General features: G+C 38.3%; 2 protein-coding genes and 1 non-coding gene across 9 annotated transcripts; 1 reads left to right on the top strand and 2 right to left on the bottom strand.

Moving 5' to 3' along the window:
* Positions 1-63581: 63581 nt before the first annotated feature.
* POU4F2 (POU class 4 homeobox 2) lies at positions 63582-67175 on the bottom strand. Of its 2 annotated transcripts, XM_063705140.1 has the most exons (3): positions 66835-67097; positions 66653-66690; positions 64841-66220 (listed from the first exon to the last, which is right to left on the bottom strand). In XM_063705140.1, the coding sequence occupies exons 1-3, from the start codon at positions 66925-66927 to the stop codon at positions 65269-65271; spliced, it is 1083 nt and encodes a 360-aa protein (XP_063561210.1). In that variant the 5' UTR covers positions 66928-67097; the 3' UTR covers positions 64841-65268. The 2 variants fall into 2 exon arrangements, with proteins under 2 accessions (XP_004040511.2, XP_063561210.1); XM_004040463.4 differs by having other exon boundaries at positions 63582-66210; positions 66649-67175.
* A 54267-nt stretch (positions 67176-121442) lies between these two features.
* LOC115934482 (U1 spliceosomal RNA) lies at positions 121443-121605 on the bottom strand. Its single transcript, XR_004070273.1, has one exon. It is a non-coding gene; the product is annotated as a U1 spliceosomal RNA (small nuclear RNA).
* A 59199-nt stretch (positions 121606-180804) lies between these two features.
* SLC10A7 (solute carrier family 10 member 7) lies at positions 180805-449576 on the top strand. Of its 6 annotated transcripts, XM_031010511.3 has the most exons (13): positions 180805-182267; positions 186800-186882; positions 193823-193959; positions 199946-200021; positions 261080-261118; positions 377777-377812; positions 397718-397801; positions 408395-408560; positions 409510-409561; positions 420306-420379; positions 444731-444876; positions 446632-446742; positions 447049-447186. In XM_031010511.3, exons 1-12 carry the CDS (start codon positions 182168-182170, stop codon positions 446713-446715), a joined length of 1077 nt encoding a protein of 358 aa, XP_030866371.2. In that variant the 5' UTR covers positions 180805-182167; the 3' UTR covers positions 446716-446742; positions 447049-447186. The 6 variants fall into 6 exon arrangements, with proteins under 6 accessions (XP_030866371.2, XP_055240085.1, XP_030866368.2 ...); XM_055384110.2 differs by lacking the exon at positions 446632-446742 and having other exon boundaries at positions 447049-449576; XM_031010508.3 differs by lacking the exons at positions 377777-377812; positions 397718-397801; positions 408395-408560; ... (3 more) ...; positions 446632-446742; positions 447049-447186 and adding an exon at positions 263457-264401.
* The last annotated feature ends 11832 nt before the right edge of the window (positions 449577-461408 follow it).

The following is a 461408-nucleotide window of genomic DNA, read 5'->3' as shown; positions in this document are numbered from 1 at the left end:
AGTTGGATTAAAGATTTAAATGTAAAACTTCAAACTATAAGAATCCTAGAAGAAAACTTAGGAAACACCACTCTGGACATTGGCCTTGGGAAAGAATTTATGACCAAGTCCTCAAAAGCAATTGCGACAAAACCAAAAATGGATAAGTGAGATTTAATTAAACTAAAAAGCTTCTGCACAACAAAAGAAACTATTAACAGAGTATAGACAACCTGCAGAATGGAAGAAAATATTCACAAACTGTGCATCTGACAAAGGTCAAATATCCAGAATCTGTAAGGGACTTAATATAACAAGCAAAAAAGCCAAGTAACCCCATTAAAAAATGGCCAAAAGACATGAACAGACACTTTTCAAATGAAAACATAAAGCATCTAATAAACATGAAAAAAATGCTTCACATCACTAATCATCAGAGAAATGCAAATCAAAACCACAGTGAGATTGTCTTCACTCCAGTCAAACGGCTATCATTAAAAAGTCAAAAAACAGATGCTGGCAAGGCCATGGAGAAAAGGGAATGCTTATACACTGTTGGTGGGAATGTAAATTAGTTCAGCCACTGTGGAAAGCAGCTTGGAGATTTCTCAAAGAACTTAAAAAAGAGCTATCATTTTACCCAGCAATCTCATCACTGGGTATATATCCAAACGAAAATAAATTATTCTACGAAAAATACATATGCACTTAGATGTTCATCACAGCACTATTCACAATAGCAAACACATGGAATCAACCTAGGAGCCCATCAACATTGGGGTTGATAGAGAAAATATGGTACATATACACCATGAAATACTATGCAGCCATAAAAAAGAATGAAACGATATTCTTTGCAGTAACATAAATGCAATTTGAGGCCATTATCCTAAGTGAATTAATAACAGGAACAGAAAACCAAATACCACATGATTTCACTTATAAGTGGGAGCTAAATATTGGGTACATATGGACATAAAGATGGGAACAGTAGACACTGGCAACTACTAGAGGAGGGAGGGAGGGGGCAAGTGTTGAAAACTACCTATTGGATACTATGTTCACTATTTGAGTGACAGGATCAATTGTACCTGAAACCTCAGCATCACGCAATATACCCACGTAACAAACCTGCACATATACTCCCTGAATCTAAATAAAAGTTGAAATTATTTTTTAAAAATGTTAGGTTGCTTTGAATGTTCCATGATTGAAGAGTAGAGACTCACCCTGCAGTGTGTAGAATCACTCTGCTTTCCACATGATATTGAAATTTTAGCACTCTGCCCAAGGAAATTATTCAGTGTATCAGTGTAATGAACATGAGTCAATGCAAATATCAAAAAATAATTGAAAAGATATATGGGTGAAAAAGTGTTTTCTTGTATTGTTTATTTAATCAGTAAAACCAATTTCCACAGTATCTCTGATTCCTGAACAATCTTTTGTAGTGCCCACAGATTTCCATGGGTTTTGCCCTAGAATTAAAATTAAAGTAGGTTTCTCTCTTTAAAACAACTGCAGATATCTGCTTTTAGACTTACAAAATATTGAGACAGAAATAAGGTTGTTAAGGATGGTATCTGAGAATGCACCTTTTACAGTGATCACCACCAAGTTCTTTTTTCCCAGAAATGTCCTATTTTGCTAGGAAGAGTCATTTTTTAAAAATGATGCTGGCCAGGGACAAATAGATAAATGAAACAGAAAAGAGCATTCAGAAATGACATATAAAAAGTTAGTATATGATAAAGGTGGCTTTTCAAAACAATGAGGGAAGGATAGACTCTATAAGGAATGTCCTGAGAACATTGGTTATCTCTACAGAAACAAAATCCATAATGTGTTCACTATTTCACATCATCAAATCAAACTGAACTATAAATACATCAGAATTCCACACTGGGAAATGTTTTTCTAATATCGGGTTGGGGAACACCTTCCTAAGCAAAAAATCAAGGTCAGGTGCAGAATAGGCAAACTCTACAACATACTAGAGTACATTGAAAAGATCCATACAGTGAAAAAGTCATTAAAGTTAGAAGATCAATGACAGAGCAAAATAAATTGCAACAAAAAACCCCAATGCCCATAAAATACAGATGCTTTCTTTAAAATAAATTAATAAAGATGAAGAGAAGGAAAAACAGAAAGGAAAGACAACTTGGTATGCAAAAGGACAAAGGATACAAATTGGCAATCCAGAGAAGAAAAATACCAATGATTAATACACACAATAAAAGATAGCCAAGATGGAGCACTTGTGCATTGCTGGTGAGAATCTAAAATGGTATAAACACAATGGAAAACAGTACATAAGCTCCTCAAAAGCTAAATATAAAAGTACTGTATATGATAATACAGCAACTCTAACCTAACCAATAAGATATCATTTTCCACCAATCAAATTAAGAAAAATTTAAAAGATTGAAAATATCCAGTGTGGCTAGGGTTTAGGATGAAGGACACTCTACTGTGGCTTGAATATGTCCCCCAAAGTTCACGTGTTGGAAACTTAATCCCCAAGGCAACAGGCTTGAGAGATGAGGCCTAATGGAGGTGTTTAGGTCATGAGAGCTTCATTCTCATGAATGGATTAAAGCTGATTATAAAAGGGCTTGAGGCTGCAGGTTCAATCTCTTGCTCTTTCTCACTCTCTCTTTGCCCTTCTGCCATGAGATGACACCTCAAGGCTTTTATCAGATACTAGCCCCTTAATTTTGCACTTTCCAGCCTCCAGAACTGTGAGCCAATAAATTTTTATTCATTATAAACTACCCAGCCTGTGGTAGTCTGTTATAGCAACACAAAATGAACTAAGACACATTCTCATATGCTATTAATAGGAATAAAAACTGATAAAAAAAATTTGTGAAGTCAAAGTATTTGGCAGTACTTATGAAAATGTAAAAAAAATGAATGTTCTATCAGCTAACATTTCTATTCTAGAAATAGTTTCTTCAAAACTATTCAGACAAGTGCATAAATATTCACTTATAAGGATGCTTATCTCAGATAATCTGTAATATTGTGAAATTGGAACCATCTTAAACATTCGTTAACTTGGGAATGACTAAATAAATTATGGTGCATCCATACAACAATATAATATGTGATCATTAAAAATGTGAAGTAAAGTTTACTCTACTGACATGAAATGATGCCTATGGTATATTGTCAAGATAAAATCAAGTTATAGTCATGGACCTAAATGTAAGAGCTAAAACTATAAAACTTCTAAAAGAAAACATAGAAGAAAATTGTTGTGACCTTTAGTTAGGCAAAGATTTCTTAGAAGACAAAAATGCACAAACCATAAAAGAAAAATTGATATAGTATACTTCATCAAAAGTAAAAATGCCTGCTCTTCTGAAAATGTTGAAATAAAAAGACAAGTCCCAGACTGGTAGAAAATATTTGCAAAATACTTATCTGGTAAAGTACTTGTATTGAAAATATGTGAAGAGCTTTTACAGCTCAATAATAAGACAAATAATGCAAATTAAGAAATAGGCAAAATATTTGAACAGGCATTTCACCAAAGAAGATCCACATATGGCAAATAAGCACATGAAAAGATCCTCAGCATCATTAGAGATGATGTGATCAGCACATTAGAGAAATGTGATCCCAGCACTTTGTGAGGCTGAGGCAGGCGGATCACCAGGTCAAGAGATGAAGACCATCCTGGCCAACATGGTAAAACCCCGTCTCTACTAAAAAATACAAAAATTAGCTGAGTGTGGTGGTGCACACCTGTAATCCCAGCTACTCTGGAGGCTGAGGCAGGAGAATCACTTGAATCCAGGAGGCAGAGGTTGCAGTGAGCTGAGGTTGCACCACTGCACTCCAGCCAGTGACAGAGCGAGATTCCATCTAAAAAAAAAAGAGAGAGAGATATTATTACACACCTACTAGAATGGCTAAAATGTTAAAAATCTGACAGTACCAAGGGCTGATAAGGACTTGGAGCAACTGGAACTCTCAAAATCACTGATGGGAATGAAAAATTGTACAGCCGCTTTAGAAACTGTTTAGCAGTTCCATATAAACTTAAATACACACAATATGATAGAGGAATCCCACTCATAATTATTTACCAAAGAAAAATAAAATCATACATCCACACAAACACCTGTATATAAATATTTATAGTAGTTTTATTCATAATAGTCAAAACCAGAAATAGCCCAAATGTCCATCAACTGGTGAATGGATAAACAAATTGTGGTACATTTGTAGAATGAAATAAAATTCAACAATGTAATAGAAGCAACTGCTGATAAATGTAACAAGATGAACCTCAAAAGCATTATGCCAAGTAGAAGAAGCCAATCACAGAATTTCTATTTATATAACATTCTGAAAAAGGCAAAACTATGGAACAGAAATTAGATCTAGTGGCTGCAAAGAGCTGGGGTTGGAGGAAAAAAGATTGACTATAAAACAATATGAGGAAATTTGGGGGATGAGGAAATATTCTATATCTGAATTATGGTTATGATTGTGTATCTTCATACATTTGTCAAAGCTAATTGAACTGTACATATAAGAGGATGAATTTTACTATGTAAATTATAACTCAATAAAGTTGACTTCTAAAAAATAAAACAAAAAGTGAATGGCTATAGTGTAGATTCAGCTTGATCATATTGTATGTGTATAATGTAGTTGTGCATGCTTGTGGTTATGTATATGTTTATATGTGTATAGAAAGACATCTTGAGTAATCTAAACCCCAAATGAACTGTGATTATCTCTAGGGAATAGGGTTGGGGACAATTTCACTTTTTATTTTATATACATCTGTATTGTTTAAATTTTTCCCACATACATGAATATATGTATATTTTAACAATAAATAATATTAAATACTAAAGATTCTCCTACTTTGATTTTTTGTTTTTGTTTTTGTTTTTGTTTAGTTTGTTTGTTTTTTGAGTCTCACTCTGTCCCCTAGGCTGGAGTGCAATGGTGGGATCTCGGCTCACTGCAACCTCTAACACCTAGGTTCAAGCGATTCTCATGCCTCAGGCTCCTGAGTTGCAGGGATTACAGGCATATGCCACCAAGCCCAGCTAATTTTTGTATTTTTAGTAGAAATGGGGTTTTACCATATTGGCCAGGCTGATCTCAAACTCCTCACCTCAGTTGATCTGTCCACTTTGGCCTCCCAAAGTGCTGGGATTACAGCCGTGAGCCACCGCACCAGGCTCTTACTTTGTTATATAATGTTTCTTTAACCATAACCATTACATTACAAATGCCCCATCTCATCTCACTCTAAAAACTAGTTTAACCACGAGAAAACTTTATTTCCTTTTATAAGAACAATTTTAGCTTCGAAGTTCAAATTCAAATAACAAATACTTCTTTTTGTGAGAATATTTGTAATCAAAATGCCCACATCTTTGAAAACACTTCAGAAAATTAGATATATCAAACATAAACCTGTCAGCAAGGTCAACAGAAACTGGAATTTACAATCAAATGCTAAATGGCCACAGTGCTATCCCTTCTGATAGATTTAATCAAAAAGGTTTCTTAGGAGCTTTCTCCTTAAATTTCAATTTAATTCATTTTTATTTGTGAAACTGAAAACAAATCTGAAAACAAAATCAAGGTTTTCTGGATGATAGATGCAAATCACAATAGCATCAAATGCTAGTTCTTATCTGTAAAAGATCCTCCCATAAATAATGTAGCCAGGACCACTCACTGAGAACATGTAAGCATTTACAATGGTCCCTGATTCCATTTTTATCAAAATGACAGTGCTTAAAATACAACATTCTATAATATACTATAATTACTTTAGCTTTTAGCTTCTCCTTTGAAAAATTGCTAAGGCATCATCCCTTTTCTCGTTTTCATACTGTATGTAATAAGATTCCTGAAGATGGTAGTGGTGGCGGCCGGGGGCGGGGCGGAGGGTGCATCTCAGGTTATAGGCAACAAACATGGGCCAGGTGCAGTGGCTCATGCCTGTAATCCCAACATTTTGGGAGACCGAGGAGGGAGGATCGCTTGAGCCCAGGAATTCAAAGCTAGCCTGGGCAACATAGGGAGACTTCGCCTCTACTAAAAATAAAAATTAGCACATGTATAGCTGTGCATGCCCATAGTCTTAGCTACTCAGGAGGTTGAGACAGAAGGATCGCTTGAGCCCAGGAGTTTGAGGCTGCAGTCAGCTGTGATCATACACCACTCACTCCAACCTGGGTGACAGAGTGATACCCCCGCCTCTTAAAAAAAAAAAAGTATGTTTGTGCTCCCACACTATATAACACTAAAAAAATCCTGGACAATATATTTTGATCTAATTGTTAAGGCCCTTGTATTTTTCTTCCGTGCCCCAGTTCTTCCCTTCTAGGGGGCCTTCTTTCCTCTCCCAGGGTAGTGATACACATTTCTACATAGGGTTGATGGTATATGTCAAAATACAGAAGACATATTTGGTTAACTTTCAAGATCCACATTTAAAGGTGAAATATAGGAAGTCTTTAGAAAAAGTAATGAACATAGCTTCTATTAAAGCAAAAGGCTTTAATGTCTTCTTTCCAATATTACTTTAGCCAGATTTTTTAATGAAATGTATTATATTACCATTGTTACTATTGATATTTATCTTCTCTCTTCCTCCCATACACACGCCCTATAGATAAGTATACCCTAGACAGTAATGTGACCATGTAATGATTATGAGATTTTAAAAAATTATCTGAATTGACTGAACATTAAAGAAAAAAAGACACAAATAATGTAGATTTAATTAGTACTTCACTAAAAGTTGCTTTGTACTTCCAAATATCTTGCTTTGGTATATAACTTCTCAAGTCCTACATCAAATAACACTTCTTTGTAGAATTATAGCTATACATTTTATGATATTGCAATTGATTTAAGAAATTCTCTCCAAAATTTTGAGTATATACAAATTATCTCAATTTTTTTTTTTTTGAGACAGAATCTTGCTCTGTCTTCCAGGCTGAGTGCAGTGGCATGATCATAGCTCACTTCCACCTTGAACTCCTGGGCTCAAGGGATCCTCCTGCATCAGCCTCCTCCTGAGTAACTGGGACTACCAGCACCATGCTCAGCTAATTCTTTTTTTTTTTTTTTTTTTTGGTAGTGATGGGGTTTCACTAGATTGCCTAGGCTGGTCTTGAACTCCTAGCCTTAAGCGATCCTCCTGCCTCAGCCTCCCAAAGTACTGGGATTACATGCATAAGCCACTGTGCCTGGCTCAATACTTTAAAAAAAAAGAAAACAAAAACAAAAAAACCTTTTACTAGTTATTTGCTTGAACAATCTAGAATTTACCAGCCTGAGTAAATATGGCCTTACAGAACAAAAAGTTTATCATTGCCTACAATCCCTAAACATTTAAACATGTTGTACAGCCCCTAGTCTTCAGAGAAATGCACATTAAAACAGCATTGTAACACTAATCTTTTACCTATCATTTTATCAAAAGTTACAAAGAATAACTGGTGTTAAAATGATGGGTTTAGCTGGGCGCGGTGGCTCACGCCTGTAATCCCAGCACTTTGGGAGACCGAGGTGGGTGGATCACGAAGTCAAGAGATCGAGACCATCCTGGCCAACATAGTGAAACCCCATCTCTACTAAAAATACAAAGATTAGCTGGGCGTGGTGGTGGGTGCCTGTAGTACCAGCTACTAGGGAGTCTGAGGCAGGAGAATCACTTGAACCTGGGAGGCGGAGCTTGCAGTGAGCTGAGATTGCGCCACTGCAGCCCAGCCTGGCGACAGAGCGAGACTCTGTCTCAAAAAAAAAAAAAAAAGTGGGTTTAAAAAAAGAGGTAGCCATGTAAATTAAAAAAAAAAATCAGAGAACAATTTGACAATATGCACCAAAACCCTTTAAAAACACTTTAACTCTGCTATTTCATTTCTAAGAATTTATCTTAGGAAATAGAGACAAATGAGAAATACTGAAGGTAAAAAGCTGTTTATTGAAGTTTCTTTCTTGTGCTACCATAAGAACAAATAAAGCAAAGAGATAAAACTTAGATTCCACCTAAATACCCAATATAAAATAACTGGTCAAATCAGCTATAGTACCTTCCTAGCAAGTGCATTTGTTTTCTATTGTTGCTGTAACAGATTACTACAAATTTAGTGGCTTAATACAATACCCACTTATTATCTCACAGTTCTGTAGGTCAAAAGACCAAGGAGGCTTGACTAGGTTTTCTGCTTAGGTCTCCCAGGGCAAAAATGAAGGTATCTGCCAAGCTGAGTTCTTATTTGACAAGTGTGGGGAAGAATCAGCTTCCAAGTTCATTCAGGTTCTTGGAAGAATTCAGTTCCTCGCAGTTACTGAGGTCGCTGTTTCATTGCTGCCTGTTAGCCAGGGTCCACCCTCACCAACTTGAGGCCACCACATTCCTTCACATAGTCCATTCTATCTTAGAAGCAACAGTGCTACATAATAGAGTCTTGCTCAGGTTTAAAAGCTCTCTGACTGCCTCTTCTGCAACCAGCCAGAAAAAGTTCTCTGCTTTTCTGGACTCATGTGATTAGATTAGGCCCACACGATATCCTCTCCATCTTAGAGCCAACTGTGCCATATACCAGAATACAATCATGGGATTGATATCTCCTCATATTCACAAGTTCCAGGGATTTAGGTGGGACGATTTGGATGCTAAAAGTCTCTATTGCACCATGGAATAAAATACAATAACTGAAAATGATAATAGAATTGATATTTGGGTTGCCTTTCAAAAAAATATAAATTAGTTATTAAATATTGAAATATTTCTGTAGCATTTGTCAACAAGCTATTGCCTTGGTCTCCACCTCCTACCCAGTCCTGGATATTCTCCCAGCTCCTCCCCTAGGAAGACCACGGTCCCACCTTTTGATCTAGCAATTAAAGGACTGATGCCTCCTACAGCAGGAAACCCCCAGGCCACAGTCTGTTCTTTCTGATTGTTTGGTGGCTTTGAAGTAGTAATCATTAAATATTTGTAATATCATCCCTGGATTTGGTGCTATACTTAATGGCAGAAAAAAGAATATTATAATACTATTAAATGAGGAAAAAAGACATGTTTATTTAAAATGGCAAGAGAGAGACAAATAAACATGTAGGTTTGAATTGGTTTCTTTATATTAGTGAATATATCTAGGAGCAATTCCTGGAATTCCTACTGGCTTATTTATATTACTGAGTATGCATAGAAGCAATTCCTAAAAAACATATCACAAAACATTAATTATTTCTAAACATAGAATTTTAAATAATATTAATTTAATTTTAAATTTTTCTGTGTTTTTAATGAACTAAGTATTATAGGCAAAATAAAAATAATATGTAATAGAGACAAAACAATTCCTGGACTTTTCTCTCCATTGACCATCTACGGCCTTGGGGTAAAATGTTTCTCATTTCTGAACCTCTGTTTCTTAACCAATAAAATAAACTACATCATATTTTTCATCCTTTCCAGCTCCAAAAGTTTCTGATTCTAAATCTGCCACTCAACTATATATATAGGCTCAATTTGGGCTTTTTAAAAAATGAAGGAAGGAAGGAAACCATCAAAGCCACATAAAATAAAGTCTTCATTTTGTGCACTTTACGCATTGTAGAAAGCTATAATTTCTTTTTAACGTGACATAATTCATTTAAGATCAAGGTTCCCAATGTGATTATTTATTCACCTTTCCTAATTGTCAAAATGCTATAAGTTTATTCTGGCTTTTAAATTACATCTCCTGAACTATCGTTATTCAATGAGAATAATGATAGCACCTAGCACCTCAGCACCTAGCACTGAGAATATTGTTAATTATAGTGAAAAAAACCAAAGAGCCCACATCCCTGGAGCCAAAATTCAAGATACAAACAATGTCTTAACAATAAGTAAATGAACAAGGCAGATTGTTATAAAACCCTAAAAGAAATAAAGGAGACGTGATAGATAAAAATGGAAAAGGGACAATTTTACATAAGGTCACAAGGGAAGGTCTCTCTGAGGAAGTAACTTTAAACTGAGACCTGCAAGATGAGAAGAAGATAGCAGTATGAAAAGCCAAAAGAAATATTCTAGCACAGAGAACAGTGATGTGAATTCTCTAAGGCAAGAAAGAGTTTCAATTGTTTATGGAATATAAGAAGGATCATGTACTTGCAATAAATGAGTGGGAGAGAGTAGCACCAGATGAAATTAAGGAAACAGGCAGGTACCGATTGCTATAGTTTAAATGTGTACCCCCAAAAGTTCATGTGTTGGAAACATTGCCATTGTAACAATATTAAGAAGTGGAGCCTTTAAGAGGGGGTTAATGCTGTTATCGTAAGAGTGAGCGCACCTCACTCTTGTGGCCTCTTTTGCATGTGCTTACTTGCCCTTCCACATTTCTGCCATGATATGACACAGTACAAAAATCCTTGCCAGAAGCTGCTGCCATGCCTTGGACTTTTCAGCCTCCAGAACCATAAGCTAAATAAACTTCTTTTCTTTATAAATTACCCAGTCTGTGATATTATGTTACAGCAACAGAAATGGACTAAGATACATATAAGTGTCGTTAGACCAGAGTAAAGAATTCAGATTTTATCCTAAATACCAATGAGAAGACATTCAAAACTTTTGAACCTAGAAGAGATGTGAACTTATCTGTTTTTGAAAGATAACTTCGGCTGTTGTGTAGGGAGGAGATTATAGGAGGGCAAAAGTGGAACCTTGAAGACCAGTTAGAAGGCTACTGTAGAAGTCCAAGCGAGTGTAGATGAGTCACTAAGAATAAGAGTATCAGTGAAAATGGACGAAAGCAAGTGGTTTAAAAGATACTTCAAGTAACAATCCATAAGCTTGCTGATGGCATCATGGTAAAACAAAGGGGAAGATCAGCAGGATAGATCCTAAAGATTTGTCTTGAGTAACTTAGTGATTAGTATGATTAGCAGTACTATTTACTAAGATGAGAAAAACTCCAAGAAGATCAAACTTTGCAGGTGAAATCAAGAGCTCTATTTTAGACACAAGTTTAAAGATGTTTATTAAACTTCCTACAGGAGAGGTTAAAGAGACAATTAGACATAAAAGTTCAGGATTCAGAATAGAGATCAGTCTAGAGATAATAATTTGTAAGTCAACAGAATATGGATAGTAGTTAAAGAATAAGAGCCAAAATAGAGATAGACAATTCAAAATGTAAGTACAGTAAGTCTGAGTATAGGAAAAGGAAATAAATTTTGTTAATTTATCTTAACATAAAGAATACCAGTACCAAAAGGAAGAAATTATAGATTCATGATTCATGAAAAAGTACATATTTATAAATGCATATATTTGAAACTAAAATTTAGAACCTGAAATTACTTATTAAGTAACAATAAGGAAAAAAATTCATTCCCAGAGAGAAATATTCATCTTAGATGTCTAATTTCTTACCATAAAATCACTTACTCATGACGGAACTAGCAAAATCATGTCAAGAAGAATCTCTATAAGCCCAACAACACACAACACTCACTGTATGCCCAATACTGCACATCCAAACGTTTTGTCATGGGATATGGTAGCCACTAGGACTTCAAGCCAAAAATCCTGACAGATTTCTAAGTAGCAGATAATTACAGTGAATTCATAGTGCCCTTAATTCTAAAAGCATTGCCATGTTTTGTATAAAACATTTATATACTGCCTATATGACTTTAAGCAAGTTACTTAACCTCCCTGCACATTAATTTTCTTATGCTTAAAATAAAGAAAATTAACATATAAAGAACTCTTACAACTCAACAATTAAAGAGACAAATAACCGAATTTTACAATGAAACAATAATTTGATATATATTTCTCCAAAGAAGATACATAAGTAGCTAGTAAGTACACATAGAGATGTTCAATATCATTAGGCACAGGGGAAATGCAAGTCAAAACTATCATGGAATAGCACATTACACCCATTTAGATGGCAATAAGAAAAAAAGGTGAATAATAGCAAGTGTTGTAGAAGATGTAGAGAAATTAAAACGTCATACATTGCTAGTAGTACTGTAAAGTGGTACAGCTGCTTTGGAAGGTTTGGCAGCTCCTCAAAAAGTTAAACATATCATGCCTGTAATCCCTGTACTTTGGGAGGACAAGAAAGGCAGATCACGAGGTCAGGAGATCGAGACCATCCTGGCTAATATGGTGAAACCCCGTCTTTGCTAAAAATACAAAAAAATTAGCCAGGCGTACTGGCAGGCACCTGTAGTCCCAGCTACTCGGGAGGCTGAGGCAGGAGAATGGCATGAACCCAGGAGGCAGAGTTTGCAGTGAGCCAAGATCGTGCCACTGCACTCCAGCCTGGGTGACTAAGCCAGACTCCATCTCAAAAAAAAAAAAAAAAAAAAAGTTAAACATACAGTTAACTTATGACCCAGTAATTACAATCCTAAGTATCTACCCAAAAGAATTAAAAATATATGTTCAAACAAAAATGTGTACATAAATGTTCATGGCAGCGTTATTCATAATGGCCAAAATGTGGAACAACACATATGTCCAACAACTGATGAATGGGTAAATAAAATTTGGCATATCAATACAATGAAATATTATTCAGTATTGAAAATATATGTACATGTTGTATACATGGTACATACACCATGAATGAAGTTTGAAAACCATATGTTATGTAAAACAAGCCAGACACAAAAGGCCATGTATTGTATGAGTTCATTTACAAAAACTATCCAGAATAGGCAATTCATAAAAACAGAAAGTAGATTAATGGTTGCCTGGAACAGGGAGGATTTAAAGGGAAATAAGAGAGTGACTGCTAATTGGTGTAGTGTTCCTTTTGTGGGTGAGGAAAATGTTCTGTAATCAGATAGTGAGGCTGATTGCACAGTCTTGTGAATATACTAAAAACCCCTCAATTGTATGCTTTTTATTTAGATATAGGATCTTGCTATGTTGCCCAGGCTGGACTCAAACTCCTGGCCTCAAGCAATCCTCCTGCCTCAGCCTTGTGAGTAGCTGGGACTACATCTTCCAAAGTAGCTGGGACTACAGGCACATGCCAACACACCTGGCCATATTGTACACTTTTTAAAGAGTAAATTTCATGGTGTATGAATTTACCTCCATAAAGCTGGTATTTGTTAAAGTAACAATAAAAAGAATATGGTTAAATACAGTGCCAGGACAGTTCTCTGGGTGGCCTTGGATAGACCCAATTCTCTCCCCTATTCTTAGCTGTAGTTTTCAAGAATAACTGTAGAATGTTCTAGGAATGCAACATCCTGAGATAGGGGAGGGACTGGCTGGAACAGGCTGGGCTCTGTTCCTGTCTTCCCTAGAAACAGGATGTCCTTCAGTGCTTTAGCCCAGCATGTCAACTTGCCCCTGTGGTATATAACCTTGGGTGGGCTGCTTTTGGGAGTCCTTCAGCTGTGGTACAAGTAAGGCACACACAGCTGAGACTCCATGTGACCCTGGAAGATTTCCTGAGCCTTGGAGGACCAGCTCACTCTGAATCTTACGTTTCTGTTGTCCCTTGCTGCCTATATGTAAGTAATAAATTTGCTTCATGTAGCTTGTTGTGTATGTAGATAATCTGCCTCACCAGACTCAAATAAGTTGGTAATAAACACACAGGCAAAAGTCTGTTTGGGTACACATGCCCATCTGCTCCTAACTCATAGCATTAACAGAGTAAATATAAAACAGTTTGTATACATATAACTAATAAAATATTAGTATCTAGAATTGAACAAAACATTCAAATCAATAAGAAAAAGACAACAAAATAGAAAAATGGGCAAAGTATAAGAACAGACAATTCATAGACAAAGAACACCAAATAGCCAATACAATATGAAATATATTAATATGAAATACTAAAATAAAATATTATTTTATAATATACTAAAATAAAATAAAATATAAAATATTAATATAAACACCCTTACAGTTACTAATCAGGAAAATGCATAATTAAAAAAGATAACATTTTATACTCATCCAATTTGGCAAAAAATTGAAAATTCCAATAACCCCCAAGTGTTGGTGAGAATGTGGAGAAATAGAACACTTTAGAGAGCAATTTGGCAATATCTAGTAGAGGTAAAGATTCTTAGACTCTATGAACCAGCAATTCCATTTCTGAGAACATGCTTCAAAGAAACTGTCTCACAAATGCATAAGGAGACAGACTAAGAATATATATTACGTCCTAGTTTATGGTAAGTAAAAACTAGAAAATATCTATTGATATGAGAATGGATACATGGAAGCATTCCTACAATGGAAATCATATGCAGCAGTTCATGAAGGAATGAAAGGTACATGTATCAGCATGAACAAATCTCCAAAAATATAATTGTGTACAAAAAATTTCAGAAAGATGTGTACGCTGTATGACTTTAACAAAATTTCAAAACATGTAAAACAATGCTATATATTTTACATATATATAATAGCCTGAGAATAATTAACAACAAATTCAGAATAATGATTACCTCTATAGAGGGAAGGAGAAAAATGGGATTATGGAGGGACATACATAAGGCGGCACTTATATCTGTACTGCATTTCTTTTAAAATACCTAACTGAAGTAAATACAGATTAATAGAAAGAGTTAATAAAGGTAAATGGTGGACACACAGGTAAATATTATATTTTCCAAGCTTACCTATATAATGAGTAATTACTAGGAAGTAAAAGAAAAAATATTGATGCCTTCCAGTCTCCAGTCAAAAAGAAATATTGCTGGCCACAGTGGCATGAGACTGTAGTCACAGCTACTTGGATAGCTGAAGTGGAAGGATCGCTTGAGGCCAGGAGCTCCTGGCTACCATTTGCTATAGTTGTGCCGCTGAATACCCACTGCACTCCAGCCTGAGCAACATAGAGACCCTGTTTACAAAAAAGACAGAAAATATAAGAAAATAGAACAAAGACACTACTTTTTCTTACTTGTTTATTGATATTTCATTTGGTTTTGGTTAAATTTCTTCCTTATTAATCTTGATGACAAGGTACCTTTGGATATAATTAAATGACATTTAATTAAAAGATAATTGTAAACATTTAATAAGGGATAATGTACAAAATAAATGATTACAAGTTTGCAGTAAACTTCCTCCAGCTGTTCCATTTCCAGACTATCTGTAGAGTGTTTTCTAAGAGCTTAGACATTTTTAATGTTATTTAGTGATTCAAAGGGGAAATTATTCAGGCAAATTTTAACATGATTTTTTAATTGACAAATAAAAATTGTATATATTTACAGTGTATAACATGATGTTTTGATGTATGTATACCTTGTGGAATGTCTAAATCAAGCTATTTAACATATGCATTACTTCATATTATTTACTTTTTGTGGTGAAAACACTTAAAAACTACCCTCCTAGCAATTTTCAAGCATATAACATATTGTTAGCAGATACAGTCATCATAATATACAATAGATCTCTTGAAATTATGCTTCTTATCTAACTGAAATTTTGAGTTCTTTGATCAACATTTTCCCATGCCACTAGCTTCTAGCCTCTGGTAATCACCACTTTACATTTCTTTACGTTCTGCTTTTTTCAGTTCCACGTATGTGAGAACATGCAGTATTTGCCCTTCTCTGCCTGGCTTATTTCAGTTAACACAACATCCTCCAAGTTAATCCATGTTGTTGAAGTGACAGCGTTTCCTTTTTTTGATGCTGAGTAGTACTCCATTGTGTGTATATCTCACATTCCCTTTGTCTACTCACCAGTTGATGGATGCTAAGGTTGATTCCACATCGATGGTTATTGTGTATAATGCTGCAATGAACATGAGCATGCAGATATTTCTTCCATGTACTGGTTTCATATCTTTTGGATATGTATCCAGTAGTGAGATTGCTGGATCCTATGGTAGTTCTTTTTAAAATTTTTGAGGAACATCCATACCGTTTTCCATAATAGCTATCCTAATTTACATTCCCACCAACCGTGTACAAGTTTAACATTATTCTTTAATCACAATTTATTTAATTTTCAAGTAATCTACTCTTTTATAAAGAGTATTGCTATGATTAACTTTTAATATACAGTTGCTTAATAAAGGAGAAACATTCTGAGAAATGTATCATTAGGGATTTCATCATCATGCAAACATTATAGAGTGCACTTACACAAGCCTAGATGGTATAGCCTGCTATACATCTAGGCTTTATCTTCCTAGGCAACAAACTTGTACCGTATATGTTATTGTACTGAGTGCTGTAGGTAATTGTAACACGATAGTATTTGTGTATCTAACCATACATAAACATAAAAAAAGATACAGTAAAAATACAGTATGATAAATTTATGGGACTACCATCATATATGCAACCTGTCATTGATCAAGATATCATTATGCAGTGCATAACTGTGTTCTTAAACTTGTTGTTAGTTTAGTAGACACAAGCATTTTTTTAAAAGAGCATTCTTCATCTTTCTTTTACCAAGCTAACTCATGGGAAAATAGCTTAGAAATAACCATATTTCCAATTTTAAAACATCGAAGTGGAAATATAAGCTTTAGCATTTAGTATAATAATTTAGCTAACCAAGCAAACAGAATGGGATTAGGAAAACCATGGTCACTCTCACAACATGTAGTATAAACAGAAAGTCTCTTTTTTTTCAAACCATCAAGATTAACAATTTAATTTTTTCTTATGGTTACCTAGTTAACAAGTATCAAGAAGTGATTGTTTTGTGAGAACACTGTAATAAGCATTGTGTACATATTTTTCAATAGACCCTATAATACTTAGTCTTAAGAAGTGTAAATAGGAACTGGAGAGTGAAGACTCCATAAGAAATACTTTGGAAACAGTGACAGTGCATCCCATAAGCAAATCATTCAACTCCATCATCTTATTTCTAATATCTGGTTCAGATATCAGGAACAATGGTACATCATTGTGTCCTACTTCTATAGCACAAAATTATTAAAGAATCAGAAAGTAGCCAGAAAGTCTGGTTTAGGTGCCTCGGTCTTGCAGTTCTATTACATTCTCTTCTCAAAAGCTAGCCTCCCTCAAGATGATATGTGTTTATTTATTTAGGGTGCACTGTGTGCCAGGTACTGTTGTAAGCATGTTAGAAATAATAATTTATATCAGTAAGATTACAATAAGTCTGGCAGCAGTAAGAAATGATCCTGAATTTCAGTGGCTCACAACAAGAAAGATCTATTCCTCACTACATTGTATGTTGGCTTTGACTGTGGTTCTGCTTCATGTCCTCTTCAGTCCAGGATCCATGTTGAGGAGAACCCTATCTCAGACATCACCATTCTCATGGTAGAGAGAAAAAAGAGAATGGCAGAAACATGCAATGGCTGCAGTGAGCTCTTGAAATTTCTGCACATAAGTTATATACAGCAGTTAGACTAACATTTTACAAGCCAAAAAAGTGACTTGGCCAAACCTGACAATGAAGAAGGGATGGATAATCTTCTCATAGACAGGGGCCCTACAGATTTTGAAAATACAAGGTATTATCGTCATGTCAACCATACGAGGGTAGGCACTATTATTATCACCATTTTACAGTTCAGGAAATTGGGGCACAAGGATATTAAGCAACTACTTCAAGCTCATACAGCTAGTAAATGGCAGAGCCAGAACTTGAAACCCTGGCAATACATGCTCCTAACTACTACACCATGCTAACTCCTTATGTTTTTGCTCTATTTTCACTTCTTCAGAAAAAAAATCTGAAGCTCATTCACACAAAAATATTTGACACTTAAACACTTAAGTCATAACTACATTTTAAGGATTTGCATTTTAAGGCAACAAAGCCTTAAGATAAAGTTGCAAAGTATAGACAGCTGGATTTCAGAAGAACTTGTGGGGGACAGCAGCCTTTGTAATGCTCCTGGAATCACACCTAATAATTAGCCCCTTATTCGGTTTATATACACTTATTTAATTGCTGCAGTTTGAGGTCATCTACTTAGAGACGCTTTCCTCACAACCCTATTTTTAAAAACACACATGCCTCATCATTGCCACAATAACTAACTTCTTTGTTCTTCATCCCTTTCCTCTGCTTTATTTTTTCATCATAAGCTACGATCTAGTTTTATTTTCCATGATTATTTGTTTATTATTTGTCTCCCCTGTTTAGTTATAAGTTCTATGAGGATGTGGACACTGTTCATCTTATTCACTGTTGTAGCCATAGTATCACCACAGGAACTGACATATAGTAGGTCCTCAATAAAGATTTGTTGAATGGATTGATAAATGGATATATGAGCACATGAATTAACAAACTCAATGTATAATACTCAAAAGTAGAGTAAGACTAGCTATGAAAGAAATACTGGGGTAACCACGGTAAAGCATTTTTTATATTCACTAGAAGTTATTACTTTTATTGAATGCCAGCTGTGTGTCAAATGCCATAATTATACAAAGAAATATAACATAAAAGTCAGTCCCTGAGGCATACAATGTAATTAAGGAAACGGACTATACTAACAAAGAAATTAATAATAGATTAATTATATAAAAATTATAATAGAAAAGAATGATCAGTAAAATGTCTTTAAGTAGTATAATATGTTTCAACTTCATGCAAATAGATGTGTGTAAACACACATATGAGAAATTTTGTAAATTTCCCAAGCAACTGAATAAAGGGGAAAAAAATCACATCATACCTGTCAGGACCAAAAGTATTTGCTGTAATTTATTGTGTCCCAAAGTACAATTCTCAACGGCCTTTAAAAGAAAAAAAAATCCAGCATCCTAAAAATGTACCATGACAATGTCCAGCATACAATAGTAAATTACTAGATGTAAAAAATTACGAAAATATGACTCAAAACTAAAAAACCAAAGCAAGCAACAGACATAGTCCTGAAATGATCCAGATGTTGGTATTAGCAGACACAAACTTTAAAGCAGATATTATAAATTTATTCATGAGCTTAAAGAAAAAGATGGTCATAATTAGTAAACACATGAGGAATCTCAGCAGAGAAATAGAAACTATTTTTTTAAAGAGTTGAAGTCCTAGAATGGAAAATATATAAGGCACAAATTCTTTTAACAGCATTGTGAAGACTACAGAAGAAAGTGATAGTGGATTTGAAGGCAAATCAAAGAAATTGTCTACTAGAAGAGAGAAAAAAATGATTTAAAAAAATTAACAGAGATGGCCAGGTGCGGTGGCTCACGCCTATAGTCCCAACATTTTGGGAGGGGGGTGGATCACCTGATGTCAGGAGTTTGAGACCAGTCTGGCCAACATGGTGAAACCCTGTCTCTACTAAAAATACAAAAATTAGCCAGGCATGGTGGCAGGCACCTGTAATCCCAGCTACTCAGGAGGCTGAGGCAGGAGAATCGCTTGAACCCAGGAGGCAGAGGTTGCAGTGAGCTGAGATTGCGTCATTACAGTCTAGCCTGGGTGACAAGAGTGAGACTCTATCTCAAAAAAAAAAAGATTAATAGAGACTCAGTGACCTGTAGGACAATATAAAATGGTATAACACACACACACACACACACAAACACACACATTCATACATATAGACATACATATGAGTGTGTGTGTGTGTATAGTAACTAAAGTCTCAAGTGGAGACGAGAGACAAAATAAGGCAAAATATACATATATTACAAAAAAAATAAAGTTGGCTAAATGTGGTGGAAAACATCAAATTAATGATCCAACATTCTCCATGAACCCCAAACAAAATAAGTGTACAGGAGAGAGCATGTGTGTATGTCAAAGTCAACTGCTGACAACCAGTTAGACAACAAATCTAAAAGTGTTCAGAGAAAAAGACAATACAAATAATGGCAGACTTCTCATCAGACATAATGGAAGCCAAGAGACAAATAACATTTGTAAACTACTAAAGGAAAAAAAACTTTCAAAAAAAGTTTGAAATATTCACTCACTCTTTGTTGAGTGAATATACCCCAAATGAGTGGATTGAAGACATTTGCAGATAAACAAAAACACAGACAATCAAAACTAGCAGCCCTCAGCTGTTAATGAACACTATTACATAAATTTAAAAACTGGCCAGGCACGGTGGCTCACACCTGTAATCCCAGCGCTTTGGGAGGCCAAGGCAGGCAGCTCACCTGAGGTCAAGCATTCAAGACCAGCCTGGCCAATATGGTGAAACCCCATCTCTACTAAAAAAAATAGAAAAAAATTAGCTGGGCATGGTGGCACGTGCCTGCAGTCCCAGCTACTCCAGAGGCTGAGGCAGGAGAATCACCTGAACCCGGGAGGCAGATGTTGCAGTGAGCTGAGATCGCACTACTGCACTCCAGCCTGGGTAACAGAGCTAGACTCCATCTCAAAAATATAAATAAATAAAAATAATAAAAATTAAAACCACAGACCGGGGTAAATTATTCACAATGCAAATATATAACAAAGGTCTTATATCCGGAATGTAAAAAGAGGTCATACAACTCACTAATAACAAGGCACACATTCCAATTTCATAAATAGGCAAGACTTGCACAGACATCTCACAAAACATTTATGAATGGACAATAAGCACATGGAAAGGTGCTCAATGTTGCTAGTCATAAGCATAATGCAAATTAAAAGCACAATGAGATGTTACTTTTCTCATTGGCTAAAATTTAAAAGATGAACACCTCCAAACATTGGGCAGGGATATGGAGCAACTATGCATTGGTTGTGGGAATTAAAAATGTTACAACCACTTTGGAAAACTGTTTAGCAGTTCATTATATATTTAAACATATGCCTACCCTATGACCCTCCAACTCCACTTGAAGGTACTCATCAAAAGAAATAAAAATGTATGTCCATACAAAGACTTGTATGTGACAATCTATAGCAGCTTTATCCATAATAGCCTAAAATATGAAACAGCCCAAATGTTCATCAGCAAGAAAATAGACTAACAATTTGTGCTAAATCCACACAATGAAATAATACTCAACAATAAAAAAATAACTACAAAACATGAATGAATATATCGATGAATCAAATCAATAAATTTTGTATGCTCAGTAACATGAATGAGTTTCAAAAACATTATGTTGAGAAAAATATCAGACACAAAAGAGAACTGAATTCATTTACTTAAAATTCAGGAACACAAAACTAATCTATCAGAATAGATGGCAGAACTGTAGTTGCTTCGGGGCTTGACTCAAAAAGGGGCATGAGGGAACTTTCCGGGTGATAGAAATATTCTATATTTTGATTGGATATTGGTTAGGTAAGGTGACACAATTTTCAAAACTCATTGAGTTGTACATTTAAAAGCTGTCTTCAATTGCTTGTAAAGATTACCTCAATAAACAAAAATCATGGTAGAATTTTCAAATAATTTGGCAACCGGATTTTAAATGTATGAGAAAAAGCAAAGCTTATGAATGGTCAAGACACTGTTAAGGAAGGAGGAGGTAGAGGGCAATGTGGGCAAACACCTTTGCACTAAAATTAGGATTTATTTTTAACCTATTATAATTTTTAAATGTAGTATTGGTAAAGGGAAAGATAAATTGACCAATGGAATAGAACAGAGGCCCAAAACAGGACCACACGGAGATGCCAGAGATAGCAATGAAAATTACTGAAACAGACAACTGAATAAATTGTACCAGGAAAACTGATTATTCAAATGGAAACAAAATTAGATCCTTGCCTTAACACATACATAAAAAATAATTTCAAATGGATCAAAAACTTGTATGTGAAGAACAAAATTTGAAAACTTTTACAGATAATTATAGAATATTTTTATGACATCAGGTTTGAAAAAAACTTTTCAAACAAAATTACTGAACAAAAGATATCAATAAATTTGACAAATTAAAATAAAGAACTTCTGTTCATCAAAAGATACCAAGAGTGTAAAGAAAACAAGACACAAAATGAATTATAAAACAAGCATAGACAGAAGAACTCTAAGAAAAATATATAAATACCCCGCCCCAAAAAAAGCATTTCATAGAAGAAAAAATAATGAAACAACAAAGAAAAACATGAGGGAAAGTATGTCCAATCTCATTTGTAGGACTGTGAGCTCTTCCTTCTTTATTTATTAAACATTGGAGGAGGAATGTTGTAAAGAAGAAGAAGTGTATCACGGACAAATTATGAGATAATGCAGAAGGAACTAATGTTAAAATCAATATTCAGCCAAAACCAAGACCTACGCCTATATTCACCATGAGAGATTGGACTTCTCAGATGTAAGAAACTTGGGAACGTTACCCAAAAAGTTATTTCATTATAATTTTATCATTAAAACCAGCAGCAAAATTTTGAAAATTTGACATAATAGAGGAAGAACCATTTCTCAGTACTGTCAGCTGCTAGACTGCTCCTGCTTTCACGCTACGGCTTATCTGTGATACTAAATAGACACACTCTTTCAACTGAGGTTGGTAGAGAAACATGATATTTTAGGAATTCCTCATTTTTCTTTAACACTTTCCTCCTTTATTCTTTATATTCTTTGTTGTGTCTAGATCAAAGAAGATTTATCACAGATGTTGTTGTACATGATTTGGGTTGTTTTCCTGCCTTGTGAAATTTTAACAAGGCAAACTTAATTTTGTTTTTTATTCATCCTTCAAGATGTGAAACATTCCCATGGAGAACTTTTTCCTGCAAGACTCATGGCCTAAATAGAACTAAATAACTACGAAATACTAGTATAATTTTGAAGGTTATTTTCTTTGATAATTTAATGTTAATACGACAAACATTTCCAAAGATTGTAATCTTAATGATAAGATTTCTATTACTGTTTCTTGTATTATTTCAATTTTATAAATATTTACTGGCTCTAATAAGATAAATATTCTTATTAAGGTTATCTAGCTAATATATTCTCTCTTAACATTAACCTTTACTTTAAATCTATTTCTTTATATACTTATTATTTGAAATGGCCTGGTAATTTTTGGATATAAAGTTAACAGTTTTCACAATCATCATTAATTTTTGCTGCATTTGACTCTTGCAATAACATTTACATTTATGTTTCGACAAACCTATAGACTGTCAACATTTAAGGCATCTAGAGATATTTTTCATTCAAAAGTGCTTATAAAATACATATCTATATTTGAAAGTGACTATTCAGCTAGTAACAATAAATCTGAATTATTTGTCTTGTTTATGCTATTGGCAGTGTAATGCTGATTTAATGCACTACTATCCTATACACTTACATCAGTGATCCTGCAAACATTTAGAGCTGACATTTGAAGTAGGCGTTGAACTACTCAGCTTTCCAAAAGCTGTGGCCTGACACAAAGACAAAACTTTTGGCCAAATACTAAGGCTAACACCAACTATGGTGTATCCCTAAAAAGAAGTATAGGCCAAGTATCTATCTCCTAGACAGAACTTTATGCCATATTCACATAAATACATACACAAATTCTTCATCTTCAAACTTTTAATTTGTATGCCTACAAAAAACAGAGATGAAATATAACGGCCCTCAATAAATCATGCCATGAATGCTCTTGTTCTTGTTGATAATGATGATTTATTCTCATCTTATAACCCACTGACACTTCCAACAGTTCATAGCAGCCCCTTAGGCAACCATCACTCATAACCAATGGGATAAACCCCATTCCCTGTTTATCCCCCTTTGTAAGAGCAGTCCTTCAAAATGGATTTGGACAAAGTGAGCTTCATGGTGAATTCTGAATTAAAGAATAAAAACAAGGTTATTTCAGGCATAAAAGGTATTGCTATAAATGAATAAATTATATGAATATCTGGCTGAAATAAAAATGGTAAAAATAGATATAGGAAAAGACAAAAATTGTTCATAATATTTTAGTTCAGTGTGTACACTATTCTAAAGCAAAGAAATTTCTACTTGTGATAATTTTACTGACTCAGAGAATACATCATTCATTTTTTAAAAAAAATGAATAATTTGCCTTGAACCTTCAGACCTTACCTATTTTCAAATTGCCCAATCCTCACAGAATAGCAAGAATAATGGTTCTCAACTTCTTAATTTCATGGCTCTTGAGCCTCAAAAGAATTACTGATGACCTGTATTATCCGTTTTCACACTGCTATGAAGAGCTGCCTGAGACTGGGTAATTTATAAAGGAAAGAGGTTTAATCGATTCACAGTTCCATATGGCTGGGGAGGCCTCAGGAAACTTACAATCATGGTGGAAGGTGAAGGAGAAGCAAGTACCTTCTTCACAAGGCAGCAGGAAAGAGAAAAAATGCAGGGAAACTGCCATTGTTAAACAATCAGATCTCGTGAAAACTCCCTCACTATCATGAGAACAGCATGGGGGAAACTGCCCCCATAACACAATCACCTCCCATCAGGTTTCTTCCTCCACACTTAGGGATTACAATTCGAGGTGAGATTTGGGTGGGGACACAAAGCCAAACCATATTATGACCCTAAAGAGCTTTTGTTTGTGTGAGTTATATATACTGATACCTATCATATTAGATATTGAAACAGAAAATTTTAAATATTTACTTGTTTTACAGTAATATAATAAGCCCATTACATGTTAACATAAATGACATGTTTTTATGAAAAATAGCTATATTTCCTAAATAAAAAATTTAGTGAGAATTATTTTACATGTTTGCAAATCTCTAATGTCTAGTGTAACAGAAGACAGCTGAATTTTGATATCTGCTTATACATTCAATCTGTTGCAATATCTTGTTTTGAAGAAAATCCAGCCTCACATAGTTACGCAGTTGGAAAAGAGGAAAACTTAACAGGCTTTTCAGATAATTGATAATATTCTTCTGTGATACTACACCAAAATTTGACAAACGATAATTTCTTAAAAGTTGGTTGAATGTGAACACACTGTTGAATTTTTCCTGTTTTGTTGCATTAAAATCATTGGTTTATCTTGCATATAAACCCATGAATGATTTTTGAAGTGTGGGTTAAAATAGTGGTTCACAAAGTTAAGTCAATCTCCCAAATGTTGACATATTTCTGTATGCAATACTTTTTTAAATCACAGGTATTAATATTACTATGAACTTCATCAGAAAATATTTGAGTATTAGGAAGCTATCAAGCTCTTGATAGCAGACACAAGTTTACCAAAATTCTAATAGTTACATAAAACCTTAAATTTTTATCACTGGCAACATGTGCTGTCAATTGATTTTCTTGAAGGGTCAGTCTCACTTTGTTAATTCTGAAGAAAATGTCTGCCAGATACTAGCCATATTTCAAGTAAAAATGGTATCCTATAGGGGAAAAGTGGCTAGTTCAGCCCACAGTTCATTCTCTCAAGTGATTTTCCTCAAGTCAACCATTGTAATTTGATATGCAGAAGCACTTTATGAATACTTCCCATTTTGTCACACAACATATTTCCTTTTTTTTTATTATAGTTTAAGTTCTAGGGTACATGTGCACAACATGCAGGTTTGTTACATAGGTATACATGTGCCATGTTGGTTTGCTGCAGCCATCAGCTCGTCATATACATTAGCATTAGGTATTTCTCCATTAGGTATTAGGGATAGGTATTTGTATCCCTCCCCCAGGCCCCACCCCCCAACAGGCCCTGGTGTGTGATGTTCCCCACCCTGTGTTGTTGTGTTCTCGTTGTTCAACTCCCATCTATGAGTGAGAACATGTGGTGTTTGGTTTTCTGTCCTTGTGATAGTTTCTTGAGAATGATGGTTTCCAGCTTCATCCATGTCCCAGCAAAGGACACAAACTCATCCTTTTTAATGGCTGGATAGTATTCCATGGTGTATATGTGCCACATTTTCTTAATCCAGTCTATCATTGATGGACATTTGGGTTGGTTCCAAGTCTTTGCTATTCTGAATAGTGCCGCAATAAACATACGTGTGCATGTGTCTTTATAGTAGCATGATTTATAATCCTTTGGGTATATACTGAGTAATGGGATGGCTGGGTCAAATGGTATTTCTAGTTCTAGATCCTTGAGGAATTGCCACACCATCTTCCACAATGGTTGAACTAATTTACGCTCCCACAGTGTAAAAGTGTTCCTATTTCTTCACATCCTCTCCAGCACCTGTTGTTTCCTGACTTTTTAATGATTGCCATTCTAACTGGCATGAGATGGTATCTCATTGTGGTTTTGATTTGCATGTCTCTGATGACCAGTGATGATGAACATTTTTTCATGTTTGGTGGCTGCATAAATGTCTTCTTTTGAGAAGTGTCTATTCACATCCTTTGCCCCTTTTTGATGGGGTTGTTTTTTCTCGTAAATTTTTTTAAGTTCTTTGTAGATTCTGGATATTAGCCCTTTGTCAGATAGGTAGATTACAAAGATTTTCTCCCATTCTGTAGGTTGCCTGTTCACTCTGATGATAGTTTTTTTGCTGTGCAGAAGCTCTTTAGTTAAATTAGATTCCATTTTTCAATTTTGGCTTTTGTTGCCATTGCTTTTGGTGTTTTAGTCATGAAGTCTTTGCCCATGCCTATGTCCTGAATGGTATTGCCTAGGTTTTCTTCCAGGGTTTTTATGGTGTTAGGTCTTATGTCTAAGTCTTTAATCCATCTTGAGTTAATTTTTGCATAAGATGTAAGAAAGGGATCCAGTTTCAGCATTCTATATATATGGCTAGCCAGTTTTCCCAGCACCATTTATTAAATAGGGAATCTTTTCCCCATTGCTTGTTTTTAACAGGTTTGTCAAAGATCAGATGGTTGTAGATGTGTGGTATTATTTCTGAGGCCTCTGTTCTGTTCCATTGGTCTATATATCTCTTTTGGTACCAGTACCATGCTGTTTTGGTTACTATAGCCTTGTAGTATTGTTTGCAGTCAGGTAGTGCGATGCCTCCAGCTTTGTTCTTTTGGCTTAGGATTGTCTTGGCTATGCGGGCTCTTTTTTGGTTCCATATGAATTTTAAAGTAGTTTTTTTTCAATTCTGTGAAGAAAGTCAGTGGTAGCTTGATGGGGATAGCATTGAATCTATAAATTACCTTAAGCAGAATGTCCATTTTCATGATATTGATTCTTCCTATCCATGAGCATAAAATGTTCCATTTGTTTATGTCCTCTTTTATTTCGTTGAGCAGTGGTTTGTAGTTCTCCTTGAAGAGGTCCTTCACATCCCTTGTAAGTTGGATTCCTAGGTATTTTATTCTCTTTGTCGTAATTGTAAATGGAAGTTCACTCATTATTTGGCTCTCTATTTGTCTGTCATTGGTGTATAGGAATGCTTGTGATTTTTGCACATTGATTTTGTATCCTGAGACTTTGCTGAAGTTGCTTATCAGCTTAAGGAGATTTTGGGCTGAGACGGATGGGATTTTCTAAATATGCAATCATGTCATCTGCAAACAGAGACAATTTGACTTCCTCTTTTCCTATTTGATTACACTTTATTTCTTTCTCTTGCCTGGTTGCCCTGGCCAGAACTTCCAACACTATGTTGAATAGGAGTGGTGAGAGAGGGCATCCTTGTCTTGTGCCGGTTTTCAAAGGGAATGCTTCCAGTTTTTGCCCATTCAGTATGATATTGGATATGAGTTTGTCATAAATAGCTCTTCTTATTTTGAGATACATTCCATCAATACCTAGTTTATTGAGAGTTTTTAGCATGAAAAGCTGTTGAATTTTGTCGAAGGCCTTTTGTGCATCTATTGAGATAATCATGTGGTTTTTGTCATATGTCCTGTTTATGTGATGGATTACATTTATTGATTTGGGTATGTTGAACTAGCCTTGCATCCCAGGGATGAAGCTGACTTGATCATGGTGGATAAGCTTTTTGATGTGCTGCTGGATTTGGTTTGCCAGTATTTTACTGAGGATTTTCGCATCGATGTTCATCAGGGATATTGGACTAAAATTCTCTTTTTCTGTTGTGTCTCTACTAGGTTTTGGTATCAGGATGATGCTAGCCTCATAAAATGAGTTAGGGAGGTTTCCTTCTTTTTCTATTCATTTAAATAGTTTTAGAAGGAATGGTACCAGCTCCTCTTTGTACCTCTGGTAGAATTCAGCTGTGCATCTGCCTGATCCTGGACTTTTTTTGGTTGGTAGGCTATTAATTATTGCCTCAATTTCAGCACCTGTTATTGGTCTATTCAGAGATTCAACTTCTTCCTGGTTTAGTCTTGGGAGGGTGTATGTGTCCAGGAGTTTATCCATTTCTTCTAGATTTTCTAGTTTATTTTCGTAGAGGTGTTTATAGTATTCTCTGATGGTAGTTTGTATTTCTGTGGGATCGGTGGTGATATCCCCTTTATCATTTTTTATTGCGTGTATTTGATTCTTCTCTCTTTTCTTCTTTATTAGTCTTGCTAGCGGTCTATTTTGTTGAACTTTTCAAAAAAACAGTTCGGGAATCACTAATTTTTTGAAGGGTTTTTTGTGTCTCCATCTCCTTCAGTTCTGCTCTGATCTTAGTTATTTCTTGCCGTCTGCTAGCTCTTGAATGTGTTTGCTCTTGCTTCTCTAGTTCTTTTAATTGTGATGTTAGGGTGTTGATTTTAGATCTTTCCTGCTTTCTCTTGTGAGCATTTAGTGCTATAAATTTCCCTCTACACAATGCTTTAAATGTGTCCCAGAGATTCTGGTACGTTGATCACACAATATATTTTCTAAAGTAGACTTGGTGTTGATGTTCAATGTAATTAAGATATTTTTGCTGTTTCATTAGATATTCTTTTTTTTTTTTTGATGCAGTCTCGCACTCTCGCCCAGGCTGGAGTGCAGTGACACCATCTCGGCTCACTGCAAGCTCCGCCTCCTGGGTTCACGCCATTCTCCTGCCTCAGCCTCCCGAGTAGCTGGGACTACAGGCGCCTGCCACCACGCCTGGCTGATTTTTTGTATTTTTAGTAGAGATTGGGTTTCACCGTGTTAGCCAGGATGGTCTCGATCTCCTGACCTCGTGATCCGCCTGCCTTGGCCTCCCAAAGTGCTGGGATTACAGGCGTGAGCCACTGTGCCTGGCCTCATTAGATATTCTCAATTGAGATTTACTTTCTTAAAAATGTGATTGCATGGCAGTGAAGAAGTCAATGGCTACCAGTACAGTTTGCTCCCGCTGGTTGATTTGTACCAGTCTGCACAAAGTTTTACTCACAATTATTTTTGCATCATTTATGCAGATGTCAACCGTGAAAAAAGAAAATGATGTCTTAGTACCATTATGAAATAATTTGACCTCTTCAATTGCCTGAAATTATCTTGGAGATCCCCAGGGTTCTGTAGGGCACATTTTGAAAATATTTAGGCTAGACAATCTTAATTATACTGTTGTTTTTGTTATGACTTCCTAATCCCTTCCAAAATAAAACAGAATATTTTGCTGTCTGTTTCAAAAACTACTGAAGCAAAGGCTATGAGTTTGCATTCTTTTGTTTTTAATCTTATACAAATACATATGCTATAGATATACCTGCAGTAATATGAAATTACATACACATGTAGTTTCTCATTACAACATTTTAGTAGAAGACAAAAATTGGAACGATCCAGCTATCCATTGATGGAGAATTTGTTAAATATATTAGATTACATTATACAGTGGAATATTATGCAGCAGTAAAAAGAGAAGAAGAAGAAGATGACGACGAGGAGGAGGAGGAGGAGGAGGAGAGGGTGGGGGAGGGGGGGAAGAGAAGAAGAAAGGAGAAGGAAGTAAAAAGAAGAGGAGGAGGAGGAAAAGAAAGAAGAGGAAGAGGAAGAAGAAGGAAAAGGAGGAGAAAGAGGAGGAGGAGGTACAAAAAGAAGGGAATGAGGTAGAGGAGAGACGGATGAGGGTGTTTTCTACGGGCATGTTTGGAAATATCACTAGGATAGTCTTTAAAAAGGCAAGGTGCAGAATAACATATACGGTACATGCTATGGTTTGAATGTTTGTGTCCCCTCCAAAATTCATGTTGAAACTTAATCACCAGTGTGATACTATTAAGAGATAAAGATTTTGGAGGTGATTGAGTTGTGAAGACTCTGCCCTTCTGGGTGGGATTAATGCCTTTAAAAAAGGACTTAACACAAGTTTTAAAAACATATCATCCCACTTCCCCAAATTAATGGAGAATAATTTAGGTAATGTTTCATATAAGCATTTTGAGCAAGTTCAAGAAAGTTTATAAATCCCTGAACCCCAAAGTAAATTTTCTCTAAATGTGTTCTACTGAAGCATACCATCAATGACAAGCACTCAGTACTTATTTTAAAAGAGTAAACTCTTTAAAATATTTTTAAACTACCAAATGCATTTTTTAATTTGACCACAATCGACTTACTTTTTTGCCTGAAGCCAATTTTACTACTTAATATCTAGTTAATGAATGAAAAGTTACACTATACTCCATTCACATATACTTTAGTGTTGAAATAGAAACAACAATAGCTGGTTTTCATAGACTTTCCTAGAATGGTTTTTATTAATAGTATCATCTTTACCGCTTAAACTCATTTGGATTCCCTTCCAATACTCGTCCATACATAAAGATGAAAAGTGTAAAACTATTTTATTAGAAATATTGATTTTTAAATTTAAAACTGTTGTGAATAAATTGCTTGTTTTAGAAAAGCCAGAGGGGAAACAGTGAACTAGGGTGTTCTGTGTAAATAAGCACTGTCAGGGCATGCCATTCTCCTTGTAATTTCTATGAGGAGATATTGTGCAATCAAGTTTAATTCATGTTTCTGAACCTCGACTGCAAAGAATAAAGAAACCTGTGGCACAATATTGTCATAGACGATGTCTGTCAGCAACTGAAATTCATGGCGCATACATAATACCAACACACTCATTATTCTCCCTCCTCATCCACTAAATATACTGGCAAATAAATATTTTGTCACAATAAGATAACAAAACACTTTCAGAAAATATCTGCAACATATTCTGAGAAAACAAAAGAGGGTTTAATCAGGTCCAATAAGCAATGAATGATCCAGCCAGTTCATCAATGACTCAGCAAACACTGCTCCACCCTCAAAAGGCCCATGAGTCAGTGGGCAGGACATCAAGCGTTCAAGGAATTCTGATCAGGGAGTGATCTTAGTTATTCCTAGTACATCCATCAAGAAAGACATAGGCTCTTGTCTCCCAAAGTCTTCCTGGGACTCTACATAGTGGTGGTAAAATGATTCTGAAAAAGCACAGCACAGCCTCCTTTAAAAAATAAGACAAGTCATGCTGCACAGGATTTTAAGTGTAAAATGATCATTCTCTGTTAGTGAATGCCTTTAATCTTGAAGCTTTCAGCAACTCTTAAACAAATATATCAATACCCTTGTTCGTTATTTCATATAAGTGAATATTACAACAGAAGCTATTATCTCAAAGCAATTTCCTTCTTTTCATTTTAAGCATGTAAAAATATCTATTGCATCACATCCCCATTTAAAAAAATAAACAGCATTGCAAAAATACTTTCACTGTTTAAATGTGAGCTTCTATGCACTCCTATGTAGCAAGGATTAGGGATGTAAGGTTGTTTATTCCTATGTACCGCCTGACCACCGCTGACTATGCTTTTATAGTTTTTCTACCTTCTGTTTGCATTTTCTGTCTTTTGTCTGCTATTGGCCATTACTTCAACTGACTAATAAGTGCTGCCTATTTTTCAAACACTGAGCAAGGACTAGGCTGCACTAACAGAGCCAAATGCCAGTGCTCTCGGGTAGGTCTTTGGTGCTAAGAAACCTGTGCCAATTACTTCCAGGTTTAAGACAAAATATGTTATAGTTCATGTATTAGTCAGGGTTCTCTAGAGGGACAGGACTAACAGGATAGATGTATATATGAAGGGGATTTTATTAAGGAGTATTGATTCACACAATCACAATGTGAAGTCCCACAATAGGCTGTCTGCACGCTGAGGAACAAGGAGAACCAGTCTGAGTTCCAAAACCTCACAAGTAGGGAAGAAGTAGGGAAGCTGAAGTGCAGCCTCTGGTCTGTGGCCTGAGGCCCAAAAGCCCCTGGCAAACCACTGGTGTAGGTCCAAGAGTACAAAAGTTGAAGAACTTGGAGTCTGATGTTCAAGGGCAAGAAGCATCCAGCATGGGAGAAAGATGGAGGCCAGAAGACTCAACAGGTCTGCTCTGTCCATGCCTGCTTTATTCTAGCCACACTGGCAGCTGATCGGATGGTGCCCATCCAGATTGAGGGTGGGCCTGCCTTTCCCAGCCCACTGACTCAAATGTTAATCTCCTTTGGCAACACCCTCACAGGCACACCCAGGAACAATACTTTGCATCCTTCAATCCAATCAAGTTGACACTCAATATTAACCATCACAGTTCAAATCTGACTTCTGGGAAAGTGGCTTGTTCATTTAATACAATTCCAGCCTTTTATGGTAACTCTTCCAATATTCTAATCGGCATCTTGTCACAAAAGGCAACACTAACTATTTTTAAATAAAAATTCTACATCTAGTCTTCTCAAGGTTGTCCTTGTTTTCACAAAGGATAAACCATTTTCCAAAGTGTGTTCCACAGAACACAGGCTAATCATAGGTAATAAACAATACTATCCTTAGAACCCGATAGCTGGGGCCCCCACCCTGAGTCCTCCCCACCACACTTGGTACCTTGGCTTCCTCAGGGCTCACTCTTCAGCAGAAGCTTAGAGGGGCCAAAGAGGTATCTCACCCCCTCCACAGTTCCTACACCCAAAGGATGTAAGGGGAGGGGTTCCCAGGAGGTAGACCCTGGATGTAGGGGTTGTGATATCCCCAAATATCCATGCAGAACTTTCCTGGGGTGGGAAGATAAGTGAGAAAGGAGCTCACAAGCAGGGAGCCAGAAGCAAGTGCGCTCTGTCATCAGGGCACAAAACTCCAAATAATCCAAATTCTAAATGAAAGCTTGGCCTTCCAGATCATTTTGCAGATATATCACTCAAGGGAAGAGCATGGAACACATTTTAACAATCAATTAGTTTAATGTATAGCTTTTAAATATTTATGTTGCTATGTGATATTTATGATTATATTTAATATGATATGGGCGCTCATTTGTACTGATGTTCCAGCATGGCAAATGACTGTAAGCTCTAAAAATTCTGTGAGAGCAAAGCAACTTTTTATCTTTTTCACTGCTCTATTTCCTGGACTGAACACATAACTGGTGAAATGTTAAGTGAAAAAGGTGGTTTAAAAACCTGTTTTAAACCATCCTTTAAACCATGGTTTAAAAACCTGTTTTGGAAATGCTGCCTTTTGCGGTCCCATTTGGAGCATTGATAATGCAAATTAGTACTTTAACAGCTTTGAGAATCCTACCATTTTAACCCAGACACCCCTTCCCTCTGCTTTTTTCCCAGAGACCATCTCACATTTACTCTATGGAGAAGGACTTTTATTAATAATATTGCTCAAATCAATGGCACATAGCAACAAAACCACTTTGGTGCATATCAAGAAACCCGGAGTAAACGCAACATATCCTCCAATATGGTCCCAGATACAATCCAAACATTACAAAAAGCTAGTACATTTATAGGATGCTCTAGAAGGATATAAATATAAGATTTTCTTTTTTGTGAGCAAACCAAGCATCCAATAATAGCAAAAATTGAACTTTTCCTGGAGTCCTTCTACCTAGAAATAAATGGTTTAGAGAGTATTGAAAAGACAGAAAAAGAGTTACAGGCCGGGCGCGATGGCTCACGCCTGTAATCCCAGCACTTTGGGAGGCCGAGGCGGGCGGATCACGAGGTCAGGAGATCGAGACCATCCTGGCTAACATGGTGAAACCCCGTCTCTACTAAAAATACAAAAAAAAATTAGCCGGGCGTGGCGGCAGGCGCCTGTAGTCCCAGCTACTCGGGAGGCTGAGGCAGGAGAATGGCGTAAATCCGGGAGGCGGAGCTTGCAGTGAGCGGAGATCGCGCCACTGCACTCCAGGCTGGGTGACAGAGCGAGACTCCGTCTCAAAAAAAGAAAAAAAAAAAAAAAAAAGAGTTACAAACCTATCATATTAAATTTAAGGTGAAGAATAAATGTCCAGTAAACCTTTAATGCTAATTCAACACCTCATATATCAATTTAAAATATATTTATTTCTGGTTAAAGTTGTCACTAATCTTGGTTCAAGCGACCTATAACCAACTTAACATTTTGCGTTCCAGCCTGGCTATCCATTGTGATTAATACTGATGCTGATTATGATTAATACTTGGTGTCAGTGCAAGGTCAAGTGGGGAATTTATACTGTAGATTTTTAATTTCAACTGAAACTATAGAAAAAAAGTGGGAATGCAAATTAGGACTCTTTCAGAGACAAGCCTTAGAAATTATATTGAAATTAACATAATTACATGAAAGTATGTCTTAGCACAAGGAATTGAAAGAATATGGATGCAATTGACCTCAGCAATAACTGGATAGAAGAACTCAACTCTCTCCTCTCTCTTTTGTTCTACTTCTTTCCCCCATTCCCTTCTCCCCTCTTCTTGTTCCCCTTATTCTCTCACCTCCTTTTCCTCTTCTTTTGTCCCCCAGTCCCAACCCACAGTGTCTCTTCTCAACTTCTATTTTTGTTGCTCTCCTTCTCTCCAGTCACAGAGTTTCCTCCCTAAGTCAGGCATTCTAGCAGCAGACACCACCAAGTAACATTATCAGAGCTTAGGAACCCCAGAGGACAGAACATCTCAAGTTTCAGAACATAAAATCTCAAAGGAAGAAGTCTGGTTGGGCTAGTTTGGGTCACATGTACCCATTATATCAATTGCTAAGATCTAGGAAGGCATGTTACTGCCTGGCAGCACGCTGAGGCCCTAAAATCCCATCACTGGGATGAGATAAATCAAAACAGGACAGGTACTCTTACCAGAAGAGGAAGTAAAAGGGAGGCTTGACATACAGAACTTCAGATGTCCTATGCAGAGCGTAAACTGTTAAATTTTTGCAAGGTAATTTGACAACATATAACAAGACCCTATAAATTCATTACCATGATCTATGCCAAGAAAAGAATCCAAACTCAGAAGTCATATTTATCAAGAAGTATACTATAACAACATTTCTAATACCAAACCTTGTCATTAACCTAAGGGTCCAATAGGAGAAAAACAGCTGGGCAGGCACCTATTGTCCCAGCTACTAGGAAGGCTGAGGCATGAAGATCATTTCAGTCCAAGAGTTCAAGGCCAGCCTAGGAAACATAGCAAGACCCCCTCCCCCCCCCACAAAAAAAAGCAATAACAAAAATAGGTAAATTATGGTATAACCTCACAATAGAATATGATGTCGCCATAATAAAGAAAACTGCCTGCTACCTGGAGTCTGTCTATTACCAGGAATCCTGACCTAAGGGGAAAAAAGAAAACTACAAATGTATGTAAATGCACTAACCTGGAAAAATAAGTAGATAGAAAAGATACAAGAAGAGGCCAAGCACAGTGGCTCACTCCTGTAATTCCAGCACTTTGGAAGGCCGAGGTGGGCAGATCATATCAAGCCAAGAGTTCGAGACCAGCTTGGCCAAGATGGCACAACTCCATCTCTTAAAAAAAATAAAAATTACAAAAATTAGCCAGGCGTCATGGCACACACCTGTAATCCCAGCTGCTCTGGAAGCTCAGGCAAGAGAATCACTTGAACCCAGAAGGCGGAGGTTGCAGTGAGCCAGGATTGTGCCACTGTACTCCAGCCTGGGTGACAGAGCAAGACCCCGTCTCTTGGTCTCAAGAAAAAGAAAAAAGAAAAAAGATACAAGAAGAAACAAATAAACAACTTGAAAATGTTAGGAGACTTCGGGTAGTAAGGCAATAGGTGATCATTTATCTTTTACAAATATTCTTCTATTATTTCTATATTTTCTAAAACAAATGTATAATTTTAATGGAAAAAAACATTAACTTCAAGATTTAAAAACTATAACCCTCAAGCACTTAAGTATCAGATGAGTATTCTTAGAATTTCTCATCTTCCCAAGTTTACCAGATGTTTCCCAAAATCAGTTATTTATTTCAAAATATTATTGTAAATTGTATAGATCCAAGGACCTTTGCCAACACTAGAGAAGTGAACAAACAAACAAAAAACATACAGAATGGGGTACAAGCTAGTCAATCATAAGAGAAGGGAGCATTTGCTTCTCTCATCTAAAACCTGTGATATTCAGGGACAAACATCATGAGGCACAGCTATTTCTGTCAGGATACATTTAAACTATGTAGAATGGAACAGAAGCAACTAGACCTTTGTATGACTAAGACAAGGTCTAGAAACCATCTCCCCACACTTCGGACCTTCCAGTCTCTTGACCTCAAGCCCTGATGTATGCAGACCTCACCCACCCCACTCCCGATCCACACTTGTCCCTCTTCGTTCCCAACCTCAACACAACCCCTCTGCATTGTGATTCACATCACTCTCCAGGTTTCTACTCTGGAGGATGAGGAAGGTCATTAGGAATTATCTTCTAGTCAAGAGGTCAATAAGGCAAGATGGGGCAATAGGGCAGTGACAGCTTCAGGGACAGAGACACATTCAATGGCTGCCCTGTCCTCATTATGCTACCTGGACAGAATAGACTATTTCCTTGCCACAGTCCCTTAGAGCTCAGCCTCACAGTCAGCAAAATGAAAAACTGCTTTGAAACTAAGTCAGACAGAGGTATAGATACAGCACTTAATATGCGTAACCATCTATTCTGCTTTTATGTTATCCTAGTTTCTTTTTTTTCTTTTTCTTTTTATTATTATTATTATTTTTTTATTAAAGTTTTAGGGTACATGTGCACAGTGTGCAGGTTAGTTACATATGTATACATGTGCCATGCTGGTGCGCTACACCCACTAACTCTTCATCTAGCATTAGGTATGTCTCCCGATGCTATCCCTCCCCACTCCCCCCACCCAGGACAGTCCCCAGAGTGTAATATTCCCCTTCCTGTGTCCATGTGATCTCATTGTTCAATTCCCACCTATAAGTGAGAATATGCAGTGTTTGGTTTTTTGTTCTTGTGATAGTTTACTGAGAATGATGATTTCCAATTTCATCCATGTCCCTACAAAGGACATGAACTCATCATTTTTTATGGCTGCATAGTATTCCATGGTGTATATGTGCCACATTTTCTTAATCCAGTCTATCATTGTTGGACATTTGGGTTGGTTCCAAGTCTTTGCTATTGTGAATAATGCCGCAATAAACATACCTGTGCATGTGTCTTTATAGCAGCATGATTTATAGTCCTTTGGGTATATACCCAGTAATGGGATGGCTGGGTCAAATGGTATTTCCAGTTCTAGATCCCTGAGGAATCGCCACACTGACTTCCACAATGGTTGAACTAGTTTACAGTCCCACCAACAGTGTAAAAGTGTTCCTATTTCTCCACATCCTCTCCAGCACCTGTTGTTTCCTGACTTTTTAATGATTGCCATTCTAACTGGTGTGAGATGGTATCTCATTGTGGTTTTGATTTGCATTTCTCTGATGGCCAGTGATGGTGAGCATTTTTTCATGTGTTTTTTGGCTGCATAAATGTCTTCTTTTGAGAAGTGTCTGTTCATGTCCTTCACCCACTTTTTGATGGGGTTGTTTGTTTTTTTCTTGTAAATTTGTTTGAGTTCATTGTAGATTCTGGATATTAGCCCTTTGTCAGATGAGTAGGTTGTGAAAATTTTCTCCCATTTTGTAGGTTGCCTGTTCACTCTGATGGTAGTTTCTCTTGCTGTGCAGAAGCTCTTTAGTTTAATTAGATCCCATTTGTCAATTTTCGCTTTTGTTGCCATTGCCTTTAGTGTTTTAGACATGAAGTCCTTGCCCATGCCTATGTCCTGAATGGTAAAGCCTAGGTTTTCTTCTAGGGTTTTTATGGTTTTAGGTCTAACGTTTAAGTCTTTAATCCATCTTGAATTGATTTTTGTATAAGGTGTAAGGAAGGGATCCAGTTTCAGCTTTCTACATATGGCTAGCCAGTTTTCCCAGCACCATTTATTAAACAGGGAATCCTTTCCCCATTGCTTGTTTTTGTCAGGTTTGTCAAAGATCAGATAGTTGTAGATATGCGGCATTATTTCTGAGGGCTCTGTTCTGTTCCATTGATCTATATCTCTGTTTTGGTACCAGTACCATGCTGTTTTGGTTACTGTAGCCTTGTAGTATAGTTTGAAGTCAGGTAGTGTGATGCCTCCAGCTTTGTTCTTTTGGCTTAGGATTGACTTGGCAATGAGGGTTCTTTTTTGGTTCCATATGAACTTTAAAGTAGTTTTTTCCAATTCTGGGAAGAAAGTCATTGGTAGCTTGATGGGGATGGCATTGAATCTATAAATTACCTTGGGCAGTATGGCCATTTTCACGATATTGATTCTTCCTACCCATGAGCATGGAATGTTCTTCCATTTGTTTGTATCTTCTTTTATTTCCTTGAGCAGTGGTTTGTAGTTCTCCTTGAAGAGGTCCTTCACATCCCTTGTAAGTTGGATTCCTAGGCATTTTATTCTCTTTGAAGCAATTGTGAATGGGAGTTCACTCATGATTTGGCTCTCTGTTTGTCTGTTGTCTGTGTATAAGAATGCTTGTGATTTTTGTACATTGATTTCGTATCCTGAGACTTTGCTGAATTTGCTTATCAGCTTAAGGAGATTTTCGGCTAAGACAATGGGGTTTTCTAGATATACAATCATGTCATCTGCAAACAGGGACAATTTGACTTCCTCTTTTCCTAATTGAATACCCTTTATTCCCTTCTCTGACCTAATTGCCCTGGCCAGAACTTCCAACACTATGTTGAATAGGAGTGGTGAGAGACGGCATCCCTGTCTTGTGCCAGTTTTCAAAGGGAATGCTTCCAGTTTTTGCCTATTCAGTATGATATTGGCTGTGGGTTTGTCATAGATAGCTCTTATTATTTTGAAATACGTCCAATCAATACCTAATTTATTGAGAGTTTTTAGCATGAAGGGTTGTTGAATTTTGTCAAAGGCTTTTTTTGCATCTATTGAGATAATCATGTAGTTTTTGTCTTTGGCTCTGTTTATATGCTGGATTACATTTTTTGATTTGCGTATATTGAACCAGCCTTGCATCCCAAGGATGAAGCCCACTTGATCATGGTGGATAAGCTTTTTGATGTGCTGCTGGATTCGTTTTGCCAGTATTTTATTGAGGATTTTTGCATCAATGTTCATCAAGGATATTGGTCTAAAATTCTCTTTTTTTTTGTTGTGTCTCTGCCTGGCTTTGGTATCAGAATGATGCTGGCCTCATAAAATGAGTTAGGGAGGATTCCCTCTTTTTCTATTGATTGGAATAGTTTCAGAAGGAATGGTACCAGTTCCACCTTGTACCTCTGGTAGAATTCGGCTGTGAATCCATCTGGTCCTGGACTCTTTTTGGTTGGTAAGCTATTGATTATTGCCACAATTTCAGATCCTGTTATTGGTCTATTCAGAGAGTCAACTTCTTCCTGGTTTAGTCTTGGGAGAGTGTATGTGTTGAGGAATTTATCCATTTCTTCTAGATTTTCTAGGTTATTTGCGTAGAGGTGTTTGTATTATTCTCTGATTGTAGTTTGTATTTCTGTGGGATCGGTGGTGATATCCCCTTTATCATTTTTTATTGCATCTATTTGATTCTTCTGTCTTTTTTTATTTATTAGTCTTGCTAGCGGTCTATCAATTTTGTTGATCCTTTCAAAAAACCAGCTCTTGGATTCATTAATTTTTTGAAGGGTTTTTTGTGTCTCTATTTCCTTCAGTTCTGCTCTGATTTTAGTTATTTCTTGCCTTCTGCTAGCTTTTGAATGTGTTTGCTCTTGCTTTTCTAGTTCTTTTAATTGTGATGTTAGGGTGTCAATTTTGGATCTTTCCTGCTTTCTCTTGTGGGCAATTAGTGCTATAAATTTCCCTCTACACACTGCTTTGAATGTGTCCCAGAGATTCTGGTATGTTGTGTCTTTGTTCTCGTTGGTTTCAAAGAACATCTTTATTTCTGCCTTCATTTCGTTATGTACCCAGTAGTCATTCAGGAGCAGGTTGTTCAGTTTCCATGTCGTTGAGCAGTTTTGAGTGAGATTCTTAATCCTGCATTCTAGTTTGATTGCACTGTGGTCTGACAGATAGTTTGTTATAATTTCTGTTCTTTTACATTTGCTGAGGAGAGCTTTACTTCCAAGTATGTGGTCAATTTTGGAATAGGTGTGGTGTGGTGCTGAAAAAAATGTATGTTCTGTTGATTTGGGGTGGAGAGTTCTGTAGATGTCTATTAGGTCCACTTGGTGCAGAGCTGAGTTCAATTCCTGGATATCCTTGTTAACTTTCTGTCTCGTTGATCTGTCTAATGTTGACAGTGGGGTGTTAAAGTCTCCCACTATTCATGTGTGGGAGTCTAAGCCTCTTTGTAGGTCACTCAGGACTTGCTTTATGAATCTTGGTGCTCCTGCATTGGGTGCATATATATTTAGGATAGTTAGCTCTTCTTGTTGAATTGATCCCTTTACCATTATGTAATGGCCTTCTTTGTCTCTTTTGATCTTTGTTGGTTTAAAGTCTGTTTTATCAGAGACTAGGATTGCAATCCCTGCCTTTTTTTGTTTTCCATTTGCTTGGTAGATCTTCCTCCATCCTTTTATTTTGAGCCCATGTGTGTCTCTGCACGTGAGATGGGTTTCCTGAATACAGCACACTGATGGGTCTTGACTCTTTATCCAATTTGCCAGTCTGTGTCTTTTAATTGGAGCATTTAGTCCAGTTACATTTAAAGTTAATATTGTTATGTGTGAATTTGATCCTGTCATTATGATGTTAGCTGGTTATTTTGCTCATTAGTTGATGCAGTTTCTTCCTAGTCTGGATGGTCTTTACATTTTGGCATGATTTTGCAGTGGCTGGTACCGGTTGTTCCTTTCCATGTTTAGTGCTTCCTTCAGGAGCTCTTTTAGGGCAGGCCTGGTGGTGACAAAATCTCTCAGCATTTGCTTGTCTGTAAAGTATTTTATTTCTCCTTCGCTTATGAAGCTTAGTTTGGCTGGATATGAAATTCTGGGTTGAAAACTCTTTTCTTTAAGAATGTTGAATATTGGCCCCCACTCTCTTCTGGCTTGTAGGGTTTCTGCCGAGAGATCTGCTGTTAGTCTGATGCGCTTCCCTTTGAGGGTAACCCGACCTTTCTCTCTGGCTGCCCTTAACATTTTTTCCTTCATTTCAACTTTGGTGAATCTGACAATTATGTGTCTTGGAGTTGCTCTTCTCGAGGAGTATCTTTGTGGCGTTCTCTGTATTTCCTGAATCTGAATGTTGGCCTGCCTTGCTAGATTGGGGAAGTTCTCCTGGATAATATCCTGCAGAGTGTTTTCCAACTTGGTTCCATTCTCCCCATCACTTTCAGTTACCCCAATCAGATGTAGATTTGGTCTTTTCACATAGTCCCATATTTCTTGGAGGCTTTGCTCATTTCTTTTTATTCTTTTTTCTCTAAACTTCCCTTCTCACTTCATTTCATTCATTTCATCTTCCATCGCTGATACCCTTTCTTCCAGTTGATTGCATCAGCTCCTCAGGCTTCTGCATTCTTCATGTAGTTCTCGAGCCTTGGTTTTCAGCTCCATCAGCTCCTTTAAGCATTTCTCTGTATTGGTTATTCTAGTTATACATTCTTCTAAATTTTTTTCAAAGTTTTCAACTTCTTTGCCTTTGGTTAGAATGTCCTCCCATAGCTCAGAGTAATTTGATCGTCTGAAGCCTTCTTCTCTCAGCTCGTCAAAGTCATTCTCCATCCAGCTTTGTTCCATTGCTGGTGAGGAACTGCGTTCCTTTGGAGGAGGAGAGGTGCTCTGCTTTTTAGAGTTTCCAGTTTTTCTGTTCTGTTTTTTCCCCATCTTTGTGGTTTTATCTACTTTTGGTCTTTGATGATGGTGATGTAGAGATGGGTTTTTGGTGTGGATGTCCTTTCTGTTTGTTAGTTTTCCTTCTAACAGACAAGACCCTCAGCTGCAGGTCTGTTGGAATACCCTGCCCTGTGAGGTGTCAGTGTGCCCCTGCTGGGGGGTGCCTCCCAGTTAGGCTGCTTGGGGGTCAGGGGTCAGGGACCCACTTGAGAAGGCAATCTGCCCGTTCTCAGATCTCCCCAGCTGCGTGCGGGGAGAACCACTGGTCTCTTCAAAGCTGTCAGACAGGGACATTTAAGTCTGCAGAGGTTACTGCTGTCTTTTTGTCTGTGCCCTGCCCCCAGAGGTGGAGCCTACAGAGGCAGGCAGGCCTCCTTGAGCTGTGGTGGGCTCCACCCAGTTCGAGCTTCCTGGCTGCTTTGTTTACCTAAGCAAGCCTGGGCAATGGCGGGCGCCCCTCCCCCAGCCTCGCTGCTGCCTTGCAGTTTGATCTCAGACTGCTGTGCTAGCAATCAGCGAGATTCCGTGGGCGTAGGACCCTCCGAGCCAGGTGTGGGATATAATCTGGTGGTGCACCATTTTTCAAGCCCGTCGGAAAAGCGCAGTATTCGGGTGGGAGTGACCCAATTTTCCAGGTGCCGTCAGTCACCCCTTTCTTTGACTCGGAAAAGGAACTCCCTGACCCCTTGCGCTTCCCGAGTGAGGCAATGCCTCGCCCTGCCTCGCCCTCGCACAGTGCGCTGCACCCACTGACCTACGCCCACTGTCTGGCACTCCCTAGTGAGATGAACCCGGTACCTCAGATGGAAATGCAGAAATCACCGTCTTCTGCATCGCTCACGCTGGGAGCTGTAGACCGGAGCTGTTCCTATTCGGCCATCTTGGCTCCTCCTCCTATGTTATCCTAGTTTCTTGTGAGGTCATTGTCTGAAGAAAAGACACTTAATAACGATTCATTCTACTGGAAGTCGATCCAGTACCAACTATGCTGCTAATTTGTTGTGTGACCAAAGATAAGTCACATCACCTTTTTGTTCCTGTAACATGAGAAGATTGAACTAAATTTATCTTTCAAGCTTCTTTTGACTATAACATTTGATCGTTCTATGGAAGCCTTTTTACAAAGTCTTAGCTACTGTCCTGCAGAATACAGGACACAATAAATCCAACATCTTTTGTTATTGCTCGCCAACTCTCTTTTTCTAGGGTTCTTCTCACAGGATGAATTTGAAACTTTTCAGCTTACCCATGTGCTTACTGCATATACTAAGTAATATATAAAATCAAAATGTTACCATGAAAAACAAAAAGAATCACTTTCAATTTATATTTTCACAGAAACATTTTAACTATTAAAATTTTGCTATATAACTAAAATTAAAATATCCACTGTAAAGTAAAATGGATTTCAGATAAAATCTATGTTAAGAAAGAAAAGAGTTTTAAGGGGGACATCCAGAATAGGATGTAGAGCAGTAGGATGTACAGAAGGGAAAGGAAAGGAGAAAGAAGAGAAGGAAGGAAAGAAGGAGGTTGTTTACTTTTGACAATATGGAGACAGACTTTTTTAAAAACACCAAAGCTGTTAAAATCCTGTCATTTGAATATAACGTGAGAAGTCAACTTTTATCACTTTTTATATCATGCTTAATATCTACTAAATCCCCCAGACAATAAATAAAGATCAAATTATCTTTATTACACACACATGTTCCTCAGCCTCTCCACAGAATACAGACATCACCAGCAGCTGACTTAGCTGCCAGCCACATCCCTGACTCCTCTGCCTCTACTACCTACACTGGTCTGCCTTATTGAAGGTTCTGAGACTCAAATGACCCATGCTGCTCTGTAGATCATGCTTCATATTGCACTAGGCAATAGGCTACTTCCTTCCTTTCCTTCAGTGGATAAAATGTTGCTTCCATTTTGGATTAACCAACTTTATATGTTCTCCTTCAGGACTTCTTTTTATATGATAACAATATGCATTCTTAGTTTTTTTTTTTAAAAAAAAGTTGACTTCAGTAACAGTGGCCACTTTGGTCATACACAGTTTGAGTGTATGACCACTCAAAACTGTGATCTACAAGAATTAGAAAATTTAAGCAAGGAGTGGTACAGAGTACATACCCAGACTAAGGAACTCACAAAGGTAATAGTCTACAAGTGTAAACTGAACGTGTCTAGATGTATCCAAGTTAGTTATGTACACATGTGTCAGCTGAATGTGTTCGAATGTCTTACTACTTCAATAAACATCATCTGCGCCTTCCAGGCCCAGAAAGGTGGGCATACCAGTTGAAGTAGACTTCCCAGTGCCTTGAGGTGCCTCAGAGCCCTCTATCTCTATACAAATTCTTCTGGGCCCCTGGGTCTGCTGAGTATCTCTGTGAAGCCTTGCTATATATGTCTATACTGTCATCCTTAAAGATTAGCATACTATTTCATGCTTATTGTTTACTGTCGATATGTGGCTGAGTTTTAGTATTTGGAATACAATTGAAGAGTGATTCTCTATACAACCCTATAACAGGAAAGGGTGAATTAATTAAAAGCTTAACTAATTCTCCTCATTCGACTTCCATACTGCCTTTTCTTGTGGCCTGGCTCCTAGCCAAGTCCTGCAGGGCCGCTGACTGCCAAAGACAGATCCCCAGGTGCTGGGAAATGTAGGGCAACTTCAGTAGCCAGATTCTTATATACTAAAAGCAAATCAGAAACAGATAGTTTTTTAAATAGATAACTTGAGCTTATTGACATGCTATCATTTTCTTAACTTTACTAGCTCTCTGAGATTATCATGCAAAATGTTCACTGTTCACATCCACAATTGTTAAAGCACGCAGTAGCTGTTTCTCTTCTGAATACAATATTTTCCCAAAATATTGAACTGACACATTTTGCAGGTAACAAAAGTGAAACATCTTCAAAGTGGTAGCACAGAAAATACAATCATATAGTTCCACAAAAAAGTAAAGGAGAAACTTTTCGAAGTTTGCAACCTACTAAATTCCTCAAAAAATGGATTGATTCTAAAAATAAAACCATACCATCTTTGTAAAATAAGGAAAGGAAATTTTTTCTCTTCTACTTCTAATATTCTGCTTTCTAGAAGCCAAAAGAAATTATCTATTTTCATTAAAGGAATGATGAATGGAGGCGTTTTTTCATTTGGCTAAGAATGCTTACAATGAATGTGCATAAAGCTGAAATTCTTGAGCAAGTATATCAAAAAGTATCCTACTTGAAATGGCTAACTGAAACAGAAAAAATATGCAAGCTTCAAAGGCAAAACAATCTTTTCTTGAACCATCTCTGCAATTATCTCATGACTTTAACAAATAACTATAGTTTTACATAAGCCAAAACTGGCTTTGAAGAAAATAAATTCTTCATTCTGCCTCTGTTAACTCAGGGTATGTGTTGCAGGGTTGAAGGTAACAGTGGGTTTATCATCGTTTGATGAAATACAAATTGATGCAGCACCTTCTCTACTGCCATAACACTCCGGGCTTAACCCCACAAGCACTCATCATTTGCTCATCAATTTTTTTCCGGTGTCCTTCTCGCCAAAGGACTGTAAGCTTTTCAAAGGTAGGACACCTTTTATTACCAGCATCTTTCAAAATATCTCAACTTTATTAAAGATTTGTTAACTTAATGATTAAAATGTTCAATTTACTAATTAACATAATAATTCCGGGAATCATGGTGGGAGAAAAAAAGCATTATATATGGTCTCACATGTTATACAAGGTCTTACATGTCACTTGAATCATGAATTCAGTAGCAGAATTCCCTACATTTCAATTACTTCCAGAACACACCTTCAAACTCAGTTTCAGATATATAGAGTTCAAAAAGTATAAAGGAAACTAGAGAAAAATACTCTGTTCATTTCATGTCTGTGTCCCTGTTTATGGTATATTTTGAACGACCTTCATTCTCTGCATTTTTAACTCCTGCCTGCCTGGAAGTAACAAGAATTAGTTTCTTATTCCCAGATTATCGACCTCCTAGATCCCAGATCTTTGGCTTGTTTCTGATAGCTGGTTCTGCTGGAGGCCTGTGTGCCTCCCTAACCAGTTCTATTTGACTGGTATTGAAATCTTAGCATTACACTACTAAAACCACTACTTATGTCCTTAGAATTATGTATCTAAAGCTGAAGCAGTAATCTATTTCATACTTCTCTATAAACATTGTAACTGCTTAGGATGGCATAGAATGTGATTTTTTTTAATTTCCTCAATAACTACGTGATAAACTTAAAACTAAAGCACCAATAAAATTCTACATTTTTAGTTATTAACGCGAAAACCTAATAATCAAAACAGAAATGATGTTCTCAGCATATCAGATTATCCCTTTTTAAGAGATAAACATGTACCTTTTTGAAATTATCCTTACGGTAATACATGAACTGCATCAAATAGTGTATACATCAATATTATTAACATAATTTTCTGAAGTAATATATAGTGATTATTATTTTCTGAATTGTGAAGATGGAGTAATTGAGAGAAACAAGATTATCCTCCAAGGTTCTCAAAAGAACAGAAAATATAAGATTAACATACCAAACTCTTTTGTTGTCATGGGTTCTACCCACCTCCTTCCAAAAGAAATTGGAAGTTTCACATCATAAATGGACAGAAAGAGAACTAACCCTTACTGAGTATCTAAAATGTCCTAAATACTGTGATGTTTCAGACAATAATTAAAACAATGTGGAATGTAGTATTGATATCATTTTGCAGACAACAATAATAAGATACAGACAGGTTTCTTTTCCGAAATCACATAGCTAAGAAGTATTAAAATGCTGATTTGTTTAGAATTTGAATCCAGGCCTATCCGATTCCAAAGCCAACACATGTTATTTCCTTTGTAGTATGCTGACATAGGTGTAATAAACCCAGAAAGCCCCTAATCAAAAGAAAATTAAAAACAAACAATAAAAAAGCAAGTTATAGAAGACTAAAGAACTAAAGATAAATACTCCAAAAAAATGTGTGTTGAAAAGGCCTATTGGATTTTAACCCAAATCTCAGGTCTGCAGTATATGTCAGCCAAGAAAAGGAAATTCACAGGGTTGCAGCTCTCATTTATCTAATAAAAAAAGGATTCTCATTCTGTCAAGAAGGAAACAACTTACAAGTTCTAAAAAGGATTTCTAGTATAAGTTACAAACCGAATCTTATACAATAAAATCCCTTTTCTCCATAACAGTTTTTCAACAATTGCAAAAATGTCATCCACTTACCTGTTTCTTAGACAGGAGCCCATTCCTATGGCCAGGTACAAGTGAAACGAAATAATATACTGCTAGTATAATAGGAGTAAAAGGACAAGACAATGTCACACACGCAAAGTTTTAATTTCCTCAAATTATTAGTTCTTAGTCTTTCCTTCTCGTCCTAAGTTCATTAGCAAATTACTTTCCTGCCAGCAAGGAAGAAAAGGCCTGCTGCCTCTGCCAGAACAATGACTGGTCATTCTTACGTCAATCAGCCCATCAAGTAGTCAATCAGCTGGCCAACAAATGTTTATTGAGCTTCGACCATGTGCCAAGCATTGTGCTAGGTACAAATGAGCTCAACAGACCTGGTCTACACTAATGAAGTCTATGCTTTGATGGAGGAAACAAATCACCCAGCACATAAATATTTATAGTCAAACTCCACTAAGTATCGTGAAGACATTACAAAGCACTATGAGAGCCAGTAACAAGGGGACAGGAGTGAGCCTCTAGCAGAGGCAGAGAACACATTAAGAAAAATTGGAGGCCATAATCCTAAGCAAATTAGCACAGGAACAGAAAATCCAGTACTGCATGTTCTCACTTATAAGTGGGAACTAAACACTGGGCACACATGAACATGAATATGGGAACAACAGACACTATGGACTACCAGAGGGTGGGCAGTGGGGGTTAAAAAACTACCTATTGGGTATTATGCTCATTACCTGGGTGACAGGATCCTTACTCTAAACCTCGGCATCACGTAATATTCCCATGTAACAAATCTGCACGTGTACCTTCTGTATTTAAAATAAAAGTTGGAAAAAAAAAAAAGAAAAGCATCCCTAGATCAGACTTGCTTTTGTCAAGCACAGAATTAGCCACCTACAGTTATCAACTACTATCGTGTACAGAACCACCTCAGAGACCATAATACAACGAAGTCTAAAATACACACTTTGAAACAGTTCAAGTTCAATTAGAAAGAAATAGACATGAGAAGTTAATAACATAGGAAAGCACTAAAGGTGCATTCAGTAAGTAGCACCAATAAGTGACAGTGGGGTAAAAGGACTGATAAACCACTAAGGGCTGGTGGGACTCAGAAAGAATTCTCAGGGAAGGTAGGAAGTGAGCTAGGCCCAGCCACAACGGTTCTCAAACAGTTTTGACTAAAACACACAGTAAAAAATATATTTTCTGCCATGGCCCAATATAAATATACAAATATAAATACAACTAAAGTTTTATCAAACAAAACTCATTCTCACAGCACGTGGTCCCCAGTAATTGTTTGTATTCTACTCTGTTTTTAAAAACTTGTTCTTAAATGTTCTTGATGCTAGTCACAACCCACTAAATTGATTACCCACTAATGAGTGGCAACCTAAAGTCTGAGATTTCCATAACAGAAAAGAGATTTACACAGAAAATATCCTTCACAGAGGTACAGGGAAAGTGGATGATTCTCACTTCCTACAGAGGAAGTCCAAGTCAACAGGGACTTTTCACTCCTCCCCACCCTTCTCCTCCTACCTTTCCTCATTTCCAGCCCCGTGGCTTAGCTATAAGGAATCCACACCCAGCATTGGGCCACCCCACATATTTCCATTATAACCTTTTCTGAGACATTGCTCCCACCCTTCCCTCCCCTGGACCAACAGTACCAGCTTCTGATTCTCAGACAAAACATATTAAGCTTTCTCATAGAAATGTAAGTGAAGACTGCTATCAGACATATGACTAGATCAGAATTCCTCATCAGACCTACATTTCAGGTCCTGAGGCTGCACACTGAGTTTGTAAATATGTCAATGTTTTCTTTTCTCCAAAATAAAATGTAATAACTCACAAATGGAGGGGATTTATCTGTTATGTACCTCTAGTAGCATTACTATTAGGCCCAATTCAGTTTTTAAGGCCAGTTCTTTTATAATGGAGCAGATCTCCAGTTTCATAAAGACACACACACACACACACACACACATACATATATATATACATATATATACACATATATACATATATACATATATATACATATATACATATATACATATATATACATATATACATATATACACATATATACACATATATACATATATACATATATAAATATATATATACATATATATATATATATATATAAAATGCAGGGTAGGCTTCCAATTTCTCATGAATATTATGGTGATCTTTAATCAATACCCACCAATGCTGATAAACTTTTCATCTAGGAAAGAGTGCTCATTCTTTAATCACCTCTATCTGGAAGGTATAGATTTAACAATAGACTCAAAAAAATGTAACCCACAGACTTGATCTCAGAGCCTGAGAGCAATAGTTCCCATCCTCGCCAGCTTCATAAATGTGCCACAGATATTCCCCAGTTTGTTTTCTTTTCTCTTTAAGAAAGAAACAGTTGTTTAAAAATAAAAAATGTTAACTCAAAATAAGATAATAGTCAGAATTAGGTGGGGAACAGGTTCAGAACTGTATCTATTGCAGTTATTGATGCAAATGATGAAAATGCATTTCTCGATTTGGTTTAATTAAAACCAAAATTGATTGGCCTATATTTTGGTGTCTCAAGACATATTCTCTTATTTGGCCCTACCCATTTGCAAGCCTCCTTGAAAAATCTGGAAAAGAGGTTTTATTCCTTCACTGGTGGGCAGAACTAATTTTAATAATCTGGGAAATAGCAGAGGAATCCTTCAGTGACACTGTGTGCTTGTCACTGTTCCATAAGCAGCTTCACGCCCACACACACACACCCCACACCCAGGCCCAACATTACCAGTGGAGAGTAGAGATGCTTCCTAGGCTAGTTTGGTTCACTCTTGAGTTTTCAGTTTGTTTCAGGTGTGTGTGCACACGTGTTAATTTGAAGACTACTCAGGACACTTAATGCTCTAAAGCTAAAGGCGACGCACGGTCACCTCTATCTAAACCACAGTCACTCCAAAGGGCAGCAATATCGCTAGAATTGACATTCACCTTAAAATGAGCCTGAACAGGCCCCAGTTTTAGGATTGAGCTTCCTCTAAGCAAGAGTAAGAGCGTCTCTCTGGCGACCGAATTCTGCAAATTATCTATGGGGTTTAGTGACGAAAGGACCTGCTCATTATGAGATTTTAATCAGATCTGATTATTCTTTTGCTCTAATGTCAGAGATAATGGTTTAGTAGCATTGACCATTTTTAAACTTCCGTATAACCCATTTAAATTGTTGAGAGGGAAATGAAACTCATCCACTTAGGAATTACCTACTGGATTTGCCTTCCTATGTGACTAGTGATTGATAGGTTGGTTTGGAAAGGCAAATTGCTTCTGGTACATCTTTTTGTCAAAAGGTATGGAGAGTTTTTTCTTAGGTCTCCAGTTACATGAGGTAGCTTGTGGGGACGGCTGGATTCCGCAGGATGGCCCCAGAGGGGAATCCAAAGAACCCGGCCAGGGTGACATTCCGCTGAGTATTCGGGTCCTCCGGGGCTCCGGGGCAGACCGCGCGGGCTTGGGACGCTTCTCCGGCTTTGGGCCGCGGCCGGCGGAGGCAGCAAGGGCAGGCCTGGGCTACCTCGGCCAAATGGGCGGCAAAGGCATCGCCGGGGCGTCTGCTGTCTGGCTCTGGAGAAAAGGCTTTGAGAAAAGCCAGAAGGCAGCGAGGTCGATGGGAAAGGGAAGCGGCTGCCGCGCCCGGTCACTGCGTGCGCAGTGCGTGCACTGTCCCCAGCAGGCTGCAGCAGGGCGCGGGCCGAGCGCAGCAGGGGGCGCAGGCGGGGAATGGGGTGGGGGGTGGCGAGGGAGACCTGCGAGTCCAGGCGGCCCCAGAGGGGCCCCCGGAGGGCCCAGGCGCCCGCCGCGCGGTGGATCCTTGGACGAGCCTGCGGCTCCCGGGGCTCGGGACGCCCCTGCGCGGCTGCCCGAGACCGCAGCATCGCCGCGCCGCCCAAACGCAATTTTGACCCGTGTGTCCCCGGTCGGCTGCCTGAGGCCAAGGCGAGGAGGGAGGGGAGAGGCCGAGAGAGAAAACGCGAATGGGGTGGGGGAGGGGACCCGGAGCGAGGAAGCAGTGTCATTTCCACCAACTGGGCTCCTTCCTGACCCAGCCGCTCATCTGTCACCGCTGTCTCATTCCTGTTATTTACATCTGTCTTTAGCATTCTAATTACTCGCTTTATTACTTTAGCCTGGAGGAATCCTGTAAAAAACAACGGAGATGAGGATCCTACCACACAATAAAACTGCCCAAAATCCCCACTGCACATTATTCAGAGCACTTGAGAATATTTGTGCTGTTATATGACCTCAATATGTCCTTAAATTGATCTTATTATATCTTTCTTTCTCCCTTGTCTTTCTCCGTATGTATGTAATGAACTCTTTTAAGGTGTGGAACGCAAGAATAAGCTGTTCAACAAATAATGAAAATGAGATTATTCTTTGAGGGGGTGATAAGGGAGTGAGGACAGAGAAGACTTTGAGGCATTTGGACCAGCCCCGCACAAGTCCATTTCCTAAACTCTTGGTTTCATTTTTACGTCTGTGTGATAAAGGAGAACCTCTTCACACCGGAGCTTCTAAGGCTGAAAGAATCTTGGAAATTTAGAGGAGGGAATAAAATGCCTAATGTCTTTCATTATCTTGCATTAATCTCTGAGTCCCCAGAAGGTCTCAGGAGGGGAAATGAATTTAGAGTCGGAATAGAAGTTGGGTTCAAAAATCATGGTGGCTTGAGTATTTTTCTTTTAAGGTAAGATTTAGAGATGGGGGGCGCATGCAAAATCGGAATAAATCCCCTGATAGCAGGATTCCTCTATAAACTCAAGATTGGATTCAAGAGGAGACTGATTCAACCTACCAGAAAATCCCAGACAGAAATGCAGCTTTCTAACTGTTATTTATTCCTGCTAGTGGAATTATTGTTGCACTCAGTTGCAATTTTCTGGCTGTGCTAATGGTTTTCTTTATTGTGTTACACTAACATAATCTCCTCCAGAAAGAAAATGACAAAATATATGGATTTTTAGATAAATAACTGAGGTAATTTATTGGCCTTTATGCTCTTCTGATGGGGTGGTTGATAGATAATGTAATAATATGTACATAATTAAGCGGGTTTACTGTACCTCAGTGAAAATAGGTTCAAAGGCAGTATCTCTGTCTTTAAGCCTATGGTTTTTCTCAATGGATATTTACTTCCTCTACCCTGTGGAATGAAGGGGGAAACCTCAGGAAGCAAACAACTGCATGTAAATAGAGGATGGAGGTGAAAAGAGGGGAAAAAAAGGAAACTGGTGAGTCCTTTCATAAAGGACATTCAATTAGGGCCCATTTATCACCCAAACTCTTCTCATAAGGTTCAGTAAGCCACAGTAAATATGAATTGAGAAGTTAAAGAAGGGTAGATTGTAGACAAATATAGATCTTCCCTAAGAAATGAATTACTTACACCCAGCTAAGGGAGAGGGCCTTCAAAAACACTCTCACAGGACTCAGAGACCTGCTCTCAAAGAAACATGAAGGCTTCTGGGAGAAGATCACTGATAGTGAACTTGGTGACCAAATGCCCCCTTGCCCTGGCTTCTGGAGGTTGCCCATTCAAGGCATGGTGTACTTGCTCTTCCAAACTCATCTAAATTACATCAATAACAGAGCGTACTCTTTAATGAGCTCTCAACTTTAAAGACTTGAAGGATATTAACAAGCCGCTTGACAAATGGTGCTTAGAAGCACATTAAAGACGCTGCTAATGGAGCGCATAATGACGGCTAATTTTCGATCAGATATAAATTAGAGCCCCAACAGTTATTTGCCTTAAGGACTTTATGTAAATGATTCTGTTCTGTATAAACTGAAAAGCGAAGAGAGCCCTGCCATTTTGGCAATCCTTGTGGATATGATTAATAGATCTGCAATAGAACTGGGCAGAGACAACTGGTGGCATTTTCATCTAAAAGTCAGTGTGTTTAGGTAGTAAATATGGTAACTTCTAGAGTTGATGTAGCCTTCTTCAAGCAAGAGAGTAAAAATGTCCTTGGCACCTCCCCCACATGGTTAAAGAAGTTCAAAAAAAAAGAAAAAAGCATTCAGACTCATCTCCCTTGACCTGCACCTCACACCCACCAACATACCCAGAACAGCCACAGCTCCATCCTTCACTAGGACCCAAATCTGCTTCACAGGCTCCCTAACCACACATTCCTGCACCACCCTCCAAGACCAGACAATTTTCAGGGATCTAAGCCTTGTGTATCACTTTTTAGAATCCTCTCACTGTGAAATCGCTTGAGATCTCATTCCTAGCTGTGCATACAATTCACGTCCTGCAAGAGTGTGCTGGGGGGGAAGGGAGTGGGAGAAGAAAGAAGAGGAGGAGAGCGGTGATGAGGGTAGTAGTGGTGAGGTGGGAAGAAGAGTGGTGAAAGAGAACTTGAAGGAGTGCAAACAGAAAGGTTGGAGGAACCGTAATACCTACCCAATTCAAAATGGAGGAGATATTGTAGATTTTTAGTTTTTTCAATTTATTTATTTATTTATTTCTGGACTGCTGTGCCATCCCACACTCCCTCATTAAAAGAGTTAGATCTCAAGTCATCAGAGTGTACAAAAGGGTTTGGGGACTGATTCCTAAAATTTATTTCCTTCCAACCTATTCCTGTCATTGTGCCTAATGGGAAGCTCGGGAGAAGAGTTATCCTAAGATAGTCTTACCTGTGTCCAGTTTCTGCTTTATCACATCTACTTGCCATCAGCCAGCGGGGGGAAATATCATATGTAACACTGGGATTGCTTGGAGCTGCATCTGGCTGCAGTTTCAGGGATAGCATCCCTTCCTGAACAAGGGGAAAGAGTTTGTATGAGTGAGTTTGCAAAACCTAAATAGACAGCCAACTCTAGCTTGTCAATGGCTTGTTTATTATTAATTACAAACAAATAAAAACTCAGTCTTGCTGTTTCAGGAAAGCCAAGCATTATTGCATCTCAAGATAGTTTTCTCTGCCTTTCACATGCAAGCTAAGTACAGATTTGGGGGAGAATCATTTTTATAAGCAACTCATGGGCAGCATTAAAGTCGATACAGAAATCCTGCCCCAATAAGTGAGCTGCTTCTAACAGTGACACCAGCTTCTAAGATTTCCTCATCCAAGCTATTTGAGAGATGAGAGGAGAGAAAAGAGGGAGGGGGGAGGGGAAAGTGGAAGGAAGAAGGATTGAACAGTAAAGAGATTATTTCGCCTAGGCTGATTAAATCATTTTATCTTGCAGTAACTGATACCTAATGGCCACGAGTTAAATGGTGGGAAGTAAGGATGCTCCTCACCATCGTTACTGAGTTATGAAGTAGTTTCAAATTGGGGTACAATAAATACAATTGTTCTTAACCTAAATTAAATCTGTCTATTCTCCCCTCCAAACTTCCTCCCCAATTGTACACACTGCTAGCGCAAAAAGGCCATGTAGGAAACATCCGGACATTTCTTCTACCTTCTAGTTTAGGATTCTACAGCAATGGGAGCAAATAGAAACAGCAGCCTCAGCTTTCCCTTTGTCTGACAGCAACCTCTTGCTCATTTCTGCTCTACACTGGGTACCTTATCTTCTGTGCTGATGCCACAACTGGTTGGTAAAGACTACTATTTGAAAAATAAACCTGGAGTTACCTTAATAACAAAATTAATGACAGAACCAAAGAATTCTAGTCTTGCCTGGTTTTGAAAGGAAATGTGACTGAGCTTTCCAGAATTAGAAGCTGTTCTAATTCTGCTCAAAAAACTTGATTTACTATAACATCTTTTGGGATTTCTTTACAGTGAATGAATGCATATTACCAAGTCTAATTACCAGTTATCCAGATATGTCTGCTCCCCTCCTCAGAACAAACTGAGAATACTTGGCAAAAATGAAACTGGTCTAGCTCCCCGCACTGATGCCCTTCTATTTTATTATAGCTCCTCTTTCTCTTTACATGTCTACACTGCAGGACCTAAGATAGAGAGATAACATATATGGTCATCTTTGCATTATTTCCCCCTCCCTGGGGAAAGATAGATAACTCCCTCCTATTAGCCGCCCATCACCCCCTCACATATTCCCTCTTTTTCTTATTCACCTCTCAAATTCAGAGTGAATCCCGGGGAAAAGGAAATAAGTCTCCCTGAAAAGGAAAGCAGCGTGAGAAAAAAAATCAATGAAATGATTTAGGAAATGGAAGAATGGGTCCCTCTGACAATACTGTAATTAAAAGCTTTCAGGGCTGTAAAGTGAAAAGTTGATGAAAGAAAGTGTAAGTTGCCAACCAATTCTTACCTAACCCAGTAGGACCATTTAGGGGAAGTTAGATTTAATTTAAGGGTGTGGACCCCAGGGTCCTCCAACTGCTCTTTTCCCAGATGGAATCAGACATTCTAGCTCAAAAGCCAGGGGCCCGAGTTCTCTTCCCCCACAAAATCCTAAGACTCTGGAGGTGAAGGAGAAAGGAGCTGCCCTCATTCTGGCTCAAGGTGACAAAATGGTCACCTCCAGAGGCTGAGATGCAAAGTTAGCGCTTGGGCACCATTAGTTGGTACCTTGGAGTTGGTACCAAAATGGGACTTAAAACCAGTTAGCCAGGCTTTCCTCTCTGAAAGCCACCATGAAACCCTGGAGAGGGTAAAGACTGAAGCACCGAACACTGCTTCCAAAGAGATCCTCACTTTAATTCTGGATCCTCATCCCTGCCCATCCCTGCTGAGCCCAGCTGCAGGCCAGGTCCCCTGTTTTCCCCGGGAAACACAGATTGCTTCCACCGTCGGAGCCAGAGGTGCTGCTGCCAAAAAGACACCGTGTTGGGCTCTGTGTAAAGGGAGGACCCACAGGCAAGACACCTGTAGCAAACAAAAGGTAAAAGCCCCATCAGGTGCTTTGAAAAAAGATACACAGAAAAGGGAGTCTCAGGCACCTTTCCAGGAGAAGCAGTGTCTTGGTAAGACTAAGAAAGTGGCATTTTGAGTGAGTTTGAAAAGTTTCACCAAGCATGTTGGCAGGGGGATATAGCAGGAGAATGGCTTGGAGTGTGCCCGTTTGTTGCTTTGTGGTGTGTGTGTGTGTGTGTGTGTGTGTTTGTGTGTGTGATGCAGGTGAGAAGTTTTGAGGAAAATGCCAGAGTTGAAGTTGAGAATCTTGGAATATACATGTCCATGGAGTATGGCTGATAGGGGGTATACCCTGGTCCTCCACTATGCTGCAAAAGGTGCCTTCGCTCTGGTGAAAATGCTTTGGTTGAGATCAGTGCTTAAAGAACCTTTACAATCCAGGCCTTGCTTTGGTACACCAGGGAGCCAGCTGCCACCTAGGGAGAGACACTTCACCCTCACCCCAGTGCAAGAAAAAGGGGCTCCTAGGTTTATAACTACTGAGCACAAAAGGTGCCCCTTCTTGGCAAGGGTCAGAAGCCTTCCTTATATTTTTCGGGCTTGGGACTGCTGTTGAATTTGGAGCATAAGGTGACTGCAAAAAGATTCTCCACCTCTGTCACATCACACACTAGGCCAATAATTCCCCAAACCATGACCTACTCTGTCTCTGGAAGTCAGTGAGTCTTCACCCAGTTTAACCAAAAGGCACAGAAATGCAGACAGCCATTTAGCAAAGCCAAGGTAGCCCACTGGGAGAGTAGGACTGTCCAGCCCTATGTGTATTAACCCTGCATCTCCAGGTGTCCCTTACCAACCCCAGAGTCATTCAGGCCTTCCAAGAACCACAAACACTGTCCTGAATGAATCGTGCAGAGGGTGTTAGTTTAAGCCTTTTAACCACTTACAAACACATCAGTAACTTTTTTTTAAAAAAAAATCAAACCCCATTAGTTTAACAGGACGACTTGGCATCTTACAACAATTTTGGAAGCCAGTTGGCTTCTCTTAAAAATATCAGTTCTCGTTTTCTTGCTGCCTCCAATTATTCAGGAAGCCCCCCACCACCAGAGATAAAAAACAAAAACCCTCACCCATGTACACAAATAAGACTTTGAATATGCTCCCAGGGTCCAGAAAATGCAAACATTAGGGGAGCTAGGAAAGAGGAAGTACAGTATTGATGAAAAATTAGGACAAATTTTTAAGATCCACGATCCAGACCCTATGGGAGGGTGAGGGGGACACTAGCTTCTGTTAGCTACAGCCAGTTCTGGGGCTGGGGGGACGGCGCTTGCTTTCCGCCCAGTGACAGCTGGAGTAATGGCTGCAGACCCAGCGCGGGGTGGGGGCGGGTGAAGCTGGGCGGGGGTGGGGGAAGTAGTAATTACTAGCCATGCTCACTCGCCTCCCTACTTTAGGGCGAACGCGTTCTTTTTGCACGTCCAGCTGCGCGCCTGGATTGCTGCTCGGCCTCGGGGCATCCTGGATCCTGCATGGGGGATGGGGTTCGTGCTACAGGACTTTAAGCTGAGGTTCCTAAAAAGTTTCTGAGCTAGACTCTCCCCGAAGGCCCTATCCTTGGAGCAAAGGAAGGCCGAGTGGAGACCGCTCCCTGCCCAGCAGTCCCCAACCGTTAGGCCCGCTGTAGGGGCCTGGCAAAAAGTGAGAAAGGGGTGGTACACAAGGGATAGCAGCTCCGGAAGCGGATGCCCTGCACAGGCCAGGTCCCAACTTTCTCCCACCACCTTCCTTCCTCGTCCACAAAAGCTCGAACTCTGAGAATGCGCACAAGTCTCCCTGGGGCCCCAGAACCCTGAAGTTGAGTGTATATCAAGAGGCCGCGCTGGGAGGGGCGGGGAGGAGGGGAGAGGGGTAGGGGCTGGGTTCCCCACCTCCTCCCGCCGCCTCCCTCCCGCTGGCTGGAAGCCTCACGTAGTCAGGGATTTTTTCAGAGTAATTGATGGGTCCAGTTCTCCAGAGCTTTCCCGGTGAGAGCGCGGCGGACCGCGCTAGAATTTAAATAGACGTGATTAGTAAAATGCAAGGGGGCGAGGCGACCGGGCCTCTCTTTCTTGCTGGTTCCTGGATGAGCGCCTGGCGAGACGCCTGCTCCCCCAGCTCTGGGGGCCCCTCGGGACCGGTCGAGCTCCTCCAGCGAGGGAGGGAGGTTCTGCTCTGACCCCACGCAGCCCCAGACCTTTGGACTCTACCCCTCACCCTCTCCCAAATCGCCTGTCACCAGTGCGCACCAGGAACCAGAGGGGTGGAGAGGGGAGATGGGACTAGCAGGGAACCCAAGGCCAGCTTGTGCAAAGCATTAGGTGGTGAGTCGGAGGGTGGGGACGAGGATCTTGATTCCTCGGTGCCGCCTGAGCTCCGCAGGCAGGCGCGTAGCATTAGCCACCAAAAGCAAGGAAAGCTTCTGGGAGATCGCTGTCCCCGCGTCCTGCTTCTCAGTCTCACTGTTCCCTTTCCCGCCTCCGGGCTGCGGAGCCTGAGCAGCTGGGACCGCGAACTTAAGGCGCCTCTTCACTTACCCAAAGCTCTGAGAAGGCCTCTCCGCAAAGAAGTGACCTAGATTGGGAAAAGCCTTCATCTTCCCTCTCTCGCATCCCTATCTCATCGATTTGTTCCTGAAAATGGGGCTGTGCATTCTTATAACATCTACAGCCAATTAATATTGCATTAACTCTATTTAAACACACACACACACACACACACACACACAAACGAAAGCACCAGAATACTGCACCCTATCAAAGCCATCTATTATTCACGGAAATGTAATTGGAGACCTAAGATATGTGTGTTACGGGGCAATGGAGGAAAACAGTCGGGACAATATTTCAGAAAGGAAGGGGATCCGGGGGTATCTAATATTTAATTTCAAGTCTGTGGTTTTCTAATTCGAGATTAAAAGCAGTCACGTCTTTGAAGCCAGACAGTTGGTATAAATGTACAGTTAAAATATTCTATTCCACGGTCCCTAGACAGAGCGCTCTGCTCGTCCCAGGCTTCATTAAATTTTTATTATCATCCCAGACTAGAGCAGGGAATGAGCGGAAAGACTGTCCATCTAATTGCAATTGATAAAAAAAAAAAAAGCTCTTAGATTCCACCCCCCTCATTTTAATACATTAACAGCAGATTTTTTTTTCTTGATATGTCCAGGCTTATCCAGCCCTGTGATACACACAATTACATTATCACACAGATGTATTTTCCACTTTCCAACGGGCACCAGGCTTTGCCCTCTTCTCTGCCCTTTGAGAAGGCCTCAGGGGTTGGTGGGAGTGGAGGGAGAGAGGATAGGGGAGGCTGGCTTCAGAAAGTGATGCTATATGAGAAAAAAAAAGTGACACCAGTTCTCGAAGCATCTGGCAAAAGATCAACGAGAGACAACGTTTGCACTAAGCTGGTTCTTCCTGTGGCAAGATGAAAGCATATTGTTACCCAAACAAAAACAAAACAAACAGATTATTAGGCCAGACTGCACTTTTCCACAGCCTTTCCACTGCGTGGAATGAAAGCAAAGAGCAATATTTTCATTTTTTTTATTTCTGACTGCTGCCTCCCCCCCTCCCCACATCTGAGAGAGAGAGAGGGAGAGGAAGAGAGAGGAGGGAGGAAGAGAAGGAGGAAGGGAGGGAGGGAGGGAGGGAGGGAGGGAAGGAGGGAGGGAGGGAGACAGACAGAGAGAGAGAGGACTCAAAACGTTTGTTCCTGAGCCTTCTTCATGTGCTGCTAATCTGACTGTCACACCAGTCGACTGTAGATATGTGTGCATGTGTGTTCGGGGAGCCCATCTCAACAAGGGTGCTTTAAATTTTTGAAACGGTGTAAATAAAGCTTTTCATCTCCAAGCGTTGAAAGTACAGAATAAAACCCACAGTTTGCTTTCTGAGCAGCTTTCTATTATCACATTGCCACTTAATTTTATTTCTATTCTCTCCAAGTTAAATAGAAAGACTAGCTCACAGGGGAGCTGCCATGTGCCTACAGACTGGGGATGTCAAGCAGAGAGACTCACTGTGCAAAGTTAATTTCAATTCCCGCGGAGGATTTCACATTCTGGCTGGCTCTGACCCAGAGTAATTAGCTGAGATAACTAATGATTACTTACTTATTCCTTGTAATTATCTGGATTTAATAATTCGCTGTGTAATTTATTAATTCACCCATAATAGACTTTCAGTACTGGGAATGGCTCCTTTAAAGGAGCAAAGCAGGGGAAATTTAGTGATTTTTTTTTCTCATTGCCATAAATCTGTCTCCTGACAAATGTGGACTTCAGGAACATCATAACTGTCAGAAAACCTTTGTCTTCCATTTTGTCCTACAGGATACCAATCCAACTTTTTTTTCCCTTCTGTTGCAGCAACCCCCTCCAAGACCAACTGAAAAGTAAAGTGAAGTTTTGAGTTCTAATATGAATCATTTACCCAGAGATATAGTTTTTGCGAAACAATTCCAAAAACAAATTTCTAAACTTACTGTCATTGCCTGTCTAGAAAAATTTTGAGCTTCATTCTGTGAATAATATTCTTTTTAAACTCAAGGGAATTTTTCTATGCATTTTTCACTGTCTCCTCAAGAGCTTCTCGAATAGATAGGTCAAAATAAATTGATATATTTGAAGTTTGAGATAAAACATTTTTATCCCTCAAATTTCAATTATCTTGAAAAAATTTCAATTCTCTTCACAAAGAGAAGTAACAGGATCTCTCCTTGATATTGAAAAGTGTAGTTATGTATCATCACTTATTTTTAAAAATCAATTTTATGGAAAACAGAAGAGTATTACATTGTATGTAAATCCTAATTACTTCATTTGCTTTTTCATACTTACATTATTTTTCTCCAGGCTATGTGTCAATGAAACATAATCTGATAAAGAGTTGATCAACTGATGTAATGTCAGGTATCTGAAAGAAACTGAATTATAATGTTTTGCTATGGAGGGTACTTAGATATCAACCAGGCTTACATGATCATTTCTGTTCCATTTCAGTTTGGATTTAGATGACCACATTGAACAAAAAGATTGGATTATTTGCTTTTAGGGAAGTCTAAAAAACTACATAATACTGAAACATAAAATTCAAGATGTCTGAATATGCTACTAAGTCAATTTATAATATATCTCTTTCCAACAAAATAGCAATTGTGGACCTTGGGGAAAATTAGGAAATAAGTCATGAAGGCCAGTGGATTTGATTGATATGACAAGACTTTTCAGACACATTCTACTACTTATCCATTTGAGTATTTTGAAAGTCAACACCAAATGGATATTTCTCAACAATTTATACATGGTTCAGCCTATTCTTACCTTTAATTTTTTCTTTAAGACCAACCCTCTTCTCTCCAAATCTCTTTGGTTTGGTATTATCTCTAGTATCTCTGCAACTCTCATTAGTAAAAACTTCAGAATGTATTTCTTTTCAGCTTTTCCCATACAACACACATTTGAGCTTGCTCTGAGAATGAAAATACTTCCATCTTGCAGACAAGAAAGTTTTCTCTTACCCTAACACAGAGAAGATTAACAAAATGTGATGTACTTTTGAAAGTCCAGGAACACGAGAGACAAAGAACACCTGGTGAATTAGGAGAAAATATAGGCCTTTACTCTCAACTATGGAAGTATATGGATAGTTGTTGTTATGTCACTTTTCTCGCAAAAATCTTAGGCATGTATGCACATATGCAAGCTGTCATGTACTTCAAAAGTACTTTTAAAACTCCTTTTTATTTCTGTTCAATATGTTTCTCAATTTCTACTACTTTTACAGTGTTTTCGTCTTCATTTAAAGATGCTATATTTGTAGAAATAAGACACTAGCACATCTGTTTTACTTCCCGCCAACTAACTCCCTTTCACTAAAAATCCACATGTGAGAAGGGAACGGTGTTATTTATTGAAGATCATTTTTATCCTAGATAAGGAAGCTGAATCTGTTTTACATTCAAGCCATTTTATTCATTTTCTCCACTCTGGAGAAAGCAAGCAAGCCGAAGGTTGTCTAGCTAGCTAAAAACTTTTTGGTCAAAGGGGAGTTGGAGTAGGGCTGAGTTCTACGGTTACTATCCATGGTACTGAAATTAGTACTCAGCATAGAACCGAGCTGAGTTTAACTCAGCATATGCTGGCTGTTTGAAAAGACTTTCAGGAAAACCGAATCTAAGAATACGAAGGGAGACAGAAGAAGAAACTTTCAGCCTTCAAGACAGAAATAGAACTAAACCATCAATATTACTATACTTGAACTCACAATTTTTTCTTTTAAATTCCTACAAGTTTTAATGTTTTCTTAGGCACCTATGCAACATCTCATTATTTGTAATGGACACTTAGATTTTGTTTCCTCAGGTGTCTTTCTTTTTTCAGTAATAAAAAGAGGTCCCTCCACCCATTCTCCATCTAACTTTCACAACTCTTTTTGTTACCTCCAGAAATTATGATATTTCCAACAACATTTAATTCCAACTTGAGCCACTGTAACGACTTTCATTGACTCATAGGATATTTCCTAATCTTGTCTCCAAAATAAGAAACATCTCAAGATAATTCTGTATCAGAAGAGTCACAGCTCAGGTTAATAGAATTACTCCTGGAGAATGACCTAGATCTTCCTCTCATTTGAGCTATAGATTAGCGTGATATTCTCATATTAATTAATAGTGTGAGATATTAATAACATAAATATCTAAACCAGATACTTACTGAGGGAAAAAATACCTTTGAAAACCTGGTATTAAGTATGTTGTCCAACTGTTGTAGGGAGTCTGAATATTATTAAAATAGTGGAGAGATGTCTTTAAGCTAGGATCAGAAGAAGAAATGACTGCATCAAACATGACAAATTTTCCTGTGTCAGTGCCAAACCAGTGTCAGACAGACTTCCCACCAACTCTGGTGTCAGGGTGAATCACAGAAGAGGGCAAAAATTTGCTACTCCTAACTACACAGAATTTCTTCCTCAGCCCTACTCTGCTATGTGAGTTTCCTTAAAGGTCATGGGAAATGAGAGAGAGAGAGAGAGAGAGAGAGAGAGAGAGAGAGAGAGAGAGAGAGACCTTACTTCCTAAGCCAGCAACTCAGGTGCTTCCTGCTCTGCCTGGGTTCCTTGCTTTCCAGTGGTGGTGACCAAACTGAAAGCTATGGTGGGCTTGCTTCTGGGCCTCAACCAGGGTTCTGTACTCCTCCAACCAGGCCTTGGCTCTTGCCACACCCAGTCTCCTAGAGCTGCTGAAAAGTGAGCTGAGTTTCTTTCTTACTTTTACTCCTGATAGTTGGGAGGGAATGCATGAAATTGTTTCCATCCAATATCTCTGCTTATAAAGATTCTTTTTTGCAGGATTATTGCAAGTCTGAAGGAAGAACTCCAAGGGAGATATTTGGAGCCAAATATCATAATTTCTTCTGAGCAGAAAAGTGAAGTATCCTGTGAGATGAGTTCTCACTATTAAAAGGCTGTTATAAACCTTGTTCTTTAATACTTTACCATAGAAACAGCCCTTACTAAGTCCAAGCTATACTTTGATAACAACCACTCCCTAATAAATCATCAAAATGTGCTTCCTCCTTTAAAAAAGTCTCCCACCAAAACACTTCCCACATAAATGATTAAAACAACATCACATTTTAAAAGCCATTTAATTTTAATAGCATATTTTAATGAAAAAGCAGCATACGTTGCCAATAAAACATTAAAATTATCTCTTCAATGAAAGACAATCGAACAACACCAAAAATAAATTAATACATTACCATAGTAAATAAACCATCTATTAATAAAAACAAGAAACCAGGCCATATACAGAACTCAAGACTTTGGAGAGCCTCAAACAGAACAGCAATACAGCAAAATTTGTAAGAATATATCTATGTGTGCATCATTTTTAATGAGATATTTACAGTAGATAAGGTACCAGTTATCATGTACCTAATTTTTTGTTCCAAAAGAATTTTTCCAAACAATGTGAATTTACAAGCAGTGCACTGTCTTTCTTATAGTTCAAATTAGTTTTTCTACAAACAAACCTCCAAAAGGAAAAACTGAAGTATTCCTATAAATATTAACATGTAGCCAACAAAGCATTTGAAAACTGGAAGACTGAAATACCTTGGTGAAATCTAAAATCTGAAGGGCAAACACCAAGCGGCAAATGCACCTAAAACTAGAAAATGATGCATCAGTCATGCTTCCAACTGCTTCTTCCCTTCTGTTAGAGGTGTGTGTGTGTGTGTGTGTGTGTGTGTGTGTGTGTGTGTGTGTGTAAGGGTAAGCGAGAGCGCTCATGTGTCATGGGGACAATGTGGGAATCCCCATTAAATATGTAACGAAGTAAACAATACTTCAGACAGTGAATCAGGTCTACACGATTAAGACATCCATTACTGAGTGTCGACTCACAAATCAGAACACTACCAGTGAAAACAAAGAAAAAAACAATCTTCATTCAAGTGAGAATATACAAATGGGTCAAAAGGAACACAGTATAGGAGGAAAGCTGTAAAAATTCGGTAAACTCATCAAACAAAATTTTTTGAACGTTACTAGCTATACATTTCCCCCACTTTTTTTAGACGGAAGAAGTTTAATTAATTAGAATGTGCACAAAATTAAGTTGCTAGAGAGATAAATTAATAATTTACAGAGGGATGTTCTGCAATAATCTAATAATAGCTTTCAAGATCAGTGAACACAGCAGGCGCAACTCTTTTCTTAAGCATTAACACTTCAGAGAAGGAAAAGGGGGTAAGAACCACAATAAAAATATATATATAATATACAGTGTAAATGCAGAAAATCTGCCATCTTTTTTTAAAATTCAAAATACTTTAGAGATGTCTCTATCACATTAAGCATCAACTCTAGTTTAAAGTTTTAGTCCTGAATCAATTTCTATTTCTGAAAAATAGTTGCAAAGTGTACTTTTAAACTTGAACACGGGTGATGTCTGTAAGAATAAAAACAAATCTTACTTGATCATTCTTGTGGACTTTTTAAACACTGTCTCGTCTGCCTTCCTGCAAACAGCCATCTCCACACTTCCTCTGAAGAAGCCGAGGTGGGGTTCAAAAGGGACAACTTTGCTACAACAGACAAATACCATCTTTTGTTATTCTTTCCTTTGAGAAACTGTTTCACATTCTCACCGGCTTGGGCTCAGTTATTCGCTCGTTCGCTCCCTCTTCAGTCCTCGATTTGTCGAGATTCACATTTACTGGAATTGTTTCTGGTCGCCAAAAGTGAAAAGAGGCAGAAGAGAGGAGAGAAAAGAGGGGACGAGGAAAGGGGTGTCTCTGGAGAGGCCAAGAGTCTTCTAAATGCCGGCGGAATATTTCATTCTTTTCTGTTTCTGCCTCTGGTTGCAGAACCAGACGCGCACCACGTTTTTCTTCAGGTCCAGCTTCTCCGCGATGGCGGCGATCTTTTCAGAGGAGGGCCGAGGCTGAATGGCAAAGTAGGCTTCGAGCGAGCGCTTCTCTGGCGCAGCGATGGACGTGCGCTTGCGCTTCTTCTCCGCGCCATTGAAGAGCTCAGGCTTGGTGAGCTTCTCGCGGTGGGACTTCTCGGCCTCCTCGAGCCATGCCTGCAGGATGGGTTTGAGCGCGATCATGTTATTGTGCGACAGTGTGAGGGACTCGAACCTGCAGATGGTGCTCTGGCTAAGCGAGCCCACGCCGGGGATCTTGAGGTTGGCCAGCGCGGAGCCCACATCTGCCTGGGTCACCCCCAGCTTGATGCGTCGCTGCTTGAAGCGCTCTGCGAATGCCTCCAGGTCCCGCGGGTCGGCGTCCACGTCGCTCATGCAGCCCATGTGCGACGGCAGCCCGTGCGCGTGGGCCATGCTGAGCGCTGCTTGGTGCATGGGGTTCATGGTGGCCATGTGCGGCGCGTGAGCCGGCGTGGACACCACAGCGCCGTCGGGGCCCGCCATAGCGCCCAGGGCCAGCCCGGGACTCAGGTGCTCCAGCAGCTCGCCCTCCAGCGCCTGGTGCGGTTGGTGGTGGTGGTGGTGGTGATGGTGGTGGTGGTGGTGCGTGCCCGCCAACGCGGAAGGGTGCGAGATGGGCACCGATGAAGAAGAGGCGGCCGACGTGCACGGGATGGTGTTCATAGTGTGGTAGGTGGCGTCCGGTTTGAAGGGGCTGTGGTGGGGTGGATGGTGGTGGTGGCTCTTGCTCTGGGAGACGATGTCCACGGCTGCCAGAGCCTCGGCGCGGGCCAGCAGACTCTCATCCAGCCCGCCGAATATATTGCTCTGCAATTGTAAGTAGAAGGCACACATTACGCTCAGCAGGGAATTGTACTCGCTCTCTCCGGAAGCCCCGGCCCAGGGCTCGACACCGTCGCCGCGCCTACAACATTCCCAGATCGTTAAAATAATAATAATAATAATCCTGAAAACAGAGGTGAAGAGAAAAAGAGGGAAGCCACAGAAAGAAGCGGAGAGTGCAGGAGGAGGAGGAAAGTGAGCCTGTAGACACAACGAAACACAACACAACACGCGCACAGGCAACATCCCAGGTCATAAAAATTAATATGAAAGGCAAGACCTGCTGAATACTTAAGAGAGAGAGAGGGGAAAATTGGTTGGAGGTGTGGGGTGATTTGCTGTGCAGACATGAAAAAAACATCAAGCAGATAAAGGGGGCTGTCAAAATGTGCCTTTAAGCGGTGATTATGCAGAAATACGCACCGGTGGGGTTGGAAGACAGGCTCTCCGCATAGCCTCCGAGCCCCCGCCGCCGCTGCTGCCACTGCTGCTGGAGCTGCTGCTTCGGCCTCCGCCGCCGCCGCCGCCGCCGCCGCCGCCACCAGCGTTGCTCGAGCTGCTGGGGGAGCTGGCCGAGGGCGCGGTGGGAGCCGAGGAGCCCGGCGAGGTGCTGTGCAGTGCCGAGTACTTGGGCTCCACGTGCAGGCTGCCGCCGTGCGGCATGCTAAACGCCTGCTTGCTGTTCAGGGACATCATCATCATCTTCCCGCCCGCTGGGGCGCTGGTCCGTAGAGGCACTCACTGGCCCCGGCTGCCGGGACCCTCCGAGAAGTGCCGGGCCGGCCGGAGCTGGAGCTGGGAAGGGCTGTGCGAAGTTGAGCTCACCCGCTGCCGCCTCCGGACTCTGTACGCCTGATCTCGGCTACGCGCTCCTTCGCCGCCTCTGCTGTCAGTCTGAACGGATGCCTGACTCCGCTTGCCGCTAGCTGCAGACCTCGGCACCCGAAACTGCCCCCGCTCCTCGCGGCCGGCGAGTTATACTCCCCTCTCCCCGCGCCTACCCCCGCGCCCCCCGCCCTCCCTCTCTCCCGCGCGCCTCCGCCCTCCCTTGCCAGGAAACGCCGGCTCCTGTTCGGTTTCTCGCGTTGCCCCTTCTTCCTCTCTACTCCCCTCAGGCTTGAGTCCTTTCTGCTCTCTCAGCACTCGCCTCGCGCTCCCCCACCGCGCCCTCCGCCGCCCCTTTTCTGCCCCCGCCCGTGCTCTGTTGCCGCCGCCCCTTCGCAGCGTCCCGCGGCTGCTACTCACAATCGCGCCCCCACTCAACCCCACCCAAATGGCCAGGTCCGCGCTCCAGTCGCCAGGCAGTGCCTACCTAAGGACCAGCCTCCAACCCTTCCCGCTTCTTCTGCCGGGTCTCTGTCTCACCGGAAAAAGAAACTCCCAAATAAAGTTGCGGCCCAAGCCAGCGTTGGGTAGGTAAGAGTGCCTCTTACCTGGCTGCCACCTCCTACGCCTCCTGCTTACCACTAAGTTCCAGGCTTCCAACCCCACTCGGCCCGCCCCCACCCCGTCAGCTCAGGTGACCCTGATCCCAGGTTCCCGGCCACCGCTGAGAACACAGACGCTGCGGCCAACCCGGGTTCTGCGCGCGGCTCTGAACTCCCGGCCCAATACGAGCGGAGGTCGGCGTTCGGCTACGAGCCCCCCACGGCCCGGCGGGTGCCTGGTGCCAAAGAGACATGGGGTCGGAGGGGCTGCAGGGCTTTCTCTCACTCGATTTCTCGCAGCTCTCAGCGGATTGGACAGCCGCGGAGCAGGCTCGGGTCGTCTGTGCGCATGCGACTCCTCCCCCTCCCCGCTGTCCCCCCCCCCCCCCCACAACACACACACACATACACACAGGCACACACACACGCTCCTCTTGCCCCCCTTTTCTCTTCCTCCTCCTCCCTGCATCCAGTACAGTTCGAGTTGAGTCTTGGAAGGATCCGCTGGCAAACCCTGCCCCTGGATTTATTATTCTTCATTAGCCACAATCAAAGGAAGAAGGGGCAACTGACAGGGAGAGGGAAGGTCAGAAATTACACAGCGCATGTGCTGCTGAATACACCCCACAACACAGACACACACACACACCCTCGGGGGCTGGCACAAACCTCACTTATCTTCATTTCCACAGCCTCTTGGTGCGGAGCCTATTTTTAGCTGACACTTCGCTCCCACTTCTGTCCCAGTCCCAGTGCAGACCACTTTTCCTAGAGATGGACACACACTCTTGGTTCCAGTTGCAAAAGGAGATAATCTCTTTCTATCTCTCTCTCCCTCTCTCTCTCTCTCACACACACACACACACACTACTTCCTCTCCTTCTGGATCCCATTTTCTCTCTACTTCCCGCAGTGTTGGGGGCTGCTGTCACCTCCCTAGAGAGCGGAAGGAGCAGGGTGCAGGCGAGGGTGAGAAGGCCCCGCGACCCCGACGCAGGAACCCGCGGGTGGCCCAATCCGGACGGGGGTTGACCGGGAGCAGGTGCAGGCACTGGGCGCCTGGGGAAGGCGAGCAGGTGCGAGAGCAGGCGGCAGGCCTGAGAGGCGCTGGCGCGTGCTGGGACAAAAACAGAGTGGGAAGGAGAGTGGAAAAGGGGAACCCTCGGGTGGTCAGCTCCCGGAAGCGGCGGTGGAGAGTAGGGGACCGCCTGTCCACCCCTGACCTCAGCCGGGCGGAATAGCGGTTTCAAGATGGGACCGCTGTCCTCAGGAGCCGCCAGAGTGCTGGGGAAGGCGGCAGCAACGAGCGCGCGACGGGCTCTGTCCATGGTCCTTAACCCCCTTCTGCTTTCCCTGGATCCTCTCGGGCTTCCCTTTCTCTTCCCCTGTGTGGAGGAAAATAATAAATAGTAGCCGAAGGGGACTCCTAGCAGCAGTGTTGCCGGGTGTGAGCTCAGCGAAACCTGGACATGGGGCAGGGAAAGGGGAGTGTTCACGTGAATGAATGTGGCTTGTGCCGGACGGTTCAAGTAAGTGCTTAGGTGTTTAATTTCTACCTCAACAACAGCCAGAGTAATTTTCAAGGAAACAAAAAAAATGACATTGTACAGCTCTCACTGTCTCAAGCTTCAAGAAATGAAATAAATCAAAGTTAAAAGCTTGAGTATCATTTAATTATAGTGCGAATAGCGCTTTGAAAGAAGTAGAACAACATCTCTAAACAAATTATGACTGGGCCAGGAAGGAATTATTAGATTGAAATTTCATTTAGGCTCGGGAGACACCGCGCTTCACTGTGTAATCTGCTATGCCTCATCTGATTTGTATACTTAATTCAGCTTGACGAATTTATTAGTTTTCATAATAGTGAAAAAATTGAGCAGTACTATGAGCTAATGCATTGTGTGTACTATAAATTGTATGTCATCGTGGAAAGGCTGAAGTCTATAGAAATCTTTTATTAATGTCGGTATAGGAGGGAGGATTTCCTGCAAGCCGTGAAGAGGTTCATGCCAAACTCTATCGGCACTATGTCTCACTGGTCCATTAACATATCGTCATACTAATTAGACTACTTCATCAGTGATATAATTTCAAACTTCAAATTATGTTCTAATTAACAAGGGTTGTCCAATTTGCTTAATCTTCAAAAGGCTTCGGATAGTCTAATTAGTATTAACTGTTGAGCATCTTTAAAGCCTAATACAAAAATCCATAAAAATATTTCGGGTGTGTTTTCTATCGGTACTGGGTAAAGGCCAAATGGCCAAAGTGAGAGTGAAGATGGAAAATAACCGGAAGACAAATGTCCTCTTCTTTCTAATTCCCCCAGATTATTATAGCAAGTTAATCACATGAGAAACTTTTGGGTATTGCCACTCCTAAATAGTGTGTTTATGTGTTTAAATAAAGGCACAAGAATATCAAGGAGAAAAGCCACATGGGGAAAAAATTCTTCTCTTTCATTAGGTGCCTAATTAGATGTAAAGTAAAAAGTAACCCTGAGGAGTTTCCCGAGCATTATTGTGGCAACAGTCTGCTGAACTTGAATTGAAAATCAAATATTTGGGGTGTTTTGAACCTCCCTCTGTCCCCTCCCCCTTCATTGAGCTTAATTACTTGCAATAGTTGTTTTAATGTATGTAGTCACCTGGGAGTATTGAGAAATGCATATCGTTAATATGAATTAATCTTGATTTTAATAGTAACTGACAACTGATCTCCAAAATGCTAAACACTTGTCACCACTTCATATGGTAAATAAGGTACTATAATAAATTCATGAAATAGAGAGGGACACTGTTGAAATGACTAGACAAAATTTGTTTGATATGGAATTTATTGACCAAAACTATTTTAAGCAAGAAAACTCCCATGAGAATATTTTCCTGATAACTGAAATTCATATATCATCAAAAAAAATTTAACATAACTTTTTTATCTCTCTGATATTTCTCAGTGATATCCCTAATTCCAGACAAGAAAAAAGGAAGGCTGTGTTTTCAAATTATCAATTTGAAGTAAATTAACGTGGTTGTAGAGCAATTCAAGAGTTTATGTACCTGTATTTCCTTCCTCCTAGAAAACACATACATTTTTAAAAAGTCAAGTCATAGAGTTAGACTTCTCCATTTCCCATTCAAAGTGAAAAATGAATAGTGATTGTGTTGCATTAGAGGGAAAAAGCAATTTTTCCTTCATCAACCACGACTTGAAATCTTGCAGTCTCTCCTTTCAGGAGTGTCCAGAATACCAACATCGTTGCGGTGATATCAACAAAACCCATTTCGGTTTTGCCCACAGGCATTGCTGCAAAGTGCTCCAGTGAGTGTGTGGAAGCCTCTCTCCAAGGAAGAAAACCTCCAGCCCCGCAGTTATCAGGAGCCATCTAAACAATTAGAAAGTTGGCAATAAACCCAAGGGGTGGAGGCAAAGGACCCAAAATTTGAAACCTGCTTCCTACGACCTCAACATACCTATGCCCAAGCCGCTATTCACACTTGTGCATCTACACACCTACAGACCTACCTAGCAAAAGGAAAATAAACATTTTATTTTTTAAGCAGCAAGATGGAAAATGGATCAACTCTGTGACTACAGGAGGCTCTCCTTTCTTCTCGCCAAGCCTCTTTGTTTGACAATAGCTCCTGTCCAGTCCTCTGGCAGATGCAGACAGATGTGAGCAGCCCCCCTCACTACCCCCCACCCCTGGGTAAGGAGGAGTAGCTGGAGATTCCCCTCAGGCTTCTGGGCAAAGGGTCCCCGCAGTAGGCGCCCCCCACCCGAAAATCAGCCAGCCCCTGAAGCAATCCCAAGGGGAGAAATCTCTGTCTCCTCCTTGTATCTGGGTCCTAATTTACTATTAAAATTTTAAGTAGTGCATTCATATTTTACCGGACCTAATGTCTTTTATTAATCTATTAAGGGCAGGGTGATTTCTTTGTATTTCAAACAGAATTGAATTGGACTACAAGGAAGATTTCTGAAAAGACAGATTTGGCCCTATTCGCTCACCATTTCGATCTCAGGGAGAGAGTGATTGGTGGAAGAAAGAGGGAAAGGAGGGATTCCCCCATCTGTTTTTGTACGGATTTCAAAATCAGCCAATCTGCTTCAGATTCTGAATAGAAGATGAACACCCTGAGCTCTCTCTGGACTCGTGGCTTGAGACAGAAGAGTTTGGGGTGGCGGGGTGGCATAGATTAAACTCTTCTGTGGCCTCTACTGTTACAGGGAGGAAAAAGAAGACACAAGAGGGAATTATCCCTGAAACAAACTTCTGGAAGCTCCCAGGGATGTAGTTGCATAGCAAAGTTCAGGTGAAGGAGGGCGCTTGGGGGCTTGAGTATTGAGATAGGGGTTTATGTTTGAGGAGTGATGGGTGGGTTTTGTTCAAACATCTTTTCTCTTCTGAGTACGTCAACTACTACCCTGTCACTGGCTCCCCTTGAGCCCCAAGTTCCCCTCTCCTGCTTTAAATGAGTCGCTCTCTCGCCCAAAGATTCCAGGCACCCCATATGCCCGAGGGTAACCGCCTCCTTTCAGTGCCTTTCCGGCTCTCACTCCTAACCTTCCAATGCAAGTAGTCAGCGAGTGTCACCAGAAATCTCTGCATCCAGTAGTTCCCAGGCCCTTCTAGAAAGAAATACAGACTCACAACCTCTTTCGCTCCCATCAAAGCCAAGTAGAATTCACGGAGGAAGAGGGGACAAAAGCAAAGGCTATCAGCACTCCAGAAAGCATACTCTGGAGGTTGGGAGAGACTTGGCCAAGACTAGTGGCCTGTAGTCGCAGAGCAAGCCACGTGGGGCTCTCTCTAGGTAATTCTGAACAGAGGAAAGCAGCCCGGCAGAGGACAAGAGAATGAAGGGAGACAAGGCAGAAGAGAAAGCAACGGTTCCCCTTTTCCCGGTGGAGGAAAGAAAGCAGAGCTCAGTTTCAAGGAAAGTAGACTGGGAGGAGGGGGACGCAGGACGCAGCCAGCCCAGGCTGGCCGGAAGCCTTAGAGGCTCCTAGACGCCCTCTCAATTCCGTCTGGTGGGTTTGCTAAGGCTGATTGTGGCCAGGAACTCACATTCAGGGACAGCTGATTGGACCCACTGGCATCGACTAACCTTTGAAGCAAACACAACAGGCTCCAGGAAACTAAAATCTGCCCTGGGGAAGGACTCAACTCCTCAGCACCTAATTCTGCACTCTTCCAGAGCGCAGGGGCTCAAATTCACACATCTGTGCAGACATACACACACATGCACACACACACGCAGGCACGCAGACACACACGTGCTGACACTAACGCACACCCATTCAGAGGCGCACACGTTTATGTTTCTCCCCTCTTCTTCCTGCGCACCACTTGGGGGAGGGGGGCAGACCTCTGCGTTCTGTTCAGAAGCAGGCACCCTGGTGGCTACTTGTCCCAACGAACTATTATTTTTCGTCGCAGTGAACTTCCTTGGTCCGCGTATTTACCTCTTTTCAAAGTTAAGTCCAGTCACGAAATCAAACTTAAAGCATTGTAACAATCAATGAAGACTTTTGCAATCCATGGCGCCTTGCGCTTCCTAGAACTAAAATAAATGCAAGAAATCGAAACTTAATTACTTGAAAGAAATCCAGAAATCCCCCTGCATAATTTATCCAGTCATTTTTAGTAGCTTTTGTGTTCGGTGCAGTGTATGTTAACTATCCACTTTTGGCTAAGATCTGGCTCCTCTAAGTCGGTTCCCTGAGGTTCTCAGCCCAGGAATTCTGCCCTGCGAGGGGCTCCCACCTCCTGCCACTCCTCAGAGCTGATTTAGTAACCTTTTTTTTTTTTTTTTCAAACACCACCAACTGTAAGGGTACCAGAATTCCTGGGGCTATGTATACTTCAAAATTGTTTTAAATCTCACCCATTCTCTCTTCTTTGTCTTTTTCTCACTAGGGCTATTATTTGAATTTGTGTGAGTTGTTTCATTCTCCATCTGAAACCAGGCCTGTTAGTAAATCCAAACCAGAACTATTTCTCTGAGGGAATAGTGTGCCTCAAAAAGTACCATTTTGCTGTTGATGGAAAAATTGATTAAAAGGTGAATTTTTTTCTATTCTCCAGGGAAATTCTTTTTTTTCTTTTTCTTTTTTCCTTGAGTGTCATTATATTCCTAATGACTAAGTACTAAGTATTTATTCTGACTGAACTACTCTTCAAGGTACTTAGCTGGACCACAAACCCTGGATACTCGTTTCTTCCTCTGATATCTGTTCCTTCCAAAATCACTCATTTTCTCCTCTCCTTTAGTTCCTAACTGTCAGAGAATCTTCATATCTACAAAGCACTAAAAGACTTCTCATCTGGAGGCACTAAATAAAGTAGATGCTCCTGTATTGGGTTTAAAGATGCTGGCTAAGATCAAATTACTTTTGCACCTATCAAGGCTCTGGCACTGTGTACCATGGGGAATTTAAAATTTGGTGGTGACCAATGCTATGGCCAGTGAATCTGTAAAACTGAACAGTACCTGAATTTATCAGCATGGTGAGGGTGACTCCTGAAAGGCAAGCTGTTTCATAGACACCTCGTAGAAACCTGAAGTAATGTTATGAAAGAATGAAAAATACATTGGGGAACAGCTTGGAAACTGAAGTACATTTTGATTTAACTTACATTAACAGAAATGTAATGTAAAAGTGAAAGGATCTAACAAAACCATTAATAATTAAAAAATAATTACAGATAGTCTATCCTTACTATTCATAACCACTCAACACTTTAGACAAAGAAAACGGAATACTCTTAATGGGAACGAGATGTGAGCAGACTGCTAATGAGAAGTTAACCAAGAACTGTGCATTTGTCAAAGGAGACAAGTTTCCTTGTTTCCCCCACCTGCATATTTTTATTCTCTCAAAGTTAGCTTGGACCTTCATCTTCCATCAGCACATCTACTGAGTGTCAGAGTTTATACAACCAAAATCTCTTGAGCAATAACAGTGCAGACCTTATCAAGTTCTGAGGATCAGGGGCACCAGATGGCACGTCTATTAACCATTCTCATTGACAAATATTTATAGTAGCCTAAGAGATACATGCCTCTGTAACAGATTTTGGTTGGACAATCGTATCCCACAGGATTTCACAAAACAATGACCCTCTAAAGGCAGCAGTTTGCTCCCTTTCCCTGTTTGTGATCACTTAAAAAAAAAGATTAATCATCATTTAAGAATTCATTGTTATTCTTTTTCTTGTATCCCTTACCACAAGAGTTGTGCCCCTATGTTTTAAAAAATGTGAATGTATCTTTCTGTTACCTAAGTAGGGTTTATTTCCAGTGTATATTTTTCAGCGTCCAAAGACTTGAGAGCAGTATTCCACATATAAGTATGCAATAAACTCTTAATCATGCACTAGACATTTAAAAAGGTGTTGGGAAGAAAGTGCAGTGACTCTATTCTGATTTTCACTGCATATTCTCCTTTATTCTGTTTGAGAGACACACAGGACTGCCCCTAGAGTGCTCTGTTGATGTTTGTTCGAGGCACTGGGAGGAAATCAAAGCAGCCTGGCAGAAAGCAAACTTCACTGCCTCTTTTCAGAGATAAAGGGAAATCTTACAAAAGGAGAGATTTGCAGACATATAACTAGAATTCAATGGAGTCATGGCTGAGCATCTGCTGGGAAGCCACCAGGAAGTGGAGACCTACAGCCCATGTCAAATTGTATGAATCTGAAGGATCTGAAGCCTCTTTCCTTCCTCTCCCATCCCCAGATGAATTAGAAACAAAACAGCTTGCCTTTTGTAGGAAACAGAAAAACCTAAGGAGAAATGCTAATAGGTTGACTGCAAAGATTGTAAATACTTCTTAGCTATATAAATATGAATTGAGTGCATAAAACATGTCAAAATCCTTGTAGGCATCCACTCTCAATTTTCTTTTAACTGCAGCAGAAGGACCTTACAAAGACAACAAATTCACCTTTAAGCACTTAGTATTTCTTGAAATTTTGTATACAGCCTATGATTTGTCTGTAAATCTCATGTATATATAGAAGTATGTGAATCAAACATAGAATTATAATATTTGTACCCAAACTTGTGTTGTTTCCCTCTTCTTTCTCTCCTTTATATGCATATAGAGATCACCAAATTATAGTTCAACTAGCAAGTGCTCTGGTAGATGCTATAGCCTTGTGCCTTAACTACTTTTTTCCGATATGCATATGAGATAACAATTTGCCCTAGCATCAAAACAAACACACTGTACTTGAAAGTATTAATAACTCTCCTCAAAACAGAAATACTACAGTTTGTGGTGTTGTGTGCCCATTGCACCTTTTCTTTGGCTCTCAAGGCCACAGTAGGCATTATCAACATTATGCTCATTTGGCATATTCCTATCCTCATATTTCATTGATTTCTCCTGGCCTCTATTGACCACTTACCTAGTCTGGACCACATAGTTAGTCATTTCTATAGTGACCCTATGAAGCATCCTGATCTCATTGCTCCCTTACCTTTTACGTATCAAACTAGTCATTTTCTTTACTTTTGCCCATAGACTGCTGATTTCAGTGGAAAGAGTAAGGGGAGTAGTCTAGTTTCTCTTTAAATTGTAATTTACCATATGTTTGTGTTATCCATCTGTCACAGATATGGTAGCTTGCCACTGGACATCCCCTCCAGCCTCTTTCCAGTGTGCCTTCCTGCCATGCAGTGTCCATGAAGCTAAAAGCTACATTTCTCACACCCTTACAGCTCAGGTACTGATGTAACCAAGAGGCAGAAGTGTGGGTAATTTATTCTCAGGTGGTGAGTCTAAGAGCGGTGGTACTTCTTTAAAGCCAACAGTTGTGCACCTCTAAGATGGTGTATTTCCGAAGTCTTTAGTTTCACCAGTTCCTTCCTTATTCCCCTTCTTCCTGATTATGGTAGAGTTCACAGCTTTCCTGGCAAGCTAGTTCTGCACCACGGTTCTGGGAATCATTCCCAGAAGTTCAGCCTAGAGTCTGCTACTTCAGACCTTTCCAAAGATTTGTAAGCATCCACCTGTATTAAATCTCTCTCTTCTTAAAATAGCTAAAGTGGTTTCTGTTATTTGCAGCTAAAGCCTGACTGATACTCCAGCTTAATGTTATTTTTCTCTACTGCTGAGTTTCCCTTTCACTCACTTTTAATTGGCTCTCCATCTCATTCTCTACAGAATATATTGCAAATATTCTCCATTTCTGCCATCATGACTTTGAGCATAACCTCACCTCATGGTTTGCCAAGAAAATGGTTTACTGTTACATGTTCTACCACTTAACTGCTCTATCATCACCTAATCTTTTTTCTGTGTTTCCACCCCAACATCTCCTTCTTTAATTCTCCCATAAGTGTCAACTTAACCTCCTCCTCCAGGTTAATTCTTTCATATGTCATGAGTTTTTACCCTCTCACTTCCTTCAGAACTGCAGTCTATCAATTTAACTCTTTTTCTTGAATCTTCAATTTACCCTCCCCAGTCTTTCTCTTCTTACCCTACAAATATATTTGAGATGTATTTGCCATAAAATTTAAATTAAGAAACACTTTCTTAATTTTTTTTCCCTTCGATGTCTCTCTTTCTTCACCATCAGATTTGGAAATGGCAGTTACATTTACTGCTTTCATTTGCTTACCACCCAATTGTTTCTTAACTTCTGGCAAGATTATTTCAATCCTTGACTCTCTACTGATGGTGCTCTCCCTTATGTTCCAATGACCTTTTAGTATACAAATTCTGTGGTACTTTTTCCAAAAGCATGGGCTTCACACTGGGAAATTTGTGCTGGCTCTGCTAGTTGTTGACTTTGATTCTCATTTTGCCCCTCTGAAAAATGTGGATAATAATAGCAAATTCTTCCCCCAGGTTACTGAGTAGATTAAATGGCATATTGCATGTAAAAGGCTTAGCATATTTCCTTGGATGTAATAAGCACTTAATAAATGTTAGCTAATAATAGAACAATATCAACAACAATCTGCAGAATGGGAGTGCTGGTAATCCTCTCATTCTTCAAATGGATTGCCATGGATTTAAACATATAATCTGTAACGGCAGGATATGCCAGCCTTAGCAGAGTCAGTCTTTAAACCAGGATTTGTTCTTTCTTGGTGTTCTTCTCCCACCCTTTCCAGTCCATCAGACAAGGCCAGCCACCCAATGGCCCATCTCCCCAAGGCTATTATATGTTAAAATGTGGGCTGCTACATAGTTGGAATGCTAACTATGATGAAGAGATGCCACATCTCGCTAAGTAACCAGTGAGGTACCATCTTATAGCTATCATCTTTATAAAATTGGAAGGTTAGACAATACCAAAAATTATTAAGGATGTGCACTAGAAACCATAACATAGGACTGATATACATAATTATTGTTATAACCATTTTGAAATGCAAACTGGTAGTTCTTAGCAAAAATGATCATGCAAATATCCTGTGGCCTACCAATTCCACTGCTAGACTATACTCCAAAAAATTTTTCTACAGATCCCAAAGGTGACATGTTTCTATCAGTGTTGTTTATAATGGCAGAGTTGTGGAGACAGCACATAGAGGCAATGAATCTTATGGCAATATGAAAAGGCCTTAAAATGTTGAATGAAAAACTGAATGAGGTCTATAATAGAATGCCATTAATATACATATACAGAAAAAACATTTGCATATCTTTCAAGGAGACTTATATCCAGAAACATATTCTGTTTATTAGAATAATGTCTTAGTCTGTTTGTGCTGCTATAATAAAATACCTAAGACTGGGAAATTTTTAAAGAACAAAAATTCATTTCTCCCAGTTCTGGAGGTTGGGAGTTCAAGATCAAAATGGAGGCTGGTAGGGGCCCAGTCTCTGCTTCCAAGATAGCACCTTATTGCTGCATCCTTTAAAGGGGAGAAAGGCTGTGTCCTCACACAGTGGAAGAACAGAATAAGAGAACCCACTCTCTCCAGCCTTTCTATAAGGGCTCTATTTCCATCCATGAGGGCAGAGCCCTCATGACTTAATCACCTTTTAAAGGATCCTCCTTTTAATACTATTACATTGGCAATTAACTTTCAATGTTTGAATTTTAAAGGGGATACCATCATTCAGACCACAGCAAGTAAGTACCATTGGCTGGTAGAAATGTAACTTGAAAGTAAATTCATTAAAAAATATTTAGGGCCTTACAAGAGTTCATTTTCTCCATTGAATTGTACTTCTAGGAGTCTCTCTTTTTTTTTTTTTTTTTTTTTTTTTTTTTCTTTTTTGAGACGGAGTCTCGCTCTGTCGCCCAGGCTGGAGTGCAGTGGCGCGATCTCGGCTCACTGCAAGCTCTGCCTCCCTGGTTCTGGCCATTCTCCTGCCTCAGCCTCTTGAGTAGCTGGGACTACAGGCGCCCGCCACCACGCCCAGCTAATTTTTTGTATTTTTAGTAGAGACGGGGTTTCACTGTGTTAGCCAGGATGGTCTCGATCTCCTGACCTTGTGATCCGCCCGCCTCGGCCTCCCAAAGTGCTGGGATTACAGGCGTGAGCCACCGCGCCCAGCCTAGGAGTCTCTTTTAAGAAAACAATTAAAAATACAAACGAAGGAGAAATGCTGTGTTGTTTATAATAGTGAAAATTAGAGACAGTCTAAATGTCCAAAAATAGATAAATAGCTTAATAAACTGTAGTACAACCATACTATTGAATAGTATTCAGTCGCTACAATCATGTTTTCAGAGAAAATTTAATGACATAGGAAAGTGCTTTAAAGTAAAGCTGGCATGATACAAAACAATGATTCTTTTTATTCAAAATAAGTATATAAATGCATGGAAAACAGTGAAAAGTATGTTTTTCATTTTACACGTTGCATTGTAAAAAATTTAAATTTTCCAAATTGTCTACAATGAGCTTTCATTCTTCCTATTACCAGAATTATATGCATGTCTAGATTAAATATAGTTACAGATATAACTTTCACAGGTTGCATACTTTTCATATAAGATTCATTGCCTCTCTTATTTAAAGTGCTATAACTAAACTATCCATGAGCTGAACCACCAGTTGAACTCATTCACTATCACTAGCTGCAGTATTTATAGATTGGAAATGCTGTTTAATTGAAATGAGAGGTATTTTTTCTTCTAAGTTTTATAGTGCATCTCTGAAATATGGAAAAGCTCACAGTCTTATATAAAGGAGCCAGTCTTGAGTATTACACACTGGGGATCCAACAAAATGACCCTCTATATATGGGCTAAGTCATTTCAGCCGTAACCACATTGCCCCTCTTTGCTTAGCGTGGGACCAACATACTTTCCAGGTCGCTAAGAGACAGGACAAGAAGGGGTATATTATCAGACTCCTTATTATCACACTTTTCAATACTTTATTACAGAAAAGAATGGAAATTTGGTTAGTTTAAGGGGAAAAGACATGTTATTAAGAAAGACTTAAAAAAGCATCTCTAGTTTCAGAGGCAAAATCTATTTCTATACCTTGAATTCCTTGGATGATATATACTTGGAGAATTTTACAAACTGGTTGTTGTTGTTGTTGTTAATTGAAAAAGTAAAACACCATGAGGATTGCATTTATGCCCAAGACAGTAGAGTAATTTCAATATTTGACCATCCCATTAGTTGCAAACACGTGGCAAAGTTAGAAAAAATAAAAGGAAACCCCATAGTGGCATGATAAAGAAAGACTGATGGCTTCATCTCAGACATACCAGTGACAAGGAGAGGGCATAGACAGGAATTCTTTTCTTTTTAAAATGAAACACTCAAGACTTTATGCCCATAGGTGTCCACAGAGCCATTTCTGGTTCTTTGATTAGAGACTTGGATTCAATTACACACATATCATATCACATACAAATCTTCAAGTGTGAACTGGTGTCATTATGTGGACTTAAACTCTTCCATCACTTAATGAATACATCAACAGTGAATCTTACACATATGGTTGGTTGGTTTTAATCTAAGGCAGGAGTAATGTTATCCATATTATTCTCTTTAACATCTCTTAATATTATTTACTTTAAAAATTACTAGCCAGTTACCAATTTGAGTTCAAATATTTCTTTAATGAAACATCACGGAGGGACCTGAACAACTAGAAAATTCTTTTCCTTCCTGATGCTACTTAGACCAAATGGTCACAGAGAATCTATAGTGAAAGGAAAATGCAGGGCTAGGCTGGGCATGGTGGCTTACACCTGTAATCCTAACACTTAGAGAGGCCCAGGCAGGTGGATCGTGTGAGGTCAGGAGTTTGACACCAGGCTGGCCAACATGGTGAAACTCCGCCTCTATTAAAAATACAAAAATTAGCCAGGCATGGTGTCAGGTGCCTGTAATCCCAGCTACTCAGGAGGCTGAGGCAGGAGAATTGCTCAAACCCAGGAGTTGGAGGTTGCAATGAGCCAAGATCATGCCACTGCACTCCAGCCTGGGCGACAGAGTGAGACTTTCTATCATGAAATTTATTTGTAACTGAATTTGATGAATTCACACAAATGATTTTCTTAGATTATCAACCTAATTTTCCAAATTCTTTGTTCTATACAATTTCCCCTCCAATCTGCTTTATATAGATTCTGGGGAAAAATGATTCAATATTAAACCAGGTATGTTAAGTCCAGATAAGTCTAAAATAAGATTCAGCCATAGTTGAAGTTTCATTTAATTACCATGCAATTGGCATGCAGGTAAACTGGTTTTCTTTGTTCATCTCAATTGTTTAACTGTTTGTTGAGTGCCTACTGTGTACTAGGCACTATGCTAGACTATCCTGAGGGAGAATAAACATATGATCACGACATTGTGAAGATAGTTTACTATGTATGGTGTCAGGGAGGCATGCTTCTAAAGAATTACCCATGAATACCTAGGGAGCCCACAAGAAGAAAGAGTTGTTATCTCACTCCTTGGCTGGATACTTGCTAATTTCCAGAATTCTCAGCCCCCAAGTGAAAGACATGGTTAGGGAATTTTTGGAAGAACTTTCTGAGGGTGTATGAGGACATAAACATGAATACCAAGGACTGTTTTTTATCTGGTGACTTCAGAAGGTGAGAATCCTGCTGGGTGAGCCCACAGAAGCAGTTTGTGGGAGAATACGAATGATATTTCCAAATGTAATATCTTATAATTCTATAAAATACCCTGTTGAGTAGTCCATCGCTCCTATTGCAGCAACTAAAACAAAAAAAAATACAAAAATAGAATTTTTGAAGACATTGGAGAACTGTGGAAACAAATAATTTTGGAAGGAAAGAAGTAAAATTTTACATAAAAAGGAGCCCTTCCTAGTTGGACTAAGATCAAAGACTTTCTTTTTCTCAGGGGCATCTGAAGATTCAGGGAAGGGGCATAGGCAGAGTGGCTCTACTAGGATAGACAGACAAGAAGAACTTTCATGGCTGCCTCTGCTGGTGTGACAGATTGAAACATACAAGAGCATGAAAGTTATGGCTTGCTTTCCACACGACATATTTTCTGTAGGCTGAGACAGCTGGGGAGGCACAACAGCTGAATCAGAAAGGCAGAACGAAATATTCTGCTGTCTTGTAAAATTTAGGAGTCAAAGTCCTGCTAACTTTTTGACTCAGGTGGGGTGGCAGGCCAAACGGCTAAGTGCAAAACCTCTGAAAGAATTCTGAGCATTAAGGACAGAGAACCCTGATAGGATCTCAATCAGAACCCTGGCTCCAGAACCACCTTTTTGATATCAGGGCCACTAGCAAATATTTTGGGCAGGGCTTTTTCTATATAAACAATACTGAGATGTATTATAAGATTCATGGGCCCAAATGAGGTAGAGTGATTTATTGACCAAGATTTAGAATGATGGATAGAGAAGAGGTATGTACCTACTTGCATATTGTCCAAGTGGTGCATGGGAATATTCTTTCTTCATAGCATGCAGGCACCATCTCCTCCTGTTCATGTCCAGAAACCATCTCTTGATGTTTTTTTATTGTTAAATATGCTGTTCCTGGCTGATTGTGTATCTCCCACCATAAAGAAAAAGTAGCTTTTTGAACTGGTTTGTGTTAATACAGTGTAGGGTTTCTTGCCCCTGTGGTGCTCTAGTACCATTTATTTCATGCTGGTTACATCCACCCTGCTGCCCATGAATACTGGCTCCCATTGACGCTTTCCAATGTGGTTATTGTGTTTTGTGGATAATGACCTCAAAGGCAAGTTTTACCCATAGTACACAGGAAAATGTGAATTATAATCTGTTTTCTGGTAATATTAAATTTACTTTTCAGAATTTTATAGACTAAAGATAAAACAACATATTTTCTGACCATGTTTTCTCTTGAACTATTTTAGGCCATGATCAATGCCTTCCTAGATTGTGATCTTTTTCAATGCTGAGTGTACCCCTGCCTTCTACATACCACCAACAGCAGGAAGGAGAGGTGAGACCCACATAAGCAGAAGAAAGAATGGTCCCATTCACTCAAGTATATCTATCCCTCATTCAACATGGCATAAAAATGATCCAAGAGAACATGACATCACCACATCTATCTGGGAACAGAGGCAAGAGGAGACATTTATCAGAAAAGCCCAATGGCATTGTGGAGCTGTGGTCTTAAAAACTCCCGGAGGAAAAAGGCATGGCCATCCAGGATACCTGACATGTGATTCAGAGTCTGCAGAGAGGGTGGGGTAAACATCTTTGGTGCCAGAGATGGAGGGAAAACTGTAAAAGGTAACTGGTGTCCCATCCCCTGCCTTGGATGCTACAGACCAGAGGTGACATTGTGGTCAGAAGATAGAAGGGAAAGAGTCAATACATAGGCCCAAACACCCAGCTCAGGCTCAAAGGTGGCATTGTGGTCAGAAGATAGAAGGAAAAGAGTCAATATATAGGCCCAAACACCCAGTTCAGGCCCAAAGGTTGGCAGTGGAGCACTTGTAGTCCATAACCCTGAACTCATTCCGTGTCCAATGTGAATGAGAGTAACCCAACATCAGAGTGTCAGCAGCATTCTGGTGGCCCAATCTTACATTATTCTGTGAAAGAAATAAGACACTGGCCAGCAGCAATGATCTGATGATCAGGCTGTCTTCCTGAAATAATAGTCTAGCCACGGTAACCTAGGATGATGTTATAGGCTCAAATCCTGAAGCTCTTTGGGGTATCTGGTTGAATTCACATGTAAAGAAGAGGGTCTGAAAACAAGCTGAAAAGAGAATTAGGTCTCAGTGTAGGCATGGGATGCACTGCCCAGATAGACCTGCTGGCCCAGTCATATTATGGCAAGAGGAATTGGAAAATTTATGGAAATGCTTCTGGTAACTAGAACTCATGTAACACTAGAACTCAGCAAGCCCTATCTGAATTGTACTGCTGGTCCTGGCCAACCCAATGCATTGGATAAGACTTTAGAAAATTTCAATGAAGGTACTGCAAAGTGCAGGATTCCTGAATTGTGGGGCCTGGTGCAGTGCCATTTACTCTGGTTTAAGAGCAGTGCTGCCTAAATGGCCCATGCCTGAGTGATGGACAGCTTTGTTTTTTTATAAAATTACTTATTTCTTAAAATTTTTAAATTTCTTAACACAGACCATCTTGAAGATAGTTTTTTGAACAATGTATGGCATATACAAAAAAATTATGTCATACTAGAAAACAGTACTAAATGACCAAAAACACCCAGATGATAGAATGAACCCCATGTATAATCCAAATGTTTAAATGATCAGATATGGACTCTTTAAATAACTGTGATTAATATGCTTAAGAAACTAGATGACAGTTGCAATTCATTAAAAAGTGGACATTCTAGAAATGAATAAAATAACTGAAATTAAGAATTCAATAAGAGTGTTTAACCTCAAATGAGACACACAGAACAGAGAAGCATTGGCCTAAAATATGGATCTGGAATGAATCATGGAGAGAAAAAAGGGCGATATACACAAGAAGAACCACGGCTTTAAAAAGCTCTAGAAATTTCCAGCAGGATAAATACAAAGAAAAAAAGACAGGTGCCTCATAGAAAAACTGCTAAAAGCAAAGATAAAGAGAAAGTCATACTATCACTAACAGAAAAACATATGTGAACTTCAAAGAGGCAACAGGAAGACTCACAGCAGACTTTCAAGAAAAGTATGGAATGAGATCTTTAAAGTTCTGAAAGACAATAGCTTCCCATTTATAACCCAACAGCTGAGAAAGTGTGCTTTGAAATGAAGGTGGAATAAACATTTTTTAGACAAACACTGAAAGATTTTTTTCACCAACAGACCTATACCTAAAGAAATTCTAAGTGAGTTCTTCAGAAAGAAGAAAAGTGATCTAAGAGACAGGCATTGAGATTTATGAATAAAAGACTATTATAAAGGATTAACATGTGGTAAATATAAATATATACAGAATAAAATAAATGACAGCTACTGATGCTCTTTGACTTACAATGGAGTTACATCCTGATAAACCCACCATAAAACAAAAAACATCACTACTTTTAATGGAAAAAACTGCAACTACTTTTGCACCATCCTAGTATTTGTACAGTTGATTTAAACCCAAACATACCAGTAATTACACTAAATATGAATGGGCTAAACATTCCAGTTAAACAAGTATCCTCTAAGAAAGGGGTTGGCAAACTATGTAATTGGTCAGATAGCGTTTTAAGCTTTGTAGGCTACATATATCTCTGCTGCCTATTCTTTCTTCTTTGTCTTTTATAACCTTTTAAACACGCAAAAACAATTCTTAGCTTGTATACCATACAAATCAGGTAAGCTAGATTTTGTTTGAGGGCAACAGTTTGCCAATCTACACTCTAAGCATTAATGACAGTGATAATTACAATGATAATATTTATTTAGGACCCACTATAGACTGGGCACACTTATAAATACATTATATCTGTAAATTCATTTAAGCCTTATATCAATAATGTGGAATAGGTACTGATATAATCCCCATTTTACTGAAGAAGAACCTGAGGCACAGAGAAGTTAAGTAGGTAACTTGATCAAGTCTTACAGTAAGTGGCAGAACCAGGCAATCTGGCTCCAGAGCTAAGCTTCTTACAGAGTTGATTAGTAACATTTTTGGCTAATATGCAGTCCACTTGAAAACAGTAGCAATATGTATGGTTAGCAAATCTGGCATCTGAAGGCTAGAGATCAGGACCAGTTGGAAACTTCAAATATCCTCAACAAGGTCCAGCTTCCAGCAAGAATCATTGTCTCTATTCGTTCATTTTGCAATAATCAGGGCTATTGATTTATGCCATATCTAACTGTAGCTTGAAATTAGTTTTTCTTTATTAAGTCTAAATTTTTCCAGTCCTCATGAAAGGCTGTTTCTAAGAAATCTGTTGTCTCAGTATGATGCTGATCTGAGTTCATTTTAAAGACAATCCAGTAACTGCCAATACCGCTCCTGCAATCTTACAGGTAGGCATTGATCAATAGCAACACGTCAAGCCTATAAGTGTCTTGTGGCAATTAGTCCAGATCAACCTTAAAACAATTTGCAAGTTTGTAAAGGTGCAGTCTACATTTCTACTAGTAACATTTTTGTGTTTTTTAAAAATCCAAGTATGTAATTAAGGTGTTGTTTCTTCTTCAAAGTATAGGGTTAATGTCCTTATTAATGTGTATTATTTAGATATTTATCAGAGATCACTGTATAAATGATTCTTTTTAAAAGCTTTTTAATATTGTATATATTTCAAATATTTATAGAGGAAAAGTACATACAGCCGGGAGGCATAGCTTACAAATAACTGTAGGTGTAAATATTAGTGTTACCCTTTCTTTTCCAAAAAAAGCAGATGAAAAAAATTTTAATTACTCAATAATGATGGCATAATATGGCAAATTTTTATTAGACGTTCAAGTGTTGAAATTAAGCATTTTATATACCATCATTTGGACACTCAAATATATCTTCTTAGGTTTATAATTTAGGCATTAAAAATAGGCTCTAGTAAAAGTTTCACCATACAAAGCCTAGGATAGGGGCATCATAGGGCTGATTCTACCAATCAAATTAAAATACATTAAACAATACTTTCATGCTCTTATTTATTTCTGCCTAAATGTTATTTTAGTTTTTAAATGGGCACTAGTGCTAAATTTTAAAACTTTATTTTGAATAGAAATAATTCTGGAAAAAGTACTAAAGCATCAGAATAATAATATAAAGAAATACTTTTCCCCTTAAATCTCAGTTATTCTGTACACCAGTAAAGTCTCTAGGAAGATCCCTTAGATGTTGTGAACCAATTAAGTAAACAAAGTTTTACCACAGTGAACACAGAAAAAAAGGGTTTGATTCTACTTGGAGCTAGATGTTTTAGTGCAAGTTTAAAATTTCCTTCTCTTTACAGGTAAAAATGTTATAAAATCTCTGGTGGTAAATTTATTTTAATTTTGTTTTCATTCTTCATTTGTCTGGCAACTGTAGTCTCTTGCCAAATAACCGTCCCTATCATTTGGCCCAGTTTTTCTGGCAACCCAAAAAGAAAGAGGAAATCACTGGAGATGTTCTTTCCGAGATCAAACATTGGGTTGCAGCAATTGGCAGATTTTGATTATTCTCCACTGTATTACTCCATGTCGCATTGCTGTAAATGAACACCTGAAGCTGAGTAATTTATAAAGAAAAGAGGTTTATTTGGCTTATGATTCTTCAGGCTGTACAAGAAGCATGATGCTAGCTAACACCAGTTTTTGGTGAGGCCTCAGGAAGCTTTCATTCTGGCAGAAGGCAAAGGGAAGCTGGCATTACATGACAAGAGAGAGCAAGAGAGAGAGGAGGAGGTGCTAGCCTCTTTTAAACAACCGGAGAGAGCAACCTCATCACCAAGGAGATGGCACTGAGCCATTCATGGCTGATCCACCCCCATGACCCAAACACCTCCCACAAGGCCCTGCCTCCAACGTTGAGGATCACATTTTAACATGAGATTTGGAAGGGACAAATATCCAAACTATATTATCCACTCACAAGTGTTTACCAAAAGGTTTCAGAGGCAGCACCTTTTGTTGACTGACGATTTCCCTATATAGACATTTCAGTACGAAGACATCCTGAATACCTCCTTAAAAGAATTACCTAGATTCTCCACCTTCTCTCTTTCTTCTTCCTGAGTGCTTCAATCTCTCTTTCTTCTGGGGCCCTCCTGCTGCAATGTCCTGCAAACCAGCTTCCTGGAAAGTCTCTGACATGTTCGTCTACATTAAGGTGTAATGGACTTACTGATGTATCAAGCAGGGACAGAGTCACCTTTTGTGCTAGTTAATTGTATGTATCAATTTGACTGGACTAAAGGATGTCTAATAGTTGGTAACACACTTTTTCTGGGTGTGTCTGTGCAAGATAACGGAGCTCCTGGTTCTCTGTCATTGGCACTTGGGCTGAGTTACGACATTAGCTTTCCTGGTTCTCCAGCTTGCAGACCACAGATCGTGGGACTTCTCAGCCTCTCTAATCACGAGTCAATTCATATAATATATGTATATATTTGTATATAAACATAAATGTTTATAAATAAGTATAGATTTATATATAAGTATATATTTAAATATAAATATTTAGAAATATAAAATTTATATATAAATATATACTTGTAATATGTATTTATGAATGTATATAATATATACATATAGATATATATATTCTGTTTCTCTGGAGAATCCTGAATAATACATATTCCTTGGGGAAATCTGCATTTTAATAGAGTTCCTCAAAGTGAATCTCTTGTTGTAGAGTGTCCAGCATTAGCAAGGAAGACAGTGGTGGAGAATAAGTGATCCTGAAATCATATAATACAAATTGCAGTTTATTCTACTACTTGTTAGGGTGCACATGACAAATAAAGACTAAGCTGCTTAGATTTACTTGGTGAAACAAAGGGAGAGTTGACTTACTGTCAAGAGAACTTTTTTTTTTTTTTTTTTTTTTTTATTGTGACGGAGTCTCACTCTTTCGCCCAGGCCGGACGTGGCGCGATCTCAGCTCACTGCAAGCTCCGCCTCCCGGGTTCACGCCATTCTCCTGCCTCAGCCTCCCGAGTAGCTGGGACTACAGGTGATCGCCATCGTGCCCAGCTAATTTTTTGTATTTTTAGTAGAGACGGGGTTCCACCATGTTAGCCAGGATGGTCTCGATCTCCTGACCTCGTGATCGGCCTGCCTCGGCCTCCCAAAGTGTGGGGATTACAGGCGTGAGCGGCCGGCCCAGAACTTAACTGTTACTTAGGTTCAGGGGTACATGTGCAGGTTTTGTTATATAGGTAAACTGATGTCATGGGAGTTTGTTGTACAGATTACTTCATCACCCAGGTACTAATCTAAGCACCCAATAGTTATTTTTTCTGATCCTCTCCCTTCTCCCACCCTGTACCTTCTTCATGTCCATGAATTCTCATCATTTAGCTCCCACTTATAAATGAGAGCATGCAGTATTTGGTTTTCTGTTCTTGCATTAGTGTGCTAAGGATAATGGCCTCCAGCTCCATCCACTTTCCTGCAAAGGACATAATCTAATTCTTTTTTATGGCCGCATAGTATTCCATGGTGTATATGTATCACGTTTTCGTTATCCAGTCCACCATGGGTGGGCATTTAGGTTGATTCCATGTCTTTGCTATTGTAAATAGTGCTACAATGAACATACATGTGCAAGTGTCTTTATGGTAAAATAATTTATATTCCTTTGGGTATATACCTAGTGATGGGATTGCTGGCTTGAATGGTAGTTCTGTTTTTAGCTCTTTGTCAACTGAACTTTAACCATATGAACAGCAAGATTTAAAACTAAAGACAATTATCTTCAATACTTCAACAGGCATATAAGTATCTACATGCATATAAGATTGGATGGGAGATATGCATTTGCAAAAAGAAATATATATTTAATTCAAGCTGATTTTTTAGAATCTTAGCCGAAGCCACAACAGCTAACAAGATAAAATTATGCAAAATTTTATGCATGATTTGGCCTTATTACTTCATTGAATTACTCTTTGCCATTTTTATGGTCCAAACAACAGAGCTGAAGAAAAATATCACTTTTAAATGGTGAAAAATATGAGAAATATAGTTGGAATTCTTTCTTAAGGAAAGCTCTTTTTGTACTTGTGCAATTTGAAATGGCAGCAATTAGTTTCTTAGCAGGACCTAATCACTTGCACAAAGAGAAAACATATCATTTCAGATATGGAATCAGCATTTGATTTGATCAGTAAATTCCTAATTTGAAGAAAGAAAAATAGCTTCAGGGCTTGGGTGGGCCAGAGTAGTGAACCATGCATGTAAAATGCTGAGCCTTTGATTAGGAATATAAATAATTATTAGCTTATACCACATGGTGTTTCTCCTTTTTCTCTTTCATTCTCCATATCTGCAGGGTGTTTTATCAAATTTAACTGCGGAAAGGAGGGCAAGCTAGCCAAGGGGCTCTTGTCCTAGCTTGCCTCTTGTGAACACATAATTCTCAATGCTTTGGTTAAATTGCAGATTCCTGCTGTCAGAGGAGTAAGAAAAAGTATAGGTGTCATTGTGGACAGTATACCTAACATTTTGAAGATTTGAAGACACCTTGTTTCCTGTTCCTTTTTTCTAAAATGACAGCTAATTGCATATTCAAAAACTAAATATGAACATATTCGGTTTTAGGTAATAGTGCTTTTATGCCAAAATTACCATTGGGATTATGGAGCCTTTTTTTCCCCCAGACTTTTTATTTATGGAATTAATTTTAATCAAGTAATTCTTATTAATCTCCATTGACATAAGGTAATACTTAGTAAAAGAAAAATAGAGTGTATTTTTCTAAACATTTTTCTTAGGATCAAAACACTGATATTTGATCGAGTGACTTTTGGCCTTCAGAAACGTATTATATACCTAAATTCATGAAATTCTGCCAAAATACATACAGAAGAAAGTGGGACACTTGGGTAATTATTCAGAAAAATTCGTCACATGCTTTCAATCTGTTTCTATTCACAGAAGAGTTAATCTAAATACCTCAGGTCCACAATTTACTGTATGTATCAGTTCAAGAGAACAGATCAGAGAATTTTTGTGGGGAATGGCTTTCTTTCTGTTAAGGATTCAGATGTCAGAACAGACCTCGCAGTTCACCTCCTAAAGGAACTGTGTTTACTCATATCTTCATGGAGACAAAAGATGGGCAAAGTGAATGTAGTCCTATGGAGGAGCAGTTTGTTTTCAGGTAACCTAAACAAGAAATAAGGAATGATGAGCAGTGTTTATTTGCAGTCTACCTCCAAGGCCTCATCTTTACAGCGTGGTGATTTTTGAACCGGTTCTGGTTGGGATCTCCTTGATGCCTTGTCCTAGTTGTGTATCTGGCTCACCATTTATTCTTTGTTACAGTCCAACCCACACTTGTCAGGCTACTTTCAAATATTAATATTTATTCAGAATTGCAGATAACTTGAGTCCTTTTGTCAGCAACTGCTCTAAGTTCTTTCCTTAGATTATACGCTTTCTGTTTCATAACAGAGCTTAATTATTATTTTGTCTGTTTCAGATCTTATGGCTGACTTCCATAGCTCAAATGTATAGAATGCAAGAGGAAGATTCTCCTGAGTGACACTCTTTCTACCTGACATTTTCCTCCTCTGATATACTTCCTTAACCTTTGAGATGTATTTTATAGTCTCCTGTGGGTATCAATAGGAAGAAAAATAAACTTTTAAACCTAGAGCTGTGTGGAAGACTTTTCCCATTATTCAAAAATTTAGTCTCTTTTCATTCACTCTAACAGTCAGCCGCTGAGGAGTATTTTCCATACTGAAGAAAATAGGTACAAATACCTGTATATTTGTAGGTATAATAATTAGTAACATGATCCATGTCTTTTACCAAGAAAAAATTAATATTGTTTGGAATCTTTTATTTCAGAGGTAGACTACATAATTAGAAAGTTCAGGCCAGGTGCAGTGGCTCACGCCTGTAATCCCAGCATTTTGGGAGGCCGAGGCTGGTGGATCACCTGAGGTCAGGAGTTTGAGACCAGCCTGGCCAACATGGTGAAACCCCGTCTCAACTAAAAATGCAAGTATTTGCTGGGCATGGTGGCACACACCTGTAATCCCAGCTACTTGGGAGGCTGAGGCAGGACAATCGCCTGAACCCAGGAAGCAGAGCCAAGATCGCACCATTGCATTCCAGCCTGGGCAACAAGAGCGAAACTCCATCTCAAAAAAAAAAAAAAAAAAAGGGGAAAAGAAAAGAAAAAGAAAGTTCAACTTTAGATGCATAATATAGAGGTTTTTGTATAATATAGAGGTTTTTGAAGTGTAGGTATGTTTAGAAATATTGAGAACAAATTTACATTTTAAAACATTTTTAGTTCACTCACACTGGAGGAAAATTGAATAATGGAGGTTTAAAGTGTTATATATTCTTCATACCAGTCACTCAACAATATATGCCTTGTACGATGAAAAACTTTAAGTCATTCACCTGACAAGAATTTATCAAATATCTACGCTGTTCCAGATATCATTTTAGGTGCTATGGAATCAACAGTGAAAAAGGTAAACTCCAGAACTTACATTCTAGTAAGGTAGTCAGATAGTTAACAAGCAGCCAAATAGATGCATAAAATCAGTTTTTAAAAAGCAATGAAGAAAAGTAAAAGAAGGTTAAGAGATAAACAATTTCAGGATGTACTATTTAAGATAAGTGATTCTGGAAGGACTATCAGAGAAGATTACATGTGAACCCTGCAGAAAGTGAGGAAGCCAGCCCTACAGATTTGTGGAGGAAGGGCATTTCTGGAGGGTAGAAGAGTCACACAAAGGCCTGGGGCAGGAGAGAGTGTGATTCTTGCAGAAGAGCCAGGAGTTAGTCTGGCTAGAATACAGTGAAGGGTCTGGGAGGTGGAAGAGATATTGAGCATGACCTCAGAGAGGTTGCCAAGTGATAGAACGTGTAGAACCTTGAAATCCCTGGTAATGAATAGATTTGTTCCCAATGTGACAGGGAGCCACTGGAGGACTGAGAACAGGGAAGTGAATGTGATTAAGTTCTGGTTCTAAAAGATCAGTCTGGTTGGGTTGAGAAAGGCCTACAGAAGATCGAGCTGGAAGTGGGAGGACTAGTTGAAAGTCTATAGCTGCTAATCAAGACAAGAGATGATGGCAGCTCAGATTAGGATATTATCAGTGAAGGGGCTGAGAAATGGTCACTTTCAAGACATATTTAGAAACTAGAAGCTATAGGATTTTCTAATAGAAGAGAGCTCTCAAAGATGACTCTAAGATTTTGACCTAAGCAATAGGGTGTATAAATATCCCATTTATTGAGAGGGAGTACATTGAGAGAAAAAGAAATTTAAAGGAGAAAATAAAAAGTTAAATTCTGGACAAGTTAAGTGAGAAAAATAATTAGAAATTGATCTGCATATATTGCAGTATGTTTCATTTTTTATTACAAAGATTTTTATTATGAAATAGAACATTCACACAGTAAGGAACATGAAACATAAATTTAAAAAATCTGTATAAGCAAACACCCAGGTCACTAGCATTTTAAAAAGCTTCCTATGTGATTCAATATGTAGCCAATTTTGTAATGGTTACAAATTCAAGTTATTACAGTCTCTGAGAAAACTTTGGAACAATCTTTCTTGAGACCGGTGGTTTGGATTATATGAATGCATACAGTCCTTTTGAATCTGTAATCAGGTGGGATTAATTAGAATATTCTCTTATGGGATGTAGTAGTTAATTGATTTTTTTCTGGCCAAAATTTCTTGTCATTCTTACTGTTAAGGGTGCTTTTAGAAGGTAGCCAACTTCTGGCTATTGTAATGAAGGCAGAGTAATTCCACATGCCTCTTTTTTCTTGTGCTGAAGACTGCTGTCTACATTACATTGTTGCGAGTTATGATTATGCAGCCTGGCAGGGAGGGCTAGCCGTGTTTGAATCTCTTCTGGACTAACTATGCAACATTCCCTCTTAGACCCAGTACACTGGGGAATTTTTATTAGCTCATACAATCTCCTCTAGATCTATGTTTCTATAATTGATAGAACAGGCTGAGTGCCAGACATTGTACAAAAATTTTAAGTTATTAATATCTGTAATTTTTGTTAGAATTTGACTTGATCATCTAAAAGTAGTATAAAAGGCATTCGAAATTAATTTTTGAATAATTGGCATTTACAATTGGTTGGGTTTTAGATAACTGACATTCACAAACAAATAAAAAGTTCTTCACTCACTCAGGTCAACTATTCCTTCTTCTCTTCCCCTGCTCTATTCTTCTTCCTTTTTAATATTTAATAACTTTTAATAATATGGACATATAGTTTACGTGTATAGAACAAAAAGTCTAGAATATCTAACACCATTTGATCATTACTTCCATATAAAGGGTTCTGGCAATTGAAAAAAAGGAGAATACATTCTAAAGTAACAAATGTCTTTAGACTCTAAGATGTTTTACTACATTTTCTTCCAAAGGGGAAAATAAACCATCAACTTTTCAAAATACTTTCTTTACATGTTTTCTTTAAAATTACAAAACCCACACATTACACATTCCAAACACCAGAACTATCCTAAAAATGTATCTTTCCACCAAAATCTTACCATGAATATGTCAGCATAATGGCAAAAAAAGTGGCCTGCATGAAAATTGTTTTCAAGGGCTACTGATCATCATTTCTGGCAATACCTGGTAAAAAGAGAAGACCTATCAATCAAGAGGTACTGCAACACACACAATGCCAGGAGCGTCTTCAAAAGGTAGTGGAAAAGTCAATAAATCACCTAAGATAATTCCCAGATGATTACAATGGGAAAAGTCTCCTGGCATTTCTAAGTCAATGGGGTGCACTGACTGCAGACCCAGAATAGTGTTTATTTCTTTTTTAAATTAAACTTTAATTTAATTTAATTTAATTATACTTTAATACTATACTTTTTAAATTATACTTTAAGTTCTAGGGTACATGTACACAACGTGCAGGTTTGATACATAGGTATACATGTGCCATGTTGGTTTGCTGCACCCATCAACTCGTCATTTACACTAGGAATTTCTCCCAATGCTATCCCTCCCGCAGTCCCCCACCCCCCAACAGGCCCTGGTGTGTGATGTTCCCTGCCCTGTGTCCATCTGTTCTCATTGTTCAATTCCCACCTATGAGTGAGAACATGCGGTGTTTGGTTTTCTGTCCTTGCGATAGTTTGCTGAGAATGATGATTTCCAGCTCCATCCATGTCCCTGCAAAGGATATGAACTCATCCTTTTTCATGGCTGCATAGTATTCTATGGTGTGTATGTGCCACATTTTCTTAATGCTGTCTATCATTGATGGACATTTGGCTTGGTTCCAAGTCTTTGCTATTGTGAATAGTGCCTCAATAAACATACATGCACATGTGTCTTTATAGTAGCATGATTTATAGTCCTTTGGGTATATACCTAGTAATGGGATCGCTGGGTCAAATGGTATTTCTAGACCCTGAATAGTCTTTCTAAGTCCTGAAGTGTATAGCTGCTGTAGTCATCCAATGTTGGCATTGCACTTGCCTCTCCTGATAACTTTTAACTTGATGAGCAGCCAATAATGAAGGAATCTTGTGTTGGAGAGGGTAAACTAATTTTGGAATTCAGACTTCAGGGTGTGTTTATTAAATAAAGTTAGTTAGTTGTCCTCGAATCTTATTTATGTTTACCAACTTTTCATTATTTCGCCTGTCAGTCATCAGGAGAGAAGTGTTGAAATCTCTCATTTTAATTGTGTATTCATCAGTTTCTCCTATAGTTCCATACATTTTTCTGTATATATGTTGGGGAAAATTTATTATTAGAGGCATGTGACTTAAAAATTGTTACATCTTCCTTTCATTTATTCAGAAGCAAACTTTTATCATTATATTATGATTTTTCTTATTCTTAATAATGATTTTTACAATAAAGTCTATTTTCTGATATTAGGATAGAGACACTGGCTTTCTTTTGGTTTATTTTTTGACTTTTAAAAAATTGGATTGAATTTTTTTCTGTTTCTTTGTTTTCTCATTTAATTATTTGTTTTTATTCTTCTAGAGGTAATCCTTGAAATTTTACAAAGAGTATTTAACAACTTGAAAAAGTTTACAGTTGATGAATATATTAACCTGTCTTCCAAAAAGTAGACACACCTTAGAACAATTTTTTTCCAATTGCCCCCTCCCAAAATTATATTGACTTATTTTCAACAGGCATAACTTTGGCTACTGTGTAAAGAATGGATAGGAAGAGCAAAAGTGGATAAGGAAGCCAGTCAGGAGGTACTGGCACTAGTCCAGGTGAGCAGTGATGGTGGCTTAGATGGACAGGTTGGATGCAGTAAGACAATTAGGTGCAGTCACTTCCCAGCATAAGATGGAATCAAAATGCTAGCACATACGACACAGCTGCTTTTAATCTATGTTACAATAAATAATAGCTAATATTTAGTGAGGGTCTCTATGGGTCAGGCACTGCAGTAGTACTTAAAATGGATTTCTCCTTTAATCCTCACAAAAATCCTGTAAGATAGATTTTTTGCTTTTCCCAGAAAGAAACTTAAGGTTGCAGGCTAAGTGCGTGACCACCCTAACACATGAGAAACGTAAGAAGCCAGTTGTGATTCAGTGTAGGAAGAAGATCGTCCCTGTGAGAACCAGCAATCTAAACCCACCTTACCATGTTTTCTTGTTTGTGTTATATTTCAAAGTAATGTTAGATACCCTTATCTTTCCAAACTTGAAAGAACAAAGTACATTACAGAATTGCAATAATTGTAAGAATAAAGGCTCTTTTCTTTTTTGCTGTCTTAGAGCAGGGAAACAAATATTCAATTTCTCTGTGACTATATTACACTGTTACACAATTATATACAGTATAAATGTATCACCTCTAAGTTAATAGTCATTGAAGACTACCCTTTGTATTAAAAGGCTGAAAGATTTGAGGGCTGTTTACTGTCTGCCCCACATTAAACAGTTTTTTGTCAATTAATATTTTTTAACAGTGATAAAAAATTTTAGTGAGGCATTGGTTATAAATAGTCCTCAATTTATAAATAGGCAATGTTCTCAAATTTGGTTTGAAATCTAATTTGCATTTCATATAAAACAATAATTATAGTCAGCATTTATAAAGTGTCTAATATATACTGAGTGCTTTACAAATATGATTTTTAGGCTCCCAGTAAATACTATGAAGTAGGTTAACTGTTCTCATTTTACAGATGAGAAACCTGAAGCTGAAAGAGGCTTCAAAAGTAACTTGATGAAGGTTACACAGTTTCTAAATGACAGAATTGGAATTTTAATCCAGGTCAAATCCTGGTGAGCACAAAAAGTCTACTGAAGTCATAAATGCAGCATCAATAGTACTTCTTAAGACATCAGAGTTTAACTATTCCCCCCTAAACTCTTCCAAACCCTGAGTGTTGACTGAGCTTTCAGTCTTTCAGAGTCCAGAACCCAATTGCCTGTAAGTTTGAACAGTCCTCAAACTAGAATTTTTCTAAACCTTTCTCTTATGATTTAGACATAATAAGTGCTCAATAAACATAATGAAGGGCATTGAATTCTTCGCGACCAATATGATAAAATCAGAAATAAATTTTTCTAAGATTGCATTGAAAATGTTTGAAGAAGACAGGATAACAAAGGTAGTTAGCATTGTGGCACGTTAGCATGTACATCTGCTAGGTTTTTACATTAAGCAAAACATTTCCAACTCTTTTAAAAAATCATTAATTTATCTTATCATCTTTCTGCTGGAATGTGGGTCACTGCCTAGAGAAGAAAGTCTAAACTGCTCATCATGCCCACTTGGCTCTTCAAGGTCGGGTCTGCTACTTACCTCTTCAGTCTTCTTTCTCACTGTGGTGTCTGTTCCAACCTATCAATGGACTTCCATGCCTTTACTCCTGCCATTCTTTCTGCTGGGAAGAAGACTTGTTTGTCTTCCCAGGTAGGTGAGAGCTATTTCCCCCAGACTGGAATCTTTGTATCCCCTCTGTACCCTCCCTCCACCATCTTCAACAGCATGTTTTACTGAACTTGTTTATAAGGCTTTTTCTCTGCACTTGGTGAAGAGCTTCTTAAGAACAAGGATCACATCTTGTTCAGCCTTGTGTTCTCAATGCCCAGCATATACTAGGTTTTCAACAAATGTTTATTATTGAATTGTATGTCAGCAGCATGTTGGGAAAAAGAGAAAATTATGTCAGCACTGGGAATCGAAAGAACCTGTTGTTTATTTATTGTGATTGCTGTTTCAGAAGCAGGCTAGATGTGCAAAGGTTTAGTAATAAAAACTGAAGCAGTTTGAATACTTTCTTAACATGTTGTAAAATATTCTGTGGCACCAAATGGCTGCATCACACTTTATGCATTCATTCACCAAAAGGGATTGATGGAGCACCTGTCCCAGCGTTAATATCTTTTTGAATGAAAGAGGCAAGGTTCCTGCTCACATGGGCCTCACTGTCATGCAAAAGAAGCAGGCATGAGATAAATGATCACACAGATTATTATGCCTACAATTAGGCTGCATGTTAAGAAATGGTGAGTGCTCTGAGAAGTGGGAACAGGAAGACAAACTAGTTGGGGGACAAGGCAATGTTTCTCTGAGGGATATTTAAGAGGAAAGTCCAGTAGAAAGCGGACATATTCTTGGCAGAATGGAGAGCATTTACAAAGAACCCGAAGTGAAACAGATCCAAGTGTGTTCTGTGAACACAGAGGAGGCCTGTGTGGCCTCTCAACCTCACTAATAATCAAGAAAAGTTGGTCAAAATTTTTAAAAGATTGATAAACCATATTGAATGAAGTTGGGAAAGCAGGAAAACACATAAAGTTTGTGCTGGTATAGCAATCTCTCTGAGGACAGCTTAGCAATGTCTATCAAAATTTGAAATGTATGTGGATTTGACTCTGAAATGCCACGACCAGGAACTTAACCAGACAGGAACCAGTCGAATGGACAAAGACCTATGTTTTCAAGGCTATTCACTGTAACATTATTTTTCTCAGAAAATATTTGGAAACAATTTAAATATTCATCAATAGAGGATCAGTGAATTAAATCATGGAACTAGATGGATGTTAGAAATAAATATATGGATCTATAGTTATCATTAAGCAAAAAGAGCAAGTTTTGACACTGCATTTATAATATAATCCAATTTCATGAAAAATGTGGTGTGGATTTTCAGTCAAGAGGACACTGAAACTTCAGGCTTATTTGAAACAGCTATGAAAGGAGGTAATTCAACAACTATGAAGAAAAAAGATCCAGAAAGATATACAGGGGTAACAAATATGAACACATCAATGGGTGAAATTAATCATAAAAACTATGTGTATTAAAATAATTTGGAATTAAATTATAGACAACAATAACGAGAAAGATAGCAGAAGAACTTTCAGTGTGAGGTCAAAGCAGGCTAAGGCCTTTGTCTTATTGTGGAGAAGTACAGAGACAGTGAATGGCTTGAGATAACTGGAAAACCTTACAGCAGAGTATGCATATTAAAATTTTAAATGTAAGCTCGACCATGTATAGCTACACAAATAAGTCTATGAAACAATATTGAGTAAATAACCAGAGAAGTCATAGAATAATGGAGATAAAATATCATTAACCTAAAGCTTAAACATTTACAAAACCATATAATATTGTTTAAGGTTCAAACATATAGTAAAAATATAAAGACATGGATAAAATAATACATATTAACTTCAGATGATGTAACTTTTGGAAGGGAAGGAGGGTGGAAGGAGCATGAAATCATGGAAATGTACAAAGGTCAGTACAAACAAAAAAAGATCATTATAGCACACTTTATTTCCTACATATATATCTGAAACAGATATAGTAAAATGTTAACATTTGTTAAATTCTGAGGTGAGTACATGGATTTTGCAAATATGAACAGGGACCTTTGATTTGAGCAATGGGGTGGCCCTGAGTTGAATGCTATACTTCATTGCAACAATGCAAACCTTCAAAATTCTGGTTAAGTATGTGCAGTTACAGTGAAATACAGAAGAAATGTGACTTAGGGTCCCACAGGGTACTTACCTTGGTGAGGCCAGTGTGCTTCAAGTCCTGTGCTTGCCTCTGCAGGCTCAGATATATTATTTTCTTCAGCTTACCCCTAGGAAATAATCAGGTATAGGATCTCCAAGTCGTACTAACCAAGTAGAGAGGAGACAATGTGTTCATTTAAGAAATGTCTATCAAAGGGGCCAAAAAGTTCACAAGGAGGGACTACACTGCCTCTGTAGGATTATCCACATGGAAAACCAGATCATGTCAAAGGGTTATTTAGTAAGTGTAAAGCCAGGGACGGTCAGTGTTATTGACTTGTGATAGACAGATGTTTTCATTTCAGAAAGAATGTATTGAATTTAACAATTGTCTGTTGTCCTCCAAATCCCTGCCTGGAGGACCCAGTGCCTGTGATGGCTGGTTTGTGCAGCCCTTTCCCCAACTGTCCTAGAAACATAATGACAGACACTTAATCTCTGACTCTCTGCTCTGTACTTCCTGCTGCCACACCCTGGATGGTAACACCACCTTTTCCTCAGACCAGCCAGGATGCATTATGTCAGACTTAAACTTTCCAGATGCTATTGAATTCCAGCCATGCCTCTTTGTGACTTATACTCACATCACCTAAATTGGACTTGTGTTCCCAAATCTCCTTAGCCACCCTTCATTAGACAGTTGCTTAGGTTACTATGACAGTTGGTTATTTTATTCATGTTGGTACTTATTAGACTTACTCCTTTAAAGTTGAATAACTTCTCTTCTTAAAAAATTATTTTTTGTTTAGTAAAATATACACATACACATAAAAAATATGTTTACTAAAATATACACATACACATAAAATCAACAATACAAAATGATGTACAATAAGATCTCAGCTTCACTTCCACCTCCATCATCCATTTATTTTTATCTCTCTCCAACTTTTTTTTCCGGCTATTGCAATGGAAGCTACTGGCACTTGAGATGGTGCCTTGAAAATGTGTTCTGGGTTCGGATCCTTCCATGTGTGTTCTCCCTGCACCCCATTATTTCCCTATCCTTAACACATAATTTCTTGCCTACTTGCTTGTATCTGCTATACGTTGCCAGTTCCTTGAAGGATGGAATTGTCTCTGTCTTGTTTATTGTTTTACTCCCAGCATTTAGCACAGTGAATGTATCCTAGCACAAGGTACAATAGACGTTTGTAAAATGAATAAATACTATCATAACTAATATTTACTAAGTGTTTACTATAAAATGGAAAAATATATATTGTCTGAAGATCATTATTTACTGTAGCAGATGCTGTCAATGCCCCACCCATATCCCCTTTGCCCTTACTATTTTGGTTCATGCAAGACCAACTTCCAAATGCATTTCTTTGCCTGAGGGCTTTCTCTGACCACCTGAACCCAAAATACAGGGGAATTAATGACTTCACCACCACCACCACTATGACCAGTAGCCCTCATGCCTCAGGTTATCCCACCCTAGGAACAAGAAAACTGGGTATTTATACCCTATGAATGATGGGAGTCAGGGTGTAAATACCCACTTTTGTGGGATAACTCTGAGGCATGTGTCCCACATTTACTCCCAGGATTTCAAAGCAATATTAAGCCCTACTTACCTATAATGCTAACTTTTAAAAATGTACTTGCTGATGCCAATGTCCTGAAGTTAACCTTCTTGTTTCCAATTTGCCTCACAGGGTCATGTGCCCATCCTTAACCAATCTCCATCCCTAGAGGTGTTTTGACTGGCCAGACTTAGGTCACAGGTCCGCCCTTAAAGTCAAGAGTGGGAAAAAACCCAACAGAACCACAATGATGAAGGAGAAAGGAAAAAATCAGAGGCCACTTCCAGGATGCATTATGATTAGATGTGGGATAGCCAAAGAAGAACTATATTCCATTACAGACAGAGGACTGAGACTCGCTGAAAAAGAAGAAAGGTTTTTTTTATTGAGATTTATAGCTGGAGTGAATTATTTATTAGCCCTTCTAAGGAAAATAATATTTCTCTATTTTAAACTTTTCCAGAGAGCCTTAAAATGAAAGATGCCTTTTTTAAGCAATATATTTTTCTTCAGATGATACATGAGAACATCTACCTCCAGTGAGGTCATAGGCCAAGCATTTGGCTTTTATACATGCATTGAAATATTATTCACCTCTACAAATATACCTGAATGGACAGGATTTTTCAAAATTGTATTTTAAGGAGTTTTCATAAAGAACTATTTTGAGGCTCTGGCCCCAGAAAGTCTGTGGTGTCAGCAACTCAACATAAAGTTTCTCACATTAAAAGGTCTAAAACTTCCAATCTTTTCTCTCCAGAGTGTTCCTTTTCTGCTATCAGTAAATTCCTCAAACATGAAAGATGAACTTTCTCACTGAACATCAACTATTCCTTTACTCAACTACCTTCTACTGTCCTGGGAGCACTACATTTCTTATCAATTCAATATTTTCAAACATAAGTATAATATCCCTCATCTTCAATTGACAGTTTAATTAGTTAGTGAATCTCTGGCTCTTTGGCATGGGTGAGTAGCTTGATCTTACCTTGTGACTCTATGTATGAAGTCATCTCTTCAATCAAGATGCTTAATGCAGGTCTATCCTCTGCACACATTCTCTGAGTTTCTCCTGAGTGGAACAAACTAGAAATGTACTTATACTACCCCTAAAGAATTCAGAGAGTAGATAACCACTTATTCTTTCACTGATCCATTTTTTCTAATAATAGCTCACAATAATATGGAAAATGTTGGTGAGGAAATTAGAGAATTGACTGAGGGCACTTTTCTGTCTTTGAATGGCAGCTTCGAGGTGGGGAAAGGAAATGACAGTAACTTAAAGTCTAAGTCTCCTTGGGTCTATAGGGATCAAGAGGATGATCAGAAAGAGATGGCCAGAAAGAAAGGTCACATCATTCCTCTAAACATGGTGTGACATCAGAAATAAACTGCAAAAACTCCAAAATCAAAGGGAATAGATAGGGAACTGGTATGTTTTGCTGTGTCTCCATCCAGATCTCGAACTGTAGCTCCTGTAATTCCCACATGTCATGGGAGGGACCCCAGTGGGAAGTAATTGAATCATGGGGGTGGGGCTTTCCTGTGCTGTTCTCCTGATAGTAAATAAGTCTCCTGAGATCTGATGATTTTATAAAGGGCAGCTCCCCTGCTCACGCTCTCTCTTCCTGCTGCATGTAAGATGTGACTTTGCTCCTCATTTGCCTTCAGCCAGGACTGTGAGCCTTCCACAACCATGTGGAACTGAATCAATTAAGCCTTTTTCCTTCATAAATTACCCAGTCTTGGGTATGTCTTTATTAGCAGTGTGAGAACAGACTAATGTGGTAGAATGGTAGCAGGTAGGGGGGTGATGCTGTAAAGATACAAGCAACTTTGGAACTGCGTAACAGGCAGAGGTTGGAACAGTTTAGGGGGCTCAGAAGAAGCCAGGAAAATGTGGGAAAGTTTGGAACTTCCTAGAGACTTGGAAGGCTCAGAAGAAGACATGAAGACATGGGAAAGCTTGGAGCTTCCTAGAGACTTGTCAAATGGCTTTGACCAAAATGCTGACAGTGATATGGACAATAAGGTTCTGGCTGAGGTGGTCTCAGATGGAGATGAGAAACTTGTTCGGAACTGGAGCAAAGGCAATTCTTGTTTTGCCTTAGCAAAGTGACTGGCAGCATTTTGCCTGTGCCCTAGAGATCTGTGGAACTTTGAACTTGAGAGAGATGAATAAGGGTATCTTGTGGAAGAAATTTCTAAGCAGCAAAGCATTCAAGATGTGATTCAGGTGCTGTTAAAAGCACTCAGTTTTATGTATTCACTAAGATACGGTTTAAAATTGGAACTTATGTTGAAAAGGGAAGCAGATCATAAAAGTTCAGAAAATTCGCAGTCTGACAATGTGATAGAAAAGAAAAACCCATTTTCTGAGCAGAAATTCAAGCCACTGCAAAAATTTGTGTAAGTAATGAGGAGCCAAATGTTAATTACAAAGACAATGGGGAAAATGTCTCCAGGGCATGTCAGAGGTCTTCACAACAGTCCCTCCCATCACAAGCCTGCAGGTCTAGGAGGAAAAAATGGTTTCCTGGGCTAGGCCCAGGGCCTTGCTGCTTTGTGCTGTCTCTGCATCCCAGCCATGGCTAAAAGGGGCCAAAATATACAAAATATAGCTCAGGCCATTGCTTCAGAGGGTGCAAGTTCCAAGCCTTGGCTGCTTCCATGTGGTATTGAGCCTGCAAGTGCACAGAAGCCAAGAATTGAGTTTGGGGAACCTCTGCCTAGATTTCAGGAGATGTATGGAAATGCCTGGATGCCCAGGCAGGAGTTTGCTGCAGTAGTGGGGCCCTTGTTGAGAACCTCTGCTAGAGCAGTGTGGAAGGCAAATGTGGGGTTGAAGTCCCCACACAGAGTCCCCACTGGGGCACTGCCTAGGGGAGCTGTGAGAAGAGGGACACCATCCTCCAGACCCCAGAATGGTAGATCCACCAACAGCTTGCACCGTGCACCTGGAAAAGCCAAGACACTCAATGACAGCCTGTGAAAGCAGCCAGGATGGGGGCGGTACCCTGCAAAGCTCCCTCTTGGGCGGAGCTACCCAAGACCATAGGAACCCACACTTTGCATCAGCATGACCTGAATGTGAGACATGTAGTCAAAGAAGATGATTTTGGAGCTTTAAGATTTGACTGTCGCCCTGGATTTCAGACTTGCATGGGTCCGGTAGCCCCTTTGTTTTGGCCAATTTCCCCCATTTGGAATGGGTGTATTTACCTAACGCGTGTACCCCCATTGTATCTAGGAGGTAGCCAACTTGCTTTTGATTTTACAGGCTCATAGGCAGAAGAGACTCGCCTTGTCTCAGATGAGACTTTGGACTGTGGACTTTTGGTTAATGCTGAAATGAGTTAAAACTTTGAGGGACTGTTGGGAAGGCATGATTGGTTTTGAAATGTGAGGACATGACATTTGAGAGGGGCTTGGGTGGAATGATATGGTTTGGCTGTGTCTCCACCCAAATCTCAAATCATAGCTCCCATAATTCCCACATGTCATGGAAGGGACCTGGTGGGAGATAATTGAATCATGGGGACAGGTCTTTCTCATGCTGCTCTCATTAGTGAATAAGTCTCACAAGATCTGATGGTTTTATAAAGGGGAGTTCCCCTGCACATGGTCTCCTTGCCTGCCACCATGTAACATGTGACTTTGCTCCTCATTCACATTCCACCATGATTGTGAGGCCTCCCCAGCCATGTGGAACTGTGTCGATTAAACCTCTTTCTTTTACAAATTACTCAGTCTCAGATATGTCTTTATTAGCAGCATGAGAACACACTAATACAGGAACCCTTTAGTTAAATATTTCAGAACATAGATGACTGGGGTGAGGCAAAGGAGACAACTTCTGCAAAAGTCAATATGTGCAAAACAGCAACATTTTGCAAGCACTTTTGCATTTTCTTAGACATGCATATACAGAAATCCAGTCCTTCCCTTCCAGTGTAGGCTGGGACATTTGCGTCCCTTTAGGAATTGGCTGCAGCACAATTGAGGCCTGCTTAACTTTCATTATATCAATATAAAGGAGGGTAGGCTAGAAAGCTTCTTAACAGAAAAAGACTTTGTGAAGACAGCAATTGCCGGAATGAAATTCCAGCTTGACATCTGTTCCAGATTCACCTGCAGCTGTTGCTTACCTATTTAGAGGCAGCTGGTGACACAGAAAAGCACAGATGTGTAAGACAAAGAGCTAAAAGAACTGAATCTCTCCATGCCGTCTCCCAATGATAAACATGAGGTTTACAGAAATTCATACTTGACCAAAGTCACATTATTAAGTGTCAGAGTCAATACTAGAATGCAGGCCTTCTGTCTCTAAATGGGTGCCTTTTCATGACATTTGTTATGGACACTGTACTTTTGTTAATTAATCTAATATGTCATTAGTTGGTAGGGGTTTTTCCAGTTTGTAAATAACAGCTTTATTGAGAAAATTTACACACCATAAAATGTGCATTTGTAAAGTGTACAATTCAGTGGGTTTTTGTATACTCAGAATTATGCAACTATCACAACAGTCTAATTCAAGAACATTTTCATCACTCCATAAAGAAAACCCGGGAGGGGTGCAGTGGCTCACGTCTATAATCCTAGGACTTTGGAAGGCCAAGGAGTGAGGGTCAATTGAGCTCAGGAGTTCAAGACCAGCCTGGGCAAAGTAGTAGAACCCTGTTTCTACAAAAAGTTAAAAAATTAGCCAGGCATGGTGGTGCATGCCTGTGGTCCCATCTACTCAGGAGGCTGAGGTGGGAGAATTGCTTGAACCCAGGAGGTTGAGGCTGCAGTGAGCTGTGTTCACTGCACTCCAGACTGGGTGACAGAGCGAGACCCTCTCTCAATTTAAAAAAAAAGAAAAGGAAGAAAGAAAACATATTCATTAGCAGCCTCCATTCGCTCCTTTCTCCAGCTCCTGGAAAAATGTAATATATCTGTACAATGGAAAATTATTTAGCCTTTTTTTAAAATATGCTTTAAGTTCTAGGGTACATGTACACAATGTGCAGGTTTGTTACATATGTATACATGTGCCATGATGGTGTGCTGCACCCATTAATTCATCCTTTACATTAGGTATATCTCCTAATGCTTTCCCAGCCCCTTTCCCCACCCCACAACAGGCCCTGGTGTGTGATGTTCCCTTTCCTGTGTCCATGTGTTCTCATTGTTCAATTCCTACCTATGAGTGAGAATATGCGGTGTTTGGTTTTTTGTCCTTGTGATAGTTTGCTGAGAATGATGGTTTCCAGCTTCATCCATGTCCCTACAAAGGACATGAACTCATCATTTTTTATGGCTGCATAGTATTCCATGGTGTATATGTGCCACATTTTCTTAATCCATTCTATCATTGATGGACATTTGGGTTGGTTCCAAGTCTTTGCTATTGTGAATAGTGCCGCAATAAACATACCTGTGCATGTGTCTTTAGAGCAGCATGATTTATAAGCCTTTGGGTATTTACCCAGTAATGGGATATCAGGGTCAAATGGTAATTCTAGTTCTAGATCCTTGAGGAATCGCCACACTGTCTTCCACAATGGTTGAACTAGTTTACAGTCCCACCAACAGTGTAAAAGTGTTCCTATTTCTCCACATCTTCGCCAGCATCTGTTTTTTTCCTGACTTTTTAATGATCACCATTCTAACTGGTGTGAGATGGTGTCTCATTGTGGTTTTGATTTGTGTTTCTCTGATGGCCAGTGATGATGAGCATTTTTTCATGTGTCTGTTGGCTGCATAAATGTCTTCTTTTGAGAAGTGTCTGTTCATATCAGTTGCCCACTTTTTGATGGGGTTGTTTGTTTTTTTTCTTGTAAATTTGTTTGAGTTCTTTGTAGATTCTGGATATTAGCCCTTTGTCAGATAAGTAGATGGCAAAAATTTTCTCCCATCCTGTAGGTTGCATGTTCACTTCGATGGTAGTTCCTTTTGCTGTGAAGAAGCTCCTTAGTTTAATTAGATCCCATTTGTCAATTTTGGCTTTTGTTGCCATTGCTTTTGGTGTTTTAGACATGAAGTCCTTGCCCATGCCTATGTCCTGAATGGTATTGCCTAGGTTTTCTTCTAAGGTTTTTATGGTTTTAGGTCTAACATGTAAGTCTTTAATCCATCTTGAATTAATTTTTGTATAAGGTGTAAGGAAGGGATTTAGTTTCAGCTTTCTACGTATGGCTAGCCAGTTTTCCCAGCACCATTTATTAAATAGGGAATCCTTTCCGCATCTCTTGTTTCTGTCAGGTTTGTCACAGATCAGATGGTTGTAGATGTGTGGTATTATTTCTGAGGGCTCTGTTCTGTTCCATTGGTCTATATCTCTGTTTTGGTACTAGTACCATGCTGTTTTGTTTACTGTAGCCTTGTAGTATAGTTTGAAGTCAGGTAGCGTGATGCCTCCAGCTTTGTTCTTTTGGCTTAGGATTGTCTTGGCAATGAGGGCTCTTTTTTGGTTCCATATGAACTTTAAAGTAGTTTTTCCCAATTCTGTGAAGAAAGTCATTGGTAGCTTGATGGGAATGGCATTGAATCTATAATTTACCTTGGGCGGTATGGCCATTTTCACGATATTGATTCTTTCTATCCATAAGCATGGAATGTTCTTCCATTTGTTTGTATCCTCTTTTATTTCGTTGAGCAGTTTGTAGTTCTCCTTATTTAGCCTTAAAAAGGAAGGAAATTCTAATACATACTACAACATGAATAATTTTATTTTTTTGAGACAGAGTCTCACTCTGTCAACTAGGCTGGAGTGCAGTGGTGTGATCTCGGCTCACTGCAACCTCCGCCTCCTGGGTTCAAGCTATTCTCCTGCTTCAGCCTCCCAAGTAGCTGGGACTACAGGCAGCCACCACCATTCCCAGCTAACTTTTCTGTTTTTGTAGAGACAGGCTTTCACCATGTTGGCCAGGCTGGTCTCGAACTTCTGACCTCTAGGGATCCACCTGCCTCAGCCTCCTAAAGTGCTGGGATTACAGGTGTGAGCCACCGTGCCTGGCCTAATCTTGAAAACATGGTAAGTAAGAGAAGCCAGTCACATATTGCATGAATTCATTTATATAAAATGCCTAAAATAGGTAAATCCATTAGCTTTTTAAAAATTGTGGCAAAATACACTTAACAAAATTTACTATAATATCTTAACCATTTTTAACTGTACAGGTCAGTGTTGTTAAGCACATTCACATTGCTCTTCCACCACCACTAACTGTCTCCAACTTTTTCATCATCCTAAACTGAAACTCTATACCCATTAAACACTAAGTCCTCATTTCCCTCCCCCACCACCCTCCTCCGGCAAGCCACCATTCTACTTTCTATATCTATGAATTTGACACTGTAGGTACTTCATATAAGTGGAATCACAGAGTATTTGTCTTTCTGTGACTGGCTTATTTCACTTAGCCTAATGTCATTTAGGTTCATCCATGTTGTAGCATGTGTCAGAATTTCATTCATTTTCAAGGCTAAATAATATTTCATTAATGCATGTATCACATTTTATTTATCCAATCGCTCTCAGCGGACATTGGTGTTGATTCTACATTTTGGCTCTTGCAAATGATACTTCTATGATTGTGTGTATACAAATTCACAAATATCTCTGAGACCCTGATTTCAGTTCTCCTGAGTATACACCCAGGAGTGGAATTGTTGGGTCATATGGTAATTCTGTTTTTAATTTTTTGGAGGAACTGCCATAGTATTTCTTAAGCAGTCATAGGAGCTTATAGTAAATGAATGCCTCAATCCTATCTATCATTTGCATGCAGACAGGCAAAATTTACCTGAGCACAGTTGAATCCCAGGCTCCAGAACAGTAAGGTTAGAAACAAATGATCCACTCCCCAGCAATAGTGCTGCTTTTCAAAAGCCCTCAAGTTAATGAAATGTCTCATTTTTTAAATTCAGTGACTAAAACTGATTTCAATCTCAGTCTATTATCTGTTAACTTTAAGGAAAATTTTAGAGTGTTATTTTACTTTCAATAGGCCTAGAAGTCAAACTTTCCTCCGTGCTTACGCAGAGCCTGCCCACCAATGTTCAGAGGAAAAGCCCATTTACGAATGGGTGGTTTTTGTGTGTGGCCCAAACAGTGTGCTAGACACTGAATTTTTGTCAGAGAAGATTCCATTTGCATCCCCTAATGGTTTAGTTGCAGTCATGCCTCAAGGCATAAGAATAGACTGGATTTTGTATCACTTTATTTTTCTGACTCATGAGAGAAAAAGAAGATTGAAGCCGTTTCTGATTTGGAAAGAAGGAGAGAAGTATTACTCATTCTCCCTTTACCCTCAAGTGCTTTCCTTTTTTTCCCCTCCTAAATGTCACTCTCCCTGAAAAAAAAAAAAAAAAAAAAGTGTTCACAGCCTTAAATTCCTCAATTCATCACTAACATTTTCATTGCAGAAGCAATGGAAAGAAAACCAGAGATGATTCTATCAGCATCAATGCCCTGCGGGGAGGACATTCAGCAACACAGTCTTCCTGCATTAGGAGACACACTTCAAGGCTGGCCCCTAAGAGAGGCTCTATTTTAATAAGCCAGGTAAGCTGGGCATGGTGGCAGGTGCCTGTCATCTCAGCTCCTCAAGAGGCTGAGACAGGGGTATCCCTTGAGGACAGGAGTTCGAAGCTACAGTAAGCTATAATTGCACCTGTGAACAACCACTGCACTCCAGCCTGGGCACAGTGATGAGACCTCATCTCTAAATAATAATAATAATAATAAGCCAGGTGAATGTTTTCCATAAAAAGTGATCTCCCTCTTAATGAAAGCCTTATTAAACCACCTCAGAAGTATTGTGACTCAAATTCCAAGCCAACAAAACAAAGAATCTTAAGTATATTTTTTAAACTTAAAGTTAGCCTCAGTCAGGTACTTTGTGAACCACTGATTTTCTTACTAAAGACAAATCAATCCGATCCTCCCTTCCATTTATGTAGAGGGATGTGTGTGGTCTCAGGAGTGATGGATTAGAGAACACCAAGGAAAACATCTGTCACCTTATCCTTTTAGATGGAAGAAACTATTTTGTCCATGCGGATGGAAGGCCATGAAGAACTTCCTCTGCCATTACTAACTGAGGGCCCATTGTATGAATTGACTATGTGAAAGCCACTAGAGGCCAGGTCCCTGGTGCCATTGTGTGTGCATTAGCTTCAAACCATCATCAGAATGACTGAACCATGAGCCCACAAAGCTCTGTCTGCTATAGGCACGAGCCCTGACTTCCCTCTGCAGTGATTCACAGCCTCTTCACCTTTGTCAGCCCAAGAATCTACCAGAGTTAATCCCTTCGTATTCTCCATCCCCGTTTACTTCAGCAGCCTCAAGAAGGCCAGATGAGGCCTCTTCACTCCAACACTCAGCCCCATATGGCTCTGTTAACCCCGTAATAAACTGACCTGATCTTTCTTCCTCCTGCCAGCAGGGTTCCTGTCTCTGTTCCCTCTGGAACTCATATCTGTCATCAACAAAAATCCCCCATAGCCTTAATCTCATCTTGCTGGAACTCTAACCTGGCTCTCCACTGAGGACACTACTTTCCCTACAGTTCCCTCAGGTGGTGAATCTTTTTGTCTCCTAAAACTGGGCCCAGAAGTCGTAGCTATTCTCTATGCCCTTCCTTGCCACTTCCAGGCCATGGTTTCGCCTCTTCCCCAAACCTCTCAACTCCTTCAAATCTCATGCCTTTGTGAATTCTACCCATCACACATCCCTGTTGCAGTCACCAAGGACTCCCAGATCACTCTTCATCAATCCTTAAAGATTTTTGCTCTTGGTTCATTGTCAACCTCTCCAGTCATCTCAATATCACTGAGCTAATTCTTCCAGGAAGGTGAGTTTGAGGGCCTTAACTACCTCTTTGAAATCTCTTCAGCTATCTTTGCCATTTATTCTCTGAAAACGTCATCCAACCTGATGGCTTTAAATGCTATCTACTGAGGCCCCCCAAATTTGTATCTTCAGTACCTGTCTCTCACCCAGGCTCCAGACTTACATACCCAACTGGACACTGAAACTCTTCACTTGGATGTCTAATAGATTCTCAAACTTAACATCTAAAAAGTAACAATTTATTTATTTGAGCGATGCCCTTCCCACCAAAACCTGCCCTTTCTTACAAAGTGGTAACTCCAGTCTCCTAGCTAGTCAGGCCCAAAATGTTGGAGTTGTCTTAAGTGCTTTCCATCACATTCCACATCTAATCTTAAATTCCACTGGCTCCACCTTCAAAATATTTGCAAAACCTTATTGCTTTGTACCACTTCCTCAGATACCATCAGCTCCATCAAAGATGACAGCCATTGGCTTCCTAACTAACTTGACTGCTGCTCTGCTGTCCTCGGCTTTCCCAGCCTATTGTCCACCTAGAAGCCTGAGTGATCTTTCCAGAATGCAAGCCGGATCATCACTCTCTTCTGCTTGAAACCCTCCAATGGCTCTCCAGCTCACTTTTTCCAAAAGCTTTACCCTGGTTTGCAAGAACTCAACTGACCTGAGCCCCAGATACCCCTTGGCCTTCCCTGTGACCCCTCCCCCTCCACCCCAGGCTTACTATGCTCCAGCCTCCCTAGCCCTGTTATGGCTCCTCCCATACCCCAGGCATACTCTTGCCTCAGGGCCTCTGTATTCACAGTTTCTCTATCTGGAACATTTCCCCCTGCAAATATCCACTTGGTTCCCTCCCTCACTTCACTTAGGTCTCTATTCAACTGTCACCTCCTCTGAGAGGCCTTCCCCAGTCCTCAATTTAAAATTGCACATCTACGCCGTGACTAACTTCCCCTTTTTCCTTTTTTTCCCCACAGCACTTACCCTCATGTGATGCATTATATACTGTCTTTATTTATTTATCATTAGCTCCTTCCACTAGAACCAAAATTCTAATTTCACCCTAACATTTAGCTTTATGAAAGCATGATTTTATCTATTCATCACTCTATATCCCAGCAACCCATGCCCTCACTAAATATTTCTTTTTCTATTTGTGATATTTCTTTTAATACATTTTATTTAACATTCATCCAATAAATATTTACCGAGTACAACCTATATGCTAGGCATTGAAGCAATAATGATTATAAGATAGACACACATTTTGTCCTCATGAAGCTTACAGTTTAATGTAGGTGGGAGAGGCAATAGATACTGCACTGCACAGTAACATATGCTATGGTGGGGGTGGCACAGGGTGCCATAGGGGCAGAGAATAGAAGCTCTTCCAGGTTAGAGGAGATAGAATTTCAGAGATAAAACTCCTAGAAATTAAAGTCTTTCATTTCTGCTCCCAACTGCATAGTTATCAGAATAGACTGAATATAGAACCAAATAATAAATGCTTTACAACATCCTCACAACATCCTGTGTAGTAAGTCCTACTCTTATCAGTTCTCAGGTGAAGGAATGGAAGTACAGAGAGAGTGGCAAGTTGACGAGAGTTACAGAGATAGAAAAGTGGCACAGAAAGGAAACAAACGCAGGGAGTATGGCTTCAGAGCCTGTGCTTTTAACCACTATCTTAAACATACTCTCTGAGCAGCATGCATGTGTGATAATTTGTTAACGAATAAAGTCCTCTAGGTATTTTCTAGCTGCATGTATAGGTAAGGCTTGGTACAGACTATCTGAATAGTTTGGTTTTCAAAAAAGGTTTTATCAGCATGACCTAGAATGCAGAAAGACTATTTTTGTCTAAAAATTAAAATCAAATCATCTTATTTGTACTGTGATGTGAACTTCTAACACTGGTATTCACTAACCATTAATATAAAAAGAATGCAGTAGGAGCAGCTCTTTGTAATCCCCCCTTCCCTCTGTCTTTTGACATTCTCTCTTTTTTCCCCCTTTCAATTCTTTTTATTTATTTATTTATTTTTATTATACTTTAAGTTCCTAAAACCATAAAAACCCTAGAAGAAAACCTAGGCAATACCATTCAGGACATAGGCATGGGCAAGGACTTCATGTCTAAAACACTAAAGGCAATGGCAACACAAGACAAAATTGACAAATGGGATCTAATTAAACTAAAGAGCTTCTGCACAGCAAAAGAAACTACCATCAGAGTGAACAGGCAACCTACAGAATGGGAAAAAACATTTGCAATCTACTCATCTGACAAAGGACTAATATCCAGAATCTACAAAGAACTCAAACAAATTTACAGGAAAAAAACAACCCCATCAACAAGTGGGTGAAGGATGTGAACAGACACTTCTCAAAAGAAGACATTTATGCAGCCAACAGACACATGAAAAAATGTTCATCAGCACTGGCCATCAGAGAAACGCAAATCAAAACCACAATGAGATACCATCTCATACCAGTTAGAATGGTGATCATTAAAAAGTCAGGAAACAACAGGTGCTGGAGAGGATGTGGAGAAATAGGAACAATTTTACACTGTTGGTGGGACTGTAAACTAGTTCAACCATTGTGGAAGACAGTATGGCGATTCCTCAAGGATCTAGAACTAGAAATACCATTTGACCCAGCCATCCCATTACTGGGTATATACCGAAAGGATTATAAATCATGCTGCTCTAAAGACACATGCACACGTATGTTTATTGCGGCACTATTCACAATAGCAAAGACTTGGAACCAACCCTAGCCCTCACTAAATATTTCTTGATTGAAGTAAATCATCCAAATGCTGTAAATGCAGGAAATACTTTTATACTCTTACTTTCATGATGTTTTCCCCAGAAACCAGCACCAACTTCAATAGAAATTATCTCTGTTAACATTTCCAAAAGAATCACTTAATACCTACCAAATACATGTTGAGCACCTACTATATGCCAGACATTATCCTAGGTGCTGGGGGCATAATATTAAATGAAAAAAATATCTTGTGTTCCTGGATCTTCTGGAAGGGGAGATTGAATAAATATGCAAATAATTAAAATATATGGAATGGAGGATAGTCTCAAGTGCTGAAAAGAAAAAGTAAAGAAGGCGTATATAAGATATCAGGGGTTGAAGAAACTGGAATTTCAAGTAATGTGGCCAGACAATGCCTCAAAGAGAAGACACTTTTTGAAGGAAAGGGAGGATAGCAAAATGAGGAAGCAAAGAAGTTGTCAGCATAAATTGCATGTTCTAGGACTAGGAAGGAAGCCAGTGTGACTGGTGCAGAGAGAACAAGAGAGAGAGTGAAAAGTGATGAAAGTTAGGGAGGTAAAGAGGCCAGATCATATAGGATCTTAAAGGCAAGAGTTAGCAGCTTTTCTTTTACCCTTAGTAAGGAAGAAGCCACTAGAAGGTTTTGAGAAGATAAATGACATTACTTGCCTTAAATTTTTCAGGATGACTCTGGCTATTGTGCTGAGAATAGACTGCAGAGGGTGCGGGCAGAAGAGAGCAAGGCTAGTACACTAATCTAGATGATAGCTGAGTGGCTTGGGTCAGAGAAGGAGTAGAGCAGATGGTGAGAAGTGGTCTCCTTCTAGATATATTTTAAAGGTACAGCTGCCAGGTTTTGCAGATAGACTGAATGTGGGTTATGAGAAAAGTAAGGGAGTTAAAGATGCCACCAAAGTGATTGGCCTGAGCAAGTGGAGAAAGGTGATGTCTTAAACTGAGCTGGTGAAGGTTGCAGGAGAAGGTGACTTGGGAGGAAAAATCAGGAGCTCAATTTTGACTATGTTTAGACTAAGATGCTTGTTATGTATGTGTCCAATTAATGTGTCAAGTAACAATTAAATATGTGGTTCTAGAAAAGACATTTTTGGACATCAAGTCTAGATTGATTATTTAAATTGTTTTTTATCATTTTAATAAAAGAATTGGAAGCAGCCTGTATAAGTCAAAATAATACAGAAATTTCAAGCAAAAATGAACTATTCCAAGGAGTTAGAAGCTCACACAATTATTGAAAAAATGGATGCCAGGAAAGATTTTCAGGAAATCCAGAAATTCAGTGATCATAGAGAAGCACTACTGATGATCACTTCTATTTTCTTGATGAGGTAGGATGTAAGGTAACATGCTGAGAATAAGAGGGATAAAGAGGGTTGTGGATAGGGTTTTTGAGGAAGCAGTAAAAGACACACTTGGTCATCAAAAAAATGTCTCTGCTGAGCCTGTCCATGATTTCTCAAACAAATAGCTAGGATTGTGACATAATGGGATTTCACGCTGTTCTCCTGCTCTGGTGCAACTCTATGAACATTTAAAGTAGTTCTGTTTAAAAGCTCTTTTAGGAGCACAGCTACACACTAGCAGACAATAAGAGATGCAAGCAGAACTCAACTCTGAACTTGTGAAATGGAGATTTACAGCCCACCCTAGAGATTCGGATTCATTAGGTTTGGGGTGAGGTCCAGGAATTTTTCGTAAGTACCACAGATGATTTTGCACACTGTGATAAACACTGCTCTGAGTGGCTTCCAAACAGAAGCTGTTGATAGGAACAGCTGCTAAGAATTAGGGGTGCCTTTGGTTGGCAGTGGGAACCACTGTCACCTAAAAGCAGCCTTTGAAAGCAGTAAGTTGCTCAGAGAGAAAAAGTCTTATTATAACAGAATGCTAAAGATTTCCGTCATTCATTACTCTAGAGTGAATCACCCTCCAAGGCCTACTGTCTACCCCAATAGCTGAAGAAGTAGAGATTTCTGGTCTTTTTTTTTTTGATTCTCAATGAAGATAAGAAATAGCAATTCTCGCCAGAAAATTTCTCAGGTTAAGCTTATAAACTCTAGCCTTTGAATCATTTACAAGTTTTAAAATAATAACCTGGCACTCAGATATCTAGCCAGGGCAATATGTCCAAAAGAAACTTTAAAAACATTAAATTTTTCCGGGGCTAGTATTAACTTTCAACTGTATTTAGCCTGATAGGAGATGTGGGCAGAGATAATCATATAGTACTTTTAATCGTCAAATAAATACCAAACAGATCAACTTGACATGATAGTTGCAGATTTTTTTTTCTTAACGTGTCTGATTTCATTTTTTACCCTAGATCAAGCTTGTCCAACCTGTGGCCCAGAGGCCACATGTGGCCCAGGACAGCTTTGAATGCAGTTCAACACAAATTCGTAAACTTTCTTAAAACATTTTGAGATTTTTTTTTTGCCACTTTTTTTTTTTTTTTTTAGCTCATCAGCTATCATTAGCGTTAGTGTATTTTGCGTGTAGCCCAAGACAATTCTTCTTCTTCCAACATGGCCCAGGGAAGCCAAAAGATTGAACATCCCTACCCTAGAGGATTGCTTAATCAAGGTGTAACTGTGCTAACATTAAGAAAAAGTTTCAACCATTTATAGAAAACTAGTATGCCAGAATAGAGTTGGTATGTTTTCCTAAAAAATTAAAAAATTTCTACTTATTACCAGCAACTACTTAACAGCCCATATTATTTAACTGAATGAATTAAATTAATCCCATGAAATAAAATATGAGATAGGGATGATATCTGAATTCATTTTTATTCATGGCTAGAGACTATGAAGATTCTTTTGACAAGCCCTTAAAAATCTTGTGGGTGATGTTAAAAACTTCAATGTACAAGTGCTGATTCAATTTGGGGGTGCGGGTAGGGACCTCCTGATTTGACATAGTCAATTCTATATAGAGAACATGAGACTAGAAAACCCCCAAGCCACCCAAAGGCTGCTGGAGTGTTCACATGCTCATTACCTGAATTTTCTAATGCTGAACAACTGAGGGATATGAATATGCAAAGCTCATAGACTCTGCCCAGCATCAGCCTCTTTCAGCCTCTCCTTTTTCTGAAAAGGAAGTCACAGCGCCTCTGGCTTTCTAAGCTCTGTGTTCTGAGTTCCCAAAGCAAGCAGGAGAAGAGAGGGTGTAGGTTTTTATGTGCTTGTTTGTTTTTATAGCAAAAACCAAATTTGCCTTTTTCAGAGTATGTGCTTCCAGATCAATATCAGAATTTAGCCAGTGACTCCTCATGCATTTGCCTCCCAGAGTTAGTACACATGGTTGTCCCAGAGGCAAAATGAGAAAGAAATCTCATTGGCTCGGCATCCTGAACTGTCTCTAGTGAGTTGCAAGTTCTTGTAGTTTTCTTCTGTTTCTCTGTGTGTGTTTTTTATGATACACAATAAGTGTACACTTTATGGGATACGTGTGACATTTTGATACATGCATACGATGTGTAATGATCAAATCAAGTAATTGGGATATCCATCACCTCAAACGTTTATCATTTCTTTACGTTGGAAACATTCCAAATCTTCTGTTCTAGCTATTTTGAAATATACAAAGTATTATTAACTCTAGTCACCCTACTGTGCTGTTGAACACTAGAATATATTTCTTCTATCTAACTGTATTTTTGTACACATTTACCAACCTTTCTCCATCCTCATCCTACCACTTATCCTTCCCCAACTCTGATAACTGCCATTCTACTCTCTATCTCCATGAGATCTATGTTTTTTAAGTTCCTATGAATGAATGAGAACATGAGATAGTTGTCTTTCTGTGCCTGGCTTATTTCACTTAACACAATGTCCTCCAAGTTCATCCATGTTACTGCAAATGATAGGATTTCATTCTTTTCTATGGCTGAATAGTATTCTACTGCGTATATATATCACAGCTTCTTTATCCATTCATCCATTGATTCACAGTTAGGTTGATTCCATATCTTTTTTTTTTTTTTTTTAGACGGAGTCTTGCTCATGTTGCCCAGGCTGGAGTGCAGTGGTGTGATCTTGGCTCACTGTAAGCTCCGCCTCCTGGGTTCACGCCATCCTCCTGCCTCAGCCTCCCAAGTAGCTGGGACTACAGGGGCGTGCCACCACACCCAGCTAATTTTTTTGTGTTTTTAGTAGAGATAGGGTTTCATCGTGTTAGCCAGGATGGTCTTGATCTCCTGACCTCGTGATCTGCCCACCTCGGCCTCCCAAAGTGCTGGGATTACAGGAGTGAGCCACTGTACCTGGCCGACTCCATATCTTGGCTATTGTGAATAGTGCTGCAATTAACATGGGAGTACAGATATCTCTTTGACATACTGATTTTTTTTCTTTTAGATATATCTATGTGATTTTAAAACCCATTATTTGCACTTTATATATTTCTATAACTCTATGCTCAAGATTTGTTAAAACTCCCAGTCCTTTCTAAGAATTTGTGCTTGTTTGTCCATTCTATCAAACATTAATTTTATGTAACAGTGACTAGTTCAGATAAGGATATCTCCTAAATCTACCAGTATACTTTACATTTTACCAAGTGGAAGACACACTGCCTTCTCTCATAGTCCATCTGTAACCTCCTTTCCTTCCCTTTTCCACTCTGTGCTGAACAGCAAACAGCAACCAAACTATCTTGGGCCAACAATACCATCTACTGGTCATGGTGATAAACTACTAAAACCGCTTGAGCATATTCACAAGCCATGTTCTCCTATTTATTCTATAATCAAAACTCAATAAATTATCTTAGAAATTTTTCAGCAAGTGAAAACTATATACACTCAGGCCATCTCAGTCACCAAAAGAAGCCCCAATTCACCACTCATCGTTGTAAACCACATTCTTGTATAGCTCTGTTCATTTCTTTATACGACCCAATCTCACACCCTTTCCCACAATACCCTCTTCCACGGTGTTCCTTGGAGTTCACTGTGGGTCATTAGCAAAATTTCCTATATCCTTGAAGTAGTCTCTACATCACCTTCGTCTCTTTATTCTAAATGAAACCTGATCTTTCTGCAGCTATGAATAGTCACTGCCAATTTCAGCTTATCCTCCTTTCCTTCTCCCTAAACATCCTTGCTTCCTCTGAAGTTCAGCCTTGGGTCACCTCACTGCTCCATATGTCCAATCATCTACAGACTTCATAGTCACTTCGCATTATTCCTTGAAGATTCTCATGCCTTACCCACTGTCATCTCCCCAACAGCATTTTTCTCCTAATTCTTGGTGATTTCAATATCATTGAAAAGATCCTTACAATAATCTAGCCCCTGAGGCTCTTGGTGTTCTCTCCTGCCATCATCTTGTCCTCCACATCACTCCAGCTACCTGTTCTTATGGTTGCACTCTAAACCTTACTATTATCAATAACTGCACCCCCTTTCATGTCAATTTCAGATGTCATATACTCCCACCACTACTTTCCAAGTCTCCATCTCATTCTGATCATTTTCAAGCCACACAAGAAACATATATCTATTGACCTTAGCATCTATTTCTCACTTCCTCATATCTGCATTTACCTCTAACCTCAATTAAGATTCAACAGTTCAACATGATAACCATTACCTTATATAATCCCAATTCCCTTGTCCTTCTCTTCCACCATCAAATTTACTTCTTCTTAGTTAAATCCCAACTTCCACCTACTCCTTCCTGCTTCTGATCTGTCGGAAATGGCTGAAAAAAAAGTTATGCTAACAGATTTACTTCGATTCCTGATTGTCACCCTCAAGTGGGCCTTCACTATTGCCAGGGAATTTCACTGCCTTTGAATAATCACTTTCATCTCTTATTCTCCTAGACAACTATTTTATACCCTTCTTTTCTCTTCGAGCCTACAGCATCTTGCCATTTATTCTCTCTAATTCTCTTTATTCTCACTATAACGACTTTGCTCTTCATTTTACTAAGAAAATAGAGATAATTAGAACTTCCTCATGCTTCCACCACCAAACACACACACTTTCCTCTATGCCCCGCATCCTGTCTTCCCTTCTGTTACATTGAATAGATAATCTCTGTTCCTATCTAAAGAGAATTCCACGTGTAAAATGGATCTTGTCTTCTAAGAGCATCTTTCTGGAAGTTGTGTGTCTTATCTGTATCATAGTTTCCTCTCTGACTGGATCATTTTTGTCTTTAAAAATAAAACCCTGCCAGGCACATTGGCTCATACCTGTAATCCCAGCACTTTGGGAGGCCAAGGTGGGAGGATCGCTTGATTCTAGGAGTTCAAGACCAGCCTGAGCAACATCGGGAGACCCTGTCTGTATAATAAATTTTTTAAAATTAGCCAGGCATGGTGGCATATGCCTGCAGTCCCAGCTACTCAGGAGGCTGAGCGGGGGGATTGCTTGAGCCTGGGAGATGGAGGCTGCAGTGAGCCATGATGGTGCCACTGCATTCTAGCCTGGGCAACAGAGTGAGATCCTGTCTCTAAAATAAAATGAAATTAAAAAACCCAAACCCCAACTTGACTGCACATGACCCTCTAGGTACTACCTGATTTCTCTGCTCCCTATCATAGCAAAAACCTTCAAAATGGTGGGCTACATTTGCTGTTTGTACTTCTAATATTTCCTGAAGCAAGCTCAAGGGGCTTGTATGCACTCAAAGATTAATAGCGATATCCATGTTGCCAAGCTAATGGTTTTTTCTTAGTTTTCGTCTTCCTTCATTATCAGAGGCATTTGAGTCACTTTTGATCATTCCCCTTTCTTAAAATGCCTTCCTTGCTGGGCTTTTTTTTTTTTTCTTTTTTTGTCTTCCTAGTTCTCTGGTCATCCTGCCATATCCTTGCTGGTTCCTCTTCATATTCCAGACCTCTACGCTTGAGAGTGCCAAAATGTACAATCCTCAGATCTCTCCTTTATCACTCTTCAGGTGATCTCACTTAATCTTCAGACTTTAAATGCCACCTACATGCAGATAATTTCAAATTTCTATCTATAGCCCAGGCCTTTTCTTTGAATTCTAAATGCATATAATTAACTTCCTACTTGGTATTGCCATATGGAGGACTGACAGGCATCTCAAATTTAACATGCCCAAAACTGAACTCACGGTCCCACCCCTCACATATGTTCCTTTCCCTGTTTTTGCTCATAACAGTAAATGACAACTCCTTTCTCTCAGTTTCTTGAGTCCAAGATCTTGAGTCATCCTTGACTCCCTCTCTCTGTTTTCTTGCTTTTTGTTGTGGACATTTTTAAACACAGACGAAAGTAGAGTGAACCTTGACCGCACTTTTGTTTTTACACTCCACATCTGATCCATCAACAAGTCCTACTTGTTCTACTTTCAAAGAAAATACAGACCACTTCCTAGCAGCACTTATCATTATGACTCTCTTAGAGCCACCACTGTTTCTCATCTGAACTACTGTAAGAGCCTCCTAATTGTTCTACTGACTTCTGCCCATGCTTCTGTGTTTTCTTTTATTTCTTTACACAGAGGAAGCCTGTTCTTAGGCTGTGAAGACTGGGGAAAGCGTGAACGCAGTCCCTCACTACACAAATTATGCAGTCAAGTTTCCCATGTGCGGGCAAACCACAGGGGTCAGCACATCCAGAGTGTAATGGATAAGCCTGGCCCTTGGAAAACCAACTTCATGAATATGGTATCTCCCCTGCCAGATAAGTATGCTTCTGTGTTTTCAATGGAACAATTGGAATTTTCTTGCAAGATTATATCACAGCTCTACTCAAAGCCCTCTTCTCACCTCCCTCAGAGTGGAACTCTAAAATTCTTATTAGAGCTGCACCCTCCACTGCCTTGTCACTGCTGCATGTCTTACCGCTTCCTTCTCATGCCTTCCTCCCCTAGCCTGGCCTCCTTTGTGCTCTAACTCACTAATCATGTCTAGCTTCAGGATCTTTGCACTTCATGTTTCCTCTGCCTGAAATGCCACTCTTCACATCTCTGCTCAAATGTAACCTTGTCAACAAGTCCTTCCCTGACCACTTTACAGATTAGCATCTTCCTTTCTGCCGTCACTTATATCCCTATTTTTAAATTTTTTTCTTCATGTTACTTATATCCATTAACAATATTTGTTTGTTTGCTTGTTTTTTGAGACAGGGTCTCACTCTGTCACCCAGGCTGGAGTGCAGTGGCACAATCTCAGCTCACTGCAACCTCCGCCTCCCTGGCTCTAGCAATTCTCCCACCTCAGCCTCCCGAGTAGCTAGGACTACAGACGTATGCCACCACACCTGGATAATTTTTGTGTTTTTTGTAGAGATGGGTTTTTGCCATGTTGCCCAGGCTGGTCTCAAATTCCGGGGCTCAAGCAATCCTCCCACCTGGGCCTCCCAAAGTGCTGGGATTGCAGGCAGGAGCCACCGTGCCCAGCTATTTGTTGTTTTATATTTCTCCCCAACTAGAATATAAGCTCCATGAATGTAAGAACTTCATCTGTTCTGTTCATTGTTTCTTTTTCCCCCAGTGTTTTGAATAGTGCTTGGTGTATGATAGGAACTTAATGAATATTTGCCAAACAAATCTTTTTTCTTTCTCTATTCTTCCAACTTTTGCATCGTTAGCCAAAAGAATCTGTTTCTTCTCTCTCTGGTTCCGTCTATTCTTCCTTGGTCCTCTCTCTTTCATTACTTCTGTTAACATCTCTGAGTCCCAAAGGAAGTAATATAATCTAGGGCTGAAAATAAACACCTTCAGAGCCCAAGTGGGCAAGGCGTGTGTTAAGCAGCAGGTTGCAAAGCCACAGGGGGTGGCAAAGTGTGTTGTCTTACTCCAAGCTATTCACATTTTTCAAAGTTAAACAATCCATCTGTCCAGAGGGCTTGAGCCTGCAGATCATGAGTTTGCTGTCCTTGTCCTCATCACAACCAGGAAGCCCAAGAATGGTGGTAGTGCTATACAGTTCTTATATGGAGGACATTTTCTTAAATTTTAAAATTAAATTTGACAAACTACAAATGGATGGTAGCCTGCTTCACAGTTTGCTCAAGTTTGTCTTCAATGCTTCATCCATATTAAATTAAACCTATTTTCTTCAAGTTCTAGCATTTGAGGTGTTTTCTTGAATATTTCACTCTTTTCTTTGCGTTACAACTAATATAAAATTGCCTACTAATTTTCATAGTGAGTTTTATATCTTAGTATTTAGTATGCAGTATTTTATAGATCCTTTATAAGGCTTCGGGCCCCCACTGCAACCATCTAGTAACGAAGTAAATGGGATTAATGAACTGTGATCAGCGTCTATTTTTCCTAAACAAGGCAGACCAAAATATGTGTGCAGCTTTTGAAAAGATAGGCCTCAAGGAAAAAATAAATCATGTCTAAAAATCCTCTGCTTAAAGCTCCTTTATTTCAAAACTGTGCTTGTTTCTATGTTTCCTTAAAAGAATAGAGAAACAATTGCTCCTCAGTGGCCTCCAACAGGTAAGCTGTGTTGGATGTTTACACAGGGCCACAATTTCCATCCTCATTAAGTACTAAAGTGAATCAGAACTCACCCCATGACCCTACCTTTTTATGTTCTCCCCTCCAAATCATCATCCAGTTATGCAAAGGAGTCATGAGCCACTCTCTGAGGAAAGGCTGAGTCCTCTAAAGCAGGGGCCCCCAACCCCAGGGCCATGGACCAGTACCCATCCATGTCCTGTTAGGAACTGGGCCAACAGCAGGAGGCACATTGCCAGATGAGCTCCGCCTCCTGTCAGATCAGTGGTGGCATCAGATTCTCACAGGAGCATGAACTCTATTGCGAACTGCACATGCGAGGGATCTAGGTTGCATGCTCCTTGTGAGAATCTAGCACCCGATGATCTGAGGTGGAACAGTTTCATCCCCAAACTATCCCATCTCCCTGCCCATGGAAAAATTGTCTTCCACGAAACCAGTTCCTGGTGTCAAAAAGGTTGGGGACCGCCACTCTAAAGGCCCTGGACCATTCCTACAAGGGAAGACTTTCATCATCAAGCCAAAGAAAGAGGCAGTGTAAGTCCTATCTGCTTACCCTCCTACCTGCTTACTCTCATATCTGCTTACTCTTGAGGATTGCATTTGATAGGGAATAAAGGTCAGAGCGCTTCTTGCCCAGTAATCTCTGTTTCACTGAAGTTTTAAAAAACCATGTATACTCTACCCTGCTTTCTTCGCTCTTAATAATACTTGCCTGACCCCAAACAGCTGTGTTTGCATTCAGCCTCTGATTTTCAACAGTTTTCACTGGAAGATGAGTTCTAAGCTGCTAGTTAATGAATGTACTTTTGAAACATAATTTAAACATAAATGAAAATACCACTTCTTCTCAAACAAGATCAAATTCAACAATAGAATTTTTCTGGTCAGACCGAGTCACTATAAATGAAAGGGAGGGGAATTGAGCACATGTTTAGATGTTACCCGCCTTGGCAGCCCTCCAAGATAATCAGGACTTCCAGAACATGTGGATTTTTTCCTTCAATGGCATGATTTAATGTTGGGGACAAAGACATTTTACAGAATTAACCAGATAATACTCAGACTAGGTCATAGAGAGAATTTTATAAGCAAGTCACTCCAAAATGGACCCTGAAAAATAGGATGTATTTGCTAAGTTCTGAATAAGGAAATTGGCCCAGTTGTGAAATATTAATACATCAGAAACAAAACTTCACTTGATATTGGCTCTGGCTCCTGAGCTCAGCTGTAAGACTTTCTACATCTGAGCAGAGTTCTAATATGCAAACAGAAAAGTCAAACCATCAGGCTAAATGGAAATTGTATCTTCTCAGAGGTCAAATTTGCTGAAACTTTTGAATAAGGTACAGAAGGGCAAGAGGACCAAAGACCCTGGTGAAATCAGAACTGTGTCCCCTGAAGCCAGTGACTGAGTGGGAAAATAATTTCATATCCTCATGGCCAGATTTTAAGTGCAGAAAGCAATATAGTGTGGCAAAAATATGGGACATAAATTTAATAAAATGAGTTTTATGAGATGGGGCGCTGCAGAGCTTCCCTAATTAAACTTTATCCTCACGTTTGGGCAATTTTCTTCTTTTTGAGAGCAGTCTATCCTTTATTTCTTAACTTCCTGTCACTCTTTTTATTGGTAAAGCAATTATTTTTGCTAAAACCAGTGGACAGAGCTCATAAAGTGACATTGTTTGCCCACGTTCTGCATTACTGAGAGATATAAAGAATAAATATACACTTTTGGAACAGAAATGAATCTCTCAACTATTCCTCATCATAGTAGCTTGTGCCCATCATTATAACTTTAAACTAGGTTATCTGCGTGAAGATTGGGAAAATACTCTTTTTTAAATGTAGGAAAATAGTGTTTGCTTTTGGAGACATTATATCAAGTAGGTTTTAGATTAAAATAGTAACTTACCAGCCAGGGGTGGTGACTCATGCCTGTAACCCCAGCAGTTTGGGAGGCCGAGGTGGGGGGATCACCTGAGGTCAGGAGTTCGAGACCAGCCTGGCCAACATGGTGAAACCCATCTTTACTAAAAATATGAAAATTAGCAGGGCATGGTGGTGCATGCCTGTAGTCCCAGCTACTAAGGAGGCTGAGGCAGGAGAATTGCTTGAACCCGGGAGACAGAGGCTGCAGTGAGCTGAGATCACACCACTGCACTCCAGTCTGGGTGACAGAGCGAGACTCCATCTCAAAAAAAGTAAAAAAATAAAAAAAATAGTAACTCATAGGAGCAAAGGAAGATTTCCCTCAGAGTCCTTAAATATATTCTCTTATGTCAGAAAACTGTACCTCAATTGGTCACAACTGCTACAACTATTTCATGAAAGCATCTCAAAGTGATTTGCTAAAGTTGTTACCTGTAAATATGTCTGCAGGGAAAATAAACTTGTTATACAAGTCACTACAAACTTCTACTATAAAAAAAAGTATATCAAGTTGCATCATTCAATAACCCTTTCAGCTACTGAAAAGTCAACCAGTTATATAATGAGCATTATATACTAGATAAAGTACTACTGCCAAATAGTCCTTTCATAATTTAAGGCAAAGCCCACAGAAAAAGATCTTAGTGACAAATGTTTATTCACAAATTACTTGCTTTATTAAATAGATTTAACTTTTGACTAAATCTAGAGAGAGAGAGAGAGATACTTAGGAGGAAGTTAAGAATAATGAGCTCTAGTTCCTTCAAAAATAGTTGTGTTGTCATTTCTAAGAGGGGATGGAGCAGGTAATACATTAGGTACAGTTTTGCTTTTTTTTTCAAGGTGAAGACCCTAAACTATGAGTGTAGTGATATAGCATAACACATTTTTTCAAGTCAAGATTTCTCAAGACATCATTGTATTCTACCTGCTGAAATGTTATAAAGAAATGTCGAATGGTATAGACAGCAGCCCCAGATTATTTTCTTTGAAAAAATGATGATTTTCATCTGTTATCCACCAGATGCCATGTCGGATACAGTTGTTGTAGGGAGACCACAAGAACTTCAAAGCTGCGTGTTCAAGATGGATTCATGAAAGTCTCTGTAACATTAACTTGCTTCCATTGATTATGTTTTATGAAAATCAAATCTTTCATGGATTCTGTCCTCCTGAAGCATATGGGGAGCTATGTAGGAAGAGAGTGGATATAAAAATGGATGGTAGATGGAAAAAAAGAAACTGATGAATGGGACTCTATTCATAACCATTACAGTTTTTCTCCTAGAAATAAAAATCTTTGAATACAAATATAAGTAGATTATTTGCTTTGGGCTATGTAAAATAGAACCTAAATAAAATGATGCCAAGTGTTGATTCAATCAGTGTCTTTTAGCATTACAATATAGGCTTTCTTAATTTCCAAAAGCAGAATAGGAAAATTCAAAAAACAATCCAGTGTTCAGGAATATTTTACTTACTATTTTAATAAACCTTTGTTTATGCCTAGAGGTGCCATTAAATTTCCAGGCAGACATTAATATACAGCTCACTAGGGACTGATGTATATGCAGTAATTATTGCTGGGCATTTCACTTGGGGCTCTCTCACTACTTATATGCACAGCTACTGGACAGAAGATTTTTTTTCAAAGTTTGTGCTTCATTTATACCCCCAAGATTGTTCTTCTACCTTACATGGAGATGAATAGCTATTTATGATGTGGATCTAATAATCACAATAGCAAGCTTTTAAAAATATTTAATGTGTTTTTAGAAAATCTTTCTGTGGTTACAGTACAGAATAATTTAATTTTTGTTTGATTTGAAGAAGTGACTGAAAATAGGGTGGATAATACTGAATAGTATGTTTTGCTCTATTCTCTTCACAGCTCAAAGTTTGGCAGAGACTCTAAGGGTAAGGGACTGGGTAGATCTGAGAAGATAACCAAGGAGGCATCAATTTCCACCTGTGCAAATAGATGCCAATTATTATGAACTTCAAAAAATCAATTCGAACATTGCTGTGAAACCTGAGCCTGAATGGGTTTGGTATGTTAACTCTAATTATAATAATTAGATTATAAATAATTCATCATGTATCAGTACAATGAGTTAATGGCATTATATTTCTCTGATGGGTGCTCTTGATTTTTTTCAGCATTTAAAAAATAAGAATGCTGCCAAGGAGCTGAGATTCATAGCTTTAAATCTTTTTTTTAAAGTTTATAACGCAAATCAGAACATAGAAATGCTATTCAATGATTTAAAATGCATTTGTATACTGCTTTCAGGTGCTGGAAGCAAATATCACAGCAGTGTGATGAAAATCAGAAAGCAATGCTGGCAAAATGGAGCCATTTTTCTCTGCTAAATGGAATGGAGAGAACATTCTTAACTCTAAGAACTGATGGAACTAAGTGAGTAACTTCTTATTGTGGCTCTCAGGAGCTATTGATGGCAGTTCTATTTGGCTGCCTGGCATAGCTTTGGAAACATGGTTATTAAAGCCCTGTTTCACTCACTTTTAAAATGCAGATGACAAGATCAGTGAGCCAGGTAAAACTTGAATAATGACTGAGTTTTTTCTAGCATCAATAATAATGCAATAAGTTTATTGTAGTTGCGCTAATTATGTGTATATGTAAATGTATAAACACTAAAAATAAGTATTGGATAAAATGCAAAAGAGATATGTGAACTATTAATCTCTTTTGAGGATGCAATTCTGGCCATATCAATTAAGATTACCAGTACACACAGACGTTCCCCTAGCAATCTCATAAAAATAAAATTATCAGCACTTAAGGGTACATGTGGAAGGATGTTTGCCATAGCTTTGTTCATAGTGACAAAAATGAGACATAGCAGGAATGCTCCTCACTCAGTATATAGATAAGCAAACTATGATTCAGCTAATGTTGTGCATCCAATAAAGAGAATGTGTTATATCTTTATTCGTTTGGTTGGAGGGGTTTTTACACTAGGTGTTCAAGTGACCAAAACAGTTTTCTAATTTTTTTATAGTTGTGGTGAGGAGGGATGGGTAAGAGAGGGAGAGGAAAGGGATAAACAATTTAACAAAATGGTTAAAAAGCTTTCTTAATGAAATACACATAAAATATTATTCCATTTATTCAAAATTGTGTATCTAAGTATTCACATGTATGTCTGAAGAAATGTATTAAAGGATACTTACCAACAACGTGGTTATCTTGGGTGATTTTTAGTTTCTTACTTATATATATTTTTTGTTTGGGTTGATTACTTTACAATAGCATATTTTATTTGTAAAATGAGATTATAAAAGAGAATCAATAAAACAATGTTTTAATGTTATAAACCTTTAAGAAAAAACTTTACAAATCTGTAAAATACCGAATATATAAACAAATTTTTGAAAGGTCAAAAAGTAAGCTATGTTTTCAAATATAAGACTTAACATAGTTACTTATCAGCTTAAGGAGATTTTGGGCTGAGACAATGGGGTTTTCTAGATATACAATCATGTCATCTGCAAGCAGGGACAATTTGACTTCCTCTTTTCCTAATTGAATGCCATTTATTTCTTTCTCCTGCCTTATTGCCCTGGCCAGAACTTCCAACACTATGTTGAATAGGAGTGGTGAGAGAGGGCATCCCTGTCTTGTGCAAGTTTTCAAAGGGAATGCTTCCAGTTTTTGCCCATTCAGTAAGATATTGGCTGTGGGTTTGTCACAGATAGCTGTTATTATTTTGAGATATGTCCCATCAATACCTAACTTATTGAGAGTTTTTAGCATGAAGGGTTGTTGAATTTTGTCAAAGGTCTTTTCTGCAACTATTGAGAGAATCATGTGGTTTTTGTCTTTGGTTCTGTTTATATGCTGGATTATGTTTATTGATTTTTGTATGTTGAACCAGCCTTGCATCCCAGGGATGAAGCCCACTTGATCACGGTGGATAAGCTTTTGCTGTGTGGCTGGATTCAGTTTGCCAGTATTTTATTGAGGATTTTTGCATCAATGTTCATCAAGGATATTGGTCCAAAATTATCTTTTTTTGTTTTGTCTCTGCCAGGCTTTGGTATCAGGATGATGCTGGCCTCATAAAATGAGTTAGGGAGGATTCCCTCTTTTTCTATTGATTGGAATAGTTTCAGAAGGAATGGTACAAAATCAATGTGCAAAAATCACAAGCATTCTTATACACCAATAACAGACAAACAGAGAGCCAAATCATGAGTGAAGTCCCATTCACAATTGCTTCAAAGACAATAAAATACCTAGGAATCCAACTTACAAGGGATGTGAAGGACCTCTTCAAGGAGAACTACAAACCACTGCTCAATGAAATAAAAGAGGATACAAACAAATGGAAGAACATTCCATGCTCATGGGTAGGAAGAATCAATATCGTGAAAATGGCCATACTGCCCAAGGTAATTTAGAGATTCAATGCCATCCCCATCAAGCTACCAATGACTTTCTTCACAGAATTGGAAAAAAACTACTTTAAAGTTCATATGGAACCAAAAAAGAGCCCTCATTGCCAAGTCAATCCTAAGCCAAAAGAACAAAGCTGGAGGCATCATGCTACCTGACTTCAAACTATGCTACAAGGCTACAGTAACCAAAACAGCATGGTACTGGTACCAAAACAGAGATATAGACCAACGGAACAGAACAAAGCCCTCAGAAATAATGCCACATATCTACAACCATCTGATCTTTGACAAACCTGACAAAAACAAGCAATGGGGAAAGGATTTCTTATTTAATAAATGATGCTGGGAAAACTGGCTAGCCATATGTAGAAAGTTGAAACTGGATCCCTTCCTTACACCTTATACAAAAATTAATTCAAGATGGATTAAAGACTTACATGTTAGACCTAAAACCATAAAAACCCTAGAAGAAAACCTAGGCAATACCATTCAGGACATAGGCATGGGCAAGGACTTCATGTCTAAAACACCAAAAGCAATGGCAACAAAAGCCAAAATTGACAAATGGGATCTAATTAAACTAAAGGGCTTCTGCACAGTGAAAGAAACCACCATCAGAGTGAACAGGCAACCTACAGAATGGGAGAAAATTTTTGCAACCTACTCATCTGACAAAGGGCTAATATCCAGAATCTACAATGAACTCAAACAAATTTACAAGAAAAAAAAAAACCATCAAAAAGTGGGCCAAGGATATGAACAGACACTTCTCAAAAGAAGACATTTATGCAGCCAAAAGACACATAAAAAATGCTCATCATCACTGGCCATCAGAGAAATGCAAATCAAAACCACAATGAGATACCATCTCACACCAGTTAGAATGGTGATCATTAAAAAGTTAGGAAACAACAGGTGCTGGAGAGGATGTGGAGAAATAGGAACACTTTTACACTGTTGGTGGGACTGTAAACTAGTTCAACCATTGTGGAAGTCAGTGTGGTGATTCCTCAGGGATCTAGAACTAGAAATACCATTTGACCCTGATATCCCATTACTGGGTATATACCCAAAGGATTATAAATCATGCTGCTATAAAGACACATGCACATGTATGTTTATTGTGGCACTATTCACAATAGCAAAGACTTGGAACCAACCCAAATGCCCAACAATGATAAACTGGATTAAGAAAATGTGGCACATATACACCATGGAATACTATGCAGCCATAAAAAATGATGAGTTCATGTCCTTTGTAGGGACATGGATGAAGCTGGAAACCATCATTCTCAGCAAACTATCGCAAGGACCAAAAACCAAACACCACATGTTCTCACTCATAGGTGGGAATTGAACAATGAGAACACATGGACACAGGAAGGGGAACATCACACACCAGGGTCTGTTGTGGGGTGGGGGTAGGGGGTAGGGATAGCATTAGGAGATATACCTAATGCTAAATGACGAGATAATGGGTGCAGCACACCAACATAGCACATGTATACATATGTAACAAACCTGCACGTTGTGCACATGTACCCTAAAACTTAAAGTATAATAATAATAAAAAAAAGACTTAATATATACTCCAGACAAGTTAGGAAATTTTTTTTTAAGTTTGGCAGATTTAAAAAATTACAGAAAGCATTTGACATGCTGATATATAATAGCCCAAGTACCAAAAAAGTGGATAATTTGCATACCCTAATCCTGTTCAAGGGCCCTTAAACCCACCTAGAATATCTGTCCCAATTGGACATTCAGGCTGTTAAATGTGGGGCTTTGATATAAAAAGTCAGAAAATGCAGCAGAACCCGTTCCTCCTGGGGCAGGAATTGACATCTCCTGCTTCTTCCAAGGACTCAAAGCATGCAATCCCAAGATTTCCAACATGTCCAATAAAGAATAGATTAGGATACAACTAATTCTTCATTTTGGCCATCTAAACATCTGTGTGTATCACAACACGGTAGATTTTCCTCAGTTTTGAATATGGAGAAATTAGTATCTTGGTTGCCATCTATAGAAATACCAATAATATCTACCATTTGCTGATCATTGAGGATGTATGAGGTATGAGGTAAATGCTTTCTATGCATCATCTAATTTAATGTTTTGACAATAGGTAGGTAATATTATCTTCACATGGCTGGTGCCCTCATTTCATTCAGATTTCAAATGGCGGCACCTCAAAAAGGCCTTCCCCAGTCACCCAGTCTAAACTGGAATACCTCACCCCAGGGCAGTACCAGATGCTTGGTCGTCCTATTCTAGAGCCTCAGAATCTGTCTAGAACTTCTTAGGCACTCAGTAAATAATTTGATAAACAAAAGAATTATTTTTACTTCTCAAATAATATAAGGTCATTGAGATGGTTAAGTTGGCTGGATTAAGGGATACCCAGATCACTGGTAAACAAGATTTTCTGGATATATCTGTTAGGATGTTTCTGGAAGAGATTAACATTTGAATCCATAGACTGAATGAAGAAGAGTCAAGGTGGCAAGCATCATCCAAGCAGTTGAGGGTCTGAATAGAATAAAAAGGTAGAGGAAGAGGGAATTCATCCTCTTTTCTTGAGCTGGGACATCCATCTTCTATCCTCGGACATGAAAGCTCCTGATTCTCAGGACTTCAAACTCAGACTGGATTAAATTACACCACCAGCTTTCCTGGTTTTCCAGCTTGCAGATAGCCAAATGTGGGGCTTTTCAGCCTCCCTAATCACATGAGCCAATTCTCATAATAAATCCCCTCTCACGCACCTACATGTTTCCAACTCGTTCTGTTTCTCTGGAGAACCCTTACTAATAGAGTCATGAGCCTCAATTTCCTCATCTGTTTCCTTTACTATTTCATTTATTCATTCAACAAATATTCATTAAGTACCAACTATATTTCAGGCCTGTTCTCGGCCTTCAGAATGTGCCAGTGAAGGAAGAGACAAAGTTCTTGTGTCCTTGGAGCTTGCTTTTCAGTCATTACAATATTTTTTTCCACCTACTTTTCACTGGTTGTCAGAAAAGTAAAAACAAATGTAAACACTGTAAATTTCCTTCTATGAAACTTAAAAATGTAGATATGCTCCTGTCAGAATGATAAAAATCAGGCAAATTCTTTACATTTCACATTTGTAAATACGTAATTGTTTACTTGAGTAGTCTTAGCTACAGAGGTAAAACAGACATTATAAATGAATGACAGAAATGACTAATAAAATCATTGTCCTTATTTAAGGTCATGATAAAGAAATCAAAGCAGAATTAATTCAGAAACTTTTTTCCTATTCTTTGGTTGTATCAATAAATTTTAACACTTGAAAAATGGTTTTACCAAGCTAAAATATTACATCCTATACATTCTCCTCTCGGGAGAAAAAGAATTCTCTACAACTGCGTATGCACAAATCCTTATAAGAGATTAGAAACCTTGGTTTATTGGTTTATTTGTTTTTTAACCCAATGGTAACCGTGGGTAAATGTGGCCAGGGTCCTCAAACCACCCTGCATTTCCTCATCACTAAAATGGGGATAATAATACCTATCTGTCTGTACTATAGGATTGTGAGAAGCAAATAAATTCATGCAGGTTTTTATAACTGTCAAGTACTACATATATTCTATACAAAATATAATTTTTACTTGGTGCAATTTTAAGAATATACAAATGAAGTCCATTAACATCTGATATGTTGTTTTAGTATGAGAAAAAATTTAATTTAGTGCCAATTTCCAAATATGCTTCACCTTAATGAAATGAATGTACAATCTAAAAATAACCAATTTTAAGACTATGTTAATCTTAAAAATGGTGTAAGAATAACTCAAGAATTTAGTGCATTGCCACATCACATTTATAGTTCTTAAAGAAAGCCAAAAGTCAAGCTCAAATTTGGAAAAGTATGATTCTTTTGGTATTTTCCCTTGATATTTTAACCATTTAAACTAATATAAGTAGAAGAGATAAGACGTTATTCAATGTATGTAAAGAGGAGATTTTGACACAATAGCATAAGATTAAAACTGATGCTTGGTATTTATGGCATAACCTCCTGTAAAGGATAGCTCAGGCAGGGAGAACTGATTCCACAACAGGGCTTTTTCCTATTTCACATTCCAAGAGCTCTCCTTAGAATCCACAGTTGTCTTAGTCACTGATTTGGCACAGCTGCACCCCCAAGGGCACAGCAGCTTTGATTGTCTCTGTCTATTGCAGTGTTGGCAAATTCTTCTTGGCATCTTTATACAAGGCATTCACTAGGTGGATGCTAGGGTTGGAGACGCAGCAGGAAGTGCACCTCCCCCACTGTCCTGGGGTATTGGTGGGACTTCCTAGAGGAGAAGACACCAAATATGAGACCTGAAGAATGAGTAGAAATTGTCTAGAGGAGCGAAGCTATTGTTTAAAGAGAAGATGAGTCACATCTATAAAAACAAGAAGAGATCCAGATTGCAGAGGACCTCATATTTTATGCCAAGGAGCTTGGATTCAGTCTGATAGGCAAAGAGAATCTTGACTGCTTTTGAGTGCAGCAGTTATAAACTGAGATTTGGATTCTAGATTAACAAGGGAACTGAGCTGAAGATTTGCTGCTAGAAGGGAGGGTGGTAATGGTGGACGGTTAATACAGGAGACCTGTGGAGAGCCTACGTTTACAGTTGTGTTGTGCTACTGATGTCAGTAGCAGCAGGTAGAACAGCAAATGAATTTCAGCAACATTAATTTTGAGAATATCTCATCATATAGCAAATATGACAGGAAGTAAGGGAGGTTATCTTTTTGACTCCATCGGGATCCCACAAAGTAAAATCTGTGGTTCAGGGAGCAGAGATGCAGGCAAGTAGGGATTGGCTTTGATACATGTACTTGGTAAATGCTTGCCCTTGTGTTTGATCTCTCCTATGCAGTAAGATAAAGGGACAGATATGAAAACAGTTGCGAGATGGAGTTCAAGGGATTTGGAGATTGAAAGGAGGAAGAGCCTTGGACAACGCTCTGGCTTGTGACTTTGGGTGACTGGGAAAGCAACGTGATTACTGAGAATGTTTAGTGAGGAAAGTTGGCCTTTTTAAAAATAAGCTTTCACTGGGAAATAAAGGCAAAAATAACAGAAACAGATCATTTTACATAGAATGGGCTTCTAATTTAACATTAATGAAAATTTAACTATTAGTTGAACCATTTATTTGTTACTCAATTTTTATATTCATCTCACTTCTGTTTGAGAACCCACCCTTGGATATTTTCCCTTCCTATCGTCTCCAATTCTTCTCTTTCCTCAAAAGAAGAGTTAGGCTTATGTGTAAATTTCTCTCTGATTGTAGACATATATAAAATTAATAAGCAGATAGGATTCCCAGACCAGAGAATAAAAGCTTTATAGGAGATGTCACCTTCTTGTCAAAAGCTTTAAAAATCTACAGCTGGCTAGTTAATTGGAAAAGGCAATTAAAGTAGGGATATTTGTAAGCTACCTTTTTAAAAGGTTTAAAAGTATAAGTTGGTATACACTTTATATATATAATACATAGGTGTATATAGGTGTATATACATATGTGTACATAAATATTAGAATATATAGGTGTATATACATATGTGTACATAAATTAGAAAACTTGGTTTTTTAACCCAATGCTGACCCTGGGTAAATGTATATACATATGTACACATATGTATATACACCTATATATCATATATATGTATGTATTTATGTACATATATATACACCTATATATTATGTGTGTATATATAGGTGTACATATTTATGAGAGACAGAGTGACAGTTGGTATATGTACACAGTGAGTAATGATCAAATCAGGGTGCATGTGTGTACATATATATATATACACACACACCTATATATATACACCTTGCCTTTTCTTTGATTTTTGCATCATCTTTTTTAAAGAACCAGAGCCATATGCCTCACCAATTTCCAGTTTCCATTTCTTTAAGATGCCAGAAGAATGTTGAAGCAATCTGTAGAATCCTAGATTTTTATAAATTTAATCTAATATTTAACAGGTATATCATCCACATATATATGAAAACAATTTTTAAGCAGTCTAGTCTTCATAGAAACACTAAACTTCCGTATTTATATTTCTTTCTTTCTTTCTTTTTTTATTTTTTGAGACAGGATCTTGCTCTGTCACCCAGGTTGGAGTGCAGTGGCATGATCGCAACTCACAGCAGCCTGACCTCCTGAGGTCAAGTTACCCTCCCACCTCAGCCCCCTGAGTAGCTGGGACTACAGGCGCATACCACCATGCCTTGCTAATCTTTATATTTTTTGTAGAGACATGGTTTCACCATGTTGCCCATGCTGGTCTCAAACACCTGAGATCAAGTGATCCTCTTGCCTTGGCCTCCCAAAGTGTTGGGATTACAGGCATGAGCCACTGCACTCAGCTTCTATATTTATATTTCATTAGTCTGTTCAACACTTAACTAAATAATGTTATCCAGATAACAAGGGCAAAAGACACAAATTGGTTTGGGAACAAAGATAGTTGACTTTTTTTCTCCTTTTATTTTTAGTTGACATGTAATAATTGTATATATTTATGAGATACAGAGTGATATTTGGTACATGTATACAATGTGTAATTATCAAATCAGGGTAATTAGTATACTATCCCCACAAACATTTATCATTTCTTTGTGCTGTGAACATAAAAATCCTCTCTTCTAGCTTTTAAAAAATACACAATAAATTATAGTTAACCCTATTCACCCTGCAATGCACAGAACACCAGAACTTATTTCTCCTATCTAGTCATAACAATTGCCTCTTGGTAAGAGAATGTGTTCTTGAGTAGCTTCACATTAGCATATGAGAACAACCCCAAAGCAACTCTTAGCTGGAGTTTAGGAATGAGAAAGATCTGGGTAGAGTCCAGACTCTGGAGTTTACTAACTGTGTGACCTTATAAGTTGTTTATTTTTTCTGAGTCTTGGTTTCTTGAGAAGGAGCATAAGTGTTACTAGAAAGGGGTCCCTACCCAGACCCCAAGAGATCTCACCCCAAGAATTCAGGGCGAGTCCACAGAGTAAAAAGAAAGCAAGTTTATTAGAGAAGAAACAAAAGAACAACTACTCTATAAAGACAGAAGCCCCAAGGGCTGCTGATTGGCTAATTTTATGGTTATTTCTTGATAATATGCTAAACAACGGGTGGATTATTCATGAGGGAAAGAGGTGGGCAATTCCCAGAACTGAGGATTCCTCCCTTTTTTAGACCATACAGGGTAACTTCTAGATGTTGCCATGGCATTTGTAAACTGTCATGGTGCTAATGGGAGTGTCTTTTAGCATGCTAATGAATTATAATTATATAATATAGTACATAATATATATAAACGTATAATTATAATAATGAATTATAATTAGCATATAATGATCAGTGAGAATGATCAGAGGTCACTTTCATCACCATGTTGGTTTTAGTAGGTTTTGGTCAGCTTCTTTACCACATCCTGTTTTATCAGCAGGGTCTTTATGACCTGTATCTTATGATACCAGTCCTACCAACCTCCTATCTCATCCTGTGACAAAGAATGCCTAACCTCCTAGGAATGCAGCCCAGTAGGTCTCAGCCTCATTTTACGGATCCACTATTCAAGATGGAGTCACTGTGGTTCAAATGCCTGTGACATAAGAACCACAATTCCCAAAATTCAGTGTTAAATGAATTGTCACAGATTGCTGACAACAATTTCAACCCTGAAAAGTAAACACATCGGCTTGAAATTGAAGTGCACTTTGCCAGGTAGCAACAGGCTGACAGCATATCTGGGTCCTTATTGCAAATAAGGCTAAATGTTAGCATGGATCGCTGCATAGTTCATTCGCCCATTCTGTTCTGATATTTAAAAGCATCTAAAGACAATGTCATCTAGAAAAGCTCTTGGTACACCATACTTACTCAGTAAACACTCATTTCCTTACCTCTTGATGAGAGAAAAAGATACATTTCTCTCATCACCATTCCTCCCCAATTCCTTTTGCCATTACTATTATCGAAGCTTCTACTAAACAAATAGTTGAATCAAATTGATTTAATCTTAGGAAATAAAGGTTCTTAGGCTATGCTTAATGGATTATCCTAATCATTTGAAAGTGTTATGGAATAAAAATCAGTTGGTTTCTGATCTAGAACACAGGTGAACATTTCAAAAGCAAGTAACGGGCTCAACAATTCATGGGCTCATTAGTTTGCTCCATGCCTCCCTTCCACCTCCTTTCTGAGTGATGGTAATAACTGACAAAGGGAGAAAGAAGGCAAAGAACAAGGGTCTTCAATACAATGGGCTGATTTAGGAGCCTTCTCTTCCCATGTCCCCATTCTTCTGCCCTTAAGAAAGTGTTCTCTTGGTGTGATAGAACTATTTCCCCCAAGTCCTTTGCCAGTGCCTGAACCTTCATATACAACACACAATTATTGGGCTCAGTATCAGTTCTGTTCTGGTCCTCTAGAAACCCTCTGTGTTGGGACTTTGTGTGCGTGTTTTCATTTGAACGCAGGGTCTGGTGATGATGGGGGAGGGCAATATGGGTTACTTTCCCTCACAGAGATGTGATGAGGACAAATGAAATGATATTCATATAGCACTTTAGGATGTTCTTGTAAAATGAACCTTTGTAAATATGAAGTACTCTAAAAGGCCAGTGACTGCAACTCCTATTTAAAATAAAAATTGCTGACAACAATTTCAATCCTGGAAAGTAAACACATCAGCTTGAAATTGAAGTGCACTTTGCCAGGTAGCAGCAGGCTGATGGCATATCTGGATCCTTATTGCAAATAAGGCTAAATGTTTGCGTGGATCACTACATAGTTCCATTCACCCAACCTGCTCTGATATTTAAAAGCATCTAAAGACAATGGCCAGGGCTTGTGTTGTTTGTGATCCAAGGAAATCTGAAAGGCTGGTTCAGTCTTTGACCCTCCAAGGGCATTGTAGTCTATCTGGAGAAAGCTAAGATAGGGACATCTGGAGGATCCTGAACTACAACAGGATCCAAGCCTGCTCCTGTGATTGACTGTAGTCCCTTAGTGGCACATTAGAGCCATCCCATGGGGTTAGTGTGAAACCAGCTCAAAGTGATTCTCTGGGAAACCTTCAACCTGGAGACAGGAGCAGAACCCTTATCCCTCAGGTGGCCATGGTCTGGGAATAAAGCCATGCTCCTGGAATGTGTTTGCAGCTATGTGTATGCAAACACCATATGTTACCCACTTACAGTATATTGAGAGATGTTCTAAAATTGTCACAGAGCACTGATGTGTTTTAGACCCTATCAAGCAAAATAGGACTTAGGTCTACCAGAGATCACATACTAATTTAGCATCCTGGGTGCTGAGGGGAATGATCAGTGAAGCCTCTGTGAGTTGACGGAGGACCAAGCCAGCAAATGCAATAGGAAGAACTAGGAAGAAAATGAGTCTTGGGGAGTTTAGCCCTGGTAGATTTCCCAGACAACTGCGCAAGTGAGACTTGGCTCTGGAGTAGCACAGAATAAAGCCACAAAGACTCAGCAAAGGAAAAATATGAATTTTAGTAGAAGGCAGAGGGCGATGCCTAAAACCTCTGAAACAAAGTAGCTTCTCAAACAATCACAGCCATGGCCACTACATCTGTACTTGCCCACTTCTAACCTCATTCTTTGTTCTCTACTGTGGAGTTCTCCTTAGGCCCTCTGTTTAACACATAAACATATAATGGGATGTCTAATAAACATATAATGATATAAACATATAACTGGTTATCTAGTAAAACATTCACGGACAAGTAACACAACCTAAAAATAACTAATTAGTAATTTCACTACTGGTTGATGATATACATACAAACACCAAGTAATATCTCAGATATAATATGCTTGTTTTTAGAATTTTAAACTTTTAAGTTTGGAGACTTTGATATTCTTTTTGGATTTGTTCTTTGGTAACTTCAGAGAGGTTGTTCATATTTTGGTGTTTATACTTCTACGTTTTTAGAATGAGAAAAATTGTGTCATGTTTTTGTGCAAAGATTCAGGAAAGACATTAGATATCTTGCCACCACATTTTGTGTTTATCATTAGAATGTAGGAGGACTTTCATCCTATTCTGTTCCTAAGTCTATTCCACAAATAGTGATGTTTAGGATCACTTGACTTTTCTTCTCTTTGAGAACAGGAAGGAGGACAAAATGCAGGGGGAACAGAAGAAGAACATTTATTACCATTAACTCTACCTCTAGGTGATTTATCTATATTTAACTTTCACAACCATCTTATGAAGCAGGTATTATTAACCATGACATGTTTTACCAGTGAGGAGAAGGGTCACTTGCCTCTCAATGAGATAGCATGAGATTTTTATGCACTTCTTCAAAGTAACAACAAGATCATGTCTTCCCAATGATTTTTGAGAATCTGCATTTTCCATGTTTGCCACCCCTGCTCTTGGCTATTCTATTCTATCAACAAAGAAAGGAACCTTTAACTGTGGTTAGGTAATGTACTCAAATGGTAGATGTGGAGTTTAAATCCTCCATGTTTTCACTCTCTCTTGCATTCTTAAGTGTTTTAAGGAAGGTATTTCATATTGGTTTTAGAAGTGCATTCATCTGTAATCACCACTTAGCCTTCAAAATAAATCTTTAGGTAGATGACTAAAGTGATCAAGAGAAAGTAATAAAGCAAGAAAATTGAATCATTTAAAACATGTTTATTCTTTCTCTCTTTATTGCTTTTAGGATATTCAACAAGTGGGAATAACATGTGATATGTTATAGATTCCAGCTGTTTGCAATATGGTACTAAGTGAGGAGGCATATTATTTTAGGAAAAATAGAGTGAAACAGATATAAAGTACTTTCTAATTGCTTTTCTCTATGTTCTTTTAGAAAGCAATGCAAAAACAGATTGATCTTGTTTTAGGGTTAGTTATTGCTAAGGTCTCAAGATTTATACTTTGCTTTCTTGGGTCAGATAGTTGATGGGTTTTCACATACTTTTACATGTATAGAGCCCCAAGTTGTGAAAAGATCAAAATATTTGTCAGATATTCCCAGCTCTTCTTCAAGTTAACCCAATGACACATGACACACATCCAGAGGAAAGGAAGATCTTCTTTGAGGAAATACCAGTCTTCTTATAAATCCATCAAAGCAAAGAACCAGAAAGAGCTTTTGAAAAAGATATTTCAGTTTAAAATGCAGCAGATGACAAACCCAGTCGTAGAGCCCTCTGGGGATTTGACTACCAAAACCCAATATATCACAGAAACATTTATTTTGTAAGTAATGTTAATGATATTCTCAGAGCTCTGTGTTTATTGTTTAACACTGCCATCATTTATTGATGACTAACGGCCAATAAACAGAGCCTCTTGCCTTTACTCTGGCTTCTAGTCAGTATTTATGGATTAGGTCCATTAGTCTTCCTTTTGAAAGCCATTGAGACAATGCAGCTGGTACCCAACTGAAGAAGACATGCAAAAAACATCATCTGCCACGCAGGTAAAGACAAAGAAGTGAAATTGTAAGGAAGATGTGCAATTGCAACCACAAGAAGCACTAAAATGTAAGTACTGTAATGACCTAATGAATATTTCTAAATATATCTAATCATGTGACTTACCTTTTTATTCCAGCTTTTAGAATACTAATCACAAATAGATCCCATGTTATCAAATGTGGTTCTATAAGAGAGTATGGGAATACAGTTGTTGAGACCACATTAAGGAAAACATGCTCAGGCATTTAAGAATGTAAAAGACATGCAGAAATAAAAGGAATGATAAGAAAATTTAATTACCGGAAATATATGGTAAAAGGAAGATGGCACACAAGTCAGAGAAATGCAGCCACAGCCATGTCCTTTATAAAAAATGTTTGCTTTTATAAAAAATGTTTGCTGCTTTCTCCCTCTCTATACTATACTATTTTAGGTAAGAAATTTTAATATTCTTAAAACTTCATTTTAAACCTTCAAGTCCTTTCTACTTCAAGATAACTCCCCAGATCTGTCTTCTCTAGGGTGAGAGTGCATGCTTTACTAGGGCATAGTGGAACTTTCTTATTAAATCCAATTAGTGAGTTTTTATGCATCAACCCCAAACAAGCAAGACTTTCCTGAAAGTACAATATAAAGGCCTGATATGGTTTGGCTGTGTCCCTACCCAAATTTCTTCTTGAATTCTAGTTCCCAAAATCCCCATGTGTGGCTACATTTCAGTAAAAGTTTATTTACAAAAACAGTATTTGGTCCAAGGGCTTTAGTTTTCTGTCTCTGGTTTAGGACAAAAAATACCAGGCTAGTAATTAGGAGATGTGAATTTAAGAGCTCTGCTCTGATAAGATGGATTGGAGAATACCATTGGTCTGGTTATCCAATTTCTTATTTCCAGAGAAACAACTGCTACAGTCCTCTGACAGTAGGGAAAGAATAAAGTGATACTTTCCTTGGAAAGTGGCAGTAGCACTTGTTTTCTCTGTCTTTGTTGAAGAGTTTCAATTCCAGTACCCAGGGTCACTTCAGGCCAAGAGGGCCTGCCTCATAATTGACAGTAGGAGGCCCAATGTATTCAAAAATAATATTTATAGGTGTCTGGCCTGATAGGGTTCTAAGGTGTCTTCAGATATAGCTTCTGACATTTTCTTCCTCCAACTATGCACAAATTTGATTTAACAAGATCAGTAGCCCTATTACAACAGCAAATTCCACCCTTAGTTTTCTATTTGATAATCGATCTATCACCAATGATTCCATTTCTACTGTTTGTAACTTGAAAAGATTGTAGGGGGCTGGAGCCAAGATGGCCAAATAGGAACAGCTCCGGTCTACAGCTCCCAGTGTGAGTGACACAGAAGACAGGTGATTTCTGCATTTCCATCTGAGGTACCGGATTTCCATCTCACTAGGGAGTGCCAGACAGTGGGCGCAGGACAGTGGGTGCAGCGCACAGTGCGCGAGCCGAAGCAGGGCAAGGCATTGCCTCACTCGGGAAGCACAAGAGGTCAGGGAGTTCCCTTTCCTAGTCAAAGAAAGGGGTGACAGACGGCACCTGGAAAATAGAGTCATCCCCACCCCAATACTGTGCTTTTACGATGGGCTTAAAAAACGGCGCACCAGGAGATTATATCCCGTACATGGCTTGGAGGGTCCTATGCCCACGGAGTCTCGCTGATTGCTAGCACAGTAGTCTGAGATCAAACTGCAAGGTGGCAGCGAGGCTGGGGGAGGGGCGCCCACCATTGCCCAGGCTTGCTTAGGTAAACAAAGCAGCCAGGAAGCTCCAACACCATGGAGCCCACCACAGCTCAAGGAGGCCTGCCTGCCTCTGTAGGCTCCACCTCTGGGGGCGGGACACAGACAAACAAAAAGACAGCAGTAACCTCTGCAGACTTAAATGTCCCCATCTGACAGCTTTGAAGAGAGCAGTGGTTCTCCCAGCACGCAGCTGGAGATCTGAGAACAGGCAGACTGCCTCCTCAAGTGGGTCCCTGAACCCTGACCCCTGAGCAGCCTAATTGGGAGGCACCCCCCAGTAGGGGCAGACTGACACCTCACACGGCCAAGTACTCCTCTGAGACAAAACTTCCAGAGGAACGATCAGACAGCAGCATTCGCAGTTCACGAAAATACGCTGTTCTGCAGCCACCGCTGCTGGTACCCAGGCAAACAGGGTCTGGAGTGGACCTCTAGCAAACTCCAACAGACCTGCACCTGAGGATCCTGTCTGTTAGAAGGAAAACTAACAAACAGAAAGGACATCCACACCAAAAACCCATCTCTACATCACCATCATCAAAGACCAAAAGTAGATAAAACCACAAAGATGGGGAAAAAACAGAGCAGAAAACCTGGAAACTCTACAAAGCAGAGCGCCTCTCCTCCTCCAAAGGAACGCGGTTCCTCACCAGCAATGGAACAAAGCTGGATGGAGAATGACTTTGACGAGTTGAGAGAAGAAGGCTTCAGACCATCAAATTACTCCAAGCTACAGGAGGAAATTCAAACCAAAGGCAAAGAAGTTGAAAACTTTGCAAAAAATTTAGAAGAATGTATAACTAGAATAACCAATAGAGAGAAGTGCTTAAAGGAGCTGATGGAGCCAAAAGCCAAGGCTCGAGAACTACATGAAGAATGCAGAAGCCTCAGGAACCAATGCGATCAACTGGAAGAAAGGGTATCAGTGATGGAAGATGAAATGCATGAAATGAAGCAAGAAGGGAAGTTTAGAGAAAAAAGAATAAAAAGAAACCAACAAAGCCTCCAAGAAATATGGGACTATGTGAAAAGACCAAATCTATGTCTGATTGGTGTACCTGAAAGTGACGGGGAGAATGGAACCAAGTTGGAAAACACTCTGCAGGATATTATCCAGGAAAACTTCCCCAATCTAGCAAGGGAGGCCACATTCAGATTCAGGAAATACAGAGAATGCTACAAAGATACTCCTCGAGAAGAGCAACTCCAAGACACATAATTGTCAGATTCACCGAAGTTGAAATGAAGGAAAAAATGTTAAGGGCAGCCAGAGAGAAAGTTCGGGTTACCCACAAAGGAAAGCCCATCAGACTAACAGCTGATCTCTCAGCAGAAACTCTACAAGCCAGAAGAGAGTGGGGGCCAATATTCAACATTCTTCAACCCAGAATTTCATATCCAGCCAAACTAAGCTCCATAAGTGAAGGAGAAATAAAATACTTCACAGAAAAGCAAATGCTGACAGATTTTGTCACCACCAGGCCTGCCCTAAAAGAGCTCCTGAAGGAAGCACTAAATATGGAAAGGAACAACTGGTACCAGCCACTGCAAAATCATGCCAAATTGTAAAGACCATCGAGGCTAGGAAGAAACTGCATCAACTAACGAGCAAAATAGCCAGCTAACATCATAATGACAGGATCAAATTCACACATAACAATATTAACTTTAAATGTAAATGGACTAAATGCTCCAATTAAAAGACACAGACTGGCAAATTGGATAAAGAGTCAAGACCCATCAGTGTGCTGTATTCAGGAAACCCATCTCACGTGCAGAGACACACACAGGCTCAAAATAAAAGGATGGAGGAAGATCTATCAAGTAAATGGAAAACAAAAAAAGGCAGGGCTTGCAATCCTAGTCTCTGATAAGACAGCCTTTAAACCAACAAAGATCAAAAGAGACAAAGAAGGCCATTACATAATGGTAAAGGGATCAATTCAACAAGAAGAGCTAACTATCCTGAATATATATGCACCCAATACAGGAGCACCCAGATTCATAAAGCAAGTCCTGGGTGACCTACAAAGAGACTTAGACTCCCACACAATAATAATGGGAGACTTTAACACCCCACTGTCAACATTAGACAGATCAACGAGACAGAAAGTTAACAAGGATACCCAGGAATTGAATTCAGCTCTGCACCAAGTGGACCTAATAGACATCTGCAGAACTCTCCACCCCAAATCAACAGAATATATATTTTTTTCAGCACCACACCACACCTATTCCAAAATTGACCACATACTTGGAAGTAAAGCTCTCCTCAGCAAATGTAAAAGATCAGAAATTATAACAAATGGTCTCTCAGACCACAGTGCAATCAAACTAGAACTCAGGATTAAGAAACTCACTCAAAACCACTCAACTACATGGAAACTGAACAACCTGCTCCTGAATGACTACTGGGTACATAACGAAATGAAGGCAGAAATAAAGATGATCTTTGAAACCAACGAGAACAAAGACACAACATACCAGAATCTCTGGGACACATTCAAAGCAGTGTGTAGAGGGAAATTTATAGCACTAAATGCCCACAAGAGAAAGCAGGTAAGATCCAAAATTGACACCCTAACATCACAATTAAAAGAACTAGAAAATCAAGAGCAAACACATTCAAAAGCTAGCAGAAGGCAAGAAATAACTAAAATCAGAGCAGAACTGAAGGAAATAGAGGCACCAAAAACCCTTCAAAAAATTAATGAATCCAGGAGCTGATTTTTTGAAAGGATCAACAAAATTGATAGACTGCTAGCAAGACTAATAAAGAAGAAAAGAGAGAAGAATCAAATAGACGCAATAAAAAATGATAAAGAGGATATCACCACCGAGCCCACAGAATACAAACTACCATCAGAGAATACTATAAACACCTCTACGCAAATAAACTAGAAAATCTAGAAGAAATGGATAAATTCCTCGACACATACACCCTCCCAAGACTAAACCAGGAAGAAGTTGACTCTCTGAATAGACCAATAACAGGATCTGAAATTGTGGCAATAATCAATAGCTTACCAATCAAAAAGAGTCCAGGACCAGATGGATTCACAGCCAAATTCTACCAGAGGTACAAGGAGGAACTGGTACCATTCCTTCTGAAACTATTCCAATCAATAGAAAAAGAGGGAATCCTCCCTAACTCATTTTATGAGGCCACCATCATCCTGATACCAAAGCCAGGCAGAGACACAACCAAAAAAGAGAATTTTAGACCAATATCCTTGATGAACATTGATGCAAAAATCCTCAATAAAATATTGGCAAACCGAATCCAGCAGCACATCAAAAAGCTTATCCACCATGATCAAGTGGGCTTCATCCCTGGGATGCAAGGCTGGTTCAATATCGCAAATCAATAAACGTAATCCAGCATATAAACAGAGCCAAAGACAAAAACCACATGATTATCTCAATAGATGCAGAAAAGGCCTTTGACAAAATTCAACAACCCTTCATGCTAAAAACTCTCAATAAATTAGGTAGTGATGGGACATATCTCAAAATAATAAGAGCTATCTATGACAAACCCACAGCCAGTATCATACTGAATGGGCAAAAACTGGAAGCATTCCCTTTGAAAACTGGCACAAGACAGGGATGCCCTCTCTCACCACTCCTATTCAACATAGTGTTGGAAGTACTGGCCAGGGCAATCAGGCAGGAGAAGGAAATAAAGGGTATTCAGTTAGGAAAACAGGAAGTCAAATTGTCCCTGTTTGCAGATGACATGATCGTATATCTAGAAAACCCCATTGTCTCAGCCCAAAATCTCCTTAAGCTGATAAGCAACTTCAGCAAAGTCTCAGGATACAAAATCAATGTACAAAAATCACAAGCATTCTTATACACTAATAACAGACAAACAGAGGGCCAAATCATGAGCGAACTCCCATTCACAATTGCTTCAAAGAGAATAAAATGCCTAGGAATCCAACTTACAAGGGATGTGAAGGACCTCTTCAAGGAGAACTACAAACCACTGCTCAATGAAATAAAAGAGGATACAAACAAATGGAAGAACATTCCATGCTCATGGGTAGGAAGAATCAATATCATGAAAATGGACATACTGCCCAAGATAATTTATAGATTCAATGCCATCCCCATCAAGCTACCAATGACTTTCTTCACAGAATTGGAAAAAACTACTTTAAAGTTCATATGGAACCAAAAAAGAGCCCGCATCGCCAAGTCAATCCTAAGCCAAAAGAACAAAGCTGGAGGCATCACACTACCTGACTTCAAACTATACTACGAGGCTACAGTAACCAAAACAGCATGGTAATGGTACCAAAACAGAGATATAGATCAATGGAACAGAACAGAGCCCTCAGAAATAATGCCACATATCTACAACCATCTGATCTTTGACAAACCTGACAAAAACAAGAAATGGGGAAAGGATTCCCTATTTAATAAATGGTGCTGGGTAAACTGGCTAGCCATATGTAGAAAGCTGAAACTGGATCCCTTCCTTACACCTTATACAAAAATTAATTCAAGATGGATTAAAAACTTAAACGTTAGACCTAAAACCATAAAAACCCTAGAAGAAAACCTAGGCAATACCATTCAGGACATAGGCATGGGCAAGGACTTCATGTCTAAAACACCAAAAGCAATGGCAACTAAAGGCAAAATTGACAAATAGGATCTAATTAAACTAAAGAGCTTCTGCACAGCAAAAGAAACTACCATCAGAGTGAACAGGCAACCTACAAAATGGGAGAAAATTTTTGCAACCTACTCATCTGACAAAGGGCTAATATGCAGAATCTACAATGAACTCAAACAAATTTACAGGAAAAAAACAAACAACCCCATCAAAAAGTGGGTGAAGGACATGAACAGACACTTCTCAAAAGAAGACATTTATGCAGCCAAAAAACACATGAAAAAATGCTCACCATCACTGGCCATCAGAGAAATGCAAATCAAAACCACAATGAGATACCATCTCACACCAGTTAGAATGGCAATCATTAAAAAGTCAGGAAACAACAGGTGCTGGAGAGGATGTGGAGAAATAGGAACACTTTTACACTGTTGGTGGGACTGTAAACTAGTTCAACCATTGTGGAAGTCAGTGTGGTGATTCCTCAGGGATCTAGAACTAGAAATACCATTTGACCCAGCCATCCCATTACTGGGTATATACCCAAAGGACTATAAATCATGCTGCTATAAAGACACATGCACACGTGTGTTTATTGTGGCATTATTCACAATAGCAAAGACTTGGAACCAACCCAAATGTCCAACAATGATAGACTGGATTAAGAAAATGTGGCACATATACACCATGGAATACTATGCAGCCATAAAAAATGATGAGTTCATGTCCTTTGTAGGGATATGGATGAAATTGGAAATCATCATTCTCAGTAAACTATCACAAGAACAAAAAACCAAACACCACATATTCTCACTCATAGGTGGGAACTGAACAATGAGAACACATGGACACAGGAAGGGGAACAACATCACACTCTGGGGACTGTTGTGGGGTTGGGGGAAGGGGGAGGGATAGCTTTAGGAGATATATCTAATTCTAAATTATGAGTTAATTGGCACAGCACACCAGCATGGCACATGTATACATATGTAAGTAACCTGCACATTGTGCACATGTACCCTAAAACTTAAAGTATAATAGTAATTTTAAAAAAAGAAAATTGAATAAGTTAAAAGAAAAGAAAAGTTTGTATGAGTTTAAGGCATTCAATTAGGCATCAGTTAGGGTTAGCAATTCACTTTTTGGAGCAACCTTTAGATCAAGAGATAATGGCTTACTTTTCTGCTTTTTAGAACTGCATAGCATATAAAATTAGGCTTTTCTATAAGCAACAGAAAACTCAAAATAACAGTGATAAACCAGAGAGCAGTTTGTTTCTCTTATATACCTACAATCCAGAGATACTCAATCTAGAGTCCTTAGGGTAGATCCAGGAATTTCCCATCTTGCCACTCTGCCACTGTTGGGAATTTCAGCCTTTAAATATGCATTCAGCCGGCAAGAAGAAGGAATAAACAGGTGAATGTCCCCTTCCTTTAAGAAACTTCCTAGAAATCAGCCACTTCTAGTTATATTACATTGCTGGAACTTAGTTATATGCCTGCTTACAAGATTCAAAAGAATCTGTAATCTTTATCTGGCAGCCTTGTGCCCATCTAGAATCAGGAGTTCTAACACTAAGGGAGGAGAGAATGTGTAATGGGAGACCGACCACCAGCAACCTCTACTACCCATTATAATTACACAGCTCTTGGGAAAGTCAACCCAATCTATTCTTTGAAATGTTCAGCCTTTGAGAGCTCCATGAACCCAGGGTAATGTGTACAGGTCTCCAAATCACAGGGACATAATGCTCTCCAAACTTCTTTTAGATCTTTGTTCTTACTTAAATTAAGTTGGACTTATAACTCTTGTTGTTGCCCCACCTTAGAGGACACTCAGAGATACAGTAATTGTATATAATTTTCCAGGAGGAGATGAAAATACCCTCTGGAGATTTTTAATATCTTTGGCATTTAAGGAATATGAAGTGGGCAACCACTCTATAAATAGTTTCATTTGCCCTGCATGAATGCAGACAGCTATCTTTTCCCTGAAAACCAATATTAAACACAATTCCACAGGCAATTATTACATATTATTTTCTGATATGTAAGCCAAAATTATATATTTGTTTTAAACAATGAAACCTATATTACTCATGCTATTTTACACACACATGCTTTTGAATTTTGTCTTTTTATCTCAGTCATCCCTTATTAGTGGTACCAAGTTATGCCTTTGTTTTTAGCTTAGCTAGTTGTTCCAAGTGCTTCTGTGCTATTGTTATGCACAGAATGTTGGCTTTATTTCTTTTACTCTTTCTATCCTTCATCATTTATTAATGACACAGACTGTATGATGAAGAATTGTCAACATTATCATTTTTCCATATTTATAGGTATAATAACTGCATTGAAGTGGATTTGTCATCTAATAGCCTTAAATGATCCCTCTCTTTCGAGCTACATTTCACTCCATTATTTACTGTGTTTCCCAATAGCTTATCTTCCACGACTGTCTACTCTCCTCTCTCCCCTTAATTTCCTGAGACAGATTTCCACTTAAGAGACAGAGAAACTATTAGATGGAGAGGTTCCACAAACCACCAGAGCATAAGGTCTTCCGCAAAGAGACACATTCACCCCTCATGGGTTAAAGAAAGTAAATAGCATTACATCTTCCACACAGACAAACTCTGTCACTATCAATGTGCAAAGGGCATAATCCTATTTCAATTGAGGAAATTTACATGCATAACTCTCATTAACACAAATACAATAGAAGCTAAGTGCCTAAATTCCTGTACGGAGAAAAGAGAAGTAGTTATGTTCCTAGTCTAGTGTAAAACATGACTTCCTATATTTGAGTTGGAATTTTCATAACTGTTTAATATTAGAGTTGTTCTAGGGAGAGGCAATATCAAAGAAGAAAATAATACTCTATCTCCATAAAGCATTTTAGCAATGCTCAGAGAAGTGGACTACCAGACACTTATTCTGGAAATTATCTTGCTAGCTCCAATATGTTTTCAAATTATGCATGTATTTGTAGTATTCTGTTATAATTGGCACAGCCACTATATATCTTTATCTTTGCTGTATTTGGAATACAGGAAAAGAAGAGCATTTCTTTTCATGGTAGAATTTTGAAGCTAACAATATTCAGTAGTATAAAAAAAATTCCCTCATCAAAATAGTTGCTCTTAAATATGTTTTTTGAAGATTATATATGTCCTTATGAATCTTTTCATTTAATTTGTAATTACTTTAAGTGATTAAAAAGAATACAAATAACTTATCTAATTTCTCAAAAGAAAAATATAAAACAAGATTACCCTGCCATATGTAATTTTCACAAATTATCTACCAGTGATAAATTAATTACAGGAGTTGATTATTGAACCAAATATTACCACCTAAATTATGTTTCTATGCATTCCCAGGCGGCTTTTTATTTAACTTGTCTGAATGGAGTTCTATGCTTCAATGTTTCTATAAGCCCATGGTAAGACTTGAGAAATTCTTGATTGAGGATGAGGGTAGGCTGAGTTAGAAGCATCATGAACAAATGAAAGTGCTAGTGAAGTTTGGGCAAATTACTACAACATAGGTCGTTAACTTGAAGCTTATGGAAGCAACTGGTCAACTTGCCTTTGAATTTAAGAATTTAAGAATTAATAGGGACTACATTTTAAACCTTTCACTTACTTTTCATCTATCACTCACTTCATGTTATTAGATATTTATTAGGTTCAGAGACTCAGTTGCCGGGTATGTACATCGTTAACTGAGCCCTTACTTATCTCATTGCTGTAGTCTGAATATTTGTCCTCCACCCCCCAAATTCTTATGTTGCAATCTAATCCCCCAGTGCAATAATAGTATTAAGAGGTAGGGCCTTTGGTTAGATCATGAAGACAGAGTCCTCATGAATGCAATTAGTGACCCTATCAGAGAGGCCAGAGAGAGTTCATTGGCCTCTTGCACCGAGTGAGAACTCAGCAAGAAGGTGGCATCTGTGAACTAAAGAGTGAGCTCTCACCAGATGTCACATGTTTTGGAACTTTGATCATGGACTTCCCAGCCTCTAGGATTGTAAGAAATAAATGTCTGTTGTTTGTAAGCCACCACTGTATGGTAATTTGTTATAGCAGCCCAAACTGACTAAGACAGTCATCATGGGAGACATTTATGTTGTGTCTACACTAAATACTTAGGATATACGCTACCAAACAAGTGAATTGACTAAGTGATATAAAACTGAAACAAATAAGTTGATCTAGGAAAATTTTGTCTTCTGACACATGATATAATGACAACAAAAAGACAACTACACAAATACAACCAGCAATAATTCCCATTACCACCAGCCATTTTTAAGCATGCATTCCTTACTAGACTATATATTTTACATACATTTTCCTGGGCACAACTCCATGAGGCATGTTTTTACCAATGAAGAAACTGAGTCATAGAGAGGTTAAGTTACTTGCTAAAAGTAAATCGCTAGTAAATGCCACAGCCTAAATTTGAAAGCAGTTTTGTATGCACTGAATTTCTTGAATAAATCAATAAATGGGTACAAAGCCCACATTTCTTAACTACTTACGTAACACCATAATTCTGAGTTTACCAATCAGTTCCCTATGATTAGGTGGAAAGGAGAAACCTAAATATTTAAATACATTAGGTTCATTTATTTTGTGAGTTCTTTTTACTTGGTAAAAAATTAAGTGACTCCTTTGAAGATCTCAGCTAATGAGATCAGGGGCACGAGCAGGGTCATGGCTGGAAAACAGATGTTCTGATCTGTCTAGTACAGTTCCCATCCAGTACTATCTCACTTCCACCCCGTGATGCCCATTACTTCATGACAGTCACCATCATCTAAGATAAGTTTTAATCATCTACACCTTGGGAGAAGTTAAAGAACCAAAACATACATTTTCTTTGTCACTGACCAAAACATAAGATAAATCTTATCATTATTTTTCGGCTTCTACATTGTACCCTCTGATTCTATTCCAACTATTCAAGTCAATAAATACATATCAAATATTTACTATATTTCATGGTACTATGTTAGCTAGTGTGAATGACAGTAAAATGAAAAAAACCCAACGATCCTTCTTAATAAGCTTCTATTCTAGTTGTAGGATGCGTCTGTATACAAAAAACATTACGGTAACTATAACACAGTAGAGGAAACATGTAAAAGAGAAAGATTTTTTTTTCTGGCTCAAGGGAGCAGGAAAAGCTTCATAAAACATGTTATTTTTATGTGGAAAAGCTTCACAAAATATGTCAGATTTTATGTGGGTCAAGATGTAAGGGAGGTGATATGGTTTGGATCTGTGTCCTACCCAAATCTCATATTCAAGTGTAATCCTCAGTGTTGGAGGTGGGGCCTAGTTGGAGGTGATTGGATCACAGGGGCAGTTTCTAATGGTTTAACACAATCACCCTGGGTGCTGTTCTCATGATATTGAATGAGTTCTCACGAGAATTGGTTATTTAAAAGTGTGTAGCACTTTCCCTCCCCTATCCACTTCCTCCTGCTCCAGTCATGTGAAGTGCCAGCTTCCCCTTTGCCTTCCACTATGATGAAAACCAAGCAGTTGCTGCCATGCTTTCTGTACAGACTGCAGAACCATGAACCAATTAAACCTCTTGTCTTTATAAATCACCCAGTCTCAGGTCTTGTCTTGTCTTTTTTGTTGTTGTTGTTGTTTTTGTTTTTTGATGGATTCTTGCTCTGTCACCCAGGCTGGAGTGCAGTGGTGCCATCTCAGCTTACTGCAGCCCCCACCTCCCGGGTTCAAATGATTCTCCTGCCTCAGCCTCCCAAGAAACTGGGATTATAGTTGTGCGGCACCACACCCAGATAATTTTTTTTTTTTAAGTAAAGATGGGAGTTTCATCATGTTGGCCAGGCCTTTCTCAAACTCCTGACCTCAGGTGATCCTCCCACCTCAGCCTCCCAGAGTGCTAGGATTACAGGCCAGGTATTTCTTTATAGCAGTTCGAGAACATGCTAATACAGGGGGCAATGTCAGAATTTTTTTGACACTGGTTATGCTGTCAATATATTTACTCATCATTGTAACAATCCAGATTATAGGTACTAACTTTATATTATAGGTACTGTAATTATCTTACAAACTGAGACCAAGGAAGGTTAAGTGACTTTCCCAGAGTCACATGGGTATTACAGTAAGTAGTGTAGTCAGGATTTTAACCTGGGCAGTTGGATGCTTGGAGACATACTCTTAACCACTGAAGTCTACTGCTCAGGTTTCTGAAGTCAGGCATACCTTGGTTTGAAGCCTGACTCTGCCACTTATCAGCCATGGGAAAAACTTTTACCTTACTTTCTTCATCGTCACATCTTTAAAATGAGGAAAATCAGACTTATGTCATTTGGAATGGGAAGGTTGGGAAAGGCACCAGAATACCACCTGGCTGGCCACTAAGAAGTCACAATTACTGTGGTAGTTTCATTTTCTTTCAGCAGCTGTTTTACAGTTTTACAGGCTCAGAAGACCTACCCATCAGCTTCCCAGAGCTGACCAAACTCTGGTGTGCTCTCTCATGACACAAAGCTTACTGTGTTCCAGGCACCATTTTGGGAAGATATTAAATATTACTGTGGACAGAGAAGTGGTGTTATTAGGCCAGGTGTGGTGGCTCATGCCTGTAATCTCAGCACTTTGGGAGGTCGAGGCAGGTGGATCACTTGAGGTCAGGAGGTCCAGACCAGCCTGGCCAGCACGGTGAAACCCTGTCTCTCCTAAAAATACAAAAAATTAGCCTGGTGTGGTGGTGTGCACCTGTAATCCTAGCTACTCAGGAGGCTGAGGCAGGAGAATTGCTTGAACCTGGGAGGCAGAGGTTGCAGTGAGCTGAGATCGTGCCACCGCACTCCAGCCTGGGTGAATGAGTGAGACTCTGTCTCAGAAAAAAAAAAAAAGAAGAAGAAGAAGAAAATGCTCTGATCATCTTTCCACACTTACCATGTAATTCCTCTACTCACCACATAATTCCTCTACTCACCCCCATAGCAAACTTCTTGACTGAGTTGTCTATGCTCACTGCAGGCACTTTTCAACTCTTTGCAATTCAGCTTAGGTGTTAGTTACCTATTGCTGTGTAAAGAATTACCCTAAAATTTGACAGCTTAGTCAGGGCTCATAGTTTCTACGGGTCAGCAATATTGGCTTGGCTTAGTTGGATGCCTGTGGCTACAATCAAGCTGTAAACTGGGGCAGAAGACATCTTTAGTTTCACTGGGAGAGGAGTCACTCCAAGCCTCAGACTGTGGCTGGCTGTTGGGGGGAGATTCTTTCTTGACACATGGGCTTCTGAATAGACAAGCTTACATGATGGCAGCTGGCTTCTCTCAGCAAAGGAGCAAGCCTGCAGAAAAAGCTTAAGACAGAAGTCATAGTCATTTTGTAGCTTAATAGAAGTGACATCTAATCACTTCTGCCATATTCCATTTATTAGAAGCAAATCAATAAGTCTGTCCACATCCAAAGGAAGGGAAATACACAAGTTCACGGAGGTAGGGATCTATTTTAGGAGCTGCCAACCACAGCCTCTGTGCCCACCTTTCAAACTATAATGTCTCATGTTAAAGGCTCAGACAGCCTGCATGTAGTCAAATCCTCCCAGTAGCATTAACTCCAGATGGCTGCTCCCTCCTTCATCAAACTCTATCCTCCTTGTCTTCTGTGATTCCACATTCTCCTGATTTTCCTCTAAGTTTCTGTTCCTTCTTAGTTTTCTTAACAGCATCCTGCTCCTCTATCCAATTTCTTTCCTTTGTCATCAACACTCACTGAGTAGGTCATTCAATCCCATGGCTTTAAGTATCATCTAATTGCTTATGGTTATTGTTGCCTGTCTCTAGCCCAAACTGCTCTCCTGATCTCTACAGTCACATATTTCAGCGGCTTTCCTGACATCACAATGTGGATGTATAATAGGTATATCTAGCTACTCAAGACTAAAACAGAGCTTACGGTTTTTCTCAAAATCTTTTCTCAGATTTTTTTAAAATCAAGTTTTATAATGTCAGGAAAATAAAACAACAAAAACCTCAAAACCAAAACCAAAGCAAGCAATTAACCAATCAACCAACCAAACAAAAAAATCCCAAGAACACCATGGAAAATGGCCGATTAGAAGCCGCTAGTGTGTGCTGCTTTTCACAGAGAGAAATAAAAGGGGCGAGTAAATACTACGCCTTCAACTGGAACACCCAGATTCATGTATTTGATTCATGTATTCATCAAGGAAACAACAACCCATAGAGAATGGAGAGGACTAAGACAGGATGACTGCTCACCTGGGAGTGACACGGAGCCAGGGAGCCTCCCCTGCCCAGGGAAATTGTGAATGAGAGACCCCTGGGACCCATGTATTTTCCATGGATCTTTGCAACCCTGGGGCCAGGAGATCCCCTCATACACCCACTCCACCAGGGCCTTCAGTCTGACATCAGAGCTATGTGGACTTTGGGCAGAGACATTGCTCAGGCACACTGAGAGTCCCAAGACCCTTGGATCCCCAGGCATCCTGGCAATAGCAGCTCTGGCAAAGTGGGACTCCTGTACACGCCAGCAGGCTGAGTAGTAATGGTCTGCAGGCCCCACTTCCACGGCATCTCACAGGATAAGACCCATAGGCCTGGGATGCCAGCCAGCTTCCAGTAGCAGCTCTGCACCTCCCTGAGATGGAGCTCCCAGTGGGAGGGGCACGCTGGCATCTTTACTGTTTCGAAGTCTTGGCTGTTGTTTCCTTCGGGCTTTGGCGAGTCCAAGGCACTTGGGGTTTGGAGCAGACTCACAGCATAGCACTTCTGCCCTATCGAAAACTGGCCAGATTGCTTTTTTACGTGAGTCCCCAATCTCATTTCTCCTCACTGGGCGGGACCTTCTGACTAAGGTATCCAGCCATCTCCTGCCAGTGTTTTTGGGCAAGCAGCAGCTCCACACTTCCCTGGGAGGGAGGGAGCAGACTGCCATCTTTGCTCTTTTGCAGCCTTCCGTGTTGTTGCCTTCAGGCACTGGAAAATCCGAGCTGACTGGAGACTGGAGCAGACTCCAGTATAGTGCAACAGCCTTATGGAAAAATGGCCAGACTGTTTTTCATATGGGTCTTGTTTCTCATTTGGTGGGACCTCCCAGCCTGGGTCTCCAGCCAGCACCTGCTGGGGCTATCAAGTCAGTGGCAGCTCTGCACCTCCCTGGGACAGGGTTCACAGCAGGAGGGGCGAGTTGCCATCTTTGCTCGCCTTTGTTGTCACCAGGCTCTGGAGAGTCAGTGGGGACCAGGGACTGAGCAGCCACCTCATGGAAAAGTTGCCAGACTCTCCTCCACACAGGTCCCGGTTGTCACTTCTCCTCACTGGGCTGGGCTGCCTCACCTGGGACTCCAGCCAAACCACCCCTGCCCCTACCAATCACTTCAATCAGAGGCAGCTCAGCATCTTTCCAAGGAGGAAGTCCCACAGTCGACCCACAACCCCTCCACCACTGCAGTTGCAATGGTACCACCCTAACAGCCCTAGGTCTGGGGAAGCAACAAAGGGTCTAGGCATTATACTGGCACTCTCAGCACACTGCAACCACCATACGGAGAGGAGTCTAGTCCCTCTACCCTGGGAACCTCCACCTTCTATTCTTCACCAGGCAGGGTCCCAGCTCAGAACCACAGAATAGCTGCCCCACCCATGGCTATGCATACCCCTGGTAGTGGCTCTGAGTTTCCCTGGAGAGACTCTCCCAGAGGCAACTGATAGCCTCTCTGCCACTGTCACAGCAGTGGTTCTGCCCCTGCTGCTCCAAGTCTGGGGAAGAAACAAAGCTCCTGAGGGCTACACCTGAGCTTACACCACAACACATTGATCATACAGAGAGGAGGTCAGTCTCTCTTCCCTATAAGCCCTCGACCCCATGCTTCCCAACAAGTGGAGCCCCCAGCTGACACCAGCAGTGCAGCCACCCCACCTCCCTGGCTGAACACTCCTAATAGCAGTGGCTCCAGGTTTCCCGGAGGTGGAGCCCGCAGGAGCAACCGAAAACCCCTCTGACACTGCCTCTGTAGTGGTACTGCCCTTGCTTCCTTTGCACTGGCAAAGGAGCAAACACTCTGTTCATCTACACCTCCATCAAGTTGAAGTAGACCCAAGAAGAGGAGGCCACTCTGTTTCCCATGGTTCCCACCCACCCCCACTGCTCACCACTAGGCAAGGCCCCCCTGGCTTGGGCACACAGGACAGACACCTGCACCCCCATCCTGAGCTGATTGCACTGAGCAATTGCTGCTCTGCATCTCACTGGAGTGGAGCCCCAGGAGGCAAGTAAAAGACCCATGGCCACAACCACTACTAAGGTCCCTTCCTCTGCTGCCTCCAAGTTGGAGAAGGAATATAAACTCTGAGATCGCCCCAAAGTTGTGGTGGGCAGCCTAGGAGTGCCAAGCTGTCATCTATAGCCAGCACTCAAGAGGGAGAGGAGCCCACACCTTCAGAGAATTGAGAGGGAGCATGGCTAAAAATGAGAGGAAATATAGGGGACCATGTGACTGAGTGAGAGGCTACCTACTGACCACTAAGTTTAAGCGCCACCTACTGGATCACATCCCAAAGTTTCAACACCAAAATACCCCACTAACATATCTCACTGTGAAAATAAAGACAAGTCAACCACTAATAAAGGCCCTGCACAAAGCCTTGGCCCTTTGAAAACATGCAGAAAAGAAGTCTACTGACTATTGAATCTACACCACAGTTAAAGGAACACCCACATGCAGAAATAAGAAAGGATCAATGCAAGGACTCTGGCAAGTCAAATGGCTGGAGTGTTTTGTGTCCTCCAAGTGACCACACTAGTTCTCCAACAAGGTTCTTAACAAGGCTGAAAGGAACACCCACATGCAGAAATGAGAAAGGATCAATGCAAGAACTCTGGCAATTCAAATGGCCAGAGTGTCTTATGTCCTCCAAGTGATCACACTAGTTCTCCAACAAGTTTCTTAACAAGGCTGAGATGGCTGAAATAACAGAAATAGAATTCATACTATGCATAAGAATGAAGATCATTGAGATTCAGAATTCCAAAACGCAATCTAAGGAAATTAAGAATATAATAAAATGATACAGGAGCCGACAGACAAAATAGCTGGTATAAAAACAGAAAACAAACAAACAAAAAAAACAAAAAGCACTGAACTGACACGATAGAGCTGAAAAACACACTCCAAGAATTTCACAATGCAATTACAAATATTAACAGCAGAATAGACCAAGCTGACGAAAGAATCTCAGAGCTTGAAGACTGGCTCTCTGTAATAAGACAGTCAGACAAAAATAAAGAAAAAAGAATAAAAAGGAAGATACACAACCTCCAAGATATATGAGATTATATGAAGAAGCAAAATCTACTAATCATTGGTATCCCTAAAAGAGATAGGGAGAAAGCAAACAAATTGAAAAACATATTTCAGGACATCAGCCATGAAAGCTTCCCCAAACCTTGCTGGAGAGGCCAACATTCAAATTCAGGAAATGCAGAGGACCCCAGCAAGATATTACACAAAAAGATCATCCCCAAGATACATAATCATCAGACTTTCCAAGGTCAAATTGAAAGAAAGAATGTTAAAGGCAGCTACAGAGAAAGGGTAGGTCACCTACAAAGGGAACCCCATCGGGCTAACCATAGACCTTTAAGCAGAAACCCTACAAGCCAGAAGAAATTGAGGGCCTATATTCAACATTCTTATAGAAAAAAATATCTAAGCCATGACTTTTGGGTAAATAATGAAATTAAGGCAGATATCAAGTCATTCTTTGAAACTAATGATAACAGATCAACATACCAAAAATTTCATATCCAGGTAAATTAAGTTTTCTAAGCAAAGGAGAAATGAGATCCATTTCTGACAAGCAAATGCTGAGGGAATTCATTACCACCAGGTCTGCTTTACAAGAGCTCTTGAAGGGAGTGCTAACATGGAAAGGAAAGACCATTACCAGCCACTACAAAAACACAATTAAGTACACAGACCAGTGACACTACAAAGCAACCACATAAACAAGCCTGCATAATAACCAGTTAAAAACACAATGACAGGATCATATCCACACATATCAATACCAACCTTGAATGTAGATAGGCTAAATGCCCCAATTAAAAGGTGCAGAGTGACAAGCTGGATAAGGAAGCAAGACCCAATAGTATGCTGTCTTCAAGGGACTCAAATCACATGCAATGACATCCATAGGTTCAAAACAAAGGGATGGAAGAAAAGCTGCCAAGCAAATGGAAACCAGAAAAAAGTAGGGGTTGCAACCCTGATTTCATACAAAACAGTCTTTAAACCAACAAATGTCAAAAAAAAAAAAAAAAGACAAAAAAGGGCATTACATAATGGTAAAGGGTTCAATTCAACAAGAAGACCTAAATATATATTTACCCAACACAGGAGCACCCCGATTTATAAAGCAAGTTCTTAGAGACCTACAAAGAGACTTAGACTCACACACAATAATAGTGGGACACTTCAACACCCCACTGACACTATTAACAGATCATCAAGGCAGAAAATCAACAGATATTCAGGACATGAACTCCACACTGGACCAAATGGACCTGACAGACATCTATAGAACTCTCCACTCGCTAATAATAGACTATATATTCTTCTCAACACCACATGGCACATACTCTAAAATGGACCACACAATCAGGTATTTTAAAAATCCTTAGCAAATGCAAAAAATAAAAACCCAAATCATACAAACCACACTCTTATACCATAGCACAACAGAAATAGAAATCAAGATTAAGAAAATAACTCAGAACCATATAATTACATGGAAATTAAACAACATACTCCACAATGACTTTTGGGTAAATAATGAAATTAAGGCAGAATTCAAGTTGTTCTTTGAAACTAATGAGAACAAAGATCAACATACCAGAATCTCTAGGACACAGCTAAGGCAGTGTTAAGAGGGAAATTTATAGCACTGAACACCCACATTAAAAAGTTAGAATGATCTTAAATTAACAATCTAACATCACAACTAAAAGAACTAGAGAAGTAAGAGCAAACCAGCCCAAAAGCTAGCAGAAGATAAGAAATAACCAAATTCAGAACTGAATGGAAAGAAACTGAGATATGAAAAACCACTCAAAAGATCAAGGAATCCAGAAGTTGATTTTTTGAAAACATTAATAAGATAGACAGCTAGCTAGACTAATAAAGGAGAAAAGAGAGAAGATCCAAACAAACCCAACTAGGAATGACAAAGGAGATGTTACTACTGACCCCACAGAAACACAAATAACTGTCAGAGACTACTGTGGACACCTCTATGCAGAAAAACTAGAAAATCTAGAAGAAATGGATAATTTCCTGGACACATAAACCCTCTCAAAACTGAATCAGTAAGAAACTGATTCACAGAACATACCAATAATTAGCTCCAAAATTTAATCAGTAATAAATAACCTACCAACCAAAAAAAAAAAAAAAAAAAGGCTGGGACCAGATAGATTTACAGCCAAATTCTACCATATGTACAAAGAAGAGCTAGTATCATTCCTACTAAAACTATTTCAAAACGCTGAGGAGGGCTCCTCCCCAAATCATTCTATGAGGCCAACATCATCCTGATACCAAAACCTGGCAGAGACACAACAAAAAGAGAAAACTTCAGGCCAATATCCTTGATGAACACAGGTGCAAAAATCCTCAACAAAATACTAGCAAATCAAATCCAGCAACACATCAAAAAGAATCCATTATAATCAAATAGGCTTTGATTGGTTCAAAATAGACAAATCAATAAATGTGATTCATCACATAAACAAACCTAAAGACAAAATCCACATGACTATCTCAATAGATGCAGAAAAGACTTTTGATACAATTCAACATACTCTCATGCTAAAAACTCTCAATAAACTATGTATTGAAGAAACATATACTACAAAATAATAAGAGCCATCTGTAACAAACCCACAGCCAACATCATACTGAATGGGCAAGAACTGGAAGGATTTCCCTTGAAAATCAGCACAAGACAAGGGTCCTCCCTCACCAAATCTATTCAACATAGTATTGGAAGTCCTGGCTAGGGCAATCCGGCAAGAAAAAGAAAGAAAGCACATCCAAATAGGAAGAGAGGAAGTCAAACTATTCTTGTTTGTAGGTGACATAATTCTACATCAAGAAAACCCCATAGTCTCACCCCAAAAGGTCCTTCAGCTGATAAATAACTTCAGCAAAGCTGCAGGATACAAAATCAACATACAAAAATCACTAACATTTCTATATACCAATAACAGCCAAGCTGGGAGACAAATCAGGAATGCAATCCCATTCATGGATAACTCCTAAATAAATAAATAAATAAATAAATAAATAAATAAATAAATAAGTAAAATACCTAGGAATACAGCTAACCAGGGAGGTGAAATATCTCTATAAGGAGAGTTACCAAACACTGCTCAAAGAAATCAAAAATTACACTAACAGATGGAAAAATATTCCATGCTCATGGATAGGAAGAATCAATATTGTTAAAATGTCCATACTGCCCAAAGCAATTTACAGATTCAATGCTATTCCTATCAGACTACCAATGACATTATTCACTGAACTAGAAAAAAACTATTTTAAAATTTACATGGAACCAATAAAAGGGGCAGAATAGCCAAGACAATCCTAAGCAAAAAGAACAAAGCTGGAGGCATCATGTTACCTGACTTCACGCTATACTACAGGGCTATAGTAACCAAAAGAGCATGAAACTGGTACAAAAACAAACACATACACCAATGGATCAGAATAGAGAGCTCAGAAATAAGGCCACACACCTACAGCCATCTGATCTTCAACAAAACTGACAAAAACAAGCATTGGGGAAAGGACTCCCTATTCAATAAATGGTACTGGGATAACTGGCTAGAAATACGCAGAAAATTGAAACTGGACTCCTTCCTTACACCGTCTACAAAAATCAAGAAGGATTAAAGACTTACATGTAAACCCCAAAACTATAAAAACTCTGGAAGATAACCTAGGAAATAAGATATTGGACATAGAGACTGGCAAAGATTTCATGATGAAGACACCAAAAGTAATTGCAACAAAAGCAAAAATTGACAAATGGGATATAACTACACTAAAAAGCTTCTGCTTAGAAAAAAAACTATCAACAAAGTAAATGGACAACCTACAGAATGAGGGAAAAATATTTGCAAACTATGTTATCTGACAAAGGCCTACTATCTACCACCTATAAGAAACTTAAATAAATTTACAAGCAAAAAACAAACAACCTCAGTAAAAAGTGGGCAAAGGACATGAACAGACACTTTTCAAAAGAAGACATACATGTGGCCAACAAGCATATGAAAAAAAGCTCATCTTCACTAATCTTTAGAGAAATGCAAGTGAAAACCATAATGAGATACCATTTCACACCAGTCAGAATGGCTATTACCAAAAAGTGAAAAAATAACACATGCTGGTGTGGTTGCAGAGAAAAAGGAATGCTTATACATTGTTGGTGGGAGAGTAAATTAGTTCAACCATTGTGGAAAGCAGTGTGGCAATTTCTCAAAGAGCTAAAACAGAACTGCAATTTGACCCAGCAATCCCGTTACTGGGTATATACTCAAAAAAGTATCAATCATTCTACCATAAAGACACATGCACACATATGGTCATTGCAGCACTATTCACAATAGCAAAGACATAGTATGAACTTAAATGCTCATCAGTGGCAGATTAGATCAAGAAAATGAGGTACATACACACCATAGAATACTATGGTGCCATAAAAAAGAACAACATCATGTCCTTTGCAGGAACATGGATGGAGCTGGAGGTTATTATCCTTAGCGAACTAATGCAGGAACAGAAAACCAAATACCACATGTTTGCACTTATAAGTGGGAGTTAAATGATGAGGACACATGGCCACAAAAAGAACAACAGACAGTGGTGCCTACTTGAAGGTGAAGGCTGGGAGGAGGGAGAGGATCAGAAAAAATAACTATCAAGTACTAAGTTTAGTACCTAGCTGATGAAATAACCTGTATATCAAATCCTCATGACATGAGTTTACCTATGTAACAAACCTCTACATGTATGCCCCTGAACCTAAAATAAAAGTTAAAAAAAGTCCCAAGAAATTGAGTTGAAAAATATATTTAAAAAACAAAATGTAAGAATGTGAAGAGATTTATTCAGTGGTATCTTAATTTATGTGATAAGGATTTTTTTACAACAGAATCATTTGAGGAATATTGAAATTTTTTCATGCATGAGACCTATACTTAAAGCAAAGCTAAGCCATATTATACATTCAAGTAATTTTTTTCAAGTTATATATATATTTTTTGCATTGGCTATAAGCATTATCAAGGTGGGATCAAAAGATGAATCAGATGCGGAGCCTGCCTTTAATGAGTTTACACGTCTAGGAGGGATAGAGATAAAATGCTAGGGAGTTAGGGAACAGAATAATTCTTTCATAACTGGAAACCATCAGAAAAATCTTCGGGGTGAAGGAAACATTTGTGCAGAGACTTAAAGGCTTGGTGAGATTGGATTTAGACTTACAAAAATAGGAAGACCATTCCTGGAGAATCAAATAGCATTTCAAAAAGTTATAAAAGCAGAAAATCTCACCTAAGATTGCAAGAAGGTGGATAATAGAAAATCAAATGAGATATGTGGGTCAGAGTTTGTCAGAATAAGGAGTTGTAGGAAACATAGTCATTGAAGATCTTTCAGTAGCGAAGGGTCATACTTTTAGAAAAGTGTGGCATCTCTGGATGGTGGTAGCTAACCTGAGCTCCTTTATGTTATGGACTGAATGTTCATATCCCCCCAAGGTTCATTATGTTGAAGTCCTAATCCCCACTGTGATGGTGTTGGGAGGTGTGGCCTTGGGGAGGTAATTCAGTTAAGAGCACAGCCCTCATGAATGGGATGAGCATCCTTAAACGAGATCCCAGTTAATTTTCTAGCTCTCTTCTCCCAAGTGAGAACACAGTGAAAAGACAGCCATCTATGAATGAGGAGGCAGCCCTATGGCAGACACTGAATCCACCAGTGCCTTGATTTTGGACTTCCCAGCCTCAAGAACTGTGAGAAATAAATGTGTGTTGCTTAAGTCACCAAGTGTATGCTATTTTTGTTATAGCCTAAATAGACTAAGATACTTCATTAAGATTCTTTTCTGTACATATTGTCTTCCTCAGTAATCTCCAATCCTATGTCATTAAAGACCACTTATGCCGACTCCTAAATTTTTATCTCAGGTCCTGAGCTCCCTCTGTGAAATGTTTAGTCAACTGCCTGACCTCCACCTGGATTTGTAATAGGCACCTTAAAGTTGTCTCAAGCGAATTGGATTTTGCTCACTAAATCTGCTTTCCCATCTCTTCTATCTTTGTAAATGATACTAACTGTGATGGTTAATACTGAGTGTCAACTTGATTGGATTGAAGGATGCAAAATATTGATCCTGAGTGTGTCTGTGAAGTTTGTCCTCACTGGAATAGACATTCTGAATGTGGGTTTGCCTACCCTGCACACAATGCTTCTGCCAAGACTACCATCCATGGACTCATGGAATGCTTTATCCATCGTCATGGTATTCCACACAGCATTGCCTCTGACCAAGGCACTCACTTTATGGCTAAAGAAGTGTGGCAGGCTGGGCGTGGTGGCTCACACCTGTAATCCCAGCATTTTGGGAGGCCGAGGCGGGTGGATCACGAGGTCAGGAGATCGAGACCATCCTGGCCAACATGGTGAAACCCTGTCTCTACTAAAAATACCAACAATTAGCCGGGCGTGGTGGCGGGTGCCTATAGTCCCAGCTACTTGGGAGGCTGAGGCAGGAGAATGGCGTGAACCCAGGAGGTGGAGCTTGCAGTGAGCCGAGATCGCACCACTGCACTCCAGCCTGGCGACAGAGCAAGACTCCATCTTAAAAAAAAAAAAAAAAAAAAAAAGAAGTGCCGTCATGGAATTCACTGACCTTACCGTGTTCCCCATCATCCTGAAGCAGCTGAATTGATAGAACAGTGGAATGGCCTTTTGAAGTCACAATTACAATGCCAACTAGGTGACAATACTTTGCAGGGCTGGGTCAAAGTTCTCCAGAAGGCCGATGCTCTGAATCAGCATCCAATATATGGTACTATTTCTCCCTTAGACAGGATTCATGGGTCCAGGAATCAAGGGGTGGAAATGGAAGTGGCACCACTGACCATCAACCCTCATGATCCACTAGCAAAATTTTTGCTTCCTGTTCCTGCAACATTATGTTCTGCTGGCCTAGAAGTCTTAGTTCCAGAGGGAGGAATGCTGCCACCAGGAGACACAACAACAATTCCACTAAACTGGAAATTAAGATTTCCACCTGGACACTTTGGACTCCTCCTACCTTTAAGTCAACAGGCTAAGAAGGGAGTACAGTGTTGGCTGGGGTGACTGACCCAGACTATCAAGATGAAATCAGTCTACTACTCCACAGTGGAGGTAAGGTAGAGTATGCATGGAATACAGGAGATCCATTAGGGCATCTCTTAGTATTACCATGCCCTGTGATTAAGGTCAATGGCAAACTACAACAGCCCAATCCAAGCAGGACTGCAAATGACCCAGACCCTTCAGGAATAAAGGTTTGGGTCACTCCACCAGGAAAAAAACTATGACCTGCTGAGGTACTTGCTGAAGGCAAAGGGAATACACAATGGGTAGCAGAAGAAGATAGTCATCAATTCCAGCTACCACAACATGACCAGTTGCAAATACGGGGACTGTAATTTTCATGCGTATTTCTCCTGCTTTTGTTAAAAACATGTTTGTGCATGTATACACTTGTACTAAGAAAATATGTTCATTTTATTTCCTTTTTCCTTTATCGTGACATAAGATTTATTGACTTCATATCAGCATTTAAGTATTGTTAACTTTATGTAATAGCATTTGGGTTGGGGACTGTTGCATTTCCAGTTGTATGAAAGATAGTTGTATTATGTTAGGCATAGTTATGACCTTATGATTGTCTTTATTTGAAGATTATGTATGATATCAGGAGATATGTATGGGTTCAAATTGACAAGGGGTGGACTTATAATGAGTGTCAACTTGATTGGATTGAAGGATGCAAAGTCTTGATCTTGGGTATGTCTGTGAGGGTGTTGCCAAAGGAGATTAACATTTGAGTCAGTGGGCTGGGGAAGGCATATCCGACTTTAATCTGAGTGGGCACCATTTCACCAGCTGCAGGCACAGCCAGAGTATGAAGTAGGTAGAAAAACATTAAAAGACTAGACTGTCTTAGCCTCCCAGCCTACATCTTTCTCCCATGCTGGATGCTTCCTGCCCTCGAACATTGGACTTCAAGTTCTTCGGCTCTGGGACTTGGACTGGCTTCCTTGCTCCTCAGCTTGCAGATGGCCTATTGTGGGACCTTGTGATCTTTTGAGTTTAATACTCCTTAATAAAGTCCCATATATATACACACACACACACATATATAATCCTATTAGTTCTGTCCCTCTAGAGAACCCTGACTAATAGACCAACATTCACCCAAACCTATGGATTTAGCTATAGGTTGGTGCAAAAGTAATTGTGGTTTTTGCCATTTAATGACAAAAACCGCAATTACTTTTGCACCAACCTAATACAATTTAGGAGTCATCTTTGATTACTCTTTTCTTCATTTACCTAAGTCCAATGCAGCAGCAAGTGCTATAACATGAATGGAAAATTTCTGCTTTTCTTCCTCTTCAGTACCACTGCCTCTGTAGTGTAGATCAATAGAATCTTTCCCTTGAACCACCCAAAAAGCCTCCTAACTGGTTTCTCTTCTCTAAAATTCCTCCTCCACACAGCATCCAGAGCAATCTTTTAAAAACGATATACTTTCCTTGCTTAGAATTTTCCCTACACCTTCTCATCACAATTAAATTTAAACTTTGTAACTTGGTCTACAAAGGCCTACATGATCTGGATGAAATGATCCCTGCCTCCCCCAACCCTCATCCCTCACTGAGGTCTTTTTATTCCTTTAACACACCTTTAACATGCTGTGATAGGCAGAATAATGACCCCCAAAGATCTCCACATTCTAATCCCCAGTACCTATGAATATGCTACTTTACATAGCAAAATGGACTCTGTAGATTTGATTAAGTTAAGGCTCTTGAGGTAGGGAGGTTATCCTGGAGTAGTTGGATACAATTGGTGTGTACCCAAGTGTATTCACTTCCTAGGGATGCTGTAAAAAAATACCAAAAACTAGATGGCTTAAAACAACAGAAAGTTGTTGTTTCATAGTTCTGGAAGCTAGAAGTGCAAAGTCAAGGTAATGGCAGGGCTGTGCTGCTGTTTCTGATGGCTCTAAAGAGAAAATCTTTTCTTGCCTCTTCTAGCTTCTGCTGTTTGCTGCCAATCAGTGTCTCTCCTTAGCTTGTAGATGCATCACTCCAGTCACATGGCCATCTTCCCCTCATGTATTTTCATTGTCTTGCTACTTATTATGTGTGTTCCTGTGTCCATGTTTCCTCCTTTTTAAGGATACCAGTCAGATTAGGACTTACCCCAATGATCTCATTTTAATTTGATAAACTGTCAAGACCTTATTTCCAAATAAAGGTCACATTTTGAGGTACTAGGGGCTAAGACTTCAACATATATTTTTTGAGGAACACAATTCAGCCCATAACACCAATGTCATCAGAAGGGTCTTTATAAGTAAAAGAGAGAGGCAGGAGAGTCGCTGTCAGAGTGATTCTTCCCAAGAAAGACTTGATAGGCTACTACTATGAAGATGGAAGAACAGGGAGCCAGGGAATGCAGGCAGCCTTAGAAAATGGAAAAGGAAAGGCGGTCCTCCCTTAGAACCTCCAAAAAGGCTTACAAGCCCTGCCAACTTGTTGATTTTAGTCCAGTGACATTCATTTAGGACTTGTGAGTTCCTGAATTATAAGATAATAAAGCTGTGTAGTTTTAAGCCACTAAGTTTGTAGTAATTTGTCACAGTAGCAATAGGAAACTAATACACACACCAAGACAGTTGCCACCTTACGGCATTTATGTGGATTGTTTATGAACAGTTTCCTGTGTCTAAAGTGCTCATCTCCCAGATAGAAGCATGGTGGGCTTTTCCACATGATTTGAGTCTCTGCTTAAATCACATCCCTTCAGAGAGGTTTTCTGTTAAAGATTATTTGTGCCCTTTTCCCCCAAATTCACATCTTGAAATCCTAATCACGAACATAATAGTATTTGGAGGCAGGGCTCTTAAGAGGTTATTAGGTCATGAGAGTAGAACCCTTATGAAGGGATTAGCTACCTTCTAAGAAGATACAATGAGCTTGCTGTCTGTCTCTACTCTCTGCTATGTGAGCACACAGCAACATAACCATGTGCAAACCAGGAAGTCGATCCTCACCAGACAGGGATCTGTCTACATCTTGATCTTGGACTTCTCAACCTCCATAACTATGAGAAATGTTTCTTTTTTAAACTACTCAGTCTTTGGTAACTTGTGATAGTAGCCAAAACTAAGACACCTTCCCTGACTTCAATTAAAGTAGCTCCCTTCTTACTCTGTCACATGACCTTTTTTTATTTTCATCATGGCACTTGTCACTTCTTGCCACCATTTTCTTTATGTTATTATTAGAACACACAAGGAAAGCTGAAACTTTCTCTTCTATTTCCTTATAACCCCACTACTTAGACTAGTGCCTACTACATAGCAGGAGCTCAATATTTGCTGAGTAAGTGAATGAGTAAACATTTATTCCATGTAAGATAACGGATAAACCCTATTCAATTTCATCTTTTCATCAGCCCAATGGGATAGAATTCCTATCACCATTTTATCAAACATAAACTCTGTGAGAGCAGGCATAGGTGTACCTGTACCTTTTTGGCAAAATTAATCATTCATACATATTATGAATAAGTAAATGAACCACATTCCAAGAAATCAAGTAGTCTGTGTAAGTAACAATGTTTAGAAAATAGATATCTACTACATTAATGCCTATGGCTTCCATAATCTGTTGCTGAAGAATCCCAGAGCTACAGTTTGAGCCAACTCCATTCTAATGAGATGGAACTCTCATTTTGCCTGCCTTCTGGACAGCTCTATTAACACACTCCAGTCATCCCTGAATTCCGGATATACAAAACTGAATTTCAGATCTATTCCCCAAATCTACTTTGTAGATTTGTCGGCTAAAACAAGGGCACCAGCACCTATCTGCCAAACAAATTCCTGGGAGTCATTTTCAACTTCCTTTCTAGTCCCCTACAGATGATCGGTAGTTTATTTTTTCTGTTTAATACTTTTTATACTAGTTGCCTTTTCCAGCTCCACTGACTTAGTCACTTCTCGAACTATTTGTCCAGAGACTGCTTCTAAGATAATCCCTTCAGCAAGACCGAGCATGACACTTGTTAGCTTAAAATCCTTCCATAACCTTCTACAGTTTTTTTTTTAATTATACTTTAAGTTTTAGGGTACACGTGCACAACGTGCAGGTTAGTTACATATGTACACATGTGCCTTGTTGGTGTGCTGCACCCAGTAACTCGTCATTTAACACTAGGTATATCTCCTAATACTATCCCGCCCCCCTCCCCCACCCCACAACAGGCCCCAGTGTGTGATTTTCCCCTTCCTGTGTCAATGTGTTCTCATTGTTCAATTCCCATCTATGAGTGAGAAGATGCAGTGTTTGGTTTTTTGTCCTTGCGATAATTTGCTGAGAATGATGGTTTCTAGCTTCATCCATGTCCCTACAAAGGGCATGAACTCATACATTTTTATGGCTGCAAAGTATTCCATGGTGTATATGTGCCACATTTTCTTAATCCAGTCTATCATTGATGGACATTTGGGTTGGTTCCAAATCTTTGCTATTGTGAATAGTGCCACAACCAATATATATGTGCATGTGTCTTTATAGCAGCATGATTTATAATCCCTTGGGTATATACCCAGTAATGGGATGGCTGGGTCAAATGGTATTTCTAGTTCTAGATCCTTGAGGAATTGCCACACTGACTTTCACAATGGTTGAACTAGTTTACAGTCCCACCAACAGTGTAAAACTGTTCCTATTTCTCCACATCTTCTCCAGCACCTGTTGTTTCCTGACTTTTTAATGATTGCCATTCTAACTGGTGTGAGATGGTATCTCATTGTGGTTTTGATTTGCATTTCTCTGATGGCCAGTGATGATGAGCTTTTTTCATGTGTCTTTTCCCTGCATAAATGTCTTCTTTTGAGAAGTGTCTGTTCATATCCTTCGCCTACTTTTTGATGGGGTTGTTTTTTTCTTGTAAATTTGTTTGAGTTCATTGTAGATTCTGGATATTAGCCCTTTGTCAGATGAGTAGATTGCAAAAATTTTCTCTCATTCTGTAGGTTGCCTGTTCACTTTGATAGTAGTTTCTTCTGCTGTGCAGAAGTTCTTTAGTTTAATTAGATCCCATTTGTCAATTTTGGCTTTGGTTGCCATTGCTCTTGGTGTTTTAGACATGAAGTCCTTGCCCATACCTATGTCCTGAGTGGTATTGCCTAGGTTTTCTTCTAGGGTTTTTACAGTTTTAGGTCTAACATTTAAGTCTTTAATCCATCTTGAATTAATTTTTGTATAAGGTGTAAGGAAAGGATCCAGTTTCAGCTTTCTACATATGGCTAGGCAGTTTTCCCAGCACCATTTATTAAATAGGGAATCCTTTCCCCATTTCTTGTTTTTCTCAGGCTTGTCAAAGATCAGATAGTTGTAGATTTGTGGCATTATCTCTCAGGGCTCTGTTCTGTTCCATTGGTCTATAGCTCTGTTTTGGTACCAGTACCATGCTGTTTTGGTTACTGTAGACTTGTAGTATAGTTTGAAGTCAGGTAGCGTGATGCCTCCCACTTTGTTCTTTTCGCTTAGGACTGACTTGGCAATGAGGGCTCTTTTTTGGTTCCATATGAACTTTAAAGTAGTTTTTTCCAATTCTGTGAAGAAAGTCATTGGTAGCTTGATGGGGATGGCATTGAATCTACAAATTACCTTGGGCAGTATGGCCATTTTCACGATATTGATTCTTCCTACCCATGAGCATGGAATGTTTTTCCATTTGTTTGTATCTTCTTTTATTTCATTGAGCAGTGGTTTGTAGTTCTCCTTGAAGAGGTCCTTCACATCCCTTGTAAGTTGGATTCCTAGGCATTTTATTCTCTTTGAAGCAATTGTGAATGGGAGTTCACTCATGATTTGGCTCTCTGTCTGTTATTGGTGTATAAGAATGCTTGTGATTTTTGCACATTGATTTTGTATCCTGAAACTTTTCTGAAGTTGCCTATCAGCTTAAGGAGATTTTGGGCTGAGACAATGGAGTTTTCTAGATACACAATCATGTCATCTGCAAACAGGGACAATTTGACTTCCTGTTTTCCTAATTGGATACCCTTTATTTCCTTCTCCTGCCTGACTGCCCTGGCCAGTACTTCCAACACTATGTTGAATAGGAGTGGTGAGAGAGGGCATCCCTGTCTTGTGCCAGTTTTCAAAGGGAATGCTTCCAGGTTTTGCCCATTCAGTATGATATTGGCTGTGGGTTTGTCATACATAGCTCTTATTATTTTGAGATACGCCCCATCAATACCTAATTTATTGAGAGTTTTTAGCATGAAGCATTGTTGAATTTTGTCAAAGGCCTTTTCTGCATCTATTGAGATAATCATATGGTTTTTGTCATTGGTTCTGTTTATATGCTGGATTACATTTATTGATTTGCGTATGTTAAACCAGCCTTGCATCCCAGGGATGAAGCCCACTTGATCATGGTGGATAAGCTTTTCGATATGCTGCTGGATTCGGTTTGCCAGTATTTTATTGAGGAATTTTACATCGATGTTCGTCGGGGATATTGGTCTAAAATTCTTTTTTTGTTGTGTCTCTGTCAGGCTTTGGTATCAGGAGGATGCTGGCGTCATAAAATGAGTTAGGGAGGATTCCCTCTTTTTCTATTGATTGGAATAGTTTCAGAAGGAATGATACCAGTTCCTCCTTGTACCTCTGGTAGAATTTGGCTGTGAATCCATCTGGTCCTGGACTTTTTTGGTTGGTAAGCTATTAATTATTGCCTCAATTTCAGAGCCTGTTATTGGTCTATTCAGAGATTCAACTTCTTCCTGGTTTAGTCTTGGAAGGGTGTATGTGTCGAGGAATTTATCCATTTCTTCTCGATTTTCTAGTTTATTTGTGTAGAGGTGTTTATAGTATTCTCTGATGGTAGCTTGTATTTCTGTGGGATCAGTGGTGATATCCCCTTTATCATTTTTATTGCATCTATTTGATTCTTCTCTCTTTTCTTATTAGTCTTGCTAGTGGTCTATCAATTTTGTTGATCTTTTCAAAAAACCACCTGCTGGATTCCTTGATTTCTTGAAGGGTTTTTTGTGTCTCTATTTCCTTCAGTTCTGCTCTGATCTTAGTTATTTCTTGCCTTCTGCTAGCTTTTGAATGTGTTTGCTCTTGCTTCTCTAGTTCTTTTAATTGTGATGTTAGTGTGTCAATTAAAGCAACAAGTTCAGCTTTCTGGGCTGAAGTGCCCTGGGGCAATGATCTGGCTTCAACAACAGTGTCCAGGGTTACCACTGCATACCCTGCACATCTCTCTCCTTGTGGGTTGATGAAGCTGCTCCCATCCACATATAGTTCCCTGTCTACTGATACCCAAGGCTGGTCCCAGAGGTCAGGTCTGCTAGAGTAAACTGAGTCTAACACTTCTACACAATCATGCTCGACACAGCTCTCTGATACCGGGAGCAAGGTGGCGGGGTTCAGGGTGTTACAAACTTCAATGGTTATACGGGGATTTTCACAGAGCAAACTTTGGTACTTGGTGAGTCTAGCATTCATTAGCCAATGATGTCCTTTAGTATTCATTAAAGTCACCACAGCATAGGGGGCCTTTATGTTCAGGTTTTGCCCAAGAGTCAGCTTATTTGCTTCTTGTGCTAGCAGGGCAGTTGCTGCCAAGGCCCTCAAACATGGGGGCCATCCTTTAGAAACCTCGTCTAGTTGTTTATAGAGGTAGGCTACCGGCCTCGGCCAGGGCCCCACAGTTTCGGTTAAAACTCCAACTGCCATCTTTTCTCTCTCTGACACACACAATGTAAAAGGCTTTGTCAGATCGGGTTGCCCCAGGGCTGGGGCTTACATAAGTTTTCCTTTAACTCATGAAAGGCTTGCTGTTGTTGGGATCCCCATTCCAAAGGTTCCCAGTCCCCCCACCTTGTGACCTCATATGAAGGCTTGGTTAATACTGCGAAGTTTGGGATCCACAGTCTACAAAACCCCACAGCTCCTAAGAATTCTCTCACCCGCCTTCTGCTCTTAGGCTCCAGTAGATTGCAAATAACCTGCTTTGTTTCTGATCCCAGGCTGCACTCCCCCTGTCAGATAGTAAATCCCAAGTAACGTACCTGCTGTTGGCAGATCTGAGCTTTTTTCTTGGACACCTTATACCCACAGTCCTTCAGGTGCCGGAGTAGGGCATCCGTTCCGTTTGTGCACCCGACTGCCGTGGGGTGTCCCAGCAAAAGGTCATCAGCGTACTGGAGCAATACACAGCCTAGGTCTCTGGTGGGAAACTTCTGGAGGTCTCGAGCCAATGCCTCCCCAAAGATGGTGGGGGAGTTCTTGAACCCTTGGGGAAGCTGGCTCCAATTGTACTGGGTAGTGACACCTGACTCCGGATCTTCCCACTGAAAGGCAAAGAGCTTCTGGCTCTCAGGGGCTAATCTGATACTAAAGAAAGCGTCTTTTAGGTCCAAGCAGGTGAACCAGCTGTCCTAGCTGGCAGCAACCCCAACAATGTGTACGGGTTAGGTACTGTTGGACGTAAAGTCACTGTAGCTTGATTAACCAAGTGCAAATCCTGTACCAGCCTGTAGTCCTTGGTCCCTGGCTTGGGAACAGGCAGGAGGGGAATGTTCCATGGAGATTGACAAGGAACTATAATTCCAAAAGTTCTTAAGTGCTTGAGATGGACTTGGATACCTTTAAGAGCTTCTCTGGGGACCGGGTACTGTTTTTGCCTAACCGGCTGGGCCCCAGGCTTAACTTCTATAAGTAGGAGGCTTGGTTGACTGCCAACCCTGGAGGGTTGTCTTCTGCCCATACTCTTGGCCACTGCTTAGCCAGAGCTGGTCTTATCTCTTGGCCCGGCTCAGTTAAGAAAAGTCTCCATTCCTCTTCTTGGGGGACCATAAGGGTCATAATGACTCCTGTTCTGGGTAACTTTAGCAGCAAAGAGCCGTGCTCTGTAAAAGAAATAGTGGTTCTCAGCTTGCTAAGCAAGTCCCTTCCCAACAAGGGCAAGGGACAGTCAGGCATGTACAAAAACTGATGAATCACTTTATGTCCTCCTACAGTACAAGTCCGGGGCAAGCAGGAAGCTTGCTTTGCTGAAACCCCCGTGGCTCCAATGATGTCAATAGTCTTTTTGGATAAGGGGGTGACCGGGGCAGTTACTACCAAATGTTCAGCAACGGTATCTACAAGAAAATCAATGTCTTTACCCCCCACTATCATTCTGACCATAGGCTCTTTGGGAGCACTTGAGCCTGATCCTCCTCAGTCCAATAACCCTTCTGCCAGGTTGAGCAGGGCCCCTTCCTCCTTGTCTGGGACCTCCTGCTCTGAGTCACCTTGTTTTCTTTTTAGCTGAGGGCATTTATTTAAAATAAGCACACTGGTTACGCTGCAAACTCTGACAGCCAAGCTGGGTTTTATTCCCAGGGCCCCTCTTCCCTTGCCTCTTTGGGGGGACCCCTCTGATTGCTGCAGCTAACAGGTTGGTGTTTCGCCAGGCCTGATGTTCATTCTCTTTGTGGTTTTCCTCAGGGCTTACTGCATCCCTGTTTACAAACAACTTATTAGCTATTTCTAACTGTGATGTATTCATCCCTGCAAACCCAGCCTGTTTCTGCAGTTTTCTTCTAATGTCTTCTGCACTTTGACTAACTAAAGCCATGTTAATCGTGTGCTGATTTTCAGGGCTATCGGGATCAAAGGGAGTATACACACGATAGGCCTCACACAGTCTCTCGTAGAATTGTGCTGGACTTTCTTCTTTTCCCTGAATGACCTCAGAGACCTTGTTAACGTTTGTGGCCTTCTGGGCTCCCCTCTTTAATCCTTCCAAGAGAGCTTCCCTGTATCGATTTAGCCTTTGCATATCCTCTCTTTCATTTGGGTCCCACTGGGGGTCGGTTCCTGGTAATTGGGTCCTTACATACTCTTGCAGGTTTTGGTAATCAGCTGGTGCATGTTCCTCTAGCCACTTAGCTGCTGCTTGGAGCACTCTCCGCCTTTCATCTGTGTTAAAGAGGAACATAAGCAACTGGTGGCAATCAGCCCAGGTGGGGTTGTGGGTCTGGAAAATAGTTTGGAACAAATCAATTAGAGTTTGTGGCTTTTCGGTATAGGACGGGGTATTGTTTTTCTAGTTGAGAAGATCGGCAGAGGTGAAGGGCTGGTACACAAAAACACACCTCTCCACCATGTGACCATCCTCATCTATCCCAGTATACCGCTGCTCTCTCAGGGGCATTTGCATCCCAGTTTTGGGTCGTAGACGAGCTGCCAAGGGAGGGGTTTCTCCCGAGTTTTCACCTCCTCTCTTGTCTACCCTGGGTGGCCTAGGGATATGCTTGTCTTGTGGAGGCACAAGCGCTGTGGGCTCTAGAATGAGGAGCCTCTTTCCCTGGTAAGGGGAGGACACCACTGGGATCACTGGTGCCATCTCCTTCAATGGATCTTCTGATGTTGGGTTGAACAGAACTTCAGGAATTGATTTCCCTGGGCGGGTGGAGCGGGATCCTTCCTTGGCTATCTGTCCCTTTGCTACTAGCATTGCTGCTGCCTGCCCTCTTAGCCACTGTGGGGGGTCTAGCACCAGCTGTAACCAAGTGTCTATGTATGGGAACTGGTCTAGGTATCCTTTACCAGTTACCTTGTGCCACACCTTAGAAACAAGGGACCTGTCCAGGCTTCCTTCTGATGGCCAACCCACTTCTAATGTTGGCCAATCTATTTCACACAAAGTTCTAAGTTTCCCTGGTGTCATAGTAACCCCATAGTCTCCACTAAATCCTTCCTTGACATTTTTCAACATAGTTCCTAGCGGAGTGGGCTTACTTTGTGTCTGACCCATGTCTCCTCGAGACAAAACACCACGCTCACACCACACACACACCACAGAACAAATAACCGGTAAAAAGGGCACACACACACTTCAGTTTACACCAGACCAGAATCAAAACCAAAATCGGAGTATCCGGAAATCCATGCCAGGTCAAAACCAAAACCAAAGTATCAAGCAATTCAACTCAAGTCAAAAACAAGAACCAAAGTGCTGGTACAGGCACGCCATGGGTGATCAGGCCATGCTTCCACTCAAATGGAGTGGGCAAGTTCCAGAGACCAGTCTTACCAAGTTTCAGATGTCCAGACTTAAAGTGCCAGTTCCTTCAAGGTGTTCAGCCACTGCGTTGATCCTCCATGAGGGCCTGTCATGCACTGCTCTGACAAGGTGTTCCACCAGGGCAATTGCCTCCCTGGGAGCGCTCTCAGGATCTGCAACGCTGGAGCTGGTCAGAATCCCCCTCAGGGATGTTCCACAGGGCAGCCCTAAGCAGCCTAAAGGGCTGCCTTGACCTTCCGTTAATCACCTTGATTCCCAGTCAGGGAACCAAGAAATGTAGCAGGACAAGCTGCAGACAAAACTCCTCAGACACCGGATTAAAGAAGCAAGAGGTTTTTATTCGGCCGGGAGTGTCGGCAGACTCGCGTCTTAAGAGCCGAGCTCCCCAAAGACAGAGTTCCTGGCCCTTTTAAGGGCTTACAACTCTAAGGGGTTCCACGTGAAAGGGTCGTGATGGATTGAGAGCACATGTGGTTAGAGTGGGGGGTGGGGGCGGGGGTTAATCTTTTAACCTCAGGCCGGGTCATCAGTGGCACCAGCTGGTCTTGCCACTGACTTCATTCCTGTTGTTTTCCAACTTTTACTTCCTCCTCCTCTTCAGAGAGAGGAGACAGTAAGAGAAATGGCTTCTCTCCTCAGTAAGCTGTTCTGAGTAGTGTGATAAAATCTTGCACTGTCCAGGACATAAATCCTTCCTTTGTCCAGCATATCCACACTGTAGACACTACCTGTCCTTAGTCACTTAGTAGCCATCTTGGTTATCGGATACCGTTGTGGTATCACACTGCTTATGTTCAAGTAATCCCCCTATTTTTTTAAACTTAATTGTTCTATTTTATTAGTCATGTGCTACATATGATGTTCTGGTCAAGACAGTGATCCCATAAGACTATAATGAAGCTGCTGGGTGTGGCAGTGTGTACCTGTGGTCCCAGCTACTCGGGAAGCTGAGGCGGGATCACTTGAGCCCAGGAGCTCAAGGCTGTAGTAAGCTATGATGGCACCACTGCACTCAGGCCTGTGCAACAGAGTGAGACCTGCTTTCTTAAAAAAAAAAAAAAAAGGACTATAATGAAGCTGAAAAATTCCTATTATCTAGTGAAAATGTAGTTATTGTAATGTCATAATGCGACACATTATTTATGCAAATCTATGATGAAAGAAATAAATCAGGCAAAACACCATAGGCCTATTTCTGAAAAGAGCAACATCTCCCAAAGAGACTGACGTAGGTCCTTCAGGAGGTATTCTGGAAGAAGGCATTGTTATCATATAAGATGACTGCTCTACATAGGTTACTGCTCCTAAAGATCTTCTACAGGGACAAGATGTGGAGGTAGAAGACAGTGATATTGACGATCCTGACCATGTGCAGGCCTAGGCCAATACGTGTGTGTCTTAGTTTTTTTTAAAAAAGTTTAGAAAAGTAAAAACAAAAATGTAAATAGAAAAAACTTATAGAATAAGAATATAAAGAAAATATTTTGGACAGCTATATGATGTGTTTTAAGCTAAGTGCTATAAAAAGAGTCAAAAAGTAAAAAAATTAAAAAGTTTATAAAGTTAAAAGTTACAGTAAGTTATTACTGAATTTAAAAACTGTTAAATTAAATGTAGCCCAAGTATAGTATTTATAAAATCTACAATAGTGTAATGTCCTAGGCCTTAACATTCATTCACCACTCACTCACTGACCCACCCAGAACAACTTCCAGTCCTACAAGCTCCATTCATACATCACTCACTCACTGACCCACCTAGAACAACTTCCAGTCCTACAAGCTCTATTCATTCACCACTCACTCACTGACCCACCCAGAACAACTTCCAGTCCTACAAGCTCCATTCATACATCACTCACTCACTGACCCACCTAGAACAACTTCCAGTCCTACAAGCTCCATTCATAGTAAGTGCTCTATACAGGTATACCACGATTTTTTTTTTTTTTAAAGGAATGGAATCTTGTTATGTTACTCAGACTGGCCTCACACTCCTGGATTCAAGTGAGTCTCCCGTCTCACCCTCTCGAAGTAGCTGGGACTAGAGGCACACACCACTACTCCTGACTCCATTAAAAAAAAAAACCTCTTATACTGTAATTTTACTATACTTTTTCTATGTTTAGATATGTTTAGATACACAAATACCACTGTGTTGCAACTGCCTACAGTATTCAGTATAGTAACATGCTGTATAGGTTTGCAGCCTAGGAACAATACGCTATACCATATAGTCTAGGTGTATTGTACACTACATTATTTAGGTTTGTGTAAGTACGCTCTATGATGTTTCTCTAATGATGAAATCGTCTAACCATGCATTTCTCAGAATGAAACCCGGTGGTTAAACGATGCCTGACTGTATTAATTATTGTTCATCTCTTATTGTGCCTTATAAACTAAAAATTATAATCATAGGAATGTATGTATAAGAAAAAATACCATAGCATATATAGATAGGGTTCAGTACAACCAGCAGTTTCAGGCATCTACCTAAGGTTCTTGGAATGTATCCTTCCAGGATAAGGGGGGACTACTGTGATCGAGTTAAGGCTCTTGAGAGATCATTTTGGATTATCTGGATAGGCCCTAAATCCAATGACAAGTGTCTTTATAAAAGATACACAGAAAAGGAGGTGCAGCGTGAAGATGGATACAGAGACTAGAATAATGTGGCCACTAGAAAGAAATACAGAGGAGAATGTGATGTGAAAACAGTGGCAGAGATTGGAACACTCTAGCTACAAGCCAAGGAAGGCACCACCAGAAACTAGAAAAGGCAAGGAAGGACTCTCCCCTAGAGCCTTCAGCGGGAGTATGGCTCTGCCAAAATCTTGATTTTGGACTTCTGTCCTCCAGAACTGTGAGATAATAAATTTCTGTTGTTTGAAGGCATCCAAGTTCGAGTATTTGTTTCAGCATCCACAGCAAACAAATACAGGCCTTAAGAGAATATAATTCACGGTACATTATATACTTTTCCTTTAAGTACCATTAAAAACAAAACAAAAAAATCTCTGAGTTAGATTCTGCTCTACACAGATCAAAGAGGTATTAGTAAATAATTTGTGAACAGCTGTACAGTTAAAACAGCTCAATTTCTGTAAACTTAATGTTTAATGATGTTTTAATACAAAACTATCCCTTCAATGACTGAGACGTATGACTCTTTAACCTACTAAGAAATTACTATAAGAAAATAATTATGTTGTAAACTATCTTTCATTTATCTTATCTTCTGACTGCCTGACAACTAACATCAAATTTTATCATATTTCATGTACCTGTCTCTTTTCAGAGTAAACTGCTTAATGTCATCTATGTCTCCCTGTTAAGTTCTTTTTATCTTGAAATTAATTTTTTTTTCATGTTGCCTGATGTATAATTAGATGACACTTGGTACTGTGTAACCTACAACTGGGAGCACAACTCTTAAAGTGGCTTAGTTTCTGGAAGTCTTGCCATCAAGATAAAGCTAAATTAAATAGAGGAAATGACATGACGAGTGTCTTTCCAGCTTTGAATAAATTCAGAATTAAAGTCTGTCATCACGAAACAATCTCTTCCAAACCTTAAGTTCTATTTTTAACCATTTAAGTGGCAGATGCCAGGTTATTTCAAAATGTCACATACTATTTTCTTTCTTTCTTCATTTGGATGAATGATACAGTGGAGTTCACGCTCTTGCAGGGTCTACCGGTAGGAAGTCCATTCATGAAACCATCAATGTCACTGGTTGCCACAAGACATTTCAAGGAAGAAACTGGCAGATAGAACTAGCATTCGTGGCAATGGAAGGTAGGACTCCCCAACCTCTCAGACTCAATCCCCCACCACTTCCGCGTTGGAATCCGCGACCCTCTTCCGAGAGTTTTCCTGTGGCTTGGGTAGGTCAGCCCTGGGGGCGAGCCAGAGCGGGCACCCGCGCGCCCAGGGGCTTGCCAGCGCAGACCCCACTCCGCCTGCGAGTAGCTTAGTTGGTGGGGAGACTTCAGCTGTCACTCTCGGCCCGCAAAGGCAGATCTGCCCCATCCCTGCAGCCCTCCCCAGTCCCGGAGACAGGTGTGGGCCGCAGAGGGAAGGGGATCCAGACCAAATGCCCACCCGCAGGCGAGCGACCTGGCGAGGTCGGGCCCACCTTCCTTGGGTTGTAGCGGACGCCGGCAAGCAGGGGTCCAGCGAACGTGGGCATCTGCCCAGCGCCGGATTTTCAACCCACCGCCAGGGCTAAGGCTCCCCGCCCACCAGCGAGCCACTTTCCCGCGCGGAAACCTCTAACTCCGGCATCTCAGGCTGGGAACTCGGAGATCCAGAGTGGTCTCCCCTCCCCCCCGCGCACACGTCAGCGCTAGCGCCGTGGAAGCGCCGTAATGTCCCGAAGAAGCGCGTCTCCAAACTTGCACCCCGCTGCCGCAGCTTCAACGGAGAAATCCCTTGCCCCAAGCACACGTCAGCCCTGCCCCCGGAGTCATGGCACAGCAAAAGAGAGGCTCTCCATGGAGATATGCTCCAGAAGGGTGGGTGGCTGTGCCTAAAGGTTAGAAAAGGACAGTCAGTGAGGCTTGCTGGCTGTGGCGCCTTACAACGCTCTCCCCGACCCCTCGTCATTCAGAAGGTTCCGCAGGTCTCGACAGCGGTGGGCTTGTCAGCCCCATCCGGCGGCCAGCCTTCCTTGCTGGATCGCCCACGTTTGTCGGCCTGGTCCAAGTTCTTCGTTTCAAAGCATCTGCACCTGCGAGCCCGCGGCCGGAGGCGCTGGGGGCGTTTGTGCGCGTGTATTCTGAGGCGCGTGGTAGTGATGGCGGCGCTCAGTGAGACTTTCCTGTCACTGGCTACTACTACTCCCAACCCTCCTCAAAGCCGCCGGAGCAACCCCCAGGTCTTTACAATCGGCAATTTGACTTGCTCTGCTGCATGTCTGGAGGGACCAAGGAAACTGTGGAGACGCTCCAAGGATTAGGTGATCGGAGCTTGAAAAGAAAAAAAGCCAAACAAATAAACAAAACCCACCCACCCTAACAAATATGAGGCTGCTGGAGAGAATGAGGAAAGACTGGTTCATGGTCGGAATAGTGCTGGCGATCGCTGGAGCTAAACTGGAGCCGTCCATAGGGGTGAATGGGGGTAAGTGCTGCACCTCTGCCGGCTCCACCGCGGCTCCCACTTCAGAACTAATTTGTGAGTCTTGGAAAGGTGGGGCAACCCTCATTGCAAGCGCTTGCCAATTTCAGGGGGCGCTGACCAGCCTTTGGCCCTTTTGCTGATTTTCTAATTTACCAACCCCAGAGGGAACTTGCAATTAGGAACGAGGCAAAGGAATTTGAGCGCAGGTAGCCTTTTCCGTAGACAAACAATGACTATCCTAAGTGTCAAGAAGTGAGGTTACAGAGAATGAAACTTACTCCTCTTGCCTTCAAAGTAGCATCCTATCCCAAGGGAATCTAGGTTGCTAAAAGTTCCGTATCTATCTTGGAGTGGACCTCATTATCGAGTCTACTTTCGAGTCCTCCCCGCCCCCACATTAAAAAAAAAAAGTGGAGGAAAAACAAGAAAAGGGACACCTCCGCCCCCAACTCAGATTTTATGGCCCACATGTTGGAGAGTGATGATTTGCTGTAGTTGCTGGCGCTCCAGAAACTCCCAAGCCGACTGACACGTTGCACTCTTTCATTACAGGGCACTTCATTACAGCATACTTCCGTGTGCTGCCGGGATTCAGTTGCTATACTAGCAGTCTAACAGATACAGACTGTTAGACTATGTGTAGTGTAGTGTAGTGTGTGTTTTGGCAAGGAAATGTAGATGGACTGAAAGCATACTTAGATCTCTGAATAGTGGCAGCTTTGTGTTGGAGATGATGGGCACTGGTGGGAACATTAGAAATATTAGTTTTTTATGCCCCCCCCAGCACCTTTAGACAATCTTGTACTACTTTTCATAAACGTTAATTGCATTTATTCAATTCGCTTGTCTTTTTGACCTTGTTTGTCAGTTTCCAAGCTTATTGACAGGTTTAATAACTAACTCATGCAACCGGAGCAAATAAGGATAGAGGTGAACAGGCACAATCTTTCATAGTAGGAAGCGCTCAGGAGGATATTTGAAGTTATTTTTATCTTTTTGTTAAAACATGATGGAAGTGAATGAAATGATCTCTTAGGAGAACAGTAGTGGTCCCTTCTCCCCTTAACCTCCACCCCATTACTCTGTTTAGAAGTAGCTTCCGGGAACATTTTAAAAGGAATTATTTAAACCAAAATTGTGGAGATGAAGGATTGTTTGTTTTAAAATTTTGTTCTTCTGTATTCAACTTAGAACAAAATGTGTAGAATATGTAACTATGAGAATAAAGTAGTTATTCCTGGTGGTTTCTCCCTCTGATTGATGGTAATAGTTTCTTCTTTAACACGGCTGCTCTGTGAACTTTTGGGAAACTCTTGTGAAGATCAGGTCTGTCAAATGAAGACCCCCCTATTCCCGGAGCTAAATGAATAGTAAGACTTAGAGTACCTTTGCATGATCTGCAATGCACACTTCACTAGCTATCGCTTCTCGTGTTAGATCTCTTATTTGCTCAGTTTTGAGATGAAATTACAGAGGATGTATGATCTTTAACTTTAAATCTGCAGGGGCTAAGTTTGGCAAAATATCTTTTACCTTGAATTCCTAAATATTCTGTGGGAAGAAAGGTGTTGAATGCTGAATCATTTCCGTGGGGCTTTTCTGCAGTGGCATGTATGAGATAGATTCTGCAAACTTATGTGTTCCATAGACTCTGCTTATTAATATTTTGGTACATTATTGTATCACAGAAATGCCATTTCCCATTTTCACTAGTCCTTCTGTCTTTAATGTAGGATAATTCATTCCTTTGTTTAATTATAATAGAATGTTAAGAGTGGGAGGGGAATATTTAAAGTGTTTTAAGCCAACATGCTTCTTTTACAGTTGAAGATACTAGGTGACTCTCTCTAGGTTAAGGTAGCTAGCTTAGGGAAGAGGAACTATTGGAGACCAGGGTATTTAAAATTCCTGGGAAACTTCTACTTCCCAAGCAAGCCAGATTCCTTGACTTTAAAATCTGCTCCTGAATCACCCTGCTTAGCTGCTGAAGAAATATTACTTGTGTGAGCTGCTGAGACAGATTCACTAACAAATATAAAGATAATGTACCTCTTATAAAAGTTTTTGAACAGCCTTCACTGCCCCCAAATGTAATGCCTTTTGCACTTGCCTTCTCCCTTTCTTTCCCTTTTCTTAGATCTCAGCAAAATGATTTGTGTAAATGCCAGGCATATTAAATAATTTATTACAGCATTTGAGGAAATCTTTGTTTCTTTTATTCATTGTTGTACTACAAATGCCTAAGACATAGTAGGTCATCTCTCTATCTATATAGATAATATTATATATTATGTTAAATAATATATTATATATTATCATATTATATATTATGTTATATATTGTATATAATATGTTATATATTATATAAAATATATTATTATATATAATATATATTCTCTCTCAGAGGGGCCTTGAGATATTATGTATATTATATATTATGTACATTATTGTATCATATGTATTATGTTATATACATAATATATATTAATTATATATTTTGTTATATACATAATATATATTAATTATATATTATGTTATATACATAATATATATTAATTATATATTATATTTTTTATATATATATATATACACGGTGATTTTTCCTGAGCTTGGTCTTCTGTCCATATATCGAACAAGTGGAGGGTTTCAGGCTATAGAGGAGCCATGATTGTTGTCCTGTTGTTTTGCTTAAGTGAGTGTATTAGTTTCTTAGGGCTGCCACAACAAATTACCATGAACCAGGTGGCTCAATACAACAGAAATTTATTATCTCACAGTTCTAGAGGCCAGAAGTCTGAGATCAAGATGTCCTCCAAAGGACATCTGGGAAAGAATCCTTTGAGTCTTCTAGCTTGTGGTGGTTGCCAGCCGTTCCTTGGCTTGTGGCAATATAACTCCAGTCTCCACCTCTGTCATCACATGGCTATCTTCCTTGTGCATGTGTCTGTGTCCAAATTTCCATCTTTTAAGAATACCGGTTATTGGATTAATGTCCCTCCTAATCCAATAAGACCTCATCTTAACTTGATTACATCTGCAAAGACCCTATTTCCAAAAATGTGACATTCACAGGTTCTGGGTGGGCATGAATTTTGGGAGTCGGGGGACACTATTTAACCTAGTACAAGAAGACTGAATAGGATGCCAAATATGAGATGATCTTAGGTTTTTAAATGTTGCCATGTACCAAGATTTCTCAGCCTTGGCACATTGACATTTTGAACATGATAATTTTTGTTGTTGGAGGGGCTGTTCTATGCCTTCCAAGATGTTTAATAGAATTCCTGATCTCTACCCACTAGATGTTAGTAGCACATCCTATCCCCCAAGTTATGACAACCAAAAAACATTTCTAAACATTTTCAAATGTCCGTGGAGGGTAAGATTTCTACTGCTGGAGAACCACTGCTATATAGGTATAAAATGTCATTTTCTCAGGACTGCATTTTTTGAAAGAATGTTGTTTTTTGTTAGCACATTAGGTCTTCAAGCCAATTGTGTACATGTCACAAATGATACTTATATCCACTCACAAATGATACTTTTAAGTATTGTTCTCGCAGTGTTAACACATTTGAATGCTGCCATCCTAACTCCAGAGAGGATTTCCTGGAAGGCAGGGACCAGGCCTGGCTGGGTCACCACATATCTCTAGGGCCTAGCACAATTTAATAATAATTACGGTCATAGCAATATATTATTAAGTACTTTATATGCATTATCTCATTCACATAGCAAGTGCTCAATAAGTATTTGTAGAGTGAATACTCTTGGGCAGAACTGAATGCATGTGTGATTACAAGCTTTTGTTTCTGATATCCTAGAAGAAATTAAATAATATTTGCTAAAGAGAAGGGAACTTCTTCCATTGATTCTCTTCTTTGGGCTCGGGGGTATTTTGATTGTTATGTAAGTGCTGATACCATGATAGATGTAATTAGGACCTCTTTTGAAGGATGTTGCTTACATGCTGTCCTGTGTGCTTCTTTATTCTTCTGGTCTGAAGATACTGTGCTGAGCAAGACAGCCATGGTCCTTGCCCTCTGGAAAATGCTCTCTGGAGTTAGGCTGCATCACACAAATGCTTACCTCTGTTGGGACAGTAAGACACCAGGGGTGACACTGATATCTAAAGTACCATTTGTTGTCCTGCAGTAGATTATTATTATTGTTATTATTATTATTATTTTGAGACAGAGTCTTGCTTTGTTGCCCAGGCTGGAGTGCAATGGCGTGATCTCGGCTTACTGCAACCTCTGCCTCCTGGGCTCAGGTAATCCTCCCACTTAGCCTCCCAAGGAGCTGGGACTACAGCCATGCACCACCACGCCCGGCTAATTTTTGTATTTTTAGTAAAGACTGGGTTTTGCCATGTTGGTCAGGCTGGTCTTGAACTCCTGGCCTCAAGTGCTCTACTCGCCTCGGCCTCCCAAAGTGCTGGGATTACAGGTGTGAACAAATAGATTCTTCTTTTGTGCCAAGTTATCTACTGAAATTCTTTTCTAACAATAACTCTTTTTTCTCTTTTTTAGGACCACTGAAGCCAGAAATAACTGTATCCTACATTGCTGTTGCAACAATATTCTTTAACAGTGGACTATCATTGAAAACAGAGGTACTGTTATCTATGGGACACATGAAAAGCAGGGAGAAAAATTTAATTTGTACTTACCTTAAATTTAAGAGTCCTTTGGTAAAGCTGTTTATAGCTATAATCTGAAGGATTCACTATAGCAGAAGATAACTTGGTCAGCAAAGGACTTGTGTTTCATTCCTACATATGTGTATTATAAAAGCTGTACAGTTGAGCAGCATGGGCCCTGAGGATGTGGTTATAATGAGTATGTTTTTAATATGACAGCTGAACTGAAGCATCTACTTTAGTTCTTCCTCAACTTATGGTGGTAACTACAGTGGTGCCTGCTATGCCTGGGCACATTTGAGCTGTTGATGTTCAGTTTGGTTTTCATAACTTTTGTGGATCATCTTTGGTTCCCAGGACTCATGCTGTTCAAATAATGCTTAATTTGTCATAACTTTTAATTAATTTTTATTTAGAAAAGCTTATTGTTCCTTAGCATATCTGTTAAATATTAATAGATGTCTTAAGAGAAATATTGGTGTTTTTCATTTGACACATATATGTATGTGTATATTTATGTGTGTGTATACACACACACACACACACACACACACAAACACACACACACCCGACACCTATATATGTAATGTTATTTACTGATTTACTGATTCAGGTTTCACCGAACATGAGATTCTCTTGGAAGTAAAGAAATCCAGACATTTTTACATTTACGTGTGATAGAGGAATGAGTAGAATTTATGATTCTCTTTTAACTTACAATGGAAGGAAAAAAAAGAGGAGAAAATACCCATTTGGTCTTGAAGAAATTACATAAAACTATCATTCTAACATCCTGTTCTTATATAGATGGGAATATCTCACTATAAGAAGGTATTTTGTTTTTGGAAATGGCTTTAAAAATTAAAATTCTGGTCCAGCATCATGTCTTACCTTTATTTATTTTAAGTGTGATTGGAATGAAGACTAAATTTAGTTATCTCCTTCTTAGATCATCCTAGTAGCAACATGGAAAAAATATGACTTTACTAAATTTATGTATTCTGTAGCCTTCGGTTGGTATAAATCTTTTCATTGGGTTTTTTTGTTTTTTTTTTGAGATGGAATCTCACTCTATCGCCCAGGCTGGAGGACAGTAGCGTGATCAAGGCTCACTGCAACCTCCGCCTCCCGGGTTCAAGTGATTCTCCTGCCTCAGCCTCCTGAATAGCTGGGACTGCAGGCACCCACCACCACGCCCGGCTAATTTCTGTATTTTTAATAGAGGTGGGGTTTCACTACATTGGCCAGGCTGGTCTTGAACTCCTGACCTCAAAAGATTCACCCACTTCAGCCTCCCAAAGTGTTGGGATTACAGGCATGAGCCACCACACTCGGCCTCATTGGGGTATTTTTTGATATACGTAAGATCATTGTGTAGTGTCTATAGCTGATAAATTGTGTCTCAAGAATTGTAAATATTTTCTGTGATTACCTACTTTTCTGAAAATAACTGACATGGGATGAGATTTCCTAGTATGTCAAATTCCAATTTTGGTAAACAATATTGATATGAGAGGACCATAATTACTACTTACACAGGCTTTTTTTCTGTCAACATATGAGTTCTAATATTTGTTCTCAAATGTGGGGCACAGTGATACAGAAAGATATTTGCTACTACCATGATGTTGGACTGATCTTGTTTGGAGGTCTTCCTGCTGACCTTGGCTAATGCTCTTTATGGAGCTGCTTTCTAACCCAAGTCCTTTACTTGGGGCGTTGCTCTATGTTCCCTGGTGGCTGCTTAATGGCTACAGCTGTTACTTGTGCCATGGGAAATCCAGAAAGCGACTTGATTTCTCTCACTCCTTAGCTTCTTACTTAATGCGATTCTGTGAAGCAGCCAACTTTGTGGGATGCAGGAGTTGAAGAAGGAAGAATGCCACAGCTGTCAGCATTTCTCTAAGGACTGACTTCTTTTGTAAGCACCTAAGAAACCTTCAGAGTCATCCAGCTAATTTGGATCTAATGAAATGCCGTGATCTCATGCTTTATCGTGGTATCTAAGCAGCAATCAAAGCCATTTCTTCCATCAAAAGCCCTTTTCAAACGAATACAACATTAAGTCATTTTCAAAAGCCATTTAACTTAAGATGTCCTAGATTGTATCATTGTGTAATATTAAACCACTTCTAAAGCCTGCTAATTTCATGGGTAACTTGTAACTTAGGAGGTAGCAGTCATATTTGTTTACTAGTTAGTAATCCTAAATTCATTTCAGTGGGGATTACGATTTATATGTCTTATTAGGTCCTAAAATAGTTCATTTTTGCATACAAGAGACAGTGAATTATTATTGACTTGAGTTTATTTGGAAGCATTTGTGTTGGTCCCATTCAAGTTTGATTTATTGAACATTTCTTATATGACTCACACATTGATTTAATGACGTGTATTCTAAAATTTGTTTTAGTAATTTGTTAAAATTATAAAGGACACTGTGCTAATGCAATGCTGAGTCTTCAGTTTTATGACTATTAACTTCTAGTTTTTTTGAAATTTTGTTGTATTGAAGTGAAATATGGTTACATTTAAAATTCATGTTTAGTTCACTTCAAACCTGTAGTTTCAGAGGCTTTGTCACGTAGCCGACTGTGGCAAGGCGAATTCATTTAAACAAATATCAATTAAGTGCTTATGGCCACAAGGCACGGTGCTGGGGATAGAAACAAAGGTGAGCAGGAGACTCAGGGGCTGAGAAAAGGTCCTGAGTAGGGCAGAAGATGCAGGTTTTTATTTTTCTGTAAAAATTATTATCTTTTATCCTATTAGCAGAAAAGCAAATATAGCAAACTCTAAACTTTAGACTCGTGCTGTTTGTTTCAAGCCCAGAGCTATGAGCCTGACTCTCAGCAAATGAATGAGATGGTCAGATAAAGGGTTACAAGAGAAATCGGTGTCTAATGAAAATATTTCTACGTCCCAATTAGAGCCCTGGTTTTAAGCAATGCTTGATGCTGTCAATGAGGCTCTGGTATAATCAGTAAATGATGTGGAGTGTCTTCTTAAGTTTATTTTAATGGATTTTGACCTTATTACATATGAATAAACAAACTATGATGCAGAGCCAACTTTTTGATTATTCATGATGGCATTTATTTGACTATGTGGCTCAAAATTCTACATGGGTATGTATGGAATAACTATTTTGGAATTTACAGGGTTTACTTGCTTGTTATTTTCTTTTATTACCTTGTTTTATCTTTATGGTTGTATGCGGAAGATATGGAAAATATATGACGCTGGGATTTTGTGAAAGTCTTGAAACTGTTTCTTAGAAGCACTTCCCTATTGTTAAGAGGCCCCTTATGAGCCAACATGGTTGGTTGTTGTGACTTGTTTTGCTGGGTTCTTTACTGTACCATCATTCTGATGCAATGGCAATTTCTAATTGTCATTTATTAGGTCAGCAGTATTTTCTAAGCACATTTTAGTTTTTATAACTTGTTTCTGTTGTAATAAAAGTGGTATTTACTTATTATAGAAAGATTAGAAAGATTAAAAATGACTACTATTAACTATTAACATCCATTTTTTAGTCCTTTTTAAAAAATATGTTTTATATGCATAATATTTTACAAATAAAATTGTATGTGAATGTAGTATGTTTATACACATATTGCGGATCTATACACATACACACATGTAATCTTATCCTATTCTTTTCATGTAACATTGTATACTTTTAATGTAATTTAATATTATTTATATTTTCTTTATATAGTATAACAAAAATGTATATGTTACTTACTTTTATGAACATATGATTTATTTACATAGTTCAGAATTGAAAGGTATAAAGATATGTATAAGTCTTTTTTTTTTCACTCTTCCACCAACTATCCAGTTTTCTTCTCTGGAGACAATGTTAACAATTTCTGTGTACCTTTCCAGAGATATTCCATGTGAAACATACACATGCATATTCTACTTCCCTACAGATTGTATTTCATACTGTTTGGCACCTTAACTTATTTTACTTAAAAAATGTGTCTTGTACATTGTTTCATCTCAACACATAAATAAGCCCATTTTTTTTTGTACATCAAATAGTATTCTGTTGTACGGATGTGTCATGATGTATTTTTGTTGTCCTCTATTGATGAACATTTGGTTAATTTACAAGGTTTTGCTATTACAAACATGTTGCAAAGGATAAAAATATATTATTTCCTATATTTGGAAACATATGTGAAGGATAAATTCCTGGAAGTGGAATTGCTAGGTCAAATGATATATGTAGTTTAAGTTGTAACAGATATTCCAAGTACCTAGAATGGTGCCAGGTGCTCAGTAAGTATTACTTAAATGAAGGAATGAGTTGCCAGGTTGCTCTCTATAGGTTATGCCAATTTATACACCTATTGATAAAGTAGGGGAGAGATTCTGTACACCTGCATTCTCATCAACAAGGTATTTAATAGCTCATAACACTCCAATTAGATTTTAACTTTTTAAATGATTCTCTTATTTTTGGACATTTGTTTCCAGATTTTGCTCGAATAGATAACACTGTGATGATCAATTTTGTGTATAAATGTTTACAATCACATTTTTATATCTTTAGGATAAATTCCTAGTCATAAAATTCTGGGGTCCAAGAATATGAATTATATAGTCCTTGATATATATTACCAAATTAATTTTCAGAAAAGTTATGCCATTTTTTTATTCCTATCAGAAGTATATGCAGTCCGGGCACGGTGGCTCATGCCTGTAATCCCAGCACTTGGGGAGGCTGAGGCGGGTGGATCACCTGAGGTCAGGAGTTCCAGACAAGCCTGGCCAACATGGCAAAACCCCATCTCTACTCAAAATACAAAAATTAGCTGGGTGTGGTGGTGGGCGCCTGTAATCCCAGCTACTTGGGAGGTGGAGGCAGGAGAATCGCTTGAACTCAGGAGGCAGTGGTTGCAGTGAGCCGCGATCGCACCATTGCACTCCAGCCTGGATGACAAGAGCGAAACTCCATCTCAAAAAAAAAAAAAAAGTATATGCAAATGCCTTAGTGTATTCTGGCTAATCATTTCATTACAGTATTTTAAAAAATAAAAATACTAATATTTGTTTAGTGTTTATCAAATGCCTCTGAGTATATTTAAATGAGATTTGGCTTCAAGGCTGTTGAGAATTCTCTGGAACTGCTGGTGCTCAAGTTTTCTCTGGAGTAGAGCTCTAAGAATTCTGATTCACTGTAAGGATGGCTTGCTTTCTCTTAGGTCTTATCCCAGGACCTAATATGACTTCTGGTAGGCTGAGTGTTTTCTAGTGGTCCTAAATTATACTCAGATCGCTAGAAATTCTTTAGATGTCATTTAGGGATGTCTTGTGACCTAACAGGAAGGAACTGCTGTGTGTATCTCCACACAGGGAAATAGACAGTGGGAAGTGATGAGACTAATCTCAGAATGTGGTGATGAGCGAATGAGTCTGCATTAACATACTGTTGATTAAACTGATAAACTTTGGCTAATGTCCCTGAAGCTGAGGATCTCTTGAACATCTTACCTGAACAAAGGGGCCATTGCAGTTCTATACTTACAACCAGTAACTCTCTGGCATAGTTGAATATGTTTTAATGATCACTTGCTTGTTTTAAAGGACTATAGTTTTTCTAGCACTTTCCAGTTTTCTTTTATTTTAGTTTTCCGTTTTGTTTTTATTTCAACACAATATAAACTCAAATGCAAGTATTTGTGTGTTTATATATATTTGAATCCTAGAGGTTAACTAATTATCCTTTTTTTAGTTGTCAAACTCATAACGTGTGCCTGGTTTCTTATGTTTAATGTGCATTTTTTTTCCCCTCTTGGGGCAGCAGTGGGAGAAGCAGGCATGGGTTTGCTAGCATGCCGGAAAATTTAGTTCTGATCTTCACCATATAGTAGCTCTCAACTTCAATTTCTTCATCAGTGAAACAGGGATAATAGTATTTACTTACTGAGATTCTTGTGAGGATTAAGTGAGGTAACATGTAAAGTGACAAGCTCAGATTATGGCATAAAGCTGGTATTCTGTTAGTGTTAACAAAGAATCTAGTGAATAGACTGTGGAAGGAAATGCCGTTTGGAATTAGAGACTATCATTGAGTGAAATGTTTTTTAAAGTATTAATTTGTAGATTCAGTAACATCTTGCCAAATTGAGGACTTATAGCCTTGGTGCAATGAATAGAGGTTAATTACTGTATTTGGTTGAAATGTGATAGGTCTTATTAAGGTTTTTTTGAAAAGATTTATTATTTTATGTAGGTAAACATACATGTACGTTGTTCAACAATCCCCAAATCTATACTAGTATGAAGTATAGTTAGCTTAGTCCTGGTCCAGAATTTTACACATCTGATTTGTTAGGGCTTATTGTGTATTGTAAAGAAATTAGAATAAGAACATTTAAAAAATTTTAGGCCAGGCATGGTGGCTCATGCCTGCAATTCCAGCACTTTGGGAAGCTGAGGTGGGCAGATCACGAGGTCAGGAGATCAAGACCATTCTGCCCAACATGGTGAAACCCCATCCTACTAAAATACAAAAATTAGGAGGGTGTGGTGGTGGCAGACACCTGTAGTCCAAACTACTCAGGAGGCTGACGCAGGAGAATCCCTTGAACCTGGGGGACCGAGGTTGCAGTGAGCCAAGATCGCGCCACTGCACTCCAGCCTGGGCGACAAGCAAAAACTCCATCTCAAAAATAAAAAAAAATTTAAGAAATTTTAAACAAAAATACTTTATAGCCTTCATGAGTAACTTTTTTCTCTTGCATTCTGTCTTGTATGCATATACTTATAGATAAAAATTTTAGCTATGAAAAAACTCAAAATTGAAAACTAACTCATGTGATGTTATTTTAGTAGGGATCTCCTTTCAGGAATAGTTTTCTTACCTTTGTTTATTTTGTTTCCTTAATTTTTCCAGGAGCTGACCAGTGCTTTGGTGCATCTAAAACTGCATCTTTTTATTCAGATCTTTACTCTTGCATTCTTCCCAGCAACAATATGGCTTTTTCTTCAGCTTTTATCAATCACACCCATCAACGAATGGCTTTTAAAAGGGTATGTTTAAATCTTTAAAAGTGGGTCCACTTTTAATGGGGCATCTCTAGAGACATTATTGTTTCTATGGCAACTATATACAAAAGGGCTTATGTGTACTATCTTAAAAGGAAGTAAAAACACATCTTTGTTTTCCTTTAAAACAATAGTATTTCATCAAGGAGATTCATCAAATAGTTAACAGAATCTTAAGATACACCCTCATGCTTCATCCTGAGGTTTTACGACGAGCACTTTTCTGAGAATTTTAAAGAGTGGTCTTGGAAGAAAAATGAGAAGGACTAGCAGATGTAAGATCTGTATGCAAGTCAATTGGATGTCAATTAATTAGATAATAGCTGAGTATAATGTGTGTTTTAGAAATGTTTAAGGAAGAAAACATACATATATGTGGGACAAACGTTACCTTTTCATTGTTTTATGTTTGATATAATAGTTGAACTTAGAGCCTGAAGATTGAATTCTGACCATATCCTTAACATACTATGTGACTTTGAGCAAAGTTTTTAAATAGTTTTTAATGTCAATTTCCCTGTCTAGAAAAGGAGGATAATCATACTTTTACTGCTTACTTACCAATGATGTTGGGGATATCAATTGAAATTGCATATTCATTGATTCAAGTTATTTATTTAGCTTCTACTTTGTTTCAGGAGTTATTATAAATATTGGAGAAACAACAGTGAAATGCCTGTTAGTTTTGCATGTTGGGGAGTCTCAGGGGGTGTTGTATCAATAAACAAGTAAGTAGATGAGCAAGATAGAGATAAATGATGTAAAAAGAACAAAACAGTGAGATATGTGAAAGTGGTTGGGTGGGCAGGCTGGTGATTAATTTAGATTTCAGAGTTCTAGGGGCAGAATGTTCCAGGGAAAGGAAACATAATGTACAAAGGCTCTAGGGCAGGATCAAGCCTGTTGTGTTTTCCAGTCAGTAAAGCAGCCAGGAAGGCCAGAGCCTGGTGATGTAGAGGAAAAATACCATGTCCTAGCGGTATAAAAGTAGGCAGGAATGAGGTATGTAGAGCCTTATAGGCCGTGGTACAGCATTCAGATTTTATTCTGAGTGCTACAGGAAGCTACTGGAGGGATTGGAATGGGAGAGTGATGCGGTCTGACTTATGTTTGCAAATGATTCTTCAGATAGCTATGTGTAGAAGAGATAGTAGAGGGGCCTGAGAGAAATCAACTCAGAGAGTAGTGGTGAGGTAGCAATTCAATAGAGAGGAATGAATGTGTGCCAGATAGATTTTACAGTAGAGCTTTCAGCAGTGATGGGTGAGGAGGATGTAGAAGGAGGACAGAGGAACCAAGCGTGACTTCTGGGTTTTAGGTATGAACCACTGGATAATTGGTAGCATCATTTACTTAAGAGGGGAAAACTAGGTTAGGAGGCATGGTGGAAATCAAGAGTGCCATTTTGGCCAGATTTAGTTTGAGAGAATGAACATAAAATTTCACCAAAAAGTGTAAAATGCCACATAAATATGATGACATCATTTTAGAGCAAAAATGTATTATACATATCAAGAACCAATAGTTACTGAATATCTGCCATGTGTAGGCCACTCAAGGAATACAAAGATATTTACTCATTGTTGTTGTCTTCTGGGAACTTCCAACTTAGTTGGTTATAAAGGACATATATATATATGCCTCCTAGTAATCACCAAAATGGGGCACCATGTGATTTTTCAGATGAGTGGTGTAATCAGTTAAAGAATAAGCAGTTCAGCAAAGGTTGGGTACTTGTAGAGATTTAAAAAATGCGGCATTAATGAGATACAAAGATAAAATAGTTCCATAGGGTCGGCTTGCAGAAGGCCTGAATTACTGGGCTAAGGAGTTTGCATTTGAAGCTATAGATGATGGAGAGAGAGCTGTTAAAAATGCTAAACAAGCGAATAACAACATGTTTAAAAGTGGCTACTAAGGAAGATTAATTGGACAGCTTGGACTCTCAATATGATAAATAAAACAAACAATTCTGACTTCAAGATGTTGAACTTAAAGGAGTATACACTTACCGTAATTCACTTAGAGAAAGCTCTTCCTGGCTTAGTGTTTTTTCCCTACCCCTCCCTAATTTGAAAGTACATACTTAGTATATTAACTTGAAGGGGTTGCATAATCATGTTTAAGTTGTTGAAATAAAGATGTTCTGAGCACATGCTCCTTACCTTGCATAGTAAAGGGACAGAGTGAGGTAGAGGGAACATTGAATAGGCCTTTTTAAGTGTCCAGATTGGCTGAGAAGCATCTGGACAGGGATGATGGTGGCAGTAGTCATGGAGGAAACTGGAAAGTTAGTTATGGTGACAGATTGATTTATTTTTATTTTTATTTTTATTTTTTGAGACAGAGTCTCACTCTGTCACCAGGCTGGAGTGCAGTGGTGTAATCTCAGCTCACTGCAACCTCTGCCTCCCGGGTTCAAGTGATTCTCCTGCCTCAAGTCTCCTGAGTAGCTGGGATTACAGGTGCCCGCCACCATGCCCAGCTAATTTTTGTATTTTTAGTAGAGACGGGGTTTCACCATGTTGGCCAGGATGGTTTCAATCTCTTCACCTTGTGATCCGCCCACCTCAGCCTCCCAAAGTGCTGGGATTGAAGTCGTGAGCCACTGCGCCCAGCCACAGATTGATTTTTGAGGAGCAAGTGGAGTCACATATAACTTCAAAGTTTCAGACTGGATCATTAGGGAAAAAACTGGTCCCACTGATCAAAAAAAATATGTAAATTTAGAGGGGAAGCTTATTTTTCAGAAAACATATGAATTCTTTCTGAAGATCTGTTGTACAGCATGGTAACTATAGTTAATAACGTATACTAGAAAATTGCCAAGAGAGTAGATGTATATGTTAATTAGTTTGATTGTGGTAATGATTTCACAGTGTATACATATGTCAAAACATCATGTTGTATGCCATAAATTTTTATAATATTTCCTTGTCAATTATACCTCAATAAATTTGGAAAACAAATATATAAATACAATATTAGACATGCTTAGTTTAGAGTGGCAGTCATAGGCAGCTACAAATTCGGGAATTGTAGTTAGGGCTAAAAAATATAAACTTGAAAGTATTCCTAAAGATTGAAAATAAGATTGAAAAGATGGCAGGAGAGCCAGCAAAAACAAAAATAAAAACAAAAAAAACCCAAACAAACAAACAAAAACACCAGAATGACTGGTTTAAAAGACAGAAGCTAAATTTGAATGAACTGCAACGGTAACCATGAAAATATTAGAGTGGCCTGAGAGGTAAGAAGGTAAGCAGAATGAATATGAGGAAAAATATACCAGATTTGGTGATTTGGGGATTACTGGTTACTTTAAGGTTACTATTACTAGTAGAGGGGGCAGAAGTCTTATTTCAGAGAAGTAAAGAGAATGGTCTCTGGGGCCATGGAGGCAGGCACTCTTTAAAGGTCAAAAGTGAGTCACAATGAGAAAAGTGGGATTGTATCTTGAGGAGGCAGCACCACTCATTTCACTCATTTTGCTGTTAGTTATCTACATTTCTGCATTGACTCTTCTGCCTCCTTGAAGGCAGGAATAATGTCTTTACTTCTTTTTAAAAATTCTTTCCTGTAGGATTTTACTCATAGAAGATATATGTATTCAATATATAGCTGGCAAATTTTTTTTTTTGAGATGGCATCTCACTCTGCTGCCCAGCTGGAGTGCAGTGGCACGATCTTGGCTCACTGCAACCTCTGCCTCCTGAGTTCAAGCAAAATTTTTGTCTTTTTAAAGCTATGAGAATTCTGCTTTTTTGCGCATAGAAGGGAAGGGGCTGGAAGAGGAGGGATGAAAAAGCTAAAAAGATTGAAAATGCCTGAGAGGATCTGTCCTAGTATTGGGGGTAGGGGAGACAGAAGGCAGAGAGGCTGAAGTGGGAGGCCTAGATAAGTCTTTGACCCATAAAAGTTTTACCCCAGATAGGTGGCTTTGTGAGTTTGGGAAAGTTACTTATCTTCTTTCTTCACTTCAGTTTTCTGTAAGATGGGAATAATAATAACACTTATCTTAAATATAACTTTTGAGGAATAAATGAGATAGTATGTAAAGTGTTTAGAATAGTGTCTACTACAAATGGTAAATGCTCAGTATTAGTGATGATGATAGTAGACTCTAAGGAAGCCTCAGAGATTGGGAATTTATAATAGGACAGACTACTCTAGTAGCTCTTTGTAAAACAGATCTGGAAAGAAGACCATATTAAATGGAACTGAGTTGGAAATTCCATAAAATGGGTTTTCTTATGCTTCAATCAAAATGAGTTTAAACATTTTTTTTCCTATTTCAGAGCTAATGTTGAATCCATTGCATAAAGTTTAGATAATATGTTCTTACAAAAATGAATAAAAATATAGTTGACCTTGAACACTGTGAGGCTTAGAGGTGCCAACCCGCATGCAGTTGAAAATCCACATATAACTTTTGACTCCCCAAAAACTTAACTACTATTAGCCTAACCATTGACTGGAGGCCTTACCTATAATATAAAGAGTCGATTAATATATATTCATATATTACATGTATTGCATATTCTTACAATTAAGCCAGAGAAAAGAAACATATTAAGAAAATTATAAGGAAGAAAAAATATATTTACTATTCATTAAGTGGAAATGGATCATTATACAGGTCTTCATTTTTGTCATCTTCACATTGAGTAGGCTAAAGAAGAGGAAGAAGTCTTGCTGTCTCAGGCATAGCAGAAGCAGAAGAAATTCTTGTATAAGTGGGGCCCTCACATTTCATGTTGTTAAATGGTCAACTGTAACCTTTAATCATACCCATTCAAAATCTAAGTCAGATACTCTGTGTCATCTATGCCCTGTATGAACTTTCCACTTAGGCCAGCTACCTGTTCTCCCCAGAAGATATATTCTATACGAATTTTGAGTAATTAAAAAAATGTATAGTACTTAAATTTATTACTCATAGTTTCATTTGCTTGTTATGCAATTTATTTTCTGTCCTAAACTAAGAAAATAGACCTGTCATGATCTTGGGTGTGTGCACATAATATAATAAAAACCAAATTGAGGATAGATACTAGAATTTACTACAGAGTCTGAATGCAAGAAGTATGTGATTGTGTCATGCCTGTTTCTATAATGTTATTACAATGTTAAAATGTCTTTTATGAGATGAAGATTTGAAAACTGCTCTTCTATAGAAAGAAATCCAAAGATGTAAGCTTGTGTCTTGTCAAGTATTTTTGAACTTAGGAAGTGGTTTTGAAGATTTAGAGACTTCCTACAAACAAAATGTAGGGAAAATATTTTTCACTTTACCTAAAAATAACCTAAGACTATATACACTTACTAAATGATTAGCCATTTTGGTTACCTTTCTTTTTTTTTTTTTTTTTTTTTTTGAGACGCGGAGTCTCGCTCTTTCGCCCAGGCTGGACTGCAGTGGCGCTATCTCGGCTCACTGCAAACTCCGCCTCCCAGGTTCACACCATTCTCCTGCCTCAGCCTCCTGAATGGCTGGGACTACAGGCACCCGCCACTGTGCCCGGCTAATTTTTTGTACTTTTAGTAGAGATGGGGTTTCACTGTGTTAGCCAGGATGGTCTTGATCTCCTGACCTCGTGATCCGCCCGTCTCGGCCTCCCAAAGTGTTGGGATTACAGGCGTGAGCCACCGAGCCCGGCCCATTTTGGTTATCTTTCAATGACTGCACTCACTATACCTTGACTGCTTTTTGAATTGTATAAGAGCTTAAATAGCTTAAAACAGACTCACTCAAGCCTATGGAATAGCATAAGAGATTAGAACCCATACATTTGCAGCACCTTGTAAGCCACGTTGCCTTGTGTAGACTTGTCTAAATTGAACAGGGCATGTGCATCAATAAATATGCCCTTATATTCATTTGCTCAGCCTTGCTATTTTAGAATGAATGTAGTGAAAGCTGTCTATGATTAAAACATTATTTATAGTTGGATTTTCTTTTATTTTTCAGTTTGCAGACAGTAGGTTGCATGCCTCCGCCTGTGTCTTCTGCAGTGATTTTAACCAAGGCAGTTGGTGGAAATGAGGTGAGTCATGGGGCTACCTTATTTAAACATAAGTGCATGCTGTGCTTTTATTTCAAAATTATATCACAGTTTTGGACATAAAGGGTTGATGTTGCAGAAAACTCCTAGCCATAGCAGCTTGTGAAAGAAGGAGGTGTACTCACATACTAGCATGATGCTAAAATTGATTATGATGGATGGAATTTAGGATTTCAAAGAGAAGAGCAAGGGAAATGAGTGAAATAGAGATAGTGATTTTTCTTCTACCTCAGTGGAAATTGGGAGACAAAGGACAGAGAAAACCTGGGAAAGGCATTTTTCATCCAAGATTCACAGACTGAGGACATCCAGTATGGCGATTCCTTATCTCCAAAAAATTTGTTAACAAACTAAATTGATGGGGAAAAGTTAAATATGTTTAATGGCAAGTGAGGATGATATAAAAAGAAGAAATTAGGTTAGGTTTCTTAGATGAATTCAAAGAGATTATTCAACTGCTAGGGGACTATGGCACAATAATTGTATTTGTATATTGGAATAGCAATTGTCCAATGCAGAAGCTACTTATAGGGGGTTCTTCCTTGGTTGAAAGGTGCTATGACTCTATACTGAGGGACATTCATTTGTGATAGCTTATTTCTCCTTTTCTACTTATATTCTCTCATTCAGAAAAAAGATGTTACTGAAGGAGGGAAGATATAATGGGTTTCCACTTCAGTTCATTCTTAGGATTCTGCTTTCAACATCTATTTTCATTTTCATCCACTTTATGCTTTCCAAAAATATTGAGTACCTGCTATATTATTTTTGAAAACAGGTTTATGGAAGTATCATTGACATATAACAAACTGTATAAACTTAAACAGTTTAATGTTTTGACATATGTGTACATTTGTGAAACCATCACCACAATCAAGATAGTGAACATATCCATATCCATATATACACCCTCAAAGAGTTTCCTGAGTCCCTTTGACATTCCTTCCATCTGCCCTTCTCAACACCCCTCTTCCCCAGGCAACCACTGATCTGCCCTCTGTCACTATAGATTAGTTTGCGTTTTTTAGAGTTTTATGCAATGGAATTACACAGTTTGTGCTCTTTTTTAAAATCTTTTCTGGCTTCTTTTACTAAGCATACATATTTTGAAATTCATCTATGTTGTGTTCATTAATAATTCAGTATCTTTTTTGCTGAGGAGGAGTATTTTGTATAGATACACTACAAATTGTTTATCCATTCACTTGATGGAAATTTGGGCATTTTCTAATTTTTGGCTATGAGCATTACTGTAGAAATCTTAAGTTTATATATAATATACCCCCGTTTCCTTGGAAATACCTAGGAGTGGAATGGGTATATCATCCAGTAGGTGTGAGTTTTAGTACCTTTTAATGAAGGAAGAATCATCTATAAATAGTTATAAGTCTCCTATAAATAGCTTCTGATGTAGACCATTTCTCTCAATATATAAGCACTCTTCTTTTACTACATGTGTATGTTTAACTTTTAAATAAATTACCAAACTATTTTTTAAAGTGGTCATACAGTTTTACATTCCAACCAGTGGCGAATGAGAGTTCCAGTGTTCTACATCCTAGTCAACATTTGGTACTGTATTTTCAGTCTTTTTAATTTTTGCCATTCTAATACAGTGTAATGATATCTCATTGTGGTTCTAATTTAATTTGTATTCCCAGTGATATTGAGTATCTTTTCATGTGCTGATTTGCTATTCATATGTCTTCTTTAGTGAAATGTCTATTAGCTCTCTTGCTCATTTTTTAAAAAATTGGGTGGTTTGTTTACTTACTGATGAGCATTAAGAGTTCTATATATTCTGGATGTATCTCTTTCATCAGATAATTGCTTTGTCAATATTTTTTCCTAGTCTGTGACTTGTCTTATTATTTTTTACCAGTGCCTTTTGAAGAGCAGGATGGTAGTGGAGACAGTAAACGTGATTGGATTCTGGGTGTATTTTGAAGGTACAGGATATGCTGATGAATTAGATGTGGGGTGTGAGAGAAAAAGAGGGGTCAAGAATGGCTTTAAGGTTTTTGGTTGAGCAACTGCAAGGATGAGGTTGCTGTTGCTATGTGAGAACAGGTTTGGGGAGTATTAGCCTACAGAAGCTAGGCTATTCTGGGATCACTAAGAACTCCAAAATCTCAGTGGTTAAAAATATACATTTATTTCTTGTTCATGGTACATGTCCCATGTGGGTCAGTGGGAAGGTCTTTTGCCATCCCTAAAGATGCCAGATTGATTGGAGGCTCTACTGTCTTGTAGGTCTACCCCCTGGATGGAACACACAACATTTGCACTTGCCACAGCAGAGAGAAAGATTGGAGAACCACAAATAGGCTTTTCACTGCCCAGGTTGATAGTGATACATGGCACTTCTGCTCACATTAAATTGGCCAGAATAAGTCATATGGCCTTACCATGTGTTGTCATTTATGTGGCCTGAAGGAGAAAGGAACTGACATTAGTGAATACTTGTAATGTCAGCCATATAGGTAAAGATCAAGAATTTGGTTTTTTGATGTACTAAGATGCCTATTATATATCCAAGTGGACATACTAACGAAGAATTAGAGCTATTAGAATTGGTAGTTTAGGAAGTGGTCTAAACTAGAGATATAAATTAGGGAATGATCAGTGGATAAATGTATTTAAAGCCAAAATTCGATGAGATTATTTGGTGAGAGAGCATAGATATAAAACAGAAGAGGTTCAAGGACTGAGCCCTGGATCACTCCAACGTTAAGAGGTCAAGGGAATGTGGAATAACCAGCAAAGGCAACAGAGAAAGCAGCAATAATGAGAGCAGGAAAAAGAGGGGAGCACTGTATCAGGGAAGCCAGGTGTCCTGGAAGCCATGTGAAAAAGTGTTTGAAGAGGAGGGTCTGGTTCACTGTGTAAAATAATGCTGATATAAGTTGTGAAAGGTAAATTCTGAAGATTAGCCACTAAATTATGCTACATGGAGTAATTGGCAGCCTGACCAGAGTGGTTTTGGTGGAGCATTGGGATAAAAGCTTATTTGGGGTGGGCCCAAGAAAAAAGTGGGAAGAGCAGAATTAGAGATAGAAGTAGAGACAACTGTTTTGAGGTTCTCTGTGACGAAAGGGAAAAGGGAAATGAGGTTGTATTTAGAGGGGATGTGGGGTAGAAATTTTTTTAATGGAGAAATAACAGCATGTATGTATGCATCATGATGAGAATGCTACACTAGAGAGGAAACTATTGATGTAAGAGAGAGTGTGTATGCTGGAGTAATATATTTGATCAAATGAGAGAGAATGGTATTGAGTTGTATGACTGTCAGTAGACCTTGGGCTGTTTATTTATAATAACAGAAGGGAAGGCAGAGTGTGTGGATATGGATGTGTGTAGCTGGGTAGAAGGGGTATACTTGGTCTCTTTTAATGGTTTTTATTTTCCTAGTGAGGTTGGAAGCAAGGTCAACCACTGAGAGTGATGATGAGGTAGGTAGTATTGATGTTTCAAAAGGGAGGAGAAAGTGTGCAATTGCCATCTAGATGAGGAAAGTGAGTTAACTTGAGGGTAAGGCAGGACAGCTAGGCTGGACTGAGGAGCCAGCTGAGATGCGTAGACATGCATTGAAAGTGAAGCCAGGCATTGTGGTTGTGTGTTTTCTCAAAGCCACATTTAGCTTCTTAGTGTAGGAATGAAATTAGCAGATAGCTGGATTTAACCAAAGATTTCATTATGTCAGGTAGTTATTTCTATTTGCCATGTAATTAGTGAGATAGAGGAGGTATAGGAGTTTTAGACTAGTATGCACTGTGGCTTTCTTTCTATTGTGATTAGAGATAAATGTGATTTGTCTAATGGTGATTCCCTTAAGAGGTGTGTAGGCTATATTGATTTAAGAGACTAAAAAACCTTTTTGTTCTCAACTTTTGGCCAAGTTCACATTTCATCCATATCCTTGACATTGACGTAGCATTAGATTCTTCTAAAGTCTACTTACATGTTTATTCCCTCAATAGATAAATTGTTTATATTAATGTTCCACGTTAATAATGTGGAATTTAGAAATATCTCCTTTGTTTTCTAAAAGTGTTAGTCTATTTCTTTAAATGTTTATATTGTATAGCTTCATGATTATCAAGCATTTTTGTAGACCAGGGGTATAAGATATAATTTTTCATAAATCTTGAATATCAAACTTCAGAAATAAGTTTGCAGAGTCCAGTTTGGTCCTACCTTCTGATATGAAATGAGTAGACTATTTCATATTTTCACCAGATTGTAGGAGAAAATGATCTGCAAGAAAAGGTAGTAGAAAAGTTTAATACTTTCCTAAAATAATGTTACTAGATAAGTGAATATAGACTTTTGTTGAAGTAAATGTGAAAGAAGATTAATCTTATGTATAATATATTGGAAAGAATGTAATCTAAGGATGGACAGTGAATTTGTTGGTGTGTGTAATGAAAAGGTCCACAAGCTGGGCCCACTGTCACCTACCATTTGATGAAGGCCCTGATTCTGCTTTTCTGTGATTCTCTGCTCTGCCTTGCATGTAGCGGCTCTGTACTCACATGGGTTTTAACGTAGCAATAGAATTGCTGTGGCATATTTCCATGTTGCATTGTCCTTGCAAAATGTTCTTGATGGTGTTTATGACAAATATGAAAACGTCTTCCTTCAGGATTTTGTGTTATCACCTTTTTCACATTCAGTTGATGCTCATGTATATTTATATATTTATATGTAATATATACATGTTTAATATGTGCTCTCATGTACTAAATAAAGTGTGTGGTTGTATAGCATATTTGTTTTTAATGATTTGGGGATGTATGCAGTTGTAATGGTGTCGTTTGAAATGATTATTTTCATTTTGCAAAGTTGTTATAGAACGTAGGAGGAAATTTGTTTCTGCTACTTACACACTTTTCATTTTAAATGATTTTCAGTAAAATGTTGGTTACCAAAAGATTTTGTCATGGGTTGTACTTTGGCAAGAAGTAACTTTATTGCTTTTTGTTAGTTAAAAAAAAATGTTGTTATAACTTAGGTTATTATTGTTTCAGTGAGCCAATTAGAATTTATAATAATTTTTAGCAGCAGAAGGAACTCAATGTATGTGCATAGCAATGTATATACACCGAAATGCCAGTATATTTCTCAGGTAAACAAATGATACTGTTTAGTAGTAAAGCTGACTGACAATCTTCTTTTGTGGCTTTTACATTTTAAGCTATTTTTATTTAAATATTAGAAACATGGTCAGCTTCTTATTTGTGATTGTTATTTATTCATTTGAATATTTTAAACACAAGTTTTCAAAACTGCAAAGTTGTAGAGTGTGCTTTGACATGGTCCAGCTGGTGGTGATTGTGGCTTGTGTATGTGTGTGTGCATGTAATTGTAGTCCCTTTTTAAGTAATAGAAAAAGTAATAAGGCCGGGGGCGGTGGCTCATGTCTGTAATCCCAGGACTTTGGGAGGCCGAGGCGGGGGGATCACCTGAGGTCAGGAGTTCAAGACTAGCCTGGTCAACATGGGGAAACCTCGTCTCTACTAAAAATACAAAAATTAGCCAGGCTTGGTGTCATGTGCCTGTAATCCCAGCTACTCGGGAGGCTAAGGCAGAAGAATTGCTTGAACCCGGGGCGCGGAGGTTGCAGTGAGCCAAGATTGTGCCATTGCACTCCAGCCTGGGCAACAGAGCGAGACTCCGTCTCAAAAAAAAAAAAAAAAAAAAAGTAATAAGAGTTGGTGAATCCTAATTTTATTTCCAAAAATAAGAAGATAGATCAGAATGTTTTATATTTTATTCTGACATGGGAGGCAAAAGATAAATACTTATTTTTTGTTTAAAACTATATATATTTGTTTAGTTTAAATTTCTGTTCTAAATACAAGATTCAGTGATAAAAAATTTTTTTGATTTTTTTTTTCCCTCCAAAAGCCTTACAAAGGTTTTAAACCTGATGAGCCTTGCTGAGAGAATCCTTGTATTTGAATTCAAGTTACTTCTGCCTTACAATAACTATCACAGGGATTCCTTTATAAAAGAAAAAAAAATTTAAAGAAACCAGAAAATTATTCCCCTATGTTTGGAGAGGGAGTTATGTGGTTTTCATAGTATTGTTGTAGAACTATTTCATTTCTCTATGGTTTGTACTGGTATTTAGTGAAAAAGCAAGAAAGGCAGGGTTTGGGAAAGAGGCATTGTCTTCTTTTATCTCAATATTGCTTCTTTTGCATGCTGAGAAAAGGAAGAATTCAGCTAAAAGCCATTGCCGAAAAATGCGAAGTGAATATGAAGCCTTAACGTCCAAGTAAAGTTGCAAAGCTATACAACTTTGCAAAATTTTGAGAGCCTAGGTATTAAACAAGTGGAAGAGAAATATAATTAAGGAGTGTCTGCCTTCAAATATCTGAAGGGAAAAAGAAAAAAGCATTAAGAGTTGTAATAGATAAAAGTCAGGGCAAGTTAGAAAGGAGTCTTTAGTCAGATCTGGGAGTAATATTTAAACTCTAGGTTATCTGTGTTTAAAACCAAGCCTGGTAATTCGAACCATGAAAATAGGCACCTTTACCACTAGTAGCAGTGTACTGACTATAGGCATGTTATTTATGTTTATTTATGGTTTTTTGATTGCTTCTTAAAATGGATTTCATGGATCACTTGCACTGGCATTACCTGAAAGATTAGAAAAGTAAACTTAAATTCTTTATATCATATCCACCCTAGACATATTGAATTAGAATGTTTAGTGGATGGGCCTCAAGAATCTCCTTCTTTTAAAAATTATGAAACCTATCGTAGCTATAAAAAGGGTGTAAAACACATATACACAGTTTAAAGCACAATATGTACTTCTATGTCCACCATTCAGCTTTAGAAATAGAATACAGTATTCAACCAGTTGTTAAGCATCAACTTTAAGATACTGTTTTCTACCATAGAGAATAATAAGGATAATAAGGTCTTACAGGGGAGAAAAAGTAACCTTTTCCTCACCCATGGCAAGGGTCATAGCTGACATCCCTATAACAAATGACACATTAACGAGAGAAAAGCATAACAAATTTATTTACCCGAAGTTTTTGGTGACATGGGTGATTTCAGAAATGTAGACCCAAAGAGACAGGGAAAACTATATTTTTATGCTGTCTGATGAAATAAATGGATAGTTGTGGAGAAACATGGTTGGAAAAAAAGGGGTATGCTCTAATGGTAATAAACCGGGGCACTTAATAAGGGCAGGTTTTTCAGATTCTTTTCTGTGTCTCTGTAAGATCTGCTTTCCCCCTGAGTGTGAGAAAGGACACCTGTCACATGAGGATCTTCAGGGGAGAAGGGAGGAAGCAGAGTGACCTTTCTGCTTTCTATGATCCACCTAGGGGGAGGGGAATTCTAGTTTCTATGATCCACTCATGGGCAAGAGAAAGAGGGACAGGAGACAGGAGGGCAGGAGAAGGTTAGGGAGACCATCTTGCTTTTGAGGCCCCCTTGTCTGTGTCAGCTCAAAAGTACTCAGTATGCCAAGACACCATGCTTTAGGGTATTGTGTTCTGAGACCTGACAATCTAGTGCCTGACTTTGAGGAGCTTACATTTAATGTGATATTACAGTATTCAGAATCTCTACGTCATGTTATAAACCTCACAAAAATAGGCGAAACGTAGTGGAATAATTTTGCCTAGATGACCCATATCATTAAATTATTGTTTTCCATTTTAGTATAGAAAAAACCAAAATGTACCACAAGTGAGGTCAGCTCCACCCAGCTGTGTGGGACAGCCAGAACTTCAGGTTAGAGATCTAGACTGTGTTTGCTACTTGCAGCATTAGGCTGTGGTCTTGCCTGGTCTAGTATTAAGACAGTGTACTTCTTTTAATGCAAGCATATTTAGCTGGCATTTTTATTTTATTTTACTTAGCAGGTTGAAGGATTTTAGAACTTTGATGGTCATGCTGAATTCCAAATACATTTTAAAGAAACATTTTTATTTGGGGTATAGAAGAAAGATAACAAGTATGTGTATGTGCCTCTGTGTGTGTGTGTGTGTGTGTGTGTGTGTGTGTGTGTGTGTGTGTGTTTACTTTCATCAACGGGGCTGGTGCTCAAATCTCTTCAAAGACAATTTAAGAATGTCTCCTGAGCAAAGAAAATTATTACATGTGGTGAAGTCTTTAAGTCATAGATGAAGGTCATGGAAGTCTGAGTGTATTTAAAAAAGGTTTTCTATCTGCTTGGAAAGCAAATGAAGCACTCATTACAAACTTTCGAAGTATAGCTATGAGATTTTTGCTAGAGGTGAAAGATCAAGATCATCACAGTCCAAATGGAGACTGTAAGTTCAATTTCTGACTCATGAGTGAGGCATGAAACATTTCAAGGTTATTTTGCATTATCATTGGGGAGTTGGTCTTGCTAATCCAATGCATTAAGATAAGATTCATTGAAACATTTATAAAGGCAGTTAGAGTAGATCTAATCAGCAGAGAGGACTAGGAGTGAAAAGGAAATCTTATCTGTCAGTCACTTTCTCCGCTTTAGCAATTACTTGGCCTTTCTGTTCTTTGCCTTTCTCTTCTGTTAAATGGGGTTACTGCTTTGGCTTGTAGTGGAAGGTTAGTGGCATCCTGGAGGAATCTTATGTCTGAAAAACATTGTCAGCATTGAGCCTTCTTGCAAGCTGGCAGATGTATATTTTTTAGCCTCCAGACTGGTGTGCTTTCTGAGAAGTAGTAACAGCTACATTTCCCTCTTTAACAGATGAAAGAACAGAAGTAACAGCAGCAACAGCAAGAAATTCTATGCCCCTACTCTTCTACTGTATCTACCTTTTAGCTTCAGTCTTATTTTCCAGATTGGGCAAGAGTTCTTAGGAGGTAGAAAGAGTTGACTGTGTTTGTTTTAAGCTGCTATAAAACTTGTGAAACATACCTAGATTTCCCTAGATTTTTGTGTAACTTAGAATTTTCTCATTTAACCGTGTTGCCCAGCAAATTGTCTTCATTTTTACCTCTCTGACTAAAAGGGCCCTTTTAATAGGTTAGCAGTGATTTTTAGTCACCAATCCCAGAGGCCAGTTCTCAGTTCATATCCTCCATGACTGATACCACTCATCTCCAAAGAACTGGTCTTACAGAGACACAGAAAAGATGGAGATTCATGACTGATTCATGACACAGAAAAGATGAGTGGAGATGGCCACTCATCTCCAAATTCCTTCTGCTTCCCTGACACTCATCTCTCCTGATTTTCTTTCCACGCCTCTCATCACTTCTTTTCTTCTTGTCTGGTTCCTTTTCCATCCCTATGGTGTCTTCCAGAGATCTGATCTAAAACAAAGTGTTAGCCCTGCTAGATTCCTGTTTCTGAATCCTTCTCTTTATAGCTAAAGCCATATGACCCCCATCTTTGGGTTTGACTGTGCCTCAGACGTTAGGGCCAGTCCTGATCTTGGGCAAGAAGTATTTACGTAACTCCAGCTTAACATGCTGTGGCACTATATCACCACCTTTGCTGATAGGCCGCCTGACCTTGAACACAGAATACCCTGCCTTGGAATCAAAGCATGTGCTTAATTCCTGCTTTTACCGTTACTAACCTAGTGGTCTCAGTAAGCCCTGGACCTTGCTGGCTTTTGGTTTCCCCATATAAGGAGCAATAATATTTGCATTCTCATTTCACAGGATTGCTTACAAGGATCTCATGCATTGATATGTGGAAGTACTTGTAAACTATGAGGGAACACATCAAGTAAGCATCAGCATTATTATCATTGCAGAGGTTTATCACTGATGAAATAACTGGGTTTTCTGAGTCAATATTATCGCTGTCTCAAGAACTTGATCTTCTAAATTCGCTCATTCATTCGCTTCGTTCATTTATTCAAAAACGTATGTCGAGTGCTTGCAATAGCTTGCTGTATATACATATTACATTTATAGAATTTTCAGTTTAGTAAGTAATATAAAACAAGCAGTAAATTGCAGCTTAAGATGATTTGTATTTAAATAAATTTAATAAACTGGATAATTTTAGTTTATTAGTTTGCATTATAGGTCTTCAGGTTTTTTGTATAAGTATTTCTTGTCATAACCTGGAATATTCATGTCAGATACCCAAGATAGCCCTTTTGGGAATTCAAGGGCATGGGGAGCCAAACTAGTAATTGAAAGATTGCTTTGAGAGTTTAGAACGAGGTAAAGGGGATTGAAGATTGAATAGATTTATAGGATGTTTCTCTGAAACAGTAAAGCCTAGAAAAGCATCCCAGCTCCATTCCAATGAACAACAACAAAAAAACACAAGCCACAAAAACAATCAGGTATATCTCTCTCTCCCTCTCTCTCTTTTTTTTTTTTTTTTTTTTTTCGAGACAGAGTCTCACACTGTTGCCCAGGCTGGAGTGCAATGGCGCAGTCTCGGCTCACTTAAACAGTTCTACATAAACATTGAAAATGGGTTATCAACCTAAAACTCCTTGTTCAGTATCAGAATATCTGCATGTATGATGACTAGCAAAACATTTTTTGATAATTTGGTTTATTTTGATTAGTTATATTTTAAATATCAGGCTTCCTATTTAGAGAGGCACTAGTCTAAACAACAACACACTTCTAACTTTTCTTTTAGCTAATCTAATCTAATTAATGTTTATATTTTTGCATCTTATTATAGAGAATTTGATTATTTTTAACTTTATTTCCAAATTCTGGGCATGTGCCTTTTTCAAGTTCTGTAGCTTGTCTATGCACCAACTACATGCTAGTTACACATGTATTTGTGTATATTTATGAAGTTGTTTTTCTTAAAAATAGAAGACATTCTTAATAATTTACTAAATCATGGAGTTATGAAAATGTCAACAAATTAAACCTCAGAAGACTTAGCTGCTTCTTTTGGCCCCATCCCTAACTAGCTCTGTGATCTTGGGTAGTCTTTTCTTCAGCTTTTTAATCAATTGTATGTAGGCAGGGTTGTTTTAGATGAAAATATTTTGGGAAAAAAAACATATAAGACCCATGTAAATGAGAGGAGATATTCTGTCACTTTAAACTGTTTGCTTCTTGGTGAAATATGATCTATTTTTATTGCATTAAATGTAGATTTTTATGCTTTCCCAACGTATTCTCTTTTTATATTAAGATGTTTGGCATCTATCAGACTATTTATTAAGAACATGGCTGGCTGGGCGCGGTGGCTCATGCCTGTAATCCCAGCACTTTGGGAGGCCGAGGCCAGTGGATCACGAGCTTAGGAGTTTCAGACCCGCCTGGGTGACATGGCAAAACCCCATGTTTCCAAAAAAATACAAAGAAATTTAGCCGGGCATCGTGGCGTGTGCCTGTGGTCCCAGCTCCTTGGGAGCTTGAAGTGGGAGGGTCGTTTGTGCTTGGGAGATGGAGGTTGTAGTGAGCCAAGATCCTGGCAACACACTTCAGCCTGGGGGAAAGAGTGAGACCCTATCTTAAAAAAAAATAGAAAGAAAGAAACAAAGAAACATGGACAGTGTATAGGCCAAACGAGTCAGGTTTAATCTGTATTGCATTGCTACAAACTTTAGAAGTGATTCTGTTAAAGTTTACTTGCATTACAAAGTCATCAGGCTGTGTCTTTCTTTTCTTTCTTTTTTTTTTTTTTTTGGGACAGAGACTCGCTCTGTCGCCCAGGCTGGAGTGCAGTGATGCGATCTCGGCTCACTGCAAGCTCCGCCTCCAGGGTTCATGCCATTCTCCTGCCTCAGCCTCCCAAGTAGCTGGGACTACAGGCGCCCGCCACCACGCCCAGCTAATTTTTTTTTGTATTTTTAGTAGAAATGGGGTTTCACCATGTTAGCCAGGATGGTCTCGGTCTCCTAACCTCGTGATCCGCCCGCCTCAGCCTCCCAAAGTGCTGGGATTACAGGCGTGACCCACCACGCCCGGCCCTGGCTGTGTCTTTCTAAGTATTTAATGAGAACATGCCGTTTAGTGCAATGAGATTTTCAAGCAGATTATTCATGGCCAAGAACACCTGGATCCAAATAAACGGTCTGAATATATTGAGTGGGCTGAGCTGCATTTTAATCCAGTGCCAAGATATTGGCCTTGCAGGGCCCTCTGAATGAGGGATTTATTTCCTTCCTTCCTTCCTTCTTTCCTTCCTTCCTTCCTTCCTTCCTTCCTTCCTTCCTTCCTTCCTTCCTTCCTTCCCTTCCTCCCTCCTTCTCTCCCTCCTTCCTTTCTTTCTTCACACAGGCAGAAACTGAAAAGTTTTCCAAAATATAATTACTTTGTGTGTAATTCACTCTTTCTTCTTTCTTTCCCTCGCCTTTTTTCCCCTCCTCCCTCCACCTTTTTCCTTTTCTTCTCTTCCTTTTCCTTCTCTCCAATCTTGGAAAAATAATGCCAATCATTATTCACTAAATTGATTTTGTGACCACAGCTTGAAAAACACTATCCTAAACTCTAATGGATATTTGCCATTCATATTTCCTCTTGAGTCAGCTCCTTTGATTCTCTGGACAAAGTTTTTGGCCTTGGTCTGTATGCTCTGGAGGATTTCTGGCCACCTATTACTTGCAGACAGTTCCTTTGTTATTGGCCTTCAGGCTGTTTTGAGGACTTTGTCTTCTGATGAATTCTTCTGCTGCTTGTGGTCAGCTCACCTGATCTGTCAGCACCTACAGTAAGGACCTCCTCATCCCCCGTATCTAGTAGTTGAAGCCTTGCCCATCAGTCAAGGCCCAGCTCAAATATAGTTTTCCTCTCAAAAAGCCGCTGTAGTTGCCCAGTCAGAATTAGTCTTTTCTTCCTTCCACAATACTGTGTTTATACTTCTGTTGTGACACTCACCCTTAATCAGATATTTTTGCATATATTTGGCTCCCCAACCAATCTTTGAGTTTTCTTTGTGGGAACTACTTTTCTTTTGTATCTTTTTAATGCAGTGTAGGAGTAGCCTTAATAGAAATGGCAGGAAAAGGGCTTGGGGAAGCTGGAGAATGATCCAGTTTCCTCCTGGTCATATCGTGGTTGAAGTAATTTCCACAGCTCTATGTTCTCCATCTCTCATTCCAGGATTCTTTCATGTATTTACTGTACTAGAATAAAGAGGGGATAGAATTAAATGATATCCTAGATTGGGCATATGTTTTTTTTTTCCTTCATGCAAGTCCATTTTAGTTCCAGTTAAGAGAGCCTATTGTGGGAATTATTCAGAGTGTATGCTTAATAGTGTTTCTCATTTACCGATTCTTCAAATGTGGACCCTGAGACAATGTTATTATGAAATTCAATCTCACTATAGTTGCCTTAAGTTCACACTGGTATGAAAATGGTACACCTTCTCAAATAGGCAAACCATGGAAATTTAACTCTGACAAACAGCCTGGGAAACTAACAATATGAGGTAAAATATTTTATATATTTATTTACACTAATCTTTGTTTAAATGCATGATAGACCATTCTACAAAAAATGCTTTGGACTTTTGTGGCCCTCTAATAACCCATTAGACTGATATGCCTAACTCTTATGTGAGTTTACAGTGAGTCTTTGTCAAAATAAGCCCTCATGAATACTCATTGCATTTGTGCAATGAAGTCGTTGGCATGTATGTATTCTTTTTGTTCCTCTGAAGTTTGATATTTCTAGTTCCCTAATTATTATTTAATTGCCAACTCTTCTGTAGTGTTTGCATACTTGCTTTTAAGGATAGGCTATATAGTCACATTTTGGTATGAAAAATGAGAACTGGCAGTATAATTTAAAAATAATGTACCATGCCCAGTTAGTCTATAAAGAGAGACATGAATTCTCTTGGTTTGATGTCATCATCTTTTTGTAGATAACAAAAAAAAAATAGAATTTTTGTTGGAGGAATTATGTAGCTCCCTTGAAAAAAATTTATTTTCAAATTGTGATTGAAAGCATATCAAAGGGTAAGAAAAAAGAGCCTACTTTAAGAAACAGTTTGCTTGTGGTTGATAAACTTTGGGCTTAACTGATAATAAAGGGACCAATAGAGAAGGAGGAAAGCAATTAATTGAGTTAGAAGCTTGTTTGCTAAATAGAGGAGTCTTACCGGTTGAGTGGGAAAAGCCTAGTCTCAGGTTTTACAAAGCCTCTTAGAGATGTGAAGAAATGCAAGAACTTTCTGATTTCTGTTCTGGAAGAAAAAAAGAGTACAGCAGAAGGATGGAATAACTCAGAACTGTTCTGGTGCACAATTCTAGAAGGCACTTTTAACCCATGGGCAGTTCCTTTGCCCTACGTGGATTTAGTGAGCTGCTACCCCTTGCACAATAAGGGATGACCTCAATCACAGTAAGTTCTTGCCATCAAAATCATAAGATCAGCCAGTACGTGTTATGTGTCAGTTCTTGTTCTCAGTGCTTTACATATATTAATTCCTTTAATCTTTTGAGATAGGTATTATTACTATCCCCATTTTGCAGATGAGAAAACTGACACAAAAAGAGACTAAGAAATTTGTCTAGGTTTACAGAGCGCAAACAAGGTAGAGTGAAGATGTCAACTCAGGCACTCTGGCTTCAATACCTGTGCTCCTCACCCTCCCTTCTCTGCCCTTCTCTGTTAACACTGGAGGTAGAACAGACTGCCTCAATCCACAGATGGCTTAGTGCCTGGACTACCTAGGTGGAAAAAATAAAGGCTGTGTTCAGAGTAATGAGTCCTAAGAAGTTATGGATGTGTTGATATTTCTGTTTGACTGGAAGCCTCCTTTCAGGAAGCTTTCGCCATTTCTGTACTACAGCCCTGTGGTACTACCCCATCAAGGCACATTTAGCACAGGCTATTGAAAATGGCTGTGTATCTCATTGAAGCTCTCATTAGATGGCAGGGAATGTGTGTTTCTTATTCACAGTTGTATCCTCTGTATCTAGTGCAGTGTTTGGCATAGATGAGGGACACAGGAAATGTATTTGAATAAATTAATATTTCTGAAGAAATTTGTCTAGCCTTATAAGTGTATTGATTTAAATATGTATTATTAAGGCAGTAATTCATATTAAGGTAAACTTTGTTCTGTGTTAAACTTTTATAAAAAAATCAAGATACACAATAGGCTATATATTATGGCATTTTTGCTTCTCTCAATTATTCACGCCTATTCTGCTTTGTCTAAGCTTTAATAGCCACAGCCTTGTGGTAGCAACCCCCAAAATAGCTGGCATAATGCCTGGAAGGAAATAAGACTTCGAATGCTTAGAAGGAAATAAGTCTTCGAATGCTTAGAAGACTTCTATAGGGTTGATCTGGTCTGGAAGAAAATAAAATACTCCTAAAAGGCTAATAGTGCATTTTTAAAATCTATTGATGAAAAACAAAAACAGAAATCTTAGTAGCTGAATGGGACTTTTAGTCATTTTTTTTCCCTCCTTAATTTTGGATGATCTGAAATCATCTAGTCAAGTAAATATCTCATGTGGGAAAAATGATTTGCACATTAGAAGACATTAGGAGATGCTCAATAAATTTTTTTTCTGAACAAATGATGAAGTATAATTTCTTTCCCTTATTTAAAATAAGTGGTGATTTCTCCATGCAAGTTTCAGTATATATAGAATTAAAATATATTTAATATCCTTTTTCAGGTCATCTCCTATTATAGTAAATACATTTAATATTATTGTGCATATCTTTTGAAATGCTTTTACCTATATTTTCTTTTTTTTTTCTTTTGAGGCAGGGTCTCAGTCTGTCACCATGGCAGGAGTACAGTGGTATGATCATGGCTCACTGCAGCCTTGACCTCCCAGGTTCAAGCAATCCTCCTGCCTCAGTGTCACAAGTAGCTGGGATTACAGGCATGTGCTACCATGCTTGACTAATTAAAAATTTTTTTTTCGTAGAGACAGAGTTCCACTATATTTCCCAGGCTGGCCTTGAATTCCTGGGCTCAAGCAATCCTCCTACCTCCCAGCAGCTGGGACTCAAGGTGTGCACCACTATGCCTGTCTAATTTTTTTTTTTAATTTTTGTAGAGAAAGGGTGTTGCTTAGGGCTGGTCTCCAACTCCTGGGCTCAAACAATCCTGGGCTCAAGCAATCCTCCTACATTGGCCTCCCAAAGAGATGAGATTACAGGGGTGAGCTACCATATCTGGCCTATATTTTTCTATCTTTAACTTCCATATAATTGTATGAAGTACATAGGACTGCTTTTATATTATTCTGGTTTTGTAGTTGGGAGAATAGGGATTGAGAGGTAAGATGACTTGTCCAAAGTCCCACAGGTGGGAAGTCATGGAATCCTTCTTCAAGACACTTTCATCCCATTATGCATTATCTCAGGCAAAAACAACAAAACTCCATAAATCAGCCATGTAAGATCTAGATCTTGTATTGGCTCCTCATTAAAGTTGGATGGCTTGACATTTTTCTGAGGGATGACTGTCAGTGTACTATTAGCTAAAAACAAATTATTGAGCACTTGTACTTTATAGAGTACTGAATTAAAATTCTGAGAAGTGGGGAGCTCTAGGGTACAAGGAAGCTCAAACCTTGTATGTTTTCACAGAGGTTGGTAATGAACTGGGGGGAAATTGGCAGAAACATAAACAACAGGTGAGTGTAAATGTGCAAGTCAGGTAAGGAGAGGGCAGAGAAGTCTCTAGAGCTTGAGTCAGGCTCACGGGTCCTGGTTGGAAAGTTGGCTCTTGGAAGTAATAGGTTTTCAAATTCTTTTCCAGTGGTTAGGGCATTTTTTTGAAAAGCCTCTCCTGTGTGGTTAAGGTACTCAAACTGGCTGAAAGATACAAGAGAATGGGTCTAATAGAGAAGGTGCTGCTTATAGATTTTATTCTGGGGACCTGGTCAATGGAACAGGATTACCTGCATTGGGGAGCAGGAGAGCAGGCTGGCTGAGGAAGCAATTGCAGTTTGGCTGACAATTTGACTGAAAGGTTGCTTCCTTATGGTGAGTTGGTGGCAGAATTATTGCTTTGCTGTGCCCCATAGACATGAATCTAAATGGAATAACCAAATACTGGGTGATATGGGTGGGCCAGGTGCACAGGCCAAGCCTGTGTGTCCTGCATCACTGGCAGTTGTAGATTTAAAAGAGAAGACTGCCACTGCCCTATAGGGGATTCTCTGTGTTCATCTCAGTAACTCCTATTCCTTGTAGGATGAGAAAGTGAAAGCAAAGCGGAGGTCTTCTTGTACACCTCAAACATAAAAGAACTTCTGTCCTGAATTTGTTTTGGTACCATGAACCCAAATACTACCAGGAAGCCAATCCCACCCAGGAAAACAGCCACAAATATATCCCATTCTAAGAAATGTTAAAAATGGCATCTGGAACTGTAAGACACCATGCACATATGTTTTTAAAAAAATTATTTGTTTAGATATAAGGGAAAACAACTGCAGCATTAGAAACCTTATTGGTATGTACCTACTTTCTCCTCTGAATTCACACTATTGACTAGGTCATATAAAATATTTCCTGGCAATAAATATGTGTTGCTTAAAATAGCTTGTTAAATGATTAAATTAATGTGTGTGAACATGTTTTGTAAATCACAAAACATTATTTTCAAAACATTTTTGAAATAACATTATGTTATTGCTATTAAAAGGCTAGCTTTAAAAAATTATAATTGGAAAGTCTGTTGAATGTGGTTAATTGGTAATAAATTAATCATTGCTCTCAAGAGCTTATTTGAATGACCTGCAGCTTCTAGTTGAGTATTGAATTGTCTTATTGAATGTTGTGTTATTACTTCAGGAGTTGTGATATGTTTCACCTTGGTTTAGAAAACCATAGTTTTATCATGATACCTGAAAAAAGATTTAGTATTCTCTCTTTTTCTGAAGTTGCCTCACACATTCACATTTCTTTTTACTTCATAAGGCTGGGAAAAGAAAATACCATAATTGTCCACTTGATTTTTAAAATCTTCATTTTTTTAATCTCTATATTTTTAAAATTCACACCTCTCTTTTCTGAGCTTCTTGCCTTCTCTTTCCTGCCTTTTCCCTCCTTTTCTTTCGTCATTGTCTCTCCTTATCTCTTCTGGTGAATTTTAATTCCTTCACCAACCAGGTCTTCACCATGCTAGACTCTTTAGAAGGACCCTGCATGGTTCTCTGGCCCCTGTGTTGTTGTCATCATCCTTATGACTGTCATCATCATAGTCTCTTTCTCTGGTCATAACTGATTTTTCAGCCCAGAGTAGGACTTTCTCTTGGATTTCCAAATCCTGAACCTGGACTTATATGTGCTTTCCTGGTACTGTGTCTTCTTCCAGAAGCCGTCATAGTTAGACTGTCTGCTCTGGCAGTAATAAATACTCTGAAGGTCTTCTAGGACAGGAGATTACCTTGAACACCAGCTCTTTGTGTGGCAGGCATTTCCAGGGCCTACTGGGACTCCCTGAGGAATTCTGCCCTCAGCACCAAGGTGTTAGGAAGCTTCTTCCAAACTATGTGACCCTGTTTTGCTGTGACCACAAGGTCCATTCCAAAGCTTGCTGCTGCTGTCATGCCCCTTTAGGACTCTCTGCTAGGTGGCCACCTGCTCTTTGAAGTCCTGCTTCCAAAGTCCCCTCAAAATGAATCACTGCAGCTTTATTTGGATGTTGTAAAAGCCAAGGAGATAGATGGTCAGTGGACAGCAGCTATATCTCTAACTAAAAAATCTCTAGTCACAGTCAAATAAGATAATCTTCTTTAATTCCCGCCTGTGTGACTGTACAAATAATTCTCCATTTGATCTGGGAGAGAGACACAATAGGAAGTTGGTTTGGTTATCCTAAGTTTTACTGTTTCGCTTCTTTTCCTACATTTTTTTTTTCCAGTGGGTAAAAGGGATGAGGTGGGATAGTAGAAAATCATTGACATTGGTCTATACAGTATGTTCTGGTCCCCACATTTGACTCTGTCTAAGGCAACACAGAATATTAACTCATTGGAAGGATCTGCCTATATTATTATTAAGTACTGATGTCATATTTAAGGAAATAAAGGAAGTTAATTTGTTGCAAGGAAATTAATTCTTTGTATCTGTCTTTTAAATTGGGCTTTATTTTCTTGAATTGATCTAATTTAAAATTTCTTGTTTTCATTTTGGTGATATATCAATAACTCCCACTCTTTTATCTGATTTATGCTAATCTGATACCAGTAATAGGAATAACTTTATTTTCCCTTTTATTTAAAAAAATCAGTACTTACCTACAATAGCATAAATCCCATATCTGGTACAATTTTATTACCTATTGTCCTCATGTGTACATTAGATCTCTAGACTTTTTTATCCTAAATATCTGCTACTTTGTATCTGCTGACCTACATCTCCCCATTTCTTCCTTTATCCAGTCCCCAGTAACCACTGTTTTTTTCTCTATCTCTCTATGTTTGACTTTTTAAAAAAATTTAGATTTCATATATAAGTGAGATTATGCAATATTGTTCTTCCTATGTTTGATAGACATATAGTCAAAGTGCAATTTGAGTCCAGTGTTTCTTCATTCATTTTCTGTCTGGTTGATTTATTCACTTAAAAAAAAATTTTAGAGACAGAGTGTCTCTCTGTCACTCAGGCTGGAGTGCAGTGTTGGCATCATAGTTCACTGCAGCCTTGAGATCCTGGGCTCAAGTAGTCCTTCTGCCTCAGCCTCCTGAGTAGCTGAAACTACAGGCACATGCTACCATGCCTAGCTACCTTAGAAAATATTTTTGTAGAGACAAGGTATCACTATGTTGCCCAAGATGCTCTTAAGCTCCTGGCCTCAAGCAATCCTCCTGCCTTGGCCTCCTGAAATGTTGGAATTACAGATGTGAGCCACTGCACCTGGCCTGATCTTTTCATTATTAAAAGTGGGTATTGAAGTTCATTATTGTTATTGCATTGCTATCTATTTCTCCCCTCATATCCATTAATTCTTGCTTTATATATTTAGAGGCTCCATTGTTAGGTGCATAAATATTTACTGTGGTTATGTCCTCTTGATGAATTGACCCCTTTATCATTTAATAAAAACCTTCTTTTTCTCTTTTGACAGTTTTTGACTTGAAGTCTATTTTGTCAGATATAAGTATATAAGTATAGCTACCCTGCTCTTTTTTGGTTACCATTTATATGGAATATCTTCTATCATTTTACTTTCAGCTTATATGTCTTCTTAAAGCTTAGGTATGTCTCTTGTAGGCAGCATGTAGCTGGATCTGGGTTTTTTTTTTAATCCAATCATCCTCTCTCTGTCTTTTTTATTAGAAAATTTAATCCATTTACATTCAAGGTTATTAGAGATAGGTAAGGACTTACTATTACCTTTTGTTACTTGTTTTCTGGTTGTTTTGTTCTTTATTCCTTTCTTCCTCTCTTGTCTTCCTTTGTGATTTGATCATTTTCTATATTGCTATACTTTGATTTCTTTCACTTTATTGTTTGTATATATGATGTAGGGTTTTTGTGTGTGTGTGTGTGGTTACTATGAAGTTTAGATAAAACATCTTATAAACTACTCTTGTAAGCTGATAACAATTTTTCTGTCACATACAAGAACTTTAGCCATTTACCTTCCCCTATTTATGTTTTTAATCTTAAAATTTACATCTTCTAATGTTGTGTATTCCTTAACAATGTATTATAGCTTTAATTTTCACTGTTTTGACTTTTAACCTTCATACTAGAAATATGTATGATTTACACACCATCACTACAGTGTTGGAGTATTCTAGATTTGTTTATATATTTACCTCTACTGGGAAGTTTTATACTTTCATATGTATTCATGATAGTAATTATTGTCCTTTCATTTCCACGTAAGGAACTCCTTTTAGTACTTCTTGTAAGACAGGCCTAGTGGTAATGAATTCCCTCAGCTTTTGCTTGTCTATGAAAAACTTTCTCCTTCCTTTCTGAAAAGACAGCTTTGGGGATATAGTATTCTTTGTTGTCAGTTTTTTTTTTTCTTTCAGTACTTTGAATATATCATTCCACTCTCTGTTGGCCTATAAGATTTTTCCTGAGAAATCCACTGGTAGTCAAATGGGGACTCCCTTATGTGTGACTTGACTCTTTTGTTGCTTTTAAAGTTTTCTGTTTGTCTCTGACTTTTGACAGTTTGATTATAATGCCCCTGGGAGAATTCTTCTTTGGATTCGATCAATTTGGGAACTTTGAGCTTCATAGATATGGATGCCTGTATCTCTGCCAAGGCTTGGAAAGTTTTTAGCATTCTCTGTCTCTTCTCTGGAACTCCCATAATGCCAAAAATCTGTTGGCCTAGTGGCATCCCATAAGTCCCATAGGCTTTCTTCACTCTTTTGCCTTTTTTTTTTCTTATTTTTTCTTCTGACTGAGTCATTTCTAAAGTCCTTTCTTCAACTTCACAGGTTATTTCTTCTGCTCAATGGAGTGTGCTATTGAGGCTCTATATTTCATTTTTTATTTTATTGATTGAAGTCTTCAGCTTCAAGATTTCTGTTTGATTATTTTTTATGATATCTATTTCTTTATGAATTTGTTATTCAGATCATGAATTATTTTCCTGATTTCATTAAATTGTCTATCTGTATTCTTTTATATCTTGCTGAGTTTCCTTAAGATCATTATTTTTAAATTCCTCTTCAGATAATTATTAAATTTCTCTTTCTGTTGCATCAGTTACTAGAGAATCATTTAGTTCCTTTGGTGGTATCATTCTTCCTTATTTTTTCATGTGTCTTGTGTTTTTGCATTGATGTCTGTGCATCTGATGGTACGATCACCTCTTCCAAACTTTATAGAGTGGCTTTCATTGGGGGAAGACTTGTCCCTGAAGATGAGCCTAAGGGTGGCAGTTGGACAGATGATAGTGGCTCTGGTTTTGTATTGGTGCAATGGTGAAATCTTTGTACAGCTTTTTTAGTTGTGATCAGTGTTAGTAATGACTGTGGGTGCCTCTGTGGTGGTGGTTTCACAGCTTATTAGGGCAGGGACTTTAGGGATTTTTCTGTTTTTGTTTTTCATACAATTTGGAGTCTTAGCTGAGAGGATCTCTTTAGGTGTTGGGTCTGCATAGCTCAAAGGCAGCCACAGCAGCACTGGTATTCATGGCACGGGTGCTCAGGGTGGCTGTGGATCCAGGTTCTTGGGCTCAGGATCTTTTGAGATTACTATTAGCACCTGGGACTTGAGGCACAAGTTCACTCTCCAAGGCATGATTGGATGCAGTTCTCTCACTAGGCTGGGGTCCATTGCTCTGAAGCATACCCTAGCAGCCCAAACCCTGGGCTGGGATGCAGTTATGGTACTGCCCCTGGGGGGCACAGCATAGTATTTGCATAACTCTTGGGAAGAAGGGGTGCTCCAGAGGCTCAGGCCCAGGGAACAGAGCACAGCTGCAATTTGGGACCTGGAGCCACGAGGCACAGTGGTAACTCAGGCTCTGGGGGATGAGGTGACTCTGGACCCCGAAATGGTAGAACATGGCCATGGCCCAGGTTCTGTGACACAAAGTGCAGCAGCAGCAGCAGCAGCAAGGACTCAGGCATGGTAAGATGCCACTTTGGCTTGTGGGGCGTGGGGCACAGTGCAGCAATGACTTTACTCTCTGGAGAGATTGGGTGCTTCAGCAGCTTGGACTGTGGGGCACTCATTATGTGCCAGGTAGGCATGACACTGTGCCTATTTGGACTGGGGAGTGGGGTGGCATGGCTTAGCCAGGGCTCTGAATCCTTGGGATGGGAATTACTGCATCTGCTTAGCCCCAGAAAGCATGGCTACAGCAGTCCGGGGAGCTTCTGTATTCTCGAGGGTGGGGTGCCACATCAGGTATGGTACTCAGAAGTACAACTGCTCTGGTGTGCTGGAGGGTTGGAGTCATTTGGGGGGCAGGATGCGGTGTCACCTCTGGGGTTGGGAGAATGCTGCTCTGGTGTACAGGAGACCTGAGGTTTCCTTCCCTTCTCTGTGCAGCCATCTCAGGTTTTTGTACTTTCCATGATTTTTCCTGTTTATTTGCTGTTCTCTGGTGCTCTCCTTTAGCTATTTTGGTAAATATGCAGTTGCTTATTCATTATTTTGGGTTTTTTTTGGTGGGAGAGAAAGATCCCTAGCAGCTTCCTGTCAGCCATCTTGCTGACATCGCTCTTCTGGTTGCTTTCAATTATCGACCTCACCTTCATCTTTAGAACGGAACCCCAACTTTTAGCTGGCACCCAGCTGAAATATCATATTTATCTACTAGACTTCCTGGTGTTCTATTTGGCCATGTGACTAAATTATTGCTTTTAAGATGTAAATAAAAGTATTTTATATACTAAGGCTGGTATTATATACCAGCCTTCATTTTTTCTTCATCTTTCTGCTTACTGGAATGTTGATTTGATTAGAGCTTGAGGAGCATTCTTGGCTCATGAGATGCCTGCTAATGACAATGGAGCAGCAAGAATAGGACTTGGGGTCCTTTTGGCTATGGAGCTGCCATGCCAGCCCTGGATTTCCTACCTTGGGACATCTTTTACACGAAAGAGAAATGAGCATCTCTTTGTATAATCTACTGTTATTTGGGGGTAATTTTTTAAATACAGCAAACTGAAGCACAATTTATATAAAATATATAAGGTTATAATTTTCAAATAGTAGAATATAATAAAGGACATTTAACATTGGAACTACACTGAATATAATTTAAAATAATGTGATATCTAGTAGGTATTGAATTACTGAAGAGCTGAATTACTTTTTGAGTCTAAATATAACTTAATAGTTATATTAATAACAATAACAATGTGGTATTATAAAAAATCTAGTTGTTTTGAATTTTCTAACCTTTGGATTCTTTTAGAAATACACATTAATATTAAGAATAGTTTTGTTATTTAGCTGCAGTATGCCTTATACTACGTACAAAAGTCAGACATCTAGGGGAATTTTTGAAAACATTCTTTCTGGAATCTATTTTGTTAAAATATTCTGAGACAGATATCCTGCTTTTTTTGTTTGTTTTTTGAATGTTGAATGTTTTTTGAATGTTGAATGTATACATTAACATGTGGTATAATGCTTCTCATAAACTTTATGCATCTTTGGTCAAAGGGCAACAGTCTGAACAAAAGATATTGGAATTTTTATTGTCTTTGGGTTTTTATATCATTTTTCTAACAATTTTTTTGAATTGTGGTAAAATAATTTTTAAGTATACAGTTCAGTGGCATTAAGTATATTCATATTGTTATGTAACCACCATCATCCATCTCTGTAACGTTTTCATCTTCCTAAGCTGAAACTGTATACCCATTAATTAAACAACTGGTCTCCATACTCCCTTCCCCCACCCTCTGGCAACTACCAGTCTACTTTTTGTCTCTATGAATTTGACTATTCTAGAAACCTCATATAAATAGAATCATACAATATTGTCCCATTATAACTGGCTTATTCCATTGTAACACAATTCTTTTGTATTTACTTGGGAAATTAATCATAAATGAATTATGATTGCCTAAGATTATCTTTTTTATATTTATCTTCTGAACATTTTCATCTGTTTTAATTATAATGGATATGAACAGAGTAGGTAGTGTTATGATAAAGTAGGGTATTAGAATTGCTAACCTACGAAATATAGTACAAAGCTGAAGTCACAATATAGCTATATGCTTCGATTATTACGAAGATAATTGAAACCTAAAATGCCCAATTTCTCTTAATAATAGATCACAGATGAGTGCGTTGGGTATTTTGGCAATCTGGTGAGTTTTCTATCATCCTGTAAAACAATATAAATATCATATTGCAGGGTAACATTTGATTTTATACATTATCCAAATCTGTAATTATATGTTAGAAACAGGTAAAATGTGATATTTTAGGATAAAATATCAAAGTTCACAAATTAAGCTGTTTTCCACTTGGCTTATATTCTATTTGTATAACAAATGGCAATTTTTTTCTTATTCAAACCATGTAGATTTTTGAGATTGAACATTAATGCCTAAAATGATACTTAGATGTTGATGCTTATTTTTATTTTCTTGGGAAAAATGTTGGTGATATTGTGACTATGAATATAACACTTTGTCCTTGACATCAGTGTTTTGTTTTTATTTCTAAAGCTCATATCATTTCTTCTTGCTCTTTCTTGCTTTCCTCAGAGGCAGTTTACAGAAGCCAACTTTAATAAAACCTTTTCAGTAGATTAGTAGCTATGAATCTTTCAAAAATCCCAGCTAGAAGAAATAGGATAGGGATTTGGCATAATGGGAAGCATGCAACTGTATTTACAAATCTTAGACATTGTCCCACAATTTTGGTGTAACCCTTCAGCTGACAATTAAAATCTTTGTTTTATCAGTCATCACCCAACCCCAGCAGATGGGTGAGGAATTAATCTGATTTGTATTTTTCCCCACAACTTTCTGCTACATATTGTAATATTCTATGATTAACATTCAGTGAATTCTTAAAGATGATTGATGGGCCTTAAAGGTATAATATGTACATCCTATTTAAATTTTGCCACAGTAAAACCACAGAACAGAAGAGCTCCTAAGACCCCTGTAGAAATTTGAAAACAATTTTGATACTCTCGTCCACTCAAAAAGAAATCTGCTAATACTGTAATGTTTTTTCCCTTGCCAGGACCCTCCTTGCCTGGTGTCATTTCTTGAGCTCTCCTGGGAGGAGATTAGTCTAAAACAACAAAGTAGCCAGATGTCTGGTTCTGAGAGAGTCCCAGAGGCCAGGCTATGGTAGGCAACAGAAACCGCGTGGGGCTGAAGATCAAAGATACCTGAGAATTACTTATGGGCACATAGTATGTGTCATTCCCATTATTAACAGTCTGAGAAAATTTGTTTCTCTAATTAACCCTTTTGTTGGAATAACCTTAAATTTTAGTGAGTATATTTCTGTTTTGATATGTTTTCTTTTGTGCAGTATTAAGTGCACACACCAAAAAAGAGAAATGAAAAGGTACTCTCGTGCTTGATTGAAATCTCTAAGCCGTTATTCTTCTCCCAAATAGATACGCTATCAAGTGTGTTATCATTTATCATGAAATGAATGGGCATTATGGTTCTAAGTTAAAATTATACATCAATAGTTAGGAACTACATGGTTTGTATGTACAAAAAGCTGTTCTTAAATTCCTAATCTTTTTTAACCACAAGTATTTCAACTTTTATCTGTTTTAGAGTGGTGATTTTTAGATCACAGCTTCCTGTTCCTAAAATGAATTCAGAATGAATCCCAGTGGTGGGAAATCTGTATCTTATTAATAGTTGACCTCTTTCTTTTCACATTGGTATTACTAATGAAATGCTAATTAAAAATTCTTGTTGTCCTTTACCTGTTTGCTTTTATGATATAATCTTGCATTACTTAGACATGTACAAAATTGGAAAATACAAATGCATTTGCTATTTTAGGTTATTCTTAATTCTAGAGCCCCTAAAAACTTTCAGCTGAATTTATGCAAGGGATGAGTAAAAATCTAATTATAACTTTTGAGTTTTTAGCCTCTAGATGAGAGTATCAGAAAAGAAAACAAAAGATTTTGGTTGACTTTGCTACTTGTTTTTGTTTCTGTTTAACATTATCATGTAACAACAAAAGTGTGTAAAAGCCTTATTCTTGCTTTTCCTGAGATGTAATCATAAACCATTGTTATCAAGAGCATGATTAGTCAGCTGTAGAGCTTTTAAGCGCTACAACGCATTCTTTAGCATCTAGTAATATAAACTTGGCATAAAAGCTGTAAAAATGTCTTTAAATCTAATTGGAGATATGTGTTAGCAATTTAGTGCAGAGATTTCATATTCTTTGTGTAGTGGTCAAGGCTTCTTTTAATTCCTTGAGGAAAATGAAGCTCCTAGGAGCAGTTTATAAGGATTAATTGATTTATATCTTTGTTTCTAGATTTAAGTATTGAAGCAAGAATAAAACCGGCTTATTGTACAAAGAACTGGAGAAACAACTGTATTTTTTTTTTCAGAGCAGAATTTGTTGTTACTTCAGTGACAAAGGGTGATCTGTGTTTTTCACTCTTTACACCTGTGTTTCTGCTACTGGCTTCCCCCACTGTGAACAACACCATTTGCTATCACTAAACCAGTCTAGTTAACTGTCTTCCTGTTTTGAATGTAAGTTGAGTCAGTGATGGTCACTTTACCATAAATATTCCTGAGCCCTAAGTAATGGATTACTTTAAGCAAGTAATATTAGAGAAAACCATAATTCCATCAATTCCTTGAAGTTTTTTAATAGTAAGATTTGATCTGAGGCAATGCAAGTCATAGTTCTAGAACTAAAGTCCAAAAGAAAGGAGATCCAGCATCCCACTAGACTGTGGCTCAGGGTGCTGTTTATGTTTCTCCTCTTCAGGTAACTCCACATGTGCCTCCCCTTTACCCTTCACCCCAAGACACATGCACATGCACACACACACAAACACACACACAATTTAAACGGGCATTTGCTAAAGAGAAGACTGAAAGGTAACGCCTCGTTTTGTCTTTCAGAAGTTGTCAATACTGCTGACCACTTACTTCTTAATGTATTTATTTTGCATTGGCCATTGGTGCCCTGCCTCTCGCCTCCGCCTTATTTACCTCATGGGCCATTACTGCACCTATCATCTCTTTGTGCAGCATATCTTCCACAACACTCTACAGAGAAGTGTTTAATTGTGCTTTAAAAAATAGGTATTATCAAATTTAAGGAGGTGAAGAGTGTTAGTTTTCTGGTTGCTACTCTTTACTTACTCTACCTTCCTCATTCATAGATTTCTTTTTACATTGCCTCCTCCTCTACCTTCTCATGTTTTATTTAGTTTTCTTCATCTTTTAGGTGTTAATTCTGTTTCTTCATCCTATCTCCTATCTGTAGCTTTTCAGGAAGCGTTCTGATGTGAAATAAGAGATAAACTGTAAATGCAGGCAATTCAGATCTCTTTCTAAAAACACCTTTAGCAGCTTAATGCATAATGATTTAGTACTTGCATGGGTGTTGAGGTAGTCATCTGTAAACTTTTTATGATAAAATATGTGCTTGCAATATAAATTCAGTTGGCTTTGTTAGAATGTGAAGATTTAATATGCGGTTTAATTTCTCTTAATTTTAAAAGCTTCAAGGTTGTGTATACAGTCTTAAAATCTTTTTAGTTCGTGATGGATTGAAAGGTTTTTTGAGGTATTTTTTTTTTTACTTGTTTGATCAATTTCTGTAGTTTTCATTTAAAGTTATATTTATCTTCACCTGAGGTTTGGAGTAATAGCTTTGAAACATCTGTTACTGTTTAGAATGGTGGTCTTTGACGCTTAAGTTGTCCAAGAGGCTGAGGTTGCGAAGTGATAGTATTAGATCTTGGCAAATGGGAGTGTCCTTTCTCCAGTGCGTAGCATGTTGCTCAAGAGGGCAATCGTGGAAGGCAAGGATGTTTGGGGAACAAAAATGATCAGTTCATGAATCCTTGTGACTTCTAACTCTGTTGCTAAAATAAAGATCAACATTTTAAAAAGCTATAATAGAAAATTAAGTATTGCCATTGATTAATATGAGTGGTTGACAGGAAACGTTTTAAGTGGATTATTTTTCTTTTTTTCAAGTAAGATTTACATGATTAAATACAAAATGAAACTACAGCTGATAGATAATCAGATACCTAAGAATAATGTTTGGGAAGCTGGGTTTCCTGAAGATATGAGGCTCAGTTATTTTAGCCTGGGGATTTTGCCTGGGGAAAAATGTATGTGCCTCTACAGCTGAAGGGCTATTCAGGAAGAAACAAAGTAAAATGGCATCTATTTTAACGTGTAATTTCGATATCTCATACTTAATCTTATCCTTGGCAGAAATGTCAAAAAATACTAGCTGCAAACCATCTCTGAAGCCATAGCTATACCACCAGATTGAACTGGGTAGATAAAGTTCTTAGGAATCAAATGGTTTTCATTGGAAAAAGAAGGTCCTTTCTAGGTAACTCTCTGGAGGGAAAGGAATGCTCTGGTACTATCAAAATGAAGATGTGGCTTATTTCAAATATAGGAATGTGCAGCCTATAGAAACAGCTGGTGGGGGTTGGGAGGCACATTTTAAAATTAGTGTATCACACGTAAACATAAATATGTTTCTTTCACATGATTTTCTATTTGTATTTACTCTCACTTAAATTTTTAAATAACATTTTCTTCATTTATCTTTACTTTTGTAAATTTTGTAAGTTTTATAAATTTTAAGCTTATCCAAAGTTGAATTGCTAATGCTGGAAATCATACTATAATTCTGTCCTTATTGCCTTCTTTACCACCCTTTAGAGACCAAATTATTCTAGCTGCATAAGTTGCTATTTAAGATAAAATCAAGTTCTTAGTGATGGCATAACTAGATTTCTATTTCATATACATGCTTTTCTTTTGTTTACCCTAGAGTGGAAATGTACCTCTTTAAGGAATTTAAAAAGTGGTAAACTCTGGCCACTATTTATCCTGTCACCACATGGCTGCTGTTGATTGTTTGTTAATCAAAAATCAAGTTTCTATACTCAATGACTTGGAAGATGCATTACATTTTGTCAAAATGTACAAATTCTTGAAGAATAAAGAGTCCCTGGAATCCCCAAAAGATCAAGAAGGGATGTGTATAATTTTGTTGTTTAACACATATGTAAGCATTAATATTTAAAATGGAGTTTAGTATTTTGTATTTATACTTTCATCAACAATATATTGTTGTGTATTGTTTAGAGACTATTAAATAGCTCAGGATTTACTTATGGAAGGAAAAATTCTTCTAGTTTTTTTTTTTTTCTCTTTTATTTGACTTTTCCTCAGGTTGTTTAGTAAAGAACAACTTTCTTCAACATGAGGAGGATATTTACTTTATATAAAACCCTGTCTGGCATGTATGGGAGTAATCCAAAGAACTGAGAAGTTGCAGAATGGTCAAGCTCACCTCTTTAATGTGTTGCAAAAACTGTTAAGGTAACAGAGATAACTGTGCCAGTGAAAATCAGTGCCATAGCCCTTGATACTTAATTTTGGTTAATTATTAGAATGTATATAAAGTATATCAGGTTGGTTGCTATAAATAATAGTGTTGGTTCCCTAACATTTAAAATTCACAGAAATGTTAGGAAAATGTACTTTTGTTTGACTGCAGGATCCATTTTTTTTATTAAAATACCAGTAAAAAATGTAAGATTTCTAGAAACTCATTTTTTTAAAAATACTTGATTAGTAGAAAATGTTTCCCTAGCCAAATTGGTAGTCTCATGCTCTTTTAAATAGCATTATTTAGAATACTTCTAAAAGCACTTTTTCCTGTTAAATTAAATGTCAAATTATACCCCTTCTTTGCAACCTTTTTAAGGGGAAATTTCAAGGAATGAGACTATATTTAATTCACTGAAATGAATTATGATTTCAAACATCTGTTAAGGTGTTTTAAAGATGATCTTATGTAATGTGGTAAATAGAAATTTTCAGTGGAATATACCCTTCAGCTTTTCCTTACTTGATATATATTGTAGCTTGGAAAGAAAATCACACACAGAAAAAACATTCTAGGAACTAAGCAGCATTAAAATAAAACATATGTGTCATACATGCAAACAGTAAAAAGCATGTCAGTGGGTCAGCCTTTTTTAAAAAAAAAAACTGTTTTCAATAATCATTTGAGATTAAACAAAATAATTTTGACATGTCTTTTTTGATTATACCGTCAGCCAGTTGTAGTAATCTGTCCACAACTTTTCTTATTGGAATCAGCATGCACAAAGGTTTCTGCTTTATGGGAACCTTAGGATGTGCTTGGATTAGAATTAAAAACTACATTTAAAAGAGACATTAGTATAGGAGTACCCTCACTTTTATCCCCATGAGGAAATAGTGATAACTGCCATTCAGATCTTCCTTACACTTCTAGTCCTCTATATTGATTGAGGAATCTTTAGACAACCGGTGACCAAGTGGTTTGCTTTTTACCAACTTGGGCTTTTATATTTGAAATTCACATTTCAGTCTCATTCCTACCTACTGCTGTAGAATGGCCTTTAGACAACTAGACTTTAAAAAGTTAAAAGGCAATAAGTCAATCCCCTGGAAATGATGCAGAAACGTAGATTCAAATCATAAATAAGGAAATGCATTGGGTACATTAAACAGACATAGAAAAATGGATTTCTGTCTTTTGTAGTAAAGTAATTGGGCACCACTGCTTGGCAGGAGCTGGTGCTATTGAGCTAGCTCTAGCTGCCACAGGTTGATAGGCAGGTGATAAGGCAGCTTCCACCAGGGTCTGCACAGGAGGCCTACCTAATATGCTGTCTGCCCTAAGGGCCTATGGGAACACAGTTGGATTATTATGTTAATGCATGAGCCCGCTGCCCTCTTCCTATCCCAGCTGGGTTCCCTGTTGTTAGGAACTGCTTTGCACTGACAGTGGAGTAATATGCTTCATGATTGAAAGGGCAAAGGGGCTTGAAAGGAAAAAAAAAAAAAAAACAGAATAAGCCTGCACAGATATGTAAATGAGAGAAGGAAATCTGTAGGAAGATTTCACTCTAAGTATAGACAGAAAGTTTATTAGAAAGTTCTTCTTATAGCACTCTGTAAAACCACCCATTTCTTAATTAATTTCTGGGTTTGTTTTTCTTCCTAACACTGGTATGTATGCTGTACATGGAAGTGTTTTTCTAAACAGGCGCTTAACTTGATTTGTTTTAAACTAAGATGCTCTAACACATTTGTACCCAGGTATAATGCTGACAGCAGTGCATTTTTTTTGCACGTTCATTATTCTTTAATGTTTGTCCCTCAGTTATTCCACTATATTTTATAGAAAAGTTTATTTTTAAGATGCTGAAGGATTTATATTTTGTATTGAGATGTCACTTTTATTTCTCTTTATTTTTAGTGTATATTTGGAAAACTGCATGAGCTATCTTTTGGGAGTGGAGGGGTATGGAGAACAGGAAATGGTTGGGTGGGTCAGAAGAATATTTTCTTGAGTTCATGAATTTGATATAAGTGATGGCTCAAGCATTTTATGTTTAGTCAAGGTTTTTAATGTTGACACCTTAACATAGTGAAAAGAGTGTGGCCTTTGGTGTCACTAGACCTGTTCAAATGCAGGCTCTACTAATTAAGTACTATCTGATTTTAGATAAATTATTTTACTTCTCATTTACTTCAGCTGTAAAATGGGTATAATATGAATTTTAAATGGAAAGATAAAGCATATACATAATTTGGTGTGACATAGAGTAACTACTAATTAAATGCTTGCCATAATGACGATATTTAATTGCAGTTGTAACAACTATCATTTTCAGTTATGAGATCATTCTTTTACTATGTATAACTGTATACTTCAATGGATTGAGGATTTTATCTACCTTCTTTTCAGCAAGCCTCACCAAATAGGAGTGACTTTAGCTACAACTGGAATTTGACACAGAAAAATATTCAGATAGACATTGTCTAACTTAAAGATCTAAAGGTACCTCAAACAAAATGCTAGGGTGTGTTTCTAAAATTAGTTTTATAATAAGCCATACTTCAAATGCTGAAAGAAAACTGAATGGAAAAGAAAACCCAGTTGGTCCAGTGTTCTAGATAGCTTCTATAGTTACTTTAGTATATGCCTAAATTTAGGAAAGTTTTCGACTATCCCTACGTATGTAACTATTTGTACAAGTTCAGTATCCCTCTTCTGAAAATCTGAAACATTTTGAATGGCAACATGACACTCATAGAAAATGCTCACTGGTGCATTTTGGATTTTGGATTTTCAGATTAGAGATGCTCAACTAGTAAGTATATATAATGCAGATATTCAAACATCTGAAAAATCTAAAAATCTGAAACAGTTCTGGTCCTAAGCATTTTGGTTAAGGGATACTCAATGTGTAATCATTTGTTTATTTAAGCTAATTTAAAATGACAATATATAGTTGGGCTGTATTTTAAATACATCTCATGTTTTTTACTTAGCATTGTACCTATTGCATGAAGTGATATATGTAAAGATGATACATGCACAGTGCCTGGCACACATAGAGGGATTGAGAAGTGGTGGTTGTTATTAGTGCTAGTGAATTTCCCATACCGACATGCTAGCCTGCATTAGTCATGCTTTGCAGATTTGCAAAGAGGAATTTCAGAGTCAGCAAATGCAGATAGTTTGGGGCTAGTTATAGGCTCCATAGTCTAGTAGTATGGTTATCATATATCTGGTGAAAAAGAATTCACATGATTTCTTTAATGAAAAATATAAATATGTAAACATCATTTTAATACTCTAGGAAAAACTGTGTTCAAGTTTGAGGTAAGTACCTTGTGTTATATCAGAAAAAAGACTCCTTTCTGAAAAGGTAATTGTGCATTTGACTTTAAATATTAAGAATGAAGAGGGAAGGAACCAACTGTATCTGAGCAGTCCTTCTTTGTAGTTATAGCAAAATTCTTTTATAGCATGTTTTTATATTACCCATTTAGTTATGTATACATGGGGTATGTGTATGGCATGTGTATATGTTTATATATGTACATATATATGTATATATACATATGTACATTTATATGTATATATAATATATGCATCTGTATCTCAGAATCAGTAGTATACCTAGGGATATTTCAAGAGGAATTTTCACTGAGAACATTCTTTAAAAGTGGCACTTAAAATAAGGCCTTAAATTTGAACAATAGGTGTTAAGACTTTGAAGAAAAGACATTAAAGGAAGCAATAAGCCCATGAGATAGGAGAGAAATAGTCAAAGAATTATAACTTTTTTGCATCCTTCTTCTCCCACCAAATAATAGTGCAAGCTCTGTATGCTGCCTGTTGTCAGAACGTATTTACACATCTACCTCAAATGTAGCCATTCCACATTGCATAGTTATATATCTGCCCCAAACGTAGCCCGTCATGGAGTAAATAATAAATTCTATTTTAAAGGAAGTTTGATTTTAAAGGAATGCCTTTGTTTTCTTTTAAAGTTGTTTTGGGCTGGGTGTGGTGACTCATGTCTGTAATCCCAGCATTTGGGAGGTGGCCGAGGCAGGAGGGGCACTTGGGCCAGGAGTTACCTAAGACCAGCCTGGGCAACATAGTGAGACCTCATCTCTACAAAAAAATTTAAAACATAGCCGGGTATGGTGGCATGCACCTGTGGTCCAAACTACTCGGGAAGCTGCGGTGGGAGGATTGCTTGAGCCTGGGAGGTTGAGGCTGCAGTAAGCCATGATCATGCCACTGCGCTCAAGCCTGGGTGACAGAGGAAGACCCAATAAATACATAAATAAATAATCTTTGGGTTTTATACATGCTAATACTCCTTTATAGGTTGAAATGTTCTTGAGGATGGTAATCATATCTTACAATAAGAAAATTATTTCACTGTTTTTTATACACAGTAGGAATTCATCAAATGTCTGTTTACTGAATAATTGGGTTGATTTTGATGATAGTATGCAGATTCAAGTAGAAGGATTCTAACTCCATGGATCCTAGTGTCCTTTGTTTTCTCTTACTTTTCCCTGGTGCTGCTTTCAAGGAAGCATTTCCCATGTGCCCTTTGGCATCTTCATGCAACTGCTGACTGAGTTAAATTTCCAATCTCTCTGACACCAGCAATAGCTTCTACCTCTCCTGACCACTTTCCTGCCTTCACCAACCATTTGTGCCTCGTTACATCATCCCTATGTTACTATTTTAGGAGCACAAGAAAGGCCACAGTTGGAGAAATGATGACTGGGTTAGAAGATGTGCGTCATAGGAAAAATGCCAGGATCTTGACAGAGGGGTTTGTTCGTACCCTCCTAGAAGCCATTAGCCTCTCCAGTGACTGTGCTCTCCTTCTGGTTGTGCTCCCCATTCAGCTTTGCTTTTCAGGAAATTTCAGGAGAACCCTGAATGATTCTTTTTAATCCAAACTACAATCCTAATTAGAACTGTGAAGACCTTCTCCATACAAGTTTGGTTTTCCCTGAGGACTTTAAGGTACCCCCCTACCCCCAATAATGGTTTAAAAAAATGTATTTGTTGTTGAATATTTTCTGAAGCCTCACAAATCTCTAAATATTAACAAAGAAGTACCACCCACATAACAGGTTATTATTTTAAAATCACAGTAAATTATGTCATAAGAATTAAACACTGTATTTTAAAAGCCTTGCTGGCCAGGCGCGGTGGCTCATGCCTGTAATCCCTGCACTTTGAGAGGCTGAGGCGAGTAGATCACCTGAGGTCAGGAGTTCAAGACCAGCCTGGCCAACATGGTGAAACCCTGTCGCTACTAAAAATTAGCCGGGTGTGGTGGTGCACATCTGTAGTCCTAGCTACTCAGGGGGCTGAGGCAGGAGACTTGCTTAAACCCTGGAGGCAGAGGTTGCAGTGAGCCGAGATTGTGCCATTGCTCTCCAGCCTGGGCAACAGAGCGAGACTCCATCTCAAAAAAAAAAAAAAATTAAAATATAAGTTAGAATAAATAAATAAATAAATAAACACCTTGCTCCACGCCCTCATGTCCATCCCTCCTTTTTCCCACATTAAAATGTTTATTTGTCTCTATGTTTTCAAATTTATCAGAAGTTTTATATCTCTGTTTCTGGATTTCTGATTTGGCAAGTCATTGATTAATGGCCCTTACCACTTGGTAATGTGATATATTGATGATGATATAGTTAATAATAGCTAATATTTATTAAGCTTATGGTGCTACTGATTGTCATGAATTGTCTTATTTAATTCTCACAAAATTCTTGTAAGTAGATATTATGCCCATTATTGAGATGAAGGAATAGAGGCTTGAAGTAGTTTAATTAAACTCGTTAAAGGTTCTCTAGCTATGGAGCTGCATTCAGACCTAGGTAAACTAAGCCTGGGGTCCTCTGTTGCCTGCATATCTCATGGCTGTTTCACGTGGTAAATTATACACTGTAATATCTCTCTTCTCCCACCTACCTCTCTCTAATCTTCGGGTTGTCATATCTATCCTTGTACAGGGTGCTGTGTCACATTAGGCATCATCACATCACATAGATCCAGGAGGCTGGATCATAGATAAAAGAGGGCAAGGCCAGGTGCGGTGGCTCATGCCTGTAATCCCAGCACTTTGGGAGACCAAGGCGGGTGAATCACCTGAGGTCACGAGTTTGAGACCAGTCTGGCCAACATGGCAAAACCCCATCTCTACTAAAAATACAAAAATTAGTTGGGCATGTTGGTACATGCCTGTACTCCCAGCTACTTGGGAGGCTGAGGCACAAGAATCACTTGAACCTGGGAGGCAGAGATTGCAGTATGCTGAGACTGTGCCATTGCACTTCAGCCTGGGAAACAGAGTGCTCTGTCTCAAAAAAAAAAAGAAAAAAAAAAAGAAAAAAGAAAAGGGCAAAAAAAACATGCTAAGGAGTAAAAAAGTATTTGTGTGTGCCTGTGTGTGTGTGTGTGTGTGTGTGTGTGTGTGTGTGTGTGTGTTTAAACCTGCTTTTCAGAGTTGACTGGGTAGGGAGCTTAGCAATTTAGTGTTATCTTTCTCAAAGGAAAAAGTAATAGCTAGCTTAACTAGTCCCTGTTTTACTAGTAAAGCATAGCAGCAAAAGTTGTGTAGAAAAATGATTAATTAACAGGAAACTGACAGTGGAAGGGAGTGAAAGGCAGAACTTGAGTTTGCCTTAGTTTCCTTAAACATAAACCTAGCCTGGGAGCTAACAATCTGGTAAGTATACAAACAGACCCTGAAGATGGAATGGAAAAGTTACCAAGAGGAAACGGCATAGATTAATACACCAGATCTTTACTTTATGGTAAATCCTGGCATTGATTAAGAAGATGCCAAGTAATTCCGGCTTTTAGCAAGCTCTTAGCCTCTGCAGAAAAGTCCTGAGAGCCCCAGGAATGAAACTTCTTGACGCATTCTATCCAAGCTTACTACCAGAGATGAAGTTGTTTTTTGGGGCCATGACAATCTCAACAGCCTGGTAGACAGGATTGTAGTTAATCTTAACATTGAAAATAGGTGCTTCATCCTAGGCTTTCCTCCTAAGGTCTCACCTTTGCAGAAATGATACTATCCTTTTACCAGATGGGAGCATGGATTTAGGAGTCAAATCCCAGTTTCACCACTGATGCATTTAATTTATTTCTCTCAACCACTTACTACTCTGAGCCTTATCTTTTGTATCTATAAAATAAAGTAATCCTTACCTCATAGGGTTATTTTGAGGATTAAATAAAATAACACATTGTCTGGCATATAGAAGGTGCTCAATAAATGTCAGCTTTTTTTCTGCTTATGAAATACAATGTTGAAGGGAAAGCTAAGAAAAAGAATGTAATAATTCCATTATAACTTCCTGGGTCAGAAAAACAGATTTTGTCCCCTGTCCTTACAGAATTTTATGCATCATCCCTCATTTAGGACTCTGTGAGCTCCTGATCTTGGGGGAAAAAATGAAATTCAGTTTGGTTAAGAAAACATCTTGGAAGGCAGTTTTTAAACTGCAAAGAAGCTAGGTTAAATGGGAGCCAAGTGGGGCCATTTCCAGGGGTTTTGGAGGTGAAGCAATTTGTTTTTATACTTGTATCAGTGCTTTTACTCTTTTAAATCTCATTTCTAGTCCCTTCGGATCTATAATAAAGTCTTCAGTACTATACATTTTTATTAAACATCTTCTTCTGGACTCCAATTTGCATTTCAGATAATATAACAAAATGTATGTGTTTCAAATATTCACTGCATAATTGTGATTAGAACACGTAATCCCTCAAAAGATGTTAATTGCAATTTAAATTCACACTGAATTTAATTAAGTGAGTTGGGGATTAGAAAGTAGATGTAAGGAGTAGTTAAGGGAATACATTTTTTAAAAGCATCCACTTTTTTTTTCTAAAACACATAAACTTCTTTCAACTTTAAGATTAGAACTATGTAGAAAATACAGAAGAAAAGAGGAGAAAGCAGGTTAAAGAACATCTTAGAAAAATCTCAAACTATGTTCACAATTTGGATTTAAGCTGTTAAATAATTGTGGTTAGACAGGAGGGCTGGTTTGAGTAACCTTCTCATTTGTATTCTTGAAGAATCTTTCAGTACATGTTAACTCACTTGGTATCTGATGAAGACTTCAGTTAAACTGCGATCTTTAAGAACTGCAGAGAATGACTGGGTTGGAAGCAGCCACAGAGATCTTTCAGTCCAATTGTTGCCTGATGCTTCAAGCTTCCTTATAATCTCCTTGCCAAGGGGGTATTTTATGAATAATTTGATGTAATAGGAACTTTGTGCATGGACAAATCATATATAAGTAGTGCTTTTCCATGAAGGCTTCACTGTTTTAATGGAAATAAACAGCAACTTTGCAAGAAACACAGATATCTTTTTTTCTAATAAAATAAAGAATATTAAAACTTTATATTTAAGGTTATAAAAAGTATTCAGCAGTTATATCTCCCAGAGATAGAGAGAATAAAGTGTGCAAATTATCTGTTGTTGAATCAAAAAGCAGTTTTTCAAAAGGCTGCCAGAATAATATTGTGCCTGTAAACCTCATTTTATTTATAAATTTTCCTAGGAATAAGTTTTCTAAGATAAGGAATCAGGGATCAGTTTTAAGATGGTCTAAACAGTTTTAAAAGCAAAAGTATATTCTTACTGTTAAGTAATTTTCTTGTTTTTGTATGTGTTTAGAAGAGGAAAAAATCAATTTCATAAACTTGTTTTGAATTAGTCACACCATGAGTATGATGTGCACATTTCTGGAGAGAGGAAGAGAGAATATATGTGTTAATTACGCACAGTGGCTGTCTGATACTTTGTTGGACTCTATAAATAACTTTTTAACAAACAAATTGCAGTCTTAAAAAATGTTCTTGGTGGAAATATTTCCTCTGAAAATTCTAGTGGGATGCTCTGTCTTTGTTTCATAAGAAATTGAGTATGTTTAAAAAAGAATCATGAATCTGAGCTTTACATCTGGAACAAATTTCTTCGACTTTATCTTTTCTATTGTGAGTTAAGGGAATACTTTTTAAAAAGTGGGTAAATAATAAACTCTGTTTTAAAGGAAACAAAAATTCTGTTTTTGTCTAAGATACCGTCTGTGGCTTTAAATATTTAAACCCTCATCTATTTTGCTTGCAACCTAAAATCATTCTACATAAATGTCTTTTTTTATTTGCAATTTTTTTCCTCCAGAAATGACTACTTTGATAATGACTGTCATAGATTCTTTTTCTAATATCATAAAGTTACTGTTATTCTTAATGGCATGACTTTTTTTTTTCTTTTGGATTAGGCTCACATTATCACATGAACATAATTTTTGGCCAATGGCATTTCAAGGGAAAGGCTTACTGTTCATTTACTGTCCTAAAGTACATTGCATTGTGACTTCTCTTAGTCACATACAATGTTCTGCAATCACTATATAATAAAATTTTATGTTCTTGTATGGTTTATAATATTTTAATAACTTACTTTTTATTACAGAAGCATTATGTATTCCTACTGAGCAATATAGAAAATATAAATAAAAAATACCATAATCTCACTGTTCAGTTAACTACATTAATGTTTTTATGTGTATCTTTTCAAACCTTTTAATCTGCACATATGTTTAATGAAATGAGTCATACAATGCATACTGTTTTGTAACTCTATTTGTCCACTTAATATAGTGTGAACATCTCTCGATAGTGTTCTACAACATTCTTCTTATAGACTGTTTATTATTCTCATGTATGGATGTGTAATTATTAATATCAGCCCTGATAGTTCCAGCTTTTTTTTTGCTATTAGAAAATAATGGGGCCAGGTGTGGTGACTCATGCCTATAATCCCAGCATTCTGGGAGGCCAAGGCGGAAGGACTGCTTGAGCCCAGGAATTCAAGACCAGCCTGGGCAACACAGTGGGACCGCATCTCTCAAAAGTATAAAAAAAAATTAGCTAGGTGTGGTGGCACATACCTGTAGTCCCAACAACTTGGGAGGCTGAGGTGGGAGATGGTCTGAGCCCAGGAGATTGAGACTGCAGTGAACTGTGAATGTGCCACTGCACTCTAGCTTGGGCAAAAGGGTGAGACTTTGTCTCAAAAAAAAAAAAAAAGAAAAGAAAAGGAAATAATGGTATGATGAAAATCTTTTTAGCTAAATCTTTTTATGGACCTGAATTCTGTTTTTTTTTTTTTTTTTTTTAAGACAGGGTCTTGCTCTGTCGCCCAGGGTGGAGTACAGTTACACAATCCTAGCTTACTGCAGCCTCAAACTCATGAGCCTAAGCACTCCTCCTGCCTCAGCCTCCCAAGTAGCTGGGCATACAGGCATGTGCCACAACACCTGGCTAAGTTTTTAATTTTTTCTAGAGACAGGATATTACTATGTTGCCCAGGCTGGCCTTGAACTTCTGGCCTCAAACAATCCTCCTGCCTCGGCCTCCCAAAGTGCTGGGATTACAGATGTGACTGAATTATTTTCTGAGATAAATTTTTACAAGAGACATTGCTGGGTCAAGGGGCACGTATGGACATTTGTAAGATACTGATATTTACCATACTTTCAGCAATATTATAAAGCGTGTGAAGTTAACTTTTCCCTGAACTCTCATTAATCATATGCAATATTCGTTGCTCATTTAGTGTTTTTCTCCCCTTACAACTTTTGTTTTTCTCCTCCCAGTGCAAGTTAGTCTATATTATAAAGATGAGGAGTCCACATAATATTTTATAGACACATGTATTTAATAAATATTTTTATTTCATGCCGTTTTCCCAATTTTCATTGCTTGCATTTTAGAGTAAAATCTAGAGGGCAGCATTTTAAAACTTGCTGTATTTCTTTATTTTACTTCAACCAAAAGACGTACATGGTGTAGTTGCTGAGTGTGTTATTTAACTGGATCTCTAACCATGTTATAAATGGTGCCTGTAGAAGGATCTGGGGACAAGACCTTTAAGGTTTTTTTCTTTTTAATCACAGCTTAAGATCTTGAAGAATCTGAACTTATATAAGAATGTTTGGGCTACTGTTATTACAGTGAAACCTTCTGAGAGTATCTTCACAGGTGATTTTTTTTTAGAGAAAGTCACTTACAGATATAAAACGTTTGACCAGGAGAAAGCCTCAGGTTGTCAGAGTTACTTACACACCGTTGTTCAGCTGGGCCTCTTTATTAAATCATCTCTTGGCAGTCCATTAGTTGTGGTGGTACAGCTATTGCATAGCTCACTAAGCTAATATACCTTCAATCACTAACGGAAGGATAACCTTAATAAGAATTTGAAGTCGATTTAGTGCTTCACTGCTTACTGACTAGTGTTTTACTTTTTAGTGTGTCTATACAATTTCCATGCTGTGTATTTTTGATATTCATATATATCTTAGCTACATAGCATATTAGAGTCAAATAAAGATTAATGGTGTGGAGAAGGAAGAGTGTTTGGGAGCTCTTCCTTGTAATCCTGACTCAGCCACTGTTAGACATTGTGTGATCTTGAGCAAGTCACTTCCCACACTGGGCTGCTGTCTAATCCTTACATGTAAAATTAAGAAATTGGGAAGAGATTTTCTAATATTTATTTCCATATTTATTGTTTGTAGAAAATTTAAACCACATTCTGCTGAATGTAGCACTTTGAAGCTTGTGTAAACATCAGCTATGATTTTACTAACAAAAAAGAAGTGCTATATTCTTCCCCATATAAATATTTGAGTAACTAGAATGAAAAAAAAAAGAGAAGATCCACATTATTCAGTGGTAAGTGATACAGGAGAAAGCTCATTTAAACTCAATTAACTTTAAAAAATTAACATTTTATAGCAATTATTGAAAAATTTATTTAGTCTTTATTTTGAAAAAATAAAACTAAATTATGAAAATAAGCTTATTTTATCATTCACTTCACAAAATTTACGTGAGAACTATTCACTAATTATTGGCATGAATGGAGAAAGAATCAAGTGTTGCTTTTAGGGAGCGGGGACTGATGTAATTTTCCTGAGAAAATTGTATGATGATTTGATATCCTATTTTTCTCTCCTGTTTATTTTTGGAAAAATAATTGTCTTCGTCAGTTTTCACAGGTGCTCTCATTTAAAAAATAGCCTGGTCACTCTCCTTTTAAGCACCTAGCCTATCTTTTTTTTTTTTTTTCTTCTCATTGAGTTTGTTCTGATTTTCATTGACTTACTTAAATTCTGCAGGATGGGCAGTTATATTTAGCAACCTAGTTATGTATTATTTGTGATACATTTACAAGGTATTTAAAATACTGTACAATTAGTGAGAGTAAGCCAACCAAAGCTGGAGTGCAGAGATGGACATTGGGGTGTGTGTACAGAAAGGGAAGAGGCTTTCCTGGGGATCATTTTAGAAATGGTCAGTTCATTAGTGAACCATTCCCCACTGTGATGTCTCTTGTTTCCTTGTACAACCTAAGTTCTTAGGGAACTTGGAGAATGAATACCTAGATAATGAAGGCTTACTGGGCCTTACTTTATATAATATTTTGTAGCATACTCACTGGTTTCATATTTTCCATCTCATTTAATCCTCACAAAATTTTATGAAGTTGGCGTTGTGTTTCCCACTTAATGAAATGAATAAACTGAGATGTAATGAGTTTTCATAGCTAAGTATGTGACAAGTTGTTTTGAAATCAGATCTTCAGACTCCACTGTAAGTGCTAGTTCTAGTATTTTATAAATGCCTCTGTGATGATTTTAAATTAAAACAGTTTATTTAATATGAAATCCTTACCATCTTTAAATAAATGTGAAACAAGGGTATCTTTTTTGAATGTTAGGTAAGGTCTAAGTCTCCAGATCAAGTTACTGTTGAAAATAATGACGTGAAAAGACATTTTTACAAATCACAAGCAGAGCCCTGAAGCTTAATCTTTCTTAGTTAGGAAGTAGTAACAGAAATTTGGTGGTTTTGGTTCATTTCTAATTCTGTTAAGCAAAACCTTATTTTTTTAATTGAAATTTTCTGTGTAAACCTCAAAACCATTTAAATATAAACAAGCTAAAGCTTAATGTCATGTAGTTATGTTTTTCTACTTTTTGTTGACTTTTAAAATTTTTATTTAAAAACTGAGATTTTTGTGTATATAATTTATAGACAGTAAAATTCATCTTTTAAAATTATATGTTTTAGAATATGTATAAAATTGTATAAACACTACTACAATCAAGATTTAAAACATTGCCATCAGGACAAAAAATTCTTTTATGGCTCTTTCCCCTTCCTCTACCTGCAGTCCTTGACAGCCTGTGATCTGATTTCTGTTTTACCTTTTCCAGAATAGCCTATCAGTGGAATCATACAGTACATGTAGCCTCTTGTGTTTGGCTGCTTTTACTTAGCGGAGTGCTTTTGAGATTCATCCATGTTGTTCCATTTATCCATAGTCCATTCCTTTTTATTGCTGAGTCATATTCCATTGTATGAATGTACCATAATTTCTTTATTCATTCACCATTTGAAGGACATTTGGGTAGTTTCCAGTTTTGAGCTATTACAAATAAATCTGAACATTTGAATACAAGTCTGTGTGAATGTAGGAATATCTGTCTTTTGGGTAAATACCTAGTGGTGGGATGGTTTGGTCATATGGTAAATATATGTGTAACTTTAATAGAAACTTTGTTTTCGACAGTGGCTTCATCATTTGCAAGCCATACCAGCAATATATAAGAGTCCTCATTGGTCCACATCCTCACCAACACTGAGCTGCCAGTTTCTTTTTAAGTTTTAGCCCTTCTTGCTGCTAAATAGTATTATCTCATTGTGATTTTAATTAATTAATAGTTCTCTACTAACTAAAGATGTTTAGGATCTTTTCATGTGTTAATTTGTCATCCACATCTCTTCTTCAGTGAAGTGTCTGTTCAAATCTTTTGCCCATTTTTAAAAACTTGGGGTTGTCTTCTTATTTAGTTGTAAGAGTTTTGTTTTATTTTGTTTTAAAAATATATTCTGCGTACAAGTCCTTTATCAGCTATGTGTTTTAGAAATTATTCTCCCAGTCTGTTTGCTTTTTCATTTTCTTTACAGTGACTTTGAAGGACAATGAAGTCCAATTTATCCATTTTTGATTTTATGATTTAAAATTTATTATATCAAAAGTTTGTGATTTTTGTAGCCTAACGTAGATATGTTGTCCTAATCCAGAGTCACAAAGATGTTCTTTAAGTGTTCTGAAAGTTTTATAGATTTAGTTCTTATGTTTAGGTCTATGATCCATTCCAAGTTGCTTTGTGTGTGTAGTGTGAATGAGCATCAGAGTTTTTGGGGGTTTTTTTGTGTGTGTGGATGTCCAGTTACCACCTATTGAAAGGATTATTCTTTCCACGTTGAATTACTCTAGCACCTTTGCCAAAAATCAATTTACCATCTCTATGTAGATCTGTTTCTGAACTTTCTCTTCTCTTCTGTTGATCCATATATCTGTCCTTAAGCCAGTACCACATTATCTTGATTAGCATAACTTTATCTTGAAATATAAAATGTGAGTCTTCCAACTTTTCTAAGAATAATTCCCTGAATAAATAAATAAATAAAGTTTATTTTTAAAATAAATTGTAGTCATTTGTCAAATTCTACTAAAAATCCTGTAGGGATTTTGACTGAGATTACATTGAGTCTATAAATCAATGTGGAGAAATTTGACACCTTAATATCAAGGATTCTAATCCATATCTCTCTATTTAAGTCTTTTAGAATTTATCTTATCAGTGTTTTATAACCTTTAGCATACACAGTCTACACGTATTTTGTTAGCTTTATTTTATATTTCATGTTCTTTAAACTGTGAAAAATATTTTTATTAATTTCAATTTAAAATTATTCCTTCCTTGTATATAGAAATACATTGATTTTTCAGTATAGACCTTGCATTCTTGAATTTTGATAAACTTTCCTATTTTGTAGTTTTTTTCAGAAGGGAGGTTTTCTAGGATGATGGAATTTGTGAATAAAGGCAGGTTTATTCCTTTCCAATCTATTTGCATTTTCTTTCTTTTTCTTGCAGTATTACATGGCTAACACTTTCAGGCTGTTCAAAACAAAAATCAGATCAGATAAGTAAGGAGAGTTTTAAAGTTTACTGTTGAGTAAAATAGTAAGTACAGATTGTTACACACAAGCCCTCAAAATCAAAAGTGGTTAGAAGCTCAAAGGCCTACTCTTGCAGATTGGGTTTTATAGTAAAAACGAGGAAGTTGTTTAACCTTTACAATGATTGGATACAGCAGTGGGGATTTCCAGATAGCAGAGGATAGGCCAATAACAATTACTTTCACCATTTTTGTAAGGTGAGTTAGTTTAGTTTCTGATTATCAGAGACATTTATAAGGAATAATCCAACTTAAGTTTTGCTTACATTTACCAATCAAATCCTTATTTGACTAACTGACTTGGTCTGCTTGGGGAATTTTCAGCCTAGTCTCCATTTTATTTTACTTTGACAAGGCCAAGATTGGATAGAAGTAGTAATAAGAATAGACATCCTAACTTTGTTCCTGATTTTAGGAACACTCAGTCTTTTACAGTTAGGTATGATGTCAGCTGTTTGGTTTTTTATGTGAGGCAGAGGAAATTTTTATCAGTTCTAGTCTTCTAAATTTTTATCATCAATATATATTGAATTTTGTCAAATGATTTTTCTGTACCTATTGAAATGATTATATGTTTTTTTCTTTTTTCATCTATTGATAAGGTGAATTGCTTTGATTGATTCTTAAATCTTATGCCAACTTTGCATTCCTGGAATAAACTCCACTTTGTCATACTGTATCATCCTTTTTATATATTGCTAGGTTAAATTAGTTCAAATTTTATAAGGAGTTTTATGTCTATGTGCATGAGGATTATTCTTCTGTGGTTTCCTTATGATGTTTTAATCTGATTTTGGTATCAGGTTAGTGCTGGTCTCGTAAAATGATTTGGAAAATTTTCTTTCCTGTTGTATTTCTCTTGGTGAGTTTTTATAGAATTAATATTTCTTCTTTAAATATTTGGTAGAATTCACCAGTGCAGCCATTTGGTCCTAGAGATTGCATTTTGGGAAAGTTTTTAACTACACATTTAATGTCTTTGATATGTAATAGAAAATTTAGGTCATCTGTTCTTAAGAGAGTTTTTGTAGTTTGTGTCTTTCAAGGAATTTGTTCATTTTGTCTAAGTTTTCATATTTGGGGACATAATGCTGTCTACAATATTCTCATCTTTTAAATATCTGAAGGAGTTTAGGATGTCCCTGCTTTCATGCCCGATATTAGAAATGTCTGTATTTTCTTTTTTTACCCAAGAGCAGGGATGAACAAACTGTGGTTTGCAGGGCAAATCAGGCTTGCTGAAAGTTTTTTCTGTGGTATATGAGTTAAGAATGTTTTTTGGGGCGATGAGGGGATGGTTAATGGGTCCAAAAACAAAGAATGAATAAGACCTAGTATTTGATAGCACAACAGGGTGACTATAGTCAATAATAATTTAATTGTACATTTGAAAATAACTAAGGAGTATAATTGGGTTGTTTGTAACACAAGGGATGGATGCTTGAGGAGATGGATACCCATTTTATATGATGTGATTATTACACATTGTATGCTTGTATCAAAACATCTCATATACCCCATAAATATATACACCTATTATGTACCCACAAAAATTAAAATAAAAGGAAAGAATAGTTTTTACATTTTTTAAATGTTTGGATAAAAATCAAAAGAAGAATAAAATTTCAAGATGTGAAAATTAAACAAAAATCAAATTTTAGTATCCATAGATAAAGTTTTATTGGAACACAGCCACACTCATTAGTTTATATATTGCCTATGGCTGCTTTTGCACCACAATAGCAGAGTTGAGAATTTATGACCATATGGTCCACAGAGCCTAAAATACTTAAATAATGTGCCTGTTGTATAATTTAAAAATATATCTAGTCTTTGACCCAAGTTCTTGGCACAGAGCTTCAATAACCTTTGGAATTTTCTGAGTGATGGGAATATCTTTGTTAGGCTAATGAGGTTACTCTTGGTGAGTCCTGGATAGCTTTGGGATGGGAACTGGCCACCAGAAAGACCAAGCGTGTGATTGGAAGGTTGGAACTTTGAGCTGCCTGACCTCTAGGAAGAGGAGGGGGCTGGAGATTGAATTCAATCATGTGATCGGTGATTTAATCAATTATGCGTACATAATGAAACACCAATTAAAACTCGGTGTTGCCTCTTGGTTTGTAAGCATCTTGATGTTCTCTGAGAGGGCATGGAAGCTCTGCACTCCTTCCCAGACCTTGCCTAATGTGTATCCCTTATAAATAAACTGTAATTGTTAAGTATGGCACTTTGAGTAAGTTCTGTGAGTTATTCTAGTGAATTAGTGAACCTAAGGGGGACATTGGTACCCCTGAATTTATAGCCAGTTGGTCAAAAGTGTGGGTAGCCTGTGGACCCTTGAAGTGCAACTGCTGTCTAAAGCAAGGGCAGTTCTGTGGGGGACTGAGTTTTTAGCTTGTGGAGTTTGACACTAATTCTAGGTGGTTGACACCAGAATTGTATTCCAGTACACCCAGTTGGTGTTAGACCAGTTGGGTTAAAACAAAGCTGTGACTCTTTAAAAGTTCACCAATCCCTGTTTTAGAGGTATATCAATTTTATTTGTCTTTTTCAAAGGCCCAGCTTTTGATTTCAGTGATTTTTCTTTACTGTTTTTCTGTTTTTTATTTCATTAGTTTCTGCTCATATCTTTATTATTTCCTTCCTGTGCTTGTTCTGTATTTAATTTGCCCTTCTTTTTCTAATTTCTTGTGCCTTTGGAATTATGCCATCTTTCCCTTCTTGGTGTTGAGTGATATTATATTTGCACTTTGAAATTGGCCGTGGTAGGAGTATTTACACCATGAAAATCAGCACATATTACAAATTGGTGTTCTCTCTTTATCCTAACAGCCAGTCATTAAACGGTTACTAGCACATTACTTGTAATGGCAAAAACACAGCTTTTAAAAATTTTCTCAGGGGACCTAACATTAGAAAAAACTCCAATAAAAAGTTAAGTCAGAAAAGGAAAGAACTTATTAGTTTAAAATGTGATTTACAGTATAGATTTTAAAATCTAAAACTGTAAAGGAGATTGAGCACTGTTTGATCCTGAAGACATAAAGAACAGGATAGGTAGACACCACCTGTGATTTCAGTATAGTCCTTTTTGAGGAAAAGTGCCTTGATGAGATGATCTGCAGAAGTCCATTGCAGTTCTGTGAATCTATGGTAAGTTATTTCCCAGAAGATGGTAGGAAAGCTATTTTATTGCTAATGAAAAGCTGATGAGAGAGTTATTGCTAAGGGATTGATCCATTGCCTTCTTAAGAAGCTTTGAGATTCCCAGACCTAATGGGTGGAAAAGAGCAGAAATAAAGTTAAGAAAGCTAGAGTCTAAAATTCGTAAGAAACATTAGATGCTTTGACATAGGCTGTCACTTAGGTTTTGTGGATGCACTTCTAAACAAAGTGTTAGGGGAATTCTTGGCCAATTCCTCTCTCAGTGTGCTGAGAGCTTAGTTCAATGTGTTGGTATTAAATAGAGCTTCCATTAATTGATCAGAAAAGTGCTTGTTGTATTTCACTAGGAGATATTGGAAAAGCCCATTTTAAAGTTAATTTCTGTGCTGCCATAACTCTTTGATACCATTGATCTTCTTGTATTGTAGTTATGATGTCTCTCTTCTAGCCCTAGACTGTGAGTTGGTACTCTATGGTATTTATTTTTGTGTTTGCTTAATAAATTTAGGTTGAAGGAATGAATAATTAGAGAAGCATTTGTTTTATTCTTTTCTGGAAGAGATAAGAAACCCAAAGGATTAAGAAGAATTAAACTTGAGGAATATTGAGAAATTGATTTTTTAAAAGATATAATAGCAAATAGTATATAACATTTTAAGTAAGTTTCATTCAGCTTAATCTTAGAGATTTACAATAAAAATCTTAGATATTTATCAATAAGCTATTAATGGATAAATAGTATAAATAAATAGTATTTTCAATTTAAGTGTTGGTATTCTGGGTTATACCCATGGTTTGTTCCTGTGAATATTCAGCGTTAGCATAGCAAAGAAGACTAAGTAGTTTAGTCTTTTAACTACTTTTAATTAGTTTCCTTTTGGTATTATCTTCAATTCATTCAATTTTTAGTCAGACATCGAGCATCTAATATGTGCACAGCATTGTTCAAAGTTGCCTAAAGATTAAAGAGAGAGCCTCTAAAATTCTTAACATAATTCTAGGAGAAGCACAAAGGAAAAAATATTCATAATTCCATTTACCCCAACATAACCATTAGTGTTTCAGCATGTGCCCTTTTTCCATGATATATCTGCAAATGTCTGTTAAAAATAATATATAAAACAGACAGTGTGGATGTAATAGAGAGGGTGCAAGAGATGTCTGGAGATGAATTATATTCTGGCTTTACTGCTGCCCAGTATGACCTTGGGAAAGATCCTTTGCCTGTCTGGAGTTCTGTTTCTTGATTTACAAAGGGATTGTCATAGTATTTAATGGCCTCTCCCACTTAAAAATTCTGATTTTATAGAAATTGAACACCTTTGAAGACTGAGATTTCAGGAGGATGCAATCAAAATGTTTGATTAAGTTTAATTTCACCTCAATTATAAGGCAGATTTTAAAATCTTGAATTAAATATTTCTTGCTAATATTAGGTATTGTTATTGTGAACCTGTAACCCTTAAAGTAACAAATTTCTTCCCAGAACTAGAACAACAATCTGAATTGATGAGCTTATTTGAACTGATAATTATGTTTTTAGGAAAATGTTGAAACAATTCTTTTAAGCTCTTAAAAAGTATTCTACTAGAAATGAGAAATACAGAATCATCACTATTTTAAGTACATGACATTTCATCAAAAAAGCATACCAAAGAGAAATCAAAGCAGCTATGTTACTTCATTCTTTTTGCACCTCAAGAAAATTGATTTTGCCCTTCCTCTCTTGCCCCATGCATATTGTGAAAATGTAGATTGGTATGCACAAACTATTGCATATTGTGTACCAGGGCTTTAAAAGTGTTAAAAGGTGTCTGTTTTGTCTTAGAAGGGTCAGTTTGCACATTAAATGATTTTTGTTGAACAGTTAAGATGTCCTTTTACTTTTACTGTTTTGTACTAGAATTTTTTGTATGCATTTTAACAGTTATTTAAGAGTCCCCATGTGCTCAGAAAGGAATCTGAATATATGTGCCTTTTTAAAAAAAGCCTCAGCACAATGTAGGTTATTCCATCAATACCATCAAATGACTGAGAGCTGTAGTTGGAACAATATGTAAAAATACAGCTTGTGAAAGATTTCCTTTATTAACTGTCATCATCCACAGAATATATGTTCAAATAAACGTTGTGCAATAACTAAATTTGAGATTAATAGGCCCCTTAAGAAACAGCGAAGTCATTCAGAATAGTCAGTGAAAAATAGGCTGTAGGACTGTAACATGCACATATTGTCCTGCTTATGTGCTCTCTCTGGTGTCATTCCCATTTATCACTGTCGGCCGGCTCTGTTCTCATTAAAACACTCTTGCACAAAAGCAACTTAATTTTCTTAAGAGGAGAGGACGCCTGATTCAATTTAGCACCCAGAAAACAGTAACTTGAATATATTTTTTTCCTTACCTGAATTGAGATGAATAGTTACAAACAAGGATAGCAACCCCCTATTCACCTCAAGATTTAGAATATTAAATAATTTTTTCCACTGGTGTCAAGAAATGGACCTGTAGAAATAGGCAAGAAATGTAGCTTGCTCCTCATGTCAAACATTCACTCTTAACTTGAAGATTGTATATTTATATATATATACACACACACATTGTATATATCTATAAATCTATATCTGTATATAGTATACATACTTCTGTTAATTCCTGTAATATTTTAAAAAAAAGAATTAAAATTAATCTTTCTTTAAATTGGTGAATGCTTTGTAGCAGTATTAAGTCTTCATTTAGCTTTCTTTGTTGAGAGAAAATATTCAGTAATGGTTTAAGTAATATTCAGTAATTTAAGTAATGGTACTTAAAAAATACAATGATATATATTAAAATGGTATTAGATTAAAAGTGCCCTCTTAATATTGAGCGTAGTGTATAAACCCGCATTTTGATTGATATCCTGAATATGTTTACTTTTCTGTAGTATGTTGTAGTAATACTTAAATATGACATAGAAATGTAGAATTCAAATTTTTCTTGTAATGAGGGCTCTTCAGTGAAAATAGTGGTAATTAAGTAGTCAATAGTAAAACTAGCAACTAAGTTGCATAAGAGAAAGTCAATCATAATTGACTTTGAAAGAAGCAATAAATATTTCTTTTTTTTTTTTGACTTTTTATAGCACTTTAGAAAGTGCCTTACAGATAGAATGAAACGTTTTGTGTTTTCATATTTAATTGAAGATCAAGTATTGGAATTCAGTCTTTGATATTTTAGTCTTCATGTGTTTTTAAAACTGAATCTATGCTTAGGGAGAAAATAAATATTAAGGCTGTTTCTCCTTCCTGCGAATCAAAGCCTGATGGGATATAAATTCACATAGTTGAAGAATTTTTCTAGGGTAAGGCAATTTAGCTTTGACCTTCAACAATTGTGGCCAATAGTCAGTTTTCTCTTCCTTATTTTCAATGATGACATATGCAATAGGAACAGGAGATTATACTAAATAAGATTTAATGTGCCTACTCAAGCTCATATTTTAGAGGAAATAGTTTTTTATTTATCTGACCTGCCGGAGTAGTCCTTTATTATTTTTTCCTTGTTTAGGAAGATGGTGGTGTCAGGCTTCAAGTAACAGAAAATTAGACTAAAAGTGGCTTTAGCAAGGAGGGACTTATTTTTCTCATATACCAAGATGCCTGGAGGTAGAGGCTGCTGGCGTTTATTCTGCGGCTCAGTGACATTAGAGTGGCTATCTCTCCAGTGCTCTTATGGATGCAAGATAGCTTTTGCTGCTCTCGGCAGGAAGAAGTGTCAGTACCAGAAACTAACCTCCCTCCCTAAGCCCCCACCATCAAGCATATATCACTTTTTATCTCATTGGCCAGAACTTTGTTGCATGGAAAGCCCTAGCTTTTCTTTTGTCTTATCTTAAGGTGTGGAACTTCTATCTAAGGTGTGGAACTTCTATACCTAATTTGTTGAGAATTTTTATCATGAAGAGATGTCGAATTTTATCAAATGCATTTTCTGCATCTATTGAGGTAATCATGTGGTTTTTGTCCCTCATTCTATTGATGTGGTGTGCCACATGTATTGATTTGCATGTGTTGAACCATCCTTGCATCCCTAGGATAAATCCCACTTGATCATGGTGTACTATTGTTTTGATGTGCTGTTGGATTCCATTTGCTAGGATGTTGTTGAGGATTTTTGCATCTGTGTTCATCAGGGATATTAGCCTGTAGTTTTCTTTTTGTGTTGTGTCCTTGTCTGGTTTGGTATCAGGGTAATGCTGACCTCGTAGAATGAATTAGGAAGGATTCCTTCCTCTTCAGTTTTTTTTTGGGTAGTTTGAGAAGAATTGGTAATAGTTCTTTAAAAGTGTGGTAGAATTCAGCAGTGAAGCCAGCTGGTCCTGGTTTTTTTTTTTTTTTTTTTTTTTGGTGGGAGACTTCTACTGATTCAGCCTTGTTACTCGCTGTTGGTCTGTTCGGGTTTTCTATTTTAGCTTCTCCTTTTTTATATGTACTTTTTCTGTCTTGCTTAAAAAAACTGCTTTTCTTTCTGAGGGCATAAAGATAGTTTCATATTTTCTTCTAAAAGTGTTAAAGTTTTGCCTTCCACATCTAGATCTTTAATCTGTCTGGTATTTTTTTTCTTTAGTATATTGTAAAAAATCCAGTTGCTTCCCTTTTCCTCGCTGCTTTTATGATACTCTGGTCATACAGCTTTCTCACATTGTTTAAAAATTTTTATTGTTAACATTTCTTCAGTGGAGGTTGTGTTATCTGGTAATCCACTCTGTTCTGGGTTATTGAAGTGACCCCAGAGAGAAGTTTCACTTTTGCTTCTTTCAAGGACTTAGAAGTTCCACTGCCCCTTCATCTGTTTTGTCTTTTCTTTCTTTAAATAAATTGTTAGTTTGAAATTCATGAGTCATGTAGGTAGTGTAAATTCAGTCCTTACACCCATCTTTGATACAGACCTTATACTACTTTCTTATATTTGTAAGTAGAGTTTTCCAGTTGCTTTTACACAGTGCTGGCAGTCCTTCTAGCCTTCCACTCTGCTTTCTGCAGATGTCTCATTTCCAGTTCTCCACCCTTTGCAGGCCAAAGCCTGTGCTTCTCATTTCTTCATGGGCATGAGTGCAGCATCAACTCATATGCTTTACTACTCTGGCTTTGACTAATTTCTATATGTTTAGTGCAATTGTCCTATGGTATCTGTGGGGTATTGGTTCTAGGACTCTCCAGGAACACCAAAATCTACAGATGTTCAAGTCCCTGATATACAATGACATTTATATATATAAATGCACATCTTCCTGTATACTTTGTCTTTTCTAGATTACATAAAATACCTAATATATGATGTAAATGCTGTGTAAGAAGTTGTACACTGGATTGCTTAGGGAATAACAACAAGAAAAAAAGTATGTACACATTCAGTACAGATGCAACCATCTTTTTTCTTCTTTTTTGAATATAGTATTTTTGATCTGTGGTTGGTTGAATCCACAGATTCAGAACCCACAGATACAGAGGGCTAACTACCTGTTTTTTGTTTGTTTGTTTGTTTGTTTGTTTGAGCTCAGCTATATATTTAAAAGGTAGTGTTGTTATTATAATATTTTTATTGAATGGTGTGAATGTAAGGATTATATACCTGAAATGCCTTCTCCCATATTTCTGTTCCTCATTCCCACCCCTCCTTTGATGACATCTCTGTCAGATCTCATGGTTTTCTGGTCACTTTTGATTACAAAAATAGTCATATCTTTGGTAATTAGGATTAATTTCTAGCTATTAAATAACCCAGGGCATTCTAGTTTGAAACTTTAAATTCCCTTCTTTCCCAAGTGAGGCCAAACCTATGTTTTTAAAACATAGGAAGTTATACTTTTAATTAATGAATATATAAACATGATAAGAATTTAAAAATAGGGCCCATGGAGAAGAGGGCATGGTCTGTTTCACTGTTTTTTTGTTGTTGTGGTGGTGGTGGTGGTGGTGGTTTGTATTTTTATTTTTTTAAAGCTTCTCACCTTTTCTACTTCCGACCACTTCAGAGGAGAAATGAATGAGAGAGAACAGGATGGGGTCTTAGCTTATCGATACTGTCACACTGTGGCCCTCAATGCCCTCTGTCATAGCAGGGGTCTACACGCTATATCTTTTTGCTGGACAGGTTAGGGGAGAGAGTTGTTCAGAATACACTTCCAACCCCTGCTCCTCTTGTTCCTTCAGCCTCTTATTGGTGGAGTCTCTTCTTGGGTGTGGTCTCTCAAACTGAATTAAGTTCAGTGGCATCTTCTTGGCTCATTTGGAATTGGCAGACCCATGCCTCATCACGGAATTGAGGTATACTTTGTCCAACTGCTTACTGTCTCTCCTTGCCCTACCACTGTGGTCTGTTCTAGGCAGCCCCTCACCGTTGCTGTTTCTAATCAGGAAGCAAGTATTTATTTCTGGTTCACTTATATACCCTCCCTATCCCTGCCACCTAGTGGGAAATGCACTGGGTGAGAATGTTCCTAAGAACCCTTACAGGGTGTATCTGATGCTCCTGTGGTGGCCCAGTGTGGAATTTGTCCTCTCACTAAACATCCAGCATGTTTAGTGCTGGAACAGAGATGCTATTCTAATTTCTTTGCTGTTTGTTCTAGCACAGTTGCTTCATTTGTAGATATCACCCTCTACCCCAACTTGAGAGGTGTGGTGAACAGAGCAGCTTTCTCCTATAGAGAAGGAGGAAAGCAATTTCATTTTATCAATCTCCTCTGGAATTTCTGGTCTTCATCTATACAGCCTGCATGTGAAGTGGTCCCTGACCTACTTTTGGTGTCTTTTTTATAAGTACCAAGGTATGTGTCTGGCATCTTACTTTTGAATAGCAGGATTCTTCTCCCAAGTTTGGTATTCTCCTAAGGGTATTCTCCTAGGCTTGAAACATCATTAGAAATTCTGAGATAACCATAAATATCCCGTTTTTACATTTTGGTAAACATTTCTGTGTATTCTGACTAAGAATTAGGTACTCAAAAGCACAAGCTAGAAGTTTAATACATTAACTTGCCATAAATTATTCATACTCAATGTAAATAATGGATTTTACCTTTTTTTATTTAGTAACCTCATAAGGGAAGGAAAAAGAGGGGTGTTGGACCAGCATTATGAAAATTCTTGATATAATGTCATAAGAGAAGACTTGGGTAGGAGTCAGCAGTATACATATATTTGAAATGCATTTATAAAAGGGACAAGACATATTTATGTAACTCCAGAGCATAGAACATGGTCCAGTGCATGGCAGTTATGGGAAGTTATAGGTTTCAGGCTTATGGTAGGCTTAAGGTAGAACATAATGTTTAGAGCCATTCAGCAATGAAAGAGCTTGCTTTTATGAGAGAATTGTTTTTCCCCATTTTTTTTAGTTTTTTTAAAATTTTATTTTATTTTTTAATTTTATTATTATTATACTTTAAGTTTTAGGGTACATGTGCACAATGTGCAGGTTTGTTACATATGTATACATGTGCCATGTTAGTGTGCTGCACCCATTAACTCATCATTTAGCATTAGGTATATCTCCTAATGCTATCCCTCCCCCCTCCCCCCACCCCACAACAGTCCCCTATGTGTGATGTTCCCCCTTCCTGTGTCCGTGTGTTCTCATTGTTCGATTCCCACCTATGAGTGAGAACATGCGGTGTTTGGTTTTTTGTCCTTGCGATAGTTTGCTGAGAATGATTAGGTTTTTTTTTTTAAGAAATTTACCTTTGTTTTAAATAATTCCAAGTAGTTTATGACGAAATTAATTCATTATTGAACTTGCTCAATTTTCCAAAATAATTTAATAAAGACATGCTGTATAATATATAATGGAACATTAGTAAAATATCTTATATTGGATAAAATTGGGTTGATACCAAAAGCAATATATTATCTACAAATGTGTAATATAAAGGAAGTCAATCTAGTCAATATTAAAAAAAAATCTCAATATGAACTTTTTTTTTTAGCTAGAGTTGATCTAATTATTCACCAAATGTGATTACTCCAAGGTATACATTTTGCTAATGGGATTTTATGAGTTAATAATAAAAACATTACTGTGTAGGACATTCAGTTAGCACAAGAGGTATTTGTTCATTCACTCGTTTCTTTCAATGAATTAGACAAATTCTTGTTGTAATGGAGCATTCTAGAGGAGGAATGGGTTTTGAAATATTTTCTAACAAAGGAGATAATAACAAAAGAACTGCTATATTTTAAAATCAAGCTGGGTATGGTGACTCACACCTGTAATCTCAGCAATTTAGGAGGCTGAGATGGGAGGATTGCTTGAGTCCAGGAGTTCAAGACCAGCCTGGGCAACATAGGGAAACCCTGTCTCTACAAAAAAATTAAAAAATTCTAGCTAGGCATGGTGGCTAATTTTTGGTTATTTATGGTTTACAGTCATACTGCTCTGAACTTGCCCAATCTCATCTGATCTCGGAAAACATTATTTATATTAAACATATTTTATATAACTATATTATAATAGGAAGGTTCAGGCATTTTAAGAGAAGTAAAGCAAGATACTGTTTTGAAAATGATGTGAAGGAAATTCTTGTATTGAATGGGGTGGATGGGAGTCTGAAGTCTAGATCTCCTGTTACTGTCATAGGTTGGTTGTGGTACCAGATGTCAGATCCAGTCTTCTGTGCCTTGGATTCTGCCAAACACATAAAATAACTCAGTAGGAGATGAAGACTTTGGACATTTCAGGGAATCGTACTTGTGTCAGCAATTCATACTTTTTAATTAATGAATATATACACGTGATAAAAATTTTAAAAGAGTACCAGTGGATTCAAGGGCCTGATCTGTTCCACTATAGATAGATAAATAGATAGACAGATAGATAGATAGATAGATAGATAGATAGATAGATAGATAGATAGATAGATAAACCTTCTCACCCTTTCTACTTCTGGCCACTTCAGAGTCAGGGTGCGAGTAGGAGTAACAAACAAGTGGGTGCTTAGGATGAGTTTCATTAGATTCCTATCTTAGATGACCAGGGGAGAGAGACATGTAAGTAGGTCATTTATTTTCATTTTTTTTTTTTGAGACAGGGTCTTGCTCCGTCACCCGGGCTGGAATGCAGTGGTGCAATCTCGACTCACTGCAACCTCCACCTCCTGGGTTCAAGCAATTCTCCTGCCTCGGCCTCCGAAGTCACTGGGATTACAGGCATCTGCCACCATGCCTGGCTAATTTTTGTATTTTTAGGAGAGACAGGGTTTCACCATGTTGGCCAGGCTGGTTTCAAACTCCTGACCTCAAGTGATCTGCCCACCTCGGCCTCCCAAAGTGCTGGGATTACAGGTGTGAGTCACCATGCCCAGCCAGTCATTTCAATACAGTGGGACAAGTCCCGTGGCAGAGATAGGCTCAGGATGTTCTGCCAGCAGGTGTGGGGATACTCAGTCCATCTGTAAGTGTAGATATGTGTGTATGCTAAGGTGTGTGTGTGTGTGTGTGTGTGTGTGTGTGTGTGTGTGTGTGTGTGTGTGTGTGTTGGGGGAAGGTCATTGAAAACTTCTTGGAAGTGATAGGGCCAGGAGGCAGAGAAATACTGGGTAGAAGAGGGTGGGGTTCCTGGCGAGAGCTCCACCCTCAAGCCTGGACCCACGGCCCAAAGTGAGAACTATTCTTGTTTTCCCACCTGAAATGTTGCCTTTTGGACTGCCCCACCCTCTATCCTGTGCCCATGAGAACTGCAAACCCCAGACTCAGGGGACTCCCGCGCACGCACGCGCGCGCGCACACACACACACACACACACACGGAAGAGAGAAGAGAGGAGAGAGAAGCGTCTGAACAAACAGAGGAGAAGAGGCTGGACGTCAGAGACTATGGTCATAGAGGAGTTCGATTAGGGATGGCCAGACTCCAGGGGAAGATTTTCGTCCCATTCCACCCCGTTTCCAGCTCCCTTTCCCTCTGAAAGCCACTTCCACCGTTCAACAAAGTCCTCCACATTAACTACCCTTTGATTTGTTTGTGTGACCTGATTTTTCCTGGACGCCTGACAAGAACTCGGGTACCAAGAGGGCAGAGTGTAAAAGGCTGTCACCCTGACCCTCCGCTGAGCTAGTTAACACCTAGCCATCCACGGACGGCAAATGCTAAAAGAGCAGTGATTGTGACACACGTCTTCTTGGGCTTCGAGGGTCACAGACACCCCCTCCTGGATGGCAGAGCTAAAAGAGCATTGTAACACACTTGGACACTGCCGCGGGGCCGCACAAACCCTGCTCCCGCCAGAGAGGTGCGACCGGCCAGTTCCAGTGTTCCTTTGTGCGCGTTCCCACACCCGTTTGCTTGTGTGCTCACTCCTGTAAGGCATGGAGCACGGCGGCCAAGTAAATGAGCCACCCCCTTCGCGAGTCCCATAAGGGATCAAGGGAACTCTCCCATCTCAGAAGGATAATGACCAAGCTGTGTTATTAAAATTAAATAGAATTACCCAGGTAGAAGAGGGGGAAGGGTATTTCAGGCCAGGGAGCAAGGAGATAAGAAATGGCATGATGAGTTTGGGGAATTGCAAGTAGTTCATTGTTGTCAGAATGTAAAATTCGAGGCAGGGAATGAGATGGATAGAAACATGTTCATGGAAGGTCCTGGACGTCATGCCAAGGAGCTGGGAATTCCTCCCTAAGTCAAGATATATGCATGTCTTTTATATATCAATAAAATACTCTAAATATTTATTATTACTTGTTGAAACTCTGGAAATCATGGTTCTTTCATAGACTGCAACCACAGAATTGAGCCAACTATTACCTTAATTATCGGTTGCTGTTGAGCCCAAGATCCTTGGTTTCAGTGTCTGATTTCACGTGGTCTTCAGAGTACCCAGAACCTTTAATCAATCATTTCACAAAAGATTGACGGAGCTCACTGCACAGGAGGACAGTATAGCTGACTGAGTGAGTTCAAATCCATCACCACTGTCGGCAAACAACTAAGAATGAGTTGGCCTGCAGCATCGTCTTTGGGTACCTAATATATCCCTTCACTGTCATTTTATAAGAGGCAGGAATATAGGCCAATTCACATAAAATGTATTTCTTGCGTTTGGGTTGAAGAGAACAAGAGGGAGTAGGAGTATGGTGATTTGATCTTATGAGTAGTAGTTGTTATATACTCATATAGTTATTTATGAGTATTTATGAGTTGTTTATGAGTATATTATTTGTCATATATAGTTATTTTACTTTGACTTCTGAGTCTTTTTTCCTCGAATGATTCTATGTTTCCTCAAATGCTAGACAAGACCACTAGTTATTGAGTAAAAGGTTAGTGAAAGGGGCTTGAAAGAAATGAATTCAGAAGAGACAGGCTCAAAGGGGAAGACCTCCTTCCTTTACTAAAAGGAAGTAATTCTGTTTTAAGCACAAAATAGGATCTAAATATAAAAACTGCTTGTGGGAAAGGTACATTTTTTGTAGGAAGGAGGACCAGTGTTCCCTGTTGGTGTCACCACAACTAATTTATTTATACCCTTTTACTTATTTTTCCCCATACATAAAACTTTTTCCTGGAATCATCCATAATGGAATTCCAGGAAGATGTGTTAAATATATTGCTATAGTTTACAATTGTCATCTGTAATGTTTTATTTAGCTGATTTTCTTTTTTTCACTGCTCCCTGTACAACACAGAACACCATATGCCATTGTCCCTGTCAGGAAGCAAAGGTTTCCCTGGTCTGTGCCTGTGCCTATGTTTATGCCACAGAGGAGCTGTGGTCCGGTGCCATCTTTTATTGATAGGGCCAGCAAAGGAGAAATCTAATGAAATTATCAAAGCTTTGAATTAATTATGAACTGGAATAGGAGAGCTAAGCTCTCTGGAGCCGAGGATCTCATTACCCATTCACTCTCATTGCATCCTCTTCTGGAGCAGAAGGCATTTTCAGCTACAGCTCTTAGCCTGGCTTTGGACTTTATTCAAACTTACTAAACTGACATACTCTTTTTACTACAGTGTGGCTGCTAATGTCCACGATGATTAATTTAATTCTGCTCTGGATATGCAGGAGATGTAAATAGGTTCTCTCTACCCCTTTTATTATTTTTTCTTTCTTATTTTCTTTTTATCAAATTGGATGTTATACAAGTTTTTTCCTTTTTGGGTAATGTGAGAAGCTTGTAGGACTCTGGTATAGCTTCATTGAATATAGTGATTAAATTAAAATTAAGAGCTATATTACGTCTGCTATGTATTCCATGGATATTTAGGTAAGCAGAGAGTCAAATATTTTTTCTTTGAATTTTGAACACCAAATTGGAGCTTTTCTTGCTTTTCTTTACCTTAGAATTAATGGTACAGCAATAACTTTCCTGATCTCATATTTCTAATGTGTGTTGTATAGAAACAGATCTTACCTTGTGATTGTAGCTGATAAGACTTGTGCCACTGACAGGGAGCAATTAATGTTTGTCTTACAATTCTGTTTTTCCTTCTTCCAATAATATACATTTTTAAACAAATAAGTCAACCTCTGATTGTTTTAAATTTAGTAGGAAAATCAATAGCAACATGGTCTCAATTTAGTATTGGCAATGATTCTTTTGGTACTGTCGTATAGGTTCAAGGCATGACAAGCGTTTTCTACCTGCTTTTGAGACCCATTATTTATGAATTCCTAAGCTGTAGCTCATCTGTCTTAGTAAACTACAGGCCACTGGCAATTTTTATAAGCAGTGACTAACTTTGCTTTATAGAGTCAATGTTTTAAGGTTTTGAATAGTGGGGGAGGGGAGAACGATAATCTTTGCCTTTATTATTATTATTTATTTTCAATGAGTTTTTTCCCCTATTTATTTTCTTCATAGGCAGCTGCAATATTTAATTCAGCCTTTGGAAGTTTCTTGGTAAGTAAACATAGTTTAACTTGTCTATTACAACTTTTGCTGTGATATTGTGTATATGAAAGATTTAGTAAAAGCTGGATTTCTTCTACTCTTTGGTTAAATATAAAAGTTGTTGAATCTTTTCATGTGCCAGTATCCATACCCTGAAGAAAATTAGTTAATGAATAAAGCAAATGTTCTCTTACAATATATTTTGGAGGTTCGGGTTTTAAAATTCCATTTAATGAATTCAAGGAATCAATTAAAACACTATGTGTCTCCTTATAGAGGTTATGTCAATATATTGATCATTTAATGAGGTCTTTTAGATTATTATTATTTTGTATCATGGGACTGAGGATTTTGAAAAGGAAACATGACCCAGCTGGTCAGAAAGGGAATGCTAATTTACTTGTTGACATGCCATTTATTTTGTACATTTCACTGTCAAAGAAGCTACTGGCTTGGATGCTTCTGAGAAATCTGTGAAAAAAAATTTGAAAGGAAGATATGACTAATGAGTAATTTGCAAGTAAATGTTGTATATATATATATATATATATATATATAAAGATTCAAAAGTAGTTCAGTTTACATAAGTGGAACCAATATAAGGATGTTGTTTTAGCATTTTTAATCATTATTTTTAAATAAATGATGTAACAGAGGCTTGATTTGTGTTATGAAAGACTGAGAAACTAAATTTTCTGTTGATTTAATTTTTTTGTGCCTTAAAACTTTGTTAAATTCCTGAAGTTAATTATCATATTGTATTTTTGGGGGCATAACTCATTAGCAGATATGTAGTGCAGTGATTTACAAATAATTGAGAGTAAAATCAGTGATGTATAAACTAGTTCATGAGTCTAGGTAAAATATCAATTACCTCTGTTTAAAATGCTCTGTTAATTATTATTGTATGTATTTAAATGTAGTTAAAGCTTTTAAACATGTTGTTACATAGTGTTAATTCTACATAGTGCTACACAGCTTTTAGTGTCACATAGCCTTACAGAGTTTATAATGATGTAGCATCTGCAAAATATATGCATAGCTTATATCCTATTTTTATAGAGCCAGTAATGTTTTTTGTGATGCTGTATTACTTCTGGGTTTTAGACAATAAAGTCTGTTTAACAAAAATAATCTCTCGGATTGCTTAGTTTAGACTCAGTAATATTTTAAGTCATTATTTCATGAGTCCAAGTATTATTCTATATGTTGTCACAATTGTTTAATAGAATAATATCTGTAAAACATGAACTTTCTGGAAGCCAGTTCTTGCACATGATTTGGCACCATACACATCCACTATCAAAACAGCTTCTTAAGTTGGGTCTCTTATTCTTTCGGATGTCTAGACTTTGAGAAAATAAAGTTGACACAATTGTCTGAGTGACTAAAACAAAATACACGATTCCTTTGTTAGAGAACAAGCTTGCTAAGTATAGTTTGAGACATGCACTGACTATATGAACGTATCATATTTTTTCTACCAGGCCCACTTGTTTGGTAAGGTCTAGTGAAGTACAACTTGTTCTCGTGGTTCTTTGGGATTTGTATTGTGCTCTTTCACTCCTAAGAAGCTGTGCATTCTCACTTCTTAGTCTTGCTCTTTTTCTTTTCTTCACTTTTCTTTCTTACCCTAATTCAGTTAATTGATCAAAAGTATTTATTGATTTCCTGCTACACAGAAGTAGTTTTCTAGTGTCAGTGAAGAATGCAAAGAAATACAAGGTGGGTCCCACTAGGTTGTGGAGATGACATGTAGAAAAAGCAATGCAATGTAAAAGTTAACAAGCCATATGAAAGATGTTACTAGAGATATATGATTGTCAAATAAATGGCACAGACAATATGCACTCTAAATTCAAAGGTCTGACAGAAGTGATTGCTCTGAGCTGGGCCTTGAGGTATGGGTAGGACTTAACTGGTAAAGGAGAGAGGAGAGGAAATGGCATGAGCAATGGCAGACAGGCAGAAGCATTGTTTTACTTTTTTTATTCCCCTTCCTTTCCCTGCTTTTTCTTTCATAAAGTTGAAAATTACCAGAGAGAGTTTGAGAGTGAAAATTATGATTAGGTATGTTTTGCTCCAGTGTTATAAGAGAAATAATTCTATATGTTTTTTTCCTCTCTTCACCATAGTTACAACAACCTAGGATTATGAAACATGTGTAAACTGTATCAGTTAGAATTAGGTTTGGCTTAACAGAAAAAAAAACAATAGTGACTTATACAAGATTAAGATTTATTTCTCTATTACATAACATTTGAAGGGAGCTGTCCAAGTATGGTATAGTGGCTTCATGGTCTCATCATGGGCCAAGACTCTTATCTCTCTCCTCCACCATCTGCAGCATGCAGTTTTCTTCTTCAAGCCTGCCTCATGATCCAAGATAGCTGCTGGAGCCCCAGCCAGAACATCTGGATAGCAAGGTAAAGTAGTGGGAATAGAAAAGAGAGCTCCCTACTCCAGCCTGGGTGAAAGAGCGAGACTCTGTCTCAAAAAAAAAAAAAAAAAAAAAACAAAAAGAAAAGAAAAGAAAAAAGACCCCCCTAAAACCTGAGTCTTCTTTCTTTGAACAGCATTCCTGGAATTCTAACACAATACCAGCACTTCTTATTGCAGAACTCAGTCACATGATCACTCCTAGCCACTGAAGTTGGGAAATATGGCAATTTACTGCAAGCTAAAAATTAGATTTCTGTTACTAAGAAAGAAGAGGAAAATAGATATTGAGACAGCTAGTACATTCTACGTGTGAGCAATATACAACAATTATTAAAGGTTTGAAGAAAGAGATTCATCTCAGTTAAATGACATGAGAAGGCTTCAGGGAGAAATTGGTGCTTGAGTTGGGATTAGGAAGAAGATTTATTTTAGAGGAGTGAAATTCCAAATTGTAAACTTTATATTTTTATTTTATTATTCTTAAAGGATGATACTTGTTACAGCTATTTGTGAATTTTCTCTATAAATGGAAAATATCCACCTGTTCTTAAAATTTAGGATTATGGGTAGTAGTATGGTTTCTGGAGCCAGACTGGGTTTGAATTCTTACTTGACTGACTACTAGCCTAATTATATAAGCTTCCCTGTATATAAAATGAGGCAATGATAGCGCTTAAACTGTAGACTTGTGGGATAATCTATATAAAATGTTTATATGATGTGATAAGAAATAACTTTGAGCTAAACTTTAGATCTAGGTTTTTATTGAAGCTCTGTCATGAATGTTTGTGGGTGTGACTATGGATATCCATGAAATAAGGAAATTGGTTATCTCTGACTAAGCTTGGCAAGATCTAAAATACCCTGATCCAATGATTATTCTCTGATTGTGAGTGACCATTCCTGTGGTTTAAATATAATGCAATCTGAAAAGGGTATTTATTTCAGATTACCTTAAAACTTTGAATGAAAAGCTTTTATTAAAAGAGTTTTTGAAGAAAGAACTCTGAGGGCATTTTTGTTGATTTTCAGGCATCTGGGTATACTAAATAAAATACTGTACATATTTATACTACTTTAATGTCCCAGGTCTAATTTAAACAGTGTTTTTAGGAACTAATTATTATAGAACGCTGTTTTTGTTGTTGTTGATGTTATTGTTTTTAATGTATCTAGGCTGGTAATAACTAATGATAGGTGAATTCAATTTACATAAATTTGAGACCAAGAAAATATTTTAAAATCATGCCATGGAGGATTGCTTTAAGTTAAGCAGTTAATGTCATTATCTCCTCCTCTCATTTAAATTGTTCAGTTTATAATAATTGTGGAGCATAGTAAGTGATTTGAGATTTCTCTGTTAATGAGATTTTAATAAAATTTGATAGTTGAGCACCCTGAATAACTAAAATGCTATTAAAATTTATGTATATACGTGTATATATTTCGACTTCAAATTCAGGCAACTCACATGTTGCTCCTCATCAAAAGGTTTTAGTTTTTAAAAAATAGATACTGACATCTTTTGGGAAAATTCTAATTGAAATTTTTTTTCTTTAATTTCAAAAGATTCAATTGTGTTGAAAACAAATTCACCAAACTAAATTTAGATCATTTGATTTGTTAGAACTTAGCATTTTTGATTTGGAGGCTGAATTCAGTGTTTCCATGTCTCTAAGAATTATAGGTTAAAGTTTAAAAGGAACATTTAGAACTTTGCTATTTTTAGACTCCTCAGCCTATTTTATTATTTTTGGTAACTCCTAATCTTAAAGGGAAATGCTAATGAGTGACAAGCTGATCATGCCAAACTGGGTTTTTAATAATGATGTTATAAACATTAGAACACTTCATGGCAACATAGATGTACTAATAAGAATTTCAGAAACAGCATCAAAGAGTCAGAAAGTTAAATCATCCTTGTAAATTCAAAACATCTAGTCTAAAAAAGATCTGTACGAGTCACTGATTACTTTCTAACTCTCTTCATTTAAAGTGTCAAGAAATGAGTTTCTTTCACATAATTTTTCTCTTTTAAAATACTCATTGCTGGAACTAGCAGAAGCTATTCTAAGATTAACAATTTTCTTTTCATGCCAGATCAAAGATTAAAAGGAACTCCTTGCCTTGGGCTGAAAAACTAGCCAGTTTATATTTTTCTTCCCTTACCCAATTGTTCTGTCTTCTCTCTGCTTTGGCTGGTTCTCGGTTACTACCCTGCTTTGTAGAAAAATTTGAATAGTTAACTGATTGTTATTATAGCTGCTGAAAGAAAAGAAATCCCAAACACAAATGCCATGTTTTAATAATAATAACTTATGCCATGTTTTAATAATAATAACTTGTGACATGTTTATCACCTTCTTGTAATTTTTCCTTTCCTGTACAATGATACATGCCTGTTTTATTGTTTTTGGTGACTCCTGATCTTAAAAGGAAACCCTAGTGAATGACAAAGATGATCATGCCAAATTGAGTTTCCAACTATGCTATAAAACATTAGAGAAATTCCTGGTAACATAAATGTAAGAATTTCTGAAATATTTAAAATGGTTAAAGAGGAAACACCATTATCTTTGTTACTCATTGATTGCTGTGGGACAATGCTTTTTAAAAACTAGATCAAGAATCTCAAATGTTACACAAAGAGGCTTAAAGGTGGTACTAGATAAGATTCAATTGTTAATTTGGTTTGCTTTCACCTAAGTCTAGGATGTATTTAGTTTATGGTTTATGGGGTCTCTTATTTTGTACAGTATTGAAGACTATGCTGAATTTGTGTGTGTGTGCATGTGCTTAATTTTCTTAAAATTTTAATCAACCCAAATTATTCACTTGGGATCTTAGTTTTACCTCAAAAGTTCATGGCTTGTTCATAAAAAAGTTTTTATTTTCATTAAACTTAAATGCCAGAACAAACAAACGACTTAATATTTAAGCAGTTTCAGTACCATCTTATAGATGCTGTTTCAAGTTCATCTTTTAGTGGGAAGAACTGGATAAAACCAAGATTTTAAATGGCCCATCCTGGGTGTTAAAATTAATAACTGTGTTCAGATGAATGGAAGTTGGTTTCCACCTTTGCACAATGCAACCCGTCATCATGCTATGCATTTCATTTGATCATCACCTGTTTGAGCAAGTGAACATCATAAAAGCTGGATTGCTGAGAACAGACTACTTTTGTTTTAATAATACCATTGGTTCAATTAGCAGGTAGCACAACATAGGAAAATAGGATAGAAAATCAACACACATATACTCAGAGTCCATTAGATTCAAGGCATTTTTTGAGATACTGAAGCAAATACACAAAGCATAAATATGGGGAAGAAATAATAAAATATTTAAGAAAGAGAGAAGACAGGAAGGAGGACTGTCTTCAATGCAGTGCTTTCCAGCATTCAGGCATCATTATAGCTTTTGCCATGTCAGCATACTGTTTGTTAAATAAGACTCACATTTTCAATTTAAATTCATTTCAAGCCAAAACTTTACATCAACACTATAAATAAAGAACTATCTTGTCATGAATAGAAGGTAACTGAAATTAAGTCAATGGAAAAAAAAAGCTACTATTAATTTGTAGCTAACCTCTGCTGCTTATTCAAGGCTCTGAATCTGATGCCTGCCCTTCTTTTAATAAAAGGTGAAATTAGCACCAGCACCAAACAAAGCACTTTCTCCTTCTGCAATCCAAAGGATTGAAAGAGAGTTGAAAAGACAGTAAGTTGCATTACTAATTCTCTGTGCACATGTGCTTTGAGTCATCTTGTTTTCATTTATACTTTGGGAAACACTGTTCTCTGAGGTCACTTCTCAATCACGCCATCAAAGAAGTGAATTAAAATTATTTGGAGAAGTCAAATGAAGAAACCCCTAGAATCAGGGACTCTGGCAACCTGAACATGTTTGCGTTTCTTTCACTAGATCATTTTTTACATGACACCTCTCTAGAAAAACAGTGATGTGTGTGCCAAAGTGACAAACATATTTGCAGAGTTAAAAATACGCTATAATGCTCCAGTCAAGAAGACCCAGTGATAGCTCTATGTGGGTTTGTTTTTAAAACAAACTCTTATCTGAAGTACAATCATTGTAAATAAAAAATGGTCTTTGTTACTTAATAAAAATGTATAGGATCTGTACCTATTCCATTTTAGCAGCATAATGTTCTATGCTGTCTGGCAGGACTTGTGTAGCAAGTAAATGCATTAGTCACCGTGATCATTTTTCTTGCAAATTTGTGACACAGATTTAATTATAGGAATGACCAGCAACTTACAAATCTAATTTTGGTGGAGGCTGAAGCAACTTTTTTTTTTTTTATTTTAATAATGATGGATTTTTTTTAAAGCAATGATTTCATTACCATTTGAAGAAATCTACTGGTGTAGAACTAGCCAATTGACTGGAGTTATTTTATTACCCTTTAACAAATGCCATGTACTTTCATTTTAATTTTTATTAATTTTTGAAACATCATCAGTCCCAAACTGGGAAAGTATTTGCTTCTATACTCATTTGAGTAAAAATAAATAAATATAAATTATTCTGGTTCAGGATGTTTGTAAAGGATCTCCTCAGAAAGATGATCCTAGCAATTGTTTAAAATAAAAATTAAATTTCCTTAATTTGAATGCAGCCTACTACAGAACTGCTTAGTTTATGATCTTTAGTAGGAGATGCTTATTAACTACTAATTGATGATAATGTGGCAAATAGTTCTTATTTCTTTGTTTCTTTTTCCTTCAAACTAAAAATTTTGTATGGTTAATCTATTTGTTGAGCTAATATTTTGGGGTTCTGGCATAATAGTGTGGTGAGCCAAACGATTAAGATTCCTGCCTTCATCTACATTACAGATTCTTAAAGTGAGAATATCAAGTCCTAATTGTGTGTGTGGTGGGGAGAGACTGTTGGAGTAAATAATGTTAAATATTTTCTTAGAACTTTTTTAAAGTTTTGTTCCATTATTAATATACCTCATTGACTGAGACCCCACTACCATTCCAAAATAAATCTGGCCATGTGGAGAGAAGCAGGAGGAAAACAGAGCATGCATAAACTGTATAAACTTGGTTCTATCAGCCAAAGAGAATCTTCCCTTTAATTGTTGGTCCCTGTGATGAAAGCAGTGTTAGACCTCCAAACTTCATCATGGACTTAGGATTTCAAGTAAACAATTTAGCGTTTCTAAAAAACAATAATCTGTATTTTTGGAAATGGCAGATTTAGTTTGAAATAAAAAAATCATTTTTTAAGCCTAGATTTACTGGATGTTGCTGTTTGATTTTAACTTTTAAAATGAAACATTTGTGGACTTCCTACTGTATGCTCAGTTCTGGGCCAGCTTCTAGAACTGAAAAAATAATTAAAAAAAAAAAAAGATTCTTGCCCTCAATTTGCTTAAAATTCCTGGATTTAAATGCTGTTTTTCCTAGTGTGATACCACAGACATCCTAATTCTGAATCGCCTCCAGGTAACTGCACCATACAGTTTGAGAAACACCTATTTTACTATAAAACTTCAAGTAGGTGGGCGTGGTGGCTCATGCCTATAATCCCAGGACTTTGGGAGGCCGAGGCTAGTGGATCACGAGGTCAGGAGTTCGAGACCAGCCTGACCAACATAGTGAAACCCTGTCTCTACTAAAAATACAAAAATTAGCCAGGCATGGTGGCGCATGCCTGTAATCCCAGCTACTCAGGAGACTGAGGCAGGAGAATCCCTTGGACCCAGGAGGTGGAGGTTGCAGTGAGCAGAGATCGCGCCACTGCACTCCAGCCTGGGCGACAGAGCGAGACTCCATCTCAAAACAAAAACAAAAACAAAAAATAAAAACAACTTCACGTAATGCAGTAGGTTATCATCTCAATTATTGCTTTTTAAAACTGCTACTTTTTGTTACAACTCCAAAGAAAACTGGATTTTTATCATAAGGTTTGTATCTACCAATTTAGATGTTTTGAAAGTGCAATTTATCAGATACCAGATTCAATTTTTAAATATACCAAAAGCTGACTTAGAAAGATACTTTACCACGTATAATTTACTTTGTGGGGACAATGTGTTAAAAAATAACTTTCAAAAAGCTGCTGTAATTTTAATATGTTTAATATGTAATATGTTTAATATGTTTATTATGAAAAATACAGATAGAATCACCTAGCTATAACGAATCAGCATTTTGGTCTATGTCCTGTGTGTTACGTAGATGTAGTTAAAAAACTGATATTACGTTGTATAGACAATCTTATTTTCTGCTTTTTCCCTTTATGTATGTGAGTATTTTCTCATATTCTTATTTCTACTCTGATAACTTGATTTTGTTTTATATAATGTATAATATAATCTATAATTTTTTTTGGATAGAGTATTTATTCTTTCGCTATTATTTTTTAAAAACTGCCACAACATTTTTGTACATAAATATTTGCAGTTGTCCCTTTTCATTATCTTTTAAGGATAATCTAAATGGGTAAAATGCTGCATACTTTAAAATATTCTTGATATTGCTAAACTATCCCCTGGAAATGTTGAACCAATTTATCATCTTTATTTTTTTGAGACAGGGTTTGGCTCTGTCACCCAGGATGAAGTTCAGTGGCATGATCATAGCTCACTGCAGCCTGAACTCCTGGGCACAAGAGATCCTCCCACCTCAACTGGGACTAGAGGCATGCACCACCTTGCCTGGCTAATTTTTTTATTTTTGTAGAGATGGGATCTCGCTATGTTGCCTAGGCTGGTGTTGAACTCCTGAGCTCAAGCTATCCTCCCACCTCAGCCTTGAAAAGTGCTGGGATTGTAGGCATGAACCTCCACAGCCAGCCCTCAATTTATCATCTTACCAGAGTATACAGAAATATTTATTTCCCTCTGTCCTCATCAATTCTGGGTATTGTTTTTTTTTCTAAAAAAGCTTTAGCAAACTGATATTTTATCTTAATTATAATTTTTTGATTGAGAAGTTGATCTTGTATCTGTTTATTGATCATTTGAAATTATTCTATTATAAATTATCTGTTCATATCTTTTGCTTATGTTTCTTATTGAGATGGTTACTTTGGTTTCAAAGAGCCAGAGAATATGTACCGGGCATGGTAGCATGTGCCTGTAATCCCAGCTACTCGGGAGGCTGAGGCAGGAGAATCACTTGAACCCAGGAGGCAGAGGTTGCAGTGAGCTGAGATCACGCGACTGCACTCCAGCCTGGGCGACAGAGTGAGACTCCGTCTCAAAAAAAAAAAAAAAAAAAAGCTAGAGAATATGAATATTATATGTCTTGCAAAAATTTTTCTCTGTCTTTAGCCTTCTAATTTTTGTTTTGTGTGTATATGGGTGAGGGGGGGTGATTTTTTATTGACAAATTCAGATTTTTTTTTGAGACAGAGTCTCGCTCTGTCACCCACGCTGGAGTGCAGTGGCGTGTTCTCGGCTCACTGCAAGCTCCGCCTCCCGAGTTCACGCTATTCTCCTGCCTCAGCCTCCCGAGTAGCTGGGACTACAGGCGCGTACCACCACGCCCGGCTAATTTTTTGTATTTTACTAGAAATGCGGTTTCACCATGTTGGCCAGGATGGTCTTGATCTCCTGACCTCGTGATCTGCCCACCTTGGCCTCCCAAAGTTCTGGGATTACAGGCATGAGCTACCGCGGCCGGTTTATTGAGGTATAATTTCTATACAGAAAAATCTATGCATTTCAGAGGTATAGTTCTGTCAGTTTTGACAAATGTATGCAGTCACATAGCAACCATCTCAATCAAGATAATATTCCCATCACCTGGAAAGTTTCTTCTTGCCCTTTGGAGTCAATTTCCTCCCTTATCCTCAGTCTCTGGCAGCCACTGATTTTTTTTCCTTTCTCTATACTTTTGCCTTTTTCTAGAAAGTCATCTAAATGGAATCACACGATATATGCTTTTTGAGTACGGCGTCTATCACTTAGAATACACTTTTGTGATTCATCTATGTTGTATATATCAGTGGTTAATTTCTTTTTATTGCTAAGTAGTAATAAATTTTTAATAAATTTACCAGTTGATGAACTGGTTGTTTCCTGGATGATAATTATAAATAAAGTTGCTATAAATATTTGTGTACAGGTTCTTGTATAGATATATGTTTTTATTTCTCTTGGGAAAATATTTATGCTGAGTCATATAGTGAGTATATTTTAACATTATAAGAAACCACCAAACTCTTTCCCAAAGTGATTGTACCATTTTACATTCCTAGCAGGATTGTATAAGTAGTCCAGTTACTCCACAACCTTGCCAGCCCTTGACATTCGCAATATTTTTTATTTTAGCCATTCTAATAGGTGTGTAGCGGTATGTCATCAAAGCTTTAATTTGTATTTCTCTAGCGGCTAATGATGTTGGACATTTTTTATGTGCTTATTTGCCATCCGTATATCTTTGGTGGCCTGTGTGTTCAAATCTCTTGCCCATCTTATTTATTAGGTTGTTTTCTTATAATTAGGTGCAAGTTTTTAAGTATGTTTTGGACACCAGTCATTTATCAGACATATATTTTGTAAGTGATTTTTTTTCCAGTCTGTAGCTTATCTTTTCATTTTCTTAACAGTAATTTTCAAATAACAGAAGTTCAAAATTTTTGATAAATCTAGTTTGTCTTTTTTTTTCTTTTATGACTCAGGCTTTTTGTATCCTATATAAGAAATCCTTGTTTGTCACAAATATTTTTCTCCTATGTTTTCTTCTATAAGTTTTAGTTTTTGTTTTTACATTTAGTCTTGTGACCCATTTTGAATTAATGTTTGTGTATAGTTTAGTGTATTGGTTGGTGTTCATTACTTTTCGTGTGGTTCTAGAGTTGTAAGGTTTATGTGTCTGTCACATTTGTCCATTTTTTCCTTTATGGATTTTTTCATTGCCTTTATATGTATGAAGCTTTTTCCTATCACAATGTCAGGTAAAAATTCATGTGTATTTTCTTTTAGTTTTATAATCAAGATGAATATTTAATACTGTGTATGTTGAAAAGCAAAGCCCATCATATAGGGTTTTATAAAAAGAAATAATAGATTGAAAGTGCTTCACCTGATTATCGTGTCACTTGTTAAAGAAGTCAATTTCTGTTTGTTGCTTTCACCACTGTGTTTTTTTGCCCTGTAAATCCAGCCTCATAGTGTTATTCTCACATCTACATATTGATATATATGCCTGTCCCCGAAAATAATTGGATCAGTATTCATGACTGTTAAAAATTGCTTTTCTATCTTAGGATATCACACATGACATTAACGCAATTACTTAAGATAAAATTGTTTATTCAAAATGTGAAATGGGGATGGACATAAAAGAATAAGGGAAAATTATAGAAACTTCATTTTTATATCAATTTCATTTACAAATGTTCACACAAATTAATAGTAAAATATTCTTATTTGGAGGATTATGAACCAAGGTGAATAACTTTCTTAGAGTAATTTAAGATAATGGAGGACTTTATAAAAATAAAATTCATAATCTTAAGAGCCTTGATAAACTTGATTTTAACTTTTGGTAATTGAACGAGCTGCACTGATCAGGGGAAAAAAATTCTACTAATATAAACTTGGTATTTTGGAAATTAGAAAGTCAAAGCACCACAAATCTTCTAGACTATGAGTAACTAGAGTAACTACTGTTATCTAGAGTAACATTGATTCATATTCTATGTGTCCGGGGATGGTTATACTCTGAGCTTATAGCTTTCTTTTTTGCTAGAACCCTACACTTGTTTACTTTTCCTGAGTAGCTTTTTTTGGTGATATTTTTAATAAGTAGAATAATTAAAATGTTCACCGTGTTTATAGTTTTACCTTATAACAGTAGTTGGTGTACAGTTCAAGATTTGTAGTTTGGTTTTTTTATTATTCAGCCAGTTCTCTTGTAAGCAGTTATTTTCTGCAGTGTTCCTAGGTTTTCACTTGAAAGCTTAAGTTAATATTTTTATCCATTGATTTTGGAGGGATATGTTTATTAACATTATTGTGCTTTTGGTAATTTCTAAGAGCCAGGGCAATGAATCCTATCTTCTTCGTTGTCATCCGCACAATGTTGTAAGATAAACTATTATCACATATAGCTTTTATGTGTCACTCCTATGCCCTAATGTCTATAGTGGCTCTTAATTACCCACTACCTAATTGGCCATTCAGGGATCCTCCGAGTGTGGCCCTATTGTCTCTCTCTCCCCGCCCATCCAGTGTCTTTCATTCCCATGTTAACTGTTGATCCACCCTTCACCCTCTCCTGTTTGTTAAATCCAGTTTAACTATTTTTTTTTTTCTTTTATGGCTCAGGCATTTTGTATCCTATCTAAGAAATCCTTGTTTGTCACAAAGATTTTTCCCCTATGTTTTCTCCTATGTTTTTGTTTTTACATTTAGTCCTGTGATCCATTTTGAATGAATTTTTTTGTATAGTTCAGTGTATTAGTTGGGGTTTGTTACTTTGCATATGGTTATAGAATTTTAAAGTTTTTATGTATGTCACGTTTGTCCATTTTTTCCTTTATGGATTTTTTTTCATTGCCTTTATACTTATAAAGCATCCTCTAACACTTGGACCTTTTTCTGCTCCCACCTCTTTGCTTGCACTGTTCCCATCCATTCTATTATCCTAGCTGTCCTTCAAAACCTATCTCAAAAGCAATTTCTCCAGCTTTCCTTTTCTGGTTATTTAGCTTTTGGAATGGGTTTCCATCTAGATTGTAATGGGTTACTATAGATTGTAACTGGTTAGTGTAGTTAATTTGAAATTCTGATCTTCTCTCCCATCTCTGGCACTTCTTATTCTTGTTAGCCTGCTATTTTTCTTTCCATAAAATAATGTCTTCCAACATAGTATATAATTTGTCATTTATTACGTTAATTGACTGTCTTTCCCTATTCAAATGAAAGCTCCATGAAGGCAGGTGTTTGTTTTCCTTTGGTTGTTTCACTACTCTATCTATCTTCAATATTTATAGTACTTGGCACAAAGTAAGCTTTCAAAAAATATTAGATGAATAGACAGAAATCACCCAATGAATGCTATTTTAATCTCTCTTCTTCATTTATCTGATTGTAAAATATCTTGTATATCATATGCACTTAAAATGTATGCTAATTATCATAATTGTATGTTGAATTCGTTTGACAAAAATCCCATCTTTTTGTCATCTGTTTTGACCATAATTGGTCATCTGTCTACCAAATTTTTCTTTACCACATTAAAATTATTTTAAATTCCAAGCTCTTAAATCTCAATAAAACTTGCTGTAGCCATAAGAAATTTATATTGCCTTATATTCACAGTGTTGATTTGGAATGGAAGTGGAAATTCATCCCCACATCTAAGTTTGATATTTAGTAATTTATAAGATTTTTTTTCTACTAAAGAAGAAAATCCTGTGAAGTAGATTAGGGCAGATTATCCCTGTATAATAGGTTACCAAACCCATATGCTATTTTCATTGAAATAATTGATTTTAAATATCAGGAAGTTTTACATGGAAAATGGCTACAAGTGTGATTACTACAAATATTTAAATAGCTAGAGATGTGTAAATAAAAGGATGTAATAAGTGATTTCTATTATATAGCATTGTAGAGAATGATTTCACTATTGGTATTAAAGGAAAGTATTTTTTAAATTAAAGTTTATTTTTTATCTACTTGTGAAATACATACTTTAATCAAATTGACAAGTGAAAGTTAAATTTCTAGACAGTGCATGAAAAGAAACTGTACAGTATCCTAAAGAAGAAGTAAAAATATAAGTATGAAAAAGAACCAATTCAATGGTGTATAAAGACTAGATCAAATCCATGTCTGAGAGGCATTAGAAGTCCTTAGAAAATAAAAAAAATAAAAAAAAAAGAGCCAAGGTGAGAATGACAAACCAGATAGCTTGAACTTGCAATATCATATGACAGCAGATGCAAGCTAATGTGGTTTGCTGTTTAGAAGCATCATGTTACAGCCCTCTGCACTTGAGTTTGATGAGTTCATAATTCAGAATATTGCTTTGACTTTTTGGTCTTATCATCTTGTCAGCGGTTAAAATTTGTTAAATGAGATATAGAAAATAATAAAGATGTGACTTGGGCTGGAGAAGCTTTGGAGAGTGCTATCTATCTCCATGTAATGGAGAAGAGACAGACTTTTAAGAAACTAAAGGAAGGATAGTTACTCAAATGATTTTTTAATGGGAAAGTTGGTGGTTTTTGTTTGTTTGTTTGTTTGTTTTTGAGTTAGGGTCTTGTTTCATTGCCAAAGCTGGAGTGCAGTGTGGTAGGATCACAGCTCACTGCAGCCTCAACCTCCCAGGCTCAAGCTATCCTCTCACCTCAGCCTCTCAAGTAGCTTGGACTACAGGCATGCGCCACCATGCCCAGCTAATTTTTTTTTAAATTTTTTGTAGAGACTGAGTCTCACTTTGTTGCCAAGGCTGGTTCTTGATCACCTGGGCTCAAGCAATTCTCCTGCCTCAACCTCCTAAAGTGCTGGGATTACAGGTATGAGCCATTGCACCTGGCTCCATTTTTTAAATAATAACCTAAAAAATACATTAACATCTGTATTTTTGAGAACAGCCTAACAAGCCATTCAGAATACCTGATCAGTAGCTACCGAGGTATGCAAATGAAGAGCAGGACAGATTTGTCAATCTTTTCAATAATTAAAATCAGTAATAGGAAAGATTATTTCTAGTGTACCAAAGAAAGTAGGTTAAATGTTTCTTTTTCTCTTTTCTTCATTTATTTCTACCTTTTTAAACCAAAGAGGAAACAATGAGTAGAGATCATGGAAACAGTATATAAACATAGAGGCTTCTGCCTTTTGCCCTTTAATTCACAGATATTTTTCCTCAAAGATGGTTGAATCCTGATTCCATATCACTAGATGTCTCTGTAGAATTTTGGGTCTATATCTTGTGTAGTTTCCAGCCAAACAACTGTTGAAGTCAAAAGGTTAAATTTCCAGCTTAAAAAAAATTGAATAAAAACTCCTACCAGTGCAAACCAATGTTAAAAAAAAAGTTTTAAGCTTGTAACACTAGAAAACATCCAGATTAAGAAGAATACTTTTCTTTCTTTTGTGTGCGTGTGTCACCCAGGGTGGTGTGCAGTGGCACTATCACAACCCACTGTAACTTCTGCCTCCCCGGCTCAAGTGATCCTCCCATCTCAGCCTCCTGAGTAGCTGGAATCACAGGCGTGCAACACCATGCCCAGCTAATTTTTTGTTTTAATTTTTTATAGAAACAGGGTTTTGCCGTGTTACCCAAGCTGGTCTACAATCCTTAGTTCTGAAACAAATCTTCCATCATGTCTGGCCACTTTTCAGATTCCATCAACTTAGTGCCATAATCAGTAAGAATTTTCTAAAGACAGAAATAGCATACACTAATAAAAATCTCAGATAACATTGTGCATCTTTGTCTTACTTTTCCTAATTGTCCCTGACTGTTCATTTTCCTATGAGACTGCTAAATAGTGAGTCACCAAAACATATGTTTTGTTATATGTTTATTTTGTTTGTTTTTTGAGACGGAGTCTCACTCTGTCACCCAGGCTGGAGTGCAGTGGAGCGATCTTGGCTCACTGCAACCTCTGCCTCCCAGGTTGAAGCGATTCTCCTGCCTCAGCCTCCTGAGTAGCTGGGATTACAGCGCATACCACCATGCCCAGCTAATTTTTGTATTTTTTAATAGAGACGGGGTTTCACCATATTAGCCAGGATGGTCTCCATCTCCTGACCTCGTGATCTGCCCACCTCAGCCTCCCGAAGTGCTGGGATTACAGGTGTGAGCCACCGCACAAATGGCCTGTTATATGTTTTTAAAAATACAAACTAGAAAGAAAAGTTTTTCTTCTTTTTATTTACTTATTTAATTTATTTTTTGTAGAGATGGGGTTTTGCTATATTGTCTAGACTGGTCTTGAATTCCTAAGCTCAAGTGATCCTTTCACCTTGGCCTCCCAAAGTGTTGGGATTACAGACGTGAGCCACAGCACCTGGCCTAAGTTTTTCTTCATAAAGAAGGAGAGGTTGGGTGCCACATAGTCCTTAAAGAAGTTTTTCTTTCTCTACTGGAAATCACTCAATACCTCACAGATCTGAGAGCTCTTTCTTTGGCTTTGACGGTAGCATGATGTCGCTCGCTGAACCGTTTCTAGTAATATTACTTTTTTCATTGTCTATTGGAATCGTCCCACATTTTTAAGATCCTGAGCACCTGATTGTCAGGAAAAAGTGGCATATACTTTGAAAGTTTGTGATGGTTCTGTTTAGAAACTAATTTTGTGGCTCTACCTTGCAGGAATAGACTCACATTAATCATACTCACATAATGATACTTAAGACAGATTGCCAATTTACTAATTGTGAATGGAAAAAATAATTTGAGAGACCTTTAGACACTTGGCTTGATGCATTCTCTCTTCATGGTTAAATTCACAAGAGAAAGTATTTTACTAAGGAGTTTATTTGGTGAGAATGGGATTAGAGGAAGCAGAGGTAGGGAGGTAATTCTCAAGTGTGATTCTATCAGGCTATTGGAAATGGATGTGTCTGGCTCACCTGCAAGGGTACACTGCCCTTGGAAACAGACATGTCCATCATTTGGACCAGCGATCTTCTTTCCTAGGTAGTTCTTAGATAGGTATTCTTAATCATTGCTTTTAGGTTTGTTTTCTCTATTTCCATTGCTGGCTGGTTTCCCCTTTTTTATTGACCCACCATACTTTAAAGTCCTGCTGACATTGACAGCATTCTCATGTTTTAAGGTGATTTTGCATGTTTTTACCGTAAAGGTATTTCTTTTATTTTCAAGTTCAGGAAGAGGGAGGTACTTTAGTATTTCCATTTTGTATCGTCTATAGTTGCGCTGACCAATATGGTGTCCACAAGCCACATGTGGCTATTTAAAATTCAATTAATGAAAATTAAATGAAGTTAAACTTTTCTATTCCTCAGTCACACTAGCCACATTTTAGGTATCCAACAGACACATGTGACTGGTGACTCCTGCTTTGGACAGTGCAGAGTGTTGAACATTTTCATCATTGCTCTACTGGAGAGCGCTGGTGAAAGATATTTAATAAACAAATTATTTTGCAATTATATATTTAATTAGTTTAATTATAAACTATATTACATTTTATACATTTTAATATAATTTGATGTCTATTCTTATATGTCTTTATTTTTGTATGTTTCTTTCAGGTAATAGTCCAACTTCCCATTCCAGTCTTCTCTAGTGAATTCAAAGGCAATCACATACACATGTTCAGCTTGTCAGGGATCTGTTGTTAAGATACTAGTTAGTTAAGTATCCAGCACTTAAACATTTTTCTTATTGAAAAGTGCTCATGATTTTTATTTGCATTTTTCCTTTAGTTTACTGAGAGGACTATTTACTTTAGGGTATTAGAAAAAACCCTGGTGCACAGCCAGAACTTTTTTAATGATTAAATTAAAATTTACATAATTATGACATTTCATCATGGTAGATTGCTTTTCTTTTTCAACACTATACTATTCTGACAAATTAATAATACTCTTTCAGAAATGCTGACAGTGCCAGGAAAATAAATACAACTTCATATGTGTAAGAAATGTTTTTTGGAAAATAGTATAATGTTGTAGCTAGAAATGCCTGAGCCTGAAACTCAGTTCATTTTCAGAGTCTCAAATATGGTTTTATATTTAACTCATGGTTTCTTCTGTTTTTTTGTTTTTGTTTTTGTTTTTGTTTTTTTCTGAGATGGAGTCTCGCTCTGTCACCCAGGCTACAGTGCAGTAGCCCGATCTTGGCTCAGTGCAACCTCTGTCTCCTGGGTTCAAGCCATTTTCCTACCTCAGCCTCCTGAGTAGCTGGGATTACAGGCGGCCGCCACCACGCCTAGCTAATTTTTGCATTTTTATAGAGATGGGATCTCACCACATTGGCCAGGCTGGTCTCTAACTCCTGACCTCAGGTGGTCCGCCTGCCTTGGCTTCCTAAAGTGCTGGGATTACAGGCGTAAGCCACCGTGCCCAGCCCTTATTCTGTATTTAACAATGATTCTCAGACAAGAATGGTGGCTCACATTTGTAATCCCAGCATTTTGGGAGGTTGAGGCAAGTGGATCATTGGAGCCCAGGAGTTTGAGACCAGCTTGGGCAACACAGCAAGACCCTGTCTCTACAAAAAATTAAAAAATTGGCCAGATGTGGTGTTGCCCGCTTGTAGTCCCAGCTACTCTGGAGGCTGAGGTGGGAGAACCATTTGAGCCTGTGAGTTCTAGGCTGCAGTGAGCCGTGATTCTGCCACTGTACTCCAGCCTGGACAACAGAGGGAGATCTTGTCTCTATTTAAAACAAAAACAAACAAAACCCAACTGTTCTCATGGGACTATAACATTTTTAAAAAATCTGCTTTAACATTCTTCACAGTTCAAAGATGGTTTTTTGTAAGGTAGGTCTTTCTTACATGGTTGGTTGACTGACTAGGCCAGTGATTTTCTAACATTTAGATTCCCCTGATAAGTAAAACTTCAAAATAAATTTTGGCAGATGCCTAATGTTTTCAATTCTTTATTTTCTAAATGGAATTACCATTTGTTATTGTCATCATTTCATGGAAGGAATGGGCATTTAAACATAAAACTCACAAGGCTATATTTCAGAATAACTGGAATAAATGTATGATATTCATATTACGTTCTTCTTATTTTTCCCATTTATTCCTTTAGGGCTATTGAGTAGCACTAAACCTAAGCTCTTCACTGTTGAAATTACCAATCATTGTTAGTTGGGTTTCTTTTTCTTCATTGATCTTTTTTACCACCTCTCTTTGGTGTTTTAAATTACAATTTTGATGTAGATTTTATGCTTTTAGTCAGGCAAAGACTGTCTCTAGGCAAGGAAATCCTATCATATAATTAGGAAACATTTGACAAATCCAAAGTTTGACAGGTGATGGTGATTTATCAAAAAGTTATTCAACACTTTTAACCATACCAACTATTATTGTAATTTTCATTTGTCTAATTCATACTCTAAATTTGCCCAAGTTATACTCTGTAGGGACTAAGAAGAAATAGAACTGAAGGAAGAAGGAATCAAAGCAATACAGAGAAAATGACTTGTTAAATAGACCTAGGAGTTAGTTGCAAAAGAAATTTATTTTCAGGTTAGGTTAATTTAGCTCACTTGATAAGAACTTAGAATTTTAGCAAAAAAAAATTTATACAGTTTGGAAAAATGCATTTTTTAGGGTGACATTTAGAAATATGTATATAATTTTTGCTTGTGAAATTTTCTATGTGCTTAATGGACTTGTGAAAGAACTTTTTATACATATTTATTCATCTATATTTTTATACACAATTGTTCTTATCATTAGAAAAGGTCACTTGTTATTTAATACTTTGAAGGTAATGCTTTCAATGTAGCTGCTGGGAGGAATAAAAATATGTCAACAGGTCCAAATCCTACTCTCAGAGAATTTACACTATATTAATTAGTACATATGAAAGGACGTGTAAAGATTGGCTAAAATATGGGCGGTTGGGAAGACCTCCCAAAATAGATGGCATGAGAAGCAGCTTTGCAGAACAGGTAGAATTTAGGAAAATAATGACATTCATTTCAGACTAAGAGGACCTTATTATTGTTGATTCTCTAGGAAACAATCTAAGTAGGATTATCTTAAGATGAGTTATAATATTAGCACATTGTAGACAAAATACAATATCATCCAAAATAATAATCCGAAAGAGACAAGTAATACATATAAGAAAATCAGGTCTAATGTTTGTCATAGCTGGATTTCTGCAAGAAAGGTATGTTTGACATGAGAAGTCTGCAAGTTCATTTATTAAACTTTTTAGTTAAGTTTTATACACAGTTAAACTATAGTAATGTTCTTTTTAGGTAAATGTTATACTCTCTCTTTCTAAATATCAATCTTTACTTCTGTTGAAAAAGAGTTTTTCTTCTAAATAAGTAAAGACTTAATTTACTCCTATCAATATTATTGACATCATAGCAGAGCCCTAATAAATTTGGCCTATGGTATGGCCTCTAAATTATGTTCTATGAAATGCAAGAATTAAAGGAAAAGACTGATGTTTCATAGATCCCCTAAAATATTATACATTATTGGAGACAGTTATACCATATGGGAAAAATTTCTTTTTTTGTACTTTTATTCTCCCTATTTATATACCTGTACCTTTCCTAGAGCGTTTTATTTCTCCATTTTCAAAGATAAATTAGATCTTGATCTATTATTATTTTGACTTTGTATGCTTGGCTCCTTTCAATACTGAAAGCTATTTATTAACTTCATGTTGTACATATATCATTGAAGTCAGCTGAGTTACATTCAGTTTGGTGATGAAGAATATAAGATACAATTTCTGTTTAAGAGAGTGTAATCAAAGAAAGGAGACATGCCTAAGTAAAACACTCAGAGAAAGAAACACAAGACAAAATATAATTAAGTGCTGAAATGTGTGATATCATCAATTAAAAAAGAGAGGACACAGTAGGTTAAAGTGATCAGGAAAGGATGGTGGTGAATGTTAAGTGTGAAGATCTTGAAAATTGAGAACAGCCCAAGTGGAGAAGGTCAACCTGAGAGAGGATGTGGCCCAGTAAGGGCAGGGACCATGCCTGTTATGCTCACTGTTATATCTCTCTGTATATAAATGTAATGGCAAATACGGTACCTGGTACAGAGTAGATGATCAACATATAAAAAATAAATGAATGAATGGTCAGTTGCAGGCAAGAAAGTGAAAAGAGGGGCATTTACTGGAGTAAGCCCATTCTTGGTGGCTGGTGGAAATTAGGTGAGACAGTATTATAGAGAGCCTGAGTGAGAGCCTCAACTTGGACTTGATACCATGTGAGGCATTGCTGAAGAGTTTTCAAGGAGTATATCATGGACAAAGTGCTATATTGGGAGAAATGGCCTGGTAGCAATGTGTTTGTTGGTAAGTTGGTGAGGGAAAGATGCTGTGTAGAGTATTCTGAGCCCAGATGAACAATAATGAACACTTTGGCTAGAGCTTTTCGATTGTCTTACAAATAAAGGACCACAAACACAAAAGAAAAAGGAAAAACTTTCTTAATCATTTATTCAATTATTTAGACAGTTAATATTAACCTAGTGACTACTGTATGCAGGGACCTGATACTGGAGGAGGAGTCTCTACCAAGTTTTGAGTTAGGGATACCTAACTAGGAGTACTGATAGAGATTAAATAAGATCAGATCTCTCAAATGCTTAGCAGAGTGGCCCATTAGCAAGCATTCATAAATGGTAAGTGCTACTATTATTATCGAGAGTATTTTACCCCAAAATTCTCTGTATAAGACTTTCTGAAGACCTTTTTCGTTTTTGAAGACAGGATCTTGCTCTGTCCCCCAGGCTGGAGTACAGTGGTGCAATTATATCTTACTGCAGCCTCAACCTCCAGGGCTCAAGCAATCCTCCCACCTCAGCCTTCCTAGTAGCTGGGACTACAGGTCTGCAATGCCACACTCAGCTAATTTTTAAAATTTTTGTGTACAGACAGAATCTTGCTATGTTGCCTAGGCTGGTCTTCAACTCTCAGCCTCAAGCAATCCTCCTGCCTCAGCCCCTCAAAGTGCTGGGATTACAGGAATGAGCCACCGTGCCCAGCTGTTGAAACTTCTTATCTAGCCCCCAAATATGATATTTTCCTAAATCTCTGACCCCTAAAAAAAACAAAAGCAACATTTTTAAAATTAGAAACTTTGAAATGTATGCAGAGTAGACCAAATAATATTAATAAGCCTTGTGTACCTCTCAGCTTCTACAGATGTCAACTCAGCCCAGTCTTTTTTCCTCTACATTTCCATCCACTTTCTTCCTCTCAGGTATTATTTTGAAGCAAACTCTGGTGAACATATAATTTCAACATGAATCCCTAATAAGTACGTTTTTTAAGCATCACTATAATGGTGGTTTTTACTTAGATACTTGTACTGACCGAGTTTTTCATGAAAGCTACTGGAATATTATATGGTAAAAAGGCCAGGAAATTCAAGAAACATAAAGAGACTGGGGACTCAAAGATCTTAAGATTAATTGTTGCGAAGCATCATGAACAAAAACAGGAAATTTAGGTGAGAAAACCATTGTGAGATAAATAAACATTTCATTTGATATGTATTAGTGATGTGATGTCCAGAGGTAGATATAGTAGATAACTATTTTTTTTTCATGAATGAAGAACACATGGATGTTAAGTGAATAGATAGTCTTTTAGTTCAACCATTAATTCTCCTCTCTCTTTTGTTTTCTTCTTAACTTCCAATCTCATCCTTCCTGTGTCCCAGCCTTCAATTCTATACGGCCACTCCTCTTCATTCTCATACATTTCTTGGTACACTTTGGAACATTACATTTTTATTATGTTCGTTAGTATTCATTATGTTAAAAAGCTCATTGTCTTATTAAAAATAATTTTGGTCCTCTGTCAGTACTTAGAGACAGTAATGATTAGACATTGGGTAGATATTGAAATGAAATGGCTGGTAGCTTTGTGATTTTTTTTTTTTTTTAGACGGAGTCTTGCTCTGTTACCCAGGCTAGAGTGCAGTGGCGTGATCTCAGCTCACTATAACCTCTGCCTCCTGGGCTCAAGCGATTCTCATGCCTCAGCCTCCTGAGTAGCTGGGATTGCAGGCACCTGCCACCATGCCTGGCTAATTTTCATATTGTTAGTAGAGATGGGATTTCACCATGTTGTCCAGGCTGGTCTTGAACTCCTGACCATATGTGATCCACCAACCTCAGCCTCCCAAGGTGCTGGGATTACAGGCATGAGCCACTGTGCCTGGCCTTTAATTGTGATTTTATAGTGATTTTAATGTAAGATATTTTTCAAAATAAAAGTGTAAAATAGTATCTAGGTAAAATTTCGTTCACCAAAGGAACACATAGATCAATGTCACTGATTCCTAAAATTAAATTAGTGAAATTAAGTTAAATGTGATATTGTGAAATATATATTTTCTGGTATAAAGCTCCTAAAATCCCTGGAATCTCCAGAATGATAAGAGTGACTTTTGTGTGCTAATTTGGCTTATTGGCCTCTAGATAGTTTCAGGATCTGGGCTGGTCATCAGAAAGACCAAGGCTTGATTAGAGGGTAGGGACTTTCAATCCTATCTCCCAACCTCCCAGGCTGAAGGTTGAGTTGATCACCAATTGGCCAATGACATAATCAATCATACCTACATAATGAAGACTCCATAAAAATCCAAAAGGACAGGGTTCAGAGCGCTTGCTGATAGCCAAATGCAAGGAGGTTCCCATTGTGCCCTGGAGAGGGCATGGAAGCTCCGTGCCCGTTCCCACATGCCTTGCCCTATGCATATCTTCCATCTGGCTCTTCATCTGTGTTCTTTGTAATATCCTTTATCATAATCTGGCAAACACAAGTGTTTTTCCTGATTTTTGTGAGCTTTAGCAAATTAATCAAACCTGAGGAGGGGTTGTGGGAACCCTGATTTATAGCAGGTCAGGTAGAAGCACAAGCCACAACCTGGAGCTTGAAGTTGTCATCTGAAGTGGGGGATAGCCTTGTGGGACTGAGCCCCCAGCTTTGGGATCTGACACTCCCTGCAGGTGGAGAGTGTTAGAATTGAATTGAATTAGAGCACATCCAGTTGGAGAATTGCTTGGTGTGTGGGGAAACACTCCTGCACATCTGGTGTCAGAAGTGTTGTATCGAGTGGTAAGAGAGAGTAGGAAATGCACTTTGCTTTGGTTTTCCACATGTCACAGGTAAATTAAATTAAAAACGATCATAAAAAACTTTAATTCTTTTTTTAAAAAAATTCTTTAGCTTTCAAAATATCTTTTCCTATTTCACTTTTGAAAATATTATAAGCAATGTAGCTTTTAGGCTAAAACAGAGATCCTATTATTCTTTTTGATGCATGAGTACCATCATTTTAATGCTAATTTGGATTGTATGTATTCATGAAGAGTATACATCAGGCTTGTTTTAGTGCCTGATTTAAGCCTGCAGCTGACTTTCACATCAGAATTGTAAACCCTAAAAACTAGAGATTTGTATCAAAAGTGGAGCTATATATGCCTAGGAATTCAGCTTTAAAACACACTCATAATTATTAGCAATGGAATCCATGCTGTTAACGTTGGACAATGTTTGAATGTTTTGTGATAATTTATAGGGTTGATTACTTCAGCCTTATGTGGAAGCTTAGGAAGAAGAGCGCAAATGCTAAATCTTTGTGACAGTCCCTGGAGCATCGTTTCAGTTTGAGGCTCTGAGTTATGTGGGGTCTCAATCTCTTTTCCTCCCCTATTCTTTTCTGTGGATCATTATCATCATCATCATCATCATCATCATCATCATCATCATCTGTTCAGATATTGTCTGTTCAGAACTCACAGGTCCCCAGGGAGGAGAGAGAGGAGAGAGTCCTGTTATAAGCATGCTGGCTGCAAACCTTTCACCTTGCTGTCAAGGTGACAAATGTTTGTCCTTAAGGGAACACTAGAGGTTAAATCACCAATGTTTTTCTCACTTATCTTCTTTCCCGTAGTATCCAAGCCCTTAGCCAAATCTGTAGCTAAAAGAATCAAAGAAAATTAGGCTACTTTTAACCTTTATGGACCTTGTTCATAGAGATATGTTTTGTGCAAGCTTAAAGTCTTCACTATATTATATATTGCTGTCGAAGCAAATAGAATTTGCTAAAAGTACATGTTTATTTCAGGGCTTATTCAGAAGGAAAACATTTGGGAAAGAAGCATTTAAATTTTGAGAGTTTGGATTGGGAATTTTGTAAATACTACTGTGATAGGCAAGCAATAAGTTGTTTTTACATCAGCGTGTGTTAAGGATGTATACACCTTCACATAGAGAGACAACAAAAGTTGTGTTCACCCTGGAAATGAGAGTTGCTCTGGATTTTCTCATCTCTTTTTGGCCCATTTTGTTCTATTCTCCACATAGTAGTTAAAATTATCTTGAAAGATGTAAATTGATCGTGTCATTTTTCTGCTTAAAATCCTTCAATGACTTTCTTGAGATAAAAACCAAAGTCTGTTATGTGGCTTAAAAGATTCTCCATGGTCTATTTCTTGCCTCCCTCTCAAGCTTCATCCTGTGCCATCTTCTTCACCAACAAGGCATCTGCCATAAGGGCATGCTTATAGTCTCTCCAGTTCGTTTATTCAACAAATAACTTTGCTGACCCCTACTCTATAGTGAGGCTATGAAAATGTATAAAACAGATAACACTTGTGGAGCTTACATTCTAGTGAGGGAATATAACAACTAAAATGTACACTTTTACTATGTTTTATATATATATATATATCTTATGGAGAGAACAGAAATGAAGCAGGAAAGGGATAAAACTAGAGGGGTTGCATTTTATTGAAAGGTGGTGGGTGACAGTCTCATTTATAAAAGAACATTTGAGCAGAGACTTGAAGGAGGTGAGAGAGTGAGCCGTGGGGATATTTGGGGAAATGGTGTTTGTTTCATATAGAGATAACTGAAAGTACAAAGGTATTGAGGTAGGAGAATGGCCAGAACAGAGAAGGCAATGAAGATGAATTCAGATATGTAATAAGGGTCCAGATTATAAAGTTAGGACCTTGTGGGTCATTGAAAAGATTTTGGCTTTAAATCCAAATGAGATGGGAAGACATTTGTAAGTTCTGAGTTCTTTTCTAGTAGAGTATTCAGAAAGACCAGATTCTCTTTCTGAATACTCTCCTGTTAAGTAGTGCAGTTCCTTTAAAGCACCTATCAGAACTTTAAATAATTATTGTGAATTTTTTTTGATTCCTGTCTTCTATCACCAGGATATCACCAGGATGTAAGTTCTTGGAGAGCAAGGGCTGAGGCTCATTGATATCCTAGCAGAGTTTCTCAAATAGAGTCAGGTGAAGAAACGAATGTGTTCACGCTTTCTAGCTGGCTCAGGATTTATTCTTTTAAACAACTCTCTAAACATTTTTTTATTATATTAAATACAAATATTTTAAAGTACATCATATACTCTCCAGTCTTTTGAAATTCTCTGTTGTTTAACCTTTTGTTGGTGACCCTATTTGGTCATTGCTCTATTGACAAGCATACTAGGCATGGCTCTCATGCTAACCATGCTGACTTCTAACCATACTGAAGTGTTTGGAGTTTTTGCCTCCACACTAAGTGACTGCTGTGCCACAGTGCTTTTTGAGTTAGATTGTTTTTGCTTTAATTTCTGGCATCTCCCTTGCTCTAAGCTGATCATTCTCACTCAGTTTTTCAGCCAAGTGTCTGCTCCATGCCAGACACTAGACTAGGTTCTGAACATACCTGAGAATAGGTATAGAGTATGTCTGGGAGAGCAGCCAATTTTTTAAAATTTCTCCAGACTTGGAAAGCAGTTTGTTGGAATTGGATTGAAAAAGGAATAGTTTCTGAGCAAGATAGAGCCTAGGGAGCTTTCCTCACTATTTGTACAGTGCTCTTTGTGGCTGTGTACCTAACTAATTCGCAATCTATGATATTTCAAGCTGGTTGGAATAGGATAAAGTTGATCAAAAATATTCATACTGCAAATAATTTTGTGGTAGATATTTTTAATATACTTGAGAAATGAACTCAAAGTATACTTTATTGATTTAATTACAGATGAACTCTGCTAATCTTGAATGAATTAATCTATTCATTAAATACTAGTGATTTCTTATATGTAAAGCATCATATAGCTTTCAAAGCACTTTTACATATATGTTCTCAAATAAAGACCACAGTTGTCCTGTGAGGCAGGTACAGTATTGCTGAGACTGAATTTCCAATGAGACTGGTTCTGGAGTCAGACTGCCTGTGTTTGTATCCCTTTATTGTGCCTCCATTCCCTGGATGAGACTATAATAGCAACTATGTCAACCTGTGGATGTTTGTAGGGATTAAATGAAGTATGTGGTGTTAAATATTAACAGAGCATGTAAAATGGTAGTAAATACTCCATAAATATTAGCAGTTATTATTTTTGCCATTTAATAGATGATGAACTTGAGATTCAGAAAGTTCAAGGGATTTGTCCAAGCTTATCCAGCTGGTAATGAGAAGAACCACAGCCAGAATCCAGTTCCCACTATTTCTTGACAATCTACTTTCCATTATGTCATGTAGCTGAAGGAATTCCATTTTAAACCAGAGGTTAGTTCAAGTTACAGAAAGTAGTAAATGTTTTTCTTTCTCTTAAAAAATTCCATAATTTGAACTTTTCAGTACTGAATCCTGACTCACATTCTTTTTTTCTCATGCTAATCCACATAAATGAGATTTCCTCTTCTGTTTATCTCTTCGTAAAGTTTAGCTTTTTATTTCCTGGAAGTAGTCCGAAAATTTGAATATCCATTGAATTATTAAGCTATCCTTCTCTTTGGAAATTGCTTAATTTTTTTCTGTTGTTTTCTCAACAGTTCACTGTGTCCTATTTTCATTAGGAGTGAGAATATTAATTCTGGGACTATTAAGATTTTTAAGGAGGTTTCTGATTCCCCACCTGACCTTTGCTTTTGTTTTGCCCAGCTTCCACTGTTGAGTATTTTACTTTCAGTAATGCATAGGTTTTTATAAAAGTCATGAACAGATGTCTGTGTAAGCTCTTAGGCAGTTTTCTCAGTGAGTTCTTTTGTGAGTTTTTTTTTTTTTTTTTAGATGGAGTCTTGCTTTTTCTCCCAGGCTGGTATGCAGTGGTATAACCTCGGCCCACTGCAACCTCCGTCTCCTGGGTTCAAGTGGTTCTCTGGCTTAGCCTCCTGAGTAGCTGGGATTACAGACATGGACCACCACACCTGGCTAATTTTTGTATTTTTAGTAGAGACAGGGTTTCACCATGTTGGCCAGGCTAGTCTCGAACTCCTGACCTCAGGTGATCCTCTCACCCCGGCTTCCCAAAGTGCTGGGATTACAGGCGTGAGCCACCGTGCCTGGCATCTAAGTGAGTTCTGAACACTAGTGAACTTCATGTTAGCCCCTGGTGGAATCTTAGAATAGGCTAGAAGGGTTGTGGAAAAGCCTTATGTTTGGTTCTGGGTTGTCATATTTTTCAAGTGCCTACTTGGTGTCTTTTTGTGGGGGCACATGGGTGTGTTTGGATCACCTTTATTGGAGTTTTGTTTAACGCTTATTTATCTGGACATCTCCTTTCATCAGCACAATGCTGTTGTTTCCTAGTCATGTTGAGGAGGGCCCTATGTGAGCTTTCTGGGAATTTGTAGCTTCCCGAAGGCTATACCTGAGCAAGCTGTTGACTAGCCCCAGTGTTCTGTGTTCTGGACATTTCTACTTCACCATCCCTTTCAAGCGAGGACCCTAGTATCTGACCTCCCCATCCTCCTCTTTCATGTCTTTCTGAATTTCTCTTCCTGCAGTTCAGAAGCATAGTGAGCTTGTTCCCTGGGCCATTAAAAGTTCCCTTGGATCATATCCTGAACTTTCTCTTTCTTCATGGTCAGGAATGATATTCAGCTCTACTGGATTTGACCCTTAATCTGTAATAGGAATTTAAGGACTTTAGAAAAATCCCTTTCTCTCTCAAGGATACTGAGAATCTTTTTCAAGACTCTTTTCCCTCTAGGAACTCATCAGATAAACCTTATATGACTCTCAAAACTGAATAACAACTTTGATGCTGTGGACCATGTTTATTTACCCTACTCTGGGTGATAGGCTTAATGGCTTAGCTTGAATGGAAAGTCTGCAAATGATAGTATTTACATTTGAATAAAAAAGCAAAAGATACTGTTTAAGGTTTTCATAATATTTCTGTTATAGGTTAGTTATTTAGTGAATCTTTAATTCATCCTGAGTAGTAAATTAAAACTTATTAGGAATAAGAACCTGTAGTGAAGAAGCAGCTAGAGGTAAAATACTGAAAATAGAAAGCAGGAAAGGAGACAACAAAATGATTAAATATGAGTCTATGTTGATAGGTCCCTTTGGTTTAGGGATATATTGCCTTACTTATCTCACTAGTATCTGAAGGTACTACAATATTATATGACAGAATGTAAAAGCATTTTAATACACAGTTTTGGTTATAAGACATTAATAAATTACGTGAAACCTATTTTTAAAAAACAAGCTAAAGAAGTAAATAATGATGTGTGTTTGAATGACACACTTAAAATAATTGGAATTAAACTGTCTTAGAATCTTAAAGGTATCATCTTTGGCTATCTGAGAAAATCAGCTTATTTAGAAAATCAGCTTATGTATTATTCTACAGTGATCCTAGATAAATGAAGTTTTCCCACATATATTTTTTTCCATAAATATCAATTTTTAAAGGATAAATGAAGTTTTTAAAGGAATAGAGAAGTTTAGGAAGTCCTTTGGAATCTCTTGTAATTCAATCTGGTTGAAATTTTAAAAAATTTGTTTGTATAAGAAATACTTATGGGGAGGAGCCAAGATGGCCGAATAGGAACAGCTCCGGTCTACAGCTCCCAGCGTGAGCGACGCAGAAGACGGGTGATTTCTGCATTTCCATCTGAGGTACCAGGTTCATCTCACTAGGGAGTGCCAGACAGTGGGCGCAGGCCAGTGGGTGCGCGCACCGTGCGCGAGCCGAAGCAGGGCGAGGCATTGCCTCACCTGGGAAGCGCAAGGGGTCAGGGAGTTCCCTTTCCGGGTCAAAGAAAGGGGTGACGGACGCACCTGGAAAATCGGGTCACTCCCACCCGAATATTGCGCTTTTCAGACCGGCTTAAAAAACGGCGCACCAGGAGACTATATCCCACACCTGGCTCGGAGGGTCCTACGCCCATGGAATCTCGCTGATTGCTAGCACAGCAGTCTGAGATCAAACTGCAAGGCGGCAGCGAGGCTGGGGGAGGGGCGCCCGCCATTGCCCAGGCTTGCTTAGGTAAACAAAGCAGCCGGGAAGCTCGAACTGGGTGGAGCCCACCACAGCTCAAGGAGGCTTGCCTGCCTCTGTAGGCTCCACCTCTGGGGGCAGGGCACAGACAAACAAAAAGACAGCAGTAACCTCTGCAGACTTAAATGTCCCTGTCTGACAGCTTTGAAGAGAGCAGTGGTTCTCCCAGCACGCAGCTGGAGATCTGAGAACGGGCAGACTGCCTCCTCAAGTGGGTCCCTGACCCCTGACCCCCGAGCAGCCTAACTGGGAGGCACCCCCCAGCAGGGGCACACTGACACCTCACACGGCAGGGTATTCCAACAGACCTGCAGCTGAGGGTCCTGTCTGTTAGAAGGAAAACTAACAAACAGAAAGGACATCCACACTGAAAACCCATCTGTACATCACCATCATCAAAGACCAAAAGTAGATAAAACCACAAAGATGGGGAAAAAACAGAACAGAAAAACTGGAAACTCTAAAACGCAGAGCACCTCTCCTCCTCCAAAGGAATGCAGTTCCTCACCAGCAACGGAACAAAGCTGGATGGATAATGAGTTTGACGAGCTGAGAGAAGAAGGCTTCAGATGATCAAATTACTCTGAGCTACGGGAGGACATTCAAACCAAAGGCAAAGAAGTTGAAAACTTTGAAAAAAATTTAGACGAATGTATAACTAGAATAACCAATACAGAGAAGTGCTTAAAGGAGCTGATGGAGCTGAAAACCAAGGCTCGAGAACTACATGAAGAATGCAGAAGCCTCAGGAGCCGATGCGATCAACTGGAAGAAAGAGTATCAGCAATGGAAGATGAAATGAATGAAATGAAGCGAGAAGGGAAGTCTAGAGAAAAAAGAATAAAAAGAAATGAGCAAAGCCTCCAAGACATATGGGACTATGTGAAAAGACCAAATCTACGTCTGATTGGTGTACCTGAAACTGATGCGGAGAATGGAACCAAGTTGGAAAACACTCTGCAGGATATTATCCAGGAGAACTTCCCCAATCTAGCAAGGCAGGCCAACATTCAGATTCAGGAAATACAGAGAACGCCACAAAGATACTCCTCGAGAAGAGCAACTCCAAGACACATAATTGTCAGATTCACCAAAGTTGAAATGAAGGAAAAAATGTTAAGGGCAGCCAGAGAGAAAGATCGGGTTACCCTCAAAAGGAAGCCCATCAGACTAACAGCGGATTTCTCGGCAGAAACCCTACAAGCTAGAAGAGAGTGCGGGCCAATATTCAACATTCTTAAAGAAAAGAATTTTCAACCCGGAATTTCATATCCAGCCAAACTAAGCTTCATAAGTGAAGGAGGAATAAAATACTTTACAGACAAGCAAATGCTGAGAGATTTTGTCACCACCAGGCCTGCCCTAAAAGAGCTCCTGAAGGAAGCGCTAAACATGGAAAGGAACAACCGGTACCAGCCGCTGCAAAATCATGCCAAAATGTAAAGACCATCAAGACTAGGAAGAAACTGCATCAACTAATGAGCAAAACCACCAACTAACATCATAATGACAGGATCAAATTCATACATAACAATATTGACTTTAAATGTAAATGGACTAAATTCTCCAATTAAAAGACACAGACTGGCAAATTGGATAAAGAGTCAAGACCCATCAGTGTGCTGTATTCAGGAAACCCATCTCATGTGCAGAGACACACATAGGCTCAAAATAAAAGGATGGAGGAAGATCTACCAAGCAAATGGAAAACAAAAAAAGGCAGGGGTTGCAATCCTAGTCTCTGATAAAACAGACTTTAAACCAACAAAGATCAAAAGAGACACAGAAGGCCATTACATAATGGTAAAGGGATCAATTCAACAAGAGGAGCTAACTATCCTAAATATATATGCACCCAATACAGGAGCACCCAGATTCATAAAGCAAGGCCTGAGTGACCTACAAAGAGACTTAGACTCCCACACATTAATAATGGGAGACTTTAACACCCCACTGTCAACATTAGACAGATCAACGAGACAGAAAGTCAACAAGGATACCCAGGAATTGAACTCAGCTCTGCACCAAGCGGACCTAATAGACATCTACAGAACTCTCCACCCCAAATCAACAGAATATACATTTTTTTCAGCACCACACCACACCTATTCCAAAATTGACCACATAGTTGGAAGTAAAGCTCTCCTCAGCAAATGTAAAAGAACAGAAATTATAACAAATGGTCTCTCAGACCACAGTGCAATCAAACTAGAACTCAGGATTAAAAATCTCACTCAAAGCCGCTCAACGACATGGAAACTGAACAACCTGCTCCTGAATGACTACTGGGTACATAACGAAATGAAGGCAGAAATAAAGATGTTCTTTGAAACCAACGAGAACAAAGACACAACATACCAGAATCTCTGGGATGCATTCAAAGCAGTGTGTAGAGGGAAATTTATAGCACTAAATGCCCACAAGAGAAAGCAGCAAAGATACAAAATTGACACCCTAACATCACAATTAAAAGAACTAGAAAAGCAAGAGCAAACACATTCAAAAGCTAGCAGAAGGCAAGAAATAACTAAAATCACAGCAGAACTGAAGGAAATAGAGACACAAGAAACCCTTCAAAAGATCAACGAATCCAGGAGCTGGTTTTTTGAAAGGATCAACAAAATTGATAGACCACTAGCAAGACTAATAAAGAAAAAAAGAGAGAAGAATCAAATAGACACAATAAAAAATGATAAAGGGGATATCACCACCGATCCCACAGAAATACAAACTACCATCAGAGAATACTACAAACACCTCTACGCAAATAAACTAGAAAATCTAGAAGAAATGGATACATTCCTCGACACATACACTCTCCCAAGACTAAACCAGGAAGAAGTTGAATCTCTGAATAGACCAATAACAGGAGCTGAAATTGTGGCAATAATCAATAGTTTACCAACCAAAAAGAGTCCAGGACCAGATGGATTCACAGCCGAATTCTACCAGAGGTACAAGGAGGAACTGGTACCATTCCTTCTGAAACTATTCCAATCAATAGAAAAAGAGGGAATCCTCCCTAACTCATTTTATGAGGCCAGCATCATTCTGATACCAAAGCCGGGCAGAGACACAACCAAAAAAGAGAATTTTAGACCAATATCCTTGATGAACATTGATGCAAAAATCCTCAATAAAATACTGGCAAACCGAATCCAGCAGCACATCAAAAAGCTTATCCACCATGACCAAGTGGGCTTCATCCCTGGGATGCAAGGCTGGTTCAATATACGCAAATCAATAAATGTAATCCAGCATATAAACAGAGCCGAAGACAAAAACCACATGATTATCTCAATAGATGCAGAAAAAGCCTTTGACAAAATTCAACAACCCTTCATGCTAAAAACTCTCAATAAATTAGGTATTGATGGGACGTATTTCAAAATAATAAGAGCTATCTATGACAAACCCACAGCCAATATCATACTGAATGGGCAAAAACTGGAAGCATTCCCTTTGAAAACTGGCACAAGACAGGGATGCCCTCTCTCACCACTCCTATTCAACATAGTGTTGGAAGTTCTGGCCAGGGCAATCAGGCAGGAGAAGGAAATAAAGGGTATTCAATTAGGAAAAGAGGAAGTCAAATTGTCCCTGTTTGCAGACGACATGATTGTTTATCTAGAAAACCCCATTGTCTCAGCCCAAAATCTCCTTAAGCTGATAAGCAACTTCAGCAAAGTCTCAGGATACAAGATCAATGTACAAAAATCACAGGCATTCTTATACACCAACAACAGACAAACAGAGAGCCAAATCATGAGTGAATTCCCATTCACAATTGCTTCCAAGAGAATAAAATACCTAGGAATCCAACTTACAAGGGATGTGAAGGACCTCTTCAAGGAGAACTACAAACCACTGCTCAAGGAAATAAAAGAGGATACAAACAAATGGAAGAACATTCCATGCTCATGGGTAGGAAGAATCAATATCATGAAAATGGCCATACTGCCCAAGGTCATTTACAGATTCAATGCCATCCCCATCAAGCTACCAATGACTTTCTTCACAGAATTGGAAAAAACTACTTTAAAGTTCATATGGAACCAAAAAAGAGCCCACATTGCCAAGTCAATCCTAAGCCAAAAGAACAAAGCTGGAGGCATCACACTACCTGACTTCAAACTATACTACAAGGCTACAGTAACCAAAACAGCATGGTACTGGTACCAAAACAGAGATATAGATCAATGGAACAGAACAGAGCCCTCAGAAATAACGCCACATACCTACAACTATCTGATCTTTGACAAACCTGAGAAAAACAAGCAATGGGGAAAGGATTCCCTATTTAATAAATGGTGCTGGGAAAACTGGCTAGCCATATGTAGAAAGCTGAAACTGGATCCCTTCCTTACACCTTATACAAAAATCAATTCAAGATGGATTAAAGATTTAAGCGTTAGACCTAAAACCATAAAAACCCTAGAAGAAAACCTAGGCATTACCATTCAGGACATAGGCGTGGGCAAGGACTTCATGTCCAAAACACCAAAAGCAATGGCAACAAAAGACAAAATTGACAAATGGGATCTAATTAAACTAAAGAGCTTCTGCACAGCAAAAGAAACTACCATCAGAGTGAACAGGCAACCTACAACATTGGAGAAAATTTTCGCAACCTACTCATCTGACAAAGGGCTAATATCCAGAATCTACAATGAACTCCAACAAATTTACAAGAAAAAAACAAACAACCCCATCAAAAAGTGGGCGAAGGATATGAACAGGCACTTCTCAAAAGAAGACATTTATGCAGCCAAAAAACACATGAAAAAATGCTCATCATCACTGGCCGTCAGAGAAATGCAAATCAAAACCACTATGAGATATCATCTCACACCAGTTAGAATGGCAATCATTAAAAAGTCAGGAAACAACAGGTGCTGGAGAGGATGTGGAGAAAGAGGAACACTTTTACACTGTTGGTGGGACTGTAAACTAGTTCAACCATTGTGGAAGTCAGTGTGGAGATTCCTCAGGGATCTAGAACTAGAAATACCATTTGACCCAGCCATCCCATTACTGGGTATATACCCAAAGGACTATAAATCATGCTGCTATAAAGACACATGCACACGTATGTTTATTGTGGCATTATTCACAATAGCAAAGACTTGGAACCAACCCAAATGTCCAACAATGATAGACTGGATTAAGAAAATGTGGCACATATACACCATGGAATACTATGCAGCCATAAAAAATGATGAGTTCATGTCCTTTGTAGGGACATGGATGAAATTGGAAACCATCATTCTCAGTAAACTATCGCAAGAACAAAAAACCAAACACCGCATATTCTCACTCATAGGTGGGAATTGAACAATGAGATCACATGGACACAGGAAGGGGAATATCACACTCTGGGGACTGTTGTGGGGTGGGGGGAGGGGGGAGGGATAGCATTGGGAGATATACCTAATGCTAGATGACGAGTTAGTGGGTGCAGCGCACCAGCATGGCACATGTATACATATGTAACTAACCTGCACAATGTGCACATGTACCCTAAAACTTAAAGTATAATAAAAAAATATATATATAAAAAAAAAAATCAAAAAAAAAAAGAAAAAAAAAAAGAAATACTTATTGAGTATTTACTGTGTGCCTGGAACTAAGCTAGACATTGGAAATGGAGTGGTGAACAGCCAGATATGATTCTTTTCCAGGTGAAATTTACATTCAAATAGAGAGGGAAACAGACAACAGATATAATAATTACATTATAATTAAGTGTATTCAGGAAATAAGCAGAGTAAGTAAGAACAATAGATAGTTCAATTTTGTTCTAGTTCTTCTCCCCCAACTGCTCCCCATTTCTCCTCCTGTTCTAAGATAATTTTTGTATCAGAGAACTCAGCCTTTAAATGTTTTGCTTAAATCATCCATATAAAATTGTGTAACACAGATAAAGAATGTATAAATCCTTAAAAATGTATTAATCCTTTGCTTAAATCCTCCGTATAAAAATGTGAGTCATTGACAGATTAGCTGAGGTCAAAAATTGGCTGATGTTTATGTTGATATACATAAAATTTTAACTTAGGTCATGGTAGGCAGGCTAAGCTAGAAGAACATCATTTTAATAACAAACTATAACAATAACAAGCTTAGTAGGCATATTTGTGTGCTTTATAAATGTTATCAGTCATTACAGTTAATGGCTTTCTTTCTTTGCACCCAAAACAGGCACTCATTGCAGAGCAAGTAGATGTTGTTATTTCTGCTATATACAATCAATACTAATGTTTGAGAGAGGTGTATGCTATAAAGAATGACAACATTAATTAGTAACTTGTTTTAAAATTATCTCTTGATAAGATAAAGGAAAATACCTTTGAGAAAATCATGTGAATTACTCTCCATATCTTTTAGGCCAAGTAATTATATTCTATCATGTAATTTTTTTTGGCTAGATGGACAGAGTAAAGATAAAAGACAACTGTAGAGATAACAGCGTACTTCACAGCTGACTGAAGCAGGTGTTAGAAATGCAGATGAAGTGTATTGACTAAAGACTATACAAATTCGAAGTGAAAATGCCACTGGTCTGCATGCAGTGTTCTGCACATATGAAGTTTCAGGTAGTTAAATTATTCATTTTATTGTGTGAAATAGTTGAGGAGTTAGGGAAAAGGTGCCTTTTACATTTAAACTGTTATTTCCCTTCCTCCTTTCATCTGCACTTGACAAGCAAAACGAACTTCATTATGTAAGTTTTATTCCAGCAAATGCATGACTTACATCTCTATATTTTAAAAAGTACACCAAGAAACAGATCACCTATAGGCTTCAGTGACAGTATAAAACAAGAGAAACTAAAAATTATTTTTCTTCTTCACTTTTAATATAATGAAAACCACTAAAGACGAATGTGAAAGTAGCTATTTAATCATCATTGCTATCACCCTCACCATGAATTATTTTTCAAGTGCCTATATGTACATTACTCTCCTTCAAACATTAGTATTAATTGTATACATTAGTAACACTAATACTACATTAATACTAATTGTAAACATTAGTATTAATTAGCATATACCTCCTTCAAACATTAGTATTAATTGTATGGGTTAGAAGATTTTAAAAAATAAGCCATTCCTTCTGTCTTATAATTCAAAAGTCCTGAGTATTTTATTTAAAGACAAAACAGATATTTAAAAATATTTAATATGGAATTTTAAAGCAGAGTCTTATTTTAAGGGAAATGTCACAATTCCTGGAATTATTTCTTGTCTTATTTGGCTCATTTTGTTTTTCCATCTCATAGTCTGGCTGACCTTGCTATAGGGCACCACGGTGGTCTATAGAGGTTGACATGAGTATAAAAATACCTGCTTTTGGGAAACTCAGATGACTTCAAGACACTTAAGGAAGTCTGACACATATTTAAAAGGAAAACAGAAGCAATCCTCATTTTAAAGGTGAAGAAGGCCAGGCAAGGTGGCTTACACCTGTAATCCCAGTACTTTGGGAGGCCAGAGCGGGTGAATCATCTGAGTCAGGAGTTCGAGACCAGCCTGGCCAAAATGGTGAAACCCCATCTTTACTAAAAAAAAAGTACAAAAATTAGCCAGGCGTGGTGGCTCATGTAATTCCAGTTACTCGGGAGGCTGAGGCAGGAGAATTGCTTGAACTGGAGAGGCGGAGGTTGCAGTGAGCCGAGATCATGCCATTGCACTCCAGCCTGGGTGACAGAGCAAGACTCTGTCTCAAAATAAATACATAAATAAAGGTGAAGAAACTATGAACAAGATATGCCTTAAAAGATCTTTTAAAACAATCTTCATTAAGATTCAAGGTTATGGAACTACTGAAATTTTGACTCAATGTACAAGTGTGTAGGTTTAAAATATTTTTCTTTTGGCTCTTAGGACAAAGGGCTTCAGAATCCAACAGGCTTGGATTGTAATCCATGCTTGGATGAATGCTAGTTTATCCATCCTTGATAAACTAGGTAACTTTGGACAACTTATTAGCCTTGATCCAAATTTCTCTAAATGTAAAATGAGGATAATAATAATACCTATTCTTAGGGATCTTTGTGATATTAAATTTAAAACAGTCGGCCTGGCTCATTGTAGGAAGTCTATGTGTGTCTACTTTCCTTTTTATTAGAGCAGTAGCTTTCCTTGCCTAAAATCCTGCCTGTGCTATATTCTCATTTTAATTTAATAGGACCATTTTAAAAGCTGTAGAGCTGCATTTGAGTGTTGATATAGACTTTTTGTCAGTTTTAGTTGGCTTTGTAGTTTGAGATTTGGGGAAGAGTTTTGAGATATATTGTCTTTAATTGGCAGACTGATATAGGGAGGAAATTATTAGATTTGGGATCAGAATATCTTAGTTTATTTCCTGACTATTGATACTAATGTTAGAACTGTAGACAAATCATCTAACTTATTGGGCCTCTATTTTCTCATCTATATAGTGGAGAAAAATAATAATACCTTACCTTTCTAACCTTGTTGGATTACTGTGAGAATCAGATGATATAATGTGTGAGAGATACTTTGTGATTATTAAATGTCCTTAAAAGCTAAGTAAACTATTAACATCTGCAATTTATCATTATTGAATATATCATGTGTGTCTCCTTCCCATTGGAAGGTGCAATTATGCTATGAAATGTTAAGATTAATTGCTTATTTCCACAGCAAAGGATATCACTTTTTGTTATCACTTACTAGTAAACTAAGCCAAATAATTTGCTAACTCAGTTATGAAATTGATCCCATTAAAAGTAAACACATAACTATCCAACACAGCATTAATTCTACCGTTTACATTTATAGCTTAAAATTTACGTAATATATAGGACAACGGCTCTATTTCTCAGGTTCTTGATTAGTTACCACAGCATGGCTTAACCCAGCATAAAATAACTCTTGGTTCTTATCAGTTCACAGATGTGCTATTCCCCGATTTTAAAATTAAGGTATAATTTACATAGAGTAAAATTCATCCTTTTTTAGTATACAGTTCTGTAAGTTTTGATAATTGTTTAATATATAATGACCACTATAATCAAGATGTAGAACATTCCATCACCCCCAAAGTTTCCCTGTGCCCTTTTGTAGGCAATGCCTCTATCCCCCTCCCTCCCAGCCCTTGGCAACCACTGATCTGTTTTTTTATCCCTTTAGTTTTGCCTTTTCCAGAACACCTTATACATTGAATCATACAATATGTACTTTTTTGAGTTTGACAGTGTGGCTTTTTTTTTTTGATGTGCCATATTCAATAGCATTTTTTTTCTATTTGGAAGCAAAAGTGTTATTGCACTTACTTTTTAGAAGAGATTTCCAAAGTTGCATTTTTTTTGGAGTGTGCTTTTTATTTACTGAGAAACACTGGTTGATGTTTTTGGCTTCTATATTTATAGATAGCTTGAGAGTACCTAAGTATTCCCAAGCCTTTGCCTATACATACCCATTAAAAAATTTCTCTTTCTATGTTTCCTATATATTGCAAAAAAAGTTAAATTACCTTTCAGAATATCTGAAATATATTTGTTCCCCCATTTTCGGTTCAGAGTTTTTGTTTTTTAATAACTATAACCCTTGAATGTGTGAATTTACTATGCCTCTTGGAATTTCCACTTAGCTGCTGGATTAACAACCAGTACTGCCATAATATGTTGAAATTTCTAGGAGACTGAAATTCTGAGCCATGAAGAATGCAATAGAAATGATTAACATTAAAGCTGATGTCATCCCACTAAGGCTTAAAGTGGTATAGATATTAATAGATAATAAAGCATTAGATAATCTGAGAACAAGAGGGTTGATATTCCTACAAAGCTGAGAATTAAAGGATGCTTCAGAGAAAAAAATTGACTTAAAATATTCCCTCCATTAGTGTCCACCAGTCAACTTTATATTGTTGAACATCAGGCCCAAGATCAACAATTGTCTACTTCCCATTTTCGAAGTAGTCAGTTGTTGACCTTGAGTCTGATGTTCAACAATATAAAGTCTCAAGCTCTTTCCATCTCTCTGCTCCATTATTCTTAGCTGTTGGTTTGTTTGTTTTTTTTGTTTTGTTTTGTTTTGTTTTTTTTGAGACACAGTCTTGCTCTGTCACTCCAGGGTTCCAGCAGTTCTTGTGTCTCACCCTCCCAAGTAGCTGGGACTATAGGTGTGCACCACCACGCCCAGCTAATTTTTTGTATTTTAGTAGAGACAGAGTTTCACCATGTTGCCCCCAGGGTGGTCTCAATCTCCTGAGCTCAGGCAATCTGCCTGCCTCAACCTCCCAAAATGCTAAGATCACAGCCGTGAGCCACCGTGCCTGGCTAGCTATTGGTCTTTTATCCTCATGCTTTGTTACTTCATGGTAGTGAGATGGCTGTTGAGGTTTTAGGCATTGTATTTTGTTCGAGGTAGGAAGAAAGGGAAAAGGCACCGCTGATATGCTATCCTGTTATTTCTGTCCTTTTATATGTTAGAACAAACATTTCCAGGATGCTCTCAGCCGACTTTCCCTAATATTGCGTTGGCCAGAACTGGATTACTGCTAGCTGTAAGGAGAGGAGAGAAACTGAGTATCTATCCAAGGGAACAGAATTTGGCTTGGAAACGTGCTTCCTGACTGACGTTTTTCCCTTTATGGCACGTGTAGGAAATGATAACATTTGTTGTACATCCTGAGGGTGAACAGAATGCTTCTGCTAATCTAGGCCCAGTCCTTCTGCCCTGAGAGTTAAGGGGAATCAATATCTCGGCTATCTGTCATGTATTTGAGGCACATATTACTTGGAAATATGACTGGTTTAGACTAACTAGACTAACAGTGAGTCATGTCCTAGATTGGGCATATTGTTGTCCCAAAGAAAACAGGGTTCTGTTAACATATAAGAGGGTGGGAATGGCTATAAAGTAGGCAGTTAATAGTCTGACACAGTAGCTGTTTGTTTAAAGATTATCTTCAATTTTAGAATATGCTGTATCTGGATTTGAATAAATACGTATTTGTTACTCTCAGAAGTCACCTTTTTCCCCTTTAATAATGAAACTTCTGGAATGTGGGGGAAATGGTTGTTCAGTGTATATAAAGTTTTAATTATCTGCTAAAGTTCTAGAAATCTTTTGTACAACATAATGCCTATGCTTGATAATACAGTATTGTGTACTTCAGAATTTGTTAAGAGCGTAGATCTCGTGTTACATGTTCTTATTACAAAGAGCAACAATGGGATACAAGGAAACACTGAGAAATATTGCATGTGTCCGTTAACTTGATTGTGGTGATGGTATCATGGGTGTTTTCAATGTTCAAACTCATAAAATTGTACACATTAAATATATGCAGTTATTTGTATATCAATTATACCTCAATAAAACTGCTTAAATATTGTGAAAGAGGATTAGAGTTGGAAAGTTGACTTTTCTCAGGTATACTTTCAGCCTCACTTGCCATAGCCTGACTTCTGTGTACAAGAGATATCCTGGGACTCTGCAAAGATAAAGTGAGGGGTAGGAAAGATCCCATCACCAAAATAAGTCAGGTTTATATATGAGAGACCAGAATCACACAGTAAATACTTTTTTGTTGTTGTTGTTGTTTATTTTGTTTTTTCAGATGTAGTCTCACTCTGTTGCCCAGGCTGGAGTGCAATGGTGCGATCTCAGCTCACTGCAACCTCCACCTCCCTGATTCAAGCGATTCTTCTGCCTCAGCATCCCAAGTAGCTGGGATTACAGGCGCCCACCACCACGCCCAGCTAATTTTTATATTTTTAGTAGAGACGGGGTTTCACCATGTTGGCCAGCCTGGTCTCGAACTCCTGACCTTAGGTGATCCTCCCGCCTCTGCCTCCTAAAGTCCTGGGATCACAGAAGTGAGCCACTGCACCTGGCCATGCACAATAAACTCTTAAGGAAGGATCCTAGGAACTAGGCATTGAGCAGATGGCTGGTGGTTGGCTTCTTATATGTCAAATTGGCAAGAATGTTCTGGCAAATCGTTAGGTCTCCAATATAATTAAACAGCACACTCCATTTGAGTTGTTCATAGCAGAGAGTGGAGATCAGCTTTCAGGACATGGCAAGGCTTTCCCATGCCAAGTACCAATGAAGAGCTTATAGATGAGGACATGGAACTTTCAGTCTGATATGGTCCAAAATAAATAGATGGAATGCCTAAGCTAAAGCAGGAGATTGGTTTATATATTAGGTATTCAGCGATAGGCTTAAAAGCAAAATTTTAAAAAACACATAAATATAACCAAAATTGCTCTAGAGCCAAGAGTCCCTTAGCCTAGGGACCTGAGATCCCAATAACTTATAGAAACTTACATTGAAAATTCTATAAAATTCTATAATTGTATATGGATTTTCTTGGTTTTTTTAGTTTGTTTGTTTTGTTTTAGAAAGAAAGGCTGTAGCTTTTATTTAATTTTCAATGATTAAGAACTGAGAATCTACTGAATGCTTAACTAACCCAGACTGGAAGTAGTTTTCCAGATCTTATAAGTTACTTTAAGAGAAGTACAGCTCCCAATTGTTCTATGATCTGATATAATCTATTTAAACAGTAATCTCTCTTTGCTATGCAAATGCTTTACAGTACTTGTCAAAAATGGCTTTATGGAAAAGATATCCTTTTTTCTCCAAAATACCTGCTAGTCTTGGATCCACAAATTCAGTTTTTCTCTTGAAGAATATAAAATACATTCTATGGGATGAGCAAAATTATGCATCATCTTGTAAGTGGTATTGCAAGGGAGCCAAAAAAAAAAAAAAACTCTTCCTTCTGCCTCCAAGATTATATAGCATTAAGAGTTAGTTAAAATAATTAAATGCTTAATTATTTACTAGACCTTCCAGAATTTGAATATCCAAGATATTTGTACATCTACCCAGTTAGAGTTTTAATCATAACAAAATTTTATATATGGTAGACAGGCAGATAGATAGATAAAAAAGAATGAGTTTTTCTCAATTATAAAACAATTCTCAGTTCTTCATTGCCTTCACAGTTACTCCTGTCCTTTAGATGTGTGTGTTTAAATAATTTTTTCTTCATGGATGAAGCTGACAGCATTTTCCAAATTGATTTTCTATCTGTAATATTCTAACTGTATTTCAAACCTCATTAAAGCCCTTTTCATCATTTCTCTGACTTCATTAGTTATGGCAGCATCTCAAAATCTGGTTTTCTCAGTAAATTTCATTATTGTGGTGCCAATTTATTATAAAATGATCAGAGAAGTAGGAGGGATTGAGGAGGAATTGATATATAAGGACAAAGTGAAAGATTAGGACTCTTTGCCCTAGAAAGTAAAAATCTATCAAATCATGAATGGCATGGATAAGATGAATATGGACCAAGATGGTAGATCTGGAAAATAGAAAGTTGAAGGGGCATTCTGGAAACTTTCTTAAAATATAAGTAAAGCCACTAAACAGAGGCAAAAAACTGATTTTAAAAGGCTTTGGGTGAATTTATTTCATAACTGGTGAAACACTAAACTATAGTAAATCTTCCTGTAAACTGAGCAGATCCTAATTGATTTTAAGTATTATTCTGATAAACATGGTTTCTTGTTTTTTATCATGTTCTCCAGGTCACTCGTTAGTAACAGAATTTTGCACTGGTTAGGCAAGATGGGACCTGACCTAGAAAGATAATTCCTATGCTCTTTTCACATGAAATGCACAAACAAAACTGTCAATAACAAAAACCACTGCAATGTATATCAGTAAAGACTTCATCTTTAGTTTATTTTTACAGTGAAATATCAGGGAAGTGCTTTTATATCCAAAGTTCATGTAACAAAGACGCAACATATAAGCCAGGTGTGGTGGCTCACACCTGTAACCCCAGCACTTTGGGAGGCCGAGGCAGGAGGATTGCTTGAGGCCAGGAGTTCAAGACCAGCCTGAGTAACATAGCAAGAGCCTGTCTCTACCAAAAGTAAAGAATTTTTTTAAAAGAAGCAATATATAGGTGAGGATGTTTTTATCTTTAATATATAAACAACTTTTACAGATCAAATAGAAACATATATACCCATAGAAAAATGAACAAAGATCTTAAACCAGTCACACACACACACACACACACACACACACACATAAATGAGCAGCAAACCTATGAAAAGATGTACAACTGTACCAGTAATCATATCAGTGCAAATAAAAATATTTTCCATCTATAAAATTAGCAAAGTTCAGCAAGAGTCACAAGACCTATTGTTGGCAAGAATGAAAGACATACAGATTCATACTGTTGGTCAAGCATGGTGGCTCATGCCTGTAATCTCAGCACTTTGGGCGGCCGAGGCAATTGGATTGCTGGAGTCCAGGAGTTTGAGACCAGCCTAGGAAACCCAGGGAGACCCCGTCTTTACAAAAAAATTAAAAACAAAATTAGCCAGGTATAGTGGTGCTCTCATCACCCCGGTTAGTCAGAAGGCTGAGGTGGGAGGATCACTTGAGCCCGGGTGGTAGAGGCATGCCCCTGCACTCTAGCCTGGGAGACATAGCAAGATCATGTCTTAAAACAAAAACAAAAACAAAAGCACACTGTTGGTAGGTGTGTAAATAGGGATAGTCTTTCTATTTGGTAATTTAGCAATATGGATAAAAATTGAAAACATTTGGAATAACAATAGCAATAATAGTAACATCTATCAAAGCCATCATGGACTTGGTTCTCTGCTGCACACTTTGCATGTACTGTATTCTTTCCTCACAATAGCTATTCTTACTCCTATATTAGAATTGTGAAAACTAGGACTCAAAGAGTTTGGATTTTCTTCCCCCTTAATAGCTGTAATAACAGCTATTAAGTGGCAAAGTCAAGATTTAAACTTAACGTCTTAATAACTCCAGATTTCACAACGATAACCGCTTTGCTGTTCAGCTTGCTCTTTTTGGATCAGTTCCATTTTTAGGAATTTATGTCAAAAAGACAATTATCAAGTGCCCAAATTGCACATTTAAGCATGTGATAGGCTGTCATAGTTAGGTGTGAAGTATACATGCAGGTATATGAAATGTAGCCTTGGGTAGTTAGCTGGAGCTGAGACCACTCAATAAACCTGGGAACCTGAAAGGTGCCGTCTCACGGAAAGCACTACTAGAAAAACTCTAATCATTGGCCAAGATAAGCAAAGTGTCTTCTTAGTCTGGGACTTTGAATGGGAGAAAATAAGTTTCCTGGGGGAAAAATGGAAACTCCATGACTGTGCTATAGGTGGTTATGGAGTATGGATTTATACTGTTTTCATCAGATTAGAAACTCAAGTCCAGAAATTAATGTTAAAACTAGTTCCAGACAAGAGTTCCAGAAAGAAAATGGCTGAGACGTTTTCAGAATTACTACAACATGAATTTTGCAGGTCCCAAGCTGGGTAAGTTTAACTAAATCTGCACCTGTATATATCATAATAAAACTTCAATATAATAAAGACTACTACAATAACTACTACTAGCAGTAATAACAAACAGATAGTGGATTCTTTGTGCCAGGTACTCTTCTAAGCACTTTATATATACAAACTCATATATTTATAGACATTAACTCATCATTATTCTCATTTTCCTGAAGAGAAAAGGCACAGAAAAGTTAGAAAATTTTTGCAGGACTACACCGCTAGTCTGTGGTCAAGCTGGGATTTGAATTCAGACAATCTGGCTTTTGAAGCTGTGCTCTTAACCACTACATACACTGTTCAAAGAGAAAATCTTCAGGTGAAACAGAGAGAAAAGACAACTTTCTAAAAAACAACAACAGCACAAACAACAATTAGTGTGACAGCTGGCTTCTCTAAAGCAGTAATAGAGGCCCCCCAAAATGGAATGTCTTCAAGGGGAAATGGAGTTAGAAAACAATTGCTAGCCTAGATTATTCCCAAGTAGACAATCATTCAAGAATGAGGGTGAGCTCTTCCGCTACTTATTCCTGTCCCCCTGCCCCCTTTTTTCCCCTTTCCTCTTCCTTTTTTTAAAACATGTTTTTGGTTTCCTTCCCTCCCCTTGAGGCAGCCAGGGTTGGAGTGGCCTGTGGGGTCAGGGCTGAGGAAGCAGTTAGGACCAAGCGGGTGTGTTGGGCCCAGGAGGCGGTCGGGGCTGAAGAGGTGACTGGGATGAAGTCTCAAGAGGTGGGTAAGAGTAAGGAGGCAGTTGGGGCTGATAGGGCAGTAGATTGGTTACATGCCAGAGGTATGAGGAAATAAGGGTAATGGGAGCCTGACTTCTCTCTGTTGAAGAAGGGAGTTACGAATATGGAAAGGGAGAAGACTAGCATACATCCTGTGGTGTTGACTGAAATTAGAGGTATCAGTATGGCCTGATGTTTTAAAAATACATGTAGATAGATAGATATAAAATAGATATAATAGATATTGGTATGTGTGTATACACATATGTATCTTTCCTACTAGTGTCCACTGAAAGAGCCTAAAATCAGTTTCACTCCAGTAGCAATAAGTGTACCTAGCATGCTGGATCTTGGTTTCTAGATGCTATTCTCCACCAATGGGGTATCATGTCTGCAACTCAACTCTCAATTAGGTATGAAGATAATAATTGAGTGTCTATATGTGTACATTTTTTGTAGTGGTGGTATAGATGTAAATTTTTATTCCATTTGAAACAGATATAATACCTAATTATCATCTTTAATCTGGGTTTTAAAAATATATCATAAAGTTTATTTTGATCTAATTTTTAGCTTAGATGACCTATGAAAACTGAACAAAAAATACTGATTCAAAGCACCCCAAAGTACAAGTTACACTTGTATATTATTTGACTTACTATTTTCCATGTAATTTCTTCTCGATTTAGTATATTTCAAGCATATGGAATCCACAGTGTTTTATAATGGGAAGATAATGGTATTTAGAATCACTCAGTCTGTGCTGCTGTGTGAATTTGGGCAAGACTCTTATCTCTTTTTGTTCACTGTTTCCTCATCCACAGGCAACTCAGGATTGTTCAGCAACCAATCTGAAAAAAACATGAAAAACCTAGGCAGAGTTACTGGCATGTAAGAGGCATGCAATAAGTGTTGCTTTCCCTCATTTTGTTCTTTCTTTATTCCGTCTCTCACCAGTGTGGTTATGCAGGTTTCCTGGGCATTGGGAAATACAAAGCTTAGTAATAAGGAACCATAGTAAGAGGGCTGTGTGTTTGCCCCTTTGTTCATATCTGGCCTCTCTTTTTGTATTTCATTTTTACCTTCGTTTCTGTAATTAAGTCATCCATCATCATCCAGAAGATGAACCAAGTCAGATAGTAACCATAATTTGGGGAGGACATTGGGGATAGGAGGATTGTGAAGCACTAAGGGTTACAAAGGGATCAGCAGCCAGTGTAAATCAGGAGATTAGAATAGAGAAGTTCTTTCCAACCAGATTTTATCGCCTGCCATCAGAGTAGCTTATGATCCCTCAGAAAAATACTAATTGATCATAGCTGAATGACTTCAGCTGATGCTCCTCTCTGATTCCTTACTCAGCTAGCAAATTTTAGCTGTTCTGAATCTTGGGGCCATCCAGTGTTTGCAGTTTCTTTTCTTTCATTGATATCTTCATATTTTACTTTGTTACTTTGGGAGTATTTTTCTTGTTGCTAATTTTCTTTACACTTTTATATGTAAGTAGATATTCCCTAAATGTCAACATACATTTTATGCAATTTTTAGTGCATGCAGACTCACTTCTGTTTATTTTGTATTCTTCTTTTCATGTCTGCAAGACCAGATAATTTGTTCTTTAAGTAAACAATGTATCTGTAGGGAAGGCAGAAACCCTTATCGACACACTATTCATTCATGTCTGTCATCAAATGGTGAGTATGTTCAGAAGGACCTGGAGCTTAGCCTACTTTTTTGGTTCCTTGGAACCAAAAAAACTTGTGGAAAAATTCCACAAGTCTCAGATGAAGGTTCTGCTCCCTAGCAAGAGCTCAAGTGCTGAAATTCAGAGCCCATATCCTTAGTTCTATTCTAATTACTACCACAGTGCCTCACATCTGGTAGATGTTCAGAAAACGTTTCGATAAGTCACTCAGTAAGTAATTCGAGACCCTGCTTTTCATCCTAGGTATTTGTACTAAAGCCTAGAAACCAGAATAGGATGACTGTGAACCTCTACTGGATCATGCTCTTATAACACCTCCCAACTACCCCTTTAGCCACTGCCCTATTTTATGCTCTTCTTTCAAGCAAAATTTGAAACAAGTGTTCCAATTTCTACTTTTAACAGTGCCAATCCCACCCCCATACCCAATTTAATCAAGCCTCCCTAGCATTCTACTCAGCCTTTAGGCTCTGCCCTTGTCAAGGTCACCAGTGACCTCCATCTTCCAAATCCAGTGGTGATTTTTCTGTCCTCATCTTACAAAAACACTTGGCAGTAGTAGACAATATTGATCACTTGCTCCTTGTAACATGTTTCTCTTTTCATTTCCATGATACCTCTTTCTCCTGGGGTTTTTGTCTACTTCACTGACTGCTCCCCTTCTCAATTCCCTACATAGGTTCTGTAACCTCTAAATGTTGGAGGGTCTCAGGCCTGGCTGTGGGTCCTGGCTTTTACTCTGTCTACAATATCTTCCCAGGAAAATTTATGCAATCATCCAACCCTGTGGTTTGATGTAACATCAAAATGCTTGTTCTGTGCCAATTGATATCTTCAACACTGATTTTTTTCTTAAATGCCGGACTCATACATCAAAATGCCTGTATTATGTTCCATCCTAGATATCTAAAAGGTATTTCAAGCTTACTGTGTTCAAAGTAGAAGTCTTGATCTCACCATCCTTAAACTGCTTCTTTCTCTATATTTCTTAATTCAGTAAATGCCTCTGCCCGTTACGTGGTCTTAAAAATGTTCCTTGATTTCTCTCTTTCCATTGTCTTCCCCTCCCCATATCTGACTTATCAGAAAATGCTACTGGATCTATTTTCAAACTGTATCTTGAGTTTATCAACTTCTCTTCATCTTCACTATGACTATTCAAATTCAAGATGCCATTAACTCATTTTGCCTCTTGTGCTGTAATTATGCCTATTGCGCTGTAATTATTCCCTAATTGGTCCACCTCCTTCTACTCTAATCCCCCTAAAATTTTGACTCCACACATTGGCTCTAGTAATCTTTTAATAATATAAACGTTTGCATTGTATTCCCATACTCTCTCCCAACTCTTTCTTGGTGTTAAAAACCTTTCTTGTCTTCCTATTGCCCTTAGGTTAAAATCTACACTCCTTATCCCAACCAGTAAGCCCTGTTATCTAGCTCACCCTTCCTCTGTGGCTCCACCTTATGCTACACCCTCCACAGTCAGTTCACCACAGCAGCAAAGACTTTCTCCCCTCAAGCATTTCAAGCCTGTTTTCTCCTCAGAACCTTTGAACTAGCCACTCCCTGTGTCTAGAACACTCTTTCCTCAGATCTTCACTAGATTTGCTTCTCTTGTCACTCCAGTGTCAGCTCAAATGACAGCTCTACAGTGGCCTTCCCTGAATACCGCCCTAGTACTTTCTATCACATTACCCTGTTTATTCTCTTAACAGCTAGGTTACCACTATCAAAAGTTAATCTTGTTAATTTCCCCATTGCCTGTCAATCTCCACTAGAGAGTAGGGTCCTTGTCTGCCTTTTTCACTCCCGTTCTCCTGCTGCTTACACAGTGCCTGGCACCTAGTATGTGCTAAATATCTGTAGAATGAATGAACCATTTTTCCAGGATTCAGCTAGAGCAAAAACCCTGGGACTTTGGGGGTCTTACCAGTCACTGGTCTGTGATACCTAGTCACATGCAGAGTTTCTCTTTTCCCACTTTGGCTATTTTTTCTCTCCATTCTTTTCTCCTTTTTCAGGATGCACTTGTTGTTTGTTTCTGCCTCTCAAAGCCTTTTTACAAAGCCACATTTTATTCTTCTTGTCTTTTGACATCACCCACAGATTCTTTTCTGAAGTATAGTAATTCCAGCATGCTGTGGTCCATAAGTCTGTTTCTTATGATGTCAAATTAGAGGACTTCCTGATCACTGGTCCTAGGCTTGTCTACTTTTCTTATAACAGATGTTCCACAGTTTGGTAAGAAGTTGATGGAATATAGATTCTCCTTTGGTGTTTCTGCTTTTCTTGATCTTAATTTTTCTTCTCTGACTTCTTTTGTGATGAAGAATCTTTTTGATACTACTTCTCTAACTATATCTTTAACCAGAAAGTTAACTAAATATTTAAGCTATAATGGATGCCACACATTCATTTTCTGTGTATGTATAAATGTGTGTATATACGAGTGTATGTAATTATTAACTTTTTTACATGGCTCTTCCTTATATCCTAATTGATACTTTATTGCCAAAATAAATGTCAAATTGTAGGATACTGACTTATGTAAAAAGATTTATCTATTTTTTAGTACACAATAGAATATTTTTCCCTATTAAGTCAGTCATTCACATGCATATCCACATGTTTTCAGAAATGTCAAGACACTCCTAAGACTTATTGTGTTCTGATTACATGATGTTGCAGAAAATTCCAATGCTACGTCAATAAATCTTTGGACACTTGTGACATTATATACACCTGGACTGCCTGAAGAGTGAACTTTGCTTTACAACTTCATGTCTTAAACTTCTGGTCCCCAGAGTCTCTGCCCAAAATGAACAACTTCGTTTGTTATTGCTTTATCCAGTTTTTCTTTCAGCTTTAGTTTCCACTCTTGTTTTGTATTGTTAAATCATACCCCAGAGAATTCCTAAAGGTGTTTCCTCTGCTCTCCTGTTTTGAAGCCACGTTAAATTTACTGACTGTACAAGGACTATTTGGGCATCCTGTTGCAGTTCTTTATTGGCTCATGAACAACTTGCAGACTTAATGTTTCAACACCGCTTCAGTGTGAGTGGACTAGCCATAATGAAGGAATTGTGTGTGGATGATCTCACTCTGCAATTTAAAGTTCACGAGTGACATTAATTAGAAGTCCCATTAAACAGGATATGAAGGAAAGCTTCAAGCTCTCCAACTGCTAAAAATCCTATGCAAACTATCCCTCGTGCAGACCAGAGCATAGTTATGGTTTCTTCAAGCTCAAGGATTTTGTCTCCACAGCACAAATGAGAAAGGTTACCAGTGATCAATTATATATATTATTGGGGATGTGTTTCTAAAGCAGACCTATTTTATCCTGAAATTCCTGGATAATTTTGGTGGTGTTTGAGTTGTTAAGTTGGAAGAAATCCCCAGATGTCTGAGAACTTTTCTGACATTATTTTAGTTGACATGTAGTGTGCAAGTGGCCCTGCTTTAAAATGAGCGTTATTTAATACACAGTAAACCATCTTTTAGTTCTTACATTGGTCTTAACTTTGTTAAAGTCAAAAGTAATGTTTGGGGAGAGTAAAATCGTAAATATCATAAATATGATTCATAAATACTTAAAAAAAAAACACACAGTTCCTAGTTGAATAGAAATTCCACTTAGAATTGTAGTTTATCTTTGAAAGAAAAACTTCTGGGATTGAGGGTAAACTGGTTTTGGAAAAGAAATCAAATGTTATGGAATTTGAAAATCTAATTTGGCATATATTAGATTAATGCCCTGTAAAAGCCGAAAGTCTGAATTCAGTTAACAGAGTGTTTGACTTAATTCTCTTCTTTCTTTTTCTCCTTTTCCTTTTGTTATTTGTGTTTAAATCTTGGTGACTTTTCTTTGTATGGGTTTAAACATATTGTACTGAATTTCTAAAGGGGCTGGTCCCTCACTGCTTTTTTTTTTCAGTGATTTTAAAGGAAGTAGTGGTCCGGAATTTGTGTCTATGTGCAATTACTCTTTTTCTGAATATATATAATCCCACAATTTTACCAATATACATATTTTTTTGCTTGCAAATAAGCATGGATTTAAAAATTTGGTACATAAAGAGTAAGGTTGGTAAGGCCTTTTCATGTATTTGTATCCTAATATGTTTTTATTTTTAAAAAATATGCTGCAACTGATTGAACTAAATTTGATTTTGACTTGTTCCACACAACTGTAATTCCTTCAAAAACATGTCAATATGCAGTATATTTAAGGTGATGTCAGCAACAATTCCTTCTTTATTTAGGGTAATGTAATCTAAAACTATCAACCTTTTCTACTTTCATGAGATTTTGACTTTCATACCATAATGTACAAAATAATTTATTTTATTTAAAGCTCTTGGTAAAATGTCCATCACTTGAAGGAAAATTTTTATTTAGATATTCTCTTTCCACTAAAATAGACTTTTCTATGAGTATCTGTGTTTCTTTCCATGTTGCGAGCCCTTTGAATTACTTTGGTTTAATTAGTTATTCCTTTATTTAAAAGTTAACATAATGGTCCCATTTTGTGGTCAAAGAATTGAACCAAGCAGGATGATTCAGTTAGGGAATAAAATGTCAAATGATACCAGAATCTAGTTACCTTATTAATCCTCTTCAGATAGACATGATTAAGCAACCTTTTATATAATATGTCTGAGCCAGAGAGAAGAAATAATTAATATTGGAAGGATGTGGGAGAAAAACCTTGTAGATTGTCGTATAATGAGAGCAATCCATGATGCATACATTTAAAGAAAGAAGAATGATCAGTGTCTCAAATTCAAAGGCTAACTAGGCTTACTTTTATGAGGACATCTCATTGATTTTCACATATGCTAAGTTCTATAGAGTTCAAATTGAACAAAGAAAAACAAATGACATATATGGTTAAATACAAGTACTATGTACAGAGGTGACTTGGGGGATAGAAAATATATTGAAATATTGAATAAACAAAGTAGTAACACTCCTCTAGCAAGACATTCATGCTGTGTAATTGTGTAATGTATATATATACTTGTTTTGGTTTTCATTGACGTTGTTACATTTTAATACTAAAAAGCATGTCCGATGTTAGTGTATGTTGGGAGCGAATATATGTGTCAGCACCTGACTCCAGTTCACTCACAAGCAGCCATGTCATTTATTTGTGCAGTGAATTGTTCTATCTATTAGGTGCACCATTATGAAAAGTGCTGGGGAAGGAATGGTTACAAAAAATATTCAGATGTAAAATCTGCCTGAATGAACTTCTGCTTTAAAAAGGAAGCCATGTACACATAAATCTATGAAATACAAGATAGTAGCAACTGTGTGGGGGTTTTATTTGTTTGTTTGTTTTGAGACAGTATCTCTCTCTGTTACCTAGAAGGTAGTGCAGTAGCATGATCACGGCACACTGCAGCCTCGAACTTCTGGGCCCAAAATAATCCTCCTGCCTCAGCTTTTTGAACAGCTGGGACTATGTTCTGGCACTATGTTAGCCACATTGCCTGGCTAAGTTAATTTTTTTTTTTTTTTTTTTTGTAGAGTTGGGGGTCTTGCTATATTGCTGAGGCTGGTCTCAAACTCCTGTTCCCAGGCAGTCCTCCAGCCTCCACCTCCAAAGGTGCTGTGATTATAGGCATAAACCACTGTGCCCAGCCAAAACTGCATTTTAATAGAGAAGCATGTAGTAGTGGGAGAGGTGACATGGAAACATGGCGTGAAAGTTCAGAGGAGAAAATGGAGAATATCAGGGAAGGCTTTATGGAAGAAGTAGAAATGTTGTTTGGAGAACAATATTCCCTTTTAATGTTTCTTGTAGCTGAACAAAGGTCATGTATTTCTAAAAGGGCATGAGTTTTTAGGAATAGAAATTATTCATTTTATACCATATGAATAAGAATATGGAGAAATGTGATCCCATGGGTGAGAAAAAGGACTCAGAAGAAAAATATATTTGAATCTTTTCCCATGTCTTCCATATTTTCATTTGTTTATGTGGTTCATGTTTATTGTGTGTGTACATGTTTGGGCTCTGTTTGCTCCCTAAATCAGTATACAGTATTGCTTGAAGATAAAAGTGTGGGGCTGGGCACGGTGGTTCAGGTTTGTAATCCTAGCACTTTGGGAGGCCGAGGCGGATGAATTGCCTGAGCTCAGGAGTTCGAGACCAGCCTGGGCAACATGGCAAAACCCCATCTCTACTAAAATACAAAAATTAGCCTGGTGTAATGGCATGTGCTTGTAGTAGTCCCAGCTCCTCAGGAGGCTGAGGCACGAGAATTGCTTGAACTCAGGAGGCTGAGGTTGCAGTGAGCCGAGATTGCGCCACTGCACTACAGCCTGGGCAACAGAGCTGTACTCCCTTGAAAATCTTTTCATGGCAAGCTCATTATACCTTGGCCATTTCTTTGTTGTAGAAAGGAAAAATAAGAAACAATACCTATTTATTTTGTTATTTAGTCACAGCACTGGTAGATAAAAGATTTAATGAGGTAGGATGTTGAAATAAAGACTTAAATCAGTTTTTATTTATGTTATAACCATGGATTATGAGAATTCGAAATCTAGGGCTGACCTTGACCAGTCCCCAGAGTCAGTGATATTGGCCTTACATATCAAGTTCAAGAAAACTTCTAATCGTGCTGATTAGATTTCCTGAAATAATACATAATAATACTGACTCTGTTTAGATTCCCATATTTTAGCTGTATTCATTGAAGTGGATATTCTATGGGTCTTTGAAACAATTTTACCTTAATTATACATAATTTTTAAATGAGATTTTAAATGTGTTTGTACTTTGAAATTGAAGTCAGGAGCTATCAGGCCTACTCTGAATGCTATATAGCATTGAATTTTCAAAAGGTTCCCAGAATAATTGCTCTTATTGGTAGGTGCCTGTATATTCCCTTCCCCTAAAGACTAGTTTCATACATTTTATATTCGGATTATATTTACTATGGATTTTGATGGGACTTCATACAGTATTTGGTAATAATTTATGCCAATTCCAACTTTCCAAATTCACTGCTTGAGTTAGATAGGTAGCAATGTATCTTGAACTCTTTTAAGGTAGGCTTTCTTTCCTCTGTGTTTTATAGAAATTACTCAGTATGCCATGCACTCATTCATTCAACAAGAAACATTTGTTCACTTATTTGTTCCCAGTGCCAGCACAATGTCTATTCCATAGTGAAGAGGGTACTTTCTGTCTTTATGGAGGTTACATTCTAGTGTGGAAAGAAAACATTAAGCTACTGATTATGTGAAAGTTGTTAACCTAAGAGTGTAAAGTATAAAGAGATAATGTAGTAGAAGGACTACCTCAGTGAATTCCACCTCCACCATTTACAAGCTCTGTGATCTTGTACATATTTCTTAATCTTTCTAGGACTCATTTTCACATCTGTAAATGGAGATAATGCTAATAAGCTCATGGGGTTGTTATAAAACCTAAATTTTAAAAATGCATGTAAAGAATGGAGCATAATGCCTAACACACAGAAACACTTAGTAGCAACTGACTTTTTTTTTTTTTTTTTTTTTTTTTTGGAGACAGGGCCTTGCTCTGTCATCCAGGCTGGAGTGTGGTGGCATGATCACAGCTCACTCTGCAACCTCTACCTCCTGTGCTCAGGTGACCATCCCACCTCAGCCACCCACCACCTTGCAATAGCTGGGACACAATTGACTTTTAAGCTGAGACCTGAACAATGAAATTTCCTAAGTGGAGAACATTTATTAAGAGAGAACACCATGATCAAGGGCCTTGAGGCAGGATTGCCCATGTTGTTTTTAAGGAACTAAAAGAAAGCCATTGTGCCATGAGCTCAGAAAATGGAGAGGAGAATTGCTTGAGATGAGGCTGAGGTAGTCAGTGGTAGCAAGGTCATGCAGTGTCTTGTGGGTCTTATTAAGGAGGTATCAGGGCTTTATTCTAAGGGCAATAGGAAGAATTTTCACAAGAGAATGATGCTATTCAATTTGAGTTTTAGAAAGATTATTCTGGCTTTAGTATTAAGAATTGTTCAAAATCTTTCACCAGGCATTGAGAGGTCTGGCTCATCTCTTAAGGGACCTTTGGGGAAAAATATTGGTGGATATTTTTGCTATTCTCATCTTCATAGGTGATGAGCCCTGGGACAACAATGAGTGACATAATTGGCATTGCCAATTTTTTGTTTTTCAGTAAATCTGAAGGTCATAGGTATGTGAGTATGAGTGAGTGTGTGTGTGTAGTCATCTTTGCACACATATATAAACATAAAAATATATACATGCACATATATAGACCCACACATATATACATATACATATCTATCTCCCACTAGAGAGACAGCTGAGGTGTTTTTCTCTCTTTTCTGCCTCTGACTATTCAATCTCAATGTTTTTTAAGTTATGGCACATAGGTTTAAGAGATAAGGGAGATAGAATATATTTACCAATCCTTTTAGTCTGTACGGTATAATGACATATTATCATGGTTACTCTTCATGTGAGAATGGGAACATATTATGTTATGCATAATGACTTTATAATATAGATTCACAAATTTCACAAATTATAGAGATACAACAGAGTCCTGTGTTCTTTTGCATGTCATGATGAATGCAGCAGTTGTATGTATATACAAGAATAGATCATACTGAGCATCCCCTGAGCTCCGTTTGCAGACAAGTCGTATCTCCACCATGACAAAATTCCCACAAGATTTTGAATTATTAATGTCTTGGAATCTGCGGGTTTCAGCAGATATGTTCAGTGTTATTGATGGCAAACTTTATCTCTTTTATTCCTGAGACACATAATGAAATAGGGAGTTCCTCAAATAACCACAGTTACTGTTTAGGGTAATTTTGTAGGTGCCAGTGGGCTTTTGCCTTAATGTGTATGAATATAATTTTTCTCTCTCACAGCAGAATGTATGGAAGATAGAGGGAGAATGAATTGGCACTAATTTATGAACCTCCAGCCTTCTCAGTGCAGTATACCTTGTGAGGGCAAGATGCTCTAATTGCACCTACTTCACATAATGAGAGCTTTTAATGACAATTACTGATTAGAGTTAGGGATGTATGGGGACTTTAGAGAAGATGTATTGACCTTGAGAAGACAAGACTTCATCTGCCTTTTATACACCTCTGTCCCTAACAATTGACCAGCGGCTCAATGAAATCCAGCTCTACAGACTTGCACCAAATATTTGAGCAGATTTTAAAACTGAGGGGCTGAGGTACACTTTATTTCTCAACTCAAATTAGGTCAGACAGTTCAAGAATTCTGTTTGCTTTTAGCAGTGTTTTTACTTTACGCTTTTTCTTCCTTGGTGATGGTCACACAGACTGCTTTTCTGTTTGGTAACAACAATAACCCATAGTTCAGACTGCTCTTTTTAGAGACATTGATTTGCACCATCACAAATGGATACCTGACATTGTTTTCCTCTTAACACATTTGCAGTGTTCACATTTGGAAGGCCAATATTTAAAAACTGGTATATTTTATATAATATGTATATGAGAACTGTAAGAAAGATGAACAAATTAAAGAGAATTGCTGATTGTTTTATTAAGGGCAAGAGTTTATATGGTCTACATGTCCTTTTTTGAGCAAAGCAGTTTTTTTAATAAGCCAAGATGACATTTTATGTGCATGTCATCTTTTTATGAACATTTAGACATTTTAATTACACAACACACACACATTTAACTAGCAAGATGATAGTGTCCTTTCCAGCTTCACTATCTAGCTCTCTCCTTAATGAAAACAGATCAAAGTTAATTTGCTTTTCCCTTTCAAGTTGCTCTGAGCGTTAGTTTCTTCTAAAACCCCTCTGCTTCCGTATTTCCCACCTTTACAACCATTTTTTTTTTCGTTTTAACTTTTCTGTATGTCTGGAAAATCTGATTTTAGAACTAAAAGCAAGAAGTACTTACAATGCAGGCAAGTTTAAACCCAGTAGACTTAAATAATTTACAATTAATATAACTGGTAAAGCAGGAGGGGAAAATTGCTCGTGTTTTCCTAGCTCCCCCTGCTCTGAATTTTCCCAGTCCTAGGATTCTGATTGAAATAACCATATTTTATTATTATTTTATTTCATTTTCTTTGAGACAGGGTCTTGCTTTGTCACCCAGACTGGAGTGCAGTGGCTTAAACACGGTTCACTGCAGTCTTGACCTGCTGGCCCAAGGCTCAAGTGATCCTCCCGCCTCAGCCCTGCAGGTAGCTGGGACTACAGGTGTGCACCTCCACACCTGGCTAATTTTTTATATTTTTTGTAGAGATACGGTTTCTCCATGTTGCTTAGCTTGGTCTTGAACTCCTGAGCTCAAGCAGTCTGACCGCCTTGGCCTCCCAAAGTGCTGGGATTACAGGTGTGAGCCACTGTACCCAGCCTAAATAGCTATCTTTTACATATTCTGTATCCTCCTTCAAAACTGCCCCATGCCTAATGTTAAGCCTTTAATAACTATTAGCTTTACAGTACTACAATCTGTCACTGAAACCATACAACATGATGACCTTCTGTCAATTTCAATATAATTTCTTGTGAACAGGTTTACTTACAACTAAAGAGCTCGTTGTCTGATTATTCTGTGTAAGATATAAAATATTAGTGAAAATAGTTTTTCAAATAGCAGAATCTAGATGTCTTCAACATATTTTACTGTTAAAAGGTTAAAATCACACCCTCACACCTTAGTGATGTTATGTACTATTATAATTGTCATTATAACTCCTAAAAATATGTTTTTTGAGATTCCATAGGTTGCATTCAGCTAACATTTATTGAGCATCTATTAAGCTAGGCAACTGTGCTAAGTGATTTGGCATCCATTATCTCACAAATTCTAACAACAGCCCCAGGGAGGAATGGTCATCTGCATTTTATAGCTAAGAACTCTGAGAATCATAGGGGCTAGTTAAGTGATTTGCCCAGGGTTTCACAGCCAGAAGGCCAAACCAAAAGTTCTTCTAATTCCAAGTCTGAGATTCATATCTATCTAACAGCCATTGCCCCTCCCTGCCCTGTTACATTAGAAGCTGATAAACCAACCCTGGTCATAAAGACATTATGTTGTGCTAAGGAGAATGAAGTTCTCTCTGGGAATGTTGGTCTGCTACTTGTCTTGGCACTACTTATAGCTTTTGAAAGAGTTAATAGATCTCATTAAGTGTATGTTTGTTTTAGTTGGTTCAGGCTGCTGTAACAAATTACCATAGACTCCATGGCTTTAACAGAAACATTTATTTCTTGACAGTCTGGAGCTGGAAATCCAAGATCTGGTTGTCAGCATATAAAGTTGGTTGGATTCTGATGAAAGCTTTCTTCCAGGTTGCAGACAACTGACTTTTCCCTGTGTCTCCACATGGCAGAGACCAAGCTAGCTAGCTCTCTGGCCTCTTTTAATTTTTTTTTTTATTTTTGTAGACTTAGGGGACACAAATGGAGTTTTGTTACATGGATATATTGCATAGTGGTGAGGTCTGGGTTTTAGTGTACCTGTTGCCCAAATAGTGAATATTATACCCAATGGGTAAATTTTCAACCCTCACCCTCCTTCCACTCTTCTACCTTTTAGAGTCTCCCGTGTTCATTGTTCCACTCTGTGTCCATTGTTTAGCTCCCGCTTGTGAGTAAGAACATGTAGCTTTGATTTTCTGTTTCTGAGTTCTTTCACTTAGGATAGTGGCCTCCAGTTGAGTTGTTTGAGCTCCTTGTAGATTCTGAATAGTAACCGTTTGTTGGCTGCATAGCTTGCAAATATTTTCTCCCATTCTGTACATTATCTATTTGCTCTGTTAATTATTTCTTTTGCTGTACAGGAGCTTTTTAATTAAGTCCCATTAGTCTATTTTTGTTTCTGTTGCATTTTCTTTTGAGGACTTAGTCATGAATTCTTTGCCTATGTCAATATCCAGAAGAGTTTTTCTTTCCTAGGTTTTATTCTAGGGTTTTTTTTTTTTTTTTTTTGACAGAGTCTCACGCTGTCAACCAGGCTGGAGTGCAGTGGCAACATCTCGGCTCACTGCAAGCTCCACCTCCTGGGTTCACGCCATTCTCCTGCCTCAGCCTCCTGAGTAGCTGGGACTACAGGCGCGCACCACCACGCCCAGCTAAGTTTTTTGTATTTTTACTAGAGATGGGGTTTCACTGTGTTAGCCAGGATGGTCTCGATCACCTGACCTCATGATCCACCCACCTCAGCCTCCCAAAGTCCTGGGATTACAGGCGTGATCCACCATGCACAGCCTCTTCTAGGATTTTTATAGTTTCAGGTTTTACATTTAAGTCTTTAATCCATCTTGAGTTAATTTTTGTAAATGGTGAGAGATATGGGTCCAGTTTCATTTTCTGTATATGGTTCTCCAGTTTTCCCAGCACCATTTATTGAATGGAGTGTCCTTTCCCCAGTGTATATCTTTGTCAACTTTGTCAAAGGTCAGTTGGTTGTAGGTATGTGGCCTTATTTCTGGGTTCTCTATTCTGTTCCACTGATCTATTTGTCTGTTTTTATATCAATACCATGCTGTTTTGGTTAATATAGCCTTGTAATATAATTTGATATCAGATAATTTGATGCCTCCAGCTTTGTTCTTTTGCTTAGTATTGCTTTGGCTAATCAGGCTCTTTTTTAGTTCCCTGTGAATTTTAGAATTGTTTTTCTAATTCTGTGAAAAATGATGTTGGTAATTTGACAGGGATTACATTGAATCTGTAGATTGTTTTGGGCAGTATGGTCATTTTATCAATATTGATACTTCCAGTCTGTGAGCATGGAATGTTTTTTCATTTGTTGGTGTCATCTCTGGTTTCTTTCATCAGTATTTTGTAGTTGTCATTATAGAGATCTTTTGCCTCCTTAGATAAATGTATCCCTAGGTATTTTTTTGGTATGTATTATAAATGAGACTGAGTTATTTATTTGGTTTTCAACTGGATTGCCATTGATATATAGAAATGTTACTGATTTTTGTACTTGATTTTGTATCCTGAAAGTTTGTTGAAATCATTTATCAAAGCTAGGAGTCTTTTGTAGGAGTCTTTAGGGTTTTCTACATAAAAGATCATATTATCAGTGAACAGAGATAATCTGACTTCCTTTTTTCCAATTTATATGCCTTTTGTTTCTTTCTCTTGCCTGATTGCTCTAGCTAGGACTTCCAGTACTATGTTGAATAGCACTGGTAAAAGTGGGCATCCTTGTCTTGTTCCAGTCCTAGGGGGAATGCTTTCAACTTTTCCCTGATGCATATGATGTTGGCTCTGGGTTTGTTTGTTTGATGCCTCATTTGTTGTGAGTTTTTATCATGAAGGGATGCCAAATTTATCAAATGCTTTTTCTATGTCTATTGAGATGATCATATGGTTTTTGTTTTTAATTCTGTTTATGTGGTGAATCACATTTATTGATTTGCGTATGTTGAACCATCCTTGTATCTCTAGAATAAGACCCACTTGACTGTGGTGTATTATCTTTTCGATGTGCTACTAAATTTGGTTTGCTAGTATTTGGTTGAGGATTCTTGCATCTATGTTAATCAGGGTTATTCTCTGGCCTCTTCTTATAAGGACACTAGTCTAAATCATGAGGGCTCCACCTTTGTGACCCAATTGTCTTCCAAAAGTCCCACCTCCAAATACTTTCACATCAGGATTAGGATTTTAATTTGCATTAAATTACAAAGAAAGTTGCTAAAAGGTCAGAAGTAGAATCTAATTCTCCCTCCGATTCTCTCACAAATATACATTTATTCAGTGATTTTGCTGATTGATTTTGTAGTTGTTTATTGAGTATCTCTCATATGTAAGAGACTATACTAAGCTCTATGAAAAATAGAACTTGCTATTCGATATGCTTCCTTTCCTCAAATGCCCATGGACTATTAAGGGAGAGAGACATATATACAAATAATTGTCCTTCCAAGAAGAAAGCAGTATGTAGTATAAAAAGAGGCACATATAACCGAAGGAATATTTAGAAGAGTACGTTTTATGGGTTAAAGGGCATTTGAGTGGACTTTGAAGGATGGATAAGATTTGGACATATGGCCGATAACAGTACATTCCAAAAAAAAGAAAGAGTAAATGCATGATATAGAAAGTGCTGAGAGTTCATTAGGTTAGAGAAGGTACCTTTGAAGGGCCAGAATAGCAGAAGGCATTAACAACAGAGAATATGTGAATACATGCTAAGATATTAGGTGAGCATTGCCACAATGTCACACACACAGTTTGCAAGTAACAGAGAGTTTGGGAGGCAGACAGTTGAGAGAGAGGTAGCAAAATGTTAATGACTGGTAATTGGTGAGTGCAGGTAAAGGATATATGAGTGTTCATTATACTATTCTTAGCAACTTTTCTGTACGTTTAAAAACATTTTTTTTTAAGTTGAGGGCATCACTAATCATGAGAGAAATGCAAATCAAAACCGCAATGAGATACCAACTCACACCAGTTGAAATGGCTATTATTAAACAGTCAAAAAACAACAGATGCTGGCAATGCTGCAGAGAAAAAGGAATTCTTAAACACTGTTGGTAAGAATCTAATTCAGTTTAGCCACTGTGGAAAGCAGTTTGGAGAGTTCTCATAGACTTTAAGATAGAACTACTATTTGACCCTACACTCCCGTTACTGGCTATATGTCCAGAGGAAAATAAATTGGTCTTCCAAAAAGACATGGACTCGTATGTTCATCACTGAATTATTCACAATAGCAAAAACATGGAATCAACTTAGGTACCCCATCAACAGTTGATTAGATAAAGAAAATGTGGTACATATACACTATGGAATACTATGCCTCCATAAAAAGGAAAGAAATCATGACTTCTGCAGCAACATGGATTTAGCTTGTGGCCATTATCCTAAGTGAGTTAATGCAAGAAAAGAAAACCAAATACTGCGTGTTCTCACCTGTAAGTGGGAGCTAAACACTGGGTACTTACGGACATGAAGATGGCAACAAGAGACACTGGGGACTACTAGAGTCGGGAGGGAGGAAGGGGGCAAGAGTTGACTAACTATTGGATAATATGCTCACTATCTGGCTGATGAGATCAAATGTACTCCAAACTTCAGCATCATGCAGTATACCCAGGTAACAAACCTGCATGTGTACCCCTTGCATCTAAAATAAAAGTTATTTCAAGTTAAAAAAATTTATTTATTTTTAAGTTGAGGGAAAAAATCAAAATGTATAAGAAACATCTGTAATCAATAAGCAAAGGACAGTCACCTAATTGGAAAAAATAAAGCAAAACATATGACATGAAATGACACAGGAGAATCAAAAAGATGAGTAAATATGCTGAACCTCTTAAGAGTTAGAGAAATTTAAGTTAAAGCAATGAGATTCTACTTTTCACCTATTTGATTATGCTGCTTTAAAACTGAGGCATTTTTTAAAGTAATGGCAAAAACCGCAATTACTTTTGCACTAACCTAATAATATCAACCTTCTGTAATTACTATAGGGATTAGAGAACAGACATGTGAAGCACCTGCCACACAGAAGAATTTAGTAACAATATCTCCTTCTACTACCACTATTATCTAACAAAAGATATTATTGAAACCCTAAACCTAGGGTATTAGCAGAGGAAATGGAAAAAAATCAACTAGACTTGGCAACTGATTGTATTTGAGGGGAAGAGAAAAAATACTAAGGAGAGGAAGACATTGCTATAGAAAGGAAGAAAGGTGGCTTAATTGTTTGCCATATTGATTGTTAAATACTCTGACGGAGTCTTTTCAGTAAGGGTAGTTGATTCTTAGAAATTATTGAAGATAGACCCATAATTTAAAGACTATTCTTATATAATTATTCTGTTTTAAAAAATATATTCTTAAATACATAATATGGGCACATTAAAAAGCAGTGTATAAATGTAAAAAAAATGCAAGTATCCCTTTCTTATCTCTCCTTATGGATAGCCATTGTTAAGTTTGTCATGTTTTCCTTCATGACCTAGACACCTCCCAGTAGGCCCACCTCCAACACTGGGGATTATATTTTAACATAAGATTTGGAGGGGACAAAACATCTAAATCATATCAAGTATAATATTCTGATTTTATATTTCTATAAAAGTCTGTAGTAATTCTGTAAAATTAATCTTCTAATATTGTCCAAATCCCTATATATACATAGTGTGCTTTTTTATGAAACCTGATAAAGAGACTAATAATAAAATCACATAGTTCATGTATTTAGTTTATCATTGGCTTTTTGACCATGTGTTCTTTCAAGGAACTGGGCTAGGCACAAAGAATACAAAGAAATATGTATTTTTACCCATTTTCCCATTAGTCTTTTTACATTGATTTTATAAGCTAGTCATAAAATAATAACCTATGTCTGTTACATGTGTTGCATATATTATTTCTAGTCATTTATCTTTTGACCATATGATGTTTTTGTCATCTGGGGCTTAAAAAGAAGTTGTGTAATTAAATTTATCAGTTTTTTTCTTTATGGCTTCTAAGCATTATTATTTTTTAAGAGTTACCAAGTTTCATTTTATATTCTGTATTAATCCACCAAATAGCAGTTTTGAGCATGAAATAAAAGATGTTTGCTGGACTATAATAATTGACATTGTTTGATTAGTATAGTTTTTTTGAGAGCAGGAATATAATTTCATTCTGGCACTGCTCACGTGGGAAAGCAATAAATATAGTGTTAGATCTCAGAGATTATTTGATACAATACCTTTGATGTGTAACTGAGGAAACTGAGACCCAGAGTGTTTGAAACGACTTCCCCTAAATTACACAGTTAATCAGTGCCAGCAGTTGAATTGGAATCCTGGTTTCTTTGACTTCTGATCTGGTGTCATTAATTAAATACATGAACAAATACATTTAACATGCTTAGAACATACCTGACATCTAATTAGTAGCTACCTAAGTATTGGCTATTATTAGCTTGTTGTTGTCGTCTTCATCATCAACGAGCACAGATTCTGGAGCCAGGCTGAGATTGAATCTCAGTGATTTTAATAGTCAGTTGTTAGCCTTTCTGAACTTCAGGTTTCTCAGCTATAAAATGGGACAATAAGGTAACCTATTGTTACCAGTGGAAGGTGTCCAGGTTGTTGGAAGTTTGAACAAAGAATTGGACAAAACACACAAAGCAAGGAAAGAATGAAGCAACAAAAGCAGAGATATATTGAAAACAAATCACACTCCACAGGGTGGGAGCAGGCCTGAGAAAGCAGCTCAATGGCCTGGTTACAGAATTTTCTGGGTGCTTAAATATCGTCTAGAGATTTCCCATTGCTTACTTGGTGTATGCTCTATGCAAATGAAGAGGATGAAATGAGATTACAAAGTTATTTACTCGGTGTACACCCTGTACAAATGAAGAGGATGTTTCCTGTCATAGCTGACTTGGCCTTAGAAAGCCGCGGTTTTCCCCCTTTGATTTAGTTCTGGGAAGTCCTTAGGTTCCCTGCTCCTAGACCTTATTCTCCTGCCTCACTGTCTCATAGGGAGTTGAGAGAATTCACTAAGTTCTTATATACAGAGTACTACTTGAATCAAAATAATCATTTTGTAAATATTTACTATTATTACTTCAGAGCCCTAGAATCAGTTGAACAACATAATCTTGTCTATTTAAAGAAGTCAAGGTAACAATAAAAATGCTTACTTTTATTGTGTGATGAGGCTGCAGGTCACAATAGATAAGGAGACAAATCGAGCTTTCAGTGGTTTCAGAGGCCTACATTACAGAAGAAAATGAGGGAGCCATGCATGAGGAGGCAGTGCCTAGAGGTGGTTAGAGGTACCAAGGAAAGTTTCACCGATATTGATGATATTCTGCACCCCCCACCCCCAATACTGATATAATTCTATCTCAAGATACCCTGGGCCCATCATGGAAAAGAGTTTCATGGGTCAAGATTGAGTTTTGGATTTTTCTCATATACAAAACTAGATATTATGAAGAGGAAAGGACACAAGGTGGCAATTTTATAAGAGATTTAAAATGGTGTGATTTTAAACACATTTGGAGTACTTTTAATCTCTGGATTCTGAAATATATTTCTCGAAGAGGACATTATTTATATTAAAAATCCCTTCATGCTTAGAACTGCTCAGTCCATCATGAGCATCTTCTGTGCCAGCTCTTTATAAAGTAATTTCAATATTTGATTTTTGACATGCCTTGGTAACCCCTAAAATATTGGGTCTTGCCATTCATATTAAATATTATCAATTCCATGTCTGTTTCAGTAAATTCACTCATTGAGTGCCAACTATGTGTCAGCACTACTCGTTATTAAAGATACAAAAACGAAAACAGCCCTAGTACAACCTCCCTTCTCCCAGCCCCTGGGAGTCTGTAGTCTATTGGGTGAAACAGTAATTGTAACATGATGTTAGTGCTGTGACAGTGTAAATACAGTGATGGCACAATGGAAGAAAAGACTGATCAGAAATAGGCCACTTTATGCAGTCCTTGAGCAAATTTAGTCCTTCTGCAGGAGAATAAGCAATTATTAAACAATGTCAACATAACTAGAAATGTTTATCCATTCGTGTTATTTTGTAACATCGCTATAATTGCACAGCATGTATAATCTCCGTATGATGATAATAGAACCCAGAGTACTTGGAATATTTACAGAGGTAAAAATATACAAAACCTTTGCAACAAAGCCTTTTGTCAGATAGATTTTTTTTTTTCTTATCCCATGCCTTTAGAGAGCTTGAATGCCTTCTCTAAGATTGGGAGACATTTTTCTTTCTAGGTTTAGAAATCATTATTTTCTGTGTAGTCTTCTATAAACTATTGATACTGCAAATGCTTCTTTAAGTCACTGAAATGTCTGTTTTTGTAGATTTTAGACTTTAGGGCTAAGCAATCTTATGACAAGTAGAGAGCAGGCATAGAAAAAGGTATAAATGCTGTCTAGGTGATTGATAATATGGCTGGCTGTCTCAGGGGCTAGCTTCTGGAAAGGGCCTTCCAAGGGTAGTTTTAAGAACAATTGCCTAGGGCAGTCTTAGGCTGAGTGTGTGGTAGAAACAGAACTTGCTCCTTTGGGGGAAGGGAAAAGAAGGCCTTGCCTCCCTAAAGACTGATGGCTTCTCTTTGTCTGATGAAAGAGTGGCATTGACAGAGTGCAGAGTGGATGAGAGCAAATCTTGCTTGTCTCCAGTGAAGATTTTTCTTTGGCTGGGTGGAGGGATTCAAATTGTGAAGTCTATTTGGGATGAGTTATCTGCAATCTCTCCCTATCCCTGGAGAGAATGAGAATGACTAATTGAAGCATCCCATAACAGTAATTGAGACGGATTGAAAGGGGAAATGAGTGATTAACCTTGAGCCTCCTCCTGATGCTGTGCATGGCAATGTTAGAGTAGATTTCTGGGGGTGAGGGGAGGGTTCCTAAACAGTTCAGTTTTACAAAAGTTCACATAGCTCCTCTAATTAACTTTCAGAGAACTATATTTCCGCCCCAACTTAAATTTCAGATACTTGTTGCTCTGTTTTACATCATTCTATTGATGAAAGTTTGTTATTGATAACTGAAAACCAGAGTCAGATTTACTCAGAAGCTAATGATGCTTAAGCTTTAGGGCCCCTCATTTGCATGGGCCCCTTCTGAGGCCCTGGCACTAGTTTGGTACTCCTTTCTTAAACAAGAGCCCCCAAATTGTATGGGCTTTAGGGGTCACAAAACCTGGATCTGTCCCTGCTGATAAAATTCTAATTATAAATGAGTGGATCAGGCATAAATTTTAAAATTCTGTAAAATGATGGCCGGCATTTCTTCACTCCCTAGAAACTTTGGAACTGTTTAAATTTATAATAAATGCTTAGGTGTATATCTGTATCTAAATTATCTATTTTTTTAACTTTTGGGAATGAAGATAAACATCGTACCAACTAATTATATGTTTTTGTAAGTATAGAGATTACTTTATTCCCTCTATAATGTTAGTCATGTTATAAAGGAAAAGGAAAAGAAAAAAATTCCTACAATAATATAATGTGCCAGTCTGTATATTTCTGTGTACTGATACAACAATTATAAGTAGGAATCAAATGAATTCATTTCAGAAAGTCTCAATGGATCGCCTACATTTTGAATTACAATGCAATTCATCTTTGTAGCTTTTAGCAACACCTAATTTAGTGCCCCATATGTAGTAGGTCATCAAAAAGTAGTTTTTGAATTGAAAATAAAAGAAGTATATGCAGTGAACTGAATCGCTTTTAAAACTAAAAAGGTATGTTGGCAAGATCTCTCTGATTTGACAAAAATAAAACATATAACCTAAATATAGTGGTTTGCACATTGATGGCAAGTAGTTTTTATAGAGCAGAACTCTCTTTTTCAGAAATTGCATAACCATGTTTTGCAAGTACAATTAATATAATATCACAAGCCTATTACCACATTATTACCTGATTAGTGAATGCATGGTTAATTTAGGCAACCTATGTGCCTTTTCTGGAAATTCACATACTGTCAAAACTATGGGATTTTTTTCTTTATTATTATCATGATTTTGTTTTTCTGCCTTTGATAGGGTTGTAGATTTTAAACAAAATTGTATTTGACCCGTAGTACTCTTTGTTATATATTTGGATCTGAAACATCTTTTGGATAGTTTTCTTCCCAATGGGTATTAGATTTTCCTCAGACTGCTTTCTAAGAGACAGAAGCTCAGCTCTCTTGCTTGCTTACCCATATTCTTGCATACACACACACACACACACACACACACACACACACACACAGAGAGAGAGAGAGAGAGAGAGAGAGAGAGAATTATTTGTCAAGCAGATATTTGTGTAGTATGAATCACTGAATGAACTCTGAACCGCATAGTTTGACAAGACCTGGGGCCATTCTTCAAGCCATCAAGAATTTTAAATCACTCAGCTAGGAATAGTATATCTGATATAATACTCAATAGTGGGATGGTCTAGAAATACTCAATGAAAGAGTACTTAATGTGATGTTCTTTGGAGAGGATAAAAATATAAGGAGGAATACATTCATTTAGAAGAAAGTAATTAATTGCTAATATTGACATTGATGATTTAAGTTTTTCTTCCAAGTGGACAGTTATCAAGATTGGGGTTTTTGTCTTTGGAGAAGACTATTTCTCACTTTTCTGATCTCTTCAGTTATTTTGGCAGTTTCATAGCCAATTACATGAGACAAAATATTTGTTTCGTTTTAGATCAGCTATCCTAGTTTTGAATATACATTAGTCTTACCAGCAACAGTAATTATAATACTAAGATAACCAGTAACTTTTTTATTGGAGGTCTTGTTTCTCAAAGACCTGTTTATCCTGATGATGTTACTGAAGCTTCTGATAAATCTGCATCAATAAAATCTGTTGTATTCATCAATTAAACATAGAGAGGCTGCAAATACATGTATATATGTGTTAAAGATGGTCACTTTGGATAGTTGTAAGGATAATTGCTGAGAACAATGTAGACCTCAGTGAAACAGACTGATATGAACTATTCTGAGCTATTGGACCAGCATATGTCTAAATGAATAGGATCCTAATGGTTTTGTGAGCTAGAAGGTAGAATGAAAGTAATTTGGTCAGCATTCCTAAGTCTGCAATTCTGTTAGGCTAGTTCAGACACTCTCCACAGGAAGTGGACATTGAGGTCAGAAGTTGGGTCAAAGCCTTTTAATTGTGAGCCTCCATGATGCCTCTGGGCTTGGGTCAATACCCTGAAAGGCTCTGTTTGTGGGCCTGGAAAGGGTATATTCTGGGGGCTCAGGTGGTCTCTTGACTGTTCTAATACTCAATTGTGAGAAGCAGATTATCTGATCTTCTATCATCAGCCTTCCCATTGGGCTTTGAGTTGCCAAGGATGGGGCTAAAATGTGAAGTACAGGAAGTTAGGCACAGTGGACTCTGTGTGCAATCCCATTACAAAACCAAATATAAATAATTCAAGAACCGCTTTGTTAAATGACTTTAGTTTTATTTGGTTTGGCCTTTTTCTCTATCTTAATCTATATTCTCCAGAGTTGACTAAGCCTCATTTATTTTATTCTCATTTTCTAGAAATCTTTAGACTAGAAAATAGACATGTCGTAAAATCTATTCAAGATGGAATGACACAAACACCTTTCCTTCTTTTATGTACTCTATAATGTAGATTGAGCATTATGGCATAATTTAATTTCTTCTCTGGAAATTCATGAAATCATTCCAGTCTAGGCTGTCCTTGGCACCCTGGTAATCTTGGTTGATTGTGTCCCTTCAAACTGTGGTTTGATCAGAAGAAAGACTGGTTATCTTTGGGATTCAGTTTCTGTGGATTAGGAAATTGGGGCTGTATTGTGGATTATGTTTTTTATTTAAGACCAGAACATTATCATTATTCTCCCATGTTTTCTAAAATAAGAAGAGAGAGAGAGAGATTATAATTTTCTCTATAGCTAGGCAGATGAATTGTTGATAACGAAGCAGATTCATGCCCTTTTTTGGCGCAAGAAAGCATTCCTGCACACTTAGAAGCAAAGAAGCAGACTCTTAAATTCTGGTCTTTGTTGTCATCACTAGACCTCATGCCTCCCTCTGAAAGAACTGCATCCAAAACCAGTCTTTTCCCCCTGAAACACATACTCTTTCCTTTGTCCAAGTAGCCCTGGCATAGATGCTCTAAGAATAGAGACAGCGTGAGTAGTGCCAGTGAACAAGAATTTTGGGCTTCAGCATCACCTTCTATTCTTTTTATTTTTCCCAAATAAATTAGTTTTGATGACTTGGTTTCCTGTTAGTAGTATCTTTACTTACAATACTGGCATATAAACCTATGAAGTTTGAATTTTGTTGGCAATTTTAAAGTATTTTTTTTATTCAAAAGATGTTCATTTCACACTTTGTACCAGGCACTGTTCCAGGTACTTGTGATATACAAATTAATAAAGCAGACTCTGCCCTTGTGGAGTTTACATCTGGGATATTGTGATATAATAAGAAATATGTAGTTGTCCTCTGCACACCCTCTTTGTTCCTGGGACAGAGCTCCTAAAACCTTTGTAGATAAAGGTGATAGGAGACTCTTTTGTTCTAATATATGGTCTTTGGTTCTGGGTCCCTGAACAACCCTTTGCAATCTCCAGAGTGATAATGAGATGGGAGAATTTCCTTGACCTTATCATGGGACTTGAGACAGGAGTGTGGCTTGCTTAAACCCCTTGGGGGAGGAGGAGCATGCAGGTGAGTGTGTGCCAGGGCTGGGGTGAGTGCTTTTGGGCTCCAGCCCCACAGCAGCATCCAGGGGTGTGTTACAATTAATGCTCCTTTAGCAGCTGCCATCCACAGATGGCTAAGTGTTAACCAGCTCAATGGAGAGTCAGGGTGACAGCCTTTTACATCCTGCCCTCTTGGTACCTGGGTTCTTGTCCAGCATCCAGAAAGAATCAGGTCACATGGACTTGAAGGATGCATAGATTTTATTGAGTGTGTAAAAAGTAAAGGTTCCTCTTCAAAGACTTTCCTCCCCGTCTAATTAGAAATAAACAGTAACTTCTCTTAAAAACAAAATTTATTCAAAGACCTGTGCTAACATTCTTAAATATCTGCTAGCTGTAATAAAAAAAAAAATGTACTTTACATTCTTATCGTCCACCATTTAGCCTAAATATTTGCTCTGGCATGCTTATACTGGTCCAAGCAAGCATTAAGCTATAGCCTGTTCCTCTTCCTTATTTAAAGGTGTTTTTACCTTTCTCAGCATTCCTCAAGTTACTTCCTCCTTCCTTTGTTCTCCTCTGCCTTTGCCTCTTAAAAATTTCTAAGTTGCTAGCCAATTGAGACAAATACAGATTGTGAGGTCCCGTTCCAGCCAATAAAAACTGGACACAGCTGTAAAGTGGACGCATCAGGTTATAAATGACCCTGTCTCCTTTGTTCAATATACGGTCGTGGCAAAACTGCTGGTGAGTGTACCCTTTCTGCAGAAAGTATAAAAATGGCCTTGCTGAAGAAACTGAATTTATGTTCAAGTGCTATTTCTTTATGGCACTGGGGAACAAGCATTTCAAACAAGTGATGGGGTGGCTTTCAGCAGGATGGGGAGCTGGAAAGGGGATGGAAGGGAAAGATAGTCTTCCCCTGGAGTTCGGCTGGGGACCAACCATCCCTGTCTGAACTCTTCTCAATGTTAAGATGCCTCCTCTCTCCTTCTTTACCATGCTGCTCTGCTCCTGTGCCAGTGGGGTTTGGGGTTTTTAATGGGTATAGGATGGGGGGTGTGGTGGGCCAGGGTGGTTTTGGAAAAAGCAACATTTGGGCTGGACAACAGGGGCAACTATTCTCATTTAGGGTTGCAGTTTCCAGGCTTGAGGGTGGGGCATTTGCCAGGGAACCACCCTCTTCTACCCAGTATTTCCCCGCCTCCTATCCATATCAATAAGATCTGACAAAGAGCTCCTAAATCCTTTAGAATTTTGTGGGTGATAGGAACATCTTTTGTTCTAATGAGGAGATTCTTGGTGAACTCCTAGATAGCCTCAGGATGAGGCTGAATATGTGGAGGTTTCTGGAGTGTGGTGTGTCCTGAAAGGGCATGAAAGCTCTGCGCTCCTCTACCACACCACTCTATGCATCTCTTCCATCTGGCTGTTTATCCTTTGTAATATCCTGTACAGTAAATGGGTAAACGTAAGTAAAGTGTTTCCCTGGGTTCTGTAAGCTGCTCTCACAAATTAATCAAACCTGAGAAGGCGGTCACGGGCACCCTCAACTTATCACCGGTCTGTCATCAGTATAGGTCACAAGCTAGGACTTGTGATTAGCATGTGAAGTGGGGGGCAGTCTGATGGGACTGAGCCTTCAACCTGTGGGATCTGACACTATCTTCACCAAGTGCCGGAATAGAATTGAATTAGAGGACACCCAGCTGGTGTCTGCTGGAGAATTGTTTGGTATGTGAGGAAACAACCCTAACACAGCTCATGTCAGAAGGGTTGTGTTGTGTGAGAATAGGAAAAACACTAAGGTTTTTCTTAGCCTTTACGACGTTCTATTGGGAGGAGGCAGACAATAAAAAAATGAACGAAATAAATAGGTAAATCACACAGCTTGTTAAAAGGAGATAAGTTGTAAGGAAAAAGAGAAACAAAAACAAAAAAGAAGAGTTAGGTTAATGCTTATACGTTAAAGGGAGCTAGATGTTCTGTGGCAGGGTTGGGGAAATTGCAATTTAAGTACAGTGGTCAAGTTGGCCTCATGTAGGAGTAACATTTAGGAGTAACTTGAGGGCCATGAGGGAGTTAAGCATGAGGATTTCTGGAGAACATTCCAGGCAAAGGAAACAATGAATGCAAAGGTAAGAGCATCCCTCCAGGTATTCAAAGGTGATGTTCCTACAAATTGAGATTAGAATGTTTTTCCTAAAATCAGTCTTTCATTATTAAGCTCCTGTCTATTCATACTGTTTGGTTTTTTGTTGTGTTTTGTTTTGCTTTTTGTTTTTGTTTTTGTTTTCTGAGATAGAGTCTCCCTCTGTCACCCAGGCCGGAGTGCAGTGGTGCAATCTCGGCTCACTGCAACCTCCATCTCCCAGGTTCAAGTGACTCTCCTGCCGCAGCCTCCTGAGTAGCTAGGATTACAGGCATGCACCACCATGCCTGGTTAATTTTTGTTTTTTTAGTAGAGACAGGGTTTCACCATGTTTGCCAGGCTAGTCTCGAACTCCTGACCTCAGGTGATCAATCTGCCTCAGCCTCCCAAAGTGCTAGGATTACAGGCATAAGCCACCACACCTAGTGGGTTTTTGAGATAATTTAACAATATTAGAAACAGATGGTCTCTCTCAGTGAATCTGCATCTCTAGAAATGATAATACAGTACTTTTTACATCCAATGTATCTTTTTAAATGTCATGCATCTTCTGAGAAAATCATAGCATTTGTTAAATACTATGTTAAAGTAATTTCACGTATGGAAGTAATGTTAGCACAGTTTCTTTAGGAATCTAAACGAATAACCCTTACTTTCCATAGTGGTCACATCCAGAAAATATATATATATGTGTGTGTGTGTATGTGTATGTGTGTGTGTGTGTGAGTGTGTGTGTATGTATATATATGTGTATATTTTTTTTTTGAGACAGTCTCGCTCTGTTGCCTAGGCTAGAGTGCAGTAGTGTAATCTCAGCTTGCTGCAACCTCTGCCTCCCAGGTTCAAACGATTCTCCTGCCTCAGTCTCCCAAGTTGCTGGGATTACAGGCATGCACCACCATGCCCAGCTAGTTTCTGTATTTTTAGTAGCGAGGGAGTTTCACCATGTTGCCCAGGCTGGTCTTGAACTCCTGGCCTCAAGTGATCTGCCTGCCTCAGCCTCCCAAAGTGCTAGGATTACAGGCATGAGCCATCGCACCTGGCCCAAAATAGCTATGTTATAAGATGGGAGGGGAAAACATTCATTGAGCATCTGTTATATAATAGGCCCTGTGCTAGATCCCTTATATGTGTCATCTCATGTAATCTCGACAAAACGCTGTGAGGTATTATTGTTTCCATTTTGTATAGAGTTCAAAGAGATTAAATAATTTACCCAAAGCCTCAAAATAGAAAATGGAGAAGCAGATCCAAACCCAGGTCTCTTCCAATCTGAGGCCAATGAATAGCACTCCAGTTTGCCCATTTTCCTAGGAGGAACCTGATGGCAGTTTTTGCTTCATGTATTTCCTTTATGCTCCATAGGTAACCAATCCGTACATACTGTTTATTTTATTAAAACCACCTGAATATCTGTCGAATTTATCCACATTTCCTCATCTCCATCACCAGAACCCTAGCTTAGCCATCATCTCTTATAGCCTTTGCCTGTCTCTGGCATCCAAATCTGAGCAGTGGTTCTCAACCTTGGTTGTATATTAAAATAACTTGGGTGGTTTAAAAAAAAATCATTCATATGTGGGCCCCACTCCAGACTGATTAAATTAAGATTCTGGTGGATGAAAGTTTGGATATTAGTATTTTTAAAAATCTCCTTGCGTGATTCTAATGTGTACTGAAAGTTGAAAACTAAAGTATTAAACATTTTTATAATATACATTTCACCATTAAAACCCTCTTTCACGTCTCATGTCTCTCAGGATAAATCTAATCTTTTACTATGGTGCTTTTTGACCTGATCCCTGTGCATACATTGCCAGCCCTTGAATTTTGCCTTGCCCTTGTATTTATTTGTTATCACATTTTTTTTTTTTTTTTTTTTGAGACAGGGTCTTGCTATCTCACCTAGGTTGGAGTGTAGTGGTGCAATTATAGCTCACTGCAGCCTCCATCTCCTGGGCTCAAGCTATCGTCCCACCTCAGCCACTTGAGTAGCTGGGACTACAGGTGTGTTTCACCAGGCCTGGCTAATTTTTTTGATTTTTAGTAGAGATGAGGTCTTGCCATGTTGCCCAGGCTGATCTTAAAATCCTGAGCTCAAGCAATCCTCTCGCCTCAGCCTCTCAAAGTACTGGGATTATAGGCATGAGCCACTGTGCCTGGCCAAAATTATTTCTATTATAACTTCAGAGATGTTTATTTGTATTTCTAATCAGCCTTTTGCTTTAAAATGTTCTTTCTTCAGGACTTTCTGTAGAATAATGATCAACAAACCCTTAGGTGCACTAAGAAGCTACAAATGATTTTAATGAAATAAACCATTATTTTGTGAAGCAAATAGGGCTCTCTGATGTGGCTGATTGATATTCTTCAAGACAGACCTATTGAAGGAACAAATGGATTCTAGCAAATCAAAATTTAAATTGTCCTAGTAGTAATAATGTTGAAACCTGGATGATTTACTTGGATTTATTATTTCATAATTTATATTGCTAAATGTAACTGAGAATAAATAATGGCTAAACAACTTATTTAATCCAAAAAATGTTACTTTTTTAATATTTGATGAAACATTAAGTTAACATGCTTCTCTGCCATTCTGCCATTCCCTGCTCCTTTATGCCATTCTCTTTGCAAAATATTTCAGTAACTCATTAAGAAGGAAAACATAATCTTATTAATGCCTTATTTAAATGAATTAGTGTTTTGTTTAGATTAAAAATAAAAAGGAGGCTAGTGATTTTATGAATCTCTTATGATTAGATAAGCTAAGTATTATTTTATTTAGTGGGCAATATGAGTAAAACATATTGCCCTGACTTCTGAGAAGGCTAGAACAACAGTCTTTAAATTGGGCTGTTCATCAGAATCACTTGGGAAGCATTTTTTTTTTTTTTTTTTTTTTGAAACAGGGTTTCCCTCTGTCACTCAGGCTGGAGTTCAGTGGCGCAATTGCAGCTCACTGTAGCCTGGACTACCCAGGCTCAAGTGTTCCTGCCACCTCAGCCTCCTGAGTAGCTTGGACTAAAGGTGTATGCCACCATGTCCAGCTGATTTTTGTATTTTTTGTAGAGATGGGGTGTCTCCATGTTGCCCAGGCTGGTCTTGAACTCCTGAGCTCAAGCAATCTGCCCACCTCAGCCTCCCAGAGTGCTAGAATTATCGACAAAAGCTACTGCACCCAGCCAGCTTTGTAACTGTGCTAAAAAACAGTTTTCTCAGCTCTGCCTTAAATGAATAAGAATCTCTAGGTTTAGGCCCAGGAAGTCCTGATTTTTATCAGATTCCCTAAGGGATTCTGATGCATATATTTAGTAATAGGAAGAGACAGAGAACATCCAGATAGAAGTAACCCATTCACCCATTTGACATAAAACATTGCTTCCAGGATACTAAGATGACTGGGAGTCAAATGGTAGAATGAGAAATACCATTCTGATAACCCATACTTACTTCATTTCCTTATGCTTGAGCCATCCCCAACCATCTGGACTTCTCTAATAATAATAATAGGTCTATAGGTCTCTATTAATAATGGCTCTGCCAATAGTAGCAATAATACTTATTACAGGTAAGGCCCTGTTTTTATACATATTAAAAATCTCCATTTAATCCTCAATACATGCTGTGATGTAAGTACTATTATGTGGACAAAACACAAGAAGAGAAGCACCAGGTAGGCAGTTTATTCACCCCAGGTCACTCCTAGGAGGCAGCAGAACCATGATCCCAGCTCTGGCAGGCTAACTCTGAAATTATCTCCTTAGCCACTTTGTTCTGCTTTCTCTAAACACATCGTGTACTTTTTAGAACTCCGTTCCTTTTCTCATGATGCCACCCTTTGCTAAGAATCCCTTGGTTTTCATTCTTCTCTACTAAAATCCTACTTGTTCCACAAGGCCCAGCATCAACTCTACCATTTATTTGGCCCCCTCTCTCATCATCTTCACTGCCTTTAGATGAGATTAATTGTTCTTGACTTTGTATACAAGGAAGAAAGCAAACAAGCAAACGAATAATTATTAACCATCTAACAAGGGCAGGCGCCCTGTAAGGTAAATAACATTATGTCTATGTTATAATGCAAGTAAAATGAAGTACAAGAAGGTGGATGCCTTTTCCTGGTACCCCCGATATCTGGTGAAAGCAGATTTGAACCCTGATCTATCTAGCTCCCAAGATTTTTATGCCATGACACATGGTTCTGTCATATCAGAGTACATATCACATTGTAAGATAATGAGTTGTGAATTCCCTGTGGGCAAGAAGCATATCTATCTTTGAAGCCCTAGTTCTAGAAAAAGTGCTGTACATATAATACGTGCTCTGAAAAGTGTTTGATGACTCAATTCTGAGGTTCTTCCATAAACCAGATCTGGGGAATTTTTATGGTGCTGCTAAGCACACACTTTGCAAATCGGGTTAACTTTACTTTCTCCTTCTTCATAGTGTACAGATTATATCTCAAGTCATCAGGAAAATGCCAAATTAAACTCTGAGGGTAATTACTAGATCTTCACTCTCTAGTCATGATGTGATTTAGTGACTTTATTTGCCTTATGATTTCTCTTTTTGGAGTAGACATTTCGGAAACATAAATAAGAGAGACAAAGAAAGTAAGAAGAGTGGTTTAAAATAATTTTTATTTTTACTGAGCCAAATTTTCTTCTGTGAAAAGTACCTCTGAGCACTCTGGGGGAAGATAAAAAAAGGCTGAATGCCGGTATTTGTTTTGCATGCTTGAGAACTCTATATTCTTCTTTGTGCCCTGAAGTTTAGCGTAGGAACACAGACAATCTGATTTGACCTTAAGTACCTCCCCAGTCTGCTCAGGGGACTCCCTTTAGGAATATAAGCTGACACCACCTTGCCTGAGCTTCTTTCAATCAATAACATGGCAGAGTACACATGATATGAATAGGCAGACCGATAAGAAAGAAAAGCATATCTGTTGATACAAATGGAGCGATAAAAGGACTGGTTTCTATCCAAGGACTTTGAAGGAGAAATCAAGGAGAGAAAGATGGCCAAATGAGAATGTATAGTCAATTAATTTTTCTTCTGAAGGATTTTTTTTATTACTTGTGTTCCGAAGAGAATGGTCAAGTTGTTCTATGCCAGAAAGGAATTTGTTACTCTGATTCTTGGAACAACAAGCCTCTTGGGAGCATGCATTTTGTGACTGTAAATCTACAGTGGCAAAATTGTGTTAATTTGACTGACTAGAAATATTAACCATATTATATCAAATAACTGCCAGAAATAATTCTCTATCATGCCCTCTGAGTTTATTTTAATTGATTTTTTTTTACTTTCAGCTTCTGTGATTTTTGTTTATTCTGACATATATTTATTGAATGCATAAAGAAAATTGTTTTGCAAATTATTTTTAGTGTTTTTATCTTGTTTAAATTGGTAGGTTAACTCTTTTTCTGCAGAATTCCAACGTTTTTTATTTTCAGATGTGATACTGCTGATTTAGCTTTGTGGGCCCACTAATGGCATTATTGTCCACATCAGCAGTCTGTACAATTAAGTTTTATGCTTATAGTATCATTTGATATTTATCAAAGATGTGAAAATCAAAATTGAATATGATTGATTGCTATGAGATATGTTAATATTGGGATTCCTGGGCTATGTTATGGAATAAAGCATTCGCTGTAATAACAAAGATAAGGCCTCTAACATTACTCATTTTATGTTCTATCAGTAATCAGGCCTTAGGAGTAAGCATCATTTGTCTGCTGGAGATCCCTCATGTTAAAGGAATCACAGGGTGAAAGTTCATTGAATCATCATTTATGATAGTAGGATCTACCAGTCAATATTACCAGTAAAGAAATATTCAAAGGGAGATAATCCATGTGTTTTATCAGCATGTTTGCTTCTATTTGCCTTGACCTCTGATATTTAAAAATGAAGATGTTTTATGTTTACATATATTTGTCCAAAAAGACTAATGATAATGTTAACCAATAGTTCCTGAGTGTTTACTAAATGCCAGATTCTGTAGAATGCAATTAATATGTATAAATTTATTTAATCCTCACAATAACACTAACTTGTGGAGAAGCTGTTGTTACCACCGTTTTACTGAGGAAGCTGAGGCTCAGAGAGGTTAGATAACATGTTTAGGGTCACACAGATGGTAAATGGTAGAGCAAGATTTGAACCCAGGGTGTCTGGCTCCAGGGTCCATACTCCTTATACCTGCTGGAGGAATATATAAGAGATGTAGCCCCTGTCCTCAGTGGCTTGCTTTCTCACTTTGGTGATACTAATCATGAATAGGAAGTTATAATAGAAGACAGACTAGTAAGTAACTGAATAAGTGCCCCTGATAGGTGTTGCAGGTCATCAAGTGAAAAGGAAGATTAATATAGGCTGGGTAGCTCTCAAAATAATTTGTCATTATTTACTTAAAACTGAGATGCCTAGGAAAACTTTAAAGTTCCTAAACACCGAATGTTAATACCGAAAGCACTTTCATAGACTATAGTGTCTTTGTTTTTACATGTGACTCTAGACACTAACTAGTAGGAGTTGTCTTTTACGAATTATCATTTTTTCCCAGGTTATTTTGAATATTTATATTTCTAGGGAAACTGTCCATTTGGAGAACTTTCACTTGTGACAGAAATTGAATATACACTTGATAAAAATATGTTACTCAAAGCCAATTTAATAGCTAGTGGGTTTGTTCAGGAAGGAAGGAAGGGGCACAAGTTGTATTCTTTTATGGTTTTTAAGTCTTTCTTATTTAAAGTTTTAGGCTGGACAAAATGTTCCTTTGTTTTCTGCAGTTAATCAAATCAGTGCAGGGTTACTACCTATGTAAAAATAATAACTTGCTAATTTAATGTCAAAGCCAAGAATGAATTAGTTTCATGTGATTAGTTGTCAACAGCTTTGGAGATTTTTGGTAGTCTGGTTAAGAAAAGCTATGTAACAGTACCATGGAGAGAACATTTGTACTGTTAAGCTTTCAAACTCTTATTCAGCTGTCAACACATGGGCATTTTCTGCAGCCAGATACTCTCATGCTGTGTACTGCCTGCAGCTTGCCGGAAGCCCAACCTTGACTGAAAGGGTTGATTTCTCTGCTCTTACCCTTGTTCTCATTTAGTGTTAAAACCTGCTTAAAGTCCCCTTTTTATTCTAAAAAGTACACATGCATGTGTCATCTCTTAAACAATTCTGGTGTCAAGGTAAGGGGCCCCAAAGAAATGCTGGACATCTGAATGCATAATTGATTAGAAAGGAGCCTGGCAGTGTTAATTCTGAGCTGCATTATAATGAATGCTGAAACAGAGCTTTCAGGATTGTTCCAAAACTTAAGGAAAGTTTTTAGGACTGGGCAAGAGGGTCAGTGTCCTGAGGTGGAATTTAAAGGAGTGTTTTTGACTGTGATAGTTTTAAAATTGCCTTTGTCACTTGCTATTGTTATTTGATTGAAGGCTCATTTGTTATCAACTATTCATTGTTTTATTGTTGTTTGTTTTATTTTTAATGTTTGTCTGCCTGAAGTCACTTTGTGAATATTTATTTATTAGACATATTGGTAAGGTAGGGTTGGTAGAAGAGTATAAATAACTACTGAATAAACAGAAGCACAAATGTTGGATAAAGCAATGAGTTCTTAAGTCAATACCCAACACATAGAAAAATGAAGCAGAAATTTTAATTCTCGGGAGATCTCACAATTTATATTTTAAATGATTCTTTTCAAGCAAGATTGTAGAAAAGACCTCTTAAATTTCACTACATGGAAAACATTACAGATAGTTTAAAAATAGAACTGGCATTCAGTGTCTCCATTGAAAAGGACTGCATAAACAATTGGGGTTTTGTGAACCTATACTCTCTAATACATTTATAAGTAGCCACATGTGGCTAATTAAATTTAAATTTAAATTAATTAAAAAATTAAATAAAATTTAGAATTTCATTCCTTAGTTGCACTAGCCACCTTTCAAGTGCTTAATAGCTACATGTGGCTGGTGGCTATTGTATGGAACACTGAATATAATAGAACATGTCATTACAGAAAGTTCTATTGGACAGCACTGCACTGGACAATAATAGGTAAAGCCTCAACAGAGATTTTTTTGTTTTGTTTTGTTGTTTTGGGCTCTAGGTTTTAGTTACAATTTTAACATACTACTTGAAAGCAGAGACTATCTGTGTTAGAAGAACTAATGTGAGAATTTTGGTATTCATCTTGATATCTTACTGTTATGATATCTAACAGCTCACAAATCTATACATTATTCTAGTAACTTGTGAGCTGAAGAAATGCCTTGTAGATGAGCCAAACCATGATGAATGGAAAAAAAAAAAAACTTGCTTATTGCTTGGGCAGAAGAAAAAAAAATCTGAATTGGAATAGAAGTTTCTTTGCCCCTAATGAGTGTATAACCCAAGAACATTTTCAAAGCAGAAAACTCAGAATAATTTTTGTTTGTGTGATAAAGGAAAAGGCAAGACCAAGAAAAGGATCTGTAAGGAGCTGCAGTGACTTAAAGTAGATATTTCCAAATGAAGGGAAAATAAATACTTGTTTAAGTTGAATAAAGCTGTTTTATTATAAAAATAGTAAATGTCTATTACATCAAATTTATAAAATATAGAAATTATAGACAAGATAAAATTTACTTAGAATTTCATCAGTGAGCAGCCATCACTTTTAACAACTTTATGTATTTTCTAGTCTTTCAAAAGTATAATAATGTCGATGACCAAGAAAACATTGGCAGCTAAGTATGGCTTAGTATGGCTGTGTACTCCACATGCATTTTATCATTTGATATTTACAGCAACCCCAAGAAGTAGACATGACAGGTCTTCTACTCCTTTCCACATTCAAAAACTGAAAAAATCTGGAAGACTAGAGAAAAACTGCAAGTGTTTGGGTCAGGGCACTATCTGACCTGAAATGACATAAGGCTGTTTTTATTATGTATTTGTCTCATTAAGTATGAATATTAATATGTCCTGCTACAGAATGTAAGGTGTTTGATTACGGAGTGCTTCCTCAGATCCCACTGGGATGGTTACATAATACATATACCTTTTAAAAAATCAGAAAAATTTGAAACCCATCTGGCCTCAGGATTTTTGGATGAGATGTAAAACTGTATTATCTGACTTTTACTGAAGAGCAGCGGTTCCCAACCTTTTTGGCACCAGTTAGACCGGTTTTGTAGAAGCTAGTTTTTCCATGGGGTGAGGCTGGTGGGTAGGGAATGCAGATGGGTTTTGAGATGAAACTGTTTTACCTCAGATCATCAGGCATTAGATTCTCATAAGGAGCACACAACCTAGATCTCTCACACATGCAGTTCACAAGAGGGTTCGTGCTCCTATGAGAATGTAATGCTGCAGCTGATAAAACAGGAGGCGGAGCTCAGGCAGTAATGCTCACTGGCCTACCACTCACCTCCTGCAGTGCGGCCGGGTTCCTAACAGGCCACAGACCGGTTGGTCCACTGCCCAGGGCTTGGGGACCCCTGCTGAAGAGGACAAAGGACATTAAGTAACTTGTCCAAGTCCTCATGGCTAGTAGAAAATAATCCAAGACTCAAATAGACCTGTTTGTCTCCAGTATTTCAGTGCCTACTACATTGCTTCATTTAAGTAAAATAGCTAAATATTGAGGAACAGTAAATACATACCTGTCTATCTTATAGCGCCTAAGCAGAACTTTCAAGTATTAACTTGGTAACCATCAATCCCTTTCTTTACCATTAAGTGTAGTAATATTGAAGCATTGTTTATTAACAGTAAGACAATTCTAACTAATTAAACCGCTAAGCCTGAATTTAATTATTTAATGCCAAAACTGCAGTTAACTGTGCTTTAAGTAGAGGTAAACTTTAATGTACAGTGCAGTCATAAAGTCAGCTACTATCAACCATGCTGTACTAAAATAGTACTCTGATGTAGTATCTATGTGATTTTTACTGAATCTTAGAAAGTTAAGTATCCAGATAAAAATTTTAAATGCAAATGCAAATATAGATACTTGACAAAAAGAAAGCAAATATTTGTAGTATTACTAATTATATTCAGTGTTTATATAAATAAAAGGTGGTGTTTTGCTTTGTGCCTTATAGGAGTACAAAAGATTTAATTAATATAAACAATAACTTTTTTGTACAACTCTATTTTCTATACTTACTGAGTCTTATGTGGTCATAATATATAACATATAATAATCAGCAGTAGAATTTCAGATTTCTTTGATACTTTGATCAGTTCATGGGCCTCATGATTTAAATTGCTGTTCAGGATTGGCAGTCTGCTTTTTAGGTGGTCTGTCTCACTAGATACTCTCTGATGAGAGCAGCATTAAAAAAGGAAATGGAAGGGGCTTCTGTGTATTGGTAAATGTTTTTATTTTTAACTTTTATAGATATGTAGTGGTTGTATATATTTATGGGGTACATATGATTTTTTTTTTATAAGCATACAATGTGTAATGATCAAATCAGGGTAATTGGGATACCCATCATTCCAAGTATTTTTCATTGCTTTGTGTTAGGAACATCCCAATTTTACTCTTTTAGTTATTTTGAAATATACAATAAATTATTTCTAGCTATAGTTGCCCTATTGTGCTACTGAACGTTAGGTCTTAGAAGAAATAAGATAACTGTATTTTTGCACCTGTTAACCAATCCCTCTTTATTCCTTCCTCTTCACTGCTTTTCCTGCCTCTGGGAACCATCACTCTGCTATCTCCATGAATTCAATTTTTTATAGCCCCAACATGAGTCAGAAAACATGCAACATTTGTCATTCTGCACTTGGCTTATTTCACTTTATCATAATGTCCTCCATTTCCATCCATATTCTGCAAATCTATTCTTCCTCCTCAATTTTTCGGAATAGTTTGAGTAGGATGGGTCTTAGTTCTTTTCATGTTTGGTAAAATTCATCAGTGAAGTCATCAGGTCCTGAGCTTTTCTGTGATGGGAGACATTGTCTTACAGCTTCAATCTCATTCTTTGTGTTTGGTCTATTCAGGTTTTTTATTTCTTCATGGTTTAATCTTGGTAGGTTGTATGTATCCAGGAATTAACCCATTTCTTCTAGGTTTTCCAATTTATTGGCATAGAGTTGCTTGTAATATCTCTAATAATCCTTCAAATTTCTGTGATATCAGTGGTAATGTAACCTTTTTGTCTCTTATTTATTTTGGTCTTCTCTCTTTTTTTCTTAGTTTAGCTACAGGTTTTGTTAATTTTCTTTATCTTCTCAAAAGAACCAACTTTTTGTTTTGTTGATCTTTTGTACTTTTTAGTCTCTATTTTATTTGTTTCTGCTTTGATCTTTGTCTTTTCTTTTCCTCTATTAATTTTGTGTTTGGTGTGCTCTTGCTTTTTTAGTTCTTTACGATTCATTGTTAGGTTATTTATTTGAAGTTTTTCTCCTTGTTTGATGTAGGTGTTTATTGCTATAAACTTCCCTCTTAGTGGTGCTTTTGTTGTATGTCACAGGTACTGGTATGTTGTGTTTTCATTTTCATTTGTTTCAAGAAATTTTTCAGTTTCCTTCTTAATTTCTTCATTGACCCAGTGGTTGTTCGGGAGCATATTGTTTACTTTCCATGTGTTTGTCTAGTTTCCAAGTTCCTCTTTTTATTCATTTCTAGTTTTATTCCATTGTGGTCAGAAAAGATAATTTATATGATTTCATTTTTTTAAATTATTTGAGATTTGTTTGTGGCCTACCACATGGTCTATTCTTCAAAATGTTCCAGTGCTGAGGAGAAGAAGGTATGTTCTGCAGCTGTTGAATGAAATGTTCTGTAGATGTCTATTAGGTCCATTTGGTCTATAGTGCAGATTGATATTTCTTTGTTGGTTTTCTGTCTGGATGATGTGTTCACTGCTGAAAGTAGGGTGTTGAAGTCACCAGCTATTATTGTATTGGGTCTCTCTCTCTCTTTAGCTCTAATAATATTTGCTTAATATATCTGGATGCTGCATTGAGTGCATATACATAGACAATTGCTATATTCTCTTGCTGAATTGACTCCTTTATCCTTATATAATGACCTTCTTTGTCTCTTTCTACCATTTTTACCTTGAAATCTGTTTAACTGATAAAAGTAGAGTTACTCCTGCTCTTTATTCATTTACATTTGCATAGAATATCTTTTTCCATCCCTTCATTTTCAGTCTATGTGTGTTTTTATAGGTGAATTGAGTTTTTTGTAGGCAGCATATTGTTGGGTCTTGTTTTAAAAAATCTACTTAGCCACTTTGTCTTTTGATTGAAGAATTTGGTCCATTTACATTCAATGTTATTATTTATAGGTAAGCACTTACTACTGCTTTTTTTGTTATGTGTTTTCTGGTAGTTTTGTTGGTCCTGTCTTTTTTATTTTCTTTCTGTTTTCTTTTGTTTATAAGTAATTTTTCTCTCACGGTATCTTTTAATTTCTTGCTTTTTACTTTTTGTGTCTGTGTTATAGATTTTTGCTTTGTGTTTAGCATGAGGCTTGCAAATAACATCTTATAACCAATTATTTTAAAACGATGAAAACTTTAATCACAAAGAAAAAAACAAGTAAAGAAAAAACTAAAAATCTCATGCTTTAAATTCATTCATTTCACATTTTGACTTTTTGTTGTCTCTATATCTTATATTGTCTATTATCAAATTGTTGTAGTTATTATTTTTATTAGATTTAATCTATTATTTTTAATAGATTTGTATATTATTCATTCTACTGAAGATATGAGTGGTTTACATTATTAGAGTATTCTGTATTTGTGTACTTACATTTACAACATTATTTGTTCTTCATGTTTGAAAGATAATTTTGCTGTATATAGTATTACAGGTTGAAATATTTTTTCCTTCAGCATTTTGAATATGTCATCCCACTCCCTCCTGGCCTGTAACGTTTTCATGGAGAAGTCTGCTGCCAGACATATCAGGGATCATTTATGTGTTATTTGCCTCTTTTCTTTTGCTGTTTTTAGCATGCTTTCTTTTTCCTTGAACTTTGAGAGTTGGATTATTATATGTCTTGTAGTAGTCTTATTTAGGGTCAATCTGCTTGGTGTTCTTTGACCTTCTTCTACCTGGATATTAATATTTTTCTCTAGAATTGGAAAGTTCTTTATTATTATTTCTTTGAATAAGCATTCTACCCTGATTTCTTTCTCTACAGCCTCTTAAGGCCGATAACTCTTAGATTTGATTTGCCCTTTTGAGGCTATTTTCTATGTCTCGTAGGCATACTTCATTCTTTTTTATTCTTTTTTATTTTTCCTTTTCTGGCTGTGTATTTTTATATACCCTGTCTTCAAGCTCACTAATTCTTGCTTCTGCTGGATCAATTCTGCTGTTGAGAGACTGATACATTTTTCAGTTTGTCAATCAAATTTTTCAGCTCCAGAATTTTTGCTTGATTTTTAAAAGAATATCAATCTCTTTGTTAAATTTCTCTAACAGAATTCTGAATTTCTTCTCAGGTGTTATGTTGAATTCATTGAGCTTCCTGAAGACAGCTGTTTTAAATTCCATGTCTGAGAGGTCACATATCTATCTCCATCACTCCGGAATTGGTCACTGGTGCCTTATTTAGTCTGTTTGTTGATGTCATGTTTTCCTGGATGTTTCTGATGCTTTTGGACATTTATCCATGTCTGAGCATTAAAGATTTAGGTATTTATTCCGTTCTTCACAGTCTGGACCTGTTTGTACTCATCCTTCTTGAGAAGGCTTTCCAGGAATTCAAAGGAGTTTCGCAACCTGTGTCTGTGCTCACTGCAGCCATTTCAGCACTAGGGGGTGCCATAAGCCCAGCAATACTGCAACTCTTGCAGCCTTCTAGATAAATGACACTGGCAGACTTGGGGAAGATAAGGGAGAATTTCCTGGATTACCAGGCAAGTCTGTCACTTTCTACATGTCTTTACAACCTTCTTGATGATCTGTTTAGAAGCTATATTGTGAAAGAATATAATTTTTATTTGATGGTTTATTTTGCATTTTGATTATCTGTTATATTTCTCATTGAACAATAAATCACAAAATATTTTGCCAACATTTTTAAGTAATATTTGTTGAGTGCATACCACAAATTAGGCATTATATGAGTGCCACAGAACAATAAGAAGCAAGATAGATTGCCCTGCTTCCTCAGAGTTTTCATCTAGTGGAGAAGACAATTATTAAAATATAATGTGATAAATGCTATGATAGGAGAAGATAGGGAACTATGGGAGTATATGTTAAAGACTTTAATCCATTCTAGGGACCTCAGGAGTGCTGATACCTGAAAGATGAGGAAAGGGGTTGTAGGGAGTAGAGAGCAGAAAATACGTGTTCCTAGTAGAGGGAACAGCATGCACAGAGGCCCAGCCCAGAGAATAAGTTCATTGAATTTATAGGTGAGCCGGGGGGTGACCTAATCAGATCTGTAGAGTTGTTGACTCCTAAGCTCTGAAGACCAACTACCAGGCTTTGAATCCTAGTTTACTTCTTTCTTGCTAAACGAACTTGGGAAAGTACTCTTCCTCTTTAAGCTTCAGTGACTTGATTTCAAAAGAAAGAGAGGCTGGGCATGGTGGCTCGTGCCTGTAATCCCAGCACTTTGGGAGGCTGAGGAGAGAGGACTGCTTGAGCTAAGAAGTTTGCAACCAACCTGGGTAATGTAGCAAGACCTCGTCTCTACTAACAAAAAAAAAAAAAAAAAAAAAAAAAAAGCCAGGTGTGGTGTTGCCTGCCTGTGTTTCCAGCTACTCAGAAGGCTGAGGCAGTAGGATATTTTGAGCCCAGGAGTTCGAGGTTGCAGTGAGCTATGATTGTGCCACTATACTCCAGCCTGGGCAACAAAGCAAGACCCCGTCTCAGAGATTAAAAAAAAGAAGAAGAAGAAAGGAAAGAGGAATATAGTGCCTTCTTCTCAGGGTATTTTTAATATTAAATGTGATCAAGCTTATAAAGAATCGAGCACAGAGTAAGCGTTGCTGAAAACCTAGCTATTATTAACTTAGAGGGCCCATTCTGGCTGGAGGTGGAAAAGTGGATTGGAGCAGGGCTAGACTGGAGTTTGGAGACTAATTAGGAAGTTGGTACACTGATTCAGAGGAAAAACAACAGTGGCTTAGAGTAAGGTAATGGCAGTGAGAATAAGGAGAAGCAAATATATATTCGAAAGTTATTTAAGAGATAGAGAGTCTTTGGTAAGTTGATTAGATGTAGCAGGTGAGAGGGAGAGGAGTTAAGGATGATGCCTAGGTTCCTGGTTTTGGACTATTAGGTGGGTACAGAAGAACAGGTTAGAAATCCAAGTCCAACCTGGTAATGTACAGTTGTGAAAATTCAGCTCTGTGGCTATGGATGAGTCATTACTAGGTAGTCAGTGCAGAGTGGGACTGGAAACACTTCTAACTTTCTGACCAGCATCTTTCCACCAAGATACACAAACTCTAATAGCAAATACCATGTCTAAGAAAATCAAATTATAATAGAAGTACATCACTGGGTGGATTACCATAGGATACTCTATATATATTCAGTAATGGAAATTCTTCTGATTATGTCATATCTATAATCAATTTAGCTGTTAAATCAGGAGTGCCTCACATACTCACTAGGAGGATTGTTCACTTTTTTAAAAGGTATGATATACTTACTTCTCAAATTAATCTTCATAGTCAAGCCAAATATAAGATTTATTAAATGATCTAGATGCTATTGGGTATGAGCAGAAAGCAATATTACTGTCACCCCTTAACACCGCTTTACACTTCCTCTGTGAATCCATTTCTTCTCCTTTTTTGATAAAATATTAGAATAAACCCATAGTTTTTCCAGTCATTTTCAGGTAATAAAAAGTTCAGTACACTAGAAAAAAACATAGGTGAACATCTTAAGTCACAAAAATGTAACTATATATGAAAAGATTGATTAATTGGATTTCATTAAAATTAAAAACATCTATTTATTAAGAGCCACCATTAAGAGAATAAAAGGCAAGCCATACAATCCAAGAAGTTATTTAGAATACACACATCCTTTGTCAGATATACAGCAAGCACTTCTACCCAAACTATGTAAATAACTCTTACAAATCAATAAAAATAGGTGACACAATAAAAAGTGGGCAAGGATTTGAATAGGTACTTCATAATGGATAATATCCAAATCTCCAATAAGCATATAAAAAGGGGCTCAACACCATAAGTCACGAGGAAAATGCAAATTAAAGCCACAATAAGACTGCCACACATGTATCAAAATGACTAAACTTTTAAAAGATTGTCACTAACAAGTATTAAAGCAGATGTCTAGTAGCTGGAATTCTAATACATTGCTGGTAGGAGTGAATGGTAAATGGTTCAAGTACTTTGGGAAATTGTTTGGCTGCATCTACTAATGTTAAACATATGCCTACCCTATCACTTAGGAGTTCTACTCTCAGGTGTTGTATCCAACAGAATGAATGCAAATGTTCATCAAAAGACATCTTCAGGAATGTTTGTAGCAACTTTTTTATGTGTGTAAACCAAAATGAAAAAAAAATTCAAATGTCCATCATCAGGAGAATGAATAAATAAATCGTGGGGTATTCATACATTACAATAAAATATGAATGGAAAAGCTGAGCTACTGCTCCACACAAAAATATGATTAACTATCACAGATATATTAATAATACTAAGTAAAAGAAGGCAAGCGTTAAGAGAGTTCTTATGCATGATTTCATGTATATGAAACTCAAATAAGAAAAATTAACCTGTGGTGACAAAAGTCCAAATAATGGTACCTTTGGTAAAGTGAGTATTGACTTGGAGAGATTTTCCTGAAGTACTAGAAAATGTTTTATATTTGGATTTGGGTGATGGTTACCCAGGTATTTGTATGTATGTATAAGACATATATGTAAAATTTTATACTATATTATACTTCAATAAACAAAAAAGCCTAGTCTAGTCTAATGCCAAAACTTCAGTTTCTAATCCAGCTAAAAGTTTTTCCTCTTTCTTTCCCTCCCACATCAACTCACAATCAATAATCTGCAGCAGGGAAAGGAGAATTATAAGTTTCTTCCCTCATCCTTGGTCTACCTCCTCCCCATTCTTGTAGCACTATTTTGTCCCATCTAGGATCAGATACATGGGGGAAAGAGGGATTAGAGAAGAATTAGAAAAGTGTCATGTGTCTCAAGTTGTAATCTATCTTTGATGTCCTCTGAGTGTGGCATATCTTCAAAAGCTAGCTCTTTTTTTTTTTTTTTTTTTTTTGTGAGGATGCTTCTGTGGGTTTTTCAGTGATCGTGCTTCATTAGGAGCATCCTAATACAATATTAGGCATGAACAATGATCCCTCTAAGAACTCTAGTCACAGCTCTTGACTCCTACTGATCTCCTCTCTAATGGGAGTTCTGGTCAGGATGACTCAAGTCCTTTTCTCTTTTTTGGGTTACTTGACCTGTAGGAAAACTGCCACATCTTTGCCTGGCCAAGGAAGAACTTGCAGCTCTTCTCCCCTTCCAGCCTCTCAGCTTCAAGACTCTCCTGGAGGGAATCATGCCTCACTTCCGGGTACTCTTTCCTTTTTCCCCAAATTCCAGGGGACATATTCTTCAAGTGATTCTCTGAAGCTCCCCTCACTTACCTTGGGTAGAAACAACCGTGGAGAGGGAATTGAATTTCCATAGTTTAATGATAGCTCTCATCAAATAAGTTGCTCTTACCAATCTTACTTCCTACCTTTCACGTATTGCTTGAAAGTAGATAACGGACTTATGGTAGAGCATGGTTGTTGTTTTAAGGTAGATGATGAGTGGTTCCTGCCTAGAAAGGGAAGTAATCATTTTATTTGCTTTGCCTTTTTTGCCAGTTGCTTGAGGCATTCCTGAATGGAAAGAAGCTTTCTGTAGTATTAAGTGCTGCAGTCTTTTTTTGTTCCTTAAGTATTCCACTCAAAAATATTTTAGCTGGAAAATGAAGATTGGGAAATATAGGTTTTATCATGCACATATATACACACACATTCCCATGTGCAAAAATTATTGGAACTTTCTGGTAACTCTGTAAGTCTCTTGTTTCCACTTAAAAATAAGGAATAAATGTTACCTGCTTTACATTATTGCCATGAAAATAAAATAGAAATGAATTATGCACATACAGAAATATACATGTGCAAATGTACACATGCACATACATACGTATGTTACATATACTACTCAGAACAAAGTAAATGCCTAACAAGTGTTAGTTTCTTTCTTTTTTCTTCATGGGTGACATACGTCTCCTCCTCTTTCATTGAGCAAAGCAGCTTTCTTTACTTACAGGCTTTGGGTAGAGCAGAGAGGAATAGGGCTATAGGATTCATTATAAAGATGTGTTGTTTCCTTGCAAGTTTATTCTTTGGAAACTTTCAATAAAGGTATACTGTATTTGAAATTAATCCAGGTATAGTATTATAAATTAAGCATAGGACTAGAGTTAGTAAGACCTGGATTAAAACTCCAGCTCCACAACTTCTAGCCATTGGTTGATTCAACAAGTTTATTGAAGGCTTATTTTGTGCCAAGCACTGTTGTAGACAGTGAGAATGCAGGGGGAAGGAGACAAAAAAAAAATCCCTTGTAGAGCTTAGTTGGGGGATACAGGGAAGAGAACACTTGTGTAAATAAACAATAAGCAAATAACTAAATGTCAAGTGGTGTGAACAAAAATAAAGCAAGATAACAGCAAGAAGAAGTAGAGGAGAGAAGATGGGGAGTGTGTGTGTGTGTGTCTGTCTGTCTGTTGTAGATAGGACAGTTGTGGAAGCCTTATAAGAGACTTGAATAAGTGAGGGAGGAAGATCTAGGGGAAGAAGGTAAAAGAGTAGAATGCAATATTCCAGAATCAAATGAACTAAGTGTTTCAGGAAGGAAACTGTCAAATGCAATTGAGTGACAAAGTTACACGAGGATCTCTCAGTAGTCATATGACCCTTGGACAAGTTATTTACCTTTTGGAGCAATAGTTAGTAATATATTGGATTAAGGATTAAGTGATTATGTAAAACACCTTTCACTTAGTAAACAGGAAACTGAAATTTTTCTTCACATTTCATGTGTGTAATAAATGTAAAGTTATAAACTCATAGTAAAAGATTTTTAAATGGTCTCAACTCAGTTTCTCCCTGAATTTACAAAATCTTTAAGTAAGTATGCATGAGAGCCAAAATATGAAACTCAATAAATTAAATAATAATAGTTATCGAATTGTGGCTTTTTCTTTTTAAAAGACTATATATATATATATATTTTTTAATTTCAACTTTCATTTTAGATTTGTGGGGGTACATGTACAGGACTGTTACTAGGGTATATGAAATAATGCTGAGGTTTGGGATATGAATGATCTCATTACCCAGATAGTGAGCATAGTACCCAATAGGTTTTCAACCCTTGCCTCCCTTCCTTCATCCCTGCTCTATTAGTCCCCAGTGTCTATTGTTGCCATTTTTATGTCCATGAGAACCCAATATCTAGGTTCCACTTGTAAGTGAGAATGTGCATTAATATGCTTAGGATAATGGCCTCCAGCTGCATCCATGTTGCTGCAAAGAACATGATTTTGTTCTTTTTATGGCTGCATAGTATTCTATAGTGTATAAGTACCACATTTTCTTATCTAATCCACTGTTGATGAACACCTAGATTGATTCCATGTCTTTACTATTGTGAATAGTGGTGCAGTGAACATGCTTGTGCATGTGTCTTCTTAGTAGAACAATTTATTTTCTTTTGGATGTATGCCCAGTAATGGGATTGGCTGAGTTGAATGGTAGTTCTGCTTTAAGTTCTCTGAGAAGTCTCCAAACTGCTTCCCACAGTGGCTGAAATAATTTACATTCCCACCAACAGTGTACCAGTGTTCCCTTTTCCCTGCAGCTTTACCATCAACTGTTGTTTTTTACTTTAATAATAGCCATTCTGACTGGTGTGAGATGGTGTCTCATTGTGGTTTTGATTTGCATTTCTTTGATAATTGGTGATGTTGAGCATTTTTTTTCATGTATTTGTTGGCTGCTTGTATGTCTTCTTTTGAGAAGTGTCTGTTTAATGGACTATAGTAGTAACAAGTAGTTAATTTGGTAGGTTGTGGGTCTAATTGTAATGTGTTTAAATATGCTGGAATTTTTTACACTAAAACCAGCAAAAATCATGTGAAAAATAAGAGCTGAGAAAACATATTTCAGCATTCATTGGGGTCTGTTTTGTTAAATTACACTCTCAGTGAATGATCAGCAAATTATGCCCATTTTAAATCTAAGAAATAAGGGAATTGATTTGGTTCTCATCTGTTTCAGGCATTTCCTAATGTCTCAGCATTGATTTTTAAATATGCTTTCAATTTTATAGAATTTGGCTGACTAATATGGCACGGGATCTAACCTGTATAGTAATGACAAAGTGCGACTGTTACACACTCTTTAAAGTAATAGAAAATTATTATATCTTTGGCTATCTCACAATATTTACATGTCAAGTAAATTATTTTATAAAAATCAGGCATTAAAAATTCTACCCAGAAAGTGTTGAACAATGAAGATATACATTCAAGAATGTGTGGTTCAGGAAAATTTACATAAATTTAAATGATATGTTTTTATGTACTGTAGTTTTCTCCAGAAGAAATCTGTATGCTTTCTGAAAACATGACTCTTAGATGTTTAAAAGCTTGTCAAATACCCTACAGGAAAGGAAATAAAGTCATTTTACTTAAAGTAAATCATTTTTTCAAATGTTCTCAAGCACATTTCTGTAGGTACTAAGAGAGAACAGGAGTTCTTTTACACGTTTTAAATACACAGCACATCAGCTGCTACCCCAGCTATCCACTAGAGAAAGGGAGAATAACTAAATTTCTGCAGCAATGTGTAAAACTAAATTTATTGAAATCCCAGTGAAAGCTTTTGCTGTGTTTGGTATAATAGGGAAAATTCCATAAGATATCTTAGATTGCATTTTCTTCATGTTAATCTTTATAGTCCTTGTGCTCCCAGGTCAGTTTGTAAACATACTTTATTCATTTAGAATGAAAACTCTCACCTCAGAAGCCAGCCAGGTTTGGTAATTACAGAACATTTTATTTCAAATAACGTGACTACTCCTTGTTGTAAACACTGGATCCATTGAATTTGGTTCAGAGAGGTTAGAGCTTGGTGACCCCCATTAGTTATTTTTCCTGAAATATATAAGAAATGAATTTGTATTCTAAAGTGTGTGGTTTTGATGTGCTGATGTCAGCCTTTCTTGTGTCTATATCCAGTGCTTTCTCCTAGTTATATTTCTGGTTTCAAGTGCTTTTTTAAAATTTATTTTTCATTTATTATAAGAAGCCAATGTATGTATTGAGGATTACTCATATTTTCTTTCATTTTCTTCCTCTTTTCACCTATCCTGTGTTTTCTAAAAGTAGATAGAATCAAGTGTTTTTGTTCCTCTTAAGAAATCCCTGACAGGCCCATGACACTGGCTACTGCTGTAGCTGTACATTTCTATACATAATTGATGACTTGGGGCTAAGCAGACAGCACCAGTACACAAACAATATAGATTACTATACAGTGAGGGTTTTTAGTCTTTGAATTTTCCATTTTTGCATAGAAATAACTCCTTGCTAAGTAAGAAAAATTTCAGAAGGAATAAGTTCACTATAGTAATACATATTCTTCAGAGAACAAAGCATTTGCCAGCCATAGAAGATTTGGACAGTCTTAAGATTCTAACTTTACAATCCTGTCCTCCACTCCAGCCATGTCTCAACTTAGCAGCACTGGTAACATTCGGTTTTGCTGACATTTTGGTTACTAGTAAAATTTTTAAAAAAACAAAGTTTTAGCACTGAGGAAAGTTAAATTTCCAAAGAGCACTTTTTGAGGTATTTCACAATCTCATTGCCCTTTCTGTGTCTTTGATTTCCTGGAAGATGAGAAGGCTGGTAGATATAACTGGTTATCTTTTCATGAAGCTTCTGTGAGAGATTGGTGCCATGGGAATGGTGTTTATTATGTCCCATTCACTATGCCCTGCCTTTCTTTTCCTCTAAGCACCACAAACACACTTCCTTGTCTACAGGCCTTTCACACGTGCTGTTCTGACCCCCACCATTCCCTAAATCATTTTTAAGTGCCTTCCACCTCTACCCTTCTCTGGGCCATTCTTACTGATCATTTGGGTCTTAGTTTAGATGTTACATCTTTTGAAACCCCTTGCTCAGTTGGGTGAGGTAAGCAGCCTTTCCTTAACCCCATTATCTGGCCTTTACCTTTTTAGTTTGCTGCAACTAGACCGTAAGATCTTTTAGGATAGAGACCAGGCCACCTTTATCTTTGTTTCCCCCCTCCTCTTGGGTATGCCTGTCATAGAGTAGGTATCCAAAAATTATTTGTTGAATGAAATCACAAAGATCCTAATAATATAAAATTGACTTGAAACATAAAAATAATGATATGGCTTGCTTAGGTTTTAGATGATAAATTGTTCGAATTTATAGGTTTCCTGGATCTTTGTTTTTCATATTGTGATATATTCTTAAGCATGCTGTGATAATAGAAAAAATAGATTACAATTATGTTACACATTTACTCATGAAACTGTTTTGTAATTTCAAATGACCAACTTAATAGAAATAAAATTAGTTGAAAAATAAATATAGCTGAAAAGTTATAATTGAAATTAAACCCAGTTGAAAAGAGAGACATGTATCTATGTAATTCTGAAACTTAAGGCTCATAGCTTTATTTTGATTCACTTTCTTTTTCAAAAATAGAATTTCTCAGAAGATCAAAGGTTTTCTGAATCCTAATGTGTACTATCTAGTTTTAGATATCCAGAAGAGGACATTGTTTTTGTCATTGTTTCTTGGGCTGCCTTCATACCTTCAGAAAATACATTACACATATTGCACATGTATGTATTTTTCTGTTATAACCAATGAAACATAAAAAGCTACCAAAGCTCTCACATGAAACTGTTGTTTGTTGTTTTTGTTGTTGTTGTTTTCTTAATACTAGTTAATTTCAGAACTTATTCCACAGTTCCCCAATAGAGTTGGTCATCAGTTTGTACCTTAGCTTCCTAGTTTATAAATCAGTCATTGATTTCTATGAGGAATAATTTTGAATTCCAACCTTATAAATGGAGATTGGGCCCATAAATGCTTTTTCATCCATAAGACAACTGAACTACAGTGTAGAGTTGTGGGTGCTAAAATCAAACTGTTGGAGTTCAAATCCTGACCTCAAAAATTACAGCTTGACCTTGGGCAAATTAGCTAACCTCTGTGTGCATTGGTTTCTTCATCTGTAAATGGGGATGATAATTGTGCTTATCTATTGGCTTCTTTTCAAAATTATGTCACACTTGCAAAGTGCAAGAACAGTGTCTAGGAGGAATGCTTAATAAATAATACCTATTATTCATGTATTTATTCATTCAAAAATATTAAATGGGCCCCTATTATGTCTCAAGCATTTCACTAGGTATGGGAAATACAAGATAGAGTAAAAATAAGCATGGTCCCTTTCCTCATAAAGCTTATAGCCTAGTGAAGGAGATGCAGGCATTAATGAAATAATCACACAAATAAATGTAAAATTACAACTGTGATGCATGCCATAAAGCAGATCTATAGTGCCATAAGAGTGCATATTTAGGGGGAATCTATAATGGCAGAAAGACTTCCTTGATAACTGAAGGAAGCTGATGTCTGCAGGTTGAAAGTGAATATAGCCCGGTCAAGGAATAGACCAAGGGCCCTGTGGCTGGCGTATAGAGAGCCAGGTGGAGAATGGAAAAAGATGGAGATGTAGGCAGGAGCAGATAATACAGAGTGTTGTAGACCACAGTTATAATATTCGTCCTTAAAGACCAGTGGGAAACTAATGAAGGATTGCATTTCAGTGTGGAAACTGTGTTGTAGTCTCCCAGAGCACAAGAGGTAAGAGAAGGTAGAGAAAAATGACCCCTTCCTAGATGTAGCATTGGTCTCAGGCTAAATTTAGAAACAAGAGCATTTGCCATTGCACTCTTGACTCCCTCTCTGTTCCTTCTACCTGGGTCATTCCACCTGGGCCTGTGGTTCCCACGTCACTGTTTATCCTTCTGCATCAAGCTAGTCTTGCCCATAAAAGTACCTCTTGCTTCAAAATGCTCGACCTTTCTTGCTTCTAAGCAAATTTCATTCAGATAGAAGTTTCAGATTCATACCAGTATTTAGAGGAAAGCATATTGACTAAGATGTGAGTAGCTTTCTTCCGAAACAATGTTCTCCAACTTTTCGAACTCCTTTACAGTCTTAAAATTTGCTGAGGACCAGAGAGAACAGTTGTTTATATGGGTGATATTTATCTATTGATCACATTTGAAATTAAAGCTGGAAAATTATTAATTCATTTAAAAATAATAACTTCATCATATGTAAATTTGCACATTTTTATGAAATATCACTGTATTTTCCCAAACAAAAACTAGTGGGAAGAGTACTATTGTTTTGCATTTTGCAAATCTCTTTAATGCCTGGCTTAACATAAAACTGTTGGTGTATCAAATCTCTTTTGATATCACATGTCATGTAGCCTCTGGAAAACTCCACTATATAACTGCAAGAGAATGAGAGTAAAAAGGCAAATAATGTGTTAGTAATATAATGAAAGTAGTTTTTGTCTCACCGAGCCCCCCAAAAGGTCTTAGGAACCCGTAGGTCTCCAGGCCACACTGTGAAAACTACTACTTCAAAAGAAAACATGCAATTTAAAAATAGATGCTTATTAAGCCAAAAAGACTATCATCCAAGATGGCATTTCAGGTGGTCTACAAGTGAAATGAAAAGAATTCAGGCAGCGTGGCTCTAACCTAGTTCTGCTTTTCACCGCTTCTTTCATGTATCTGTTTGAACCAATTAAACCCTCTAAAAATTCCAAATGATTTGTAGTGTTGGTAGAGATTCCTATGAGTGTTTAGACAACATTGAAAATTCTTGAAACATGATATTTTTGCATTGGTTACTGGTGTAAGGCATAGTCTCCATTCAAAGTAAACTGCGATTTCTGCATAGCTTCCCATGAGCATCCGGTCACTTCATTTTCTGTAACAAAGACCCACTTAGATACTGCAGCTTAACTGTGTTTATCTTTCAAGAACTGATTTGGGAGGTGAAGCTAAAGTAATGAGAGATTGTTAATCTCTGTGGTCTCTTCCGGGTCAGAAATGACATGATTTTATTTTATTTTCTTATGTAGCACACAAACGCTTTCTGAGGGCAGCTAAAAACATTTGGAATGATGCATCATTTAAAAATGAGTTTTGCTTCTCTGATTGACAGACTCGAAGAACAACATTCCTTTAGATGAGTTTTGTTGAATTTGTTTAAAAAATTCCTTTAGATGAGTTTTGTTGAATTTGTTAAAAATTCATTTTCATTCTTACCTTGTACCTGTAATATTAAGTTCCACCATCACTACTAGTGGGAATAAATTCTATCCTTTTTTTATTGATGTTAAACATATATTTCTATCAATTCAATATTAAATACTTTATTATTGTACTTCACAATCATGAAAGTGCCTGCAGGGAAGAGGAAGAGCATGCCCATAAAAAAAGACTGCTAAATCTGTACTTCTCTTTAAATCAGTAGCTCATCATGGACGCGTAATGCTCTTGACCACTAGTTTATCACCCACATCATTAATATTATCTGTTCTTTAAGGAAGGACATACATAAGTGATTAAATATTGTAGAAGGACAATTGAAAAGCATTTACACTCCTTCATTTGAACTGAAATTTGTAGGTTATCTTTGAGATGTGTCACTCATAGATAAGTGGTTAGGAACATGTTGGACTTAAGGGGTTACAGATGAGTGGCCCACAGGCCACATGCAGACCACAGATGTGCTTTCTATATTCTGGGTTTCCTAAGTTGCCCTCACTTCCTATTATTTTACTTGTGGCCCAATCTGCACATTCACCTTGCCAGTCTGGTGGCTGTCAGTATTTGAATTAGTAGCTCTATAGCAAGCAGGCATGTCTGGGGAAAATAGAAAAACAGAACTCAAGAAGATTACAGTACTGTGTTGTAAGAAATCACCTAATAGAAAATTGTTTGACAAAGATGTATAATTATTCATCTTTTAAATTCTTGGTCATATGAAAAAAATAACTTTAAAGGTAAATGAAAATAATAGTTGATTGACAAGCGTGCCTCAAAAATGACATTTATTATATAAAGATTTTTTAATAGCTTAACACAGGAGTTAGGGTATGAGATTATGAAACGGGGTTGTATCTTTCTCAAAGAGGTCATCCATCAAAACTTTGTTTTTTCATTATATTACTCTTCTTATTTATGTGCATTGTTTTATCTATAAAAAATATTTAATGTATATTTAAATATATAGACAACTAATTTGTCAAATGCATACCTTTGCAGTGTTAGTTTATCTGGAAGGTCCCACAGCACCACCTAGTGCCCTGTATTTTATTTTGCATAATATTTTTATAAATTTAAGAATTCTTATCACATTTGAATATCAAATATAGCCCTGAAGCAAATATATGGTTTAAGTAGTATTATAAATAGAATGCTCTAAAGTAATTCTTGCATGCTTTATTGAAAAATTTAAGTGAAACTCTAAAAAGTGATGATTGTATAGTAGTACTATTATTAAAATTTACTGGTAAAAAAATTCACTAGTATTTCTAATTCACATATAAAGACACTCTTAGAAGATTGTTACCGTTGTGTGTGATCTAATAGAACTATTGGTAAGGTTTTTGTCCAAAACAGATATTTATTTCTTCTTATTTTTTTCTTGTATTTGCTGTTCTCTAATAAATTAAAAGTAATTTTTTTAGGCTTCCTCTTGGAGGTCATGATTTCTAAGTCTTTATACTTTTAACACTATCTACAACAGCTCTTATAAATTTCAGCTAAAACTGTATAACCACTTTTTAAACTGGAATTGTGAGATATTTAGAGATAGATAAAATACTTCTACATTAAAAAATAAAATGAGTCAAATAAAAGAATGAGGTGTGCTTATATATTCTTTTATGGAAAGAGCTCCAGGAAATACAGAGAAGTGGGAAAAGATAAAGCTGTGTACAGAATACTGTGTATAGTATGATTATCTTAAGAAAACTGTATAAATTTGAATAAGTTAAGGCTAGGCTGGATGGATGAGTAGGTGGGTAGAGGAATGGGTAGATACTGTTTTTTTTTCTGTAAGGAATTACAAGAAATTGCTAATGTTTCTGAGTTGAGAGGGAGCTAGAAATTTTCAGTTTTTACTTTGTACTTTTCTATACAACTAAAAATTTTCTAATGAGATTCACATATAACTTTGTTTAAGGCCAACAAGGATTATTTGTGTTTTAAGATTATGAACCATTTCATTGTTCCTTATAATATTTTCTGTATTAAAAACAAAGCCAAATTTTTAAATAAAAAACTAGTGTTATAAGGTTAGCATCCATCTCATAGATTTGTCTTTTTAGAAGGCTTTAACCATACATTACTTAATAGAACACGTAAGCCCCAAGAAAGCAGAGAACTTTTGTCACACTGTATCCTTGACTTCTGAAATTGTATCTGGCACATAATAAGTGCTCAGTAAATTAGCATTGAATGAATGAATGAGGACATATTATATTGTGTCCAACTACTATATAGAATACTATATAATAATGAGATGTATTATAGTGAAATTTTATCCTATTTGTGTATAAACGTACATGTGCATGGTTACATTCTTATGTCTGATGTCATTAAAACACTAACACTGATTCAAGTTAGTTCAAAATACAGAATATCAAAAACTCTATACTTTCAAATGTTTGTGTATGGCCATTTTTGGTTTTGGGGGGGTTTGGTTTTGCCTATTCTTAATAAAATATTTTATGCAACATATTAGCTATATTTGGAACTCAGTTATATTGAAATTCAATCCAAATGGTTACTAAAGAACAATACTGTGATCATTTCCCTCTTTTTTATTTAAATTCCTGATAATTCTATCTTAGTGACCTAATGGTTGCTACTTTTAAAATTCCTGCAATTATACTTATATTAATCATAAAATGCTAATTACTCATTACATATATTCAATTCCTAACTACTTATTTAAAATTCCATGACATTTTATAAGCTACTGTTAGTGAAAATCCATTCATAAGCAGAAAAGTTATCTTGTTTTATTTTAAACATGCAGTGATTCTTACTAATGTGCTGTGCATAGATTTTTTTTTAAACTGTCAAAGTGTGTAGAAGTTGCCCTCTACTGGGGAACTAGAAAAATTATGTTAACATAGATTTTCAATTTCCTTAAAGACTCTTAGGTAAATCCATTGATGTGATTTACCAGATGATTGCTTCTTGTTCTCTGGCATTTTTAAATTCTGAAGATATTGAAATGATTAGCAGAGGATATTTAAAAATAAATGTCTGATATGAATATGTGTACATCCATTTCTAATATAAAGTCTTGGCTATTTCTTATTAAAAATTCCTTAGTAACAACACCCAATGGCTGAGGTCTAGAAGTAATTTTATTGGGATAAGTCTCTACTGAAACATTAAGGAAAATTAGCTGTATATACCTATGTAACTAAAAATGACTCAGTACTGTTTTTAATAATTCACCATAGAAATGTCCAGGTTAAAAGTCTAAAAGTCTAATCACTCTCTCTCTCTCTCTCTCTCTCCATATATATATATATATACACACACACACACACATATATGTATATGTGTGTATATATATTTTGTTTTTTGTTTTGTGCTAGAGCCTTTGCATTTTTGCTGGAGCCTGGGTCTTTGTTTTTTGCTAGAGCCTGCATTTGCTAGAGCCTGGGTCATAAGGTGAAATCTGATTATGGCGAAGTGATTTGCTTGTTCTATTAGTTATTGAACTTTTTATACCAAAAAAAGTCCATTGACCAGTTCTTATAAACTGATAAGACAATCTTCTTCCTTTTGCTATTATTGCCTTTCCTTCTGCCCTTGAGAGTTCCATCAGGCTTTGGAGAGCACTGCCTTAGAGAGGTTCAGAGTCTGGGATGCATCTCTAGGTTGTTAAGACCCCAATCACACATATATGTTTTTCTTCTCCTACCCCCTGATATTTAATAAAAATAAACATATTATTAAGGAGAAACCTGTTTAAAATTGGTGTCATTGGTGAGAGGTAGATAGGGAAAGAAGCAACTACTGATATTTAATAAAAATAAACATGTTATCACACACTGGGACCTGTCAGGGTGGGGGACAAGGAGAGGGAGAGCATTAGGACAAATATCTAATGCATGCGGGGCTTAAAACCTAGATGATGGGTTGATAGGTGCAGCAGACCACCATGACACATGTATACCTATGTAACAAACCTGCACATCCCACACATGTATCCTGGAACTTAAAGTAAAATTAAAAAAAAAACGACAAAGGAAACTATAAAAAGGCAGGAAAACATCTCAGTAGAAGTGAGGATATGAGAAGAAATAAATGCCTTATCTGGTAGATTAGGCTTGGAGAAAAAATAATAAATAAACATGTTATTAAGGAGAAACCTGTTTAAAATTGGTGTCAATGGTGAGAGGTAGATAGGGAAGGAAGCAACTGCATACCCAGATCCTACTGCCTCTTTGTGTTGGGGGTGGCAGGAGGATTTGTGGACCAATGATGCTCATGTGAGGTGCAAACCTTTCTTAGGACCATTGGTTAATCCACCTCCTTCTCCTGACTGAAGCCTCTCTGAGTCACAAAGTTCAGAGCTGGTTTTCTAAGCTGCAGGAATGGCTCTGGCTAAGGAATATTATAAAAACCAGAGTAAATCAGACCATTGATATATGAAACAAGGCAAGTGGAGTGCAGCTGTCTCCATTCATTTTGTCCATCTTATACTCAGTATTGATCGTCACAGCTAGATCTAACAGCAGTGTGTGCCATCATTTAGACACGTCCAAAAGGAATAGATGAGCTATGCCAAACCTATTCATTTCACATGTGTAGACATATTCTGGGTTTTTTGTTTGTTTATGTTAAAGTTCTGTTATAAATCTGAATAGTGATTTTGATTAAACCATTATTTTGAGTGTCTCATATAAAAGAGAATCAGTTTTTGATTATTTTAGAAGTTATTTTAACATCCAGGAGCCTACATAAGAAGCCCCTTCCCCAAATCTCCCTCAATTCACTTTCCATTGCCTCCTTTCTCTGTCCTCATTGAGCTTCATACTGTCCCCCTCCTCCATCTTCCACGTCTCTGCCTTGCTTTTTCAAAAATGTTCTCCCATAGACTTGTTGGTAATTCATGGGCCTTTTAGGGTAGGGATGAAAGCGCCTATTTCAAGATTTAATCTCTTTTAAAAACCTTCCTCTAATCTGTTCTGATATTATCATCTATGTGTTTTTGTTTTGTTTTGTTGCTTTATATGTATGGTAAATAATATAGTGCTGAGTAACTGCTTTCAGATCTTCCATATGTGAGCTTTGTTCTACTCAAGTGGTTTGTAGGAGGCAGTGTGGTATCAGAAATAAAGAACTGGGCAGGGAATTTGAGACACTAAAGTGCTACTCCTTGTGTTTCCACTAACTCTGCACCCAAGAGTGAGAGACATCGCCTCCTTGGGCATCAACTTTGCAGTGTGTAAAGTGAGGTAACACATTATCCCTAATGTCTCTTTCAGCTAGAATTCTTTGATTTCTCTAAATTCTTAAAGAACTCCTATCCAGTATATCAACACAATGGTAGAGATCTTGGATTCTGGAACCAGACTGCATGACTTGCTTCCCATTCTGCCACTTACTGCTTGGGAATTCTGAACAATTCCTTGTCTATGTACGTCAATTTTCTCCTCTGTAAAATGAGAATCATAGTGGCACCTTTCTCATAGGTTTGTTGTGAGGACCAAATGAGTTAGTAAATATAAAGAGCATAGAACAGTTGCTGACATATACACAGTAGGCATTCAATAAATGTCAACTAGTCTCATTATTATTACAAACACAAGGGTTTTAAAACATTTCAGAAAGTGTGTGTGTTTCTTATCAAATGGATATGCTGCTCCATGAGAGAAACATCTGTGGACACACATTCATCTATTCATTTGTTCTTTCATTCAGCAAAAAAAATTATTGCATGCCTAATATTTGCCAGGCACTGTTGTGTTACAGACATCAATGAGCAGAATGGCAGATACACATTAAATCTTTTAAACCAGTGGGAAAAAACATCCATGTTACTCTAGTGACCTAAGAGCGTTACTTAGTGCCTTATTTTCATGTATTCCAACACCAGTGGCAAGTTATATATGTAATCGTTGACTCTAATTTTAATTAATATTATATATTTTACATTAATTTTCTACAATCTGTTTCTTAAATATCTTTTTCTTTTAAATTTTCTGCTTCCTCCTTTGCACATTTTTTTCTTTTTAACAACTCAGACCATCTCCTGATCTCCCAACTTTGTTTTTATTCCTTTTGTTGAGCTCTATCTTCTGACACTTCCTTAGGTTAGTCTCTATAAGCCTCTTTTCTATTCTCACCTATAAAATTAGGATAATCAATTTACTTACCGGAATTTTAAATTAGATAATGTTTGTAATGTACTTAGCACAGTTCCTAGTACATAATATACCTCAATAAATATTGGCTATTTTTATGATGGTGGTATTTTATATCAACTGAACCATGATTCTAAAGCAAGAAATACTACAAGCTCCTATGTATAATATTCAGGCCATAGGAACTTCGGCTGACCATTGGATAATGTGAAATGATCCTCTTGACATTTTAAGAGAGCTGTGTATCTTGTGTGTAATGTTTGCAGTGCTACTAATAATCAGCTGCTCCATGTGTTCTCAGGGAAAATAAAACTGCAACCTCAGATTGTAGCGGTGTGCCCATGGTGGAGGCATGCAGGCCAAAGTGAGCTCTGTTAGGTCTTACTTTCACTGTGAAAACTTATGTCTTTATACTCTAGTCTTCAAAAAATAAATTTTGATTTAGTTTCCTTTTGCTTCCTCCTTGGTCTAGTCTATACTCTGCAAATACGCATTTTTAAGAAACTTCTTTAGAAAATTATTTATTGCCTGTTAAATCTAAAACTTAGAAGATATTTACATGAAAATCTTTTGGAAAATGATAGAAAGTTCCCACATCTCTGTTGCCCTGGGCTCTAATTAAATTTCAAATTGTTTTTGTCACTCTTAACCTGGATAGAAAAAGCCAAGTTAATGTAATACAGTTCTATGAGTTTACATAGCCTGAAGGTTTGCTTTTTCAGTTAAAAACAAAAAAGAGAAGTCATGAGTTTGAATGCTGTTTTTCATCTTTAACATATATCACTACATTAGTTCTAATCAGCAATGTACATATTATTCCACTTTTGTGTTCTTGTATTTGTCTGTCCTCTTTTATATAGCTCTAGATATTAGAGCCCTAAACCCCACACATTCTGTCTGCTATTCAGCATCTTTAATTTCCCCCTCTGCACTGATCCCCATCCCTTTGCTTCTATTATCCTTGTAAAGGAGAACCAACTTTAGATTAGAAATGGTAAAGTAAATATTGACAAAGGAAAGCAGGTCCAAGATAGGCGGACTGTCTGCTGGCCCAGACAAATTACATCATAGGATCCTGAGAAAACTGACATTTGAGATTCCTGAATCACTATCTTTGACAAATCATAAAGGGAAGGAGCAGAATCAACAGCTGCTGGGAATGTGCAAACATCACTGCAAATACCAAAAAGAGGAAGAAAGTGGATTTTACACACTATTAACTAGTAATTTTGATATCAGTCTAAAGAAAAATTAAAGAATGGGTCATTAAATAGTGGGTTATAAGGAGTTACAAAGGAACATGGTGTGATGTTTAGAAGCCAGCGTGGTTTCACTCAAAGCCAAGTTATTAAAAACAAGTTTGTTACACTTATTTCTGTTTGAAATATAATTTCTAATTCAAAGCAATACTTCAGAGCAGGGATCTGCAAACTATGGCCCTTGGGCAAATCTTACCATGCCAATTTGTTTACCTATTGTCTTTGGCTGCTTTCCAGGTACAATAGCAGAGTCGAGTAATTGCAGAAGTGTCCCTGCAAAGGCTAAAATAATTATTACTTGGCCTTACACAGAAAAAGTTTGCCAACCTCTGCTCTAGAATCTAAATCCATTTTTTAAAATTTTAATATGCCTACAAATTACCTGGGGATCTTGCTAAGATGCAGATTATGACATAGTAGTTCTGGGGCGGAGTCTGATATTCAGCTAGTTCTCACAAGCTTCCAGGTGAAATCAATGTTGCTGGTGCTTAGATCACATTTCAATCTAGTGAGGATCTAGATTTCAAAAAGATGTTTAGCAGATTCACCCATTTTAAGACAACAAAGAGAGTAAATAAATTATAAGTTAGAAGTCACTTCAGTTGGTTAGAATCTTGTTTAAATGATAGTGTTCATGAAGTGTTAGGCAATCAATGTCATCTTGGAGAGAAGTTTTTCTGGTCATTTCAAAATGATTATCTTATCATCATTTCCTTGTATGGAAATATTAGCTCAGTGGTGGTATTTGATGGGAGCAATAATGGGCTTGATAACTCATATGTTTAGATGACCAATATCAACTGGGTTGGTCTGCGGGACAGTTCCTCTGTTGGGCGACAGTTCTCTTCTGTGTCTCATATTTCTATACATTTTGTCAGCAGAGGCACTGACTGCCTTTTGTTCTCAACTCTGGAACAAAGGGCAGCTTTGCTTTCTGCCTGTTATAAAAGATTCAGGTTCCCTAAGCTCAGTATTCCTTTCCTGGAATGCAGTCCACTGCTTCTGCAGGCATCCATTCGAGCCCATCTGCATCACCTGCTTGACTTGGGGACAAGGGGAAATGACACCAACATCATGCTTAGGCTGCTTGCTGTTCTATGAGTGGTAAAATCCTTTGGCTCTGATCCAGGACTCTTGAGCCTTCTGCCAGCATACTTGAATGTGTGGCAGGCCGACTTGTCATCTTGAAAGTGTGGTAATCTCAGACCCTTCACCATCTTAGACTCTTTCCCAATAGTCGTAACACAGGTTCCCAATAACTGACTTTCCCCTTCCTCTGCACCCATCTTCCCCTCATTTTAGTAAAATTCTTCATGTTCTACAAAACAGAGAAAAGAGAAACTCTTACATGAAAATGTCTTCAACTTTCCAACATCAAGCATTCAAGCCTATGTTCATCTGTACCTACTATAACCTCTGCTCTTCTTTTGCAATAAAGAGATACCTACCCTCTGCTGTTCTACAAGTTAAACCCTCTAGCTGTGCTAGGGCTCCTTCCCTGCTGCCTCTTTAGTTGCAACAGGTAAAATTCCTTCTCTTTACTAAATCTCTATTCCTGTGACCCCCTTTTGCCTCTTTTCTATGAATTTTAAGAATCCTCAAGATTCTTTCAAAACAATGCAAACAACAAAACCAAAAACAACAAACTCCATTTACCACACTTTCATTCTTCTTACATTGCTGCTGTTGTTTCTGTCCTCCTCTTTACAGCTAGACTTCTGGAAAGACTTGTCCAAATTGCCTCTTTTCCCTCCTTACTCAGCCCTCCATGTACTCCAATTTAACTTTCACACTAGTCATCTATTGAAATTGTTTTCATCTAGCCTTCAATAAGCTTCAATCTATAGTCTACATTTCTTAACTTATTTTCTGTAGCAGTAAATCACCACACCAAGCTATATGCTGAGGACTGCTCAGCTGTTTTCACTATCCAGACCCTATTCTTGAGTTTCAGTCCCATAAATCCAGCTATCACAGTATCTCTAGTTGGAGGCCTTGCAGATACCTCAAACTCATCATCTTTCCCAAGAAAAATGAGTCTGTGCATCCCCAGTTCCACTCTGGCTCAGTAATTGGCTCTATGATCTCCTGTTTGGTCAAGAATCACTTAACTCAGAAAACTAAGAAACTGTTCTTCCTTCTGTTTTGACACTCTCCCCACAAACTTAATTGAACAGTCTACTAGTCTAGTTTTCAAATACGTTTTGAATCTGTTCTGTTGGTCCATCTTGATGACTAAGATCCCATCGCCTTAGCCCAGATCATCTTCTGCCTGGAGTCCTGAATAGCCTCCTGCTTAGCCTGCCTCACTCTAATCTTCTGCTTTAATGTGTTCTCTAAAGTACACACGGAGTGATTCTTACCTAACCACAGAGAGCACTGTGCCAGTTCTATTGCCCCTCCCCACACCCATGGCTGCATAAACTCTTCCAGTGTCTTCCTCTTGCTTTGAAGTGAAGCCCAAACTCCTTACCATGGATTACTAGGCTTTTCTGATTCATCTGTCTTTTAACTTCATCTCTCACAGCTGCACTCCTCACGTTCTGCTCTTCGCTTTCAGTTTCCATATGTTCTTCTTGCCTTCAGTGCCTTTATAGTCTCTTCCCTCTGCCTGTTTCCTCTCCCTTCCCTTCTTCTGTTCTGACTCCTTTGCCTGGTTAACTCCTTTTCTTCTTTCAGTTTTCATCTTAATTGCTTTCACCTCCCTATTAAGCACTCTCATAGCTCGCTGTAATGTTCATTTTGAACATTATCATTTTATTGTAATTGCTTAGCTATCTTCTCTAAAAAACGTTGAGGGCATTGATTGTGTATGTGTCATTCACCTCTGTGTCTCATCATCTAATAGGGTCTGGCATGGTAGTCACTAAGTAGGTATATGTTGAATGTGTCAGTGACAAATCAAAATCTGAAAAGATAGTAGGCCAAATCTAATAAGCTAATGTTTAATGTAAATGTAGAAGACCCTTAATTTTGGCCTGAAAAAACATCACACTTTTTTGAGAATGAGATGATAGAGGTATTTTTTGATCAAAGTATTAAAGTTAGAGAGGAACCAGGTAGAACTGCTTTCTCTGGTGGGGACTGTTTATGGCATAAACTATTATGACATAAACCATATATTCACCTTTTCCCCTCGGCACCAGTAATATATGATACATGGTACTCAATAAATGTTTGCTTAATTAAATGTAATGTCGTTAGGACAAGCCAGCTGCCATTCCTGTAAGGCCTCACTGAGTGACATTGCTTTAATGGGATCACCACAATCCAGGAATAGGTCCATATCTTTACATATCCAGAAATGTCATCAGCACACCTTAGTGTGGTTATGTTCCAGGAGACTGATATCAACTAGTCAGTGTGCTATCTTCCTGTCAGAAATGCTACTTGGAAAACAAAATTATTACTAAAAGTTTTCTTGACAAGCATGGTGTATTATTCTGTCCTTGCATTGCTATAAAGAAATAACTGAGACTGGGTAATTTATAAAGAAAAGAGGCTTAATTGGCTTACGGTTCTGCAGGCTATACAGGAAGCATAATGACCTCTGCTTCTGGGAGGCCTCAGGGAGCATTTACTCATGGTGGAAGGCAAAGCAGGAGCAGGCACTTCACATGGTGAAAGCAAGAGCAAGACAGTGAGCAAGGTAGGAGGTACTACACACTTTTAAACAACCAGATCTCACAAGAACTAACTATCATGAAAATAACACCAAAGGGATGGTGCTAAACAATTCATGAAGGATCCACCCCCGTGATCCAATCACCTCCCGCCAGGCTCCACCACCAACATTGGAGATTACAACTCAACATGAGATATGGGTGGGGACACAGAGCCAAATCATAGCACGTGATCTCAGACTAGAGAGAATTAACTGGACAATTTCAGTGGCTAGTATTATCCAGCTCAAATAGTTGGATGCCTCTGTCTTCACAATAGTGTACTGTGCCTAATAAACAAAGCAGCATGTTCCTGTCAGCTGCTAGACCATAACTGCTAAATGTTTGATTTGGGCATGTTAAGATCCTTAGTCTGTGAAGGTCTAGTTGTAAAGGGGAAAGTATAGTCAGAGGAGAGGAAAGAGGCCCTTGCTCACCAATCCACCACCACTTTCTTTCTAACTACCTTTCCCTAGGCTCCTAATGTCTCTTTCTTTCTTTCTAAAAGTTTTCTCAGTTATGTATCTTGACATTCATGCTTATAATGTCATATTCTTTGAAGACTATATACCCTGACCATTTTGTTGAAATTTAGATGTGTCCAGAATTCCCTATACCACCTCTTTATAATTTGCTGCTTAGGATTTGTTGACCAGTCTCACTCATTAAATATTGGTTTGACATCATTTTATTCTTGAAGAATAGACTTTTCACTAACTGTTTAAGATATCACTATATGCTGACCACAGGACAAAAGATGATGATAGCCTGGAGGTTTAGATTGACAGTAATCTTTTTTTTAAACTGATATTTCCATTAATACAAGTTCAGAAGAAGGGAGTTGTCAAAGTATAATTTTTGAAAAGTTAAAAACATGACTTTCTTATACGTACAGAATGAACACCTGTCAAACATTTATTTAACTGAATAATGAGGAAACCATCAGGATGGTAAAGCTAGTTCTGGGGAGATTATAAAAATGGGGGTTACCCAGGCCATTAGAAAAGCATACTGAAATAAGTATGCTAAATTAGAGACAAAACTGGCCAATGCCTACAGGGCAATAAAACCATAGTTATTGTGGTTATTTTTTCTACTAGACAGAAACCATTTCCATCACTACTGAACAAAACTCTGTAAGTTAACATGTATTTTTATAGTCTGAGTCTTAACCAATAGTAAATAGAAGTTAAACAAAGGTGATTAAGTAAACCTTGGATTGGCTGATAGATAATACTCCAAGATGACATTAAAGGGACATGCTGTCCTCTTGTTGCCTCATTTCCAAGTTTTGGTCAATTGTTAATAAGTGAGATTGACCCATAAATGTGGAGCCTTAAATTTATCTGGGTGAGTATACATCTAAGAGAAAGCTCAGAACCCTGCCCTAAGAGGAACAGTGGAGGAATTGAGGACTTTTGTCCTAGAGAAAACCTCAGAACCCTGCCCTAAGAGGAACAGTGGAGGAATTGAGGACTTTTGTCCTAGAGAAAACTTACTGTAGGGGCTAAAATGCTAACTTCAGCATTACTCTTAAAATATAACCCTGAGGAAATAGCTGAAGAAGGCATAGATTTTATTTACACCATTCAGGAGCATCATTTAAAAGGCCATCACCAGGAAGGAGGGTGAGACTTGCCCTAAATTGCTTCAAGGGGAAGACAGAGCAGCAGTGGTAGTGATTTGGAAGCAATATAAGAAAGAGCTTTCTCTTCATGAGAAAGCTTCAGCCAGGCCACTGTTTGCCTGAAGAGCAAGGGTGTCTTCTCTCTGGGAGATTCTCTGGCAAAGGCACAGCCATCACAGTTCCCATCCGTATATAATGCTGTCCTACTTCATAGAATTGTTGTGAGGATTACATAAAATAACACAAAGTCCTTAATACAGTATGCAGCATAAGTACTGCATAAATGTTAGCTTTTATTATTTTAATAATAATTGCGATGACTTCCCCAAAACTTAATTATGGTGCTCTTGTCAGAATGAATGCATCATGGCTGACTCATTTCCTAATGCAACTGAAAAGTAGGTTTCAGCGTTATATAAGGACGTGAGGGAGACAGAGAGAGGGGTTCACACTTTAGATGAAGACTAGACCAGGGTATCTCTAAGATCCCTTTCAAAACTGATATTCTTTATTCTGTGAAAACTGAGTTAATGCAGTATCCTGGAGACAAATCTAAAAAGTCAATTTTAATATCTGTGTGATCTTTGTAGTTGTTGCAGCAAAACCTCTTGACAACATTTTCTATTTCAAAAATTTCATAATTTCAGTTTAGTTTTGCCTTTTTTTTGCAAGTCCTATTGCTGAGAGAAGCACATTCACAGTTTTGTTGTCTTGCTGTTATTTGGGGCTTTTTGTTTGTATTTTGATGCAACTAAATCTATCTAAGATTTAACACTCTTTCTTTCCACTAAAGTCATTGAAATATATTCACCTAGTCATTCACATCTGAGGTGTAAATGGATTTTCTGAAAGTTTTTTCAGGAGACAACGAAAGCCAGTCAGTTTGTGACTTGACTTCTTCAGGTGTTGCAATCAGAAAGCTTTATACACCATCCCAATTGCAAGGATGCTAAAACTATGTCTTACCTTGAATCTGCAAGGGGGAGGTAACATCTTTTGCTAGAAGTGCTTATCTCCTACCGCTTTGGTTTTATCCATTTTCAGGAGAATTTACTTAGGAAAGAGAAAAGAGAAATAATTAAATTGAGCTGCATATACTCAAAAGAAAATAACATGTTTATTTAATTTTCTAGTTTTCAGTGATTGTTGCTGATGCAGTTTAAATGTTTAGCTCACCCTTTTTACCACTGATATTTGCAAAAACTTGACTCTAAAAAAATGTATCTGCCATATGACATGAAGGCTTACTTCTCAATTTGTTGTATGTCATCAAAAAGACATACTGAGGCTGAAACTCCTCTCAGATTTACTCTTAAAATACAACCCTGAGGAAATAACTTAACAATGCAAAGATTTTATTTACACCATTCAAGAGCACAGGCTCTGGAGCCAAGGGGAGGTTCAATTCCTGGCATTGCTTCTTCCTACTTCACTCAGTCTCTCTGAGGCTCAGCATTCTTACCTAGTAGATGGGATAATATAATAATAGTACCTATGTGAGAGAGTTGTTGTGAGGATTACATAAAATAACATAGCTAAATCCTGGGTACAATATCCAACATAAGTACTATATAAATGTTAGTTTGTATTATTTTAATAATAATCATGATGACTTTACTAAAAATTATGGTGCTCTTCTCAAAGTGAATGCCTCCTGGCTGACTCACTTCCTAATACAACTGAAAAGTAGGTTTCAGCATTATACAGTGATTCACTCTTAATGAACTTGAACAGCTATTCTTGAGAAAATAAGAAGGAATATTAAATCCAGAATTAGCAAATCCTTCCTATTTGCTAGGAAACTTTTACTATTTTGGGAACAAATGTTATAAGTCCTTGGAAGAGCTGCAAAGAAACTATCATGTGTCATTGACTATCCATTAGAAGTATTCAGGGAGAAAAACCTGTGGATAACAACACTTTTCTATCTCACTGATTTTCTTTAGTATCATTATGTTGAATTCTTTTTCAGGCATTTCATAAATTTCCTTCTCCTTTGGATCTGTTACCAGAGAATTATTATGTTCCTTCGAAGGTGTCATGTTTTCTTGCTTTTTCATATTTTTTGTCCTTACTGCACATCTAGCATAACAGTTGCTTCTTCCAATTTTATAGATTGGCTTTAGTAGGGAAAGAATTTTTCCTATAGATATATCTATAGTGTTGGTTTGGTAGGTTGCCTTGGCTTTGATTCTGGATGGGCACAGTATTGTAGTCTCTGTATTTCTTCAGCTGTAATCAGCTCAGTGGTGTCTGTTGTGGTTGTTAGTGGAGGCTATGGTGAGACATTTTGGGGGATAGGGACTCCAGACAGTCCAGTCCATGGACCCCAGAGGTGGTGGTGGAGTGCAGATTGGACCTATCCTCAGGCCTGGGATGGTTTGCATAGGTTCTGGCAGTAGTGGGCAGAGTGAGTCCCAACACTGTGCATGGGTGCTGGCAGCAGCAGTGGTAGAAGAGGAACAGCTTCTCCTAAGGTCCACCGATGATGCAAACAGGTGTCAGCAGCAGTAGGTGGGGCAGATTAATTCCCAGGCCCTGGAATGTTGTCCATAGGCACTGGTGGCTACAGTAGCAGGTGAGAGAAGTCTCTCCTCAGGCCTCCCAATAGTCCACACAAGCACCAGTGGTGATAAGGAAGTGTGGGTAAATCCTGAGGCCCCCAGACAACATGAACATTAGTAGCACACAGGGAGGCCCGTCCTCAGGCCCCCACATGGTGCACATGGGTGCTGGTGGGAGGGATGGGTTAATCCCCAGGTTCTCAGATGACCTGTGCAGGTGGCAGTAGCAGGTAAGCCAGGCCTAGTCTTAGTGCCCTAGAGGGTGTATGTTGGTGCTGGTAGTGGAGGCAACAGGCAGGGTGGGCTTCTCTTGAGGCCTCCCGATGGTGTGCACAGGCGCCAGTGGCAGGGAGCAGAGTGGGTCATTCCCTAGGCCCCCATATGATGTGCAGAGGTGCCAGTGCACTTGTGGCAGGTGGGCTGGCCTGACCTCTGGTCTGCAGATGGTGCCTGCAGATAGATGCCAGTGAGTGGCATATATCGATCTCCAGACCCTCAGATGGTGTGCACATGTGCCAGTGCAGGCAGAGTGGGCCTATTCTCAGGCCCCCCAATGGTGCACATGGGCACTAGATGCAGTGGCACAGGGGTGGGGGCTATCAATCCTCAGGCCCCTGGACAATGCGCACAGGTAGTTGTGGCAGCACCGGTCGCAGCAGTTATATCATTCTATATTGAACCTTGTTTATAGATCAGTGTCCTCTACTGGATTATAAGCTGTTTAAGCATAGGGACCATGTTGTACTTACTCTTGAATCTCTTGGATGAGCCCAGTACCCAGTATATAAGTGGATGTTTAATTATATGTTTAAACAAATCTGCTTGAAATTGAATGCCTCTCATATAGACTGAGTCAGCCAGATATTTTCATTTTTATGTGGCCCTGTAAAATTTGGAATTCCTCCTAAAGTCTGAACTTAGTACAAGTCATTGAAGGACAGTAGCCCTTCTAAGTTATCAATTATTTGTCATTTAGCACATTTGGCTCTCCTAAATGTGTTAATGAGAACCTGTTTCATAGATACCAATGGAGTTGATAGGCCACAATACCTGTTTTAATAAGTAGGATTTAAAGTGATTCTTAGATTAAAATATTGTATTCTCTTTGGGCAGTTGCAAAAGTGTGCACAATAAAAAACGTTCATTCTATTATTTAATAACAAAACAAGTCTGTCTGTGGATATTCACATGTGTATATGCCTCAGAAAGTCATGGTAGCATTGTTCATTCAAGGTAAGCCAGTCCCTCTTGGGCCACATGCAAAACAATTGAGTGACTGTTACGACACAGGGACTTTCATGTAAATACCAAAAGGACTTTTTTTCTTCCAAAAGTAATGAAGTAGTCCCAGATCTGGATCTTGGACACTGTCTGGGTATATAGTACCTCTGTCTATCTGTCTCTCTCTCTCTCTCTCTCTTTTTCTGTGTGTGTGTGTGTGTATGTGTGTGTGTGACTGTCTGTCTCTCTCTTTTCTGTCTTAGGCACACACAACCTCAGATTCTCTGAAATTTTAAAATTCCAAGTAGAATTCATTAATAAAAATCTGAAATGTTTTTTCTTGTATAAATCATAATGAAATGTTGAGAGACAAAGGAAAAACTAAAACGGGCAAATAATCATCTGCTGCTCCAAAACTGAAGCCTGTCATTACAACTCCCAACTCAAACACTTAGTTTTAAAGATTTGCCTTCAAGAAACCTAAAAGCTGGTATTCTGCCTCATTGGCAACAGCCTCAAACTGTTCCCTGTCATCGAAGAAAACAAATCTTTTGCTCATTTCTGCCTAGGGGAGGCAGAGGGACCGAGGTGGTCCTATGTGGCTGAATTAGATGAAAGACTTGCCTTCCACCATGGAGACATGAAGTCTAATCAAGTGAAATGAGTTTTGAGATCCCAGCTCATTTCCTAGGGGAGATCAGTTCACATTACAAAATCACGACATCTCATTCATCACAACTGACGTGGTCTTTGCTCAGGAGAGGACCCCAACTGGGACTAAACCACCTGTCTTCTCTCAAAAAGGGACATTTTATCCAAGTTAGAGTTGAAAGCCTTGGAGTGAGGAAGCTTGCCAGCCACCAGCTTCTATCTGTATGATCCACGTGCAATGTGGAAGGGAATTTAGGTTTACAAAAGGAAAGATGAACCTAAGGCAGATTGGTGGTTGCGCTTTCAGGCTGCCAAATACAAATAATTGTAATAGAGATGTTATTATGGAAGAGAAAGCTAAGATTGGGACTCTCCCCTCTTTATCTCCTAGATTTTATTAAACAGCAGTGAGAAGATAAGCACTCCTATGCCTCAGAGTTTAAAATGGCAAAGAAAGTGTCCTGCTTTCCAGGCTGATAAATGATCATCCTCTCTTTTATTTCTTTCAGGGCATCATTATAACACCCCTGCTCCTGCTGCTTTTTGTGAGTATTTTGATGTTGTCTTTAATATATTTTATTAAAAGCTATCTACAACCCTTTAAGAAAGGTCATTAGAACAAAAATGAAATTTGAATTATTTTGCACCATATTTGGAATTGTTGTTCCAGTTTAGCTATACCGCATAATAATATTCAGATACGAAGAAGCTTCATAATTTCATGATCCAAGAACAGCATCAGGACCCAGTCATTAGGCCTCCAGCTCCTGGCTAAATCATTATATTACAAATAAATGACCCCATGAGACAGGTTACAAAAACTGCGCTGCTCTTTATTTTCTCATTAGTAAAACTAAAGTGATTGATAGTGACCCAGTGTTTGATAGTGTTTAACAGAAAGAGCCCTAGGACCAGGGGATCAAAGGAAGCTTGGGTTCCAAGGCTGGTACTGATGATAACTAGCTTCCTCACCTTGGGGAAGGCTGCCTCAATTTTTTTCATCTGTAGAATGGGAAGTAACACCTCCTCCATTCTATCGCCCAGAGATAATGAAAGGTGCTTTAAAAATTAAAAATACAAATCAATACACGCTTCTAGTTAACTAAACAAAAACTGTTCTGAAAACAAGAAATGCTAATTAGCTGTCTTATTTCTTTTGGCACTAAGCATATGAGAAATTAGATGAAAGATTATAATAGAAATTAATGTTATCTCATGCTGAGCAAAGCATATGTAATCATGAATGATACCTAAAATATTTTATGAACTGTGCATCTTTTCATACACACATCTTCCAAATATAAATCACTCTGCTTATCACTGAAATGTAGTGGGGATGTGTTTCTGGGAATGTAATGTAGCTGTTTGACTAACACTATTTATCAGTGAATAAAAACTATGGGGAAAATTTATTTAATTGTAGTATAATTACCCAAGTTGGAATTCAATTAGAGTAATAGAATGAGGGACTTCATTTCTTACCCGCTGAGTAGGAAATAGGGAGGGATATATATACTACTAAACAGTTAGATTACACATCTTTCATGAAAGACATTACCTTCAAGTAATAAACCTCAGCCTTAACCTCCCTTTTGAAATGCTGGCTCCATTCTGACAAGGTAAGAAGAGTCAAATAATCAGATCACTTTCCTCAGCATAACAAACTTCATTGACATGGACTTCACCAATGCAGAATTTGCAGTTAGTTAAATTGAAACTAAAGAGACTATTTGCATTAATTTGGAAGAAAAGACTTATTATGTAACTACCTGCTACTAGATGTGAGAAACTGGAATCATCCATTAGTTTATTTCCAAGACCTGGGATCACAGGACAGTTTCCCAGATGCAACCCTTGGTGGGCACAGGATGCAGGCCTGTCTGAGGTCCCCACTTGCAGTAGGTCAAGGGACTAGTATAGAGCTCAGCATCTGGTAAGTGCATAATGAATGGCTGCATCACTTGGGTTTTCTTCATTGTGGAAGAGTGACATCTCTTACTCATGTAACTCATGTAAGAAGAGCAGGGGAGATGTTACAGCCACAATTAGGTGGCTAAGGCCTAGGGTGTAACATCTTGGAGTATCTCAGAGGCTGGAATCTCTGAGACCCTTTTTTGACTTGTGATTAAAGAACCGAAGAGTTGGCAATGCGGGCTCTTTTTTGGTTCCATATGAAATTTAAAGTAGTTTTTTCCAATTCTGTGAAGAAAGTCATTGGTAGCTTGATGGGGATGGCATTGAATCTATAAATTACCTTGGGCAGTATGGCCATTTTCACGATATTGATTCTTCCTATCCATGAGCATGGAATGTTCTTCCATTTGTTTGTATCTTCTTTTATTTCGTTGAGCAGTGGTTTGTAGTTCTCCTTGAAGAGGTCCTTCATATCCCTTGTAAGTTGGATTCCTAGGTATTTTATTCTCTTTGAAGCAATTGTGAATGGGAGTTCACTCATGATTTGGCTCTCTGTTTGTCTGTTATTGGTGTATAAGAATGCTTTTGATTTTTTCACAATGATTTTGTATCCTGAGACTTTGCTGAAGTTGCTTATCAGCTTAAGGAGATTTTGGGCTGAGACGATGGGGTTTTCTAGATATACAATCATGTCATCTGCAAACAGGGACAATTTGACTTCCTCTTTTCCTAATTGAATACCCTTTATTTCTTTCTCCTGCCTGATTGCCCTAGCCAGAACTTCCAACACTATGTTGAATAGGAGTGGTGAGAGAGGGCATCCCTGTCTTGTGCCAGTTTTCAAAGGGAATGCTTCCAGTTTTTGCCATATGGAACCAAAAAAGAGCCCACATTGCCAAGTCAATCCTAAGCCAAAAGAACAAAGCTGGAGGCATCACGCTACCTGACTTCAAAATATACTACAAGGCTACAGTAACCAAAACAGCATGGTACTGGTACCAAAACAGAGAGACAGACCAGTGGAACAGAACAGAGCCCTCAGAAATAATACCACACATCTGCAACCATGTGATCTTTGACAAACCTGACAAAAACAAGAAATGGGGAAAGGATTCCCTATTTAATAAATGGTGCTGGGAAAACTGGCTAGCCATATGTAGAAAGCTGAAACTGGATCCCTTCCTTACACCTTATACAATAATTAATTCAAGATGGATTAAAGACTTACATGTTAGACCTAAAACCATAAAAACCCTAGAAGAAAACCTAGGCAATACCATTCAGAACATAGGCATGGGCAAGGTCTTCATGTCTAAAACACCAAAAGCAATGGCAACAAAAGCCAAAATTGACAAATGGGATCTAATTAAACTAAGGAGCTTCTGCACAGCAAAAGAAACTACCATCAGAGTGAACAGGCAACCTACAGAATGGGAGAAAATTTTTGCAATCTACTCATCTGACAAGGAGCATTATCCAGAATCTACAAAGAACTCAAACAAATTTACAAGAAAAAGCAACCCCATCAACAAGTGGGCAAAGGATATCAACAGACACTTCTCAAAAGAAAACATTTATGCAGCCAACAGACACATGAAAAAATGCTCATCATCACTGGCCATCAGAGAAATGCAAATCAAAACCACAATGAGATACCATCTCATACCAGTTAGAATGGCAATCATTAAAAAGTCAGGAAACAACAGGTGCTGGAGAGGATATGGAGAAATAGGAACACTTTTACACTGTTGGTGGGATGGTAAACTAGTTCAACCATTGTGGAAGACAGTGTGGTGATTCCTCAAGGGTCTAGAACTAGAAATACCATTTGACCCAGCCATCCCATTACTGGGTATATACCCAAAGGATTATAAATCATGCTGCTATAAAGACACATGCACACATATGTTTATTGTGGTACTATTCACAATAGCAAAGACTTGGAACCAACCCAAATGTCTATCAATGATAGAGTGCATTAAGCAAATGTGGCACATATACACCATGGAATACTATGCAGCCATAAAAAATGATGAATTCATGTCCTTTGTAGGGGGACATGGATGAAGCTGGAAACCATCATTCTCAGCAAACTATCACAAGGACAAAAAACCAAACACCGCATGTTCTGACTCATAGGTGGGAATTGAACAATGAGAACACTTGGACACAGGAAGGGGAACATCACACACTGGGGCCTGTTGTGGGGTGGGGGTGGGGGGAGGGATAGCATTAGGAGATATACCTAATGTAAATGACGAGTTAATGGGTGTAGCACACCAACATGGCACATGTATACATATGTAACAAACCTGCATGTTGCGCACATGTACCCTAGAACTTAAAGTATAATAATAATAAAAAAAAGAACCAAAGAGTAATTTTCTTCCCCTCCTTTCCATATCTGTGCAGTAACATGCTGATAAAAATTATGGCATCACTTTATTACAAGGTTTCCCCTACTCACAGACCCATAGGCTCATGAACTTTAGTTGCAATGTTCAACATTCTAAAATTATAGAGCTACAATAATGAAAGACTTGCCAAGACCCTCAATGTAAAAGTTTAATGCTTCCCTTCTGAGTCAACGGGGCTATCCCAGTAGGTTCAGTGGCATTATCACACACATCATTAGATACTTACGGTATTTTGACTTTACATCATATGCATCGCATATAACACTTTTTCTCTGTTTAGGTTGTCATGCATTTTATAAACAATGGAAATGTCTTAAGCATTTGGGTTACCAGGCCTCATTTACTGAGCAAATAATGAGCAAGTAACTGAGCAAGAACTCATTTACTGAGCAAGTAACTGAGCAAGAACCTGAATGACTTAAAATGTGAACAAAGGCCAGATGTGGTGGCTCGCACCTATAATCCCAGCACTTTGATAGGCAAAGGTGTGAGGATCACTTGAGCCCAGGTGTTCAAGACCTTCCTGGGCAACATACAGAGACCCCATCTCTTAAAAATGTTTATATATGAACACATTCCATAAAAGGTGTACTGTTTTTCTCAATGTCCCTGTTGTGAGTTGAATTGTTTCCCCTAAAAGGATATGTTGAGGTTTTGACTCCAAGTATATCAGAATGTGGTCTTGTTTGGACATCAGGTAATTGCAAAAGTAATTAGTTAAGATGAGGACATACTGGAATAGGGTGGGCCCTGAATCAAATAAGATTGATGTCCTTATAAGAACAAGAAGAGAAGGTAGAGACACACAGGTGGAATTCTATGCGATGATGGAGGCAGAGATTAAAGTGATACATCCACAGGCCAAGAAATACCAAAGATTGCTGGCAAGCATCAGAATATAAAGGAGATGAAGTATTCTCTCCTGTAGATTTCATAGGGAACATGGCTCTGCTTGATTTCGGATTTAGAGCTTCTAGAACCATGAGGCAATATATTTCTGTTGTTTCAAGTTGCCCAGTTTTGGGGCTTTGTTATAGAAGTACAAGAAACTAATACAACTCCTGGAAATAGTATTGTCTTATTTTATCATATCATAAAATGGAAATTTCTGGGTATTCAGGCATAGGAGCTAATGAAGGCCATTTTTGCTGATGGAATCTCAGCTGTATTCCTAACCTTTTCTCAGAATATTTCCTTCACTTTCTTGCTCCAATCAAAACCTGTCCTCTGATTCATGTTTCTGCCACAGTCTTGAAATGGAGAAAAGTGTCTTCCTTGTACCTCATTGCCAATTCCAGATCATTTCCCATGCCTTCTCCATAAAATGCCCTGGTTCCTTTGAAGGTTGTACCAACACAGCTATACCACCTGCTACTCCTCTTTGTTGTAATTATCAATAGAACCCCAGGCCACTATCAGTCCAAAAAAAATGTTAGCATCTTCCCATTGTTTTCTTTTTAACAGTATACTTTAAAAATTCTTGGTATTTTCAGTATTCACATAGTTGGTCCTTCCAATACCCTGGTCTCTAAATTCTTGAACTCTTCTCCAGCAAGCTTGCCCTCCACTTTATTTCAGCCAACTATTCCAGGTCCTTCACTTTGTTATTGCCCATAACTGCATCCCTCGATAATCCAATTTTCAAATGTCCTGTCTGATTAACAGCTCCTATCTTATGATTTATTCCCAAAATCAAAAGTTCTTCACTGGAATGGCCAATTCATATACTTTATCACCTTTACGATCCATCTAACTATACCCACCCTACCCTCACCCCATGCCCTCACATCCCATCTTACCCAGCCTAGGCCTCATGGGTCCATCATTATAATTCCTTAGTTACATACACCATCAACAATCTTGCTCATCTCTACTGCTTCATATTTGCCTGGCAAAGTACTAACCCTGCTGAACTCTAACTCTACACCTTCCTGCATATGTACCTGAACATGCTGGAGCAAACATACTACCATGCTGACTGGTCTCATTTGAAATTCATGACAACTAAATGTAAGTAAGCCTGGCAATTCTACTACTTTCCTTTAATTAATTCACTCTTCCACTCTGTAGAGGATCATTTCACACCTTCTCCTTGCCTCTCAAATCTCCAGTGCCTCTTTTTTCACATCAAGTATTGCCAAAAGGAAATTGGCTGATGAGGAAATAAGCAATCAGAGAAATTTTACGTGGTCCAACCCACCTGCATCTGTAGCCATGTTCTTCGCCTTTTCTCCTGTTTCTATAGATAAACTGTCTTTTCTCCTCTCTAAAGGAAGTTTTTTGAGTTTTGTCATTTATTATGTCCTACTTAATGATATGATTCATACAGATATTCCTTTTTCTCCTATATTTTCACATTTTCTCTCTCTACTGGATTATTTCTATTAGCATATAAGCATTCTGTAATATTACACATCTTAAAATTAAACCTCACCTTATCCTACCTGCACTCCACTTCTGTGCCCCCTTTTTGTAGCAGAATTCCTCAAAAAAGTTATTTAAACTTATTCATTACTCATTCAATAATATATACTGAGTTATTTCTACATGCCAGATACCATCCCAGGTGTGGGAATATAACAATAAGTAAAACAGATGTGTCTTTGCTCTCAAAACAGCATTTTGAGAATACTAGTGGAAAGAACCAACAGAGAAGTAGAAATATAGTGTGTGAGATGGGTGATAAGTGCTGAAGACAAAAATAAATAATGTAGAGGAATAGGAAGTACTAGATTAGGATGGGAGAGAGAGTTGCTATTTTAAATAGGATGGTTAAGTTCAGATTCACTGAGAAAATGATATTGGAGCAAAGATCTGGAAGAGATAAGAAAGTGAGCCTTCTGGGGCTAGAATGTTCCAGGTGGAAGGAACACTAAGTGCATAGGTCCTGAGAGTATACCCAGTGTCCTTAAGAAACACCAAGGTGGCCAGTGTGACTGGAATGCAGTGAACAAGGGAGAGAGTAAATTAAGATGATGTCAGAGACAGAGCAGGGGACAAATGATTTAGGACCTTAAAGTCCTTTGTAAGGACTTGGAATTTTAATTTGAGAGAGACAGGAAACCATTAAATGGGTTTTGATAAAAGGAATGCATGTTCTGCTGTACTTTTTTAAAGAATGATTCTGGATGCTGGATTGAGAACAGATTGTAAGGGGACCATAGTGGAGGCAGGAAGACCAGTTAGAAAGCTAATGATATTATGGCAAGTGATCCTGTTAGCTTGGACCAGAGTGGTTGAGTAAATCTGACAGGAGGTAGTTGTAAGTAGAACTGGAAAGTAGAACTAAGAGATTGAATGAAGGTTTTTTGGGAAAGAGAAGAGTCAAAGATGACTCCAGGCCTGAGCAACTGGAAGTGTAGAGTTGCCATTTACTAAGATAGGGAAGATTTTAGGGTTGAGCAGGTTGAAGGAACTCATAAGGATAATTCAGCATGGGAGATACTTGGATTCCACTGACTTTCAGACATCTAAGTAGAGACATCAGGTAAGCAATGGACTATATGAGTCTGGAATTCAGGAAAGAGATCTTAACTAGAGATATATATTTGGGAGATGTCAGCATCTGGATGGGTTTTAAATTAGACCGGAAGAAAGCGATAATAAAGAATGAAAGATATCAGAGGATCAAGTGCTAGGACACTGCAATAGTAAGAGATTCACAAAGTAGGCCAAGGAATGACCAGTTGGCTTAGGAGGAACACTGAGAAATTTTGGTGTCCTAGAAGTTTAGCAGAGAATATGTTTCAAAAAGGGGAGAGTGATCAACTACTTCAGTTGCTGCTAATAGTTCAAATAGAATGAAGTTTCAGAATTGACCATTGGTTTTAAGAAGACAGAGGTCATTGAGGACCTTAACAAGAGCTATTTCATCAAAGTTGTGTAGTTCAAAGCCTGATTGGATGGGTTGAGGAAAGAATGGAAGAAGACTTAAAGACAGGGATAATTGATAACTCTCTTAGGGAAATGTTTCTGTAAAGGGTACAGAAAATGGGGTACTAACAAAGTAATAAAATATGAAGAGAAGATTTTGTTTAAATTGGGAAAATTAGTGGCATATTTGTGTCAATAGGATTAACCCAGTTATGGAGAGAAAAACTGATACAGAAAAAATAAGGGAGAGCTTGTGGACACATGTCCTTGAGCAGGAGAAAGGGAGTGAGCTCTAGTGCTTAGTAGCCTCCTAGAGAGAGAGATTTATTGTGGGAATTGACTCATGCAATTATGGAGCCTAGAAGTCCTACTATCTGCTATCTGGAAGCTGGGAAAATGGCAAAGGCAGTGATGTAATTCAGTCCAAGGCCAAAGGACTGAGAATCAGAGAAGCCAATAGTATAACTCTTAGCTCCAGTCTGAGTTTGAAGGCCTAAGAACTGGGGGTTGGGGGTGGTGGCTGGTATAGGTCCTGGAGCCAAAAGACCCAAGAACCCATAGTCCCAGTGTTCAAGGAGAAGATGGATATCCCAGCTCAAGACAGGAGTAAATTCACCCTACTTCTGCCTTTTTGTTCAATACAGGCCCTCAGTGGATTGGATGACACTTGCCCCCATTGGTGAGGGTGGATCTTCTTTACTCAGTGTACTAATTTAAATGCTAATATCTTCCAGACATACCCAAACAGATACACCCAAAAACAATGTTTTACCAACTATCTGGACATCCCATAGTTCAGTCAAGTTGACACATTAAAATTAACCATCATATATTCCTGTTAGCGTTTATTATCTCATGACATCTTAATCATTTGTTAATTTGTTTATCTATGTTCTCCAACTAGAATGTAAGCATCATAAGAGAGCAGGGACTTTATCTGTTTTAGTCACCGTCATAATCCCAATATCCAAAATAGTGCCTGGCAGTTGAAGCCACTCAAAAACATTTTTTGAATGTTTTTGAATGTTTTGAATGAAAGTGAATGCATGGTTAGACAAATGAATGGATGCATCTGTCCAAAAAGTTGGGTTGGAGTTATTTTTAAAACTGCTGTTTTCTTGTTATATGCTCTAACTTCAGAGACATATTCTTTATTATGAAGCCACTTTGAAGGAACTGAGTGCACTTTCCCTCACACTCTATTTGTAGAGAGGTAGCACAGTATGATGAAAAGGTATAAAATCCTGGTTTAATTGGCAGCCAGTACCAGTTATGTAAAAGTAGGTTTTCTTTAACCCTTCTCAGCCTCAGTTTTTACCTCTGTAAAATGAAGATTATGATAAGATGAAATTAGTTAATTTTTGTGGAAGCATATTGTAAACTGTAAAGAGCCAAGCAAATGTTACATTTGACACTTAATAGAGAAAAATAGAATCCCTGGAGGATATCAAGATTCTACAAAAGCACTCATCTGAAATGCAGCAGCTGGCCAACTACTTCAGCTCTTAATCATGGGCTGAGTCCGAAGACTTAAAACTTTAGGATTCTATAACCATACATAATCTTGTGTGTAATTGAGTCCAATGTTTAGCATGGCCAGCAGTGAAACTTTCCCTGAAGTATCACCTTTTACTACTAAGATCCTGTCTTAGTTCATCCAGGCTACTGTAAAAAAAATACCACAAACTGGGTGGCTTATAAACAAAAGAAATTTATTTCTGACAGTTCTGGAAGCTGGGAAGTCCAAGATGAAGGCAGATTCAGTGTCTGGTAAAGGCCTGCTTTCTGGGTCATAGATGGCTGCTTTTTGCTGTGTCCTCACAAGGTGGAAAGGGCAAGGCAGCTCTCTAGGGCCTCTTTTATAAGAGCACTAATTCATTCATAAGGTCTCCAACCTCAGGACCTAATCACCTCCCAAAGTCCTGTCTCCCAATACCAGCACCCAGGGGGTTTGGATTTCAATATACAAATTTTAGGGGCACAGAAACATTCAGATTATCATGGACCGAGAGTGCTTTCAAATACATTACCTCAATTATCTTGATATCTCTCATTTAGGCAAGGGCAGAAATTCTTGTTCTTCTTTATTTTCTCAGTGTATCTTCCTCAGTCCATGGAGTTCCTGTCTGTGAGGATAAATTAACGCCTTGTCCAGCTTTAAAAACTGTACTTATAAGTTCGTTACTTGGAATTTCATATTAATCTTCCTTATGAAACAGTGGTACAAGTGGCAAGTGTCCACTAGATTTTAACATCTAACAGGCCAGGAATTGAAATTGTGCATGTCTTATTCATTACCTTATCTTCAATGCCAAGTATTCAATAAATATTTATTGGAAGGAGGGCAATAGAAAGGTAGATGAGTAATGAATGATTAGAATGATTCAAATGATAAATGATTGGTTAGGAGGTTAGGAACTCAACCTGACTCATAACATCTTACCTTTTATTTGCTATGAAAAATAAATTATAGTTTTTTAATAATCTTAAGCAAAATAATCATCCTTTTATTGAAACCTATTGTGTATTGTGAGTACTACAAAGATTAATCTGACATTGATCCTTTCATTAAAGATCTTATGGTTTAATAGAGAAAAGAGGATACATGCACAAATAATTAAAATTCAACTTAGAAATTATAATTTCACAGTTATATTTCAAAGGAGATTACTAACATCTTCATTAAATAGAAGTAGATTTTTTGCAATAAATTTTCTACTGAAAGAAAATTTTTAATTTGAGGAAAATGAAAAGGTAGATAGAAACTTCCAATGTTTCTCAATGGATCTCTTTCTTACTTCAGTTTTTTGTTTTCATTTGCATGGTTCTGATTCTCTGCTGTGTCTAACATCACTTAAGAACTTGCATATCTTTCCTTTCCTTTGATGTGGTTATCACTAATACTATGTTTAGCAGCCATTATTATGGTCTTTATCAGCAGCGTATAATAGAGAAGATTGAAGGAGAGAGATTCTAAAACTTGAAAAGTAGTATAGGATGGTAATTAAGATGAAGAGGCGATAGGGCTGAGTTAAGCACTTTGGCTGTGAAGTCAGGTGGTTGGGTTTTAAACCCTAGTCAACAGTACTAGGACAATTGATCAAGCATTTTGAAATCTTTCCTTCTCTGGACCCCTGTTCTCTACAAGTTGTGCAGTCTCCATATGACTACCAGTCTCCGTAGTAGTTAACTCATACTTTCTCCCCAACTACATCTTGCTTACTCTAAGAAGAGGAATGAAAGGAAGCTACCTGTGTATCTAGGCTTCTTTCCTACTCCCTCTGAAAGACAAAGTAGGTCAAAGATAGCTGTTCACACCATAGAAACAAATCAGTCTAATTCTGTGTAATTGCAGTCTAAGGAAACCATATATTGGATGGTGTTGTCATGGGTTCAAGCCCCCAAATTCTGCAGACCATCAATTTATTTAAATAGGTGCATAATTGGCAGAGAAAGGTCAGTAACACTTTGAGTTTTTACCATTAGAATGACAGACCAAAGCCACACTTCTCCTCTCTCCAGCCATAAAGGTCAATTGAGCATCAAGACCTCTTGAAACATGTGGAGTGCAAGCTTTGACCACTGCTGAAAGTCATCCTCAGAGTTCATAGATGGCACCATCTTCATATGTGGGGATGGTCACATCATTACCTTGGGGTATTTGACAAACATTGGCCTACATGCTCACCCACTCGGAATCATGTAAGCACCCCTTGAGTAAATGGCACTGCTAGCTCTTCTATTCTATCAGCTGGTTTTATATGACTTGGTTTCTTAGAGAGCTGGCCCCTCAGCAAGTAGGTTTATAAGGCACTGTGATCATTGGACTGATATACACATATGCATGTGTATACACAAACACATATGTACACAGAATATATACATACCAGTCTCTGTTTCTAGGCTAACTATATGTTCCCTTGATCTGACTGTCTCTCCAATTAGTTTCCATTTCAGCAGTTCTTAAATTCAATAGGTTTGAATTCTCACATCTTTGTATAAGAAACCTTGTTTTTCTGGGGTAGGATAATTTTTATTGAGTAGCTATTATGGTTACTTGATGCATAATCCCACGTAACAGGCATGACTAGCTTTGGAGGTATTATCTTCACTTTATATGAGAAAAGCTAGGTTCAGAGAGATTTTGTCACTCGACTGAGACTGCGCAACTGGTAGAGAACACAAGACGCTTTCAGCCTGGGTCTGCCTCCCCTTGAATGCCCCTTCCAGGTTATGCTTCCTAAGCATGCCTCTTGAGAGACACAGTTTGTTTTAAAACATATTATCAGCACACAATTACTTTTTCTTGAACATTATATCCTAAGTAACATAGGTAAGAGGAAAAAGAAGCGGGCATAATAATTGCCTTGAAGAAACTTAAAACGTATTTGGGCAAACAAGAATCAAGAATATGGAAGAAATTTAGAGAAGAAATTGACTGCTAAACTGTGATTCGAACTGAGCTTAATAGGAGTTCATAGAAGAGAGAGGTCTAGGTCAGCGAAAGAGATCAAGGGGCAGCTTTCAAGGCTACAGTCATTAGTTTCCATAGTAATTTCCTGTCTATGATAGAAAATTATTCAACTTTTGATCCCATCACTATGAACTGAAACAATGTATACAGCCATTAGTGTCATGTACAATAATTATTTTTTATAATTTGTTTCCATTTATGGTTGCATAATTAATGGAACCGTATGCATAAGATGCATAAGATGATAAACCTAAACCACTTGAAAAAAGACTAGCCATCTGATTGTCTCAGTTGCTTCACATTGAGTCAGTTTCTCTACCTTGTTCTAAAGCAAATGAAGACAAATCTCCCCTTGAAGCTAAGAGTAGCTTCTGACTAAGGGAAGGGAAGCACCTGGTAAGCAGTTTTCAAATGCTCTAGAGGTGAAAGAGGTGACATTGATAAACTTCTTCCCCCATTAAGGACTACTGTCCCAAGAAGGCCAGTTGCACTGCTGGTGTGGGACTTCTCAGGCTTCACTGAAGTGAGCTGGAGACATGGGATGAGTTGGGGCAGTCTTGTCCTAGCCAGGCTTTTCCCTTGCCCTTTGGTTCCTTCTTCAGCGCCAGCTACTGGGGGTGCTCCTTAAGCGGGTAGGGTCAATCCAGAGTTGGAAAGACACTGGTTCCTTGCTACTCCCTTGCCTATTGGTAACCAAGCTGAAGGAACTTAATCATGTGTTCTACTTAGGAGAATATTTAGCAATAGCAGGTCCTTTGGTTCCCAAACCACACTCAGGATTGACAAGACCAAATCCTTTGGTCAAAAATTAGGGAGCAAAGTTTGGTCCTAGAGGCCTCTGAGTATCTCTGCCTTCAGCCCTTCATGGTCTGGAAGCTCAATTCTTCATAGCTTTCCTCTTTCCTCTAGGTTAGAATAGCCAATTTACGGTTCATTTTGGCACATTTCACTAAACAGACTGTGTGGGTTTGGGTAACCTGAACCTGTGATTGCACACATTAAGTTTCCATCAAAGTTATTAGAAAGTAACCTTTTCATCTTACATTTTAAATTAGCATATAACATGGATGAACTGGAGGACGTTATGCTAGGTGAAATAAACCAGACACAGAAAGAAAATTACTGCATAATCTCACTTATATGTGGAATCTAAAAGAGTCAAACTCATAGAAACAGAGTAGAAGGGAGGTTACCAGGGGCCAGGGAGTTGGAGAAATGGGGAGATGTTGACCAAAGGATGCAGACTTGCAGTTATAAGCCAGTAAGTTCTGGACACCTAATTTACAGCATCGTTACTATAGTTAATAATAAAGTATTGCATATTTAAAATTTGCTAAGTGATTAGATCTTAAGTATTAAGATCATGCACAAAAAGGTAACTATGTGAGGTGATGGATATGTTAAATAGCTTTATCGTAGTAATCATTTTGCAATATATATGTATATCAAAACATCATGTTGTACACTTTGAATAGATACAATTTTTGTCAATTATACCTCAATAAAACTAAGAACAGTAGCTAGCACATAAACAAAAAGAAAAGTGAAGCCATGTTTTATATAATGTTTTTATATTGATAAAATCTACTAAGCCTCTTTTGTTCTTTATTTCTCAGCGAGGGAAAAAGACTGTGCATATAAATATTAAAAAGATACTTTCCCCTCCTAAACATATACTTTCCACACAATAACCCAATTTTAGCTTGATGCATGCAACTGAATCAGTATGGCTGTTTAATAACCATATTCCTAATTTTGATAAAAATCATAGTCTTTTTAACATTTGAGTCTGTCACCTGGTATACATTTACTTGACAATTTTATGTAAGTTTAGTTTGCATGTACCCCTGTGAGAGAAGGAGCAGTAGGAATGAAACAAAAGCTGAACTATATCGTGTATAGGGAGGGGATTGGGGCCTAGGGAGACTCTTCCTTCTTCTGTTTAAATGTTTATCTTTGTGACAGGAAGGAGATATGGGTATTAGGAGTGTGTCTGTGTGTGGGCACAATAGTAAGCAAGCCTTCTTCCCTTTCCCTTTCCCCAGGGCTGGGCCCTGTGGGTGATGTGGAGAGGTGGAAATAGAGCAGGAAGACAACAAATCCTGCTCTATGTCTGAAGCTGCTACTTTCTGATTTCCTAGCAAAAGAGAGTTAACATTCATAATTCTACAGTATCAACTGTAAATATCTATTCTTATTTTCCCTGAATGTGGTGCTAATGAAAGTGAAGACCAATCATCAAGGGTGAATTATTTAATACAATAATGTTTTAATAGCTGGGAAGAGACACAAATAGTGGAGACGCCTGTGGCTAATGGATTTCCCTGATAGGAGATAAAAGGCCGATTACACAGCAGAGCAAGTGAAGAACTGGTGCATTAATGACAATTTACAGGTCAGCTCACTTACAGGAGTGATTTAAAATGCACCATCTGTTTTCTAACTGTAGGTTGATAACTGTGATTCTACAGACAGTCAACATCTCTTCATCAAGAACTGCTACCTATTTGTCTTTCTAAGCCTGGTTAGTTTGCCCCATATTATTTTACCAAGTGGACCCCCAGATTCTTTCCAGATGAAATAGTTTCTAGATTGAATGGGTTGATAACAGTCAATCTTGCTTCCACTCAGTCTCTCTCTGCCCAGTTAGAGAATTAAGCCCTGATGTCCTAAGGCATTCATTGTGTGTATTGAACTAACTTCTCCCTAATGCATCTACCCTGGCACTAGTTATGTACCATCCTTGGGAGAGTCAAGAAACCAGTCACTCCAATCATTTGCTGTGTTCTGTGGTTTGCCCCTTCCCCTTCCCCTCATCCCCCTCCCCCCATCCTCCCCCTGTCTTTCACATAGGCACAAAAAGAGGAGCCCAGCTTTGATTTTCACTAGTGCCCCCTTCCCCTGTTTCACACTGTACCACCTATAACTAATGTGTAGTAGAGTGTAGAGAGTTAAGTGTGAGGGCTTTGGAGCTACACTTGTGGGTTTAGATTCTGTCTCTGTCAATTTCTAGCTATGGTGACCTTGTCCAGGTTGTTTAACTGTTCTGTGCCACTGTTTCCTCTTGTGAAAATGAGGGTAATAATAAAACCAACATCAAGGGGTTGCTGTGAGAATTAAATTATTCCACATGCAGTAAGCATTCAAAGCAGTGTCTGCTTCTCAAAAGAAGACATACAAGTGGCCAACAAATATAGGAAAAAAAGCTCAACATCAGTAATCATCAGAGAAATGCAAATCAAAACCACAATGAGACACCATCTTACACCAGTCAGAATGACTACTATTAGAAAGTGAAAAAACAACAGATACTGGAGAGGCTACAGAGAAAAGAGAACACTTATGCACAATTAGTGGGAATGTAAATTACTTCAGTGTCTGTGGAAAGCAGTTCTGGAGATTTCTCAAAGAACTTAGAACTACCATTTGACCCAGCAATCCCATTACTGCATATATATCCAAAAGAAAATAAATCATTCTATCAAAAAGATAATACACTCACATGTTCATCACTGCACTATTCAAAATAGCAAAGACATGGAATCAACCTAAGTGACCATCAACAGTAGATTAGATAAAGAAAATGTGGTACATATACACCCATGGAATACTACACAGCCACAAAAGAAGAACAAAATCATGTCCTTTGCAGCAACATGGAAACAGCCAGAAGCCATTATCCTAAGCAAATTAACACAGGAACTGAAAACAAAATACTACATGTTCTCACTTACAAGTGGGAGCTCGGATATTGGGTACTCAGGGACATAAAGATGGCAACAAGAGACACTGGGGACTAATAGAGTGGGGAGGGAGGAAGGGGGCAAGGGTTGAAAAACTAACTGTTGGGTACTATGCTCACTATCTTGGTGATGGGATAATCCATATCCCAAACTTCAGCATCACTCAGTATACCCATGTAACAAACTTGCACGTGTACCCCCTGAATCTAAAGTAAAAGTTGAAATTATTAAAAAATGAAACAAAGCAGTGTCTGTCACATGAAAGTGCACGATAAATGTTACTATTGAGATTATAGAAGACAACTGGTTGGGAGACCTGGCTGATGATCCTTACTTGGGTCTGTGAACTAAGTAGAGCTTTGCAGCTTACCTGAATGAAGTTGGAAGAATGTGATGAAAGCATTGGCAAGCTTTTTCTGCCTTTGTATTACAGTCAGTCACTAATTGACACACATTCATTGAGCACACCCTATGTACTAGATTAGTGGTTCTCAAAGTGTGAACCCCCAAGTCAGCAGCAGCAGCATCACTGGGCACCTTGTTAAAAATACAAATTCTCACCACAACTCCCATCCCTCTCCCCAGGCTTTTTGAATCAGACACTGTGAGGATGGGAAAATCAGTCTGTGTTTTAACAAGCCCTCCCGATGTTTCTGATGTGCTAACATTTGAGAACCACTGCCCTAGATGTAGAAAGTGGTCACTCTGCTGGGCAATGGGACTGTAAATGTGAATGACATAGTGTCCCAACCTTCAGGAGCATAGATTTGTAAACAAGAACAACCAAGGATTCCGAGAGGTACAATTCAGATACACAGAACAATGGTTCACAAAAGAGAGGGTGGCCAATTCAGCATTTTTGGAGGAGGTGTTGGAAAGAATTCCTGAAGAAGTAATGTTTGAACTGAGTCTTGGAAAAAAACTCAAACTTTTCCAGTTATAAGTGGGGAAAACAACATTCTAGAGGACTGAGTGCAGGCGTACTTGGCGATGGACAGGCGTGCACACCGACCTCAGCTTTTAAAAAGCAGCAGCTTGACACAAGGGGTTTTTGTGTTTTGTCTACAGTTGTATCCGCAGTGTCAAGAACATGCCCCTAGCTCACAGGAAGCACTAAGTAACTACTTGAATGATTGAATGCAAAGATCCTAAATTTCCACATACTGAATTTTCATGAATGATTTCTTCTCAGCATAGGATAGTAAAACAAAGAAACCAAGCTAATGGTGAGTTTTCTCCTTTAAAGTACTACATATTTCTGCAAGAAATTAGCCAGGGACTGGATTGTTTGCTTAACATGCTATATCTTAAACCATGGGTTGGCAGTATGAGACATATTACTTCTAAATCTGCCAGGGTGGCTCAATGAAGTCCAGGGCACTTGCTTGGTACAACCTTCTGAACCTGAAAACTTCACCTGCAAATTATTGCTGCTTCTCATAAACACACTGATCTTTACAATAGAAACCACAACAGGTTCCTCATTAAAATATGAAGAACCAAATATCCCAAGCAGCTTATTTTCTTCTGCTTTAGTTAAAATCACCTCTGCATGCAGAGTGATTGGGTTTTGTGTTTCTCTAGTCCTGTCCTCACGGGCTGCGCTGTGCCAGATGCTTGCTGTTCTGTCTTCTGGATGCCAGGGCATACTTCATAGCATCAGAAACTTCCCCAGGGGTCCTCTGCATCTTCATACTGACCACAGTGACAGGTCTGTTGGCCAATTCAAAAGAAAGGACTTATGCCAAATTAGACTCCAGTACTGAAGTTTCCTTCCTTTCAGAGCCACTTCTAAGGGAGCCATCCTGGGGGATTTCGTCCCCAGCATCCCTGCCATACCTCGTCTGTCTTCATGTACCCAGTTAATTACATCCCTGAGTAGCTTGCTCTGATCTCTGATCTGACAGAGCCTCTGAGGAAGGCTGCTGTAACCTGTGTTTCCAGTCAAGTGGATCAGAGATCATAGCATTTTAGAGGAAAAAGGGACCATAGAGATCATGGACAACCTCCTCAACACATAGCCTTGTGCTACTGTCTTCTAAGAACACACGGTTTCCAAACATTGAATATGCCAATGGTCTGGTATGCGAAGGATGGAGACATTGTAAATATATAATACTTTTTAAAACCCAAGTTGAAATGGATTTTTCTTTATTTTGGGGTGCTTAAAGACAGAATATACCTTTGAAATGATTATTCATATAAAAAATTTAAAAACCTAATAATAAAGTTGAGATAGAAAGAGGAGCCAGGGATATGTGAGATCACTGAGTGATTTCAGGCAGGAAATGTCACCTTTTACATGAAGATTATAGCTTAATTTTGCTACTTCTCTCCAAGTTCTGTAAACCTTATGAATAGAGCATTGAGCTAGACCTTCTTGAACTTGAAAACTTTGTTCTTTAAAGTGTATTTTTCTATTCATCCAGTGCCTCATTTCTCAGTAAAATATATTTTTTTCTTTATTTCAGTCCTTGCCCCAGGAATATCCTTAGGGTTAATATTTGTGGAGAGAATGTATTTGTTAAGCACCTTGTGCTTCAGAGACAGTTGCTTTAAAATAGAGCTTAATTATTAGCTTTTAATATTTTGGTTTTGCATAAAAAGAAACATCTAACAGCCATGTGACATGTAACACACCAGGAATCCTGTTTGTTCTTTTCCAGTTTCACTTTTTCTGTTTGTCTCTCTTCATTTTAGTTTATATTGGTTGTGGAGAAAAAGGGCTAGAGACCACCAGTTTTTATGGGTTAAATAGACAGCCAGTGGTCAGTGTTGAAGCTGGTTTTCAATGAACACAGGGCCAATGATGGGCCAGATATATATTCTTGGCATTTTGAGTGTATGCAGATTGGGGCTGGAGCTGGGGGACAGAATTTTATACAATGTGTCAGAGTGGAGAGGAGATTTTTGTAAACCATTCATGCAGAAATCAGTGAAAACACTGTTCCCGCACCACTTCATTCAGAGCTATTGACTTCATGTAGCTAAATGTTTGATCTGTTTTGTTTGACATTCTATACCCTCAATCATCATTACCTCCATGTCCTTTCACAAAAATTATTTTCCAAAAGATATTTCCAAGTGTAACTAAACTTAGGTAGATATGAAACCTGAGGTTTGGTCTGCAGGGGAAAGGCAAAAAGTAAGTTCCAAGGGCCAATTATCGATGGTTTGGTAGATCTGGTTGCAAAATGAACCTGTGAAAGAGAAAAACATCTATTGTTTGTCCAGAGAAGTTGAAAAGCAGGAGAAGGTTTTGGCCAACACTAAAAAGTTCATAGGAAGACTTAGCAATTCTTAGTGATGGAGGCTAACGTGAGTGTGTTACTGTGTGTGTAGATAAGCACTCTTGTGCTGCAGGGAATAGCATCTTAATGAAACTGAGATTGTAATTGTTAGCGAAGAAAGAATCAAAAAATGAGGAAGAAGAAAAATAGGAATTATGAACAGTGTTAAAGCATACAAATTTAGGGGAGCTATATTGACATTTTAAGTTGAAAAATAAGTTATGTTTCAGGATTTCCCATTTGCTAGACATTGTGTAAGAAAAAATTCTACAGGATCTGAGATTCATTATATTTGTTTTGAAGGAGTCAGAAAGTTAGAAACTATTTCATTTACATAAATAAGAATGTTATCTTGTTAAAGGAATGAGACATTTATTTTAGATATCTACAGACAGGTGAAATAAAAATCACATAAACTGTAATTGTTGATGAAATATCATGCCATATGATTATAGACTGTATGAAAACAGAATGACTTTACTAAAATAATAAGCAATTTAGGTTGATTGCAAATCAATATTTTTCTCAATCTTAGTCTCCCAATAAAAATTATATTTTAAAATACTTAACAGTTTTTTGTGTTGAATTTAGAAAATTAGAGGTAACTTCACTTATTCTTTATAGATAGCTACCAAATTTTTGGTGCACCTGAGAAAATCTATTTATTGCATTATTTATAAACACTAATGCTTGATAACTGATTTGAAGTAAGTCTAACTCTTATTTTCTTGTTTTACAGCTTGGTTCATCTTCTTCTGTGCCTTTCACATCTATTTTTTCTCAGCTTTTTGTGACTGTTGTGGTTCCTCTCATCATTGGACAGGTAAGGCCTCCAATTCTATCTGATCTTTTCTTTATGGATCAAATTGTGAAATCTTACATAATGTCAGAGCAGTTGAGAGAAAGGATATTCAGAGGGAGGAGACAAATGAAAATATGAGACTAAAAACAAAAGTTTCATCAATCACAGTGTTCTCATCTTTTTTATTTTTTAAATTAATACTAATCTGCTTTGCAGTTAGCTGTATATAGGCACCCCTGGTAGCTATATATATAGGGACTTCTACACAGAGTCTTGATTTTTGTTTAATTTATTATCTCCTCTTTGTAGCTGTGTAGCTACCTTGAAAACATCTAGCAAGTCTTTACCTTATTCTGCAACTTTTGATAAGGTCTCCATGTTTATGACCGTTGTTGGGAACAGGCATCTGTCTTTGGTTGGCGTCTTTATAGACTCCTCCAACAGCAGTTATGTTTGTGACCATGTAATTGATAAACAATTTAATCCTATTATCTCTTAAAGTTCATCTTAGAATATTTAGGGTTTACTTTGTCATTCTTATTCAATTGGACTGATAGGAATTCTATTTTAACTTCCTATAACAAGTTAGTAGTAAGCATATAAGCATACAAATTTTAAAACAAGTGGATTTTTTTTGTTTTCTATGAAATCATAGGATGCCACAGTATTGGAGTATAGAATTTAATGCACAACTAAAGTGAACAAGTCTTAGGAAAGCAGTACATTAAGAGCAACTAGATTCTAGACTTATTTCTGCCTTTTATTTGCAGTGTTACTATGGGCAAGTTATTTAATCTCCCTAGCTCTAGGTTCATAATTTATTAAATATTATGACAATAATATCTATTGTAAAGGGTTGTTGTAAAGATTAACTGAAATATGCATGCCTGTAAAGTTCTTGTCGTAGAATCTAACACAGGTAAGTGCTCTGTAGCTTCTATCATCATAATCATTATTACCAAATTCCCTGCAAATACTAAACAGGAAACAAGTCTTTGAAATATTGAATATAAAAAATGTATGCATAGGCTGGGCTCGGTGGCTCACGCCTATAATCCCAGCACTTTGCAAGGCTGAGATGGGCGGATCACCTGAGGTCAGGAGTTCGTGACTAGCCTGGGCAACGTGATGAAACCCTGTTTCTATTAAAAATACAAAAAAATTAGCTGGGTGTGGTGGTGGGTGCCTGTGGTCCCAGCTACTCAGGAGGTTGATGCAGGAGAATCGCTTGAACCTGGGAGGCGGAGGTTGCAGTGAGTCAAGATTGTGCCACCGCACTCCAGCCTGGGCAACAGAGCAAGACTCTGTCTCAAAAAAAAAAAAAAAAAAGCAAGAAAGAAAAAGAAATGTGTGCATAGACGTGTAATATTTACATGCTGTCCTAGGTCAGGTTCTCTGGGCAACAGACTCAAAGACAGAGGTTTTTATGTGGGAAGTTTACTAGGGAGTACCCTTGGGAGCAATAGAGTGAATAAAGTAAGATGGAGATGCAGTCCCAGCAAAGGTCTCAGTAGATCCCATGGGGAACTCTGGAGCCGGAATGACCCCTCAGAGTTGTCCTGCCTTAAGGCAAGAGCACCTGGTCTTTATACTCTTACACTGACCAGTCATTAGATACTGGCTTCCCTCCTACCCTCCATGAGGGCTGTGACCTTGGGTGAGTCTGCTCTCTTAGGCTGAGGGCAAGTCCCGAAGAGGAACTCCACTGACATATTTTACTCACCTAACACTCCCTGCACCTGTGGGTATAAGTATCTCATTCTTGAAGAGAGGGATCTGGGTGGTGCTCCACAGCATCCACAACACATGTACTAATTTTTTTAAATTTTATACTTAGAAAAGGGACTAAATTTAGCATAAAATGGGGGATTTAAAAGCACTTTAAGAATAGCATTTAATTAAATATAAAATGATACTTAAAAAATACTTCTCCCACAGTGTTGATCACATAACAGAGATTCTGAATAAATGTTACATCCCTGCCTACCTCTCTGACCTCTGCCACATTTCCCACTTCCAGCCTCTCTGGTTTTCTCAGTTCCTGCTCATTCTTTCTGTTTAGAGTGTCTTTCTGCCTACCCTCCCACCTCAACTTGTTTCTCATTTGACTCTTTAATGAAGGCTTCTTTGAACCATATAGCTGATATATATTTCCCTGGTTATTCTTAATTGCAACACCTTGTTTGATTTCTTTCTTGACCTTTCTCACAAAATATACTTATTTTTAGTTTGCTTGTTAACAATTTGTCTCTGCCATTCGACTGTCAGCTTCTTGAGTACTAGAACCATATTCGTTTTGTTTATCATTACGTTCCCAGACCATAGGTACCCAATAAATATGTGCTGAAAGAGTGAGTGAAAGAATGAATGAGCCAGAGTTCTATGATCCGTAAGGGATATGCTTTGTTGTATAGAGGCATAACTGAATCTACCTGTACTTCTCATCTCCACACAGTTTAAGCTGTGGATTATATTAGTTTAAATTCATACTTATTTTCTTTGTTCTGAAAATAATTCCATCTAATAATTTAAGGCTTATGCATTCTTCTCATAGTAGAACTTGGAAATTTCCTTATTAATAATAAATGCTTGGCTTAAAACATACAGACAAAAAATCTGCATGTAGGTTACTTAATTTTGTATGTATAGGGTTATATAATGTATGTAATTTAAAAACATTTTTCCCGAGGGAATAATGAATTGTTAGATGGCTCATTCTTCATGTACTCAGTAGTAAATAGTAAAGTATTCAGTAAATTATAAAGTAATAATGGTAGTCAAAAGGTAGTATAGGTAGCTTTTTTTTTCTAAAGTGTTCTAGATACCACAGTTCTTTGATGACTCTTTTCGAGGAGAAACCTATATGCTTGCATCTACCTGCCCCTCCTTTTGTATTCTGGTCTTAGGAATTAACAGTCACCACCCTGTCTCCACATCTAGAAACCACCAATTAGCCTTGCCTCCTCCCTCTTCTTACAGCCATACTCCTTTACATCCAGGCAGTCACTTCATCCTACCGTTTCTGCCTCAGAAATCTTTCACACCTGGCCCCTGCAGCCCCAGTCACACTGCTGGAGAAGATGACACACCTTCATCATCCCTTGTCTAAATTATTGCACCTCCTAAACCTGTCTCTCTGCTGTGAGTCTCTTCCAATTCCCATCTAATGTCTTTACTGCCTCCAGAATAGTCCTAAAACACAAATCAATTCATATTATTCCTCTCCTTAAAAACTTGCTCGTGCCTCCCTGTTGCCAATTCCTTGCATGGCCCCAAAGCCCTTCACAGTCTGGCCCAACCTGCTTCTCCAGTGCCACCTCCCACCACTCCTCTCCTTAGGGCTCTGCTTTTCCCGTGCTGCATACTCATCATCCTTCACCTGACCATGGCCCCTCACTGCTCCATGCCTTTGACTGTATTGCCAGCAAACTCCTACTCATTGTTGAAGACTTGTTACAGAGGTGCCCTCTAATGTGACGCCTGCCTGCTCTGACCTAGACTGGCCTCGATTAAATTCCACGTCTCCCATCATACTTGATTCATAAATTTATTAGGAAATAATATAATTTATTGATGAGCTTCCTAAAAGCAGAGACTATATCTTCTTAATTTTCCTACCTCCTTGCTTATAGTAACTCTCAGTACATATGCATGTACTTAATCTGTTATTTCATCCTAAGTGGTGGTCTCCATAGGTTACTATTTATAGGTATACTTAATAACATATTCAAGAGTAGGGTGTAAGATATATAAAAAGATTGACTGAAGAGAACTTTGAATTTATCTTCAGGGAGCACCCAGCAGTAATTTTCCCTAGGTTGCCATTTGGTCAGGATAATATTTTTAGGTCTGTATATAGTAGGTACTCAATAACAATGACTTACTTCTTTCCTAGTCATCACCTGAAAAACATATCTGAAAAAAAAGTGTATCTTTTTTAAGGATACAAGTTCAAGAAAAAATAAATATTTCAAAATTTTATGTTAAAGAAAAGCCATATTTCTAACACCTCCTCTGACTTTAGTCTTTGGATGAACTGTGCTGTAACTGGCCCACAGGTACATTAACATAAATGATAGAGCCACACATCTGAGTAGATGTTATTATATAAGTGCTGCTGCATGATCCTCAGGTCCTCCAGGACCTTGGAGAAGGGGGAGCATTCCACAGGCAGGGGTGCCCAGGGCAGGCAGTGCCACCTCAGCCACCTCCTCCTATAATCACCACCTCACAAGGTCATCTCTGCCTGCAGTGGTATAGAGTGTGTGGTACACAACAATGCTGCATTTCAAAGAAGTGCACTCACTTTATAGGCATCATAGGTTTGAATATTTATTATTAAAATTGTTCTGGCAGGAGGAAACAAAGTATATTAAAGAAGGGATTTTTCTAATACACACAAAAGTGCTATGGGGCTATAGCAGGCCTGTTGGACCTTGATGATCAATCTCAGGCAGCCCACTTCATAGCCACCATACCTGTCCTCACCTACTAAGCTCACATACTCTATTCAGTAATTCTTCAGTCTCACCAAGACCCCAGATTAACTGACCATTCAGTCACCATCCTCATGACTTTACTTCCCTTCTTACCCAGCTTTGATTCCTTAGTCTACCATTATAATCCCTCCTTGGCAATTATTCTCAACTCCTTCACTCTTTCTCCCTTTGATGTACTTGCTCAAAAAGCCCCAACCCTGGTTAAAGCCAACTCTGCCTACTCCACGCGTGCAATGGAGCTGCTCAGATTCCATGGCCTGTCATTCACCTCACTCCCTGGCAGAGCTCTCAGCTTCTTCACCTCTCCGTTTTACCTGCTTCACAAAGGCCCAACCCCGCTTCTACTGGAGCAGCTGAGCTTTGCTTCTCAGAGAGCAATACACATTGGTCTTTTCTTGTGTTGAATTTATGACCCCACATTTAATGTGTCATCTAACACCTCCCAGAAACCCTATGCTACTTCCTTATAGTGTTTCTTTTTCTACTCTTCAAAGGGACTGTTACCTTATCCTCTATCTTCAAGTCCCTTTTACCTCCCCAACACTCTCCCACTTGCCCATTGCGCTCACGTCTCACTGACTTTGCTTCTGTTTCTCAAACATGCCAGTCTTGTTCCTGCCTTAGAACCTTTGCACTGGCCGTTCCTTCTGCACGAAACACCTTGCCGCCTTTCACATCCTCAGAAAGACCTTTCCCCACCCTCTCCTTGAGTGGCTACCCAGTAGCAACTCAGTCACTATCATATCATTTAGTTTAAACTTCAGCTTAGTATGTATCATTATTTTGCCTCTTGTTTATTTGTTGTTTTGCTTTTTATTTCTCTCTTAAACTAGAATGTAAGCACCATGAGAGCAGGGACTTTGTCTACCTAGTTTAATCTACTGACTCACCTCAACTGTGTGATGTAATCTTTGAGGACCCTGTTAGCAGTACACATATGTGCTAGTTCAGAGGAATCAGGTGTCCTGCATGGCAGGCTACTTTCACAACTGTAACTAGGAGTGCCAAATTATGAAAATAAACGCTTGTATGGATTGTTATATGCATCTTTTAAAATGAGGTTTTATCATTACTGGTTAAACAGAAAATGGGAACTAGAGGGAGAAGAAAAAGACCAGGAAGTATGAGCTGAATATATTTTTCTTAATCTTTTATTGGTGATAAAAGTTTGTCATTCAGCTTGTGATTTATATTTCTGAGAGTGAATTTTATTTTTCTGTTTCCCCAGACAATACTTCTTTTTGGTTTAAATCATTATTGACTGACTCTGATTTGATGGGAGGTGTAGTTTGGTCTTCCTCACTGCTTGGCTGCACACACAGCTCCTAGGCCTCACTTTCCTCATTTGTAGAACAAAGTGTGTTGTATCTTCTACCCTGAAGGTGCTACGACTCTGTGAGATAAGATTAGCCTTTCCATAGATGGTTAGGAGATTGTTCCTTCTGTCAATCTAGAAAGAAAGAAAATTTGTGCCGGCCGTCATAGCATTTTCTCTTCTTTTCCAACAAACCTTTTCAATACATCTAAGTGCTTGTGACAAATACTTATTTTGTGCATTATATTTAAGAGTGGTATACAAATAAACAATGAAACAGAAATTCTACCACTTTTTATTTTCCATCACCTTGAATATTTTTAAAGCAGCACACTAAAACCTACTTTTTACCCTATAAATTAATAATAAAAAAGCATATCTATACATTATCATTCATGCATTCTCTGGTCTTTCCATTAGTGATTTGTTTCAGTTTGAGATGGGCCTTTCATATTAGTCTTCCATTAAAGTTGAAGTTAGTGTTATTAATACTAGTAGAGTTTTACACTTATAGCATTATATTAGATATGAACAATTTTCATTGCTTCACCTGAAAATGCTTTGAGAGAAAAGTAACAGTGAGGTGTACTGATAATCAGTGATAGAAACATCATCAAACTGAGACTTGGACATAAGAATAGTGATCATGTACCAGGGACAGGCCCAGTCTCTAAAGCATTTTATATTTATTTAATTACTTAATCCTCAAGACAACTACTGTTGTATCACAGATGAGGCACACGGAAAGTAAGGAATTTTCCCAACATCACAAAGTAAGGATTGGAGCCAGGACTCAAAGTTAGGTGCAGTGTAGCTCCAGAGTCTGTACCCTGAGCCCCTGTGCCATGGTTCCCTCAGGAAATAGGGGTCGTAGTCCTACTCAGCCACCTCCCTAGCTTTTCAACATTTTATGCAAGTTGACTTGACTCTCTGTGCTTCTGTTTCCAATTGTAAACTCAGCAGAATAATAATGTGTGACCTTTCTCATGAGAATGAAATGAATTAATAGAGGGGAAGAATTTTCAAAGAGTGAAGTAGATAATAAGTGTTCATTGTGCCCATTTATTATTATTGTTTATTTTTTTTGGCAAGTGTTTTATTTTGAATCTACTCAATATTTAATAAAAATAAAGTGTTACAGAAATTGGATTTGATTTCATATCTCTGACTATATATTAAAACAGGATATTAATGAAGAAACAAAACTTTATGAAACTATATGGATTTAGTGCAATAGAGGATAAAAATTGAAGAAACAAACTGAAACCACCTTGAAGAGAAAAGTCTTAAAATTCAGACAACATGAAACATTATCTATCATATATCCTTATTCAAAAATCAATTTATGAATAGGGTAAAGACATAATAGAAATAAAAAGCAAGGAAATACTTTAACAAAATATTAAGAAAACTAAGATGATGGGTGTTATACTTTATATCTATCTCAGTGAATCGACATTCTACACCTAAGACATGTCATTTTTACAGGTTTCCAACTTGGAAGTCATGCAGGAATTGATATGTGGCTCCATTTATTAGAAGCACAGAGAGTCAAATTTAAGTTTTCCTTTACCCTTTCCTGCTATTTAATTTAGAATAAAGAAAATCAAAGTTTTGAAGGTGAGACAACAAAATAAAAAAGCTTCTATGGAAGATTTTTTCCTTCTCTCTTCACAGGGAAAAGTAAACAGGTTAATGAGGATTTGTCACTTAATTTTGAACGCCTACATTTCTCTGAGGTCTGAGGGCAAATTAATTAGTATAGATTCTGAAGGAAGATAGAACTGGCCACCTCACCAGAATGCCTTTTCCCACCTCATCTTGGATTTTCTTTTTTCCCAAGAGAGAATTCTGAGGCATCTATATCAGGTTGTGTTGATCTAGCTCAAGCAAAGTGTTGTTTCCTATAAGGTTATTGAAGATTTCTATAAGGCAAAGAAGTTTGGAGAATTTTAAAATGACATGAATTCTTGACAAATACAGAATGATTACATCAAAAGTGTAAGTGGCTAAACTAAGAGAAGATAAAGTTTCCTGGAGTTTATATCCAAAGCATATCTTTGAGGCATGTCAACACTACTTCACCCAGTTTTTGTTTATGAAACATTTTAACGCCTTTCTAGCTACATAGTGCAAAAGCAGCTGCTTTGTGAATTTAATTTTAGAGAAAGATGGAAAAGCTCTATGCAACCTGGCAAGATATAAAAGGGTTTACTTAGAAAATGTAGACAAATATCACAATAAGACTAGAAATGGTGAAAGACAATCTGCTTTCCCCTAGGGTTACTGTTTTACTTGTACATCTGTCCATTTCCAACTTTCCAGTTCTTTTCTTCATTGAGATTAGGTATCCACCATCAATTTATTGGAGTGTTTAGAAGAAAGACATTTTGGCTAGAAGGATTGTGGACCTGGGAGACCCTGTTTCTTGCCATACTGAGGGAGTCCTATTCTACTATGAGTACTATAAGTACTTTGAAATGAAGAAAGAGATTATTAGGTTAACTCAATCAAATTACAGTTGGCCCTTTGTATTTGTGGGTTCTGCATCTGTGGATTCAACCACCTGCAGATTAAAAAAATTGGAAAAAAACAATAAATAACAATGCAATAAAAATAATACAAAATTTTAAAAGTACAGTGTAACAACCTACTACAGTATAATACATGTGTGAATAGTTGTATTAGGTATTATAAGTAATCTAGAGATGATTTAAAGTGTACAGGAGGGTGTGTGTAGGTTATATGCAAACACTACACATTTTTATCAGGGGTTTGAGCATCAGTGGATTTGGTATTCACAGAGGTCCTAGAATCAATCCTCTGTGGATACCAAGGGACATCTGTATTGCTTATACAGTTGATTAATTATTAGAGATTTGTCTTGGGTTTTAAAATGGTTTTCACTTACAAGTTGCACCTCATTCATATTTATTTATTTTGTTGGAGGGCAATGCTGGTAGGAGAGGAAGACACTTATTTTTGGAATTGGGATCATACATTCTATAACCTATTGCAGAGAGAGAACTTTTGTGGTGTTTTTAACCATCGTGTATTAAAACAAGATTGAAGGGCAGCAACAATTTCAATAATTTCATGTAATTTCCATTTATTTTATTTCCTAAAGGAGTTGAATTATATTAAATTTGGGCAGCTACCAGTTTTGTACCACCAAACACAATAGATTATGAAATGACCCTTTAAATGAAGTCCCTCTGTAGCCTTCCAATGACCAGCTACCCACCAACCCCAGTGACATATCTGATCATGGAGACATCTAGATACCCATGATACCTATAGCACTATTGTCCAAAATTTGTGTTCTAATATGTCAGTACATAATGCTGTGTGACAGAACTGCTTCTATTTTTCTGTACATCACTGTGTTTTAAATTTAAAGAAAGAAATGGATGCCAGATAAATTACTATGGTTTGGGATCACTTCTACACTCCCCCCACCTTCCCAAAATAAACCCCATAGTATTTTGTGAATCCAGGTGCGGCTTTAATTACAAGATCTACTTTTTTAAAGAAAATTAATTACAATTTTTTAAAATATCTAACACACTTTCCATTTATTCCCACCCCACCTAACCTTCAGGATTTTGTACCTGTACCTGGTACCAGCTGGTCAGCTTTCTGCCAAGACTGCCTTTAATACACTGTCAGTTCACTTCATGAGTCCCTGAGAACAGTTGAAGTTGATCCAACAGCCAGTTGTTCAAAGATTCTATTGAGAGTAGTTTATTTTATTCTTGAGCATCTGTAAAGATATGCTCCATTGCGAATTAAGCCTTTTTAGTGACAGAGTACATGATGACAGAACCCCACCAGCCTTATCAGGATAAGTTCCCTGACCTCATTATTGCTAATGGATCCATGGTAATTCAGCCTGTTGTGAATTCTCATGTTCAATTATGCAGGATAATGAGTGACTCAAAACTTAATATGTCTCAGCTATCGTCCTTATGATAGGACTTGTACAGCTTCTTTCAAAAGTGAAACAATGTTTTAAGTAGAGTGGTTCACTTTTATGTCCAAACAGAAGTTATCACTAATATTCAGATGACCTGATTTTAAAATAAGACAGAATTGCTCTATAACTTTATATTTCACTGATCCTTTTGTAGGAGAGTTAGGACAGGTTTATTCATTTTTAAATGTTAATTCTGGAATTCTAAAAGTATGCAAATGGCATTTGTCTTTGGATTCACAAAAACTCTAGATATTCAGAGTTTGAATTATTTAAACTCCCACAACACATGCACTTTTGCTTTTCAAGCATGAGTTATAATTTAATTAAAAACTTCTGGTGCATTGCTAGCGTTTTAAATATTAATATGTTCCATGGATCACTTTCGATTATCTACCGTCTTGAAATTCTTGAAGATGTCAGATTTTTAAGATTCCCAAAGTTGCACTTGGAATTGTCTGTTGAGGCAAAGGGGACTGTGATAATTACACACATCCATTAGGATCAGCAGAGGAGATAAACTTTGGGGAGGCTTAATGGGCATGTCTCAGTGACAGCTAGCAAAGAGCATTTGGCATGATTAAGGATGGATTTGAATGCAGTTGAAAATATACTCTCATTATGGACACCCAGTGGAAGTTGCACTACAAATGTTAAATTCCCCAGAAGAAGAGTAGTGTGGCAGGGAAGCTTTGAAATCCACTGTGGCCATCAACCAAATTATTCTCTTTCCTTTATGTCTTTCTCCTGTCAGAATCACTTTGTGATGCCCATTTCAACTCCCTACATCTCTGAAAAGAGGCAACCTGTTGATCTCTGTATTTCAGATTGTCCGAAGATACATCAAGGATTGGCTTGAGAGAAAGAAGCCTCCTTTTGGTGCTATCAGCAGCAGTGTACTCCTCATGATCATCTACACAACATTCTGTGACACGTTCTCTAACCCAAATATTGACCTGGATAAATTCAGCCTTGTTCTCATACTGTTCATAAGTAAGTTGGAAAATGGGATAGCCTGGCTATCCCTCAGTGTCCTCAATAGCAACGCGTAGCACTGTGTGTTCTCTAAATTCATGTCTAGTGTTAATTTGACTAGAAATGAATGCTTAATTTTATTTTACATTTACTCAGTGACTTTATTCTGTTCTTTTAAAATACATCGGCTTTACACTTATATCGTAATTTCCTTTGTTTTTGCGTCTGCTGCCCCATTTTCTGATTTATAGTAGTTGATGTCAGGTGAGAGAAGCCTTAATTCCTGTCAGATGCAAATGTTAGATTAAGCACTGTGTCACCAATTTAGTTTATTATAACTTTAAACTGATCTTACCCCTTATTGTGATTTAAAAACAGGATTTATAATATATGATACTATTATTTCTAAGTATAATAACTTGGCTGCGTTGGTTAAAATATGAATATTTACATCATATTTTCTAATAAAATTTACCCAAAATAATATCATTTCATTTTGAGAAGCAGCAGACTATAAAATGCAGGAAACTGCTAAAGCTCAAAAAGCAACCTTTTGTTCTATTTATCCTGTTATCCCAAAGACAACTGTTACTAATGTTGTAATATCAAAGAATCTTTTGATATTCTAAAGTATATTGTATGCTACTGCATTTGTGATATTTGTAGAAATATTCACAGTATAAACCAGCTCTTTCTAAATTGACCAAATTAAATAACCAAATCTTAAAGAGGCTTTAGGTTTTCCCTCAATAACAAAGACTGTTTCTGGGGATATCATCAATAAGAACAGACTGAGTCCCACTAATTTAAATGATTCTTTCAATTTAGCAAGGCATGCTTGTTTGGTTTATTTGTTTGTTTTTCTTTTTTAGTTCCTATAAGTTTTAGATAAAACAAGTATACCAATAAGTATGCTACAAATACTGCTTTTAGAGTGCTAATTTAGATTCAATCTTTTTTTCTTCAGTATTTTCTATCCAGCTGAGTTTTATGCTTTTAACTTTCATCTTTTCAACAAGGTAAGTGATTCGGTATCTCTTGTTATTAGTTTTCTAAATGAGGAATCATGCTGTCTACTTGGCTACTATGCCACTATACACTTTTATATTTTTTTCTCCTTTTACATATGTTTTTCTCCTGTCTCCCTGACCATTCTGCCTCCCTTCTGCCACCTTCAAATTGTAGACGTTACAAAGGGTCTTTCCTTGGCCTTATCTTGTCTATCCACATTGAGTGCTTAGGCAGGCCCTTCCATTCTACTGGCTTGAGCTGTTAGCTTCATACTGATGATTTTCAGGTGCAAACCATCCATTGCAATGTTTTTAACTGAGTTTGAACCCTATGTTTCATTTACCATTTAGATATCTTTACTCGACTGTCTTAACAAGACCTTAGACTCAAGATATTCAAAATGGAGTCATGTTTTTCCCAAAAACTGCCTCTTTCTCTTCTTTCCTTATTTTTAGTGAACCACCATCCTCAAAGTTACTCAAGCTGGAATCCTTCACATCATTTTTTTTTTAATTTCCCGATCCTACTTCTGTAATATTTTTTCTGCTCCAAAAGCCACTTCCTTAATTCAGGCTCTTGTTGCCTCTTTCTCTCTAGGCTATTTCAATGGATATCTTACTGATAATTCCATTTCTACACCCAACTTTTGTTATGCATTTCATAGTGCTTCCAATGACTAGAATTCCGATCATGGCTCTCTGGTTCAGATATCTTCAATGGTTATCCAGTGCCTATAGAATGAAGTTTATTTTGGGGGACAAGGTCATCTAGTCTATTTTCCAGTCTCATGAACAACTACTAGTATTCATGCTGTCTAAGCTTTAGGTTGATGTAAAATCTTTGCTGCTCCCTGGAAAGACCTCATGCTTTCTCATTTCTGTCCCTTGCTTAGGCAGTCCCCATATCCAAATTAATCTCCATGTCCTGGTTCCTCCTTCCTGTTCTTAAAAGCTTACCTCAAATGCAAATTTTTCCACCTTTATTATACGTTACAAATATTACTTGAACTTTTGGTTAGAGAAAGTTACCATGGGAATGCCACAAATAAGAGGTGATTTCAATCTTGCACTGATAACCCAAGTGTCCTCTGGGTGGTACAGTAAGCCAACCTGTATTCAGTTCAAAGAAGAAGGAAGCACTTCCCAAGAGAGTATAGAGCAAGGATTCATGGAAATGATGGGGCTTGACCTGAGCCATACAGAATGGCTAATTGTTCAGCAGTTAGAGATGCCAAGAGGGAGTTCTTGGTGGGAGAAGAAGCAATAATGCAAATGTGGACACATACAAAAATCAAGATATGGTGAGACAATAGGAGTAGAGGAAGATTAGAAATAGTAATAATAACTGGAAAGGTAGGCTTGAGCCAGATCGCAAAGCCCATGAACGCCAGGCGATAGCAGTGAGTGACCACAAGGGAAAGAGCCTATGCTGTTTATAAGGCTTGAAAAAGCGTCAGAGCAGTGGATGGTGCAGGCTCTCACATTAGGCACTTGGCTCTCACAGCACTTGGTATAGCACTAGGCTGATTGTAAACAGTCAATAAAAACTTATTGATTGATGTAATTTGAAGCATTTTCCCAAGCTAGAGATTGTGATTTATGAAGTAAGAGTAAAGCCTGGAGCCATTAAGTCACAGAGAAAATGTGACTTAATTGGGTAAGTCTGAAAGCAGGAGCTATTTTAAAGTTCTTTTTGTAAATGGCTTTTTATATCACCTTAGAAAAGACATTTGCCTTTCAGTGGCAGTTTGTTTGCTTGTCCTTGTGGCAAAAGTGATCATCAGAACCACTCCTCCTATTGGATGAGTTAGGATGCAGATATCCTGTTAGTGACTAAAAATTTTCTTGAAAAATAGAACATAGAGCAGCCACTACTGGGACTGCTAAAGGAGGCATGGGTGGCAGAAGTGTGACACCTAGTTGAACTGAAATTAAGATTTACGGCACGGAGTAGACTGGACTTTCATAAGGATCTGTAATTTTGAAATCCTTCTTTTCTTGCTTATTCTGCATTCACTGAGGTTCTGTCAGGGTTTTTGTTTTGTTTTGTTTTGTTTTGTTTTGGTTTGGTTTGGTTTGGTTTGGTTTGGTTTGGTTTAGAGACAGGGGCTTGCTCTGTCACCCAGGCTGGAATGCAGACAGGGGCTTGCTCTGTCACCCAGGCTGGAATGCAGTGATGCCATCATAGCTTGCTACAGCCTCAAACTCATGGGCTCAGGTGATCCTCTTACCTCAGCCTCCTGAGTTAGCTGAGACTACATGCAAACACCACCATGCCCGGCTAACTTGTAATTTTTTGTAGAGACAAGCTCTTGTTATGTTGCCCAGTTGTCTTAAACTCCTGGCCTCAAGTGATTCTCCCACCTTGACCTCCCCAAAGTGCTGGGACTATAGGCATGATTCACCGCAACTAGCATCTGTCAGGTTTTTAACTTCCTTGACTTACAGTCAGACCAGCACATTCTTTAATAAACGACAGCATATAGCTTGATCATTTCTCCCTCTCTGCACCCCCTCCCCGCCCTGTCCCCTGCCATAATCATCTACTAATGATTTACTTCGAATTTGTCTGAAGCCTAAATTAACTCTCACATAGCCTCATTCTCTGTTCTCAAATTCCTGGCTTGCCTGGAGAATTTCTGTACCTTTTTTTTTTTTTTTTTTTTTTTTGAGATGGAGTCTTGCTCCATCGCCCAGGCTGGAGTGCAGTGACACAATCTCGGTTCACTGCAAGCTCCGCCTCCTGGGTTCATGCCATTCTCCTGCCTCAGCCTCCCAAGTAGCTGGGACTACAGGCTCCCGCCACCACGCCTGGCTAATTTTTTGTATTTTTAGTAGAGATGGGGTTTCACCATGTTAGCCAGGATGATCTGGATCTCCTGACCTCGTGATCCGCCCACCTTGGCCTCCCAAAGTGCTGGGATTACAGGCGTGACACACCACGCCCAGCCCAAGAATTTCTGTACTTTTAGAAAAATCTGGCTGGGTGCAGTTGCTCACGCCTATAATCCCAGCACTTTGGGAGGCCAAGGTGGGTGGATCACGAGGTTAGGAGTTCAAAACCAGCCAGGCCAACATGGCGAAATCCCATCTCTACTAAAAATACAAAAATTAGCCCAGCGTGGTGGCATGCGCCTGTAATCCCAGCTACTCCAGAGGCTGAGGCAGGAGAATCGCTTGAACCCGGGAGACGGAGGTTGCAGTGAGTTGAGATCACGCCACTGCACCCCAGCCTGGGTGACAGAGCAAGACTCCATCTCAAAAAAAAAAAAAAAAAAAACAAAACAAAACTAATCATCAGAGATGGGGCGTTAGCTTTGCTACTTTGTAATACATTATTTTTTACTTTTCTCTGTCCCAGTTGCTAGGAAATGAGTTGATTCATCAAGCCAAGAGTCAGCTATCCAATGACCTAACCATTCTGCAACTTTGGGAAACTGCAAATTTAAAAAAAAATAAACAACACACACACACATTGAAAAAGCTTAGAAAAGGAAAGCAGTAATTGGAAATCTTTTAAAAATATATAAAAAGTTAAAAAGGTTGGTAGGCTGATAACTAGAGTAACAGAAACCTATATTGTCATTAGAGTGGCAAAAGAAACTGTTAATGAAGGAAAAGGAAGAAAACAAATATTTGTATATGTGTTTTAATTCTGATCAGTACATTTCCAGTGAGATATCTCAATCTGCCTTTCACCATAGCCCTGGGAGAAGCAGGATGGGAGAATGGGAAAGGGAAGCAGGCAAGGAAGATGGGGATGATCATTAATGGTAAGTTTTCTTACCATTTCAGAGGAGGCAACTAAGCCTTGGCACCCTGGGTAGCTTGTTCAGTGCCACCCAGCTAATGACGGAAGAGGTCTTCTCTGAAAACGAGCAGAGACAAAACACAGGTACAGAGGTTAACAAAGAAGAGGCCTCACTTGGAAGTTTCCTCCTCTGAAAATAGTGGGCTTAGACAGAAGTATCTCAAAGGACCTTTTCTGTTCCACATTCTGTGATTCTACTAGTAAAACCTGACATGTTTTCCTCTGTGGGTACTGCAAAGGAAGGCAAAATAAACATTATGTGGAAAACACTGATTGAAAGCTTTGTAAGAAAGAATAAAAAGACCAGTTGGGAAGAAAAGGAAATAAACATCTCAAGAGAAGGCAAAGTGATCAAAAGAATCATTAAAAACAGGATAAAAAGAAAATCAATATTAAAAAGAGATAAGGTAGAGTTAGAAAATAAATAGTAATGTGATTCCTTTCAAGAATGTGAGCAGACCCAATAGAGATGTTAATCAGTGAGAATAATTTTAGTCATTACTACTCAAATATGATGTACAGGACACTTGATTTTTCTGGGTCTTGTCATGACCTTGTACCATGAAGTCCCCCTTGACAGAGTATGGCTAAGGGTGGATTATTTACCAAGATAGCTGCTCTCACCCATTACATTTTGTAGTGTTTTTGGTTTTAATATTGTCTTTCTCAAAAGGGCAAACTTATGACCAAGGTTTGGAGCAACCAACTTACTAGTTGTGTGACTTTAGGGGAGTTGTTTAACCTACTTGTGTTTCCAGTTCCGTTTTTGGAAAAAGCAGAGCAATAACACTATCTGTTTGTATGGCTTTTCTGAGAAGGAAGTAATACTGGCTGCAACGTGCTTAGAAAAATGCTCAATAATGCTTATGCTGTGGTAATTTACCACCCTCCTGAAGAGAGGGTTAAGTGAGCATCTGCTCTATCAGCTTTCCCCGATGTACAGCGCTCCAGTCCTACATAGCTAGAGTACAAGTCAACCCTATTGAGGAGGAATATTGTTTTTAACCTTAAATGTTCCCTTTTTATGCCTTAAGGTTCTAATCCTCCTTCCCACTCATGGACTTTTTGTCAATAAGACTGTAGAGCAGTGTTACTGAGAGCAATGAGCCAGAAATCTCCCAGTGTGGCCCTAGCTTTAGCCTCCTTACCTGAAACAGAGGACAAGTAAGCGTATCTTGCAAATATCCTCTTTAGCCACATTGTGAATGCTGCTCTAGTGAGTAGCAGCCAGCGCCAGATTAATTCAGAGCCTCCTTGACCAGAGAGACTGTGACACACTGGAAATGTGCTGTAACCTTGAAAAGAACAAGATATCAAGCCGAACACAGTTTACTAAAGGAAAAGTGTAGTGCAAGACTCTAGGAAGAAAACCAAATGCATAAACCCAGATGCAGCCATGGCTGATATAAACAAGGGCCACAAAAGACAAAGTTTTTGAAGCGCTCCTAACACCACAAACGTTGCTGGACAACATCCCCTACCTAGGACAGCTGATCACATTACATGTTCTACAATCACTGGAGGGCACTCACTCCTGCATGGAAGTTTTTTTATTCATTGTTAATTGACTGTAATTTATATTCTCCAATCTGCCAATTTCAAACTTTTCTAATGTCTTTGATTCCCAGGCCTTGGAATTAACTCAAAGTTGGCTCACACTTTACAAAGAAAGTAAAATCTCTGACATAACTTGCCTCTGCTTGCCCATTCTCTACCTGAAAAATCTCCATATTTTTCACTCCCCTTGTTCACTTTTGCTTCCAGCTCAGATATGTTAGGAAATGCCCTGTTCCAGATAACTTCATTATTCTTGGCTTCTCAGGCCTCTTTGGGACCTATGTTCATCAGGTATTTCTCTCTGCCGTGTCTTCACTTTCTCTTTATAATCATAGTCAAATATCCTGTGACCTTTTTCTTCCCTTTGCCAGATTTCTTGAAAACACAGTCCTCACCACTCCAAACACGGTCCTTCTCACCACTCCAAACTCAGTCCTTCTCACCACTCCAGACAGTCCTTCTCACCACTCCAAACACAGTCCTTCTCACCACTCCAGACACGGTCCTTCTCACCACTCCAGACGCGGTCCTTCTCACCACTCCAAACTCGGTCCTTCTCACCACTCCAAGTTCAGTCTTTCTCAACTCTCCAAGTTCAGTCCTTCTCACCACTCCAAACACAGTCCTTCTCACCACTCCAGACACGGTCCTTCTCACCACTCCAAACACGGTCCTTCTCACCACTCCAAACTCAGTCCTTCTCACCACTCCAGACAGTCCTTCTCACCACTCCAAACACAGTCCTTCTCACCACTCCAGACACGGTCCTTCTCACCACTCCAGACGCGGTCCTTCTCACCACTCCAAACTCGGTCCTTCTCACCACTCCAAGTTCAGTCTTTCTCAACTCTCCAAGTTCAGTCCTTCTCACCACTCCAAACACAGTCCTTCTCACCACTCCAGACACGGTCCTTCTCACCACTCCAAACACGGTCCTTCTCACCACTCCAAACTCAGTCCTTCTCACCACTCCAGACAGTCCTTCTCACCACTCCAAACACAGTCCTTCTCACCACTCCAGACACGGTCCTTCTCACCACTCCAGACGCGGTCCTTCTCACCACTCCAAACTCGGTCCTTCTCACCACTCCAAGTTCAGTCTTTCTCAACTCTCCAAACTCAGTCCTTCTCACCACTCCAAACTCGGTCCTTCTCACCACTCCAAACTCGGTCCTTCTCACCACTCCAGACACGGTCCTTCTCACCACTCCAAACACGGTCCTTCTCACCACTCCAAACTCAGTCCTTCTCACCACTCCAGACAGTCCTTCTCACCACTCCAAACACAGTCCTTCTCACCACTCCAGACACGGTCCTTCTCACCACTCCAGACGCGGTCCTTCTCACCACTCCAAACTCGGTCCTTCTCACCACTCCAAGTTCAGTCTTTCTCAACTCTCCAAGTTCAGTCCTCACCACTCCAAACACAGTCCTTCTCACCACTCCAGACACGGTCCTTCTCACCACTCCAAACACGGTCCTTCTCACCACTCCAAACTCAGTCCTTCTCACCACTCCAGACAGTCCTTCTCACCACTCCAAACACAGTCCTTCTCACCACTCCAGACACGGTCCTTCTCACCACTCCAGACGCGGTCCTTCTCACCACTCCAAACTCGGTCCTTCTCACCACTCCAAGTTCAGTCTTTCTCAACTCTCCAAGTTCAGTCCTTCTCACCACTCCAAACACAGTCCTTCTCACCACTCCAGACACGGTCCTTCTCACCACTCCAAACACGGTCCTTCTCACCACTCCAAACTCAGTCCTTCTCACCACTCCAGACAGTCCTTCTCACCACTCCAAACACAGTCCTTCTCACCACTCCAGACACGGTCCTTCTCACCACTCCAGACGCGGTCCTTCTCACCACTCCAAACTCGGTCCTTCTCACCACTCCAAGTTCAGTCTTTCTCAACTCTCCAAGTTCAGTCCTTCTCACCACTCCAAACACAGTCCTTCTCACCACTCCAGACACGGTCCTTCTCACCACTCCAAACACGGTCCTTCTCACCACTCCAAACTCAGTCCTTCTCACCACTCCAGACAGTCCTTCTCACCACTCCAAACACAGTCCTTCTCACCACTCCAGACACGGTCCTTCTCACCACTCCAGACGCGGTCCTTCTCACCACTCCAAACTCGGTCCTTCTCACCACTCCAAGTTCAGTCTTTCTCAACTCTCCAAACTCAGTCCTTCTCACCACTCCAAACTCGGTCCTTCTCACCACTCCAAACTCGGTCCTTCTCACCACTCCAAACACAGTCCTTCTCACCACTCTAGACACAGTCCTTCTCACCACTCCAGACGCGGTCCTTCTCACCACTCCAAACTCGGTCCTTCTCACCACTCCAAGTTCAGTCTTTCTCAACTCTCCAAGTTCAGTCCTTCTCACCACTCCAAACACAGTCCTTCTCACCACTCCAAACACAATCCTTCTCACCACTCCAAACACAAGCCCTCACTACTCCAAACACAGTCCTTCTCACCACTCCAAACAGTCCTTCTCACCACTCCAAACTCAGTCCTTCTCACCACTCCAAACTCAGTCCTTCTCACCACTCCAGAGTCCTTCTCACCACTCCAAACTCAGTCCTTCTCACCACTCCAAACAGTCCTTCTCACCACTCCAAACACAGTCCTTCTCACCACTCCAAACACAGTCCTTCTCACCACTCCAAACTCAGTCCTTCTCACCACTCTAAACACAGTCCTTCTCACCACTCCAAACTCAGTCCTTCTCACCACTCCAAGTTCAGTCTTTCTCACCTCTCCAAGTTCAGTCCTTCTCACCACTCCAAATTCAGTCCTTTTCACCACTCCAAACACAGTCTTTCTCACCACTCCAAACACAGTCCTTTTTACCACTACAAACTCAGTCCTTCTCACCACTACAAATCCAGCATACATCAGCATCAACTCCTTGGCCTCCTTCCCAAGGCTCACTGAGCCTCCTCTTTAATTCTCTGTTTCCTTAATGCTCCTCTTGGTTCCATATACTCAAAATTTCCAATTTCTCTTTGATTCTTCCTTCTCTCTCAAAGCAATAATAATAATATCAATATCCCCTAGCTTGTGTTCGACATTTACATTGTGCCACATTCTTAACAAGCACTGACATTTATCCCCACAATTGATCCTAAGAGTCAGAAGGTCTTATACTCATTCTACATATGAGAAAAAGGATGGCCTGGAATTAAAATCAGGTGTGTTTGCTCCAAAAGCCTGCACTCTTGAGCTATTGGGAGGTACTATTGCACAGAAATTAACAGAAATTCTTTTCATCCTATCTCCATGTCTCTTTCCACCATCTCCTGTTTTCACTCTGATTCTTTAGGCCCTTAGAGCTCCTTGCTTCCTGCCCAGCCTCACCATCTTCAGTCTTACACCATGCTGTGTGATCACTTCTCCTTAAGAATGGATCTACTTATGTCATTCTACTGTCCCAAGTCCTTCAGCAGTTCCCCTTATCCCATCATATCAACTCCGTACTCCTGATCATGAGCCAGTGTCCCTGCACACAAGTCAGCCTGAAGAATCTGTTCTTTGCCAACTGCCCCCTACGCTCCCGTACTGCAGTCTCACTGTCCCCTATCTAAAACACACATCTGCACATATCTAAATCTATTCTTTAAGGCTCAGCTCAATTGTTATTTTTTCCCAGAAGGTTATTTGTGCTCTATCATCATCTCCTACTTTCCCTGCCAAGCTAGAGGTGATCCTTCTCTTTCAGCTGAAAGCACTCTATTTCTCTCTCCTCTCCTCTTTCTCATGTATGTCTGTAGTGCTTTCATCTCTCAGCCCATGCATTTACGGAACCTTATGGAACTCCTTCCCCATTAGGTCTACTGTGAGGAATAAAGGGATGAAGAAATATGGAAGCCATGTAATGCAATGTTTAAAAAACAAGAATGGTATTACAATATCAATATGAGAATAAAATGTAGAAACAATTAAGCCAGTCTTATTATACTCAATAAGAGTATATGGTATGCATCCATGGGGAATCCTCAACTGAAGTGAGACACCAAAAATTCAGTTTGAAAGTTATCAAGAAACAGCTTAGAAGTACGACTGGTTAGGAAGCAGAAACATGCATGCCTTTTCAGAAGAGAGACCAAAGGCCATTTTAAATATTCTCTTGACACAGGCACAGGGGATGAGGAAGCAGGGTGGGGTGATGGGGGAACCCGGGGGGGAGTTGAGGGGACTCTTCTCTCCTCCTGTAGGTATACAACAAGAAAAACAGGATGTGCAATCTATTTAGGGAAGATTTTTCTCCCAGCAAAAGTCGTGCATGGGGATGAGATTACTAAGGGAAATGATTGGGTCTCTTTCCTTAGGGAGCCTTAAAAATCAGGTACATTGTTATATCTGCAACTGTATACATGGAGTCAGTTTCTAGAACATTTTTCCATTTGCTAACTCTTCTGTCAGAGTTCAGAGCAGGGAATGAATAGACTCTATATAGTCAAATCCTGATATCCTGACTCCACAGGAAAGAATAGTTTCTAAAATATAAGGGCACAATCATAACAATGACATTTTTAACTTTTTTGGCTTTCTAAACCCTTATTATCTAAAACAGGAAATCTGATTATGACATCCAATTCCCAGTACTGACTCCCCACAACATTTAATTAGTTTTGACTCAGTGAGGTTTTTTTTTAATGTTTAACATAGTATATAACAATAGTAGAATATAGTAATTAAGAACACAGGCCTAGGAACTAGACTCTGTTTGAATCCTGGCTCTGTCACTTACTACCATGGGCCCTGAGTACGTTATACACTTCTGTGTGCCTCAGTTTTCTCATCTGTAAATAGGAACATTACATCACTTGCCTTTTGGGGTTGTTGCTTTTACATGTAAAGACATTAGAGAAGTGCCTATACATGATACTGCTCAAAAAATGATAATTTGTTTTTACTAAAATATGTGATGTTAAATCTTTTTTCATACCCTGTATTCTTAAGTGTGTGTTTGCTACCAAAAGGATGTGTTGCTCCTTGAAAAGAGCATTTTTAGAGATATATTTATCCTTTCAAGCCACTGGGTAAATTTCAAGTGGCAACCTACAGACTTAGAGTTCCTTGTTGCATTATTTTTATAATCAGTCCTGCTCCAGGGGCTGATTATATACGTGATCTTAGGCGACCTCCACCACACATTTTTACAACTGTTCTCCTTTTCATGGATAAATGACTCAGAAGTAGTTCTCTAAAAAGAAATCCAGACACTTCTGTACATTTGGGTGTAGAATTACTACTGTCACCAGGATTGATCAAAGGGATGTTAACATAAAGGTAGGTACTACATTTGATTTTGAATGTGTTAAATTGGCTTTTTATAAAAGTATTTGTCAAAATCTTTTTTTGTCCCTAGGAATAATTCGGGTTTCACACCAGCAGACACAGTGGCTATCATTTTCTGTTCTACACACAAATCCCTTACATTAGGTAAGTGATTCACAGAGTTAAAAACCATCTATTACCCTCATATAGTTACATCTTATGATTTTGAAATTCAAAGAACTCTTCAAATTAAATGGAATGGGGTGTTGTCCACACTATTAGATAAGGAACAGTAGCAAAGTGACGGTGGGTCATTGCTTTGAAATTCTGTTATTTGATTGAACAAATCTCTGTGGGCCAAAATTAACACTGTAAAACTTAGCTTAATTTATAATCATATTTTCAATTCTCATACAAGATTACAAATGTAGAATGTTAACATTAGAGCAGGGGTGGAGATGCTGTGAAAACTACTTCTAAATAGGGAATTGGCAAAAACATTGCTTTGGCAGGCCCTAGAGTTGTCCCTGGAAAAGATTAACTTATTTTCCAGCAGCTCAGAGCAAGGTGAGAATAATGTTATTACTCTAATTTGATATTGACATTAGTTTGATGCTTATTTCTGAATGTTATTTCTATAAAGAAACAATATAGTTATCATTAACTCAATCAGATTAGCACTAAAAGTGAAATAAGTATTTATTTAATGGACAAAAATGGATTAAGAAGAAAAGTGCTATTTTCTACTTAGCTTTATCCAATTAGTGGCATTATCCCAATAACCTGTTACACATCCGGAATCTATGTTTTTAGTCATTAAAAGTCATTAAGTAATAAGAAGCTTTATTGAAATATACATCAGTCACAAACTCCTTGGGGTGGTGGGCATGTTATGGCAAAAACTCATATTAAAAATCTCTCTACATTTTAGCACATGAGTCACTTAAGAGAATGAAGAATCATTACAATGTTCTTAGTCTGCTTATGTTAAGGAAATTCAGTCTGTGAACTAGAAAATGAAGACATTTCATAATGTTTTTATTAATCCCAAACATATTTGTCTGATAGTCTACTGTCAGTCTTACCAAGTTTGGAACATCATTTAGAAATTGGACAAACCCTTAGGAGCAGTTGTTATTGAGAGCTTCAGCTTATTTGAATTATATGTATATAGTCTATGCACTGCTCTATTTTTGTATCTGTGTAGCTATAATCATCATTAAACTGAAGTTGAAACAGTCTTAGAAACCATATTCCAATCCTAATTTTGTGACCTTAGACAAATCAATTAACTTCCCTGAACCTTAACCTTTTCATCTGTAGAAGGGGGAGAATAACACTCATTTTGTAAGGCTGTTGTAAAGATTAAAGTTTAAATTTGTTAAGTACCTGGCACAGCACTTGGTAGATAATAGGTAGTCAATAAATGACAAGATGTGTGCAATAATCATACTGTAAGTAGATTGATGTGGACTACATGAGAGAGCCCATCTAATAGCTTGCTGTGCTGCCTGGCACTTGGTGAGTACTCTATAAGGTGTAGCTATTCTTATTGATTACTAATAACTATGTTAGTTACAACTATGTTACCACTCCCAAGGTTCAAGTCTCCTGACCCCTGTCTTGTAGATTTTCATGTAACAAGTGTATTTTAGTTGTTGACCTCAAGGAAATCATCTTACACTTCTTTCCCATGTGTGTTATTGTCATGTACTGCCTGGTGTCTCAGGTCTTCTAAAACCAGAGGGACTTTTATAAAGTTAGTGAGTCCAGAGGCAGATGCTGCCAGACTCCTCAGATACACAGAGTGCAGGGATCGAATGAACCTGTATCGTTAGAGCATAGGCCGAACCATGGCTGCACCAAATACATTCCCACATTTCTGCAACAGGCTTGCAAACCTGACCCACTTTTTTTTTTTCTATTTTGAAGATTGTTCTTATTTTTCTTTTTTTTGTTTTATTTTACTTCAAGTTCTGGGATACTTTTAAGGACTTGCTTTTGTCAGGAAAACCAGAAAGGGTTTTCTCTGTTTCTCTGTTCTGTGCTAGAGCTGGTTGTGCTGAACAAAGAGCAAAACGCCTACTCAAGAAGCACACAGCAGTGTGATCAGTGTGCTTTTCTATAAGCAGAATATCTACCCATTCAGGGTTTTTTGTCTTTTTATTTTTCTTAAACCTAAAGTCATATTTTCTGTCCTTTGTACTCTCCAAAAGCTAATTTTCAGGCAAACAGATAGGTGCTATGAAGTAGTTGTTTTGCTAAAAAGGGTTGGGTTAAATTGGATTTCTGTTTGCTTTTGCAGTGTTCTACCATGAAATAGATCCTCCAGTATGATGCTGTACTAGTGTAATATCTATGTAATCCTTAGCTACTTTCATAACATGATAGACATACGCTGTCTTGGAATTATAAGACCTAAATACTCATCCTGGCTCTTCCACTGATACTTTCCTGGGCCTCAGTTTCCTTGGTTCTAAAATTAGGTAATTTTACTTCCAGCTCCAATATTCTGTCATCCCTTGATCATATTTGGCTTCTGTCTTACAGTCTCTTAGATAGTATTTATGAAAATGCCCTCTTTGCTGCTTCCCTTATCTCAGACAGTTCACCGCTATTTCCCCCATACAGCAAGGGATGTTTAGATGCTAATGCTAGAATGTTCTTGTTAAGCACTATAAATTCACTGTATCCATTTTCACAAGATCCAATGCATGGATCTACTGGTGACCTGACATCTCTGGTACAGAGGATAGGCCATGACAGTGACCTGAGATATAGGCTGATAATAGTCCTTAATGGAAATTCTTTTTTGTTTGTTTTTATTTTTAATAAACTTTAGTTTTTTAAAGCAGTTTAAGGCTCACAGCAAAATTGAGTGGAAGGTATAGAGATTTCTCACATACCGCTTGATCCCATACACACACAGCCTCCAAAATATCAACATCCCTGCATGGAAATGCAAGAACATCACAAGGAGTATGAGGACTTCATAGTCCAGAAAGCAAGGGGAAATTTTAGGTAATATCAGTTAGAGTTATATTTTCTCTCACTGCTGACACAAAGATGAAATGTAACAGATTATAATATAACTATTTGGCACTTTAAAAATGCATCTTTCCCTTTGCAGTTACTATCATAGTATTTCTTCTGATTTTATATATATGTGTGTATATATGTGTATATACATCTTTAACATCTCACATAGAGTACATTAAGTGAAATATAAAATACCATTCATTATTATATCTAGTATTTGTATTTAAGAATAAATCATTGCAGGCCAAGAGGCAACCATGTAACTAATAAACCAAACATGAAAACTCTTGCTTGAGAAGCTTTCTGAGTATTCTCTTATATACACCTTCGATTTATTTTATTGTTCTTGCTTTTGCCCTATCTCGATCTCTTCCTTGTACTTGCATCTACACACATGCTGAATGTGATTCATTGCTTTTATTAGTGCATTTGCCATTGATTGATTAGTTCTTCGTATTAGTACTTTTTCTATTGATTGATTGCAGATGAAGTGACTATTTGACCTTTAATTATGAGGCTTCCTATTGAAAATGACATTGAGCTATGGCTTCACATAATCCATCTGGAAAGCCTGACATGATGCCATTCCCTGGAGTTCGTTCAGGAAGAAAGAGGAGGCCTGAAGGAAGTGCAGAGCTATCACTGTGCTTCATCTAAAACAATACTACAGGGCTTGTTTGCTGCTCTCCTATAGTTTCAGCTCAGGGTTGGAGGTAATTTTGTATTTTGTCAAGACAGCATCACTTGCTGTGGGTTGCCATAAAAGCCATGAACTCTCCCAAAGTATTCTCTAGTTTGATGGCAATTTTTATGTAATAATGAAAAGATATTTTACATAGCAGAGATTGAAGAACAGCTTGTATCCTAGTTAATAATGGCTTGGTGCACAGTCAGTCAATAGATCTCATCAAGAAAGAAATTAGATCCAAGATATCCTGTGGAATTGGCATTTTACTTTCATCTTATTTATCTTTTTCTCTTGAGTATTCAAATCACTTTGCTTATCTAGAGTTCCAATATATGCAGAAAACTTTCTCACAACACTTAGCAAGCAAATGTTTCAGGACATTTGAGGTCCTTAAGTGAAGCATGTTTGTGTTAGTTTTTAATGTTTTTAAATAGCAAACTGAAAGCACATAACCTCAGAATATGTCAGCTGACTATTAGCAGTCAATGGCAAGACTCCAAATTTCTTATTTCCAAAAGTACTTCTGAATTGAATGAATGCTAATTAAATATTAAATACAGTATCATCATCAATGCTTATTAAAAGTCCACTGTATATCTTGCCATTTACAGACATTTGTGTACAAAGGCAAATCAAGGCAACTATTTCTTACATTGTTTATATGTACTTAATTATGGGTCTAGTTGCAGTTACACAGCTGAACTATGACAAGAACCTGTGCATTAAGCTAAAAGAATATAGCTTTCTGGTAGACATAGGATAAAGAGCACATCCCTGATTCTAGTATGGATTCCTGTTCCAGTTCTCTCACCAAAAGCTGGAACAAATCACTTAATTGCCATAGGCCTCATTTCCTCATCCATGCAATGAGAAGATGGACAAAATGACACTTGAGATTCCTTCCAGTATTAAGTTTCTATGAGTCTGTGACTGATATTTCTGCTCTATGAAATAACAAGTTTCCCTATTATGTGCGCAAAGGAAATAAGTTCTTGAAAGGAATAGTTATATAAATAATGTTAACATATTACAGAAAAGGAAATATGTCTATAGCTTCTTCCTAAAGAGATTAAAAAATACCTTCAGACCCTCCATACTGTCTTAGGAGAAACAGTCTTAAAAGGATCTTGTTTTCCATTTGATTGGAAGTTTCTTAGGAATGTTAAAGAATTACCTACAACTTCGGCTAAAAGTCTCATTTAATAACATTTGAGTCATTTTGTCAAGAGGAAATTGATTTGAAATACAAAAGTTTGCATTTCTGGTATTATTTTCCACACAAAGCCTATTCTACTTGGTACATAAAGAATCTTACCTTAATAAAACTACTCTACAATTGGTCTAAAAGATTAAAGCTCCTAACCCTGTAATATAATGTTACCTAAACAATCTTGAATATTAGCAAGTCAGTAATTGTTGCCTTATTGTGCATACAAATAAATGAAAGCATAGAAAAAAATCTTTAAACTTATCCCAGATCATATCTCAAAAACTATATTCCAGGCCTCCTAACTTCCAGAACTGCATTGGATTATAGGATATGAAAACACTTTGAAGACCAAAAATTGCTTTACTGGATCCAAGTATTATAAATATTTGATCTTGGCATGGGTTTGAATTGTTTTATTAATTGTTTAAAAAGAAAATTATTTCTGATTACACTGCTGGTTATAAGACAGTTCTAAAATACTTAACAAATGTAATTGCTCCCATAAACATATATCTCCATGTGGCCCAGTCATAAACTGATACTCATTTCTTACATTTTCTTTATTATTAATAAAAAGTTATATTCTATTTAAAGTAGATCTAGTGAGCCAGCCTTACCTTTCATGAGGCAACACTGTCTACACTCCATTCTTGCAAACTAAGAGCCACATTGCCGTTTCACAGTAACCCATTAAAGTTGAAATAGAAATCCAGAGGAACGACAGAAAATAGAAGACTATCTTTGGAGTGTAGCCATAAATATATTCCTGTCATGCAATTTCCTTCAGAGTTACAGTTCTGTGACGAAAGGCAGTTTGGGAGTCTTTGCCATTTGACAGATTCTTAAAGATGCTGCTAAAATTATGGACCTAGTAGATTTTTACCACCAGGCTAAAGAAAAGTGAGGGAGTGTCTGTCATTTTGTGCTATTATTTTCTGATCCACATAAAGAAAGAGAGAAATGGAAGTTCTCAAACAAAGTGATACAATAATATTCTTTAGAGATTTTTGAACTATTTTTGGTTTGGATTTTTTATTCAGAATATGGTATCTGAAAATCATTGCTAGCATATCTAGACTTTGCAATCAAAATTTAGAAAGTCCCCAGGGTTCTAGACAGCAGCTATGAAATTAAAGATCTTAAAGCTTCTCTGAAAGATCTCCAGCTTGACCCTCAAGTATCATTCATCTTAATGATATGCCAGATGTTCACCCTGATACTCTCATGCTTTATTCCTCCTCTTCTTCCTCCATGTCAAATGTTTTTAACCACAATCTACATTGGAAATATATTTTACAATGTGATCCGGAATTGATTTTGCAGCTCACTAATGGGTCACAACCCAAGGTCTAAAAAAGATTGCTTTATAGCTTGCTTAGCGAGAAGGTTTTACCTTCTTCCTCAAATAGTCACCATGTAGGCTTTGGCTTCTGCTGTCCCTTTTTCAGTGGATTTTTTTTTTTTTTAGATGGAGTCTCACTCTCACTCAGGCTGGAGTGCAGTGGCATGATCATAGCTCACTGCAGCCTCCAACTCCTGCGCTCCAACCATCCTCCTGCCTCAGTCTCCTGAGTAGCTGGGGCTACAGGCCTGAGCCACCATGCCTGGCTAATTTTTAAAAATTTTTTTGTAGAGATGGGGGCTTCGTTATGTTGCCCAGGCTGATCTTAAACTCTTGGCCTCAAGCGATCCTCCCACCTCAGCCTCTCAAAGCACTGGGATTACAGGTATGAGCCACTGCACCAGGCCTTCACTGAACTTTAATCCAAATTTCTGATACCATGTAGGAAGCAGAGCTAAATTAAGACTTAAAATGATTCTTAATTTGCATAATATAAGATTACTTTTATTTAGATTATTATTTTATTCAGCTTATGTAACAGTTTTTATACCTTTTTTGATTTACTCAACACATTTTCAATAGCAATAATAGCAGCAAACATTAACTGGGCATTTAATAGGTAAACATTGTGCAAAGTGCTAGTTACATAAAGTAGTTTACTTTAAAATACTTCTCTGTGGACAGTGTGGTAATTATGTATGTACTTGTTAGTTTAGACTTCAGTGCCAGGAACAGCCAATTGCTCTAATAGAAAATTCTCACTGTAGTGTTCAGCCACAACTTTATCAGAAAGGAAATACTCACTCCAGAGGCAGCTACAACAAATACGTTTGTTATATCTCTATCAACCAGAGACCTTACTAATTAGCATAATGAATTCAGAAATTCATTATTTTGATTGGTGAAATTACTGACTTGTTACTTTGCATGATAAATGTAATAAATGGGTTCTCATTGATATCTGGACTGCCTAAAAGTTTGAGAGAGACTTCCCACTTGCTGTAAGAATCTGGCAAATCCCATAGTCTGCATATGAAACCATCAGGGATGTGCGGGAGTGATCCCTACCTCATTTTGTGTCCAGCTACTGTTGGGAGGATCTGTGGTTTCCTGAACCTGACTGGAAGATCACCAAATTCTGCTCTGGAATGTCATTACGTAGCTTTGAGGGACCCTCTCATGCAAGGTGCTCTGAGAGCACCTAAAAGGTCCATCCAAGCTGAGACTGCCATTTTATAGGGTAGGTTGCATAAAATATTTTTGTGTTGAACTACTAGTGTATGTTGAGTTTAAAAAAAAAAAAACTTCTATGGGGGCAACAACTTACTTTCATTAAAACCTGCTGGCAAAATTATAGTAGTACAGCTAAGCTTCACCTACCTTAAACTTCCTTTGGCCTTATCTGCTGGAATACCTTATCTCCTGCTTATACCTTATCTGCTGGAAAGAATCCAGAACTTATACATGACCAGCTTGGTGTAGGTCACTTCCCATAAATACTTTGTGGGCACCAGCTCACATGACTTCCACAATCACACTAGATAAGGGAAGTTCCCAAGTGATCCATGACTTGCTCAAGTCACATGATCCCAAGTGGCAGAGCCAGAAATCAAGCCCAGGCCTAGCTATTAGCCACCATGCTAAGCTGTAGTGAGAGTTCTGCAGAAAGAGCCCTTTGCTGTGAAACATCTCAACCCTGTGGTCCACTGGCTATGAAAAGTTCAGACTAGATGATCTCTGGGGCTCTTCTAGCTCTACTATTCAATAATTCTGATTTTGAAGGGCTTAAGTATGTAGCTTTAGAATCTTGAGCCCTTTGGATGGACACCATAGACCAGCATTTCTCAAAGAGTGATCCTCAAAATTGTAGCGCATTGTTTCTTAAAAGAAATAAAAATTTAAAAACAAAACAGATTTGCTCAAGCCTACTGATTCTGAATTTTAAGGATAAAACCCTGATGTCCGACACATGTAACATATTTCAAAAGAGGGTATCATGCACATTAAAGTTTGAAAGCCACTAATTATTGACATCTAGAGTCACCTCTCAGGTTTCAGATGTGCTAGCTCATGTACCCAGATTCTTAGGGAGCTTTGATCTAGCAGAATATTCAGTCAGGTTTTGTGTAGGTGCATTTTGATGACAGTAGGACCAGTTTCAGTCAACTCTGGGTGGTTGGTTTTTGTTTTTCTTACTTTAGCCTGGCCACAGTATACCCCACTTTGAAATACTTTATATTCCATCATCAGCCAAAAGAATATCCTTATAACTACTTATGACATACTACTAAGTATTGTATAATAATAAGCAATCATTTAAAAAAAATGCAGTAGGCCCGGACCCTAATTTCCAGGAATCACCTTCTTCCTCATTCCATGGTTTCAATGTATGATATTGTGGTCCTGTCTAGGAAGGATAAAAACCTGGCTCCAGTTTTTCTAATTTGTAGCTGGGGTTACCATATTTTGCCTAACTTCGAATGTCCTTTTGAGTTTCATTTGTATTAATCTGGTTAAACAACAGTATTTGGATGTAAAAGTATGCCAGTATTTTATTAATATAAGGTATAATCTAGGCCAGGCATGGTGGCTCATGCCTGTAATCCCAGAACTTTGGGAGGCCGAGGCTGGTGGATCACCTGAGGTGAAGAGATTGAGACCGTCCTGGCCAACATGGTGAAACCCTGTCTCTACTAAAAATACAAAAATTAGCCAGGCGTGGTGGCAGGCACCTGTAATCCCAGCTACTTGGGAAGCTGAGGCAAGAGAATCGCTTGAACCCGGGAGGCGGAGGTTGCAGTGATCCAAGATCATGGCACTGCACTCCAGCCTGGGTGACAGAGTGAGACTCCGTCTCAAAAAAAAAAAAAAAAGTATAATCTGAACAAAAGAGAACCACCCATTTAGTGCCCAAAATACCTAGCACTCCCTCCAGAAGCAGCTTGCTTTCTTTAAGATCATGTCTTCCTGGCAAGCTGAGGGCAAAACTGAAGCATATTTAAAATAAATTCAGAATGCCATTTGAAAGTTATCCTTATATAAATCCCTTTATGAAAGGGGACCTATGTGATTTTTTTAAAACTCTTACAACACAATTATTACCGTAGAAAGATTTTTTTAAAACAAAGAACAGGAGACGGAATCACTGCTTCCCAGAAGTCAGTGCTCTGAAAGGGGCAGTAGACCAAATATGATCATGAGCACTTACCAAGAATAGAGGGCTTGTAAACAGATGAGGCCAGTGGGAGTTTGGGCGGCATCAGCGGGAGGGAGTTTCAGTTCCCAGGGCAGTCCACAGCATCACCATCTGCAGTGTTTTAGAAGTGCTGCACACCTCATCCTGAATGATCTCAGTGACAAGCCCCTCCCTGGCCAGTCCTGGTAGACTGCTAAATTTGAGCCCCATAATACTATTTCATAATGCTACTTCTTATAATAATAATAACAACAACAGCAACAATAACAATCCTAATAGCTATCATTTTGGGGATGCTCACTCTATGCCAGGTACTATACTAGGTACTTCCCATACACTGTCTCACTTGAAACCTCTAACCACCCTTCGAGATAGTTATTTTAACCTCATTTGAGTCAGATGTGGAAACTGAGGGGGGTTAGGGTAAGATCATCTGCTTATATAGCTGGTGGGTGGTACAGTGAGGATTTAAACTCAGGTCTCTAATTTCAAAGCCCACGTCCTTTCCATCACACCACCCAGCCCTCTAGAAGTACCTATGAGTGGCATGTTAGCTATCTGCTGCTCGCTCAGCCTGAGTGCTGGAGCAGGAACAAGAGGGGCCAAGTGCTTGCATGTGTCAGCTTCATTCTAGCTAAGCTCTACCTGCAGTTGTCACCTACAGCTCAATAGCAAGCAGACATGAAAAATCCCACATATTGTACAGTGGCACCTCACAGTATATTGAATCCTTGTCACTGTGTTTCCTAATGACAGCTCTTAGCATTAGAAGCTTTTAATTTCATAGTTTCATATTAATTTCAAACTAAAAAATACCTTATAATAGAGATAGCTCTAAAGAGATTAATTTTACCCATTAAAAATCAACTCACATGCCCTCAGTGCTCCTGAAAGGGGAATTCCAAAGAAATGAGGGGCACACTTTCTGTTGTTCTGGAGCTTGTCCCTTCTGATGAAGACTTTGCCACATCCAGAAGACCAGAACAGCCTGTTTCCTGGAAATCTCTGTTCATCTGTGCACTCGCTGTCAGTTGCAGAGGGATTTGTTTATTATTATTATTAATATTTAGAAAGTTTGCCTCTAGCAGTACTAAAATGTGCATCACAAAACAACACTCATTTACTGCGTTTGAAGTGAAGACTCTCACCCAGGAGAGCCCATCCACTTGAAGTTTATATCTCTCAATTTCAACTTGCAAACAGAGATCGATAAAAAACAATTGTCCTTTCAGAGTTGCATCTCTCCAATTATTTATTTGGTCATGTCTCTTCCCAGAAGTTCTCTTAATTGAACCAGACATTATAAACCAGGTTGAGTGTCTTTAATGATAGCCCGCTCCATGCTTCTTTACAGTAAAGAATACATGAGCCTGCAGCTGCAAAGCAAGGGTAACAGTTTCCCCTTGTATGTCCCCATTTACAGCCCCATCCAAACAACTCCAGCCAGAAATTAAAGTTAGCTACCCACTTTTTCAAGCTATGGGGTACCCAGTAGGTTTTTGACAAGTTACCCTGGGGGCAGGAGGAGATATAAAATTGGACACAACTCAAAAGATTCCTGGGCCCCAGGAAGCCAGCTGATTTGGAATGTCATCTGTACCGAAGCTGAGCATGTTAATGAAATTGTAGCTGTGACACTTCCCAGGGCTGCCTTTGCTACAAATTTGCTCTATACAGTGCCAATGAAAAGATGCTTTTAAAACATAATCTACATCATCCATTCATTCATTCAGCAAGTGTTTATTTGGTACTTACTATGTGCCCTGCTCTAGGCTGTAGGGGGACAGCAGTGAACAAAACCCCAAAAAAGTTCTTTCCCTCATCTAGCTTCCAAAATTTCTAGTGGGAATAAGCAGACACTTGAATATACAGCAGCTCAGATGGTGGTAAGCAATGGTGAAAAAGAAAACCAGAAAGGAGAATAAGGAATGCCAGGGTGGAGATGAGAAGGTTTCAGCCTTAAAGGGCACATTGGGTCAAAATACCTGAAGGAAATAGGGAGCAAGCCTGTGGATATTTCGGGGAAGGAGATTCCAAGGAGAAGGAACAGTGAAGGCAAAGATCTGAGGCAGCAGTGCACTTGGCATGTTGGAGGAAGGAGGAGGAAGCTCACCTTGGGAGCAGAATGAGTGAGAGACGGGAGACTGGGGAATGCTAATGGGAGAGGGGCCAGTAATATTGTGTTAGGCCTAATTGGCCATTGTAGGGACTTGCCTCTTACTCAGAATGAGTGGGGAAGCCATTGGGGGTTTTGAATTGACAAGGGACAAGATCTCACTTCTACTTTGAAAGGATCCCTATGGTTGTTCTGTTAAAAGTAGACTGGGGTTTTGTGGGAAGGTGTGGCAGTGAGAAAGGAAGACTCAAGAGAGAGGCTTTTATCCAGACAAGAGTTTAGGGTGGTTTGGTCAAAGGTAATAGGGGTGGAAGAGTTGAGAAGCTTTGGATTTGAGATACATTTTGAACACAGAACTAATAGGAATTGCTGGTGAATTGGATATGTAGGTAAAAGAAAGGAATTCAAGATGTTTGGCCTGAGGGGTGTAAGGATCCATTTACTGGCTTAGGGAAGACTGCAGAGGAGCAGATGTTAGTGGTTGAAAGTCATGTGGTAACAGATCAAGAGTTTGGATTTGCACATGTGAAGTTTGATATGTCTTTTTGACATCCAGTGGAGTCTGGAATCCTGATCCAGGCTGAAGTTTGCAGGCTATGGATGTTATTTTAGACTATCAGATTGGATGAGATCACTAAGGGAATGTGTAGAGAAAAGAGCTCCATGGACTGAGAACCTGAGATTCTCCAGAGGACAGAGAGGATATGGAATTATTTTAATAATGAAATGATATGAAAGTCTAAATCAGCCAGACCTATAGACACCCAAACTTGCAAGCCCGTATTCTTCTCCTATCCCACAAGGTTGAAGTGAACATTAAATCAGAAAGCAGACGTGAAGACACTTTGAAGTATTAGAAGAAGAGTCTGGCAGTTATTTGGTACCGCCCATGTGCTAGGCACTGCATTAGGCACTTAATTTGCCTTATTAATGCATGTAATCTTTACAATAGCCCTGCACAATAGCTATGCTTGCTCTCATTGTCCAAACTAGAAAACCAAGCCTCAGAGAGGTCAAATAACTCACCCCAGTTCACATAGATAGCAGAGCTGGTGCACCATGGCTGAATTGTCTACCTCCAGAGTCCTCTGACTCCACCGCAATACCAGACCTGGCTCTTTAACCTGGCCCACATTAGAATCACCTGGGAGCTGTGCCATACTAGTGATGTCAGGACCCTCCCCAACACCTGTTAACTCAATCTGTCAGGATAGGCCCAGGCAGCATAGTTTTTAGAAGCCACCCAGGTGATTCCAATGTGTGGCGGAAGCTGAGAACCACTGCATTTAGACTCGTTTACTCTGTATGCATTTATGTTCTACTAGGTTCCAAAAAGAATGCGAGATGGGTTATACCTACCCATTGGTTACCAAAACTGACCATTTGTGTACTAATTCTGAACACCAGAATTAGTTGTGCCATAATTAGATATGTTAAATATTCAGAAGAGAAAACAGAGGAGAATAGAAAAACATAATTATTTATGTTTTTTAATATTATGACTTCCAGGGTTTTTTAAATTTCTTCTGCCTAGAAGTCTTCTAAATGAGGTCCTAACTGCCAAATGTTTATAATTATTGAGAATAAATAAAGGCCAAGAGTAGATTATCAGGACATCATCTAGGTTAGATAAGTCACAGAAACCTGAGTCAACCTTTTTAAGAGACATGGATCTAAGAACAAATAAGTCTGGTTTTTAATCCCCAAATCAAAACTGCCTCGTTCTTTTATGTAGAAGAAATCTCTTCTGAGGCTTTTGTTCAACATAAACACAGTACCATGAAAAGGAAAATTACCGCTGGAAGGTAATTAAAGGTCATGTTGACAAAACAAAACAAAATGTATATTAAAAATCGTTAATGTGCATTTGGGTCACAGCCTACTCACATTTACTTTTTAACTAATATTTGGAAGCCTTCTGAAAGTTCCAGTGTCTAAAGATGAAATTATCAATGCAGCCTTTTAGGGAAAACTACATCTAGGTTGTGGGGCAGTGGCAGAGTCAACGAAAGCTCATGTCACACCATCCAGCTTTGCTTTGCATCAGACTTAATAGGTTCAAGTGTTTTTCTTCATTTATATAAAAATACATCTAAAAAACTCTGTAAAATTGGACAACAGTTCCAGAGCCAGTCAGAAGAGGCCAGTTCTGTGTTGGTGACTATGTTAAATATATTCTTTTGACCTTGTGTTATTTTTGTCATATGAAATTCTCATTCTATTTTTGATGTTTTCACATCCTGTGAGTATGAACATTAGCCAGATTGTCTCTTTAGAAGACTAAACAACTCTTCATTCACAGCCTAGAAAAGGAAAAAGTAATCTCACTACTTCCTGCTAAGTTTGTCTCCGTAAACATGGTGACCCCTCCTGGAAGACACAGCCAGTATTTGAACGAAGACTTCATGGCTCAGTTCTTTAATTCATTCTTGAATTCCCTGTTTGCTAGTTACTCCTACAGTGCTGTCAGACAGGTGAGGGTGTACCTGATCTTCTGAGGCAGAAACCTTCAATTGGTAGAGTTAAATCTTTCATTGTCAGCACCTGGTGAGTCGGCTCAGGCCATTCATTAAACATCTTTTCCAATCAACATACCTGTTTCAAAACAGAAGCAACACCAGCTGCTCATTTTGGTCTTTTCTTGCATCTTTATTTACATAAAACTTTCAGCAAAGTGATGGGGTTACAGCCTGGGTAGGTGAAGACTAAAACACAATTTTTAATTTTCCTAATGTCCTAAAAATGGTAATCAACCAACCTTTATTCAAAGCCTGCCAAGTAATAAGCACCTTTATTGAAAGGTGTGTCTCTCTTGCTTTCAGACTTTTCTTGTGTAGCTGTTATTTTCCTTACATTTTACCATCCATTATTCTATCTTATTAAAAAGCACCCCTTGCACCCCTTTTTTAGGGTTCCTAAGTACCCTGACAAATTCTTTTCAGGTATTTCAGGCACATAGCGTGCAGAGGAGCACAGACTCTAGAGCCAGTCTGTCTGTATTCACACCCCAGCTATGTCCTAATGCTGTGTGTGGCTTTGAGCAAATTTCTATTTACCTGCTGCCTCAATTTCCTTCTCTGAAAAGTGAGGATAACAATGGTAGTTTCACTCATCATGGATGTGAGGAGTGGACGAGCTGATGCTTGTACACTCTCAGAACAGTGCCTGGCATATAGTAAACGCTGTGTAAGTATTGGCTACAATCAATATTCTGCCTTACCAATAATAAATGAAAACCCAAAATATCTGTGAACTCCAGATAATGGCTTCCGAAGTCCTGTGTAAGGTGTGACTGCTGGAAAACGAGAACATGAATAATGCTCTCTTTTTTCTAAAGGTCTTAGATTACTGGAAAGATCATTCCTTTCTTTTTATAATGGCCTTAGACATCAAGTTTATGACCTATCTTTGTTAATTTTCCTCCTTTTCCAGGCCTGATTCCTCTTTTTGGATAGAGGAATATTTTTGAATTCTGGTTTTGAAATATGAGGGAAGGCCAAGTCTCTTAGGAAAGTTTTACATAAACATCTACTTAGCATAGCCGAATAGTTCCTGACTACACCAGAAAAGTTTGAGCTTCCAGTCTTTTTAATTGTATACAGGAAGGTGGGCAGGAGAGCAATAGGAAGGCTGGGCAGGAGAGCAATAGGAAGGTTCGATAGGAAAGCAGTTTCCTAGTCGGTAGCAAAGGGAAGGTTCAGTTTGTGCAGCACGTTTGGCTGACACGTCCTATGTGGATTTCAACATGTTTCTTTCCCTCATATGCCACCCACAGAGATCACCCTAAGACACTTTTCAGGCTTCAGAGGTTGGAAACTAAAATTCCGTTGGTACATATCTGATAAACTGGTGCAAGATTGTCCTGTTTTTCTGCCAGAGCTCTAGCAAAGGGGGTTTGTCAGACATCCCAGAGGCACTGCTGTTGGCTTCCTATTTAGCAATTTGGAAATCCTAAATCTAAGTAGATTCAGTGAACCCAACCCTAGGACACTGAGAAAATCATTAAAGAGCTCCAATTTGCATGTATCATTTAGCCACACCTCATTTTGGATATGATTCTTTGTATAAAAAGGATAAAAATATTCTCTTATGTGTCTCATAAAGCAACAGTAGAGGTTCTGATGCTTGTGCTGGGGTCCTACCAAAGAATTTGGCAGTTTTTAGTTAAAAATGGAAAGACACACACAAAAACAGGGAAGCAAGTAAAACATAAATCACTGGCAAGGGTAAGGCAGCACAATCTGCATATTAAAATCATGGAGAATTTGAGCAAAAGACCAATCACTTAGATGGGTGCAATGAGAGCAGGTCACGTGATCTGTGATCTTTTACGCCTTCCTGGGGGACTCTGCAGAAAGTTGAGTTGCCAGCCTTTGGAAGGTTCCAGAATGGGTTTGGGGAAAGTCCTAGAATAGCCAGATTATGAACAGAATGGAATTCTGGGGGCTGTGCAGACTAAACCTGCCTGATCCAAAAAGCCACACTGTAGGCTAGTGTAGGGGCAGCACCAGACTGATCTCACAGGCAAGTCATACCAACCACCCTGTAAGGAGGTGGCCTTTCTTTTGACACCCTCTAAAAGGGAGAGAAAATTAAAATGACTGAACTGCTCACTGAATTCATTTTATCTAACATCTTTTTTCATACGACAGTGCTGCATTTTTCCACTGCCCTGTGTAATGATCTTGGTATTGGGTGCAATTGCTCTTTGCGTAACTTTGGCATGGTACAGTCTGTCTTGTCTCCCTATTAAATGAGTAAGAATGTAAGCTCCCATGAGGGCCAGGAATTTTGGTGTATTCACTGCACCTAGAAGAGTGCCTGGCACATAATGGATGAACACTTGCTATATACCAGACGTTTTATATTATTTTATTCTTTATTTTTAAAAAATCCAAAAACTGACAAAGTAGGTGCATTTCATTCATGTAAAAACAGGTTAAATAATAACTTGCCCAACCAAGGTCACACAGGTGGTAAATGGTGGACGTGAGATCCAAACCCAGGGCTCTCCAGCTTCTGCGCCAAGCTTCTTAACTGCTACACTGTTCAGCCTCAGGCACATTACTGGATATGATCAATGATAAATCCCTGCTTGAAAAACAACTATTATTACTAGAAATTAGCTTGCTTTAGCATAGTCCTAACTGAAAGCCTTTTCTAACCAAATTCCAAAGCCCTTGTTTTACCTTATCAAGGCATCATTTCATACTCTAAAAAATGTATAATTGCCCCTTTGTTTAGTTATTTGAGATAAATCAGTGGCTGTGAGTTTGACTTTCTGTGACTATTTTGTCTCTGAAGAGAAAGTCTGTGTGTATGTGTGTGCATGTGTGCGTGTGTGTGTGTGTGTGTCCATGTGCATGGGCATGTGTGGTGGGTAGGGGCAAAAAGATTGGCATTTGGTGATGTCTGAAGGGTGGCTGTGTTCCCCAATAGCAACTTCCCTCCTGGATTGCACTGTGCTTAAAGGGACCATCTATACCAATGAATTTTAAAGGCAAACATGAGCTTTTCTGAAAGATTCACTAAGGAGGAAGAAATAGAATTCAAATAACAGTGTTAGGACATTTGGATGGTAAACTTATGGATGTTTCTAACTAAGAACAAACTAAACAAAAGTGAGAAATCACCATGACAACTGAAGAGAGAAGCAACTGGATTCCAGATTTGCCAGCAGCTCTCTCCAAAACCCAGTGAAAAGTCAGAGAAAGCATTTAAATGGAAAACAAGTCATGTAAATTCAGGCGAATGAATCTTTGAAAGACAAGAAATGATCCAGGTGATTGGAGTATACTATCTCATGCTAAGTGAGAAAGTACATGTAATATTAGACTTCAAAAGACACAACGTGTGTTTTTCAATACATTTTCTTGCTTACTCCATACTTCAGTACTCATTTTGAATTTTGTGTTCCTTGGTCAGTCCAGTTTCTTTCCTTCCTGCCATATCAAATCTATTTTTGCCCTGTGAAATATAAGCCTCTCCCAGAGCAGTATGTGAATGCATTGTCTTTAAAGTCTAGTGAAGCAACTAGTATTTGTTCTAGATCCTATCTTTTTCAACATAGGAAACATTACTTTAGCACCTATTCATAAATAACCAATTATTTATGTATTGAGCACCAGCCCTGTGCTTAAATGTTGCAGGAAATTAAAATAAAAACATAGTGTTTTGCCTATGTTCAGGAAAAATCAAAACCTACACAAAAGAAAATAATGGCAACATCATCAAAGGCTAAATTATGTGATGCATCTAGAACGAGTGCCTTCATTCTTCCAAAAAATGAAGAAATCAATAGGAAAGCCAGCTTCATCATGGAGGAAAATATAAAACTGAGCCTTGGTGACCCCAAAGGATTTAGGTATATGGAGAAAAATGCAGGGCTCAACTTTAACAAGGATTAAAAAGTGCCAGCCCTGAGCCAGTGACAGCAATTGGCAAGTGAAACTTTGGTTTAATGGAGTTAACACAGCTTAGAGATTAAAAGTAAACACACTGGGGTCCAATTCTGCCTCCACTGCATACCAGCGTAGGCCATTAGGCAAGGTACTTAACTGCTCTAAACCTCAGTTTCCTCATCTTTTAATGGGAAAATTGCCACCTACTTCCTAGAGCTGTCGTAAGGCTTAAAGGAGATGATGCAGGCAGAGCACTTAGCATCCAGTAGTGCTTACATAATAGTGGTAGTAATGATTGTTTTTTACTGAAGTCGAATAAGTAGAGGATTTGATGAATGGACACTGGAAAGTCATTGGAGTTCTTGAGCAGGGTATTGGCTTTAATGAATGTGGATTTGGGGAATATTAATCTCACTGTGATTTGTAGGATTGATGAGGGAAGAGTCTGGAGACAAGGAGTTATGTCAGAAGGCTGTAAGTATAATCTTAGCTTAATTTTATGAGGAGCTGAATTAGGAAGACGGCAGTGAAAACTGAGGGGAAAAGGGACTGGTAAATGAGGAAAAAAATCTACAGAATTTGGTAACTTAATCTAGAGGTGGAAGAACAAATAGAATTTGTCAAAGATGATCCCCGAACTTTGGGTGGTAGAAAGTAGGTAAGCTAGTGACAGTAGGAGTTGCAGGGGCTGTAGGAGTTGCAGTTGCAGCAGGAGTTGTGAGGGGCTGGAACTCACCCCCTAATTGTAGAAAGCCAACATGGTCAGGACAAATGCTATGAGAAGGCAGCACCCAAGAAAGTAGGCACCTTGTCTGGGTCATTCTCCTGATATCCCTACCACCTAGACCAGTAACTCACATATAGCAGAGGCCCAAAAAGTATTTTGTTAATGAATGAATGAATGGTAGGAACATAGTACACCTACACAAGTAAGTAAGCTCTGAACAATAATGTAAAGTAGATCATTTTATGTTGTGAACAATAGAGCAGCCTTCAGTGGAAGTTAAATAAAAGTCCATATTTAATCTAAAAAGAAAAATGTCTGTTTCTCAAGGAAAAATAAAAAACTGTCCATCCAATAGAAAGTAGTTATTATTGAAGCTTGAACACTGATACAAAGGGAATTTTTTAATTCAGAGAACATAAAATAAACATATTAAAATAGAAAAAAAAACTTCTTCTTGTACATATTGTTTTATCCTTTCCATCCTGGGTATAGGATAAAAGAAAATCCTTACTTGCTTGTTAGAAGAAGAAAGCCCTTACTTGAAGTTGCTACTTGGCAGATGTCAGTTGAAAGCTCTGCTTATGGAATATGCTGCAGTGTCAAACTCTGTTGGATAATTTTAGACAAATGTGTCATGTGTGACATGGAAATATGGCATGCTGTACATTAGTGATTTCCCAAGTGTTTGGATCAGGTAGTAATGTGCTGAGAAAGTGCTCTTTATCTATCCACACAGTGTACTTGTAGAGCAATGGGGAAATGCTTTTGGTGGAAATTACTTTAGTCAGAAAAAGAATCCATTTACAATATGTGCCTTCTAACATCTTTCAGACAATGCATTGTATTAAAGAGGCATTTTTTGATTAATGTTTTATAAACATTTTTCAGCATGACAGCTTAAAGTCCCTGTAAAATTGTAAATGCGTGCATAGTGTTCACTTCCATAAAGTCAAATGCCATCTCATAAAGTCTAGTTGAATCCTGTCAACCATGGTGACACAGAATCAGTACCTGGGAGCATTAAAATTAATTTGCTTCATTTATATTACCGCAGTGATAGCAAGATGAAAAGAGTCCTATATTTAAATTTTACTTTAAAAGGAAAACTCTTTCTAGTAAGTTTGTTTGGGTTTTTTAATTATTACTTTTTTTTTCTAATTAACAAATGTAAAAATGGAGTGATAGTCTGCACAATAACTTTATGACAGAATCTGGAAAAATACAAGTTCATTCATTCAACACACTCCTTTTGACCACCTACCATATGCTCAACAATGAAGAAGAAACTGTTGCTGACCCTAAGAAACTTACAGCTTGGTAAAGGAAATGCACGAGAAGCAGGCAATGATAATAAGGGTAGCGAAGGTGAGGCTGGAATGCCCTGGCATAGGTAAGCATGGAGTGGAAAGGATCTAAAGGCCACCTTGGGACTCTGAGGATGGCTTCCCAGAGGAGGCAACCTAAGAACTGAGAGCTAAAGGATACAGAGGAGTTGGGTGGGTCATGAATGGGTGATGAGCATTCTAGGCAGAAGGAGCTCAGGTGCAAAGCCTAGGGGCAAGACAGAGAATGGCACGTGGCCAAGGATGGGTGGGAGGACCACAAGGTGCCCATCATGGCTGGAGCGCCCAGGTCAAAGAGCAGAGAAGTAATGAGATTTAGAGTGAAAAAGAGCAAAAGCTTGGGGCAAGTCATGAAGTCCTCTTATGCTCTTATGCCACACTTAGGGATCTCTCCTGTGTGATACACTTCTGCGTGATGTGACATGATCAGATTTGCACTTTAGAATGTTCACTCTGGTCACAGAGTAGAAAATGGCTTGGACAGGACAACTCTGAAGGCAGAGAGACTGGTTCGAGACTGTGGAAGAGGTGCTCTTAAATGAAGGTGAGGGGGATGGAGGTGTGAGTGGTCACCCATGTGCCCAGTAAGTTATGGAAATGCAGGGTTAGGTCAAATCATGCTTCCCAGGATTCCTAGCCCTTCTACAGAGTACTTGATCAGTTACATGAGTTCTAATTGAATAAATCAGTGAGCAAGTGGATTAGTAAGCAAGTGAGTGATGAGGACAAAAGAGTGGTGCATTACATAGTCTTCTGGAATAAGAGATGCAGCTGATTTTCTCTGATTTGATGTGAAGAGCAAATGTTGCCGAATTCTTGGCCAGCTGACAGAAATCACAGTGTGGTAAGTGAAGTGGTTTTTAGCAGGTTCTCAACCTCTCTCAACAATTGAGATGATCCCCAAGTTTCCAGTTGTTGTCCAGATAGTGCTGCTAACAGCAAAGATGCCTTAGAGAAGAGATATTGAGCTCACCACTTCCAAATGATCGCCACCATAGCATGGAAACTCGAACATGGGAAGTGTTAACTCTCACTCTGCTTATCCCAACTTCTCTTTCTATTCTGACCTTGGAGAAACTGAAGATGTACTAAGTAGATGCTTGGGATTGCAGGGAGGAGAAGTGGGGGAGAGGTTGAAAGAAAGCAAGGAAAGAAAAGTTTGAGATAAATAGATTTAGAAGAAACTCTAATAATTGAAAAGGAAAGTACATAATTGAATGATTGAAAAGTAAGGAAAATTTTAAGTCCATAGAGCAGTGGGGGAAATGCTTTTGGTGGAAATTAGTCAGAAAAAGAATCCATTTACAATATGGGCCTTCTAACATCTTTCAGACATGCATTGTCTGAAATAAAATAAAGTTTCCTAAAACAGGTAACATATGACTCGAGTCGCTGGAGTGGGCCTCCCCCTGGCGAGTGATTGACTTGTGAATCCACCATGTGAGAGTGGCATAGAGAGGGTACATGAAAGAGACTTGGACCATGACCTCTGGGAGCTATTTTTTTCTCTGATATATTATTTTCAAACATATTTTAACATTATTCACTTGTGGGGGTAGAGATAGGAAATTTGATTAATGACTAGCAAGAAGATATTGCAGGCACATAAAGTGGTAGGGGGAAATTCCTATTTAATTTGACAAATTTCTGCCGCAGCTGCAAGTGATCGTGGATCCCTTCTCTTTTTCAAGCAAAGGAAATGACTGTTATACAAGGCAGAGTAAGAAGAGGGCAACCAGGGTCCGTCAGGAAAGCAGAAATCACCCTTTGAATACAGGGAATTGATTAAATAGTGTTGGAAAGCTGAAAAGGGAAATGGCAACAGTGAGGGAACAAGACAAATAAATGCAGAAAGTAGCTGGAGCTGGGGGGCAAAGGGAAGAAGTTAGAATTTTCAGAACCTAGAAGCTTGGAGAGAGGCAGCAGAGCAGGTTCTCAGACATCTGAGAAGGGGCACTGCCCCGCTGGTGCTGTGGCCCTCAGGGGCATGATGAGTTATAGGCTGGAGCCAAGTACCCCTGCACTGGTGAAGGGGCCTGGCAGGAAGCCCAGACTAGAAAGAAATTCCTCCTCCTCCTCCAGCCTTCCTCTGGGGCCCCTTGCAAGGAGCAGCTGACCAGAAGGACAGGTGTTTGCAGAGTCCCAGCTTCCTCGCAAGAGCAGCGGACAGAAGGGTGTGTTTGAAGGAGAGAGATAAGAGCTGAAGAACCAGCAATGGCCGGAAGAGAACTTCCTAAAACTTGACATTAGGGTCCAAAGAAGGGAGAGATCATTTGTCCACCTTAAGCTTCTTGAGGATCAAAGCTATGTCTTTGAATCCATGGCTTCCTTGCCACTATTGGGGTAGCCCTAGCAGTTGCTTTTGACACATTTGAAATCACAGGGACGTCCTGGTGTGGCGAGCAGGGGAGTTTGACACCATACTGCCCCTGGAAGTGCTTCTGGGAGGTCTTCAAGGAGAATGAGTTCCAAAAGGACGGCTGGACTTGAAAGTGTTTTGCATGCCAGGCCCTCTCCCTTTTCACAGCAGCTGCAGTGCCCATGGCATCTGGAACTGACCTTACCTGATATGGAGAACTGGAAATTCAGGTTGCCTGAGTCGCAGTTTAGAGCCTACCACTAAGAAATTTTCCTGACCACTAGGTGCTTCAGTTTCCTCATCAATAGAACTTTTTGTTTACTTATTGTAGCAGCAGCATCTGGGACTATCTCTATGGCTTCCCTTCTGAGATCACTTAAGCTTGCTGAAGACTGAATGACACAGAGCCCAGATTCTTAGCTAAGAATGGACAACATAGGTGGTTTAGCCCAGCAGCCTCAGTCCTCAAATCTGGGGTTAGCAAATCCTGCTCTGGTCATTTTTAGGGACAAAATATCGTGATACTTCTATCACTTGCTCCCTTTAGCCTCACATTTACTCTACTCCTATCCCCCAATGTCTTAGCATCACCTCTTTGGGCCAAGGAATGAATAATGCTTCTTGGAAACAGGAGGAGTTGTGTTCAGATTTTATTTTCTCATTGTAACAGCTTTTCAAAACTATAGTATCAGATGCTGCTTTTCAACAGTAGATTTTTAAAGCTTTTTTTAAAAAAAGGCCCTTCATTTTTTATATTAGTATAAAGACAGAAACTGCAAAAAATCTAAGCATGTACTTTAGAAGCTCTCAGAGACTATGTTTGGGAAGAGTTAAGTGTTTTCAGTTTATGGCAATGATATGTGAGGCTGTGAAAAAGAAAGTAGCCATGAAACACATTTTTTGCATAAAGGTTTGAAATTTATTAGAAGGTAAAAATAATTGAAAAAGCTAAGCCTTCCTTGTTGTGTTCTAATAAAAAGTTATTTATGTGCCATCATTGTACATGGTTAGGAGCTTAGGTCGTTTTCAGAGGCTGTTATCAGAGAAACAAGAAAGCTAGGCTATTAAAGCTATTCAGTTGAAGAAGCTGATACATACATAGCACTTCTGAAGACTGTGGCTGCATTAAAACAATTAGTAATAATAGTTAGACTGCTAGTGTCTGAATTGTGTTAGTTATAGAAGCTCAAAAATTATGCTCTATAGGCAGCAGCTTATAAAATATACACACCCAGCTCTTGGTATAATAGAATAGTAGACTCATGAAGTAGTATTCGTTTGAGTTCCATGAAGACATTCACTGTGGAGTTTAAACATTCAGCCCTGATTTTTGAGACAGGGTCTCACTCTGTCACCTAGGCTGGAGTGCAGTGATGCAGTCTCAGCTCACTGCAACCCCCGCCTCCCGGGTTCAAGCGATTCTTCTGCCTCAGCCTCCCGAGTAGCTGAGACTACAGGCATGCACCACCATGCCTGGCTAATTTTTGTATTCATCTTCCATAGACCAATCTGTATGAGCCTTACCTAATGATCATAAAGCACTTTAAGATCTTTGGCCGAAAGGGAACATACAAATCCTTTAAGGTTCAGTTGACTAAATTGCCCTCCTACTTACAGCAGTGTATACCATACATAATCTTACCATATTTTTTTACTCTCAAAAGCAAGCTTTGGGACTTTGAACTGGTGCCAAGCAGGCCTCCCTAAAGACCAACAGACTATCTCACTACTAAGCAAGAAGAGATCCATTTTTAGCATCTCCCTCACCAATATTTTTCAGCCTTCTTAAAGCAACTCCATCACACGCAATCTTCTCTCCTCTCCTTGTTAGATAAGCTTCTAATTTGCCGTGAGAATTATTGGTACCCTCGAATACTGACCATCTTTCCACCTTATCCTAGTTAGAACTTTATGTCATGAAAGAAAGATGGAAAGTTTTGGTGACCCATTTCAGACTTTCCCATTTCAGTTCTGTGAATAAACATGAGAAAATATGATAATAACCTATTCCAAAGTTCTGATTTTGATGGAGTATGCCTTTAATTTGATGACAGACTGAATTTGGTTTAGGTTTTCTGTCTTCTTTGTTCAACAGGAATTCCGATGCTGAAGATCGTGTTTGCAGGCCATGAGCATCTCTCTTTAATATCTGTACCCTTGCTCATCTACCACCCAGCTCAGATCCTTCTGGGAAGTGTGTTGGTGCCAACAATCAAGTCTTGGATGGTATCAAGGCAGAAGGTGAGTCCCCAGAAAGATCTTATTTGGATCCAAGTTAGATTAAAATGCTGTTCCTGAATCTGAACTGTTCATACACTTTCGATTTTGCTTGCATGTCTTTGTTTTCAAGTACATATTTTCTTACTTAAATACAATAATAATGGTGCACTGATCCATTCCAATTTGAACAGGAGGGTTGAGGTTAAAGATTTTAAATTGTTATAAAAGACAATTATACTTAACATGCAGTTTTTACAAGCTCTTTTGAATTCATTCATATTGAAGGGCATATTATATGGGGTAAAGGTTCAGTAAATATAGTCCAAATAGATACCTGCTCCACTCTGGTGCATACCATCTTTGCCTCAGTCTTTCATCTATGTCTTACTTCACATGCCTTTCCAAATAAGATAGAATCTGGCATTATCCAGGTTGCCTACTTTATTTTTAATTTTCCAGATATATAATAACCTATTTGTACAGCAAAACTGCATTTGGGCACTAAAAAATAAACTTTAAGTAGCAAAGAAGTCCATGCAATGTTAATTTCACCACACTTAGAATCTTGTACACATTAGATATTTATGGATTTCATTTCCTAAATTATCAACAAAATAAGTAAACCAGGTGATTCACAAGAAGTTTAGATGATGCATATCACGTGGTAGCATTGATAGAACTGACTCCTTCCCAGTGATTTGGACATACCAGGACTTATTTTTGTCTATTCACAAAGTAGTGACTGTTATCAGGAGATGTGTGGGAAGAAGAGGTATCCAATGACAAGTGCCCTGTGTCATGTTCTTAATATCCTGAAAATAGGATGGCCACAGTACCACCTGTTGAGCACTGCGTGTGCTAAGCACATCCTATCCTCTACCTGGTTCAGAGGATGGATCTTGGGCCAGCCTGCCTGGGCTCAGAGCTCAGGCTGCTGGCCTTCTCATCCTGTAACCTGGGGCTTACTTTACTTCTCTGTAGCTCAGTTTCTGCTGACTAATGATAATGTCTACACCCTAGGGTTGTAGAGGATTACGTGATGAGTGTTTGATAATGCTAGCTGCCATAATTATTATCATCATTGTTCATCATTATCTACAATGATGTTCACTGCAGGCTTTGCTCTCTCCATTTTACGGGTTAGGAAATGGGCTCAGGGAGTTGAGCAGCTGGCCTGAGACCATAGGGTAGTTCAGCCAGTGCTGGAGTTAGGACCTGAACACTGGGCTATTTGACCCCCAAAATCTTTACCCAACACTGTGATGACACTCCAGATAGAAATGTAACATCACTTTTAGAAGGTTTGCCCTAGGCCCCCAGGATCCTACCTGGGAAGTTCAGCCCATCCAACATGTTCACTAATTCAGTTATTTAACAAAATGTTAACATAAAAAGGATTCCTCTTCTATGCTGGGTACCACTCCAGGCTCTGAGCCTCCTACTCGGAGTTGGTTGTGGCACAGTTCAGTAACTTTTTCTTTCTTTTACTGTTTATCCCCTTTGAAATTTTCTATTTCTATTTATGCTTATGTTTATCAATATGTGTGCAATTGTCAGTCAGAATTTGTACATGTAAATTTTGACAAAGAATGAAGAAAATTATTTGAAAATCCTAATACTCATCAATATTGTACAGCCATAGTGAACGGCAAATTAATCAGAGTGAATTTTTCTTCCAAACATTTAAAAGCTCTAGAATTTGTTCTGTAGAATAACAGAAGCATTTCCAAAAGGGAGACTAAATTGTACAATGTTGTTCATTTTTCCTTTGTGTAGAAACTACTCCAAACCAGGGGGCCACTGGCTAACTTGAATAATCCAGAAGGCTTGGAATATCTATCCATCAAATTTGGGCATTAAAATAAATACCAAGAGTCCATCCTCCAGGTATCCATGAGTGCCTCCTCTGCTTTGCACACAGTACTGATTGAGACCCAAGGCTACCATCTAGTGCACAGGGGAACCATATGAGTAGCCAGGCCAGGTGTGGGAGGGGGAAATGACAAAGTCTGCCGGCCAGAGAGGTGGGCAGGGAAATCTGTTTGTATCCAGAGGTTTGGATTATTGGTTATATGATGCCATCTGGGTGGGCCTCTTCTTCCTTCTAATAGCATAAATTATCTGGTGTTAATTGATGCTTTCACTTTGCTCATGGATACTGTCCAACTCTGAACATGTTTTCCTTCCTTGTAGGGAGTGAAGCTGACAAGGCCGACAGTATAACAAAGGAGGTGGACTTTCTGTAGCAATGTATATATGTACAGGATTGTACATACTAGCAATTCTGAAGACTTGTACTTGTGAATGTTGCCTCAATGCATATTTTATTTTTTTACACAAAAATATGAGATCCTGTTTAAGTGCCTTAAAATGTATTTGACAAGAGCGTTATTTCCAAAATATGCTTTGTTGATTACTGCCAGGGGTGGTACAATATCTGGGAGTTAATTTTGTTTTCCTAATGCAGGAATCAGTCATGGTAAGTGACAAAAAGCAAACATGCTTTCCCTGCAGCACCTTTGTGCAATACAACCCTATAGTAGTTACTGTAATGTTTGAAATGAGGTCACACCATCAGGAAAATGCCCTTCTGATGACAGTGAAAATTTCCAAAGTCTTATTCATGCATACTTTGATTTACTGTGTGATTCTTTTTTTCTACGACTGTGACATGCCTCTTCCTTATCAACTCAGCAGGGGTCATAGATCGAATAGATGCTGAAAAGCGTAAGATATATGCATTCCTTGACATCATTTTTAAAGACATTCCTTCAAATAGTTTCCACACAGAAATTCCTCACTCCCATTATGAGAGATTGTGGTTATATGTCTTAAATTTATTATAAGCTGCTTCAAAGAAAGGGCCTGAATGTTTGAATTATGAGTGAAGTCATGTGAAATTTTGAGTTAAACTCTGTGATTTGATTTTCAGGGTCTTTAAAATATATCTTAATATCTTCTTCCTCTTTATTCAATAATTTCTGTCTTGCACTTACACACTCATAACAGCCAAATATGAGGCACAGAAATGTTACAATCAGTTTGAAAGCAGCATCAATTAATGGTAGATTCTATTCACATTCCACAACCCAGACCAAATTTTTTTCCTATTACGCAGATGTGCTGAGCACTTTCCAGATTGCCCCTGTTGGCCAAAAGCAGCCTGTTACATCCTGGAATTAAGCACACTTAAGGTATTTGAGACAATTTATTAATGAAAATTTCCTTGGCAGATTTGACAAATGTTGGCAATATTTTTTTAAAAGTTAAATCATATTGCTTTCATGAATAAATGAAAATATAAAGGTCGTGGATGCAAACAAATGTTACATATACACATTCTGTCTCTCCAGATGAAAAGAACATGCAAAACCATTTAATAACCAAAATATCAAGTAAAATTAGTTCCCAACGGGGCAGCAGCTTTCAAATGAGTGTCCAATATTTGCTTTTGCTATAGCTGCAAGAACTGTAACTGGACCCAAGTAGAGAATGAAGCCACGTATAGAACTACGGGAATACTTTTCTGTTTTTCCTCCATGCCGTCCTGTCACATCCTCTTACACGTCCTCTCTTGATTTGATAGACAATATTGGCATCCTGGGTCTCACTGAGGCCGTGCTATGTCCTCAGCAGCTGTTTTTGTTGTTTTGTTGTTATGCCCACAACAAAAAATCATTCCTTAGAAACTCACCAAGTTTATCTACTGTGTAAATTTATATTATTGTTACTACCAGGTCTCATCTTTTGTCAATGTCATTGAATAAATTTCATGAGAGTTATTCTCAGTGTGAATTTTAAGGCTAATGCCAGATCCTGCAAAAATCTATGCTAACCAGGCTGTAGTACACACTGTTATAAAGAATTTTACTTGTGTCTAAAACTACAGTAATTTTGCTTAGGTAGTTGTGCTTACCTATGGAGCACAGGAAGGCTCTTATATTTTGTTCCTACACGTTTCTTTGAATTTTGGAGTAAATGGAAGTGTCTGTCTGTCTGTCATCTATCTGCCCTATCATAAAAATCTTTCTCCCTAACATTAAAATACTGATCCCCGCCCCCAACTTATCTACCTCTATTGTCTAACACCTATAGTAGGTGTGATCATGGGATAAAATTCAACTGAAAATGCTATGATAACATTTTATCTTTTGCTTTAAAAATGTGTTTTGTTTTCAAATAATCTTTACATAGTGAACTTTGGTGGTGTTAGTGATATGTTTATGCCTATTTCTTTTTTTTACACAAATTCCTTGGCATATTTTTTCATAAAGAACAAAAAATAAAATCAAAATTTATTTTTAATTCATGCTTATTGGGATTTAATTATTCAGAGCTTAAAATATTTTGTTATGTTTATACACTGTAAAGCTATCTGTTTTATGCATTTGTTTTGTCTAAATGTATTTATGAAAGAAATACATTAGATTATGTTTACTCATTTTTCCACCTGGATTTTTTTTAATGGTTGTTACAAAATTAGATTTTTTAATGGGTAATAATGTTGGTATTTTCATGTTTTTTCTTAGTATTAAAATTTTTGTGGGTTTTTAAAAATTTTTCCCTATTCTGTTAAAAATTAACACACCTCTAGCTAATGTTCAGTGTTTGTGCTAAATACCAAATTTTTTCAAAAGGATTGGTTAAGTCATAAAGTGGATTATTTATGATGACTGGAAGGTGAAAATAATTATATGATTAAACAAAGAATGTTTCAGAAATCACAAGAGAAACTGTGGCTTATTTTTAACCTGATTTCAGATGGCCTTGTGATGCCTTCTAAGTGTCTTTGGATTTCTCTTGATTCATTTCTGCACCGTTATATCATTTGTCGTTATATAGATGTAAACTTCATAGTCTCCTGGGTATTTCTGTGGGTACCTCCACCACACCATGATGTTAAAATCTAGAGGTAGCCCTTGCCTTTTTATGAGAGATATTTTCTCTGCATCAAGGTTTAGGACCAAAAGGAAAACATATGCAGCAGAAGGGACAAAATGTAAGTGATCTGAATTTCAGTTTTGAGAAATAGGAATGATAAACCTTAGAATGCCATTCCCAACACCAGTGTTTCTTTGATGAGCAAGCTACCTTGTATAGAATTTCATACCTTTGTGTTCTTGTCTTTGCTGTCTTCTTGGCATAGAAATCCTCTTCCCCTGGAAGCCTGACAAAAATGTCAACTCCTCCATGAAGACTTCCCAAGCCAGTGCCATACTTGCGTCCTTTGACATGTCCTTACAACGCGTCCCTCAAGTCTTCTGAAACCTCTGCATAGTTTAATCATTAGTTTATATTGCTGTCTCCTCCAGTGCAGTAAACATTTCTGTTTTTCTACTGTGCCTCCCACAATGCCTGGCTCAAAGTAGTAGCCAAAAAATGTGTATTGACTTTTCAAATTGTGATCTTAATAGGTAGGACATGAACCTTCACAATTACAAGCACTCTTCTCTATATCGGGTCATTATTAATTTATAAGGAAAAGTGACTCTTTTACTACAATTCCTATTGTGAATAAACTGTGAAGCACTGCCTTGTGCTCCTCATAGGAATATATTACTTCATAGCTGTGTAAATATTAACTCTCCAAGGCAAGACTGCAGGTATGATATGCAAGCAACTTTCATCTTGCATGCCTTGACAGAACAATAGACCCTCAGTAATTTAAGCTAAATCAAGTTAGATCGATCTGAATTGATGAAAGCTTTATATACATAAAAAATAAAAGATTTCCTTATAGAAATTCTGATGTACTTACTTTAAAAACTAGATAAAAATTATCATCATCAGTTTGTATACAGGCAATATATGAAAGGTCTTATAAGACTTTCTTTAACAAATCTTAGTTGCACTATAGGACAGTTTTTCTCAAATGTGAGTAAAATGCAAAACCCATTTAAAGGGAAAAAAATTTTGTAGACTCTGGAGAACTTCTCTTCAAACCTGATTATGAGAAACTCTGTATTAAACATTGAACACTGTTACTCTAACAGGGTGCGGTGTGGTTGTCAACACGAGTGCAAACAAAGGCACTGAAATCACAGGGCCATGCTGGATCATAGGGTCCTCATCCAAATCACCTGAAATGGGCTCTCCCAGATCTCCACCCACTTCTGAACTCTCCAGCATCTCAAACTCCATGGCTGTTCTCTTCTGTGAACTTCATCCACCCAGACATGGAGTTCAGCTCCAGTTACTTGATCACTGCAGAGGTTTCAACACACTGAATGTCTGGGGATGTACAAACCTTTTTTTTTTTTTCTTGATACGGAGTCTCGCTCTTGTCGCCCAGGCTGGAGTGCAGAGGCGTGATCTCAGCTCATTGCAACCTCTGCCTCCCAGGTTCAAGCGATCTCCTGCCTCAGCCTCCCAAGTAGCTGGGATTACAGGCACTTGCCACCAAGCCTGGCTAATTTTTTGTATTTTTAGTAGAGATAGGATTTCGTCATGTTGCCCAAGCCAGTCTTGAACTTCTGAGCTCAGGCAGTCTGCCCACCTCGGCCTCCCAAAGTGCTAGGATTACAGGCATGAGCCACCACGCCCGGCCTAGGGATGTGCAAACTTAAATGACTACTATACATACTGTTCCTGCCCATCTGCCAGCCACCTGCCATCTGGAATTTCTCACTGACCACCCCTCCCTCCCCAAAGGTTCCATCTACCTGCCCTGTTACCTGCTCTCCCTGCCCACCTCCCTTCTTTTCTCTTCTCTCCCCAATCCCAAAATTCACAGAAATGCAGCTAGCTCTGTTCATTCTCTAACTTTCCAAATGTGCCCTAAGATCTACTTGCAGTGGCCATGGGAAGCTTTAAAAAGCCATATTCCCCGAGATGGCTATATAACCTGACAAGCATCATCACTTCTACTTCCCTCTCATTTAGGTGAGCTCACATTTCTGAACTTGGAATGAGGCAATATGAGGATTCAGGTATGTCCTGGAAAAGCTGTTCCCTAAATGTCAGGGAGAGAGAAGGGAGTATTTGACTTTTAAGTACAGTAGAAAAACAAGCAAATGATATAAATGGCTAATTTATAGAAGACAAAATAAAAACTAATAATAGACATTTTAGAATATTCAAACTTACCATGGATCAGGGAAATGTACATTTAAATGAGATACTATTTTTCACCCATGAAAAAGATTGACAAAAAGTTTAAAGTTTCATAATATTCAAATACTGACAGAGTGTGGGAGAGGGCACTTCTGCCCTGTAGTGGGAGTGTAAATGAGATGGAATTTGTGGTGGGCTATTTAACACTACTATCCAAAGCTTAAATATATGTGCCCTTCAACCCAACTCTTGCATTTCTGGGAGTCTACCCTGCAGAAATAAGTGCACAGGAGTCCACTGACAAGGATGTGTTCAGAGTATTGGTAAGACCACAAAGAACACCCAAATTCCCCCAATCAGGGAAGCGTTTAAATAATCAATGGTGCATTCTTTAGAACATTTGGACCAATCTAAAGGAGTGACGGTAGACTGCCTTGGAATAGCAGTATATTGTTGAGGGGGAGGAAAAAGTACATTTCAGGAAAAAATATGCATTTTTGATCCTATTTTTACAGATCCGATATTTTCATTAACTAAAATGTTACATATGTGTAGGGACACTACATGCTTAAAAAACATTTGGAAGGATAATTATAACTACCATTTATTGAGCTCTTCCTTTATCCCTAGTACTTTTCCAGGCACTGAACATTATCTCATTTTACCCTCACCAACCTTATGACGTAGGTAATATTAACCCTGTTTTATAGATGAGAAGACTGAATCACAGACTAAGTAGCTTGCCCAAAGCCACAAAATTATTAAGTAGGAGCATTTTAACCATTTTTAGACTATATTTCACAGTGGTTACTTCAAGGAAGTAGAAATGCAGAGGTGGTGTATAATTTTACATTTTACTTTTATCACATTTTGGAGGGCTTATAATAAGCATGTAACACAAACTGGTGCGACCTGTCTTTCTTCTTGAGGGAACAGCATAAGTCATGTCTAGGCTATTGGAAGTTTGTCAAGAAAAACATCTTTTTCATCATGAGAAAGAAAGAGGAAGGCTTAAGCACAACCTAGGTGGGTGAAGGCAAGACAAGAATCAAGTTGTTCTACAAAGTGAGGTGAGGGGAACTTGGGGTGAGAGTAGACAGCACGGAAAGAAGGGCTGAGATGTTCAAGAATGGAGAGAAGAGAAGAAAAAAGAGAAATAGAAGCTTTTAGCAGTAGACTTTTTAGCAGTATGGCTGAAGACTGAGGAGGAAAGACACAGAAATGTCTGATGGCAGTAATGGCAAGGGCCTCCTGAAGACAGCGACTAAATACATCAATACACGCAGAGCATTTAGGAGCAGGCCTGGCACATACTTAGGGACCTGTGTGAGTGGTGATGGTGGTGGCAATGGCAGTGGTTGCTATCAGCAGCAGCATTATTAGTTTAAGTTATTTGCACTTTTTGCAGTTCTAAAACACGTGTGTCCCCTCCCTTCCTCCCCACTCAAAAAAAAAAAAAAAAAAACTTTAGTGAAAATCTGCCTTACATCAGAGCTTTTTGTTCATTTGGGAGAAAATGAAGTAAAACGTTCAGCATCCACCAAGAGGGTATATAGAGGACAGGAAGCAAGCATTCCAGTAATAAAGACACCAAGTCATAGGCAGGAATTCTGTACATGAGATGATCAGAAGAATGGAAGCTCCTGGAAATCCTGGGGAGAGAATACTTCCCACAGAACATGGAATTCATTCTCAAACCATTACATCCAAATATAAGTTAATACATATTCAGATGGAATGGGGGATTGTAACGATAGTTGCTACGATTCATACTAGTTGCTCTGATTTGCAGCACTTGCCAATTGCTGGAGTATAAACGCTCCTGACTGGGCTGGTTTCAAGCTACCAGCACGCTGCTGCTGAAGGCAGAGTTAGGAAGAGATGTGCACCATTGGCTCTCACAAGCTGGTACAGCCAACCCCAGCATACCTCTACACGACAGGCCAGTACTAAATTTTTTACTCGAATTTTTCATTTAATTCTTTCAACAACCCTAGTAGGATACGTACCATTATTATCTGCATTGAACAGGTAAGGAAACTGAGACCAAACAGAAAGTAGGGAATGCAAGCCTCACAACTCTTTTAGTGGTGGAGTTGGGATTCAAATTCAACTTTTCCTGGCTCCAAGAGCCCACATGTCTAACCACTAAGTAGACTCCATAACAGCCCAAAAACCTCATAGTTCTTGGAAGATCTTATTTTCTCATGTGCTAAAATTCTGGATAGTCGCAATGATTCTGAACTTCTTGAGCTCTGCAAAGGCTGGAGTGCAGTGGCGCGATCTCTGCTCACTGCAAGCTGCCCCTCCCGGGTTCATGTCATTCTCCTGCCTCAGCCTCCCGAGTAGCTGGGACTACAGGCACCCGCCACCGCGCCCGGCTAATTTTTTGTATTTTTAGTAGAGACGGGGTTTCACCGTGTTAGCCAGGATGGTCTCGATTTCCTGACCTCGTGATCCGCCCGCCTCGGCCTCCCAAAGTGCTGGGATTACAGGCGTGAGCCGCTGCACCCGGCCTGCAATGAAAGTTTTAATACAGGATGTTCTGTCTTCATGTGGAGTGAGTCAAAAGCCCTACAACTCAGAAATTCCAGACAGTTGGAAGGAAAGAGCCTTGGGTTTCTGACATATATACCAGGTCTCAGAGTTCATTGGTAGTAAAAGACAACATGATGAGGAAATGGACCCTGCCCTCCACCCTAGAAATGGGTCATTTCCTTGTTATCTGCTATTCTAAACTTGAAATTTTTGTAACGATGTTGACTTGTGCTCATTGCTGGAAGTCTGGACTCTGATTCTGTGTGCTCACAGAGAGCACTGCTGTCAGTGTGGTCTCCTGGGCTGGTTTTGCCAACATGGCTAGAACTTACTCAGTTTCTTTTCCACAAATAAATGTTTACCAAGACTTCCAACTCTGGGCCCCACTGCTATTGTTGTCTCATGTGTGGTGCATTCTGACAATCCCCCTCCCTCTTAGCAGCTAATCTATGTCCACGCCTGAGAAGTCTTGTGCATGCTGAAGAAGGAGCAAACTGTCACTTGAAGAGTTCACTTATCTGCTTATGAAGCCAATGTGAGAATTATGTAACATCATAGGGTTGTCATTAGGGTCGAATGAGATAATTCCAGCAAACAGCTTGTTACCGTGCCTGGCAAGAACTCAATGAGTGCCAGCTATGATTGTTATTCAACAATGGATGGGCAAACCATATTGGGTGTGTGGAGTCAGAAGTGTGTTGGCAGATGTCAGGCTCTATTCTGCATGACTTCTAATCTATGCAAAAGATCTATTATGGTGCCCATTAAACATTACTAATCAAGTCAGGAAGTGACCAAGGTGTGAGTGTCTACTTCATCAGTTAATGAAGACACTGGATTCTGGATTTTAAGATGGCTGTAGCAACAGGCCTCCCTGGCTTCCAGCAGGCCTCCCCCAAAACACAAAGGGGCAAGTGCATATTGAAAGGTCCTCCAGGCCCACTGTTGCTGCTTGCCTTTTCCTACCTACCGCAAAGAACACCAAGTAGAGATTTTGCCCAACTCCTCCAAATGCCCTGAGTCCAGCTGAGAACCATCTGGTAATGTGGCTGACAGACAGAGCTACCCTCATTGACTCCAATTGCCTAACACCTGTCAGAGAGGAGCTCCAACTCTGGGGCTGCTCCTAGGGCAGTTGCTTGGTGGTCATGACCCTCCCAGAGGGCTGCACCTCCTGCTCTAATTGTGTCCAAGATGAATTGTCACCTTTCCACTCCATCAGTTGCCACCATAACCCAGGAGTGGCTGGCTGTACCCTTCCAGGCCCCCTTTTCTACTAACCCTTTTAGTGTTCCCATTTCCAGAAAATCGGGTCTCAGATCCTTCTTCCCATACCCTGTGTTCTCCCAATGGGAACGTCTGAGCCATTTGCATATGTCAGCCACTTTCTGTAAACCAGCAAGACCTCCCAAATCTGTTGCCTTGAGCTCATATTTTTAATTGCATTCCGGATGTTCCCACTTGGGCATCTTCAGGCACCTCTAACCCCACATGCCCTGAGTGAAAATTCAATACCTTCTTTCTTTCCCTATGTTCCATCCTCTCCACCAGCTTCCTCTGTAGGCATAGCAACCACATGGCTCTCCTCCCCCTCAACCTTCACATCCCACTTTTTATATCCAGTTAGTCACCAAATTCTATTGATTCCATCTGCAAAACCCCTTTTTCCTCTACCCTCTTCTGCTTCCCACTACCACCTTCTTAAAAATACCTTTCCCAGCTATTCTTTTTTCCTGCAGTGTTGCCCCTGTCCAATTCATGAAGCCCTTTGCTGACAGTTATCAATCACCTACTATGTGCCAGGCACTCTGATAAATGCTTTACCCATTTAATCCTTACAGCAATTTTTGACATTGGTGTAATTATTCCCATTTTACAGCTTAGAATGTGGAGGGCCCATGAGACTAGGTTCCAAGTCTCACAGCTTATAAGTGGGAAAGCCTAGATTCCAGCTGGGTCTCTGATGTGGTCACCACCTGTGCTTCCCTTCACTTTACCTCTGCTCTAATTCCCAGGCTCCCTCAACGCTTCCCATCATCGTGAGACACAGGCCTTCATTTTCAAATGACAACTGAATTTCTTCACTTGCTATTGGTATCACTTATCAGATTGTACCAGGCTTTCTTTGTCAACATGTCTCTTCCCCTCTAAATGATTAATTTCTTCAATGGGAGCCTCATTTTGCTTATGTCTATAACCCTGATAGAACACTTGTCTGCTAGGAGGAACTTCAATAAATGTTTAATAATGAGTTAACCCTTAAGGCCCTCCAGTTTGCTTTTCTGATTCTGGAGGACAGATATTTTCCACCTGTGAAGCACTATTTTTGGAGAGGGGTGTGTGACTCTTAATTATCATTCAGTGAACGGGGGTCATCATGTTAATCATCTATGGATGCTCCCGAAAGGGACTCTTTTTTCATGAAAACTATCAGTATGAATAACGATGACAATTTCAACACCAGAATAGTTGACACCCGGAGAATCTAAACTCGGTATTACTCCAGACCCACACTCCTGGTGGCCTTTGCATGGGAGCCGTCTGGCTGGCCGACAGGCTGCACAGATCCTAAGAGGGTCAGGCCCTGGCTTCGCAGGAGCACATGGCTTTTGGCTAATCACACCGCAGTCCCACCGTCCCGTTCTTCTTCCACCTTTCATTTTCCATTCCCTAAGACACTAATGCATCTTCTGCTTGCCCAGGGACATCAATCACTTAGCCCCAGTGCTAAGTCAGGATCTAACCAAACTTCAGCTGTATGAGGAGAAAGCATGGGCAGATGTGAGAGAGAGTCCTGGGCTGGGAGTAACAAGGTACAGGCAGCCGGTTATTGTAAAGGGAGCCCTACATCAGGCCCTTTTACCTCTGGGTCACGGGTTCAAATCCAGCCAGGCCTCGCCTGACAGAAAATCATTACCAACTCTGTGTCAGGCTGCTTGACAGATGGGAAATGAGTTTCTCTCTCCATCCAGCAGGAAACTGTCCACATCACACTTGGCACTAAGCAGATCTCGACTCTGTGGAGACAGAGAAGTCATGCAAAAGTCACACAGTGTCAGGCAGGTCTCCAAGGTCGGGCTGAGTCCACATTTTAGCATCTCTGTGTGTGGGTCTGACAGCTCCCTTATCTCACCCCTTTCATGAGCACTTTATTAATCAGCCAGTTTTGGGGTTTTCTCCCCCCTCTGAAGACATTGTTTAACAAGCAGTTTGAGGTAATGGAACAACTGAGAATATCTCATTCTGCAGCATTGAAATAAGGTCAGCCGAAATCATAACAGAAAAATATCTACAGCGAACATTTTTATCCTTGGCCCTAAATTGGGTTCAATCACTTAAGTGCCTCAAAATTTTCAACACTGTAATAATAAAGGAAACTACTTTCCAAAGGAACTTTCGGGGCAGAGTCCACCTCGCCTCTCCAGTCCTTCCACCCAGTACCCCACAGTGACTCAGTCCTTCCTAGAGATGCCCAAAGGCACAGGGTTGGACTTGCGGACTGCAGGGAGTGGGAGCTCACACATGGATCTGATTCCTCAATAAACAACCTCCCTCCCAGAAGGGCCACAATGATATGGCCCTTTGCTGATATGGCAAGATAAGGACGGCTTGGCTCTGGACAGCTGATCCCATAGTGCTCTGACCAAGAGCACTCATGTGGGGAGGGCCAGCCTATTCATGCCAATAGTCGCCTGCCTGGTGCTGGAGTGTCCTGTCATGCTGCTCATTTCAGACTCCACAGTGATGCCTTGACTGAGCTCACTCCTTTACAGTCCAGAGAAACCTCAGCTGGGCAGGGCTGGGCTGGGCTGTGTTGCTGGCTATGTCCACACAGAAAGCTCGGGCTACTGAACAGGGTAGGCAGGGCAGGGCAGACTGACCTTCACCAAAAAGCTCTTCAAATGAGACACATTAGGGACCTCTCTCTTCTTCCCTCCTAGAACCATCTAAGCCACCAATCTGAAGGCACTGCAAGTTTAAAAAGACCCTTCTTTCCTTCCTGTGCACCCACATCCTGAGAAAAGTATCTTCCAAACACTTACAGGGTACATTTTTTTCTTACCATAACCCCCCAGTGGGAGGAACTCAGCCACCTCTGGGTTGTTCTAGCAAATCCAGAGCATGGTTTTATTCAGCTCCACATTTCCGAACTCCCTCCCCTTCCCTGGGGCCGTGAAACCTGACAGCACTCTGCAATTTCATTCTTGGCCCTTAGAGAATTTCATCATCAGAGGTGTCCTGCGTAATTCCTCAGGGGAATTGCTGCAGAATGCCCCATCCTGGATCATTCCAGAAACACTCAGTCCTCCCGAGGGTCTCTGGGTCTAGACAGCCAAGCCCACTCATCAGTTTGGGTCCGTCCCCAGGGAGTTTGCAGTCCAGGGATTCCCTTGATCAGCACGGGACCGCCTGCATCTTCCCCTTTGCTGAGTGCAGTGGGCAGAATAGTGAACAGGCCCTGAGGGTGTAGTGGTGGTTCCCACAGCTCTTGTGGGAACCTGGCTTGTGGGAAGCTGGCGGAGGTGTGTGGTGGAAACTTCTAAGCAATCCCTAGGAGTGAAGAGTCAGCTCAGGGAGCTAACACTGTCATGTTTCTGTCTCAGAGATACCCATTTTCTCCTCCTCTCTCTACCCACTACGCTGTGCTGGTTAGGATGGGAGCCAGTGGTCCCCTGACCTGAGCTCCATCCCACACCCTGTATAGATGAACTGGGGAGAAGAAACCCGAGCACGGGGGCCGCACAGAAGGGCTCCCAGGAGCACTGGCAGCAGGGCCATGGCCTCTGCTCCTGCCTGTCTCCCCTGCCCAACTTTCTTACTGCCCTCCTCAGGGTTTTCTGAAGCAATCTGGCAAAAGAAGTCCGCAAATTCCCCGGATGCATCTTTTCTGTTCCTACCCTCTGGCCAACACACTGGTATTATTAAAGAGAGACAACCCCTATTGTATCTGCTGCTGTTCACATCCACCAGACGTTTTGAATACAGATTCCCCAAGCAGTGAGTGTCATGGACGAGGCTCCGCATCCGCATGCGCAGCCACTGGTCCAGCATATGGCGCCACTCCCGCTGACAGGTCGAGCAGGAGCAGCCCCGTGCTCATTGAGAAAAACCCAGAACGGAGTCCAGTAAGAGGAGCGGTCTGCAGGGCACAGCTTGTGGCTCCCCTGCTGTTTGCCTGTCCCACGTTTTCTGCTGCCTTAGCCTTGAGGCCACAGAGGAGCTCTTCAGGGCTCCTCCGGGCACACCTGGCTTCTCCCAAAGAGCCCTCTGTCTGCTTTGAGATGCAGCATCCAGGCTCACCCTAGACAGAGCAAAAGGGAACGAGCCGCCCGCGCACATTTCCTAAACACACAGAAGGCTTCTGAGAGTTGCTTCTCTGCTCACACGTGGGTGTGCACAGAAGGGATGCCCCCCCAAGAGGGGCGGGGCGGAGAGGCAGGCTGAGGTCTGAGCGCCGGAGACCGCCCTGGCCTTCTGGAAGGCCCTGCTGCTCCCAGGGAGGGCGCCCCCTACTGGCCCAGCCCAGCACAGAGCAGCCCCTGCTACCCCGAGACCCCCACGCGTGCAAGAGGTGGCAGCTGCCTTCGCGCTCTCCAGCTTCCTCTTCTAGCTGAGCTTCTGCAAGAACGAGTAGTTCCAAGGGAAGTCAAAGGGCTTGCCTTGACATTTACAGAGCCTGTTTCCGAGGAAAGGCAAGACGCAGCATCCTGTTCACACCGAGCCGCGAGTCCAGCGCACAGCAGATGCTCAGTAAAACGTGATATAGGAGAGGTGAACTGATTGTAGCCCCAGCCCCACCGCCAGTGCTGTGGGACCCTGTTGGAATCCCTCCTCCTTCCTGGGCTTGGTGTCCTTCTCTACAATGGGGCTGATGATGATGACACCTACACAGGGCTGTTTCTAGGATGTAATGAGGTCACTCACATGACTCAGTGATATAAACTCTAAAGGGTGACACAAATGTCAGAGATAGGAAAGTTGCGTGCTGTGTATCAAATATGCTCCAGAAATAAGGTTGTCGTGGCTACAAAGTAGTTATAATTTCTCTGTTGACATTTTTCTATTCATCAAGTAAGAAATCCAAGTTGTAGGAATTATCTCTTCTTCCCACCACCACCAATGGAACTCAGTATATCTATTTTCTTCTTGGGTGAAAAAAATATATATATATATATTTTTGAGACTGAGTCTCGCTGTCGCCCAGGCTGGAGTGCAGTGGCGCAATCTCGGGTCACTGCAGGCTCCGCCCCCCGGGTTCACGCCATTCTCCTGCCTCAGCCTCCCGAAAATATATATATATATATATTTCCCCCCCCCCCCCCAAATTGGGCTGTGTGAAAAAAAAAAAAAGAAGAAGGCGGGGCGAGTGCTTACCACTGCCCCAGACAACCCCGGCTGCACAAAATGTGCCGTATCCTTCCAGCGCCAAGACTTGGCCTGTCTTATTTACACTTATTTACATATCGAGTGAGATCTCCATGGCTGCCTGCCTGGAAGGCCTATTTTTAATTGTGTACTCCCCAGCCACCCCTCTGACCCTTCCTGGCTCTTTTCTGAGGATTTCCGGCCACTGCTAGCTTGTGAGGGAAGGGCAGAAGATGGGAATCCACGGAGAGGATCTCAGCCAAGGCCGAATTTAAACCAGGGGCCCCTAGATCAGGACCCCGCATTCCTTTCCAAGGTGCCTCTCCTTGCCCACTAGGGCTGGCCCGGGGCGGGTGTGGGAAGGCGGGGATCTGGGCGCCCAGGCCAGCTTCACAGCTTGGGCAGCCCGCTGCATCCCATGTGGACAAAGGGATGGAGACGAGGGAAGCAGCTGCCTTCATGCTCCCCGGCTTCCTTCTGGAAGAATGAGGAATCGTTCCAAGTGGAGCCAAAGAGCTTGCCCTAAATTTTACATGGGCTTTTGTTTGTTTGTTCCTTTTAAAAACAGAAACATTTCCTAGACATAGCAATAAAAT

Source organism: Gorilla gorilla, chromosome 3 (genome assembly GCF_029281585.2).
Source record: "Gorilla gorilla gorilla isolate KB3781 chromosome 3, NHGRI_mGorGor1-v2.1_pri, whole genome shotgun sequence".
NCBI lineage: Eukaryota > Metazoa > Chordata > Mammalia > Primates > Hominidae > Gorilla > Gorilla gorilla.
This window is presented reverse-complemented; position numbering and strand designations above follow the sequence as displayed.

What these genes read in the sequence shown, in the direction of transcription:
- SLC10A7 (XM_031010511.3), top strand. Translation starts at nt 182,168, where the DNA reads ATGAGGCTGCTGGAGAGAATGAGGAAAGACTGGTTCATGGTCGGAATA. An exon ending in CCCTGCTCCTGCTGCTTTTT is followed by an intron (nt 377,813 to 397,717) that starts GTGAGTATTTTG and finishes CTTGTTTTACAG; the next exon opens with CTTGGTTCATCTTCTTCTGT. An exon ending in ACTTTCATCTTTTCAACAAG is followed by an intron (nt 409,562 to 420,305) that starts GTAAGTGATTCG and finishes TTTTGTCCCTAG; the next exon opens with GAATAATTCGGGTTTCACAC.
- POU4F2 (XM_004040463.4), bottom strand. Translation starts at nt 66,927, where the DNA reads ATGATGATGATGTCCCTGAACAGCAAGCAGGCGTTTAGCATGCCGCAC. An exon ending in CCTGTCTTCCAACCCCACCG is followed by an intron (nt 66,211 to 66,648) that starts GTGCGTATTTCT and finishes TTACAATTGCAG; the next exon opens with AGCAATATATTCGGCGGGCT.